Raw genomic sequence first — 574,769 nt, forward strand, 5'->3', positions numbered from 1 at the left:
GGGTATATACATACAGAATGAGTGACATGTGCACCATCTGGGGGATGGTCACGCTGGAAACTCAGACTTGTGGGGGGAGGGGGGAAAAGGGCATTATTTGAAACCTTAAAATTTGTACCCCCATAATATGCTGAAATAATTAAAAAAAAAAAAGAGTGCCTGCCTCAGAAGGAAGGGCTTTGAGAAATTAAATTAATTAATATGGTAGGAAAATGCTTAGAGCCATGGTCTGGCACGTGCTAAGTGCCAGGAGAGTTAAGTATTTAACTGAGAGTTAAATGAGCTTTGTGTCAGATTTCCATATATGAAATTTATCTGGAGCAGAGGCGCAGATAGCATCGCACCCCTGCGGACGGTTTGCGGGTTTGCAGCGAGTGGGCCGAACGTCCCTGACTGGTCCTCCTTCCCGGCAAGGCACATGTGAGTCCAGCGGTTCCGGGGTGGCTGCAGTACATCCTCCGGGAGACGGCACGCAGAGCACGGGCACGAGTGAGGAGCCTCCCTTATACGTCCACCACGGCGTGTTCAGATCAGCCCTGTCTTTAAGTGCCCAGAGGACGGAGGGCTTCTCCACTGCCGGGGATTCAGAGCTGGGGGCTCTGCCTGCCAGGGTATCCCCAAGATCATCTTAGCTCTTCCAGGAGAAGTAACCTTAAACCCCAAGTCAGCAGGTGGACGACGTGAGGAGCCTTTTCCAGTGTCGCAGTGAGGGGCGCGCTGGGGGCGCCCGCTGGGGGCGTGCGGACTCAGGCGGGAGACCTGGGCTCGGGTCTGCAAAGGTTGCCTCCGCATTCCGTCCTTCAGGTGCATAGAATGTGGTCCAGGGGCCGGGCGCGGTGGCTCACGCCTGCAATCCCAGCACTCTGGGAGGCTGAGGCGGGAGGATCACTCGAGGTCAGGAGTTCGAAACCAGCCTGAGCAAGAGCGAGACCCCATCTCTACTATAAATAGAAAGAAATTAATTGGCTAGCTAATATATATAGAAAAAATTAGCCAGGCATGGTGACACATGCCTGTAGTCCCAGCTACTCGGGAGGCTGAGGCAGGAGATCCCTTGAGCCCAGGAGTTTGAGGTTGCTGTGAGCTACGCTGACGCCATGGCACTCACTCTAGCCTGGGCAACAAAGCGAGACTCTGTCTCAAAAAAAAAGAATGTGGTCCAGGATAAGGTTCTCACACAAGGAGCAGGGAAATGCTCTCAAGCCTCTCTGGGCTAAAAGTTTTGGAGCCCAAATGGCATTTCAATCCCACGCTCTAAGCAGCCGGTCAGAGTGTCCAGGGTTCCAGGCTCCGGATGCGGCTCCTGTCTTGGCATCCATCCCCGGACCAGCACCCAGTGGGGAGCGCAGCCCTGGAGGGGACACCCATGCGGCAGGCCCCCCTCTCCTCTCCCCCGGGAGAATGCTCAGCTCAGGGCCGTCAGGGTCCAGGGCAGGGGTTCCCACAGTGCTTGCCTGTGACTCTTCAGTGCTGTGGCCAGGGGGGCCCTAGACCAGCCACGGGGTCTCAAGTGGGGACTCCCCTGCAGGGGTTTCCTCCCTCTAGGGCAGCTCCTCTGCCACCTCCTCCCTCTTGGAACTCTCGCTTCTGTCTGTACCTCACTTTGAATTTGTCAAGGCAGGGTCACATCCATTGTCTCACCTGAGCCCCGCAACCACACCTTCAGGGGAAAGAGAAAGGTGCTCTTGGGGCATGGGACAGCCAAAGGAGCAGAGGCTCAAATGGCCATGGCCACGCCCAGAGCCACAGGGCTGTTACCAGCTGAGAGGGACCAACGCCTCACATCACGCTCCACGGTGCCCCCTCTCGTTTCGCAGGGCTCCTGAGGCAGAGAGGAGAGACAGGCGCCCTATTCCCCATGCAGCACCAGGACCTGTCCCCTGTCTTCCTAGTGGGACAGGTCCTGCAGTAGCCACAGTTGGGCCAAGGCAGGGTGGTGACAACCACGCACAGGCCCCTGCACCCAGCAAGCCCCTCTTTCCTCTGCACACTGCCCCTCCTCCGTCCCTCTCTGGGCGGGTCCCTGCCTGAGCCAAGGCCCGTGGCCCCTTGTGCCCGGGGTGGGCGGCACCTTCTTCTCTGTTCCCAGAGATGGTCTTCCAGGAGCCCCAACACTTCCATCTCCCTGGGCTCCTAGCAAGAGAAAGAGCACCCTCAGAGATGCTGAAGACCACATTCTAGAAGGTGCTGGCACTTTGTATCATGCGACCAAGCCTCACTTCCCCTCATCTTGTGAAAGGGGCTGGCTTGAAAGTCACAGAGGTCGGAGACCCTCCGAAGAAGGCAGGCAGAGATGCCCGGGTCGGGGACGGGATGAGGCCCCGTGGGGAAGGGACTCCTCGCCGCCAAGCAGTTTGTCAGAAGCAAAGAACGAGGAGCGAGGCGCGAGGGCCTCAGATGGCCTGGCCGGGCCAGGAGGCTGGCCGCGGGGGGCTTAGGAGCGAAAGACAGAAGCCAGCCGCGCAGAGACCGAGGGAAGGAAGGGGCCGAACAGTGAGCAGAGAGACAAAGAACAGGCCGCTCCAAAGAGCCAAGAATGCAAATCGTTTGCAGACGCCGCAGAGTTGAGCGGGGCGGGCACATCTACACGTCACACTGAGTACAAGCGTGAGTGTGAGCGTCCCCGCTGAGTCACCCCGCGTGTGTGACAGCTGTGTCAGTGGTGAGTCACCGCGAGTGTGTCAGAGTCGGGCGGGAGCCGTGAGTGTTTCAGGGCACAGCGGGGGCCGCCCCAGCGAGTGACAGCGGGATGTGAGCGGGAGGGGGGGCCTCGTTTAAAGGGCACCATGCTCCGTTCACACTGTGCACCACGCGCCACGCTTGTGAACGCGTTCCGGGACGGCCATCTGTGCCCCTTCCTGCCGCTGAGACCTCCCCTCGGAGCGGCAGTGCTAAATGCCCCAGGCTCACCGGGCTGCCACAGAGTCAGAGATGGCCACAAGCTGGGAACCCTAAATGTCCTGCAGAGGGAGGGACCGCAGCAAACACCGTGGGCCCAGGGGCACAGAGCCAGCCCAGGGTCACAGGCCCAGGGGCGGCCCCGGGTGGCCCGGCCTCCCCGCCTGGGACTCGACCCACCAGCAGATATGCGATGACATCGTGTCTTTTAACTAAGACGCACCTAAGTCCTCCCACGGAATGAAACGCTGATGTCACACCCTAATGGCTGGAGTCGATGACTAACCCCAAAGGCAAAGCCAGGGCGTCTCTAGCCGGACGGCCATAGACCAAGAGCCATTTGACCTCTTTTCCTACAGCCTCACTGGAGCACTGCCCCCCGCCCCCCGCCCACACCCCGCAGGCTGGGGGGGGTCCCACGGAGACACCTGTTCTTGGGTCTCCAGGTGCGGGACGGGCCGGGCCCTTTGGCAGCCCGGCCGACTTGTGATTCTGAAGTTGCCATGAGACATCTGTGGCTGTCTACTGCAGGACTCCCAGTCTCCCTCCTGCCCCCTTCCTGATGGCCATGTCACAGCTCAGTTTCACCTGCCCCAGAAAAACGGAAAAATAAATCAATTAGGGATTTCAGCAGTTCTGAGAAAGGGTATAAGAGGTGAAGAGCCAGAGCCTATTAACCATTAAGATGAGGTCTAGGCCGGGCAAGGTGGCTCATGCCTGTAATCCTAGCACTCTGGGAGGCCGAGGAGGGCGGATTGCTCGAGGTCAGGAGTTCGAAACCAGCCTGGGCAAGAGCGAGACCCCGTCTCTACTATAAATAGAATGAAATTAATTGGCCAACTAAAAATATATAGAAAAAATGAGCCGGACATGGTGGCACATGCCTGTAGTCCCAGCTACTCGGGAGGCTGAGGCAGGAGGATCGCTTGAGCCCAGGAGTTCGAGGTTGCTGTGAGCTAGGCTGACGCCACGGCACTCACTCTAGCCTGGACAACAAAGCGAGACTCTGTCTCAAAAAAAAATTTTAAAGGGATAGCCAATTAGATACATACATTTGTATGTTTTTAAAAAGTAGGAAAATATATATATGTGTGGAAAATGTGTATATGTAGAAAAATGTGGGAAAATATGTACTATAGGGGGAAAAATGTGGAAGGACACACGCGAATCTAGTTATAACGTTCACTTCAGGGGGTGGGGTTGAAATGGGAAAGAAAAATTACTTTTTTGTATACCCAATATTGTTTGACTTGTAAGCATGAATTCTTACAGCCTTCATAAAGAAGAATAAAATGTGTTATAAAAATAAAGAGACCATGGGGGATGGACACCCTTGAAGCTCTTACTCGAGGGGGGAGGGGGGCGTGGGCAATATAAGTAACCTTAACACTCGTACCCCCATAATACGCTAAAATAAAAAAACAAATAAATAAATAAATAAAAAATAAAAATAAAAAAATAAAGAGACTAGGCCAAAATGGGCTTGCAGACGCTTCCTGGCCACACTCGTACTGGCACTTGTCCCCGTGTGGGACCCTTCACCCCTTATGAAATTGGGAGAGCAGGCAGCCATCACTCAAGAAATCATGACACATTGGGTCGCTACCGTAGCATCAGGGAACAAAGAAACAAGGACTAAGGCTGTCAGTGCTAAAGAAAAATACTGATTTGCATAAACATATGTGACATAAATGTATTCAATGACTTTGAGCTATCTCCCTCTAAACAGATAAAATCAATTAAACCTAGTGCAAATTTCTGGCAGCTGTGCTGGAGCTCCCCATTATTTGTTTATCCGGGGCATCGAAAACTGGAATACACCACAGAGCCTTAAGTCATACTCGGAATCAGGAGGAGGGAAGGGGAGGGCAGGGGGAGTTAGGCGCCCGTGCCAGGCGCTGGGCTGAGCACTGCAGGAACGTCACCCCCCTTGATCCTCACAATGACCCTGCAAGGTGGGAGGGAAGGGAACGCACACGCGTACACGCACCCAGGCACGCACTAGAAGCTACGGAACAAAGCAAGAGCTGCAGACCAGTAGCGGGAGAGCGCTAGGGCCCGGGGAAGCAGCACCCTGTGGCCCACGGGGACCCCAGGCAAGCCCACTCCTCATAACCAGGGCGGTAGCAACTCCAGGCTCCTCTGGACACTTAGCCAGGAGCCTGGCTAGCTCCACATCACCTGGGTTCGCTTCGTCTCCCCGCCAGGCCCTGAAGCTCTAGGAGGCGAGGCCTAAGCATAAAAAGTGCTGGTACTATTCGCCATTGTAAGTGACTAAAACCCAACTCAAACCAGCAAAACGCGGAGTGATTTGGCTCTCATCACTAAAAATGCCCATGACTAGATAGATGGCTTCCGGCTCACTGGGATCAGGGTTCAACTAATGTCAACCGGACTCATTCTGTCCCTTTGTTTGCTCTGTGCTGGCTCCATTTCTTAGGCAGCCTCTTTGGACAGGGCAGCAAAGATGGCCCCAGAATATTCCATGTTACTTGTGTTCCTTGCAACCAGCTATTCCAGTGGCAAGAAAGCACTTCTTTCCCAATAGTTTCAGCAAAAGTGCAGCGATGACTCTCATGGGCCCAGCTTGGGTCACATGCCCATTCCTGAATTAACCATCCTGGTGATCTAATTGGCCAGCCTGGGTCAGCCCTTCACAAGTCACATGGACTAGAAATGGGGAGTGGTTCCCCCGACAAAAAAAAAAAAAAAAAAATTGGAGGGATAAGGAATGCCCAGCAAGGAAGCCACAGGTGCCTGTCACAATGTCACATGGAAACTACCAACCAACTGGGAGGTGTGGGTCATTTATAACTGTCATTTCTTGGCAACCAGAAGGCCCTTGGAAATTGCTCAACCCAGTGATAGAAATTCTGAAGATTCTAAGAACCCTCTTCTTCCCTGGCCAAGGTTAAGAGTTCAGGGAAGATGCCCAGGAACCCTGTGAGAACCCTTGTCAGTCAACACTAGGACGGTCACTGGAACCAGGCCCTGCACGGGACGTGGGGAGGTCCAGTTGCCTAAAGCGCTGGACGGCAAAAGGTTCCTGATGAGAAGAGGGCTAGAAATGTCCTAGAAAGAGCTTTGGTCTAAAAGCCGGGTACGGAGGCTCCAGCTCAAGCTCTGCTTCTAACAAACTGTATGACCTCGAAAAAAATGCCATTTTTTAAGTTCTCAGGGATCAGAGCTCACATATGTAAAATAAAGAGGCCAGGGCAAAGCAAAATGCCACCTAAAGTTGTCTCCAGGTTCAAAATTCTGATTCTAGGTCCGAGTCACAAGTAGGAAAAAGTTTATGGGTAAATAAACTTTTACCCAGAAATAAATGAGTAAATACACAGATGAGAAAACAGCAGGATAAAACAAAAATACCACACTCACCAGCCAAATCTGTGACAACTTGAGCAATAAATGATAACAGGAATGGAATATGACACATGAATAAAATAGCAACCCATGAGTTCATACTGACATCCCTCCCTCCCTCCATCCATCCAACAGGCGGTGGCTCACGCCTATCATCCTAGCACTCTGGGAGGCCGAGGCGGGCGGATTGCTTGAGGTCAGGGGTTCGAAACCAGCCTGAGCAAAAGCGAGACCCCCGTCTCTACTATAAATGGAAAGAAATTAATTGGCCAACTAATATATATAGAAAAAATTAGCCAGGCATGGTGGCGCATGCCTGTAGTCCCAGCTACTCGGGAGCCTGAGGCAGGAGGATTGCTTGAGCCCAGGAGTGTGAGGTTGCTGTGAGCTAGGCTGACGCCACGGCACTCGCTCTAGCCTGGGCAACAAAGCGAGACTCTGTCTCAAAAAAAAAAAAAAAATGTCAACTAGGAACTAAACAAGGAATAATGAAGTTAGAAAACTATCGATGGGTATTTTGAACTAGTGGATGAAAGTTTGATGAGGAACAGGATAGTCACAAAGTCTCAAGATATCATCCCATAGATTGTCAATTATAACACAAAAGAGGAAAACAGTAACTTTATAGTAATGAAAGCTGGAGGCTGCCACCTTAACCGGCGATCGCAGCTAACGGCCCCAGCCCTGGAACCTGCCAACCTGGCGAGTCTCTGCTAAGCGCTGTGAGAAGGCCACGGCCGTCCCCCCTGCGTCCTGCTCAAATGCTCGACCTAACCCTGACCGTGAGAGCACATCAGGAAAACCCAACTGAAAGAAATTTTACTTATTCATTGGCCTGTACTCTTTTAAAACGTCAAGATATAATTTGAACTTCTTTACGAAAAGGGGAAAAAAAATGTGAAGGTCATGAAACACAAAGAAAGGCTAAGGATGTGTCCAATTTAAAAGAGACTGGAGGGACAATGACAATTAAATGCAATGTGTGATCTGGCTTGGGTCCTGAACTGGGAAAAACAAAATCGTTAGCAAGGACGTTACTGGGGATAATTGATGAGATGGAACGTGGGTGATGGCGGGAGCCTGAGTGCCAACCTGGCTGCAGCCGGAGGCGTGCGCAGTCCAGGGGAGCCAAGCCGCCAAGCCCCAGCTAAGGGCTCGCTCCTGAGCCCGAGAACGCTGGCAGCCAGCCCTCTTGACGGAGCTCGCGGATCTGCTTCCCACCCGGAGCATTCTGATTCATGCACCGGAGCAGTCTGCCAGCTAAGGCAGCAGGAACCTCGGAACGATTGCCCAGAGCCCCAGCAGTCCGCCACTCTTACCTGTCATAGCTGCTTCCCCTCCAGTTCCTTCCCTGCGTTTCCTGGGAGTCCGCCCTGGACAAGGACTAGTTACCTGGCGCCCCTCGGGAGCTCAGGCAGCAGGGCTGCAGTGTGAGTTCAGGTCCCATTGGTACCCAGAGGGAACCTTCAACACAAATACTTTCCGTAAAACCCCTCCTCCCCTACACACCCTTATATCATTTGTGACCTCCAACTCCTGGGCTCAAGTGATCCTTCTGCCTCAGCCTCCCAAGTATTTGGGACTACATGTGTGTGCCACCACACTCAGTTAATTTTTCTATTTTTTGTATTTTTTGTGGCATTGTTTGAAGTAGAAAAAAAAGGAATAGACCTCAATGTTCATTAACTGAGGAATGATTAAATAAATTATGGTGCAGCTATACTATGTAATATCATGCAGTTATCAAAAATATCAATGAATGGATCACAATAGATTGCCCTAGACCCAGTATTTTCATGACATATTCTTTTTTTTTTTTTTTTGAGACAGAATTTGGCTCTGTCACTGGGCTAAAGTGTAGTGGTGGCATCGTCACAGCTCACAGCAACCTCAAACTCCTGGGCTCAAGCGATCCTCCTGCCTCAGCCTCCCAAGTAGCTGGGTCTACAGGCATGCACCACCATGCCCGGCTAATTTTTCTATTTTGTGTAGAGACAGAGTCTCTCTTTTGCTCAGGCTGGTCTTGAACTCATAAGCTTAAGCGATCCTCCCACCTCGGCCTCCCTGAGTGTTAGGATTATAGGCGTGAGCCACCATGCTCAGCCCATGATATACTCTTAAACTTTAAAAAGGTGTGGCTGGGTGCAGTATCTCCACAAAAAATAGAAAAATTAACTGAGTGTGGTGGCACACACATGTAGTCCCAAATACTTGGGAGGCTGAGGCAGAAGGATCACTTGAGCCCAGGAGTTTGAGGTCACAGTGAGCTATAATGATGCCACTGCACTCTAGTCCAGGCAACAGAGCAAAACTCTGTCTCAAAAACAAACTTTTAAAAGGTGCATATATAATATGATTCTGTTTTGTTAAAACATTTGTTTAAAAGAAACAAAAACTCATATATACACACACACACACACACATATATATTTGCTTATATTTCCCTTAGCATGCATAAAGCAGTGGAAATATGCTGGTAAATTTAACATTGGTTACTCAGTAGACATACGAGAGGCAAAGAGTAGAGAGGATATTGTTCGGTTTTGTTTTTGTATCTCTATTAGGTTTAATTTGTTATAAAGAACATGTAACTTTTGCAACGTTCACAATTAAAAAACATTAAGAAACTTCTTCAAATTCAAGAGTTGCTGTGCACAGTTGTTCAGGTTCAGCACTGTACAAAGGATCAGGGGTGGGGGTGCGGGCAGTGTCCACATCATAAACATGGGAAGTGAAGCGATGGGCGGAGACCCCAGCCCAGGTTCTGAAGTTGCAGGGGAGAGCCCCACCCCACAACTTAAAACCCACATCCATACTCTGGAACATGCACGGTGGCCCCTCTGTGACCAGCCGTATGACCCTAGAGACAAAAGTATGACCGTGGATGTTACGGCACTCTCTGGAAAGTCACAATGTTAGGTATGGCTCTGAGCACGAGTGTGGCCACGTGGCGTCCTCAGCCGGGCTGATCGCAGCGCTGACGTTCAGGAAAGCTCTCCGCCGGGCACGCAGGCTAGAGCTGCCGCGTGCAGTCGCTCGAGCTATGCAGTAATATCCTAAATTTAACACCACTTTACCTGACGCATCGTTCTCTAACGTGCACAGAGATGCCATATGGGCAAACAGAAGCCCCACTAATAAATAGGTGGCAGAGACAGAGGCCAGGCCGGGCGCCGCGGCTCACGCCTGTCATCCCAGCACTCTGGGAGGCCGAGGCGGGCGGATTGCTCAAGGTCAGGAGTTCGAAACCAGCCTGTGCAAGAGCGAGACCCCGTCTCTACTATAAAAATAGAAAGAAATTAATTGGCCAACTAATATATATAGAAAAAATGAGCCGGGCGTGGTGGCGCATGCCTGTAGTCCCAGCTACTCGGGAGGCTGAGGCAGGAGGATTGCTTGAGCCCAGGAGTCTGAGGTTGCTGTGAGCTAGGCTGACGCCACGGCACTCACTCTAGCCTGGGCAACAAAGCGAGACTCTGTCTCAAAAAAAAAAAAGACAGAAGCCAGCCCAGGGGCCCCTCTGTTATCAGCCTCGTGACTTTAGAGATAAAAATACAATGGTGGATGTTACCGCACTTTTTGCAAAGTCGTAAATATTAGGGATCACTATGAACGATGCCCTAGTTGCAGCCAGCAGCCTGCTGGAGACCAGCTCATCCGTCCTGGTCTCTGGGCACGTGAGAACACGGCCCCTGGAACAGACTGATGTCTGTGGTTCCCTCAGAAACGCCACAGCCCACGACGATCTCTCATTTTTTCCATTTCTATATAACATTTAGGCCTGTACCGGGTCTTCAGAAATCGGTGGGTTTTGCGACGTCAATAATCGTTCTTTGAGTGGGTAAGGTGTATGTGTGTGTGTGTCCTCAATAAGATTCGAACCCCTAGAAGACATTGTCCTTCATGTGTCACCTGCAGGGACTCACGGGTTCCATCAGCTGTGTCCCCTAGCCGTGGTGTGAAGACATTTCTGCCTCTGTCATTGAGACTTAAACAAAAACTCTTCAGGCTGGGCGCGGTGGCTCACGCCTGTCATCCTAGCATTCTGGGAGGCCGAGGCGGGCGGATTGCTCGAGGTCAGGAGTTCGAAACCAGCCTGTGCAAGAGCGAGACCCCCGTCTCTACCATAAATAGAAAGAAATTAATTGGCCAACTAACATATATAGAAAAAATTAGCCGGGCGTGGTGGCACATGCCTGTAGTCCCAGCTACTCAGGAGGCTGAGGAAGGAGGATCGCTTGAGCCCAGGAGTTTGAGGTTGCTGTGAGCTAGGCTGACGCCACGGCACTCACTCTAGCCTGGGCAACAAAGCGAGACTCTGTCTCAAAAAAAAAACTCTTCTAATAGAGAAGAAAGTAAATAACGTATAATGATGTCTAGACGGTGCATGGTCTATGACAGGTGCTTATAAATATTTCTTTCCCTTTACCCCCCTTCTGATGCAAAAAGAATAAGAACATTCATTCAGCAATATCAACTCAAGGTCATCTGTTATATATCAGGCATTGTGCAGCGTATTGGGGATACAATGGTACCGTAAGAAATCATCTCTTTTCTCGAGTTCTGTGGTCCATCTAGCCAGAAAAACGGTCTTGATTGTGAACTCCCACATGTTATACGAAGTCATGAACAAAGTGCTCTTGGATGGCATACAACAGAGGGGTAATTTACATAATAATGGTTTCGGGGGTGGAAAGGGGGCAAGAGATTGTAGTTTGGAAGGTAATGTTTGAACAGGGTCTTGAGGGATGAATAGGAGTTCACAGAGGAAAAAGCAACAAGAGCATTATAGACAGAGGAAACAGAATAAGAGAAGTTACTTTCAGCATTACAAATTAGCTTGAAAATAACCACCTTCTTGAACAGAACTATAAACAAATGCAATTGACAGAGAAATGTCCCCAGGTCAAAATCAGCTGATTGATTGGAAGAGAGAAAAGGGCTTCAGACCCAAACACTCCATCAATCATCTCACCCTTAGGGTTCTTTGGGGCCTGGCACTAGCCTTCACACATTTTTAGTTTAAAGGTGTTGGAGTTTTTTCAATCATGTACATTTTGTTATTTTCCTTTATTTAAAAAAGGAATTATTTTTAAAGCCAAAGACCAAAAGCTACATGTACTGTCATGAGTTTATTTTAAATCTGGAAATTTTCCTCAAGGCCTGGAATTTGGTGTCTGGATTCCAGATTTGGGGGTGATTGTTGGGCTCCCCTCTCAGACCTTGCCCACCCCCCCTCCTCCCCCCCCCCACACACACCATCTGTTCAGCAGGGTGCAGCTTCCCAAAGGGCGGGGCCCGCTCTCCCGTAACTCTACCTGGGGAGAGACGCAGCTCTGATGACCCACCAGATCAAAGATAGAGCCCGAGTGTTTACAGTATCAGCTTTCGCTCCCTGCAGGGAAGGGCTGCGTCTTCCTCTGTGGCTGCAGAGCCAGCAGTAGCTTTGTGAATGACCGGCCCTGTTGGCACCTCCAGGCCCAGGAGCCCAGCTGCTCACCCAGCCAGGGAGGGAGGGAGGCCGTGGACAGGACGCCCAGCTCAGGAACAAAGCTATCGGCCCATCTTTGCAGGGCACCAGCCTCGCCCTCACACCTGGCAGGCGGGGCTTCTCTTTCTTGGCTGACGTCTTTGTTTGCCTAGTTCAGTGCTGGGCACCTGGGAGCCTCCGGATTCAGGTTTGTGGTTCAGTAGCTGCCCCGTTTTTTTGTGACGAGACCTTGAGGTCTGGGATCGGGAGATCTAGGTCCACACTCTTCTTCCACCTGGGACCGGTTGCCTGTCTGAGCCTCAGTTTCCTCGTCTTTTAAACGACGATGATAACCATTCTGACCTGGGTGCCTCTCAAGGTTGTCCAGGCACGGATGAGGGCGGCCGGCCGGCCGCTAGAGCGTAAGAGGAAGTGTGGGGTGGAAGCTAAAGAACTCGGGGCTGGGCTGATATTTCCCAGTTAGGTGACCTCGGGCAAGTTATGCAACCTCTCTGATACCTCAGTGTTCCTCATCTGTAAAATGGGATTATGACGGTTCCTGCTTCACGGGGTCATTAGGAGGATTACACGAGATCGTGCTTATAAAGAGCTTAGTACAGCATCTGGCACATAACAAAGCTGCCCCAGCATCCACGCTGCGGAAGGTGCTGGGGTTACAGAGATCAAAGACGGAGCTCACAGCATGGTAACTGCAAAGGGAATCAAATGAAATAACAATTGCAAAAGCAAATGAGGTCATTAAAGCCCCACATGCACTCCTCTGCAAGCATCTTGTGTGCGTGCGTGTGTGTGTGCGTGTGTGTGTGTGTGTGCGTGTGTGTGTGTGTGTGTGTGTGTGTGTATGTGTGAGCGCTGCGTGCCGTGGGCCCTGCCACCTCTGCAGTCCCTGTTCACTTCCCTCCAGCACACTGGACTCCTTTCTAGGCTTTGATTTCACCCAGCTGTTCCTGCCCCGAGCTCTTGCAGTCCTCTCTGCTTTACACTGTGGTTCCCACGCAGGAGGCATTTCTTGAGCCCCACCAGGACCTCCCGAAGCCAGAGACTCCGGGTCTGACACTCACGGATGCTTAAGACCCACTGGCCTAGAACATTCTTCTCTCCACTCTTCCTTCGCCGGCCCCTTCCTTGGGGAGGAATTCCTTCTTACTCCTCGCAGGAAAAGCACCTGCTGCCAAAAGAGGTTTGGGAGACCGGCCTGTGTTTTCGTTGTCGATTTATCATTTGATTCAGAAGAAACTAGAAGTCTCTTTAAGAAGCCAGTTTGGAACATCCACTCTAGGGGACACAGTTCTGGATGGATGACGTGGGAAGACCTGGGGGCAGCTGGGTGACACCACGGGTTTCTGGATGCACGGCCACTGCAGGAAGAGAAAACAAAGTGCAGAGGCCTGGAGCAGGTGAACTGGCTTAGGTGGAGAGGGGCTAAGTCACTCAGGGATATTTAGCACCTAACGTAAAAGCAGAAATGTTAAAGACGTAATTAAGAGCTATATTCTAATCTCGATGGTAGCTAAGAACAGACTTAAACATAAGCCTGAATATAGCAAAATAGCCCCAGGAGAACAAAAGAAAATCTGGAAAATTGTTGCTAAAAACAGTTACATTAGGCCTGGCGCGGTGGCTCACGCCTGTAATCCTAGCTCTCTGGGAGGCCGAGGCGGGCAGATCATTTGAGCTCAGGAGTTCAAGACCAGCCTGAGCAAGAGCCAGACCCCATCTCTACTATAAATAGAAATTAATTGGCCAACTAATATATAGAGAAAAAATTAGCCAGGCATGGTGGCACACACCTGTAGTCCCAGCTACTTGGGAGGCTGAGGCAGTAAGATCCCTTGAGCCCAGGAGATTGAGGTTGCTGTGAGCTAGGCTGACGCCACGGCACTCACTCTAGCCTGGGCAGCAAAGCAAGACTCTGTCTCAAAAAAAAAAAAAAAAAACACTTACATTAGTGATATCCAGAAAATTTTTTTTTCTTCCCTTTAACGAATCATCTCATTGTGGGCTACTCAAAAAAAAAAAAAAAAAATCAAAGTTCACCAATTTATGGCTGTTGTCTAAATAACGTGCAAGTGCGCAGGGCACTGCAAGTGTATTGCTGACATCTCTGGGGTCTTCGCTCCCCGGGCAGACACCACCACACTCACCAGGGAGCCGCAGCTCGCTCTCAGTGAAGGCAGAGGATCCGCAAGGAGAGCAGAGGCCCGCCAGGTGCCATTTTCATCGAGGGGAATGCGACAAGCTGGGGGCCGGGAGGGGACAGCACGGTCTGGCCAGGCCTGGCGGAGGGTCCAGGCCGCCGCAGACCTCCTCGTGCGGCGGCGGCGCTTCCGGAGAACTAATGCAATTGCGAGGGGCCGGAGGAGCCACAAATAGAACAAAGGGAGGAAAGGAAAAAATCGATTCGCAGCAAAGAGGAGGAAGGCAGCCCGGCGCGATGTCTGAATCTTGCCGGGGAGGAAAGGACACAGGCGGTGGCAGCCGGTCACCCCGCGCCGCCGTAGAACGTGGGTGCGGGCGGCGTTTCACAAACGCACCCCAGGGAGGATGCTGTTATCCATCTCCCGCACACGGGGGACTGAGCGTCAGAGAGATTACGTAACTTGCTCAAATCGCAAATAAAAGCGTTGAGATTTGAGCCCAGGGTCCCGATTCCTAGTCCCCAAGCTCTTTTTAAGCCACCAGAGCTGTCTGGTCTAGGAGGGCCTGCCCGGAATCCGGCGCAGGTGAGTTTGGGAGCAGAGGGGACCCCTTTACCTGTGTTTATGGAGCTGGCTCCCCAAGGCCGATTCCCCCAGGAAACAGCCTCTGGGGGAATTGACTCCCTCCCTCCCTGGTCCCCGCACACTTCGATGTGCTCTCTCTGAGAGCAGCCAGCGTGCGAAGCCAGTGGCCTTCACGGGCCCAAGAAGAGGCACACCTTTCTCCTTGGGACGTGTCGCTTCTTCCTGGAGGGTGTGCCGCAGAGAGAGGGGCCCTCAGAAAGGAGGGAATGACCACTCTGGGGCTCCGCAGGCTGGGATCTGCATCCCTGCCCCGTGGGCTCTCCTCGGGGGGAAGCAGGGACTCCCATTTATCGATCCACACCCAAGCCCCTGGGACCCCATGTTGTCGCTCTCCCTCCCTTTGCACTCAGGAGCGGTTTTTCTTCTGTCGGAGAGTAAAACAGAACTCAATAAATCAAAGCGGTTTCCCCAGCAACAGTGGAGAAGCAGGTTTACTTATGCCAGGTAAATAATGCATGAGCCGGAGCTGAGAAATACGGCAACCAAGTTCATGTTACTCACGGGTTCACTGAACCTCGAGGCCGGCCGGGCTGCTGAGCCGCGGTCCCAGGGGATAAGGTTGCAGTTCCCGGCCAGCCCCTCCTCCCCAAAGGAATCCTTTCTGTATTCAGGCTTTTTTGTTTTGGGTTTGTTTTTTTTTTTCTTTTTTCTTTTTCCCTGTTCTCATTGAGCTATTTTCTCCTCCCTAAATCAAACTGCCTCTGCCTTGCAGAGCAAGGGGGCTAGGCGCTCGTTCTGCATGTGGCTTCTCCTTCTGTAAGGACAGGGCATGGAGAAGGGGAGGGTCTATTTTGCAAAAGCGGCCAGTGCACCCGAGACCCGACACCGGGCTGGCTCCCCAGTCTTCTGGGGGCTGCAGGAGACGGTTTGTTTCCAAATCCATTAGGTCTACCTGACAGGTCAAATCGGTCCGCACGTTCCCTGGCACAGGTGGACTGTGCCAAGAAGAAATGTGAACCGAACCACATTGTGAAAGAACAACTTGTGATAAAGGCTCTGTGCGCCTCCCTCCCCCCTCTGCGGAATAACTGATACTGTATCTACATCTCCCTGCCTTCCCAGAAGATGTTTTCCTTTCTCTGATTTGTTCTCTGAAAGTAGTGGGGTTTTTTTTTTTTTTTTCAAGTTTTGTAAATACTAAGTTACAATGTAATGTAGAAAAACCTTTTTCCAGCTGCACAGCACCCTCCCAATTTGACATGTCTCCCACGCACCCTACCCCAAAGAAAATCACACAAATTTAAACGACGGAAAATTCAGCACAAGGAGAAACTTTAAAACACCAATCATAATAAAGTAGAAGGTTTTATTGGGGGAAAAGGTGAAGATTTGGTGCCTGCCCAAAAGGACTTGCAAAGTTGGCTCCGGAGTTGAGTAAGATGAAGCACGCACAGATGTGCACAGTAAGGGCCTGTCGTCTTGTCCTGTGTCCCAGCAGATGTGTAGGGAGTAGCTGGGCCTCTATTTACCTTATGTCCCCAGCCCTTGGCATCCTGCCTTGCAAGCAGGAGACACCATCCAGGAGACTAAGATAATCAAGAAGAGCTGATGAAAACATCTAGTTCCCATGGGGAAAAAAAAAATTAAGATGCAATGAGATTTAGGCAACTGTTGTCATTTATTGTGTCTCTTTTAATATGTTTATAGCGTTGTAAAATGGTCTGACAGCAGATGCTGTACACAATATCACGGCGTTAATGAGTAACTCTCTATGGAAATACCTCTATTAAAAGCCTCTGTGTTTCTCAGGTGGAAAAGAGTAATTCGCACTGACAACAGACACCTCTCCGTGATGCCAAACGAGGCGAGTCTGCAGCGAGTATCATAGCAACCTAGTTGGCCTGTGAAAATTATAGCAGTTTTGCATGAAAACCTGAAAACTGAACAGCCAGATCAGTTAGAAAAACTATACAGTTTAAAAAAAAAAAAGAAAGAAAGAAAAGAAAAGAAAAGACAACCTGGTAGCAAATGCAAACAGGACAACTAAAAAAACAACCTTCAGGCCTCTCTTGAAGCGGTTTAGGTGAAGTCGCATGGGTGGCAGCGATGTCTAACTTGTGCCGAAATGAGCTGAGAGCTTTGGTCAGGACGGAATGCTTGTTTTGTGGGGCCGGGATCATGCCTTCACCGCTAGACATTATGACAGGCGCGCCGGGGCTGAAAACCTACTCAGTAGCAGCCAGCTGACGAAACAACCCAAAGGTGTAATTGGGGGGCACGCCGCCCTGTCTGCCCTGGATCCCGCAAACAGGTACGTGATGGCTACACAGCCCCAGCCAGCCCCCGAGCGTGGACCGATGAGTGGATCGGTGCAACGCGATTGCACAGGCTGAAGAATGTTCTGGAAAATATCCACCACAGATTGCACCGGGACCGAGTCGTGACGGCAGACCCTGTCCTGCTGAGCGGACGTCTGTCTGTCGGAGAATGTGAATAATGACCGTGGAAGTCGTGGACAGAAGCACCGAAGTCTTGGTAGCAGGATCACAACACCCATTTAAAAAGGAACATGACAGGCCGGGCGCGGTGGCTCACGCCTGTAATCCTAGCACTTTGGGAGGCCGAGGCGGGCGGATTGCTTAAGGTCAGGAGTTCGAAACCAGCCTGAGCAAGAGCGAGACCCCGTCTCTACTATAAATAGAAAGAAATTAATTGCCCAACTAATATATATATATAGAGAGAGAGAGAGAGAGAGAGAGAAAATTAGCCAGGCATGGCGGCGCATGCCTGTAGTCCCAGCTACTCGGGAGGCTGAGGCAGGAGGATTGCTGGAGCCCAGGAGTGTGAGGTTGCTGTGAGCTAGGCTGACGCCACAGCACTCACTCTAGCCTGGGCAACAAAGTGAGACCCTGTCTCAAAAAAAAAAAAAAAAAGGAACATAACGAAGTGCCGCGTGTCTACGGCAGAACAGCCCTAGAGCAACCGCGGGACGCGAGAAGCTCCCGTGGCCGTGGGGCCTGCCGTCCCTCTGGAAACCGGAGAGGCTTCCGAGGCTCACTGCCCGTCCTTAGGGTGCCGGGACCTCCCCGCTTTGGCGTCCATTCAGAAGGCAGTTCATCTAGACAGCTGTCATGTTGGTGTGACATTCCCGTCCCAGCAACAGATTGTTTTCACATTCTTGGCTACTACGGCAGGGACTGTTGCAAGTCATGCAAACGCAATAATGCCATACCTTAAAGTGTCACAGTAGGGCCCGTACTTCCAGAGCACTGCTGCGCTTTTATTAAACTTACATCTTTGTTTCTCTTCTCTCATTTTATTACCCCAAGAAAATTGTGGGACTAGTCAAAGTAGCCTTGTTTTGTTTTTGTTTTTTTTTTTTTTGAGGCAGAGTCTCACTTTGTTGCCCAGGCTAGAGTGAGTGTCGTGGCGTCAGCCTGGCTTACAGCAACCTCAATCTCCTGGGCCCAAGTGATCCTCCTGCCTCAGCCTCCCGAGTAGCTGGGACTACAGACATGTGTCACCATGCCCGGCTAAGTTTTTCTGTATATATTAGTTGGCCAATTAATTTCTTTCTATTTATAGTAGAGATGGGTCTCACTCTTGCTCAGGCTGGTTTTGAACTCCTGACCTCGAGCAGTCCACCCGCCTTGGCCTCCCAGAGTGCTAGGATGACAGGCGTGAGCCACCGTACCCAGCCTTTTTTTTTTTTCTGAGACGCAGTGTTGTGCGGTAGTCCCAGGCAGAGTGTAGCCACGTCATCATAGGTCACTGCAGCCTCAAACTCCCGGACGCAAGCAATCCTCCCGCCTCAGCCTCCCTGGTAGCTGGGACTACAGGTGCACCACCACGCCCAGCTAATTTTTCTATTTTTAGTAGAGACGGGGTCTTGCTCTTGCTCAGACTGGTCTCCAACTCCTGACCTCAAGCAATCCTCCCGCCTCGGCCTCCCAGAGTGCTAGGATGACAGGGGCTGCCCAGCCTGAAGTAGCATTTTACAAGAGAGAAAACTGAGGTGGGCCTTCCAATGCCTTACATCCCTCAGCGATTTCGGGCCTGTCTTTGTGGCCAGGCCTATCACTGAAGCCACACTGGGACATTCCTCCCCTCGTGGACACAGCCCTGCAGGTCAAAGTGTATTATCCAAATGTTACCACCGTCCAACACTTTACATGTGTTCCCCTATGTTGCCCCAATAATTCAGAGGAAAAACTGGAAAGTGTTTGGGGCCCATACGCAGCTAGACAATTGCAAAACCTCCACTCCTCTTACCACCGTGTAAATGTGAGCTCTGCGTGGACCCAGGACCTGAGAGACCAGACGCTTCCTCCCTCCCACCCCACGCCCCGCCGCCAGCGGCGTGTGCACCCGCCACCACCCGACCGTGCTGCCCGGGCTCTGACACCAGGCCAGCAGCCCCGCCTCTCCGCGAGCCACAGGCGGTAATTTCGGGTCTGGGGAAGTGCCGATCCGCCCGGCCACCCAGAGGGGCGGCCCCACCCAGAGAATGGCCAAGGCCTGTCGGGGGCCTTGGGTGAAGTCAGTGGCGGGCTGCAGAGCACAGAGCAAAGGCCGCCACCAGCAAGGCAGGGGCCAGCGGGAACTGGGCGGGGCTCACAGACAGGCTCCCACACGGAGACCCCAGCCCCGGCAAGCACACCCCTGTCCCGGCTGAAACCAGGGCAAAGGCGGCGGGGGTGGCCCATGGCCTAAGCCTCTGAAGCAGTCTGGGGGGATCTGGGCAGCCACAGCCACCGTCCCCGAGCGCCTCTCGACCAGATTCACTCCCCCGCCCCACGCCTGGCTCCCTCTGGAATTCTTCTCTGCTCTTAAAATACCACGAGCCCCCCTCTCCCCCACCCACCTGCCTAAGGGGTCCCGTGTGCACCGTCTGGGGGATGGACACGCTTGAAGCTCTGGCTCAGGTGGGGCAAAGGCAATGTATGTAACCTAAGCAATTATACCCCTTAATATGCTGAAATAAAATAAATAAATACACCTGCACTCGAATGTTTATAGCAGCACAATTCACAATTGCAAAGATGTGGAAACAACCCAAGTGCCCATCAATTCATGAGTGGATTAATAAAATGTGGTATATGTACACCATGGAGTTCTACTCAGCTTTAAGATACAATGGTGATCTAGCACCTCTTGTATATTCCTGGATAGAGCTGGAACCCATTCTACTAAGTGAAGTGTCTCAAGAATGGAAAAACAAGCACCACATGTACTCACCGGCAAATTGGTATTAACGGATCAACACCTAAGTGCACATAGAGGAATAACATTTATCGGGTGTCGGGAAGGTGGGAGGGGGAGGAGGGGATGGGTATATACAACCACAACGAGTGAGATGTGCAACATTTGGGGGATGGACACACTTGAAGCTCTTCCTCGAGGGGGGAAGGGGGGCATGGGCAATATATGTAACCTTAACACTTGTACCCCCATAATACGCTAAAATAAAAAATAATAAAAATAAAAAATACAATAATTTTTTTAAAAATTAAAAAATAACTCCACGAGCTCCAGTTCAACTGTACTGACCCCTGCCTGGGTTCCTCCTAGACTGGCTCTGCCCCTGAAAGGAAAACCAAACCACACTCCCAGACTAAGCCCCCTCCTCTGGGGCCACCACTGCCACGTGCCCCGCCCGCCTGGCCCGGCCCTGGGAGGGAGCCTGAGTCTGAGCGGAGGAGGCAGAATCAGGGTGCAGAGTCCTGGGCTCCAGGACGGGAACCATATTCTGTCTCCTCCCTCCCCGGCCCCTCCCGACAGAGTCTCCCCCAAGCTCCACCGCCCGCCTTGGGCACATCTCGGGGACAGTGCCACCGCAGCCCTTCGAGTGCACTTCCCAGGACATACAAAAGCTCCACAGGGCGGGCGACAGTGCCTCTTTCACAGATAAGGAAACCGAGGCTCCAAGAGCTTCAGGAGTGAGCGTGGGGAGAAGGGGCTGGTGCAGTGAACGGCAGAGCGGGGCAGGAGCCCGGTCCTCCCGGTCCCAGCCTGGCACTTTGAGGTGCCAGCGTGCCTCTCCACTGCCCGACAGTTCCCGGTTGTTGCCGGGAGGGGCCTTTCTCCTCTTCAGGCCCCATTTAGGTCTTTGCAAACTGAGGCCCCCGTTATTCTCCTCTCTACTCTAGACTTCCAGCAGGGAAGTGACTATAGGTGACAGTGACAGCCCCAGGAAGTTGGGGCTCTCCTTTGACCCTGCTTGCCGAGAGCCGTTGAGGCACAGAACTGGACCAGAGCGGCCCAGAGTCAAGCGCAGGGCTCCGAGACAGCACCGAGGGACAGCGCGACCCCCTGATGTCACGTCCTGTCTTTGGGGCTGCCGCACCCACCTCTGTTGGCACAGGCTCCTCCCGGCTCGGAGCTCCTCCCGGGGGCGGCTTGAGCTGCCTCTCGGGGCCTCCAAGACTTCAGCGGCCTAATGGGATGCAAATTGGAATTTGCTCCCATAAAGATGTATTATGCATGGACTTTCTATTAGATTCCACTTGAAAACTCATCATCCATCACCCCGCAGAGCCTGGACAACCTCACGCCTGTGTCAGCAGTTTCTCGTCATTTGCTGCCTGGTTCCAAATGCATCTCCCTCAGCTGGGGGTCCAGGGGACTCCAAAGGCTGGGAACGCGGCCCGGCTGGAGCGGGAAACCTCTTTCTGGCGTCCTCCGATGTTGCCCTGCCCACAGCTGGGGCCGTCTCCAGTGGGAGCGGGACGCCGCGACCTCTTGTAAAGACACCCCAGAGCATGGAGGATTCGCTGGAGCGTGCAGGGTTTGCTGGCGGTGGATTCGCTGGTGGCGAGAGGGGAGGTTTGGGATGGGAGGGGAGGAGGAGGCAGAGCTCTCAGCACGGCCCCAGACTTCAGTCAGGGAGGCCAGAACCACGCAGCCTCTGGGCCATGGGGACAAACGCAGTCCCGCGTCTTCTAGCGGGAACATTCTGGAAGCACTCTTCCTTCCTCCCACACCTGCACCTGCACGTGCCTGCAGCTCACACCCACGTGCACTCCTACAGCCCACATCCCTGTACACCTGCAGACTCTCAGCCTCCTCATGCACACACACACAGAGCCCACCACGCTCACACACGTGCATGCGCACACAGCACACACACGCATGCCCACAATCACATACAGACCACACGCAACCCCCCCACTCATTCATACATACTCATACACACACACGCACGCGCACGCACGCACACGCCAGCGTTATCTCGGCGGCTGCAGTAGTGAGCTTCTCCTCATTCACGAGAGGCTGCAGAGGCGACTTTCCAGAGTCGCTAGGAAACAGACCCGTGGGTGTTTTGGAGCAGCGACAGAGACAGACGAGCTCCCAGCTTCTCGGGAGCAGTGCCGGGGAAGTGAGAGTCATGTTCCTTCCGAGGCATCCCCACCCCCACCCCCGCCACCGATGGACAGGCGCTAGGGCCACAGGGACAAGAAGCCTGGCAGGAAGAGCCACTTAGACACTGGAGGCCCGGTAACCTGCCAGTGGGAAGAGAGGCGGAGCCCGTGAGCGCATCAGCCCCTACCGACCGGGTCCCAGGGCCGAGTGAGGGGCCGGAGCAACCAGGCCAGGGCACGGAAGACAGCCCCTCACCCAGGGCAGGTAGCGACCTGCCGAGTGACGAGGGCTTTCAGCCCTGTGTGCTAGTCCAGGCGGCCAGAGAGGGGCGGAGTCACCGTGAGCTGGAGGAGCCAGGGAAGGAGGAGGAGGAAAGAACATTCCAGGGGGAGACTGGTGGGAGCTAAGACTTAAAAGTAGGATGGTGGAGAGTGCAGAGTGCAGGGCCAGCCTCGAAGAACTGGGTATTCGGGGTCTGGGCTGCGCCGAGGCTAGGAGCCTGGTTTTGAGGCCGCCACTGCCTCTGCTGAGGAAAGGCTTCCGGAAGGACGTGGCATTTGAGACGGGCTAGAGAAGACAGGCCAGATGTCTTCTTTCACTGGCATTGCCTTACCTCCCACCCTAATCGTCATTTATTATGGCTTAAGCCTCCTCATCCCTTATAATGGCTCTCACAGAAGGAACGAGGCATTCCTAAGTTCCCAATGCATTGAGGATCCCGTGCGTCCGTTCAGCATCTGCTGGCCTGCTTGCTCGCCGGCGGGGGTCCCAGGAACCTTCCACACCCTCAAAGAGTGGGGCCGCAGCCAGCCCACTCCAGCTGTGGGAGCCCAGCGTTTCCAGAGGAGGCGGGAATGCTGCCCGGACGGCCCTGCAGCTGCCACCTGCGCCCCGTGGGTCAGAGCGGGGGAGCGGGGTGCAATCTGGAGTCCTGGGACTACGGCCTCAGAGATGTTGGTCTGCGCGTCATCCTTCCGCCGCTCGGTGCCGGAGACGTTAAAGTGGCTGTGCAGAGTCCCCAAGATGATTCAACGAGACGAGAGCAAACCACACGTTAAAAATTGTGCTTTGATGTAAGTTCACAATGGAGAGCCCTGAAACGCTGTGCCTCGGCCAGGTGATGTCCAGGTCAAGGTCAACAGGGGTAAGTTATGTTGATGTATGCACTGTTGACAGGACGTGCCAAAGACGGCCCCCGACTTCTGTGGTCCTTCTCCCCGGACCTACAACCCCAGCTCAATCACGAGAAAAACAGCAGAGACACCTGACGTCCTGAAAGCCCCTCAAGGTCGTGGAAAACAAGCCAGAGCTGTCAGCCAGCAGGAGCCTGCAGAGTGGTGACGACTGAAGCAAGGTGGCACCCTGCTACAGAGAAGGGACTGTCAGTAGAAAGTAAGGAAATCTAAATAACGTGTGGGCTGAATTAATAATAATGTGCCAACACTGGTTGATCAACTGTAACAAATGAGCCATATTAATGTAAGGTGTTAATGATAAAGGAAACTGGGTACAAATATATGGGAACTCTCTGTACTATTTTTGCAATGTTTCTGTAAACCTACATGGGTCTAAAACAAAAATTTGTGTTTGAAATCATTATGCTTTGAAGCCACAAAGGCCCACGTTAGGCCGGGCGCGGTGGCTCACGCCTGCAATCCCAGCACTCTGGGAGGCCGAGGCGGGCGGATCGCTCGAGGTCAGGAGTTCGAAACCAGCCTGAGCAAGAGCGAGACCCCATCTCTACTATAAATAGAAAGAAATTAATTGGCCAACTAATATATATAGAAAAAATCAGCCGGGCATGGTGGCACATGCCTGTAGTCCCAGCTACTCGGGAGGCTGAGGCAGGAGGATCGCTTGAGCATGGGAGTTTGAGGTTGCTGTGAGCTAGGCTGACGCCACGGCACTCACTCTTGCCTGGGCAACAAAGTGAGACGCTGTGTCAAAAAAAAAAAGGCCCACGTTAGCTATGACTGGTTAGTGGTGGGCTGTCCCATCTCACGGGCGCTGGTACCTCGTGTCCCCTCGTGCTCCTCTCAGCTGTGACGGTTTCCCTGACTTTCCCCGTCTCTGGGGAGCACCTGCAGAGCATCCCTCAGTCGGGATTTGTCTGATGTTTCTCTCTCGCTCTGATGTCAAGCCGCTGGGAACCAGGGTAGGGGCTGCAGGGCTGAAACCGATCCTTTTCCCTGGGCGGGGAGGCAGGCGCGGCACCGGGGCGGGTGGGTAAGGCCCTGCTGCGGGGAGCAAGGGGCGTTCAGAGAACGGCACCCGGCCTGGGGGGTCCTCTGGCTTCTCCTCTTGCGGAAGGTTCGGGCTCTGGCAGGGATGGGTCGAGGGGGAGCCTTGGCCCGGGGTTGGATATTCCAGAGGACTAGTCTCTGCTCACATCTCTGCAGAGCCAGTCCGAGGGACAGGCTTCTTCCTCCACCGCTGGCTCCAGCGGGTCTGGGGGGACCGATAGAACTTGATTCTGGGGCCTTCGAGAAGTCGCCTTGGCAACCCACCCTTCCAGGTGTGGAGGAGACAGGAGGAGCGCCTGCACGAATCCCGAAAAGGATAGGATTCGAGGATGTCAAGCTGCCTCCAAGGGCGTTGTCATCCTTATCCTCGCCTGGGTCCCTTCAATTATACGATTTCCTAGCCTCCTCCCAGCACTCAGCCTGGGGAGGGGCAGCAGCCACCGGGCCCTGCCCTGCCCTGCGTGGGCTGGACAAAGCTGGCAGGCGAACCCTGCGTGCTAAATCCAGTGGGCCATCCGCCATGTCTAGACAGGAAGTCAGGCCGAGAGAGCAGCAAGGACACGCCCCTCTGCCACAGCCCAGGCAGCCTGGAGCATCGGTCCTCTGGGGTCTGCGTGCCAGCTCACAGCGCCTCTACGGAAGCAACGGGGGTGCCTTGACCCCGCCCGTGCGCAGCAGGTGTGTGCAAGGCGGGGCACAGCACTGTCAGGAGGTGGCACTCTGGTGTAGGTGGCCCAGCGCGGCCTTGAGGTTGAGGCTGGGAGAGTAGAACAGGCCCCGGGGTTTCAGACCCTTGTCTCAGAGCCAGTACTGGGCACGCTCTGGCATCACTCACCATCCCAGTGGGAGGAAGGACGGAGGGAGAGCAGAGCCTTGGGGGTCTAGCTCCGCTTAGCCAGTGTCTAGGACTGGGACCTTGGACAAATCAGTCTGTCCCTCAGTTTCCCCATTTGTAAACTGGGGCGAATTTTACAGCTGTCCTACCTGCCTCCTGGGTTACAAGGAGATGCAGATGAAACGATGTGCAGGAGAGACCCACCTGCTTGGCAGTTTCACTATGAATGGTGTTTATACCGTCAAGCTTCAAGGCTGGCGAGATGCTCAGTGCCACCCAGCTGGGACGCTCGGTTTCTTCTGGCCGCCAGTGCCTGGGTTGCTTGGACTGGGAAGTCATGCGGGTCATTCAGCCCAGCACACCGGTCTCATCCTTGCGCATGCGATTCCGCGACCTCCCCAGGGTCCCGGAACGAGCTTGTATCTGAGCCAGGGCGACTGCACATGGGGATCGATGGCTCATGCCACACGGCTTCTTGCGTCTGCCGGGGCCAATCCTTCTGGCGCCGAACACCTCCCCGTCACCTCCCCCACCAAGGACCCGACAGCCTTCATTTGCATGTTAGCGCACACCCACTCCCTGCCAGCTTATCACATAGCCGAGCACCCATGCCAGATCCGGGGATCTTGAAGGAAATACAAAAGAGTGAAAGACACAACAGAAAGACGATAGCCAAGTGTTCCCTTGGCGCCGGGCCGGTGTGGATCGGCAGTGTGCCTGCGACTCCCGCCCTCAATCTGTTCGCCAGCCTGTTACTCGCCCTCATCCAAGCTGCTCCTGAGAGCCCGTCTCCTCTGGGAAGCCTTCCCAGAGCCACCGAGCTACTGGCAGCCCCTGCGGGTTGGCCCTGTGTGAACCTCGCACTTACCTGGGTGGTGTCACTCACCCACCTTCACCTCCGAGGCACAGAGCCCGTCCCCTCCTCCTGCCGCCAGGCCCCTCCTGGCCCCTCCTGGCTCCTGCGTGGGCAACATTTCCCTTCCCGGCCGTGTCGGCCCCCATCCCAGTCCCGGAGCGTGACACACTCTGATGTTAATGCCTTATTATCTCTTGATGCATTTGTCTCCTGTTTTCATGTGGTCAGGAGCGTGCACTCTCTTGACCTCTTCACATCTGCGGCATTCGTCTGAGACACTTAGGACTCAGGGGGACGCACTGTCAAGAAGTGAGGCTCCCCTGCCTCTGCCCTTTGGTTGGGTGCGGGGAGGAGGGGACTGGCCTCCCGCCCCCAGTGCTCTAAGCAGGTCCAAATCCCACGGCTCGTCAGCTCCAGCTACCTAACCGGACGCCCCTTCCCAGAACGACTCCTCACCCAAGAGTGGCAATCCTCTTCGATTTTTTTTTTTAATCCAAACTACTAGACAGACAAGTCCATTTTTCTTCATCATACTTTCTACTTACCCTGACCTCTTATTATCTGACAGAGCTTGGTTTAAAAAGGGGTCTGCAGAAATGCTATCATTTGTCTAAAATGGACAGGAGGCAGAAAACACACACACATACACATATATAAGATATCTACATGTAAATATGTGTGTAAGTATGTATGTATGCTTTTGCTGTCAAGTATACCTTTTACCTGTGAATCATGTAAGTATAAATTATCTCTGTAGCTACACATTATCGATGAACATGCACAAACAGCCGAAAATATCAGCTGCCTGCGGAGAAAGAGTTTCATTATATGCCTTTTTACACCTTTTTTTTTGAACTTTTAAACCTTTCGAAATAATGAGTTGATACATACAAAGACTGTTTGAAATGAATATATACATTGAGATATAATGGTTGGGTAAGGTGGCTCATGCCTGAAATCTTAGCACCTTGGGAGGCCAAGGAAGGAGGATTGCTTCTTGAGGCCAGAGTTTGAGACCAGCCTGAGCAACACAGCAAGACCTCATCTCTAGAAAAAAATTTTAAAATTAGGTGGGTTCGGTGGCCCGTGTCGGCAGTCCCAGCTGCTCAGGAGGCTGAGGCAGGAGGATCGCTGGAGCCCAGGAGTTCGAGGCCATGGTGAGCTATGATGACACCACTGCACTCCAGCCTGGAAGACAGAGTAAGACCCTGTCTCTAATTAATTAATTTTTAAAAGAAGTATAATAATGTCTACTTCCACCACGAGGAACCACCTCCCATCCATCCTAAGAAATAGGACATCACTCGTGGTGTGGAGTCTTCCTGCATCCCTGCCCTGATTCCACAGATGGGACCACTAGCCTCAGTCCCATTTCCACATTTCCTTGGCTTGCTTTTAGACTTTATCACAAACGTATGTACCCCTAAGTAATAAATTATTTCATTTTAGTTGCTTTGAACTTTATAAAAATGGCATCACGCTGTTTGTGTTTCTCTGTAACTAACTATGGTCAGAACTAAGATTCATCCATGTCGACATGGACAACTTTAATTCATGCATTTTCATTTTTGCCCAGCATTCCACTGAGTGAATGGACCCACCCCATTGATCCATGCTCCTGGCCATAAATACTGGGTTATTTCCCATCTTTGTGGCTATGAACTTTCTATGTGCCTGTGCAGGGACCTTCTCGCCCTCTGAGGTCTCACTGAAAAATCAACTCACCAAAGGCAGATTAGTTGGAGAAAAGCATACTAATTAATTGAATGTGTATAAACTGGAGTGTTCAGAAGGAAGACCCAGAGATACAGGGGAAATTGTCCATTTTTATGCTCAGGTTCAACAAAGTATGGGCAGCCGTGTAGACATAAGGCACGATCCGAGGCTGGCAGACTGAGTGGGGAAACCCAGCCAGGCCTGTCTGTCTAGATTCTTCTTGGCCTGAGAAGCATCCTTCCTTCTGGGTGTGGGGCAGGGCCCTCTCTGGAATGGGGGGTCTCATGACCTGCAGTCCAACAAGGCAGGTCAGATCTTTACTGCCAGTTTTTGCACAGAAAGGCAGAGAGAAAGGGGGTAATATTTCTAGGTTTCATGACTGGCTTTGGGGAAACGGGGTTCTGGTTTCTATGACCGCCTTGGGGAAGAGGGATTCCAGTTTCTATGTCTAGCCTCAGGGGAGAACGGGACTGAGAGAGAATGACCTACCTTGTTGGACTGTGGGTCACGAGACCCCACATTCCAGAGAGGGTCCTGCCCCACCCCCAGAAGGAAGGATGCCGCTCAGAGAGGCCAAGAAGAAGCTTGGCCAGGAGAGCAGGGGAAGGTCAGAAAAGAACAGTTGTTCCTGAGGCCTTCGTTGTGGGTTATGCTCCTCTGAGTCCCGACACCTGCCCCTGGGTGCCGGGGGCAAGGGTCCTCCAGGATTTGTCCTTGGCAGTGGAACTGCCGGCCCGTGGTGGACAGACCTCCAGCTTTTGCCAAGTGGCTTCCCATGTAGTCGTGTCAACTCCCACCAGCAGCAGGGAGAGTGTCTGTTCCTTCACGTTCTCTCATCAACACTTGCTATTAACAGACTTCATATTTTTTCCCCCATCCAGTGGGTGTAAAATGGTCTGACATTATGAGCTTAATTTACAATCTTGGGTGACTGGTGACATTGAGAGCATCTTCTTATGTTTATTGGCCATTCCTGTTTCCTTTTCTGTGGCCCTTTGAATTTTGAGCCATATGAACATATTACCCATTCAAAATATGTTTACTAAAATGGGCCTGCAATGCCTCATTTCTCATATGCAAAGAGCCCACCACTCTTCCCCCAAAGCACACAAATACCATCTCTGAACAGCGTCACGATAAATAAAATTGCTAACAGTACACTGGCAAGAGCTAAGGGCTGAATTGCATTTCCCAAAAATTCATATGTTGAACACCTAATCCCCAAAACCTCAGAAGGTAAGTCCTTTAAAGGGGGGATTAAATTAAAATGAAGTCGTTAGGGTAGGCCTAATCTGATCCGACTGGTGTCCTTATAGGAAGAGGGTATTGGGACATGGACAACACAGACCAAGGGCTGGCCACGTGAGGACACAGTGACTTGGCCTCCACCTGCAGAATAGGCCGCAGAATAGCCCACCCCCGCCAGCACCTCGATCTTGGACTTCCAGCCTCCAGAACCGTGAGACAGTAAATGTCTATTGTTTCGGCCCTCCGGTCTGTGCATTTTGTCTCTGCGGCCCGAGCCGGCTGGTACAGGGCGCACGCTGCAGTGTACACTGTGCTTTCACAGACTCGTTTCAGCTACTCATGCATCATCAAATATTAACCGGCACATCCTGGGTCTAAAAGCACATTTCATTGTTAAATCCTGCCTGCAATCTTTTTTTTTTTTGAGACAGAGTCTCCCTCTGTTGCCCAGGCTAGAGTGAGTGCCGTGGCGTCAGCCTAGCTCACAGCAACCTCCAACTCCTGGGCTCAAGCAATCCTCCTGCCTCAGCCTCCCGAGTAGCTGGGACTACAGGCATGTGCCACCATGCCCGGCTCATTTTTTCTATATATTTTTAGTTGTCTAGCTAATTTCTTTCTATCTTTAGTAGAGGTAGGGGTCTCGCTTTTGCTGAGGCTGGTCTTATACTCCTGACCTCAAGTGCTCCTCCTGCCTCGGCCTCCCAAAGTTCTAGGATTACAGGCGTGAGCCACAGCGCCTGGCCCTGGCTGCAATCTTTTAAGGCAGAAATAACTCCCCCCCCCTTTTTTTTTCATTTGTTAATTATTTATTTATTAAGAGAAACTATTCCTCAGCCCATATAGTCATAACTCAGGAACACAAGTCAGTGACAAAGTTTTATGTAAATCAACCCAAAGAAATCCTTCATATTCCAAAATGACTTTGCCCTCTGAAAGATCCCGCCTCCCTCAGCTCCTCAAAATCTTCCATAGAATCATAATTTCAGAAGTTTCAGAAGCAAAGTAGGTAGCTGGAACCAGGAGGGAAGAAGCAATTTTGAGAACCTACTAAGCGCCAGGTGTTTCGTGTGCCCTGCCTTTGGCTCATCGTTTGCATTTGCTCCAGCTATAAGATTATTATTTCTCTCCGCTTTACAGATTGGAAGCTAGACTCAACGAGGCTAGGGAGCCGTCCAAACTTACAAAGCTAATCCACAGCGGTGACCTTACCCAAATCCCCTAACCCCAGTATGGGAGCCAGAGACTATCTGATTCCAGAAGCCGTTCACACCTTGTTGCCCAATGGGTGTCTAAATGTAAAAAAAAAAAAATTGTTTTTTACTTTTGCAAATCTAGACTGCTTTCCTTTTGTAGTAAGCCCAAGATAAGCAAGTCTTCTGGAAGAGGGCTGACATGCCCATAGGACTGACATGGTCAGGTTTAACAAAGTATGGGCAGTCGTGTAGACATATGATCGGACAAAAAGGCAGGATCTGAAGCTGGCAGACTGAGCGGGGAAACCCAGCCAGGCCTGTCTGTCTAGATTCTTCTTGTCCTCCCTGAGCAGCATCCTTCCTTCTGGGTGTAGGGCATGACCTACAGTCAAACAAGGCAGGTCAGATAATTTCTTTACGGCCAGTTTTTGCACAGAAAGTCAGAGAGAGAGGGAGTAACATTTCTAGGTTTCATGACTGGCTTTGGGGAAAGGGGGTTCTGGTTTCTACGACCGCCTTGGGGAAGAGGGATTCTAGTTTCTATGTCTAGCCTCAGGGGAGAATGGGACTGAGAGGCCTATGCGGGGAGGGGCACTTCCTTGCCATCCTTCCGTTCAGACAACCGACAGGTGAAGTGGATGTTTCGAACCTTGGCCTCCGACCCCAGCCTGCTGCCCGTGGGCTCGTTCACAACGAAAATTCTCAACTGATGCAACTAACACTCCTTCTGCAGGTGAGTGTGGCGTTCTCCTTCCCTCTCTGAACACTTTTACTCTGGAAGAGAGCGAAGCCTACTTCTAGGAGACTGTCTCAGCAGAGCGTGGCGACAGCTAGCACTGGCCAAAGCACAAAGGCTGAATGGGCCCATTTCAAGCTGAATGATCTATTCAGTCTTCATTGATCTGCAAACTGGGCTGAGAGCCCTTTACGCTGGCCAGGACCGTGGCCCCGGGGCAGGGAGTGCTCTTCTTTTCTGCATTGTGTGTGCACGCCCAAGGCAAAGCTACCTTCTGTTTTAGCCTGAGCCCCACCCTCCGTGGCTGGCGCGCACAGACGCAGGGCTGGCTGTGGTTCTCCCAGACAGCAACAGTGCTGATGGGATGAACATGATCACTGTTTTTGCTTGGGAGCTGGAAGGGTGCAGGAATCCACTCCCCAACTCGGTGTCTGCCAGAGAAAGGAAGCTGGGAAGGTTCCAGAATAGGAAGGAACCCCGTACACCCTCTACCAGCTTTTCTCTGGCGTCTGGGAGGTTCAGATTCCTTGTAGGGAGGTGTCAGGAGCTAGGTCCCTCCCAGTTTAACCTGTCCAGGAACTGAAGGTGGGACATCACGCCCTGGGGTTTGCTGGGGGCTGCGTGAGCCGTGCTACCCTCCTCCCACCTTCTCTGCCGTGTCCCTTCCCTCCACCTGACCTTTATGGAGCTCAGAACAGAGTACACTGCATTGTTACAGATCACCGGCCCAAAGGGGCGGAGAGTCACAGAACAAAGAGAAGAAACAGGTTTTTTCTCTCAGGAAGTTTAATTTAGATCAGGTGGGCACAGAGCTAAGCCAGTTAAATACAAAATTTATGAGCCAGTGCGTGGCACAGTGTACCTACGTCTAAAGCAGGTCAGACTGGGGACCGCCGCTGAGCATGGTTTCATTCCCGCCCTTTGGGGATGCGCCTTTGCAGGGGACGCCAGCGCTTGGCGGTCTTGAAGGGGGTGCCAGCCACCGCCAGGCTTATGCAGGAGCCGAGCCGGGCCCGCACGGGAAATGCACCCGCTAAGCCAACCAAAGAGCAAATGCAGACGGCCGCTAGCAGCTGGGTGGCAGAGAGGGGCTGGTGCTCTGACGCCAGACACAAAGGGGAGATTCAGCAGAGAGCGGTCATTCTGCCATCAGGGGCTAGCATAGTGCTTGCCACGTTCCACAGGCCCGGTTGCACAAAATCCCCCAAGAATGGGGAAGGAAATGAAAATGAAAATGGACAAAACACGGCAGAGGCACCTTGACCTTATCGGGCCTCAGTTTCCCCATTTACGTTATGCAGGGGTTGGATTTGATCAGTGACTCCTAAATTTGGGACCAGTCCAATTTACCAAAAGTTTGGGGGACTAACTTTTTATACTGCCAAAAAAGAATATATATTTTTTAAAATATCGCCATCATTATCAGTTTAAAGAAGAAAGCACATTTCAGGGCTAAAAATGCAGAATAATGTTAGAATACTAAGGGGAGTCTTTTAAAGAAATTTAGCTATCTGGAAAAATCCACTACATGGTCTTACTTTTCTCATTTCATGGTAGACTTTTTTTTTTTTTTTTTTTTTTTTTTTTGAGACAGAGTCTCGCTTTGTTGCCCAGGCTAGAGTGAGTGCCGTGGCGTCAGCCTCGCTCACAGCAACCTCAAACTCCTGGGCTCGAGTGATCCTTCTGCCTCAGCCTCCCGGGTAGCTGGGACTACAGGCATGCGCCACCATGCCCGGCTAATTTTTTATATATATATATCAGTTGGCCAATTAATTTCTTTCTATTTATAGTAGAGACGGGGTCTCGCTCAGGCTGGTTTTGAACTCCTGACCTTGAGCAATCCGCCCGCCTCGGCCTCCCAAGAGCTAGGATTACAGGCGTGAGCCACAGCGCCCGGCCCATGGTAGACTTTTGAGAGCTTCGTCAAACAAGGAAACCAAGTAAAGAATCTGAAAACTAATAGATGATTTCAGAGCAGCTTCCTAGCTCCAAAGACTCCAAGATTTAAATCCCAGCTGGACAAATGCCCTGACTTGCTTTGAACTTCCTTACAATCAGGGTGGTTCAGTGAGGGAACATAAGCATGGCAATGAGGGCTTTCCCCAGTCCGGAGCATATTGATACTAAAAGAATGGTGACAACTGGCCGGGCGCGGTGGCTCACGCCTGTAATCTCAGCACTCTGGGAGGCCGAGGCGGGTGGATCGCTCAAGGTCAGGAGTTCGAAACCAGCTCTGAGCAAGAGCGAGACCCTGTCTCTACTAAAAATAGAAAGAAATTAATTGGCCAACTAAAAATATATAGAAAAAAAAATTAGCCGGGCATGGTGGCAGATGCCTGTAGTCCCAGCTACTCGGGAGGCTGAGCCAGGAGGATAGCTTTGAGCCCAGGAGTGTGAGGTTGCTGTGAGCTAGGCTGACACCCCGGCACTCTAGTCCAAGCAACAGAATGAGACTCTGTCTCAAAAAAAAAAAAAAAAAAAAAAAAGAATGGTGACCACGACACTCCTTGCACGTGACCCCTCCCCTGACACCTGGCATGCGTGTTATCATTCCTCTTCTTTAGCCGTCAGATTTCTTCTGTGTCCTGAGGTGCAAAGGAAGCTCCCTCTAGGGGTGTCCTGTCACTGTGAAGGCGTTAGTGGCGTGCTAAAGGCAGAAGGCTGAGAGCTGTCCCCTCTCTTCTTGCACTGGAGGCAATAAGTCACTTGGGAGGGGCTGCATCTCGCTCATCTCGGACACCCGCCCTGCACTTGTACGCAGGAGACTTTCAATTAACGTATGTCCGATTTCATTTCTGTACTCTGAGGTCCAGTCGTCCTAGGGTCTACGCAAATGAAAGCTGTACTTGCAAGCTTTTAACAGGCCCCACCCTAAGGAGGTTACAGGCTCTGGAATTTAGCACCAGATCAGCCAGGAGGGAGGGAAGGGAGGCTGTCTTCCCTGGAACTGCCGTGGGTAGTAGGAACAACTTAGGAGCAGCTTGCCATGCAGTCCCCCGGGCGGCCAGCCGGACAGCTGCCCCGAGGCTCAGACTTCAGTGGGACTGTCTGGCAGAAGGGTTGTCTGGAGACAGTGCAGCCCATGTGACAGGCCCTAATGAGCCCCTCTGGAATCCCACAGTGGCCAAGTGGCAGAGGCTCCCTGAATAGGTCTCTCCCTTCTCGGTGGCCACAGTAGCTGTGCTGTGTGGCAACCTCCTTTCTTGATCAACCTCTTGCATTCCTTCCCCCTCTTTTCCTTTCTTTCTGTTATCTTTGTCTTTTCTCTACTTTAATTCTCCCTCTCTCTTCCTTCTCCACGCCCCCGTTTTCTGTTCTTTCTTAGACACAAAATCACCTTCCTTTATGCCATGTGGGTGCCCCATTCCTGGGTCTCGGAGCTGAACCACTGACTGTCCCTCCAAGCACGTGCCATCTCTCCCTTCCCAGACGCCCACACCCCTCCGAGGACGCTGCTTTCAAATCCTGCTTTCCTGGCTGCCAGGAATGGGGAAGAATCAGCAAGTCTGAGTGACTGGAAATAACAAGCACTTGCAAGGTAAGTTACTTATTTATTTATTTTTTGAGACAGAGTCTCGCTTTGTTGCCCAGGCTAGAGTGAGTGCCGTGGCGTCAGCCTCGCTCACAGCAACCTCAAACTCCTGGGCTCAAGCGATCCTCCTGCCTCAGCCTCCCGAGTAGCTGGGACTACAGGCATGCGCCACCATGCCCGGCTAATTTTTTCTGTATATATTAGTTGGCCAATTAATTTCTTTCTATTTATAGTAGAGACGGGGTCTCTCTCTTGCTCAGGCTGGTTTTGAACTCCTGACCTTGAGCAATCCGCCCGCTTCCCAGAGTGCTAGGATTACAGGCGTGAGCCACTGCGCCTGGCCAAGGTAAGTTACTTACAAGAGCCACCATTCGGTCGGGCAGGGTGGCTCACGCTTGTAATCCTAGCACTCTGGGAGGCCGAGGAGGGCGGATTGCTCAAGGTCAGGAGTTCAAAACCAGCCTGAGCAAGAGCGAGACCCCATCTCTACCATAAATAGAAAGAAATTAATTGGCCAACTAATATATATAAAAAAATTAGCCGGGCCTGGTGGCGCATGCCTATAGTCCCAGCTACTCGGGAGGCTGAGGCAGGAGGATCGCTTGGGCCCAGGAGTTTGAGGTTGCTGTGAGCTAGGCTGACACCACGGCACTCACTCTAGCCTGGGCAACAGAGCGAGACTCTGTCTCAAAAAAATAAAAAAAAAAATCCTATATATCCATTTTACAGCGGAGGAAATTGAGGTCCAGAGAAGCTGCTAAATTTGCCAAGGTGACAAGAGAAAAAATTCATATACAGGGCAGACCAATGTGTCCCTGTCCCCCAGGAGAACATTGGAAAATTCATGGAGCCACCTGCTAAGGAAGTCTCTAGTTATTCCGTATTTTCGATCAAGGCTAAAGAAAGTCTCATTTAGCATTGGTTAGAGGCTTTCCCAAGGAACTACTTTTCTAAAGTTTGTTATTTAGGCCGGGCGCGGTGGCTCACGCCTGTAATCCTGGCACTCTGGGAGGCCGAGGTGGAGAGATCACTCGAGGTCAGGAGTTCAAGACCAGCCTGAGCAAGAGTGAGACCCCCCATCTCTACTAGGAATAGAAGGAAATTAGATGAACAACTAAAAATATATAGAAAAAATTAGCCGGGCATGGTGGCGCATGCCTGTAGTCCCAGCTACTGGGGAAGCTAAAAAAAAAAAAAAAAGAAAAAAAAAAAAGTCTCATTTAGATCCTCCAACAGGCTTTAGAATTTAAATAAAAGGCCACCTGAAGCAGACACAGGAAACAGAGGCTGGAAGGGGGCACACTGCGCCCCAGTCCCCGCATACAGCACCTGACCAGGGCCGGGCAGCGGTGATGCCACCTGTGGTCCCCGAGAAGTTGCGCGTGTGTCTGTTGTCCCAACGTGTTGTCCCAACATGTTCCCCAGCGATTCTCTACCTGTCACCAATACTCTGTTTTTGCTGCCACCTACTCATGATAATCTGATCTGGAGAAGGAAAAAAAAAAAAAAAAGGAGGGAAGTGGAGTGTCTACAGAAACAAACATCATCCAATGTCCTGGCTCCCTTCCCGGCCTTCAATAAACACGCAGGAAGGAAGAAGCCACAGAGCTGAGTCGGCATCAGCAAGTCTTTCCTGAGGCTCCATTAAGTCATTAAGGGAGTACTTTGCAGTCGTGGTCCTCTGCAGGTTGCTGGGGTGCTCCGAGCGGGGACCCTCCAGGTAGGTGGGGCTTAGGGACAAATGTGGAAGCAAAGATGTGTTGGGTGTTTGTCTTCTTGGGTCTTCCCCCCATGTTCAACATTTTGCCATAGCAGACTTTCTCCCTGATTGTTTTAATAGCGTTTAAAGCCTTGGTTTTGAGTCGCGGCATTAAGGGCGGCTCTAATCTGGGCGACCAGTGACCCCAGTTCTACACTTGGAAGGCCGGGGGGCAGGACAGTACGAAACACTCCAGCCAAACAGAAAGTTTCCGGTGAGGCCAACCCGGCTGTGAAGGAAGAGACAAAACCATTTCTTTAACCAGAATGCCACCCCTTGCTTCTCCACGCACAGTTTTGAAAGATAGAAGGAGCTGGAATTATCAGCAGGCAGAAAGCATGGAAAATGATAAAAATGAAAGATAAACTTGAAACATACCTAGCAAAAAGCATATTCGATTTGAAAGATTCTTTCCATCTCAATTCTCTGTGGGCCTATTCAAAACAGAGATGTGGTTTCTTAAAATACAGTTTCTGCACTGGCTGGTTGAATCTCCTTAAAAAATGCCTTCCATATTTCCACCGGCCCCCACTTCGAATGTGAACTTGTAACTCCTAACACAACCTCCCAGGGGACCAGGAGAACTTGAGCAGGCAGGGTGATTCTGAAACCTAGTGACACCCCTAAGTGACACAGATTTGGGGCCACAGGTGTCAGATTTCAGCTTTTTTTCTACTACCCCACCCCTCCCCCACCACACACACACACACACACACACACACACACACACGGAGTCAAATGATCCTACAAGGCAGAACTGTTTTAGAAAAATGGCACTGGTGTTAATTCAAGCAGATTAGTAACAAGTTCTCTTTAAAAACACACTCTCAAAGTGTTACAATTCTGTTTGGTGTGGTTTAAGCTTTTTTTTTTTTTTTTTTTTTTTAATAATTGAATTTTTGAAGAAAGAGCAGTTTTAGGCCGGGCGCTGTGGCTCACGCCTGTAATCCTAGCTCTTGGGAGGCCGAGGCGGGCGGATTGCTCAAGGTCAGGAGTTCAAAACCAGCCTGAGCAAGAGCGAGACCCCGTCTCTACTATAAATAGAAAGAAATTAATTGGCCAACTGATATATATATAAAAAAAATTAGCCGGGCATGGTGGCGCATGCCTGTAGTCCCAGCTACCCGGGAGGCTGAGGCAGAAGGATCACTCGAGCCCAGGAGTTTGAGGTTGCTGTGAGCTAGGCTGACGCCATGGCACTCACTCTAGCCTGGGCAACAAAGCGAGACTCTGTCTCAAAAAAAAAAAAAAAAAAAAAAAAAGAGCAGTTTTAAATTTCCTTCTGTAGACACTGTTAATCAAGAACAGCCTCTTTCCCCGGATGAAATGGCTGGTAACAAAGGCTGTGGAGTCCGACTGTCTGCATTGGTAGGCTTGCTTCCTCACCTAACCGCTTGTGGGACTATGCAGCCTCTCTAAGCCTCAGTGTTCTCACCTGTGAAATGGGGACTAGTCTGTCTCCCTGTGAGGTTCAAATGGGATGGCTTGTATAAAAGCGTTTGGCATGGCGCCCACTCGCAGCAAACATTCATTAGATATTAGTTAGCCATCACAGCCTCGAAACGAAACACCCCCAAAAAGCCTCAAGCACAGAGATCAAATATAACACTGCCATTTGCATTTTCCACACAGGAACACCTCCGAGATATCGTGGGTTCGGTTCCAGACCACTGCAGTAAAGCAAAGGTCTCAATAAAAAAAGAAGCAAGTCACACGAATGTTTTGGTTTCCCAGCGCATACAAAAGGTATGTTTACACTATACTGTAGTCTACCGAGTGTGCAATAATAGCACTATGTCTAAGAAACAATGTACAGAACTTAATTAAATAATATTTTATTGCTGAAAATTGCCTCCAGGAAGTTGTAATCTTTTTGATGGTGGAGGGTCTTGCTTCAATGTCGATGGCTCCTAACTGATCAGCGTGGTGATTGCTGAAGGTTGTGGTTGCTGTGGATTCTTTTCTTTTTTTTTTTTTTTAGTTTAAAAAAAAATTTTTTTCTTTATAGATGGAGTCTCACTCTGTTGCCCAGGCTGGAGCCAGTGTAACCTCGAATTCCTGGGCTTTTGCTGCCATGCCCAGCTAATTTTTAAATTTTTTTTGTAGAGACTGGGTCTTGCTGTGTTGCCCAGGCTGGTCTTGAACTCCTGGCCTCAAGTGATCCTCCCACCTTGGCTTCCCAAAGTGCTGGGATTACAGGTGTGAGCCATTGTGCCCCACCATAATTTCTTAAAATAAGACAACAATGAAGTTTGTCACATCAATCGGCACTTCCTTTTATGAAAGGCTCCTCTGTAACATGAGATACTATTTGACAGCCTTTTAGCCACAATGGAACTTCTTTCAAAATTGGAGTCAATCCTCAAACTCTGCTGCTGCTTTTTCGACTAAATTTATGAAACATTCAAAATCCTTTGTTGTTTCAACAATGTTCAAGCGTCTTCATCAGGAGTAGATTCTGTCTCAAGAAACCACTTTCTATGCTCATCCATAAGAAGCAACTCCTCATCCATTCTAGATTTATCATGCATGAGATTGCAGCTATGTAGTCACATCTTTTTATTTTTTTTTTTTGAGACAGAGTCTCGCTCTGTTGCCCAGGCTACAGTGAGTGCCGTGGCGTCAGCCTAGCTCACAGCAACCTTGAACTCCTGGGCTCCTGCCTCAGCCTCCCAAGTAGCTGGGACTACAGGTATGTGCCACCATGCCCAGCTAATTTTTTCTATATATATTAGTTGGCCAATTAATTTCTTTCTATTTATAGTAGAGATGGGGTCTCGCTGTTGCTCAGGCTGGTTTCGAACTCCTGACCTCAAGCAATCCACCCGCCTCAGCCTCCCAGAGTGCTAGGATTACAGGCGTGAGCCACCGCGCCCAGCCAATGTAGTCACATCTTCAGGCTCCACTGCTAATTCTAGTTTCTCTTGCTATTTCCACACAATTGTAGTTACTTTCTCCACTGAGTCCTGAACCTCTCAAACTTATGCATGAGGGTTGGAATCAACTTCTTCCAAACTCCTCTTAATGTTGATATTTTTACTTCCTCTCATGAATCATGAATGTTCTTAATGGCATCTAGCATAGTGAATCTTTTCTAGAAGGTTTTCAATTGACTCAATCAGAGGAATCACTTTTTTTTTTTTTTTTTTGGTAGAGATGCGATCTTGCTATGTTGCTCCTCTGAAACTCCTGGCTTCAAATGATCCTCCCGCTTCTGCCTCCCAAGGTGCTGGGATTATAGGCTTGAGCAACCGTGCCCAGCCCAGGAATCACTATCTATGGCAGCTCATGTACTTCTTAAATAATACAACTTGAAAGTCAAAATCACTCCTTGATCTATGGGCTGCAGAATAGATACTATGTTAGTAAGCATGAAACAACATTCATTCCTGGTGCATTTACACCAGAGCTCTTGGGTGACCAGGTGCATTGTCAATGAGTAGTAATATTTTGAAAGGAATCTCTTTTTCTGAGTGGTAGGTCTTAGCAGTGGGATTAAAACATTCAGTAAACCACGCTATGAACAGATGTGCTGCCGTCCAGGCTTTGCTGGTCCACTGCTAGAGCACAGAGTAGAGTTAACATCATGGGGCCCTAGGAATTTTGCAATGGTAAATGAGTATAGGCTTCAACTTAAAGTCTCCAGCTGCATTAGCCCCTCACAGGAGAGTGCAGCCTCTCCTTTGAAGACAGGCATTGATTTCTCATCTCTAGCTAGGAAAGTTCTAGATGGCATTTTCTTCCAGCAGAAGGCTGTTTCGTCTACACTGGAAATCTGTTGCTTAGTGTAGCCACCTTCATCACCATCTGGGCTAGATCTTCCAGATCACTTGCTGTAGCTCCGTATCCGCACTTGCTGCTTTGCCTTTGAACTTTATGTTATGGGAGCAGCTTCTTTCCTTAAACCTCATGAGCAAACTCTGCCAGTTTCGAACTTTTCTTCTGCAGCTTCCTCACCTCTCTCAGCCTTCATAGAACGAGAAAGAGTTAGGGCCTTGCTCAAGATTAGGCTTTGGCTTAAGGGTATGCTTTTGTTTTTTTTGTTTTTTTTTTTTTTTTTGAGACAGTGTCTTGCTTTGTTGCCCAGGCTAGAGTGAGTGCTGTGGCGTCAGCCTAGCTCACAGCAACCTCAATCTCCTGGGCTCAAGTGATCCTCCTGCCTCAGCCTCCCGAGTAGCTGGGACTACAGGCATGCGCCACCATGCCCGGCTGATTTTTTCTATGTATATTAGTTGGCCAATTGATTTCTTTCTATTTATAGTAGAGACTGGGTCTTGCTCTTGCTCAGGCTGGTCTCGAACTCCTGAGCTCAAACGATCCTCCTGCCTCAGCCTCCCAGAGTGCTGGGATTACAGGCGTGAGGCACTGTGTCATCAAGACTGCTTTCTAGACAGGCCTGCGAACCCCAGGCCGGCTGACTTGGGCAGGGCGCTGTGGGAGAGTGCCCGGCTTCTCCCGGCTGGGGCAGGCCGCACAAAGGTGCCCCGCACAGTCTCTGCGGTGGCTGGCACGGAGGAAACCAGGTTTTGGTGAAGACTGACAGAGGCCTTTCCGAACCCAAAGCATTCTTTAGTCATCTGCGATATCAAAAGATCAGTTTTCATGTTGTCACTCTTTCTCTTCAGATGAGGGGCTATTCTACAGGGTGGCTGGGTTTGTGGTCACTTGGGGGGGGATAAGGAGTGTCATGTGAAGGCTTGAGAGTGACCATTTAAATGTTGTCCAAATGGGCTGGGGCACGCCTGTAATCCTAGCACTCTGGGAGGCTGAGGTGGGTGGATCCCTCAAGGTCAGGAGTTCGAAACCAGCCTGAGCAAGAGAGAGACCCTATGTCTACTATAAATAGAAAGAAATTAATTGGCCAACTAAAAATATATAGAAAAATTAGCCAGGCATGGTGGCGCATGCCTGTAGTCCCAGCTACTTGAGAGGCTGAGGCAGAAGGATCGCTGGAGCCCAGGAGTTTGAGGTTGCTGTGAGCTAGGCTGACGCCACGGCACTCTAGCCCAACAGAGTGAGACTCTGTCTCAAAAAGAAAAAAAAAAATGTTGTCCAAATGGACTTATATCTGGCAGGACATTTTTTCATGATCTTTCTTCTTGCCTGAAGATAAAATTATGTCACTCAGTATATGTTTGCTCTTTTAAAATATACAATTAGTATGTTATTATTTTGCTGATTAGAAAAGTAGTATGTGGTCGGGGCCAGGGTGCCTTTGAGCAAGTTGGAATAAGTTGCCATTTCCTCTGGGCAGGTGTAGCCCTGCAGCAGCACACAGAATAACAGCCCAACACACAATCCGCTCAACCACAGATGGCCCTATGAACACACTCCTTTGGAAAATTTCAAACGATACAAATGTATGTAAAAAAAGAAAGTGTAAGCCTCTTATAATCACATTTCCAAAGAAAACAACTATTAATCGTTTGGTTAACAGACCTTTGTTTTATGATGACAAAATAATAAAATTCAATTAGGGGGAAAATCTAACCTAACTGGGAGAATATTATGTATGTTTAAATTCTCTTCCTCTCTGACCCTGCCCAGCCCAAGATCACCAAAAGTTCTTAACAGCCTGGGAGAAGTCATCTGCAACTTTCTTAGCATATCCATGGATGGAGCCCACTTCAAAGTTGAGTCCTCAAGGATCCATGTCTAACCCTGAAACTTTGATCTTTGTCCCCAGGGAGGACAGAGGCCTAAGAAACTGGGTCCCCCACTCCTGGGGCCAGGCCTCAGAAATGCAAATTCTTCCCTGTTCTGCCCCTGCCTCTTCCCCCACCTCTCGGGACCCCAGCCCTTGGAGGAGTGGCTTTAACTGGGAGAGGGATTTTTAGATTGGGGTCAGAAAGAGGGGGAGCCTTTGGGAAACCCTGAAGAAAACAGAGGACAAAAGTCCAGCCCATTTGCAGTTAGCATGCTGAAGGGAGCCAGTCCTAGAACCAGGGACCACAGCTAGAAGGATTCACTGAGGTTTCACAAGCCTCCTTCGCTTCTACTTACACAATTTTGTTTTCCTTCTGTTCCACAGTAAAACCTACAACAGAAAGGGCTGCTTATCTTGGGGTGCAGCAAGGAAGGGGGAAAATTAGTGAGAAAATTATATCTTTCTCTGCAGCTGGTATTAGGGGACAGAGAATCTAGGGTGGAGGTGGGGGTAGTGGATGGGTAGGAGAGCCACAAGGACACTAGAAACAGGCTCCAGAAGAGGTGTCTTGGACCAAAGGAAAGTTCCTGGGCTAACATAGTAACAATGGTACCGTTTATCGAGCACTTGCAATGTGCTGGGCACTGTGCCAAGAGCATTCCATGCATCATCTCATTTAATCCTGTGGACAGTCTCATCCCGGGAAGAGCCGTTACCAGTGTTGTCCTCGTTTCACCATCGAGGACATGGAGTGGCAGAATCAGGGCTGACACTCAGAACTGTCTGGCCCCGGAGCCTAAGTCCATCCCCTTAGAGCAAGATAATTCGGAAGCTTCAGTGCCAGCCAAGCCCCAACTCCCCTCTGCCCCCTGCCCAATGTGCTCTCTCCAGGCTGGCTTTCCTCCATTTTCCCAGATGAGTTCGGGGGTTTTCACGTGTTGTTTGTCATCATTCAGGATTCAGGCACCCCCTCCCCTGAATGGTCTCCTTTCCCGAGCTCTCCTCCCAAAGCACCCTGCAGATGCTTCTGGGCGGCACCACGTGTCACGTTGGGTCCCCTCCAAGAGACTGCGAGCTCTCCGGGAGGCTGTGCACTCATCTTCTCCTTCATCTTCAGATCCGCTGTGCCCAGCACGGTGCCAAACGCTTGAGAAGTGCTCTCTGCCACCCCAGTGCTCAGCAAATGCAAGCGGCATTAAGGCCAGACAAGCTGAGCCGTCAGGACTGCTAGCTCCCTTTCCCACTCCCCGTTGGTAGGAGACAGTGAGTGTTATTTACAGAAACACCAAGCCAAACAAGACCCTCCCTTCCCTGACATGCTGAAGCTGTGCTGGGAACAGCCAGGGGTCACCAAATGGTGACCAGATGGTAACTGACTGCTGCTCCCTAACTCCAGGGGCCAGGGGCAAAAGGCTCGGCCGCCCACCTGCTCCTGGGGACCTGTGAACGATCCACTTTGCAGGGAAAAAACCCAGACAGGCCCCTCCTCCTGAATCCCCTTCTGCAACCAGCTCTCAGAGCTGGCCCTGCCAGTTGCCACCACGTCCAGGGGCCTGGAAGCCTGGGCTGGAAGTTCTGCGGTCCAACCTTGCCCGGTATTACTGTTGCTCACCTTCCCCGGCTTCTTCCACGACAGGCGACAGGCGGGCATTGCCTCCGCAGTACCTACCCCAGCGGCACAGCTGAGCCCTAAAATAGCTCAACTCGGACAGGGCAGGAGAGCGCTGGGGCAGAGGGAGTGCGGGGTGGAGGAAGAGGGCGCCTTTCTCAGGGAAGGACTCTGAGAGAGGACACAAGTAGCTGCTGGAAGAGCGAAAGGATTTTTCTGCCCTGTTCCCAAACAAAGAGAGCGGACGACCGGACCGGGCTTTGGGGAGAGCTCTGTTTCCCTTCCTTTCATTCGGCACAGGTCCCCTCCTCCCACGGATCTGGGAGGCAACAGGCCCCCAACTGGTTATCAGGCCCAGGAGCGTGAGGGCCTTTGTCTCCCGCTCTGACATCTAGCTGGCAGGGCAAGGGGCCGGCAAATCCTCCCTGACCCTCCCAGCTCTTTGTTATCTCGGAGGGGAGATTACATTTCCTTGTGGGGAGGCAAGGTGCCAGGAAGCCTCAGGGCAGGACAGAGACAGGCAGGGCTGCCGTCTGACCCCAGTTGCCTGGAGCGGCTCGGGGATGCCCCGGGGACCTCTCCCTCCGCTGGCCTGGGGCCTCTCCAGAAAGGAAGGTCTGTATCTCAGAAAGATGGGGGCTGGGGGGATGCAGAGGGGAGCTGGGCTGGACAGATAAAAGCAGCCAACTCTCACTAGTTCAGGAGTGCGTCCGTGGCCTTTTCGCCTGCTCCACTCCCCTACCTCCAGCTGTTTCCCTGAGAACTAGGTAGGGGAGGCAGAGCTAGCAGGCTGGCACTTGCTTCCGTTTGGGTTTCTGGCTAAATCTATAGACGAATTTGTTCAGCAGCAGACCTATGCCCCTCAACACCAGACTGGCACTTAGACCATTCTCTTTCTGTTTAAATCGAGGACATGTTCTTCAGCCTCCTCTTTTGAATTCAAGATACTCTCAAAATGGTTCCACATCAAAAGAAAAAAGACCCGGATATAAAACCCCTTGTTTTATAGGAGTTATGAAGAGGAAGGGTGATACACTCTTTTTCAGGAACAAAGTGGGAAAACGGTAGTTGGGTGTCAACATTAAATTCTGGATTTTTCCATGGCTTGCCTTCCCCATCATACTTCCTCATAATTGTATTTCCTCCTCTGGTAGCCCAGGTCTGTTACGCTTATTAAGTCCATTGACAACAAATATATATGAAAACCTCCTGAGTCGAGTCCTAAGCTGATTCAGACACATAGATGGGACCCTTGCCCTAGAACAGTTTAGAAGCTGGCTAGAGTGCAAAGAGTAGAAAAGACAAAAAGCTGTGTTTAGTATCAAATCTGGGGATAGACCAGAAAATCAGAAGGGATTCCAGGAACTGACAAAGCTGGGATTAGCTGGGAAGGCCTCTTCAAGGGAAGGGCATGAGTTTGGCCTTCTCAGAGGCCAAAGTTGAGCATTATTTAATATGCCAGGAGCCTAATGGGTGGGCAGCTTATGTGGGCAGCTACCCCAGCCTGACCAGGAGCTGAAGGGTTGAAGGGTGGAGAGATACACTTGTAGGGGAAACTCCATAAATGATGTCTGAAGCTCCCTTATTCTACAAACACGTGACTGCCTGCTTTTTATTTAGTTTATTTATTTATTTAATTTGTTCAACAAATATTTATTGAATATTAACTCTTTGGCCAGCCAATAAACATTTCTTGAGTGCCTACTCTGTGAATGACACTGTATTCTTTCACCTGGTGTTCAAATAGAGAAATAAACTTAAGGACCCTTTTCTTAAATGAGGGAGGAGGGAAAAATCTCATTGGGTATTCAAGCTCCTACCACCTTTTTGGGTTGAGGTGGTAGGGTGGGGATGAGGGGAACAGTCCCTACTATTAACTTACATAGTGACTTCAACACTTTCGGTGCACTGACATCCATTATTTTATTTGATTTTAGTGACAACTTGGCGAGGGTATCTGAATAGATACCTGTCTGGATTTTACCAGAAGCATGACATGTCCAAAGTAAAACAGTTCAGAAGTGGCAGACCGGAATGAAGGCGGCCTTCCTGCCCAGTGTGGCGGGCTCTGACTGTACCCCTAGCCCCCAGCATGGCCCAGTATCACGGTTACCCTCGACCTCCAGAGAAAATACAGATTCTTGGCCCCTTCTTGGAACAACCTGATTCCTCATGTCTGAGCAGGCCCAAGAATTTGTATTCTTAGAAGACTCCCAGAAGACTCATGTCCATTTGGATCGGGGAACCACTAGATTATACTATTCTGCGGGGAGGACGCAGGGGAAAGGGCATTTTAGCCATTTTCCCCCAGTAGGGTGGTCCTTGGAGTACTGGAGGGTGCTCTGGGTGGCCTCGGATCAACTTCCACTCCCCGCTCACTCTTTGCTTCCTCAACAGTCACTGCGTCTGGAGAATTCTGGAGGCCCAGCAAGGCGCTGCAGAATTTACAGGGTCTAGCTCCCGGTGGACCACAAAGCCTAAATCACGAGGCTGGGGAAAGCTGAGATCCAAGGGAAGGTTCTGAGGAGGGGCTGACCTTCTCATGAATACGAACAGCTTGTATTTATTGAGTGTTAACTATGTGCCAGGCCCTCAGCTCCACGCGGAAAGTGCTATTACCGAGACGGGAACACCGAGAGTCAGAGCGCGCGACCACTTCCCCAAGGCACGCAGTCTCCAGAGCCCACGCGACCGTGTACGACCTCCGGGCGACGGTGTCTCCACCTCACCCCCCCCCACCCGCTAATCTGCCCACGGCCTGCAGCGCGAGCGCCCTCCCGGCGGTGCTCGGACTCCAGGGCACGAGCGCCAGAGGGGACCGGGCCGCAGGAAGGGCAGGGCAGCGCCCCCGGCGGCTCCGCCCGCTCCCCACCTCTCGGGGGCCGCGGCTCGGGAACTACAAGGCCCAGCAGGCAGCTGCAGGGGAGGAGGAGGAGGAGGAGGAGGAGGAGGGACCAGCGCGGGAGGGAGAGAGCGAGCCCTCGCGCCTCGCCGGCGCACAGCGCTCCGAGCGCTCCTGCGGGCACTGGCGCGGCGGCCTGGGCGCGGGCGGCGGCGAGCGGGAGCCGGACGCCGGTCCAGCCGCGGCGCGCGGAGGAGCCCGGGCTGCGCGGCAACGTCCGGACGGGCCCGCGACTCTGCTTAGCGCATTGCGGCGACCTCGCCTTCCCCCGCCGCGGGCGCGCCGCAGCTGGCAAAGCGGCGGAGACCGCGACTTTTCTCCGGTCCGGGTTCGGGGCGCCCGCGGGCGCGCAGTGCCCGTGCTGCAGTCGGGCTCGCCGCGGCGCCGGGGCCCCGCAGGGCGATGGAGCCCTGTCTGCACGAAGCGTGAGGCGCCCCCGCCGGGCTCTGGAGAAGGGGGGCGCGGGGTCTGGAGACCCCCGGCGGCGGACGGGAGCCCTCCCCCCGCCCCGCCTCCGGGGCACCAGCCCCGGCTCCATTGTTCCCGCCCGGGCTGGCGGCGCCGAGCCCCGAGCGCCACCGGGAGTCGAGCGCCGGACGCGGGGCTCTCGCGACCCCGCCGGGACCCGAACGGAGCCCGGGGGCGGCGGGCCGGAGCGGGGGACGCGGGCACCCGCCCGCCCGCCCGCGCCACGGCGGACTCTCCAGAGGCGGGTCCTCCACGCCGAGTGAGGTAAGAGCCGCGGCGCCCCCAGATCCGGGGCGGGCTTGGCGTCCCTCGCGCCCCCGGCGCCGGAGCCTCCTCGCCCGCCGCAGCCCAGTCGGGGCCGGCGCCTCCCTCCGCCCGCCGCCCGCCCCTCCGCCTCCCGGCTCCCCCAGCGCTCCGCGCCCCTTCGCGCTCCCGCCCGCCCTGCGCCGCGTCGCCGCTGCGCCCCCTGCCCGCGCCCGTCCCGCCGCTCCTCTGCCGCCCAACTTTTCCGCCAACTCGCGCTCGGGAGCCGGCGGCGCGGCGGCGAGGCCGGGAGGGCCGGGCGAGGCCGGAGGCCCACGGTCTCCGCGGAGCGCGGGGGCGAGCTGGCTGGGCGTGCGCGCGGCACATTCCGCTCCTGCTCCTCCGGCCCCTGTGGGCCTCTCCCGGTGCAGCAGGTAGCTCTGGGCGGAACGCCGGAACCCCGGGCACTCCCGAGTCCTTTTCCGCCTCCGCGCCGGCCTGGGGTCCGGGCTGGGGCGGCGCGGGGGCGCGAGGAGGGGAGGAAGTGGAGGGAAGCTGGGCTCCTCTCGGAATTTAAGGAGGTGTCGTCACCAAATGGCTGAGTCTGCTCTAGCGGAGAGCGAGGAGGGAGTCCCCTTGCCAGAGGGCGATCTTCCACTTCGGGGGGCTCAGGGGGGTCGGAAGTTTGGGGGGCGGCAGGACGACCGGCCCCAGCGCCGGGCAGGGGCGGGGGCGCGTCCGGTTCCAGCCCGGTTCTTAGGGGTGGGGACCGTGGGGGCTGCGTCCCGTGCGGTCCGCTCGGCCGCGAAGCGTGTGGCTTCTCGGGCCCAGACCCCTCTGCTTCCCGCTGCCCGTCCCGTTATGCGTGGGGGTGAGGGTCCGTGAGAGGCTAGAACCCGCTTACTTCTGCAGAGGAATTTGTGCACGTCGTAGAAGGGGGTTCGTGTACCACACCCCCCTGGGAGACAGCCAGGCGCTTCGGAGGGGGCGAAGCCCGTTTCTCCTTCCTGGGCCCAGAAGCCGCCAGCCCGTTTGAAAGCCTTTCCACGGAGCCTTTCTCCCCAGCGCCCGCCCCCCGCCCCCCGCTTTCCAGATGTGCGGCGCATCTGGTTCCGTTTCAGTCCGCACCGGCACACGGCGGCCGCCAGCCCCCCTCCCCTCCCCCTCCCCGACCTGGAACTGGGATCCTTCGACCCGGCTCGACCGCAGCCCTCCTCTGAATTTCGGGAGACTCGGAGATGGGGTGTTGGGATTTGGGGGAGAAAACAAAGCTGCCTTGGCTCCTAAGTCACCCGCGTACCCGCCAAGTGAGTTATCCTCTGCTTGCTTGGCGGCGGCGGTGGCGGTTGGGATGTTTTCTGGATGGCGCAGAAAAAAAAAAAGGCTTTTTTTGGGAGTTGGGGCCAGGGTTTTAGGGAAACGGCTCATCAGCTAGCGGTGGCCGCTTTGGCCGCGGATCTGGCCCATGACTGGCCCTGATGGAAGTTTCTGGAAACACAGCATGGCTTTCTCCTCCGCTGAGTTGCAGCTGGAGCTGCGGGAGCGCCGGTGCGGGCCGGAGCCGCGGTCCCCGCTTGGCCGCCCGCGCGCTCCCGCGCGCTCCCCAGTGTTTGCGGGGAGTGACTTGGGCCGCGGCCCCGGACACGAAGGGGGCGTTTTGCCACTTAGGTGACGGCTGCAGGTTTGGGAGGCTGCAGGTTTGGGATCGGGAGCGGGACCGTCCGATGGCTTTCTGTAGCGGTATTTGAGGCAGGAGAGCAGGGCTGTGCGGTCCAGGGCTGCGGAGGAGCGCGGGGCGCGGCGGTCCCTCTCGCCCGCTCCTTTCCAGCCTCTTTCAAATTGAAAACACTTCTCTGGTTTCCTCCTTTGGGCGGCAGTTCTGGAGGCCGGAACGAAGTCGCACTTTCTCCAGACGTGGTAATTAAGGTGACTGTTCCCTCCGCAGATGCGCCCTGCCCTTTGCACCTCCGGACCAGCGCTTTTTTTGGAATGCCAACTACCTAAATTGTAGAGCCTTAGCCCTGAGACTGTCGGGCAGCAAGTGGCCATTTTCCTCCCTTGGCCCGGCCTCCCGGTTTCCTCTCTGGGGCTTGTTTAAAAAGCTAAGTAGCAGGGCCCCGTGGGACGCGCCTTGGTCTGGCTAATTACCCCCACGCCTGGGTCATCTCCCTTCCTCTCCGTGACCACCGGCCAGCGGGCCAGCAGTCTGGGCCTGGCCTGCCCTCTGTGCTGATGGCCTGCCTCCCTAATGACTTGTTTACATATTCCCCCCCAGTTGGTTAGGAGGAGCTCCAGGGCTGCCCCTGACCCTCAGGGTGCAGGGTGTCTGGGGACAGGGCGGCTGCCGGAGCCTGGACCCAGCTGGGATGGTGATGTGCTTGCTGCATCGGTGACGAGCTCCTTGAAATATCTGTTGCACTTACTCTTAGTCATAGCTGAGTGTCAGCTTTTTAATGAGGGCCATCCAGATCCAGAGCCACTTGAACCCCCGTGCTTTCACTGCCTGCTTTTACCTGCCTGCAGAATTGCCCCTTTGGGAGGTACTTTCACAGTGGGGATTTGGGCGGGAGTGGGCACCACTTCCTTTGGTTCCAAAGCAGACAGTCTTTTTTTTTTTTGAGAGTCTCTGTTGCCCAGGCTAGAGTGAGTCCCGTGGCGTCAGCCTAGCTCACAGCGACCTCAAACTCCTGGGCTCAACCGATCCTCCTGCCTCAGCCTCCTGAGTAGCGGAACTACAGGCATGCGCCACCATGCCAGGCTAATTTTTTCTATATATATTAGTTGGCCAATTAATTTCTTTCTATTTATAGCAGAGACGGGTCTCGCTCTTGCTCAGGCTGGTTTTGAACTCCTGACCTTGAGCAATCCACCCGCCTCGGCCTCCCAGAGTGCTAGGATTACAGGCATGAGCCACCACGCCCGGCCCCAAAGTAGACAGTCTTAGGGGGCTTTTTCCCTTGGTCTCTGGCCATGGAGGATGTTAGAAAGTTCTAGTAGGTGCCCTTTGAATAGCAAGTGAATCGAAGGCACAGGAAGAAATGAAAAAAGAACCCCCCCCCACGCCACCCCCACCTCCGCCTGCTTAGGGGAGGGGATTAGAGTATACCCACGCGTCCCTCAGCCTGGGCCAGCTTCATTCCTGGTTGACTCCAGAGGGCGAGAAAACTGAACTGAGCATTAGGTAGGCAGATTCCAGCCTTAGAGACCAAGGAAAATCCATGGGTTTTGCTTTTAGTAGTGTGCTTTTTGTTTGTTTTGGGTATTGACCTGAAACAAGACTACTGAAACAGAGGAGATTTGCTGATGTGAGCTTGGGGTTTAGCAGCCAGCTTCTCCAAAGGCTTTTTTTCTTGCCTCCATTTTTAAATGTCTTTCTTCAAAATGGCTGTTAGTAGAAGAGCATCCTCGGAAAGTTTGGGCCTGTGGTGCTGCCTGAGGGAAAGGAGTTAGATACAATTGATTCCAATGTCTTGTGGCTGAAAGGGCCTCACGTCGCTTGAGATGAGTTTAATTTCCTCTTGGGAAATTTGTCTTGCATTTTTGCCTTCCCCAGAGCTTTGCGAAAGGTCTGGACGCACTAGGGACTGGTGGGAGTCCAGATGTGCAGCTGTAGAGAAGATTCTGGTGTTTCCAGAGAGGATTAAATACCAGACTTGGGCTAGGATATTTGTTTTAGCCCCCAAGGTTGCATCTACCTTAAACAGACATTCTCTCCTCACCACCCCTCACATAAAGAAAGAAGTAATGTTTGGTCCTCCTCTTCCCCTCCCCGGCCCCTAGTATATAGCACTCACCTAGGCGAACAACTCCAGGAATATGGAATTGCGCTAGCATATCCTGTCTTCAGTAGCAAGGTTTTCTAGATTATGTGTGGTTTCACTTATTTTAGTAATTTTTTTGTATACTTATTATTCCCAAGGACATTTGGACACTTTTTTTTTTTTAACAGATTCAAAATAAAAAAATTAGTATTTCCCTTGGACCAGCCAAAATTTCACAAGCTGAGCTGTATAACTTTTTTCAAATGTTTGTTAGGCATTTAACTCTGCCGTCTCAACATTGAGTAGAGAATGGTCGCTTTTGCGAAAAGGGACCCTTTCTATTAAGCAGTAAGCCTTATTCTCATCTGAAGAGACTCACGTTTTGGTGTTAACTTCCTCAATTCTGAAGACTCAGAAATGTTAAGAAAATGTCTCCGTTGGTATTCTCTGGAATAGTGCTTGGCTGGTTTACAAGGGGTACTGACTATTGCTTTTTCCTGGTATTCTCAACCTCTTTTCTGGGAGAATATCTATACTAGTTTCTTCTCAGTCACCCTTCTTTTCTTTCATTCATTTATTCATTCAGTTAACAAATATCTCAGCGTCTTCTGTGTACACTAGGTGCTAAGGGTATTACTAAAGGTTAGAGCCAGGCATGGTGGCTCACACCTATAATCCCAGCAATTGGGGAGGCCAAAGTGGGAAGATCACTTGAGCCCAGGAGTTCAAGACCACCAGCCTGAGCAACATAGTGAGACCTTGTCGCTACAGAAATTTTTTTAGAAAGTTAGCCAGGCATGATGGCCCACACCTAGCTACTCAGAAGGCTGAGGCAGCAGTGAGTTATAATTGTGCCTCTGCACTCCAGCCTGGACAACAGAGCAAGATCCTATCTCCAAAAAAAACAAAACCCAAAGGTTAAATAGGTACAGACCCTGCTCTGAAGGAGCCTGCAATCCCACAGGGAGAGAAAGGGATGGGGGACATAAATAGCAATCACATAAGACGACTTGAGCCCCTTATCAGAGGGGCTAGTAAGGTGGTTTGCAATTCAGAGGGATGAGATCCTCTAGCTAGAAGGCCCAAGAAAGGCTGTGGAAGAGGTAGTTACTCAAGGTAGGGCTCAAGAGAATAGCAAAGACCTGGCCCTGGGCAAACAAGAACCTCTTGCACAGAGACACGCATTGCCTGGAGCTGTGAGCTCTACTCATGGGTAGAAATATAACATGAGCTACATGTCATTTTAGCTTTTCTAGGAGCCACATTTGAAATCAAGTAAAAAGAAACACGATAAATTCATTTTAATTAGTTTGTTTAGATTTTAATAATTTGTGTGATTTAACCCAATACACCCATAATTTATGTGACTTATAACCCAGTGTATACAAAAATATTACCGTTTGAACATGTAATCAACATAAAAAAATTGTTGATGAGATACTTTACATTCTTTTTTTTTTCTTACCAAGTTTCCAAGATCCAGTGTATGTTTTTTTTACCTCTGGCACATCCCAATTAGCACCAGCCACATTTCCAGTGTACAGTAGCCACATGCGGGTAGTGGCCCCCCTATAGGCCAGTCCGTCACAGGGTATGAAGATGGAGAGTGAGAAATACCTTTGGAAAGGTTGGAAGTTCTTGTCTTCAGGCAGCCAACTACCAAATTTCCTGAGAGTGCTATCAAGGAGTTAAAGCATTATTATACTATATGATGATAATGATAAAAATATAATAATTATAAACATATTACTATATTAAATATATTTGCAATTCCTTATGTTTGATCAGTACTTTAGAGAGGAGAGAGCAAGCGCCTGCACCTACACTGCCCAGTTTGATCCTCATAACCACCTGTGATGTATGTAGCTCCCTCCAACAGGTGGGAAACTGAGGTCCGGAAGGTTAAGTGACTGTCCCAGGGTGGCAGATTCGAAATGGAAGGGCACGCACTTATACTTCCTCCAGAGAACAGGAAGAAAAAGGCTTGGCTGTGAGCTCATCGGCTGGCTTTCCTGATGTCACTTTTGGACAGGGAGCTCTGATGTGCACAGAATGTCCACGCTTAGAGCGAGGGGGCACCGCAAGGTCACGCGGGTCAGCCCGTGCTTTCTGGGCAGACACTGTCCACATCTCACGCCGGATTGGCGCTCTAGAGAGGAGACAGTGGGCACTGTCACCCACACAGCCCCTTCAGTCTTCCCAGCCACCTGTGAGGTAGGCAGGGAAGATATTTCACCCCCCTCCGGCAAGTGGGGAAGCTGAAATGTCACGGTTTCCTCTCCACTCCCCACTGAGGACCCCTGCAGGCAGGCGTGAGTGGCCGTGACTCCCGGGAGACTGACTGACACTGGAAAGACCCCGAGCGGGCAGCCAGCTGCAGGGTCTCTGAGGAGGCTGCTGTGTGCACCTGTGAGGCTACAGGTCACACCTGTCAAGCAGGGGAGGAAGGAGGCTGTCCCTAAGGGAGCTGAAGAATTCCTTAATTAGTAGGAGAAGGTGAGGCGAAGGAGGAGGTGGCAGTCCTCAGGGTCCCAGGCAGCATGTGGACTAGTGGCTTGTGCAAGGTGTGTGTGGAATGGGGTGTGCGCCCACTTACCTTTTCATTCCAGGAGTTGGTGCCAGGAGGCTGGGTTTGCTTAGCATGCATGCGTGTTTTACAGATGTGAAACTTTCGAGGCCCAGAAGGGTAGGAGAGGAGGAGACTTTTGCACCTTTTTTGGGGAATGAGCTGAGGGAAGCTGCCCGATGAGTTTGGGGTGCATTGATCACAGAGCCGAGAGAGGGCGGTCTACGGCCAGCCCACACTTGTGAGGAGGTGGCAGGCTTTTCAGGGGACAGAGAGGCCGAGTGGCGGTCCAAGCCGCCTGTCTGCTGTGTTTGAAACCAAGCTTAATCATCTCAATTAATCATCTCAATCGTCTCCCATTGGACACTAAAAAATGTATTCCGTACTCCGGTAGTTACTGTGAGACGGAGGCTTTCTTTCTGAGCTACACCTTTCTGGGTGACAGACAGGCCTGCATCTGTTAAATGTGTCTTTGGGATGTAGTGAGATGTGGGGTGCGGGTTTAGGGATGTTCTCAGGCAAGCATTGCTTCTATCCCAGGCCCTGGGGTGCGCCCTACCCTAAGGACCAGAGCAGCGGTCCCCGACCTTCTTAGCACCAGGGACCAGTTCCACGGAAGACAGTTTTTCCACGGACTGGGGTGGTGGGGGGGTCGGTTTGGGGATGATTCAAGAGCGTTACATTTATCGTGCACTTTATTTCTATTAGTATTACCTTGTCACTTGCCATTCACTGATGGGGTTTTGCTGTGGGTCTGCAAGTAATTGATTTATCACGGTGTCTGTGCAGTCAAACCTCTCTGCTAATGACGATCTGTATCTGCAGCTGCTCCCCACTGCTAGCATCACCGCCTCAGATCATCGGACGTTAGATTCTGATAAAGAGGCACAAGCTTGGCCGGGCGCCGTGGCTCACGCCTGTAATCCTAGCACTCTGGGAGGCCGAGGCGGGAGGATTGCTCAAGGTCAGGAGTTCGAAACCAGCCTGAGCGAGACCCCGTCTCTACCAAAAATAGAAATAAATTAATTGACCAACTGAAAATATATATACAAAAAAAAATTAGCCGGGCATGGTGGCGCATGCCTGTAGTCCCAGCTACTCGGGAGGCTGAGGCAGGAGGATCGCTGAGCCCCGGACTTTGAGGTTGCTGTGAGCCAGGCTGACGCCAGGGCACTCACTCTAGCCTGGGCAACAGAGTGAGACTCTGTCTCAAAAAAAAAAAAAAAAAAAAAAAGAGGCACAAGCTAGATCCTTCTCATGTGCAGTTTACAGTAGGGTTTGCGCCCCTGTGAGAATCTAATGCCACCACTGATCCGACAGGAGGCCTGTGCGGTGATGGGAGGGATCGGGAGCGGCTGTAAATACAGATGAAGCTTCGCCGGCTTGCTCGCCACTCACCTCCAGCTGTGGCCCAGTTCCTAACAGGTCACGGACGGGTACCAGTCCTTGGCCCCGGGGGGTTGGGGACCCCAGGACTAGAGGGTTCATCTGTGATCTGCTTCCAAGGATCTTTCTTTTGACCAAAGGGATTGAGAATCAAGGCTCTTTCATTTCCAGAGTTAGCTTGGATTTGTCCTTGTCTGCTTGGTTTGGAGAAAATGAGTTTGCATCATCAGATAGAGCCAGGTTTGATCCGAAAACCTGGGTGATAAGAGACCCCTCCCCCCCCAGTCCCGGTGCTGTTGGTTACTAGCCTACGTGTCCTTGGAGAAAGTACTTACCTCTTTGAGTCTCAGTTTCTCCACCGCTTAACGGGGAATAACAATTCCTATCCCCTGTTCGTTTATAGTGAGGAATAAATGAAGTTACACAGTTATAAATTAATTGTACCTAGCGGCATGCTTGGCACGTAGTAGGTATTCAGTGTTCATTCAATGTTGTCTCTTCTAGTTCCTCTCCTAAACTTAGAGAACATGAAAGAGAAATGTTTACTTCTGTTTTGATTCAAAATCATTAAAAAATTTAGTAAGCCTTGGGAGGGAGCTTTGGTGGTATTGTGTGCGGATTCCCACCGGCCAAGCGCATGTGAGTGAAGCCAAGAATCCAGGGGGTTTTCTGCCAGCCAGGGCTGACTCACTCGCCGCCGAGGGGCCCTGCCGGGCCGGGTGGGGGAGGCAGGGCTGGAGCACCGCATTAGGGCATGTTCCGGGGAAGTGGATTCTCTGAATAACTTGGACGGTTCCCTGGAGCATTTGGGACAGAAGCCACATGGAAGACAGAGATGGTCGCCCCCTTGCAGCCCAGACAGTGCCCAGAAAGTCTTGTCACTTAGCAAACGTTTAGCAGCAATGAGCCGTTCTCTAAGCGCTTCAGCTGGGGCCAGCATGACCGTCTTTGAGTCAGCCCTTGCAGGGGCTCTCGACTCCCCGCTAGGACCTTTTCTGACCCCAGCTTTGGTACTCATATCCGTCCGTCAGACATCAGCGTCACCTTTTGGCAGCGGGGAGGAGAACGGGACCCACCCCAGAGTCCCGCACTCTGAGGCTCTGTGTAAGCAGTTGCTGAGGGCTGTGGAACTAGAGATTCCTGTGACTTAGACCCTGCTAGGGGCCAAGAGGAGAAGCCTGGAGGTGACTTACTTCAACTTCCTCCTCCAGTTGGTCCGGGAGTCGCAGGTCTTACTTACCGGAGTCCGGCAGCTGCTAACTAGTTATCTCTGTACTTGGTGCCCGTTTCCACGTCCCCGGCTTGGTCCATGAGTCTTCAGCCCCTTTCTTCCGCAGCAGAGGGGTCGGTTTGCCCCGGGCAGGGGTGAGTCCCGCAGCTGCGGCAGGACACGCTGGAAAGCCCTGGTGCACAGAGGCAGAACCACCTGGGACATTCCTGAGCCACACGCCTCCCAGCACACACGGTCTTAGGCTTATTTCTTAGAGAGACCCTCGTGACGATATTCCCAACCAGGCTTGCACATAATCTGCACTCCAAACATGGTTGTGGAATTGAATTAAAGCACCCTTTGTCCAATTAAGACCTGTACATTCTAGTAGGATCACAGTTCCCTTCCGCGCTTTGAAGAGCAGGTTACTGCTTCCAGTGACCCTCGCGGGGCCCCCGACTGTGCCGCGCGCTTTGCCTTCTTTTCCTCCTTGCCCCTCGCCCACCCAGACGCTCCTAACTTTTTTTTTGTTGTTGTTCCCCACTTTCCCCAGAGTCAGCTCGAGGAGGAGGGTCAGGCCCCAGGTGGAGTATCCATGGAGGTGTGGAGCCGTCTCACCTACCTCTAACCGCGGAACTGGGATGTGGAGCTGGAAGTGCCTCCTCTTCTGGGCTGTGCTGGTCACAGCCACACTCTGCACCGCCAGGCCGGCCCCGACCTTGCCTGAGGAAGGTAAGGCCAGGCCTTGGGGACGGTGGGCCGGGAGGGCGGTGGCGTGGCTGGGCGGGACGGAGACACCCGGGCTGCTTCCGGCCTGGCTTTGGACGTAACCAGCTCCATCTGGTTGGGGTGGGAAGGCCAGGGGGCTGCGCTCACAGGGTCGGCTATGTTTTCTCTCCCCGAGGAAGGAACACCTAACTGCAACCGCCCTAGAGCCGGCCCCTCAGCCTGGGTCACCTGTGGGATTTGGGAGGTGGGGGCACGAGGGGCCTGTGAGTTTGGGTCTAGAACTTGGATCAGACCACAGCAGACATTGTCAGAGGCGAGAACTTGATAAAGACCTCCGGCTTCTAGAAGATTGTTCCCAAGACACATCTGTGGGTGTCAGCGGCCGCAGCGGGTGGCCTGCTGCCGCACCTGCCGTGGCGTAGTCTCACAGGCTGTTTGGGGGCTGCTGAGTGGTTTGCTTGGATGTGTACTATTCGGGGGGGTCGGGGCGGGTTCGAGGAGATCGAGAACCAGGAGGCACAGACTGGTGGCGTGTTGGGAATTCAGAGAGATCGTTGGTGACAGGATGGCCTTGCCCAGCGCTCACGAGATTTGCTTGGGTTCTCAAAGTACCTGCTGCAGAGGCACACCTGTTGGCTTTCGAGGGACTTTGAGAACTAACGTGAGGGCGTTTCTGCTACCATGGGGTCATGTGGCTTGTGATGTGTGGTGGCTGGTCACATAGAGGTTGGTGGAGGGTGAGTGACAGGCTCCAGGTGCACTTGGCAGGGCAGCTGAGTTTAAACCTGGGCTGCAGGGGCTTGTCCGAGCAGTGGGTGGCCGGTGAAGATGTGTGTCCGCTTGAGTGGCGCAAGGGGGAGGAGGGGGAAAGGTGTGTGAGAGTTTCTAGAAGGTGCTGTGGCTGGAGCAGGTGTATGCATGTTGCATTCAGTAACGGACTGAGGGCAAGAGCCCCGCTAGGACATGCTGGAGATCCGAACTGGGGAGAGGCTATCTCTGCACAGGGAATTTGTGGTCAGGTAGGGGAGAGGCAAGGATAGTGATGAGTACGTACGAAGTAGGCTGTGTTTAAACCACACGGTGGAGTTGTCACGTAACAAAATGCAATGGGAGTGCAGAGGAAGAGGGGAGCAGCAGTATCTGAAATGGGTCTTGAGGGATGAGTAGGAGTTCGGAAGGGGGAAATGAAGGGCACTCGAACTGGAGCAGCGTGGGTGAGGGTACAGAGGCCAGGACGTATAAGGAATATGGAGAACAGTTTGCCTGGTGAGTAGGTAGTTGTGCGAAGTAACACCTGGAAAAATTGGATCGAGTTAGCCTACAGAAGGCTGCTTTAATGTCCTGTTAAGAAAATCATACTTACATGGGTAGGTTCTGGGAAACTCGGAAAGTTTTGAGCAGGCAGTGACACAATCCAACTTTCAGGAAATTAATTTGGCAGCTGAATTTGGCCGGATGGGAGGAAGGAGTCGGTAGACCTTACGCTTGCATCCTGCCTCTCCACTTGATGGCCACATGACTTCCTCTGACGAATTGCACGATGAGCCTTGGCTTGTTCATCTGTGAAATGGGGGCAGTCATAAAGGATTAAATGGGAGAAGTCATTCTGAACGCGTAGCCAGAGAAATTGAAGTTGCGCGGCAGGCTGGGGGCTGGGAGATGGCGCAGGAGGGAGAAAGTTAGCAAAGACACTGTAGAGCCTGTGATTTCAGTAGGTTGACATCAGCTCTGGGTAGCTGGGGAGGAAGTCGGGTGACGTGAGAGTGAAGCTCGCGAGGGAGGAGGGGGCTGGGGAGGAGCAGGCCCATCAGAACAGGTGGGGAGGAGTCCAAGGGCAACCGGGGCTTGGATGAGGTTTGAGAATGTGAATTTGTGATGGACCCCGAAGTACTTTTTTTTTTTTTTCCTTTCAAATTTTCTCTGAGAAACTCTTTGCAGCCCAAGAATGGAGGGTGGAGAAAGTAAGCAGTGTGGATGTCAGTCTCGGGCACCTGTAGGCTGAAGGGGATGTCCAAGCACAAGGAGTTCTGGGGGGGTGGAGGAGGGCACGGTGGGAGCCATGGCTCCGGGTCCAGCATGGGACCGCAAGTGGAGGCAGTGGCGGAGGGTGGAGCGGGGACTGAGGGTCTTAGGACAAAGTTCTGGCCCTGTGAGCAGGAGGCGTCGAGGAAGGAAGGTGGATGGGGCTCTTAGGAGGCCATGCAGCAGGAAAGACTAAAGTTAGAGACCAGTTTTTAAAAATCAACTCCCAGCCTGGGCAACATAGTAAGGCCCTGTCTCTACAAAAAGTAAAAAAAATTAGCCAAGTGTGGTAGTATGTGCCTATAGTCCCAGGTACTTGGGAGGCTGAGGTGGGAGGATGGCTTGAGCCCAGGAGTTCAAGGCTGCAGTGAACTATGATCATACCACTGCACTACAGGCTGAGTGACAGAAAGAGACCCTGTCTCTTTAAAAAAAAAAATTAACTTAATTGAGGCATAGTTGCATAATTTACATACCATGATATATATACCAATCTTAAGTGTACAGTTCGATGTGTTTTGGTAAATCTACACCTCATGTAACTACTACCCCAGTCAAGGGATAGAACAGGCACAGTGGCTCATGCCTGTAATCCCAGCACTTTGGGAGGCTGAGGTGGGAGGATCACTTGAGCCCAGGAGTTTGAGACCAGCCTGGACAACAGCGAGACCCTGTCTCTACAAAAAAAAATTTTTTTAAATTAGCCAGGTGGAGTGGCGCACACCTGTAGTCCTAGCCACTTTGGAGGCTGAGGCATGAGGATTGCTCGAGCTTAGGAGATTGAGACTACAGTGAGCTGTGGTTGTGCCACTGCACTCCAGCCTGGGTAAAAAAGCAAGACTCTTGTCTCTAAAAAACAAACAAGAGAGAGAGGGAGAGAGAAAGAGAACATTTTTATCACCCCCCCCCCCCCGCAAGATTTCCTCATGCCCCTTTGCCCCTACTTGATGGGTCACCTGCCTTTGAGTCATTACGGATTTTGGCTTGAACGTTCACGTGCAAATCTTTGTGCGGGCATAAGTTTTCCCTCGGGCTGCCTTGGTTTTGATTTCAGCTCCACCTTTTACTGACCGTTGGCTCTTGGGAAAGTTCTCTGTGCACCTCTCTGTAAAATATGTTGGTGACGAATATGTGATCACAGGGTCGTTGTGAATATCAGATGAGGATGTCGGCAGAGCTCTTAGGACGGTGCCTGGTGCGTAGTCAAAGAGTGGTAAATGGCGGTCGTTGGTCCCTTTTCCCGGGACCCCCGGAGGCGACCCCACGTGGGGAGCCACATGCTGTCCCATCTTCGAATGCCACGGGACACAGCCGTGGGAAGCACTTGGAGAACAGGTCCCAGTCCGGAGGGGGACGTCCTGCCTTGGTGTCCCTGCCTGTGTAGCTCGACCCTCACGAGCTGTTTGGTAGAACACAGAGAGCTGCTGTGACCGTGCCACCATCAGGGGAAGTGTGTCTTCGTGCTCCGCGAGCTGCAAGGAGCCTCACCAACGTAGAGTGCGTTGTATAGCCTTGGCTCTGCTCATCGTTAAATTACAGTGCCGCTACTGTCTTCAAAAAACGTTATGATCTGTGGTATAGAGTTTGTCCAAAAGATTCAAGCAAACCACCCCAAACCGTGCTCACACCGAGTCCACCCTTAGCAAGGCTTTGCTGTGATTGTAATTGTGTGTGTGTGTGTGTGTGTGTGTGTGTGTGTCCGCGGGCTGGGCCCCTCCCCCGGCTGAGCACGGTGCCAACCCCAGCAGCCTGCAAATGCTCCTGGGGGACCCGGCAGGGCCTGCAGTTTCTGGCTGTCCTTGGAAAGTTGATTTAATAAGGGTTCCAGGAAAACCAGCCTCCCTCCTCTCTCCCTCTCCTTCCCCTTCTCCAGTTTGGGATTTTAGAGTCTAAGCTTGTTTCAGATCCGGCTTTGAGGGAGGGGAAGGAGATGCGTGGAGAGGCTGAAGCCGGTTTGGGGCCGAGGGGTAGAACAGCCCTTTGGAAAGACAGGCACCAACTGGAGACACTGTGAGATTGAAAAGGGTATATTTCTCTCTTTTTTGGAATAAAACTTGGGCGTGGGGGGGGAGCAGGGAGGCAAATGACTGAGTCCAGAACTGCTTGCAAGGCCCCTGCCGGCGTTGGCGTGGGTTGAACCCCCCAGGCCCTGTAGTACAGGGGACAGGGCGCGAGACTTGCAGTCCCAGTGCTGCCTCCACGCTCAGAAACCTGCAACTCATAAGCGATTTAATGGGCTGGGTTTTACAGCTCCTCCCACCCACCCAGATTTGAGGGAGTCTGGTGGCCAGTTGGAGCGGGGAGAGGTTACACTTAATGGAAAAGCTGCACGTTTCCATTTCTGGCTGCAAGCCCCCTGGATGCCGTGCGTGCACGCCACAAAGCAGGGCTTTGTCTCCGTGTTCTGCAGAAACCTGCACCCATAGGGGAGAGGCTGCGAGTGGTGCCAGAGCACTGCCCAGCCTCAAGTTCCAGGGCCTGGCAAACCCCCCATCCCCGCCTCTGGGGGTCCTGCAGCTGCCTTAGTCCCTAAGGGGTGTGCATTTCAGCCTAGCTGCAGGGAGAGTCTCAAAATAGGTACCAGAGGGTGTCCCACCACCAGGCATGCTGTGGTCCCACTGGCTGCAGCCAGTTGTCCTGTCCCGAGGACCGTGGCAGCCTGGGGACATGTACAGGACGCTCCCCCACACCTCCACCCTCTCCCCAGCGTGATTTCTTCTCCTGAAAAGAACCTGTTTGCTTCTAACTCACACTGGAGTTTCTTCGCCCTCTGCCAGAAGGCGAGCGGAATTCCGTGGAGCAGAAGTCACGTTGGATGACCCACTTGAGCACAAGGGAGGAGGATTTGGGTCTGCAGAAATCCACAAGGTGCTAAGCTCCCGGGTGCCCCTCGAGCATGGGCTCTGTCCCACATCCCGTCCCCAGAGGGAGGTGGCTCCAGTGCCTTTGCTGGGTGTTTGCTGGGTGTTGGTGAGCGCTAGTGGGGGTGGGGTGGGGAGGCCCTGCCAGCAGCCTGGGAGGAACATGAGGGCGCTCACGTGGCCCTCTTGCCCAGGCGGGGCAAGTGCAGCAGAGCCACTCCAGGGCTGTGTTCTTGGCTCCAGCCCCTGCATTGCTACACCATTAGCTCCACCGATTTTCCACTCTCGCCTTGCCAGCCCGCTCCCCAAAGTCAGGGAGGAGGAATTTCTCAGGGAAGAACAAATGAACAAATGGCTGTCCAGAGGACTTGCTGGGCGGGGGAGGGGGGACACAAACAAAGAAGCAGGCCTGGATTCTGTCCCCTGGTGTCTGCCACTACCTGCGGTCCGGGGTGGGCAGGAACTGGAGAGGAGGGAGCGTCAGGGATTCTCCTGGAGCCCGTGGCCCGGCACGGAGCTGGGCGGGCAGAGGCAGTGAGTGATGGCTGGTGTCTGGGCCGTGATGGATGGCCTTGGGAGAGTGAGTTCTGGGGAGTCATTACAGGCGAGGGCGAGGTCCGGGGTCAGAGAGCTTGACCAGCAGCTGCGCCCTGTTTGTACAAAGCCTCGTTCCTCTGGGGCCGCTGGGGGCTGTAGCTCACCCTGTGGACCCCACCTTTGCCTCTTCCTTCCTTCCCTGAAGCTTGGAAGTGAGACAACTGTTTCCCGGCTGGCTGGGGGAGTCCAGCTGCTCGGGCTCTCCTGGGCTCCTGCGCCGGGCGGCCCAGGCCTTCCCGTCGGTCCTGGAGCGATGGCTGTCCACAGACCCGCAGGACCCTCCCCTCTCTGCCCGCCCTGCTGCCCCCTCGAGTCCTCAGTGGCTTTGCTGAAAGTTGACAGCCCTGCGTGGGATCTCAGGGGCCCGTGGTAAATCCCAAACTGTTTCCTCCTAGGAGAAGCCTTTTAGAGTCTGGGTTGCTTCTGACCTTGGGGATTTGCTCTGACTTCCCGCTGGTGACAGCCAAGTAGGGGACACAAGACCGTTGCCTGAACCCCTGGTTGCCGTGTAGTGCTGCCAGTGTAGCAACAGGACATTGAGCTGCTGCCCTCAGAATTCTCTTGTCCTGTTTCTTAGCTCACGCTTGGTGCCCACTGCCTGCATTCCGAGGATTTGAGCCCTGCACCCCGGGGATGCCAGGCTGAGGGTCTGTCCGGTTGGGTCCGAGCACTGAGAGAGAGCCGCCCTGGCAGAGCTGGCAACTCCATGCTGTGGCCTTATCCCATGTGCTGTGGCGTGGCCACGCCTGCTGGGATGAATTGTGCATGGGAGGGGACCGTGGGCCAGCCAAGGCCTTGCGTCTGTGTTCCCGGCCCTGGGTGTGTAGGCGCCTTGAGCCCAAACCGCGTGAGAGGGCCAGGAAGTTCAGCAGAGAAAGGACTGAGTGGTTATGAGCTTGGGCAGGGGAAGAGGCCGAAACATCAACACTGAAGTGTCAACACAGAAAATCTAATTCAGAGCTTAGCCCTTCCCCAGTTTTCTCTCAGATGGAAAACTAGCCTCTGGCCAATCATCCATTCATCACTGATTTATTTCCTTCCTTCCTTCTCTTCCATTTTCCTGGAATACAACATATGTTTCATATATAACCATTGTTTATGCTGGTCCCTTAGCTGGAAAAGTCCGTTCCCATCCTTTCTTCCTTTTCACTTTTTATAATTTCTACCCAAGTCTTAGTTTAAGGTTTAGCTTTGGTTTAGATTAAGGCTTCATTTGAGGGCCACCTCCCTCCTGAATTAAGAATTAATTAAGTAATAATTAAGGAGTAATTAATTCTAAGTTAATCACTCCTTGGTTTTATTCTCTCTTTTAAACATTCATTCTACTACTTTGCCTCACATTATATGTAGTTTTTAATATATATGTATGCTCCACTAGGATACAATCAGAATATTTTTGTTGCTCTTTTGAAATGTTGGTATTTTGATATATAGTCTGGGTTCATCATAGAAAATTTAGGAAATAACAGACCTGTAAAGAAAAGAAAAATTCTTGGGTGCGGTAGCTCACACTTGTAATCCTAGCACTCTGGGAGGCCAAGGCAGGAGGACAGGAGTTGCTCGAGGTCAGGGGTTCAAGACCAGCCTGAGCAAGAGTGAGACCCCATCTCTACTAAAAAAAAAAGAAAGAAATTAGCCAGACAACTAAAAATATATAGGAAAAACTAGCCGAGCATGGTGGCGCATGCCTGTAGTCCCAGCTACTGGAGAGGCTGAGACAAGAGGATTTCTTGAGCCCAGGAGTTTGAGGTTGCTGTGAGCTAGGCTGATGCCACGGCACTCTAGCCAGGCAACAGAACGAGACTCTGTCTCAAAAAAAATTAACAAACAAAATAAAAAAGAAAGAAAAACTCTTATATTCCCATCATACAAAAATAATCACTGTTCACTGTGTGTCTGTTCTTTGAGACTTTTTTTCTTCCATTTATAGGAACTTGACTTTTCCGAAATGGGATTTAGACTGTATATTCATTTGTAACTTAAGTCTGTATTTATAGCCATTCAGAGAATTTTTTCATCATGCTTAATAGCTTATGTAATATTCCACTGTGTGAGTATGCACAGTTTATTTATTTACTCAACCCTCTACACTGTGGCATTTAGGTTATTTTCAATAGTTTATGCTGCAGTGAACATACTTTTATAAAAAAAATTTGTCCACGTATTCAAGTATAGTTACATTTTTTTTGTTTTGATTACATCACTATTATATCACTATACCAAATTGGCCTCCAGAAAGGTTGAACCAGGAAAAGTCTTTTAAATTAATAATAAATACTGTTTATTGCATCTCCACGCTCTGTGTGCATTGCATTTATCCATGTTTACAACGATACCATGGGCATAGGTTTTATTCCCATAATCAGATGAGTAAACCAGGATTCAGGGATTTAAATAACTCGTCTGAGTTTACAGAGTTGGTGAAGGCAGAGCCAAGATTCACACTCAGTAGGTGTGACTACAGTATTTGTTTTTCCCACTGTATTACGCTACCTCCCTATATCAAATTTGGTTCCCCCAAATTCAGGCAGATCAATTTTTGAATTTAAACATTGCTAATGTAGTCTCCTGGATGTCACAGGAATCTGGCCTCAGCTCCCTTTGCGGGGCAGCATGTACACCTGTGTGACTGGGGCAAGAGCCTCTGGAGACGCTTTCCTTGTGACATTCTGTTCTTTGCTGTGAGGTAGTTACGCGCCAGTCCCAGGTCTGCGAGCTGTCCTGATGACCCGAGGTTCCCCAGCCTAGAATAACCAGTAGAACAAAGCCCCATTGAGACCAGCCTTCCTCCTCTGTAGGCGGAGACCTCCTACTTGGAGAAGGTCTAGGATCAGAGGTCCCCAAAGTGTCAGATCCCACACCTGAGTTTTCTTTGTAGGTCATACTTAGTCGAGAAGGTAGTGGTACAGGTATTGCCTAACACACAGACCTGGCTCCCCTGCTGACACAGCTGGGGTCCAGCCGTGTCTGATGGGTGGAAATGAGCATGTCAGAAGCTTCACAGAGGCTGGGTGGGGCATTAGCATCATTTTGAGGCTACCAGTATATATTTTTTTAAAAAAGGAAGGAATGTAAAAAAAAAGTGAACGTGTTCTGAAATTTTGTTTTCCTTAGTGTTTATATTTAACAAATTAATATTTTAAACAAAATATACATTATAACGTAGTTGGGCTAGTCACAGGATAATTACAAGATTTTTAAAACACATATATTAATCCGCAGCGTACTATCTGTCGTTCCCAGGAGCAGAATGCACATCTGTTGTAAGTTGTTGTTGTTGAGTGTTTTCTTCCACTTCTGTCCGTTGGTTGTTACTTTAGGAGAAATTGTCAGAAGTCACGGAGGCCTCTCTTGAGTGCTTGAATTTGGACTTGAAGCCCAGACAAAGGCCATTCTCCCCCACTCCACCCTGCCCTCACCACTGGTTAGGGCCAGCCCTGGCTGGTGTCACTCGTATAATACAAACGCAAATACAGTAAATGACTCATAAAGATCATGTCAAATAAGGACGTGAAACCCAGGTTATGAAGACATCAAGAGAGCACAGGTGATGGCTTCTTCCCCAAAGTGAAGGTGACGGATTAACTATCATTTGTGAACAACATATATATATGTATATGTCCACACACATTATACATATAAATAAATAGTATATGTTACATGCTTAGTTAATACTTTTTTTTTTGAGACAGAGTCTCACTCTGTTGCCCAGGCTAGAGTGAGTGCCATGGTGTCAGCCTAGCTCACAGCAACCTCAAACTCCTGGGCTCAAGTGATCCTTCTGCCTCAGCCTCCCGAGTAGCTGGGCCACCATGCCTGGCTAATTTTTTCTATATATTTTTAGTTGGCCAATCAATTTCTTTCTATTTTTAGTAGAGACAGGGTCTCGCTCTTGCTCAGGCTGGTCTCGAACTCCTCAGCTCAAACGATCCACCCGCCTCAGCCTCCCAGAGTGCTAGGATTACAGGCGTGAGCCACTGCACCTGGCCCTTAGTTAATACTTTTTAAATAAATAGTGCACAGGTAAGTAACAATCCATTTTCTTTTTTAAGAAAGATGCCTAAATTTTCTAGCTTTAAGAAGAAAAAGCTGGAAATAGAATCTTTTTACAATAGGAAGGTAAGGAAAATAGGTGAGAAAGTTATCACCACATATTGAACATCTAACGCGCCAGTCCTCAGATTTTCACCGCTCGGCATTGCTAGAGAGTGTATTAAAACACGTTGCTGTTCTCAGAGCGCTTGGTTCTGAAGCAAGATCCACGCTTGATAGTTCTAACAAGTTCCGGGGGTTGTTGGTGCTGTGGGCTGGGGACCACACTTTGAGAATCTCTGATATCAATTAATTCTCATCCCAAATAAACGTCTATGAGGTATTATCATTTCCATTCACCAACGTAGAAAACTGGCTACACTGGTAAAACAAACAAACTTGCCAAGGTGAAGCAGCCAATGCATGGTGGAGCTCAGAGAGGGTGTATCTGGTACCAGTTCCCACAGCTCTAACCCTGTGCTGGGGGTGGTGAGGAAGATGGAATGTCAGGGGTCCTGGAGGAGAAGTCCTGGGAGGTGGGCTGAGTCTGGGGGAGGGGAGGAAGGCTGGGAATAGGGAAGTGATCTGGAAACTTCCCTAGGAAGGAAGGAGACCTTCCTGGAACGCCCTCCTGCTTTGCTGACTTGCAGGTCCTTGTCACCGCCTTGGGCGAGCTGCTTTGACTCTGCAGCCACTTAGAAGAAGAGTCCTTTTACATTCAGAAATCTCTGCTCCTTTATTGTTAAATTTAGGGTTTACCTTTGGAATTAAGGTTTATTTTCCTTAGGTTTTAGGAATTAGCTTTTGAACCTTAGAAGAGTCAGGTTCCCTTACTAACTGCTGAATGAAGTTCTGCCTTTGGCATTCAAAACTTTCCTCGTTGTTACTGTATTGAAAAAAGAGACTATTAATGCCTGTGGCCACCACAGTTGCATTGGAAGGGGCATAATTTGAGCCTTTGCTACCCCTCAACTCCCAGTGCATTTTTAAATTCTATTTGCGTAGCTGTTCTTGTGGGGTAATATGTGATGAGCATCAAAAAATGACACTAAAGCGAATCCTTCAAGAACAACTGGGCTTTCTGCCAGTCCCAGGCTCTGGGCTGTGGCTTCTTCTGGCAAGAGGAGAGAGAAGGGATGGAGCTGAGAAGCGTTCATTGAAGATGCTGGAGATGGGATCTCTGTGATCAAAACAGAAGCCCCCTTTTCTGAGGGACAGTTAAATTGAGGGCTCTTCACTTCCCTCATGTCAGAGGGAGCTCTGTGCTCTTGGGGGGCGGGGCAGGAAGGGATATCAGCATGATGGCAGAGGACCCACTTGAAACACAGGACTTTGGTTATGGCTGGAAGGGACCTGGAGTGTGTCACATCAGTCAGCCTTCCCGTTTCACAGTGGAGGAAACTGAGGCCCAAGAGGGGAGGTGACTTGCCCAAGGTCACGCTGTTAGTAGTTTCTACTCAGATGCTCTCTCTGCTGCACCCAGCCAGTGACAGCCACCTGTGGCTCAAGCCCAGATTGGAAAAACTAAATGGTTTTTACAGGGACCTCAAACTAGGCTCTTTCTTCCCTTAGGACATCTAGAATGTTGACATTGCTGAGAATAGGACTTTTCTTCCCCCAGGGTTCTGGTTGGGCTGGATCTCCAGGTCCTCAGAGCAGAGGAAGTGTAGACACTGGGCTCTAGCTTCCCTCTTCCACCTGCTCCATACCTGGGAGCCACACCATCTCAGGCAGAAAAATACCTCAACCATGTTTTTGGTTCCTTAAAACTGAGAGTACCAAATGCTCACCTTTCATGCTGTGTGCATGGAAGAGGTAGCGTCTAAAGGATAAATACTTGTGTGTGGATGGATGGCATATACATGAAGCGATTTCTGGGTCCTCCTTGCTATCCTGGAAATCTGTGGCACTGCTCCCAGATTTCTAGATTTCATGAGCCAGTAAAATTTCCCTCCAATTTTTGGAACCCACTTAGAATCATCAACTTATTTTGCCAAGGAAGGACATTTTTAATGAACTAACACTGCCTATGACCAGCACCATTTAATTTTTTTATTGTGGTGAAATACACATGACATAAAATTGCCCATTGTAACTATTTTTATGTTTTAGTTTTTTTAAAGTAATGTTTACATTTATAATTGACACTGTCGAATACATATTTATGGGGCACAGTGTGATGTTCCAGTGCATGTGTACATTGTATTTAATATAATGATCAAATCAGGATAATTATATCCATCACTTTAAACATTTATCATTTCTTCGTGGCGTATTTTAGCCATTTTAAAGTGTGCGGTTCTGTGGCATTAAGTTCACATTGTTGTACAGCCACCACCCGTCCACTTCCAAAGCTGCCTCTGCCTTCCTTGACTGACACCCTGGTCATTAATTGCTAACTCCCGGTGGGTTCTCTCCTCCCCCAGCCCCTTGGCAACCACCATTCTACACCTTTTTCATTTTAAAAGGATGCTTTATTGTCTTTGTTCTCCTAATGTGACACTATAAGGGCATTTCTTCTTGTTGGAAAAAAGGTAACTTTAAGAAGAGCCCATTCCTTTCTGCACTCTGGAGTGGGTGGTGACCCAGCCCCCGCATTGCAGCAGAGAGCCAGGCAGGGAGGGAGGGAGGGTGGCAGGCACTTGGGGTGCCAAGAGCCCCGGGGAATAGTGCTCTCAAACACCCATTGTGGTGGTAGGGGGGGGGCTAGAGGCACATTCTGAAACAGCTGAGGCCTCTGCTAATACATCTGCAGGTTTAAGGAGCGGCAACTTTTTCCTGCCCAGCTGCTGGAGTTTCCTTCCCCAAACAATTTCTGCTGAGCCTGGGGGAGGGGAGGCTTTCCAAGAGAGGCCCGGGCCAGAGGAGGGCCCGGGCTGGGAGGGGTGGGGGAGGGCGGTACATTCTTTTCTTTAAGGAACCTGACCGGACTTTAAGGTCAGAGCACAGTGGAGAGTGGGAGCTCCAGAGTTACCTCTTCCCCATCGATTCATTCATCTCGCTCGCCACCCTCCCCCACTCTTAATGATCTTTCCATTACAGAACCCAGACCAGGAAGTGCATGACAGGTCGCAGCTGCAGACACATGGCTGGGAGGCCTGGGCTCGGGGCCAGTGGTGGGAGGGTCCCAGCTCCCCTGCAGCAGCGGGACCCGTGCACACAGGCACACGCGCGTGCACACACCACTTTAGCCAGCGACTTAGCGGGAGGTGTTCTTACTTGTGCATTGTAATGGTTGGTGACCAGTTGTACTTTTGAATTTAGGATGGCGGTTTTAATAACAGCTGGAAAAACCCTACACCTAGGTGTCTAGATCCCCCCCCCCAACTTACCATCCACCTAAATGGCCCTTACTAGATGTTGGGTTCCTTTTGGGAACTTTCTGTCATTATACAGAGGCTCCAGGCTCCTTTTCCCCAAATAGGACACACCTAATATGGCCTTAGAAGCTTCCCAGGGTGTCCGGGGAGAGTTGCTGGACATGTCTTAATGCCTCCAAAATAGTACATTTCCCTCTCTATGATTCTATCACATTGCCAGGTTCAAAACGTGTTTTGGGGGTAAGTTCAGATGCTACCTCATGGGCTTTGCAGACACACAGACAGACCTGGGTTCCGGTCATCACGGATGAGTCGAGCCTCCTTCCTTTTTTCAGTCTTCACTGGGAGATGACTTGTTCCCCCGTGCAAGTTGTTCAGGAAATGTTAATTTACCCTAAACTGTGTCCTAGGGGGCAGTTGTCACACAGGAGTTTCTGTCTCCACCGCCAGCTGTGTTGTTGGCTCTCTTCCCTGAATCTGCCAAGGCTGGATTCTTCTGGTGCCAAATGCGAACCGGTGACACAAACTTCTAGGAACTGCGAGCTCAGAGCGCCCTTCCCCGTAGCTGCAGGGCACCCACCTTTGCCTCCTTGGGTGCGGGCGCGAACTTCCCTCTTCCCAGAGCAGTTCTCCCTTCCTGGTGAGACAGGAGGGAGAGAAGCACCGTGAGCAGCACCTAGGAGTCTTGTCTCCAGCTGGCTCCATAGTGTGTATCAGTAAACAATCGGGGCGAGGACTTTTGCTGGAGAGAGGAAGGAGGGAAGTTTCTTTTAAAACAGCTGTTGGGCGCATTCCTTTGTTAATCACTTAATTGCAGCCCCCATCCATCGCGAGAGTTGGGCGCCGGCGCCCCCAGGGGGGAAGGTAGACCGTCCCTAGGGGAAGACGGTGCAGGCTCGCTGGGGGGGCGTCAGGTGAACCCGGTCCCTGAAGTTTGAACCCCAAACTCGATTCTGACGCCACACCGCCCCTGGCGACACTCAGGCTCCCTGCGTTTTAAGGCGAGCGCGGCTCTGCCTGCCTCCCCTCTGCTCAGAAGGAGGGGAGCTGTTTTTGGGGGGTCGCCGGGTGGGCGCGGGCCCGGGCGCGGCTCCGGCCGGGCGCAGGGCGGCTCTGCGCTAAATTACAGTGACGAGGTGGGACACACAAAAGACCGAAATCTTTTTTTTTTTTTTTAATAAAAACAAAACTCCCGGCCCCAAGCCCCTGGGCTGCTGAATGGCCGCGGCTTCCTGTCAGGATTAGCCGCGCGGCCTGGGCATGTGGGCTCTGCCTTTCTCCTCAGGAAATACCTCCGGTAAGCCCCGGTGCGGTCCCCATGGCAACGCGCGAGGGGACCTGCTGGCGGCGGCCTTTCAGCCGCCATTGTTCCCCGGCCCCTTTGTTGTGAGCTTTATTGCTGCCCCTCTGGCAAACACAGCAGTTTGCACCGTTTTGTCAGGCTGAATGTGGAGTTTTTACATTTTAATGGGCTCTTCTGGCAGTGGTCCATTTGCATGCAAAATGTTCCTTCTAACTCTTTTCTCTTTTTCTATTAAAAAAAAAAAAAAAGCCCTACTCCAAATCCCCGGGGTCGGGACTGGTGCCGGCCGCCAGATCTGGGTGTCGGGGCCGCTAATTGATTTGGAGCTCCTGGCTCTCCCTAGTACCTGTGCGCCCCGATTCTGCCTCTCCTCACCGCGTGGGGACTCCGGAGCTCAGGCGTTTGGGGCTCCCTCCCTCCGCCCAGGCCCTCGGTGGGATCCTCGGCTCTGGCCTGGTCTCGCCTGACGGGGAAAGTAAGTTTTCGGTTCCATTTCAAAGCCAAAATAACGTAATAAAACCCTCTGCAGAGGCCCCTGGGCCCCGCTGGGCTGCTCTGTGCTCCTTTTAAGTTGCTTTCAAAGCCACCCTGAGTTCCTCCCCCACCCGCAGTCGCCCCCTCCTTTACCTCTGGGGGGTTTGTGCCAAGACTGTAAACATTGCTAGACCACCAGCCCCCGTGTTGCTGGAGAGGACGGCCTTTCTCCCCTATTTTTCTCATCTCAAAACCCAAAAGGTGGAAAAAGGGAGAAAAATGGGATGGGGATGAACAGAAACATCGCCCTAATGAAGGGTGCCTGGGCTTTGTTCGGGCTGGTTCTTCTCTCCCCGAGGCCTGGGCATATAGAATGCAGGGCGGGCAAGACGTGGACTCACGGACCAGGCCAAAGATGAGTAAGTGCAAGATAAAGCCATGACAATTTTCAAGTCCTAGGGGAAGGCGCATCTAGAATGAGGGAAGGATGTAGTTGTGGGTTCCAAGGTCTAAAGAAGGGATGGAGAGGGACGATCAACTAACTGCTGGAGAAGGGAGAGTGGCATTTTGGGAGAAGCAGCAGCGGCCTGGGTGAGGGAAGCAAAGTCCGAGGGGCAGTGAGGATACTGGCTTGGCTAGAGAGGCAGAACCCCCGGGGACGGGCAGACAAGGCAGCTGCAGATTCCGGAGGAGGAGGACAAAGTATGCTCTCCGGAGTGGGGACAGGAGGTAGCTGCAGTGGGGCCTGAGAGCTGAGGCCCCTCTGAGGAAGTGTGATCGGAGGGGAGGGTGCCCCTCGGCCTAAAGTTCTTAATCTTCTCCCTGGGTCATCAGAGGTCATCAGCTGTACGCTGTGATCAGGGGTGAGGGGCTTGAGAAGAGAGAAGGTGTCAGGTGACTGGTTGGGGATTGAGGCTAGGACAGTGGGAAGGAGGGGCGGGCTCAGGGCACCTCTCCCTGTCCGGCAAGCTGTGACAGCGCCTGTCTGAACTGAACAACACTGGGAGAGAAGCCAGATGCCATGGAGAGGGGCCCAGGACATTGCAGACAGACCCAGGCTCTAGAGATGGTCCTTACCCCATCTCGGTGATTTTGGGAAAAATCTCTCAAGCTCCGTGTTCTCGTGTTTAACGAGAATGAACATGAGCGTGAACACGAGCAAACACGCCTTGTGAAGTATGGAGTGCAGTGCCCAGATGGGCCATTATTATTGGTCCTGACTCCTGAGTCTGCCAGGATCACAGCGTAGCACACATCCCCGTTTTCCCCCTGCCAAAGGTGGACGGCCGTATGTGCTGGTTTTGTTTTTGTTTTTGTTTTGAGACAGAGTCTTTACTCTGTTGCCCGGGCTAGAGTGCCATGGCATCAACCTAGCTGACAGCAACTTCAAACTCCTGGGCTCAAGCGATCCTCCTGCCTCAGCCTCCCGAGTAGCTGGGACTACAGGCATGCACTACCATGCCCGGCTAATTTTTTTTGAGACAGAGTCTCACTCTGTTGTCCGGACTAGAGTGCCGTGGCGTCAACCTAGCTCACAGCAACCTCAATCTCCTGGGCTCAAGCGATCCTCCTGCCTCGGCCTCCCAAGTAGCTGGAACTACAGGCACATGCTACCGCACCCGGCTAATTTTTTCTATTTTCAGTTGTTTGGCTAATTTATTTCTATTTATAGTAGAGACAGGCTCTAGCTCTTGCTCAGGCTGGTCTCTAACTCCTGACCTTGAGCAGTCAGCCTTCCTTGGCCTCCCAGAGTGCTGGGATTATAGGTGTGAGCCACTGAGCCTGCCTGCTGGTCTTGAAGGGCAGGGGAGCTGGAGCAGGAAAGTGCATTTTCTGAGTTAAAAGCACTCAGTTATAGGGTGGTGGCTGTGATATGGTGGCTATGGGATTGAGGAAGTGAGGGAGGAAGATAAGGCCAAAGCTACCAACTCCAGAATCCCACATGAGGAAGGAGGCCTGGGGGTGCCGTCAGACCTGAACTGAGACACCGGCTTCCTCCCTCTTGGGAAGTGGAGGTCTGCACAGACACGGGGGTACAGACGCTGCCTTGCAAGGAGGGAGAGTTGGGCTGTGGTGTGCGTGGATTCTGGGGACCTAGGCTACCCCGGCAGGGTGGAATCCAGCTCTGCCACTTAACTGCTCCCTACGTGGCCCTGTCGGACAGATACGGAACCTCTCTGCGCCTCAGTTTCCCCCTGTGAAATGTGGGTGTTGACAATACCTACTTCACAGGGTTGTTGTGGGGACTTAATGAGTTAACACGTGCAGAGAATGGCACTTAGCACGTCTTAAGCTTCTGCATCCATAGGATAGAGATGATAATAGTATGAAATGGGGCGGTCTGTGTTGAAAGCTTCGCGTAGCATATGGGAAATGGTAAACACACTGTAACTATCCTGGCCCGTAGTACCGTGTTTCCCTGAAAATAAGGCAGGGTCTTATATTTATTTTTCCTCAAGAAGACACCCTAGGGCTTATTTTCTGGGAATGTGTTATTTTTTTAAGTACGGGACAACAATCTGCATTTATTCAAATATAGTGAAGTCATTGTCTTCTGGAACATCATCATAACTCTCCAAACCCCGAATTCCATCCTGAATTTCTTGCGACTCTATTTCCTTTAGAACCATTGGCCCCAGTCTCTCATGTTGAGCAATAGAGCTCTCATGGGGCAGATGAGAAGGACTGCTCATCTTCTTTACCGCTGCTCCGCGACGAAATAAATGCATGGGTTGTGCAGATACGCTGCATAGCCACGCCCTTCACTAGGTCTTATTTTCAGGGTAGGGTTTATTTTATGGATAGGTCTTATTTTCGGGGAAACATGGTAGTATCGCTGTAACACAGTTGTTTCGGGGTCCACTGATAATACCTGGGAAGGCACCTGGTAAACTGCAAAGTGCTATATGCAAGTAGGTTGTTGTTCTTCCTTGGGTTGATGTTCAGTTGTGAGGTTTGGGGATGGATAACTTCCAGACCAAGTTGGCTGTGGTGGGCCTAGGGCTGGTGCAGTGGTGTTTCAGAATCCATTTTCAGGTATGGTTGTCGGTGGGGCATGAATGGCCTACATTCATAGTTGGGCTGCAGAGAGATGTGGTCCCCGGGACCGCTGTAGTGACTCTGTTGTGTCCCCCACCTTACAAACTGAAATCATTATTTATTTGTTTATTTTTTTGAGACAGAGTCTCACTCTGTTGCCTGGGCTAGAGTGTCGTGGCATCAGCCTAGCTCACAACAACCTCAAACTCCTGGGCTCAAGCGATCCTCCTGCCTCAGCCTCCCGAGTAGCTGGAACTACAGGCATGCGCCACCATGCCCGGCTAATTTTTTTTAGTTGGCCAACTAATTTCTTTCTGTTTATAGTAGAGACGGGGTCTTGATCTTGCTCAGGCTAGTCCCGAACTCCTGAGCTCAAACGATCCCCCTGCCTCGGCGTCCCAGAGTGCTAGGATTACAGGCATGAGCCACCGCGCCCAGGCTGAAATCATTATTTTTGACTACTTTCTACCGTGAACCTCTGTTCCAGGCAGGCCATACAGTCTGGCCTCATCTGCCACTGCCTCTCGGACCAAGCCTGAGCCCTGATCCTTTACCTTTTATAACATAAGGGCCGCGCCGGACCGCCTGTACTTGGTCTCGACGGCCTCTGCCATCTCACGGCGCAGTGCAAAGTGCTCTGTGCAAAGCGAGGTGCTGTGTACGTCCCGTCCCCTGCCAGGGCGAGGCCTGTGCCTTCCGTGCTTTTGTTTAATCCTTGCACGATGACGAGGGCTCACAGAGTCACCTCATGATGGCTATTTTGAAGGAAGTTCTTTGTCCTCTTGGGTTTTCGGGAATGGAGGTCTCATCTTCTTGTGAGAGCGAGAAGGTTTGTACGGGTTCGGGGCCTCCTCGCCGTCTCACACCCCTCCCTTTGTGGTGCCCACGCTGGCAGATGACACAGATTCATAATCAAGAACGTGGATCCAACCTGACGTCCCCGGGCGGAGCCGCCCGCTAGAATAACCCGGGCATTTCTGGCCGGTCCTGCTGTAAGCAAAGTGCCGCACTTGTCGGCATGTTGAGGGTCCCAGATCTTCAGTATCTGGGGGGAGTGGGAAGGGAGAGGGTCCCAGTGGGGTTTCAGTGGCATTAATCGAGTTCCTGAACTTGAAAGTGCCATGAGAAAGTCCCCTTCCCTGCTCTCCCCTTGTGCCTCTGCCCTTTGGGGCTGCTTCCGTGAGGGTGACAAAAAAGTGTGCCCCCCCGCCCCCTCCTGCCTCTGTCAGCCCCTAGCTCCACTGAGGGGAGAGGCCCTTGGAGGAGCAGGTTGGGAGCACTGAATCCAGAGTCCCTCAGTTCACGGCCGCCTGCCCCGTCCCAGGACCCCGCCCCCAGGACTAGAGGCCTCTCTGGTCTCAGAGCCAGCGGCTGAGCAGGGGCCTCTGTTTTCTCCTGTTTCTGGAGAGTTGCCCAGGGCTCTGGAAACGAGGTGAGCGCCTGAGTCCTCTACGGATGTTCAAGTCGGGCCCTGACTAACCCTAACCTTCCCCTCCTGGTGAGGGGACAGGATGTCCCGTTGGCATGGAAGCACACGGCCTGTTTTCCACAGCCGTTACTAGCACATAGCGCCTAGAGCCTGCAACCCTGAACAGCCAGGCGTTTTCCGCCTCGGGCTAGGTCACCATGGAACCCAGATGTCCTCAGCCTCCATCGCCCCCTCATCTCTCGGAAAGCAAGATGCACAGAGCAAGCGCTTTGGTCTGTCGCTCCCCTCACGGCATCCCCATTGTACGTCCTGAGGGCCACCTTTGTGTCTGATTCCAATTAGTCAGGCTCTCCAAGAGTTGGAATGCTGGTTTCAAGTGGCTAAGCCATAAAGTGGCTTTCTTTTTTTTTTTTCTTTGTGGCCAGCCCAATGAAAGTGTCAGTCAGCTCTTTCCTGGCTAAATGACACCTAAAGGACTAGTGTGGCCCGTTGGTCTTGACCAGAGAAAGGCCAGCCCAGGGGAGCAGAGCTGAAGATGCATGCACCTTGCTGATGAGGATGTGAGGGTCGCCGGAAAGACCAAAAGGGAATGGGACGTAGTCACTCGATTGTTGTGGGCAGGGACGCCCTGCAACTCTCACCCTGCAGAGGCCTCCCCAAGGTCAGGGCCACTTGTCGGGGCCATGACGTGGTCGGCAGGGACTAGTAAACACACAAGCGGTTGGTTCCATCATCTCCTGGAAACAAGCGCCATTATCCCTGCTTCGTAAATGGAGAGTCTGACACGCACTCATTGGCACCCTGGCAATGAAAAGAGCCACCGTAAACCAAGGGCCCTAGGTTGATTTTTGGTCCCTCTAAAAACAAACTTTTGCCAGATGCTAAATGCCATATTCAAGACCTATTGAGCTGTTTCTTGCGGGAGAATTGTAGCAGCCAGTTCTGCTCTGAGCTGCTTGCTCATTCTTTGGAGAGGCGAGACGTGGACACTTCTGACTGCTAGGAAAGAGCGTACCTGGCAGGCAGTTCATCTCTCCGTCAGCCAGGAAGGACACGTTGAGGTTGGCATGCCCAGGAAGGACAGTAACCACCATGGCTTCCAGCGCTTTGACAAAACCTCAGGCGCCTCCCGGCCAGGCGTCGTCTGCGGTTTCGTACTGTCAGAGTGTGCATTGTACCCCCGGGGGCTGCAGCTTTGTGTAAGTTTGGCGTGGCTGAACCCAGAAAGACGGCATATGCAGATTTCTACAGAAAGCATGATTCTAGGAAAGATTTTGAGGAGCTGAGGAAGGCTGGCATCTTTCAGAGTGCGAAGTGACTTTGGAATATGAAAGAATTTCTTTGGGTTGATTTACATAGAAGTTTGTCACTGCGCTGTGTTTCTGAGCGATGAATATGTGGGCTAAGGAATGGTCTCTCTTGATAAATTAAGAATTAACAAATACTGAAGACAACGAAAGAAAAGAAATAGTATACCCAAATATCCATTAACTGGTAACTGGAACATGGGTGGTCCACACGATAGAGTGTTATTAGGCTGTTCAAAGGAGTCAAGTACTATTACGTGCTACAGCCTGGCAGAACCCTGACCGTATTATGCTAAGGGACGGAAGCCAGTTACAGAAGACCACATGTTGCATGATTTCCATTGATATGAAATACCCAGCATAGGTAAATCTACAAACAGAAAGCAGGTCAGTGGGTGCCTGGCCTGGGGCGGGGGAGGGGGAGGGCAGTGAGTGAGTGACTGCTGTGGGTATGGGGTATTAAAAATGTTCTGAAGTTACATTGTGGTGACAGTCGCACACTCTGAATATACTAAAAGCCGTGGAATGGTATACTTTGTTTATTTATTTAGAGACTGAGTCTCGCTCTGTTGCCCGGGCTAGAGTGCCGTGGCATCAGCCTAGCTCATAGCAACCTCAAACTTCTGGACTCGAGCGATCCTCCTGTCTCAGCCTCCCGAGTAGCTGGGACTACAGGCATGCACCACCATGCCCGGCTAATTTTTTCTATATATTTTTAGTTGTCCAGCTAATTTCTTTCTTTTTTATTTTTTTATTTTTATTTTTTTAGTAGAGACGGGGTCTCACTCTTGTTCAGGCTAGTCTTGAACTCCTGACCTCAAGCGATCCTCCCGCCTCAGCCTCCCGAAGTGCTAGGATTACAGGCGTGAGCCACCACGCCCGGCCAGAATGGTATATACTTTAAATAGATCAATTGTGTGGTATGTGAATTATCTCTCTGATGTTTTTAAAAAAATACAGGACAGTCCATAATTGAGTGCAAATTTGCGTGGTTCAGACAATAAATTTTTTTTTTTTTTTGAGATAGAGTCTCGCTTCGTTGCCCAGGCTAGAGTGAGTGCCATGGCGTCAGCCTAGCTCACAGCAACCTCAAACTCCTGGGCTCAAGCAATCCTCCTGCCTCAGCCTCCCGAGTAGCTGGGACTACAGGCATGCGCCACCATGCCCGGCTAATTTTTTCTATATATATTAGTTGGCCAATTAATTTGTTTCTATTTATAGTAGAGACGGGGGTCTCGCTCTTGCTCAGGGTGGTTTTGAACTCCTGACCTTGAGCAATCCGCCCGCCTCGGCCTCCTAGAGTGCTAGGATTACAGGCATGAGCCACCACGCCCGGCCCAGACAATAAATATTTTACAGAAAATTAGAGCACAGAATTAGACATAGAATGGTTCCTGGCCATTTTGGATGGTGGACTTTGACTAGTCTGGGGCGGGAGGGCTCTGGAGAGGTGCGGGCGGTCCTCAGTAGAAGCAGGCTCTTTTTGATTTGGGGGATGCGGCCCAATGGGGAGTGGAAGGCCTTGAGAGGGAGAATAGGAGGGATGCCGGGACCGGGGGAAGCGTTGCAGGCTGAGCAGGGATGCGGATTTTATCCCATGCACAGTGTGGGGATCCAGATCAGAATGACGTCCCTGTGCACCAGGGCTTGGGAGTCCGAGCACCAGCCCCGGGGAGGCCATTTAGGAGGTTATCCCTCCATTGTCCCAAGAAAGGGAGGGGACAAAGCGACCAGAGCCACCTTTGCAAGGGAACCCAGGTCTATGATTACTTCAAGAGAAAAGAAAGCGGGTTCTTGGAGGCTTTTTATAGGTCACCTAGAAGAGTTTTGTTTGCACATGCTGGTTGGGAGAGCGGGAGGTTAAGGACCCAGGCTGGAACCAGCCAGGAGCAGGTCTCAGCGTTCCTGTTTTCTCTGGGTAGGGGTGTGCCTGGGGGGTTGTTCTTGCTATGTTTTTGTCTTTGAGAGCTACTTTTTGCCTCTGTGGGACCTGTCGAAATAAGCTTTGTGATGCCGGAGGCTGAGAATCTGAGTGTACTGTTGACCAAGCCCCCGCTCGCTCCTGCAGATCACGAGCTGCAAAATATTTAATCAGTGAGGTCATTTGAGGGAAATGAGATTTGATCAATAGGAGTGTCTGCTGTTTCCCTTAAGGGTCGAGTCTAAAATGCTTTTCTTCTGCCTTCACTTGGCAAAACCACAAGCCATTGGAAATGGAAAGAATAACTTTTTCTGAGACCCACAAAAGCTTATTTTTAATCATCTGTGCGGTCTGCTCACCTTTGTGGTGTCCCTCTTGAGTGGACTCACAAAAATAAATCGGCCTAGTGGTTTCTGAACCCTTTAAAAGAGCACCCCACGTTTCTGCTGTCCCAGTGTGTCACACTAAGCCCTTCCTTGGGTTGCCACGGGCCGGGGCCTGCAGCCTCAGCCCCTCCCAGGAAAACCACTCTGAGTGCCCTGTAAGGTTTCTCGAGGAAACCTGTCGTGCAGTTCAGAAACACGCTCATTAAAATGGGCAGGGCGAAGGAGAAAAGAGTTTAGAAAGGCAACGAAAAGACGGCGTGGCGGTGCCTGTGCCGTGCATTCAGCAAGCATGCACGCAGCAGCTCTTGGTGCTGGGGCTTTGAAGGCACCTGTGACGCATCCCCACGCCCAGGGCTTGGTTGAGAAAGGGGCCTGTCCTTCAGTGTGACAAGTGCATAGGGAGGCCGCCTATCCCAGGCTGGTCCAGGAGGAGCCGCCAGCTAGGCTGAGACTGCGATGAGTGGTGAGAGCCAGGGCCACCGTGAGCCACAGCAGAGGCTGTGGGAGAGCATGTAGTTTCAGAGCTGGCGTCGGGGACCTGCAAGTCCTTCCCGTGAGCTGAGTAGGGTAAGAAAGGAGACCTCCCCAAGGCAGGGGACAGAAGTCAGGGAGCTCGAGAGGCACCACGTGCTTTCTGCTGGTGGAGGAAAGTGCCAGGAGGGTGTTTGAACACCCTAAAAAGAGATGGAAACTTAATTTTCCCCTCGAGAGTAAAGGGCAGGGGTGTTCAGGAGACGAGTGACAGCCCAGGATGGTGGGCTCAGGTGTGTCAGGGCCCAGGCCCCGGACATGTGCACGAGGCGCTGGTTAGGGGAGGAAGGGGTGCTCTCCACAGCACTGGACCTTGTGCACCGTGGGCGCCCTGGGCAGGTCCAGCCCTGCCACCCGGGGACCGGGAAATGACAGGGGTGGGGGACGTGAGAGGGTGCGCCGGGGCAGAGGGATGAGGAGAAAGGAGCTTTGTGTGCAACTGCTGCTGCTGCCAGCGCAAGTGTGGGCTTCGTGGCAGCTGCGGTCTCTGGTCCTAATATAGTCAACAGCTCCAAATCCTCTGGCCCGACACCTGTTAGCGAGAGACTCCCCCGAGCTGACCTCTTCCCGGGCTGTCCCTCCCATACGTGCATCTGCTCACGGTGGGGCCAGGCCCCCACACTTGCCGATCACGTGACACCCCCACCATCCCTTGGCTGGCGAATTGCCCTCTCTGGACGTGGGCGGGGACTGCTGGGTTTTTGAGGGGTGAGGTTTGTTCAGCTGGTCCTAGGGAGAGGGCTGAGGCTGAGCTAGCCAGAGGAAACTAGAGTGTCCCTCTAGGAAGTGGCCATTCCTGGCAAAGAACCTAACGTGGGAAGGGGACGCTCCGGACACAAAGAAGTCCTGGGCAGGGCCGACCTTTCCCCCAGGATGGAGGGAAGTGAAATGTGATCTGCTTAATGCTGCTGCAGCTGCTTCCTAACTTTGCCTCTTTCTTCCTTTGACTTTTGGAGGAGTGGGGCGGACAGGAGATGGGGCTTCCCAGGTAGCCAGCCGTTCCCCAGCTGCCCCCTCCCACCTGCCCAGCTCTTAGCCTTGACTAAGTGACGCCCGCCCGGGATGATGTGGCTCAGTGTGGCTGGCGTAACTCCCTTTCTCTCTCCCCTCCTTCCCTCTCCCTTTCTTCCTCTCCGGTCCCCGGTTCCCCTTCCCGCCCCGTGGGTGGCTGCAGCCAAGCCCTGGGGCGCCCCTGTGGAAGTGGAGTCCTTCCTGGTCCACCCTGGTGACCTGTTGCAGCTTCGCTGCCGGCTGCGGGACGATGTGCAGAGCATCAACTGGCTGCGGGACGGGGTGCAGCTGGTGGAGAGCAACCGCACCCGCATCACGGGGGAGGAGGTGGAGGTGCGGGACTCCGTGCCCGCGGACTCCGGCCTCTACGCCTGTGTGACCAGCAGCCCCTCCGGCAGTGACACCACCTACTTCTCCGTCAATGTTTCAGGTTGGTAGCCAAGCCCTGCCCCGGCCCTCTCCCTGGACCTACCCTCCAGCCCTCTCTGCCAGTTTCAGGGGAGGTGAACCTCCTCCCCTTCCGTGATCTGCCCCTACTCTGCTTCGGACACTGCTGCCCACTAACACCGCGCCCTGCCCGCCGCCTGGCTTAGCTCTCAGAGGGACCAGCCGGGGCCGGCCCACGCCGGGGAACTGGGGCTTCCAAGGTCCCCCTTGGAGGTGACTGCGGATGTTCTTGGGGCCTTGAGACCCTGTCATTTCTGCACCACAGCTTGCCAAGATCTCCAGGATGCTAAGTGGGGCCCAGCCAGCCCCTGTCCTGTCACTGCCCTGCTCAGAGCCCCGGAATGTGTGGTGAGGTCCCTGCCGCACTGGGGCAGGGCCCAGGGGCACTGCCAGGTGCACGGGCTTTGCGGAAAAGCCTCCAGCTTCCGTGTTAGGGCAGCCAGCGAACCCTAGAGCTCTGTGACTTGGAGAATCTGCCGCTTTAGAGAATGAGACTGTCACAAAACTAGGATCCGAGGAAGCGAGAGCTGAAATATTCTTTGTGCTGTTTGTGCACCTCAGGGTGTGGGCGTGGCACCGGCTCCCCAGAATTGCTAGGAAGGAGTGGAGAGAGATGTGGCCTGAGCCCTCATTGGTGGCCACACGTGTGTCAAGCCTGTTCTTATCAGGGGTGGGTACTGGCTGGGGAGCGGTGCCCGCAGGTGCGGGCTGTGTGGCGGCGCCCTGTCTGCTCTGTCTAAGGAGGGCGGCCCCCACCCAGAGCAGACAGACGCGTGCGAGGGAAGTTCTGGCTGTAGGCCGTTCAGCCCAACCCCTGCAAACAGCACCTAGTCAGCGCGTGCCGAGATCTGCCTGGGTCTCCCCGTGGCTGGCCGTCCATGCGGCTGCCCCGTGCTAGTTCCGAGACCCAGCATGTCTGGGCAGCGCCATGACTTTGAGCGAGATCCTCTGAATGCAGGATGGAATTAAAGGGGAACAGCCGACCCTGGTGGAGCCACCCGGTGTAACGGCCTCTGGGCAGAGAGGGGCAGTGCAGCGGGTTGTGCAAGGACGGGAACGTTCGGCTCTTAAATGATCAGTTTCTGTCCCACCAAGAGAGATCATCAGTCACTAAGGGGAAGGTGGGCCCGGAGTCCTCATGGGGAGGGCTGTCCGTGTTCATCTGTGACTGCACTGGCATTAACGGGGTGGCCGTCGATGTGGACGCCAGTCGAGAGGCCCCTCAGTGCCCCTCCCTCTTCCCATAGATGCTCTCCCCTCCTCGGAGGACGACGATGACGATGATGACTCCTCCTCAGAGGAGAAAGAGACGGATAACACCAAACCAAACCGTATGCGTGAGACACTGTTTCCTACCTTACTGCCCTTCGGGCCTGGGAGTTGGGTTCAGAGGGGTGGGGAGCAGGCGGGGAGGGCACGTGGGGTCGAGGTCCCGTCGTGGAGGGTGCTGGGCATCGCCCCGGAGCCTGACCCGCCGCTCCCTCTGTCCCCGCCTGTCTCTGCCGGCTTTCCCTGGACAGCTGTAGCTCCGTACTGGACGTCCCCAGAAAAGATGGAAAAGAAGCTGCACGCCGTGCCGGCGGCCAAGACAGTGAAGTTCAAATGCCCTTCCAGTGGGACACCCAACCCCACGCTGCGCTGGCTGAAAAATGGCAAAGAATTCAAACCCGACCACAGGATTGGAGGCTACAAGGTACGTGTGTGTATGTGAAAGTTAGGATAAGAGGAATGGGAGAAACTGAGTTAGAAAAATCCTTGTTACGTGCTTTTCATTGTTTTAAATAATGGTCTCTTAACTATACAGGTAATGCATTCTTACAAATTTTAAATACAAAAAATGCAAATAAAGTTAAAAAAATCTTTTTAGTCTTTTTTCTGTGTATATGATTTTTTTTTTTTTTGAGACAGAGTCTCGCTTTGTTGCCCAGGCTAAAGTGAGTGCCATGGCGTCAGCCTAGCTCACAGCAACCTCAAACGCCTGGGCTCAAGCAATCCTACTGCCTCAGCCTCCCGAGTAGCTGGGACTACAGGCATGCATCACCATGGCCGGCTAATTTTTTCTGTATATATTAGTTGGCCAATTAATTTCTTTCTATTTATAGTAGAGACGGGGTCTCACTCTTGCTCAGGCTGGTTTCGAACTCCTGACCTGGAGCAATCCGCCCGCCTTGGCCTCCCAGAGTGCTAGGATTACAGGCCTGAGCCACCGCGCCCGGCCAGCATTCTTACAAATTTTAAATACAAAAAAATGCAAATAAAGTTAAATATTTTTAGTCTTTTTTCTGTGTATATGATTTTTACATAGTTAATTACATCACGTGTATAATTTCTCAGCTTCTTGTTTGGTAACCTCATGGGTCTTTTTATGTTATATTTTAAGCATGAGTGTTTGAATGATAATTCTTCATAGCAAAATATCACAGACTATTTTGTGATATTAGGTATTTTCTAATTTTTCACTGTTATAAATAACATTGCAACAAATATCTTTAGCAGTATTTTTCAGCGTTCTTCCTTAGGACAGATTGCTAGAAATGAAACCACTAGGTCAAAGGGTATAAGCATTTTTTAAGCCCTTGATGCGTGCTACCCAATTACTTTATTTAAAGTGAAAATGAATTCACCCTCCCATAGCAGAATACATGAATGGCCAATTCACTATACCTTTGCCAACAAATTCGGTAGATGAAAGCACAGTAATCCACCTCCACTGCCATTTCTCTGGCCGTGGTTTCAGTTACCTACGGTCAACCAAGGACCAAAAATAGGGAGTACGATATAAAATATCTTTATTTTGAGAGAGACCACCTTCACATAACTTTTATTACATTGTATCATAATTGTTCTATTTTATTATTATCCCGTGTTATTAATCTCTTACTGTGCCTAGTTTATAAATTAAACTTTACCATGTATGTACGTATGTATACCAAAAGACCTAGGATGTATAGGTTTGTAACTAGCTGTAGTTTCAGGCATACACTGGGAGTCTTGGGACAATACCCCACATGGATAAGGGGGGGGGGACTGCTGTATTTCATTATTCTTTTATGTATTATTTTGCTTATTAATGAAGTTAGAATTTTCATATGTTAATAAGCAGTTTTCATTTCCTCTTACATAGATTGTTGTCCTTTGCCCATTTATATCTGTCAGAAGAACATCTTCCTTGTAATTTCTCTTTAGAATCTCTGATCATCCTCAGAGTCCCTGTTTTTCTCTCATCTCGCCTAGCATCTCTTTTCTCAATAATCGTGTATAAGAAAAGCAAAGAAGCCAGGTGCAGGGCCTCATGCCTGTAATCCCTAACACTTTGGGAGACTGAGGCGGGAGGATCACTTGAGGTCAGGAGTTCAAGACCAGCCTGAGCAAGAGACCCCATCTCTCCCGAAAATAGAAAAATTAGCTGGGTGTGGTGGCATGCACCTGTAGTCCCTGCTGCTGGGGAGGCTGAGGCAGGAGGATCGCTTGAGCCCAAGAGTTGGAGGTTATAGGGAGCTAGGCTCATACCATTGCACTCTAGCCAGGATGACAGAGGAAGACTCTGTCTCCCAAAAAACAGAAGAAAAGAAAGAATAGGGAAACATTTTAAATTACTTCACCAAGCACTTACTGTGTGTAAGGCACTATGCTTCAAATGTCCCTGCCAATAAGATTTTCCAGTCTAGCGGAAGGTTGTGCGTCCGGAGCACCGATTGTGGGAGGCAGACCGTGATCAGTTCCTCAGCAGACAGAGGGAAGGGCGAGAGCAGTTGTGACCAGAGATTGGGCTGGAGGAGCTGGTTTGGGCAATGAGACGTCAAGGGCCGGCTGGGAGGGCAGGACTCTCAGCAGGAGCGCCGTTCCAGGCACGGGAGTGGCAGGGACAGAGATGTGCCAGTTGGGAATGCTCCTGGTGTGTTTGAGAGACTTTGCAGAAGGCGCCTCTGTCCAGATGGCAGATGGCCTCAAATTCCACGGCGAAGACTCCTGAGTCCCCATGCCCTTGGCCAGTCTTCCTGAGTGTTCTTTCAGGGAGTGATGGGGTGGGGGACGGGGCTCTCCGCACCTCTTCCTGCTAAGGCTGCAGCCTGGGCCGGGTGCCACTCCGGTCTGGGGGTAAGTGCCGTGGCACCCACGGCCTGCGCTCCCTCCAGACCCTCAGTGGAGCCCTCTGGCGTTTCTCCTCAGGTCCGTTACGCCACCTGGAGCATCATAATGGACTCCGTGGTGCCCTCGGACAAGGGCAACTACACCTGCATTGTGGAAAACGAGTACGGCAGCATTAACCACACCTACCAGCTCGATGTCGTGGGTAAGAAGGCAAAGGCAGGCCGGGCATGGTGGCTCACGCCTTCACTCCACCCTGGGAGAGGCCAAGACCGGAGGATCACTTGAGGTCAGGAGTTTGAGACTAGCCTGGGCCAAGAGCAAGACCCCATCTCTACTAAAAATAGAAAAATTAGCTATGTGCCTGTAGTCCCATCATCTTGAGAGGCTGAGGCAGGAGGATTGCTTGAGCCCAGGAGTTGGAGGCTGCTGTGAGCTAGGCTGATGCCACGGCACTCACTCTAGCCTAGGCAACAAACAAAAAAAAAAAAAAAAAAAAAAAAAGGCAAAGCAGGAGTAGCAAGGTTAGAGCTTGGAGGGAGGAGGTTTGGAGAAAACAGCTGCAGCGTTCAGGTTTCTCAGCAGCACAGTATAGCGTGTGGCACTTACTATAATAGCTTTGTTGCCTAGAACAGGCACTTCCCCCTTTGGAGCCTCACTTTTCCTACCTGTAAAACAGAGTTAAGAGGATCAGACAGTGATACATCTCAAAGCTCTCTATTGCTGTGAAATAGAAGGGGCTGTCACTAGTTTGTCCTGCAGAGGTGGCTGGTGTAGTGAGGTTGACTGGCATAATATTCATGACCAGCCTGGACAACATAGTAAGACATTGTTTCTAGAAAATAAAAAAATTAAAAAAAATCAGCCAGCGTGGTAGTGTGCACCTGTGGTCCCAGCTGTTCAGGAGGCTGAGGCAGGAGGATCCCTTGAGCCCAGGACTTTGAGGTTGCTGTGAGCTGTGATGATGCCACTGCTTTCTAGCCTGGGCAACAGAGTAAGACCCAGTCTCCAAAAAACAAAACGAAACGAAAGGCACGACCGGAGGTGTTGCATAGTGGACACCAGCAATATGCTGGGCTCCTTAAATACTTGTGCTGCAGCTCTCACGCAAGGCCAGCGTTGTTACCGTGGTATACCCGAGAGCACGCGCAGGCGCAGACAGGCCAGGTACCTTGTCAGCGCTGGACTCCAGGCCCGAGTCCGGTTGAGGTCACCACAGGAGACTCTAGGAAGAACACCATGCCCCCGGGGCAGCGACTGCAGCCTGTTCCTTCTAGAGGTTTTGAATCTTACTTCCTAGAGATTGCCAGGTACAGAGTCTCACAGCCAGCGTCTCTCTTGGTTTCGATGATATCGTCTAAAAAGGAGATTGTGATCTAGGAGGTCTGGGGTAGGGGCTGCGACTCTGCATTTCTTACAAGCTCCTGAGGTGGTGCTGGGGCCGTGCTCCTGGCACTCACTTTGGACAGCAGGAGTCTAGAAGTGACTGTCCAGTTTTGCTTAAGGGGACATAGGCCGTGCCGAGGTCTGTTATGACATTGTCCATTAAGGCAGGAGAGATTACCGTGCCTATAGGTAAGGGTACATTGCCTTGGGAGGATGGCTTAGGGCTAAAGGGAGGGTGTCCCTTTTCCCGGCTTAGGTTTGGGGGGCTGGGGCTCAGTAGAAGCCCCGGGAGGTGCCCTGTGCACCACTGGGAAGCTTAGGGGGCGCTGGGTGGTCACAGTCTCTTTAGCCTGGGCCAGGCGTGGCAGCGCCCCACAGGCCTCCTCTCGGTTCTCCCACAGAGCGGTCCCCGCACCGGCCCATCCTGCAGGCGGGGCTGCCTGCCAACAAGACGGTGGCCCTGGGCAGCAACGTGGAGTTCATGTGTAAGGTGTACAGCGACCCCCAGCCTCACATCCAGTGGCTAAAGCACATCGAGGTGAATGGGAGCAAGATCGGTCCCGACAACCTGCCCTACGTCCAGATCTTAAAGGTAATCCGGGCCCCTGGTGTGCATGGGCCGGCGTGCTGGGCGGAGACCAGCGTCTCCGGGGCTCAGGTCCCCGTGGGCAGGCTCAGTGCCCGGGACCGGGGTCACTCATTAGCTTTCAGCCACACACTCCTCTGAGCAGGGATGTAGCCACATTGCCCAGAACCAGGGACAGCTCAGTGTGGAGATGGGGGTCGGGGGGCCATAGTTTCCGAAGAGCTTCGAGAGGGATGCCGCGGGGGCCGCAGGGTCAGTGGCTCGAGGGTGGAATGTGGACTCCTGCCTTTTGTCCGGAACCCAAGCCTTTCCAGCAAGCATTTCCCGGTCTCGGCCCTGCTTCCTGAATTAATGACCTTTCTGGCAGTTGGGGTGACTGACAAGGGCACGTCTTACGCAGAATTGGAAAAACAAATGCCACCTGTAAATTCTGAGCCGAATGAGGAGTAATGGCATTGTCTTCCTTTTCCCTCTCACTCCCAGACGTTCACTGTCTGCCTTTCCCCGAACGCTCCATTAATCCAGGGAAGGTAATTGCCCAGACCTCCAGTGGCTCTTGCGACAGGAAGTCACCAGAGGCTGGGAAAGTTGTTTCCCTCCTTGTCCCAGAGCTAGACCTCATCCTCCCTGGCCTGGCTGTCCCAGAGATTTACTGTCCACCCCTCCATCCCTTCTCTTTGCTGCTGGTGCTGAAACTGCTCTGGGGCACAGGGCTGGTGGCCGGGGTTGCATGGCCGTGGCCACCGGGCCATTCACAGCCCCTGCCGCAGTCCTGGAGGTGGGCGTTGAACACAAACAGGACAGCGGATTCGAAGCAGTGTTTTTGTTTCTGTTTTCCCAATCGAACGCTTCGGACGTTTGCAGCCCGTTTGTTTTGTCCTGCCGAAAAGGGAAAGATGGTGACTCTCTCCGAGCGTGTCCCTTGCCTCGGCTTCCCGGGCCTGCGTGGAATTGACACGGGAGCATAGCGTGGCCACGTCCCGGGTGTTTGCCCAACTGACTGGCGTGTCGTTGGTTTGTTCCAGCATTCGGGGATTAATAGCTCGGATGCGGAGGTGCTGACCCTGTTCAATGTGACAGAGGCCCAGAGCGGGGAGTATGTGTGTAAGGTTTCCAATTATATTGGTGAAGCTAACCAGTCTGCGTGGCTCACTGTCACCAGACCTGTGGCGAAAGGTAACGGGGAACGGAAGGGACTCTGTGCGGGGAATCGGACGTAGGCCCCAGCTGCCGGGGCGCGTGCCCCGCCGGACTGTCCCTGTCGTCCTGCTGCGCTTGTAGCGCCCAGAGCCATGGAAAAATGCCCGGCCCGGGAGGCTGGCTTGGTTTGGTGCTGTGTCGGTGTCTGCTGGCTCCCTCTGGACCTCCTGTGTGCTCCTGGCCGTGTGCGTGTCCGGTCCGTGCGTGGCCTCGTGGGGACGCAGTCTCACTGTGCTGCGAATGACGCTCCAGACTGGAAGAGAGAGCCGGGGGCAGCAGAGCGGGCCGGCGACCACAGGCTGTGCGTGCGTGCGTGTGTGCGTGTGCGACTGCAGTGCCCGTCCACCCTCCTGTGTGTCCCTCTCACTCTCCTTACCGGAAACCAAGCAGCCCCCGCCCGCCGGCCCCATTTCTCCATGCCGCTGCCGCCGCCGCATGCTCCGTGGGCTGGGCCGCCAGCGTTGGTGAAGGGTCGTAACCCCGCCGTCCCCTCAGGCCTGCCGGACTTCCTCCCCGGGCTCGCGCCCTCTTCCTCTAACAGGTTTTGCTGCCTGGTGGTTTCTGTCCGTCCTGGTTGCGAAGGAGACGCTGGGGAGCGTTTCTTCCTCTGGTTTCTCTGCCGGCCCTCTGTCCCCCCCCTCTGTGTCTCGTAGAGGCCTCCCTCGCGGTGCTTGTCCATTTTGCCTCCGTTGTCTCTTCTAGACTGCCGGAGTTAACACCACCGACAAGGAGATGGAGGTGCTCCACTTAAGGAATGTCTCCTTTGAGGATGCGGGGGAGTACACGTGCTTGGCGGGTAACTCTATCGGACTCTCCCACCACTCTGCATGGCTGACCGTTCTGGAAGGTACACACCGTGCTCCTCCTCTCGGCGTCCCGCCCCGGCCGGGGCGCGGGGGGAGCGTGCATTGCGGGCTGGGGGAGACGCAGAGGCAGGGGCTCCCGCCTGCCCCGTGCCCCTTCCTGCTCCGGCTCTGAGGGCTGCTCCTCTCGGCTCACGCGGGAGCTCCCTCGGTTTTGCAGGCGCACGCACGGAGGCTGGCGCCTGCGCCCCTGCCCCTGGCTCTCCCCCGGCCGGCCGATGCGCGCGGGCTCCGGGTCTGACTTGCCGCTGGCTCCGCGCCGGGCAGGCTCCTTCCGCCCCTGGGCTCAGCAGCTTTCCCTCCTCCATGCGGAGTGTCTGAATTATCTGGTCCCTTTCGGCCAGTCCCAAAGGTCTCAGAAAGGGACCCCACACCTCTGTCACTGAACGCACTCTGTGCCAAGAGGGGCTTGGAACACGCCAGCCCACCCGTCCACACTGCCGTCCTCTGCTTTTAGAGGAGGGGCTCTGCCCACACAAGTGCACTCCAGCTGCTGTCAGCGAGACCTGTCCTGGGCGGCCGCAGGAGGGTGTCATCTCCTGTTTGTCCTCCTTAGCTGCCGCCACCACCTCTCCCATCGCAAGAGGGGAGGTCTGCACGCTGACCCAGGAAGGAAGGGGCCTACGGCCTGCACGGGTGGTGGGCTGGTGACCGCAGGGTCGCGGCTGCCTCTCTCGGAGAGTCCTGCACGTGGTGTAGGGGCTGCTCTGTCCTTCCTGCCGGCACTACCCCTCCTCCCTCCCTCTTCCTGCGCCCCACTCCCCGAGCAGGCCGCGGGGTGCCCTGCCTGAGGCGGAGAAGTGTTCTGTTTTTATCCCGGCCCTGTCTCTGTCCTGTCTGTGCCCCTGTGTGCCCCAGTCAGTCGTCTTCACCTCTCAGCACTGGAGGAATAAAACAGAAACACTTCTCGCTGTCTGTGGCGCTGCCGGCTCCTTGTTGGGGCTCAGTCTGGGGTCGCGCCTCATGCCTGTCCGGAAGGGTCCCCAGGGGTGCCGCCTCCGTGGCTGGCCGGTGTGCCTTACCCGGGGAGGGTCGGGAGGAGGCCGCGGCGCGGTGACGCGTTCCCTGAAGCCGGTGCTGCGAGTGCTGGGCGAAGGCCTCCGGCCTCCTGCTCAAGGGAGGCTGGGCTGCGCTGGCTCGGCCTCCGTGGCCAGGGGGAGGATTCCAAATGGAAAGTGGGAGAAGAGAATAAAACTGTGCAACCCCCCCCCCCGCCCCCCTGCATCTCCTTCTTAAGTTTTAGGAGTTAGTAAAAATCTTAAGAACTGCAAAACAGCTGATCTTTTTATTTATATATCTAGAGTAGTCCAAACATGTCTGGAAATTAAGTCAGCTGTGCCTGTGGTTTGGCTAGGTGTGAACATTTACCTGTCTGATCCGACAGATGACACAGATGCGAGGAGGGACGGATAAGTGGGGACGCAGGCTGGCCGCCCCTCCCTTAATTTGTTCTCCTCTGCGAGTGCCACCATGGCCAGGTGCTATGGCGCGCAGAAAGGAACAGGGCTCCGGCCCTGGTGGCTTCTGTGATGAACGTAGGCACACGGTGCTGAGGCCCCGCCGTGTGTCCACGGGGAGACCGAGAAAGCCATTCAGAAGTGACTTCTCGGCCGCCCCTTGCAGGGTCCGGGCGATGCCTAGGCCAGGACTCCGGCCTGCCGAGCAGGGAGGCTCAGGAATGCACGGGGCGGGACTGGAGCAGCAAGGCGGTTGTAGTCTGTCCCTCCTGCGGGGTTCACGTCAGTTTAGGGGAGCCTCAAAGGTCACAGGGCGCCCAGTCCTCTCAGTGCCCGAATCCCAGTCCTGGCTAGAACCTGGTGCGGTCCTTCTCCTCCCTAAAAGCTCCCAGGGGGACAGGAGATGGGTGCCGGCCACCTCGTGGAGAGGGGCCTCCCGTGGGCGGGGCCCCAGAGCCTGCTAACTCCCTGTTCACGCCGACTCAGCCCTGGAGGAGAGGCCGGCGGTGATGACCTCGCCGCTGTACCTGGAGATCATCATCTACTGCACGGGGGCCTTCCTCATCTCCTGCATGGTGGGCTCCGTCATCATCTACAAGATGAAGAGCGGCACCAAGAAGAGCGACTTCCACAGCCAGATGGCCGTGCACAAGCTGGCCAAGAGCATCCCCCTGCGCAGACAGGTAACAGAAAGTAGATGGGGGATTCGCACGCTCCCCACTGCCCCCCTTCCGCCTGTCCTCTGTCCCCTGCCCTCTCCACTGTTCTGCCCTACCGCCTCGGGCTTTGCCTTCTGGGCGGGGCGCAGTGGAACTTCTGTAGCTAAGGAACGCTCCAGAGTTTGTTTCAAGCTGGTCTAGCCTATGAATCCCCTGTCCCCCCCACGCCCCACTGCAAGTCCCCCGCCCCCCGCACGTGGACTGGGAGAACGTCCTGTCTGGACTGAATGTGCCTTTGGTGGCATTGGAACCGTCCCGGGGGCAGGTTGGAGGTGCAGAGGCACAGGGTGGAGAAGGGGACCTGAGTGGGCCCCCGCTGCCCTCGCGGGAGGAGCCGGCCCGGGGGCGAAGGCATGCGTAAGGTGACCGTTCACCACAACGGTGCGCAAGCTGAGGGCAGGGTTTTCACGAAGAATCAGGACAAGAGCAGAGTTGTTACTGGGATAAGTTGCAAAATGTCCAGCCGGCCTAGGTACCTTTGGTCTGCTCATCTTCAAGGTGAGTAAGGCGGAGCCAGAGAGGCCAGTGAGTGGCGGGGACAGGCCAGTCCTGGATGCTGGGTCCTCCGCCGGGGCGGTCACTCCGCCAACCCGCAGCAGGGAGGGTCAGACGCACAGGGCCGCACCTCCGCTGTTGCTGGGAGCCTGGGCTGCCCTTCCCCCCGTCGTTGCTAGAAGGGTGACCCCACCCCTCCCCGCAGGTGTCGGCTGACTCCAGCGCCTCCATGAACTCCGGGGTTCTTCTGGTGCGGCCCTCGAGGCTCTCCTCCAGCGGGACCCCCATGCTCGCGGGCGTCTCTGAGTATGAGCTCCCCGAGGACCCTCGCTGGGAGCTGCCCCGGGACAGGTAACGCCCTGAGCGCAGCTCCCCTGGGCTGTCCCCACGGTGGAGGCGTGTGCGCTGAGACCTGTTGGGGGTGCAGGCGCGTGGAATGTCTCCAGAAATCAGCATCTGCACCTTCTCCTCTCAGCTGGGCGGGACACGGAGAGGTGGAGGTGGGGTGCCCTGCCGAGGCTGGGACTTCCCCAGCCCCCACTCAAGCTGCTCTCTGTTTCCCCCCAAAGACTGGTCTTAGGCAAACCCCTGGGAGAGGGCTGCTTCGGGCAGGTGGTGTTGGCCGAGGCCATTGGGCTGGACAAGGACAAACCCAACCGAGTGACCAAAGTGGCCGTGAAGATGTTGAAGTGTAAGTGCAGAGACAGTCCTTTCCCTTTCTAGGCACGCTGTGGGCCTGGGGCCAGCGAACACCTTCTTGGCCTGTCACTGCCCACACCTGCTACCCTGCTTGCTTCGGGCTACCCCAGCCTTTCTCCTGCCTCCCTCCCTTCCAAAAGTAAAGGGTCCCCTGTCGTTCTCTGGTCTGTGTGCAAAGCGGATGCAACAGAGAAAGACTTGTCGGACCTGATCTCAGAAATGGAGATGATGAAGATGATTGGGAAGCACAAGAACATCATCAACCTGCTGGGAGCCTGCACGCAGGACGGTGGGTGCCACGCCAGGGCCAGGGCTGGGCTTCCGGTGACATGGCCCGTCTCGGCCACACTTCAGGGAAGGGGCCTAAGAGAGGCCAGTGTGGCAGAGGTTGGAATGTTCTCGGGTCTGGGCTGATGCCCACTGGTGTTCCAAGAATACGGGCACCTAGAGTCACCCACACAGTTTATGGACAGGAACAGGAAAGCAATTGTGGTCTAAATTAGGGGGCCTACTCCAACTTTGTTCTGGAACTTTCTGGACTGTGCTAGGAAGAATGATTTCCCTGACTTTCTCTGAGGAATAGAATGAATTCCCCTGGTCCCCCAAGGAGGAGGCAGGAAAGGCGAGGCTGGGGGTGGGTTTCCTGACCGGGAAGCTAACGGCGCCCACCGCGGCCTGCCCTGACGGCCCCTCCCCTGTGCGCAGGGCCGCTGTACGTCATCGTGGAGTACGCCTCCAAGGGCAACCTGCGGGAGTACCTGCAGGCCCGCAGGCCGCCCGGGCTGGAGTACTGCTACAACCCCAGCCACAGCCCAGAGGAGCAGCTCTCCTCCAAGGACCTGGTCTCCTGCGCCTACCAGGTGGCCCGAGGCATGGAATATCTCGCCTCCAAGAAGGTGCGGAGCCTGAAGGCCCCCCACCCCCACCCCTGCCCCCGCAATTCCCCAGTGGAGCTGGGGTGGGAACAAAGCCCTCCCAGCACTCTAGCTTGTGGCGTTTGAGCCTCTGGTGGGGCTGGGGCACACTGGGCACGTCTGAGGCTGTCGGGGGATGTCAGAGTTGGGAGAACAAGTGCGGCGCAGCGGCGCTGGGGTCAGACCGGATCAGGTTCGGGTCTGTGCCACTTCCTGCGTGGCGTCGGGCGGCCACTCGGCATCTTGTGTTTCTTCCCGACACAAAATGCGAACAGCTGTACCTGTGTCGTGCATTGTTACCGGGACACAATGGAATGGTGCGTCTGAGAGCGCCAGTGCCATGCGGGAGCGCAGCCCAGGGGGCTCTGTTTGCGCGCGGCCCCAGCGCGGGCGTGCTGCGCAGGGAGTCGGAGCCTGGGCGCGCGCCTCTGCGGTCTGCACGCTACAGGGTCGTCGGCCTTTTAGGAGGGGCGGGAAAGGAGGCAAGGCAGGAGGGTCTGCTAAAGCGATGGAGACTCGAGCTAGAGGAGCGCATTCCAGGAGGGCTCAGCGGGCAGAGCTGCGGGGCAGGGCGGGGTCCTGGGAGGCGCGTGGGTCTGCCTGCCCAGTGGCGTTCCCGCGGGCGGCGGGTGACCCAGACTCCCGGGTGGGTGTGTTTCACATTGTCACCCCTGGAGCCCTCCAGGTCCCTCACCTGCCCCCCACCCTCCTCTCTCGCCCCACAATCTCCCCTCCGCAGTGCATACACCGAGACCTAGCTGCCAGGAACGTCCTGGTGACAGAAGACAACGTGATGAAGATCGCAGACTTCGGCCTAGCCCGGGACATTCACCACATCGACTACTACAAAAAGACCACCAATGTGAGTTAGGCAGGCCCGCCGCGCTGCCCTGACCCGCTGTTTGCTTTGTCCGGGAATCCACTGAAAATGCGGGCACTGCTCCCAGCCCCCTCCGCCCCCGCCTGTCCCCTCGCTGCCCTACCTGGGGCCACCCTCACTGCCCTACCTGGGGCCACCCTCACTGCCCCTGTGCTGCTTGCAGGGCCGCCTGCCCGTGAAGTGGATGGCGCCCGAGGCGTTGTTCGACCGGATCTACACCCACCAGAGTGATGTGTGAGTTCGAAATAAGCGACTGCCAGGGACCCGTGGGATGGAGAACGCACAGCACAGTGGGGGCCTGTGTTCCCCTCTGGACGGATGAAGGGAAAAACAAAACATTGTCTGTGTTCCTTCACTTCGCTCCCAGAAAGCCCAGTCTGTTCCCCGCACCGACTCCTGGCACTGCCCTTGGAATGCAGGGCTGGTGCTGGGGTGGAGGAGGTTCAGGATGGGGCTCTGTGCTCATCCGCAGGTGGTCTTTCGGGGTGCTCCTGTGGGAGATCTTCACTCTGGGCGGCTCCCCGTACCCTGGCGTGCCTGTGGAGGAGCTCTTCAAGCTGCTGAAGGAGGGCCACCGCATGGACAAGCCCAGCAACTGCACCAACGAGCTGTAAGCCCACAGCCATGCCGGAGGCCTGAAGCCGGCCCCTGGGGGGAGAACTAGACCGGGGGTGTCCACCCAGAGGGAGCGGTCCTCCTGGTCATCCCTCTGCCCCTGACCCCACGCCCTGCCGCAGGTACATGATGATGCGGGACTGCTGGCACGCGGTGCCCTCGCAGAGACCCACCTTCAAGCAGCTGGTGGAAGACCTGGACCGCATCGTGGCCTTGACTTCCAACCAGGTGAGGCTGCGCGACATCATGCCGGCCGCGCCTTCCTGAGCCAGCGCCGCCCTGGCCCAGGGAGGAGGGTACCCGGCCATCGCTCCTTCCTCTTGCTTGTCACAGGAGTACCTGGACCTGTCGATGCCCCTGGACCAGTACTCCCCCAGCTTTCCTGACACCCGAAGCTCCACCTGCTCCTCGGGGGAGGACTCCGTCTTCTCTCATGAGCCGTTGCCCGAGGAGCCCTGTCTGCCCCGACACCCACCCCAGCTTGCCAATGGCGGACTCAAACCGCGCTGACTCCCGCCCACCACGCCCCTCCCCAGACCCCATGGCCAACTGTAACCCTCACCCACAACTCCCTGCTGGGCCCACTGCTTGTCCCTGTCCCCCTTCCTGCTGGCAGGAGCCGGCTGCCTACTTGGGGCCTTCCCGTGTGGCCCGCCTTCACCCCACTGAGCTCACCTCTCTTCCTCTCAACCTGCTTGCGAGAGAGAGGAGCAGAGAAGCAGGTACTTGCTGAAGGACGCTTCATTCCCTCCCAAATGCTGGACCAAGACCCCTCCCCGCCGCCAGGCACCGCCTGGAGGGTGGGGCAGCGGGAGACGGACAGGAGTGCAAGCAGGAGCTTCGAGGGCTTTCTTGTGTTGGTTTTGCCAGTTTCACCTTAACCCGGGAGCCGCTTGCATTCTGGTGGCAGGTGCCTTGTCCTCAGGGCTACAGCAGTAAGGGCGTCCACGGAAGGCGGCCTCTGCTCCAGATCGATGGTGCCAGTAGCTTATTGATTCCGATACTAATTTGCTTTGCTGACCAAATACGTGGTACCAGAGGATGGTGGGGCAAAGGCGGGGAGCAGTTTGTGGCCCTGGGGCCCAGCCCCGACCTGGGGGCTTTGTATATAGCTATGAAGAAAACACAAAGTGTATAAATCTGAGTATATATTTACATGTCTTTTTAAAAGGGTCGTTACCAGAGATTTACCCATTGGGTAAGATGCTCCTGGTGGCTGGGAGGCATCAGTGCTATATATTAAAAACAAAGAAAAAAGAAAAAAAAAAAAGGAAAATGTTTTTAAAAAGGTCATATATTTTTTGCTACTTTTGCTGTTTTATTTTTTTAAATTATGTTCTAAACCTATTTTCAGTTTAGGTCCCTCAATAAAAATTGCTGCTGCTTCATTTTTATATGGGCTGTGTGAGAAGGGAGAGGACGTCCACTGGAAAGGAGGGGACTAGCGGCCCCGGCTGCGTCTGTCCGGGGGGCACTGCACGCCCCCCCCCCCCCGCAGTTGCCCTGTAACCTCTTCCCCCTAGGGCCTGCGCCCAGACCTCCAGGACGAACCTCCTGCCTCTCCGATGCTCTTGGAAAGGCAGGAAGCGGAGATGTGTGCGTCGTGGGTAGGAGCCTCCTGCCCGTGGCAGGGAGCCAGGGCCCAGCCCTCGACCACAGATTGTTTCTGCAGAGGAAATTTCTGCTGGGGTCGGGCAGGGCACAGGGGCACCTGCCTTGGAATAGCTAAGGGTAGAGCTAAAGTGATTAAGAAGAAAGCTAAGAATTGTTATTCAGCAAGGGTCTGCAGAAACCCAAACCCCCAGACATGTGCCTCTGGGCGGGCGGGGCTGTGCCTGTGCTTCTAAGCGAGGGAAATCGTGTCACCCCCTAAGGCTGGTCCTGCATCCCCGTCCCTGCCTATATTTTCCCCAACCACTTTGTCCATGATCCTCCCCCAGACCATTCTTCCCATATCCATGTGCCTGGGCCACATTTGTTGGGACGGTCACAACTCCTGGCTTCCTATAGTTCTTCCTGTCCAAACTCCACCCCATCCCTCAGGAAAGGGGAGAAGAGTCTCTGAATGTTTTTGTGTTTTGGGCTGCTCGGATATTGACTTCTGCCCCCTGCTGGTTGTCACTGTCCTGCCAAGTGGATTCCGGCTCCTTGGTACTTTACCTGCTCAACCTCCCCCTGCTCCTCAGCCTCTATACTAAAGCTCACTTTTCTGCTGGATTACTGCTGAACACAAAAGGAGGTTCAGTATGCTTTCATTTCTGTGGGGAAAAAAGGGGATTGCTGCTTTAAATTTCCTTTCTGAGCTAGGCATTTTTGGGCAGCTGCAGCTGTTGGTCACTATTGTAAAATTCTCTGTTTCTCTCTGTAAATATGCAACTGTTAACATGTTACAATTTGTGTTAATGTTTAAAGAAAGCATAATTTGGTGAACAGAGTCAGGAAATGAATTTTAACTCCTTAAAACCATTTGCTTTGAGACCGCAGAGTCTTTCCTTGTGAAATAGGGATGATAATTTCTGCCTTGGCCCTGCCTTGAAGCAATGCTGTGTGAATGGATGGAGACTCTAAGAGGCTTTCTGTGCCCTTGGGAGAGGTGCTAGAGAAATTATAAGGCACTATCATTATAACAGTGGTGTCCTTGCTGTTACTACTCAAATCACCCACAAATTTCCCCAGAGACTGAGCTGGCTGTCAAATAAAAGATAGCGAAATTGACCTGAGAAAATGAAATGGCCATTTTACTTAGATGACCAGACCGGGTCTCTTGAGGAAAGGAATCCAGTTTATCTAATGAAGATGTTGTGCTGTCATGGTGCAGAAGCTGTCTGGTTTCCCGAGGGTTAAAAGATTAGGGCCCGGGATCACCATGGCAATAATCAATATTGCCTTCTGTCTTTCCTAATTGCCGTAGCTGGGGATCATCAGTCCCTTGGCACTGCTAATGTAATGTATTGATCCCAGGTAAGTAAGATTGAACAGCAAGAAATCTCTCTCAATGGCAGTGAAGTTGCTGTGACCATCAGCCACCACTGGGTGGAGCCAGCAGGCTGAAGTCTCGGTTGGCGTTAGGTACTGCGCCCATCACTTTAAAATGACAGTAGTCTGACCTTACCTACTAGCGTGTGTGGGTGGCGAGTGGGCAGTCTTCAGCCTGGGTTTCAGCATCACAACACCACCTACATGACTTGTATGTAGTGATGAAGTACAGAATTAGACATGGCACAAGAGCAGGGCCGTCCGTGGTGGCAGGTGCCATCAGCTCCTCTCTGTCGCAGGAGAATTCTCTCTGTGAGAGACAGGCCCAGGCTGACATCACTGGGGTTGGGTCCTACGTATTGCCGAGAGTCATACCCAGTGAGTTACTGGCCACTGGCTGGGCCTTTCATCCCTCTGCTGAGAAAGGCCAGGGAGAGGGAAGGACAGCAAGCACCCAACTGTTAGGGAGACTTGGGCTGGGGCAGGTCTCTAGGTTGACACAGCAATATTCAGGATCGTTTATACTGTACTGCCTCTCACATGCATGTCTCAGCACATAGAAGTGACACGTGTCATGAACATGCTGCCGACTGCCTGGTTTAATGGTTTGACTGTCTCTTGTGACTGCTCCAGGGGAGCTGGGGCCAGCGTCGCGTGCTCTCGAGAGCCAGTGGCGCACACCTCTTCCCAGCTCTGCACTGTTGGGCGATCCCATGTTGGTAGCTTTACTCAGCCATGGTGGGAGTAGTTAACTCATTGGAATATGCAATTGCTATGAATCAGGGCTTTTTTTCCCCTCAAAGAATTGGTGGTTGATCATTTACCGGAATACCACTCACTAGCTAGGTTTCAGCATGGGACTGGCTCTAACAATCACTGAACCCAACAGCCAGGCACCCTAAGTGATGAGAACAAAGAACCATCCTTGACCTCTTTGAGCTACTATCTTAAGAACTTTACCAAGTGACCTGGGTCCCTTTACCTACCCATTCCTCCTCTGGTCACAGGGAAAGCCAGAAAGAAATGTAGATCAGCCCAGCAGTACACATGACTCATTCAGCTAAAACAGTATTGAGCAAGTTAACCAGCTAATCCCTTCCCCACATCTGAAATGTGGACTAATTAAAATAAACACCCATCATTTTAAAAACGGGAGAATTTATTGTGAATCACCTTGCTAGGCCAATGGCGGGATCCGCGGATGCTGTTTGCAGGGTAGGGAGGCGTCATTCGCAGGGAAGTGGAGTTCATTAGCAGGACGTGGTGGGGCTTGTCCTCCAATGGAGCAGGGATTTAGGAAGCATTTTCAGGTGTATATTCTTGCTGTGGAGTGCTGGTGACATTCCGCATTTAGAGGATCCCAGAGTGGGCATATTTGCATTTGACTTGGTTTAACTGACTCTCACCTAACTGCTTTTAACTTCAGAGCAAGGAAAGAAATCTAATTTTATCACCCACAGGCCGAAATACCTTTTCCCTTCTAACCACTTCCCAAGGGAAGAAAGCTGTATCTGTTATGTTCAGTATTAACAATACTGAAGACACTGAGCATAAATATCTGAACGCAGGACTCCTTCCTGGGTAGCAAAGGGATTATATCCGACTTCAACAATCCCTATGACTAACAGATAGTCTTATTTGTGAAAGACAAACCGACCAGAAAAACACACCCAGCACAAACAAATGGTTAAGCCTTAAACCCTTAATTATGTTTCCTAGCAAAGCGGGGGCTAATGAAAGCCATATGTGCTAGAAGAGTGGCCGCCTCCCAGATTCCTGCAGCCTCTGCGGCCCACGAGGGGGTGTCTGTCAGACCAGCCAAGCGGCAGCCCAACTTTTGTGATTGCCAGTCTGTTTGACTCCCCTTTTCTCCTCCAAGAGGATTTTTCTTCTTCGTAGCCAGAAAGACCTTACTGGGAAGTACACCCGTCCCATCTCATAAGGGTACTGTTCCTGTTGATGGGTCATTCTGAAGAAGTGGTCAGGGGCTCTTAAAGGAGTTTTTGGAGTCCCCAAGCTCTTACTTGGGATTTCAAGCCACGGGAGGCAGAGGGATCTACAGTGTCAAACTGACTCCATTTTGCAGAAAATTTCCTCTCAAAGGACATACACGCATGTGGCCGTTTAGAAACAACGTGGTGGGGGTGGGCTTTGCACAGAGTTTAGTGGGATGACATAATGGTACAGAAAAATGAACTTTGCAATTCTATTTCTCTAAATGGTCTGAACTTGGCCTCACTGCTGACATCGCTTGGAACGGTTGTTGCAAGGCCTCAAAGGACTGCCCCAAGGGCTAAGCGGCTGACCCTCTCGCTCACGCAGACAGACAGTCCTAGCTGGGAGGTCCTTTGCGGATGCCACTGCTGAGGGCCGGACGCTGAGAGAGAGAGCTCCATCCTCAAGTAGTCCTCACGCTCCTTTTGAACTAGCCTTGCTGTTCTGGGATGTCTTTTGTGATTTGGCTTGGAGTGTCTAGGTATAAAATATAAGGACTTTAGGTACTGGTCACAATGAGATGTGTAAGTTCTTCAAGAGTCCTTTTTGTTTTCTTTTTTTTTTCCTTTTTTTTTTTTTTTTTTTTGAGACAGTCTCGCTTTGTTGCCCAGGCTAGAGTGAGTGCCGTGGCGTCAGCCTCGCTCACAGCAACCTCAAACTCCTGGACTCAAGCAATCCTCCTGCCTCAGGCTCCCGAGTAGCTGGGACTACAGGCATGCGCCACCATGCCTGGCTAATTTTTTTCTATATATATTAGTGGGCCAATTAATTTCTATTAATAAATAATAGAGATGGGGTCTCACTCTTGCTCAGGCTAGTTTTGAACTCCTGACCTCGAGCAATCCACTCGCCTCAGTCTCCCAGAGTGCTAGGATTACAGGTGTGAGCCACCGCGCCCAGCCCTTTTTGTTTTATTAATCAAAATAATGACCGACCACAAAGTCAAATCTGAGTTTATAATTTACCTTGGTAATAAAAATAAAGAAGACATGCAAAAGACAAGGCCGGTATGCATCTTGGGTATGTGTCCTAACTAGATAACCTGGGGTGCTCTTCTGGATGGTTAGCCCATCTGTGTCTTCACAGATCCTCCCCACCTGCTGAGGTCCCCGGGAGCCAGTAGGGCCACCTCTCCATTCAACTCTCCCATGACCTCCCTACTGCTTACTTGTGTCACTTGCTTTAAATTCCTTCACCCAAATGGGAAAAGTGGGTAGATAAGCAATTTCTTACTTACATGCATTTCTCCTAAAATTTAAATTGCTTTCCTACTAGTATTTCCTGACATCAGAAGGCTGTGTAAAGTACACAACACATGGAAACTATTTCCCTCTGGTGCATAAGAAGGATCTGCCTATATTTTAATTAGCTTCTAGACTTAACATATTTAGGTCTGATCCACGATTGCATCGGCTGATTTTTTTTTTGGCTTTTGGATAATTGAAGTAAAAAATGTAGTGGTTATAAGATGACTAAAGTTCAGCCTACAACTTCCTGTTTGGATGACAGGAAGAATTGTGCAATGTTTTGCAATAGTTATAATTCTAGATTCCCACTACCCTCATAGATAACTAAGGGGAGGGAAAAGGTTTTATTTTTTTGAAATACTTACAGTTTCCTTAGAAGAAGTGATGGGTCCTTTAAGTAGTGAAATAGGTGGTGCTGGTGCTGTAGGTGATGGTATAACTGGTGGTGGTTGTATAAAGTCTTCATCCTTAAACAACAGAACTGAGAATTGGGTTATTGATTTAAAATAAAATGTGTACTAGATCTATAGTCCACTGCCATGACCACCAGGAACTTGGAATAACTACTTCATATTCTGGCACAGGATTCAAAAGGCAAAATCTGGAACTTAATTACATATAGCCAAATGGTGAACTTTCTAAGAAACAGATCAAACAGTACAATTCCTTATGACAGACACTATTGTATTGAAATTCAGTTTCAGACCGGGGCCCGGTGGCTCACGCCTGTAATCCTAGCACTCTGGGAGGCCCAGGAGGGTGGATTGCTCGAGGTCAGGAGTTCGAAACTAGCCTGACCAAGAGCAAGACCCCGTCTCTACTATAAATAGAAATAAATTAATTGGCCAACTAATATATATATAGAGAAAAATGAGCCGGGCATGGTGGCACATGCCTGTAGTCCCAGCTACTCGGGAGGCTGAGGCAGGAGGATCGCTTGAGCCCAGGAGATTGAGGTTGCTGTGAGCTAGGCTGATGCCACGGCACTCACTCTAGCCTGGGCAACAAAGCGAGACTCTGTCTCAAAAAAAAAAAAAGAAATTCAGTTTCATTAAAGGGATTAACAAGAGAGAAAATTAACCTATTGTTATTTTCATTTTTTAACCTAATTAACCAAATGGAAAGTAACTGTCTAACCTTAGTTCCCTTCAGTTGAGGTGCAAAATCCGCCATGTTCTCTTTAGATTTGGGGGGAGTATGTGATTCCACAGGAGTATCTGTCTTTTGAGCCTAGGGAGAGAAATACTTTATGTAGACAAGTTTTCAGCTCTTCCTGAAACTCAGAAGCTATTTTACAGTAGTCAAGGCCTTTTAGCACAATTTGCTTTCCACTGAATCCCCAACTTCCACCTCCAACTACAGCCTTTATGAGCAACATAGGAAATATGCCCCAGAAACAGCAACTTAGCATTGTTTCGCTTTGAGTTTTAAGCACCCTATATACAAAGGTTGCACACTGATTAGATTCTAGTATTTAAAATCCTCAGTCATTAACAAGCCACTAATTTGCCAATTCTGGTCCTGTTCTCAGTCTCAAAAACGTTGCCGTTTCTCAATTGTCAGTTTCTAATAACACATAACTTAGTCAAAATTGACACATTATTTTTAGTATCTAATAATAAATGATAAATTTGCCTGATTACTAAAATGGTAGGTGTTAGAGAAAAGAAACTGCAGTAAAACAAGGGAAATGGGGGAGGGTGTGGGATTAGAATAGATGACAGATTAGAATAGGTAGGTATAGAATAGCTAGCTAACCTATCTTTAGGAATTAATTAGGTTAGAAAAATATTTCACTGCTCTTTGGAAATAATTTCTCTGTGTATTTTGAAGGAAAGGGCTACATAAATCCAATATTATAGTATATTGGATATAATATAGTATATTGGACAAATTCTTTACTGCAGTGGTCCCCAGCCTTTTTGGGACCAGTTTCACGGAAGACAATTTTTCCATGGACCATCACACCAGTCTGAGGACCAGGTATTGGGGAACACAGCTTTACAAAACCTAGCATGCTGCTTGTTCTCACTTTGCATATCTGAAGAATATATGTTTAAAAACATGGATTTTTTAAAAAGCCAATAAAATGCCTGGGAGCTTGTCATTTTGTCCAAATTTAGCTGTGAGACATTGTGCTCCTCCAAGCTTTCCTTGTTCCTGAGAGCAGCCTAAGAATGACAATTAACTTTGGTCTGCCTTAAATGGATCCAGGAGTTTGATAGACTAAGAACCCACTAGCCTGGCCTTTTAGAACATGGTCTATACTCCAGAATTGCTCCCAGCCTCCCTAGAAATTTTCCTGGACAAAACCCAAAACCAGATTACTCTCTGGAAATGTGAAAAGAGAAAGCAAGATGGTGTTTGCTGAAGTCGTTTTTTCATGCTGGACTTCAAATAGTTTTCCTTGGCTCGTCCAAGGAGTCAGCCACATAACTAAGATTAAAAATGACTGGCCCTGACTCAGCACTGGTCTAATCTACTACAGCACGTGTGCAGCATCTTCTCCAAGGGACTTCCCTTTCCTTCTCATGAAGGTTCTGAGTCAGACATGAAGCTCCCAGGTAGGAAGTAAGGCCTCATGGGCCCAGAGCAAGACACTCCAGTGATTGGGCAATCCTGGGCTGTTCCAGGAGGAAAAATGTCGCTGAGTTAAAGGAAAAAAATAATTAAGGAAATGAGTTGATGAAATACAGAGTTTACATTCTAACTTAGCCATTCAGTGCCTAAAAATTAAAAGGAATCTGGATAAATGAAATAGACATGAAAGAACAGGAGCCATTCAGCCTAAAAGAAAGCAGTGTGGTGTGTGTGGGCGGGAACCTAGTCTAACAAAGATGAGATAGTTACGCAGAAAGAATAAACCATGCTCCCATTAGTAAAATTCCTAAAGCAAGCTGGGATTAAAGGCAGTAGTAGCCCTATTGCTAGAGTAATCTGAGTGGCTTTCGTTTGTTTTGAGGAATTTTTAAAACACTTAAAAGCCAGTTTGGGCCAAATTCCAAAAGAAACTCCTGCTCTGACCGCAAAAGTATACAAGACACTAGTGGAGAGGCCCCAGTTAGGAGGAAATCCAGGCTCTCCATGAATCCAAGTACTCACCTCCCCACTTAGTGGGATCTCAATTGGCTTTGGCTTCACGTCTATCAGGTAGAAGGTGCGTGACAGGAGCAAAAGGGAAGGAGGGACGTTCTCCTTCAGGTGGAGGTCCTGCCACTGGAAAATCAGATAGAATCATGGAACACGACAGCCAAAAGTGACCTGTGGTCATCTACTGCTTCCCTCATCGACAGCTTCCCCTCGGTCACGTGATGAGTCAAGGCAGAGCGAGGGTCAACACCAGCTTCCTGACTTCTGCACCAACCGTGTACCATGCAGCTTCTCAAGTCAGGGAAGATTCAATTACTTGGAGCCCAATGTGGATCAAAATAGCTAAGTATCTTCTCAGACAAAAAGTAGATCATGTGAAAGAATAAATCAGCCTCACTTATTAGTGAAGCCAAAAAAATACACATTAAAATGAGAATGAGATGTAAGTTTTCAAGTATAATATTGGCCAAGCTTTTTTTATTTAAAAAAAAATTTTAGATCAACAATACATGCACAAGGGACAAATTCAGAAGGTAAAGGTATTCAGTAAAAAGCAGTCTGCCTTCTATTCTCTAGCTACCTTCTTCCCTAGAAGCAACTACTGATACTAGTTCCTTATATACTCTTCCAGAGATATCCTAAGCATACACATATTCATAAATTCTTTCTTTCTTTCTTTTTTTTTTTTTGAGACACAGTCTCGCTTTGTTGCCTGGGCTAGAGTGCCGTGGCATCAGCCTAGTTCATAGCAACCTAAAACTCCTGGGCTCAACAATCCTTCTGCCTCAGCCTCCCAGGTGGCTGCGACTACAGGCATGCGCCACCATGCCCGGCTAATTTTTTCTATATATTTTTAGTTGGCCAATTAATTTCTTTCTATTTTTTTAGTAGAGACAGGGTCTTGCTCTTGCTCAGTCTGGTTTCGAACTCCTGACCTTGAGCAATCCACCTGTCTCAGCCTCCCAGAGTGCTAGGATTATAGGCATGAGCCACCACACCCAGTCCATATATTCTTTCTTTACAGCTAAGATTACAGGCATGAGCCACCACACCCAGTCCATATATTCTTTCTTTACACAAAGGGTAACATATACACTGTTTTATCCTTTGCTTTTTTTTTTTATTGAAATATCTTAGAGATTGATTACTATCAGTAGATGGAGGGCTACCTCCTTTTTAAACATCTAAAGAATTCCATTAAATCGAAATGTCATAAGTAATTTGATTATTCTCCTATTAATGAACTTTAGGCTGTTTCCAATCTTTAATAGTGCTGCAATAGATAATCTAGTGAATATGTCATTTTGCACGTGTGCAAGAATATATGATACATTCTCAGAAGTGAAATTGCTAGGTCAAAGAGTATATGCATGTGCCTGTAGTCCCAGCTACTTGGGAGGCTTAGGTGGGAGGATCACTTGAGCCCAAGTAGTTGGAGGCGGCAGTGAGCTATGATCATAGCACTCGGGCAACTCCAGACCGAGTGACAGAGCAAGACCCCATCTCTTAAAAAAAAAAAAAAACAGTATATGCATTTTTAAGTTTTGAAAAATATTGCCAAATTACTCTCCATGGAAGTTTTTACCAGTAATGCATGAATACCCCTCTCCCCACCCCCTTACCAACATAGGATGTTATCAAACTCTGATTTTTGCTAATATAAAGGCGAATGTGGCCGGGCACGGTGGCTCATGCCTGTAATCCTAGCACTCTGGGAGGCCAAGGTGGGCGGATTGCTCGAGGTCAGGAGTTCGAAACCAGCCTGAGCAAGAGCGAGACCCTGTCTCTACTATAAAGAGAAAGAAATTAATTGGCCAACTAATATATATAGAAAAAATTAGCCGGGCATGGTGGCACATGCCTGTAGTCCCAGCTACTCGGGAGGCTGAGGCAGCAGGATTGCTTGAGCCCAGGAGATTGAGGTTGCTGTGAGCGAGGCTGACGCCATGGCACTCACTCTGGCCTGGGCAACAGAGTGAGACTCTGTCTCAAAAAAATAAAGGTGAATGTGGCATCTCTTAGTTTTAATTTATGAGTAAGGTTAAGATGGAAATATCTTACCATGTTTACCATTTTAAAATTTTCCTTTTTAGGAACTGTCTGCCTGTATTCTAACACAGGATTTGTTGAATAATAATACATAAGTGCTGAGTATCAGATGGTTGGATTAGTATCTTCACTCCCTTGTAGTTGGATTGTAAAATGCTACATCCTTTCAAGAAAGAAATTTGTCATTATGAACCCACTGAATACTATATGTTCAGGAAATACATGGTTATAAGTACCTTTCTCTACAATATGTTGATCTTCCAATCAAAGTTGGTCCAACATGTAAGAAGAAATAGCACTGCCTGTTTTCAAAGTCACAACAGCTCCTATCTCAAAATAATGTGTGCACTTTATAGCACTTCTTACAATTATAGAAATGAGAATGTATACTCCTTTGTTTTAAAGCACTGATGCTCTTACTTAAAATACAAATATGCTATCTGAGGGACAATATTAAACATCCACACCAAAGCTAACACTTTACATGGGTTTGTGGCACTAACAGGGAAAGCAGCCCCAGGTGGGCCACCAGGCAAGGTTCAGACCTCCAGACAGATTCACACAGATGGCAGGCCTTGAATTAGAATTTCCTCAAGACCCTTACCATACCTGAAGTAGGTGAAATTCTAAGGTGGGCTCAAGAGTGCCTGTACCTGGTGTACCCACACCTTCTCCCAGTCATTTGATCAAACACCATTCTAGGGATGTAATTAAGGCCCCAAATCAGCTGACCTTAAAATAGGGAGATTATTCGGGTGGGTCTCACCTAATCACACAAGAGCATAAATCTGAGGCTAGAGGTCAAACACAGGTGAAGTTGGAGGTTTTCAGCGCAAGGAAGATGTGGCATTGAGAAGTTCTCTGTTGCTGGCTTTGCAGATAGGGTGAGCCAAGAGGCAAGGAATACACGTGGCCTCTAGGTGCCAAGGGTAGCCTGGGGCTGACAGCCAGCCAGGAAGCAAGGACTCAGTCCTACAGCTGCAAGAACCAAGCTCAGCCAACAAACGGAAGGAGCTTGGAAGTGGGTCCTTTCCCACAGCCTGGGAAGGAACGCAGCCTGCACTTCTGACCTCCAGAACTGTGAGCTAATCTAGTGGGTGTTGTTTTCAGCTACTAAGTTTGTGGTAATTTGTCAGGTAGCAATAGGAAACCGATATAGTACCCTACCCCAGTCATAGTGAAAAATTAATCTAGCTGCTTCAGCACCCCACTGCTCAATCACAAAATGAGCTCTGTGCAAATTGTAGGGGGGGAGAGTTCTAGTGAGGAGAGCCCAGGAGGAGCTGCTACTTGCCTCTGTGAGCTGTTGTAGCAGTTGTTCCTCAGTGAGACCCAGTGACCTCATCCCTCGGGCCCTACAGGCAGCCTGTAGTTCTGACACACTCAAAGTCTTCACCCCTTCTTTGGCAATTACCTGAAAGAAATGGAAGAAACAGTGTTGGATCTTTTGATTCCAATTTTACCTAATCCCTCCATTCCAGCAAATCAGTGGAAACACAGAGTCGGAGGCTTTGGCACTCTGTGCCCTGCATGGACTGCTACAAAGGCGGCCTAGGAAGGTGCCAGTTGGAGTAAAGGGAATCCAGCCAATATCAGAGACACTTGCATAACTCTTCCCCAGTATTCTGTTACCAAAGCAATTCTTTCCCCTCTTGATTTGCGTTTTGCCCGGTTGTGACATCTCCCCTCCTTTTCCCTTCAATGGCACCTTTAAGGTTCATTAGGAAAAAAAATACGTCACTTGAAAAGCTTTCAATGTGCCATTTGTTGCCTGTCCCTGTAGTGCTCTGCTCCCACTCCTCCCCACCACCCCAGGAATGGTCCACAAAACTCTCTCAATAAACAATGCAGCTTTTGCTGAGTTATTTGGTGTGACCCAAAACTATGGTCCTTCTGGGACCAGTGTTGTTTATTCCAAAGTTCTGAAAGCAACAGCTGAGATCCAGACGAGGCCGGGGGGATCACCAACTCTCTCAGTTCAGGGAAACCTGCTCCCTCAGGCAGAGTGCCTTAGAGTAGCTGAGGCAGATTCAAGAAACACTCTTTCTGTTGTTGTTTTTTTAGGAGCCTAATGAGCAGTTATAGTCCAATGGTGCCTTTCTACTGCAAGGCGTCCGGGCTCTGCTTTTCCTCCCGGCTTGGGCTTTGCACCCCTTCTTGCCAGGCAACTCACTCTGCAGAACACTGACTTTGGCACCAGCTCCTCAGCAGGGGAGCAGAGGTGGGGTGGGGGGAGCTTTGTCGGGATCCACTGAGCTGCTATTTCCTTCCCAGCAGATCCTAAGTGCTTTAGCTTAGTCCCAGCTAAGTCATCCAAATTACTAACATTTCATGTTGGCCTTCTCAAGAAAATGGGTCAGGGTACGACAGACATCACCTGAAATGAGCAATCAAGGTTCAAGTTGTCATAATGGTTGTTTAAACCACTCATTTTTCCAGAACTGGTCCATGACCAGACCCAACAGAAAATTCTCCATCACAGCGGCGCCCTAAGGCATCTCCCACTACCTCGCCAATTCCCTCCAGCTATGGTTAAGCTCTTACTTCATCATCTGCTTTTATAGACTTCAGTTTCATCAGAAGCTGAAAGCGGAGCAGATTGTTGGTTCCAAAGGTCTGCAGTTCTAGCAGTTTGCAAAGGGCGACCAGCTGAGGCCGATCTAAGTGCTCCAGGGCTAGCTGATCCTCAAACAGTTTGGAAAAGCGAACTATCTCTTTTGTGCTGGGCCTGTGGCCTGTCTGGACCTAGGCAGTGGGACAAAGAGTTTAATTAAAATGTGTTCCCTACTTAATTTAGATTTCCTAATAGACTATTTGAAAGAGATTTCAAGTAGCATTTATGAACTCTATCTAATGTCTGGAAATGGGCCCTGTGGTACAAAGAAAGAGGGAAGAGATCTGTCTGAAGTCAAGCTAAATCAACTGAAAAAATCAGGGGTAGTTCAAAAGTTTGACTCTAAAATCTACTGTTTTTTCCAAGAATTTATCAGCCTCTTTAACACACTGATTAAGATAGGTGTTTCTGCAAACTACTATAAATGTTTACAAGACTGTATATTTGTAAATTAGGTATTTGAAATTTCAAAGATTGAAGATTTGGAAGACCCATGATGACATGCATTTTTCATACAACTCTCAGCCCCAAAGTCTGGTATCGTATCAACGACTGACACCTGTTGTACATAGGACGAGAACTGCGTGGAGGCATCTCCCAGCTGGGCTCTGTTCCTCCTGGCCATTTCTGTAATTGTTTCTTGAAGAAACTTTGCCATTTCCAACTTTGCAGCCATTTTCTTTTTCTGTTTTTCTTCCTTAATAATAGAGGAGTAAAAGTTAATGAATCCTTCATGATTTCAAATTGGTAGATGAAAGAGGGAGAAAAATACCTGTCACCTTGTCATTGCTCATCTCTGTACCATGTATTAATATCGTGTCCAGGCCTGATTGAATGGGTTTGTGAGAGCCAGAGCACATAAAAAGCCTCTGTTTGGAACTTTTCTCCTTAATCTTACCTTTAGTTTCTCACTAATACAATGATCATGAGCATCTGATAGATCAAAGATGTCCCCTCAATGGTAGGCTTTGTAACGATTTAGAATGAGATACCATCTCTTAGCCTTAGAACAGACCATGGAGGCTGCTGGTTGAGCCAACCCCTTGTCTGAGTGGCTCTGAGTTTTGCTTTGCAAACAATGAAAACTAGGAAATGAATTCTATACTTAAGTACTTTAAATAGAAAACAGATATAATTAATTATAATACAAGGAGTTAAGTGGTCTAACAAATATGCACTACACAGAAGATAATTAAATATACACTCTTAAGATACTATGTTGACCAGTATTTCTTAATCCTTGTTCATCATCAGAAATGTAGTATGGTAGCATTTTCAAAATGACCTTGGTCAGTCAGGACTCAGGGGGTGGAAAAGAACAGGAATCTCTCTATATATTGTTTTAAGTTGCCCAGAAAATTCTAATGATCAGCCAATCATAAGAACTGTTGATTTTTAGAGAGATCCTAAAAGACTCAGCAAAAAAAAAAAAAACCCAAAAACCAAAATCACACAATGGCAATATCATGGTTAGAAGCCATTTAATCATCCATTTCATCCATCCACACCCTTAACATCCACCTATCCATCTATCTATTCATTTATTTATTATCTACCATGTACTGGGTACTGGGGATAAAATGAGCAAAGACAGATAAGAATTCCTACCTTCCTGGAACTTCTAGTCTAGTGGGAGAGACAAACATTAATGACTGATGATAATCCAGTTTTTCCACAAGTTAATGTAAAAGTTGTAATTAATGTAAAAGTATAATGGGTAACTGCTATGAAAGAGGGATGCACAATACTCTGCTCTGATCTAATGTAAACAGAAAGCTCCCCAACCTCCTCTCTCCATGAACAAAAGCAACCTAGAAAGTATTTTCTAAGACTGTGGCTATGATATGTGATACACACATAAACACACACACACACACACACACAGATACACATAGAAGTATGTTGGGCACAATGGTGTTCAGGAAAGAGGTAATATTTAGATAAATCACTTTCTCTATTCTTTCATCTTTCTGTATTCACTAACACTTCCCTTATTATGCTATGGTATTAATTCTAGATCCTGATTACTTTAAATGTAAGTAAATTAAACCACAGCCAGACAATTAAATATTGTAATTTGATTTTGTCCTTCCAATGTATCTCTCTTCATGTCTTCTTTTTTTTGAGACAGAGTCTCGCTTTGTTGCCCAGGCTAGAGTGAGTGCCATGGCATCAGCCTAGCTCACAGCAACCTCAAACTCCTGGGCTCAAGCCATCCTCCTGCCTCAGCCTCCCGAGTAGCTGGGACTACAGGCATGTGCCACCATGCTGGGCTAATTTTTTCTATATGTGTTAGTTGGCCAATTAATTTCTTTCTATTTTATAGTAGAGACGGGGTCTTGCTCTTGCTCAGGCTAGTTTCGAACTCCTGACCTCACACAATCCGCCCGCCTCGGCCTCCCAGAGTGCTAGGATTACAGGCGTGAGCCACCACGCCCAGCCTCTCTTCATGTCTTTATTCCTATTGCCAGTTTCATCACTTAGGCTCTACCACCTCTCCCCCTGCCACTGCAGTAGCATTCCAGCTGATGTCCCTTCCTTGGCTCTGCCCTCTTTAGTCCTTCCTGCCAGCACAATTGTTTTTCTAAAGCACAGACTAATCACATCATCCGCCCTGGTTAAAAATGTTACCTTCCGTGATGCACCATGGGCAAAAGGTAAAGTCTAAATTCCTTAGGCAGGTAGATGCTTTCCAACCTGACCCCAATGGTCACCTTTGTCTGCTTCCTGCCATTGATCCCCTGGGTCTCCCTGCTCCAACCACAAAGAACCAACCAGTGGTCTCTGACTATGTCATACTCTTATGTCGCTGAGCCATTTTAAATGCTATTCTTTCTATCAAGAATGGTTTCTACAGACTGGTAAAACTCCACTTGCTCCTTAAGTCTCAGTTCCAATGTTACCTGTTTCTGTGAAACGTTTCCCAATCTTTGTCCTCTCATAATGTTTTGCTCTTATCTTCTTCATCCTAAGCACTGTCTAGAAGAGTGTCACCAAATGGAGAGAATGAAGAAGCCACCTGTTTTCCAGCCCATCACCTTCACAGTGACCCCCAAGCTCAATGAGGGCACCCTTTTCTCAGGGGCTACTGAAGGGTCTGTTTGCTGAATAAATCACCCCTGCTGTCTAACTAATCACCAGAGTAATAGTGGATTTTTGTTTTAACAGTTAAAAACAAGTTAAAATTGAGTAGAGAAGGAAGTCTTAACAAATGGTACTAGAAAAACCAGATATCCACATCCAAAATAAAAAAGTAATCTAGACACTGACATTATACTTTTCACAAAAATTAACTCAAAATGGATCATAGACCTACGTGTAAAATGCAAAACTATAAAATTTCTAGAGGAAAACGAGAAAAATCTAGGTGACGTTGGATTTGGCAAATGAGTTTTTAGCTACAACACCAAAAGCATGATCCATAAAAAGAAAAGTTGATAAATTGGATACCATTAAAATTAAGAGCATTTCCTCTCTGAAAGACATTGTTAAGGGAATGAAAAGACTAGGAGAAAATATTTACAAAATACATATCTGATAAAGGACTTTTATCCAAAATATAGAAAGAACTCAATAAGAAAACAAAGAACCCAATTAAAAAGTGGGCAAAAGATCTAAACAGACACCTCCCCAAAGAAGATACACAGATAGTTAATGAGCATAGGAAAAGATACTCAATATCATATGACATTAGAGAACTGCAAATTAAAACAATGAGATGCCACTACATACCTATTTGACTAGCTAATGTCCAGAACACTGACAACATCAAATACTGGGGAAGATGTGGAGCAACAGGAACTCTCGTTTGTTGCTGGGGGAATGCACAATAGTACAGCCACTTTGAAAAACAGTTTAGCAATTTATTACAAAGCTAAACACAGTCTTATACGATTCAGCAATTACTCTCCTACGTATTTACCCCAATGAGCTGAAAGCGTACATCCACACAAAAACCTACACACAGATGTTTATTGAAGCTTTATTCATAATTGCCAAAAACTGGAAGCAACTGAGGTGTCTTCGAGAGGTGAATGGATAGACAAACTGTGGTATATCCATGCAGGGGTCTATTATTCAGTGATAAAAAGAAATAAGACAGGGAAGGATGTTAAATGCACATTGCCAAGTGGAAGAAGCCAATCTGAAAAGGCCACGCACTGTATGAGTCTGACTATCTGACATTCTGGAAAAGGCAAAACTATAGACAGTGAAAACATCAGTGGTTGCCATACGCTGGGCAAACAGGTGGAGCACAGAGGATTTTGCCATCAGTGAAATTGTTCTGTAGGACACTGTGATGGTGGACACATGACATGACACATTTACAAAACCCACAGAACTGTAAAACACACAGAGTGAACCCTAATGTAAGGTATGAGCTTTGATTAATAATTATCAATATTGGTTCCTTGTTTCCAACAAATATAGCATACTAATGTGAGATTTTAATTACAAGGGAAATGGTGGTGGGGGGGAGTGGCATATGGGAACTCTACTCTCTACCCAATTTTTCTGTAAACCTAAAAACAGCTCTAAAAAATAAAGTTTATTAATTTTTTTTAAAGTTAAAAAATCCTACATACCTTTTTGGATTCACTTTCAAAAGTTGATGGCAACATCTCTGGGAAGAGTTTCAGAAACACTGGTAATAAGAATTCCATGAAGGGCACAAATACGAACACCATAAAGGGAACCAGGCGGAAGAAATCGACACAAGTTCTCAACAGCTAAAGAATTAAATGCATACGCAATATTCATTATTTTAGGACATGCCAAAAACTAAAACAAAAAAGCCTGCCTTGGTTTTTAAAGTGTTAAAAACACAAGTTTTCTACAGCTGTTTATAAAATGAAAAGGCCAGGTTTTCCTGTTTACCACAGCTCTAAAGTAATATTTATGGGATATCTTCAAGGAAATCTATGATAATCAAAACATATTATTGGTATTTCTTAGCTTTCATCTAAGTTAGGGGGTCCATAGTTTAATAATACAGTATCAGTTAAAGTTGGTTTTTAAAATGCCTATGCTTAACATATTAATAACACCTCAAACCTGAAGTCTTTTAATTCTTGGGAGAGATTTAAAAACACCATTATAACCATTCTGTAGGCAAATATATAAAAATTTTAAGACTGTTGACTAAAACTGTATAGTAAGTCAGTTGCAGACAAGTAAGAAACTCTGGTTCTGGGCTGAGCGTGGTGTCTCACACCTGTAATCCTAGCACTCTGGAAGGCCAAGGGTGGGCGGATTGCTTGAGGTCAGGAGTTCGAGACCAGCCTCAGAAAGAGTGAGACCCCATCTCTACTAAAATTAGAAAAAATTAGCCAGGTATGTTGGTGCATGCCTGTAGTCCCAGCTACTCGGGAGGCTGAGGCAGGAGGATCCCTTGAGCCCAGGAATTTGAAGATGCTGTGAACTAGGCTGACACCCTGACACTCTAGCCCTAGCAACAGAGCAAGACTCCATCTCAAAAAAAAAAAAAAAAAAAAGGAAACTCTGGTTCTCATCAGCAGTTATCATTCCTACTTTGGGATTTTTTTTTTTTTTTCTTGGTAGAGTTGAGGTCTCACTATGTTGCCCAGGCTGGTCTTGAACTTCTGGTCTCAAACAGTCCTCATGGCTCAGCCACCTAAAGTACTGGGTTTATAGGCACAAGCCACCATGCCTGGCCTGGGATTTTTAAGATGAAGTTTGAGTCTAAAACTTGGTTCCGAAATAGTTCATTTTAATTTCACATTTTCTTCCTCAAATACGATTCTTGCCTACCCTTCGTCTCTCGCGTCTGGTCAGCACCTGTCCGTGCAGCAGCCTCCAAACCATTCTGGCAGCAACTTTGGTGTCAATCCAAAGTAAGCGGAATCCATTGTAATAATGTTTAAGTTCATCTACAATTCTTTGTCTCAAAGATGGCTTTCCTCCTTTAATCTTTGTGCCAGTTTCTTTTGTAGGCTGAGGGCTTGTCACCCCTGGCTTTTCTGTGGTTTGCTCCGGCTGAAGTTTACTAGGGACCTCTTGTAACCAGCAAGTTGATGTGTGCAGCTTCCGTATGAGCCTAGTTCGTAAGTGAAGTACTTTACTGCCTGACTGACTGGGATAGGAGTACTTCTTATTTCCATAGTTCTTCATATATGTCTTATTTAAATGTGAATCTGGCAAGTGAAGAAATGCAAATGATGGGGGAAAAGACGAGCAGGTGGGATGGACAAAATGGCTGGGGAACCTGGAATAAAGAGCAAGCCCAAGTTGAGTACACACTATTCAAACTTATAGAAAGATCTTTTATCTGGTTAAAATAAAGCAATGGCCTTAAAGTGTATATTTTAGGAGCAGCTAATGTTCATAAAAGAATGAAACATAACTTTTCACCCTAGTTGAAGAACAGATGCTCTATGGGTCAGTGATATACTCTATGTGAAATATTAATAAGGTAATTCCTAAGAATTGCTATATTAGAAGTTATAAGTTCTGTGACTATTAATTTAAAAATCTAATAGCAAACATCTTTCCACCAGGGGTTGTGTTTGATGGTGCTGTTTTCTCTATCTACTATCATAAAATAGGTGGAAGCCACTCTACTGATAACAGGAATACTGTTTTAATGGAACATTTCAGGGTCACCATGGGCATTAACCAATCCTACAATACTGCTTTGCCTCTGTAGTACCTATGGACTCCCTCAAGAAAGAGATACTTACAGCTGAAAGGCCCTTCACCTAACATTCTTCAAGAATGTTGGGAATAAGAATTAGTATTGGGCACCCAGCCAAGGATCTCTACATTTTTCTAGTATTGCAACAGCCCACAATCTTCAGTTACACTAGCACATCAGATTGTTTGAAAATAAAAATAAATTCTGGGAAGCCAAGGTGGGCGGATTGCTCGAGGTCAGGAGTTCGAAACCAGCCTGAGCAAGAGCGAGACCCCCGTCTCTACTATAAAAATAGAAAGAAATTAATTGGCCAACTAATATATATAGGAAAAAATTAGCCGGGCATGGTGGCACATGCCTGTAGTTCCAGCTACTCGGGAGGCTGAGGCAGAAGGATCGCTTGAGCTCAGGAATTTGAGGTTGCTGTGAGCTAGGCTGATGCCATAGCACTCACTGTAGCCTGGGCAACAAAGCGAGACTCTGTCTCAAAAAACACAAAAAAAAAAAAAAAGAAAAAAAAAAGAAAAGAAAAATAAAATAGATCCAGGCAAAGAAAATTACTGGAAAAGAGATTTCTTTTGGCAAAGAGATGTTTTTTTTCCATTCTTTCAGACTATTTTTGAAGTATGCCAAGATAAAACACTTTTTGAATGGCCAAAAGGGAAAATGTACAATGTATCTGGGATATAGTAAGTTCTTAGTGAATATTCTTCTGAGTAAATAAATGATAACAGACCATAATCGGACAGGAATATGTCCTAGGACTGGCTTGTTCACCAGCCATTTTACTTCTTTACATCTAAGAGCCTCATGTAACATTATCAATTACAGAGATGTCACTCTAAAAGCATTACGTTTTCTACTTTAACCTCTACCACACATCTACAAAATTACTCAGCCTGAGTTCTAAAACATATATAAAATTTTGGTATGTTTAACTACATTAAAATGTCAGCTTCCTAAAAGCCAACAAAGTATTAATTGTGTACTAAGCCAATCCTTTTACACATATCCTTTCCATCTAGAAGAATGAAATTCATATACATATGGGGGGGACTCCAATGCTTACCTTGTTCGAGCAATAACTAAGACTGAATTATAACTGTAGAAAGCCATATTTATTTTTTTCTCAACTAGTCAACATAAGGACCTGAGGAAAGGAGCAAGTAAAGAGTTTAGTATTTTTAAAACACATCAATTAAAATATATCAAGATTTAAGTGTTTTTAACTATTGCAAGGGTAGAATATTTGCATGGTTAATATGCAAAATCTCCCTTCAAGTTCAGTTCCAACAATCGTGAATAAAAAAAAATATATTTTCACGGTTCTGGATTTGAGAATGGTACTTTGAGATGCCAACAAATGAAAACGATCTCTAAGAGGATAGTGTTCATGAAGATGGTATGGTCTTCAGAGGCATTTTGATTTCTGGCCATTAGTATCTACTAATCTAACTTAAATGATTGCCAAGTACTTAAAAAGCTGAGCAAGACACACATATTTGTAGCCTAAAGATATACGTAGAAAGCAAATAGCTTGGATTTGTTTTCAATTAGCTTTTTTTTTTTTTCTTTCATATTTGGCCAAGCTGTACTCCCTAATCTCATTTGTGCAGCTGTGAAGACATACAGGGTACCTACTCTAATCGCTCAAGTAGAGGTAAAAGGGTTTCCCTTCCTAGTGATTCTCCAGAGCCCAAATTGCTTTTAAATAACCTCCACCTTCATCAAAACCTGTCCCCATCCTGCGGCGCTTTTCAGCTAGGGGCAGCGCGGAGCAGCAAGGAGCCGTGGTAGCTCACACTCAACCCTGCTCTCCTGCAGCTGGGAAGGGAGTGCCAGGGTCTCTCCTAGACGGAAATGTCAACCACAGAGCTGACATTCTGAGCCTCTGAACCAGACTGCCGGTGGGCGGTGTCTCGCAGGAGGGAGACAGGACCAGACGCGGCGGTTAATCCCTCTCCGGCCCCGGGCTGTGGGCAGCCGCACGCCCAGGGTCCTGGGGTTACCTTTGCTTCAGACACTTCACGACACGGGTGCAAAACGCGCCCTCAGCTTCCTCAGCCAGTGGCTTTCGTGCGTGTGTGCGGGTGGCCTGTCTGTTGTGGTGGGGTCTGGGGGATTTTGTGGGGTTTTTTGTTTTGTTTTGTTTTGTTTTTGGTGTTTTGGGGTTGGAGGTGCGGGGGTGGGGCAGGCCCGGCAACGACGACCCTTGGTGACGATGACGATCGCGGTGGTTGGAAATGAAGACGAGGAGAAGCAGGGTACGGAACAGAAAGGAGGAAGCGAAGCCCGGAAGGAGGGGAGTGGGGGCTGCGATCCAGAGTTTGGGGGCGCCCGGCGGGGACGAGGTCAAGGGCCGAGGGGCAGGATGCGGAGGGCGCGGGCTCCGGAGGATACAAGGCAGGCACGGCCCACCACCTCACGGCCCGGGCCTGGGCCCGCCCACCCTACCTCCTTGGCCCGGCTCCCGGGAACGGCCGCCTCGATCCTCCCAGTTTCTTCCCAAGTCCTCCCCCGGCCCCCAAGCTAGAGGGGCCCGGAGCCAAGTCTCTATGGCTCCACCTCGCCCCTCGCGCCTACGTCACTCTGAGTGACGACATCACCAGCCAATGAGCTCTCACATTCTAGGGAGGGCGGGCGTCCTTCACCATCGCAGCCCAGGAAGCCGCAAAGTCGCGTTCCCGTCGGCGAGATGACTTCTTCGTTGGGTTTCATTTAAGGAACGTCGGTGCTGTGGGGCCCGAGATTGATGTTTTTCTGCCAGTCCACAGTCTGTAGGCCGCGGCTAACACCCGAGGAAACCCTTGAATGAAGGATGGATTAAAGAGGCTCTTTCGCTACTGATAGCGTGATTTGTCTGATAGTCGCCATGGTAACCATCTTGGAGTCACGAATGACACCACTTTGCTGTATTCTCCCTCCTTCTGCTCCCTTCAACTCCGACACTGCCTGGGGGGAGTGGAGGGGAGGTTGAAGTGGGGTAGGAGAAAGAGCGGGAATCGGAAGGAAAACACCCCTCTGCCGGCCCTTCCAGGGCCCAAGGCTGTAATGCTGTGAAATCTTTGTACGGAAATCTGAATTCCACTAAAGAAATCCGTGTAAATTTGCTTAACAGATGTTGTTTATGATCAGTAGTTTGTGTAGAAGTCTTAACATTTAAAATGTATACTATGGTAGCTGTGAAACGATGTAGGCACTTGCCGCTTTGTGGGGCACTTCAGTTTCTAGGATGGACGGCTGAGCCATCTTGGGAAAGCGAAAGATCTAGAAATATTCTTGTTCCCCAGCGATCTTGTTACAGCAGGTGTTACAGCGCGTGGCGAGGACAAACCCAGCGGTACATGGAGAGTCAGAGAATCAAAGTAGATTCGCTGGCAGGCTCAGAGGGGTCTCGCCACCAAATTCTAAGCCCCATCTACCCGATTCTCCCCACTTCTATTAAGTTGGGGTGGTCCAAGGGGTGGGGTATCAGGTGGCTAATGCCCGCCAGGTAATAGGTTAGTTGATGTGTCAGGTAATAGGTTCGGTGTTCTGCTGATGAGGGTCTTCCGCGAGGGGTGGGGGGTCTCAGGATGCTGAAGTGCCAAGTAATAGGTGGGGGTTTTCCTTTTCAATCTCTTCCCATCCATTTTATCTGGCTGCAGTAAAAATTTTGGTGACGCTACTCAGAGCAGACAGCAATGAGTCGCTTCACACGGTGAATACTTCTCTTAACATGTGACGTGACCACAAGCTTTACTCATCTGGGCTGCACATTTCTAAGAATGAAAGATGTCGCGCATTAAATTTCAGTAAAAAATGCAGGCTGCTTTTAATTCGCAAAACATTTTTCAGCTAATAACCAAACGGATCGACTATATTAAATACGCAAAAATTTTCAGTTTGGCCACTAGAGGTCCCTTTGTGCACGTCTGATGTTCAACTTTCCACGTAAAGGTTTCACTCCACGTCCTGTGTTTACTAGAATTAAAATCTACAAAGCTTTGGTCTCTTTACCTTTTCCTCCCTGAAAATTCTTGACTTTGCGCTCTAAACTGTAGAAATAGCTTTCACATTAGTATTATAAATCACTGCACTACCATGTACATGTACTTTTCTGGAAAAGATTATAAAGGATGCAAAAACATTCTCAGTTCCCTGGGAGACATTTTATACCACAAAATAGTTTAATACATGTATTGTATTCACTTAAAACCAGGCACAGTAAAAATCATTAATTATTCATAAACCAGATGAATGAGTCTATGCCCAGCATTTGAAAGATGAGCTGTTTTCTACCACTGCCATATGTCAGCAATCCTATTCTAAAAAGGGAAGAGTTAAAAACTCCTCTTATTGAAACCCATTTGTTCAAAGCAGTGTCTACCTTCCCTTGTTATGAGGCTTGGCGATTTCTTTTACTTTCAGGGTATGTGATTTGTCACGTAGGGAGTTTCTGTATGTAATCTTCGGAAGAGAAACCAAAAAAGTTTCCCCCCCCATAACTCTGACCCTGAGAATTGTTTTAGATTGCTGTCTTAATGAACTGCTTGCTCATTTTCTACTGAAAAGAATAAACATGTTCTGAACCTCAGAAGATGTTAGATGCTGAAAATGCAAAGTATTATTTTTAATAAGGAAGATACAGGAGGGGCAAATGGAGGATGGAGGTAGAAAAAAAAAGACTAATGTAACCCCTCTTTCCAGTAGATAGACTCAAACTAGGCTCAGGTGGCCCTCTTTGGCCATATGTGTTTTTAGAAGACATATTTATCACAAATAAAAAATGTGCTTTTACTGATCGTTTCAATTTGTCTTACTATACAACGCATAGGTTTAAAAATATTGAATGAGTAACAGCAAAGGGAACTCATAATTGTCAGTATCGTCCTTAGTATTATTAACAGGGTTATGCCAAAAAAGCGAATTCATAATTAATACCCATTAAAATAACTGATCTTATAGGACTCTTTTAATTTCTTGTTTAAGTGGTATTTAAAAATGAGATTGTAAGGTGCTTCTTGTAATGGAACCAAATAGATCCTGCATATGAGGTCTTTAGAGAGTATGACGTCTACCAGCGCTATGGCTTTATTATTCTCAGAATGGAGAGCGCAGGCCTGGTTTCCTCACCTGACAGCTGCCTGTGTCTCTGTACGTTCCCGACTCTGTGGGGCCACGTTCTAAGTCTTCCTCACCAGGCCGGCACACACCTGGGACCTGCCACTGTTTTACGTAAACTTCCTAGGATGGTGGGCTAGGGGATCACAGAGAACTGCCTCCCTCTTCGTCCCCTCGCTCTTGCCTGAGCCGCCTAGGACCCGTGCCCGCGCCCCGCCGGTCGGGAGGGGAGCGGCGGCGGGCCCGGCACGTGACTGGCACGGAGCCGCCCGGGCCGGCGGCGGGGATGCGGGCGGCGCTGACGTCGTCGTCGTCACCCACAAGCCTCCGCGCCCGCGCTGGAGCCGGAAGGGGGCGTGCGGGGCCGGCGGCCGCGGGGAGGTCTCGCGCCCCCCGGACCCGACCGCGGCGCCGCCGGCCTTCTGCTGGCGGCTGGGGTCTCCGCACGACCCTCAGCCGCGGCCGAAGGGGGAGCTGTGCCCCAGGCTTGAGTCTGAAACCGCCGCCGGCTCCGGACGCGGGCCCTAGTGGAGGCGCGTCTCTGACAGCTGTCGGACGGCGCCGGAGTGGCCCGGCTCGCGCGGGTCTCCGGCACGGGCCCGCCTGCAGCCCATCTCTAGCGTCCGGGAGTGGCGGCGCGGTGGCGCTCTGGGGAGCCCCGGTGGCGCTCAGGGCGTGCTGTCACCACATAAGTACCCAAGGCCACGCACGGGCCGGCCGCGCAGGCCCCTCTCCCTGCGTCCCGGTCCTGTCCTCCTGCGCACCATCCCTCCGGCTCGGCCTCGGCCGCGCGCCCCCGGCCGCCCCTCCTCTGCGCCCCGCCGACGGGCTTCCTCCTCCGGCCCCCCGCGCCCCAACCGGACTGCATTTCCCGGCAGGCGCCGCGGCGCACGGCCAATGAGGGCCCGAGGATTTGGCGGCGGCGGCGCCCCGAGAGTCGGGGTGGGGGGGCTTTGTGCGCGGCGGCGGCGGCGGCGGGCGCGGGCGGCGGCGGCCAGCGCGGAGGCGGAGGCCGAGGGACCGTGCACAGGTCGCCGCGGAGAGGCGTGCGGATTCCGAGCCGAGCCCCGAGGACCCCGCCGCCCCGGTCCGGCCGTCAGCCGCAGGCTCCTCTCCGGCAGCGGCGGCTGCGCGGCGACCCCGCTCCCCGCTTCCCTTCCCACCCGTCGCCCGCAGCCCTCCTGTGCCCGCAGCACGCCCGGCCCGGCCCGGCCGCGGCCCTCCTCGGTGCCGGCCGCCATGGCAGAGGCGTCCGGCGCGGGGAAAATCTAGCCGGGGGATTTCATGCGGCCTAGCCTGGTTCCGTCCGCTCCCCCCGCGGCCCCGGCGGCTGCCCGCGCCCCAGCCCCGCTCCGGGCCTCCGTGTGTCTCCTGTGAGCGTACTGACACGGCCGCGGGGTTAGAATGGAACAAACTGAAGGTAAAGTGCGTGAGCGTGTGTGATGTGGAACGCGAGGAAGGCTGAGGGGGACGCCGGCGAGGGGGCGGCCTCGGACGGGGCACGGGGAGACCCCGGCGGGAAGGAGAGGCGGGTGGCCGGAGAGGGTTCGGGGGAGTCCGGGAGGAGGAGCGGATGGCCAGGTGGGGGTGTGGAGGGGCTGGGGGTGGGGCAGGGAGGCGGGTGGGGGTAAGAGATGGAGTGGCGCCGGCCTGGGAATTGGGAGTAGAGGTGGGATGGGGGCGGGGATAGAGACGGGGACGGGGCAGGGGAAGAGTTCGATTTGGACGAGACGAGGGGCCTGGGTGGAGGACGGAGAAATGGGAGGTTTGGGTGGAGTGGGGGAAGTAGAGTCTGGGGGAAGGGGCAGAATTTGATGGAGGAAGGGGCCACCTTGTGGGGATCGAGGGAGAAATGAGGGAATGGAAGTGGAGGAAAGGGATGAGAAATGACTGAGGCAGGACGCGATAGGAGGATAAGGAAGCACGCAGGAAACTGGGAGACGTAGGATTGGGTTAGGGAAGGGAATGAACTGAATGTTGGTGGGGATGAGAACGAGCCGACTTGGCATCACAGAGTGGGAGGAAAAGAAGGGGATGGGGGCTGTTAAAGTGTTAGGAAGGAAGCCTTTTGTTCCTATATTTGTGCGTATTCTGTGCCTTTTCTTTCAAGACTAGAGAATGGAGAAGCTAGTGGTTATGGGATTGTGATTGTTGTGAAATGGGGAGGTGTGGGTTTTGCTGTTTTGAGGGAGGAGGAGATGTGTTTGTGTTATGGTTGGGAGACAGGGAGAGACATGGCCATAATCTGACGGTTTTGGTGAGGGAGTGAAGACTGTTCAGATTTAAAGGGGGCAGGGGCAGCCATGTTTGCTGCCAGGCGCTGCAGTGTAAATAAATCCCTTTTGCTCTCCGACATCAGCGTGAACCTGGAAGGGGCTGGTTCAGATTGTCAACCCCCTTTCTTCCTAATCACGAGCTGTTTCCCCCTTACATCTTGGGTCATTTAAAATTATTCATAACCACCAAAGGAGATAGTGATGTTTTCCATCCTGTGTGTTTTGCTGCTTTTCTCCTTCTCTTTCCCCTCTTCCTTCTGGTTGCAAACAAGGCATGCTGTTGGACTGCAGTGTAAATTTAACTCTTCTAGTAAATTTAAAACTAGATTATTACTAGCTGAAGGAATCATTACTACTGTACTATTTCAAACATCATCATGAAACGTCTTTTAAATATTAAAAATTCATTTGTTTCAGAAGCCCCAAAGCGGTCAACATGTTTTCTGCCATTCTTTAAGTAAACAAGGAAATTGCATCGGTTATTTTACTTGGGCCTGTGCTCTTGGCAGAGCACTGTGTGGGGGTGAGAGGGGTAGGAAGATCTGCTTGTGGCAGCTTATCTCCTTGCTGTATTTTGAATGTTGAAAAATTAGAAATGTGTGCATTTTTAAATGTTTCTGGTAGCTCTTGCTTATAGGTGATGGCTGTGTTAAGAATAGTGTTTTCTTTTTTTGTAAACTCTTCCCCATCCGGTCCCTTTGCTTTCATGTAGCTAACTCAATACAGTCTCCAAATGCCAGTTCAGCACAGTGCAATGATCTATGAAGTAGGCATGCAGTTCTTAGAGCCTCACTGAGGTGCCAGGGTTTTTTTTTTTTTTTTTTTTTTTTTTTTTGTGGACGTTCAGGTCACTCAGGAAAGCTACTGTAACTCTTCGGTGTATTCAAATGTAACTACTTGTAGAATTTGAAATGGTTACTATTTTAAAGGTTTAAAATTTATTTAAGTCTGACAAACTTAAATAAATTGGTATTCAGTGGAGCCTCTTTTATTTTCATATTGAAAAATGTTAAATGTGTGTGACATTTTGTCTCATAATTGTAATTGGGGTAACCCAAACTGTAATACATCACACTGATATTGAAACTGTTCTCCAATACCAAGAAGACCTGTTAGAATTGTAATATGGTGGACTCAAGCCAGTTGTACTACATATTGATTTGATCTACCTTAATGTCAGCATTCTCTCAGTTGTTATGTAGAAGCTTAGGATGTGTTCTTGGCTTGTTAGGAAAATTAAATTGAATATTGTTAGAGTGATACTTTCTGAGAGTGTGTTTACTATATAAAAGCCAGATTTACAACTTGGAGTATTTTGATTTGGTAATATTCAGCCTCAATCTTTTTTTAATTCTATGAGGAAAAGTATGATTTTAAAAAGCCATTCATCATGCTTTTTTGGAATTTGTTTTTATGGAGATTTCACTTTTATATCTCCCACTTGATTGACATCTTATTTGTAATTAATTGGCAAATTATGTGCAAAACTATCAGTACCAAAAAGAGGAAAATGAGCAATCATTGTATATTAAAAAATATTTTAAAAGTTGGAAGGTTGAATTGCTTTAAAAAACTTATTTTTATGTATTCAACATTCTGTAAAGATTAGAGTCTCCTGCCCAGCCATCATAAGTATTCTGGTTCCTTGGACAGGTATCTATATAATGAAGAAGGCTACTCTCGTAGGTGACACTTAAAACCCAAACTTTGCTCTGATTACTATGTTCATCAGCCCACCTGTTACCTGTGATAGCTTTTTAAACCTTAAATTAACAGGTGCCCTTTCTTATAGTGATCAGATTGTATGAGTTTTGGATAAAGGAAATTGATTGTGAGATTGATGATCATTGAATGAATTGTCAAATCTGATTCTAAAGACAGCTGTTTTTTGAGTTTATAGTAATATTTATAATAATCCCAATAATAGCTGCTAACACTTGTCCTCTTACAATGTGCTATGCTAAATGCCTTACATGCATGATTTCCTTTTATCCTCTTGACAGTTTCAACTCCTTTTTACAGATGGAGAAACTGAGGTTAAGTAACTTAATAATATCATATGGATGGTAAATAGCAAAGCCAGTATTTGAGCCCAGGTCTTGTCTAATTATAGAACCTTTACTTTTAGTTTCCTTTCTTGTTCTTTCTCTTTCTGTTTTCTTTTTTCTTTCTTTCTTTTTTTTTTTTTTTTTTTGTTTTTGGAGACAGGAGGGTCTTGCTCTGTCTCCCAGGCTGGAACACCTGGGCTCAAGTGATCCTCATGCCTCAGCCTCCTGCCTGAGTAGCTAGGTCCTAGGACTACAGGTATGCACCACCTCACCTGATTTTTTCATTTTTAGTTTTTATAGAGACGGGGTCTCGATATGTGGCCCAGGCTAGTCTTGAACTCCTGGCTTCAAGTGATTCTTTCACCTTGGCCTCCCAAAGTGCTGGGATTATAGGTGTGAGCTGCCACATCCAGCCTACTTTTAGTTTCTTTTAAAACTTTATAAAAGTAATACATGTTCATTATTTTTTTTTTTTTTTTTTTTTAGCCATAGGCTTGAACAAACTGCGATCATGTTCATTATTTTTAAAGTTTTCAAATATTACAGAAGGCTAAGAGATTTTTTTTTAAAGTTAGCATTCCTCTTTCCCCACTTATAACCACTTTGAAGTTTCTTTTTTTTTTTTTTTTAAGCCAGTCAAATTTAGCAGTGGGGGGTTGAATACCAACTTTAGTGACACTAATGTGAATAAGTTCTGATAACCCACTACCATCGGACCAGCCACTTTGAAGTTTCTTATGTGTCCTAGAGAATTTCTGTGTATATATATGTGTATATCTCTTTTAAAATACCAGTGGAGTCATACTATCTGCATTTTACTTTTTAGTTTTAACAGGATATCTGGGACATCTTTTTACGTTAGTACATATGGATCCACAGCTTTTTCTGGAAAGGGTCATGTAGTATTATGTTGTCTGGAATGTTCATTAACATTTAGGTTGTTAACCTAAGTTTTTGCTATTATAAGTAATATAGTTAATCCTAAATCCAGTTCCTAACAGCCTGTTTAAATGGAAAAGAGATAGCCCAACTACTTTATTTTACAAGAGAGAAAACTGAGGCCTTTATAAGTTAAGTCCAAGGTTTTGGTTACAAACCTGTTACTTGGCTCTTTATACCACATCATAATCTTCCTTTCTGTGAAAATATTTCAGCTGTCTGTGAAAGCTCAAGGTGAGGCACATTTAGTATAATGAGTTGGAGGGGAGTAGGTAAGTTGCACTGAGGCAAGGGATCTTGCTTGTCTTTTTTCATACTTTGTTCACCATGTTGTACCTATAGTGTATACACAACATATTTTAACATGCAAAAATAAATTGTGTCCAAGATATCTTGAAGTTTGTGTTTTTGTAATGAAGTGGTTTTTAGTGAGATTTTTCCTATTTTAACGAAGTTATCAATGAAACAGGATAGCAAAGAAATGAAAAAAATCAGAGGTTTATCATGGTCCTGGAAAGAAAATTGAGACATTAGTAAATTTTAAAAAGTGAGCTAAAATACCTAATTGAAAACAAGTTCATAAAAATCTTAGCAGACATTGTTGAGTACTTTGTTTGCATAAACATTTTTTTTTTGTCTATCAAGAAGAAATGGATTGCCATGGATACTTATTCATTGGGTTATTTTAAAACAAAAAGATAGTCTTGTCTGTTGTAGACACTTAAGATGTTAAAAATCATTAAAGTTTTAAAAAGATTTAGAATTTAATATCTACTCATAAAATCTGTTTCTCAATACAATGCTGTTTTTAGTTTTACTTTAAACAAAAAAAAAACAGTCCATTATTTTTTGAAAGAGCAACTAAGATGATTTATTCCTTTGTTAATAAACATGTCCAACATTTGAGTTTAAAAAGAATGGTGAGCTTTATTTCTGCAGGCTAATCTTTTTATAAATAGTAATAAGGTTAAATTTAAGAAATTGATTATACTATGATTTCCTAACTTTTTTTTTTTTTTTTTTTTTTTTGAGACAGAGTCTCACTTTATTGCCCAGGCTAGAGTGAGTGCCGTGGCGTCAGCCTGGCTCACAGCAACCTCAAACTCCTGGGCTCAAGCAATCCTCCTGCCTCAGCCTCCCGAGTAGCTGGGACTACAGGCATGCGCCACCATGCCTGGCTAATTTTTTTTTCTATATATATTAGTTGGCCAATTAATTTCTTTCTATTTATAGTAGAGATGGGATCTCGCTCTTGCTCAGGCTGGTTTCGAACTCCTGACCTCGAGCAATCTGCCCACCTCGGCCTCCCAAAGTGCTAGGATTACAGGCGTGAGCCACTGCGCCCGGCCTCCTAACATTTTTTTAAAAGCTTACAATTTTTTTATTTTTACTGTTGACCTTAGTGTGTAATATGTACTTTAAACATTTCTGTGGTTTGTCGTACCTGCCAGTGTGGCAGGTGAAAGGTATATTTTAAATTTTGTGAATTTGAAAGATGTTCAGTTTTTACTAAATGGATGTGTGTTGTTACTCCTAAAGTACATCTGCTTATTGACAAGATTTTGAATTTGAAAAAGCTCTTTGAAAAAGGATTCTTATTTTTAAATTTTAGATGTGGGTCTTTATCATCATTAACTGATCTACAGTGATTAACTTCTCCCCCCTTCTTATTACTAGGTTCCCTTTTCCGTCTATATTTAGGGCTATATTGAGGAGAAAGTGAATAGGGAAATGGAAAATTTTTTGTATTTGTATAGTTTCCATTTTAACCATATGTAACACTGAAAGATAAAAATATTATCTAATAATACCTTACATTTATATGGCATCTTCCGAGATGTTTGCTAGAATTCCCACACAATTACTTCACTTTTTTTTAAATGTGAAGTTGGAAAGCTTAAGTTAAATAATAACTTACTCTAAAGATGGGAAATTTGAGATTTCAGGGACTCCTCGGGCCTAATAGACTGTTATGTTAAGCAGAATAAGGTCTTCAGGTTTCAGTGTGATTACTTTAAAACATTTATTTATTTACTTAAAGCTCTCTCCCTAAGTTACCTAGACTGACTTGAACTCCCGGGCTTAAGGAATCTTCTTGTCTCAGTGTCTGAGTAGCTGGGATGACAGGCATGTACCACTGCGCCTCACTCAGGATGATTACTTAAAATTTTTTTTTTTTTTTTAAAAAGAGTGTCTGTGTCCTGACTTTTTCTTCATAGCTTATATTATCCTTATTTTAATAGATAATTAAACATTAAATATCAAGTATTTTTCTACCATAGAATATGCTTTTTCTTATTTTGCTGAAAGTTATATGCATACTTCCTAAAATATATAGGTATTTTAAATTTAAGAAATGGGATTTTGTGAGTAAAACAAAATTTAGTTTATCAAATTGATTTGAGAGTAAGAAGATCATATGCAGAGACATTTTGGCCATAGCCAAGACAATATTGTGTCTATTGAGTCTTGTGTTATATAACCTCTCTTAGCTGAGGAGTCTGGAGAAGGCTGTATGGGCCACTGTGCAGTGGCTCACGCCTATAATCCCAGCACTTTGGTAGTTGAAGCAGGAGGATCACTTGAATCCAGGAGTTTGCGACCAGACTGGGCAATGTAGTGAGACCCCCATCTATATAAAAAATTACAAAAATTAGCTAGGTGTGGTGGTTGGTGTGTAGTCTCAGCTACTCAGAAGGCTGAGGCAGGAGAATCACTGGAGCCCAGGAGTTCGAGGTTACAGTGAGCTATGATCACATCACTGCACTCCAGCCTGGATGACTGAGCAAGACCCTGTCTCTAAAAAAAAAAAAGCTGTATGTAAAAAACAAAAGCTTTAAAAATGGGCATTTCAGAGCCTTTTTAAAATTGTGAAACATGACATATAAAGCATATAAAACCTAAATGTATAGTATAAACAAATAATTAGAAAGTGAGTATCATGTAGCTATCACCCAGGTAATAAACCCATTAAAGAAAGCTGCAGAGACAGCCTCCTTGGTTTAGCTAGTATTGCTTTGGTGGTAGTTGACCTTTAGGGATAATAGTATACTGATGTCTCAGGTTTTTTTTGTTGGTTTTTTGGTTTTTTTTTTCATCAAAAGAACCTAAAAAATTCATAACCATGAGGGGTGGGGCAGCAGATAAAAAAAATAGAATAACCAATTTTTAATTGTTACCATCAAAAGGAATATCTGGACAATTAAAAAATCCCAGGTTAACATTTAATATAGACATAGTGATTTGTGATCATAGTGCTTTATTGAATAACAAAAAATAATACTAAATCCTACAAGAAAGTGCCATTTTTTTTTTTTTTTTTTTTTTTTTTTTTGAGACAGAGTCTCACTTTGTTGCCTAGGCTAGAGTGAGTGCCGTGGCGTCAGCCTAGCTCACAGCAACCTCAAACTCCTGGCTCAAGCAATCCTTCTGCCTCAGCCTCTCAAGTAGCTGGGACTACAGGCATGTAGCCACCATGCCCGGCTAATTTTTTCTATATGTATTAGTTGGCCAATTAATTTCTTTCTATTTATAGTAGAGACGGGGGTCTCGCTCTTGCTCAGGCTGGTTTCGAACTCCTGACCTCGAGCAATCCACCCGCCTCGGCCTCCCAGAGAGCTAGGATTACAGGCGTGAGCCACCGCGCCCGGCCGAAAGTGCCATTTTATACGTAGTATTTGTTTAGAGTTCATCTCTGTTGCTGTTTTTCGTAGGCTTCAATGACTGTTTTAGATTAATATGTGAACTCTAACATGACTTTTGTTTAGAATATGTCAATTTGCCTATGTTATTAATTTCCTAGCTGAAGTATTTTATGTAACAAAAACTAGTTTGACACTCTTGCTTTGGCAGTAGTGTAACCACTCGGAGTAATAACCTGAGAAGCGATCAGTAGTGACCATCTATGTTTGACCCTGCATCCTTAGTACCTCTTGAATCTTACCTTTTTTATAATTTGGTCAAGTGAAGCAAATTTCTTTTGAAGCTAGAGAAACTTACTGGATTGTGCTTCCCTGGCCTTCTGGATTATTTTCTTACATTTTGGAAAGGTTAAATGTTGACTTTCGAGGATTATGATAGCAGAAGAAGTTGAATGCTTTTTTCCTTTGATTACCTGCTGAATACAGTCTATTTGCATAAACCTGTGCAATATGGACTTTGAAAAAGACATTTTTATAACATATCTGTATGTATAAATTAAAGTCTTTATTTGGTTATTATAATTTTGTCACTTTAAGCTGTCTTTTTTATGTTCTCTGCAGAATCCAGATGCATTAGAATATAGAATATTTTACATTAGATTTTGGTGAGAAACTTCTCATTGTGCTTTACTGTATCCTTGAATTCCTTTGGGTAATGCAATAGGCTGTTTTTTTTTTTTTTTTACTCTCATTAAAGTTTAAGCTAGTTTTTCTCCTGCAAGGATGGTAAATAATTATTTTAAATCTTGAAGTGAACATATATGTTGACTTCCCTTGATGTGTAAGTATATATGATTTGATATAATTATTTTAAAAAATAAAGTAATTTGGCTATGTGTATGAAGTAGAGTTAATATGCTTTTAGAAACCTCACAGTTTCTGTGTTGTTACCACCTGTACATTTAGCCTCGATCATTAGAATTTATTTTATTGGGTGATAGAATTAGTTAAGGCATTGACGTGTATATATACATGCATACACATAATATCCCTAATAAATGCCAATAGCCTGATTAGATTTAATTTAATTAATTAATTTATTTGATGCACAAAGTCTTTCTCTGATGTCCAGGCTAGAGTGCAGTGGCCTGATCATAGTTTATTGCAGTCTTGAACTCCTGTGCTCAAGCAATCCTCCTGCCTCAGCCTCCCAGGTAGCTGGAATTACAAGTGTGTACCACCACACCCGGCTATTTTTGTACAATTTTTTGTAGAAGATGGGGTTTCACTGTGTTGCCCAGGCTGGTCTCCAACTCCTGGCCTCAAGCGATCCTCTTCCCTTGGCCTCCCAAAGTGCTGGTTTAACGGGTGTGAGGCACTGCACCATGTTTTATTTTTTAATGGGAAACTTGAACTTTTCTAAAGTGGATACTAGTTTTGTAATAACATTTATTGTGTTTAAATTCTCCAAGGATTGTTTATTATAGAAAAATTAAAAACCAGTAAGGTATAAAGAAAATTAAAATCATCTAAAATCCTACCAGCTGGAAGTAATTACTATTAATATTTTGTTCCATTTTCTTCCAGTATTTTTCTTACATATGTGTGTGTTGTTTTTTGACAGAAATTGGAGTTGTACATTCATATTTTGTAACATGTTTTATTTAATATATTATGAAATAAATATTTTTGAGATTGTGATTTTAAAAATCAATATATATTTTATTATATGGGTATGCTAGTATTTGCTTACTATTTCTCTACTGGTGGTCTTTTAGGCACTAGTAAGAGGGTGCCTATATATTTGGGATATTATAATTTGATGAACATCCTTAAATATTAAAAAAAATCTGTGTTACTGTGATTATTTCATTAAAATAAATTCCTAGAAGTAGAATTACCTAAAAGATATGAACATTTCAAAGGCTTTTGATATATATTTTAAATTGTTCTTTTAAAAAATATTTTAATAAGTTTTATTAAGATATTCACATGCCATACAATTCACCCATTTAAAGTACATAATTCAGTGGTTTTCAGTATAGTCACAGAGTTGTATAGTCATCACCACAATCAATTTTAGAACATTTACAGAAAGGTTTTAAACTCCCAAAGATATATAATGTATTAATATATATAACTATACATTATATATTATATAGTATATACTATTTGTTTCTAAAAATTGCATTTATTTGTGACTTTAAAGTGGTGTAGTACAATATACAAGAACATAACAGCTTGTGTGATATATACTTTATATACATTTTTTTTGGAGACAGAGTCTCACTTTGTTGCCCAGGCTAGAGTGAGTGCCGAGGCATCAGCCTAGCTCACAGCAACCTCAAACTCCTGGGCTCAAGCAATCCTTCTGCCTCAGCCTCCCAAGTAGCTGGTACTACAGGCATGCACCACTATGCCAGGCTAATTTTTTCTATATATATTAGTTGGCCAATTAGTTTCTTTCTATTTATAGTAGAGACGGGGTCTCGCTCTTGCTCAGGCTGGTTTCGAACTCCTGACCTCGAGCAATCTGCCCACCTCGGCCTCCCAGAGTGCTAGGATTACAGGCGTGAGCCACTGCGCCCGGCCTAAATCACTTTTTTGATATAAGAAAAATAATGTATGCAGAATGCACTAGTTTTTAGTCACATGTTTAGTGGATGAAGAAATGAACTCATTTAGCCTAAACTCCCTTTAATAGAAGTTAAAAGTTAACAAATGCCTGAACAGAATCTTTGCATGGTTTATATGGGTGTTTCTTAGTTGGTAAGATAATTCATGTTGGTTCAAGTATGAACATGAAGTTAACTTTCCAGTCCAAATTTACTTCCACTCTTGTTATTACAACTTCATGATAATTGTAGCTTCACCAAAGCTTAGTGCTTTGATTAAACAAATAGGTGATGTAAAATTTAATATACAGTATTAAGTTCCTAATGTTCTAACTTTTATTGCTTATTTTAAAAACTAAATGTTGAATGCAATTGAACCTAAAATTCTAAAATGATAAATCAAACAAACAGGCCGGGCGCTGTGGCTCACGCCTGTAATCCTAGCTCTTGGGAGGCCGAGGCGGGCGGATTGCTCAAGGTCAGGAGTTCAAAACCAGCCTGAGCAAGAGCGAGACCCCGTCTCTACTATAAATAGAAAGAAATTAATTGGCCAACTGATATATATATAAAAAATTAGCCGGGCATGGTGGCACATGCCTGTAGTCCCAGCTACCCGGGAGGCTGAGGCAGAAGGATCACTCGAGCCCAGGAGTTTGAGGTTGCTGTGAGCTAGGCTGACGCCACGGCACTCACTCTAGCCTGGGCAACAAAGCGAGACTCTGTCTCAAAAAAAAAAAAAAAAAAATCAAACAAACAAAAAAAGGCAAATCCAAACTGGTCTTTCTAGAAAAGATAAGTTTAGTAAATTATTATTTTAGATGATATGATAAATTCCTTAGTACTTTAAAAACTACCTGTCGTTTTTGGCATACATTCTCTTTTGCCTTTTTTGTGGGGAATGGAGGATATAAGATACAAGACAGTGAAATTTGAACATTTATAAAATTTTAAGAACCAATCTTAGAAACCATTTTACTATAATTTAAAAGTTTGGGGGAAAGGTAGGAAAATATGTGGATGAACTTGTTAGTTTACTAGATTTCATAGTGAATGGAACAAGATGACTGATAAAGTTACTTAGTTTGTAGCAGTTTTCATTGTGAGCCAGTAATACCCTTGCTGTAAAGGGATTGGAAAATAATTTAATGTAAGTTTTCTTCAAGTGGTAATACCGTATCTGTTGTTGCCAGGTGTGGTCAAGAACAAAGTGAAGACAGTTGAGGTTAAACCAAATAGATAAGGGAAACAGGGTGTTTTACTAGTAAGTTTTGAATTGGTGTAAGTCAATTCAATAGTAATGTGGTTTAGTCAGGAAAAAATAAGAACTACAAAGCAACCTAAAATGTTGTGTAACTTAATGGAATCATAATCAAGTGAAAACTATGTGATTGAATTTAATGACAGGGTGTATGGTTAAATGAAATAAGATATAGGGGTGTTTTTTTTCTCTATATTTTGTTAACTATGTTCCATTTCACAAAGGTCAGTCATAATTTGGGATATTTTAATGTCTTTGATTATCATCTTTTAGCACATTTTCAGTGGAAAATTTTAAGTGAAAGTTTCAGAAAACATTTGGGGTGATGACACTAAATAAACAAATTATGGAGTACCGTTATACTTTTAAAAATAGTTTTGCTCTATTAGTAGTTTAAACTCAAGAAAATTTAAAAAGGGAAAATTAGAAGAAAATGTGCAACTGCTCTAAAACTTCTTAAGAGAATTTTGTAAAGAGTTACCGTGGCCACGATGATTTTACCCCCTAAAATCCTATTTTTGTAGATGAATACTGGTCGTGAATTTTATATGATTATTTGATATTGCAAATAAGAGTCATCTTTAATAATGTTAAGATGATATTAAGACTTAATTTTTAAACTACATATATTCTTGTCAGAATGAAAATCCAAGCCATATACTTATGTGTTGGTAACTAGGAGGACTCCCAACTCATTTTCCCATCATTTCAGATCTCTGAATCACCTGATATAACTAACCTCCATTATAAACTATAAGTGAAAACCCAAAGATGTTATATGTCTTCAAAATTTATACAACTAAGTTATGGGTAGAAGCAGAACTAATTTGAAGCACATAATTCAGTAGTTCCAGTCTTGTGACTATAAGATCAATGTTAGAGTACATGCCTCTATTTGTGGACATTTTGCTTGTCTCCCTGGCTTTATCCAAGTTTGTCTTATTCTAAAATACAGATCTGTTTGCTAAACGTGCTCTATGTGACTTCTTTCCAGTATCAGAGTATTGTTCACTTTCCTAAAAAGTTTATAGTTAACCTTTTTATAAACTTTTAAAGGATGTTTTTATTTATGTCAAATTTGAAAAGTAATGTGGATCAGCACTGTCTGCTAGAATTCTGTGTGATGATAGAAATAGTCTTTATCTTTGCTGACCAATATGGCAGCCCTTGCCACATGTTGGTATTGAACATTTGCAATCTGGCTAGTATAACTGAGGAACTAAATTTTTAATTTTATCTTGTTTAAATTTAAATATGTTATATGTGGCTAGCATAGATTTAGATATTCTTAGTGAATGGAAAGAATTAAGGAGAACTGGACATAATTTCACATCCTTTGCTCTTGTGATTACTGTATTTGTGTATTTTTATGGGGTTGGATTTTTTAAATCTCATTTTTCTGGAATGCTCATTATCTTAGTGAATGAATCTGTGCATAGGAACTAGCTTTTGAGTAATAGTTGTTGGAAAACCAGAGTATTTTTAAAAATTCTTTTCATCAATGTAGTAATTAACAGATTATAGACTGCTGACCAACAAAACTATTTAAATAAAGAACACATTGCTTTCATTTCATTATATTTTGGACTTTATGGTTAAATAATATTTAAGGCTTAAACTTTATATTACATGGAATATTTGAGGGAACCATAATTTGAATCTTTTTACTATAGCCATACCTCAGAAGCCCCTGAAACAAAGTGATTGCAAAGGAAATAAAAGTGATTGCCTAGTGATCATCCCTTCACTTTTCTTCCTCCAACCTTTCTACATGACTAATTCTTGGTTTTAATTCCTTTAGTCCTTTTCATACAATTTAGCCCCCACCCCGTGCCCCCGTCACTGGATAATATTACCCTGTTTTATAGCAGTATCGTTATCTGAAATTTTTTTGTTTGTTTAAGCTCCATGAGAACAGCATCTTATTTCTTTTGAATTCTCAGAACCTAGAACAGGGTCTGGTACATAGTTGGTGTCCAGTAATGGACCAAGTCACAAACAAAACAAAAATAGGACTCTGCATGGAAACAGATATATAACCTGGCACTTGTAGTCTGGGAAGAGACGAGGTGAGACTCAGCTTTTGATTATCTTGGCAGTGTTGATTTGGGTAATTCAAGCTGATTAGTTTAGAATTATTTTATCAAGAAATGTTTCTCTGAGAACTCTTAATTTAAAAACAGACTGTTTGTTTTTGAGACAGAGTCTCGCTTTGTTGCCCTAGTTAGGGTGCCGTGGTGTCAGCCTAGCTCACAGCAACCTCAAACTCCTGGGCTCAAGTGATCCTCCTGCCTCAGCCTCCTGAGTAACTGGGACTACAGTCATGCGCCACCATGCCTGGCTAATTTTTTTAATATATATTTTTAGTTGGCCAATTTCTTTCTTTCTATTTTTAGTAGAGACGGGGTCTCACTCTTGCTCAGGCTGGTCTCAAACTCATGACCTTGAGCAATCCGCCCACCTTGGCCTCCCAGAGTGCTAGGATTACAGGCCCACGCCACCGCACCCAGCCAAAAACAAACTTGTCCAGCATACAATATGGACTGAAATCTGTTCCTGTCCGCATCATAGGGTTAGAAAATGTAAATAAACATGAGAAGATACTTCCATGGTCAGTTTTTGCCTAGTCAGTCTCATTTCTTAGTGAAGATGGTTTTATAGGATTTGCTCAAAGTCATTTGTATGGTGTTAGTGGAATGGAGAGGAGAACTGCCAACTCCTAATCTTCCAGTGTGATGTTTTGACTTAGGATCCATGAATGAATGTCACTATGTAGCAGACATAGCACATTGACATAAGCAATATTTGGCTGATATTGTTTGTGTCATTTGTGAGTAGAGACCACATATTCTCTTATAGTAAATTGGGTGATTTAAATGCCAACATGATAAATGTGGAAAGGGTTTTGTTTTTACTCAGCTGTTCCTATACATACTTTTTTTTTTAATTATTTATTTATTTATTTATTTATTTATTTATTTTTGAGACAGAGTCTCACTTTGTTGCCCAGGCTAGAGTAAGTGCCATGGCATCAGCCTAGCTCACAGCAACCTGAAACTCCTGGGCTCAAGCAATCCTGCTGCCTCAGCCTCCCGAGTAGCTGGGACTATAGGCATGTGCCACCATGCCCGGCTACTTTTTTATATATATATTTTTTAGTTGGGAAGTTCATTTCTTTCTATTTTTAATAAAGACAGGGTCTCGCTCAGGCTGGTTTTGAACTCCTGACCTCAAGCAATCCGCCCATCTCCGCCTCCCAGAGTGCTAGGATTACAGGCATGAGCCACCGCACCTGGCCCATATTCTTAAATAGCTAAACAATATTTAAGATGTGAATGAAAGCCTCTTTATTTAGGAAACTTATACATTATTTACCTTTATAAAATAAGTTTCCATTTAGCAGTTATTCCTTAGAGAAAGTATTGGATTAACAGTTCCTTGGGATGGCTATGAAAGACTTTTAAAAAAAAACTGTGACTATTATATGTTTAAATTAACAGATTTTTTAAAAAACTATTCTTACTGTAGTGCTGTCTTTAAGACTACAAACTTACTTTTTCCCTACATATTTTTGTGAAAATCAGACACAAAATCCAATGTGACCCAGAGATTCTAGTTGTTAGAAATTGAAAATATTAAATACAGTAAGTATTTTAATAGTAAAAGTACCCATAGGGTATAATTGTATCATGCATAGTAATGGCTTGACTACCATTTTGTTATTTGTGTCAGGTGTACACCCAGAATGAAAATAAACTCCAGAGCATAGACAGCAGTAGCAGCTGTGCCAATGAAATGAGGAGAAATCGTTGCCATTTCTTCTGCATGTCTGAAAGGTGTCAGCAACACCCTACCAGCAATTAAAACCTAATGGCTTTTCCTTACTGTCCAGGGACAAATTGTAGGTCACTGCGTGTTTATATCCATAGATAGGACTATTTATGTTGTGATGGAGTAGGACTTCTTTTTAAAGTGATATTTCTATTTTAGGTACCCCAAATCCTAGGTTAATGAATCTAAGAAGATTCTCCCCCACTCCCTGTTATGCTTTGTGGGTATGTTCATGAAACGAAAGAAGAAAAAGTGAGTGGAAATGTTTTAGAAAAGCCCCTGGTGCTGCTGTTACAAATTGTGACAAATTTGGTGTCTTAAAACAACACAAGTTTATTATTTTACATTTCTGGATGTCGGAAGTCTGACATGAGTCACACAGAGCTAAAATCAGGGCATCAGCAGAGCTGTTCCGTCTGGAGGCTCTGGAGAAGAATCTGCTACCTTGCTTGCTCCAGCCTTTAGAGACCCCTGCATTCCTTGATTTATGGTCCCCTTCCTCATCGTCAGAGTCAGCAGCACAGTGTCTTCAAATCACTCTGACCCTTCCCTCCCTTTTTTACTTAAAAGGGTCCTTGTGTTTACGTTGGGCCCACCTGAATGGTACAGGCTACTCTGTCCTTTGCAAGATTGTGTTTTGTGCCATCAGCTGTGCCAACAGCTTTCTTCATTCACTTGTGGTACTAGCAGACAGGGATACAGCAGTGAGCAAGACAGAAAAGTGCCCAGCACCTTTGTTAAAATTGAAGTAGTTTTATTTATTTTTTCTTTCCATGACTGAAAAGGAACTGCTACATTTTGCTTTGGAAATTAAAGGTAAATATGGACTTCAGTTATCGAACTGAATTTGGCAATTCTCTGAGCACTAAAGTTACTCAAAGACCTTCAAATATAGCATGGCATCCTAATATAAATTGATTCTGTGATTAGCACAGGTTTTGTATTAGTCCATAACTGATACAGAAAGGAAGTCATTATATTAGAGTTCCATCTTCTTTTTATTGTGTGTTTTGTTCACAGTGATGCTGTTGTGACAGTTTTTCTTATCCTGTTACTAATGACTGTAGTTTTTATACACTTATACAAAAGACAAACTTCATGTCATAACATTCCTATGCTTGGGGAAAATATGAATCATAATATGTTGTCAATAGTTTATATATGGTTGTATAATTGTTAAACTCATGGTAGAGAATAACATATTAAGTATAGTTATGTAAATGTTTAAAGTTTCTCAGAAAAAAATTTCTTGTCAGTTTGTGATTCATTTAGATGATGTATTTATACTCAGTATTTCTAACAGTAAAATATTTTCTGTAATTTTATTTTTCTGATGAAAAGATTACTTGCTGAAATAAAAAGATTTTACATACTTAACATTTTTAAAAAGTATAAAAATAATTGGGGCAAATTTTCTTCAGTTGTGTTTTCCTCTTAGTGACCTGATTACCTGCTGTCAGTGTTATTTTGTATTGGACATATAAATAATCATACTGCAGATACGTTGTAAGTTTTATACATGAGTTCTTGGAAAAAAGCAAATCTGTATGCTCAGGTCTAAATGCATGGTATCAACAAACAGCCTGTGACATTTCAATAATACTAGTTATTAACGGTATTAGCTTGTATTATTTAAATTGTTAATCCAATCCTGTGGCCCCTTAGTGTAATACTCCCTTCTGTTTAGGATTGATTTGTTTATTGATAATGTGCCAGGCACTGTAGTTGGCTTTGGGCATTCAGAGATGAACTAGTTTTATGTCCTCAACATAAACATCGAGTTTCTCCGGTTTTTTATTGGCATCTGAGTTGGTTTTTCCCCCCGAATTATGTAGTGTGCTTTCATTAAATGCCTGTAATTTGGTTTTGTGACATTAAAAAAAATAAAGCCCTTCTAAAAATCTAGATCATTTGGAACCTGTGATATTAAGAAGTCAAGAGGCCGGGCGCTGTGGCTCACGCCTGTAATCCTAGCTCTTGGGAGGCCGAGGCGGGCGGATTGCTCAAGGTCAGGAGTTCAAAACCAGCCTGAGCAAGAGCGAGACCCCATCTCTACTATAAATAGAAAGAAATTAATTGGCCAACTGATATATATATAAAACATTAGCCGGGCATGGTGGCGCATGCCTGTAGTCCCAGCTACCCGGGAGGCTGAGGCAGAAGGATCACTTGAGCCCAGGAGTTTGAGGTTGCTGTGAGCTAGGACGCCACGGCACTCACTCTAGCCTGGGCAACAAAGCGAGACTCTGTCTCAAAAAAAAAAAAAAAAAAAAAAAAAAGAAGTCAAGAAAGTTCTTAACTAAAAGTCTTTTAAGTACAAGGAGCTCCTCTTCCTTCCACCACAGATTAGGACTTGTTTCCTAGGCCTGGAAATGTCTCAGGTCCCCTGCACCCTTTCTCTGCCCCCACTCCGCCCAGCTTCTTAACCCTGTGTATTTCCCTTTGTCATCCAGGGCACTTGTCCCTTTCTATCAGCAGAGACTGTCTTGTTGATCTTTTATCTCTCATACCCAGGGCTTGACATAATACAGGCACTCAGTATTCAATGAATACATGAATCCAACCAAGAGCAATTTCTGAGCCTCAGCCTCCAGCACTTTCCCCTTTATTGCCTTTCTTTCTCCAGTAATAACATAAGCTGTGTGATTGCCGGGACCTCGTCTGAATTTCATCCTTATAACTTTAGTGCTTGGCTCAGTGTCTGGTCAATAGATGCTCAATAAATATTTGTTTTGTTAGAGAAGCCTGTATAGGTTGGGGTGAGGACAACCTGGCTGTAACTTTTGATGTTCTTCCCATTGTAGCAGCGCAGAATGGGAAAGAAGTAGGATCTGGCGCGAACCTCAGCCCAACCTTGTCTCAGCCTACAGAGGGCAATTAACAAACAGCAGCTGGTATCCAGAAGTGATGTAATAAAGGGTATTACTATTATTTCTTACACAAATGTTTTGCGATTACACACGCACACACACGCCCTTCCTCTATGTCAAGATGGCCCTACACGGTATATCGGGTGCTAGTTAGGGTTTGGGTAAGATGCTGTGCCGGCAGAATTTGATACTTGACCTGGCTTCAGAGGGTGTGTGATGTGCGAGGGGTGGTCTGCAAAAGCTGCTTGGAGTATTTTAACGCCTCTGATTAAATAGAATCTTAAATGATGAGTGGGAAATTAGAGGAGAAATGCTAGAATGGTAGAAAGGCAAGATGGGAAAGCTGAAGTAGCAGAAGACTCGGTTGGATGGGTAGGTAGGGCCCATCTCATGAAGGCCTTCAACATTTTGTATTTTATCCTGAGGCGTGGAGAGCCATGGCATGTTATTGTATTTTAATGGCTTTTTGTTTTGTTTTTAAGTACTGTCAATGGTAGAGGGTAGATTGGAGGTAGACAACATTGGAAGCAGGAAGGTCAATTAGGAAGCTGTTCTAACCCAGATGAGAGATGATAAGGCAGAGGCAATGAACATAATAAGAATGGGCAGATTTGGAAGAAAGTTGGAGGTAGAAGTCAGCTTTGATGTATGCCTTGCTGTCACCTTCTCCCAGGCTGGAGGCTTGTCTTTTTACCTGTTTGTGTTTTCTTTTGTCATATAGCTTTTAAAATTGATGTTGATTTTGTCAATCATTTCCTGTGTGCTTTTTACTCATTACGTATTATTTAAGAAATCCTTTCCCACCCTGAATTCATAAGGATCTCCTGTTTTATGTTTTTTCTTAAAGTTCCTAAGTTTTGTTTTTTATATTAGGTCTTAAATCCACCTGCAGTTGGTATACTCTATGGTGAGGATCTAAACTTTTTTCTCTCTGGATAAGCCGTTGTCTCAGTACCATTCTTTGAACCTTCTTTCCTTTCCTCACTACTCTGCAGGCTGCGTCTGTCATGGGCCACGTTCCCATATAAGCTTGGGTCTGTGTCTAGAGTCTTAGTCTGTTTTATTGGCCCTTTCTAGTACCTTACCTTTTAATTACTATAGCTTAATAATAAATGTAAAGCTTTTATTTTAAATACATTTAGTGTGTGTACAAATCAGTAATTCTCTGAATGGGTATTGTAGACTTTATTGTGGAGAAACATATACATGCTTTCTTGTTTTTTTTCCTAGAGCATTCTATTTTTTATTGAGATATACTTCTATGTTCTATAAAATTGACCCTTTTAAAGTATATAACTTGGTAAATTTTAGTGTATTCACAAGATAGTGCAGCCATCACCACTCTCTAACTCCAGAACTTTCTCATCACCCCAAAAAAGAGACCCCATACACATTAGCAGTCACCTTCTATTCATTCTGTGCTCCCACCTCCTGGCAACCACTAATCATTTTTCTGTCTCTGGATTTGCCTGTTCTGGACATTTCATATAAATGGAATCATTCAGTATGTGGCCTTTTAATTCTTATTTAAATTGAGTAAAATTGATAGATTAGCAGGCATTCTATAGAAATATTACTGTGTATTTAAGAAAGTAAGACAAGCTGGGCATGGTGGTGAATACTTGTAGTTCCAGCTATGAAGGCAGCTGAGGCAGGAGGATCACTCAAGCCCAGGAGTTCAAGGCAATAATGTAATATGATTGCACCTGGGAATAGCCACTGCACTCCAGCCTGGGCCATCCAGTGAGACCCCATCTCTAAATCTCTAAAAAAAAAATTTTTTTTTTTAATTAAAAAAGAAAAGACAAAATATCATATCTTGGTAGGAAAAAGGAGAAAATCACCAATATTTATTTCTATTTTGTTTTTTGTTGTAGTTCAAGGATCAAATTCACATTTTGTTCTCCCTCAGTTTTTGAAAAGAGTAGCCATTCTTACTCTTTTACTTAGTTACTTAATGACTAAATGTCATGTAGCAAAGCCTGTTTTAGAAGGGTAACTTCTATTGCTACATCTTGAGTTTATTATGTGTAGATAGAGCAAGACTACATTGTTTCAGATGCATGTTGTTAGTAGTTGTATAAAAATGACATGATTTGCTTCCTATCTTGGTGGAAAGTGAGTAAAATTATGTGAAAATATAAAGGGAATATATTCTTTCCTGAATTATTTGTTTTTTAAGCAACCAGATTTTCCAGTTTAGCCCAGAAATTAGTCAGCAGCTTAGAGTTCTTTTTAAAAGGCTACCTCGGAAAGTACCTTTAAGTCAAGATACCCAGATAAGGTTTACTAATATAGAACATTTATTTTACATACTAAAATGCTGTAAGCCCTTTGTGTCATTTGGAGAATTGATGTTTTATTAGTATAACTGCTAAAAAGTAGTGTAGGAAAATGTTTTCTCCTAAATCATAGTCTTAAACTTTCAAAGAATTAGCCTCAAGCAGAATAGTAGTAAACTTCTTTAAATGATTCAGAGTTTGATCAGCAGTTTTTTCAAACCTTGTAATTTTGACATACTCAAATTTTCTTTAAAAAAAACCATAGGGGAACTAAAAATTTGTTAAGTATCTGTACAATTAATGCCATTATATTATATAATGGCCGTGGGAAGCCATGAGAATTTAACAAATCGTTTAACAGAAAATGCCCAAAGTAATCACAAGTAATTTGCATCTGTACTATTATAGTTAAAACTTTTTTTGATACCTGTAACTACCAACTGTATAATACTTAGGTGCCATTAAAAACTCTTTATTCTGTTTATGGATAAAATAGTTAAATCTTGTAGTCTGATGTGGTATTTATTGCCTTGAAGGATAAAATAATCTAAAAACAAATGAAACAACCACTTCCATTTGTAATTTTGTTTGTATTTCCTTGGCAAAAATTTTCAAGCAGGTTCCATTTTGTTTGAAAGGTTGACAGTGAGTTGTGTAGTTAGTCACTGTACCAAATTTGGTTATTGCTTGTCTATAAGGAGGGCTAGATTAGATAATATCGATTCTAGCTGCTTTTAGTGAATAAAAGATAAACTTTGTTGTTCATTTCCTTTTTAATGCAATAGGGGCATGGTCAAGTTCTTAGAACCAGCTGGTTGGTTTTTTTTTTTTTTCCGTTTTCTTTTTCCCTCCATAAACTCCCAACTCCATCCCTGCTTTTTGTGTGGGGGCAGGAGGATAAAGTTAAAATGTGATTAGAAAGAACTCGTGGCTTGCAAAGCAAAAATAATAATTTCTTAGTGTAATTTGTATTCTGTCCACAGGGTAGAAATTGACTATTGCTTCTGTTCATACTTAATAGCAGTTTGTTTTTGCTCGTTTTTAAAGGTGTGTGCTTGGGCTTTTTAAAAATATTTATCTCCTACTTCCAAAAAAGGATGAATAGTTTATAGTTATAAAACTGATGTAATAAAACAAAATAACATACCTCCATTATTTTTAAACAATAAACATTTGCTGTTATATTACTAAAAAATAACCTTTAAGTGATGAAAACCAAAATGGACAGTACAGGATTTATAGCTTATAGTCAAAGGATCATTCAGATCATATGATTAGATTAAAATCTGAATAGAATACAGAACCAAAAAAAAGAGTCTTTAACTGTTTGAGGACAGCGACCTTGATGCTGATGCTGGTGATCTCCAGATCCTATGACAAATCCGTGAATTTGTGTGATACTAATAAAATTGTTGGCTGTTAAAAAAAGAAGTCTTTAAAAACTGGCATTAAGGGAATTTTACATTCTTCCTATAGGGTAAGCATGTTTTCTCAAATTTTTGTTTTATAGAGGCTCTGGTTTCACTCTAGCAAACCTGTGTACTGAAAACAAAGGGCCATATCTTAAAAAAATTAACTATCCCCTCCCCCATTTTCTTCTTGGTATAGATTAGGGGGAAAAATCATCAAATGAGAATTTCCCTTGGTGTTGTCACCCAGAGATATTCATATTTTATCATGAATTGTGAGTCATATTCTGAGGAAGTTTGGGGGGAGTACAGATGTATATATTATTAATAAATTGATTTCAAATACAGGATCACATTAAGTGATCAGTTAAAAATCAGTATATGAATATATTTGATAGCTTTCTCTTTATACTTCAAAGAATCCATACTTAAGCTTGCCTGTATGTACTCCATTTCAGTTTTTTGGCTTTAAAATAAAATCCTTTAATTTTTCAACATTATATGTCTTTAAAATGTTTTATTTTTTTAAATATGTTCTTGATACAGAAATTGCCAAATGTAAAAATGCCAGGTTTTCAAGAACAAGCATAGCTGGTTCACTACTGTAGACTATCTGCAGCACTCCATTCCTGTTACTATGGAAACACATGCAGACTGGATTTATCATAAACCTTGAGAAATGTTCCTTGCAACAGTTCACATAAAGAAACATCTGGATCCCTGTTTATCCTGATGTAAAAGGAAGACCAGCCTCTTCCTCTGTCTTGTGGAAATCACGTAAAATTCCACTGTTTTTCTCTAGCTATAAAAATTATGATATGGATGTATCAAGTACACTTTTGTAGCGATTGATTATATTTACTAGAATAGCTTTGGAAAATAAAGAATGATGTTCATGCTGATTCAGTTAACTATGACCATGATGATTGTGTTTTCAGAGTTGCCACATTCTGAATTTCAGACCAGTGGTATTAATAACAAGATTTTAAATAGATATGTTTGTATAAGAAGATTAAGAGATATATATATATATATCTTATATATTTTTTGTCTTTGGTTGGGTTAACATTCCTTGAAATTTCATTTGACTTCATGCCAGTTTGCCAGTTTCTTGGGACTTCAAACGTTGCAGGGAAGTTTAGCCTAGAACTAAAGAGAATCTCAGTGGTGTCTAAGTAAGCAATTGGCAATCAATTTTTACCAGTGATATTACCTGAGGAGATTGTAACTGCTTTTTTATTCTCATTATCTGCATGCAAAGACCCTCAACAGCTCCTTATAGCATTTCATTTATATGTAATAACTCCCTTAAGTTTACGTAGTTCAGTTTCACAGATTCACTGAAGTCCTTTCTCTGAGCCTTATGAGTTGGGTTCTAAGTTGATAATTTTATATAGGAATAAAATTACTTCCCGCTCTTAAGAAAACTCACATAAACAGATTGTTTCATGATTAATTCTAAGAGGCATGCGTAGAGTGTCTTAGGAATACAGAGGAAAGTTACTCAGACTAATTTAGAGCTTAAGTGACTACTTCTTGGAAATGACTTCCTGAGCTCAAAAGATGGTTAAGAGTCAAGCAAAAAAAAAAAAAAAAGTAAAAGGGCATGTTACGCATAGGAGATAATGCTATAAAGACACAGAGGAATGAAATCATAGCATGTGTGGTCATTTCCAATAATTTAACATTGCTAGAGGATAAAAGTAACTTGAGGTTGAACAGGTAGGTAGAGACCTTGCTTGGACAGCCTTATGTGTTCTGTCAGTCAAGGTGTTTGGACTTTTTCTGGGCAATGGGAAACCACTGAAGGATTTTAATCAGGAGATCAATGTAGTTAGATTTTTACAAATTAACCTAGGAATGTATTTATGGGGTAGCTGGGTAAAAAAACAAAAATAGGTAGCTTATATGACACCTTAGAACCACTTCTGATTTTAAAAGTCTTATATAATGTCATTATAAGGAATTTTGAAGTATGATAAAATATGAAGTTTTCTCGTTGGGAACAGGCTGGCATTTTAAACATAGAAAAAATGAATGTATACAGCACAATATGTAATTCTATAAAATCCAGCAATATGTATATTCTACCCAAGAGACTGGTTTATTTTATGAATTTATTATAGTGACTTAAACTATACATTTAATATATTATGAATATTTAATTGATATTTATAGCCTTAAGCTGTTCCTCTGAAACACATGACATGATTCCTTTTTTTTTTTTTTTTTTTTTTTTTTTTTTTTTATTGAGACAGAGTCTCGCTTTGTTGCCCAGGCTAGAGTGAGTGCCATGGCGTCAGCCTAGCTCACAGCAACTTCAAATTCCTGGGCTCAAGCAATCCTGCTGCCTCAGCCTCCTGAGTAGCTGGGACTACAAGCATGCGCCATCATGCCTGGCTAAATTTTTATATATATATATTAGTTGGCCAATTTATTTGTTTCTATTTATAGTAGAGACGGGGTCTCGCTCTTGCTCAGGGTGGTTTCGAACTCCTGACCTTGAGCAATCCGCCCGCCTCGGCCCCCCAGAGTGCTAGGATTACAGGCGTGAGCCACCGCGCCCGGCCCCCTTTTTTTTTTTTTATTCTGTATCTGATTTGGATTAAGGTTTCTATAAACTTTTCTATTCTCACTCCTTCTGTGAATGAATAAATATTAGTAAATAAACAAGAGCCTTAATGCTTCAGCTGCTAATTTTCAACTTTTTTTTTTTTTTGCTTTAAAACTGACTGTGGGCAGCTTCAACAAAATTAAGAAAAAATCATTCATTGATTGTTTTATCTTTTTTTTTGGTTTGTTTTTGAAACAGAGTCTCACTCTGTTGCCTAGGCTAGAGCCCAGGAATGTCACTATAGCTCACCGCAGCCTCAGACTCCTGGCCTCCAGTGATCCTCCTGCCTCAGTCTCCCAAATAGCTGGGACTACAGTTGCACGCCAGTTTGATTCTGGGCCTGTACTCTCTACCAAAGTGCTCAGTAGAGAGCCTCCTAAATCAGTAAAGTCTTAACAGTTGTATCAGTTGGTGCTTCTGTTGTTTGAAGGCTAGTTGCCAGACTCCAATACATATAAAAATCACTATATAAAGGAATTTGGTTGTAGTCTTGAAATATCATTTTAAAAACAATTATCAGGCCGGCACTGTGGCTCACACCTGTAATCCTAGCGCTCTGGGAGGCCGAGGCGGGTGGATTGTTCGAGGTCAGGAGTTCGAAACCAGCCTGAGCAAGAGTGAGACCCCCCGTCTCTACTATAAATAGAAAGAAATTAATTGGCCAACTAAAAACATATATAAAAAATTAGCTGGGTATGGCGGCGCATGCCTGTAGTCCCAGCTACTCAGGAGGCTGAGGCAGGAGGATTGCTTCAGCCCAGGAGTTTGAGGTTGCTGTGAGCTAGGCTGATGCCATGGCACTCACTCTAGCCTGGGCAAAAAAGTGAGACTATGTCTCAAAACAAACAAACAAACTATTGTTAACGTGTTGCCTCATTTGCTTTACTGTAGCCATATGTACTTTTTAAAATCTAGAACCATTTGAAAGTTGTAGATACCATGATATGTTAAATATTTCAGCATGGCTTGCCTAGGAATAAGAACATTCTTTTATATAAACAGAATATCATTATCATACTCTTAAAAATTAATAGCTCCATTGTTTAATAGCAAGTTCATGTTTAGAATTCTCCAGTTGTCTCCAAAGTATCTTTTTATCAGTGTATATTTAAATCTAAGACTCAGAGTTCATGCATTGCATTGGGTTGTTAAATCTTGTCCCTTTTAATCTAGGGTAGTCTTTCTACCTTTTGTTTGTTTATGACATTAGCTTTTTTGAAGAGCCCAAGCCAGTCGTCAGAGAGAATGTCCCACATTTTGGATTTGTCTGATCATGTCCTCATTTTAGATGCAGTTTAAGCATTAGGAAGAATACTTCAAAGCTGATTATATGTTACTATGTTGCATCATGAGGCACATACTGCTACTGCTAATGCCATGTTTTAGACACTTGTTTAAAATGGTGACCACCAGATATCTGCATCGTACATATTTCTGTTTGTAATTAGTGAGTAATCTGGGGTAACAGATATTTGAACAGTCATTTCACTTGTCTCATTTTTGCTCAGAAACCCTTAGTGGGTCCCCATTTCTTAGAATGTAAGCATATAAATACGTTCCTGATATAAGCCCTTTGTAAGATGTGTTTTGCAAATATATTCTCCCTGCCTATAATTTGCCTTTTTGCTTCCTTAACTCTTTTTTTTTTTTCCTTTTTGAGACAGGGTCTCTCTCTGTTGCCCGGGCTATAGTGCAGTGACGTCATCATAGCTCACAGCAACCTCAAACCCCTGGCCTCAAGCAATCCTCCTGCCTCAGCCTTCTAGAGTGCTAGGATTATAGGTGTGAGCCACTGCTTCCGGCCTTCCTAACTATTTTGAAGTCCATTTTATCAATCTTTTTCTTTCCTTTTTTGTGGTTTTTGTGTCCTGTTTAAGAAATCTTTGCCTAACACAATGCTATATTTTCTCCTATATCTTATTCTAGAAGTTTTATAGTTTTGACTTTGACATTTAGGTTTATGAACTAATTTTAGTTATTTTTGTGTATGATATAAAAACTGAAGTTGATATCCAGTCAGTTGTTCTAGCCCATTTGTTGGAATTACTGTCCTTTCCCAGTGACTTACTTTGGCACCTTTGTGCAGGAGCAGTTGACCACATAACTATGGGTATTGATTTAATTTTTTTTTTTTTTACAAGGAGCATAACACTTTTTTATAATACAAGGGGTTAATGGGTGAGTAAAGTTACGCTGAAAACTAATATACCCAGAAATTTGGCAGATAAATGGAGGGATACTAGTTATAAGCCATTCGAGGGCAGAGAGTCTTTCCTTCATTTATTAATTGAACAATATTGGGTATCCAGCATTTAATAAGACACATGCTCCTGGCCTCATAGAGGGGGTGGTTGAGTGAGGGAGAGAGACAGTAAGAAGGCCACCACATTCTTGCATAACACGTGTTGTGGTAAGTGCTATAAAGGAGAGAAAGTAGACTTGATAAGGAGAGAGCAGGGGACCCCAGAAGGCCTCTCTGAGGGGTTATGGGTTTTCCAGGGAGCTGGAGCAGCGCATGTGAAGTTGGCGCATTTGAGAAAGCGGAAAGACGCCAGTGTGGCTCCAGTGCAGTGAGTGCAGGGCAGAGACGATTTGGGAAAAGTAAACTGAGGACTGGATGTGCAGGGGCCTGCTGGGCGTGATAAGTAGTTTGGATTTTATTTGAGTGCAGTGGGAAGGCACTGAAGGTTGTGGTTTTGGTTTATTTTAGTAAACCATGTAACCATCATCTAGAGCAATGAATTGAATATAACCAGTACCCCAGAAACTTCCCTCAAGACTCCCTCCAGTATATATAGCTCCCTACCCCACAAGCAACTAGTATTCTGACAGCTGTCTCCATAGATTTAGCTTTACCTTTATCTTAGTTTTGAACCGTCATAAATTGCACGGTATGCTGTACAAGTGGAATCATTGTGTCTGGTGGCTTTTGCTCACAATGACATTTGTGAGGGTCATGTGTGTTGTTGAGCACAGCAGTAGTTTATTTTCCTCGCTGTGTTGCTGAAGGGTTTTCAGGGCGATAGTTGCTTGATTGGAGTTGTTTTAGGAAGGTCACTGGATATTATATGGAGAAGTGGATTTCAGAGAGGCTGGAGGAGAAGCACAGAGACTGGGAAGCTAACAGACACGGTGAGGTTTCTTCATAGCTAGGACTGGTGTGAGGAGCAGAAGAGATGGAAAGAAAGAGACGAGTGTGAGAGAAAAAACTCGTGCAGTTTGCTGATGGAGTGGGCAGGCGTGGGAGTCAGTGGAGGGATGTGTCTTGATTCTCAGGTTTTGGGCTTGAACAGCTGACACATAGAGGTTTCATTTGTTTATTTATCTTTGGATGGGAAAGATTGGGGGAAGGATACATTTAAGTAGAATAAAAACTAAGAGTTCATTATTAGATAGTCTAAGATATGAGAGGAGCTGTCGAATAGGCTTTTGGATTATGGGTATGGAGCATATTGGAAACAAGTGAAAAAGTGGGAAGTCTGGATAGTTTGCAGATCATAAGGCAGCTGCCATGTCAAGAGCACTGTGTTGGATTTAGAAGATCTAAGTGTCACCATTTTATTCAACTTCTATTGGCTATGTGACTAAGGGCAAATCGCTTGATCTTTTTGAGTGCCATTGTTTCTCATCTTTCTTTTCAGTTTGTTCATCAAATTCCATACTCATGTATTTATTAGTGGTCATTTAACAGTTGTGTCACTCATGAGATTGTTAGTTATATAAGAAAAAAGGGAATAATTTGTTTCATAGAATTGAACAAATGTAATATATAAGTGAGACCACAGTTTACAGATATTTGGCCCAGTGGATGCTCAGGAAAGTTAATTCATGCACTTACAGTTTGGGTTGGTAGGAAAAAGTTTATAGAAAACCTTGAAAGGCATGGAGGGGATTTGGTATAATACAGAGTTTTAGAGTTTCTTAGTATGGGAATAGATTTATCAAAGTTTGGTTTTAGGAAGCGTAATCTAACTGCTGTGCAGGAAGAAGTTAGAGGCAAGAAATATCTAGAAAATCAATCATCATAGGTTGGGATATGATGCTAAAGGGCCTCTTCTGGGTCTTGACATGGGCTCAGAGATCAAGAACAAATGAGAGGCCGGGTGCAGTGGCTCACGGCTGTAATCCTAGCACTCTGGGGGGCCGAGGCGGGCGGATTGCTCGAGGTTAGGAGTTCGAAACCAGCCTGAGCAAGAGCGAGACCCTGTCTCTACTATAAATAGAAAGAAATTAATTGGCCAACTAATATATATATAGAAAAAATTAGCCGGGCATGGTGGCCCATGCCTGTAGTCCCAGCTATTTGAGGCTGAGGCAGGAGGATCGCTTGAGCCCAGGAGTTTGAGGTTGCTTTGAGCTAGGCTGATGCCACGGCACTCACTCTAGCCTAGGCAACAAAGCGAGACTCTGTCTCAAAAAAAAAAAAAAAAAAAAAGAAAGAACAAATGAGAGAGAATTCAAAGAAGTTCAAGATTTGCTCAATGACTTAACAAAGAGGGAAGAGTCACATGAGCCTAAGGTTTGTAGTCTGGGAAGCTAGAAACTAGTGGAAGCAATGACAAATCTGGGATACTCGAAAGGGGAACTGAGTTAGGGAAAGGAGAGTGCGTTTAGTTTTCAATGAATAACTTGTCCTTAGGTAGTTGGTTATTCTCTGGCGAGGGATATTGTGGAAAGAACACAGGATTAGAAATCAGAAGATTGATTCTTTTTTAGGCTTAATCAGTAATTAGCTTTGTGGTCTTGGGAAAGTCAGCATCTCAAGTGTTCAGTGTAGTTATCTTTAAAATGAAGCTAACACACACTTGTCCTGTCAGCCTTACAGAGTTGTTTTGAAGGTCAAATAAGAATGCATATGTAAACACTCTGATTGCAAACTCCTAAATAATTGTAAGATGGTAATGTTATTTTTTTCTTAGTTCAAACTAAAATGAAATATTTGGAACTAGAGCTAGAGAAGAGAGAAAAGGGAGACAATACCAAATTTCTGAAAAACTTTGTAAAGCGTCAGAAATCTGAGTTTCTGAATATATATGCCTGAAAAACCCTATAGACTACAATTTGGGAGACTAATCTGGAAGCTGATCTTGTGTGACAGTTACAAGAACCGAAAACAAGGTTGTGTCTCGTTAGACAGCAGTATCTAACTTGCCTTCAAGTTGGAAGTATGAATGAGAACTCTTGAATTCTACCTGTATAGTTGCTTCATGTGTGTTAACAGAATTTTAAAACATTTGATTCTTATGCTTTTGCCAAGGGTCCAGTTAGGGTAATGTTTCAATTCTTAAGCTATATATAAAGAGATGATTTCTAACATATCATTAGCATTATCAGTAAGTATGGTGTGCTGGTCGGGAGCACAAACTCTGGATCCAGACTGCTTGGGTTGAATCGTGGCTCTGTCAACTAATTGCTAGCAGTGTGCACTTGAACAAATCATTTAACTTCTCTATGCCTCTATTTCCCCATCTGTAATGGGAGATAAGATTTGCCTGAAGGTTGTTGGGAGGATTAAATATAGTACTGTATGTAAAACACTTAGAATGGTGCCTGGCACATACAAAGTACTATATGTGTTAATGGTGGTCATTGGAATCAGTTGTTATTTTGACAGTGACCAATGAATAACGTTCATGAACAAAAGAAACAAATCCTTCTCTTGGAACTGATAGCTGAGGGGAACAGAAGTGATCTAGTGGTACATGGGCTTTAAATCCAGACAAGCTTAGATCCAAATTCTAGTTCTACCCTTTTGCTTTGTAGTTTAAATAGGCCACCTAACCCCTATGAAGCTAAGTTTCTTTTACCTACAAACCAGAAATCACAACACCTATCTTGTAGAGTTGTTATGACAATTAAATGAGATAACGTATAAAGTGCCTGACCCAGAGAAGACACTAAGAAAATGAGAGTGCTCTCTATCCCTCCTCCCCAGGGTAGAGCAGTATGGGCAGTTTGATATCTTGTGTGCTGTCTCATTCATTTGTTTGCAATTTTAGAACTTCTAAAATTATTTCCATTTGCTAACAGAATAAATAGCCGCTATATAATTGGATACACCTTGAAAAGTGTATTGTTAGCTTTTGTTTCCCTTTTCCCTTTGCTGTGTGGGTTACTTGCTTTATTATTATGATAAATCCTACTGGAAGCAAGATGGTAGATACTATTAATGTATTATTAATAATTCTATTATCAACAATAGAGGGTTGACCTGGGGTGTAACCTCAGAATCTTTCAGTATTCCAGGTATCTACAATCAGTTCATCAGAGTTGGCACGGTAGCGAAAACCTATCTGTTCTTCCTGATTTAGAACTTTCTAGAAGCAATATCTATGAGGTTATCAAAATACTATATGGGGCAGGGTGCGATGGCTCGCACCTGTAATCCCAGCACTCTGGGAGGCCAAGGTGGGAGGATCGCTCAAGGTCGGGGGTTCAAAACCAGCCTGAGCAAGAGCAAGATCCTGTCTCTACTAAAAATAGAAAGAAATTAATTGGCCAACTAAAAATATATATATATAGAAAAAATTAGCCAGGCATGATGGCGCATGCCTGTAGTCCCAGCTACTCAGGAGGCTGAGGCAGGAGGATCGCTCGAGCCCAGGAGTTTGAGGTTGCTGTGAGCTAGGCTGATGCCACGGCACTCTAGCTCGGAAAATAGAGTGAGACTCTGTCTCAAAAAAAAAGATATATATATATGTATATATATATATATGGACTGTCCATTAATCCTCTGTCTTGAGATGTGCACTTGTCAAACCTTATGACAAGGCCGGGTGGTCTTGTAGCATTTCCTAACAGATGCATATCTGTATTACAATATTATTACAGAATGTAGGCATCTTTAGACACCTTCTAGAGAAGGTGCAATAATTGTAAAAGTACAGGGCATTGATTATAATGCAAAGATTATAATGCAGTGATCCAACCAAGAGTGTGCATCAGAGTCAGCTGGGATGTGGTCTTAAAATACTTGTGCTGTGAGCCTCACCCAGATTTATTGAATCAGAATCATTAGGAGATAGACCCTGACACATGTATTTTATAAAAGTACTCCAGAAACTTCTGCTATATATACCACTTGTTAAAAACAGCTAGATACTGGCTATCCTCATACACACATTATTGGTATGAGTGTACATTGATATAGTACAGCCTGTGGAACAATTTTTCAGTATCAAAATTTCAAATCTGTCCTATAAAAAATACATGTATATACAAAAATATAGTTTAAGAATGTTTTTTGTAAGTATGTTTATAATATCAAACAGTTGTGAGCAACTAATTGATTATCACTACACAAATGGTTATATATATCACATTTGTTTACTGTATAACCAGTTAAATAATGAATATGTATGAAATTATACATGCTGATAAATATATCTAGGATATATTGTTAAGTTAAAAAAGCAAGTCACAGAATAAGCCCTATTTTAAAAATTTTATGCCAGTAAATAGACAAAGATGTGGAAGAATACTGACCAAAGTGTTTGTAGTGGTTATCTGTGGATTAGAAGAGTGGGAATGATGGAGCCAGGGTGAGAGAGGCCTTTTTACTTTTAAATACTTTGTATTTAAAGTATCTGCAATAAAATTTTGTTTTTATAATAACAAAAAGAACCGTTGGAATAAACATGAGTGATTTTAAAGGAAGCTCTTATAGCCAGGCATGACGGCTCATGCCTGTAATCCTATCACCTTGGAAGGCCAGGGTGGGAAGATCGCTTGAGGCCAGGAGTTCTAGACCAGCCTGAGCAACATAGTAAGACCCTGTCTCTACAAAAAAAAAAAAAAAAAAAAAAAAAATTTTAAAAAAAGGAAGCTCTTGTGGAAACTAATTTATATGTGTCAGGACACTGCTTATTTTGTTTTAACCTGAGACTTATCTATAACTTGGGAAACAGGAATGTCAAAACTTTTTGCCTGTTTGCACAGAGGATAAAATTGTGTTGCCACGGTGGTTGTGAAAGTAATCAAGAGTTTCAAACAGATAAGCAGTTAAGATAAAAAGTTTTGCCCTGTATCCGAATTATATTGACTGTTTTAGAAAATTTTAATATCTATGCATATGTGGACATGAAAATTGGGTTCAAAACAGTTTAATCTTTTATCAGTTGGTTAGCAAGTAGCCTATGAGGATATTAACACATTTCAATCCCCTCTTTTATAATTTTAGGCCCGATGAGAGAAAGGGAAAGTTAAGGATGCTGGAGCAGAACAATGGATTTCTCTTTCTCTTTCATGCAAGGGATCATGGGAAACACAATTCAGCAACCACCTCAACTCATTGACTCCGCCAACATCCGCCAGGAGGATGCCTTTGATAACAACAGTGACATTGCTGAAGATGGTGGCCAGATACCATATGAAGCTACCTTGCAGCAAGGCTTTCAATACCCACCTACAACAGAAGATCTTCCTCCACTCACAAATGGCTATCCACCGCCAATCAGCATATATGAAACTCAAACCAAATACCAGTCATATAATCAGTATCCCAATGGGTCAGCCAATGGCTTTGGTGCAGTTAGAAACTTTAGCCCCACTGACTATTACCATTCAGAAATTCCAAACACAAGACCACATGAAATTCTGGAAAAACCTTCCCCTCCACAGCCACCACCTCCTCCTTCGGTACCACAAACTGTGATTCCAAAGAAGACTGGCTCACCTGAAATTAAACTAAAAATAACCAAAACTATCCAGAATGGCAGGGAATTGTTTGAGTCCTCCCTTTGTGGAGACCTTTTAAATGAAGTACAGGCAAGTGAGCACACAAAGTCAAAGCATGAAAGCAGGAAAGAAAAGAGGAAAAAAAGCAACAAGCATGACTCATCGAGATCTGAAGAGCGCAAGTCACACAAAATCCCCAAATTAGAACCAGAGGAACAAAATGTAAGTTGAACCATCTTTTTGAAAAATCTTGTAATCTTTCACATTTACTGGAAGTCCAGGAGATCTTTCTCAGTTTTTGTCTCCAAATATGAATGTTTCTGGTAACTTTTTCTTCTAATCACTAACAAGGTACTTGGAATATTATAATAGGTGCTGAGTAAATGTTTGTTGAATAAATGAATGGACATCATTAGGGTGAAAAATATTTTTAAAACATGTGACACTAAGAATCTTGCTTCTTATGTTTCTTTGTCCTGTTAGCCTCGATTATTTTTATTTGCTTATAATAAACTCCCGGTTTTTGAAGATGAAGAAGAAAGGCAAAGAGAAGATGGTTAATTATATTGGTTTTTCATTATTTTAGACCAACTTTTGTCAGTAGAGCTTAGATTTAGCATTCATTACTAATATGTTTGCTACCAACTAGCCTGAAATAATAGGAAAACTTGTTTTATTAAAATCAGAGTTAGTATTCATATGTATTGATTAAAATTTGAAGTAGAGTTGTTATAAAAGTCATCATCAGTAACTTAAGATGCATGCTGCTGAATTTTTTAATATCTAAGGTTTGTGTGTGAATTTGCTTAGCAATAATAGTAAGCAGGTAACAAATCAATTCTAGCTTGAGTGAAGAGTTCATAATATGAATTGCAGATGTTTTCTAGACATTGATTTGGGAAGAAACTAATACATGTTTATTTTTGTGACAGTTATCTGCTTTTATATGTGGCATGCCTGAATAAGTTAATTTGTTACCTTCTGTTTCAAGAAATATTGACTTCTTACCAACTCGTCTTTTCCTTGGTAGCTGGGTTCTATTACTTCATACAACTCAAATGTGATCTTGTTCTGGAGTAAAGATTACGGTGGTTCTAGAATCTCACAAGTTCCAGTGTGACATTTCAACATGTTTTCTCATTTTTCTGTAGTTTACTCATTTAACAAATATTGATTGAATACTGTAATGTGCTATACACTTTTCTAAGAATTGAAGCAGTGATGAAGAGTAAAGACACCTGCTCTCAGGGTGCTTATATTCTAGTGTGGGGAGCCAGAAGATACGTATGTACTATACACATGTGTACCTAAGTTCAGATAGTGTTAAATACTGTAAAGAAAATCAAACCAGGCAATGAGATAAAGAGTAATCCGGGACATTTAGCTATATTCTGGTGTCTTAGTTCTGCATCTGTAAAATGAAGGCTTTGGAACTAAATGATTTCTGAAATCTTTTAGTTTCTGAATCTTTTAGTTTCCTACGTCATTTATTAAATGCCCACCATAGAACCTAGCTCACATACCATCTTACACTGTTTATTGAGTAAATGAATAAGTGGAAGGAGAGAAATTAACTTTCTATACTATAGATACATTCACTGTAGTATTTCTTACCTAGACCCTCAGTAAAAAGATATGTGATATACTGTGGTCCTTGGGAATCCCAAAAATGCATAAAACCTGAATTTGGTTTTAGCTTATTAGTTCCTGAGAACTGTCTTGCTGGCCTATCTTGCTTTTGCTGTAGAGAATCTGGCACATAAGAGAATATCTAATTTTACTTATTAGGCTAGACTTTTTGCCTTTATTGAAAAAGTTAAAAATATATTTCAAGGCCAGGGTGGGGTGGCTTACCCCTATAATCCCAGCAACATAGCTAGATCTTGTCTCTACAAGAAATAAAAAAAATTAGCCGGGCATGGTGGCAAACACTTGTAGTCGTAACTGCTTGGGAGACTGAGGCAGGAAGATCACTTGAGCCCAGGAGTTCGAGGTTACAGTGAGCTATAATCATACCACTGCACTCCAGCCTAGGTGACAGAGTGAGAGCTCCTGTCTCTTATTTAAAAAAAGAAAAAGAAAAAAAAAGTGTGTGTGTGTGTGTGTATATATATATATATATATATATCTCCTGCAATTAGAAGCAGGATAAGTCTGTTTTTCATGTCTGCTTTCTGCTCAATTAGAATCTAGGGAAAAATTCATCACAGTGATGTTTCCAGTAGTCATTCTGCAATGAAATTCTAAAACCAGTTCTGTCTTTATTGAATATCTGCTGTGCCTGGCTTTTCATATCACGTAAACCTTCAGTTAACTGTTATATCCAAAGATTAAAGTGTTTAGATATAATTTAAGAGTTTTAGTTCATTTTCTTTTTTATTAAATCATGCTGAACAAAATTTAATATTTGATTATTTAGGATTTTATGATAGCTTGGGGTAAAGGAAAATACCAGTTTTGACCAAAGGTAGAGCTGTAGCAAGTGACACTGATTGCACTGAATATTAGGAAGACCATTGCTTGAAAGTTGAGTCTTGGAGGGAAACCCAGGCGTTTTTCTTGTCCTCTCTCCCTGCCCTCTTCTTCCCTCTCTGCCCCCCTTCTCTTCTCCCTTCCTTCAAAGAAGCAAAGTGAAAAGCTAAGTTCTTGTTAATTGAATTTTGATTAATTGAAATTTCATCACACATGAGGGCAGTTGTAAGCTTGAGAAATGGGTGCCATAACAGTTGTACTCCGTTCTGCCAAGAGAACTTCAAGGCTAGAGCTCCCAAGGCTCTTGCTTATCGTTAGTGTCATAACTTTTTTGCTAACCTGAGCAGGTGACTAAAGATGTACATCTGTTTTGTAACCTTACATGTTTCTAAATTAGATTTCCTTAACTAGAACAACATCTCCACTGTTTCCTTCGGACAGTTGTTTTAAGTGTTACAGTATTTGATACCTTTGTGCCTCCTGATTGTCCCTAGAGGTCCCAGCCCTTGGTGTTTCGTGGAGGACTGAGACCTCAAAGGGAAGCAGAAGAGGCTGCCGCCTCCACTGGACAGCTCCCCTCCCCAGATGCCTCAGGGAAGCTTAATGAAGGCTGTATCCCTGGGGGAAAAGTCTGAAATAATTGTCCCCAAGCTGGTTTGCTTTTATAACCAATTTTTTCTTTTCTTTTTGTTCCTTAAAAGCCCACTCATAGGTTCTTTTTTGAACAAACAAAATCCCATCTAAAATAATACAACTATAAGATTTCACCTACTGTTTTTTTCTTAGTACTTCTTGATCTGTAAGTATTTCCTTCCAGTTCTGAGCTGTCTGGCCTTCTAAAGGGTTGTTATTTGGAACAAACTAAGTATATCTTCTCAACAATGAAAATGTGTCCAAACATCTAGGCAGCAGGAGACCTGAGATCACTACTGAAATTGTATATTTTTAAAATCTGCTTTAGCTGTTTTTCCTCCCACCAAATTAGAAACATGTGGAAATGTTTCTGCATTTCTTCCTCTTTGGCAGGTGTAATGCTTCAGGCATGTGAGTGTGGGCCCTATTCAAACATTCGTTGGTCTTCCATCAGCACTTCAGTGGGCTTAGCCATTAAGGCAGAGTCTCATTAACTCTTAGCTTGCCATTTCCCCTGTGAAAAGCCAAGTGGCTAAATCAGTCCCATTGACACCAAGTTAGGAGGTTTGGTTCTCTAGCCACAGAGTTTTGGGCATTAAAATTCTTAGAAACTGTTCACATGTGAAAATTCTTTCCATATACGTTTTTTTATTTTTTAAGGTTACAAACTTAAGCAGTTACTCAAAAAGTAAAAAAAAAAAAAAAAAGTGCAGTTTATTGCTTTTAAATTTTTCTTTCCAACTTTAATGTTGACATTAGTTTTTTGGGGATTTTTTAAGGATATGATTTTAGTTAATATTTTTGCAATTTATTTAACTAATATTAAGGGTTTGAAATTCTGCCAGATTTGATGCTTATTATTAATCTTAATGAATCTCTTAGTTGTTTTTTTGTTTGTTTTTCTTTTTGGAGACGAGTCTCGCTCTGTCACTCAGGCTGGAGTACAGTGGCATCATCGTAGCTCACAGCAACCTCAAACTCCTGGGCTCAACTGATCCTCCTGCTTCAGCCTCCTGAGTATCTGGGACTATATGCACATGCTACCACACCTGCCTCATTTTTTCTATTTTTGGTAGAAACAGGGTCTTGCTCTTGCTCAGGCTGGTCTAGAACTCCTGGGCTCAAATGGTCTTCCCAGAGTGCCTGGATTACAGGCGGTGAGCCACTGCATCCAGCCAAATCTCCTGGGTTTTAATAAAAGTACCAGAACAAATTCTACACGGGAATATTTAGGATAATATAATTTATTTTAGCCACTCTCCTAACATAATTTTTTCCTGTTTTATTAATAGAAACTTACTGTGATTCTTTCCTGGAAAATAGGTTTTTCCGTGTGGAATGAATTAAAAATGTAAAAACATGGTATATACCCATAAAATCATAAATTTATAATTAAGATGAATTGAACATTAAGGAAAGCTAACTTATTTTCTCTTTTTCTCTGATGCTTCTCTTCCTGACATAGCAACACTATTAGTACCAACAAAAGGGTGCCTACTGTTCCTACTTAATTTTAATATTTTAAACTTGTCTCTATCCTTTGAACAGAAGGAAAATGAATTTTATACCCAGAACTATTTTATCTGTTGGCATTTTCTGAGTCCTTCTTTTTTTAATTAATTAATTTTTATTTATTTATTTATTTATTTTGAGACAGAGTCTCACTCTGTTGCCCAGGCTGGAGTGCAGTGGCCTCATCACGGCTCACTGCAACCTCGAACTCCTGGGACCTAGTGATCCTCCTCTCCTGCCTCAGCCTGGCACATGCTACCACACCCAAACTTTTCTATTTCTTATAGAGATGAGGTCTCCCCGTTGCTAAGGCTAGTCTCAAATTCCTGGCCTCAAACAATCCTCCCAGGCCAGGCATGGTGGCCCGTGGTGGCTCACGCCTGTAATCCTAGCACTCTGGGAGGCCAAGGCCGGCAGATTGCTCGAGATCAGGAGTTCGAAGCCAGCCTGAGTGAGACCCCTTCTCTATTAAAAATAGAAATTAATTGACCAACTAAAAAGATATATATAGAAACAATTAGCCGGGCATGGTGGCACACACCTGTAGTCCCAGCTACTTGGGAGGCTGAGGCAGTAAGATCCCTTGAGCCCAGGAGATTGAGGTTGCTGTGAGCTAGGCTGATGCCACGGCACTCACTCTAGCCTGGGCAACAAAGTGAGACTCTGTCTCAAAAAAAAAAAAAAATCAATCCTCCCACGTTGGCCTCCCAGAGTGATAGGATTACAGCCATGGGCCACTTGCGTTCGCCCTTATTTTTCTTGATCCTAAGCATTTGACTTCCATTGACCATTTCTTCTTAAAAACTGCTCCCCTCGTTAATAGGTGTTTGTGACACCATGATGTCTCTTGGGTTTCTTCTTTCTTTTGAGCTCGTCATAAATCTCCAAACGCCTAAATCTGTTTTGCTCATGCAGTAGCACGTTTTATAAGGTATGTTCCCTCTCTATCATTCCAGCATCCTTATGTGACTTCATTTTCCCTCTCTTATTTATATAGTCTTGAAAGCTTAGAATAAATCATCTTGGGTTTCTTTCTTTTCCTTGCCACTTCTTGCCTTTTAAAATGTGTGAGAAATTTCAATTTTTTTAAAAGTGATTTTGACAGTGTTTTAAACCAGCCTGAAGGAAATGCCAACAATATGGAACAAACCAAAAAAATCACAAAAAGATAAAGACATTTGAATAATAAGAAGGTTTGGAAGGAAATCCTATCTTTAATCCAGAAAGGGAAAAATGTGAACGGGTTTCAGATCAGACCTTACAATAGTAGGCTGCCGTTGCATGGTAAAGATTAGTCATTCCTGATCTGTCTGCCCTCGAATGAAAGTTATTGGGATCCTTATGCCGAAACATCGTGGAGAGTGAGTGTGTGGTAGAGGATGTCTCGCTTCCTGGGTTACACGTGTGCTCCTCAAGTTGCCTGTCTTCCTGCTGTAGCTTGATTGGAAAGAGAAGCTAAAGTGAAGACTTAAGCTCTATCTGTAGACTGCAGTGAAGCCTACGAATACAACTATGCAAGTGCGGACAGTATTTCTAAACTGCATCATTGTTACATTAGTGATTAGAAAAAAATTCCTTTTGTTTGAACATAGATTTTTCTTTCATTGCTCAATGAGTAAGTCCTACTAGATGTTAGATGTTCATGATACCACCACAGTGAAGCATCTGACAGAGCTAATTTTATGCCTGTCAGCAAGCTGCCACTTCCTCCTTTCACCTGGATAATTGCAGTGACCTCCTGAGTAAACATTCTGCTTCTCTTGTTGCTCCCTTCCAAAATATTCCCCACATAATAGCCAACATGATCTTTTTAAAACGTAAGTTGATACATGTTATTCCTCTTTATAAACCTCTTCAGTGGCTTTTCATCGAGGGTCAGATAAATCCAAACACTTGGATACAAATACAAGGCCCTCTTGCCTGGCCGGCTCTCCACTGTCTTCTAACTTCAGGCAGTTAAGTCAGTAGTCATGACCTTGACGTTTCTACCTTTTTAACCTCAGGTACCTCAAGAGCTGCTCCTTCCTGGAATGTTCTTTCCCCCCACATTTTACTACACTAATTCCTCTTCCTTTGATTCTCAGATCTTAATTTACTTTTTTAGAGAAGCCTTTTCTGACCTTTATATCTAAAAATATACACGTACCCCCATACCCACACACACCATTATTTCTCTTCCTAGCACTTACTTTTTAAGTGGACGTTTGTGTTTCTGTTTGTTTAATGTCTGCCCTTCCTTCCCAGCTAAACTCCTTGAGGTCAGGGATCACATCTTTTTGTTTCACCATTATATATCCAGCATTTAGAACTGTGGCCTGGAAATGCTAGTCACTGTTGAATGAATGTTTGATGGTTGGGGTTGGGATTTTAGTCTGGCTTACATAACAGGCCATTTTTATAACATTTAAAGACTTTTTTATACTTTCTTTTTGGGTAGCAAAAGAAAATGGGGTGTTTGGGGATTTTTTAGAGACAGGGTCTCGCTCTGTCACAGGGCTGGAGTGCAGTGGCTTGATTATAGCTCACTGCAGTCCAAAATTCCTGGGCTCAAGATCCTCCTGCCACAGCCTCCCGAGTAGCTGGGGACTCCAGGGCCCTGCCACCATGCCCACACCTGGCTTTTTTTTTTTAATACTTTATTTAACAAAATTTTGTTTTTATAATAGAATCTTTAAATGTCTTGAAATAATTGAATGAGAATTTTAAATAGCTTTTAGAATTAACCATATGCTCTTAGTGGAATTAAGACCTAATTTAATGGATCTCTCTTTTTAAAAAAAATCTCTTTTTAAAACCATCTAAATCATGGGTCCTCAAACTTTTTAAACAGGGGGCCAGTTCACTGACCCTCTCATAGCGTTGGAGGGCCATTGGAGAGTGCAGTGCACATTCCACACATGTGTACTATGGGCCCAGGAAGAGTCGGATGCTAAGCAGGACAGGCCGTGGTGGCAAAAACACCTGGCGGGCCGTAGTTTGAGGATGCCTGATCTAAATTAAATTCTGTTCTCTAACAAGTGAGAAATTTAAAAAATCTTTTGTTTTTAAAAAAACTTTATTTATACCACCTTGCAAGACATAGTCTGCCTACAGTGAATTGATTATTATTTGGTATTATCATTTGGAGTTTTAAGCCCTTCCCGGAATATTGATAGATACTGAAATTTTGAGCCTTACCTCTTCAGTAAAGAATATGATATTTTAAGGAAGAACAGAGAAAATGTCTGATGGAATTAAGATCATTGAAAGGTAGTTCAAAAAACTAGGCACATCACAAAATATGATTAACCTTTACCTACAGGTGTTCTCTGAAGCTAAATATAAAGAAATGTTGGATTTTTTCCTTATGACAATATCATGGCAAAATATGCCTAGGAAGTACTGTTTATGGGATGACTCTTCTAAGTTTGTACTAGATGATATCAAAACAAAACCTAAAATTGTCTTATCAGTGTTTAAAAAGAAAAGGGATATTTTGGTCTTCCTATAAAAATCTTTTAAATTGTAGAAGGAGATTGCTTTTTACAGAAAATACAGATGCTAAAAAGGATAGAAGATCTTCCTTCATTGTTTTCCTACTCTCTTTCCCAAAGATAATTACTGTTATCAGTTTGATTTCCATTGTACCAAATATTTTCAAGGCATGTATAAACTATTTTAAAATAAAAAGTTGGAAGATGTTGAAGACATATAGGCTACTGATATGAAATAATACTGTAGGGACCATTCCTCTGCTTAGATTTTCTCATTTTGTGTATTTCTGTAGGATTAGTTTCTAAAATGTTATTGCTAGATTGAAGAGTATACATATTTTGAATTTTGATGGCTACTTCTGAATTGCCTCCCCAAAGGATTATAGAAATTAGTTTTTTAAATAACATACTTGTGGGGTTTATGTTTTAAAAAGTAATGTATTATTTATTGTAGACAATTTGACAAATATAGAAAGGCACCAAAAAATTTTTATTTATTTCATCACCTGGTGGTAACCTTATATCCTGTAAGTAGTCTTTTTTTCTGCGCACGTAAGAAAAATTATTTTTCCAAGACTGGAATTATATTATTCAAACTGCTTTGCAATTTGCTGTTAAATAACAGTATAAGTAATGTTATTTAAAAATGTGTACATTATTCTAATTATTTATACTATAATTTATTTAATTAATTGTACATTTTGGGGCACATAGTTTCTGCTACTTTGCTGCTATAAGTAGTATTGATATGCATATCATCGTATGTATATACATTTTTCAAATCCTCAATGCTTTTTCAGTATACATTCTTAGAAGTGGATTTGTTGGGTTAGGGTCTGAAAATTTAAGGCTTTTCATACATATTGCCAAATTGCTCTCCAGAAAAGTTCCAAGTTGCATCTTACTAGTAATATCACAGTGCCCATTTTCTCTATAATCCGATAGATTAAAAAAATGCCAGTTTAATTAGAAATTAAGTTTTAAAATTAATAAAGTAAGAAATAGGAGACTGGATGCGGTGGCTCATGCCTGTAATCCTAGCACTAGGGGAGGCTGAGGTGGGAGGATTGCTTGAAGTCAGGAGTTCAAGACCAGCCTGAGCAAGAGAAAGACCCTGTTTCTACAAAAAAAAGAAAGAAAGAAAGAAAAATTAGCCGAGCATGGTGGCACACACCTGTAGTCCCAGCTACTCAGGAGGCTGAGGCAGGAAGATCACTTGAGCCTAAGAGTTTGAGGTTGCAGTGAGCTATGCTGATACCACTGTACCACAGTTTGGGTGACAGAGCAAGACCCTATCTCAAAAAAAAGAAAGGAAGGAAGGAAGGAAGAAATAGGAGATACAGCTCTGGTGTGGAATGAAATGTATGTAGCATTATGTATTGAGTACATTGCCTTCTCACTATTTACATTAATTCAGTTAATCATTGTCATTGGGCCGGGCGCGGTGGCTCACACCTATAATCCTAGCACTCTGGGAGGCTGAGGCGGGCGGATTGCTCCAGGTCAGGAGTTCGGAACCAGCCTGAGCAAGAGTGAGACCCTGTCTCTACCATAAATAGAAAGAAATTAATTGGCCAACTAATATATATAGAAAAAATTAGCTGGGCATGGTGGCGCATGCCTGTAGTCCCAGCTACTGGGGAGGCTGAGGCAGGAGGATCACTTGAGCCCAGGAGATTAAGGTTGCTGTGAGTTAGGCTGATGCCATGGCACTCACTCTAGCCTGGGTAACAAAGTGAGACTCTGTCTCAAAAAAATAAAAAAAATCATTGTCGTTTATTCACTTTGCTACTTAGTTTTCTTTATTTGTCTGTATGTCATTGTTCTTTGGTTTACTGCCATTTTATTCCATTCACCTATACCTTTTCACCTAGAGACCAAATGAAAGGGTTGACACTGTATCAGAAAAACCAAGAGAAGACCCAGTACTAAAAGAAGAAGCCCCGGTGAGTTTTTTTATTGAATACTGTCTAACCAAATATGGTGTAAGATAGGCTGGGTGCAGTGGCTCACACCTATAATCCTAGCACTTTGGGAGGCTGAGGTAGGAAGATGGCTTGTGGCCAGGAGTTTGGGACCAGCCTGGGCAACACAGCTAGACCCCATCTCTACAAAACATAAGAAAAATTAGCCAGGCATGGTGACACATGCCTGTGGTCCCAGCTGTTCAGGAGGCTGACGCAAGAGTATTACTTGAGCCCAAGAGTTCGAGGCTGCAGTCAGCTATTAATAAAATTGTACCACTGCCTTCCAACCTGGGTGACAGAGCGAGCCCCTGTCTGTAAGAAAGATACAATAAATAAATATATGGTGTAAGAAGGGAAACAGTGCTTAAATTGCAATACATTGTATGATTACAGTTCCATACTTCTTTATTTTGGAAATTATACTGAAATAAATCTTGGAGCTAGTTTACAAGATGGATATTTTCAGTGAATTATTTTCCTTTTTGAAAATATGGCCATTTTTTAAATTGATCGTGTGTATTCTCAAGATGCCTTATCAATAATTTGGCAACAGAAACCACCAATCCTATTTTCAGTATTTGGGGTAGGGTTTATTTATTAATTTTTTTCCTCCTTTCTTTTTCTCTTTTGCTAATTTCAGATAGCAGTTATCAGAGAAAAATATAATTGAAGATAAATTTTACATTGTTACCATTTTTAATATACTTTGTACATAGTTTCATTTTTGAAATTTCTCTTCTGATGAATTTTTGTGACCTTTTCTTGTAGGTTCAACCAATAGTATCTTCTGTTCCAACAACAGAAGTGTCCACTGGTGTTAAATTCCAGGTTGGTGATCTTGTTTGGTCCAAGGTGGGAACCTATCCTTGGTGGCCTTGTATGGTCTCAAGTGATCCCCTACTCGAAGTCCATACCAAAATTAACACAAGAGGTAAGAAAAGGCATACATAGTTGTTAAGTAAAAGACTGGGAAAAAGTGATTTTTAAATGTTGTGTGTGAATATAAGAATACAAACATAATATATAATCTGATATAAAAATATACATTTTATATGAGTTTTTAATAACTGGTAAAATAATGACAGTCAACGTTTTTTGTTTGTTTGTTTGTTTGTTTGTTTGTTTGTTTTTGAGACAGAGTCTCACTGTTGCCCGGGCTAGAGTGCTGTGGTGTCAGCCTAGCTCACAGCAACCTTAAACTCCTGGGCTCAAGCAGTCCTTCTACCTCAGCCTCCTGAGTAGCTGAGACTACAGGCATGTGCCGCCATGCCCGGCTAATTTATATATATATATATATATATATTTTTTTTTTTTTTTTTAGTTGTCCAGCTAATTTCTTTCTATTTTTTTAGTGGAGACAGGGTCTCACTCTTGCTCAGGCTGGTCTCAAACTCTTGACCTTGAGCAATCCTCCCGCCTTGGACTCCTAGAGTGCTAGGATTGCAGGCATCAGCCACCGCTCCCAGCCACTATAGTTTTCTTTCAGTCATTCTTTCAAGTAAAAATGGTGTTCTGTGAAAAAGTGTTCAGCTTACTTTGCCACTCAAACAATCACACAAGTACTCTTCCTCAAGATACCTGTTATACTTCAGTATGCAAAGTGCTTTATGCATTCTTCCCATTTCATGACACAGAATATTAAAGAGATATGTATTCAGTGCTTGAGATTTAGTGAAATTAATCATTTTTGCTGCTTCATCAAGTAAGTAAAACTGGCTTTTTTTTTCTAACTGCCAGTGCATAGCTGTGAGGAATGCCATGACATTAGTGCAGTTCAGTGCACTCGATTTGTCTATTTATGCTAAGATGCTAACAGTCTTATCTGTTACTGCTTTTGCACTGTTACTTGCAGATGTCAACACAGTGAAAAAGACAAATAATATCTTGGTATTACAATGAAAATAGTTTTGACCTCATAGGATCCCTGAAAGAGTCTTAGGGACCTGTCCCTCTCCATCCCTGGGTCATATGTAAAACACAGTTTTACGTAACTAGAAAAGCAATTGGACCAGTGCTTGGCTTTTAAAAGTCCAAGAAAACATGTTATTTACTTTTCTTTCTTTCTTTTTTTTTTTTTTTTTGAGACAGAGTCTCACTTTGTTGCCCAGGCTAGAGTGAGTGCCATGGCGTCAGCCTAGCTCACAGCAACTTCAAATTCCTGGGCTCAAGCAATCCTACTGCCTCAGCCTCCCGAGTAACTGGGACTACAGGCATGTGCCACCATGCCCGGCTAATTTTTTCTATATATATTAGTTAGCCAGTTAATTTCTTTCTATTTATAGTAGAGATGGGGTCTCACTCAGCTGGTTTCAAACTCCTGACCTTGAGCAATCTGCCTGTCTTGGCCTCCCAGAGTGTTAGGATTATAGGTGTGAGCCACCGTGCTAGCCTGTTACTTACTTTTCAAAGGAAATACTATTTATTTAAACCAAGATTTGTTTGTAAAAAGATTTGAGTCAAATAAAAATAAATTTTATGACCAAAGTAATAAATCTGATAATGAGCAAAATTTTTGCTTTTTCTTCTGTTAAAACTTACTGTACTAATTTTGATCTTTGGGATGATTTCTACAGTAGTCCTTAGTTCTGTAATTGGTAGGTACTGGAAAATATCTTTGGACAATCCAAAAGGTACACATTTTAATGGGAGTAATACTGAGGAACCTGGGTTAGATCCTCATTTTTGGCAAAGTATATTTAGATAATTGTGTTTTGAAATAGTTAAATATTCTGAAATAGTTAATAAGAATTTTTACTTACAGGTGCCCGGGAATATCATGTTCAATTTTTTAGCAACCAGCCAGAGAGGGCTTGGGTTCACGAAAAGCGGGTACGGGAGTATAAAGGCCATAAACAGTATGAGGAATTACTGGCTGAGGCCACCAAACAAGCCAGCAATCACTCTGAGAAACAAAAGGTAACTAATGCATGTTAATATTATTAATCTAATACGGTTTTTAAGGGACTTAATAATTTAGAATAATTTTTCATACTTGAATTCAGATGATTGTCAGCATGATTTTTCTTTTATTTAACTCCTTTAAAGCTTGATTTCAGTCTTAATGGTAGGTGATCAGTAAGTTTGTAAGTACATCAGTAAGTTTTATATGTCATATAGACAACTTGTAGTACTATTAGAAACTTTAAGTACCTGCTTAATACAATAGTGGATTCTGGTGTAAATTGAATTAATGGGCATAAGTCTTCCATATGCTAATGAAATATGGAATTTTAATGAAATGAAAATTTTGCTGGGGATTTTTAGTCTTTTTCCTATTTCAGCATTTTTCTACAATTTCTCTTTATTCTTATTTAGCAAAATTGTCTTACAAAAGTAAAGTTTTAAAAATATTTAGTGAGTACCTACTCTGAAACAGGTATTGTTTTAAGCATTTTGTTATGTTAATTCATTTAATCTTCATAACAACCTGTATGAGATAGATACTATTCCTTTTTTTACAGATGAAGTTATTGAGGTGTAGAAAGCCTAAGTAACTGGTTCAACCAAGATCATGCAAGTGATGGAATCAGAAAATATGTTTGATGTAGTGGTGGATGTTTTAGAATTTTGACATGAACTCTTAATAACCTGCTTGAGATTTTAAACTCAACTAATTGTAGTGTGGTTCACTTGTGATTCAGAAATTTGTCATTTTTACATTCAAAAGTTAAATTTTTTGATAGGATTTTGATTAATTTTATCAGATATACATATTAGAGATTTATTTATCAGTATTTGACATATACTATGCTATCTTATAGTTTCATTAACTAATTTCTGGCTACCTCAGTTTAACCACCTGGATAATTCCTAATCGCTTTGGTCATCTCACCTTTATTCAATGTTTTCTTACCTCTCTTGCCAATAGAAAACCTTCTGATCAACTCTGAACCTGGAGACCTATAAAAACTGTGATTTGGGGTTTTTTTTTCTCATACATGCCTGTTGTCCTTTGTCTAGTCAGCTTTCATTTATTCCTTGGGGATGTCTCCTTCCACTTCTTTACGTCCCTGTTTGCATTATGGTGTAATTAGCAGTGTAATTTCAAATGTTGGTTCTCTGCCAGTGAGCTTAGCTGAGATCTCTGTAGCACCCCTGACTAATCCCCTGCCCCTATATATGGGGGAGAAATGGGAGCTTTGGGGTGTCATTTTTATTTATTTATTTATTTATCTATTTTTTGAGACAAAGTCTCATTTTGTTGCCCAGGCTAGAGTGAGTGCTGTGGCATCAGCCTAGCTCACAGCAACCTCAATCTCCTGGGCTCAAGCAATCCTCCTGCCTCAGCCTCCCCAGTAGTTGGGACTACAGGCATGCACCACCATGCCCAGCTAATTTTTTGTGTATATATATATATTAGTTGGCCAATTAATTTCTTTCTATTTATAGTAGAGACAGGGTCTCACTCTTGCTCAGGCTGGTTTTGAACCCCTGACCTCAAGCAGTCTGCCTGCCTCAACTTCCCAGAGTGCTAGGATTACAGATGTGAGCCACCGTGCCCGGCCCTAGGGTGTCATTTTTAATGTTAGTCTTTTATTAGTCACTGAAAGTGATCATTTTTTAAATCATTCTGCTGTTTTCCTTCATTATCACTAGATTTTTATGATGTGAGAAGGATGACTCCCTCTTTGGGGGACTTGGCCAGAAGAGTGATCACCAAAGGAAAGGTTTATAAAAGATTGTAGAATTTCATGTCTGATAGACTAATACTAATTTATCAAAATTATGGAGTTAGAACATTTTACTTATTACCAGAGAACCTGAAGGTATTTATGTGTAACTGAGAAGACAACAGGATCACATGGGAAATACATGTGGGTTTTAATGTACCTATTAGATTAAAGCATGTCTGATAATCCCTGTGTCTTTTTTAAAGATTCGAAAACCTCGGCCTCAGAGAGAACGTGCTCAATGGGATATTGGCATTGCCCATGCAGAGAAAGCATTGAAAATGACTCGAGAAGAAAGAATAGAACAGTATACCTTTATCTATATTGATAAACAGCCTGAAGAGACTTTATCCCAAGCGAAAAAGAATGTTGCCTCCAAAGCCGAAGTTAAAAAAACCCGAAGACCAAGATCTGTGCTGAATACTCAGCCAGAACAGACCAATGCAGGGGAGGTGGCCTCCTCACTACCAAGTACTGAAATTCGGAGGCACAGCCAGAGGCGGCACACAAGTGTGGAAGAGGAAGAGCCACCTCCCGTTAAAATCGCCTGGAAAACAGCGGCAGCAAGGAAATCCTTACCAGCTTCCATCACAATGCACAAGGGGAGCCTGGATTTGCAGAAGTGTAACATGTCTCCAGTTGTGAAAATTGAACAAGTGTTTGCGCTGCAGAATGCTACAGGGGATGGGAAATTTATTGATCAATTTGTTTATTCAACGAAGGTACCCCCTTTTTTCATAGGGTTTCTTGGGGATGCTATTTCAAAAGTAGTCAATCTTGGCATTTAAAGAAAAAACAACACAAGGGGACAATTTAAATGCCTTTTGTATGTTTGTATTCACTGCATTTGAAACATACAGTTTATTCTGTGGATGAAAAAGGCTATGTTTTTCTTCTTTCCCCCCCTCTTTTGTAATATTCCCATCTGCAATAGATTAATCTTGAGCTGTACAGCCAGAATTGAGCTTAGCTCCCTAAAGTCATGGAAGAAATCTGGGCACTTTGCCTGTTTCTAGTTTGTATAGTTAGTTTTCTTAGTTGCAAAGTTTGTTTCTTATTAATATCTTCATTGTCAGCTGTCTGAATTAACCACTGTTATAAAAGCCACTGGAATAATTGTACCTGCTGACTTGTTTGGTTGCACCAGCAATTTCATTAGACTCTTGTTGACTTGGGATACCTAACTGTGTTTTAGGGAAATCCCGGAACTTTGTTCTGTAACAGTTAGCTGTGGGGATGGTTTGGGTAGTGAGGTGGAAATAGCCTATACAAACCGAGTGCCTCCATCACTTTGCCCTGAGCCTCCATTTAGGGCACTTATACTTTAGGTTTAAGACTTTAAGACTCTTTCGTAACATTGGTAATATTTATTCCATATAACTCTTTACCATCCTCCCCACCCACACCACAGTTTGGGTTTGTGATTTCAGTCTAGTTGTGTCTCATGCATGTGTACTTCAAAGAGAATTCTGTGCTTATGTTTTTCCTAACATAATCACATGTTCATTAAAATAATTAAATATAGGCATGCCTCATTGGTAATATATTTTCCCAAAGAGAAATGTTAAGGGTGCTCTATTAACCTGTTCCTGCCCATTGGTTCAGTTGATCTCAGTAAGGCCTAAGCTACCTATAAAAATTTAAGTTGTTGCCCCCACTTGGTTCTCTTGATAGCAAATGACTATTTCACATCTTTTGAATAACAAATGAATATTTTATATCTTTTTTGAATGCAAATTGGCTTTATTTTTGGAGCTAGTTTTATCTGCTTCTAGATGCACAAATCAGACAGTCACTACCTCTCCAAAGAATGGCATTTAAGAGAAATTCAAGACAAAAACTGATCTTTTAAAAATGAAAGCTTTAAAAGCATACATATATTTATAAATCACTCCTTTCTATTTCATGATATTAAAAATACTTAAAATGAGACCTAAATTAATTATACCTGCCTTCTGTCTGCTCCATATCACTTACTGGGTCACATTTTGGTCACCATCCATGACATATTTCTGTACCTAAGGATATTCTCATCTCTTAACACATGACATTTTTGTCTGTGTAATAGGGCACTTTACCGAATCAAAACGACTAGAGCTCTCTTACTGTGAGTAAAGGAAGAAACTGTTCAGACCAGAAAATATTTTTTTTTGACAGAAAATTGGGTGATACAGGTTCAGGTAAAATATAAATATCACCTGGACTTATTAGACAAATAGTGTTGCCCCTAACATGATCTCATTGTACATTTTAGACCATATCTTGATGACTTAATAAAATTGTTCTGATAATAGCTAACATAATAAATTAATTGTAATCAAAGGCCATATAAAATTTAAGCAAATTATGATCATTTCAAGCCTTTTTTATAAGCATACGATGCCATTTGCCTAATAATCACGTATTTTTTATTTTGCCTTATCTTAAAGGGAATTGGTAACAAAGCAGAAATAAGCGTCAGGGGGCAAGACAGACTTATAATTGCTACACCAAACCAGAGAAATGAAAAGCCAACACAGAATATATCGTCTCCTGAAGCAACATCTGGTCCTACAGGTGGGTACAAAGAGTATATAGATCCATTTTGAGAAGTCATAGTTCCGTTCTGCTATAACATGGTAGCTGTGTTCCTAAGAAACTTTTAGTTATCAAAAATAAATTATATTTTTAAGATTGAATTACAAAAGCAATTATTTCAATAGGAAAGAATGAGTGAGGGACTAGAGAGCTTTATTCATAGTGAGTTATTTTTCCTGTAGGAACTTAAATAACAGGAGGATTTTATAATTAAAAGTATAGATATAAAATCTATACATATCTGACTAAATATGCCATTTGATTATCTCTCTTTGCATGAGAATAACAGCCTTACTTTTCTAGCGGTATTAATGCATTCTTACCATTTCCTCCTTTACCCCTATTGGAAACAAACTGGCGAATGCAGAGCGCTTCTCATTGTTCCCAGGTGTGCTAGATGTTAGTAGCTGAGGGGCCTCGGGCCTGACTGTCCTGATGTAACCTGTTCTCTGATTAACAGAGACCATGAATTGAAAATCAAGCTAGGTTATTCTTGCTTAAAGGAGAAGTGCCTATATTTAGTACATTTGTGCCTTTGCAATATTTAAAATAATTTTTTTAAGAGACTGACTTACTAAGGATTTTAGAGTTTTAATTGAATGTCTGGTGGGTTTGGTTTATATAACAGTATTACACCAGTAATATTTCTGTAATGCTACTTCATATAGCCATCAAGAAAGGAATTAGGTATTAACCAGCTTGTACATTTGGAATCTTAGAAGAAAGGAGTTTGTTTCATTTTGTTCTTTTAAAATGTTTTTGGCATCTAAGAAGTAACTGTAATAGAAAAAAAGACAAACTGTTTTCTGTCCTACTACGCTGTCACCACTGAACACACTTCTCAGCCCAGATGGGTGGGTCCCCCCCCCCCCCCCGACCAATTCTCCAACACCAGTTGGGTCCTGTGATTAATTCACTTCTCACACTGCCCACCTGGAGTTAGAGTCAGATCCCTCAAGTAAGAGCTCAGTCCCACAAGACTGCCTCCACTTGAGATGCCACTTGCAACTGACCAGCTATAAATTGTGGATTCTCACAACCTTCTCCTTGGGTTCAATGATTTGCTAGAGCAATTCACAGAACTCAGGAAAAGCTTTGCTTGCATTAGCCAGTTTATTATAAAGGGTATGCAAAGGGTACAGATGAACAGCCAGATGAAAGAGGTGCACAGGAAAAGGGTTGCAGAGTTCCCATGCCCTGCCTGGGCACACTGTCCTCCAGGCACCTCACATGTTCAGTGATCCAGAAGTTCTCCAAACCCTATAATTTAGGAATTTTCATGGAGGCTTTATCATGTAGGCATGACCAATTGTTAACTCAGTCTCTAGCCCCTATTCCCTTCTCAGAGGATAGAGGGGGTTGGAGCTGAAAGCATCTACTCATGGCTTGGTCTTTCTGGCGAGCAGCCCACATCCAGAAGCCCACCAACAGTTGCCTCATTAGAACAAAAGACACTCCTATCACCCAGGAGGTTTCAAGAGAGTTCTGCGTCAGGAACCAGGGTCAAAGACCAAATATTAGAACAAAAAATACACTGAGGTTGGGTGAAGTGGCTCACGCCTGTAATCCTAGCACTCTGGGAGGCCAAGGTAGGAGGATCGCTCAAGGTCAGGAGTTTGAAACCAGCCTGAGCAAGAGTGAGACCCTATCTCTACTAAAAATAGAAAGAAATTAATTGACCAACTAAAATATATAGAAAAAATTAGCCGGGCATGGCGGCGCATGCCTGTTAGTCCCAGCTACTTGGGAGGCTGAGACAGGAGGATCGCTTGAGCCCAGAAGTTTGAGGTTGCTGTGAGCTAGGCTGACGCCATAGCACTCTAACCTGGGCAACAGAGTGAGACTCTGTTTCAAAAAAAAAAAAAAAAGAGATACGCTGAGCACCCATACCATGCAGGAAATTACAAGGGTTTTAGGTGTTCTATGCTATTATCCAGGAGCAGACACCAAATATATATTTTTTATTATATCACAAAATCATAGTGACCAAAGTGACTTTGGATGGATCACAGACTTAAGACCTGAGGATACACCTATAGTTCCAGCTACTTGGGAGGCAGAGGCAGGAGGATCACTTCACCCCAGGAGCTCGAGGCTGCAGAGAACTATGATTGCACCACTACACTCCAGTCTGGGCAACAGAGCAAGACTCGTCTATTAAAAAAAAAAAAAAAAAAAGACCTGAAGTAGTAATCTTGAATCAATAGTAACTCAGGCAAACCTGTGATTAAGCAGCATGAAGGGGTAAATATTATTGGAAGGGAAATTTAAGTAGTCAGATTTTAATTATTAAAAAAGCAAAATAAAAACAGTCACTACTCAGAAAAGGACTTGGGCTAGCTTTCTTAAAAAGGAAATGATGGGGGCTGTAAGACAGGGAGGGGTGGTGGCAGCAGAGCTGGGGCACACGTTGAATGGGGCACGTGGAACAGCAGGAAACTGAATTAAAGAAAAGACGGAGCAGCAAAGTCCAGATCAGAATCACGACTTGTATCATTTCAGAATAATGCACAAAAAGATGCAATTATAGAGTTTAGGAATGGACTTAGAAGATTTTGCATTAATTAGCCATAATTGAAAATATTATTCCCTTATTTGAATATTAAAAGAATGTTTTGGCCTCAGCTTTCCATAGCTAGGTGTATCAGTTTTGTTGTCTCTCTTTACACTAAATTGTTAGTAAATTGTCTGAATTTAAGTGGGATACCTAGACTAGGTGAGTCTTTACTTAAACATCTATAGTCTCTTAACCAGAGAGAAAGTAAAATCTTCATATAACATTAGACTCATCTTAACTTGAATATTATGCTTTTATTTTTAATGGAGCTTGTTTTTTTCCTTCACCTTAGCTAGTGAACATTTTATCTTCATGTAGTTTTTTCATGGTAAGATTTAAGATCTGCTATGAATTTTTACTTTCTTTTTTTAACTGGAAGGTTATAATTCTTTATATCTGGAAAAAGGCAGCCTGGTTTCTTCCTTAGGCAGGCACATGTAATTTAGGTTGTAAATTAAGATTGGAAACTTAATACAGGGATGGGTGCTCTAAGCTTTGACCTTGGTTTAAGTTTAGTTATCAGCTTTTGGTTAAAAGCATATTTTGTCTTCTTAAATGACCATTTTGCTTTTTGTGAAAATAGCTTCAAAAGTAGTTGAAAAGTCAGAAAGGAGGCCTGTTCTACTTTCAGAAATCAATTGCATCATCATCTTAGCTGCTGTTAGCTGCTTAAGGAAAATTCTTGAGCCTTTTCTTAGTGAATTTAGGGGGTACGTAATATGTGGCACTGCCACATTTCTGTGGTTTGAAGAATTATATTTGCATTCACACTAGATTTCTAAGCTATTTTCCAAACCTAGAAATGCTCACTTCTCTTTCTTAGAACATGAACATAATACTTTTTTGTGGTTTTAAATGTATATGTTCTTTGAGTAACCTTCATTAAGTCATGTTGCCTAAGACAGTGGATCAAATCTTCTCAGTGCTTCCTGGTACAGTTATATTGTCATCCTCAGTACAAATAAAGATTTTTTGTTTATTTTTAAGTAATTCCATTTTCACTTTTGTCTTTCTTGATAGTACTTGAGTACTGATGATTAAAGTACAGATCTCTGGGATCCTCGGGTTGGCCTAGGAGGGTAGAATACCTGTTGTCTTAGTAAACATTTTCATTAGTCTGAGGAGAAGATTGAATAAAGAAAGAAACCAGCACCTTTACTGGTGACTACTGTGCTATAAATTGATTAGCTAGAGCTCCAAAACAATATATTATCAAACTACTCTTTCCCTAAAACAAAGTAGTGGGATCCTTTTTCTTTTGGCTTTGAACTAAGGTAAGGCAAGCCATTTACACAAAGCCAAGAGCAAGGAAACCAGAAAATAGGAAGGTTATATGGAAAGCTTTATTGAAGTAGCTTCTGTCTGATTTTATGGGCAGTCTTAATAGCTTCTTCCTGTGGCAAGCCAGAGGTGGTTCTTATCTAAGAAGGACCATTTAGGTGGTGCAAGCGCTGAAGCCACGGAGAACAGCCGCACTGCAGGCATCATTCCTTCTCAGGGCCACAGAATGAAATCATCCCTTAGTGTTCTTGGAAGTTGTGGTCTTCAATCTTAGTTTTATCCTTTTCAAAAATGGGGTCCAGGCCGGGCGCGGTGGCTCACGCCTGTAATCCTAGCTCTCTGGGAGGCCGAGGCGGGCGGATTGCTCAAGGTCAGGAGTTCAAAACCAGCCTGAGCAAGAGCGAGACCCCGTCTCTACTATAAATAGAAAGAAATTAATTGGCCAACTGATATATATATAAAAAATTAGCCGGGCATGGTGGCGCATGCCTGTAGTCCCAGCTACTCGGGAGGCTGAGGCAGAAGGATCGCTTGAGCCCAGGAGTTTGAGGTTGCTGTGAGCTAGGCTGACGCCACGGCACTCACTCTAGCCTGGACAACAAAGCGAGACTCTGTCTCAAAAAAAAAAAAAAAAAAAATGGGGTCCATGTGACTTTTTTTCCATTTGCTTTTAAAGAATTGTACTCTTTAAAAATCTTAATAGTTTCTATTTTACCATTTAACATGGAGAAGCTTGATTATTCGTTTCGGTTAGTTTTCCATGACTATTAAGTATAACAAGTCCTTTGATAGTCAAATTAATGATTAAGTTTTGGTCACATTTTTGTGCTTTTCCTACTTTGGTTGTTAATAAAAATAGCAAATCTTATATAAGTACACTAAGCACTATTAACCATTTTACATATAGACTTAATTGAACTTATTTATTAAAATGTAAAATGTTTTACTAGTTGAATTTTGAACCAATAATACCTAATGTCAGCTAGGTAATGAAGTCATTTTTACCCATCCCTTCTGTCCCTTCATCCCCTTAATTATACGTAACTAGGCATGTTTACCTGCTTCTAAAACTAAACTATGTCTCTCCTGTTTTAGTTTGACTTTATAATTTATAAAAATCCTATCCCTCTTTATTTGTATAATTTGAGATTCTGTGTCTCAGCTCATCAGCCTTTACAATTTGATCTATTAAAGAAATTTTGTGCTCCCAAGTGTTTAACAGCTTTCTAATGATTTACTGTTAAAATTCTAAAAGTAGGTAAGAAAAGCAAGGAATTTGGTTAAATCTTAATTACGTAAATGTCAAGGTGTTCTTAAATGAATTTTTGTTTGTTTAAATCATCTCTTAGGCTCAGTAGAAAAGAAGCAACAGAGAAGATCAATTAGAACTCGTTCTGAATCAGAGAAATCCACTGAGGTTGTGCCAAAGAAGAAGATCAAAAAGGAGCAGGTTGGCTTCCTACATGTAGAGAGTTAAAACATTGTATTTGTAAATGTTGTGGCTTCTATTGGTATCCTAAAAGAAAGAGAAGCTGTCCCCCACACACTGGGTTTCCTTTCTGGACTATCTTACGCTCCTGTCCTGGAGGGTTGCAGTGCCCAATCGTGGTAGAACCATCCCTGTGATTCTGCTTCAAGCATTTTCACAGAAAACAGTCAGGCTTCAGGAGACGGGAAGCCAGTGGTACAAGACTCTTAAATAATCCTTCACATTTATTTTGAAATTTCTGTTATGAGCAAAATGATTTCATGTTTTTATGATTTTTATTTGGAACCATTATTGAGTTCCTTTTTTTTAATTTTGATTTTTGGTTTAAAGCTGCTGGTATGTATTGTTTTTATTTTTTTAAACCAGTCAAATTAATTTAATTTATATTCTTATATTTAAGAAGCAGATAATCATAGATGATCTGGTTTTTCTGTTAATATCACAGATTTTTTGGAATGTTATTTTCCCAGTGGAATGGTACTCACCCGTTATCAAGTTGTCAGATAAACAATATTTAAGTTAAAAAAAGGTAGGGAGTGCATTTTTACTGAGGTGTAATCCAGTGTAATCAATGTAGTAGTATACATGTTAAATTACCTTTTTCAAAGAAATTTTTAGAAACTATTCTCCTTTAAGCTCACAATCAGATTCTTTTCTTAATTATTTTAAAGTGAAAGAATATCCATTTTTGCAGCCTAGATACCTGCTATTAAAACAAATTCTGAATAGAATTAGTTCCAATAAGTTTTATATTTTTAAAACCATTTAATATGGAAGAACGTGGACTTTTTATTAAAATATTTCCTTCAAAATTTTAAACTTCCAAATTTAAAATCTAACTTTGTGGGTGCTATATGGTATTGCCAAGCATGTAAGACAAATTTTCCAGAATATTTAACAAAAATTTAAGTAATATACTAATTTGTCATTCATTTATCATATTAACTTTCATACTTAGGAAATTATATTCCAAAAAATCTTTCTAAGCTCTTGCAAATCTACAGTATTCATTACCAAGATGAAGTTGTGATTTTTGCCAGCTGGTTCCCAAATTCAATCTGTGACCAGTCATTTTAAAATTAATAAGCAGAATGAGTACAAAAATGGGACAAATTGTTAATGCCACTGTGTTATAGCTAGTAGTAGAATAATGCCAGTGATTGTTTAGAAAATTTTATATTTGTATTACTAATTGTATCTTATAAAAGCGTTTCTGTTGTATGTTTTTTTACCTGTTGTAAAAAAAATAAAAAAATTTTTTTAAAAAGCTTAGAACAATCCTTAAATATTTACAAAATGTGTTTCAACATGCATATTTCACCACATCTTCAAAAAACATGAAATTCAATTCATAGATTAAACAGGAACTCCTCCAAACAGCATCCTTTCTCTAATTCCAGTGATTCAATCCTCAAATTACCACGTGTTTTACATATACATTGGCAGAATAACTTCTGATCTCGCTCTCCTAATGTAGGATCAAGACACTGTTCATAAGACACTCAAGAAAGTGCTTTTGCAATATCACAAACTTATTTTCTTAAGTTTGTACTAGCAGCAAAAGTATTGAGCTTGCAGCTGTATGGAGCCCTGTAGCACTCTCTACAGAGAGGGTCCTGATTCCCAGCAACTTAGCTGTGAGTGCAGGCGCGGAAGGGTCTTAAAGTGGCGTGAGTTACATTAACCTGAGTATCATAGTAAGTAAAAATTTATCCTAACGTCTTTGGGGCGGGAGGGGTTTATAGCAACACTGGGGCTGGTTGCAGAAACAACCCCTCTCCTGCCTCCCAGACACTGAGGAAAGTATTCTTGTTCTCTTCATATACCAAGGGAATGGTGGGCAAAGTCTTTGCTAGAGAGCATGTGGCTGTGTGTTGTCACTTGGTGTTCAGCATAGGCAGCTAGGATGTACACCCTCCCTGACCTTGAGACAGAGAACTTTACCCGGAATACGGGACTGAGTTCAGATTTCAGATACATTAATCACTCATCATTACTTAGATTTATGAAAGTATTTTTTCTCTCTGTTAATAATTAAAAGTGCTAAAAATTCCTTGTTAATGCTGTGTTTTTCTGTCCAAACAGGTTGAAACAGTTCCTCAGGCTACAATGAAGACCGGATTACAGAAAGGTGAGTTAATATTATAATGTTGCTTTGCAATTCCTTGATTAAAACCAATTTTTAAGAATTACTTATTTGTACTTCATGTATTTTTGTCTGTCTCTGTAAATCATTGTTGTTGCTCTTCAGTGTGAAATTGCAGTATTCCCCGGTGTTTGTGTGCGTGTGTGTGTGTGTGTGTGTGTGTGTGACTTATAGAGTTGATCTTACTCTTACGAAAAGTAAGTCTCTTATCAAAAATGAAAAGTCTTATTTGTTTTGGTAAATTGGAGAACACCACGTAGACTTGATACTGTTTCCAGCTTTTCTCCATAAGATTCTGGGGTTTCACTGGCTTATAAACTAGGGATGTGACGAATCCACTTTTTTAGGTATTCGACTGAATACCGAATAGTAGCTATTAATGTTTGTCAAACATGGACTATGACAAATCAGACAAGACAACCTGATTGAAAAAATCTTGCCACATTTATTTTTACAGTGCTGTAAAATCTTTTTTTGTAAATTAAAATGATTCATAGCATATTTATGGCCACTATTAGATGACCTTATGTGAATCTATTTGAGATATGCACAAAGTTTAAGAAACCTTAAACTTAAATCTGTATTTTCTGTGTGCAATTTGACTACAGTACAAACTCCATAGCATGATTCATGCGTTTTTGGTGAGCTCAAACTGTATTTATACCTGTAGTTTACTCTGGGCAAATTGCATTATTTAAAAAAAATAAAACACCAGCCTCTCTGCATTCTCGGGGAGAAGTCTGCAGCGATGGTCTCCGTGGAGATCCTCAGCAGAACTGAACAGCCTCTCGGAGGGAACACTGCTTGGCGGAGCTCCAAGAAAAGGCATCGCGATCGCTGCGAGATTAGGAGGCCTGATTGCGTTGTGTTTCCACCATTCCACAGGGTCGGCGGACCGGGGAGTGCAGGGCTCTGTCAGATTCAGTGACAGCTCCGTCTCCGCAGCGATTGAGGAAACTGTGGACTGAGATTCCTGTACAATTTCATCCCAGAAACTCCAGACTTGTAGTCTCCATGCAAGATTTCTTTGTCGGCTGCTTGATAAACAGTTTCTTTGTTTTCGATTTTGATTTTGCCAGTCGTCATTATTGGCATTTTCCTGCCTGGTTTCTTCTTCAAGACTCTGAACAATTGCTTTAACATTCAAATGATTTTTTTTTTTTTTTTTTGGTCTGAGCTGGATGGGTACAGCTTTTAAATCATGGGTCCAGCCTAAAAACCATCGTTTAACTTACACTGATCAATTTCAACATGGACTGTTTTTGGTTTTTTGTTTTTAAATAAAGCATCATTAATGCACATCTGCAGGGTTTTGCCAAACAGCCCAACTGTATACATTACAATCATTAAAAGCTTTTTTTTAAATATTAGTGCCGTTGTCATGGAGAACAGCATGACAGCTGCCTTTGGCAGTCTGTCATTTTTCTAGCATTTTCAGAAACTCATCGGAAATGGCGGTACCTGTGTTTCCCTTCGAAAGCCTCTCAGTACAGCACTCCTGTTCCTCTGTTAAACTCCTTGTTAATCCAGTGATCTTTTAGGCCAAGGAAATATTTTGTGGTGGTGTTTTGGGTCCATACACCAGCAATGAAGGAGATAGATTTGTGTACTTGTGTTTTTAAATCAGCGTTAACATGGGCAGGCACCCTCATTTATAGATGTCAGGAAACATTCAGTGAAAACCTTGTAGAATGGGATGTGATAACGAGGTTCCAGTAATCTGAGCAGTCTGACGAGGCCCACATCCTCCAGCACAGACCGTGGCTGTGCACCAAGTGCTGCTCTCACTCGGCCTGGCTCGGATCTTCTGGCCTCTGGAGACCTGTTTCTCCCTGGTCTCTTCTGGACTGCACACTTCCACCATAGCTTGCTGGGCTGGTCTAGATGTCTGTTTGTTGTATGGAAATCCTGGGGGAAAAAAATCCAAAACACAAACTGTGGGTTGAAATATTAACCGTCTCCTTGGTTCCTTGGTATTCACCGTGCCTGATCTGCACATTTCATCGTGGCTGTTTCTGTATAGCCTATACTGCATTAGCCCAAGAGATTGTTGCTTTGTAACTTTTTGCACTATTGTTTTGGCTGGATTTGTATTACACACAGTTTTAAAAAAAAAAAAAATTCCACACTACTCTCTGCCTTTTTTTTCCATATTTATTCCTTCCCGCACAAATTCCACATAGAGGCCTCCTATCCAGCTCTACGTGATCTGGCTGCACTTGAACACTGATTGTCTATTTACAACCCTCGCAGTGCGCCTCCTAAATGGCATGACATATGTAGCTGTGCTGCAGCACTTGTTAATGGTCACAATAAATGCCACTTCACCAAGGAAATCTCAGATGAACAATTATGAACATCCAAAATTTATTTGGGGGGGTGATAATCAACTGAATTGCAAAATTCAGGGGAAAATGGCACTATCCGTGTACGAATCGAATACAAATCAAAGATTTGTCACATCCCTAATAAAAACAAGATGGAGATGTCTCTGCGACCATATTTGTAAGCTACACAGTGTGTTGGGTTTTATGTCTTCCCCCTCCAAATTGAATGGTTCTTTGAATTGCTCCAAATCAATCAGCTATCCTGCAGTTTTGATAGAATTGGTTTTTAGGTTGGAACTTGGGCTCTATTGACTGAAGATAGCTTTAGAGCAGGAGAACTGAATTAAATGTTTTGATAGAGCGGTTGTAAATTAAATCACTCACTACCAGGAGGGTCAGAAGCTTATGAAGTTTTGACTCATGACGTCAGTGTTACAAAGACAGCTGTGCTTTTTTCACACTAAAGATGAGTTTGGGGAAAGAATATATTCTCCCACAAAAAAAAAAACAAAAAACAATTAAAACAACTTTAAGCACTATTTTAGGATTAATTTCAGTGTGTTGTATTAAGGTGCCAGCGAGATTTCAGATTCCTGTAAACCTCTAAAGAAAAGGAGTCGCGCCTCAACCGATGTAGAAATGACTAGTTCAGCATACAGAGACACATCTGACTCCGATTCTAGAGGACTGAGTGATCTGCAGGTAAATATGTTCAAAGGTCTGCACACACTGCTCTTTTTGCTTTGCAAGACCAAAGTACCATAATGCTTTGCCTGACTTACTTGGAAAAAATAAGGGAAAATTTTTAAATACTCATAGGATACCCAAATCACTTTGGTTATTTCGTAATTTAAGAGGGCCATGCTTTTGTTGTTCTTTTATATAATAGAAGTATAGTTTGTCTTTAATTTTAACTACAGTTTCTCCCCAAACTGTAGAGATACGGTATCCATAGTTTTTAGAAAGAAAGAGAGGATGAATGAAGTTGTGTCAGGATTTATTTGAGAAAGTCTTACTAGGATTTTCATAGCATCTAATTTTGAGAGAATTTTTGTTTTGTTTTTCTTAAAAATGTGCTGTGTTTTCTGTGTAGGTAGGCTTTGGAAAGCAAGTAGATAGCCCTTCAGCTACTGCAGACGCAGATGTTTCTGATGTCCAGTCCATGGATTCAAGCTTGTCAAGAAGAGGCACTGGCATGAGTAAGAAGGACACTGTATGTCAGGTAGGCAGGTGACGGTTGGTCCTACGGCTTGAAACTAGGGTTTTCATATTCTGCCAATAATAGACTTACCTCCTGTTAAAGAGGGTAGTATGTTTCTAAATTACGGTTTGATTTCATAGCTGAAGATCTGAAAACTCTTTCTAGCTCTTCTCTTAACATGCAAGTGCCAGTCTTCATTGTGATAAACTGTTATTAATTGGAAGTAAATGGCAGATGACTAATTTTGAAACTTTTCTTAAATTTGAGTTCATATTAACTTTTTAAATGTATTTTTACCCTTTTTGAAAAATACTGTTTTGCCTTGTGAAGAAACATGAAAGTATGCAGATCTCAAAGAAGAGTCATAAAAGATCAAGTATGACTTTTAAACTTTTTACCATATTGGGTCTGGAAATACTGCAATTGTCTAGTTCACTGGTTCTCAAAGCAAAGGCTAAGGAGCAGCGGCATTGTCAGGATACTGTTAGAAATGCAAATTATTGGGCCCCAGCCCAGACCTACTGAATCAGAGCCTTTGGGTGAGGGACCCAGTAATCTGTTTCAAACAAGCCCTTCGTGTGATTCTGATGTTTGTTAAAGTTTGAGAACCATTGCCTTTTGCCGTATTGCAGATCTGTGAAAGCTCTGATGACTCTCTGATTCCTTGTGAGGGAGAGTGCTACAAACACTTTCACCTGGAGTGCCTGGGGCTGACGTCACTCCCTGAGGGCAAGTTCATCTGTGTGGAATGTAAAACCGGTAAGCTTACCTTGACAGATATGGAAAGACAACGGGGAGGAAGAGGAATGTGCAGTGGCAGCAGTTCCCGTGCATCAAATACTCATCACTTTTATCTGCTCCTCCTCCCCTCCCGTAGTTGTTTCACCAAATTTATTGATACCAGTCAATGATTAGGTTTCCTAAGATCAAAAAAGTAGTCAAATTTCCTCCTACCATAAAATCTAGCAAATTATTGAGATGAATTTGTTTTTATCTAAAAAGTCATACAAAGTATGTGCATTGAGTTATTTTTCAGATGGGTTTGAGACTCTTTGTGCTCAATAAATTGGTTTCAGGTCCTTAATGGACTGGAGCAAGTATCAATCAAAACTTATAACCCTTGTGATTGTATTTTTTAGTGGAAATATGGAGCTTCTGGAAACATTTTTTGAAACTCAAGATTCACCAGTTATTTCTTATCCCACTATCCTTAGCATACCACCTCTCAAAATAATTTATAGAAAAATAAATGTACTAGTTTCTTCTCTATGTAGCCGTGATGCTGGTCAAAGTCATGGGAAGCAGGAAGTGGTTGTTCAACCTGTAACACCATGGAAGTGAAAACTCAATGGGGGATGGTGTGGTAGTGCCTCTAGGAATGGTGTGTGCGCTCTCTGTTTGCTTCGGTTTTGTTGTCGCTGTGAAGAACTAAGAGTTGATTGGATATGAAGTATATATGATAGGCTCATCTCACCCATGACTCTTTATTTTTCTATGCATTTATTTTGATTCTCATGGATATTTATTCTTTTTATTTGATTGTATGCCTCTTAAAATCCTTTAGACAAAAAGTTGGCAATTTTTTTTTTTAACCAAACATTGATTTACCAACTACCAGGTGCTGTCAATACTAGGCATTTTATCCTAGTATCTTATTTGATCCTCATAACATTACGAGATATAGGTATTATTATTTCCATTTTTCAGAAGGGGAAACTGAGGAATAGAGAGTTTAGTACCCTGCCCAAAGCCACAAAGGTAGCATATGAAAAAACTGGAATTTAAACCCAAGCAGCTTGACTTCACAGTCCTTGCACTTTACTATTGCCTTCTACCCCCTTGGCTAAGTAGGATGGACATCATATGTCACAAATCATATACCCTAGCACAGACACACACTCAGTCACATACACAGATTAAGCCATAGAAGCTGTTTAGAACGTTTGACGTATTTTTCCTATGTAAAATATTTTACTCATCACATTTGGACTCTGCAATAAAACTTTTGAACAGTTTGCCAACTGACAGTCTCGGTAACAATTGCACAGTGTTTTATTTGGCCCTCAGAATGTGTTTTCATTTTTGAACATGGATTGGGCATATACTTCTGGCTCCCCACATTTCCAGTTATTCCTTTTTCTAAACCTCTGTCACTCCAGTCACTTAGGTAACCTGCATGGCCCCTTTAAGCATTCAAGTATGTAATCCCAAATTTAAACTATTGATAGGAAGGACCATGTATCTCAGTATTAAAACATAATTATGACTCCTTTCTTAACTCTAGAATCTAGTAGAATTCTGCCAAAAGAGGTTAGATATAATCCAGTTTGGTATATATCTATTAGGAAATTTAGGAGGGAAATATGCTTTAAAAATAATTAAGTAGAGCAAGGTTGGAGGACTCATACTTCCTGATTTCAAAGTTTACTACAAAGCTATAGTAGTCCAAACAGTGATAGTGGCATAAAGACAGACATGCAGACCAATGGAATACATAGACTACAGAGCCCAGAAATAAGTACTTGCATATATGGTCACATTTTTTTTTGACAGGGTGCCAAGACCATTCAATGGGCAAAGGACAGTCTTTTCAACAAACAATGCTGGAAAAATTGGATATACACATGAAAGAATAAAGTTGGACCCTTACTTAACACTATGCACAAAAACAAAAATCAGGCCGGGCGCGGTGGTTCACGCCTGTAATCCTAGAACTCTGGGAGGCCAAGGCAGGCGGATTGCTCAAATCAGGAGTTCAAAACCAGTGTGAGCAAGAGCGAGACCCCGTCTCTACTATAAATAGAAAGAAAATAATTGGCCAACTAACATATATAGAAAAAATTAGCTGGGTATGGTGGCACATGCCTGTAGACCCAGCTACTCGGGAGGCTGAGGCAGGAGGATCGCTTGAGCCCAGGAGTTTGAGGTTGCCGTGAGCTAGGCTGATGCCACGGCACTCACTCTCTAGCCTGGGCAACAAAGCGAGACTCTGTCTCAAAAAAAAAAACAGTTCAAAATGGGCCACAGACCAAAATATAAGAGCTAAAACTATAAAACTCTTAGAAGAAAACATAGGGGAAAAGCTTCCTGACATTGGATTTGGCAGTGGTTTCATAGATATGACACCAAAGGCACAGGCAACAGAAGGAAAAACAGACAAATTGGGCTTCATCAAAATTAAAAACTTCTGTACACCAAAGGACACTATCAAAAGAGTGGAAAGGGAACTCACAGAATGGAAGAAATTATATGCAAATCATTTCTGATAATATAATACCCAGAATAAATAGAGGGCTCCTTCAACTCAACAGCAAAAATACACACACACACATAAAAAGAACAACCCAGTTCAAAATTTGGCAAAGAACTAAAGCAGGTATTTCTCCAAAAAAGATACATAGGTGGCCAGTAAGCACATGAAAATATGCTCAGCATAATTAGTAATCGGGGAATGCAAATGAAAAGCACAGTGAATTGCCACCTACTAGTCATTATAATGGCTAGTATTAAAAAAAGAGAAAACAATGTGTTAGCCAAGACGTGGATAAATCGGAACCCTTGTGCATTGCTGCTGGGAATGTAAAATGGTATAGTAGCTTTGAAACTAGTATGGCAGTTTCTCAAAAATTAGAGTTACCGTATGCTCCAGCAATTCCACTCTAGGTATGTACCCAGAAGAAATGAAAGCAAGGATTCCAACAGATATTTGTATACCCATGTTCATAGCAGCATTATTCACAATAATCAAAAGGTAGAAGCAACCCAAATGTCTATTGATGGATGAATGGATACACAAAATGTAAAATGTATGTACAGTGGAATATTATTTAGCCATGAAATTCTGATAACATGCTACAAAATGAATATACCTTGAAGATATTTTGTTGAGTAAAAATAAGGACAGAAAAGGACAAATAATGTGTGCTTCCATTTATATAAGGTATCTAGAGTAGTCAGTTTCTTAGAGACAGAAGTAAAGTGGTGGTTACCAGGGTCGTCGGGGAGGGCGCAATGGGGAGTTGTTTAATGGGTACCTAGTTTCATGGACAATGAAAAAGTTCTGGAGACAGTGGTAATGGTGGCACAACAATGGGAATGTACTTAATGCCACTTAATCGTACACTTAAAAATGGTTAAAATGTTAAACTTTATGTTATATATTTATATTTACCACAATTATAAAAAGCAATTAAGTGCTTTTGATTTATTTTGCGACATGACCAGTTTGGTACAATTCTCACATTGGAAATGAGAGCTCATCTTCAAACCATTATTTATGGTCATATAGGCAGTTTTCCTTTGTTTATGAAATGATAAACACTTTACATGTAAAAGTATTAGAGAATGTATCCTATTAAGTTCTTATACTACTACTTTCTATTGTTTAAAACAAATGTGATTTCTAAAAAGAAAGCATTTTCATTTACCCTTTTGAATAAAATGTGTAATAAAAAGAGACTACAAAAAGAGTTCTGTAATAGACAATTTTACTTATCACTTACTTATTCCTCCTCACCCCCATCTCCAGTCCTTGACTCAGGACTGACTTTGACTTATTTATTTATTTTTTGGAGACAATCTCTTGCTCTGTTGCCTGGGCTAGAGTGCAGTGGGGTGATCATAGCTCACAGCAACCTCAAGCTCCTGGGCTTAAGCGATTTTCCTGCCTCAGCCTCCAGAGTAGCTGGGACTATAGGTGCATGCCACCATACCCAGCTAATTTTTCTATTTCTTGTAGACAGGGTCTCTGTCTTGCTCAGGCTGGCCTCAAGTAATCCTGGCCTCAAGAGTGCTAGGATTATAAGCGTGAGCCACCAGGCCCAGACTATGCTGATTTCTTCTTCTTCTTCTTTTTTTTTTGAGACAGAGTCTTGCTTTGTTGCTCAGGCTAGAGTGAGTGCCATGGCGTCAGCCTAGCTCACAGCAACCTCAAACTCCTGGGCTCAAGTGATCCTGCTGCTTCAGCCTCCCAAGTAGCTGGGACTATAGGCACGTGCCACCATGCCCAGCTAGTTTTTTCTATATATATTAGTTGGCCAATTAATTTCTTTCTATTTATAGTAGAGACGGGATCTTGCTCTTGCTTAGGCTGGTTTTGAACTCCCGACCTCGAGCAATCCGCCCGCCTCGGCCTCCCAGAGTGCTAGGATGACAGGCGTGAGCCACCGCGCCCGGCCTATTCTTAATGAAGACCAGTTCCTAGTGGGAAGGGAGGGTATTGGAAACATTCACATGCTAGAGCTTTAGTCTTAAAGAGGTTTGGTAGTTAAAATGTCTGTTAGCATAGCAATTGCACTAGTTTTAACAATTTTATTTTATATTAGACTTACTTTGATCATGACGTAAATGAAGGCCTATTTTATTTTTACATAGAGCAGTTTATGCATTAGGCAAACTGTTAAAGCCAAACTCTTACCTTTAAAACTTATTGTTTTATTTTTAAAATTTCTGAAAGTTATTTTAAAAAATACTGTTACCTTTATATATTTATATACATGATAAAATGTTCTTTGAAATTACATGTATGCAACAAGACAACAAAACAACCCTGCTGTACTTTATGTCTGCAACAAAGGCAGTAAAAGAAAATGTGAACATCACAGTTTTAAGTTCTCATTTTAAAGAATTTTTATAATTCCACCAATTTGTAAAGGTTAGATACTTCTAGAATCAAAGAACAATACTTCAACTAACTTTCTGGAAAGACAAACAAAACAAAACTATTCCTTGTATTTTTTCCTTCAGATTTTTTTTATGGGCATTATAAGAAAAATGGGCAAAAGACTTGAACTCTTCTTGAGAGATGCTATCCAAATGGCCAGTAAACATCGACCAGTTTGTTGTTACAATTTGCGGTTCTTTGATTATAACTAAACATTTCCTCCTGTACCTTTATTGACTCTCCTATGAATTATAGGTTTGTGTTTCTTGTCCATTTATGTTTTGGCTTGTTAAAGGTGTTCTTATCAAATGATGAGATTTTAAATTTATTTCTAATTATATAAGGAATACATAACACATTGTTATGAAAATATTGTAATTACAGTTCTAGCTGATGTCTCCCTTGGTCATCACTCGTAATCCTAGGTCTTAAGGATTACGAGTGATGACCAAGGGACATCTCAGCCCTCACCAGAGACAATCATTGTTACTCGTTGGATGTGTAGTCCTGTAAACCTCTGTGTGTGTGTGTGTGTGTGTGTGTGTGTGTGTGTGTGTGTGTGTGTGGAGGGGGGGGTAATAAAACTGTATCATACCATTATTCTGCAGGAGTTCTTTTTTTTTTTTTCTTTTTAATTTTTTTTATGGAATATATTGAGTATTGATGGAGCTCTTTTTTTTTCCCCTCAGACAGAGTCTCACACTGTGTTGCCCGGGCTAGAGTGCCATGTCATTGGCCTAGCTCACAACAACCTCAAATTCCTGGGCTCAGGCTCCTGCCTCAGCCTCCCAAGTAGCTGGGATTACAGGCGTGCACCACCACACCTGGCTAATTTTTTCTATTTTTAGTAGAGATGGGGTCTCGCTCTTGCTCGGTCTGGTCTCGAATTCCTGAACTCAAGTGATCCTCCTGCCTCAGCCTCCCAGAGTGGTAGGATTACAGGAGTGAGTCACCTTGCCTGGCCAATGGAGCTTTTTTATGTCAATATAGATATATTCTGTTTAATTGCTGCATAGCATTCCATACCATGCATATATCATAGTTTATTTAACTCTTCTCCTATTGAAGGACATTTGAGTTGCTTTCATTTGTTCGCATTTACAAACAGTGCTTCAGTCAGCACCCTTTTATATGTGCTCTAAGTCTTCCCTAATGTAGTTATTGAGAAGTAGAATTTCTAGGCCATAGGGTTTCCTCCTATTTCATAACCGTTTTCAGTTAGTGTTTATCCGATTACTAGTAAAGCTGAGGATTTTTCCATGTTTTTTGGTTGTCTTTCTGCTCTCTGCAAATTGCCTGTTTATACCCTCTGCCCACTTTTACATTAGGCTTGTTTTTTTTTCCTGTATTGATACATAATTCTTTATAAGTCTTATTCAGGTATCTTTGTTTAATATGTTGTATGCATTTTTTCCATATGTGAACTCTTTATATAACAAAATATAATCCTTTGTCATCTTTGTTGCATATTTTTCCACATCTGTATGTCTTTTACTTGTTTCTTCTTTTTTTCTGTTCAATTTCTACCATAATTGGCATTTTTTTTTTTTCCTTAAATGTTTGACACATTTACCAGTAGAGCCATCTGGGCCTAAAATTTTCTTTGTTGGAAAGTTTCCAATTATAGCTTCAATTTCTTTTAATAGTTTACAGAACTATTCATATTTTCTACTTATTTTTTGTGCCAGTATTGGTAAGTTCTGTTTCTCTAGGAATCTGTTCATTCATCTAAATTTTCAAATTTATTAGCAAAAAGGTAGTGATATCCTTATACTGTCTTTTAAATGTTTATAGGATTTGTAGTGCTGTCCTATTTTTCATTTTTTATATCATTAATATTGGTTCTTTTTCTCCTTTTTTTTCTCCTTACCAGGGGTATCAGTTTTATTAATCTTTTTCAAAGAACTAAGGTTTTACTAATCCTCCCCAATGAATATTGATTACACTTCATTCTTGAAAAATATTTTCACTGGGTGTAGAATTCTGCCTGGGTAATTGTTTTCTTTCAACTCTTTGAAGGTAGCATTCCATTGTTTTTTTGGCTTCTGTTTTTCTCTTTCAGTCAGCTCTGTTCGAAAGTAATTGTCTTTTCTGTGGATGATTTGAATATTTTCTTTGTCCTTGATTTTCTACAATTTGAATAAGATATGTCTAGCTGTGATTTTCTGCCTTTTTTATTAGGATTATAAGTTTTCATTTTGTGTCTGTTTTGCATATAGAAATTGTAAGCGATTACCTAATGGAATGTGTTTTTCCTTTGGCAGTTTCTTTTCTTTATCGTAGATAGGGAAGACCTTGCCACTCTCTGTTCCCAAATGTTGAAAAATTCTGTTCTGGGTTTTCTGTGGAATCAGTTGTGTAGATCTAAATCATTTTTAGTGTTGTATCTCCAAATTGATGATGAATTCTTCTTAAAAAATTTACAAAATAACTTTTTTTTTTTTTTTTTTTGAGACAGAGTCTCGCTGTTGTCCAGGCTAGAGTGAGTGCCGTGGCGTCAGCCTAGCTCACAGCAACCTCAAACTCCTGGGCTCGAGCGATCCTCCTGCCTCAGCCTCCCGAGTAGCTGGGACTACAGGCATGCGCCACCATGCCCGGCTAATTTTTTATATATATATCAGTTGGCCAATTAATTTCTTTCTATTTATAGTAGAGACGGGGTCTCGCTCTTGCTCAGGCTGGTTTTGAATTCCTGACCTTGAGCAATCCGCCCGCCTCCGCCTCCCAGAGAGCTAGGATTACAGGTGTGAGCCACCGCACCCGGCCAAAATAACTTTTTAATTTGGTCATTTATTTTAAATGCTTTTTGTGTGTGTCTTAAATTCTTATATGTATTAATAGAGACTCTTTCAGGAGCAGCTGTTTGATGTCAGTAGCTGCTTCTACTTGAAAGGAGCATGCTTTAATCAGATTTTATTTAATCTGTCTTCCTCGCCAATTTTCCAGGGCAGCACCCATGTTTTTCATGTAAGGTGTCTGGTAAAGATGTGAAGCGCTGTTCTGTGGGTGCTTGTGGGAAGTTCTATCATGAAGCCTGTGTCCGCAAATTCCCCACTGCCGTCTTTGAGTCGAAAGGGTTCCGCTGCCCCCAGCACTGCTGCTCCGCCTGCTCTATGGAGAGAGACATCCACAAAGCCAGTAAAGGTAAGACCGCTAAAGAAGGGGCAAAGCGTTTGTTTGTTTGTTTGTTTTTAAAGTGCAGTGGCAAATAATGTTTTAAGCACGTTATTATAAACAACATTCTTCCTGTGTTATCTCTGTGTCTAACAGTTCAGCCACAATAAACAGCATGCCAATTAGGGATTAAGTTCTAATTCAGACCATGAGAAGAAAATTTCATATGTTCAGAATTATCCTTAAAAATCCCTTAGACCATATTGGATAATACCATCTCTCCAGCATTGGAACAGACAATTTTTTCTTTGAACAATCTCTAAATGAGTATAGGCTTGTATTTAGAGGCCATATAGCATGGGAATGACAGAGCCAAACTAGTGACGAAAAAATGTTTTTATTTTACTATAACTAGCATCATATAGGAACCCAGAAAAGCCCAACTCCAAAAATCTCATATCTAACTTATATGTTATACAGAATCCTTTTTAACTTGTTTTTAAACAGGCCGCATGATGAGGTGTTTGAGGTGTCCACTGGCCTACCACTCTGGGGATGCGTGCATTGCAGCCGGAAGCATACTTGTGTCCTCCTACATTCTCATCTGTAGTAATCATTCCAAACGGAGCAGTAATTCTGCTGCTGCTGTAAATGTAGGCTTTTGTTTCGTTTGTGCCAGAGGTGAGTGTCAGTCTTTCCTCTTTATTTCTTTTTGAGGTCATTGGCATATTTCCCCATTAAAATAGAGTCTCAGCATTGGGCGAGAACTCAGGCCATCTAGTACAATCTCCCACCCAGAGCAGAATTCCATTTTATTATATCTTTGAGAGAGATGAACATTTCCAGTAACTAGTCCCTTTTATAATGCTAGACGTCCAAATTGTTAGAATACTAATTCTTCCATAAGTTAACCTAACACCTGCATTTCTAAAAATAATTTATAGTTCAATTCTTAGTTTTTGTATTCAGAGCATCAAAAGGTTAATCTGTTCCCTTCTGCAAATAATTCTTCTGTTGGGAATAGATCCTTCCCATGTCATATTCTTTAATCCAGAACTTTCAACTGATTGAGATTTCACTTGGAAGGCAAGACTAGCACATTTATTTTTCAATTGTTGATGCCATATTTTATCATAATGTTTTGGTCTGGCACTGAGCAAGGCCTGATGGGACGCAGCCAAGCAGCATATGTGGTGGTGTTAGCCAGAGCCAGCAGGGCAGGCGTTCTCGCTCGCCAGCTGTTGATGCTACGTATGCCAAGAGATTGATCAACTACAAACAGTGTCGTGTCCCTGAGGGGATCGGTGAACTGGAGTCTGTGATAAATATATTGGAACTTCTTTAGTTGAATATGATACAGAATATCCAGCTTTATTTCAGCTGTAGTATAATAAAACTTTTGTTTTGGTGCTTAGTAAACATTATAGAAACCAACTAATATCCCCAAATACTGTTTTGTTTTGTTTTTAATATAAGTGCTAAGTTTTCTGAACTTACCCCAGAATGAAATACTTGAAAGGACTCTTAAGGCCCATCAAGCCTCTTAGATTATATTTAAACTATACTGAAGAAAGTGGTTTTTGTTTGTTTGTTAATTTTTGCTTTAGGAGACAGTTCTTTTAATTTGGTGACAGTACTATAAAAATTTTTTTTAGTAGAGTTTAGGAAGTAGGATAGATCTTAAGTGGTTTTGCTTGTGTTTCATTTCTAGGAAACAGCACAGAGGAGGTAGGCAGTGGGGGAGTAAGTAATGGCAGTCCTGTGTGGCACAGCCGCTGGGTCTGTAGTACATGCTCTTTCCGTTTGCCTGAATTTTGTAAGCACACAGGGCTGTCTGCCATTAGAGCAGGAAGCATCGCGTCTTTCTTGACTAGAGCAGTTACAACTGTATCCTGCTCTGAAACCTGGCTGGTACCTGGAGGAGTAGGTCTAAAATGTTTCCTGCCACCTGTAGCAAGAAATAGAAAGGATTCAAATAGGCAAACAGTAAAAAGCATCACTAGTGCCTTTCCCATCTCCCATCCTCAAGCAGTAACCATAGGAAGGAGTTGCTGTAGTAGCTTAGCTTCAGAGACTGTGAAACAGATGAGTGGAAGCGATAACAACATCTCTTAGTGCTTTGCAGACTTTCTCTATTCTGCCATTCCTAGGCATTTGCATTAACTGTTAGTGTATAAGCATACGTAAGTTAGCCAACATTTTATTTTTTTATTTTTTAGTTTTTTTGGAGACAGAGTCTCACTTTGTTGCCCAGGCTAGAGTGAGTGCCGTGGTGTCAGCCTAGCTCACAGCAACCTCAAACTCCTGAGCTCAAGCAATCCTCCTGCCTCAGCCTCCCGAGTAGCTGGGACTACAGGCATGCGCCGCCATGCCCAGCTAATTTATATATATATATTTTTATATATATATATATATATTAGTTGATCAATTAATTTCTTTCTATTTATAGTAGAGACGGGGTCTCGCTCTTGCTCAGGCTGGTTTTGAACTCCTGACCTTGAGCAATCCGCCTGCCTCTGCCTCCCAGAGAGCTAGGATTACAGGCGTGAGCCACCATGCCCGGCCAGCCAACATTTTAAATACCAAGTTTATAACTATTATGTTGGCTTATTTTGAAGTACATTATGAATTAGTATATTAACTGATATATTCTTTTGCTTTATTTCATTCATAATTGGGGCACCTTTAAAATAGACATTTTTCAACTTAGGACAGGTAGAAAATGGTCCACTTTAGAAACTCTAGCCATTGTGTTAAATTTAACTTCTGTGACTTGATTAAAAGTTTGAGAATAACATAAATGAAGGGAAAACCCATGTTTTAACAGCAGAATTTATATTTATATCTTATCAATTTGGCAGTTATTCTGGAAGATTTATTGTATTTAACTGCCTATTTAAGCAAGATTATTTAATTCTCAAATATTTTAACTGTAAAACTTTGTATAGTAAAGAGAAACCTTCATTTTCCTTTCCAGCATTTGACAAGGAATAATTCTAAATAGATCAGATGTTGGGATTTGAGAAGGCTTAAGAGTCTTTTAGAAGTAAATAATGTATGTTATTTTATAAGTATTTATAGACATCACCCTTTTTTAGGAGACCTAGATCCACACACAGAAAGGAAACTGTAATCATTTATGTTTTAGTATTAGAAAATTCAGCTTGTTTTGCTTGTTTCTTGCCTCGTACAGAAATTGTCCCTCCAATAAGGTTTTTTTCTTAGTTTTTGGTTATCGGGCGTTCACAATCATTAAGCTAATTCTTAAGGACTGGAATGTCTAAAAATATTTTTAGAAATGTTTCAAGGTTTAGAAGAGCCGTGCATCCTCTCCACCCCCAGCTAACTCATGGTGCCACCGGAAATGTAAAGGCATTTTTCAGTATATTATATATTCTTTAGCATCTCCTTTCATCCAGGGGATTGTGTAAAATAAGTTACTTAATATTCTGTGATTTTCTTTGTAATGGTAATTTAAAATGGATAAGGTAGGCTAGGGTTTTCTTTTCATTTTAATGTGATTTATTTTGCATATGTAAATTGAACTCTGCTAAACACTATCTGAATGAATTACCACAATTACCACAATTGTCCTAAGAAGTTATTTCCCCCATTTTATACAGATGAGATACTGAAGCCCAGATTACATAATTTGCCCGATGTCACACAGTTACATGGAGGCGTTTGTACCTGATCTTCCTTATTTCAAAGCCCATATTGTTCTATACTGCACTGCCTCCCTCTATTAAATGTATGAAATTCATTTCAACAGCATATAGCTTTTATTAAAGATTCCTGTGCTATTAGCAAAATCAAGTTCCATGGTGTCATCTGGGTCGGAGATAGTTCTGAATTCTCAGTGTAGAGTAACATCAAATGAAAATAACACCCACAGAAAATAAGTAAGTGGTAGCTTCCCTCCCTTCAAAATGATCTCTAAATGAAACAGCTATTGTGATTCGTTAAATCTTAGATTATTATACACTGACCAGCAACCAAGATAGAGAAATTTCTCCTGGTCTCACAGTTCCCTAGGTTTAGAAGTGGCTTACAGCTCCATCATGAACTTAAACTGGGGGAAGAGGGGAGGGAAGGAGAAGAGAGAGTCACAGGTAGGTAGGTAGATCTTGTGTTTTTCTCTAAATAGGATAGCTAATATTGGTAGATCAAAAGGACTGTTTTTATAAACCCTTAAGTTGGTAATCACTTTATATCATGGCAGGAAAAAATTAAAATGGTTTGCATTGCCTCAGTAAAGTTCAGAAAACCATGGTTCCCTTAAAGTCATGTACTGTATTGATAGAAAAAGATTTCCTTATCTGGCAGAGAAAGGTAGGGTTTGTTTGAGTGTATCTCAAGTTATGAATGGAGAAAAAGAGAGACTCCATTCCACCTTTAAATGCTACTTGGTATATTGAAGGTAGATCAGGATCTACTATGTTAGGTAAATGATTCTTATTTCTAACTCATTGATATGTCATTTTGTTCTTGGGGGGCTGTCATCGTAGCACTTCTAAATATTAAGGAATATAGCTTTATTTCCGTAGGGGGTTCTCAGTAAGATGGCAAATACCATTTACATTTCCAAATTATTTGGAATTTTCTTTTGCAGTATATAGGTTTCTATATAGGGATAAGGCATCGAGTAGCTCCACTCCCTTTAATAACTGTAAGAAACCTTTCTGTCAGATCTTTCTTTTTCTTCATATTCTCCCCTCCCCCCACCTTTAAAGCACAGTGACATAATAGATGTTGGTTTATTTTTTCCTCATGGAATCATGGGTAGTTTCATTGCAGCTCATGTCTTTCTGTTTGTTTCGTATAGGGCTGATAGTTCAGGACCATTCAGACCCCATGTTCAGTTCATATGCCTATAAGTCCCACTACCTACTGAATGAATCAAATCGTGCTGAGTTGATGAAATTACCTATGATTCCTTCTTCGTCAGCTTCCAAAAAGAAATGTGAGAAAGGTAATAATCAAAATAGTTTATCTCTTGCTTTCATTTTTGCATTTCCTATTTTTCTCTCTTTAAATGAAGGGGGGAAATGTATGCCTGTCAAACACCATCTGTTGCTTTTGGTAAATTCTGCCTTGGTGGTTGTGACTGTGTCTTCATATGGCTGCACAATTATTTAAAAGGGCTTAAAATAATTCCATTATTACAAATTTTTACTTACTCTTCTCCTTGAATAAATTTTCACACATTCCATATGTGTAGGTTATTGAAATAGAAAACTAGGATTTTGTTCAATATAGAATCATATTCTAAACACTTCCTCTTTTGTCTGGTGTTAGAACTGTCATTCGTGTTAGAATAGAATAGATATAGTATAATTTGTTACTAACTTTCAACTAAATAACAAGAGAGGTTATTAAAAGAAAGAAACTAAGATATTGATACTTAAAAGTTTGATTTTAGAATGCGTTCTGTCATTTTGTTTCTTAAATGTTTTGTTAAGATGCTATGAAAACTAGTTGCCCTTCCCTTAGAAGTTGGTGGGAAGCTGGGGGGCAAAGAGGGCTACCCCAAATACTGGATGTTGGAAGGCAGCTCAGCTGAATTGCTGATGGATGATTTATCCACAGAGAACCAAGAGCTAAATGTATATTTATATTCTCCCAGTTAGTTTAATCTATGGAAGAAAACTTTATATTGTGTTTACTTTTCCATAGCCTACTTGTAATAAAGAAGTGATTTAACAATAATAATATTATTTGGGGAATTGTTATCCCAAAGGGAAAAATAAATGAGCTTGAAAGGTGAAGGCCTTTTCTTGTATACGTTCCTATTATGATCTGGGGGCCAGGTTCAGAATCTTTAAAGAAAACTTTATTCATACCTAATACACCATGTATGTACACTAGATATATTTGAAATGGCTTTTTAAAATTATTATTTATGTTGCCTGTATGATGTACCTTTGTTCTTTGTCAGACATCTGAAATGGCAACTCATGACTAAAAGAAAGAATAACTCAGCAAGTTGATTGGAGAGAGTATTGGCTTATTTGTTTGTTTTCTATTGAAGTTGGATTATATCACCTTATTGATGATACTGCCTACTTCTAAAACAAAGATGAACATAGGTTTGACTTACTCCAAAATTAGTCTACCAAAGCATTTTAAGGAATGCTTTATTTTCCTGTTAGTACCTTTATGAAATTACATTGATTCAATTGTTACTTTGTTTTCAGTACTAAGTATTAACCTTGACATGAATTGAAATTATTTTGAGCCCTCTGTTTGCTTAGCTTGAACCATCTTACTTCGCTTGTATCCTAAAGTAGTTTTCTTGCATAGCACCAAGGTGGATCATTCATATTTTTATTTTTTTCTATTTCCCTTGTGTATTTTAAACATCTTTATCATGATTTTCATTTATGATTCTGGCTCCTGTATTTCCTCTGAAATAAGACATAAAATTAAGGACTATTCCAAATGTTAAAAGTGGCCAGCCTGACTTTTCCACAACAGCACGAATAATCACTTGTCCTCTAAAGCTGTTTGCAAAGACTGTTTTCTCCCTGTTTGTCAGTCCTTTCTGATGGAAGAATAAATAATCTCATTTTACTTTAAATTTATAAAAGAATTCCCTTCCTAGGCTTAGAGCATTCAGGCAGCTAATCTCTAGGTTGGAGAATTGAGCCAATTAATCCATATTGAGATCTGCAGTCAAAGGAAAAAAAAATCCCAATAATTGAAGTAAAAGCTTTTAAGCAGAGGAAATATAGTAATTTAATTCATCACTGGTTGTATATGGATTTTCTTTTTGTTTTTATGTTAATCAGAAGTTTGAAAGTCTGCAGGAAGACAAGATTTTTCTGGAAAATTGATAGCAAATCCTCAAAAGGTTGGAGCAAATGATTGGATAAAGTTGTATAGAGTGCTGTTAACCTTTTGCTTATGAGACTTTAAATCTTAGTACACTCCTGGGTTATAGACTTTATTTTCAAATTAAAAGATTAAATTTTTTATAGTAAATGTCTTTATTATATTTCATCTTTAGTGGCTAAAAACCTTCTCTGTCACTTGTTGAAATATGTATTAGAAATACCTAATCTCCCCCCCAAAAATCTCATATTTCTTTGGATTTAAAAATATATTTTTCTGCTACACCTGTTTTGATCTCAATCCAGAGATCGTTTTGTGTGTTTAAAAGGAGAGGGTTTTGATAGGGAACTTGGAAGGATCTCCTAACGTGTGGTACTTCATTCTACAGTGATAATTACTTAGTTTTATGCTATAAAGCAGTGGTTCTCAATGTGCAGTTAGAAACGACTTATGTAAACAAAGTTTTTGAGCTGTGTTTAATATTTCAGAAAATGTAACAATTACACATTTGTGCAAAATAAGACTGTATGAGTTTCTTTTTATTTGGCTATGATTTTAACAATTTAATATTACTAGTTTTGTTATTGGGATCAGAATCTTGGATTGGCATTTATATCTTAATAAAAATAGGAGAAATTGTTACTTTTAAAATGCAGATTTTTTTGTGGTGGATAAAATATTTGAAAACATGTAGGTTCATGAGCAAGGAAAAGGGGATCCTTGGTGAGTGAAAAAGTTGCAGACCACTGCTGTATAGCCTGCTTAATAACTTTATCTTCATGGAAATAATGATATTGTAATCACCAATTTGAGAATCTACATTCCTTTTGCTTTTTTATATTCTTTATGGAAAGAAAAAATACTAATAACTGATTGGCTATTTTCATTCTTGCTGATTTTATCATAAAGGGATTTAGTTAACTATGGCAGTGGATTAAAATGCAAACATGAAACTGTTGTTTTCTTTATTAGCTCTGAAGGAGAAAAAAAAGTTGCTACTTATATCTTTAAAAATCTGCTCTCAAATCTACTCAGTTGAAAGATCTTATGCTTCTATTTTGTCACATGTTAGAGTTTTAGTTGCTTTCTAAACTGATACCTCAATAGCCCACATTTTGGAGGAGTAAAGAGTACAGTAATGCTTTTGGTACTCAAAAGCTCTGAAATCTGGCCGCTGAAGCCCTGAAAAATAACTAAATATGTTCATTTGCTATTTTAATCCATCACTATAGATATGACTCAATCCCTTTGTTATTTTTTCCCAATTTGAATCCAGTTTAATATGCTCAAAAGATAACTTTCTCCCTTTTCTTTCTTTTTCTCTTTCCTCTTTTCTCAGTTATTAAGACTGTTTATTTGTTTCAAGGTGGAAGATTGCTCTGCTGTGAATCGTGCCCGGCTTCCTTCCACCCGGAATGCCTGAGCATAGACATGCCAGAAGGCTGCTGGAATTGCAATGACTGTAAAGCTGGCAAGAAACTGCATTACAAGCAGATTGTTTGGGTCAAATTGGGAAATTACAGGCAAGTTTTTCCAAGGACAAAGAGTAAATATTCAGTCATTGTGCAGGCCAGGTTCATAATCTGGATACAAAGCAGCTAGCAGGTGGACAGGTGGAACAGCACAGACTTCCTTAAAGAAGAAAGAAAAGAAACATGTATTCAGTCTGGGTTGTTCAGGGGTTGGGAAGGTTATGTAGCTGTTGAATTTTTTTCCTTTTCTCTGGGATTGGTCAGTTGACTTTTGATTTTTAAGTCTGAAAGTTATTTTATACTAATGAACTATGTACTACTAGATTTTGGAATAAAAGGGCTTATGTGGCCAGGGGAGGTGATGTTTTCTTTGTCTTAATTAGATTTATATTGATTTCTGATTTCTAATAAGATCAAGAGATTATATCCTGGCCAAAGCAGCTCTTTGCCCATGAATCTTAGTCCATTTTGTTCTAGCTAGAAGCCCTAAACTGTGTGTAAAGAGAGAGCAAGGAAGTATGTGTGATTGCCGTTATTTTAATGAAACTTTCTTCTTTAAGACTTTTAAGAAGGTTTCACTGAACAAGTAGAGCAATATATTATTAAAACCCTACATTTTGGCTGTCGTGGTAACTCACATCTGTAATCCCAGCACTTTGGTGGGGGGCACGGAGTGGATTGCTTGAAGCCAGGAGTTCAAGACTAGCCTGGGCAACATATTGAGACCTCGTATCTACAAAAAATAAGAAAAATTAGGTGGGTGTGGTGGTGCACAGCTGTAGTCCCAGCTACTCAGGAGGCTGAGGCAGGAGGATGGCTTGAGCCCAGGAGTTTCAGGTTGCAGTGAGCTATCATGACGCCACTGCACTCTAGCCTGGGCAACAGAGCTAGACCCTGTCTCTAAACAAACAAATAAAAACTCTACTTTTTTAGGCATGTATTTATCATTTTACTAAGAAAATAGTTACTATTCAAGATAGCACAACAGAGTTCTGCTTTTTAATCAGAATCTCAAGTAAAACATATTTATAGAATTTCAGGCCAGGCATGGTGGCTCACGCCTGTAATCCTAGCACTCTGGGAGGCCGAGGCGGGAGGATTGCTTAAGGTTGAAACCAGCCTGAGCGAGAGCGAGACCCCATCTCTACTATAAATAGAAATAAATTAATTGGCCAACTAATATATATAGAAAAAATCAGCCGGGCATGATGGCGCATGCCTGTAGTCCCAGCTACTCGGGAGGCTGAGGCAGGAGGATCGCTTGAGCCCAGGAGTTTGAGGTTGCTATGAGCTAGGCTGATGCCACGGCACTCACTCTAGCCTGGACAACAAAGTGAGACCCTGTCTCAAAAAAAAAAAAAAAAATTTTTCAAACATACTGTAATTTTTTTAAGGAGGAGCTGTGTTGTTTTCTGTTTCAAATATGCTGATTGCTTACCTATTTAACTTTTGTTTTTTCTTTAAAGACAGGGTCTCACTCTGTCACCCAGGCTAGAGTGCAGTGGCATCATCATAGCTCACAGCAACCTCAAACTCCTGGGCTCCAGCAATCCTCCTGCCTCAGCCTCCTGACCAGCAGGGACTACAGGCAGACACCACCACTTCCGGCTAATTTTTCTATTTTTTTGTAGAGTGCTCAGACTGGTCTCAAACTGCTGGCCTCAAGCTATCCTCCCACCTCAGCCTCCCAAAGTGCTAGGATTACAGGTGTAACCCACTGTGCCCAGCCTACCTAGTTAATCTCTCTCTCTTTTTTTTTTTTTTTTACTGTTAATAAGATTTAATAAGCACTTTGTGCCTGGCTCTGTTCCAAAGATTCTAAAAGTGGGTTATTTCATTTAGTTTTCACAGTGCCCTCAGGAAGTACAGTTGACTCTTGAACAATACAGGGGTTAGGGGTACTAACCAGCCCCCTACCCCATGCATACATGCTCCTCTGCACAGTTGAAAATCCCCATATTGGCATGGCATAGCGGCTCACACTTGTAAATCATAGCACTTTGGGAGGCAGATTGTATGTTCAGTAAGAAAGACAAATAGAAAAGGGGCAAAGAATAGGAAATCGAAAATAAACATGGAAAAATGCTCAACTTCACTAAAAATAAATGCACATTAAAAAGATTTTATTTTCAGTTAACAGATTGGCAAAGATTTAAAAGATGGATGATTTTGTGTGCAGCGAGGGCATGAAGAAATGACTGCTTCCTGCAGTGCAGTCTGCTCTCACATGTCAAAGTTATAACTGCATAGATGCCCTCTGAGTAGCACTCTACTTCAGGAAATTTAGAGAAAAAAATTGAATAAGCAGGCAAAAGTTTATTTATAGGGGTGTTCGTTACAGTATTATTTCTAATTGCAAAAATTTGAAATAACCCAAAAACTCAGTCAGTGGGGAGGGGATGGATCTGTGAGATAAACCATAGTGTGTCCGTATTGTAGAAAACCATTAAGCCAATGAAAGGATAATACAGGTCTGTATAGCAACATGAGAAGCTATCCATGATATATAATGTGTTCATATAATTTGTAAAAATTGTAGGTCTAAATATGTTATGTTTTTAATACCTGGAAAGAAATACTTCTAATGTTAATAATCTCAGGAATAAGATTACAAGGGAAGGTATTTTTACTTTTCTATTATGTATTTCTGCATTGTTTTAATTTTTAAAAAATGCAGGCTGGGCGAGGTGGCTCACGCCTGTAATCCTAGCTCTCTGGGAGGCCAAGGCGGGCGGATTGCTCGAGGTCAGGAGTTCAAAACCAGCCTGAGCAAGAGCGAGACCCCGTCTCTACTATAAATGGAAAGAAATTAATTGGCCAACTAATATATATATAAAAAAAATTAGTCGGGCATGGTGGCGCATGTCTGTAGTCCCAGCTACTCGGGCGGCTGAGGCAGAAGGATCGCTTGAGCCCAGGAGTTTGAGGTTGCTGTGAGCTAGGCTGACGCCACGGCACTCACTCTAGCCTAGGCAACAAAGCGAGACTCTGTCTCAAAAAAAAAAAAAAAAAATGCACATACTGCTTTCTTCCCTTTTTTTGTTTTGTCTTTTTCAGAGCCTTGCTCTGTCACCCTGGCTAGAGTGCAATGGCATTATCCTAGCTCATTGCAACCTCAAACTCCTGGGCTCAAGCCATCCTCCTGCCTCAGCCTCCTGAATAGCTGAGACTACCAGCACACACCACCTCCCCTGGCCAATATTTTTTTATTTTGGGGGTCTCGCTCATTCTCAGGCTAGTCTTGAACTCCTGGCCTCAAGTGATCCTCCCACTCTAGCTTCCCAGAGTGCTAACAATTATAAGCATGAACCACCACACCTGGCCTGCTTTCACAATTTAAAAAAAAACATATCTTTTCAGGTTGAGGAGGAGTGACAATTAATAAATTTAAGACATTCCTAGATAAGAAATATCTGAAGCAGTGTGAGAAGCCTTCAGAGTAATTTTTTTTAAAGTTACAAATATGAAAAGATCTTTAACTTAATTTAATATGAATACTTAAATTTTAATCACATTACATTTTAAAAGAAGCCCAAAGCAGTGCTCAAGTTAAGTTCACAAACCCATTGAGATTTTTGTATCTAGGTCAGATTCTTCTTGTATGTTTTGGAAAGACTTCCATCCGTGAACTAATTCTTAATATATTTCTTTCCAATCAGGCCCAGGGGGCCACATGAAGCTGTTTATTTTCAATAGCTAGTTACTCCAATGCGCTGCTTCCTGGGGGAGAATGTGCGGGCCTGGGACAACGCCTGGCAGAAAGCGGGCCTCTTTCTAACTGCCCGTGCTGAATGCAGGAATCGTGTAGATAATTTAATTACCCTCAAATGGTTTAGAAATAAACAGAGCCTGCTTTGAGGATAAACCTCAAAGACTGATCACATGAAATAGTGGGTTTTATCTTGTTTTTTTTTTTAAAGCAATTTGAGCATGGATTGTTACTCATGTTTTTAATCCTTAGATGACAGCAAGGTATCTTGCATATGATACTTATTCAGGCTCTCTAATATAAATCTGGGGGTACAACCATGTCATTGTTTATCTTCTCAACAATACAGTTATTTGTTAAATAAATGGTTTTATTAGGTATATGTAAAATAAGAGATTGAAAAAAATGTTAAGTCTATATTGTCCATATTGCTGATCTTATATACTACAAAGCTCATGTGCAGCTCTCTGAAATTGGCCTCATTTTATTAGCTTGATCCTTGAATTCCTGACTTGTCCAATTGGTACAAATTGTCAAATTTTCTTACAGATGGCTTCATGTAGTGATTGCTGTAGTTTGCAGTTACAGTATGAAACAGTTGTTTTCATTCTGTCCCCTGTCCCACTATGATCTAAAATGAATTAAATTCTGAAATACAAATTCATATAAAGTCTAGTATATTTGCCCTGGTTGACTAGAGATCCAGAAAATGCTGATTTGAATGGGGGTGGTAATTGTTTACTATAGCATCAGTTTATTCTCAAAATAATTCCCGTGACTACTAGAAATAACACTTTTTTACTATTAAAGATAATCTTGGTGTTAAGTTTGGGGAAAAACATGATTTTTTTGGATTGAAATTGAGTTTGGAATAGCATTATAATCTAATTCTTGAGTTGGGTAGTGGGTTCAGTGTTAATTATTTTATTATACTTTATAACTTAAATTTTCAGGATATACTTTCATAAATATCAAATATTTTTTAAAGAAAAAACATTAATAGATCAGGTGTTTAAGGCCAGTTTGTTTAGTCTGTGTTCATTATTTCATTAATTTGTTAATTAATATGTTTTTAAATGATAGGTGGTTTGAGTAGACTAAAGATAAGCAAGTGTTTTTGCATTCTTAAAATAGGAATGAAAACTGCAAAATACAAAACCATTTTTTCCGTCCTGCCAACCATCTTCTTGGTCTAAAATTGCTTTTGCTTTCAGATGGTGGCCAGCGGAGATCTGCAATCCCAGGTCTGTGCCACTGAACATCCAGGGCCTTAAACATGACTTGGGGGACTTCCCTGTGTTCTTCTTTGGTTCTCATGACTACTATTGGGTGCACCAGGGCAGAGTGTTCCCTTATGTTGAAGGAGACAAAAGCTTTGCTGAGGGACAGACTAGTATTAACAAGACCTTCAAAAAAGGTAAGTGGAGTGATGTTTACAGGGATTCAAATGTCAGACTCCAGTGTTGACTTCTCAATATCTAACTTACAAATGACATATTTCTGGTATTAGAGAATTTCTACCAAGTGTTATGATCCTGTGTCCTGTAAGCTTCCAAGCACATTAAAACCAGGTTTGAAATACATTTCAGTATAGTAGAGACTGTGCTGCATATGTGAAAGAGTCTCTTCAGTGATCTTTTGTGTAAACACAGCTTGTGCTGGGAACGGTCTTCTTAACCAAGGGAAGGTCTTTGCCACAGCAGAGGGTAAAGGCTTTCCGTGAAGAGCCTACAACTGTTTCTGCAATGAGTTGCTGTAATTTTAGCTTTCTGGGTAAAAGTAAAATGCATTTAAATCTAGTACAAAGTAAAGCACTGCTCTTAGCGTCACTTGGAGGCTTCCGATCACTGAAGTGGGGCCTCTTCTCTGCGGCAGCATCAGCACAGAGTGTAGCGTTCAGCGAGTTACATCCTATTTCAATGTTACCCTGTCCTGATGGAAAATGGTATCTCCAGAATATAATTTTAAAAAGAAAATCTAAGGCCAGATGGAAAGGCAGTATAAAACCACTAACAGTTTTTGTTTTTGTTTTTGGTATTTATATACTTTGTTTGGTCTTATTGGCAGCACTAGAAGAAGCTGCAAAACGTTTCCAGGAATTGAAAGCACAAAGAGAAAGTAAAGAAGCCCTAGAGAGTGAAAAAAACTCAAGAAAACCCCCTCCCTACAAACACATCAAAGTAAGTCTCTACCCATGAAAACACGGGTATTTAACAGACAAGATGGAATGCGTTACTCTCTTAGTAGTTAAAGGCCCTTTGGACTTACGAAAACTTTTGCCAATTATCACCCAGCCTTCTGTGAAGCAAACCGAGAGCTTTTGTTGGAAGCATCAGATGGAGGAGTGGCCGACAGGCCCTCTGCTCCCTAGCAGCAGCACGTCTGATAGCAGACCTGTTCTCCCACCCGCTGACCTGCGACCTTATTCCAGAGAGCCCACAGACAAGCGTGTCTGCTCGTTTTCAGTCACGAAATTTCCATCAGCCAGTGGAAGAAGAAATACACAGAGTTACCTTAGGCTTTATATTTTTGTCAACTGAGGAGAGATGGTTGTTATTCTTAGCTTATTCATGGGGAAATTAAGCTAAAGAGCCTTTCTCAGAGTCACACCACAGGGCAGTAGCATGGATGTTTTAGGTGTTCCCGTTCAAATTGCTAATAGATTACTCACCTTCCGCCTCCATCTCATTCGTGATTTTGTTTTCTAGGCTAACAAAGTAATAGGAAAGGTTCAGATCCAGGTTGCCGACCTGTCGGAGATTCCCCGCTGTAACTGCAAGCCGGCTGACGAAAACCCTTGCGGCTTGGAATCAGAGTGCCTGAACAGAATGCTGCAGTACGAGTGCCACCCGCAGGTGTGCCCCGCTGGAGAGCGATGTCAGAACCAGTGCTTCACAAAGAGGCTCTACCCCGACGCAGAGATCATCAAAACCGAGCGAAGAGGCTGGGGCCTCAGGACCAAAAGGAGCATTAAGAAGGTAGCATGGGATGGGCGGGTGGAAGCAGCCAGAACCTGTGCCGTTGTGAACCTGGGCCGCTTCAATAGGTTATAACTGTAGGGCTATAATAAATAGGGATTTATGGCAAAGTTTTGAAATTTCCCATGTTGAGAGTTTAGCACTACTCGAGCAAAGAAGTGGTAAGAAGAGGATAGCAATAAAATGTATGGGCCAGGCGCGGTGGCTCACGCCTGTAATCCTAGCACTCTGGGAGGCCGAGGCGGACAGATTGCTCGAGGTCAGGAGTTTAAAACCAGCCTGAGCAAGAGCGAGACCCCGTCTCTACTATAAATAGAAACAAATCAATTGGCAAACTAATATATGTAGAAAAAATTAGCCGGGCATGGTGGCGCATGCTTGTAGTCCCAGCTACTCGGGAGGCTGAGGCAGGAGGATCGCTTGAGCCCAGGAGTTTGAGGGTGCCATGAGCTAGGCTGATGCCACGGCACTCACTCTAGCCTGGACAACAAAGTGAGACTCTATCTAAAAAAAAAAATTAAAAAAAAAATAATAAAATGTACGTAAACTTTGAGTGTCCTATGATCAGTCATAAAGAGGAGAAGGAACATTGGTAATTTTCTATGTGAAATATTTTTTACTTGTTAAGCAAAATGATTTAAAAGTCTTCATAAAAGCAAAATAGTAAAGTTAAGAATATATTGGGATAGAAACTGGCAAACCTGGGACTTTGCTCGTGTTATAATTCATCAATGGTGAAACCATGGCCAAGTCACTTAACTTCCTGAGTCTCAGTTTCCTCATCTCTAAAATGGACATAATAATATTCCCTGTCCTACATATTTAAAGATTGTCACAAATCTTGAATTTGATTATATATGCAAAAGCAATTGGGAAAAGTTGATATCTTTAACACTTATAAATGATTTTCGTTTTTATACTCTGAGACAGCTTTTTAAGGCAGTCTCTTTGTTTAACACAAGAAATGCATGCCCATTGTAGAAAACTTTTTAAATGCAAATAAAGAAAAGTGAAAATTACCAGTAAATTCTGATATTCAAACAGTGGCTCTCAAATTTTAGAGTGCCTGAGACTCCCAGTCTTATTGAAAACAGTGTCTTACTGAATTAGAGTATCTGGTGTGAGTCTGGAATAATCTGCATTTTAAAACAACCCCCAACCCTACCCCCACTCACACCCCTAGCCCTGCTTGCCAAGAGCCATCTGCTGTCCAAAACTTGAGGTGTATGCACTGAGAGAAAGTAGACCTAGTGGGAATTTAAAATTGCTCCTGCCATTTTTCTACCTTTTTTAAAATCACCTTTGTAATTAAAAAGTATCATCCAATGTAGTAAAGAAAGGTTATACAATTCAAAAAAGATGGTAGAGTGACATTCCTCCTTCATCTCTTCAATTCCTGGTCTCCTCACCAGAAATAACCATTGTTAATAGTTTTAGAACGTTTTCTGTATAGTTATAAACATAAACATATGTAGGCATATATATTCATATATCCTATATTTGTAAGGTTTCTAAACATAAACATGATCATGCATAGTCTCTTCTCATTTAAATAATACATCATAAATACATTTCTGTGGCAGTTCATATAGATTTCATCTCATTCTTTTTAACAGTCTCATTGTAGTCCACAACAAAATGTGCTATAATTTATTTAACCTATTCCCCAATAAATATATACATATGTTTTTTAAATTCTATAACGAACACTCTTTGTCATCTATCTTTGTGCACCTGTTTCTTTAGGTAAGGTTTCTTGAAGTGAAACTCATTCATTTAGTACATATTTATTAAGCTGCTTCTGTGTGCCTGCTACCATCCAAGGCAGGTGAAAACAGCAGTGAACAAAACACTCACAGCCCTTACCTTTGTGGATCTACTAGAGGAGACAGATGATGAGCAGACTCGTGATGTTGAGAGCCACCGCCTGCTGCGAGGGCGAAGCTGGACGAGGGACAGCTGGTGACAGAGGTTGCTCTCTTAAATTGACTGGCTGAGGAAGGCCTGAGGCGGCAACATGTGACCAGGCCGTGTGAAGTGGCAAAGCCACGCGGGGACAGACGGGAGAAGACCGTGTCAGGCTGAAGGGAAGGCAGGGAAAGGCCTGGCTTGCTCTGGAATAGCAAGAGAGCTGGCGCGCCTGGGGAGGAGCGACAGGAGAGGACTATTAGGAGATGAGGCGACGAGGGTGGCCAGCCAGGGTCTAGATCAGAGCCGCCTTCTGGGTCATGGGGTAGCAAACTTCTGGAAGATTCTGGTAGGAAGTGACTTGATCTGACTTTTGGTGTATTAGTTTTCTGTTGTTGCATAACAATATTACCACAGAGTTAGCAACTTAAAACATAACACACATTTCATTTTCTCACAGTTTACGTGGGTCAGGAGTCCAGGCAAAGTGCTCTAGGTAGGGTCTCCCAGGGCCACAGTCAAGGTGTAGACCAGGGCTGGGTTCTCTCTTGACTTGACTAGGGAAGGATCCCCTTCCCTGCTTGCGTGGCCGCTGGCAGCACTCCGTGCTTAGTAGGTCTGAGAGCTTCGGGGTGTTTGGGTTGTGGGGTGCTGCTTCTTGCTGTTGGCCGGGAGCTGCGTTCAGCTTCTAGAGCCCGCCACAGTTCCTCGCCACGTGGGCTCCCAGCGTGACCACTCGTTTCCTCACAGTCAACAGTGGAGGCACTGCAGCCAGACAGACTCTAAAGTCTTACGTAATAAACACACATAATCACATCGTCCCGCCACCTTTGCCGTGTTCTGTTGGTTAGAAGCGAATCACAGGGCCCGCCATGCTCGGAGGGCTCACACAGTGGCATGGACACGGGAAGGGAGGGATCACAGCGGCCACCTTGAGAGTCTGCACACTCGGGTCTCCAAAGGATAACTTTGGCCGTAGCATGGAGAATTTAGGATAAGGGAGAAGGAGTGATAAAAAGAGGAGACCGTTGGAGTAGTCCAGGAGACAGGTGGCAGTGGTAGTGCGGGACCCCTAGGGATGTAAATTGAGGCAGCAGAGAAGTGGTTGGGGCTCTGATGTTTTGAAGGCAGAACCAACAGGACATGCTGATCATTGGACACGTGGTTGGGTTGCTGGCCAAAGGCCAGTTACATTTAAATGTCATTATATAATGGGAAAATTTTTATATTACTTTTTTTTTAAGGCAGGGTCTCACTCTGTCATCTAGGCAGTGGCATCATCAGAGCTCACTACAGCTTTGAACTCCGGGCCTCAAGCGATCCTCCTGCCCCAGCCTCCCAAAGTGTTGGGATTACAGGCATGAGCCACTGTACCCAGACCACACATAAAAACCTTACCTATGATTTCAGAGAAATTTATGGGCCCATCCTGAAATCCATCCAGTTTAATATGGTGGTCTTAACACCTTTTAATAGTTGTAGTTATTCTAAAATGTATTCTAAGATAATTTTTTATTAAGCTAATGATATAATCGAGAGAAAATACAATCTGGATTTTTCTGCCCTTTAGCACTGATTGCTAATATAAGACAATCCATCTTTTACAAAATAGCTAAAAATATATGGTCATTGAAAAGAATAATTAGGCCGGGCGTGGTGGCTCACTCTGGGAGGCCGAGGCGGGTGGATTGCTTGAGGTCAGGAGTTCGAAACCAGCCTGAGCAAGAGCAAGACCCCATCTCTACTAAAAATAGAAAAATTAGCTGGGCATGGCAGCATGCACCTGTAGTCCCAGCTATTCAAGAGGCTGAGGCAGGAAGATCACTTGAGCCCAGGAGTTTGAGGCTGCAGTGAGCTGTGATGATACTACTGCACTCTACCCAGGGCGACAAAGTGAGACTCTTGTCTCAGAGAAAAAAAGGAAATTGAACCGCCTTTCTCACTCCCCCCCTTCATTAAAAAAAAAAGAAATTTCTTTTAAAAAGTATTAAATATTTAACTACAGCCTTTTTGCTACAGTCTTTAAGGACAGATTTGTAGCATTTTTAAAGTTCTTGAATTTGTTATTTTTTTCACAAGTGAATTCACACTTAATGGTTTTAAGTATATTAAGCAACTCTTTGAGGCTAAAGACTTGTAACTTTTAGGGAATCTGAAACATTTCGATCTTTATTCAAATGGTATCGAGTTCATGAGACCTGCACTCCTCATATCTGATATCAGCACTTTAATTTTTTTATATTCACACATTTTCATAGAATAGCAAATATAAACCATAATAAATCATTATCAAGCTTTTACAGTAATAGAATCATTTCTTTGAATGAAATTTTATCTTGAATCCCAATCCGTGAAAAAAGATAAAGTTCATTTGGTAAAATTTTACTCTGTACATTTTCGTTAAAGAAAATTTGCCCTGAAGTAGTAAAGGACAGTAACAGTAGGTGGCGGTGCGGCCAAGAGGGCCTCCTGCTCTGCCTTTGATGTCCCCTCCCTGTGCAGGGTGCTGTAGCAGCGCGTGTCAAGGTACTGACTGGGCAGCGAAAGCCGGCCGAGGCTTTTAACCTCAGCGTGCACAGTACACACCACGTGCACGACGCCCTCTGCCCTAGGGGGAAAGACGGACGGGAAGCGTGCGTAGAGAAAATTGGCTGTCGATGGCGCTGCAGGTTATAGAGGAATCGTTTTTCTTCCTCTAACATAATTCTTTGTCACAGCTTATACAGCACATAGAAATGGGCGAGAAGAAAAGCCAGAGGTCCGCTTCTGTGGCGCCCACTCCGCAGTTGAAACGAGGCTGGTGTTCCTCACTGACCTCACTCAGCACGCCGCCAAGGGGAGTCTTCTCATTTCACCCACTAATTGCTTTTCTCTTATCATAGAAGCAATAATCTATTTTTACCAATAGAAAAAGATTAAATATTTTTAAGAGCACTGACTTATGTTCTTAATGATATACCAAAATCTGAAAATATGATAGAGTACTTCATTTTGGATTACTGATATTTACTGTCGACGGTTCTGTGACACTAAGAGCTGGTGAGAAAGCCTAATGAAAATTTGTGGCGGGGGAGAGGAGAATGAGACAGAAATCTGGTAAAATAAGCCAGTACATGTTTGTTTCCCAAGACGTTATTTCCTCTAGAGTGTGTTATTAAGACTGGTAAGTCCTTATAGATAAGGTGCCATCCTAGATTGAATCAGTGATGCTTTTGAGGTGAAAAAAGTTAATGATTCTGTCATTATAAACACAAAATGTTGACTGTACAGTATTTACTCTTATTTTAAAAGGTGCTTATCCCTGCGTACCTATTAGAACAGCTAAAATGAAAAATACTCCAGGTACGGTAGCTCATATCTGTAATCCCAGCACTCTGGGAGGCTGAGGTGGGAGGATCGCTGAGGCCAGGTGTTTGAGACCACCCTGGGCAACACAGCGAGACCTCATCTCTACAAAAAAATTTTAAAAACATTAGCTGGGCATGGTATGGTGTTCTCTTGTAGACTTAGCTAGTCAGGAGGCTGAGACAGAAGTATCCCTTGAGGCCAGGAGTTCAAAGTTACAGTGAGTTATGATTGTGTCACTGCCTTCTAGCTTGGGCTGTAGAGCAAGACCCTGTCTCTAAAAATAAAGTAATTAATTAAATTAAATGAAAAATAGTGGCAGTACCCAATGCTGGCAAGAACGTGGAGAAACTGGATCTCTTATGCGTTGCTGGTGGGAATGTAAAATGCTATAGCCCCTCTGGACATTAGCTGAGCTATTTCTTTAATAAGTAAACATACAGGCCGGGCGCGGTGGCTCACGCCTGTAATCCTAGCACTCTGGGAGGCCGAGGCAGGTGGATCGCTCAAGGTCAGGAGTTCGAAACCAGCCTGAGCGAGACCCTGCCTCTACTAAAAATATAAAGAAACTAATTGACCAACTAAAATATATATAGAGAGAAAATTAGCCGGGCATGGTGGCGCATGCCTGTAGTCCCAGCTACTCGGGAGCCTGAGGCAGGAGGATCGCTTGAGCCCAGGAGCTTGAAGTTGCTGTGAGCTAGGCTGACGCCACGGCACTCACTCTAGCCTGGGCAACAACGTGAGACTCTGTCTCAAAAAAATAAACAAATATTCTAGAACCTTAAGAGGTCTAAAAAAAAAATAAAAAAAAAAAAAAAAAAAAAAAAAAAAAAATAAACAAATAAATAAGCAAGTGAACATACACTGACCATATGGTGGAGCAAATCACACTCCTGGCCATTTGTCCAAAAAAATGAAAACCTTTGTCCATGTAAAAACTTTTACCAGAACATTCATAGCAGCTTTATTTGTAATAGGCAAAATCTGGAAACAATCCAAATATTCTTCAGTGGGTGAATGGTTAAACAAACTGCAGCACATCCATGCTGTGCAATACTACTCAGAAATTTAAAAAGAATGAAGTGTTGATGTATGCAACAATTTTGATGGATCTCAAGGGAATTAGCCTGAGCTTTTTTTAAAAAAAAAAGATAATCTCAAAGGGTTCTGGATAATGCTATTTATAGAGCATTCTTGACATGACAAAATTAAGAGATGGAGAACAGAGTAGTGGTTGCGGGGGTTAGCATGGGATGGGGTAGGGGAGGAATGGAAGACTGATGTGATCAGAAAGGAATATCACAAGGAATATCACAAACTGTGCAGTAACAGTTCTGCATCCTGAGTGTGGCGGTGGTCAGCAATTCTGCAGCTGAAATATTGAATAGAAAGATATCCACAGACAAACGAGTGCGTGTAAAATTGGTGATATCTGAATAAGGTCTATGGATTATGCCAATGGCAGTTTTCTGGTTTTGATACTGTATTTATGTAAGATGCTACTACTGGAGGAAACTAAGTGAAGGTTACCGAAATTTCCCTTTACTATTTGTGCAGCTTCCTGTGAATATCAATAATTACTTCAAAATAAAAACTTTAAAAACAAAAGCAGGTTATTTGTTTCAAATTCAGGTCTTTTCTGGGTCTTACCCCAAACTCCCACAGCTACAGACCAGTGAGTGTGTTACATTAATAACACAGCTTCAAAGGCTTCCCCGCCCATCCCAGCGGTGTCCCTTGTGGCGTCACCTGGACTGTAGACGTAGTGCTGTCAGTAAGAAAAGGCAAGAGACCGTCACTCTTCGAGGCACTTGCACAAGGAAAATAGTGCCTGCTACACGTCCAACCATTTATTGCTGAAGTTATATTTTCAGTATTCATTTTAGTTAATTATCTTGGATTATACATGTGTTGTTAAGAAATGCTTTTTAATATAGCACAGTTACATATTGCCTGTTTCTCTGCAGGGCGAATTTGTAAACGAATATGTTGGTGAATTAATTGATGAAGAAGAATGCAGATTGCGAATCAAGCGAGCCAACGAGAACAGTGTAACTAATTTTTATATGTTAACTGTTACCAAGGTAAAATTGCTTTTTTTTTTTGGTAAGAAAAAGGAATTTTCTGTTTCATAATCCTAGGTTGAACGCAGTGTCTTTTGGCTTTTTTTTTCTAGGCAAGTTATAATGATTTGCAGTAGCCAGTGGGCTTATGCACTGTAATATGCTAATTATGCCAGAGTACAGAGTGCTTATGGAAGCCTTGCACATGTCCTGTGAGGCAGCGCTGTGATCGAGAATGGAACCAGGAGTAGGCTTAGCCTGTCGGGACTTTAGTCCCAGCAAGGCCTGGGCCTCAGTGTCCATTACTGAAGAAGAGTGTCGGCTCTGCGGTTCTAAGTTATAAAGTTCTGACTTAGCAAAAACTCTAAACTATTCTGTAGAGTGAAATTTTTTTTTTTGTAAGTTAGGAAAATAATGCGTGCTGCCATGACAAAAATGACAGTAAAACTGCTGGCTTAATCCATGCATTTGTAAGACCTATTTGACGCCCATTACTTCCGTTAGCTCATTTAATTTCCTCAGCACTTCTCTGATGTACAGAGGACAAGAAACCGGTGTCTGGCCAGAAGTGATTTGTTGAACATCTTGTTACGGTTTTAAGAGCCAATCCAAGGATCTAAGATTGGAAAAAAAAAGTTTTCAGAGCCAAGACTAGTACCTAAGTTTCCTGTGTTTTAAGCTATCTCTAAAACTAAGATTCAGAATATCATTAAAGTAAGAAATAGAGATCATTTAAAAGAAGTATTTTAACTGATGTGTCATTGTTTAACAGTTTTACAACTTTCATAAACATAAATTAAAGTGTCATTTTTATGATTGTGGGAGTCTTGCTCCTCCACCCCCATCCTCGCTGCCGGAGGCCCCTCCGGCCACCCCGACCACACTCAGGAGGCTCGGTGCGCTGGAGCGTGTCCAGATTATCAGAGTTCAAATTCAGCGGCCTAAATCTTCAGCTTTGTATACTGCATTTTTTTTTTTTTTTTTTTTTTGAGACAGAGTCTCGCTTTGTTGCCCAGGCTAGAGTGAGTGCCGTGGCGTCAGCCTGGCCCACAGCAACCTCAAACTCCGGGGCTCAGTGATCCTACTGCCTCAGCCTCCCGAGTAGCTGGGACTACAGGCATGCGCCACCATGCCCGGCTAATTTTTTGTATATATATTTTTAATTGGTCAATTAATTTACTTCTATTTTTGGTAGAGACGGGGTCTCGCTCAGGCTGGTTTTGAACTCCTGACCTTTGAGCAATCCGCCCGCCTCGGCCTCCCAGAGTGCTAGGATTACAGGCGTGAGCCACCACGCCCGGCCTGTATACTGCATTTTGAACTGTAACATAAGTAAAAACAGAGTAAATAGATTACTACTAGAGAATGTATCTCATACAATAACCCTCCCATCAAGCATATCTCCAAATCTTCACTTCAGAGAAGTTTCTCATCTTCCCATCTTCCCTCTTTATGGCCTAAGCTCTCCTCTGTCCACCCCATACTAGTTTTGCTTCCTACTTAGAGCAGGAAAGGAGGCGTGAGAGCAAAACACTAGAGTAGTTATCTGAACTTTGAGCTCTCTAATCAGAAAATGCCATTCCTAAACCCGTGGCCCACTAATGTTCTAGTTTGCGTCATTCTATGGTCTGTTTCTACAAGCAAACTTACAGAAACTAAATTCCACTTCATCCTAATTACTTTGACTTGCAGTTTATCCAATAAAGTAGAGAACTTGTTAAATTGCCCAGGGAGCGTCACGATTTCAGAGTTGTCAGTTGTCAAGCCTCAGCTGGTGGCCAAGTGCTGCTGCCTTGTGGTCTTTGACTGAGTTGGGTGTATAGAGGTGTATACTTAGCTTTGTGTAAAACGTACCTTCTTTTCCTTTCTGAAGGACCGTATCATTGATGCTGGCCCAAAAGGAAATTATTCTCGCTTTATGAACCACAGTTGTAATCCAAACTGTGAAACACAGAAGTGGACAGTGAATGGAGATGTTCGAGTTGGACTTTTTGCTCTTTGTGACATTCCTGCAGGTAAAGAAGTAACTTGCTCTTCATGATCCCCTCCCTGGGAAGAAAGTGTGTCCTTTGGAGGCAGGACATTACTCTTCAGGCTTGATGCCCAAGTACTTATTCCAGTATGAGAAAGTGTTAAGTTTAGAATTGAGTGTTATCTGCCAATAAGAGGGAGAAATCTATATCCTCAGAAAGGAATTTGGCAAGAGCCTTTATATAAGAGGGGGTGTTATAGAATTCTGTGTGGATGTAGTTCTACTCAATTAATTCTCCAAATTATTGCTGTTTGTACAATGTAGACAGATGTTGTTTTCTTTTTAAAACATTTTTAAAGTGATTAGCGTGTGTTAACATCAACTGATTTCTTGGTTTTTGGTTTTTTTTACTTTGTAAAATCATTCTGTTTCAAATTAGACATAAAAGTCTCTGAAGCCAGAGCTATTGTTTTCTTTTCTTTTCTTTTCTTTTCTTTTCTTTTCTTTTCTTTTCTTTTCTTTTCTTTTTTCCTCTCCTCTCCTCTCCCCTCCCCTCCCGTCCCCTACTCTCCCCTCCCCTCCTCTCCTCTCCTCCCCTCCCCTCCCCTCCCCCCTCCCCTCCCCTCCCCTCCTCTCCCCTCCTCTCCCCTCCTCTCCCCTCCTCTCCTCTTCTCTTTCTTTTTGACAGAGTCTTGCTTTGTTGCCCAGGCTAGAGTGAGTGCCGTGGCGTCAGCCTAGCTCACAGCAACCTCAATCTCCTGGGCTCAAGCGATCCTCCTGCCTCAGCCTCCCGAGTAGCTGGGACTACAGGCATGCGCCACCATGCCCGGCTAATTTTTTCTATATATATTAGTTGGCCAGTTAATTTCTTTCTATTTATAGTAGAGACAGGGTCTCGCTCTAGATGCTCAGGCTGGTTTTGAACTCCTGACCTCGAGCAATCCGCCTGCCTCAGCCTCCCAGATTGCTAGGATCACAGGCGTGAGCCACCGCGCCCGGCCCATCTAGCATCTTAATAGCAAAAGTCTCTTCTTTGTTAAGTTTGTAGAAAAATGGGTGAAAAGAAAAATGCTATACCTAAAACAGATTTAAACTATGTTTTTCAAGCCCAGCTAGAGGAAAGTGTAGGAGGCCTTAGTTTGAATCTCTGGATCTTTGGTATATATAGTAAGCCTTCGTTTTGAACTTTTATTTGATCATAATATAAGGCATTAATTACTGAAATAGTATTGTCATAATTCCACAGTCATATTGTTCATTGAGAAGCTAGTGTGAATTAGCTTTAGAAAAGAGGGCTAACCTACAACCTGTTTTTCTTGAGCATAGATTGCAGACTCTTAGTCCCTACCACATTGTTTTTGACCACTTCTGTGAAAAGGATATGAATTCTTTTTAGGGTACGTAGTGTTACTGTAATTATTGGTGGATGGGAATGTTTTCCTTCAGTTTTTCTCCTCTTTTTTCTTTTTTACCATCACTGTTTTTAATGAGGTGGAACATGGGAAAGGGAAATATCTTCATGTTAGAATTATGTCTCTTTTTTCATTATGACAGTGTGTCTGTGGCAGCGTTTCTCTTACCCATGACTAAAGCATGAATATTTGTTTCTCTCCTGTTTCAGGCATGGAGTTGACATTTAATTATAACCTGGACTGTCTGGGCAATGGCAGAACAGAGTGCCACTGCGGGGCAGATAACTGCAGTGGTTTTCTAGGAGTGCGGCCAAAGGTCAGTTGTGCAAGTGCCCCCTGCTGACAGGAGATGAGGAGCGGGGCTGTCCTGTGGAAGAAGTTTGTTTGTGACCATCTCGGGAAGGTGCTGGCCAGTGGGCCCCTGGCTTAGCCTGTGGTCACCAGCTGCATTCACCAGGAGTTTGGGCTCTGACCATCCTGGGAAGCCTATTTCAGTGAGGACTGTTAGGTTCTAAAAATGCATTTGTATTTCAGACTGTGAATTTGCCATTAGCAAAATCCAAATTAAAGCCTATTTCAAAATCCACAATATACTAAAATCCACTAAATTATATACTTTAAAGTGGTGAATTTTGTTGTATGTGAATTATATCTCAATGAAAAAATTCAGCAGGCCCTGTCTGAACATTAAAATGGGTTAAAGTTGCTTGGATTTACCACCACCCTTGCAATTTAAAAAAAAAAAGTGCCCTATTCAAAAGCCAGTGAAAACAAAGACTTTTGTTAGCGTGTCGTTACTGGCTAAGTCCTTCCAGTGTTTTTAAGCATGAATTCAAATGAAGGCGAGGTTGTAGGGACTGCCTCCCGTGTGGGCTTTGCACACTGTCATCTCTGACACTGTCACCCTTCCTTCCTGCCAGTCGGCGTGTGCGTCAACAGCTGAAGAGAAGGCAAAAAATGCTAAGTTAAAGCAGAAGAGACGAAAAATCAAAACAGAACCAAAGCATATGCATGAAGATCACTGTTTTCGATGTGGAGATGGTGGAGAGCTGGTCATGTGTGACAAAAACGACTGTCCCAAAGCGTACCACCTCTTATGCCTTAACCTGACGCAGCCACCGTACGGTAAGCTAGGCCTGCAGAGCCCTCCCTCTGATTTGTGTCTTTGCCAACTACGTGTGACTCAGAATGTATTCCACCCTCCTTAGAGGAGCCGCGGAACAGGAAACGTTGAATAGAACAAATAACAATAGCAAACAAATATTATGCTAGTGAAAAAGCTGTCTCCTTACACATCTGAACACCCTGTGGGCCAGCAAGGATGGATTTCTTATTCATTGTTATGTGACCACAGGTGGGTAGTTGGCACCTATGGCACTGGGTTTAGCTAGTAGCTCACATCCACACTAAATAACACACCGCATCTATATTTGGCTGAAATGTGGAGTTGTACTCAGTTTAATTCCGTCTCCAATCGGAGATGAAGGTGGGAACTTGGGGTTTTCGTGGGTAATTAAGACAGGCACTAACTTGGGCACTCTCCTCCTCCCCCCTGCATTAGGAAAGTGGGAATGCCCGTGGCATCAGTGTGACCAGTGCGGCAGCGCAGCGGCCTCCTTCTGTGAGTTCTGTCCACACTCGTTCTGTAAAGACCACGAAAAGGGGGCTCTGGTTCCTTCTGCACTGGAGGGCCGTCTCTGCTGCTCTGAACATGACCCCCTATCGCCTGTGTCACCAGAATACTGGAGCAAGATAAAATGTAAATGGGAATCACAGGATCATGGAGAAGAAGTAAAAGAATAAATGGGCGGTGTCCCCCCCTTTCTATTTAAATGAAAACAAATAGAGAATGCATTTAAAAAGAAGAGACTTCTACAGTGCATACAGCCTTTGCCATCAGAACTGCCTTACTAAAGCGAAAATGGGAAACCAGTTCATGCAGGCAGAAGCAGTTGGTGGTGTCTGGTTTTTCTGTTTTGTTGACTTAGGGATTCTTTTGTGGAGGGTCACATTCCCTTGATCTTTTCTTGCCTTTTATTGTGCTTCAATGCCTTTGCATCTGGGAAAAGAGAGATCTTCGCTTTTAAAATAAGAACAAAGAAAAAAGAAAGTTTTGTTAATGAGATAAATTTAAAGTCTAAGATGTGTTCCTTGGTTGTACAAAGCAAAAGAAACCATCATTCCTTTATTTATTTTCATTTTTAGGAATTTCGAGAAGTATAGTTGAAATAGTCTAATCAGTGTATGTGTGTGTGTTTTAAGTAGGAATCAGAGAAAGCCCTCTTAGAAAAGGGTATGATAATCTTTATATACCTCTTTGCTGAGCAGTAGGTAGGCTGACTTCTCTTCCCCTTCAAAATGCTTTTCATAGTCTTAGAGAAGCGCTCTATGGAAGTATTAAATCTGGCCTCTTGAAAACAAATGCCTCGATGGATTTTACCTCTGTGGTCTTAAACTAGGTGGGCTTTGTAATATGGTAACTTTAGCCAGAAAGGTATATAATGTGTGTTTTTGTTTTGTAGAAAAAAAAAAAAGAATGGATGTGCTCACTGATTTTTGAAATGTTTTCCATTGACAGGTTTTTTGATGAAGTGTGTTTATGTGGATGTGAAGGCATGTTGGAATGGTCATCCTGTTATCCTGACACACTGACAAAAGCAGCTAAAGGGAGATGAAAGGCACATACCAAAAGTTGGATCATAGAAGTACCATTTTCTGTCCAGTTTAATGTAGACTTTGGTCTGACTTGGAGAGAATTATGGGCATTTTATTTACCGTCTCTGTTTCCCTCTCCTAATCAAACATTTCCTGTGTCAGTTGACCATTCAATCATGTTTCTTGGTGAAACTACACAAATGAATTTGAATTGTATTTGAATAGATCTTTTGGGTTGAGTTCCTAATTTTGGGGGGTGAAAGTAGGACCATCCCCAAGTTATATGCAAACAATTTCTATTTAGTATTAATATTACCCATTACTTAAAATTGCTCCCATTGGGTAAGGGGAAGAACTTCTACTTTGACAGGGTACATAAGAGCCACACAAACACACTTCATCTTAGGAAGCACTTAGGGAAAACGCCCAAGAAAGTCAGTGTTAGCAAAAGTGGTTGACTGTGATGCTTGAATCTTACAGATACGAGTATACCAAGATGTCTGCTCACAAAACTCACTTGCTTTTAATGCTTAGGAATATGTATATTCCAGTATTCCTTGTATGAAATAATTAGTAATGTCAGACATTGTTGTAACACTGTACTAAGTAGAAGTCTAGGGTTAGCTTGAATGAACGTTAACTTCCTCTGTGAATTTTGACTGCTTACCATTGCTGGTACCTGGTAGCATTGATTTTCCCTCAAGAAGTACCTAGTAACCTTATGAAGGTAGGGAGGGCAGATGCTTTACTGCATTCCTTCAGTTGTATTATGTGTGTTCTGTTTTCTTATCAATTTAGAGCTCTTCTCTGGAAAGAAGAGAAAAAAAGTTGTTTTGTGCCTCTCCGTTTTTTGTATGTAAATGTGCAATTATACTGGATTTTCTCTTGTAAAAAACAAAACAAAACAAAAAAACCAACACTACAATTCTTTTACTTAAGCTCCTAAACTGCCATTTGCCTGATTGCAGCAATTAATTCTGAGGTGACTTATTGGGCTTCCAATAATTCTGTTGATTAGATATTGTCCCAAAAGAAAGAGCAAAATGGAAAATGCTATATACATGTTACCAAATGTAATTGCTATAAGTAACATGAAATACAGCTCACCAAAACACTAAACTTTGCTCTTGAGCAATTATATAGTTTAATTGTCCTTTTAAAAAATAATTTAAGAAAATCTAGGTTTTATCATACTAAAATTTTATTTTATATATATGATAAACATTTGGTTTTTTAAACTTATTAAGGATTTCCTTTAATATTCTAAATGCAACTCTTGTTGAAACAATATTCAACATGAAATCTTATCTCCTTGCTTTGTTTTAGATTTAGTGCTATTTAATATCTGATGACTTTTATATGGTAAGCCAGGGTACATCCTATGTACTGCACATACTTAGGTTTAAGTATTTTTCTGCAGCTTCTTCATTGTGTCACATTTTTTTTTTATACCTGTAACAGAGCTCTGCTGGGGTTGTTTAATCTTTTTTTTTTATGACTAGTATTATTGTTTCGCCATTTCAGAAAGCAGTGTAGGAAAAAATAGCTAACCATAGCTCTGAAGTCTTTGTCCATGAGTGTTCTTTAATGGTCTAAAAAGTGATTTTAGTCATGCCAGTGCCAAGGGGCTCTCGTCACACCTCCTTCGTGCCAATGTTCACCTATTTTATATATTTTAAGGATGCAGGTTGTGGAAATAGAAAAATGTGCTTCATGTATGCATAAGTGTACATGCATTGTGCTTGCCTATGCTACACCAATGAAATATTCTAAAAGACATATTGCTCATTCATAGTCTGAAGTTGGTATTTGTTAACTTTTAAATCTATATGTGGTCAGAGTGTAAGTAGTTGGCTTTTGTTGTTGTCCAAAAATGAAATAACTTAAAGCAGCATGGGACAATGATGGTATTTTTTAACCTCATGTAAATTGTTTGAAGGAAGAAGTGAATGTAAGATTTTTGATAATCAGCAGAAAGCTTCAGAAACTGGATCAGCGCGCTGGGAAACTCAGGCACTGTGCAGCCAGCGGGCAGGACCACTAGTGCTCTGAGGAGTCCGAGGCTGCCAGGCCGGCTGAGGAGGGAGGGTGGTGGCCCTTCATTCCTGGAATGCCGAAGCAGCTGGAGGCAGGGGATCGGGTCTTTAATGTCTAATCAGGGCTAGAGATAGGAGTGAGGTGGGTTTTATTTTCACTGTTGTTTTAACAAGTTCCTACTCTATCTTAATTCTGAAAAGTGAGCTGGCCTAAGCTGTAGAGAATAGGCTCAGTTCTGGAATCATTGAAACTCGGAGATTTGTGCATCTGTGTTTAAGTCAAGAACATATCTGAAAACTAACAGAATAAATAAAAAAATAATTGAGGGACTGAGGCTGCTCCCAGCTCCCGTCTGCCATTTCTGCATAGTGTTTGGAAACATGCCCGAAATAATGTGTGGGACTGAGATACTGAGTATGTAATCATGTACAGAACTCTCAATGGGACAAGCTGTTGGCCAGCTTTCCTGGTTCACAAAGTGGAGTTTCCTTTTTGAGTAGTTTCTTGCATGGTGTGTTCTAATCAGGGTCAAACCCAACAAACAGTTTGGAAGCAGTCCATCTAAACAGAATGTAGTCTCTGGACTGCCCAGGACTTGTTGCTTATCTTTCATTTCATTTCTAAATACAAAGCTCTTCCTTTAGCATTCACCTTAAAAATCAAGGCACTGCCTGCCACATGCCATGTCCTCTAACAGGATGAGAAAACAAGTTACCACGGAGTGCTCACAGCTTGGGAAGCTCACGTTGGATGTTCTTCTGTGTGAGGTGAGATGACATTGGAAAGTTGTCTTGTTGCTGGGCAGAGCAGATTAGACTTGAATCACTTTTTACAAGGCTGATGTATCCATCTAGCCACCGCCAAATTGTCCAAGTTGGTGTAGACATGTAGTAACCAAACAGAACAATTTCCTTCAGCCTAGGGCCACTTAGAATTGGTCTCTGCTTATTTGTAAACAAAAAGTGGAACTTTTTTCCATTTTTAGATGGACAAGGGAACAGATGCAATCAGACAGCTTGCAGTGAATTCACCAGTACTGAAAAGTTGAAAATGTATACGTTCTGAAATCTCACCAACTTTTACCTGGGGCGGGCTAGCGGGAGAAAAGGGGGTTCTAGGGTAGGGGAGGGGAACGGTAATGTTTACCACAGGTACGAAGTAGTCACTTTAACATTGAGACCTCTGCCTCATTGAATTCAGGTTTTTTAAGTACTTGAAACTCTTCAGATTCTCCTTATTTTACAGTTTCTTTTTAAATTTACAAAGTAGAAAGCATTGTTTTGTATACAGTTTCAAAAATAAATAGCCTAGTCTCTTATCCTCTTTAACTTGGAATAAAGGCGAAGTTCTGCAAATGGGAAAGAGTGTTCCCAGTAGCGATCTCAGATTTATTTTACACATTTGAGGAAGAGACTCCTGCATGAGATACCAGCAGCATTTTTATGAATACTTCCTATGTATGTTCTTTATTTTGTCAACCCTATCCCCAAGCACTTCTTTCCTTTTAATATATGTCTGTGTAGGAAAAAAAAAATTGCACTTAACGTTACACTCCTGAAATGCTGTGCGTAGCCTGTGTCTTTCAAAAACTATTTCCGTTTTTGTTTTTCCGTCAGTCCATTGCATAAGCGACAAGTTTGGGTGCTTGTGGCGTATGGGTATGAAGGGGGAGGAGGAAAGAGAATTATCTTCAGTAGGCTGTAAAAGTTATTAACGTGTACGTAAAAAGGGAAAATAGAATAGTTGCCAAAGTCATTTATTCAGTCCTTGGTTTTCTTACATGACATTACCGCATCTGCTCATCAGTGAGAAAGCACCCTCAGCTTGTACCGCTCCCCTTCCCTGCCTGCCAGCAGACGCGGTATGTGCAGATGGCTCTCGAGTATCTGTCAGATTGCCTGCAAGGTATTTATAAGGTATTCTTGTCAGCATAGAAGTGGACTGGATAAAACATTTACTTTGTTGTCATTAATATTATTTTATCTCATTTGTTCTTGTTACATGCCCTATGTTAAGAAAATCATATTGCCACTAATAACCAAGATGCTAAATGATTATTACAACTGGCTAATAAGCATCATCTTTTTATATACAAGGGTGTGTGCATATTTGGAATTGATATGAAATTTATTTGTACCCATTTGAGTGATATTGCACAACAGATACCTACAGATTCCGTTTTCATTTCCTCGTGTTCTTTATGATAATGATCTTTGTAGGTTGGTTATTTCTGTACTTTGTTTATCTGTAATAAACTTTGTAGACCCTGTGAAATGTTATTTTGCCTAAATCACTTGAGACTTGAGTCTTTAATAACAAAGCATCATTATTCACTAAAGTCAATCTCTTTTGAGTTTCTGTGACTTGGCTAGCTCTTGACACTAAGGGATTAGTGTTGATTTTCCCTGGGGGTGTTCCACTAGGGCATTACTGTATAATGACTTGATGTTGCCACATAGACTTCAAGATATATATTTTGAGGATTTTGTTGATTTGCTTATGTTTTATTGCATAGTGTGAAACGCGTAAAGCTTGGTTAGCAACCTGTATATAGATAGTTTATTGTTGGCTAGTCATAGTGTATTTAGGGTTGCCTGTAATATTTAAGCTTCTTACTGATGTGTGTGCTGGTAGGAACATAATTTTTGTATATTTACTGAGATATGTTACCTTTTTTATTTTACAAATACTTTGGAATTCAAATGTGTTTTTCTGCTTCCGTGAGGATTAATTTGGAAAGGTTTTTAATGACATTCCACTGATTTCAGACTTTGCTTGAGATTGACTTCAATAAATTGTCCTGTATGTCCCAAATTGAATGTGGGCTTTTTCTTCTTCGTAATTTTCCGCTGCAACTCTCTGGGCAGTAAGACTGGATCACAGGGTGTCTCCAATCTCGGCCTCAGAGCGCCGCCGCCCGCGAACAGATGTGGCTCTGAAAGTGTGTGTTTGCAGTGTTGGGGACTCGGGACAGTCCCCGCGCCCCGCGGGCCGTGCGGTCGGGGAGGGGCGGGGACAGCGAGCGCCCGTCGGGCCCAGGCCACCCGCGGGCACGCGCGCCGTCCCCGCGCCGTCCCGCCCCTCCCCGCGCCGCCTGCGGCCACGCCCCTCCCCGCGCCGTCCCCGCGCCGTCCCCGCCCCTCCCCGCGCCGCCCGGGGCCACGCCCCTCCCCGCGCCGTCCCGCCCCTCCCCGCGCCGCCTGCAGCCACGCCCCTCCCCGCGCCGTCCCCGCCCCTCCCCGCGCCGCCTGTGGCCACGCCCCGCGCCGTCCCCGCCCCTCCCCCGCGGCGCTCTTCGCCGCCTTCCCGTGAGCGCCGCGGGCGTGGGCGGGGGCGCGCGGAGACGGCGCGGACGGCCAGCGCCCGTCGTTCCCGCCCCGCGCCCGTCGTTCCCGCCCCGCGCCCGTCGTTCCCGCCCCAGCGTCGCGGCGCTGCTGCGGAGGAGCCGTGGCTGTGCCGGAGCCCGCACGTGCGGGCGGTGTCTGTGCGGGAGGCCGCCGGCGACCGAAGGCCCCCTGCGGGGAGCTGCCCGCTCCCTCGTCCACGCGCCAAGATTTTGCTCCCCGGTGTCCACACGCCCCAGACCTGGGCTTACAGAGCGGGCGACAGCGCCCGGTGCGCCCCTCCCCGCGGACGCTCGCCGCCGCCTTTCCTAGCTCGGGCGTGCCCCGGCGGCATCGCGCGTCCCTCCCGCTGCCTCCGGCCTTTCTCAGGGAGGCGGACACAGCCACTGCGAGCAGGCCTGCCTGGTGGCCCCTCGGGCTGGTGCTGTCTTTTTGGGGCTGGGCGCTCAGGAAGTGGCTGGGGCTTCTGGAGCCCGATGGGGGCCACTGAGCTGTGCGTCCGCGAAGTGTGTCCCTCCGTGCCCCACTCGTTACCCTGCGAGGAAGAAACAGCGCCGCGAGAACTCGGCTTAAGCCATGCCCAAAGGCCCGGGGTTGTCTGTGGCCCAGCACTGCGGCTCCGCCTGCGCCACAGAGTCGCGCGATGACCCCGCCTGCCTTCCCCCGCGGACTGCCTTCCCCCGCGGACTGCCTTCCCCCGCGGACTGCCTTCCCCCGCGGACTGCCTTCCCCCGCGGACTGCCTTCCCCCGCGGACTGCCTTCCCCCGCGGACTGCCTTCCCCCGCGGACTGCCTTCCCCCGCGGACTGCCTTCCCCCGCGGACTGCCTTCCCCCGCGGACTGCCTTCCCCCGCGGACTGCCTTCCCCCGCGGACTGCCTTCCCCCGCGGACTGCCTTCCCCCGCGGACTGCCTTCCCCCGCGGACTGCCTTCCCCCGCGGACTGCCTTCCCCCGCGGACTGCCTTCCCCCGCGGACTGCCTTCCCCCGCGGACTGCCTTCCCCCGCGGACTGCCTTCCCCCGCGGACTGCCTTCCCCCGCGGACTGCCTTCCCCCGCGGACTGCCTTCCCCCGCGGACTGCCCACAGCAGGGGCTCTGCTTTGCAGCTGGCTCTGAACGGTGCGCTTGCCAACACGACAAAGCTGACAGTAGGGAGGTGAGTGGCAGGGGCCAGCCGGGCCTGCCTCCGCCCCACCCCATCAGGAGAGGTGCGCAGTGGGACTGTCACACTTCCTTCTCATCCTCTGCTCCGTCACTCCAGGCTTTCTTTTCTCATTCAACACTTACTCCCTTCCTTGTACCTCAGTCCTGCAGGTGACACTTGGGCTCTTTTCCGCCCTGAACGGCCTTTCCCATCAACAACCACTCCCGTACAAATGCAGTCCTCGGAGCCCCGGGGATGTCAGGAAACAGGCCTTGCATCACCCCCTGAGCTCTGCACCCCCCCACACACACAGCCCCAACCCCGGAAAAACTGTCTTCCATGAAACCGGTCCCCGGTGCCCAAAAGGTTGGGGACTGCTGCTCCAGAACACCTCCTGAAGTTGCAGTGCAATTTACTGTTTGCCCTAAAAAGTAATCGTGTGCTAGAGTGGGTTGTTTCTCTCCAATTTAGATGTTGATCTTGGAAGTAAGGCATTTCTCTTAGTGTGGTCACTATCCTAATCCAGTCACATTTTTTGTCTGGGACCCTATTTGACCAACAGTTACTAGGATTATTGGTGTCTGCTACAACTGAGAAATAATTTCTGGAGTTGTGAATGATCTGTGTTCAAACCATGCCTATTTCTTCCAGGCCACGCCCAGATTTCTTCTACCGCTGCTTCCCTGATGGGCTAGCTCATTCCGACTTCACTGCACAGGGGATAAGCACGTGGTGCATGAAGGCAGAAAGAGCTTCCCTAGTGGACATTCTTCCTGTACGAGTATCATACACTCCACTTCTCTGCTTACTGTTTTTGCATCTCTGAATTTAACCTAGGAAGCTTGTAGGGATGGGAACATCTGACTATTCTTGTTCTTGTTTCTGGAAATTGGAAAACCCCTTTCTTTAACAACCCTACAATTTCACACGCCTGAGCCTTGCCTATTGAGTAAATATTAAGGGTGGCAAAGTAGTTTACCTTCATGAGGTTTGCATTATTTGCCTAGATCCTGCAATCTTGTAGTGGTAATAAAAATACTAACTTTATTGAAGAGTTACTACGTATCAGGTGCTTTAAAACATTTTCTTACCTCATTTATATCTTAGAATAGCCCAATGTGGTGGATACTATTATTTTTATGGTTCCCATTTATAGATGAGGAAACTAAAGCATCGAGAAGTCCTATAACTAGTATTCCAAAACTACTTTCAGATAAAATATTATCAACTTTGGGACATAGAGTCCGTTTTTCCTCTTGTTTCCTTTTCCCTCACAATCAATGATTTATGCCAGAAGTATACAAAAAAGGGATAAAATATGCTCATGCTCCCCGGCTGCCTATTTAGAGATGAGTGAAGTAGCTTTCCTTTGAAAGGCATGCACTAGTTACACATGTTTTCTATTCCAGTTGCATTTGCTGGTCTGGCCTTCGCTTCCTTCCGTGTGGCAGGGAAGTTACACCACAAGGCCCTGGGAAGTCTTGGAGGTTCTGTGCCTTTCTGTCACCTCTACTTCTTGCAGCTGTGACTGCACCGTCCCACACCTGTGACTGCAGGCATCACTGGCAAGATAAGCAAAGTAATCATGCCGTAGAAGCTTCCATATTTCACTCATCATTTTATCCCTAGCACCCGGTGCAGAGGAAATGCTTCCTAAATCTCTGCTGAATGAATGAACAAATGAATGAGTGTGGATGGTCTAGGTTCTACACTAAGAGTATGCATTTAAAGCTGTATGGAAGACAAAAATTAACCTTTTAAAGAGATTACCAAGAGGAATGTCCTAATTTTTCCATCATTTGAGGCATCATAAAAATTCAAATTAAACTGCATCTATAAGAAAACCTCAAAGCTCAATTTACTCTCAAAGTAAAAATCAAGTTCGTTGTCATAAGACTTCTGTTCAAACCCAGAAGTCAAATTCAATAAAACATTATAATTAAGCCAAAGAAATTTAAGGATATCTTCAACGAAAAGCCACGAGTCCAAAAAACGTTGGCAGTGCTGCCTGGAGATCCTCAGGAGGCCTATTTTAAAGAATAAACTAATTTTTGTGAAGAGAGGCAATTCCCGAAGAGAGGAGTGTATTCCTCCTTCTTGGACTCTTGAAATGGTGAAAACAGACGGATGAACAGCATCAAGTGAGCTTTTATTATTCTTCTGAATGAAAGTTCTAATTTAATTTATACTTCCTTAACTAAAGATGTGTTTTGATTTGGTGTTTAGAGAGCAATCTGACTAACTGTATGATCAAATTGAGAAAGCCTAAAGTAACCAGAAATCTGGAATGTAGGTTTTTCTTAGCTGTAACAAGTACTGTGGAGGGCCACGTGTTTTACACCATGTGGTATCTGACATGATCCAGGAGCCCAGTACGATTAAGGAAGACCCCACTTCGTCTCTCTGCAGATGTACTGGCCGGTGTCTGCTGCCGGCAGCACCGCCCTCCTCTGACTGACGCGTTGTGCCACAGAGCGCTTCAGGACACACCTGCACTTCCCACTGCACACAGGCTGCCTGGTGATTCGTGTTGTTTTGACATTTAACGACTGAATCCACCTCAGTGGAGAATAGGTGAATCAGCACTCTTAACGGGAACATGCACAAGACGAGACACTCTGGCCTTTTTGACCCTCCCAGGGTACAAGTGGAGACACAGGCACACCGTGTTCTGCCCCCACAGGAGCGTGCGGGGCTCGCCCTGCTCCCGCGGGGCTCCCGAGGAGCCGGGTTCCTTCCTCTGCGCGTGCCGCCCGTCCTGGTAACGGATCTCCAGCCGTCTTCTCACAGCTCAGGAGTCTGGCCCATCAGAGTGGTGTCCCAAGAGCTACAGCACGTTTACACTTAATTTAAATGCCATTCTTGGAAGGCTCTTGTCACAAAGAAGCCTTTACATACGATTTTATCCTACAAGCTAGAGTTATCAAAACTTAATTTCCATTTTCCATAGCTCAAAATCTTAAAATCTTATAGGGCATGACCAACTAAGTGACTTTCCATTTGGTTTACTTTGGTGACAATTCCATCAAGCCTTAAATAGGAAAATGTCCAATGTGAGGTAATTTATCACTGTGATACATATCTGAGTCCAGCCATCTGGTACTGCTGTCCATTTTGGACACTGTGGACATAAACAATAAAGAAGAAAATGGTCATCCCCAACCGATGATTGCTTCTACCTCACATGTCCTTAACTGTGCTCTGAGCTTCTTTCCTTGCATTCGGACTGAATATCTACCCAAACATATCAGCTGTGCCAAATGACAGGCAGGAAAGAAAAATTACAGATACCATTATCTGAAGGACAAGTGAATCTTTTTCTGTCCCTTCTTCACAACGGGATATAAAGAACAATTCCGGATGTCCTCAGAACTGATGCTATAGGACCTAGAGCTAGCTACCTTTCTCTTCATGGTGATTAGACTTTAAATATGGCCTTGTCTTATGTATATCTTCCTATGACATATTTTCAATTTATCTTTTTCCTTTAGTAAACCTGAGATTCAAATAAAATGGTGAAAATGTGGGGTTTTTTGTATTAAAGTATCATTTAAAGGCTGGAACATAAAGTAAAACATTGGATTCCCCATCTGACATAGTTCTGTTATCCATAGTAGTGGCTAATATTTATAAATACCGAAGGATAGTCTTAGTATTTACCTTATAATTGCCAGGCTTGCTTTCTTTACTTTCTCTTTTTCTCTCTCTCTTTTCTTTTCCTTCTTTCCTTTCTTTCTCTCTCTCCTGTCTCCTTTCCTTTCCTTTCCTTCCCTTCCCCTTCCTCCATTCCCCTTTCCTTTCCTTCTTTCTGAATGACAGAGTCTCACTTTGTTGCTCAGGCTAGAGTGAGTGCCGTGGCATCAGCCTAGCTCACAGCAACCTCAAACTCCTGGGCCCAAGAGATCCTCCTGCCTCAGCCTCCCGAGTAGCTGGGACTACAGGCATGCACCACCATGCCCGGCTCATTTTTTCTCTATATATTAGTTGGCCAATTAATTTCTTTGTATTTATAGTAGAGACAGGGTCTCACTCTTGCTCAGGCTGGTTTCGAACTCCTGACCTCCAGCAATCCGCCTGCCTTGGCCTCCAAGAGTGTTAGGATTACAGGCATGAGCCACCGTGTCTGGCCTTGCCAGGCTTTAAATTCTGAACTACATCTGCCTATGACAATGAAAACACCAGTTAAAGGAAAATAACTTAAATATTCATTCTTTGCCCAAAACTTTTATTTTATTTATTTACATTTTGAGACAGAGTCTCACTCTATTGCTCAGGCTAGAGTGCGGTGGCATCATTGTAGCTCACAGCAACCTCAAACTCCTGGGCTCAAGCGATCCCCCTGCCTCAGCCTCCCAAATAGCTGAGACTTCAGGCATGCGCCACCATGCCCAGCTAATTTTTCTACTTTTAGTAGAGATGGGTCTCACTCTTGCTGAGGATGGATCATTTATTTTTTAAATTTATTATAGTAATACATAGGGGAAGGGAAAATAGTTACTGTATTGATTTTTTTTTTTTTACTACATGATGGATGAGTCCAGGTAAAAGTAAGCAACTGGTCAATGCGGTTTTATTTCAGTATTTACTAAAGTTTAAATATAATCACGTAAAAAACAAACATTTCAAAAGTGCAAAATCGTAGAAAGTTAATCAGTGCTACTAATCTTTCCATGCAATCTCTTGCTGAGATAAATAATACTAATTCTGCAGCTAGGAATATGTACCAAATGATGCTGTACCAGAGTTTAAAAACAGGCTTGCTCTAAATATTGCACATGACACAAATGAAGCAGTGCAAATAATCTATGACTAAAGAATCTCAGTCACGCTTATTACCCTGTGTCATATACAGCCATAATAAAAGCACAGGTGGATGGATGAGATATAAAGCTCTTTTACAGTTATCCGCCTCTCACCAGCAGGAAAGAAACATTGCTTAGTATAAAGAGAGGTTTATCTGGCTATCCAGGGTTATGCTGTCTGTCTTTGGTTACAGGCACTCACTCTTGCTTGTCCTTTGGTTCACTCTTAAATAGCACCTATTGTGCTATTATGAAGAGTAAGCATAAATTTGAAGACAGCAACTTGACAAGAGCTTCCCCTTTAATATATAGCAAATGCTTCTTAATGCTTCTTCAATAACCCTTACTCAGAGTTTATATAATAAAGAAAACAAAGTATTCCATATATATGAAATGTGTTAGTGGTGTGCTTATTCAGCTTTAGCCATAAGCAGATGACCAGGAAAGGCCGGGTTGACCCCAACTTCACCTCTACAACCTCCAGGGCAATAGTAATTACCCTTCTTTCTCTAAAGCAATAAAGACACTGCTGTCTAAGGACAGCTTCAATGACTATTACATGCCAATACTTTGGATACCATGATACATTTACAAAAATTTATAAAAAACAAAGCACAGCTTGCCTGCCGGGACCACCCTATAAACAAGTCCGTGGAATCTGCGAGGGAGTGCCAAGGATTATCACAAAGAGGACAAACAATGACAAACTCTGACCCACAAGGAAGAAAATACCTACAGCAAAGTGGTGAGATGATGCCTTGGAGAAAAACTGGTCTCTGCAGTCACATGCATTCTTTGAAGTAAATCTCAATTTGCATGTTCCAGACTTAGCTGACACAGACTCTGCAGGAACTGTTCCTGGGACGTAGGTATTTTTTTTTTCCATAATTAAACGCTTTCCCCTAGACAAACCCACCTTCTCAACCAACTGTGCCTGTGCCAAGAGCCTTTTAAGCATTCTGGATTCCGGATACCTAAGGCGGCAATGATGTTTGCCAAATGTTTTTAGAGAGAATATATGATAGCACTCTCACCTGAGTGGAAATGGCAGATGACTTAAATTCTGTTTCACCATAAAGGTACCACTAAAAGATTTTATTTATAACCTAAACAGCCTGTTCAGGCTGTGTAATTTCAGGTTTGCCAACTTTTACAGCTTCTGTTCTTACGTTGGCTATACCGTTATTATCAAATAACTAAGTCAGGCCTTATCTAGTCTCTCAATTTGGAGTATAACATAAAAGGGCAGGTCTAGGACATATAACATCTTTGCTTTATAAAGATGCACCTAACATGAAGTAAATTGTTCACTTTAGACTTTTACAGCAACTTAAAAAATTATAAAAACAATGAATAGTATCAGTGATTCCAAGCAATTAAGTCTGTCAGTCAGTTGTAAGAGAGTAAACAATACTCTTTTTAAGCTACATTCTAACCTTTCTTCATACAGTACACATGGGAAAGAAATGCTGGTTCAAGGGGAAAAAAATGCCCAATTTTTTGAAAATTTGCCTTTTCTGTAACTAATCAAACTTAGCCTTTAGGTGCAGAGAACACAAATGATGGATGAGTATACCACAAAATGCCCTCTACATCCCAAGAATCCGCTTTCAAACCAGAACGTGTTCTAAAGATAAGCAATAATTTCCTAGGAAAAAGTCTACCCAGCCCCAAACAAATCAAACCCCAAACAGACTTTACACCATCTCAAGTCCTACGCAATCAAGTGTGGCACCTGTCAACCACTGTCAGAGAATTGAGGCTGCAAACCACTTCCAGCTATGAAGAAACGACGGCAAGTCTTACATGAAAGCCAGTGGTAAAAAGTAATAGGGTCTTCCCTTTGCTTGTCCGTTCATTTCCAAAAAGGAAGATTATCTTCCAGAGACCCCACTGGTGAGTAAGTGGCAGGCAACATGCAGGAAATGACGCAGCTGAGGAGAGGAAAATTGCAGCAACAAACAGGTGGCTTTTCTGGGGGAGGACCCCTCAGTGTCTGTGTGGGGGAGAGAGTGGGAGAAGAGGTCATCGTACGATCACAACAGGAGGCAACCATGGAGAATGCCAGAGTCGAATACAGTCTTTCTAGGTTCACATCTAAAAGGCCGAGTAATTTAAATCTCCAGATGGGTTGTTTAAAATTATAGCTGTTGCCATGATAACTCTAAGATGATCAGAACTATTAAGATTCTGAGTTCAGATCCTAAAAATGATAGGTGTCATTGGACAAAATCCCTAGCAAAAGATTCCTACATTAATCTTCAAGTGGGCTACTGTGCTTTTTCCCCATGAATTTCAACCAGAGTCCATCTAAAAATGAATTGACAGCCTACATCATGGTGATAGGCAACAGAAAGGTATATTTATAAAGAGCTGGAGGCTCCATAGTTCCTTATAACATGTTAATAAGAACTATGCTACATACATGACATGGAAAAACTTACATTAAGCAGCCATAGATGTGTCATTTTTACTGTAAAGGCTGATCGAGGAAGACACCCTGGGTTTGGTAGATCTCTTTGAGGACCAGCAGTACTGTATCTTCAGATTCCCTGTAAAGAGAAAAAATTATATTGAGAAAAGAAAGAACATTTGTGCTAGATGCTTTACATATATTATCTCATGTAATCCATACAACCACCTTGCAAGTTTATTTTTTACTACTGCAAAAAAACGAGAACTGGAGGTAACGTAACTGGCAGTGGTTTAGAAGGCGACCTGGCAAAGAACTCTAGCAGTATGTCTAGTAACGTAAAAAAGCCAGTAATAAGGCCGGGCGCGGTGGCTCACGCCTGTAATCCTAGCTCTCTGGGAGGCCGAGGCGAGAGGATTGCTCAAGGTCAGGAGTTCGAAACCAGCCTGAGCAAGAGCGAGACCCCGCCTCTACTATAAATAGAAAGAAATTAATTGGCCAACTAAAAATGTATGGTGGCGCATGCCTGTAGTCCCAGCTACTCGGGAGGCTGAGGCAGGAGGATTGCTTGAGCCCAGGAGTTTGAGGTTGCTGTGAGCTAGGCTGACGCCACGGCACTCACTCTAGCCTGGGCAACAAAGTGAGACTCTGTCTCAAAAAAAAAAAAAAAAAAAAAAAAAAAAAAGCCAGTAATAAATGACCAAGAACTGTTCCCTTTCAACAGAGCTCATTCTTGAGATAATATTGAAGGGCCATCCAGTTGGTCACCTTAATGTTTAAAATGCTATGCGCTTTTTTGAAAAGGCAATACAATCATGTGGTTCAAAATTCAAAAGATATAAAAGGGTAAAATAATGAAGTCCCCCTCCCACCTCAACCATCACCAGTTTTTTGAGTCCATGCATCCCTTTGAGAATCTAATGAAATCTGGATTTCTCCCCAGAAAAGATCACATATACAACCAAAATTATAAATAAATAGAATTTCATTGGATTCATGGACTTCCCCCCATCTCCCACAAACTCCATACACAGACCCCAGCTTAAACTCTCATATTAAGGAGAGGGAATTAGCTCTACCAGATATTAAAATGCTACAAAAATAAACAGATCAGGGCCAGGAGTGGTGGCTCATGCCTGTAATCCCAGCATTTGGGGAGGGTAAAGCAGGACTGCTTGAGGCCAGGAGTGTGAGGCAACACAACAAGACCTTTTCTCTACAAAAAGCAAAAAAAAATTAGTTTTGGGCATGGTGGCATGTGCCTGCAGTCCTAGCTACCTGGAATGATGAGGAAGAAAAAACACTTGAACCCAGGAGTTCAAGGTTACAGTGAGCTATGATCATGCCACTGCACTCCAGCCTAGGCAACAAAACAAGACTCTGTCTCTTAAAAAAAAAAAAGAAAAGAAAAATTTTAAATCAGTAAAAAAGAATAGGAAGTTCAAAAATACTCCCAATTATGGATAACAATTTAATAAAGTTAGAATCTAAAATCTATTAGTAGTGTTGAGACAATACTATTGAGACATCTGGGAAAAAAGTGACCTGAATCTAACCATACCTTGTATTAGGATAAATTTGAAGCAAATCAAAGATTTACATGTAAAAATGAAACTATAAAGTATTAGAATAACTGGGAGCAGTGGCATGTGCCTGTTGTGCCAGCTACTAGGAAGGCTGAGGTGGGAGAATTGCTTGAGCCAAGGGGTTGAAGGCTACATGTAGTGCATTATGATCAAACCAGTGACTAGCCACTGCACTTCAGCCTGGACAACATTGCAAGACCCTATCTCCAAATTTTTTTACATATAAAGACCCTATCTCCAAATCTTTTTTACGTGTGTGTGTGTGTGTGTATATATATATATATGAATAAACTGTGGTAAGAATTTTTTTTTTTTTTTTTTTTTGAGACAGAGTCTCGCTTTGTTGTCCAGGCTAGAGTGAGTGCCGTGGCGTCAGCCTAGCTCACAGCAACCTCAAACTCCTGGGCTCGAGCGATCCTCCTGCCTCAGCCTCCCGAGTAGCTGGGACTACAGGCATGCGCCACCATGCCCGGCTAATTTTTTATATATATATCAGTTGGCCAATTAATTTCTTTCTATTTATAGTAGAGACGGGGTCTCGCTCTTGCTCAGGCTGGTTTTGAACTCCTGACCTTGAGCAATCCGCCCGCCTGGGCCTCCCAAGAGCTAGGATTACAGGCGTGAGCCACCGCGCCCAGCCTGTGGTAAGAATTTTTTTTTGGAAAAGAAAGAAAAACTAAATATGACACAAATTCTAGAAACTAAAAAGAAAAGGCCAATAAATTTGACTACATAAAAATCAAAATTTTCTACTTAGCAAAAATCAACATAAGTAATATCAGAAGACAAACTGAGGAAAAGGTATTTCCAACTCATATTGCAGACTATCAAAAAAGGCCAACATTTCAGGCCGGGCGCTGTGGCTCACGCCTGTAATCCTAGCTCTTGGGAGGCCGAGGCGGGCGGATTGCTCAGGGTCAGGAGTTCAAAACCAGCCTGAGCAAGAGCGAGACCCCGTCTCTACTATAAATAGAAAGAAATCAATTGGCCAACTGATATATATATATAAAAAATTAGCCGGGCATGGTGGCGCATGCCTGTAGTCCCAGCTACTCGGGAGGCTGAGGCAGGAGGATCGCTTGAGCCCAGGAGTGTGAGGTTGCTGTGAGCTAGGCTGACGCCATGGCACTCACTCTAGCCTGGACAACAAAGTGAGACTCTGTCTCAAAAAAAAAAAAAAAAAAAAAGGCCAACATTTCAATATGAAAGAGTAAAGGGTATAGATACCTCCCAGAAAAGGAAATAAAAATGGCCCTTAAATATATGTCAAGATGGCCGGGCGCTGTGGCTCACGCCTGTAATCCTAGCTCTTGGGAGGCCGAGGCGGGCGGATTGCTCAAGGTCAGGAGTTCAAAACCAGCCTGAGCAAGAGCGAGACCCCGTCTCTACTATAAATAGAAAGAAATTAATTGGCCAACTGATATATATATAAAAAAATTAGCCGGGCATGGTGGCGCATGCCTGTAGTCCCAGCTACTCGGGAGGCTGAGGCAGGAGGATCGCTTGAGCCCAGGAATTTGAGGTTGCTGTGAGCTAGGCTGACGCCACGGCACTCACTCTAGCCTGGAAAACAAAGCGAGACTCTGTCTCAAAAAAAGAAAAAAAAAAAAAAAAATATATGTCAAGATGGTCAATCTTATTCATAATAGGAATACAATTTAAAGCTATAGAGTACGCCTGTAATCCTAGCACTCTGGGAGGCCGAGGCGGGTGGATCGCTCAAGGTCAGGAGTTTGAGACCAGCCTGAGCAAGAGTGAGACCCCGTCTCTACTAAAAATAGAAAGAAATTAATTGGCCAACTAAAAATATATAGAAAAAAAAAAATTAGCGGGGCATGGTGGCGCATGCCTGTAGTCCCAGCTACTCGGGAGGCTGAGGCAGGAGGATCGCTTGAGCCCAGGAGTTTGAGGTTGCTGTGAGCTAGGCTGACGCCACGGCACTCACTCTAGCCTGGACAACAAAGTGAGACTCTGTCTCAAAAAAAAAAAAAAAAAAAAAAAAAATGGATCATAGACCTAAATGTAAGAACATAAACATGACTTGTAAAACACAGGAGAAATCTCAATGATTTTGGATTTGGCAGAGACTTTAAAAATCTGTCCAAAAAGCACAGATATCAATAAATCAGACTTAATCAAAATCAAAAACTGCTGCTCTTCAATGAAAACACACTGATAGAAAAAATGAAAAATAAGGCACCTCCTTAAAAAAAACTATCTGACAAGGACTTGACACTAGAATACAGAAAGAACTCTTGCAACTTAGTGAGACACTCAAAGTTTTAAAAATGGGCAAAAGATCTGAACAGACACTTGACCAAATATGGATGGCAAATAAACATTAAAATATGCTCAACATCATCAGTCATTAGGGAGATGTACACGGAAACCACAGCGAAGGGCCATCATAACTCATTCAGATTAGTGAAGAGACTAGTTATCGAGAGTTGTTGAGGACAGGGAGCAGCTGGAACTCTCAAACACTGCTGAGGGAATGGAAACTGTTGGTGCCGAAACAGTCGGGCAGTTTCTTTTAAAGACACACTTCCATTCTAAGGCAAGAAGTAATTTGGCAAAAGAAAAGAAAAATGCATAAAGAAAATTAAAAAAATAAATTTAAAGATATACTTCCATATGACATCCAGTATTTACCCAAGAGAAATTAAAGAATATGTCCATATAAAGTCTTATACACGAAAGTTCCTAGTAGCTTTAATAACCAAAAAATGGAAACAACCCAAATGTCCACCAACAGGTGAACGGATAAATTGTGATATATCCATATAATGGACTGCTACTCAGCAATAAAAAAAAATAAGCTATTGATCATACACAACATGGATGGATCTCAAAATAATTATGCTGAGTAAAAGCCACCAGACAAAAAAAGAGTATATATTGTATGATTTCAAATAAAAGTCATTGCAGACTAATCTACGATGACAGATTAGTGGTTCCCTGGAGACTGGGAGGAGGGGAAAGGAGAAAAAGAGGGAAGAATTACAAAGGGGCACAAGGACACTTCTGAGCACGATGAGTTATGTTCATTAATTTGACTGTGGTGATGATTTCACAGATACATACATGTCAGAACTCATATTTGTACACTTTAAATATGTGCAGTAGTATATTGTACATTTGTCACCCAACAAATTGGTAAAGATTTAAAGTTGATAAAACTGTTGGAAAAGCTGTAGGGAAACAGACACTCTTATACGTTCCTGGTAGCAGTGTCAAAAGGAACAACTGCTATTTGGCAATATTTATCAAATATTACAAATGCAAATACCAGCAATATGCCAGCAATTCCAATTCTAAGTATTTTACCTTACACAAATACTCATGAGTACATGAAATGACATGAAAAAGATGCGTAAAGAGCAAAAATATAGAAACCCAAAGAGTCATCAGTGGAGGACTAGTTAAACAAATTATGGTATAGTCATATAGTGACATAACATGCAGCTAAAACAATGAGGAAAGTCTATATGCAATACGTAAAAAACTCCAAGATATACTAGTAAGAAAAAACAAGGCACAGAAAAAAATTCATATGATACTATTTATATTTTTAAAAGGAGGGAAATAATATATTCATACACATGTATTATATAGCATAACACAGATTGCTGAAAGAAGTTTTAAGAAATACATGTTAGCTGCATGTGGGGAGGAAACTAGTTAGCAAGGAAAGAAATGAAAAAGAGGCTTTTCATTATGTCTGTCTTTGAGTTTCAAACCATAAGAATGTGCTGCTATTCAGAAATTCTAGGCCAGGCGCGGCGGCTCACGCCTGTAATCCTAGCACTCTGGGAGGCCGAGGCGGGCGGATTGCTCCAGGTCAGGAGTTCGAAACCAGCCTGAGCAAGAGCGAGACCCCCGTCTCTACTATAAATAGAAAGAAATTAATTGGCCAACTAATATATATAGAAAAAATCAGCTGGGCATGGTGGCGCATGCTGTAGTCCCAGCTACTCGAGAGGCTGAGGCAGGAGGATGCCTGAGCCCAGTAGTTTGAGGTTGCTGTGAGCTAGGCTGACGCCACGGCACTCACTCTAGCCTGGGCAACAAAGTGAGACTCTTGTCTCAAAATAAAACAAAAATTAAAATTAAAAATAAATAAATAAAATAAAATAAGAAATTCTAAAAGAACCCCCTTTTTATATATTCTATCAAGCTAGATCAGGGGAAAACATCCTTAGAAGAGTACTGTTTTAGCCCTGGATTGCTTTTGCTGAACTGCACTTTGATTTTATGTCATGGCCTCTATTGTATTTATTATAAAAAGATGATACTGATTATATCAGATAATGTTTCCTTTATCAGAATCCATTAGAAAAATTCCTCTCAGGACCTCAGCTTGCATTTTTTAAACACTTATCTCTGACCCATCTTATTTTCCTAGCTTTATTTTTCTTTACTTCAATTCCTTCAGTGATGAAGTTGTATTCTGTTATGTGAATTTCAATGAGTGCTATTAATCCATTCTACAATCCGTCAGGTAATTTATATTTAATAATTAATTCTGATCCTACTTTAAATGCTTTCCAATGGGTTCCTTAAAATACTTCCAGCAATAGTAATGTATGTTCCAGTTCATTCATATGCACCCAAATGGCCAAGACACACTTTTAAGACCAAGATAAGAGAATTAATGATTGCTGGCATCATTAGCCCCATGCTCTACACAAATGCAAAATAAATGTGTTTTAATCAGATTTCTTTAAATGACACAATTACACTATTTTGTAACTGTTTAAATGAGAAATCATTCTAATCCCAAATGTACAATGGCCTGTTCTCCTTTTTCTACATCTACCAAGTATCTGTGAAACAAAAAACAGAAACAAAGACAGACACCTACCAGTAGCACAGATGGCTTTGTAAAGCAAATAAGTATTCATTAAAACTTTCAATGGGCTTCTCCTGTAGCACATAGTCAATGCGCTGGCCTCCGTTCAGCATTCCCACGTTGATGGGCAAGACTTCTTCTTTGACCGACACTGAGGGCTCTTCTGGGTTAACATCTAGATATGGAAGGGTCATAAGAAGAAAATGAGGCCGGGCGCGGTGGCTCACGCCCGTAATCCTACCATTCTGGGGGGCTGAGGTGGGCGGATTGCTCAAGGTCAGGAGTTCGAAACCAGCCTGAGCAAGAGCGAGATCCCACATGTCTCTACTAGAAATAGAAAGAAATTAATTGGCCAACTAATATATGTAGAAAAAATTAGCCGGGCATGGTGGCGCATGCCTGTAGTCCCAGCTACTCGGGAGGCTGAGGCAGGAGGATCGCTTGAGCCCAGGAGTTTGAGGTTGCTGTGAGCTAGGCTGACGCCACGGCACTCACTCTAGCCTGGGCAACACAGCAAGACTCTGCCTCGAAAAAGAAAAGAAGAAAATGAAAGCTTTGAGCCCTCCAGGGTTGTCCTATTACTCCCCACCGGATTCCAAGTTTACCATAGGTTGAGCTACTCTCTGTTCAGAGAGTCTTGTCCCATCTTCCTCCTCTCAATGTCCTTAAAGCTGCTCCTCAGGTCACACTAATTTTGTCCAACCCCCTTTTCTTTTGCTCAACCTATCACATTACCTGTACCTTTGATAGCTAAGTCATTTGCCTTGGTTTTATAAATAGTCAGCAGGAATAGACCTCTTTGGGAAGTTGGAAACTAAAGTAAAAGAATGCAATATTAACTGTGAAATTAAGTGGAGAGTATCCTAGCATGTCCCCAGCCAGGAGAATAAAACTGAGCCACAAACACATAGTGAAATTCCTCCTATACAGCAAAGAACTTCACAGAGCAGGCTCTTAACATTACCCCCAGTTCCCAAGTGGGGAATGTTTTAAAGCCTCATTACCAGATGCTCAGCTTCTCTTGACATTTGTCCTCACAAATAATGTTTTTCCATGATAGTGGCTATTAAGATGACAGGAAAGGTTAGCAGAGCCAAAAGCCCACTGTGACCCATAATAGAGGTCCTATACAATAAAAGGAGAAAGGTAAGGCGGCCTCGGAGCATGAGAACTCCATACTACGGAGCCCTCCCATCTGGCCTGATGTCTGGAATCAGTGTGTACAGGGTCACTGACCACTAGGCTTCTCTGAACTTGATTCAGGCTCTGCTTCACTTTCTTCTGCGGTTTCTGAAGCCTGTAAGGCAGGGTATGAAGCTCTGGTGAAAGACTTCCAGGCCATCCGCAGTGAACCTAGCAAGTTATTCTTAAGGTCCATACTCATCCTGGTCAAGCCTTCTCTCAGTTCTGAAACACAAAAAGAACACTAAATGATTTACAAAGAGTCCAGGGTCCATTCAGTCTGCACTGGCCAAAGGTCTAGAATCATCAAGTTCTATATTTAGACTTACCTAAATGCATCCGCTTCCTGCCTTTATGATGTGGGATCAGCATTGGCTCAAATTCCACGTCCGGGACCACCATTGGTTCAATCCTGTAAGCCACAGGATCAAACTACATAGGAAAAATAATACTGACATTTATCTCTGCTGAAGAAAGATAGTCTGAGGAACTATGTATCTTAAGCAAGAATAATTTTAAGTTCATTAAAAAAATGTACACTTGTTGGCTCCATCACTTCCAGATCAATACTATTACAAGTTGTCTCATTACTAGAGAATGGTATAGAAAAAAAAAAACAAATCAACAGAAAATCATATGCTCTTTACCAATAAGCCCCAATATTCATATAAAACACATTAGCTATACAATACTTACAGGGTGATAAATATTGAAGAAACCTTTGCACGTTGGAAATTTGTAGTTGGGATCGATTCTTTTTAGTCCTCGGACAGTAAGGAACATTCCGATTGGAGATCCAAAGGCAAAGAATATTTCTGGTTTATAAATGAGCCTGGGGTATTTTACAGACACCTGGAAGGAGAGAATAAAAGCATCTCTCATTAGTAACAAAAGTTATATCTATTCCTACAGTACTAATGAGAGGCAGTAAAAATGACCAAAGAGAATTAGTATTGTTACCTGCCCAATGCCAACATCCAAATAGTCCCCATTTCTAGTATCATCTGTACTACTGCCGAGCTTAGATTCTTTGGGGATGTTTGCCCCTGAAACTGACTGCAGTGTTGGTCTATTGATACCCTAAAGAATAAAAAACAACCAAAAAAAAAAAAAATCAGTTATGTGGAGTAGCTGGGCATGGTGGTGCACCCTGATAGTCCCAGGTACTCGGAAGGCTCAGGTGAGAGGATTGCTTGAGCCCAGAGTTTGAGTCCAGCCCAGGCAACATAGCGAGACCCCATTTCTATTTTTAAAAAAGTTACATGGAACTATTATATAGTAAAAGTAGTCTAAGGATTATATAGTTTTCTACTAGTTTCAAAGGATGATTGGGAAAGTTTTGAAATAGTAGCCAATAATTCTAGGAAGAATTCCTCAGAAAACAAGATAAAGCTGATGAAAACAACATTTGCCTTAAATTATGAACTGACATCCCTACACACTCTAAAATGAGAAGAGTTGCAAACAGCCGATTTGGGCAATAGTTGAAACTTTAGGGCAACCATCAGGAAAGAAAACAACAGCAGAGGACTGTTGGAAGAAATGTTGAGGATTGGTAAAGAGCTCTATGAAGTGCTGTGCCATTGTAATCAAGGCAAGTAGGATGTCCCTATGGGTATAGAATAAAACACACACACTGGGCCAAGGACTGAATCTTAAAAAAGAACTGAGCCACCTGCTATAAAGTGGAAAAAGAATTAACTACTAAGATATGGAAAGGAATTGAGTGACCAGAAAAACTGAATATAGAAGTACTGTTACAACATGAATAAAGCTTGAGAACATTATGCTAAGGGAAAGAAGCTAGTCACAAAAGGCCATATATTGTATGATTCTATTTATATGAAATGTCCAAAATAAGCAAATCCACAGAGACAGAAAGTAGATTAGTGGCTGCAGAGGCTGGGGGCAGGGAGGAATGGGGGGTGACTGCAAATGGTCTGGGTTTTCTTCTGGGGGTGACAAAAATGTTCTGGAATTAGATCGTGGTAATGGTTACATAACTGAATATACTAAAAACTATTAAATTGTATATTTTAGGCCGGGCTCATGCCTGTAATCCTAGAACTCTGGGAGGCTGAGGCGGGAAGATTGCTTGAGGTCAGCATTCAAGACCGGCCTGAGCAAAATCGAGATCTCGCCTCTACTAAAAAAGAAAAAAACTAGCCAGGCATGGTGGCACGTGCCTGTAATCCCAGCTACTCGGAAGGCTAAGCCAGAAGGATCGCTTGAGCTCAGGAGTTTGAGGTTGCTGTGAGATAGGCTGATGCCATGGCACTCTAGCCCAGGCCAACAGAGTGAGACGCTGTCTCAAAAAAAAAAAAAAAAAAAATGTATATTTTAAAATTAAGGGCGAATTTTGTGATATGTAATTGCATTATATTTTAATAAAGTTGTTATAAAAAGAAAAAAATAGAATGGTAGGAGTCCAGGGGAGATATGACTTCTCAAACTAATAGTATTTTTAAGGATATAGATTAAAAAAATTAATTTCTAAAAGGAGAACCAAAGATCAATTACCAAAACTCCATAGCTCCCCAAAGTAAACATCCCACAAAGCTCAGGGACACACCATGGATGTCGAAGAATTGCTTAGTCCAAAAGCTATATTAGGCACATTACCATTGAATTTTTTCTGGTCCTGAAATAGTTTAATATCTTCCTTCTTGGTCCTAAAGGAATTCCCATTTCCTGAAGATCTCTGTCTGTACATAAAGCCTAAACATGGAAAATGAAACCTTCTTATTTTCTAGGCAAAATAAAATAAATTAAGCACCCTGTCCCCTAAGAGGAATAAGACCTAGGCACTTGGTGGTTCTTTGTTTTGTATTGCTCCAGCTCCCTAGTGGGAGCTTAATAACTTCAAGAAGAAAAGTCTATTTTATTCCTAAAAAGAATAGAAAGTATCAATACTACAGTATCAATGTTAGAGTAATATAGATAACATTGTTATTGTTAAAAAAAAAAAAAAAACCTAGAGAAGCTGGATATCTAATGACTTTGTGACAGAAAAACCCTCCTTGATTTCCATACTCACTTCAATGTCTCTGATCACACTCGGACTCATGGACAGAGCAGTGAGAACATATAGCAAACAGAGAAGTATGGAACAGATGAACAGGATCTCAACTTAAGTGACACTCATCTTGTTAGGGAAGTCTTCCTTCACCCTCTCACACTGGGTTAATTCATCCCATTATACATTCTTATGCCACTGTGTGCCTTTTCTACTTAGTTCTTTTCATAATTGTAATTAGTGGTGTGTGATTATTTAATTTGTATCTTCCCCACTTAATTAGAAACACTATGAGGCCAGAGACCATATCTGTCTTATTTTCCACTCCATCTCCAGCAAGTTTGCTGATCATAGTAAAGCATTTACTAAATATGTTAAATATTTAGTATGAATGTATATTTAGAAAGTTATATTTAGAATGAATGTATCACGAACCAGAAAAAAAGCCCAACAAAAGTGGGGAAAAAACAAAAAAGAAATAAGCAAATAGCAACAGAACTCTTGAAAGCATAATAGAAAATAAGAGTTGGAACAGTTAGTGGTTATTCAGGGTTTGTTCTCACACTCCTGCTTTCTCTGAGCCGTGCTGTTTTCCCTTTGCTCTACTGCTCTATGAATATCAACGTGGCTCATCTGAACTTTGAGCTCCCACAAAGGAAAGGTCACTTTATATGATAAAAAGCAAATAAATAAGGCTAAATAATGCTTTAAAAAAACATTATTAGTGATAATGTTACCAAGGGCAGGCTCCTGGTAAACATGAAGCAATAAACATAGTGCAAATAAGTTTGGCATAAACTTTTAAAAAATTATTCTTACCAGGGCTTCCTTATCGACTTTTTCCTTCTTGAAGATATTAAAGAATTCAGAGAGTTGAAGTTTCTTCAAATCTTCCTCTAGTGTCAGTGTATCTCCTTGATCCATAACAATATTTAGCAAATCCTAAAAATTAAATTATAAAGCTCATATTCTCAAAATTCACTTAGTTTCCTTTATCAATATTACTTTACAATTAACAAATGTATTATTTAAGATTTCCAGTGCTATATCTTAATTTTAAATAAATTGTAATTTATATAAAATATAAACTAAGGGGTGATTGAGCTCTAAGATTTTTGTTACTTTGGTTGAAAATATGTTTTTAAATGAATGAGTGAATAATTTTCAAAGTATTATTCATCATCATTACCAAACATTTACAGAGCTTTAGGGAAGCTCAGTGCTTAAGGAATTAGGGAAACAGTGTGTAAGAAATAAAACAATCTAAGACAAGACTCTTCCCTGGAAGAACTCATGGTCCAACAGGAGAAATAGGACATTTACATAAAAAGAGAAAAAAATACAAGATAGTACTTGTATTAAATACGCTAAGTACCACATCAATACTATACATGATATATGTTCATAGGACTTTGTTTTACTAAAATATATGTTTAAACACCAACTCCCTCACTGCTTTCAAATAGAACTTCTATAAATCACATCAATTTGCATCCAATTCATTCTTCATTTCCCCATATGCAAACTGTTTGGGTCAATGATACTATAATTCTATTAATAGATTAGTGCATATTTATAAAGGAAAATAAGACATCTATGGTTATTTCAGAATATGGCAATTATTTGTAGAAGCATATTACTATCTTGCTTCTATCATCCAAGAATAACAGAGATAATTATAAGTCTGTCAAAATAAAAATAAACGTAAATTTAACATCATGGCATGAAACTAAACTCAGCTAGAAACAAAAAATAAGTCTAAAATCTAAAAATCCTTACTAAGGAATACTACAAGAGAACCTATCTGAGCATCTAAATTACCTTTTCACTGTCAATATCCCCCAAAGAATCTTTCTGATTTGTTAGGATATCAAACAATATAAGCGAACCTATAAGTAAAATAGAAGAAAGAAGGGACAATTTCTAAGCATTAGCTCTACACATGTAAGCAAATCTACACAGCAGGGAGTCTTTCTTTCCAATTTACCACCACCCATCCAACCCCTTCCAAATTCTTCATTACAGACCACTTCTAGACCTCTGAATTTGATACTGATAAAAGACACTGTGCTTTCAAAGTACGGGCATCCTTAAAATTTAACAGTCCTCTCTGGTCACAGAGAATTCATTTGTTACCTAAACTATGACCAGCAATGGATACACCCCCTTTGAAATCAGGGTTCCTCTGCAGAAAAAGTGTGTATATTCGGTTCATTTCAGAAACAACTGTGTCCACGATAGTCTGACAGTAGGTGGGGCTATTGTAGAAGAAGACATCCAGAATTGTGTCGTTGGTGAAGTGCCTGAGGCGATTAATGCTGGGCAGAGTTATTCGCTGCAGATCTCTGAAAAAAAGGAAAGATATTTTAAGTAGGAAACCTAAATATATTTCGTAGCCCCCTCTAAGCTGTTATCTAGCTTAGCCTTCTTCCTTACATTTAAACATTTAATGATATAAGCTTCAACTATCAATTTATAGGAAAAACATAGGACAAAGGAACGTGTTTAAATGAAGCCAAAGGAATGTGATCAACAAAATTCAGAGTGTAAAAAATGCTACAAGACAAACAATGCAGTTTCTTCAATATATAAATTGCAAGAAAATTATAGATGTAGATAGATAATTAAGAGATTACGAGAGATTTAAAACCCATATCAACTAACTGCAATGCACAAACTTTATTTGGATACCAGTTTAAAATATGCGCATATACATTTGTATATTTATATATATGATTATACATATATATCATGAGCATATAAAATTGGAAATTTTAACACTGACTGGATACTTGATAATATTAAGAATTTTGCTGAGTGTGGTGGCTCACACCTATAATAGCAGCACTTTGGGATAACTTGAGGCCCGGAGTTCGAGACCAGCCTGGGAAACACAATGAGACCTGTCTCTACAAAAACTTAGCAGAGCTTGGTGACAAGCGCCTGTAATCCCACTACTTGGGAGGCTGAAGCAGGAGAATCGCTGGAGCCCAGGAGATCAAGGGCAGTGAGCTATGATGATGCCACTGTACTCCACCTGGGTGACAGAGACCCTGCCTCAAAAAAAAAAGAAGAATTGTTTTAGGTGTAATGATGATGTTATGGTTATATATTTTTAAAGTCCTTTAAGATATATTCTACAAACTGAAACATTTACAGATGATATGATGTCTAAGATTTTATTCAAAAATTATATGGTAGATGGAGGGGCAGGAGATAAGTATATGGAGAAACAGATGGGACGAAACCATCCATGTGTTGAGGCTTACTGGGGCTAGGTAATCAGTACATGAAGACACATTACTTTTGTGTACAAAATTCTCGATAATACAAGGTTTAAAAAAAAAAGATATGCCGGGCGCGGTGGCTCACGCCTGTAATCCTAGCTCTCTGGGAGGCCGAGGCGGGCGGATTGCTCGAGGTCAGGAGTTCGAAACCAGCCTGAGCAAGAGCGAGACCCCGTCTCTACTATAAATAGAAAGAAATTAATTGGCCAACTAATATATATACAAAAAATTAGCCGGGCATGGTGGCGCATGCCTGTAGTCCCAGCTACTTGGGAGGCTGAGGCAGAAGGATTGCTTGAGCCAGGAGTTTGAGGTTGCTGTGAGCTAGGCTGACGCTATGGCACTCACTCTAGCCTAGGCAACAAAGTGAGACTCTGTCTCAAAAAAAAAAAAAAAAAAAGATATAAGAAGTTTTCCTAGAATTTTCAGCATTAAGGTTCTTTGATCACAAGTCACGTGATAAAGGGATCAGCTCCCTCTCTCAGTGCAGAATTTATAAAAGCAGAAAACGGTGAAAATGCCAGATGCCAAAGGCAAACAGAACTCATATCTGGCAAAGGAAGACAATGCTGACATCATCTAAATCAACTTTCACTTAAAGCTTCCTGAAAATTTCCAGAAAGAGTCCTCAAATATTCAACGGCTTCAGCAGTTTAGAGAGGGCTACATGCCCTTAATAATTTCGTTGCGTCAGCTCAAATATTAAAGAATGTGGACTCCATACTACTAACAGCGAAACTACAGCAAAGTGTTTGGCATAAAGGATATACTCAAATCATAGGGTATTAAGAACCGAGAGACACAGAATCAGAAAAGCCATCTCCAAGACCAGCATGGAAAGAATGCTATTTCCTTCATCGTCCAGGAGGCATCGCCTAACTCTAATCCAGAACTATATTATAAACATACTTCTTTCTGGAAAGCCCATAACAAGATACCCTAATATAAGGAAATCTTCTCTGTCTTCACCATAAAATTTACAAACAAAACTACTGGGCATGTACCTTAAGAAAGCCATCACTTAAAAATCATTGCACCAGAGGCCGAGGCGGGCGGATTGCTCGAGGTCAGGAGTTCGAAACCAGCCTGAGCACGAGCGAGACCCCGTCTCTACTATAAAATAGAAAGAAATTAATTGGCCAACTAATATATATATATAAAAATTAGCCGGGCATGGTGGCACATGCCTGTAGTCCCAGCTACTCGGGAGGCTGAGGCAGAAGGATTACTTGAGCCCAGGAGTTTGAGGTTGCTGTGAGCTAAGCTGACGCCACGGCACTCACTATAGCCTGGGCAACAAGCGAGACTCTGTCTCAAAAAAAAAAAAAAAAAAAAAAAAATCATTGCACCAATTATACCTCAATTACTGACATTTATGTTTGGGGATGTCCTCACTTTTTTCCCTAAAGATGGACAAATATATATATATATATATATATTTTTTTTTTTGACACAGTCTCACTCTGTTGCCCAGGCTAGAGTACCGTGGTGTCAGCCTAGCTCATGGCAACCTCAATCTCCTGGGCTCAAGGGCTCAAGCAATCCTTCTGCCTCAGCCTCCCGAGTAGCTGGGACTACATTATGCCCACCTAATTTTTTCTACATATTTTTAGTTGGCCAGTTAATTTCTTTCTATTTTTAGTAGAGACAGGGTCTCACTCTTGCTCAGGCTGGTCTCGAACTCCTGACCTCGAGCAATCCTCCTGCCTTGGCCTCCCAGAGTGCTAGGATTACAGGCATGAGCTACCGTGCCTGGCCATATTTTTAAATATGATTACAAAAGAAACAACAAAATACTTTGTACATCTCGGGGTGTGCTTGGTTTTTGACATCAAAAGACGGGAATCCTTATACATGACAGAAAGAAAGCAATATTTGGGCCAGGCGTGGTGGTTCACGCCTGTAATCCTAGCACTCTGGAAGGCCGAAGCGGGAGGATTGTTCAACATCAGGAGTTCGAAATCAGCCTGAACAAGAGCGAGACCCTGTCTCTACTAAAAATAGAAAGAAATTAGCCAGACAACTAAAAATCTATATAGAAAAAATTAGCCGGGCATGGTGGCACATGCCTGTAGTCCCAGCTCTTTGGAAGGCTGAGGCAGAAGGATTGCTCTAGCCCAGGAGTTTGAGGTTGCTATGAGCTGGGCTAACGCCACAGCACTCAAGCCCAGAGAACAGAGCAAGACCCTGTCTCAAAAAAAAAAAAAAAAAAAAAAGCAAGCAATGTTTGGCTTTAACGTTAATAACAAAACAAAGCTGTAATGTTAATAGTAAATACTAGTGAGCCAGTAAAACATACTGAAGAAGATAAAGCATAGCCCTTTTCTTAACCACAGCTAGTTAAACCAAAGACTTGATCAGCATTTAATAGCATGTCTGTAAAAAATTTTAAATATACAACCAGCTATAGCAGAAATGTCCCCAAACATATTGATGATGAGAAAACATATTAAAATCACAGTTAACAACTCAAGGGTATCAAGTATTACTCACACATCAACACCAGTAGAATGCAAAGGACTGTGCCAGTTGACTGGAAGAAATTCTACCCTCCCAATCTGCTGATTTTCTTGGGCTTTCTTAAAATGTGTCTGTAGCAAGTTCAAGGAAACACTGCGAAAATCATTAACTAGAAAGGAAAATGTATGCATCATCAGTGAAGCAACAAATCTGTAGAATTAGGATGCAACAAATCATGTAATTATACTCTAACTACATTTGCTTAGAACATATACTGACGAGTCAAAAATAGTAAAGTGGTATTCAGGAAAAACGATGACTGCACACAGGAAAAGATATTCCTTTAATATAGAACTTGCTTTCACCATATAAAACACTTCACCAAAAGAAAGGCTAACTTCAAAATGTGTATCACAGGGGAACTGTTTCAATTAAAAACAAAAACTTATGACAATATGTCAACTCATCTTGTAGCCAGGTTCCTATTCTAACTTTCTGGTTCTTCTAAACCACCACCATCCAATACTTTAGATTAAAAAAAAATACACTGCTGTTTGAAATTCACAGCACATGGATCTTGACCTTCCAGAATACAATTCTAGTTTATGCCTAGAACCATTAGCCAGTAGAGTCAGACTCCTTAATTGGGACAATTAGATTTTGAATACTATCAAGTTTCAAGGCCGAGCTCGGTGGCTCATACCTGTAATCCCAGCACTCTGGGAGACCAAGGCGGCTGGATCGCTAGAGATCAGGAGTTCGAAACCAGCCTGAGCAAGAGCAAGACCCTGCCTCTACTAAAAAAATAGAAAGAAATTAATGGGCCAACTAAAAATATATAGAAAAATTAGCCAGGCATGGTGGCGCATGCCTGTAGTCCCAGCTACTCTGGAGGCTGAGACAGAAGGATTGCTTGAGCCCAGGAGTTTGAGATTGTTGTGAGCTAGGCTGACGTGAGGCACTCTAGCCAGGGCAACAGAGTGAGACTCTGTCTCAAAATAAAATAATAATAAAAAAAAAAGGCGAATACTATCAAGTTTTAGAGGGCATTACCTTTCAAAATCTAGTTATACTCATGACTTAAATCTTCCAATTTAGAATATCAAGAGGTTTATCACGGTATGAATTACGAAAGTGACTGATGCTTTTGTTATTCATTTAAAGTCCACCATCTTTATCAAGGGCTTATTCACTCAAGAATTATTAGTTAAGAGTATAAACTATTAGCCTCAGGAATTCACTAATACTTTAGGTCTCAGCTAGAAAGCTTTACTACCTTGCCACCTATCTTTAGCTATCCAAATCTTATTATGCAGCTAAGACAGCAGACCAAACACAAGGCTTTATCTCAGCTCACAGGAGCACCAATTCTTTAGTCATCTAATCTTGCATGCTTTGCAAACCTACCACACTGCACAATGCTTCGAAAACGGAGATCACAAGCTGGTCCAATCCCATGGACTACAAAAACCAAATGATCTATTTGTAAAGGTTCCCCTATAAATGAAATTAAAAAGAAAAATTATCCTATGTAATCAGTCATGTATTCTAAAATCAAACATATATAACAAATAGGTTATAAATATGTGCAAGTTAAAATATGAACAATTTAAAAGGCATGAAATAGTCCTATATTTAAGTACTTAGTAAAAATATGTTAATTTTACTTTGTTTCTAATTTATATTGAAATAAGTCTGAAAAAATATTTCAGGCTTTTAAAACTTTTTATTTTGAAATAACCGCCAACTTACAGAAAACTAGAAAGAACAGAAACGCCCATGTACTTTTTACATAGAGTCAACTTTTTAACAATCACATGTGCTTTATTATTGTGTGTATGTGTGTGTGTGGGGGGGTATACATACACACATTTCTCTGAACCATCTGGGAGCAAGTTGCATATATCATCAGGTTACATACATCATTAACCCTTGAACATTTTAATGTATATTTAATGTATATTTCCTACGAATATTCTTACATAACCATAGTACATTCAATTCATATAATTTAACATTAATACTTTTATCTCATATTCCACTTTAACCAATTGTCCCAATAATGTCTGGTATGTTTTTAAAATCTGAAACTTTAAACTTGACTTTTTTTTGAATTACAGTAAATCTAAGACTTTGTCCAAGACACAAGTCATATCCTCTGCAAGACAAAAGGAATTTTGTAATCAAGTTAATTATAAAACCAACCATAAGTGACCCTAGCTAGACAGCAATGGGTAATCACCACGGTCCTACTGAAAAATAATCTTCCTTAGATGAAAATCTTTAAGGACAGAAGTTAGTCAATAAATTTCTAGTCGAGCAGGTGGAATCACACTTCTTAGAATTAGGACTAAATCAGTTAATCTGTACTTAGTGACTTCCTCCGTAGTACTGCCAAATATTACCCATCTAACCATACGTACTTAGTGGCTTTAAAAGAGATTTTTACATCTATTAAGATTCTCAGTAGATGAAGTGATTCTTAGTAGATTAACTCATAATAAGTCTATACAATTAAAGATTATTTTTAAGCCTTGATTCAAATCCATAGAAAAAGTCACAATTAAAGGAATAAACAAATAAACAAATAAGTATATCATAAGACAAAAAAAAATAATTAACATTACCACAATGAATGTCAACAGAGATGTTCTCAACCCCTCTCTTCACTGTTCTTGGTCGACCCTGCTCGGTAGGGGTTGATCCCCATTCATCAGATCCTGCAATTGGCTGGTAATGCACCATGAGCTTGAAAAGAAAAGATCAGAGCAATAAAGATATTCTACATTATACTCATCTCTATGTCATAATACATTTTAGAGGGTAGGAATGTCTTTCAAAACATATAATCAAACCTCAACTGGAGTTTTGATGTGAAACTCTTACAGCTTGAAATAAAAACCCTGAAAATACACTACGCTAACAAATCTGTCAGCAAGCAATACCCTACATGGGGAATATATGCTCACATAATGTGTTGGTGATTTTCTTAATCTATAGTGGCATGATTTTCCCCAGGAAAATTCTTTTGTATAAACTAAGTGGAATAAATAATGGCAATAGCTACAAGTTTTAAATTTTATAATTATAAATTCAAATGTAAAATTTGCCAAAAGTTATTCTATATAGAGTCCACAGGAGGAAAAAGAAACCAATTAAGTTCTCCTTAGTAATGCAATTAACCTTTAATCCCAATATTAGAGAAATGCTTTAATTCATTTTACCTTTGGATTGTGTAATATAATAATTTCTCTGTTGGGAGACTCTAGTTTCTTTTTCCATTCATCCAGAGTTACAGCAAGCATGTAGGTTTCCTTAAAAGAAAACAGATTTCATTATATTTCTCCAATAATTTTCCTACTGAACTTATTCACAAGACTACTACTAGATAAATGAGTTTCAATAAGAATATCCTACTTCAATTTATCAAATTTATTCTTAAATTATTTTAAAATTACAACAGACAATAGCACAGGACAAAGAAAAAAGATCACTCCTAATTCCATCATCTACATTAGAAGATAATCACTGTTCATATTTTTATATATTCTTATCAATAATATTAATGTTCTGCTCTAATTTAGAGAAAACAAATTTCAGTTTTCAGAGCAAGAAAAATGAAAATCAAAAGAGATCAATCTTGTGGTCATAGTTTATTAACAATGATCAACTAGGGAAAAAATTTTTTTAATTTAAATTAAAAAGCACAATAGAGTTCCCACAATATTTTAAAAATCTGAAAATAAAACTACTTCATCCTGAAACTAACTTGCAAAGTCGAGTGCTTTGTTAAATTTTATAATGTGATGCAAAGGGAACCAAACTCTTTCTGGAAATTTCACAAAGTTGTAAGAGGAAAAAAAGATTATTAAATAAGAGAAAGAAAAAAATGAAAAAAAAAAAAAGAGTATAAAAGGGTGAAAGGTATACCTCTAAAACTTGGCTGAAGCTCTCCGAGTAGGGAACATATTTATTGTCTTTGTCTCCCTTGTAAAACCACGTACATCGCCTCACTTCTGAGGCTAGCTCATCCCAGTACACAGCATACCGCATCCTCTCCCCCAAATGAACATCATATCTGCCCCCGTCAGTGGGGACAACTCTCCCATTACAATCTCTTCCTAGCAAGGATTGGAAAGGGGAAAAAGAAGTACATATTTCAAAATAAATCTCCCCAAATACAATTCTGAGTTACTCTCTAAATAATATTATGAAACACATGAATGAACAGTTTCTACGTGGCTAAACATTAAACAAAACAGAATCTTTTTCACTACATTACAAAGTGCCAAAACCGTCCTTGGTTTTAATGAAACATGAAAAAAAAATACTACCCAACAGTTTTGTTCTTTTTCTGAGGAAAGACAGTAGTGCCCCTTTAAAAATAAAAGTATATAAGATTTTTCTGAATTTTTTGCTTGAGGGACCAAAAGGTAAATTAATGACCAATCATGATGATTTATTATAATCAGCACTATTCTTATTTCATGAAAAAAAAACAAAAAAACAAGAAATAGGGTAGAGGTCATTCTTCTGCAATATGACACTCTACCCTACATTTTTTTTTTTTGTAAGAAACAGGGCCTCACCCTGTTGCCAGGCTAGAGTGAAGTGATGTGATCATAGTTCACTGCAACCATGAACTCCTGGGCTCAAGGGATCCTTCTGCCTCAGCCTTCCCATTAGCTAGGACTACTGGCACACACCACCTCACTTGGCTAATTTTTTTTTTTTTTTTTTGAGACAGAGTCTTGCTTTGTTGCCCAGGCTGGAGTGAGTGCCATGGCATCAGCCTAGCTCACAGCAACCTCAAACTCCTGGGCTCAAGCGATCCTCCTGCCTCAGCCTCCCGAGTAGCTGGGACTACAGGCATGCGCCACCATGCCCGGCTAATTTTTTTCTACATATATTAGTTGGCCAATTAATTTTATTTATAGTAGAGATGTGGTCTCGCTCTTGCTCAGGCTGGTCTCGAACTCCTGACCTTGAGCAATCTGCCCACCTCGGCCTCCCAGAGTGCTAGGACTTGGCTAATTTTTAAAAAAAATTTTAGAGATAGGGTCTCAAATTCCTGGCCCAAAGCAATCCTCCTGCCTCAGCCTCCCAAAGTGCTGGTATCACAGGTGTAAGCCACCACCCAGCCAGGACTATTATATTATAGTTTGAGAGAGATGAAAGTCTCTGTGCATTTCAAGTCATTTTCACCTACCAGAGCCATAAGCCTCTTCTAGCTGCTGTGAATCCTCAGAGTTGAAAGGAATCCATGTCTCTTTAGAATCTATTATCTTACAGTAAAACCAATGTGGAGAAACTGGTTCATACAAACTGCCAGCATCCATGTCTAGTAGCTCAAAGGAACTACATGACTTTGGTGATGGGGATGGATCTGACTGGGACAACTGTTCCTGGTGTGATTCCTCTGATGACATTTCGGTCTCTGAGGATAAAAGAAAACTATGAGGAAATGATTTTCCTTCTATTAACAGTGTAATTGTTCACACACACACACAAAAAAAACTGGTCACCTTAAGGAGCCATTTCTGCAAAACAAAAACAAAAAACAACCCAAAGCGGCTACATAATTTAAAACAGAAATAACAAACTAACAGCTGGATGGGGGGAGCTTTAAACAAATGCTTCTCTGTTAGATCAACAATTCTGCACTGAGCTCCCAACTGTCTCTCAGAAAGCTGCATAATTTTACTCAAGACAGTAAGGTTCAAACAAACCCAGCATCACCAGAACACATGGTCAAAACCTGATTGCAACAAAACATTTCCCACCCCAATCTAAAAACCCAGTGCCAGAAGCAGAAAATTTCCTCCAACCAAGTCTCAGTTGGGTCACACCATGTCCTAGTAACGCCTGGGTTTTAGGTTCCAGGCCCCCTAACCTTACACATTCACAAGTCTACTGGAATCTCAAAATGCAGGGAAAAAAAACTGTTCACTGCAGCACCAATCATTTTGATTGATCCCTGAAGTTACTTAAGCGGCTGAAAACACCGAACCTCGCCGGGAGCCACGGTGCGCAGGCGCACGCGCACTCGCACGGCCCCGCGTCTCAGGTGAGGAGTCACAGGCGGCCCCAAAGTCGCCTCCTCACAGAAAGCGCCCTGACCCACGCGTCCCTCCCTCCCCGGGGCTAATACCAGCCGGCGAGGGGCAGCACCGCGGCCGTCGGAGGCGCGCCCGCCGCAGCTCCTACGAGGAGGGCGCGAGGCTGGGCATCCCGCACCGCGGCCGGCGGGCACCTGGCCGCCCCGCGCGGGCGCTCCCGGGCCGCCGGCCCGCCGTCCTCCCTCCCGCACGCACGCCGCTCAGCCACCCCGGCGCGTCCCTCCTCGCGCCACCCGGGCCTCCTGCCGCCAGCTCCGGGCTGCAGAGCTCGGGGTCCGGTCTCCTCCCGCCGCGGGAGAGCAGCGGGCCGCCAGTGGCACCAGGGGATGTCCCGCTGCCCGGGGCGCAGTCGGCACCCGGGGCCTGGCCGCGCCCGAGCCGGGCCGCCCCACCCGCCGGCCGGTCCTCCCACGCCGTCCCCGCCGCGGCTGCGCGTCCTCCGCCGCCCGGCACCCGCGCCCCGCAGCGCCGCCCCGCGCCCCGGCCGGGCCTGGCTCGCGCAGCGCCCGCGCCCTCACCTGGCAGCCCGGCAGGCTCGCGCGCGCTGCGGGCCTAGCTGAGGGGGGCACGACATGTCCCCGCCGCGGCCGTCACCGCGAGCCCGCGCGGGGCGGGGCGGGGCGGAGCCTGCGGCCCCGCGGGCTCGCGCCGAACACCTGGCTCCGCCGCGCCCGGGCTGCAGAGCACAAGCGCGGCGGGGCTGGAGGGCCGCGGCGGGGCGGGAGCGCTGCGGGGGGCCCGGCCGCAAGTGTCGCGAGAGCTGGAGGGAATCGCGCGAGACGCGGCTCGTGCGGGCAGGGACTGAGGCCGGAGGTCTGTCGGAGGGAGGGACGGGGGATGACGCTGGCAGGGTCAGGGGGCATTTCGAGTTTCTGTGACAGAAAAGCTCCTCAAGATGAGGCAGTCCCGGCCGCGTCACGTCCGCGGTGGCAAGCGGGCCTGATGCTGGGCTGCTTGGGCAGCCCTGGCGTTGGGCGGGCACGGTGCGGGGCGCGGGGCCGCCGCGCCCGGGTGAGAAGCGGGGCGGGACGGAGCGCGCGGGGCGCCGGCGGCACGTCTGCCAGCTGAGACCCGCGTCGCTGGCAAGGTTGCCCCCCGCCCCTCGGCTTGCGTTTACAGCATTTAGAGGCTGCCACAAAGGTATCCCTAAAAAAAAAAATGCAAGAGGTGGGCTTGACGGCGTTTAAAGCTGCAGGAGAGGCTGGAGACGAGATACGTCCGTCCGAACAGGACGGCGTGACCGAGGCGAAACGCGTCAGCCGGCTGCCCGCCGCCGCGAACCTGAGTGGCGGCCCCGCTCGGCTCTCCCGGGTGTTCCAGTCTCTGGAAAAACCTCAGCTCCCTTGAGTACTGAATAAGACACTTTCCTATTTTCTAGCTTGATGATAGGGCAAGGGCTCAGGGAATGTTTTTTCAGTCTCGTTATTACTTCCGAAACTGAAAAAAGGAAACTGAAAGAGGAAATTTTTGTAACACATAACTCTCTTTACAGATGGACGGCCACACAGATATCCACGTTGACTTAACCTTCCCCTCAAGTCTGTGACACTTAAATAGCTTCTGTCCTCTACGGACGGGACGGAGAGAGCCAAGACCGTGTCCCAGATGACTAGAGGACTAACAGCTGCTAACGTCTACTGACTCTTAACCATGCCTAGCTATAACGGTAAGCATTTTACAAGTATAATCCCATTTAATTCTCACAGCAACCCGAGGAAGTCGGTGTAACAGTTATCCCTGTTTACATAGAGGTAAAATGACTCACCCAAAGCCCCACTACCAGCAAGTCGTTGAGCCAAAATTACGAGCCCAGACAGATTGACTTAAGAGCCTACGCCTAAGTTAACTTGCCTAAACTCGGAGTCGGTTAAGTGACAGAACTGGAACTTGAATTTCAGTTCTCTATCTTCAAATCTTGTTGTATCCTAGCTGTTCTCAAATTTGGGGGATGCAGGACCCCTTTACATTCTAATTATTGATAACCCTAAAGACTATTGTTTATGTAGGTTACGTTTGGCACTATTTACTGTACTACAAATTAAAACTGAGACATTTAAGTATGTATTACTTCATGAAAAAGCAATAGTAGGCTGGGCACAGTGGCTCACACCTGTAATCCTAGCACTTTGGGAGGCCGAGGCAGGAGGATCACTTGAGGCCAGGAGTTTGAGACCAGCCTAAGCAACATAGAGAGAGCCCATCTCTACAAAAATAAAAAATTAGCAGGGCATGGTGGTGTGCACCTGTAGTCCCAGCTGGGCTGGAGGCTGAGGCAGGAGGATCATTGGAGCCCAGGAGTTTGAGGTTGCAATGAGCCACTCTAGCCTGGGTGACTGTAGAGCCAGACCCTGTCTCAAAAAAAACAACAAAAAACCCAACAAGCAATAGTAAACCCATTCATGCGTAAATAACATAAATAGCATGCATATATAACATCTTTATGAAAAATAACTATTTTCCAAAATAAAAAAACTGTGAAAATAGAATTTTTGTAAATTTCTTTAATGTTTGACTTAACAGAAAACTGTTAGATTCTCATATTTGCTTCTGCATTCAATCTGTTAAAATTTTTGTTATGGTTGAAGTATATGAAGAAAATCTAACCTCACTCAAATATGTAGATGGAGAAGGAAGGAGTATTTTAATACCCTTTTCAAATAATTGTGGATATTTTTTAACACTGCATTGAAAATTCCATAAATGGTAAGTTTCTCAAAAGTGGGCTGTAATGTATAATCTGAAAATAATAAATTTTTCATATTTCAATACCATTAAAACCACTGGTCTGTCTTGTACTTTGAATGGATCTTTTACCCATGCATGATTTAGGACATCATGTATTGAAAAATACCAGTTCACTGAGCTATCAGATCTTCCAAATGTTAACACATTTCATTATACAGTTTAAAAAAAAAATCATCACTAATCTCATCAGAGAAGTCTGTAAATATTGGGAAGCTGTCAAGCTCATAGTAGCAGATGGAAGTTTTCCAAAATTCTCCTTTTTTCTTGAAAGGTCAAATTTTTTCTTTGTCACCTATTTGTCCCAGAGAAAGGTCACATTTTATCTTTGGCAACAGATATGGTCAGTTGTTTTCCTGACCAAAACAAAGTGATAAACTCACTTTGTTTTCAAGAAAAGTTCTGCTAAATACCAAAATCTAAATAGCCATAGTTTGTCAGTTGTATTTTCAAATAAAAATGATGTTTCATCAAAAAAGAGCAGTTAGTTCAGCTTCCAATTCAAATAATCACTCAAGTGCTTTTTCCTCAAGAGACCACCCTTGTACTTCGATAAGCAACAGAATTATTTTATGTATACTAACCACTTTGTCACAGAAAATATGAAAAAGATGTGAACTCAAGGATTAAGAGTTAACAAGGCCGGGCGCGGCGGCTCACGCCTGTAATCCTAGCACTCTGGGAGGCCAAGGTGGGCGGATTGCTCAAGGTCAGAAGTTGGAAACCAGCCTGAGCAAGAGGGAGACCCCATCTCTACTATAAATAGAAAGAAATTAATTGGCCAACTAATATATATAGAAAAAATCAGCCAGGCCTGGTGCTGAATGCCTATAGTTCCAGCTACTCTGGAGGCTGAGGCAGGAGGATTGCTTGAGCCCAGGAGTCTGAGGTTGCTGTGAGCTAGGCTGACGCCACGGCACTCACTCTAGCCTAAGCAACAAAGCGAGACTGTATCAAATAATAATAAAATAAGAATGATAGAATTAAAAGGGACCTTAAAGACATCCAGTGTGATGTTCTCTTCTATCCCAAAGCTGGTGAATTTTATAAGCTCATAAACCATTCATGAAAATGCATTTTTATTACATTATAGCCACAACTGAATAGTTCCTGCCCACAATGTGAATAATTTCTCTTTGATGTTTTCACTTTGAAGAAAATGATTTATACTTTCCTTATAATTTCTCTCTTACCTCAATGAAAGTTAAGTTTGTTTTGAGAGCAACTGATAATTTCAGTTTAAGTATGCAGCAAGGTCTCTCCTGTAGCCCTGGAAGGTTTCCAACAAGCCAATGCTTCCTCTCCGCTAGGGTTGCCAGATTGAACAAATGTAAATGTAGCAACTACAAATGTATTATATATATGTAATGCATGTATTTATTACATGTAAATGTAATAAAACTTTTTTTTTTCTTGCTAAAGCCTCCAAGAGTAATAAAACTTTTAGAAGAAAAACACAGGAGAAAAACTTTAGGAACTAGAGGTAAGCAAGGAGTTCTTAAGAGACTTGACACCAAGAGCCCCATTCTTAAAAGGAAAAGATGATAAACTGGACTTCATCAAAATTAAAAACTTTTGCTCAGTGAAAGATCCTGTTAGGAAGATAAAAAGACAAGCTACAGGCTGGGATAAAATATTTGCAAATGACATATCTGACAAAGGACTAGTATCTAAAAGACATAAAGAACTCTCAGCCTGGCATAGTGGCTCATGCCTATAACCCTAGCATTTTGGGAATCCGAGACAGGAGGATTGCTTGAGGCCAGGAATTCAAGACTAGCCTGGGAAATAAATAGCAAGACTCCCATCTCTACAGAAAATTTTAAAATTAGCCAGGTGTGGTGGCATGTGCCTGTAGTACCAGCTACTTGGGAAGCTGAGGCAGGAGGATCGCTTGAGCCCAGGAGTTTGAGGTTGTAGTGAGCTATGGTGACATCACTGCACTCCAGCCTGGGAGACGCAGCAAGAACCTGTCTTGAAAACAAACAAACAAAATAAATGAATAAAAAATAAACACTCAAAATTCACTAGTGATAAGACAAAAAGATGGAGCTAAATCTTAGTTCCTTTTTTCTTTTTTTTTTCGAGACAGAGTCTCACTTTGTTGCCTGGGCTAGAGTGTTGTGGTGTCAGCCTAGCTCACAACAACCTCAAACTCCTGGGCTCAAGTGACCCTTCTGCCTCAGCCTCCCGAGTAGCTGGGACTACAGGCATGCACCACCATGCCTGGCTCATTTTTTCTATATATATTAGTTGGCCAATTAATTTCTATTTTTAGTAGAGACGGGGGTCTCGCTCTTGCTCAGGCTGGTTTCGAACTCCTGACCTTGAGCAATCCTCTCGCCTCGGCCTCCCAGAGTGCTAGGATTACAGGAGTGAGCCACACCTGGCCTTAGTTCCTTATACCATTTGTGAAAAAGAAGAACCAGGGCTCAAAATAATGGATTCTAGGCCTGGAATATGAAATACGCAATATGAGCCAGTAGCATCTTATAGTGCCAAAAAGTATGGAAGGACTTTAAAAAAAGAGAGAGACTTTAAGAAAAGACTACACACAATGATGGGCGTATGTCAAGAGGACACAGGAGCCAATGGAATGAGCTCCCAGTGACTGAAGCAGAACAATTTGAGCAACAAGTAAGGTAGTTTTAGATCATAACCCAAAGTAAATATCCAAGAGTCCATGCTGAAGTAATATAAATTAAAAAAAAAGAACAGACAAATCCCTTGCAAGGAAATTCCCAATGATTTATATAGATATTCCACTCTCAAAGAGTTAAAGTATAATTCCCTACTCCTTAAGTGTGAGGCTGTGTATAATGAATGACATTCTTCTAAATAGCACAGTATGAAAAATGGAAAAGAATAACTTTTTCATGGAGAAATCTGACAAACTACATTAGCCAGGGGATTACGGTTGACATCACCAGTGTAAGTCATGTTGATAATGTACTTTTTTTTTTTTTTTTTTTTTTTCTTTTTGTCACAAGTTAATAGAGGCATGTACTTTTTTTTTTGAGACAGAATTTCACTTTGTTGCCCAGGCTAGAGCGGCTAGAGCGAGTGCCGTGGCATCAGCCTAGCTCACAGCAACCTCAAACTCTTGGGCTCAAGCAATCGTCCTGCCTCAGCCTCCCGAGTAGCTGAGACTACAGGCATGCGCCACCATGCCCGGCTAATTTTTTCTCTATATATTAGTTAGCCAATTAATTTCTTTCTATTTTTTAGTAGAGACAGGGTCTCGCTCTTGCTCAGGCTGGTTTCAAACTCCTGACCTCGAGCAATCCGCCCATCCCGACCTCCCAGAGTGCTAGGATTACAGGCGTGAGCCACCGCGCCCGGCCGATAATGTACACTCTTGATATGCCTGATGAGAAGGGTAAGTCACCTCTGTGGTCTAAAACCATAGGCCCAGTCTAATCATGAGAAAAACATCAGATTAACCACAACAGAGGGACATTCTAGAAAATACCTGACTAGCATTCATCAAATAGTCAAGGTCATCAAAAGCATTCCTCAAATAGTCAAGGTCATCAAAAACAAGGAAAGCCTGTGAAACTGTCACAGCCAAGAGACCTCTTAAGGAGACATGATGACTAAGCATGATGTGGGATGCTAGATGGAATCCTGAAGAGAAGAAGGATAACAGGTTAAAACTAAGAAAATTTGAATGAAATATGGACTTTCATTAATAAGAATGTATCCATACTTAACATGGTCCATTAACTATGATAATTGTACACTACTAATTTAAGGTGTTAATAACAGAGGAAACTGGGTGAGAGGTATATGAGAATTCTCTGGAGTATAATCACAATTTTTTTTATAAATCTAAACTATTCTAAAATTAAGTTTATTAAAAGAAATCCAATGAGAAAATAGGCAAAAGACTTGCACAGACATTTCATAGAATAGAATATACAGATGGCAAATAAGCACATGAAAAGATGGTCAACATCATTAACCATTAGGGAAATGCAAATTAAACCACAATTAGGCCAGGTGTGGTGGCTCATGCCTGTAATCACTGCACTCGAGAAGGTCAAGATGGAAGGACCACCTGAGGATAGGAGTTCAAGACCAGCCTGAGCAATATGATGAGTCCCAGTCTCTACCAAAAAAAATAGAAATATTAGCCAGGTAAGGTGATGCCTACCTGTAGTCCCAGCAACTATGGAGGCAGGGGGATCACTTGAGTCCAGGAGTTTGAGGTTGCAGAGACCTAAAATGTACTGTACTCTAGCCTGGGCAACAGAGAAAGACCCTGTCTCAAAAAAAAAAGAAAAAACAAAAAAACTCACAAGGAGATATCACTACACATCTATCAGAAAGGCTAAAGTGAAAAACAGTGACAGGCTAGGCACAGTGGCTCACACCTGTAATCCTAGCACTCTGGGAGGCTGAGGTGGGAGGATTGCCTGAGGTCAGGAGTTCGAGACCAACCTCAGCAAGAGCAAGACCCCGTCTCTATTAAAAATAGAAGCCTGTAATCCTAGCACTCTGGGAGGCTGAGGCAGGCGGATTGCCAGGAGTTCGAAACCAGCCTGAGCAAGAGTAAGACCTCATCTCTAATATAAATAGAAATAAATTAATTGGCCAACTAATATATATAGAAAAAATTAGCCAGGCATGGTGGCGCATGCCTGTAGTCCCAGCTCCTCAGGAGGCTGAGGCAGTAAGATTGCTTAAGCCCAGGAATTTGAGGTTGCTGTGAGCTAGGTTGATGCCACAGCACTCACTCTAGCCTGGGCAACAAAGTGAGACTCTGTCTCAAAAAAAAAAACAAAAATGGAAAGAAATTAGTCAGACAACTAAAAATAGAAAAAAATTAGCCGGGCATGGTGGTGCATGCCTGTAGTCCCAGCTACTCGGGAGGCTGAGGCAGGAAGCTCACCTAAGCTCAAGAGTTTGAGGTTGCTGTGAGCTAGGCTGACACGATGGCACTCTAGCCCAGGTGACACAGCAAGACTCTGTCTCAAAAAAAAAAAAAAAAAAAAAAAAAGTGGCATCATCAAATTTTGGCAAGGATACAGAAAAACACATACATTGCTAGTGAGAAGGTAAAATGGTACAGCTATTCTCAAAAAGTTTGGAAGTTTTTAATAAAATTAAACATGTCTATAATCCTAGCACTCTGGGAGGCCGAGATGGGTGGATTGCTCGAGGTCAGGAGTTCGAAACCAGCCTGAGCGAGACCCCGCCTCTACTAAAAATAGAAAGAAATTAATTGGCCAACTAAAAATATATATATACACAAAAAATTAGCCGGGCATGGTGGCGCATGCCTGTAGTCCCAGCTACTTGGGAGGCTGAGGCAGGAAGATAGCTTGAGCCCAGGAGTTTGAGGTTGCTGTGAGCTAGGCTGATGCCATGGCACTCACTCTAGCCTGGGCACAAAGTGAAACTGTCTCAAAAAAAAAAAAAAAAATTAGGCCGGGCGCGGTGGCTCACGCCTGTAATCCTAGCACTTTGGGAGGCCGAGGCGGGCGGATTGCTCAAGGTCAGGAGTTCGAAACCAGCCTGAGCGAGACCCCGTCTCTACCAAAAATAGAAATAAATTAATTGACCAACTAAAAATATATATACAAAAAAAAAATTAGCCGGGCATGGTGGCGCATGCCTGTAGTCCCAGCTACTCGGGAGGCTGAGGCAGTAGGATCGCTGAGCCCCGGAGATTGAGGTTGCTGTGAGCCAGGCTGACGCCACGGCACTCACTCTAGCCTGGGCAACAAAGTGAGACTCTGTCTCAAAAAAAAAAAAAAAAAAAAAAAAAAAAAAAATTAAACCTGCAACTACCATGTGACCCAGAATTGCACTCCTAGGCATTACTTCATTTCAAAAGAAATGAAAACTATGTCCACATAAAAACCTGTACAAGAATGTACATAGGAGCTTTCTTCATAATAGCTCAAAACTGGTAACAACACAGATGTCCTTTCACAGGTGAATGGTTAAACAAACTATAGCATATCCATACTCTAGATGACTACTACTTAGCAATTAAAAAGACCTACTCTTGCAGGAAACAAACTGGATTAATCTCAAGAGAATTATGCTAAATGTAAAATAAAAAGCCTGTTTCCAAAGGCTTACATACTATTTGATTCCTGAAATGACAAAATTTAGAAATAAAGATTAGTGATTGCCAAGGAGGTAGTATGGGGGGAAAGAGGACACTTGTGGCTGTAAAAGTCTCCAGGAGGGGTAACTGTAGTGATGGAATTGTTCTGTCCTTTGATTGTATCAATGTCAATATCTTGGGTGTGACTCTGCAGTCAAGTTTATAACACGGTCCCACTGGAGGAGACTGGGTGAAGGGTACGTGAAATCTCTGTATTATTTCTTAAAACTGCATGTGAATCTACACTTTTCTCAAAATAAAAACTATAATTTTAAAAATACAGTACTCCCAGTTAAATTTGAATTTCAGATAAACAATATAGCATCTTTTAGTATAAGTTCCAAACATTGCATGGGTCATACTGTTATTAAAACAATGGTGGTTTATCTGAAATTCAAACTTAACTGAGGATCTGTATTTTATTTGGCAGTACTACTCTTAGCCAATTTTGCAAGCACATATTACAAAATAAAAGCATGTATAAGGGTTGGCTGAGAGAAAATGTGCTCTGCTGCCAAAAGTGCCTAAATCCTCATTCTTTTTTTTTTAAGGGTATACATGTGTTTATTTTACTATTTTTCAACTTTTCTGTAGGTTTGACATTTTTCTTTTTTTGTTCTTTTTTATTTTATTTTAGCATATTATGGGGGTATAAGTATTAAGGTTACATATATTGCCCATGCCCTAAATCCTCATTCTCAGCAATTGGCACACACACTGCCTCACATTTCAACATGACACATGTGCCCACTACTCCCATGAGAAAGGCCACATAGAGTGTGAAACCATCTTGTTTTCATACAAGAGTGAAAATTATCCAGTCTCCCCTTCCCAATTTCAGAGTTAAAATATCAACTTTTTTTAACCTGCCTAACTTTGACAGTATTATTTACATTAACCAACTGAAGAACTATTTTCTTTTCTGTTTGTTTGTTTTTTTTTTTTTTTTGAGACAGAGTCTCACTCTGTTGCCTGGGCTAGAGTGCCATGGCATCAGCCTAGCTCACAGCAACCTCAAACTCCTGGGCTCAAGAAATCCTTCTGTCTCAGCCTCCCAAGTAGCTGGGACTACAGGCATGTACCACCATGCCTGGCTAATTTTTAAAAAATATATATATATATATATATATTTTTAGTTGTCCAGTTAATTTCTTTCTATTTTTAGTAGAGAGGAGGTCTTACTCTTGCTCAGGCTGGTTTCAAACTCCTGACCTTGAACAATCCTTCTGCCTCGGCCTCCCAGAGTGCTAGGTTTACAGGCGTGAGCCATCATACCCAGCCTAAAGAACTATTTTCAAAACACTATTTTTGGCCGGGCGCGGTGGCTCACGCCTGTAATCCTAGCTCTCTGGGAGGCCGAGGCGGGCGGATTGCTCAAGGTCAGGAGTTCGAAACCAGCCTGAGCAAGAGCGAGACCCCGTCTCTACTATAAAATAGAAAGAAATTAATTGGCCAACTGATATATATATATATAAAATTAGCCGGGCATGGTGGCGCATGCCTGTAGTCCCAGCTACTCGGGAGGCTGAGGCAGAAGGATCGCTCGAGCCCAGGAGTTTGAGGTTGCTGTGAGCTAGGCTGACGCCACGGCACTCACTCTAGCCTGGACAACAAAGCGAGACTCTGTCTTAAAAAAAAAAAAAAAAAAAAAAAAAAAAAAAAAAAACACTATTTTTAGGCCGGGCGCGGTGGCTCACGCCTGTAATCCTAGCACTCCGGGAGGCCGAGGCGGGCGGATTGCTCGAGGTCAGGAGTTCGAAACCAGCCTGAGCAAGAGCAAGACCCCGTCTCTACTATAAATAGAAAGAAATTAATTGGCCAACTAATATATATAGAAAAAATCAGCCGGGCACGGTGGCGCATGCCTGTAGTCCCAGCTACTTGGGAGGCTGAGGCAGGAGGACTGCTTGAGCCCAGGAGTTTGAGGTTGCTGTGAGCTAGGCTGACGCCACGGCACTCACTCTAGCCTGGGCAACAAAGTGAGACCCTGTCTCAAAAAAAAAAAACAACACTATTTTTGAAAGCATTTAAAAGAATTCTGTACCAACATGTAGAGACATATATCCCCTAGATATTTCATTAGGGCTCATTTGTTTAAATATTTATATTGGCATTTATATTTAAAACAATGATGCTTATTATAAAGAAAACATAGTTGCATTTATCATGCCAGGTCTTTAACTTTATTCAAGATTTTAACAAAATGATCCCCAAAGTAATATAAATGTAGACACTTTTAAAAGTCCAGATATGAAATTTCAAGAAAATTCTGAATTCAGTCTGAAGTCAATATTAAACCAAAAGTTGAACCAACTCTACAAATCATAAATTCTATTTTCCTTCTTAAGTTCATTATATTTTCTGAGTCAAGTTACCAACTTAGTTAACTTTCTTTGATATTGGTATTTGAAATCATTTTAACATGGTTTAACATCTTTAAATTCTAAGTGTGTACTTATCCTGAATATTCTTATTATAATTAAAAATATAAATCCAGAAGCAACACCTCTTCTTTAAAGAAGAATTTCAATTAATAAATGTAGAAGGAATCAGAGAAATAGAAAATCACCATTAGAACACCACAGTAGTAACTGCCACAAGCAAGATCTGCCAAGGGATAATAAAATGGCTGGGCAAAAGTTTAAGCAGAAACAGGACATTTGCATAGTCTCTAAGTATCTCCAGCAAATATTTAGTAATTACAAGGAAAACACAGTAAGTTTACAGTAGAGAATCCTAGCAGACACCAGCCAAGCATAGTGATCAAGGTTAACAATACCAGAAATACATTGCATTAGGTATCCCCTGTTTTGATACACTGTCACAGAATAGAGGACACAAAAGAGACATGACAACTAAATGCAAGGAGGGGATCCTGGATTGGATCCTGGAATAGTAAAAGGATATCAGTCAAAAGACTAATAAAATCTCTACTTTTTAAATTCTCTACTTCAGTTAATAGTATTGTATCAAGGTTAATTTCTTAATTTTGACAAATATTCTATAGTTATGCAAGACGTTAACACAAGGAGAAGGTGGGTGGAGGATACATGAGAACTCTGTACTATTTTTACAACTCTTCTGTAAGTCTAGAATTATCTCAAAAACTTTTAAAAAACTGTTTAAAAGCATACACACATATATGTATATATGTACATAACATGGGTACATATATCTATAAATCAAGATGTCATGGAAATTGGCATCTTGGGGCACTCAGTAAAATAGTAGTGTTCTCTTCTGAATTACTCATTGTCTCACTGGTAACTTAGTTTTAAAGTCCTCCCTCTTCTATATTTTTAGTCTCAAGTATAATTTTCTAATTTTCATAGAAAAGCCTTTTTTAACATTCCATATTAGGCCAAAAATTAAAATCCAAGAATAAATTTGCCACTATATTATCTGGCAGAATCACTCATCCCAACCATAAGACCCAGCCAATATTTTTACTACATTTCCTCTCATCTAGTATGTTTGTACTGATTTGGTTTTGTTTATGAGGAATGAGACAGATGATAGATTTAGTATCACTAATAGGCCTGGCAGTCTAGGAAAAAAAAACAAAAAAACACTTGGCTATCTTATGAAGAAACAGTTGTTTTTCTAAGAACAGATACTGTATACTAGAACTCACCTCAGATGTAAAAAGTAAGTTATGTACCTAAGTCTCTTCTACTACCCACCAAGGCTAGGTAAGACCCTTTCAATATCCCTTCCATAAATTTGGCTCTAAAATGACTGTTAATAATGGTAAAAACATCTTTTTATGAAACAGGCATTTCTATATATGCAATTTACTCTACAGAAATAAAGATAAACATCAAATCTACCTTTAAAAGAAGAAAATAATTTCCCACTCTAGCTATGGCTGATTCATTCCCTGAGCATGAATACCCTTTAACCCTCATTGTTTTTAACTATAAACTGAGCTGAAATCTGCTCATAGGGATCTTGATGGTGAAACTAATCTTAGATGGAGAATGGTATTACAAATAATTATATCTGTTACTTTTGTACTCATTATTTCTACTCACTGTGGCATTTAAAGTTTCATCTACTGTCTATCACAATGCTCTCTATGGAAGCAGCAATAGTGAAAAGATAATTACACTTTGTTTAAAAAAACAGATAATTTAAAAATGGATCTTTATCCAAATACAATAAAAAAGCAAAGAAGTAAAATGTCTACAAACATTTTCATTCTGTGTCAATGACATTTCCAAATTCGCTGTCCACTACCACCATGAAAAGCAAAAGTGGTAAAAACAATCTATACAACACGGGAGACAAACAATTTACCTCAGGAACTCATTACACATTGCAATATATTCAAATGGTGAAAAGATATAAATTCATTCAGAATTGCCACACTATCAGGCTGTCAATATAGTCTCTTGAATAATTATATTAAACATATTACTACAAAATGTACCAAGAAGTAGAGAATACTATATTTGTGAACTGCAAGTAACAAAACAAAACAAGTCCAATAGTCTAAAGTCTAAGCTGTAATTTACACATGAAAGGTATGCTGAAAGCAGTCACAATGTACAAAAATGTGACAAGTAATCCAGATGTTAAAAAAAAAAAAAAACAGATCCTGTTTGTCTCAGATTATAGCCAGTCTCATCTGGTAGGTTTCTATTAAGCCTGTTACATAAAGTGTATTTCCCTCCTGCTGATAAGAAGCAGCTTGCAGATATCCATAAATTTCTTAAAGAGTGAGTCTACTTGGCAATACTGTTAGCTCCATAGTTTCCTATTACATTCATTCGTCTGAAAACTGAAAGCAACTTCATAACTAAAATGTTTTTCCATTCCTTTATCAATTTTTTCAAATTTTAAATCAAAGGAAAGTTGGAATGTATTGCTTCTTGTCATCAACAGGCATTTAGAAAAGAGGGTAATTAACCAAAATCAAGAGTTCTTTGGTCAAGTTAGTAACAGGCTTCCACTTTGTTCTAAATCCTTTCATAATCCTTTTTTTTCTAATTTTTCCAGTATGGCCTGGATCTTACAAACAGCCTCTTTCCGCGCCTGCCGGACAGAGTCCTGGCCCCCAGTTTCAACTGAATCCAGTTCCAAAAGTTCCTTGGTTAGCATTTCTTCCAGAAGCCAGTAAGCTTTGTCTGTCTTTTTTCCTACGAACTCTTCTACTTCTTGTTCGAGATACTGTACCTTTTCCAGCACATGTATGATTTTTTTAATACTTGGGGGAGTACCGTCATCTGAAGATAAGCACTCTTCAGGAACATTATTACTTTGATCTTGATTGCTGGGATGTTCGTTGGTGGTATTACCATACAGCTGAGGCTCAGCACTATACTGGACTTGGGAATCCGAAAGATCTGAATTATCATTGTTCGCTGTCCCCGAGGATTCGTACTGATGGACACTGCAAGGGAAGTTGTGCTGGTTCATGCCTTGATCTGATTGGCTATAGGGGTATGAGGAATCCTTGGAGAGGAGAGCAAAAAGGGGGGAAAAGCTGTTTTAATGGGAATCCATTAACATCAGATTTGTTAGCCCACATCTTTCACCTGACCTGGAAGGGACATGAAAAATTCCCCACCAATAAAACTGGACCTCCCTCCTTAATCATTTGAGAAAAACACAGTCCTAAGAAGATAAAAGGGAGTGCTCTGTCGAGCAAAAGGCAGGGAATTCCTGAGGCAGGTCGTCATCACGAGCACCTCACAATCTATCCTCACCACCTCACAATTCATCCAGTGACTTAATCAATAAGAATTAGATGGCTTTCCCCTGGTGAAAACCTCAAGACAGATCCTGAAAAGGAAAACAGCCACAGCAGATGATTTTCAAGCTATGGTTTTATATACAAGCTAATATTGCAAATATTTCACATTAGCTTTGTCTTCTGTCTATAGATTATTTGAGGTAGTAAAATACAATCTTTGTATTTAACATGCAGGTAAAATTACTACAAACAGAAAATGGGCATTTTCTTTCTGTCTTTTAAAATAAAGGATGTGAGCCAGGCGTGGTAACTCACGCCTGTAATCCTAGCACTCTGGGAGGCCGAGGCGGGTGGATCGCTTGAGGTCAAGAGTTTGAGACCAGCCTGAGCAAGAGCGAGACCCCATCTCTACTAAAAATAGAAAGAAATTAATTGGCCAACTAAAAATATATAGAAAAAATTAGCCAGGCATGGTGGCGCATTCCTGTAGTCCCAGCTACCTGGGAGGCTGAGGCAGAAGGATTGCTTGAACCCAGGAGTTTGAGGTTGCTGTGGGCTAGGCTGATGCCATGGCACTCTAGCCCGGGCAAAAGAGTGAGACTCTGTCTCAAAAAAATAAATAAAATAAAATAAAGGATGTGAACCTAAACCTTCTCTAGAAAATAAAGTCTATTAAAAAAAAGAATCTATGCTGAGGTAAGCAACAGGTAGTACCACCATGTTTCCCTGAAAACAAGACAGGGTCTTATATTTATTTTTCATCAAGAAGACACCCTAGGGCTTATTTTCAGGGGATGTGCTATTGTTTTTAAGTACGGTACAAATGATCTCTCTGGCCTCAGTAAGAGACTGCTTGCTGAAGCTTTCCCCCTGTCCCCTGGTGTTTGTGGGGGCTGAGAGAGGCCCACAGTGCTGAGTAAAATGGCAGCCACAGCTTTCCTTCTGCCCCCTGGGGACACACAATACCTAAAGCGGAGCGTCCCGCTCCTCACTTCACTGAGGAGACTTGCCCCTCAAAGCCTCAGCTAGCAGCAGGCACAGGATGGCCCGGACCTGACGGGGAGCCGACCTTGTTGGTGGGGCTGCCCGCACCTCTCCAGTCACCTCTGGGATAGTAGCTGTCACGATGGGGCACATGAGAAGGGCTGCTCGTCTTCCTTACCACTCTGCCACGAAATGCATGGGTTGTGCAGGTACGCTCCGTAGCTACACCCATCACTAGGTCTTATTTTCGGGGTAGGGCTTCTATTGTGCAAATGCTTAGAAATCCTGCTAGGGCTTATTTTATGGGTAGGTCTTATTTTCGGGGAAACACGGTAGTCACCAACTTTTTGCAATTAGTCCACGTTTAACACAGACCAATGCAGAAAACTGCCATGTTGTACTCTCCTGATTACCCAAACATCAAAGGAAGATTTAAAGCCCTACCTTGGGCTGCTGCAGAGGTGGCGAAGGAGGCGGCCGAGGAGAGCCACTGCCGGGCCATGGTGAGGCACTTTCGGTCATGTACGGATTCCCAGGTGGCGCGGAGGGCGCAGCTGCAGGCCAGGGGCAACGGGCGCCCATGCCATAAGCTCCAGAAGCCCACGCATCCTCCTGTGGCCGTACAGGTGGTCCTGACTGTGGGACACTAGGATTCCCATCCCCATAAGGATAGTGAGGCAGGGTCACTCCAGGGTTCTAGATTGAGAGGAAGAAATATGCTGGTCATTGCTTAAAAAAAAAAAAAAACTGTTAATGAAAATATTCTGATATGGGCAGATTCTGAGATGCTCCCTTTCTGCTTAATAGAGTATACTTAGCTGCTACTAGGCTAAAGTATAGCAACTCTAATTAATCAGTTGCAATAATTTCTCCAAGCCTCAAAAAGCTTGGTTCCAAAGATACCAGGGGTAGATTTGGTGACAATAAAACTAAAAAGGAATAAGGCCTAAAAGCCAATGCATGAAGCATAGTGTAAGTGTGTCCCATAGACACCATACGCTGTAAGAAAACACAATGATATAATAGAACTCCTCTTAAAAGGAACAGAGAAATAAACATGGTATCATTCACAGAATATTAAAAAATATTAACAGCACTAAAAAAGGCTAAGATAGGCAAGACTGGGAAAGTTCCAAGTAACAACTCTCTAAAGACTTTTTTCAGTATAAAAGTTTTATCATTATGACATCTATAAGGTACCTTCACCCAAAATCCATTCAGCCATTACTGCAATAGCTGCTGTAAGTAAGAAGGGCATCAATATGAAAGCAATCCTCGCCTCCCCGATCTGGAAGTGTTTTCTTAAATCAGCACTACTGTAAATGGATACCCTTCTGCTGTTTACAACTGAAGAGGGACAGACTTTTAATTTTTTCCCAACAGAAAACAGCTCACCTGTGAAGCAGGATATCCTGGAACCTGCCCCCTAAGAGGGGGTGCTTCAGTCTGACAGTCCTGTTGGGGATATATCCAACGAGAGACTGGAGTTGGGCTGTCACCAGGTGAACGGTAAGTGCTTGGAACTTCTGTGGAGTAATTAGTCTGAGTATATCCAGGTGTGTAATAAGCCCCAGAGTACGAGGCAGTATTTGCCCCAGGGCCAGGGGGATAGGTTGGACCATATGCTCCATTTGTGTAAGAATTCAGACTCTGGAAAAAAGAAAAGCAAATTTGGGAGGAAAAAAATGTGAAGGGGTGGAAGAGCTGAAATGCCCTGATTTAATGCCCAACATTGAAAACTTTGGGAAGAAAACAGATTAATAAATAATGAAAATGTGAACTACTCAAGCAATCTCTGAAGCATTCTTCCTCTCATTTACTATAACCATATGCCATCTCTTGAACTCAGGCAATACCTGTAGAGTCTCTGTTGTAACAACGGGAAAGTGTATTGTGATGATGTAGTGATGGCCTCAGAATGTGGCTCTCACCAGTTTCCTTAAGTACACTTAACAATTGCACGCAAAAGCAGGGAGGGACTTGTACCCAGAGACTGGGGAAAGGATTCTGGGAAATGTGGGAAAATGGATAGAGAAAGGAGAAAATACCATGATTTAACAGAAAAAAAAAGATCACAGAGACAGACCTAGCTTTGCCATAGGCTTTGTATTTAACTGTTCTTAGCTTCAGTTTCTCTATCCAGAAGATCATAAACTTATTTGCAGGGTTATTGTGAAAATTAAATAAGATGATATATACAAAAGGCTTAGCACAGTGTCTGCCACACAATATGTTCAATAAATGGTAATTATTTATATTATCACTGTTGTTAGTATTACCATGGCAGGGTTAAGAAATGAACCCAGATCTAACTCCAAAGTCCATGTTCTTTCCATTACACCACTGCTCTGCAACCAAATAATACCAACAACAGACAACAAATAAATTCCTCATATATTGCTCACTGTAGTTGTGAATCACCTACTAAGACTATGATTGACATTCACAATCCTCAATTTAATAATCCAAACAAGATTTTTAAAAAAGATTAATGCTACATTTAAATGATTTCCATAATGTTTTCTGTTAATTTCTACTTTAGCTTTTTTTTTTTTTTTTGGAGACAGGGTCTTGCTCAGTTGCCCATGCGGAAGTGCAGTGGCACAATCATGGCTCACTGTAACCTCAAACTCCTAGGCTCAATCCTCCTGCCTCAGCCTCCCAGATAGCTAGGACTACAGGCACATGCCACCACGCCCAGCTAATTTTTCTTACTTTCTGTAAAGATGGGATCTTGCTGTGTTGCCCAGGCTGGCCTCAAACTCCTGGCCTCAAGCAATCCTCCTGCCTCAGCCTCCCAAAATGCTAGGATTATAAGTATGAGCCACCATGCCTGGCTTAGCTTTTAATAAATAATAAAACAGTATCAATAAAACTTGATACAAAAATCGGCCAGTCGCGGTGGCTCACGCCTGTAATCCTAGCACTTTGGGAGGCCGAGGCGGGCGGATTGCTCAAGGTCAGGAGTTCAAAACCAGCCTGAGCGAGACCCCGTCTCTACCAAAAATAGAAAGAAATTAATTGACCAACTAAAAAATATATATACAAAAAATTAGCTGGGCATAGTGGCGCATGCCTGTAGTCCCAGCTACTCGGGAGGCTGAGGCAGAAGGATCCCTGAGCACTGGAGACTGAGGTTGCTGTGAGCCAGGCTGACGCCACGGCACTCACTCTAGCCTGGGCAACAAAGTGAGACTCTGTCTCAAAAAAAAAAAAAAAAAGAATCAAGTTTTCTTGTACCCATCTCTGGGTCTAAAACTATATGATCTGGCCAGGCCTGGTGGCTCGCTCATGCCTATAATCCTAGCACTCTGGGAGGCCGAGGCAGGAGGATCACTCAAGGTCAGGAGTTCAAAAACTATATGATCTTTCTTACTTTAAGTACAAGAATACACATGACCAAAGAATTCCATGCAGGGTCAGGTGCAATGAAAGAGCCAGCAATGAATTTCAGAGCAGAACAGCAGTGAATAATTTCTTTGTTAAAACTAAGAGGCTGTTAAGATCTTTGACCTACACAAAGAACTCCTTAATACAACACACACAGTTGGAGACTTGATAAAACATCATGTGATTTTTTTGTACTGTTATTCAGCTTCTAGAAATCCTTCCTGAGGAAATGACTCAACTAGAGAATAAGTCATAGGCATGAAGTTATTAATCACAGCATTATTTATAATCATGCAAAATTGTAAACAACCTAAAAATCCTATAATAATGGAATGATTAAGTAGATTAAGGTCTGTTCATTGAAGGCATTTTATTCAGTCTTAAAAATTTATTTTTAGAACTGACCAGATATTTAATGATATTAAAGAATTAGGGGTTTTCTTAAGTTTTATTTTTGTTGTTTTTTTTTTATGCAGGCAGATGTTTCTGAAGGTTTGTTTCAAGTTTTAATAATGACATTGTGGTTATGTTTTCAAAACTTCTTTATATTTTAAAGATACATACTTAGATATGTACAAGTGATATATATGATGTCTGGAATTGCTTCAAAATACTCCATGAAAATACTCCAAGAACAAAAACAAGATGGCCATGCACTGAAACTCAATAAAGCCGAGAGATGGGTACATGGTAGTTTATCATGCTATTCTCACTATTTTTAGGTTTGCAAATTTCCGTAATTCCTGGAATTACTTCCTGGTTTTGAGATGTCTTCATGAGTTCATAGCTTCTTTTCCCAAATAACCACCATGTCAACGGATCACAAAATAGCAACATGCATGTTTACAAAAGAACATGGAGTCAGAAGGTTATGTATCAGCCTTGCAGTTGCTAAAGAGGTTTGCTAAGGATAAGCTTATGATCCTATTTCAAAAATGCCTCAAAGCTTTTAAGTCTTCATCTGTAAAGTAGCCGTGTGAAAATTGCCAAGGCCAAGATGGAGTCACTTACGACAGACCCAGGGCAAGGCAGAATCAGAGGTCACGAAGGAGGGGTCTCCTGTGCACATGATTGAGATAAGTGCTATCACAAGGACTTTCTAAAACCCACGTGAAATCCCTGTATGCTGTGTTCATCTTGCTTGTCTTACACATACGTGTGTAAGAGGATTTATCACAAAAAATTCCTCAAGACTGAAGCATTTCAGATAAGGCACCCTCATAAGAACATTTGCTTAGCAACAGCTGTTTCCACCAATGAGTTAACATCAGTTCCTACAACAGGCCCCTGTGATCAATGTTTGTTTCAAAACAGCTTACGTGGACTTCTCCTTTTTCCCCTGAAAAGTTTCCCCTTCCCACATAGTCTCTGGATGCACCTATGACTCATCATAACATGCTCATCCTGGATTATAATCCCGTTTACTCCCAAACAAATTCCTTTCTTTGGAGAGCCCCTCCCTTGTTATTTTAGGTTTACACTTGGAGCACAGCAAAGAAAATAGAGGAGTTCCTTGCCCCATTTCAGAGCCTCGATACAGAGAAAGAAAATGCTTCTGGGGCTTCAGAAGACAGATTTCTATCGCCTCCAGAAGTCCGTGATGGAAATACTGGAGTTCAGAGCAAATAAGAAACAACTCAATTGAGTTTGAAGAATTCAGAGAAAACCTCATGAACTTCATCAACAGTCTAGTGAGACAACATCCTCTGCCTCCAGAGATGCAGCCTCTGAGATCGTGAACGTTAGTGCTGCTCACACCCTACTCCACAAATTGCCCTCCACATGCCTCAAAGCTTTATTTCCAATATTGCCCAGATACATGCACAGCACATCAACTGCACCTGGAGCACAGCAAGCTAAACAACTGTGTAGATTGGACAGATGCCTTAGCAATACCAACAGCTTCTTTTAAAAAAATGGATGTAAATTCCACACTCTCAGAAAAAAATGCAACAAATTATAGATCTTGGTTTAGTAAAGCTGTTTCTGAACTAGAATTTTTAAGATTTATAAAATCTACCTAACAGAATGATCACGTGCCAAGGCTAACACAAGCATGCAGCTAGAAGGCAAAACAGGTGATACTATCTAATTTTTTAAAAAGGAAACCAGTCATATCTACATGTGACTATAGGAATCTTTTGTGGTTAGAAGATAAATATATATGGCCGGGCGCTGTGGCTCACGCCTGTAATCCTAGCTCTTGGGAGGCCGAGGCGGGCGGATTGCTCAAGGTCAGGAGTTCAAAACCAGCCTGAGCAAGAGCGAGACCCCGTCTCTACTATAAATAGAAAGAAATTAATTGGCCAACTGATATATATATATATATATATATAAAAAATTAGCCGGGCATAGTGGCGCATGCCTGTAGTCCCAGCTACTCGGGAGGCTGAGGCAGAAGGATCACTCGAGCCCAGGAGTTTGAGGTTGCTGTGAGCTAGGCTGACGCCACGGCACTCACTCTAGCCTGGACAACAAAGTGAGACTCTGTCTCAAAAAAAAAAAAAAAAAAAAAGAAGATAAATATATAATCTCTGTGATGTTTCACCAGAAAATACACACATGCTAATCCCAAACAGGTATATGTCTAGATACCTTTGGGTTATTTTAATCCAACAACTTGTATGTTGTATCTAAAAGATCTCTCATATCATTACTGGTGCTATTAAAAAGTTATTACTGGCCAGGCACGGTGGCTCATGCCTGTAATCCTAGCACTTTGGGAGGCCAAGGCAGGTGGATTGCTCCAGGTCAGGAGTTCAAAACCAGCCTGAGCAAGAGCGAGACCCCATCTCTACTATAAATAGAAAGAAATTAATTGGCCAACTAATATATATAGAAAAAATCAGCCGGGCATGGTGGCATATGCCTGTAGTCTACCATATGCCGTAGCTACTCGGGAGGCTGAGGCAGAAGGATTGTTTGAGCCCAGGAGTTGAGGTTGCTGTGAACTAGGCTGATGTCACAGCACTCACTCAAGCCTGGGCAACACAGTGAGACTCTATCTCAAAAAAAAAAAAAAAAAAAAGAAAAGAAAAAAGAAATTAATTGGCCAACTAATATATATAGAAAAAATCAGCCAGGCATGGTGGTGCATGCCTGTAGTCCCAGCAAATCGGGAGGCTGAGGCAGTAGGATCGCTTGAGCCCAGGAGTTTGAGGTTGCTGTGAGCTAGGCTGACGCCACGGCACTCACTCTAGCCTGAACAACAAAGCGAGACTCGGTCTCAAAAAAAAAAAGTTATTACTAATTTATGAGTGAATCTTGAGTTTATATAATATATAAATGTAATAAATTATTTTATCCAAGTAGGAAATATCATAAGAAAAATCTGTATTTATCAGTAAGATCAATGAGTCAAATCAGAAAAATTAACATTACTGAGAGAACTTGTAACTAAATGACTTTAAGGAGTTTGTCTCCTTCTTATATTAACTGTAAAAGTAATGCATGCTACTCCTCAAATTGATCTATACACAATACCAATGAAAATCACAGCTACTGTTTTGGAGAAATTGACAAGTTCATTCTAAAATTCATATGGAAATGCAAGGGACCAAGAATTGCCAAAACAATCTTGAAAAAGAAAACTGGAGAACTCACAATTCCTGATTTCAAAATTTTCTACAAAGCTACAATAATCAAAACAGTTTGTTACTGGCTCAAGGACAGACATATAGATGAAGGGAATGGAATAAATGTCTGGAAATAAACCCTCCCATTTATGATTTTCAAAAAGGGTACCAAGACAATTCAATGGGGAAAACATAGTCTTTTTCAATAGATGGTGCTAAGACATGTAGCTATCTATATGCAAAACAATGAAGTTGGACCCTACTTCACACTATATTACAAAAATTAACTCAAAATGGATCACAGACCTAAATATAAGCACTCAAACTATTTCTAAAATTCTTAGAAGAAAATATAGAAATAAATCTTTGTGCCCTTTGGTTAGTCAAAGACTTTTTATTTTTTTAAAGACAGGGTCTCACTCTGTTGCCCAGGCCAGAGTGCAGTGGTATGATCATTGCTCACTGTACCCTTGAACTCCTAGGCTCAAGGAATCCTCCTGCCTCAACCTCCTAAGTAGCTGGGACAATAGCATCACTATGCCCAACTAAATTTTTTTTTTTTTTTTAGAGATGGGGTCCTGATGTGTTGCCCAGGCTGGTCTCAAACTCCTGGCCTCAAGTGAACCTCCTGCCTTGGCATCCCAAAGTGTTGGGATTATAGGCGTGAGCCACTGTGCCTGGTTGTCAAAGCCTTCTTAGATAAGACCTCAAAAACAAAAGCAAGAAAAAACAGATAAATTAGACTTCACTGAAACTAAAAACTTTTGTTCTTCAAAGGGCATCAAGAGAGTGAAAAAACAACACCCATAGAATGGGAGAAATAGTTTGCAAATCACATCCATTCATCCACCATATAATGATGTTTCAGTCCACGACAGACTGTGTATAGGATGATGACCCCATAAGATTATAATGGAGCTGAAAAATTTCTATCAGCTAGTGACGTCATATATGCCATAACATGGTAGTGCAAGGCATTACTCACAAGTTTGTGATAATGCTGCTGTAAACAAACCTACTGTGCTGTCAGCCATATAAAAGTCTAGTATATATAATTATATACAATACATAATACTTGATAATGATAATAAATGACTATATAACTGAATTATGTATTTACTATACTATACTTTCTACAGTTATTTTAAGAATGTACTCCTATTAAAAAAAAAAAAGCGTTAACTGTAAAACAGCCTCAGGCAGGTCCTTCAGGAAATATTCCAAAATAAGGCATTATCATAGGCGATGACAGCTCCATGTGTGTTACTGCCCCTGAAGATCTTTCAAGGAGACAAGATGTAGAGAAGGAAGACCGTGATAACTGGTGACCCTGGCCTGTCTAGGCCTAGGCTAATGTGTGTTTATGTCTTAGTTTTTAACAAAAAAGTTAAAAAAAAAAGCAAATAGCAAAAAGTTTATAGAATAAGGATACAAAAAAAGAAAATATTTTTGTACAACTGTAGTATGTATGTTTTAAGCTAAGCATTATTACAAAAGAGTCAAAAGTTAAAAGCTCATAAAGTAAAAAATTTACAGTAAGGTAAAGTTAATTTATTACTGAAGAAAGAAAAGTATTGTTTTATAAATTTAGTATAACTAAGTGGACAGTGTTTATAAAGTCTACAGCAGTGTACAGTGATGTCACAGGCCTTCACATTCACTTATCAGTCACTGATTCACCCAAAGCAACTTTCAATCCTGCAAGTTCCATTCATAGGAAGTGCTCTTATACAGGTGTACAATTTTTTCTCTCTTATACTATATTTTTTTTTTTTTTTGAGACAGAGTCTCACTTTGTTGCCCAGGCTAGAGTGAGTGCCATGGTGTCAGCTTAGCTCACAGCAACCTCAAACTCCTGGCTCAAGCAATCCTCCTGCCTCAGCCTCCCAAGTAGCTGGGACTACAGGCATGCACCACCATGCCCGGCTAATTTTTTGTATATATATTAGTTGGCCAATTAATTTCTTTCTATTTATAGTAGAGACGGGGTCTCGCTCTTGCTCAGGCTGGTTTCGAACTCCTGACCTCGAGCAATCCGCCCGCCTCGGCCTCCCAGAGAGCTAGGATTACAGGCGTGAGCCACCGCGCCCGGCCTCTTATACTATATTTTTAATGTATCTTTTCTATGTTTATATGTGTCCATCTCTGTCTGTGTAAGTACACGCTATGACATCCGCACGAAGAAACTACCTAACATTCATTTCTCAGAAATGAATCCCATCTTTAAGCAATGCCTGACTGTATTTGGTAAGAGACTTGTATCTAGAAGTATTAAAGAAATCTTCTTGGCCGTGGCTCACACCTGTAATCCTAGCACTCTGGGAGGCCGAGGCAGCCAGATTGCTCGAGGTCAGGAGTTCGAAATCAGCCTGAGCAACAGCAAGACCCCATCTCTACTATAAATAGAAAGAAATTAATTGGCCAACTGATATGTATATAAAAAATTAGCCGGGCATGGTGGTGCATGCCTGTAGTCCCAGCTACTCGGGAGGCTGAGGCAGAAGGATCACTCGAGCCCAGGCGTTTGAGGTTGCTGTGAGCTAGGCTGACGCCACGGCACTCACTCTAGTCTGGGCAACAAAGCGAGACTCTGTCTCAAAAAAAAAAAGAAATCTTCTTGTATAAAGAAGGCTTAAAACTGAACGATAAAAAGACAAATAACCCAATTTAAAAGTGGGCAAAGGACCTGAATAGACATTTCTCCAAACAAGATATATAAATGGCTAATAAGCACATGAAAATATGCTCAACATCACAGAACTGCAAATCAAAACCACAATGAGATACTACCTCATACCTACTATTCTAAGATGGCTACAATAAAATGTTTTTTTAAAAAAAGAAAAATAACTAGCATTGGCAAAGATGTGAAGAAATTGAAACCCTCATATATTGCCGATGGGAATATAAAATGGTGCAGTTGCTTTGGAAAACAGTTTGACAGTTCTTCAAAATGTTAAACACAGGGTTACCATATGACCCAGCAATTCCACTACTAAATATATACCCAAAAGAACTGAAAATATTATTTCCACATAAAAATTAGTACATGAATGTTTGTAGCAGCATTATTCATAATAGCCAAAAAGCAGCTACCCAAATATCTATCAATTGATGAATGGATAAATTAAATATAGTATATCCTCACAACATGGATGAACCTTGAAACATTATGCTTAAGTAAAAGACATCAGAAACAGAAGGCCACATATTGTATGATTCTGTATAAAATGTCCGTAACAGACAAATCCATAGAGCTACCAGGTGTCCTCAAACTACAGCCCTTGGGCCACATGCGGGTGTTTTTGCCCGTTTGTTTTTTTACTTCAAAATAAGATATGTGCAATTTGTATAGGAATTTGTTCATAGTTTTTTTTAAACTATAGTCTGGCCCTCCAACGGTCTGAGGGACAGTGAACTGGCCCCCTGTTTAAAAAGTTTGAGGACCCCTGAGCTAGACAGTAGATTAGAGGGGATGACAGATGAATAAGGTGGTAAGTACAGAGTTTCTCTCTGGTGTGATGAAAATGTTCTAGAATTAGACAGTGAATAATGGTTACACAACTTTGTGAAAATACTAAAAACCACTGACTTGTATGCTTAAAAGGGTCAATATTATGGTATATGGCCAAACCACAAGCATGTAACATTTAGTAATAACTATGTCCATTTCTCATTTCAGTCACAGGAACAAGGCTGACACAAGTAAAATAGAAATTTGTAATAGCAGTAACATGATCTTTATTTTACATTCCATTATCTCAGATCAACCTCATCCAAAAGTTCATATATACATGATCATTAAAAAAATCAATTATTTTTATATTTTCCTAAGTAAACAAGCAAATCTTCCTCTAACTTTCAATAAAAAATTCTTTTGGAGGCCGGGCGCGGTGGCTCACGCCTGTAATCCTAGCACTCTGGGAGGCCGAGGCAGCCAGATTGCTCAAGGTCAGGAGTTCAAAACCAGCCTGAGCAAGAGCGAGACCCCATCTCTACTATAAACAGAAAGAAATTAATTGGCCAACTAATATATATAGAAAAAATTAGCCGGGCATGGTGGTGCATGCCCGTAGTCCCAGCTACTCGGGAGGCTGAGGCAGGAGAATCGCTTGAGTCCAGGAGTTTGAGGTTGCTGTGAGCTAGGCTGACGCCATGGCACTCTAGCCCAGGAAACAGAGTGAGACTGTCTCAGAAAAAAAAAAAATTCTTTTGGCTCAAAATCAATTTTAAAAACAATTATGATAAAAAGTCTTAAAAAATTAATGATAAAAAAGTAGTTTGTTTTAATTGAATTATTGAACCCCATAAAGAAATTTATTTCCATTATTTCAGTCTCTATATCACTAGTAAATTAAAATAGAACTGAACATAGATTTGACTATTTGAAATCATCAGAAGAATTATATTAGTATTCTTTATAGTGACCTTAAAATTTAATTCTGCAGAGAACATCAGTTTAGAGAGAATTCTAACCTGGATCTAAACTTCTGTGGATTCATTTGAAAGCTGCTTTAATGCAGCTGCTTTAAAGCTATATATATTGCAATCATATTTTTAAAAAATTATTTGCCTACAGAAATATGGTATCTAGATAGAAAAAAATAATGGAAAGAAATATATAGATGTGACAATTATTGCTTTGTTAAGGTGGCAAGGTTATGAGTGACTTTTAAACATTTCCTCATTAGTACAACCATTTTGAAAAGTAATTTAGCTGTATCTAATGAAGATATATATACAAAAACCAGCAATTCCATACCTCAGGGAAATCTTGTCTTATATACATACAATAGAAAAGTGAAAATCAGTGTTGAGTAAAATAAGCTGCAGGAGGGTGTTAATGTGAAATTACTCATATCACATTTAAAAACATGTTAAGGAATACTGTATAAAGTTTATGGATATATACACAAGTAGTAAAAGCATAAGAACACATATGGGATAAAAAACATAACTCCAGAAAATGGAAAGAAGTGTCATATGGGGCTTTGTTTGTTTTGTTTCTTTTTAAAAATCTGAAACAAATGTTTCAGATTCAAATGTCAAACAAAAATTGACAAAGCTAGTTGCTACATTAAAAATGTACACATTTTCTGTACTTTTTGTATATTTCAAATGTTTAAAGGTAAATATTTGTCAAAAGACTTAAGCGGCTGTTTGAGACGCCCCGCCGTGTCCTTAGATCTAATCTGTGCTACCTTATTAACTCATAGCAGGCTTCTTGAATGGCTTCATCTCAGACTTAGTTAATTTCTCCCCCAAATGCATGTCATATATTCTCATTAGGCTGTATTCCCAGCAATCAATAAATGAACACACATTAAATAAATAAATAAATGTTTGTCAAAAGAAGTCACATTTTAAAAAATAACAACATTTTATGTTTATTGTTTCCAGATTCTGAGAAATAATCTATTATGCATCAAGCTATAGGTAATATTTGCCTAGATAAAATTATCACTCTGAGGTAAAAACACTGAGATTGATGGAGCCCATTAAATTAAAAAAAAAAAAAAGCATATCACTACTATAAAATCACCACAGGTTCTGAAAATAAATCAATTCATTAAGAAAAAAATTCAGAAAATCTCTGTCCATTTTAAACCATACCTGGCCTTGCAAGTCTGGTCTTACAGGATATGTACTAGGGTATGGAGCCCTAGGTCGTGCAGCAGAATTCCAGTAGTTAGAATTGTAGCTAGGATATGGTGGCTGCTCCTAAAAGAAAAAGAAAAAGAAATTCACTTTTAATAACATTCTCACATAATTTTTTTTTTTTTCTTTTGAGACAGAGCCTCGCTTTGTTGCCCAGGCTAGAATGAGTGCCGTGGCATCAGCCTAGCTCACAGCAACCTCAAACTCCTGGGCTCAAGCAATTCTGCTGCCTCAGCCTCCCGAGTAGCTGGGACTACAGGCATGCGCCACCATGCCCGGCTTATTTTTTCTATATATATTAGTTGGCCAATTAATTTCTTTGTATTTATAGTAGAGACGGGGTCTTGCTCTTGCTCAGGCTGGTTTCGAACTCCTGACCTTGAGCAATCCGCCCGCCTCGGCCTCCCAGAGTGCTAGGATTACAGGCGTGAGCCACCGCACCCGGCCACATTCTCACATAATTTTTGATAAAGACACGATATAAGGATCAAAATAAAAAAAGCAACAGATAAAATGCAATAGAACCCCACTATAAAACCACTCATTAAATTGATATGGATATATTATATGGTTAATCAAACACTCTAGAACATATACTATTATTGACTATCTACTAAAAGCCTGTTCTTATGCATTATGCCAATGCCACTATATCAAAAGATATATAAAGGAATTCTAATATGTCAAGATGATTAGCAAAACCAGAGATATTAGATCACCTTTATCTGTCTCCAATCACTAACACTCATCACTACTAATTAGCGCAATAAACGAGTTCTTTGCCACTGTTAAGAAGAGTATTTACCCTAATAATTTTTGAATGAGAAGATATTACACTGAAGTTTACGTTAAACACATACATCTTCAATATTTAAATTCTTTGCCTTACAGCACTCTAGTTTTTTCATATTCCTCGACTCTCTGCTATAGCTAAACTTTCTACTGGCAGCCTATCTCAGTGTCAGAAATTGATATAGAAAAATTACCATTCCAACTGGAAAATCTAGCTGTGACAATAATCTCTTCAGCCTTTCTCTTCAACTCAAAGACTTAATACAATAATTTGATGGCCAAGCGCAGTGGCTCACACCTGTAATCCTAGGACTCTGGGAGGCCGAGGCGAAGATCCTTTGAGCTCAGGAGTTTGAGACCAGCCTGAGCAAGAGTGAGACCCCGCCTCTACCAAAAAAAATGTAAAGAAATTAGCTGGACAACTAAAAAAAACCATATATATATATAAATTGGCCGGGCATCGTGGCGCATGCCTGTAGTCCCAGCTACTCGGGAGGCTGAGGCAGGAGGATCGCTTGAGCCCAGGAGTTTGAGGTTGCTGTGAGCTAGGCTGATGCCACAGCACTCTAGCCTGGGCAATAGAGTGAGACTCTGTCTCACAAACAAACAAAAAAATGATTTGCCATAAGCCTATGAAAAGACACTAGATTGACTCAAAACTTTTTAGAGCATCTATTGTTTTGTTTAATACATACATTTGTATGCTATGAGTTATTTTGCTTTGAACTATATAGATTAAGTATAGTGTTAAGCTTGAACAGGATCTCTGAATTGTTTTCCAAAACTTCAAATATAGTTTCATAAAGAAATTTACTAGCCGGGTGCAGTGGCTCACCCCTGTAATCCTAGCACTCTGGGAGGCTGAGGCGGGCAAATTGCTCGAGGTCAGGAGTTTGAAACCAGTCTGAGCAAGAGCGAGACCCCATCTCTACTATAAATAGAAAGAAATTAATTGGCCAACCAATATATAGAGAAAAATTTAGCCGGGCATGGTGGCGCATGCCTGTAGTCCCAGCTACTCGGGAGGCTGAGGCAGGAGGATCCCTTGAGCCCAGGAGTTTGAGGTTGCTGTGAACTAGGCTGATGCCACGGCACTCACTCTAGCCTGGGCAACAAAGCGAGACTCTGTCTCAAAAAATAAAAATAAATAAAAAAAGCAAATAAACACTCAATACTTGGTAAAACGACCTCAAAAACAGAAACCATTTCAAGTGAATTTAAAGCACAGTAATTTGACTAACTTCTCTGGTACAATATACGCTATGAACAACAACAACAAAAAAAAGCAAAACACTTGGATTTTTTCAGTAATCATAGTTATAATTATCAACATTGTTAGTACTGTTATTTTGATTCTGTTATGTGGTACAGTAGTTGCAAATGAATAATTAATTATGTTGGTATAGCTGGGAATCAGTATTTTCAGTGGGCGATTAGATACAGATGTAAGAATGATGAAATTAAAAAACCTTTATTCCCTGGGAGGCTGAGGCGGGCGGATTGCTCGAGGTCAGGAGTTCAAAACCAGCCTGAGCAAGAGCGAGACTCCGTCTCTACTATAAATAGAAAGAAATTAATTGGCCAACTAATATATATATAAAATTAGCCGGGCATGGTGGCACATGCCTGTAGTCCCAGCTACTCGGGAGGCTGAGGCAGCAGGATTGCTTGAGCCCAGGAGTTTGAGGTTGCTGTGAGCTAGGCTGACGCCACGGCACTCACTCTAGCCTGGGCAACAAGCGAGACTCTGTCTCAAAAAAAAAAAAAAAAAAAAAAACCTTTATTCCTTAATTTGAACTATCAGCATGAATTCAAACTGTATTTTAACTTCTTACAGGTCTACCAAATTGGTCATCACACAGAAAAGAATTCAAGTGACTCAAACAGTTATCTGAATGGGCATCCTCAAGGGTTCACATTATAAATCCTACACTTTACATAACAGTGACATTAGTGTCTGAATTTCTAAAATACTGTGTATTATAGAAGATACAAATAAGTAAAACAGCAATGTTATTGGGAATCAGTATTTTCACGTGGGTGAGGAAAGATAAAACATAGAATGGGGAAAGATGAGGGAGAATTGGGTGTATTGAATTTGAATTGGAGGTATCAGCATAAACTCACACAAGAAAAAAAATGTACTTTAATGTTTCATGCAAAACAGACAAACAAATATGGGTAAAAGTGACAGTGTGCCCAGTCCAAAGGATGTAGGAGTCACTACAAATTCTAGCACCTCTCTTGTGCTCCTGCCCTCCACCATGAATGAGACTAGCATATCCAATACAGGTGTGGTGATTTCAGTAAGTCCCAGCATGAAAAGACACATGGGGAGGCCCAAACTCAGTCTGGAGCCTGGAGAAGAATCACTGCAGTGCACTCACAGAACGTGAGCAAGAAATAAACGTTTATTGTTATAAGCCACTGAAATCTTGGAGTTGTTTTTTACTACAGGAAAAGTCAATTAATGCAGTAAATTAATTAAATAAAATAATTAATTTAGTAAAATATCAAGTTGGTAATATAACCATAGAAAAAAATTATTATATTTTAAATTACTTTTAGACACATTATTTTGACTATACATCCTCAGTGGAATATATTCTCTAAAGACAAGCTGAACTGCAAAGAAAACTAAACTGCATTCATTAATAAATTGTTAGTCATAATACTGGCATTCTTATTTTTATTAAAAGCTTTCTTGAGATGTAGTTCACAATACAATTCACCCATTTAAAGTGTACTATTCAATGGTTTTTAGTATATACATGGATATGTGCAATTATCTCCACAATCAATTTTAGAACATTTCAAAACCTTAAAAAGAAGTGCTATACCCTTTAGCTATGCCTCACCTAACTTCCCATCCCACCAGTCCTACACAACCACTAGTCTACTTTCTGTCTCTATAGATTTGTCTATTCTGAATATTTCATATAAATGGAATCATATATCATGATTACCTTGTGACTGGCTTCTTTCATTTAGCATAATGTATTCAGGTTCAACTACGTTGCAGCATGTATCAGACCTTCTTTCCTTTTTGTGGTCAAATATCCTGTTCTATGCAAATACTACATTTTGTTTAACCATTCATTACCAGTTAATGGATAGTAAGATCGTTGCCACCTTTGGGCTATCATGAATATTTATGCAGACACATGCATTCAGTTCTCCGTATAGATACTTAGGTGTGAACTGCTGGGTCACATGGTAATTCTAGGGTTAACAGTTTGAGGAAAGGCAAACTGTTTCCAAAGCAGTTGTACCATTGTAAATTCCCATCAGCAATATATGAAGGTTTCAATTTCTTCACATGCTGGCCAATACTTGTCTTTTCTGGGTTGCTTTGTTTTGCTTTTCATAGCCATCCCAGAAGGTGTAAAGTGGTATTTCATTGTGGTTTCAATCTGCAATTCCCTGATGACTAATGATGTTGAGCATCCTTTCATGTGCTTGTTAGCCATTTGTATATCTTCCTTAGAGAAATGTCTATATAGATGTTTGGCCCATTTTTAATTGGGTTGTCTTTTTTTTTTTTTTTGAGACAGAGTCTCGCTTTGTTGCCCAGGCTAGAGTGAGTGCCGTGGCGTCAGCCTAGCTCACAGCAACCTCAAACTCCTGGGCTCGAGTGATCCTTCTGCCTCAGCCTCCCGGGTAGCTGGGACTACAGGCATGCGCCACCATGCCCGGCTAATTTTTTTTATATATATATATATATCAGTTGGCCAATTAATTTCTTTCTATTTATAGTAGAGACGGGGTCTCGCTCTTGCTCAGGCTGGTTTTGAACTCCTGACCTTGAGCAATCCGCCCGCCTCGGCCTCCCAAGAGCTAGGATTACAGGCGTGAGCCACAGCGCCCGGCCTGGGTTGTCTTTTAAGAATTCTTCATTCTAGATATAAGTCCCTTTTCAAATTTTGATTTGCAAACATTTTCTTCCTTTTCACTTTCTTGAGAGTGTCATTTGAAGTACAAAAGCTTTTAATTTTGATGAAGTCCAGTTATTTTCTTTTCTTGCTCATGCTTTTGGTGTCATACCTAAAAAACCACTGCAAAATCCAAAGTAATGAAGATTTATCTCAGTTTTCTTCTTCTAACAATTTTATTGTTTTTACATTTAGGTGCATAATCCATTTTTACTTAATATTTGTATAAGGTGTGAAGTAAGGGTCCAACTTCATTCTTTTGCTTGTGGCTATCCAATTATCATGGCACCATGTGTTGTAAAGACTATTCTTTCTTCCAATGAATGGTCTTGGTATCCTTGTCAAAAATCAATTAGCCATTGACATGTGGATTTATTTCTCAGCTCTCAATGTTATTCCAGTAATCTATAGTCTGTTGTTATGCCAGTAATACACTGTTTTTATCACTTTGGCTTTGTAGTAAATTTTGAAATCAAGAAGTATGAGTCTTTCAACAACAACTTTTTCAAGATTGTTGTGGCTAATCCCACATGAATTTGAGGATCAGCTTCTTAATTTTTATAAAAATGGCAGTGGGGATTTTGATTGTGATTGTGGTGAATCTGTAGATCAACTTGGAGATTATTGGCATCTTAACTATAGTAAATCTTCTAATCTATGAATATAAAATGTTTTTCCATTTATTTAGATCTTCTTTAGCTTCTTTCAATATTTTATAGTATGCAGAATATAAGTTTTACACTTTTTTAAAACAAGCAAGCTATTTTTATTATGAAAAACACTATAAATGCAGCATACTGCTATGAAATAAACTGCTAAATTTTTTTTTTTTTTTTTTTTTTTTTTTTTGAGACAGAGTCTCGCTTTGTTGCCCAGGCTAGAGTGAGTGCCGTGGCGTCAGCCTAGCTCACAGCAACCTCAAACTCCTGGGCTCGAGTGATCCTTCTGCCTCAGCCTCCCGGGTAGCTGGGACTACAGGCATGCGCCACCATGCCCGGCTAATTTTTTGTATATATATCAGTTGGCCAATTAATTTCTTTCTATTTATAGTAGAGACGGGGTCTCGCTCTTGCTCAGGCTGGTTTTGAACTCCTGACCTTGAGCAATCCACCCGCCTCGGCCTCCCAAGAGCTAGGATTACAGGCGTGAGCCACAGCGCCCGGCCTTAAACTGCTAAATTTGCACAGAAGTCACAATCCTTTCTGTAGTTCTAGCTTTAGAGTCAGGCTTAATCATGGGTGCCTTCCCGCATCAAACAAGTAAGTTCTATACAACCTCTGGTCTCTAGTGGCATAATTTAAAGGCTAGCTCTACATTACAATTGAAGTTTTTTTCTACTGTCCACACCACAATTAGAATCCTGCTGAAAACTCTTCTACTTCAAGAGGAGAATTAAAAGATGAGTTTTTTGGGTTTTTTGTTTTGTTTTTAGAAAAGCCAGCATAAAGCACTTTTTTTGCAATAATAACACCTGACACTCATGTGGTGCTTGAGGGGAGAGGGGCAGCAACAATTTCTCTGACCAAATCACTACACAGGACAGCAAAGGATAAGAAGGAGCTGCGGAAAGAAAAGTCAGGAAACTCTGAGATCAGCAGAGGGAGCCAAGCATCAAAAAACAGGAGAAGCTGAAGCTGTGATTACCAACATCGTTTTCTTAAGAGAAAGGATTTGTCATGACGGCTGGGCTTTCATCGGGTGTTAAGTCTACAAACAGCACCTTCAATTTAAACTTTCAATTACAAGTTCTTAAATTCTAGAAAGTGGTGGAGCTTGGAAAGTTACAAGATTACAAAATTCCTGAAAGTCCATTAGAAAAACGACAGGATGGAAAAAAAAAAAAAAACTAAGCCAGGCCACAAAGGTGGCTTCAAGAGATCCCTGCTGGCCCAGGGATGGATACCTGTAGTGCCCAATTCAGCAGTGAAAATGATCTGGTTTCAAAAAGCAGAGGTTTGGGTTGGGCGAGGTGGCTCATGTTTATAATCCTAGCACTGTGGGAGGCGGAGGTGGGAGGACTGCTTAAGCCCAGGAGTTTGAGGTTGCTGTGAGCTAGAGCTGACACCACAGCACTCTAGCTCCAGCAACAGAGTGAGACTCTATCTCCAAAAAAAAAAAAAAAAATGGCAGAGGGTTTAAGGGGAGGTTGAGGTGGGGGTAGTGGAGGCAAAGGCTCTCCCCCTCCCCACTTTAGTTTTGGGTAGGGCTTTTAATTTAAACAAGGACATCTCTCAACTTACAGAATAATTCAGCCCTCAACAGCGCCTCAAATCTGCTATGGCTTTGCAGCGCAGCAGTAAGAATGTTTAATATATAACAGATAAAAATTTCATCCAAAAAAAAAATATTCTTGCAATCCCCCCAAAATACCAATTCCTATTCTAAAATTACCCCATAACTTCTGCTGTTAATACTTGACCATATACTTAATTGGAAACCCAGGTCCAAAAGACTGAAACTGAATCTTCATCCCAAAATGAAAACAAAATAAAATGAGTAACTTGAGGTTTACAGCATATAGTTTAGGTAAACACACATACAAGGAGAGAGGGGAAGAGGAAATGGAGGTGTCAGAAGCAAAGGTGAGTGATAGAACACATTTAGTTGGGGTAGATGTTTATACAGAGTGTACTGGAACATCAGGAAAAGCTCCATATGGATTTCTGTGCACACGTCTGGAAACACCAGACCTCTCCATGTGGCAGATTCCAAGAACAGGGAGCTAAGGAAGGAAGACATTCTTGTCATTCAAGTTTCAGAAGCTCCACGTCAAAGATGAAAGTAGCATGTGGCGGGATGATGCCTGGGTGCCCAACAGCACCATATGCATAGTCTGGAGATATAGTCAGTTTGTCTGACCCACACGCATCTGGGCAACCCTTTCTTCCCAGCCTTGGATCACCTCCTGCTCACCTAGCATAAACTTAAAGGGCTTGTTTCTGTCCCGGGAGGAATCAAATTTCTTTCCACCTTCAAGTATCCTGGTGTAGTGCACTATGCAGGTCCAGCTGTGCTTTGGGGAGGTGCACCCGTCTCCTGGGGAGATGGTCTCCACCTGCATTCCCATGGTGGCAGCAGACACTGCATGGGTGGCGTGACCAGTGGCATGGACTGAGAGAAAAGATGAGTTTTTAAAGGAAGAGTATTCAGCCTATTTTCATAATAGTATTATAGTTTGGCCCAGAAATCCATTAATATCTATTTCAAAGTAGATACAGATGGTGCCAAAGGTTAGATTTATAAACTTAACTTTGTTTTGAAAGTCTTACATTCCCTGTCATCCCAAGCAAATGAAGGGTAAAAGACTTAAATTATTTTCTTATAAAAGACAGATGAGCAGAACAGTAAGAGAGTTGTACATTAAAATTATTTTGTAGGCGGGCGCAGTGGCTCACGCCTGTAATCCTAGCTCTCTGGGAGGCGGAGGCAGGGGGATTGCTCAAGGTCAGGAGTTCGATACCAACCTGAGCAAGAGTGAGACTCCGTCTCTACTATAGTAGAAAAAAATTAATTGGCCAACTAATATATAGAGAAAAAATTAGCCGGGCGTGGTGGCACATGCCTGTGGTCCCAGCTACTCAGGAGGCTGAGGCAAGAGGATCGCTTGAGCCCAGGAGATTGAGGTTGCTGTGAGCTAGGCTGATGCCACGGCACTCACTCTAGCCTGGGCAACAAAATGAGACTCTGTCTCAAAAAAAAAAAAAAAAAAAAAAATTATTTTGTATATCCCTGTGCCAAATAGCCACAAACACAGTACTGTTTATTTTTTTTTTTTTCTTGACTTGGGAAGGTACCAGAATACAGTACTGTTTAAATGTCGGCCCATCCATGCCCAGAATAGAGTTTTCCAAGAATTAGGGTGATTGTGGCTTCATCACACAGCCCCTGGCAACAGTTCATCTGGTAACTGAGTCCCCTGTTCCCCAACAGTGCTGGCCCTGAGAACGGCATTGAATAGAACTCAGCATTGAGGCCTCTGCCACAATCAGGTCTCTGGTAACTTGAAAAGAAGTAATGAGGGACCTCAGCTGAATCTTCTTGTTGGTGCCAACAGAAAGTCTGTATTAATGTCTGTCATTTTGGTCAATAAAAGTATTGAAACTGAAGATGGAATGTTAACACAAACAAGTGTGTCTCCGTCAGGTGTCTTGTTTATAGTACCAATCCCTTCAGAGTTCTTACCTCCATGTTTCTTTAGGCTGTTGGACAACATCACAAAATGTCATCAACATCTGACATGAGCAGGTGGCCTGTGCATTTGTAGACAGTCTCCTCTGTCACCTTCCCAAAGGCCGTATCATGCTCTGTAAAATGTTCAGAGCCCTGGGCATATCTCCACTGGAAAAAGTTATGTGCTTTCACCCTATCTGCACTTGTATCAATTTTCTCCTTCTCTACAACATGTTCCAAGTGGGGAGCCATGAGTTCAGGATTATGGGGATCAAATCAGAAATTTATACACCGGGACTGAAAGGTGGGTGTGATCTTTCACAGATCGTTACAGATGAGGCAAAAGCTGACACTTTCAGTGACTTTCTCAACCACTTTCCTCAAAGCAGTCTATTTATCTTGTTGGGGAAATATGATTGAGGAATGAAATGTGGCTCATAAGATCATTATTCTATTGTATAACCCAATATTACCATATTAAAGACAGAAACAGGAGTTTGCAGGGTTTTGCCCTGAAGGAATGTATAGACTCAATGGTTCACTTATTAGAGGCTGCTATCATGGGAGAGCTCTCAAATCTCCAGTGGGGACGTTTTCTAGGAAGGCTTCCCGGTATCTCAAAATCTGCGAGCTTCCCTGTGTCTTGAAAGACAAGACAAGGCAAACAGGGCCCACAGGATAGGAGCCGGAGACAATGAGTGCACTTCGCCCAGAGAAGCGCCCGGTGGTTATAAACAACCTGTTTTATTAGTAATGGGCTTCCTGCTCTCTCCTGTCTATCTACCTTTAAGTCCACCATAACTAATCAAAGAATATATACAGTCACTACACCTCTTTTGTTTTACCTTTGTTAATTGACAACTACTACCTCTTTAGAAGTTAGCCCTTGAAAGACCTCATACCTGTTTGTTTACCTAGATAGATTAGAAGCCCCTTGAGCGGACTTTGGACTTTTGACCCTAACCCACTACCTGTATCCCTTAGCAACTGCATTCCCTGATATGCAAATATGTTACCCTGACTACTGGCAACTGATGTCTGTGATTATAAAAACCTGTATGAATCTAACCATACTGCTGGCAGTTATGGAGATCCGCCAGTCTCCTAGGTGCCCTCCGCTGTGTTATATATGATCTCTTTATATATATAAATAAATAAAACTATCAACTACTATACCTTAGTCTCTGTGTATTCTTTTATTTCTCTCTGTTGCCTATCAATTTCCTTATCCTCTGTGGCGACCTCTATCTTAGGGACTAGGGACCTGGCTCCATGAGGAGAAGTAGCTCATCTCCTCGCAGGCCTGCCTCAACTACTCTCGCCCCGCAGTATCTTGAGTCACGGCATCAGGTGCATCAAGGATTACTACTTTAAAGCCTTCTTTAAATATTGTCCTTGTGCTGGCAAAGCTCAGGATTGGTCCCTGAACAAAATGTATTCCTCAGTCATCTGAAGCACTCAGCTCCAAGACCATGGAGCCAAATTCTTTTTGTCTATTACTTAGCACAGGCTAGGATAGTGACTGTCTTTCCTATCCCTAGAGGACCAGAGAGAGAGAGGCAGGTGTGGCAGTCAGTCTTTATTGACAAATTCTGAACGGTACTCAAAATGTTCTGATGAGAAATGAGATAATTCAGGGTCTGCAGCCAGTATTTTTCAACCCAGGGCAGGTTCTGGATACTGGCTGCCATGGGCTGCTGCTGCTACTGCTTAAGTAATGAGGTCACCATGGTAGGGGGATGAGGGTAACTGCTGTGATCAGCATGTTCCCAGGCTCCTGCACAGGCGAGCAGCCACAATCTCATTTTGCACTTCTTTGGTTAAATTTATTCCTAATTATTATACTCTTTTTGAAGCTACTGCAGATGGAATTGTTTTCTTAATTTCATTTTTGGATTTTTCATTACTAGTGTATAGAAAAGCAAACAATTTTTGTACATTAACCTTGTATTCTATAACCTTCCTGAACTTGTTTATCAGTCTCCCATCCAAGTAATAACAGGTAGCTCAGACGAGATCAGGCGTGTTCGGGGTGATATGGCCATAGATGCCTTTATTATTTCCAATAGTTTTTTTCATGGATTCCTTAGGATTTTCTATATATAAAACCATGTCATTTGTGAACAGAGATAGCTTTACTTTTTCCTGTCCAATTTCAATGCCTTTTTATTTTTTTCTTGCTTAACTAAGTTTCTAGCTAGAACCTCCAGTACAATATTAAATAGAAGTGGAAAGAACAGACATCCTTGTCTTGTTCCTGCTATTAGAGAGAAAACATCTAGTCTTTAATCATGAGTTTGGAGATGGATGGTTCACAGATGCCCTTTATCAAATTAAGGGAGTTTCCTTGTATTACTAGCTCATACAGAGTTTTTATTACAAAAGGGCACTGAATTTTGTCAAATGCTTTTCCTGCATCTGTTGAGATAATCACAGGATTTTTAAAACTCAGTTGAAGGCCGAGGCGGGCGGATTGCTCAAGGTCAGGAGTTCGAAACCAGCCTGAGCAAGAGCGAGACCCCGTCTCTACTATAAATAGAAAGAAATTAATTGGCCAACTGATATATATATAAAAAATTAGCCGGGCATGGTGGCACATGCCTGTAGTCCCAGCTACCCGGGAGACTGAGGCAGAAGGATCACTCGAGCCCAGGAGTTTGAGGTTGCTGTGAGCTAGGCTGACGCCACGGCACTCACTCTAGCCTGGGCAACAAAGCGAGACTCTGTCTCAAAAAAAAAAAAAAAAAAAAAAAACTCAGTTGATGCAGTGTATTACATTACTTTTTGGATGTTAAACCAACCTTATATTCCTGGGATAAATCCCACTTTGTCATCCTATATAATTCTTTTTATATGTTGCTGGATTCAGTATGCTAGTATTTTATTGAAGATTTTTTATCCATATTCATAAGATATACTGGCCCATAGTTTTCTTATGTCTTCGGTTTTCATATCAGGGTAATATGGGCTTATAGAATAAGCTGAGAAGTGACCCATCCTCTTCTATTTTTCAGAAGAGTTTGTGAAGAATTGGTATCAATTCTTTAAATGTTTGGTAGAATTCATTAGTGAAGTTATTGGGGCTTGGGCTTCTTTTGTGGATAGTTTTTGTTGTTGTTATTAGCCAATACAATCCCTTTACTTGGTATAGGTCTATTCAGATTTTCTATTTCTTATGTCAGTTTTGGAAGTTTGCATCTTTCTAGTAATTTGCCATCTCATCTATGTTATCTAATTACTGGTATACAATTATTCATAGTATTCCATTATAATCCTTTTTATTTCTGAAAGGTCAATAATAACATTCCCTCTTTCATTCCTAATTCTAGTCATTGAGTCTTTTTTCCCCCTGAATCTAGCTAAAGGTTCATCAGTTTTGTTGATCTTCTGAAAAACCCAGACTTTAGTTGCACTGATTTCTTCTATTCTCTATTACATTAATTTCCATTCTGATCATTTACCACTATAAATTTCCCTCTAAGTACTACTTTAGCTGCATCTCATAAGTTCTGGTAGGTTGTATAATATCTTCATTTTCATTCATCACAAAGTTTTTTTATTTTCCTTTTTTTTGAGGGAGGGTCTCCCTCTATTGTCTGGGCTTAACATAGGCATCATCATAGCTCACTACAACCTCAAACTCCTGGGCTCAAATGATCCTCCTGCCTCAGCCTCATGAGTAGCTGCGACTACAGGCATGTGCCACCATGCAAGACTAATTATTTTTATTTTTTGTAGATACGGAATCTCACCCCAGGCTTGTTACTGTTATTTGCTTGTTTGTTTAATGACTACCTGGATTGATTTGGTGAATTTCCCTCTACCTCTGTGGTGCAAAGTGTGTGATGCTGCTCCTTAAAAGGTGTAGCCCTGTATATGCCCATAGTCACCCTGGATGATAGTTTTGGGCAAGACCTGAGTGTAGTGTATCTTCTCTTGACCACACCTAGTTGTTAAAGCTCCACTAATTTCCAGCTGATTGCTCTATCATTTTCGAGACAGAGTCTCACTTTGTTGTCCAGGCTAGAGTGAGTGCCGTGGCGTCAGCCTGGCTCACAGCAACCTCAATCTCCGGGGCTCAGCGATCCTACTGCCTCAGCCTCCCGAGTAGCTGGGACTACAGGCATGCGCCACCATACCCGGCTAATTTTTTGTATATATATTTTTAGTTGGTCAATTAATTTATTTCTATTTTTGGTAGAGACGGGGTCTCGCTCAGGCTGGTTTCGAACTCCTGACCTTGAGCAATCCGCCAGCCTCGGCCTCCCAAAGTGCTAGGATTACAGGCGTGAGCCACCACGCCCGGCCTGCTCTATCATTTTCAATAAGACCCTGTAGCATAAATTGCCCCCCCAGAAAAACTCAATCAAATCTGGGTCCCTTTGAAGGAATACTTCCCAAGGTCAGTGTTTGAGAGTTATTCTGACCCCAAAGGGCTCCTCATAGCTGTTTAGTTTCCTGGTTCTCTCCAACAAACTAAATGGCCTGCGGTTTAGCCTGTATCTCCCACTGCCCTGCATGACAACCTCCACAGTTTTTTTGAAGCATCCTTAGCCTTGAGCTTCTCTCCACACCCTCTTGCAAATGAAGTCAGTTCCTTTGGGAAAAGATTGGGAGCTACGTGTCTTACAACCTGCTTCTGTCTCCAGATAAGACATCTGAGACACTCTCTACAGCTAGAATGGGGACAATGGTATGTTTCTCTGAGCAACACCCCTGCTTTAGAAACTGAGCACCCAGGGAAAGGAAGGCTATAGATTCAGGTCTTCTCAGCTTGACAAGCAAGGGTATGGGTGATCAGAGATCCAGTATTCTCAGCAGTACCCTGCCCAAGGTAAAGTCTCCCTCCCAAGAGTAAAGACTGGGTAGAAAAAGGGAACCACCACCACCCAGCCCCACTTGCCTAGAACTTAGCCTCAGCAACAGATACCTGGGGATAAAATGAGAAACGTCATGACCCCCTTCCTGGGATGAAAACCTTCTGACTGGACTTGGAGGGTGGGAAGGAAAAAGGAGCCCTGTGTTCTTGGCTGCACCACTCTGGAGTGGAGTTTCTGTCTCACTGAGCTGGGAGAAGGTACGGGATGGAGTAGGTTTTGGTTCAAATATCAGACTCTCACTGTTCTTACTGAGTTTTAGATTTTCTTGAATAAATATTTCTTCATTTCCTGTATTTCCTAGGACCATTTCCAGAAATGTTTATTGGTTGTTTTTTCAAAATAATGTTCACTAGCTTCACTGGGGACTGGATCCACAGAGCTCTTCGCACTGTCATGCCAGAACTGGAACCTGGAATTACTTTGAACTTATTTTATATATTATTGTTAGATTGTGCTGTGAACTAAAATAAAATTTTAAGGCTCACCCCCACACACACGTACACCAGCTGACTGAATGGACCCCCTCAGTGGCCAAAGGAATATCCTAAAAACTAAATTGCCTGCCAAGAGGAAGGAGGTCTGGCATGCCTTATCATGCCCCCCTCCCTTCTTGGAGACATCCTTTGAGTCCACTTCCTCAAGGCTTCTTGAGTGTGGCTCCGGGTCATGGTCCTCAAATTTGGCTCAGAGTAAATCCCTTTAAAATTGTTTTACAGGCTGGGTGCGGTGGCTCATGCCTGTAATCCTAACACTCTGGGAGGCCAAGGCGGGCAGATCGTTGGAGCTCAGCCTGAGCAAGAGCGAGACCCTGTCTCTACTAAAAAAAAAAAAAAAAAAGAAAGAAAAAAATTAGCTGGACAACTAATATATATATGTGTGTGTGTGTGTATATATATATATGTGTGTGTGTATATATATACATATATATATTAATTAGCCAGGCATGGTGGCACATGCCTGTAATCCCAGCTACTCAGGAGGCTAAGGCAGGAGGATTGCTTGAGCCCAGGAGTTTGAGGTTGCTGTGAGCTATGCTTATGCCACAGCACTTTAGCCCAGGCAACAGAGTGAGACTGTCTCCAAAAAAAAGAAAAAAAGTTGTTTTACAGAGTTTCACTTTTTTTTCCCATTGACACTGCAAACATCTGTAATTATTTTACCATTGTTAGGGACCAAGAATGTGGTCCCTAAAAAAATAGGGACCCAAATAAAATACAATCAAAGAAGTTTTAAAATACTATAATTTAAACTTAAATTAATATAAGTATGAACTCATTTATTTTTCTATTTAAAAATGCTTATTTTCTAATTCTGTCCTTTGAAAAAGTCTAGAAGCACTGACAAGAAAATGCCAGTATACTTGACACCCAATTGTAACTTCTGTACCAAGTACTAAGCTATTGTCCCTCAGCTCCAAACATGGCATTCTATACTTGGCTCTGTGATATGAGACTGGAAGCCTACAAATATTTCTCTTTTGCCAGCTTGCTTACTTTTCTGGTTCTGCCAACTTGAGACATTAGACTTGGGGAGAGGGTAGAGAATGGACTTGCTACTTCCCGCTTATTTGCTGTTTCTGTTGGTGCCAATCCAGCGATGCCACTCAATTTGGTAGCAGTCAGTCAACAGCTGTATCTAACTTCTTTTGTTTTTCCCAAAATGCCCTCAGAGGTATTAGTACCAGCTAGGCAGCGCCACCTCCTGGTTTCCAACTCCAACAGACCACTCTTCTAAGCTTCCAGGTTCTAATAACCCCAACCTGTTCACTTTATTCCCCAGCCCTAGCAAATGTTGCTGCTTTGTGTTACTTCTGTTACTTTTGTTTCCTCTTTTTCCCTTTTCAGAACTCCAATACCTGTTTTACTATTAAATAATGTCTTAAATAAATCTCTTTTAAAAGAACTAATGTGGTTTCTGTTTTCCTGGATTCAGGTTTGTGGATCCTGATTTATATGGCTTCTAAATTTAATTCTCCACTGGCAACAAAAAAATATAACCAATATCTCTTAAAGCACTAGTGCCCAACCTTTCAGGTACCAGGGACCGGTTTTTCTACGGACAGGAGGTTGGGGGGAAGGCATGGTTTTGGGATGATTCAAGTACACTCCATTTATTGTGCAGTTAAATCTCCGTGCTAATGATAATCTGTATTTGCAGCCACTCCCCAGCACTAGCATCACCGCCTCAGCTCCACTTCAGATAATAATGAGCACACAACCTAGATCCCTTGCATGCACAGTTTACAGTAGGGTTTGTGCTCCTCCAAGAATCTAATGTCACCGCTAATCTAATGCCACTGATGATCTAACAGGAGGCAGAGCTTATGCGGTGATGCCAGTGATGGGAAATGACTGTAAATACAGATGAAGCTTCATCATCCACCACTCACCTCCTTTTGTGCAGTCCGCTTCCTGTGGATTAAAGACAGCCATAAAGGAACGGCTGATTATACGTTTGGGAGCAGAATACACACAATGGCCTGGGACATCTTGTTGTAGCAGAAATCAAGGAAGCTATCAAAAATCAATGGGGGCCAGGAGTGGTGGCTCACGCCTGTAATCCTAACACTCTGGGAGGCCAAGGCGGGAGGATCGGTCGGTCAGGAGTTCGAGGCCAGCCTGAGCAAGAGTGAGATCCTGTCTCTACTAAAAATAGAAAGAAATTATCTGGACAACTAAAAATATACAGAAAAAATTAGCCAGGCATGGTAGTCCCAGCTACTCAGGAGGCTGAGGCAGAAGGATTGCTTGAGCTCAGGAGTTTGAGGTTGCTGTGAGCTAGGCTGTGCCACGGCACTCTAGCCCAGGCAACACTGTGAGATTCCTGTGTCACAAAAAAAACAAACAAACAAAAAAAATCAATGGGTTATATCCGAAGGAGTTAGAAGCCAAAAAGAAGAGACTCTTATTGGCATAATATGGGACCATTGAAGCATCAAAATGAATGCAACTGATTGCAACACATTCAATATACTGAATATGTGTGTATATATAAATTAGTTCATAATACTTTAAAAAAATGAGAAACATAAGTCCTTTTCTGTAATTTAACAGGATTTAGAGATATACAAAAATTAAATCTTCTTATATTAAATTCATTCTAGAGTTCTTTTTTAAAAGATGGATCAGCCGGGCGTGGTGGCTCACGCTTGTAATCCTAGCACTTTGGGAGGCCAAGGCGGGAGGATTGCTCAAGGTCAGGAGTTCGAAACCAGCCTGAGCGAGACCCCGTCTCTACCAAAAATAGAAATAAATTAATTGACCAACTAAAAATATATATACAAAAAAAAAAAAAGTAAAAGTTTGAAAAAAAAAAAGATGGATCAATATCTATACTTTGGTTATGGTGGTGATTACATATTGTATGCATTTGTCAAAACTTAGAACTATACCCTTAAAAAGGTGAAATTTTTTGTGTGTGTGTGAGACAGCGTCTCACTTTGTTGCCCAGGCTAGAGTGAGTGCCAGTGAGTGCTGTGGCATCAGCCTAGCTCACAGTAACCTCAAACTCCTGGGCTCAAGCAATTCTGCTGCCTCAGCCTCCCGAGTAACTGGGACTACAGGCAGGCGCCACCATGCCCGGCTAGTTTTTTCTATATATATTAGTTGGCCAATTAATTTCTTTCTATTTATAGTAGAGACGGGGTCTCACTCTTGCTCAGGCTGGTTTTGAACTCCTGACCTTGAGCAATCCGCCCGCCTCAGCCTCCCAGAGTGCTAGGATTACAGGCGTAAGCCACAGCGCCCGGCCAAAAAAAGGTGAAATTTACTATATGTAAATTATAATTTTTAAAAATGAAAAAGAATGTCTTCATTTCAGCAGTAAAATTATTAATTTATTAAGTCTTAATTTTTAAAAAGATAAGTAATGTCTTCACCTCTTTTATTTTCTCCTTTTGGACAAAATAGGACAAATGTAAAAATATCCCCAGTAACAAAGTCTAGCTTATGGCCCTCTAAACGTGATACTAATTCTATGAAACAGCATTTGATTTCCCAGGAAATTGGTTGGAGCTCAACTCTATTCTATAAACTAAGTTGCCAATTTTATCGACTCTATTCTATGAACTAAGTTGCCATTTGTTTTTTCCTGAGACGGAGTCTTGCTTTGTCACCCAGGTTAGGGTATCCTGCTGTCAGCCTAACTCACAGCAACCTCAAACTCCTGGGCTCAAGTGATCTTCCTGCCTCAGCCTCCCAAGTAGCTGGAACTAAAGGTACACACCACCATGCCTGGCTAATTCTTCTTGTTTATATTTTTAGTGTGTTTGTGGGAGGGGGGAATGGGGGGGGAGGTCTTGCTGGTCTCGAACTCCTGACCTCAAGCAATTCTCCCACCTCAGCTTCCCAGAGTGCTAGGATTACAGGCGTGAGCCATTACGCCTGGCCATCATGTGCCTAACTCTTTCCAAACTTACTTGTTGAGTGAAATACAAATTAAAACAAAGGTAATAAAAGGTTTACACAAGTGGTAATAACATGAATTAAACTTTTTGTGGTAAAGGAAATTTGATTAAAATCATGCAAGATAACTAATTTACTTTCTTCTTTTTTGAGATGTACCTAAATCTCAGACAAAGGCTGGAGTCAATTCCTTCCATTTTTATCTTAGAACAAAACAGTGATGTAAGAAGTAAATATATGGTTAACTTTACAAAGTGATTTACCAGCCAACATTCTTCTAAAATATAACCCCAGCCCAAGTATATCTAATGGCAGAGGAATCTGAGTAGTGCTAGTACTACATAAATTCCATTTACAAATTTGCTTACATTTTTCATAAGAATTGGACAAAAATTATTAGAAAAGTATATTGTAAATTATTTGTATTGCTACATATTCCAAAATCACTAATAAATCATTTTATGCTCCTATATTGACCATCATCCTAATTTTTAAAATTTCAATCTCATTTGGGCTTCTTCCATGCTTCTCTAAGACTTTCCCCTTACTCTTAGCACCTGGCTCAAATAATCACCATATAAATTTCCCAGTGCATCCCATCCCACTTCCCTTATTTGTAGATGACCTAACCTTTTATCCACCAACAAAGGACAATAAACTGCAAACTTCACCAATGTGCCTCTCAACTCCAAACATAGACTTTTTTTTCCTCTAGATCAGAAGGGATTTCTCAACTCTTTTCCTCAGTTCTTAATCCCATTTTCCCCAAGCCATACTCCACCCTTTTGCTTGCATCTTTTTTCTCAATCTACTAGCTCACTCTCTTTTGCTTACAAACACACTCAAGATACCTAAAGCTAAAAACCCTTCCCTAAATTGTTGTGGCCGGATTACAGGACGGGGGTGACACTGAACATAAAATAACGTCACAGATGCACATGGACATGACAATGACTCGAGTGTGTCTGTGTCGTTATTTTATGTTCTGTGTCACCCCTGTCCTGTAATCGGGCCATGACACTAAACCTTGGTTGTCAGGTAAATGATGACTTTCTTGTTTACAAACACATTTCTGGAAGTACAGTTTCCACTAGTTATCCTCTCATCCAAATCTCCTATTCATTACTTAAATACTATTTTAAACTCCCAACACTAAAATCAATGATATCTTTTTAATTGCCAAATTCAACAGGTTCTTTTCCTTCTCTTTCTTTCTTTTTTTTTCTTTTTAGTTTTAGAGACAGGGTCTCTCTTTGTCACCCAGACTGGAGTCCAGTGGCCTGATCACAACTCACTACAATCTCAAACTCCTAGGCCTGAGAGATCCTCCCACCTCAGCCTCCTGAAAAGCTGGGACCACACGTGTGCACCACCATACCCGGATAATATTTTTTTTTATTTTTTGTGGAGACAGAGTCCCACTATGTCTCCCAAAATGGTCTTGAACTCCTGGCCTCAAGCAATCCTCCCACCTGGGCCTCCCAAAGTGCTGGGATTATAACTATGAGTGACCACAACTGGCCTCAACAGATTCTTTTCAGTTCTCATCTCAGTTACCTCCAAAATAATTATGTACTTGCTTGGTTTGCATTGTACGACTTTGCTGGTTCTCCTGTCTTTCAGGTATTCTCTCATTGTCTTCTTTTGGATTCTCTTCCTCTATCCCTTCTTCTAGACTCTCAAAGATCTCCCCACAGCAACAAACTCTGCCCAGTTGAGTAATCCAGTTATGCTTCGATGACTCTCAAATCACTATCTCTATCTTCCACCTCCCTTCTGAGCCCACCTATTGTTTTGTTGCCACAGACAAAATGCCTGAATACCACAAAGACTAAATTTCAATATTAAAAAACCAAAGCAAAAGCAGAAAATCACAAACCTCTCCGTAATCAATCCCATACACTTCATTGACATCTTCGTACCAGTAACCACCCTAACTGGCTTCCATCACAAATGAAAAGAGGCAGCACATAAACCCCTGCCAAGTCTTTGTATTTTTTTCAAGCTCCTCTCATAACCAATCATTAGTTCTTGTGGCACAAAACTAAACAATAATTTCCCCATAAAAACCTGTTCCTCCTCCTTTTTATACCTATTATGTGAAATACTAAATCCTCAGAGAACCATCTATCTCTCCTATATCCCTCACTTCCAACTGATATTATCCTCTAATCATTCTAACTTTGAAAATGTCTTCCAAATCTATGCAACTTATTTTAAAATGTATCCAAAATATAAGACAAATATGTGATAAAGCAAATATAATAAACTGCTAACCAAAAGAAAAAATATATACATATATATAGGTGCTCACTTATAATTCCTTCAATTTTTCTGCATTTGAAAATTTTTACAATAAAATGTCAAAAAAAATCTCTACATTCAGACACTGCTCAAATGTGTGCCCTTTTAATCTCTCTTCTGAACTACTCTGGAGCCTAACTTAGCTGTGTCCGGTTCCTTCCTGTATAGCCACCCTCCTTAATGTCTCCCAAGGATCCCTGACTCCTGGTAATCCTGCCCTTGTTAAACTGTCTGCCACACCGTACCAGATTGGTCTCTATGACAAACAGTATACAGTGGAAGTGACAGTACATCACCTCAGAGATTAGGTTATAAGAAACTATGGCTTCTGCCTTGGCATGCTCTCTCGTTGACTTGCTCTGCAGAAACGTGTAAATCGCCTAGGGATTTTGTTAAACCACACACCCTAATTCAGTTAGATCTGGGGCAGGGCCTGAGATCCAGCAGTTCCAACAAGCTCCTATGTAATGCAGATGCTGCTAGTTCAGGGATCAAACCACAGTGCTATAACTAAAAAGGTAAGAAAAGTTTTACTCTGTTTTACTCTGTTTTTTAAAGTTTTACTATTTAAAAAATGGGAGGGAGTGGTAGATTTCCAATTTTTCCCTGCTATATTTAACCCTTTGCATTCAGATGTCGAGTGTGACTTGACACGGTTAGCAAAAATTATAGAGATTAAAATTACTCTTTGAATGTATCAATAATTTGGGCCGGGTGCGGTGGCTCACGCCTGTAATCCTAGCTCTCTGGGAAGCCAAGGCAGCAGGATTGCTCAAGGTCAGGAGTTTGAAACCAGCCTGAGCAAGAGTGAGACCCCGTCTCTACTAAAAATAGAAAGAAATTAATTGGCCAACTAACATATATATATATATAAAATTAGCTGGGCATGGTGGTGCATACCTGTAGTCCCAGCTACTCGGGAGGCTGAGGCAAAAGGATTGCCTGAGGCCAGGAGTTTGAGGTTGCTGTGAGCTAGGCTGACGCCAAGGTACTCACTCAAGCCTGGGCAACAGAGTGAGACTCTGTCTCAAAATAAATAAATAAATGACTGCATCTGAATATAACCAATTCTATAGAGCAGTGCTTTCTAAACATTAGTATGCATACGAATCACCTGGGGATCTTAATGAATTGCAGCAGTTAAGTCGGAAGAGAAGAGATTCTGCATTTCTAAGAGCCTCATAAGTGACACAGAAGCTTCTGATCCATGGACAATAGTTTTTGAGTAGCAAGGTTTTAGAAGGTTCCTATGCTTTTTTTAGTTTGACTTATTTGGTAATATGAAAATATAAAACATGTAAAACACAATAAAATCAAAACAAAGAATTTGGAAAACAAATTTGCAACACCTGTGATAACATGCATGCATGCATATCTTTTGTATTAGTCATCTTTTTTTTTTTTTTTTTTTTTTTGAGACAACTCTCACTCCCAGGCTGGAATGCAGTGGTGCAATCATAGCTCACTGTAACTTGGAATTCCTGGGCTCAAGCAAGTCTCCTGCCTCAGCCTTCCAAATAGCTAGGACTACAGGTGCATGCCACTATGCCCAGCTAATTTTTTTATTTTTAGTAGAGACAGGGTCTCACTATGTTGCCTAAGTTGGTCTTCAACTTCCAACCTCAAGTGATCCTCCTGCCTTGGCCTCCCAGAATGCTTGAATTACAGGCATGAGGCACTGTGCCTGGCATCTTTTGTAGTAGTTTTCTATTGCTGCATAAGAAATTATCATCCCAAACTCTTAAAGTTTCAGAATCATCAATCTGAAAAATAAACTAAAAACTCTTAACATGGTTTACAAATGCCCTTGACACACGTCCAGCTTTCTACTCAACTACTCCAGCATCATCACCCACCCTATGCACACACTCCTGCTCCAGCCACACCTGACAACCCCCTGCACAATGCTAAAATCTTAACTTCTCTAGTCTATCCAACCCCTTCCTTACTCTACCCCAGAAAACACTCTTTTGTTTTAATAATACAGTAGCAAGCGCAACAAAGTCATCAGTTTAGAGATCCTCTCCTCCTTCCTTTCGATTGATCTTTGGCCAAGCATTTCATCACTCTGCTATGGGATTAAAGTCCCATGGCCTATTTATTCCAGATAACTGAGAGATAATTAACATACCATAAAACCCTCCCATTTAAAGTGTACAGTTTAGTCAGTAGTTTTTAGTATATTCAGAATTGTGTAACCATCAGCACTAACTTTAGAACATTTCAAACATCTCAAAAAGAAACACCTGGCCAGGCCCGGTGGTTCACGCCTGTAATCCTAGCACTCTGGGAGGCCGAGGCAGGCGAATTGCTCGAGGTCAGGAGTTCGAAACCACCCTGAGTAAGACTTCGTCTCTACTAAAATTAGAAAGAAATTAATTGACCAGCTAAAAATATATGTACAAAAAATTAGCCGGGTGAGCATGGTGGTACATGCTTGTAGTCCCAGCTATTTGGGAGGCTGAGGCAGGACTGCTTGAGCCCAGGAGTTTGAGGTTGCTGTGAGCTAGGCTGACGCCACGCCATTCTAGCCTGGGCAACAGAGTGAGACTCTGTCTCAAAAAAAAAAAACTCCCTTACACGTCCAGTCCCCAACCTCTGACAACCACTAATCTTTCTCTATGGATTTGCTTACTCTGGGCATTTCATATAAACAGAATCATACAATATGCAGTCTTTGACTAGCTTTGCTCACATAGCATGATGTTTTCAAGGTTCATTCATATTGTAGCATATGTCAGTACTTCATTCCTTTCTATGGCCATTCCGTTGCATAATTATACCATATTTTGTTTATCCATTCATCAGTTGATAGACATTTGGGTTATTTCTATTTTTCTGGCTATTACAAATAATAGTGTTATGAACATGTGTATACAAGTTTTATTAATATGTGGACATATCTTCAGTTCTCTTGGGTATATACCAAGGAGTGGACTCGCTGGGTCATATGCTTAACTCTACACTTAAGGTTTTGAGGTACTACCAAACTATTTTCCAAAGCATTGCACCATTTTACATTCCCACCAGCAATGTATGAGAATTTGACTACTACATTTTCAACAAAGGAGAAAGTGGCGGGGCACGGTGGCTCATGCCTGTAATTCTAACACTCTGGGAGGACAAGGCGGGAGGAACCCTCGGGGTCAGGAGTTCGAGACCAACCTAAGCAAGAGAAGATCCCATCTCTACTAAATATAGAAAAAAACAGCCACCGTGATGGCAGACACCTGTAGTCCCAGCTACTCGGGAGGCTGAGGCAGGAGGACCACTTGAGCGCAGGAGTTTGAGGTTGCTGTGAGCTAGGCTGACGCCACCGCACTCTAGACTCAGGCAACAGAACAAGGCTATCCCACACACACACACACACAAAAACCCACAAATGAGGACGTTATAATTCCGGAACAAAGAGAGAAGTGTACCACACCATATAAACAATTCTGCATTACCAAAACGGAAGTGCATGTCCGGCAGGAATAAAATGTTACAGGTCCAAGTATATTAAGCAAGCGAATTAACCTCTCAGAGCCTCTGGTTCATTTATTCGAAAATAAGGATGCTGTAACGACATTTACCTTGCGGTCGCGGCGAAGATTAAGATAAACCCATCCACGTAAAAGCGCTTTACAACATTAGCTATTCGCGGTCAATCCCGGGCACAGCCCGAGGGGCGAGAGGTCAGGCGCCCAGCCCCCGCCCCTCACTCAGTTCCTTCCCCGCCGAGGGGCTGCCGAGCCCTCGGGAGGAGCCGACCCGCGCCGCGCCGCGGGGACTGCGAGGGCTCGCGGGCAGAGGGGCCGCGTCGCCTCAGCCCAGCGTCGCTCCCGGACAGCGACCCGCAGCCGGCCGCTGAGCTTTAGTAAGTCACCGCAGCATTCCTTCCTCCTTTTTAAACGGCAAGAGGCACGTTCATCGCGGTCGAAGCTGAAGAGGAGCAGCAAAGGGGACACACAGGCATATATCCTCCCACCCGCGATCCCAGCCCTCAGTCTCTCCGGCACCCTCCCGTGAGGAAAACAAATATGAAACCCGACCCATTACGAACCCAGAGCGGTATCAACCCCGCGGCGCTCACCTCCTCCAGACTCCGCTGTCGGAAGCCCCCTGGACAGACGGCGCAAAGCTTACCTGGTGGTTTCCTCCAGCTCGACCGGGCTCCGGCCAGGTGCCTCCGGAAGGATAGTAGCCATCTCCTCCTTCGCCTTCTCCCGGCCAGGTGGTCTCGGTCGGGCCGCCCCCGCGCACCCGCCAGGAAATGGGAGGCTGCGGAGGTTCGGGGCGGAGAGGATACAAGGGCGGAGGTGGGTGCACCGGCACATCTCCACCCCCGGACCCGTAGTAGCGGCCGTAGGACGGGCCGTCACTGGGGCCGTAGCCCGAGCGCCTCAGGGCCGACATGGGCTCCGCTGCCCTGAAGCGCTTCCCGCCCCCCCACGGCCGGCCCATTGCGCAGGCGCCCGCGGGCGACTGAGACTGGAGAGCAGGGAAGGGGGTCGGACGACAACAGCCAATCCCAGGCCCGGTCCTGCCCCCTCGCCTGCCAAGCCCCGAGCGTTGAGGGACCCGAGGTCCGAGGTCCGTGACGCTGGTAATCTCGCAAGCAGGGAAACGAGGGGAAGCACCGCGCTCCCTAAAAGGGAGGATACATTTCCCCACCCTCTATCCAATCTAGATTCTTCTTCTCCCACTTATCAGGGCCGGGGAATGGGTGTCTCCAGGCCGCACGGCTGTCCCTCCTCTTCCTGAGGGCCTGCACGGGATACCGGAAGTGGGTGGAGGTAATATGGAGGAATTTCCGGTAGGCCCCGGCGACTGAAAGCCGGGGCAGAAGTGCTGGTCCCGATCGAGATTCCTGTCCCGGTCCCGCCAAGGCGGCGACTGCGGTAGGAGGAAGGAAGTCTGGGACGCATTGGCCCACCGCTGCTATACACTGCAGCCTTATTTGAGTTCAAAATGAACTATATGCCCGGCACCGCCAGCCTTATCGAGGACATCGACAGTGAGTAGTTCATCTCCTCCCAGCGAAGCTCAGGGTGAGACCCTTCCTCCCGGGCGGGCGCCTCTTCGGAAAGAGCTTGTAGAATGAGTCCCAGGCGGGTTCGGTGTGTTTTGAGTTCATTTCGGGGTGTTCGGTGTGTTTTGAGCTCAGTCCGTCCTCCGCGGCGCGGGACACCGCACCAGCCCGCTCTCCTGCTCCTCGCAGCCTCTGCTAGTCCCCGGGCTGGCGAGCCGCAAGCTGTGGAATTCGTTCTTACGTGAGTCGCCGCCGCGAAGGCCCGAGCACAAAAGTGGCTCAGGGGACTTTTCCCCGTGCACTGTCCCCCACCTGCAGTATTTCGAAGAACCAGTTCGTTACCGGTGGATAAATGAGAATAATTAAAAAAAAAAAAAGATTCAGTAGAAAATCAAAATACTAAGACAGCAGCAATTGAATTTAATTGGCAGTAAACGTAGGCTTCTCTACAGTGTAGCCATTGGAGATCTTTCACTATGAAAGTCTTTAGCACTTTCAGGTTATGGTACTAGAAACCACTGCTAGACATGGTATTGACTTTTCTGGAAAAGCTAAGTCACTTCAAACTACTTTTTTATTTATTTATTTTTTGTTAGACTATTTTCTCCTGCTTTACTAATACGAACCTCCCTAGTTCCTAGTTATTCTGAAGAGGAGCTCGGTCCTGTAGGAAAGCAAGAGGAACCATTTAAAATTGTCCTGTCTTTCTTTTTCTAAATTCTCATCTGTACGTTATTCCTAAAGCAACTTTTTGTATCGTTTTAATCATGTGATTTGCCTCATTAACTTCTAAGTGCTGCAATAAGGTTTACATTACAGTTTCAAACAAGTTACAACAGTCTCCTCAGTTACAATGCGAGTACGGAAATTAGTGTGTCTATGATTAAAATCTTGTTTTATGGTTGTCTGAGATAATTTTTAAACTTAAATTACTTATTTTGCTAGAGAAGGGAAATGTAGTGTAATTGGACAAAATACATACATCCTGTACAAACCTATTGATAATATGTAATTAAATGTATTTTAGTTGTTTGACAATGCTCTTTTGCACTCACCTCTCCTTATATATCTGAGTTATTTGCATCCTGCCATTTAACTAAGCATCATTTTTGCTCTCAAGCCCTCTAATCCTTTTTGTAGATTCCAGACCCCCCTCCTTTACTGAAAAGTTTGAAACCATTTGATATGTACCCTTCACTATACCCCAAAACACACGCACTTTCCTCTGTATTTTCATCCATCCTCATTTGAGTAAGAAGTATTCCTCCATTTTTGTTTGTGTCTGTTACTCCTCTCCACTGCTTCCAGATCCTTCTTCCATTGTTATCTTTTTGCTTTCATGTCCTCTTTTTCTCTTCCCTTGGATCTGTCCCTTCATATATGTTATTCTCTGCCCATCTCAAATTTTTTCTCTGTTCTGTCTCTTCATTACACTCTCATCCCTTTTTCTGCATCATTACCCCAAAACCTTCATTTTGACTCCTTCCTGACCACCTTCAATAGACCACTTCTGTTACTCCTGCAGTTTAATTTTCGTCATCAACATACTTCTCAAATTGTATTCGGAAAAGTCATCAGGCATCAGGCTAAGGCACCCTTCTGAGTTCTTTCCCCTCTGCAGCATGGTGATACTGTCACCACTGGATTCTTAATCCTTTATTCTCTTGATTTTTCTAACACTTGCTGATTTTCTTACTCTGGCACTTTTTGGTTTTTTATTGTTCCCCAGAGTAAATGGTCTCTTGGGATGCATGTTTGGCCTGTTTTTTCTTTAAAGCTTTAGATCTCCTAGACTTTAGTAATTGTATTACCTTTTTGCAGATTTATCCAAAATTGCTTCCCCTAATCCTGACCTCTTTGGCATTCCAGTCTTTATTTCCAACTGCCTGCCGACATTTTTATGTAGGTGTCCTAATAGCACTTTGGAATGACAGAGCTGATAACCTGTCCACCTTGAGTTTGCTCCTTTTTTTTTTTTTTTTGAGACAGAGTCTGTTGCCTGGGCTAGAGTGCCATGGCATCAGCCTAGCTCACAGCAACCTCAAACTCCTGGGCTCAAGCCATCCTTCTGCCTCAGCCTCCCGAGTAGCTGGGACTACAGGCATGCGCCACTATGCCTGGCTAATTTTTTCTATATATTTTTAGTTGGTCAATTAATTTCTTTCTATTTTTAGTAGAGACAGGTCTCCCTCTTGCTCAGGCTGGTTTCAAACTCCTGATCTTGAGTAATCCTTCCAACTCGGCCTCCCAGAGTGCTAGGATTACAGGCGTGAGCCACTGCACCCAGCTGAAAACGTAGTTTTGAGTTGTCATGCCAAGGAGGACTATTTACCAAAAGTTGGGAATAAAAGGAGCAAGCTCTGGGAGGCCGAGGCAGGAGGATTGCTCAAAGTCAGGAGTTTGAAACCAGCCTGAGCAAGAGGGAGACCCGTCTCTACTAAAAATAGAAAGAAATTAATTCGCCAACTAAAAATATATAGAAAAAATTAGCCGGGCATGGTGCTGCATGTGCCTGTAGTCCCAGCTACTAGGGAGCCCGAGGCAGGAGGATCGCTTGAGCCCAGGAGTTTGAGGTTGCTGTGACCTAGGCTGATTCCATGGCACTCTAGTCCAGGCAACAGACTGAGAAAATGTCTCAAAAAAAACCCAAAAACTACATGTTCTTTAACTTGCCTCTTAAACATCCCACCCTCTTACACATAACCACATATACAAAGTCAGTTAGTAAACTCCATCACTTGCTTACAACTGCATAGTCTTAGCTCTCATCTTCTCCCTTCGCATCTTGACCTTGGTTCATGTTTCTTCATGGCTCACATAGACTTTGGGAATAGTCCCCTAACTGCTCTTTTCTTTGACATCAGTCTTTAATGTTTTTGTGTTCCTTCTGAAGTCCAATACAAATTCAGCCTGCCCCCAATACTTTTCTGACTTTATCTCCTGTTCTCTCCCTTTACACCCTCAACTTTTAGCCAAACATACGGATACGTGGTCCTTTTTTTCCTCCTAATTTACAGATTTCTCCCACCCCCCCTTCCCATTCCCTGTCACTGTTCTCGTGGCCAAAAATTATCTGGTTTTCAAGGTCCAACTCAGGTACCTCCTCCAGGTAGATACAGTTTCTCTGTAGTCTTATATAATTAAGATTTGCTTTCTGTGGTACATAATTATAGCTCAAGGAAGACTGTAAATTTCTTCAGGGCAGAGTTAGTCTTGTTCCTCTGTTCTGCATTCTAGAAAGTACTTTATGCATGGCATTAAAGAAATGAATGGATAAAATTTTGCTGGCATTGCTGGTAATTGGCTTATTCTCTCATTTTGGGGTATCAGCTCAGAGTCCTTTTCAGACAAGTTTTTCCTTTGCCACCCTCTCTTCTGTGGCCACTTCCCCTCTCCTTTCATCATATATCCCACTAGCTTGTTTATTACTCCATTATATTCATCATAATAGGTAATTTATTTGTCTTCCCCCACCATGAATATAAATTCATAAGGTTGGTGACTTTCTAAGTCTTACTCTGTACTGTATATCTAGACCTCAGAACAGCACATACCTCTCGATGAATGTTATTGGATTTCTGCTCCAGTTTATTATCAGTGCTTATTTTAAATATCTGAGGCATTGTTTTTATCTAAAACCTTCTCTGGTTACAAACATTATGAGATAGAAGCTCTTCTTTTTTAAGCTAAGAGGAAAATAATTCTAGAATTAAGTATATAAAGATCATCCAGACTAAATTTCTCAGTTTACAGATGCAGAAACTGACATGACACTGAGAGGGGCTTAAGTGTCAGACATCAGGATGTAGACCCCATCAGTCAGTTTCTCCATGCCCTGTCTTTTTCACACTCTGCTATATTACTTTGATTCTTTTTACCTAGAAAATTCAGACTTTCTAGTGTAAATCCCAGGCTGTTACCTTCCCTCCATTTTTCCAGTGAACTCTACCTTAAATACACTAGCAGAGGAAGTAATACAGCTTAAACCGCTATTAACTTTATTATTATCCTAAAAACTCACTAAAGCTGACAGTTTTATATTAAAGATCTTTTTCCCCACCTCTCCTCAGAAAAACACTTGGTCCTCCTTCGAGATGGAAGAACACTTATAGGCTTTTTAAGAAGCATTGATCAATTTGGTATGTATTTAATTATAGACTTCTTCTCTTACACTCTGGATAATAAGAGCTGCCCGTTGCATATTTTGTGTTACTTCATGTTGAAATTTATCTGCAATTTTTTCACGTGTTTATATTTTTATAAACTTATGTTTCTAAAATGGGTTTTCACTAGAAGATACAATTATAACATTTTTAGACTATTTTTTTTATTTCCCCCAATAGAGGGAGCCAAATGATAGAAATAAACTCAGTCCACCGAAAAGGCTGCTCATTTGTGCATTGGCTTGGGTGTGACTACTCTTCTAAGCAATTCCTGCACTGAAGGTAATCCCTCCCTGTCCAATGAAAATTGGGTAGAATGCATTTCCTGAAGCTTTTTAGGGTCCCCAAAATTAATCTCAGTGTTTTACATATGGGGATATATCAGACTCAGAAGTCTCTTTTTTTAAATTTTACATCCTGCATTTTTTTAAAGTAAGAGGTGTATATTACCTTCTTTCTTTTTTTTTTTAACCTTTTTTTTTCTTTTTGAGACAGAGTCTTGCTTTGTTGCCCAGGCTAGAGTGAGTGCCGTGGCATCAGCCTAGCTCACAGCAACCTCAGACTCCTGGGCTCAAGCAATCCTACTGCCTCAGCCTCCAGAGTAGCTGGGACTACAGGCATGCGCCACCATGCCCAGCTAATTTTTTCTATGTATATTAGTTGGCCAATTGGTTTCTTTCTATTTATAGTAGAGACACGGGGTCTCACTCTTGCTCAAGCTGGTTTCGGACTCCTGACCTCGAGCAATCCACCCACCTCGGCCTCCCATAGTGCTAGGATTACAGGTGTGACCCACTGACACCTGGCCTTCTTTTTTTTTTTTTTTTTTTTTTGAGACAGAGTCTTGTCTGTCCCCTAGGTTAGAGTGCAGTGGTGTTATCATAGGTCACTGCAACCTCAAATTTCTGGGCTCAAGCAATCCATCTGTGTTAGCCTCCAGAGTAGCTGGGACTACAGGCACACACCACAATGCCTGCCTAAGTTTTTCTATTTTTAGTAGAGAAGGGTCTTGCTCTTGCTCAGGCTGAGCAAGAACTCCTGACCTCAAGCGATCCTCCCACCTTGGCCTCCCACTATATTATCTTCTATTTCAAGGAACTTCTAAGTTCGTACCAATATTTGTTAGACATCCACTAAGTCATGGATTTGGGCATGAGTAAAAAACATGACTGAATTATAGAAGATATGATAGATTTCTCCTTTACTTCAAATAGGACAAGTAGTACTAATTGGAAGAAAAAAATAATCACCAATTGGTATTCTAAATCTTAAGTCAAATTCATCAGAGTACTTTGAGGGGGAAGTAGTAAATATTGATTTTACTCTCAGATTATCAGGTATGGTTATCTGAGAAGGGGGAAAAATAGGTTTTTGCTGTTTCCTTATCCATGGATCCTTGTATTGGGTTAAATGAATCCTAAGTACTGAAACAAAGTTAAATCTTCAGTAAATCATCACATACACATACCCACACAGCAAACAAAATTCTTTCCTTCTAAAAACCAAAATTTTGGTCTCCGCAATTGTTCAGGTTCAAGTTTTCAAGTTCCCTGTTCATTTATGTTTTCTTATGGCCATGCTGATATTAGCAATTACCTGATAAAATAATTTACATTTCTTATTCCTGCCATCGTTCACGTATTAGCGCAACATAATCCCAAGTACTTGCTGAGTTTTCAATTGTTTAAAAGTCTCCTAAGTGAGATGTCTTAATGAAATAGGAGAAGATTATTTGAAATTTTAGCTTTTCCCAGAATTAGGTAGTTTGGAAATCATGGTTTAGCTAAATCTTTTCTACTCAAAATAACTGATTAATTGAGTTATGGACCTTACCCAGAAATTTGAACTAAATATCTTTGTTTCTTCCCTATACACTTATAGCTAACTTAGTGCTACATCAGACTGTGGAGCGTATTCATGTGGGCAAAAAATACGGTGATATTCCTCGAGGGATTTTTGTGGTCAGAGGAGAAAATGTGGTCCTACTAGGAGAAATAGTAAGTGAAAACTATTAAGCTGCTATGGATCTTGATATTCATGCTAGTTAGGTTTCTTTTTTTTGTCTTTGGAAGAGGGAAAAAATATTTTCCACATTTCACCCAGCTTTTCATAGGCAACCACCAAATTTGCTTAGGAAAGCTATAGTTACATGGGAAGCTACAAAGAATAACTTAACTTTGTTTCAGTGCCTTTTGGCATTTTAAAGATTTTGATCCTGTTGGCAGCTAAATATCTTTGGTTTTAACCTGGTATCATAGAAAATACTATCCTACACAAATGTGTTCATTAACTGTTTGTTTAATAGAAAATTGGAAAGGCTTTGTATGTTGAAAAAAGTATAATTTGTATATGTTGGAATATTTTGCAGCCATTTAAGCAATTGGTTACAGTAGTTTTTCATGACATAAGGTTAATGAGTAGTATTTGAGGGAAGAACATAATGCATATACAGTACAATGTGATGTCCATATTTTTAAAGGGAGATTGGGGAGAGAATGGCAGTAGAAGCTGCCTTTCCATTACCTGTCATGAGAATGGAGTTCAGTTTCACCTGGATCCTTAGCTCAGGCCAGAGAGGAGGTACCTGAGTATGTGTGCCAGATAGATCAGCTGGCAGATGAAATTTTCAATCAAATCTTCTGAAGCATTGTTGCTGTATGACTTTGTATATACATACAAAACTATTAGGAAGCTATCTTATATATATATATAACTATTGGAAGTACTCATATTTAAAAGTACCTTATTTAAAACTTTTGACTTGATCCTGCTGCTTCTGATCATTGGGTTTGCCAGGAATATCAAAATCCAAATCCCTTCAAGACTAGTTGAAAGTTTTCAATAAAGTTTCTCAATATCTAGCCACATCATAAGTCAGGTTACAAAAGTCTTTTGAGTAGTAGAGTGGCTTGGTTTGTATCTATTTCGAACAGTAAGCCATTTGAGAAAAAGATCATTCTGCCAGGGGCAGGTTGGTTGAGAGGTCTCATGTTAGAAATAGTCAGCTAGAAATGATTAATCAGGACTATCTGTACTGCCCAAGTCCTGCTGTGAAATGTATGAAATATTTATAAAATATTTTTGTGGTTGGTACTTTTGGTTCAGCTTATCATTTCTTGGATGTTTAAGCAACAGAAATTGTCATCTCCTTGTATCATGCAAAGGTGGAAATAAAGCAGCTAGTATCCAAGGATATGTAGTAAATGACTGTAAGTCTTCATGGTGGGATTGTGTATGATTTTCTTAAAGCCTTTTCTGAATTTAATTTTTAAAGAGGCAACATATCAAGGGAAAAGACTAAAGTGAAAATATTTATACATACTCAGCGTCGGGTTTATAGTAGCAAACACAGCAGACAAGGTTTTTGTACCAGTTACATTGGTACGAAGGTGCTTCTATATGAATATATGTGTGTGCACAGAAAGAAGTGAACATTTGTTCTTGAAGACTCATTGTTTCCTGGGATCCCTTTTGTGAGGAAAAGTGTTTTTTTTTTTTAATATGTTACAGTTTGGATGTTGCAGAAGTTTTAAAGTGGTACCACTACAGAAACCTAGGTCAGGAATGCTGACGTGGCTATATGAATCAATAGTCGGTTTGAAGAAATTATGTGCCTACCCCAAGGAACTCATACCCAGATTCTGTAAACATTACATTGCTTAAGAAGTTCCTGGGTCTGCCTCAAAGAGGATGATGCACACAGCCTTAAGCAAAAGACCGATTGTTCAGAAGCAGCAGCGTCATAACACATGAATAGCTCAAAGAATAACATACCGAAAAGCCCAAGAGGCAGTACACTGAGCGAAGAACACTATCTTTCCTTCAGCTGCTACCCGTGGCTTGTGAGGGCAAGTGTTAAGTGATAATACATGTTTTGCAGATGCTGTTAACTTTTACCTAGAGCAGGGCTTGCTCATGTAATTTTTGTGGCTTTCATTCTTAACTCTGGTGAAAGGCCTCCATCTGGTTAATGCCACTGCTTGTGGATTCTGAGCCCATGCCAGTATGTGACAATTATCCGGGCTTGAACATCTGGAGAGTCTGTGTATGTGTCAGTGCCTTCCCAGACTTTATAATTGAAAGTCACAGAGGAGGATAAGAAAGAGGAGTACTTTATATAGGCTTTCCATGTTACAGAAACATAGAGTGATGCCTGTGCACTCATTTCAAGGAGAATAAACTGAATCTATGGATAGATAACTTTTTCAGCAAGGTTCTTCTGCATTATGGAATTGGTAATCAAATCTTTATAGTGTTCAAAAATATACTAAGCATATTATGCCATATTAATTGGAAAAATATTACAGTCAATATTTGCATTGTAGTTTTTTTTTTTTTTTTGAGACAGAGTCTCACTCTGTTGCTCAGGCTAGAATGCCGTGGCTTCAGCCTAGCTCACAGCAACCTCAAACTCCTGGGCTCAAGCTATCCTTCTGCCTCAGCCTCCCAAGTAGCTGGGATTATAGGCATGTCCCACGATGCCCGGCTAATCTTTTCTGTATATTTTTAGTTGGCCAATTAATTTCTTTCTATTTTTAGTAGAGACAGGGTCTCACTCTTGCTCAGGCTGGTTTCAAACTCCTGATCTTGAATGATCCTCCCGCCTCGGCCTCCTAGAGTGCTTAGGATTACAGGTGTGAGCCACTGCGCCTGGCCAGCATTGTGGTATTTTTAAAGTCAATATAACCTAGAAAAATTACAAAGGTATTCATCAAAATGTTAATCCTCCATACTGGAATTATGTGTAATTTTAAGATTTTTCATGTTTGTCTAAATTTCCTACAATGAGCATGTTATTTTTGAAGTAAGGAAAAAGAAATAACTTTTTATTAAGCAAAAAAAATTTTAATTAAAATGGTAGGGAAATATATTTGGACCAAAGTAGTTTAGTAACCTAACTGTTCTGCTGAGGTTTTCTCTGGAAGACTTGCTGCTCTAGAGGGGAAAGGAGTCTTGTGTTTTAATGTATCATAGAGATGCCTAAGTCAGGTGTAGTGGTGCACACCTGCAGTCCCAGCTGCTCTGGAGACTGAGGCGGGAGGATCCCTTGAACCCGGGAGTTCAAGGCCAGCCTGGGCAACATAGCAAGACCCCATCTCTGAAAGAATTTTTTTTTTTTTTTTTTTTTTTTTTTTGAGACAGAGTCTCGCTTTGTTGCCCAGGCTAGAGTGAGTGCCGTGGCGTCAGCCTAGCTCACAGCAACCTCAAACTCCTGGGCTCGAGCAATCCTTCTGCCTCAGCCTCCCTGGTAGCTGGGACCACAGGCATGTGCCACCATGCCCGGCTAATTTTTTTTTATATATATATCAGTTGGCCAATTGATTTCTTTCCATTTTTTATAGTAGAGACGGGGTCTCGCTCTTGCTCAGGCTGGTTTTGAACTCCTGACCTTGAGCAATCCGCCCGCCTCGGCCTCCCAAGAGCTAGGATTACAGGCGTGAGCCACAGCGCCCGGCCTTGAAAGAATTATTTTTGAAAGACTTATCTAAAGTCTTCTTTGCCTTAGTAACTTCTCTCTTATATTCTCTGCAGTGGGGGAGATATAGCTATCTATATACAGCCCTGATAATTTTTTTTAAAAGAAAGGCTAATCATTGACTAATATAAAATTAATTCTGACTAATATAGGATTTTGGATAATGTAAAGCTTTTCTTATTAACACATTCGTGGTAAGTAGGTATTAGTGTTGCCAGCCATTTCTTGGAAAAACTTACCTGGCCCTAGAAGAAGGATGTTTCAGCACAGTCACAGTTATGAAAAATAATCTGAGCCTGATACAGGAATTCATTTGCCTATAGATCTATAATGTTTTCTATTCTTGATCTTCAGGTGAAGTTTTTCAAACCTACTTCTTTTGCAGGACTTGGAAAAGGAGAATGACACACCCCTCCAACAAGTATCTATTGAAGAAATCCTAGAAGAGCAAAGGGTGGAGCAGCAGACCAAGCTGGAAGCAGAGAAGCTGAAAGTTCAGGCCCTTAAGGATCGCGGTCTCTCCATCCCTCGAGCAGACACTCTTGACGAGTACTGAGTCCTTTGCTCAGAGGCTGCTGCTCTTGGAGAGCAGGGCTGTCATTGAATGGAAGTCACTTCCTGGTCACCTCACACATTGGACCAGAGACTTAGAGTTTTGAAAAGTCATTTTTATTTTTAATTCTTTCACATTAACATGAAGAAATCATGTGAGATTTTTGTTTGTTTTTTTAAACAACAAAATCATTGTTTAAAGAAACAGTGGCATGGACTCCTTTCATAGGTCACTGTGGAGCCAGCAAGTGCTACTTCTTTATAGTGCTCTTCTTATCCCAAATAGAGTTTACAGGGGACATTCTTTATTTACTTGTAAATAAAACATGAATCTCGAAAACTGTCATGTTATTTCCCAAGTTTGAGCTGCCTCCATTGAACAAAGTTAAATTTCTGCTCTCGAAGGTATAAGCAGTCCACCTGTTAGGGTTTCCCCCATCAGTCACGATTCCGCATAGCTGGCTCCTATTTAGGAATATTTTAATACTAATTATCCTGGGGGTCCTCCCCTTTTTCCTTTTTCATACTTTTATCTGGTAAGAAATGAAAATGTTCAGGCTTGAGCTTGGAGCTTCCAGTTAAGCTGTCCAGTGACTGGTCACAGCAGAAGCCTTGTGCTCGAGAAACAGCATCACTGCTGATCCCGCTTCACCCAGAGCTGCTCCAAACTGAGTCCGCGTGAGATCCAGCTTTCCGTGAGGCGGCTTGTTCTCTGAGTCTGCTGTTAATTTAGTTGGTTTTCTAGTCCTTTGGATTGAGTCTTGAGCCTTTCGTGCTCTGGTCATCAAAAAGGAACATAAACAGTGTTATAATTCCTGACGGCCCACAGTGATGCCCTTTCAATGCCCAACAGTCATGGTATGATTGTTGAAGAGTGATGATTGTGGAAGAACTATAACAGACTGTACTTTAAGTAGTGTGAGGCCAGGCTTATGCCTGTAATGCCAGCACTTTGGGAGGCTGAGGTGGGAGGATCGCTTGAGGCCAGGAGTTTGAGACCAGCCTGGACAACGTAGAGAGACCCCATCTCTATGGCTGGGCTTGGTGGCTCGTGCTTGTTATAGTCCCAGCTACTTGGGAAGCTGAGGTGGGAGGACTGCTTGAGGCCAGGAGTTCCAGACCAACCTGGACAACGTGGAGAGACCCTGTCTCTAGAAAAAAATTTTAAAAGTTAGCCAGGTGTGGCACATGCCTGTAGTTCCAGCTACCCAGGACCCTGAGACAGGGTCGCTTGAGCCCAGAAGGTTACAACGAGCTATGATTGCACCGCTATCCTCCAGCCTGGGTGACAGAGACCCTGTGTCTAAAAAAAGTGTGGTTTAGCTGACAGTGTAGTGAACTAGCAGTTGAGAGACAGAGTAAAATTGGCTTATTGGCACATTAGGCTTGAGTAAGTCAGTCTCTGATTCTAATTTCACCTGTATATTATTCCAAATAATTCCTTTTTATCGTCTGTTTGGCAAAGATGTCCTTTTCATAAGATATTTGTCTAGTTCATGTGTGAAATGTTTTACAGTATTAAATAAATTTAACATTTTATGAGCTCAGATGTTTTAAAACTGCTCAAGATGCCTATAAAGCATTTGACTTCTGAACTATCAGGTTGGTTTTATAATAGATAAATCATTAAGTGTAATTGTTTCTTCACAAATGACCTGATGTTTTGCCTATAATTTTACCTGTTTAATGGCCAGAATTTGTTAGCAGCTACCCACACAAAGGGGGAAAATACCCATTACCAGCTTTGGAAAAACAAATCTGACTACAGTAAGGTACTCTGAGATGACAGCATGTTTCTCTGAGCCCCACTATTTCAGAACATGCCTCCTACAAGATGAAGATTCACTGTACTTATCGTGTCTTTTCAACATCCATCAGACAATTCGAAAAGTAATGAGTTATGAGTTACCTTAAAGGGATTTAATTGCCACAATAAGTCAAGAACACTTAAATCTGTTGAATCTCCAAGCCTTAGCAAGGGCTCCATCGTTATGCATAGTGTGTCGCGTTAGACCTTTACCATACAGGCAGCAGCCAAGAATCAGACCCAAAGGAAGAAACTGAGTTGGCCAGGCTGCTTCCGTCCTCTTAGTGCCCGAGCAGCCCAGCGCCATGCCTTGCCCTTAGTGCTGCCCAGCCCAGTCTTTGCAGATAACTAAAATCTGGTGTTTTTTTCCCCAGTCCACTGCTGGTGCTGTTGTTAGACCGCAGGGTCAATTGCATTTTTTTGTTTTTTTCTTTGGAGACAGGGTCTCACTCTTGTTGCCCTGGCTAGAGTGCCGTGACATCAGCCTAGCTCACAGCAACCTCAAACTCCTGGGCTCAAGCGATCCTATTGCCTCAGCCTCCCGAGTAGCTGGGACTACAGGCATGCGCCACCATGCCCGGCTAATTTTTTGTATATATATTTTTAGTTGGTCAATTAATTTCTTTCTATTTTTAGTAGAGACGGGGTCTCGCTCAGGCTGGTTTGGAACTCCCAACCTCGAGCAATCCGCCCGCCTCGGCCTCCCAGAGTGCTAGGATTACAGGCGTGAGCCACCGCGCCCGGCCACGGCTAGTTTTTTCTATATATTTTTAGTTGGCCAATTAATTTCTATTTTTAGTAGAGACGGGGTCTCACTCTTGCTCAGGCTGGTCTCGAATTCCTGAGCTCAAATGATCCACCCACCTCCGCCTCCCAGAGTGCTAGGATTACAGGCGTGAGCCACTGTGCCCAGCCTTTTTTTCTTTCTCTTTTTTTTTTTTTTTTTTAGGGTTTCCCTTTTTTAGAGATGGGGTCTGGATCTGTCATGCAGGCTGGAGTACAGTGGCACAATCCCACCTCATTGCAGCCTTGAACTTCTCAAGTGATCCTCCCACTTCAGCTTCCCAAGTAGCTGGGACTGTAAGCGTGAGCCATTATGCCCAGCTGTAGAGATGGAGTCTTGCTATATTGCCCAGGCTGGTCTCAAACTCCTGGCCTCAAATGAGCCTCGCACCTCAGCCTCCCAAAGTGCTGGCATTACAAGCATGAGCCACCGTGCCCAGCCTATAGTGAATTCTCATGTACTTACTGCATCTCAGAAAGAAAAAAGTGTATGTTCATTTGCATATCCATCTCTACCCCTGAAAAATCACCTGTGCCCTGGATGGGGCTGAATTTGACATTCTGTGTGCTTAGAACACACTTGTCCCAGATACCTGCATGAATCCTTCCCTTGATATCTTCAGATCTCTACTCAAATTTCACCTTTCTTTAAAAGGTGAAAGAGCACTTGCTCTATAAAATAGGACTGCTGGCCTGATGCCTGTAATCCTAGCAAGAGCAAGACCCCGCCTCCACAAAAAATAAAAAATGTAAAAATTAGTCAAGTGTGGTGTTGCATGCCTGTAGTACCAGCTACTCGGGAGGCTGAGGCAGGAGTTTGTGGTTGCCATGAGCTACAATGACGCCACTGCACTCTAGCCGAGGTAAGAGTGAGACTCCGTCTCCAAAAAATATAATAAAATAGCACTTCTACCCCTATTTCCTTACCAGCTTGACTTTCACCCTAGCAAGCAGCACCATCTGACATAAGTTTTACCTGTTTACTGTCTGCTCCCCTCCCCCATTAGAATGTAAACCCTTAAAGATGGCAGTTCTGTCTTGTTCACTCTCGTGGCCCCAACATCTATAATGATGCCTGGCGGGTATTAGGTCTCAGCATGTATTAATACTTGCTGAATTGGATGGATGGATGGGAGCATGCAGTGAGTTCCAGCTGGCAAACCAAGATGCTTCGGAGACCAGGAGGGCACTAGGTGAGGACAGCTGGACCCACTGAACAAGCAGGCACTGAGTAATTAGCAGAGAGCCTCACACTGAATATGGAGATGTCCCCCTACTCTCGGGGCAGCCTGGACTGTAGGCCATAGCCCCCCAGGTGTGAAGAGATTGGAGATAACTGGTATAAAAAATGCCTGGAAAAACATCCCAGGGAAACATGGAGCTGGGTAGTGGGCAGGGGTGAGGCACCTGTTTTCCTCCAATCTGCCCCCTAGACAGAAGTGGCCAGCAGTGTCCACCTTCATGTTGCATGTCACCCTCCAGGGGTCCCCTGGATAATGGGAGCAAGGAACTGCTTCATGGCACTTGCTTTTACCAAGTAAGCTGGTCTTATATTCACCAAACAGGCCCAAGATCAAAGATAAATCTTCCAGCCAGGTGTGGTGGCTCATGCCTGTAATCCCAGCCACTTGGGAGCTAGGGCAGGAGGATCCCTTGAGCCCAGGAGTTCAAGTCCAGCCTGAACGGCATAGCAAGACGCCATCTCAAAAAATAAATAAATAAATAGGTCGGCACAGTGGCTTACACCCGTAATCCCAGCACTCTGGGAGATGAAGGCAGGAGGACTGCTTAAGGTCTAAGGTCAGGGGTTTGAAACGGGCCTGAACAAAAGCAAGACCTCATCTCTACAAAAAGTGGAAAAATTGGCCGGGCACAGTGGCACAAGCCTGTAGTCCCAGCTACTTGGGAGGCTGAGGCAGGAGGATCACCTGAACCCAGGAGTGCAAGGTTGCTGTGAGCTATGATGATGCAACTGCATTCTAGCCCCAGGCAACAGAGTGAGACCCTGTCTCCAAAATAAAATGAATGAATAAATAAGTAAATTTCCCTATTCCCCTCCTGATCCCTGAAAGAACTGGAAAACCCATTCTAGAATATGGGAGCAATGTCCCAAAGCTCTGGGACATTGGGTCCCATCGGGGTTAGGACTCCCCTGCCTGTCTAACCCCCAGGCTCTGCCAGGACTATCTGGAAACAAAGGATAAAACCAGAGGCTGCCTTTCTTCTCTCCTGTCTCACTTCAGTAGTTGGCCTCTCTTCTCCCCTCCCAGCCTCCTATTTTCTGCCTATTCTTTCTTCTCACCGGCCTCCCCATCCCCCACCAACTTCAGCCACGTGGCTGGACCTAGGGGTAGAAAACGACCTTCATCGCTGTTGCTTTGGAAACCGAGAGAACGGAGTGGTGCCAGGGCCCACGTAGCCAGTAGCTGGGCCAATGGGAAGAGAGAGGGCTCACTGCCAGCGGACGTCAAGGCTGGGAACCCACACTGCCTGGGAACCCATCTCCAAGACCCAGTTTTTTCTGGTTTACTGAGAAATAATTTATATACAGTAAAATACACCCTTTTCAGTGTGCAGTTCTATGAGTTTTAACAACTGCATCTACTTACATAACCACCATCACAACCAAGATACGCAATATTTTCGTGGCCCCTGCCCCTTTTGTATTTAACTTCTTCCTCCTTTCCTGGGCCCTGGATGGCACAAATCCATTTTCTGTCCCTACAGTTTATGTTGGCAACTAATTCAAAGTTTCCTTAAAATGGTGCGTGGGTCAAATGAAACATCTGGAAGGTTAAATTCAGCCCCTCCTGCCTTCAGGCGATTACGACAGACCAAAAGCCTTGACTACTATGTTCTCTGCCAAAGTGACTGGGCAAGGACATCTTAAATCTGCTTCACCTGCTTGTGGGTAAAGGGGAAAACAAGGGGCTCCCACAGAACGTGATAGCCGAATAAGTCACCCATCACCCTAAAATTTGTTGAGGGATTACCATAAACCAGGCAGGCATATGCTAGGAGGAGAGGCAGCCTTTAGCCCCATTTTTCAGAGAGAGCCCTGAGATTTTTAAAAGGTGAAGCAGTAGAACCAAGGGCACAGACGAGGCTGCCTGGGTTTGATTCCTGGTGTCTTCACTTGGCTCTTTGAACTTGGTCAAGTTGCTCAACCCCTCAGTACCTCAACTTCCTCTTCTATAAAATAGGGGTAATAATAGTGGCAGCTTCTTGGGTGGCTGTTACAAGGACGACCTGTGTGAAGAGCTTAGTTAGCATGGTGCCCCGCACAGAGTGCTCATGTCAGCTTTTATAACCTCCTGAGACCTACTGGGACCTACTGGGATCTCCTGGGATACTCCGCACTCTCGATGAATTTATACTTACAATTTCCTTTGTGCAAATAACACTGATACCTGTGAAATAACGATGGCCGACTCAGATTAAGGAATTTAAGTGCTGAATTACATAAAATGCGTACTTCTAAGGGAGGTAATCTGTAATTACCCCAAGCCCACCGAGGTTGGTTTGCCTTAACTTTGTGCTGCCTGCTCAGAGCGGTCTTTCTGGAGACCTTCATTTAACGGTAAATAAATGCAGACCCCAACACAGCCCGGGGTGCACCTCAGCCCCAGGCTGGCCACCCTAATGAGATGGAAGAGGCCGGGCAGGGTGGCTCACGTCTGTAATCCTAGCACTCTGGGAAGCCGAGGCGGGAGGATCACTTGAAGCCAGGAGTTGGAGACCAGCTTGAGCAAGAGCGAGACCCCATCTCTACTAAAAATAGAAAAAAAATTAGCCAGATGTCATGGTGTGCACCTGTATTCCCAGCTACTCGGGAGGCTGAAGCAGGAGGATCACTTGAGCCCATGAGTTTGAGGCTGCTGTGAGGTATGACGACACCACTGCGCTCATGGATTGTCACCTCATTTAAACCTCCACTCCTTGGGGGGGGATTCTGGGAGGGGGTGTGACAGAGCGAGACTCTGTCTCAAAACAAGGAAAAAGAGATGGAAGAAACCCGGTATTTATTGAGAATCTACAAAGTGCCAGCCTCTACACTTCTCAATCATTTGTTAAACGTGTTCGGTGTCTATTAATGATCCAGCACTGTGCTAAGCACTAGAGATTAAACACTAACAGCAAGGGGTCCAGGTCCTCATGCAGTTGACAGGTCCATGTAAAGTTACATTTTTACTTGTAGAGGTTCATGTTTACAGAGATGTAAAATAAGGGAGAATTAGCAACAGTCTTGTGGATACTGTGATACACATTTACCAAAAGGGCTGGAAAGAAACAGCATCGAGTATGAATTAAAGAGCAGGGTGAGGAGGTGCCCAACAGGAAGCCTTGGAGAGGAGCTCCCTGCAAGTGCGGAAGGAAGAAAGTAGGCCTGGGGTGAGGGCGGCAGCAGGGGAGCTGAGCTCTGCTGGGGAGAGTCCAGGTGAGAATGGGAGGGATAAACTAGAGTCCTGCTAAGAAGTCTGGGCTGTGCCTGGTGGGCTTGTGATGCATTGTCACCTCGTTTAAACCATATAACCAACCTCAGAGGTTACAGAAAGAATAAGAAATAAAGGTATCCCTATTTTACAGGCAAGGAAGTTAAGATTACAGGAGTGAGCTGCGGACAATCACAACGTTAGCGGTGGGAGGGACTGGGGGTCTGTTTGAACATAAAACCTGTGCCTTCCCCGCTCTGGTTCACAACACGACCCCAGGTCAGAAAACCAAGAGGTGGGGGCTGCTGCTCCTCCTCTGAGCTGGAGCCACACAAGCTCGAGGTCCCCTGCCCAGCATCAGCCTCTGCCTCCTGGGAGCCTGCAGAGGAATCTTCCCACGCCCAACAGGTATCTTGTGACACCCACGGCCACACCGCACAGCCCACGTACCCAAGCAGCCAGCTCTCAGCCCTCGGAGCCTTTCTCCTGGCTGCTGGCCACCTGCCCACCTGGAACGCCCCTTCCTCTATCTCCGACGTCCACCATGAACCTAGCTGACGCTAACCCACCTTTCCAGACCCAACTCCAATGCTACTTCCTCCCAGCAGCCATCCGCAACACTCCTCCCGCCCTCCCCTGTGGAACCAGGTGTCCCCTTCCTCTGTGCTTCCCAGATACCTCATCTGCCCCCCAGCTGTCCGCACTGGGCCGCAGGGCTCAATCCACATGGTCACAATCGCAGAGCTCTGCAGAGGACATCCCATAAAGGACTGCTGAGTGGGCGGAGGGTTGCACGGAGTCCCCTTTTCTGCCCCGAAGCCCTGCCTTCCTCCCTGGCCCTGGGGCCGCCTCCACCAGCACTCTGCGGCCACTGCAGCCAGGTCTCTGCGTCTCCTCGCTGCCGACCTGCTGTGCCTACCTGGTCTCCTGCCTTGGGAGCCCTGCCTTCACCAAAAAGCAGAGCCAGATACAGAGGAGACGCCCAGGACTCTCTCGCCACCGTACTGCTCAGAGGGACAGTAAGAGTTAACTGGTCACCCAGCCTGAGAAGGATGCCGGAGAGAGGAAGGGAGCCTTGGCCCTGGGTGAGGTCACGCAGCACCACCCCGAGTCAACGCGGCCTCTGACATCAGCACAGCAGCAAACCTCAGCCCTCCAGGGCTCCCACGCCACCACCTCCCCTCCAGATGGCCATAATTCTCCGCAGGATGGCAAGAGCGGGCCTTGAACATTATTATCTGCATGGCCTGTTCCGCAATAGCCCCCCTCCCCCACCCCGCGGTCAGGTGTGCTGTGCACACACGTGCCGAGGGCGCACATGCACGGGGACAGCCGGTGGGGAGCAGGCCACCGCACTCCCCCAGAAAGGCAGAGGACCTGGGCCTTCACCTCCAGGTGCCAAGCCTCCCTCCTTCCTCGAGGGTGGGAACCAATGCCTACGAGCAGGTTTCCTAGGCCAAAAGACGCCCCTGCACCCTTAGCTGCTTCCCACGTTGGTTGCTCGGTGACGAGGGAATAGGAGTCCCTCGTGTCCCCACTGGAGCCGAGGGCTGAGGGCGGGATGGGGCTTGAGGAGGGAAGTGGACGCAGAGATAATGACCCGTGGAGACGAGTGGACCCAAGGGCCACCAGAGACACAGGGCCTGAGATACATCCCCCAGTGCCACCGACGGTCAGAGGAACGGGCCACCCCAGAAGGTGTGGGGGTCAAGGGAGCCCCACAGGGGAGGGGCTGCACTGGGCCTTGGGGACAGGCCGGAGGCTCCAGCCTCACAAGACCCCCACCCTCCCACCCAGGTGGAAACGGGGGCTCGCCTGCCCCACGTGGGCTCTGGCCCCGGGCCTGGCCTTTCATCCCGTCTGGAGGGAGAGTGGGGGGGCCCTACTGCGGCTCCCCTGTTTAGGCCCCCCCCCGCCCCGCCCCCAGGTGGTGGGGGCAGGACCCAGAGCTCTCCCACACAGGCGGCGAGGCCTGGGTCTAGCGCAGTTCTCCCTGTCCCCAATGTCGCAGCCTGGGGGCACACCTGAGGGGACCCGAAGACTTCATCAGGGCCGGGCGCGCAGGCTTGGAGCTCGTTGCCCCCGTGCGCCTGGGTGGCAGTGGGTGAGGACCGCAGGGGCGACTCTCGGTCCTCCCTTAGCACCATGGTCCCCAAAGTGCAAAGACTGGGCCGAACACCCAGCAGCACCCCGTGTGTTTTAACGCCTCGGCTCTCCGCCCGTTACATCTGGAGTGGGCACTGTCAACCTCGAGACCCGCCATGCGCGCCTGCCGCCAAGCGCTCTTCTCCCCGGCCTCTCGGGCCAGCCCACCCGCGCCCTTCCTTCCTGCGCAAACCGCCCCCCCCCCCGCCCCCAAATGGCCAAAGCTGCAGTGTGAGGCAATCGCTCTACCCTTGACCCTTTCCTCTGCGCAGTGAGTGATGGCTTTTTTATCTCCCGGTGATGAAGCACAGCCTTCAGCTGGGGACATTTAAAACGCAGGACCCAGGGGCGGACCTTGAGGAGCCCTGACAGCAAGGTGCAAAGGCAGCAGCGGCAGCCCGGCCACTGCCCCATCGGCCGCGCACCATGCTGCTGGCAACGTTTAAGCTGTGCGCGGGGAGCTCCTACAGACACGTGCGCAACATGAAGGGTGAGTCCCCCTGCCTCACCAGGGGCTCTAAGGCAACATGGGCGGGGAAAAGTACCGGGGTTGGGGGGTAGGCCCCCCACGTTGCGCCTCATGGGGGGGGGCCTGGCAAGTCTCTTCCCTCTAGACCTCAGTTTCCCCACCTGAGGAACTGGGCAGGACATTCAGATGTCCCTTCAAGACTCTGCAATCTCTAGTCTCCCCGCCAGGGCGCCAGTCTTCCTTGAACTATTGCTGATTTGCCTTCCCCTTCAGGGCTGGGCCAGGCTTGGGCCGCAGGAGGCAGGAAGGTCTGGCCCAGTGTGGGAGAGGCAGAGTCAGTCTTGACTCCGACAAGCAGGAGGGGGGCTAGAAAAGAAAGGGACGGGGAGGCGTGGGGGAAAGACAGCGGGGGCCGGGCAAGGAGAGAAGTGGGTGAGGCAGGGCCGTCTGGTCATCTCTGTGCAGCCAGCAAGAGGTGGGGACCAGCGACGAGAGGCCACTTTTGTAGAGCTGATTAGGACTCCAAGTCATTTGAGGCAATCCCCTGCTACCACTGAGAGGCACACAGACCAACCCAGACAAGCCCTTTGCACTCGCACTGGGCTGAATCAGCTGCGGTTTAGACGGCCCCGTGCTTGGGCAGAGCCGTGGCTGGTGGCCGGGCTGTCCTCACTAAATCGACGGGACTCACCAGTGGAGGTGGCAAGCATTCTCGGACCTCAGGGGCGGGTTTTATTTATTTTTTTAATTAATTAATTAATTAATTTATTTTTGAGACAGAGTCTCGCTTTGTTGCCCCGGCTAGAGTGAGTGCCGTGGCGTCAGCCTAGCTCACAGCAACCTCAATCTCCTGGGCTCAAGCGATCCTCCTGCCTCAGCCTCCCGAGTAGCTGGGACTACAGGCATGCACCACCATGCCCGGCTAATTTATTCTATGTATATTAGTTGGCCAATTAATTTCTGGCTATTTCTAGTAGAGACGGGGTATCGCTCTTGCTCAGGCTGGTTTCGAACTCCTGACCTCGAGCAATCTGCCCTCCTTGGCCTCCCAGAGTGCTAGGATTACAGGCGTGAGCCACCGCACCGGCCACTGGCCTCGGGCGGGTTTTATTCTCCTTCTGCAGTAGTGTTTTCCCTGCTGGTTGTTGGGACAAAAGGAGAGAAACTCCAGCAGGCTCCGGTGCAGCCCGTCTCCAGGCGGGGCCAGGCCGACCAGGCCCGATGGAAGCCAGTTTCTGGGCGCAAGCACCAGGAGTTGGGGACCTGGCCCTAGTTCAGGTCTCTGCTAGGAACCTGTGTGTTCCTCAGCAAGTCACTGCCGTCTCCATGTCTCCAAGCAAGCATCCCTGTCTGTGACAAGCTGAGGGGGTGGGATGGTCTGACGGCCGCTTCTTCCCTCCCTGCAGGGCTGAGGCAGCAAGCTGTGTTGGCCATTGGCCAGGAGCTGAACCGGAGGGCCCTGGGGGGCCCGAGCCCTGGCACCTGGATTAACCAGGTTCGGCGGCGGAGCTCTCTGCTTGGTAAGTGCCGGGGCTTCTGCTGGCTCCCGGTGTTCGAATATTGTGCACGGTGTTCGAATATTGTGCACGTGGCTCCGGCCCCCCTCCTGCGCCCCCTCCCTTAGAGATGTTGTCATGCTAGAGTTCCTCAAGGCCAGATCCCCTCCCTGTCACCTTGACCTGCAGGCTGGGCCCTGTGGCTTTGGTCTCCTCTTCAGAGGAAAGAGCAGATCCAGAGATCAAAGGGGCGAGAGCTGGCGGGAGGCTGGGAGACTAGAAGGGCCCTCTCTCTCCTCACTGCGTGCCAGGCTCTCGGCTGGAAGAGACTCTCTACAGCGACCAGGAGCTGGCCTACCTTCGGCAGGGGGAGGAGGCCATGCAGACGGCCTTGGACATCCTCAGCAATCAGGAGGGCTGGAAGAAGGAGACCCAGCAGGTGAGCGCAGGTGTGAAGGCTGCAGTTCCTCACCATTCTGCTGCCACTGTCAAGGCCGGCCAGGGTCACTGCTCTCCTCTGAATTCCTGCCTCAGGCAGCAGTCACGGGCCCGGCCGGGGGCAGTTTGAACTTGAGAACTCCCTCCCAAGAATGTATCTTCGGATACACCACCACCCCCTGAAAGGCGTCTTGGAGCCTCCTGCTTGAGAAACGTTACCCCGGAATCCTTAGCTCCCCTCCAAATACACTGTCCACCCACTTAGCAGAGACCATGCAATGGAGACTCCACGTGCACTAGAGGCAGCGTCACCCTGGGTAAGAAGCCCCACAGTGCCCGGGTGCGTTGTCTGTGCTGTTCAGCCCACCTCATGGCTAAGCTCACAGGGGCGACTGGGCCCACCCTGCAATAGGGACGGGCTAAAAGGGACCCAAGGCCTTCCGGGGTTCTCTGCTCCTGGGCACTGCCCCTTGCTGGGAGCCAGTAACAAGGCATGTGGTAAAGGCCAGTGGCTCTGCTGCTGGAGACTTCGGTGGCTTTATCTTCAGCCAAATCTGACACGCTGCCTGTTACCCAAAGTTCAGGCAAAACCTCTCCTTCCCCAAGTTCTCAGAGTAATGGAGTTAACGGACTACTGGTTCAGGACTCAAGAAACCTAGGATTTGGGCTGGCACCACTCTTAGCTAAGGGTCCCCGGGCAAACCACTGACCTTCTCTGGCCCCACGTCCTGCTGATGTGAAAAGCAGTACTGAACTACAACAAATCTCTAAGCTCTTACCCATCAGCCTGTGTATAATTAAGCTGGTTGTGTAAGTCCATGTATAATCAGGCTGATTGTAGGCCAGACTGTTCCCACTCCCAGGCATGTCTCTCAGGATCTTTGAGCTTCTCAAGTCAAATACGGGTTTTTCCAATTGGGCCTAACCATGCCACCAACACTTGCCACCAACAAAAAAGGCCCGAGGGCAGCAGGTCACCTCCCCCAGGCTTCAGCAGATGGACAAGGCCGCGGCAGCAGGGACTGCCGCCTCAGTCAGACCGAGTTCAGGCGTCCTCACGTTTGCCTTGGAGTTCCTTTTGCTGTCCGCTCCCCCCACACACACCCTGGCTGCTGTTGTCTAAGATTTCTAGGCTGAGAGTATTTTTCTCTCACCTGTACCCCGGGGCTCCTTTCTCTCCCTGACAGGCGAATGGGGACAAGGTGCTGAGCAAAGTGGTCCCGGACGTGGGCAAGGTGTTCCGGTTGGAGGTGGTGGTGGACCAGCCCGTGGAGAGGCTCTATGAAGAGCTTGTGGATCGCATGGAGACGATGGGAGAGTGGAACCCGAATGTCAAGGAGATCAAGGTGAGCTAAGGCCAGGTGTGGGTGTCCCAGGAGAACCCAGCCTGAGTGGCGGGCCAAGGGGCCCCCCAGCTGTGGGTGGTGCTTAGCCCCAGCACTGGCTGAGCAGTGGCTCTGCTCCCTGTGGCCCGGCAGGTCCTGCAGAAGATTGGAAAAGATACGGTCATCACCCACGAGCTGGCTGCAGAAGCAGCAGGAAACCTGGTGGGGCCGCGCGACTTTGTGAGCGTGCGCTGTGCCAAGCGCCGGGGCTCCACCTGCGTGCTGGCTGGCATGGCCACACAATTCGGGAAGATGCCTGAGCAGAAAGGCGTCATCAGGTAACGCAGGCAGCAGGCTCGGAACTCCCCTCTGCTAACACAGGCACTCCCGCGAGCATGGACGGGCTGAACCCCTGGCGCCAAGAAACCGCCCCTTGGTTCCTACCCTGGGCGGCTTCCTTGTACAAAAGAACATTCTAATTTACAAAGTAGGGGAGAGGGACGAGATTGGCCCTACTTCAACTGCCAGTTTATCTTGACCCTTCCAAAGTTTGAGAACCTTGGTCATTTCCTGAAGCAAGAGCAGGGCAGAAAGCTTCAGCTGGTATGCTCAGTCGCCCATACCACTTGGGACCTTGAGGCTCCCCAAGTTCCCAAGGCCCCAGCCACCACCCCGAATCCTTTCCCCAACCCTCTGTGATCTAGCAATGAGAGGGTACACCGGGCCTCCAGGTTCCACTCCAGCGACAGCCATGTTTGTTCTCATGAGCTAGTAGCCATGCCACCTGTTAATAATACCCTTGGCAGAGGGCACGTCCCTGACGAAATTTAGAAAAAAGACAAGGTGCTCTAGAAATGTGGCTAGTTTAACTAGTCAGCGTAGGAGAGAACTCAAATTGTCCTGATGTGACTTCTCTTCATTTGCCAGAGCTGAGCACGGTCCTACCTGCATGGTGCTCCGTCCCCTGGCTGGAAGTCCCTCAAAGACCAAACTCACCTGGCTGCTCAGCATTGACCTCAAGGTGCGGGGGCGTGGGGGCGGCTCGGGGGAGGCAGTGAGAACACTCTGCCCTTCCCACAGGGGACAGAGGAACCCTATTCCACTTTGACAGAATCACGGGTGGTTGGGCAGGGAAGGGACTTGAGTGACAGCCTAACTGCTACTGCACCTCTCAAAAGCCCTCAGCTCTCACAGCGAAGCTCAATTCTGTAGTTACCATTTTATTTTTATTTATTTATTTTTTTGAGACAGAGTCTCACTCTGTTGCCCAGCCTATAGTAAGTGCCGTGGTGTCAGCCTAGCTCACAGCAACCTCAAACTCCTGGGCTCAAGCGATCCTCCTGCCTCAGCCTCCCGAGTAGCTGGGACTACAGGCATGTGCCACCATGCCCGGCTAATTTTTTCTATATATATTAGTTGGCCAATTAATTTCTTTCTATTTATAGTAGAGACGGGGTATCGCTCTTGCTCAGGCTGGTTTCGAACTCCTGACCTTCAGCAATCCGCCAGCCTCGGCCTCCCAGAGTGCTAGGATTACAGGCGTGAGCCACCATGCCCGGCCGGTAGTTACCATTTTAGAAAGAAGGAAATTCAGGCCCAGAGAGCTTAAGTGGGAGAAGGGTGATGCAATTTGCCTAGGGTCACACAGCTCACGATAGGAATGAAATCTGTCTTAACAGCAAAGCTTGTGCTTGTTGCTGTCCGGACCCCAGGGCAGCAGTGGAGTCCCCCAGCCCTTGACTCCCGTCAACTCCAAGGTTGCATCTATAAACAGAGCTGAAGACCAAGCTCCACGCAACCTAAGTTCGTGTCAGGGTGCAAAGGTGTCTAGGGTGCAGCGTCACCCCCAGATGGTCAAATTCTATCTTCTGTTGCAGGGGTGGCTGCCAAAGACGATCATCAACCAGGTCCTATCACAGACGCAGGTGGATTTTGCCAACCACCTGCGCAAGCATCTGGAGTCCAGCCCTGCCCATGAAGCCAGGTGTTGAAGACCAACCTGCTGCTGCCACTGTGCCCAGCTGCACTGGTTTGTGTGCACGTTAGGACAATCCCCGAGGAAGCCTGCACATCTGTCTCAGATCTCCACCTGGCGACAGTGGATGGGGTGGGTGGAGTATGATACTAGGGCTGACTCAGACAGGTGATGGTTTTCGTGCCAAGAAAATAAGGATGAGGCTCTTAGATAAAGAGGTAACTTCATTCACACATTAGCTGTTCAGGAGCCTTAGAAGGTTAAGGCTCCTAAAATATTTGTGCAACTTTTTTCTGGGCCCTTACAAGTTCACCTAAAACCTCTTAAACATGCTAATGGCTGGCAGTGGATGCGGAGGATGTTAACTACAGGGACTGGGAAATTTTGTTTCATGGGCCCAAGAATGCTCTTCCCTGCAGCAGTACGTGCGGACAAAGCGGAGTCTCGCAAAGGAGGCTCCAGCAACCCTCTGCTCCTCCACCAAGTAGCTACAGAGCTACACTAAAGAGCAAGCAACTGCCCGCAGCAGGCACCTTCTAGAAATATAGCCCAAGTTTTCTCCATGGAAAACTATAAAACTAATTGTTAGACTGGCTTCTCTACTTCTTCCCTAAGCACCAGTCAGAATAAAGAGTCATAATTAACACAAAAACATTAGTCTGGACCTGCTTTAAAATTCTACTCTTAGATTACAACTTCATACTAGAGTAGTCCCGGAAGTTTTTTTTTTTTTTAAGGTAGATACTCTCTCCGTCGCCCCAGGTAGAGTGCAGTGGCCGTCATCGTAGCTCACTGCAACCTCAAACTCCTGTGCTCAAGCGATCCTCCTGCCTCAGCCTCCCTGGGACTATAGGCGCACGCCACCACATCCAGCTAATTTTTCTATTTTTAGTAGAGATGGGGTCTTGCTCTTGCTCAGGCTGGTCTCCTGGGCTCAAGCAATCCTCCCAGAGTGCTAGGATTATAGGTATGAACCAGTGTGCCCAGCCAAGGATAAAGCTTTTAATTAAACTAAATCCTGTAGCTCATTAAAAGAAACTACTAGAGCTTTATGTCACTTAATTATTTAGAATCTGTTACCAGAATTCTTCATAAAAATGTAATTTCCATGATAAGCACAAACTTCAGTCAGTTCTTAAAAGAACTCTATAACCTGATTAATGGGCTAGGAAGATTAAATTATAACTGATAATTTTTATTTACCTAATTAAAAAGAAGGATGGTACCAAAGGAGAGAATGAAGTTACTAAGATAAATTTAACATATCTATTATTTATGATGCCAATTAGTTAGAATTTCACAGCTGTCAACTGGGCTTGGGTTACCAACTCCCTTGCTTGAATTGGTTAAAATTTTACTATTTTTGGAGAAATGGCTGGAAGAAGGGGTAATGAAAAAGTGATAGTAAATTCCTTTTCCCAGGATTCAGAGAACTTACACTTTAAAATATAAATTGGGATGGGATGACTTTGCTAAAATATGTTAAGTAGGATAAAAAAAAATCACCATTACCACCCAACGCTTTACCATTCTAATTTTCATAGCGTTGATGATTTACACCAACTGGAAACAGAGCTCTAGCTTACTAAGCAAAATAGCAGTAGTAGGAATGCTGGTATTTATTTAGGTATTAAAATTTTGCAACTGATAGAGGTATTTATTATAATTTATTCTGATTATTTCTTAGAAGAGTCTATTTTTGTCATGGATAAAAGTGTTCATCCAGGAGCCTCGAAGTTGAGAGTAGACAGTTGTAGAGAAGTATTTCTAGAACAGAACTACCATCCACCACCAGCTAAGAGAAAATTGTGACTCTCTTAAAGATGTGTTGAAGGAACATATACTCTAGTTTTAAGAGAACAGGCTGATGGTGAAGAAATGGGCTTTCGACAAATACCCATTCACTGGATCATGATTTACCTCCTTTAAACTACACAACTGTGTCTTTGTGGTCTCTGTGGAGATATTTTCCCACTTGTTTAATTTTACATTGGAATAAATAAAGCAAGTTGTCACTGATGATCTGATTATAGAAACTGTTTTACATAGGAGTATATGAAAAATAAGTATTCTCTGAGCCCTTCAAATGAACCTTATTAAAACACATGCTTTTGGATATGAACTTTAAATAAGAACAGCATTATTTCTATAACCTCTGATTATGAGAACCAAATATGCACAAAAACCCAACTTTATAATTTAGATGGAGAGTGGGCATATGTACAACTTATATATTAATATTACAAAGGATTTACCTCCAACTTCCTCTCAATAACCACACCCTCAAACTCTGATGATCTAGAACAGGACTCCTCAAACTCCTTAAACAGGAGGCCATTTCACTGTCCCTCAGACCGTTGGAGAGTGCGCACTGTGGGCCCGGGACGAGTCGGCTGCTAAGCAGGATAGGCAGTGGCGGCAAAAACACCCGGATGGCTGCATAAATGTGGTAGGCGGCTCATATGTGGCCGCGGGCCGTAGTTTGAGGATGCCTGATCTAGAAGCTACATAAGCAGGTTTGCCCTTGATCAGCCCATGAACGAACAGGTATCTAGACCTGAGACTCCGACCTATAATCAATACTAACTGTGCTAGGTTTTCTGTTAAGAGATATGGAATGGCCAAACCGAAGAGTCTGGGTGATTCATTTAGCGACAAATATATTAGTGCTACTGTGTTAGGATATCAATATTCTCTTGAAATTTGGGAACTTTCTTAAACAGAAAAATGTCAATGAGATATTCATGAGAGCCACAGGCATAACATACAGTGATTCTGCGGCAACATATCACCTACCTGAACCACTCTACCTGTTAATCTAGGTGGAGTTCTATGCAGGAGAGGCTCTGGGCAATGCTGGGAGGACTGCATTAGTCACGAGACTGATGAATGTAAAAAGAGAGACAGGAAAGATAACGATGAATCCCAAAAGAAGCCTCATTCTTACACTCCAGTTTTCTCTTTCTTTTGTTTGAGATAAGGCCTCACTATATCACACTGGCTAGAGTGCAACAGCAGCACCATAGCTCACTGCAACCTCAAACTTCTGGGCTCAAGCGATCCTCCTGCTTTACCCTCCCAAGTTGCCAGGACTATAGGCAAGCACGACTGTGGCCAGCTAATTTTTGTATTTTTTTATAGAGATGGAGTCTTGCTCTTGCTCAGGCTGGTCTCAAACTCCTGACCTCAAGTGATCCTCTCCTCTTAGCCTCCCAAAGTGCTAGGATAACAGGCGTGAGCCACTGCACCCAGTCCCAGTTTTCAATATTCTAAAAACTGCCTTTAATCGTCAGGCAAGGCAGGAAAACTACTTGCACATATTAACACTCCTGTTCAAAGACAAGGGCTGGAGGTACGCCATGAACATCACCTCCCTGAGGTGCCAGTTTTCACAGAATAAACGGGGTGGCTGATTGAGAATGAGAGCAGCAGGAGAGTGGCTGAGGCACAAGACAGAAACCTGCCTCTTCCTCTCCATGCTGGCTCCTCTTCCTCACACCGCCCACATTTCTGACACTGTCACCAAGAGGAACCCATCCCGAAGGGAGCCGAAGTTGCCACAGAAACTTCAAAGCAAGTTTTATTTTGGAAGAGTTTCTCATTTTGTTAAAGCTGCAAGCAAGATCTTTTACAATTACAGTTCTAGAGATCTAGCAGTTTCTGAGATCCCAGTGTTCAAAAGTAAATTTCAAAATTAATAACAAAGCCAAGCCCACACGAAAAGGAAACAGCTCTTGGATTGGTTTGGAATGTACAGCGATTGAGTTCAGCTGTTCTCAGAAACAGGCCCACCTCTTCCTTGGAGAACAGGGAAGGTGGAGTCAATGCCCACAGAAGGAAATGTCTTTAAATAAGTTAGTCATTTGGACAAGATCATTCACTCCTTAGAAAACACAGCAAGGTAGCAAGACCTAGCTGGCGGGGTGTGTGGGACAGCACCAATTCCACCGGGCGCTCAGGGGCCCCGGGGTCAGCAGCTGTTGGCGTATGGCACACGGAGAGCGAGCAGTGGCTGGCGCGGGGAGAGGACGACGCTGAAGGGCAGCGAGCCTCCCGGCCTGGCCCAGCCTCTGACTTGCTAAAAGGGGAGGGAGGCTGTGTTCTGCAGCGTCTTTGGAAGAACATGTGGGACAGTTCAAAAATAATAACAGAAACCCCAGTATTCCTCCCCAGAAAGTCTTGTGTCTGGAAAGAAGGCAGGACCGGGTCAGGGTTCCCACGGGGGACTGCGCCTGCCATCCACTTCCGTCTCCACGTGATACAGGACGTCGGCCAGGGTGTGCTCCACCACCGCGCCCCAGCCCATGTCGCTCATCTGCAGGAGGAACGAGAGGCGGACAGGGTGAGTAGGGCAGCCACAGCGAGAAATGAAGATGCTGAGGACGCAAGCGGACGTTTTGACGTTACTCACGGGGCGGTAAGTGAGGTCCTTTGGAGGATACTTGAAGCACGGTCCAAAGTTAATGGAGACCTGGAGTAAATTCAATTGAAGCAGACATGAAGGAAAACGTGAGAAAATATTGAAAACAATGTGATATGGGAAACTTTTCACTTTAAATGTAGCTATAGGCTGGCTGGGCACGGTGGCTCACGCCTATAATCCTAGCACTCTGGGAGGCCGAGGTGGGCAGATCGCTCAAGGTCAGGAGTTTGAGATCAGCCTGAGCAAGAGCGAGACCCCGTCTCTACTAAAAATAGAAAGAAATTAATTGGCCAACTAAAAATAGATAGAAAAAATTAGCTGGGCATGGTGGCGCATGCCTGTAGTCCCAGCTACTCGGGAGGCTGAGGCAGGAGGATCGCTTGAGCCCAGGAGTTTGAGGTTGCTGTGAGCTAGGCTGACGCCACGGCACTCGCTCTAGCCTGGGCAACACAGCGAGACTCTGCCTCAAAAATAAATAAATAAATAAATGTAACTATAATACTTGCAGTATAACTGAAACAAATGAGATACATATTAACATGGTCAACAGCCTGATGCCCATCAAGAATTAGGTAAATAAAACAGACCTGTGTTGATTTCTGTTTACAACCTAAACATCTCCTTACTTTACCTTCTACAGTGGTAGCTGCTGACAGACTAAAAATACATGGAAACCTCAATTCATTAACTTTTTAGTTTATTTATTTTTTAAAAAACAAACAGGCCCTAGGCCAAGCACAGTGGCCCGTGCCTGTAATCCTAACACTCTGAGAGGCCAAGGGGGGAGAATCGCTTGATCTCAGGAGTTCAAGACCAGCCTGAGAGCAAGACAGAGACCCCCGTCTTTACACAAAAAAATAAAAAAATTAGCCAGGCATCGTGGCTACCTTCACCTACAGCTGAAGCTACTCGGGAGGCTGAGGCAGGAGGACTGCTTGAGCCTAGGAGTTGGAGGTGCAGTGAGCTACAATGACACTCCTACACTCTAGCCAGGGCAATAGAGCAAGACTCTTGTCTCTAACAAACAAACTAAACCAAACAAAAAAAAAACAAAACAAACAAACAAAAAAACCCACACAAAGCAAGCCCTAATTTTATCCTGGATCACATTTTACAAAAAGGAAATCAACATAAGCAAAGCCCCTGGCAGTGGTGGGTCACCATGACATAACACCAAACTGACTGACGCACGCATATACTCTCTACCCTCCCACTGAACAGCAAGGCCGCACAGTGCACTCACAGGAACAGCCCGGTGCACACCAACTGCACGACCTTCATCCACCCGAGCAAGAACTTCCTAAAACCCCCAGTGGTTTTGGACCAAACAGCAATAGTAGCAACACATGCCCATGTCACTGTTGGGCTGCTCAGATGTCTTTCTGGGACTCCATCGATTGCTTTTTCATCACCAGCTATTCACCTACTTCCCCCACGTTCTGTTCACGGGATGAACGTAAGATACGCACCGTGCAGCTCTTGTACAGCGAGATGGCGGGAAAGTACACCCCCTCAAAAATATCTTTGTAGGCCACACCTTGATTGACACCGTTTTTGTAAAATATTATCTGAAACAAAAACCATGACTTTACTTCAGAACTTATAAAAAGAACAAAGAACTCACTTGCAAAACACTTTAGAGGTGCTGCTTCCAGACCAGTATTCTAAGAACAGTATTAACTATATAGCTTGTATAATATACATGAAATTATATACCTTGTATAATAACAATGTCTTAAATTCATGTAATACAGATTTTTCAAAACATGTTTACAGGCACTATTCCAACTGGACCTTGGATTTCGTATTTGCTTTCTGAATTCCTATGCTACATATACCAAACAGCTCTACATTCTCTTACTCGTTATATTGTATTAATATTTATAAAAAGTAAGCTGGCCATGCATGGACTCCTTGGAACTCTATCTGTTTGAGCTTATTTATCGATCACTTTCCCTTGCACAAGTTCTTCTGCTTTTTTACTTTAACGTTGTTAGATTTTTCTGTCCCTGTCCTGGATTTCTTGTTTTCTTTGTCCTTTCTCTCCCGTAATTATCCTGAACATTCTCACCAGTAGATATTTGGTTGTCAGAAAAGGCTCCTTTCTCTTCTCAAGAAGAGCAATCTCCTCCCTGGCTCTATCATCCTTTGATCTATGAACCATTTCCCTTTACTCCCCTCACCTCCACCTCAAAAACAACCAGAACTCTAATTTACTTCTCCTACATTCCCTTCTATTACTGTCCCAGGTGGCTGGACAGCATTTTTTTTTTTTTGGACAGCATTTTTATGGAAAAATATTGCTAGCTCAGAACTGTCTTCCTCCCTACCCCTTTCCGCTTTTATCTTTGGCCCCTGTGGCTGACCCAGATGTGCCAGCCCTGCTGTGATTGTGGGCTGACCTTGGACAGTACATGTTCCCAACAGCCCTGGGTGGGGAAGCAGGGAAAGTTCTGGAAGACACTGAGTGGGCCAGACCAGCTCCAGTGACTGTAGCCACACCACACCTCCTCTTCTCATTCCAGTATGCCTCCCTCTGTCCTTGATACCCCCCGACACGTAATGGAGACATCTGACTCGTGCATTTCCTCGTCTGGCCCCCGTTCTCCTGGCAGCGGCACTACAGAGCCAGCACAGGAGCCCCGGGCAGGACAGTGAGCCCGATCGCCTGCTGGCTGGTGGCTGTGTTACCAGAAAATTCCTTCCCCGCCACCCCGCACTTTCCTCACTTTTATAAGTGGTGGGTCCCAGTCTTTAAGGCCTTATAACTCTGATGTGTTTAAGACCATGACTCACCTCGCTGTGGGGAGTCTGCTTCAGGCTCTTCTCTGCTTTATCCACAAAGTCCTTTTCCTCAAAATACAAGTAACTCTTGAACTTTATCAAGGCCTTGAAAATTGAGAAAGGGAAAAAAAAAAAAAAAAAACAGGCACATGAAGTATCAGCTATATCATGGGGAAGGGGAAAAAAAAAAAAAGCCAGACTCATACAAACAACGCTGAGCCCCTGTGCTCTACAACAGAAATCAAAACCTTTGTGATTTAGTGATGCTAGATTTTTTTTTTTTTTTTGAGACAGAGTCTCGCTTTGTTGCACAGGCTAGAGTGAGTGCCGTGGCGTCAGCCTAGCTCACAGCAACCTCAATCTCCTGGGCTCAAGCAATCCTGCTGCCTCAGCCTCCCGAGTAGCTGGGACTACAGGCATGCGCCACCACGCCCGGCTAATTTTTTATATATATATATTAGTTGGCCAATTAATTTCTTTCTATTTATAGTAGAGATGGGGTCTTGCTCTTGCTCAGGCTGGTTTCGAACTCCTGACCTTGAGCAATCCGCCCGCCTCGGCCTCCCAGAGTGCTAGGATTACAGGCGTGAGCCACCGCGCCCGGCCTAGATTTTGAACTACTATGTGCTTCTTTAAAAATACCAGATGGCACTGCTTGTTAACCATTTTCAAAATAATGCTCTTAGTAAAAACTTTGTGTGAGGAAATACATACATATAAACACATACACATGCTGACCACAACAAAAATACCCACAAGTGTCAAATTAACGCATAAATTTTCCCAATAATCTGTTTAAAAAAATGACAAGTTTACTGAGCCAAAAATCCCTCTTTCTATAAAAACATTTTGAGGGCCACTTTGTTTCTCCCATGGGTGATCTCTGGGCTACCTACTTCATGCTGGTTCCCAAAAGTCTATTCAACTATTTACTGCCAGATAAACATATGATGTTAATTTTTAGAATTTTAATTTCTTAGCATATACACATATTAAGCATGGTAAAAAAAATTCACAAGATACACAAACATAAAAGGAAGAGTCTCTCCCTCTCTTTGTCCCCCATCCCCAGCTTCCCCTGCAAAAAGCAAGCACTGTTCGTTCCATCATCCTGGTATCCTTCCAAAGAATCAGGCATACAGTATCTACAAACTTAAAAAACAAACAATAAGGCCGGGCGAGGTGGCTCACACTTGTAACCCTAGCACTCTGGGAGGCCGAGACGGGAGGATTGCTTGAGCTCAGGAGTTAGAGACCAGACTGAGCAAAAGCAAGACCTTATCTCTACTAAAAATAGAAAGAAATTAATTGGCCAACTAATATATACATAGAAAAAATTAGCCGGGCATGGTGGCGCCTGCCTGTAGTCCCAGCTACTCGGGAAGCTGAGGCAGGAGGATCGCTTCAGCCCAGGAGTTTGAGGTTGCTGTGAGCTAGGCTGACACCACGGCACTCACTCTAGCCTGGGCAACAAAGTGAGACTGTCTCGAAAAAAAAAAAAAAGCTATTTAACTACCCTACGTCCCCAAAATTCCATTTCTATGTACTGACCCAAGAGAAATAAAAACATATGTTTACAAAAGACTTATACAGGTATGTTCCATTACATCTTATTCACAGCAGCCCCAAACCCGAAATAGCCCAAGTGTCCATTAACAGGAAAATGGATAAACACATTATGGTACATTCATGCAATGGAATACTACTCCGTGGTGAAAAGAAGCTACAGATATATGCAGCAACATGGATGAATCTCAAAAGCATTATGCCAAGTAACAAAAGCCAGAGACAAAAGACTGCATACTTTGTGATTCCATTTATAATAAGTTCAAAAACAGGTAAAAACTAAAATATGGTGGGAAAAAGTTAAAATAGTGACTTGCCTCTGTGCGGCCTGGGGTGGGGACTGAGTGGGCAGAGGCTGAGGAGCTGTCCTCAAGTGATGGTAAGAGTCTACGTCTCAACAGTGTACGTAAAACTCAAAACTCAGTGAACGTAGCCTCACAATGTGTATATTTCATATCAAAGAAAAAACTAAACAAGCTTGAACTCTAGCTAATGATATGTACCCTGAAGTACTTAGGGAGGAGTGCACTGATGTCTACCATTTTCTCTGTAGTACATTAAAAAAAAAAAAAAAAAAAAGACAGGTGAAGAATGAATGAAAGCACTCTGGGAGGCCGAGGTGGGTGGATTGCTCGAGGTCAGGAGTTCAAAACCGGCCTGAGCAAGAGCGGGACCCCGTCTCTACTAAAAATAGAAGGAAATTAATTGGCTTACTAATATATATATAGAAAAAATTAGCCAGGCATGGTGGTATGGTGGTGCATGCCTGTAGTCCCAGCTACTCGGGGAGAATCTTGTCTCAAAAAAAAAAAAGAATGAATGAAAGACATGTTAATGTAGAATTATTTGGTGATGAGTATTCAGCTCTTAAATCCTTTCAACCTTGTTACTTATGAAAATTTTCATAATAAAACGTCAGGAAGACATGTGAGCTGGGGTCAGCATCACAAGAGAACACACAGGCCACAGCTGTAGGCACTGGCTGCCCCAGGTTGGGAACGGGAGAATGACAAACTTACCTTATCTTTGTAAGTATCAGGCAATGACTTGGCTGTCTCTGTGTCTTCCGGAAGGTTAATATAAAATCCCAGGATGTCTCCCTGTCCATAGCCAGAAGAGTAGTGTTTGCCAATGGACTGGTGGAACTTGGTTCCCTTCTTGCTCCGCCAAGAATAGCTAAACTTATCATAACCTAAGGGAGCTTGAAGGTTACCTGTCCCAACAAAAAGATATATAGGAAGTCACGATTGCAAGTCAATTTTGCTCTGCTGAAGGAAAAATATTCTCCCTTCTTTTTATTTTATATTTTTTGTCAATCTTGTGAAGTTGCTTATAAACTGTTTCTCACAAGCAAAGAATTACAAAACTATTCCAGGAACTGCAAACCAGCTAAACCCTCAGGAACTGAATTTTATGCCCACAATCTGATAAACCCGACAGTCTTGAAGCTTTAGCCAGATGGACTACACCTCCCTACCTGCTATGATGTCCCTATTCAGCCCCAGCTTACCTAAGGGCTGGGACCAACCCAGTCTGGCAGCAGTGTCTGGCGGCATTTCATCCACCGTGATTTCAAAGTACCAGGCACCTTTCCGTACCCCGTGGGAGGCCCGCACCATAGAGTAACCTTTCTCTCCAACCACAGTCAGCCGGTCATCAGAGATCTTTAACTGGGGAGCTGCAGTGATGGAGATTAAAACCAAGGCCTACAATTATTGAGATTCTTGGACACAACTGTCACAAAAGACGGAATCTGAGCCAAATCAGGGAGCAGGGTTTCTGGGAAATTGCTCTGCGCACGGGTGGCTGTTTCCAGCCAAGGTCTATCTTCTGCAGGTGCAGCCTGGGAGTGGGTTGGGATAACTTAAAGGGCCAGAAGCAAAGCATACAGGTTGAGAGGTATTTGCAGGTGTTTTTCTAGGTCATTCTGAACCCCTTGGGATTACAGCTTGTGGTCTAGTCACCTCCTCTGCATTCAAATGTGATTGTTAGCACTCTGGGAGGCTGAGGCGGATGGATTGCTTGAGGTCAGGAGTTTGAAACCAGCCTGAGCAAGAGCGAGACCCTGTCTCTACTAAAAATAGAAAGAAATTAATTAGCCAACTAAAAATATATAGAAAAAACTAGCTGGGCATGATGGCACATGCCTGTAGTCCCAGCTACTCGGGAGGCTGTGGCAGTAGGACTGCTTGAGCCCAGGAGTTTGAGGTTGCTGTGAGCCAGGCTGACGCCACGGCACTCTAGCTGGGGCAACAGAGTGAGACTCTGTCCACCCCCCACAAAAAAGATGTTAAAGACTGCAACAGATTAAGGAGAAATAACTAAATGAAATAACTAAATAACAGAAAAACTGGTGAAATTTAAGGTGTTTAAGTTTTGGTAACAGTATTTACCAATGTTAATTTCCTAGCTTTGATAACTGTAATACTACAGTTGTGTAAGATGTTACCCTTAGGAGAAGCTTAATGAGGGAAACTCTTTTTTGTAACTTTGCTGTAAGTTTAAAATTAGTTCAAAATAGAACTTTTAAAAAACAATATATATGTATATAAAATTGCTAGAGCTTACAGGAAAGGACAGAGAAAGAAATTATTTCTTGCACATTCTGGCTGTGTCCAGGCATGGGTGGGGTAGTGGTGGGAGACTGAGACGTATGTCTAATTCTAGACTGACAAAGCTGATGGCAGCAGCCCAAAGCAACCCTGAATCCACATGATTTTAATACCTTACATACCTCGATCGTGTAGGGCTAACAAAACCCTTTCATACAAGCAGGCTCTGTAGAGGTCTCCAGGAATAGGTTTTCCTGCCCAGCAGTCAAGTTCAAGCTTCTCAGGGTCGGGGGCATGGGGATCAGGCTCAGCTAGAATGTACCGGTAGCCGTCTTTGTTAAATGGGTGTTCCAAGGGGTAGCCATGAGGGGGAAGGCGCTGAGCAGAAAACAAAGGGTCACTGCAGAAAGGAAAAAATAAAATCAAGAAACTAAAACCCCTCTAGTTCAACTGCATTTAATTGTGTAAGAAAAGCCTCTGATTTATTAGATTTCAGCTGTAACACAGGCAACTTCAGGCCAAATACTTTATTACTCAAATGATCATTCTGCCCTCTGCAGGCAAAACAGGGAAATGAAAAGGGCTAGCAAAGCAATTTTGGATAAATTACTTGTAGTCTGCAGGGATCTTCCCAGTGGTCTTTATAAAGCATGAACTGATGTCTATAAAACTGAGCCAGTACATCATAGGGGAGAAAGGGAGAAGGAGAATGAAGGTGATTTAGAGTGATTTCCTTATCATAAACTAATGAACAGAAACTCAGAGCTAGGAGCACATACTTCCTGTTGCTAGTCTAAAGAAGTGACCCGGATGTCATCATCTCAGTATTAGACAAAGGGAAGGGCAGAGGCAGGAGGGGGAGAAGAGCTAACATTCAGTGCTGCTTCACTCCCTCCCCGACGTCGATCCTTTCTCAAGATGCCTTAAGAGAACTTTTATTTCCCAGGCTTATCCCCAGACGATGCTACCCTAAGATCCATTTTTGTCAGAGCAAATTCATAAAATAGGATACCTAGCCTAGGGTTCCTTTGCCCCTCAAAGTGAGTTTGGGAAAAATGGACGGGCTTTTTATCCTCAGACACGGCAGCTAATGAAGAATGCAGCTCTTTTCCCTTTAGTGGACTTTACCAGCACCAAATAATACTCGAGTTGGGGGGATTCTCCCCACCTCCTGGCCTTCTTGGTGGTCCCTGTGGTCCCTCCATCCTGCTGTTTGCGCTTAGCTCCTCTTCCTTTTCCACTGCTCCCTGCTGCAATTCCCCCTTTGAAGAGAAGGCAGATCACTTTCAATGAGCCAAGTGGAAGCATCAGGTGGATGCTGAAATTCCATGGGGACCAACACACCCAATGTGCATTTGTGTAACGCCACAGGAGGGTTTCCTGCTCAAAAGCATATTGGATTTCACCCTGGTTCTAAAAGAATATGCGGAATGTCTCACAGCCAGGAACACTGGGTTCTGGCAGTGAGTTGAAATAATTCTAGCAATAATGATACCTGTGTTTACATTTTCAACCTTCCTTTCTTAATGAGCTGCAACTACTAGTACACTTTCTGATGGTGTGACACAAATGCATTTTCACTCATTCAGATTCCAAACACCCACAGCTAAAAAGAATGAAAACAATTGCATGGATAAAGTTTTTTTTCACCCAAATTAATACAAACATCCATAAAGAGAGACTATCCTCACTGTAAGTCGATGTTCACTTGCTTGAACTTGCACAATATATTCCATAAAGGCACAATATCTGCTAAAGCACTTAATTTGAATATCCAACAAGACAAAATACATCAAACATGGAAAACAGAAACAGAAGTACTAAAAAGGTGTTTCTCTCCAGTGGTGCTAGATATCCATAGTGGTTGTACAGAACACGTAAGAAAGGTGGCTTTAAATTTAGCAGGTAATTTTTAGTCCCATACCCATTTGTCAATGCAACATTTATTAAGATTGTCCCAATGCATAAAATTCAGGTTAGACTAATCCAGCTTGTGGAATTAGGAGCAATTCATATCGATAGATAATTTACATATTTTATACAAAAAATATAGCTACATACTAAGGCTACAAGGGATATTACCTTGTGTATTTCTGAAATAGTAACTTTGGAAATTTTTGTCCAGTTCTATCATTGCTCTCAATTAGTTTTTTTCCCCCTTCCAAAAAATGTCCCTGAACTGCAGGAAAACACCTTTATGTAAACAACTGCATGGAGAACTATATCTTAATTTGAGGCAAGCTCGTAAATTATCAGCAGTTCTGCTGCAATAAAAAAAGATCAAGACATTGAGGGTAGGTCATATTCCACATATACAGGACCAGATTTATACAGAATTTCCTTTTGAACACATTAGATGGTATTCCTATTTCTCATACAGGTTTTTTTTTTTTTTTTTTGAGACAGAGTCTCACTTTGTTGCCCAGGCTAGAGTGAGTGCCGTGGCATCAGCCTAGCTCACAGCAACCTCAAACTCCTGGGCTCAAGCAATCCTCCTGCCTCAGCCTCCCGAGTAGCTGGGACTACAGGCATGTGCCACCATGCCCGGCTAATTTTTTCTATATATATTAGTTGGCCAATTAATTTCTTTCTATTTATAGTAGAGACAGGGTCTCGCTCTTGCTCAGGCTGGTTTTGAACTCCTGACCTCGAGCAATCCGCCTGCCTCGGCCTCCCAGAGTGTTAGGATTACAGGCGTGAGCCACCGCGCCCAGCCTCTCATACAGGTTTTAATGTTAAACTGCTGCAATGTCATTATCTCTACTTTTAGAGTTACCATAATCAAAAAACTATTATGTTTTTTATTGTCATTTGCATTTTAATTAATTTTAAGAGAAAAGTTTTAGATCCCTCTTGAACCAAACAAGCAGTGCACTAAGGGGACTGCTGGCCGTGTTAGGCAGAATATGACAACATACAAGCTTTTAATTACTAACATTAAACTGAACTACTGTTTCATATCAAGTGCTATTGCCACCATTTTCACAAGGCTTTAAAATCGTTTAGTTTTAGCTTCTACCACAACTCAGCAAAAAGCAGTTTCCAAACCACAAAATACTTAAGTCTGAGAGGCTGAAAGAAGACAGAGGAGGAATTCACCTCCAAAAGTGGCTCCACCTGTAAGAACAGAAGTGGCACCATGTATTTGTCAAATTTTAACAATTAAAAGGAGAAAATATGGTGTCAAAAGATAAAACAACAAACTTGGTTATTTCCAACCCATCTCAGAATATTAATAACAGTGGAAATGATTAGATATTTAAGATGCTAACACTCCAAAAGACAAGTTAATGATGTCATGTGTTGGATGAATAGCTAACTAGCTCCCAGATACTCCAACCCTCACACTGACATTAGTAAAGGGCATCACCCTGAAAGATGGGTTAATAAGCAGAAAAACATGATGTAGCAGGTGATCAATACAGAAATGCTGTCATATGAATAAGCTGAAGTTTTGGGGCAAGAAAAATTAGAAGATGGGCATAGAAATTTCATTTGTTAAGTAACGGCTGAATTATGGAAAAAGAGTAGAGAGCAACTGATTCTTTCTAAATTAAATGTTAGTTATGAGGATATAGGAGAGTCTAATATAAACAGTCAATCTGACCTTAAAACTGTACCTTGTTTTATGCTAAATATGTCTCACTCAAGACCAAACTGTGTTGTACAATGACAAAAAGTTCTCCTCCATTACCATCTGCCAAATTCTTGGCTAGCTCCTAAAAATTGAGTTTGGACTTTAAAACATCTTAGTAAAATAGCCAGGTTAAGGGTCAACTCAAAGCATGCCAAACTCTAGGTACATCTGGATTCAGTAACTTAAAAATATGTAAGCTATTTAAATGACATATTTAAATACTTACCATTTAGATTCCCACCGGTAGACACTGTACTGCTTTGTTTTTGGTTGTCATAAGCAGGACCAATGTTACTAAGATCCTGGAAGGAAAAATACGCAATTAAAAAAGGAGGCTATGTAAGTCAATCAATCTGGCAATGCTCATAAGACTGAAACTGACAATCCTGAAAGGATCCCAAACTTGGATGCTTCAGGGATCAGCAAGTATCCTTGCTGGCATGTGGGGCAGGCCCAGCGTAAGGATCAGAGTGGCTTAAGGACAGTGATGAATGGCAACCAACCAATCAACCTGCGTGGAGGTGGTGGAGGGGTGCAGCACACTGGAGAACTTAACACCCCAGGTACTCAGCACTCGTGGGAATTCAGGCCCACGAATTCAGAACTTCACATTTTACAAGAGACAGAAATCTGAATTTCTATGTGAAATCCTGAATTTTCAAAGCTAGCAAATCAAACATTTCAAGGCACAGCTGAGAGATTTGACCTTCTGAGTTGCCAATGTGAACCCTGCTGTTGAACCCAGTGGAAATTTTCTTTTTCCTGTTTTGTTAGATATGCAACACAGATTCTTCTTCACAACAAAGAATGTTCTTAAGAGCAAAATTTGAGATAACGGTAAGATTAGAAAGAATGTGGAATGGCATTTTTATACATCACAAATGAGGAAACTAAAGATAAAAAAATAAAAGTGATTTGCACAAAGCTGTAATATTTTGGGGAAGAGCCAGAGCTAAAACCCTCGACTCCAGGTTAAAGGCGAGGTCTCTTCACAAGTATCAGCAACCATTTATTGGGAGTCCACCTTGTCACTGGCATGTAATAGCAGTATGTTATGTGGCAAATACACAAATGGAAATAAAACCCAATTCCCTGTCTGCAAGAGGCTTAAACTGCAGAAGGGGAATATAAAGCAGATTAACATACCTGATCTAAAAGTCCAAATTTGGGGTAATCTTCTTCTGGATCTTTACTCCCAGGATCAGGGTGTTCCTTTACCAAGAACACATCTCTTTCTTTACTCTAAAAGGAAACAGCATTTTAGTATTAATAAAATTTTATACTTAGAAGTATAGAATGGGCCGGGTGTGGTGGCTCATGCCTGTAAAACTAGAACTTTAGGAGGCTGAGGCAGGAAGATCACTTGAGGTCAGGAGTTTGAGACCAGCCTGGACGACATAGCAAGACTTGGTCTGTACAAAAGAAAAAAAAAAAAGCACAGAATGGATGATCAACTACTAATTCCACAATTCCAAAAGTCAACTGCTCTTGTTAGACTTGGGAAGTTAATTAAAACGAGGGGTAGGGGAGTCAATTCCTAAGTATAAGTCTCCAAAAAGGACAGCATTATTTTTCTCTCTGATTAGAAAATTAATATGTGACGAATCAAAATATTCAAACAACAGAGAAACATAAAAAAAAGCCAAAGTCTTTCATGATCCTCACCTGACCTTCCACTCCACAGAGATAAACACTGTGAATAGCTTATTGTCGACTTCTCCCCAGATACTCCAAGGACAATAATGTTTAGAACAAGATTTTTTTTTTTAAACAAAAAAATTTTTTTAAATGGTCTCCAATTTCAATATAAAATTACACTTGCAAAAGTGCAGTGGGAAAAAAAAGTACAGCGGACAAAGTTTTTAGTGCATAAAAGTAGCGTGAGTGTAGATGATGTTCACTTAAGACAACATGCAACTCAACTCACTGATTTAGTGTGTGAAAACTATTAAAAAATTTACAATTAGCTATCTCATACTCAAAGATTTAATACTGGCCAGGTGCAGTGGGTCATGTCTATAATCCCAGCAGACTGGGAGAATGAGAAGGGAGTATCTCTGGAGCCCTGAAGTATGAGACCAGCCTGAGCAACATAGCAAGACCCAGTCTTGGCTGGGCAAGGTGGCTCACGCCTGTAATCCTAGCACTCTGAGAGGCCAAGGCAGGAGGATTGCTCGAGGTCAGGAGTTCAAAACCAGCCTGAGCAAGAGCGAGACCACATCTCTACTATAAATAGGAAGAAATTAATTGGCCAACTAATATATAGAGAAAAAAAATTAGCTGGGCATGGTGGCGCATGCCTGTAGTCCCAGCTACTCGGGAGGCTGAGGCAGTAGGATTGCTTGAGCCCAGGAGTTTGAGGTTGCAGTGAGCTATGATGATGCCACTGTATTCTAGCCAGGGCGACAGAGTGAGACCATCTCCCCATACCATGTCAAAAAAAAAAAAAAAAAAAAAAAGGATTTTATATTCAGTTGTCCTTATTTTCTTAGTTGTCACATTATTTTCCAGTCAGACTAAACAGAATTTAAGTCTTACAAAGAACACTGGTTTTCTAAGTATCAAATCCAATCAATTTTAGTCTACTTACCATGGTTTTAACAATGTTATTTGGCCAAGTCATTTTCCCAGGTCTCTGTCTGGTCGTCATGCACTCCCAGTATTTATCAATAAATGGTATAATATCCTAATTTTTAAAATAAAATAAATACATTAAGACTTTTATATTTGCTTTCAAAGTAATGCTGACAAAGACAGAAGACAGCCGCATTTTCAAAGATCTTGTTAGAAGCAAGAGAAAAATCCATGTTTAGTCTTTTAATCACTGAATATTTAATTGCATGAAAATATATAGATTATGAGGATTTTTAAAAAATATATACAAATCTTAGCCACAGAAGGCTTACAATCCAGGTGGAGGGAAAAGCTCTGTCATGTCCCCTTGGTTGTCAACTGGAAGATGACTCCCAAATTCCCTCCTGAGCTTCTATTTCTACCTACTTGAGATATCTCCTTTTGGACATCCTAAAGGCACCTCAAACTTCCTGTGACTAAAACGGAACTCTGGGCTAGGCACGGTAGCTCACGTCTGTAATCCTAGCACTCTGGGAGGCTGAAGCAGGAGGATCATTTGAGCTCAGGAGTTCGAAACCAGCCTGAGCACGAGCGAGACCCCGTCTCTAACTACAAGTAGAAAAATTAGCCAGGCATTGTGGCGCAAAAGCCTGCAGTTCCAGCTACTGGGGAGAATGAGGCAGAAGGATGGTTTGAGCCCAAGAATGAGACAGACAAAAAAAACCCAAAACACTTACCTCATAAATTTACTTTACAAATTTATACTGATCCCCCAGAATTATAAGCTAGACACCATAGAGTCATCTTTGATTCTTCTCTCACAATCTTTGCATCTAAACTATCACCAAATGAATTTTAAAATGTTAGAAATTTCACAACCCTCAGGCCTCGCTTTGACGGAGGCCCCTGCCGGCTCTTGCCTGAGCGGCTGAAACAATGTCTGACCTACATCTTCTGGCATCAAATTTCCCCCATCCTAGATTATCTTCCAAAGTCTACTACCACAGGAGTTAGCTCTATGAAAACAAAATCTTTACTCAAAGAGCCAGAGTTGAATCAGGGAAAAAAACAAGGGCACTCTGAAATATTTTGTTGTTCCAGATAGTAAGAAAGAGTTCAAAAACTGATAGGAACACATTATGTAATACATTGATTTTTTTTAAAAATTCACAACATCCTAAGACACCTTGAACTTCCTGTGACTGAAATGGAACTCTGATGGGGGGGAGGTGTGGCTCCCACCTGTAATCCTGGCACCCTGGGAGGCGAAAGCAGGGGGATCACTTGGGCCCAGGAGTTTGAAGTTGCAGTGAGCTATGACGACGCCACTGCACTCTAGCCCAGGTGACAGGGAGACTACCTCAAAAAAAGCTTTGAAAAAAATCCATGACTCCACAGTGAGAGTAAAAAAAAAAAAAAAAAGAGGATGACCGATAGATCTTCTTTACAAAAGAAAGATAACTAATGAATGTATTCTGCTTTACAACCACTATCCTCTTAACTGATTCAGGTTCAGATAATCAGTGGTGGCTAAAACCACTGGTTGAGAGTAGGAGAACAGGGAATTCATCCAATCTCAGTATATCATCCTCCAGATTAGTTAATAATCACAAACATAAAAAGGACCCTTTATAATGGAGAAATCTGGTAGACAACTCCTCCTTAACCAAGCAGTCAAATCTGGGACCAACAACATAAAACAAACCAGTATCTTATATCTCCTGATGTGAAGCACGGAAAAACACACACATTACCTATCTAATAGTCTCACCAAAAATGTTTAACCTGAAACTAATTATAAGGAAACAATCAGATAAATGCAAGTTAAAGAATACATGCCAAACAATTCTCTAGGCTCTTCAAAATCTTAAATGTCATAGCAAACCAAAGAAAAAATATATTAAAAAACAAATTTATACCTGCTCGATGTAAGTCCAAAAAAAAAAAAGCAATAATTAAAGAATTTTTTAAAAATGTAAAAAAAATAAAGAAAATAAATAAATAAAAGAAAAGTAAAATAAAGGAACTGTTTCTAGGTTAAAAATGGAGTTTACATTGTGACTTTGTCACAATGTAGCAACTTTCCTCTAAGTTAGTCTCACATAGTTTAGAGGCAACATACAGACATGGGGAGATAAAGCAATGTACCAAAATATTAACAACTGGCAAATCCAGGCAAAGAACAAACAGATATTCATTGCACTAACTGAATTTTTCTGTAGGGTTGAAAATCTCAAAATAATTTGGGTAAAAAAACGAACTAAGAAAAAAATCTAATACAACATTCCCCTATTTAAAGCCCTTTTAATGTGGACAAAAGGGGAGGAGGAACCTCTGCTGACTGCTCCAGCTTATAAGATTAAGCACAAACTTGTGTTTAGTAGACAAGGCACTTTCCAATCTGATCCAGACAGCATTGGTCTCACAACACAACTTGTACCAGTGTTTTTCAAACTGTACGCCACAATCAATGTGTAGGTTAAAACGAGCTTGACTAAAGTATAATAGAAAATATCGAAGTGCAGAGGGAACATCAGAGGGTTAAAATTGTTTTGTGAATTTTTTGTTTCAGTTTTAAATGAAAGCAGGTTAGTATAACTGCACACTAGGTCACAATATAAATTCCATTTAAAAATTTTCTTAATTTTCCTATTTCTTACCAGAAACCACAGTGGGAAAGACTCACAGAAGGGCTAACCACCTTGTTTTTAATCCTGATTTGGGGCATGTGGTTTTCCAGTTTAATGACAAAGGATAATTATTTTTTTATAAAAAGGAAACTGACCCTCTATCTCCTCGACAAAATCTGTGATAGGCATCTATAAAAATGGCTACACTAGGCTGAGGAGGTTCACCTCAGGCCTGATTATTGTGGGACAGACAGTTGTTTGCTTCTATAAAGCCAACCAAAGCTATTTAAGGATTCATATCACTAACAGCTAAGCCAAGTAACACATAACTAGGAAATTAGCAAGTCATGTGAAATAAGAAAAAAGTAACCACTGAATCCAGTCACAGATTCATAAAAATTGGAGAGAAAGTACTTAAAGGTATATTTAGAAGTTCTACCTGATTCTTTGGCATAATTGCAATTACATTAATTCCATCTCTACCTTATCTTTGGAGAACATGGTTTTTGGATGTTCATCCTGTGTTCGGGACTGCCATGTTAGGTTGGCCAAAGCACTAAGGCACATTTCCTTCAAGTCTATCAAAAGCAAAAGGAAGAAAAAGTTATCTGTATAACTGTATAATCTATCACACCAAGGGAATATTCAACAAGATAGTTCATAAAATAATAACCATAGCAGCAAAAAGTAGAGGGATCACCTGATTTGAAACAGGCAATAGTAATTATTTAGAGCTAAACCCCAATTACTACTACTAGGCAAAAGTCTCCTGATTCTGCTAAGCCCAGGTCCCTTTCGTTTTCCAGCAAATAATCATCTTGAAATACTGCAGAGTTTGTTCTTACTTGCTTGCTTCCGGAGGAAATAGGTATTCCCGCTATGATGGCACACATTGCAATGAAAACTATAGTTGGTCATGAATGGTAGACAGGATCTGTTAAACAGCCAAATTGTAGAAATTAGTGCACTTCTGAACACATACTTCTTTTTTTAAATTTATTTATTTTTAAATTTTGCTCCCTATGTCATCTGAATGAACACATACTTCTTTATGAGACATAAATCAACAGGAATCCTTTCCCCTCGGTGAAATTCAGATAAAAATGTTAGTATGTTAACACACTCTTAAAATGTAAAAAGGTCACCAAAACCAAAACAGGGTTTGTATTTTTACAAATACTGGGATTTTTCTGTCATAAAAAAATCAATAAGACATTATCCACCACAGTGGACAATTCAGCATCTGGAAGGTTCTCATTGGCCCCCTGTCCAGATCAGTTTATTTTTTGAGCACCTAAAAAAAAGTACACCAGGCAAGCTGTGGAAGAAGACAAAGTACTCTAAGACTTATCTGTTTAGGGCGCCAATAATGTTGGGAAGAGCAGACAAAATGTATGAAAATATCAATTAAAAATGTAAATAAGTATCCAAGAAGACAACACAGATTTATAAAACATTACTTGCCTCGAGACCAGGTGAACCCTGCAGAAGACAACTAGTCCATTAGAGTTCAAAGGACCCAAGTAGAAACTTCAGATTTATAAATTTTTTAGGGAAGATTTTCAAGAATACAAGTTATGCACTGGATTTGGAAAGATGATTGGGTTTTCTAGACAGGTGAACTATGTGCAGAGATGAGAAAGTGCGAGGTGGGAGTGGGGGGCAGAAACTCGTGTTGACAAGTTTGTTCAGGAAAGAGGATCTGTTGGGGATATGATAAAAATACAGCCTGAAAGGTGGCAAGCACAAGAAGGCCTTACATGCCAGGTGGAACTGGATGTTTTTCTGTGGGTAATATGAACTCCTTGAAAAGAAAGGGACATGGTTAAAGTGTCAAATTAAGTGACAGAATGGGTCTGAAGAAGGAAGAGATTAGAAAAAGTGAATATACAGAAGAGGCCTTTGTAGCAGCCCCAGCAGAAGGTTAAAAAAAAAAAAGGCCTGACCTAAATGGAAAGGACAAGCAGGTGTACAAGAAGAAATTGTAAAGCTTGGGGACAGATTAGATGAAGGGGGAGCTGGCAGAATAAGGAGCTCTAACCAGTAAGACTGGCTATATCATAAAGAGAAAATCTCCTAAGAGGGGAGTTTGGGGGCAGGAGAAGACCTGCCTGTTTGAAGGCAGAGAGAAAGGAGCCAGTGGAGGGGAAAGATTGAATATGGCAGAGACAGTAGACACAGAAGAACCAAGATATTAGACAAGAGAAATGTGGTGGTGAATCTAAGATTATGGAGACTTAGTCTTTCAAAGAGAAAGTAACAGAAGAACAAAAGACCTTTAGCATAAATGGCTTAAGCTGGAAGAGAAGAAATCAAAACAAAGTCAGGTTTATCTTGGACTCTGCTCAAACTAGCTTAGGGTGTCCTCAAGGGCAGGGTTCCCAAGTATATGCTGTTTACCATCTATCACCAGCACTCAAGGAATTAAACATTCTTAAGAATGTTAAGAGTAAGTTCCCTTAACTTCACTTCTCTCTAGAACCCCTTCTGTTAAACAGCCTCTTGTGATAAACTCAGTTGGAGAAGGCAAAGCCTCATACTAAAGATAGGTAGGTATACAGCTCTTTTAACTCAAATACAAACCGGTGTTCAGAGCAGCCTTTTTCATACCCTGCTAGCTACATTTTCTATCTCGGTTACAAAAGATAATCCATCCCACCTAACTGAGCTTTGGGCATAACTTCTCAAATGTAGGTACAAACTGGTCTCTTCAAAGTTACCAAAACTTTGAACTCTGGTTTGATTCTTTACTGCATTTTCCCCCAGTTATCTCTCTAGTAAATTTCCTTTCCTAAACTCTGTCCATCCAAATGAATTCTTCTTGGCCTAAATGGCCCGATTTTAGGCCTAAGTGATCTGTCTTGCTTAGCTATTGTGTTTTTCCTACAGATCTTTCCACAAAGATCAATTCTTTCTGATCCTTCAATATTTTTCTTGCTTTTTAAAACATTCTTTCCACAGTCACAAGTCACATGTTAATTGAGACATAAGCATTTCTAAAATCCACTTTAACTTTTTAACTTGAAAGTATACAATAAATTATGAAAGAAGGTATTTCTTTACAACCCCACTCATGGGGGATTAATTTCAGAATAATGTAGCCCTATTTTGAAGATAGTCTTACCTAAATGTATTAGTATAATATGGACCACAAAGAACCTTCTAGAGCCAGCAGTAAAGTTATTCAAATAGATAGTGAGTCACTAATGCTCAACTGCTAGCTGTTGACCAAATCCCTAGAATAAGGAAAAAAGCCTTTCATTCTCAGTCATAATATGATTTTTATTTGCTAGAAGAGGCACATGATTGGAAATAGGTTTAGTTGAGGATAGAGCACAGGATACCTAAAGGAGTAAGAAGCAATGAGAAAAAACAAGGATGGCTCAGACATGGAGAGCACTGGTCATCTCAAATATTTGACAACGGGCTTTTTTCACTATACACATCAACTCTTTCTGAAAAACCCATAACACCCAATATAAGGTTTAAATTATACTGTCTTATATTTGTTGATATAATGCTTTGTCATTGCATGGTTGTAGGTTGTAAGTTCACAGCAGGGACAATACCCATCATTGTACCTATTAAGGCTGTGCCTTAAGTAAAAAACATGCTAAGGGAATTAGAACAATTCCCAATTTAACATCCTACTCACTGAATAGGGGGTAGGACACACAGGAAGGAAATAACTACCGTGTTTCCCCGAAAATAAGACCTACCCATAAAATAAGCCCTAGCAGGATTTCTAAGCATTTGTGCAATATAAGCCCTACCCCGAAAATAAGACCTAGTGATGGGCGTGGCTATGCAGCTTATCTGCACAACCCATGCATTTCGTCCAGGAGCCTAAAGAAGACGAGCAGCCCTTCTCATCTGCCCCAGGAGAACTCTAGTGCTCCACATGAGAGATTGGGGCCAATGGTTCTAAAGGAAACAGAGTCGCAAGAAATTCGGGATGGAATTCAGGGTTTGGAGAGTTATGATGATGTTCCAGAAGACGACTTCACTATATTTGAATAAATGTAGATTATTATACCATACTTAAAAAAAATAACACACCCCCTGAAAATAAGCCCTAGGGTGTCTTCTTGAGGAAAAATAAATATAAGACACTGTCTTATTTTCCGGGACACACGGTATATACTTTGCCAACAAACTAACCATTCAACTGTTGAACATGTTGAGATTCTACAAAACGATTCTTACAAGACTATGAAAAACACTCACGAGGTATCTATGCCAAAGGTGTCTGCTGTGAACCACTTTGTGCATATCCCACATTGCAGCTCCACCTCTCCCAGCTGTCGGCCATTCTCTTCATCCACTGAGCCAGCCTGAGTATCCATCACCTCTGAAGTATCCCCAGCACCTTCCTGTGTCCACAGAGCAATTAGAGAATCACATCAGTTGACTTGAATGTATTTTTAAGGCACTTAAGAATTTTAAAATAAACCCTATCTTGCCTTGCAAACACCTCAAAAGAATACTTACTAGCGTATCTTTTCCATTAGAGGATTCTGTCTCCAAACCACCACCTACGTCAACCAAGTTTGCATCCCTATAAGATAATGAAAGCACTCAAGTAAGAATCTTCAAGAGAAACAAACCTCAAAGTGCATTTTCCAAAAAGATCACGATCAAAATAAAGCTGAACTTCACAACTCCGACAGCTTTTTCAGCTCTGCCCAGGGTTACAGCCAAGATATTAGGAAGAAATGTGGCCAAGACAGACGCAGGCTCAAGGAGCACAGAGAAGCATAAATCAGCCCTGACAGACAAGTCTACTACGTGGGTTAGAGCTGGTCCTGGGTGGGGTTCACAGAGGCGCAGCTCTCCCGCTCGGTTTTCAGAGGGACCATTACTTCTTCCAGTCTGCAAAGTGGTTTCTCCTCTGGTATATTTGAGAGGCTCCTGCTAGAAGAGTAAGCGACCAGCTCCCTACCAGGGTGCAAGGGCAGGAGGCAGGACAAGAGCCTTGGGGCTCTCTCCGATCTGAAAGGTGCAGAAGGGGCGTAATCCCAGATACAGTTCAGAGGGGATGGGCCAGGTGGTGGGTGCATTTACCATGGCGGCGGGGGCAGGGCGAGCCGTTGGCGGCAGGGCCTAGGTAGGTTCTCAGGGGTGGCAGGAGGGCTCCCAAGAGCCGCGGGATTCCGAGAGGGGCGGGCCTCCCTTGTGTTCTCCTTGGGCCGCAGGACCTCTTACCCGCTTTCAGGCTCCCCGGAACTGGGTTCAGCTGCCGGAGCAGCCGACGTCCCCTCTCCGGCCGGAGCGGTTGCTACGGCCGCAGCCGCCGCCGCCGCCGCCGGCTTCGTCTCCCCGTCCTCTGCCGCGGTTGCATTTGCTGCCGCTCCTGGGCCCGGGCCGGCGACTGCTACCGGGCCGGGACCGCTTCCCGCCGCCGCCATCACTGCAGCTCCCAGACTTCTCGCGAGAACACTATCTCGGTCTCGCGCGAGCCGCGCGCCGTAGTGGTCAAACAGGAAAGGCCCGCGGTGGGCCCACCGCCCGCCTGAGGGGCGCGCGCTGCGGCCGGCGTTTCCTTCAGGGCTGACTGAGTTTCGGCGCCGAACGCTGCGCCACTTCCTGGCGAAGACTGGAAGTCCCGCGCAGATGCGGCACCTGGAGAGCGCGGACGGCACCTGGGCTCTACCGCGGGACCGGGACCGGCACCCCGCCCCGCCGGGTGTCCTTGTCGCCCGGCCACCTGCCGCGGCTGCTCCCTTCCCAGCGACGGGCGCCTGCGGGGCGGGCGGGGCCGGGAGGACCAGGTGGGAAGCGGGTCCCTGCCGCGGGTCCGAGCAGGTGCTGGGGACAGGCCGGCTCTCGGCGGAAGGAAGTGGGGTGGACTGAGGGGGACGTCTCGGGGAGTCCCTGCGGGTGGAGGCGTTCACGGCCCGGGGCCCCCCGACTCCAGAATGCAAACCGCTAGCAGTGTCCGGCCGGGGTGGTTTTTCGGGAAATCCATGTCTGGATCGTTCCTGTTCCCCAAAAAGCTGCCTGCGCCCTTCTCCCACCTTAGGAGAGGGAGGCGCATGCTCGTCTCATCTTGCTGTGCTGTACTGACCCGGGTGGCACCAGACAACCATCGGAAGGATGTAGATATTTTGATTTCCCAATTGGTTCTCGGTGGTTTTCAACAAAAGGGAAGGAGGGGCTGGGTGCGCGGCGGCGGGTCATGCCTGTCATCCTAGCACTCTGGGAGGCCGAGGTGGGAGGATCGCTCGAGGTCAGGAGTTTGAGACCAGCCTGAGCAAGAGGGAGACCCCCGTCTCTACTAAAAAATAGAAAGAAATCAATTGGCCAACTAAAAATATATAGGAAAAACTAGCCGGGCATGGTGCTGCATGTGCCTGTAGTCCCAGCTACTCGGGAGGCTGAGGCAGGAGGATTGCTTGAGCCCAGGAGATTGAGGTTGCTGTGAGCTGCTAGGCTGACGCCACGGCACTCACTCTAGCCCAAGCAATAAACAGAGTGAGACTCTGTCTCAAAAAAAAAAAAGAAAATTTTTTTTTGTTTAATTATCAAAATGTGTACTGTATTTGACCAGTTGTGTACTAATGATTATAATGAGAATGCAATGAAGAAAATTTTGACATTAGAGCCTGTGGTCACTGGAAGCTTTAAAAAATTTAATCTGCGATTGCTTCTTGACTTTTTGGCTAAGATCTGATTGTGTTCTTATTAGTTTAGTGTCTGATACATCCTCTGAGGTCAAAAGTAATTAAAATTTAATTTCAACTTTGATACATATTTTTATTGCAGAGATGGAATTCTGAGCTTAAGGAGAAAATTAGATGTAAAATTTCCAACTAGTAAAGAAAATTTGTTCATGTATCTCTTGAAATGGATTTTAGTAGGTAGCTACTCACTCCAATAGAAGTATTTTAAAAGTTTCATTTAGCAATGCTAATGATTACAGTCTACCTGAAATCCTCTAAATTTACAATGATAAACTCACGCAAACAAAATTTTGAAGATCACTAATTTAGAACACTGTCTTTTAAACGTTTCAGCCACAGCTTGCATAAGTAATACATTTTGCAGTGACCCAGTATATATGTTATATTTATAATTGAAATAAAATATTTATAAAACATTCTGCACTTTGTATTATATATTTTTTGGAAGAGATGGGGTCTCACTGATCCCAGGCTGATCTGGAACTTGTGGTCTCAAATTGATTCTCTCATCTCAGGCTCTCAAGTAGCTGGGACTACATTACAGGTGGTGAGCCATTGCCAACTGGCAATATATCTTTTTTTTTTAATGCCTATAGTGACACACCAAATTGATTTGATGATCCCAGCAATGTGAAAAACACTGCTGGAACATAGTTCTCAAAGGGCAGTGGTCTGGAGATTGAATCCCACGTGGCACCTACTTTTAAATGAAGGTCATGAATGATTTCAGCTAGAGTGAATGATTTCAGCTAGAGTCGTTTCAGAGTGGGGGCAGAATCCACATTACAATGGATTGAGAAGTAAATGGAGGGGTGGAAGTAAAAAATAGCTATGCAAACAAATCTTTCTAGTTTTTTCCCTTAGACATTTTATTTCTATAAAGAAAAAAAAGGAGTGAAATATGGGAAAATGTCAACATGTGTTAAATGCTTGTGTTAGCTGGTTCTCTCCACTGTTTGAAATAAATAGTCCCTGAACAAATGTTTGGCTCTGGCTAGATGTGGTGGCTCATGCCAGTAATCCTAGCCCTCTGGAGGCCAAGGCTGGAGGATCACTTGAGGTCAGGAGTTCAAGACCAGCCTGAGCAAGAGTGAGACTCCCCCCATTTCTACTAAAAATAGAAAAAAAAAATTAGCCAGGCTTTGTGGCATGTGCCTGTAGTCTCAGCTACTCAGGAGGCTGAAGGAGGAGGATTGCTTGAGCCCAGGAGTTTGAGGTTGCTATGAGGTAGGCTGACGCCAGGGCAACAGAGTGAGACTCGTCTCAAAAACAAACAAAAAATCACAATTATTTGGCTCTGCTGGAAAGAGAAAAATTGGATGATAACTGGAAGGGAGTTCAGGGTTAGGGAATAGGCTGACAAACGTTTTGTTCATCAGTAGGGAACCAGAGATTCAAAATGTAGCACATGTGGTGGTCAGCAGAGCAGCCTTCTAAAGAAAGTGTGGGAATGGCTGAGCCAGCTGGTAGATGGCAGAGATAGAGAAGTGAGACTGACCTTTTTGAGACAGAGTGTCACTCTGTTGCCCGGAGCTAGCACGCCATGGCATCATCAGCCTGACTCACAGCAACCTCAAACTTTTGGGCTCAAGTGATCCTCTTGCCTCAGTCTCCCGAGTAGCTGGGACTATAGGCATGCGCCACCACACCCGCCTAATTTTTTCTATTTTTAGTAGAGATGGGGTCTCACTCTTCCTCAGGCTGGTCTGGAACTCCTGAGCTCAAGCCATCCTCCCGCCTTAGCCTCCCAGGGTGTTAGGATTATACGCTTGAGCCACTGTGCCTGGCCTTAGACTTATCTTGAGGAGGGAATCTCATTCATCTCCTGAGACTGGAGGAAAGGAGGTGGGTAGAATAAGGATGTCATTTGGAATTATTACAGGGAACAAGAGACCAAGGAAAAATACTGGTGGCTGGCAGCGAGCACCTTGCCGAGCCCAGAGAAGGCAGATCTGTTGTGGCAGTGATTTCTATCTTCTGTGGTTTCCTCCACCAGCACTGAGCTGCACAAGTGTGACAGCCAGGAATGCAGGGAAACATTCATCCTGGTTTTCAGTTTGGCCAGGTGAGTAAGAGCCAGGGCCTGGGTAACAGGGAATCAAAGGCCAGAGTGAGAAAGGAGTTCAGATGATTAGTAACTGAGGAAGCGGAAGGCCAGGAAAGACAGGAGGAGCTCAGCATCCAGGAGTCCAGCCGGGAAGGTAGAACTGGAATGCTGAGAGGTTGAGGTGAGAAAAGAGAATATTGAGTTTCAAGATTTTGGAATTCCCTGCCTCTTCCCTACAGCCAGTGCACCGGCGGGCAAAAGTAGGCGAGACCAGGATAGAACCAGACCTCATTTCTGGAACTGGCAAGCAAAGCATCCACCCAAACTGTGCACCTTCTCAAGATAAGGTTAATTAAAATCACTAACAGAGCTCCAGGTTGGAAGTTTAGGGCAAATAGGGGAAACACATTTTTAGGAGCTCTCTCTCGCCAGTAACTGCTGATTGCAGGGTAAATGATTCCACTGTGATGAAAATATGGAGCCCATTCTCCTCAACCTCAAACACAGTATTCAAAGTGCTCATAATTATTATTCCTGAATGGTGGGATTATAAAACCTGCTTCTTAATTCTTTTTCTCTATTTACTGTGCACATGTATTGTTCAAATCATAAGTAAATAAAGGCTCAGGCTCTGGCCGGGCACAGTGGCTCACACCTGTAATCCTAGCACTCTGGGAGGCGGAAGTGGGCAGATCGCTCAAGGTCAGTAGTGCTCAAGGTCAGGAGTTCGAAACCAGCCAGAGCCAGAGCAACAGTGAGATTCCCGTCTCTACTAAAAATAGAAAGAAATTAATTGGCCAAATAAAAATATATAGAAAAAATTAGCTGGGCATGGTGGCACGTGCCTGTAGTCCCAGCTAGTTGGGAGGCTGAGGCAGGAGGATCACTTGAGCCCAGGAGTTTGAGGTTGCTGTGAGCTAGGCTGACTCCACTACACTCACTCTAGCCTGGGGGAAAAGAGTGAGACTCTGTTAAAAAAAAAAAAAAAAAAAGGCTCAGGCTCAGCCTGTAATCTCTGGGCTTTGGGAGGCCAAGACAGGAGGATTGCTTAAGGCCAAGAATTCCAGACCAGCCTGGGCAACATGCAAGACCCCTGTTTCTACAAAAAATTTAAAACTTAGCCAAGTGTGGTGGCGAGTGCCTGTAGTCCGAGCTACTTGGGGAGCTGAGGCTGCAGTAAGCTATGACGACACCATTGTACTCTAGCCATGGTGACAAAGTGAGACCCTGTCTCTAAAAAAATTTTATTAATTAAAAAAAGTAAAAGACTAAAAAAAGAAAGTGTCCTTTGTTTCCCTCATCCCTTTTCTCTCCCATCTCAGACTGGACCCTTCTGGTTCTGCTGCCTCCCACCTGGCCACTATTTGCAGTTTTATTACTGCTCACTGGGATTATCACATGGAGTCTTCCTGTTTCAGGCTTTCCCACCCAATCCTGGCCCAGCCTTCGACACTCTGCACCCCTTATGGTAGGAAGTAGAGGCACCTACTGCCTTTCATATAAAACTCAGACTCCTTAGCTCCGCATTCAAGAGGGTCCAGGAAACGATCTCCCAGTTAGGTCGGAATCCTCCCCCCCCCCCCAGCTCGTGGTCCTGCCTCCCTGCCCACTACTATCCAAGTCCATGACATCACAAACCACATCACAGTCACCTCCCGCGGAAACCTTGCTTCAGGTAGTTTTTTTTTTTTTAAGGCTGGGGTGGAGAAGAAACAAAGGAATCTGTGATTGGTTGTGATCAATTCGTTTTAAACCCCACTGCACTTGGACCAGCCTTCAGGTAGTTTTTATGCGGGTGCAGAGGGTTCAATAGTCCTCAGTTAAAAATCAGAACATTCATTGTGGATCCACAGGGTTGTGATCCCATGTGGCCCCCCTATACGAAGTCTGACGCAGGTTAAGTTAGGATGTCTTACCCACAACACATTCTTCTCTAAAATGTTCCAAAGCAACCAGCTCCCCATTCCACAATCCGTTGACTTTTGCCTCCATTTTTTTTTTCTTGCTTGGGATACCATCTCTGCCTTGGAAGGCAAATGTTAAAAACCAAGTTGCAACAAATGGAAGAATATACCATGCTCATGGAAAAAAGAAAAAAAAAAAAGTGGAATAGCCGGGTGTGGTGGCTCACACCTGTAAACCTAGCATTCTTGGAGGCCGAGGCGTGCGGACTGTTCGAGGTCAGGAGTTCGAAACCAGCCTGAGCAAGAGCGAGTCCCCATCTCTACTATAAATACAAAGAAATTAATTGGCCAACTAATATATATATAGAAAAAATTAGCTGGGCATAGTGGCACATGCCTGTAGTCCCAGCTACTGGGCCGGGGAGGCTGAGGCAGGAGGATCGCTTGAGCCCAGGAGTTTGAGGTTGCTGTGAGCTAGGCTAACGCCACGGCACTCAGTCTAGCCTGGGCAACAAAGCAAGACTCTGTCTCAAAAAAAAAAAAAGTGTAATAAATAATATTTTAAAAGCAAATAAACAAACAAAAAACCAAGTTGCAAACGAGAATTGTGACTATTATCTCACCCCATAGGATTTAATTATTTTGGATGAAGTTAATAAATTTAAGAATCAATTATTTTGATTGATGGACCCTTTGGATTTGAGAATAAAAAAAGAATGTTAAAAACTCCAGTGTCGGGCCAGGCAAGGTGGCTCACGCCTGTAATCCCAGCATTCTGGGAGGACGAGGTCGTAGGATTGCTTGAGCTCAGGAGTTTGACACCAGCCTGAGCAAGAACAAGACTCTGTCTCTATTAAAAATAGAAAAATTAGCCAGGCGTGGCAGTATGCGCCTGTAATCCCAGTTACTTGGGAGGCTGAGGCAGGAGGATTGCTTGAGCCCAGGAGTTTGAGGTTGCTGTGAGCTAGGCTGACGCCACGGCCCAGAGCCAGACTCTGTCTCAAAAAAACCAAAAAACAACAAAAGAAAAACCCCCAGTGTTATGCCGGAGTTGTGATCACTAGACTTATATCAGTGGTTATCACTAAGGGTGTGGAGGTGATTAAAGGGATTTTTTCCACTCTCTACATGACTTGCTTCTGTGGTATTTTAGATTTCTCTATGAATTAGATTTATAATCAGAAAAAAGTAAACATATATTTTTTAAAAAGTTTTACACATAGGCCGGGCGCTGTGGCTCACGCCTGTAATCCTAGCTCTTGGGAGGCCGAGGCGGGCGGATTGCTCAAGGTCAGGAGTTCAAAACCAGCCTGAGCAAGAGCGAGACCCCGTCTCTACTATAAACAGAAAGAAATTAATTGGCCAACTGATATATATATATATATAAAATTAGCCGGGCATAGTGGCACATGCCTGTAGTCCCAGCTACTCGGGAGGCTGAGGCAGAAGGATCACTCGAGCCCAGGAGTTTGAGGTTGCTGTGAGCTAGGCTGACGCCACGGCACTCACTCTAGCCTGGACAACAAAGTGAGACTCTGTCTCAAAAAAAAAAAAAAAAAAAAAGTTTTACACATAAATGGACTAAACCACACAAAGTAATCTCGCCAGGACAGTTGTTGAAGTAAACTAACCTCCTTCTATCATCTTTTGAACAGGAAAAAGATGTCCCAGACCCTCAAGAACTTCTCATTTAAAAAGAAAACTGAGACATATGTGAGCTAGATTCTAACTGTTGTTTGGTTACTTCATCAGAAACTTACCCAAAGCTGTGCTGATCCTGTCTCCCAGCCAGAAGCCACAACTCACTTTCTGCAGCATTTCCTTCTTGTTTCCTCAGAGTCAAGGCTTTCCAGAAAGCCCTACAACTTAAAAACCTGGCTCCAGACTGTCTTCCGCCTCCCAGGACCCTGCTCTTCGCACAAGACCGGGGCAGAGCCGTCCTTAGCAGGCTGGTGCTGTGTGTCCCGGGTGGGGCGAGAGACTTCCCCATTTCTAACGATTCCCAGGCGATGCCCGCTCTGCGTAGCGAGGGAAGAGAGTATTTCGAACTCACCTCCCCACTAGCTTCCAGGATGCAAGTCCCTTGCAACAGGGCTTTGTGTGCAGCAGGCAGTAACTAGCCCTGCTTAGCTATTAGCTAAAGTGGCAGATCCTCAGCAATCCAGCCACGTTCCTCCCCCCTTCCCCCTCCTCCTCCCCCCTTCCCCCCTCCTCCGACTTGCTCAGCCTCAGGCTGCACCTTAGAACCACCTGGGGAGCTAAAAAAAAAAAAAAAAAAAAAAAAAAACCAGACCATGCCTCTTGGCCTATACAATCTGACTCTGCAGAGGAGTCGTCCAGGGCCTGGGGTGGTGGCACGCACCTGCAGTCCCAGCTACTCAGAAGGCTAAGGTGAGAGGATGGCTTGAGCCCTAGGGTTTGAGGTTATAATGAGCTCTGATCATTGCACTCCAGCCTGGGTGGCAGCGAGAGATGCTGTCTCTAAAAGAAACTGGAGAGATCCAGGTTTTGATCACTTAAAAAAAAAGCTCCCCATGTGGGTTTTTTTTTTGAGACAGAGTCTCACTTTTTGTTGCCCAGGCTAGAGTGAGTGCCGTGGCATCAGCCTCGCTCACAGCAACCTCAAACTCCTGGGCTCAAGCAATCCTGCTGCCTCAGCCTCCCAAGTAGCTGGGACTACAGGCATGTGCCACCATGCCCGGCTAATTTTTTCTATATATATATTAGTTGGCCAATTAATTTCTTTCTATTTATAGTAGAGACGGGGGTCTCACTCTTGCTCAGGCTGGTTTTGAACTCCTGACCTCGAGCAATCCGCCCGCCTCGGCCTCCCAGGGTACTAGAATTACAGGCGTGAGCCACTGCGCCCGCCCTCCATGTGGTCTTAATAGGCAACCAGAGTTGAGAACCACCGTGTTCATTGCCTCGACGAGGCATATAGCAGGGTGAAAATGAAATAGTATTATACTAAGGGCTGTCTGGGAAGTAACCAGCTATGTAACAGGTCTCCTTATATTTACAACGGCTGGATACTTTAGGGACAGCCCTTGTAAATGTTCTTTCTCTTTCTTTCTTTCTTTTTGAGACAGAGTCTCTGTTGCCAGGGCTAGAGTGCTGTGGCATCATCATAGCTCACTGCAACTGCAAACTCCTGAGCTCAAGCGATCCTCCTGCCTCAGCCTCCCAAGCAGCTTGGGACTTAAAGGTGCACACCACCAGGCCTGTTTGGAAACAAATACTTCCCATTACTGGGAGCAGAGAAGACAAAAGGACTTTTATCTGAGGAATGTGAATCCTTTTAAATTACAAGGCTCCGAGAGGCATTAAAATAAGAGGGCATTCATGTTCTATTCCCTCCTTTGAGCTAAGTAATTCATCTCTTGAAACTGCTATTGCTATAAATTAACCTAATAATGCCCACAGGATAGCCCGCACTGTAAGGCTTAACAACGTACAGCCAATCAGCAGCTTGTTATTTGAATGGAAATTATTGGTAAAAAAAAAACTGAGGAACTGCCTCTTCTTCCCCATAAAAAATCCGCTTGTAACTGCAGTAACTGGAGTGTATATTCTGGGCAACTTGAATCTGTGCTTCCGGGCTGCAGTCCTCAAGCTTGGTCCAAATAAATGCTTTTGTATTAATTTTGCTTCGGCTTCTTCCTTTTAGGCTGACACAGCCTTTATTAAAGGCTTCTGGACTCTGTTCTAATGAAAACAGTGGGTCAGATGCCCTGGACTTTATACATTCCTGGGACTCTCCCTAGTCCCTCCTCCTGCCCCCCATACTCCCAATTTTTTATCATCATCTGTAAAGCAAAACAAAGCATTTTGTGTTTGCTGTAACTGAGAAAGACGGAGATGATTACGTGGTAGTTCATCTCAATGACACGTTCATTCAGTTTCCACCCAAGCTCTTGGTCCTTAATTTCTGGCGTTTATAAGCTGAATCAACTAATTTTCCTGATGACTTCCAGCAACCAGATATCTGAGTCCTACTACTAAACACAGTAAAAAGAGTTTTATTCATGCTTTTATTACAAAAAGGTCAGCCTGAGCAAAAGCGAGACCCTGTCTCTACAAAAAGTAGACAAATTAGCTTTGCGTGGTTCAACTGCCTGTAGTCCCAGCTACAGGGGAGGCTAAGGCAGGAGGATGGCTTGAGCCCAGGAGTTTGAGGTTGCTGTGAACTATTGTGATGCCATTGCACTCTAGCCTGGGAGACAGCAAGACCCTGTGTGAAAAACAACAAAACAAAACAAAAAGAAAGAAAGAAAAGTAAGCTCAATGTGGGTAGAGACTTTTGTCTTTGTTCACTGATATACCTTAGCACCTAGAACAGTTGACTGGCACATAGCAAGCACTCAGTGAGTTTGTTGAATAAATGAAACTGAATTTCTCTCTCGTGAATGGGGCTTGTTCAACTTTAAGGCCAAAGATGCTACCAACCCCACGGAGGAAAGGAGCCCAGTCCAGGCGCGGTGGCTCACACCTGTCATCCTAGCACTCTGGGAGGCCGAGACAGTGGATCACTCGAGGTCGAGAGTTGGAAACCAGCCTGAGCAAGAGCGAGACCCCGTCTCTACTATAAATAGAAAGAAATTAATTGGCCAACTAATATATATAGAAAAAATTAGCCGGGCGTGGTGGCGCATGCCTGTAGTCCCGGCTACTCGGGAGGCTTAGGCAGAAGGATCGCTTGAGCCCAGGAGTTTTTATTTTCTTTTTTGAGACAAAGTCTCGCTTTGTTGCCCAGGCTAGAGTGAGTGCCATGGCGTCAGCCTAGCTCACAGCAACCTCAAACTCCTGGGCTCAAGCGATCCTCCTGCCTCAGCCTCCTGAGTAGCTGGGACTACAGGCATGTGCCACCATGCCCCGCTCATTTTTTCTATATATATTAGTTGGCCAATTAATTTCTTTCTATTTATAGTAGAGACGGGGTCTTGCTCTTGCTCAGGCTGGTTTCGAACTCCTGACCTGGAGCAATCCGCCCGCCTCGGCCTCCCAGAGTGCTAGGATTACAGGCACGAGCCACCTTGCAGGCCCTAATCTTTTTTTTTTTTTAATTTCCTAGAATTAATTCAGATGTGAAGAGAACAGTGTTTTAAACAGCTCAGAGTCCTATTCCTTTTAAAGGGCAGTCTGGATTCTCTCGTGTTAGGGTGGAGTGACTAGGAAAAGGTTCAAATGCAACCTAGTGGTGGACGCTTGCGTTGAGAAGAGCCAAGAGTAGACTTGGTTCCTAGCTGGAGTTCCTGGTGGCTACAGCTAGCTGGCTGCTGGTGTCCTGAGTGATCAGAGGGCACTCTGATCACAGGCACGGCTGCCTTTGGTTGGAGGGAGGAAGCAAGGTCATATCAGCCTCCCCCCTCCCGAAACAGGTCCGGGCAGCATGGGGGCATTCTACTCCTCTACTCCACCCCTGGTGCACAACTCAATTCGCGTCACTTTGTCTGGAAAACTTCTCCCTCGGTGTTCCTTTCAGAGAATAATCTCAAAAGAGACAATGATGTGGAGGAGTGTGCTTAAGTCTTGAATCAATACAGCATCTTCACTCTCCGAGTAACCGTTTCCTAGAGGCACGCTGCCTTCCTTGCTTCACCGAACTCTTCCAGCAGGGGGCAGCACCAAATCGGGTATTGCACGTCTCTGTGCTCTTCAGAACTTACATTAAGGAATGAGGACGCCTCAAGGGTTCCTCCTTTAAAGATCTGTGCTGTGGCCTCGGAATTGCAGTTAGGGGAAGGAGGGGCTCACTTCCACTTTGCTGGGGCCCAGGGGTTGGTCTCTTCCCTGCTCTCCCTGCAGGATCCATTCAAGTCACACTCTTTGAGTGTGAGAAATTCAAGAAAACCTCATCTTTAGGGGATGCGCTTTGTTTCCTTACCTTCTTGTGCTAACTCCATCTCCTGCCAGTGAGAAAGGGGGCTCTGTGCCAGTCATTTCCAGAAACTGAGGCGTCTGCTGACTCTCACTGGGGTGCTGGCCCAACGCAGGACTGTCCCACAAGGGACATGTGTTTATGGTGTCAGGGAGGGTTGCCAGCTCAATTCTGCACTTTATTTCTTTTCTTTTCTTTCAGAGTCTCGCTTTGTTGCCCAGGCTAGAGTGAGTGCCATGGCGTCAGCCTAGCTCACAGCAACCTCAATCTCCCCGGCTCAAGCGATCCTGCTGCCTCAGCCTCCTGAGTAGCTGGGACTACAGGCATGCGCCACCATGCCCGGCTAATTTTTTCTATATATATTAATTGGCCAATTAATTTCTTTCTATTTATAGTAGAGACGGGATCTCGCTCTTGCTCAGGCTAGTTTCTCGAACTCCCGACCTTGAGCAATCCTCCCTCCTCGGCTCTCATTCTGTCACCCAGGCTAGAGTGCAGTGGTGTCATCACAGCTCTCCGCATCCTCAAACTCCTGGCCTCAAGTGATCCTCCTCCTGCCTTGGCCTCCCAACGTGCTGAGATTCCAGGTGTGAGCCACCACACCCCACCCCACCCCTGCACCTTATTTTGAGGCCGGGTTTGTGATTTCAGCACTGGAGGCTGGGAGCACAGGCCGGAATCGCTCATGACGTCAATCTCTGAAGGTGTGCTGCACCCACGGGAGGATCAGCTCCTTGGAGGCAGGGCTTTGATGATCCACTGTTGTATCTGTCCCTACCACTTAGCACAGTGCCCGACACACAGTAGGCACTCAATAAATAGCCCCGAACAGACGGGAAGAGGCTATCAACCTTCTTTCCCTCCTTAGTTTTCACTTCCCTCCTTCGCCAAACCGACTCATTCTTAGCAACCCACTGAATGCCTCCCTGGCTCTGGGTCCCTCCTCCAACTGCTTGTCCTGACACCTCCAAGCAGCATCCTCGCTGGTGCAGCTCAGAGTCCGAACAGCCCAGACCTCAGTTCCATCCACAGTACGGCAAAGGTTTGAGGGCTGGAAAGACAAGAGTTGGGATCCTAATCATGGTCCTCGCTAGCCATGGACATGTGTAAAAACGGAATAAACATACTTACTTTGGCCAGGCGTGGTGGCTCACGCCTGTAATCCTATCACTCTGGGAGGCCAAGGCGAGAGGATCACTCAAGGTCAGGAGTTCGAAACCAGCCTGACCAAGAGCGAGACCCCGTCTCTACTATAAATAGAAAGAAATTAATTGGCCAACTAAAAATATATATAGAAAAAATGAGCCGGGCATGGTGGCGCATGCCTGTAGTCCCAGCTACTCGGGAGGCTGAGGCAGGAGGATAGCTTGAGCCCAGGAGTCTGAGGTTGCTGTGAGCTAGGCTGACGCCATGGCACTCTAGCCTGGGCAAGAGAATGAGACTGTCTGAAAAACAAAATACAAGAAAACTTACCTCATACATTGCAGGGATCCTAGAAGATTCTAGAGAAGCTCCAGACTTATAGAAGACATTCCAGCAATGCTTTGTTTTTGTGGTTCTAACAGTCTAATCCCATGTCATCTAAACCCACCACACCACTGCTTAACAATACTCTAATATCCTCGCATGCACTAGATTGAGTCCAGACTCACCTTTGCTCATGCAGCTTCTTCTAAGCCTGCATGTCCTTCCACTGTCTCTGGTCACCCCTGTCCCACTGACCACTCCATCTGCACCACCCATGCCTCCTTGGATCATTTAGCATTTTTTTCAGGTGTTTGTCTTAAAACTGTCTTGTACTGCTGCGAAGTCTAGCATCATGCCGGGTGTGGCCACGACACTTTGTCAGTGCGTGTTAAATCAGAGTGAGGCTGGATTTTGCTGGAGAAGGCCACTTACCCAGTCTAGTGATGCACCCCACCCTTCCTGAAGCACAGGTGGCAAGGCTATGGGACTTCTTGGTGGGCCCTGTGTCCTTGGGCCTTTCTTTGAGTTGTCTTAACAAATGTAGGGTGCAGGAAGAAAGACGGCCCCGGCTGGCACCCCCGTCTGGCTACCCGGGAGTGGGAAGGATACCCGTGGGCTTGGAGGTGGGCAGATCCCCTGCGGTCCAGCTACCCTCGACACTCCACTCCTGCTCACTCCGAACATTCTCCAAGCTTCCCTTTGGGCCTCCTTGCCACTCACTCTGCATAATTCCTAAACCAGCATTTCCTCTCTGACCTCTTCTGGGTCACCCAAACTGGAAAACTCCACCCCCCCACCCCTGTCCTCCCCCACTCACCAGGTGCTCTTCTCCCAACATGCCCAGTGCCACCTCCCCTGCCTGGGTTAGCGCTTCAATCTCAGTCCTCCAGCTAAACTGCCCTGGGGGTTGTTCACGGCCCAGGAAGGCCCTCCCTGAATTAATTAAAATTCTTCCTGTCCAGACCCAGCTCCACAGCGGTGAAGACTTCTCCAACCTCAGATTCCTTTAACGTGTGGCAGTGACACAGCCCCCGTCCACTGGGCTGTCACACGTGTCCTGCTCCCTGACGCATCTGGGTGACCCTTTACACGCACCATGGCTTAAAGTGCTTCTTTGTATCTCCTGGCTCATGCCTCGTGGGATCTGCCCAGCAGTTGCCCGTGGGTGCCCTGGCTGCAAAAACAGTGGTTTTCAGGATGCCAGAGGGTGGGTGGGCTGAACCGTGACGGTCCCCTAGGGCCAGCATCTCTGCAGAGCTTTAAGGCTCAGTACCTAGGGGCGTTAAGCTGGACCACAGCAGCCTTGCTCCCCTAACAAGACCTTAACTTCCTCAAGGACAAGGACAGCGTTGTAGATCTTTGCTGCTCCACAGAGCCACACGTGCCTGGGTCTTCCAGCAGGTACTTTTGCTCGGGGAGAAACGTGTACACTGCTGAACAATTTTCTCACGGTGGCCCCTGAACTACTAGAGCAGGCAGTGTTTTTTTTCTTTTTTTGAGACAGAGTCTCACTCTGTTGCCCAGGCTAGAGTGAGTGCCGTGGCCTCAGCCTAGCTCACAGCAACCTCAAACTCCTGGGCTCAAGCGATCCTCCTGCCTCAGCCTCCTGAGTAGCTGGGACTACAGGCACGTGCCACCATGCCTGGCTAATTTTTTCTATATACTTTTAGTTGGCCAATTAATTTCTTTCTATTTTTAGTAGAGACAAGGTCTCGCTCTTGCTCAGGCTGGTTTCGAACTCCTGACCTCGAGCGATCATCCCACTTTGGCCTCCCAGGTGAGCCACCTCACCTGCTGTTATGCTGCCTTTTCTTATTCACATGTCTTTAGGTTTCAAGCAAATCTCATGTTTGTGTACCTTCCCACACACACTGCCCGTGCCAAGGCCCAGGCTCTTCCCTTTGCTGGCCCGAGGGGGCAGGTGACAAGCTTGACAAGCTTGACAGGCTTGGGGGTAGGGGAAAGGGGCAGAAAGCCCAGAAGGGAGGTAGCACTCCACCACTGAAAAACAAGAGCTACTGGGAGTGGTGACTCACACCTGTGATCCTAGCACTCTGGGAGGCCGAGGCGGGTGGATTGCTCGAGGTCAGGAGTTCCAAACCAGCCTGAGCGAGACCCCGTCTCTACTACAAATAGAAAGAAATTAACTGGCCAACTTATATAGAAAAAATTAGCTAGGCATGGTGGCGCATGCCTGTAGTCCCAGCTACTCGGGAGGCTGAGGCAGGAGGATGGCTTGAGCCCAGGAGTTTGAGGTTGCTGTGAGCTAGGCTGAGGCCACGGCACTCACTCTAGCCTGGGCAACAAAAAGCGAGACCCTGTCTCAAGAAAAGAAAAAAAAAGAAAAGAAAAACAAGAGCCCAAGAGCAGGACAGCTCAGACTAGCCCACGTGTCCTCCCCCAACTGTGCGATCTTACCTTCTCCCGAGCCAGCCTGGCCTCAGCTGTAAGGTGAGAATAACGCTTGCCCTACTTACCTACAGGATCCTCGTGAGAACCCAGCGACGCTGCATAGCAAAGTGCTGTCGGAGCACTGTGCGGACAACAGTGGCTGGGACACGGGGGTAAAAAGAGCTCAGACAGGGCCCAACTCCTGGCCCTAGGGCGAAGGTGGCTTTTATTTCCTCTCTTGGGGAAAGGAAGGGGAGGGGAGCTTTCCCGGCACTTCAGCCTAGGGAAGGGGTGGGTGTGCCCCCAGAGGACAGGGCTGGGAGAGCCGGATGACCGATCGGAAGGGCTCGTCCTTGTCCACTTCCTGGCACCCGGCGGCAGGGCGTGGGCACGGAGCCGCCCCTGGGGTGGCGGCCCCTGCACTGAGGCAGGCACAAGGAGGTATCTGCTGGTGCTCGTGGAGAGGGAGGGCGGGCAGGTGCCCTGAGTGAGGGAGCAGGGGGCCGGGGGGCCAGCCCCGCGCCGCATGCCTGCCCAGTACGGGAGCTTTCATAGGCCGGGCTGGGGTGACTCTTCTCCCGAGAAGGGCCCGAGGGCCCACAGGCAACGCTCCAATCCGCTGGCTGGGCCTTCAAATGTCCATCTCAAACTGTGACTCCTCACCTGGGGAGAGAAGGGACAGAGGCCAGGTGAACAACGGGCAGGTGGTCTGGCTGATGTGGCGCGGGCCAGGGAAAGACACTGCGTCTTCATCCCGTTCCCTACGCGGGGAGCGGAGCCCAGGTTTACGCTGCCGAGGAGGGCGGGCGGAGCGCAGGGCTAGACTAGGAATTCCTGGAATTGCAAGCCAGAAGGTTCCCCGTCCAGCTGTGGTCTCTTTCTCAATACCAAAACGAGGAGCAGAGATCAGCTTTCCCCAGAGGGGAGGTGACGGTCCTGGATTTTCTGCAATTTTTATCATTTTTTTATAAAGATGGTTACTAGTGATTTTACAGAAAAGCAACCTCACTGAAAAATTTTCCTTAAACGTAAAACTTTTCTGAGCCTCTGTCCCAGTTTTTGGTTTAGAAAACGGCACACCTAACCTACAGGTTTACACCCAATAGCCCACGGGGTTAGCCCAACTCCGCAGCGAAGCAGCTGTTTGGATAATTCAGCCTGCACCACCCTCGCCCTCCTCTTTGCACAGAGATTTCCATGCAATCCATGCTGCAGCAGATCTTCTTCTTAAGGGAACAGCCTCTATTCACGGTATCCCAGGCAGGGCTGCTCCAAGGTTCTACATAACAAGATGCTGGCTCCGGTGCACGACGACAGGGAAAACTGGCCATTTCTCCTGGTTGTATTTGCATAAATATGTGGCTCCAAGAGCAGGAGGGTTGGCTTCTTATATCCAGTTAAGCTATGTCCCGCCCCCTCCCCTCCCCATCATAACGGTGTGCAGCTACTCAGCCATTATCTTGGGTTAAGAGTGGCCCATCCCGGGCCCCACTGGGCTGACCTTGCATTTGTTATGGGTCAGAGCAGCTCTGGAAATGGGGAGGGCAAGGTATGCAATGGAGGGGAGGGTGCCTAACAGCCTTCAGGCTGTGGTGACTCAACAATTTTGGGCGTTGACTAGCTCCACCCTCAACGGTCCGGTCCGTGCTGGGTTCAGGCAGAGAGTAGAGGAGGGAGGCACTGTGCAGCGACCACGTGGTTCTATCACGTAGACAGACGGCAGGTAACCACGCTGACGGTGGCTTCTGTCATGCTGCCCTCATACTGACACTCACCTCCCCCCTGCCACATTGCCCTCTGGGTCTGAGAGGCAAGTTGCTATGGCTTTAATGTGTTCCCCAGATTCATGTGTTAGACAGCTAACCCCCAAATTCACAGGTTGACTGGAGGTGGGGCCTTTGGGGGGATAATGAGGATTAGATAAGGCCACTAAAGAGGGGCCCCCACAAGGGGATCGGTGGCTTTAGAAGAAGAGAAAGAGAGACCAGGCGAGGTGGCTCACGCCTGTAATCCTAGCACTCTGGAAGGCTGAGGAGGGAGGATTGCTTGAGGTCAACAGTTCGACACCAGCCTGATTAAGAGCGAGATCCCATCTCTACTAAAAATAGAAATTAATTGGCTAACTAAAATTATATATAGAAAAAATCAGCCGGGCATGGTGGTGCATGCCTGTAGTCCCAGCCACTTGGGAGGCTGAGGCAGGAGGATCACATGAGCCCAGGAGTTGAGGTTGCTGTGAGCTAGGCTAACGCCACAGCACTCACTCTAGCCTGGGCAACAGAGTGAGACTCTGTCTCAAAAAAAAAAAAAAAAGGCTTAATGTAGTTTTCCTTGTTGGGTTTTGGACTTGGTTAGAGTCTGTTACTCCTTTCTTTTTGCCTATTTCTCCCTTTTGGAATGAGAATGTCTACCCTATGCCTGTCCCACTATTGTATTTTTGAAAGTAGGCCGGGCGCGGTGGCTCACGCCTGTAATCCTAGCACTCTGGGAGGCTGAGGCGGGAGGATTGCTCGAGGTCAGGAGTTCGAAACCAGCCTGAACAAGAGCCAGACCCCGTCTCTACTATAAACACAAAGAAATTAATTGGCCAACTAATATATACAGAAAAAATTAGCCAGACATGGTGGCACATGCCTGTAGTCCCAGCTACTCGGGAGGCTGAGGCAGGAGGATTGCTTGAGCCCAGGAGTTTGAGGTTGCTGTGAGCTAGGCTGACGCCACGGCACTCACTCTAGCCTGGGCAACAGAGTAAGACTCTGTCTCAAAAAAAAAGAAAGTAGATGACTTTAATTTTCAGGCTCAAGGAGGGGACTTGACCTCGAGTCTCACCCATATCTGACTCAGATGTGACTCTGGACTTTGAACTCGAGTGGGCGCTGGAATGAGTTAAGACTTAGGGGTCATGGACATGGAAGGAATGTATCTGTGTGTAAGAAGGACATGAGTTTTGGGGGGTCCGGGTGGAATGCTATGGTTTGACTGTTTCTCCTCTTTGAAATTTATGTTGAAATGTAATCCCCAATGTATTACGAGGTGTGGCCTTTAAGAGGTGACTGGGTCATGACCGCTCTGCCCTCACGAATGGATCGATCCATTCGTGGACTAATGGGTTATCACAGACTGTTACAAAAAGCCAGGCCAGTTCTCTCAGGTGTGACCCTGTCACTCTGTGACGCCTTCTGCCACGTGATGACGCAGCACGAGGTCATCACTGGAATCCAAGCAGATGCAGGCACCAGGCTCCTGGACCCCCCAGCCTCGAGAACTGTAAGAAATAAACTGCTTTTCTTTATAAATTATTCAGTCTCAGGTAGTCAATTAAGCAACAGTAAACAGACTGATTGATCCTAGCACTCTGGGAGGCCGAGGCAGGAGGATCGCTCAACGTCAGGAGTTCAAAACCAGCTTGAGCAAGAGCGAGACCCCGTCTCTACTATGAATAGAAAGAAATTAATTGGCCAACTAATATATATAAAGAAAAAACTAGCCGGGCATGGTGGCACATGCCTGTAGTCCCAGCTACTCGGGAGGCTGAGGCAGGAGGATCGCTTGAGCCCAGGAGTCTGAGGTTGCTGTAAGCTAGGCTGATGCCACGGCACTCACTCTAGCCTGGGCAACAGAGTGAGACTCTGCCTCAAAAATAAATAAATAAATAAATATAGAAAAAATTATCCAGACATGGTGGCACATGCCTGTAGTCCCACCTACTCGGGAGACTGAGGCAGGAGGATCGCCTGAACCCAGGAGCATGAAGTTGCTGTGAGCTAGGCTGATGCCAACACTCTAGCATGGGCAACAGAGTGAGACTCTGTCTCAAAAAAAAAAAAAAAAAAGAAAAAGAAAACAGACTGAGACCCAGGTAACTGCTGCTTGTCTTAGACGTGTTGTTCCCAAGGTGATTATGAATCACCTCCCGCAGGCCCCAGATAGACGGATTCTGCTACTATCAGCAGGGCAAGCTCAGCGAGGTCCCAGCTGGTTCCTGCCTGGGCTTGGGGTGCTGCCCCGGGTGCAGGGCCAGAAGATCCCAACCTGACTAACTAAGGTCGCCGGGAAGTGCTCAGGCTGCATCCTCCTGCGGCAGGCGCTCGGGCGCTCTGCTGAGCCAGCCAGGATGCCACAAAGAGAGCATTCACAGGCACTGCTGCCGGGTGCCTGCTCTGATCACTTGGGAGGAGGGGACACCAAGAAGGGACCTAGCTGTCAAAAGTGCAGAGACAACTGGCCGCATTGTTTCCACCTGCCTCCATAAAGATCCAGTAGGGGATGAACTCCCTGACAGGAGCCATCCCGGATGTGTTTCTTATCTGGTAGACGTGTATTTTCCTAGAGGGCAAGTACAGCATGTCTTTGATAAGCTGTCTCTCTTTTTTTTTTTTTTTTGAGACAGAGTCTCACTCTGTTGCCCAGGCTAGAGTGAGTGCCGTGGCGTCAGCCTAGCTCACAGCAACCTCAAACTCCTGGGCTCGAGCGATCCTCCTGCCTCAGCCTCCCGAGTAGCTGGGACCACAGGCATGCACCACCATGCCCGGCTAATTTTTTCTCTATATATTTTTAGTTGGTCAATTACTTTCTTTCTATTTATAGTAGAGACGGGGTCTCGCTCTTGCTCAGGCTGGTTTCGAACTCCTGACCTGGAGCAATCCGCCCGCCTCGGCCTCCCAGAGTGCTGGGATGACAGGCGTGAGCCACGGCGCCCGGCCAGATAAGCTGTCTCTTGCACCGCGAACATCATGGGTGTGTTCCAGGTGGTAACGCTTCAGGGACAATCGCACAGAGGCGATCCCTGAAAGCTGCCGTATATACGCAGCCACTGTCATTTCAAACACCCTGGCCACTAACCACAGTACCTGGCGGGGCCAAACCACCTTTCCTGGGGTTCTGGGCCCCTCCCAGGGGAAAGTTGGTACCACTGAGAGTTCTCCCTCCCGGCCCCTGCTCCAGCTCTCCGCACTCCGAGCTGCTCCATAGAGGGTGGGGCACAGTAGCCAGCATCCCCTCTCCCGAGAATCCCCCCCTGGGGGCAGGGCGACACGGTCCCCTCCCCAGGGAGAGCCTGGCCACTCACCGCCCGCGCGCTTGTCTTCCGGGCTGCTTCGCAGGTGGTTGTGGCTGGCTTCCGTGGGGGGCTCTTCGCTGGGAGGGCTGGTGACCCCGGGGATGGTGGGCAGATCCCTCGGGGGCGTTTTGGTCACAGGTGAGTTCCGACACTCCATCAGGAATTTCCGGTCATAGATGATCCTGGTACCTGGAAGGGCAACAGGGAGGTTGGTAAAGGCCCCTTGAACCCCCTGCCTGCGGGCTTTCCTGTTTCTCTGAGGTGTGGCTGCAGCAAAGGCTGCAGGTTCTCTGGTAAAAGGCAGACCAATAATCCTGGCACTCTGGGAGGCCGAGGCGGGCGGACCGCTCAAGGTCAGGAGTTCAAAACCAGCCTGAGGGCCGGGCGTGGTGGCTCACGCCTGTAATCCTAGCACTTTGGGAGGCCGAGGTGGGCGGATTGCTCAAGGTCAGGAGTTCGAAACCACCCTGAGCGAGACCCCGTCTCTACTAAAAATAGAAAGAAATTAATTGACCAACTAAAAATATATATACAAAAAATTAGCCAGGCATGGTGGCGCATGCCTGTAGTCCCAGCTACTCGGGAGGCTGAGGCAGGAGGATCGCTGAGCCCCGGAGATTGAGGTTGCTGTGAGCCAGGCTGACACCACGGCACTCACTCTAGCCTGGGCAACAAAGCGAGACTCTGTCTCAAAAAAAAACAAAAAACAAAAAAAACACCAGCCTGAGCAAGACCCCGTCTCTACTAAAATAGAAAGAAATGAACTGACCAACTAAAACTATATATAGAAAAAATTAGCCGGGCATGGTGGCGCATGCCTGTAGTCCCAGCTTCTTGGGAGGCTGAGGCAGGAGGATCGCTTGAGCCCAGGAGTTTGAGGTTGCTGTGAGCTAGGCTGATGCCATGGCACTCACTCTAGCCTGGGCAACAAAGTGAGACTCTGTCTCAAAAAAAAAGGGCAGGCCAAGGAGGGGTGAGGTTCACTCAGGGCTGGGTGCAGCCCAGGACCCTGCTGCTTCCAAACCACCGACTCCCCTTCACAGGGGGTGTTCTGATGGATGGGGCCGTGGGCCACCGGACTGCACCAGCGTCTTCTCAGAGCCCCATACACCCTGAGCTTTGTCCCTAAAGCCCCTCACAGCTCACCCATGACTGCTTGGTGTGAATTGCCCACAATAACCACATCCCACAGTGCAGAGAATGCATTTCTATTCATCATACAGCCCCGTCCTTACAGCAATCCTGTAGGATACCCAGAATAGCTTCTTGTTTTCTTTTTTATTAATATTAATAATTATTTTATCAATAATTTAGAGAAAGGGTTTTGCTCTGTCACCCAGGCTGGAGTGCAGTGGTGCGGTCCTGGCTCACTGCAGCCTAGAACTCCTGGGCTCAAGTGATCCTCCTTCCTCAGCCTCCCGGGGAGCTGGGACTACAGGCACGTGCCACTGTGCCCAGCTAATTTTTGTTTATTTCTTTGTAGAGACAGGGTCATGCTATGTTGCTCAGGCTGGCCTTGGCCTCAAGCAATCCTCCTGCCTCAGCCTCCCAAATCCCTGGGATTACAGGCTTGAGTCGGGGCGCCCAGTCCAGAATTGGTATCTTTAACCCCATTTTACAAATGAGCAAACTGAAAATTAAGTGATTCACCGGAACTAGTAAAAATGTGAGCTTTGGCCGGGCGCGGTGGCTCACGCCTGTAATCCTAGCACTCTGGGAGGCCGAGGCGGGCGGATTGCTCGAGGTCAGGAGTTCGAAACCAGCCTGAGCAACAGCGAGACCCCGTCTCTACTACAAATAGAAAGAAATTAATTGGCCAACTAATATATAGAGGAAAAAATTAGCCGGGCATGGTGGCGCATGCCTGTAGTCCCAGCCACTTGGGAGGCTGAGGCAGGAGTATCGCTTCAGCCCAGGAGTTTGAGGTTGCTGTGAGCGAGGCTGATGCCATGGCACTCACTCTAGCCTGGGCAACAAAGTGAGACTCTGTTTCAAAAAAAAAAAAAAAAAAAAATGAGAGCTTTCCTGCCTGGGCTTTGTGGAAAGGAGTGAGGGGGAGACGGGTGGGCTCTGCCTGCCCCACAAAAGGCTCCCCACTGAGTCCAGAGGCCCCCAGCAGGCCTCTGCCAATGAGTCACAGTGCCCTGCATTCTAGCCCTGCTCCTGTCACTCCTTTGGCAAATGTCCGCACTGCCTAGGGTGAGGACCTGTCTTACGGAATGATTCTCTACCCCAAAACCACACACAGACCCACCCCGTGTGAGACCCGGGACCCTTGTGGCAGAGCCACTTGATCTATCAAACGACAGGAAACAGCGAGGAGGTTATTCTTGTTCAGTCCTTATTTAATCCCAGGAGGGCCCGGGTCAAACCTAACATCTCTACGGCGCCTGCCCGGAGCTCTCTTTTCAGCAGGGTAGGCCTCGGGCTGGAGCCCTTCGGCAGACAGTGGAATCCAGGGAGCGCTGGCTGTTGTCATTGCATTTCTTTTTATAGCTACTTTCTATTTATGGCAAGTGACTCTGGTTTTCCATATATAGTAGTGATATTGTTTCCTCTTAATACATAATGATATATTGCCTATGTAATATACTATTTGTTCAGCATAATAATATAAATTTAAAAGGTGATACAAAGAAATACTAAATATCTGTACAGCAGAATGCAAGCGTGGTAATAATTTGCAGACGGACCATGGGTTTTTTAATTACTATTTTTTTATTATTTTTATTTTTTGAGACAGAGTCTCACTTTGTGGCCCAGGCTAGAGTGAGTGCCGTGGCGTCAGCCTAGCTCACAGCAACCACAATCTCCTGGGCTCAAGCGATCCTCCTGCCTCAGCCTCCCGAGTAGCTGGGACTGCAGGCATGCGCCACCATGCCCGGCTAATTTTTTGTATGTGTATTTTTAGTTGGCCAATTAATTTCTTTGTGTATTTATAGTAGAGACGGGGTCTCGCTCAGGCTGGTTCTGAACTCCTGACCTCGAGCAACCCACCTGCCTCAGCCTCCCAGAGTGCTGGGATTACAGGCATGAGCCACTGCGCCCGGCCCGGACCACGGTTTAAGGGCTCCAGGAACATCCTTCCTCACCAACAGCCCTGGAGTCGTGCCCTCACTGGAGGGCTATAACGAGTGACATTAGAACAGCTGAGAGTCTTTTTTTTTTTTTTTAATTTTTAAGGATGCATAATCATTGCACACATTGAGATTCCTTTCTTGATGGCCAGCACTGGACTCCGTAAGGCCCCAGAGAGGAATCCATTTCCATCCTGAGACCTGAGTGTGAGTTAACGAAAGGGGCTCCTTGCGCTGCGGCAGGCCCGGGATGCAGAACAGGGAGTAGACCGGAGAGACACACCTAAGCCGACTCCGGGCTGGCTCTGGCCCCTCTAGGCAGGCACGGGTCTCGCTCCTCTGTCCCCTTGCCCACGAGGCGGTGGTGCTGAAGCTGAGAGCCCTGCACACCACCCAGCGAGCTGCAGTTCACAGCTCAGACTCTTAGGGGCCGGGGCGTTAAGGGGCCTGGCTGCACTTTGGGCTGTGTGCACAAGGACTTGTGTTACCTGTGTACGTCAATGCCTGCGTGCGTGAACGCACACACACGCACACACTCGGCTTTCGGCCTCAGCCTCCTCTTCTGTGATATGCAGAGCTGTGCACCTTCAGGCCTGAGTGCCTAGGGGCCCGCCCGGTAGATCAGAACAGCGGCCCCTCTCTTCTCAGGGTAGGGGATGGGGTAGGAAGAGAAAAAAAAAATTCCAACTGTCTCTCTTTTTAAAGTGACCCAGATTTATTTTGGTTTTGGAAGCCAGAAGGGGCATCCACTCTGTAGGGGTTAGGGCTGTACAACCTTCCCCCATCCAAAGCAGGAAATGCGGTGACCTCAGGGCCCAGGCAGTGGGGGTGGAGGCTCAGGGCACGGGTGGTGGGATGTCCTGGCTCTGGAGAGGGGACTACTTTTCTCTGCTGTTTCTTAATCTTCAAAACTAGAGGGCTAGGCGAGGCGGCTCACACCTATAATCCCAGCACTTTGGGAGGCCAAGGAGGGAGGATCACTTAAGCCCAGGAGTTTGAGGTTGCAGGTTGCAATGAGCTATGATGTCACCACTGCACTCTAGTCCTGGGCGACAGAGGGAGACACTGTCTCAGAAAACAAAAACAAAAAACCTCAGCAAGAATCTCCCCTCTTCTTCTTCCCCCCTGACTCGATTAGTTCACCACAGAGTAGGGAACTGATCCTGTTCAAGTGAAAACTAAGAGTTGGAGATTCGGCAGTTTTGAAACGGAGCCTGGGCGCTTCTCTCCTTGTGGCCACCGCCTAAGAGGCAGCAGCCAAAATGAAGCGCCATCCCTCTGTGACTTCTGTCCGAAGCAAGAACCGCAAATGGCATTTCAACGCACCTCCCCACACTCAGGAAGACTGTCTTCCTCTCCTTCCAAAGGGCTGAGAGACAAGAACAACGTTTGATCCAAGCCCGTCCGAAAGGATGATGAATTTCAGGCCGTGCAAGGACAGTATAAAGGTCAGCAGATTGGCGAAGCCGTCCAGGTTTACAGGAAGAAAAGTACATCATCTTGTCTATGGCCATGTCACCCTGAACATGCCCGATCTTATCTGATCCCGGAAGGAATATGTCATCTGCACTGGACGGTGCACAGGAAAAGGCTAATGGCACAACCGTCCCTGTGGGCAACCACCCCCCAAGGCCGTCATCGCTGGGCTGAAACCGGACAGAGCCTGCAAAAAGATCCCTGAACAGAAAGCCAAATCTCACCAAGTGGGGAAGAGGAAAAGGGCGAATACAAGTAAGAAACAACCGAGAAGATGCAGGAACATAAAGTATTCTTATATGTTATACAACTCTCATTAAAAACTGCCAAAAAAGGCCAGGCGCGGTGGCTCAAGCCTGTAATCCTAGCTCTCTGGGAGGCCGAGGCGGGCGGATTGCTCAAGGTCAGGAGTTCGAAACCAGCCTGAGCAAGAGCGAGACCCCGTCTCTACTATAAATAGAAAGAAACTAATTGGCCAACTAATATATATAGAAAAAATTAGCCGGGCATGGTGGCGCATGCCTGTAGTCCCAGCTACTCGGGAGGCTGAGACAGAAGGATCGCTTGAGCCCAGGAGTTTGAGGTTGCTGTGAGCTAGGCTGACGCCACGGCACTCACTCTAGCCTGGGCAACAAAGTGAGACTCTGTCTCAAAAAAAAAAAAAAAAAAAAAAAAAACTGCCAAAAAGGCCGGGCGTGGCGGCTCACGCCTGTAATCCCAGCACTCTGGGAGGCTGAGGTGGGCGGATCGCTCAAGGTCAGGAGTTCGAAACCAGCCTGAGCGAGACCCCGTCTCTACCAAAAATAGAAAGAAATTAATTGACCAGCTAAAAATATATATACAAAAAAAATTAGCCGGGCATGGTGGCCCGTAGTCCCAGCTACTCAGGAAGCTGAGGCAGGAGGATCGCTTGAGTTCGAGGTTGCTGTGAGCTAGGCTGACGCCACGGCACTCACTCTAGCCTGGGCAACAGAGTGAGACTCTGTCTCAAAAAAAAAAAAGACAAAAAAAACCCTGCCAAACTGGGGGGGGAAAAAGAACCAGGGGTAGCAACCTCCTGGAGAGCCTCTTCAAAGGTCTCTAGCCCTCAGTGATCTTTTTGAAAAAAATTGATAAAATACACATAACAAAACGTATCGCCTTAACCATTGAACAGGTACAGTTCAGCCGTGTTAGGGACGTCCTCAGGGTTGTGCAACCACCACCACCATCCATCTCCAGAACCTTCTACACCCACTAAACAATAACTCCCATCCCTCCCCCCCAGCCTCTGGCAACCACCGTTGTACTTTCTGTCCCTCTCGACTACCTTACACATGTGAGATCACACAGTATGTGCCTTTTTGTGACGGGCTTATTTCACCTGGCGTGCTGGCCTCAAGTTTCGTCGAGTTAGTTGCAGCATATGCCAGAGTCTCCCCTGACGCTCCACTGCATGTCTGTGCCACCTTCGGTTGACACATCTATCTGACTGTGGCCACCAGGGCTGCTTCCACCTTCTGGCCACTGTGGCTATTGCTGCCACGAACGTGGGGGTGCAAATGCCTCTTCAAGGGCCTGCTTTCAATTCTTTGGGGGTATATGGAGATATACACCCAGAAAGTAGCCCCATCGATTTTTTTTTTTTTTTTTTTTGAGGCAAGAGTCTCCCCTTGTTGCCCAGGCTAGAGTGAGTGCCGTGGCGTCAGCCTAGCTCACAGCAACCTCAATCTCCTGGGCTCAAGCGATCCTCCTGCCTCAGCCTCCCAAGTAGCTGGGACTACAGGCATGCATCACCATGCCCGGCTAATTTTTTCTATATATTTTTAGTTGGCCAATTAATTTCTTTCTATTTATAGTAGAGACGAGGTCTCGCTGTTGCTCAGGCTGGTTTCGAACTCCTGATCTCGAGCAATCTGCCTGCCTGGGCCTCCCAGAGTGCTAGGATGACAGGCGTGAGCCACTGCGCCCGGCCTCGATTTTCAAATCATTGATTGCACTCAAAAGAGAGAAAGGAAGAGCCTCTATGCCCTTTGTCCTGTGGCTGGGGCACTCACTTAGAAATAAAAGTCCTCATTTGAACTAATAGAGTCCACAGAGAGAATGCCAGCAGAGGTGGCACGCACAATCCCCTCCCCCCATCAGCGTATTTCAGCTGGGAGTAAACAGTAGTGTTCAGAAAGTCAGCTGACACCCCGTCAAGCCAAGCCTGGAGGGAACCACGAAGCCACCTGACTCCGCTCGGGTCAATAAGGAACAGGAGCTGGAGGCTGATGCAACAGAAGTGAGTCTCCCACGGAAGCTGCTGCTGCCTGTTACCCCTTTTTCCTTCCATCGCTCCGTGTGAGATCCGCCACTGCCCTTTCCGATGACAGCGATCTGGAAACTCCCTAAGCCTCCCGCAGGTGGGGCAAACGCAACAAAACGCAAGTCCCGTGTTGTCAAAACGACAACCCTTGGCTGCAAACGCTGCCACACAGCTCCTGGAGCCAGGGACTCGCCCGTGTAGAAGGTCAGGAAGTGCAAACGGGGGCCGGGGTGGGACCTTGGCACCCTGCAAGGCTGCCGGTCAGGTGTGGGCTGGCAGACACCTCTGTGTGCGTGTGCGCGTTTGTGTGGCGGGGTGGAGAGCCTATTTCCTCACCGGGCCTGTCCCAGACCTTTCTCTAGGGAAAATGACCCACCTGGGTTACTACAAACAAGAGCATGAAGTGCTTTTGAGGATCTAGGTGACTTCCAGATGACATTTTCTCCTGCTCTGCCCTCAGAAGTCAGGCTAAACACCAAGAACAAGACATAGAAGCACACACGACAACTGGGACGCAGGCAGGGCTCCAACTGTTACCCCAAATCACACTAGAGACAGAAAGCGGGCCGGGCGCGGTGGCTCACGCCTGTAATCCCAGCACTCTGGGAGGCTGAAGCAGGAGGACTGCTTGAGGTCAGGAGTTTGAGACCAGCCTGAGCAAGAGTGAGACCCCCGTCTCTACTAAGAATAGAAAAATTAGCTGGGCGTCATGGCGCGCACCTGTAATTCCAGCTACTCGGGAGGCTGAGACAGGAGGATGGCTTGAACCCAGGAGTTTGAGGTTGCTGTGAGCTAGGCCGACACCATGGCTGTCTACTCAGGGCAACAAAGTGAGAGTCTGTCTCCCCCAAAAAAAAAAAAAAAAAAATCAGAAATTTTCTTGAATCACAAAAAATGGGACTACAGGCACCCATCACGACGATGCCCGGCTACTTTTTCTATTTTTTGTAGATACAGGGTCTTGCTTTGTTTGTTGCTCAGGCTGTTCTTGAACTCCTGGCCTCAAGCCATCCTCCCGCCTCCACCTTCCAGAGTACTAGGATTACAGGCGTGAGCCATGGCACCCGGCCTTATATATTTTTTAAAATATAAAACTATAGTAAGGATATAGGGGCATTAATCAAATAAGTAAAGACACAGGATCAGAATCTCCTTTTTCAGTAATTCAAGTTAAAATGCCTCGGCTGGAGCTAGGTAGGCTCCTCCTTCCCTGCACACAGAAAAAGCCCAGGGGTCTCTGCGGGGCTAGCGACACCTGTGACACCTGTCCAAGCCGCCGTCCACCATCACTTGAAAGGTCTATGTTGGACTTGAACTCCACGCAGAAACTGTACTCAAGTATAGGACGCTGACCACGTCCAGGGACAAAGGTGTTAACCCTCGTCTACACATTTGGCAAGCTCGGCTCAATCCCCCTCCTTTTGGGTACATGTGCTGGTCTCCCCGATTTACTCGCTGAACCCCCACTTTGGACCAACAGCACGCGAGGTGCCAGGGCTGCAGGGAGCAGTCGGATGCAGTGAAAGCTCCCTTGACCATAGACACTCACAATTCAGTAGGAAGTAAAGGAACGATTACAGGTCCGAGTGTGTGAGGTCCACAAACAGAGGCAAACGTGGGGACCACAGAGGGGCAGAGATTCCAAGCTCCCCATCTTCCTGCTCCCAGCCAGCCTGACCCTCAAGCCCCGGCCCAGAGAAACATCCATCTCACTCTGATTCTGCTCAGCTTTCCAAAGGGCAGGCGGTTGAGGCTGAGCCAGACTGCAGAAGAAACTGGGGTTGCAGTGTGGGAACCCAGCACTGCATGGGGAGAACAGAGGAGGACTCCCCCTTCCCAGGCCTCAAACCATTTGTGTAGCTGGGATCGAGCCCCTCTTGGGTGCCGGCAGCAGAGTTCAAGATTCAGCCTTAGGCCGGGCGCGGCAGCTCACATCTGTAATCCTAGCACTCTGGGAGGCCAAGGCGGGAGGATTGCTTGAGGTCAGGAGTTCGAAACCAGCCTGAGCAAGAGCAAGACCCCGTCTCTACTATAAATAGAAAGAAATTAATTGGCCAACTAATATATATAGAAAAACTTAGCTGGGCATGGTGGCGCATGCCTGTAATCCCAGCTACTAGGGAGGCTGAGGCAGCAGGATTGGTTGAGCCCAGGAGTTTGAGGTTGCTGTGAGCTAGGCTGACGCCATGGCACTCACTCTAGCCTGGGCATCAAAAGTGAGACTCTGTTTCTCAAAAAAAAAAAAAAAAAAAGATTCAGCCTTGAACAACCTGTGGAGAATAACTGAGGTTGTTTCTTTCTTTTTTCTTTTCTGAGATGTTTTTGTTTTAATTATAACAGAGGTTTTTTTCTAATTGAAAGCTTTTGAAACCCAGCTCTTTCATTTGCTAGCTTTCGTGACTCTAAGCAAGTTATTACTTAAGCTCTTTGTGCCTCAACTTCCACTTCTGCAGAATGCGGATGACGACGATGATGATGATGATGTGGGTGCCAACTTCCTGGGGTTGCTGTGTGGATTAGAACAGTGGCTGACACAACGTGAGCCGTACAAATACCAGCTGTTATCACAGCCAGCATGCATGGGTCCAGGCGACATATTTCACCATTTACTCAGTCCCCTCCATACAGGGGACAAACGGGGGATGGGGGGAGGTACAGGGAAGCAACCCTGGGGGTTACACAGTGAGGGCATCCTCCATCCTTTCCAAGGCCACAGAAACTGAGAACTTGGGCACTTTGGTGGCCAGTATCTTCTGGAAGTTTAAACTCCAGATGTGCACCCGATTACAGGAATAGTATTTTTTCCTCGAGGCATGCTTTTCCAGCGATGATAATTTGCTTTGAATGTATAAAACAATATAGGCATTCCCCTAGGGTCTAGCTTCCTCACCTGTAAAACAAGGGCGTTGCAGTAAGTTCATTGAAACTATTTTTAAAGCACCGACCACATGCCATTTATTTTAGGACTTCCTAGTTGGCAGAAACTTAATGTACAAACAGCCTGGCGCTCGGAGGGCTCGAACCTGGGCTTGCACTTCCTACTCCCTCCACTCCCAGTTTCACTCCTCAGCTATTAGAGGGCGTAATAACAAAGTCCACACCTCATAGGCATATTGTGAAGATTAAATGAAATAATGAAGCCGGGCGCAGTGGCTCACGCCTGTAATCCTAGCACTCTGGGAGGCCGAGGCGGTGGATTGCTCGAGGTCAGGAGTTCGAAACCAGCCTGAGCAAGAGCGAGACCTCGTCTCTACTATAAATAGAAAGAAATTAATTGGCCAACTAATATATATAGAAAAAATTAGCCGGGCATGGTGGCGCATGCCTGTAGTCCCAGCTACTCGGGAGGCTGAGGCAGGAGGATCGCTTGAGCCCAGGCGTTTGAGGTTGCTGTGAGCTAGGCTGACGCCACGGCACTCACTCTAGCCTGGGCAACAAAGCGAGACTCTGTCTCAAAAAAAAAAAAAAAGGAAAAAAAAAGAGCAAGACCCTGTGTCTCTACTAAAAATAGAAAGAAATTAGATGGACAACTAAAAATAAACAGAAGAGCACCATCTAGGGGATGGTCATGATGGAGACTCAGACTTTTGGGGGGGGGGAAGGGGCATTTATTGAAACCTTAAAATCTGTATCCCCATAATATGCCGAAAAAAAAAAAGGCAAAAAAAAAATAAATAAATAAAAAATAAACAGAAGAAATTAGCTGGAGGCTGGGCACAGTGGCTCACACCTGTAATCCTAGCAACCTGGGAGGTTGGGAGTTTGAAACCAGCCTGAGTGAGAGGGAGACCCCGTCTCTACTAAAAATAGATAGAAATTAATTATATATAGAAATTTTATATATATAGAAAATATACATATTTTCTATATATTAGAAAATTCAAAAATCAGCCAGGCATGGTGGCGCTTGCCTGTAGTCCCAGCTACTGGGGAGGCTGAGGCAGAAGGATCGTTTGAGCCCAGGAGTTTGAGGTTGCTGTGAACCAGGCTGATGCCACGGCACTCAAAGCCAAGGCAACAGAGTGAGACTCTGTCTCAAAAATAAAATAAAATAAATATTAAAAAAAGAAATAATGAATGTCAAAGATTTTTGTATGCGAATAAAGTATGGCATGTATATAAGTGCTAGTAAAGAGAAAACCACTTGGGAGAGTACACACAACCAGAGGAAGATGTCACAGGCCAGGAACAGGAAGCCTTTTGGAGGCTGGCGAGCATTTATATTTGTACCTTCTGCTCGTGTAGTGCATCAATGGGCGCTTAGAGTTTCAGGTGGGGTGGATACAGCAATCACTGCGGCCACTGTCATCCCCTCTTGTCTGTGCTCAGAGCCTCACAAGCCAGGTCTTAATTCGCCCCCTACAATTCCCCACGAGGGGAGCCTCAACTTGCAGAAGAGGAAACTGAGGCTCAGAAAGGCTGTCCCTCACAACCGGCCAGAGGCAGACCTAGCCTGTCTCGACTTAGATCCCAAATGCCACCCACTGTTTAAAAGTAATTAGCAAGGCAGACTGGGCTGCCACCATTCAGCTAACACTCTCCAGACTTTTGCATATCTTTCCAGAACAGGATGTTCCCTGCCTGCAGTTCTTCCCCATCTTCCTGCAGTGCCCACACTCTGCTGCTGGCTGTGCCTTCTGCAAACTGAGCTGGGCTCGGTCCTCACCTTCCCCTGGGGTTCCCCAGGCAGAGGCATTCCTCCCCTGCACGGGGACGGGAGGCTTAGCAAGAGTACAGGGATGGAATTTCCTAGAACTGCTGCTCTCATTCCAGGGGGAGAGAGAGCATGCCATCAACAGGGTCAGGGGAGGTTTGAATGCCTGTGTTCAGACACAAGCCAGCAGCCGGTGAACAAGATAAAGATGCTCTGACAACCTGAAATCCAGTTCTGACCAGCAACAATCCGGAGTCAAATGTACAGACGTGCTGAGGTCTACCAGGGGGGACCCCCCTCTTCCCTCCCTCCCCACCACACACACCAGGCAGGAACAATGACATGCGTCTGGGCGGCTTTTCTTGCTGGGCAGTCTATTTAGCAAGCTGGACTATCTGCGAGGGAGAACAAGCTTGGTGACAGCAGCAGAGTGTGCTCGACCCAAGATCTGCTTTCGCCGCTGGCCCCCACGAGCTCTGCAAAGAGAAGCAAGATCTCCGCCTTTCTCAGCGGCCAGGAATCTTAGAAAGCTACCCGACACCAAATGAGGGGCCACTGAGTGGCAAAGGGCCCTTCTCACTAGCCTCTCCCTTAGGGACCCTGACACAGAAGGGAATAGACCAGTTTCTTTGAAAATTGGCTCTTAGAGAGACTTTTAGAACAAAATAGCTGAGATAATTCTTCTAACCGACGGACAGGTTCCTTCCCTTCCCTCACCTCCTCCCCTGACACTTCAAAGTGTACCCAGCGCAGTGTGGGATTAAGGCATCCCTGACATTCATTGCCAACAGGGAGCGCCCTGAAACGTGGCCGTTACAAACAGCGACAACTGCTGTCCCAGTCAAAGAAGGGAGTGGCCCTGTTGCGGGTTGAGATGCACGCCCTCGGAGCTCGGGTGTTGGTGCCCAGCCCCTAGGACCTTGGAATGTAACTGTATTTGGAGATAAGGTCTTTAAAGGGATGATTAAGTTAAGATGAGGCCGTTAGTTGCAGTGGGGCCCTGACCCCAATCTGGCCCGCTTCCCTAAGAGAAGAGATTTGGACACAGACACTGGGAGAGAAAACCACGTGCAGACTTGGGGACAAGGTGGCCATCTGCAGGTCAAGGAGAAGGGCCCCAGGAGAACCCAAGCCTGCTCGACGTTGACCTTGCACTTCCAGCCTCCGGAATTGCAAGAGAATAAAGTTTGTTCTTCGAGCCACCAAGTCTGCAACCTTCTGCAGCATTTTGTTAAGGCAGCTGTAGCAAACGAACAAGGGCTGCTCACTTTCCCCCTTCTATCCTGAAGAACAGAAGAGAGAAATCCATCTACACACACCCACACTTTTTTTTTTTTCTGAGACAGAGTCTCGCTTTGTTGCCCAGGCTAGAGTGAGTGCTGTGGCATCAGCCCAGCTCACAGTAACCTCAAACTCCTGGGCTCAAGTGATCCTCCTGCCTCAGCCTCCCGAGTAGCTGGGACTACAGACATGCGCCACCATGCCCGGTTAATTTTTTCTATATATATTACTTGGGCAATTAATTTCTTTCTATTTATAGTAGAGAAGGGGTCTCGCTCTTGCTCAGGCTGGTTTCGAACTCCTGACCTCGAGCAATCCGCTTGCCTCGGTCTCCTGGAGTGCAAGGATTACAGGCGTGAGCCACTGCACCCGGACACCCACACCCTTAATTCTTAAAGCAAGAGACCTGGTTCTTCACTCACACCATCCGCTTCCAATCCAAAGGGAGCGCTGAGCCCGACCGCACCCCCTGGCATCTCACTCCGGCCACGTTTTGGACTCCTGGGCGTGGAAACTGCACTCTGCTATTGCTAGTGCTCCAGAAAAGTCAAGGATGTCCACGTGGGAGTGCCGGGTGGACAGGGCAGGTGTGAACTGCTCTGAAGAGGGCCCCGAGGCCCGGCCTGCAGGAGGTTTGGAGGGCGAAGTGGAGGAGTTCCGGGTGGAGGTTGGTAAGGCAGGCACAGCCTGGAACTGACTGCCCCGTGGCCTGGCATCGTGGCCACCTGCATGGCTTGCTCTGCGGAGCTGGACACGAGGCCTTGAAAACAGGGCATGGGAGCTATGAGTCAGTGTTTTCGGGAAGGCCTCCTCTGTTCCTAAACCAACAGCTGATTCACAGGCTTGTGATCCGGGCCAGCTTCTACACCTGGACCTGGCTCTGCTGGCCACACGTCAGGATGGGCAGCAAGTTCCCTCAGAGAACTTGAGGCTTGGCCTTGGTGGAAGATTGTCTGAAAACGTTGTCCCCGTATCTCCTCCCATCCCCGTTTGCACAGGTGGCTTCTCTCATTCCGAGGCAGGCAGTTAGTCCCTCTCTCCTTGAACCTGCGCTGGCCCTGTGGCTTGCTTCAACCCAACAGAATACTTCAGAGAGAGCTCCCAGGCTGATCCCAGCAATGCCCCACACACGTGCTAAGACCATCTTGGACCTTCCAGTCCAGGGCAGCCCGGCTGCTGACTGCATGCAGCCATGTGATCGGCTCAGGCAAGATCAGCAAGGAATGACCAACAAAGAATGGACGGGAACAACAAACTGTTACGTTACTCAGTTTTAGGGAGACTTCTTCTCTGGCAATAGCTAACCAATACAGACATTTTCACCAGGACAGGTGTCCCTGGCCAGCTGGGAAGCCCCGCTACTCTGGACCTAGTATGTAAGCTCTCTCAATGAGCTTTCATGGGCATAACCATTAGATAACAAGACACCCATGTCCTCGGGCACCCAAATGCCAGTGGGCAGAAGCTACCTACTCTGGCCTAGTCAGCAATGCCAGGTGCAAACAGACAGGGAAATAAGAAGCATCGGTCAGTGCCTGAGACCCTGACCCCAATACTTGCTTGTTCAGGGTGAGAAAAAGTCATTTCCACTCCCCGCTCAATAATATCACCAAAATTAGTATCAGCAATACTGTTATCTGTAATACGAATGCTCCTTGACTTATGACGGGGCTACATCTCAATAAACCCATTAGAAGTTGAAAATATTTAAGTCGAAAATGCACTGAATACAACTGAGCTACTGAACATCACAGCTTAGCCTAGCGTAGCTTAACCATACTCAGAACACTTACATTAACATTAGCCTCCAGTCGGGCAAAACCACATGGCAACACAGTAGGCTGCGGAGTATGGGTTGTTGACCTCTCGAGGGTACAGGTACACACTGCACGTCACTAGCCTGGAAACAGGTTGAAATCCAAAAAGGATGGTTTCTGCTAACTGAGTGTGTACTGCTTTTACACTGTCGTAAAGGTGAAAAATTGTAAGTGGACCAGCTATAAGTGGAAAAGTTCAGTGAAAGTTTCTGCCCCCGGGACATTCTGAGATAGACAAATACAGGTTGGAGCCACTGGGCGCAGTGGCTCATGCCTGTAACCCTAGCAATTGGAGAGGCCAAAGTGGGAGGACAGCTTAAGGCCAGGAGTTCCAGATCAGCCTGAGCAGCAAAGCAAGACCCCTGTCCCTACACAAAATGGAAAAATTAGCCACGGGTGGTGGCGTACACCTGTAGTCCCAGCTGCTCAGGAGGCTGAGGCAGGAGGATCACGTAAGCCCAGGAGGTTTGTTTTGTTTTCTGGAGACAGGGTTTCCCTCTGTTGCCCCAGCTGGAGTGCAGTGGTGTCATCATAGCTCACTATAACCTCGAACTCCTGGCCTCAAGCTATCCTCTCGCCTTTGTCTCCCAAAGTGCTGGGATTAAAGGCTCGAGCCACTGTGCCCAGCCAGAGCCTAAGAGTTGGAGGTTGCACAGCAAGCTATAATGATATAATGACGCCGCCACACTCTAGCCTGGTCAACACGGTGAGACTGTTTCAAAAAAACAAATGAAATTTTTAAGAAACAACAATTTCTGCCCTCTAAGTGACTAAGGCCTCAGGACATAGGCTCTCGCCTCTGGGCCCAGCCCACATCCCCCTGTTCCTGGCACTGTCTGTTCCATGCCCAAAGCCGGGAGCTACTCCAAGGTAAGCTTCCTGGGCACAGACCTTATTTGTTTAACAAACAAGGTGCCATTAACACCTGCAGCCCTACCTGCTTACCTCTGATTAACCTCATGCAGGCACAGGCCATAGGTATGACCACCACCCAAGCCAATCCTGTAGGCTTGGGGGTCACACCTGCAACACGGAGCCTGATGGGGGAGGGGCAGAGGAATGTTTCTGACCCATTCAAAGGTTCTGCAGGTTAAGGGGCTGTTTATGGTGTCACCAGAGATTTTCAAGACTCCACAGACTCAAATATTCATATATGACACTCCCTTTAGCAAATTTCTCTTAAGTTCTCCAGACACCTAACCTCAGATCAGTGGCTCAGCCTGCAAAGGACCCCATCTCTACTAAAAACAGAAAAAATTAGCCAGGTGTGGTGGGGTACACCTGTAGTCCCAGCTACTCAGGAGGCTGAGGCAGGGGGATCGCTTGAGCCCAGGAGTTTGAAGTCGCTGTGAGCTAGGCTGACGCCACAGCACTCTAGCCCCTGGGCAACAAAGTGAGATTGTCTCAAAAAAAAAAAAAAAAAAGCCTGGCCCTCCACACCCTGATTTAGAGACTCATGCCAAACCCAATCTGAAGAGAAGCTCCCCTGGATAGGATCATCACTTTTTGCCAGACGCTAGAGATCTGCAAAGGTAAGAAAAGTTATATTCCACTCATCACTGAGTACTCAGAGTGAGGTTTGTGGACTGACCACTGAGCGCTGGTTAGAAATGCAGAATCTCAGGCCCCACCCACAACCTACAGAATCTGCATTTAAATGAGGCCCCCAGGAGATTCCTCAACAGGTTGACCCTGAGAAACAATACTCTGCTCAGCGGCAAAAGGGCCCAGGAGGTGACCATTTCTCATCAGGTCTAGCTTTTGTGCTCTGACTAAGAGGTGGGGGTGAAGAGGGCTTTGGAGAACAGATTCCACACTTTGGCTTAACCCAGGCAGCCCACGCTCGGGGGCTTTGGCAGAAGCAAGCCAGGCTGCCCTGGGTTACGGACTGTGTGCCGTGCCTGCCCCACTAAACACCCCAGACAAGAAAAAGCTGGCTTTAGGCTCCTGGCACTGCTAGCTTTCTTCCAGCTGATCTCAAAAACATATGCTATCTTTTGACCCTGAAGCCCCTTCCCCTGCTAAAAGACCTTCAAAGGGAGGGGGATTTGCCACAGCTGCCCCACTTCCCAGTCCAAAGTGAGAAGTGGATCAAACTTTCCTACAAACAGTACCCCTGGCTATTGCTTCCAACCTGACCCACCCTGCCTACCCAGCAACTGCAGGCCTGGGTGCCCACCTCCACAGATCACGCACACGTTCACACCCTCCCTTGTAGCAGCTCCAAAATGGTCAGGAAATGTCCTGGTAGACACTTCAGGACGGGGACAAAGGAGAACACCCTGAACTACAAAAGGCCAGCACGAGGGAGAAAGGGAGTCTGAGTCAAGAATGGCAACAAGAGCCCCTGCGAACTCTCCCTGGGATCATTTCTCCCTTCTCTTGCTTGCCTGGCTGCTGTTTCTCCTTCGATCTGGGGAAACGGCGTGACAATGCAAAACAGACGCGCGTTGAAGCGCTTGGGACCGTGTCTGCAGAATGAGGCGCACGGTGGGACAAGGACATCTAAGAAGATCCCTAGCAGCTTTAACACTGTGTGTTTTGGATCAAGCAGGCGAGGACGTCGGATCCGGCCGTGCTCGGCCGTGGCGGGACGGCTGCCTGAGAAGACAAGCATGTGGCCCCCCAGCCGCAGGCTAGGAGACAAGGCAGCAGCCCGCGCGCCGCCACGCCACGCCACGCGCCAGGATCTGTCGCGTTCTCGAGTAGTTTGGGAAGTGGCGTGGGGGAGGATGTAGGGGAGGGGCAAGGGGCCAGGGGGAGGGGGCAGTGCGAGGATGGGAGGGAAGTGGTGAGCACGGAGATTTCATCATGCAAACAGGCGCATAGGTTTCATCAGCGCCTGGGCGCTGGGCGCCCGTGCCGGGAGGGAACGCCTGGCTCCCGAAGCAGCCCAGGCTGGCCCCCACCCGTGCCAGCTCAGCTTCCTCTTCCTCAGCCTCTCACCGGGAGGTCACACGGTGCCTCCCCCCACCCCCAGACAGAAGGACGTGTTTTTCTGCACAGCCCTGCTCCCCGCGCCAGGCACCTCCGCGGAGGCCCCGCTCGCGGGAACGGGGCGCATGCCACAGGTGCCCGAGAGGTGCCTCGGGAAGCAAAAAAGGGCTCTGCACGAGTCATTTATCCCAACGGAGAACGCCCGTCCCACCCCATAAAAACTCCAGGCCAGGCCTCTCCTGGATGCCTGGGCCACCCTGCCCCAGAACCGCCCCCAACACCCACAACGCGCAGCACGCGGCGGCATGTGGCCGCGCTGGACGCGTGCGTGTCTGGGTGTCAGCTGTTTCTCCCAGAAGGAGGAAACCAACGGGGCAGTTTGCAGCCCGGGCTCTGGAAGGCGCACCTCGAGGGCAGGCCACCTCCTCGCTGGCTCCCTGATGCCCCTTCTCTGTTCTTTCCAGTCTCCGCGCCCCTGAGCCTGGACACCAGGTCCCCTCGGTGACCCCCGATCCCGCCTGCCCGCCGCCGCCGGAGCCCGCACGCGGCGCCCCAGAGCCTGCGCCTACCTCCCGGGGTGGTGCTGAAGAGAGTGCCGCCCGGGGTGGTGCTGTAGTCCCCGGGCGGGAGCTGCACGCCGTCGCCGAGCACCACCCGGCGAGTGGCCGGGATGGCCCGGCTCGGGGTCTGGCTGCAGCTGCTGCCCCCGGACATGGTCTCCTGCGCGCCGCGCCCGCAACCCTCTGGCTGCCCTCCCGCGCCTTCAGCCTCGCCCCGCCTCGCCCCCGCCCCCGCCCGCCCCGCCGAGGCCGCCCCTTCCGCCTCTTCTGCTCCACGCCCCTGGGATTTGTAGTCCGCGCCCGCGCCGCCCCACCCGGCTCCGGGCCGCCGCGCGCACGTGGGCTCCCCCGCCGCCCGGGGACAGACCCCGGCCGCGCGCGCACGGTCTCCCCCGCGCAGTCCCCCCGGGTCTGCCCCTGGTGCGCCCGGGTCCCTCCTGCCACGCTGGCAGGGACGGGCGGGGTGGCGGGTCCGGGAGCGTGCCGAGGTCAGCCCCGCGCTGGGTGGGGGGCGGCGACTGGGGGTGCTAGCCGACTCGGCACTCCGGGAAGGCCAGGTTTCTGCGTTAGGACATCCGGCCAGAGGTACCCCAGCGCTGCCTGTCCCAAGCCTCACTTCCTCAGTGGGAAAGTGGGACGTGCCTGATCTTTGCCCCTCTTCGGCTTCTTGAACATTCACCATATGGCTGGGGTTGGAGGAATGGCGAACTGTGCGCGTCGCCGGCCTTTGGAGAGGGTGTGGAGAAGGAGCGAACAGCCCAGCCAGCTGGGGGCTAAGGCCTAAACTTAGAGCTGAGGTGGAGATGGGGGTGAGGGAGGGGATAAGAGTTAGCAAAGAAGTTTTCAGATTACCCTGGAATTGGGTCCAACACCAAGCGTACTCCATGACAGTAGGCATTCAGGGATGGGGGGGCATGGAGGCATGAATGGATGCATCTTCAAGAAGATCCCTAAGCAGAGAGAGAGAAAAATGCAAGGAGGCCGAAAAGCCTGTGAGTTTGAGAAGTTCATACCATTGTGACCACTTCTTTTGGGGAGGAGGGTGGAGGAGAGGAGAGAACTGTTTAAAAGGGAAATTGGTATGAGGTTGTTGAAGGGTCTTTCACCTCATGCCAAGGAGTTCAGACTTTGTCCTACAAGGGCAGGAGCTATCAGCGATCTTTGCAGCAGGGGAATGACATGGTTATAATTGGTTTTTGGAAAGATAACTAGTGGCTTTGGAATTTAGGGATGGGCTGGAGGAGGGCAGGGCCTGGTTTAGGGAGACACGTTCGGGTTTGGTCTCACTGCTGAGCTAAACTTAGACCTATGCTGTCCAAGACAGTAACCACCTGCCACAGTTGCACACTGAGCCCTGAAATGTGGCAGTGAACAGTGCGGCGTGCTACAGGTGTAAACTACACGCCAGATTTCAAAGGCTTAGCATGAAAAAAATCATGTAAAATATCTCAGTAATTTTTTGTATTGATTACATGTTGATGTCATAGTATTTTGAGTATATTAAGTAAATTACAAAAATTAATTTCACCTGTTTCGTTTTACTTTTTTGATAGGACTACTAGAAATTGTTTCATAAATATGTGGTTCGCATGATATTTCTACTGGATAGTGCTGCTTCAGACTGGGGCTGTGACTGCAGTCCTCAGTTCTCAGAGCCACCCTCCCTGCTTATCCCACCTGGTGTCCCATAAAACTGTTGAATCATCAAATCTTAGCTCTGGTGGGTACACCATAGACCGCCCAGGACAATATACACCCCATCTCATTTAAAAAATAAAAAACAAGGCCGGGCGCTGTGGCTCACGCCTGTAATCCTAGCTCTTGGGAGGCCGAGGCGGGCAGATTGCTCAAGGTCAGGAGTTCAAAACCAGCCTGAGCAAGAGCGAGACCCCGTCTCTACTATAAATAGAAATAAATTAATTGGCCAACTGATATATATATAAAAAATTAGCCGGGCATGGTGGCGCATGCCTGTAGTCCCAGCTACTCGGGAGGCTGAGGCAGAAGGATCACTCGAGCCCAGGAGTTTGAGGTTGCTGTGAGCTAGGCTGACGCCACGGCACTCACTCTAGCCTGGACAACAAAGCGAGACTCTGTCTCAAAAAAAAAAACAAAAATATAAAACAGAGCAGAAAACCGAAGCCCAGAAAGTGACAGGGGTGTGCCCCAGATCTTAGGCTGTTCCCAGGCAGGACTAGAACCCAGCTTGCTTTCTCTCCCTGGCCTGCCCTTTTCTCATCATGTTTGAGAACGAAGTGATCCACCCTCCTCCCTGGGGAAGAACTATTTTGAAAGGGGTCTTGCTACCAGCCTGAGTAATAGCTGTCTCTACAAAAATAGGAAGAAATTTCTATTCTGGACAACTAAACATATATAGAAAAATTTAGCCAGACATGGTGGTGCATGCTACCATGTAGTACCGTGTTCCCCGAAAATAAGACCTACCCATAAAATAAGCCCCTAGCAGGATTTCTAAGCATTTGCACAATGTATTTCCTACCGGGAAAATAGGACCTAGTGATGGACGTGGCTATGCAGGGCATCGGCACAACCCATGCATTTCGTCCTGGAGCGGTAAGGAAGACGAGCAGCCCTTCCCATCTGCCCCAGGAGAGCTCTAGTGCTCCACATGAGAGACTGGGGCCAATGGTTCTAAAGGAAACAGAGTCACAAGAAATTCAGGATAGAATTTGGGGTTTGGAGAGTTATGATGATGTTCCAGAAGAAGACGACTTCATTATATTGGAATAAATGTAGATTGTTGTACCGTACTTAAAAAAAAATAACACATCCCCTGAAAATAAGCCCTAGGGTATCTTCTTGAGGAAAAATAAATATAAGACCATGTCTTATTTTCGGGGAAACAAGATAGCTACTCGGTAGCAGGACTACCATAGTAGTCCCAGCTACTCGGGAGGCTGAGGCAGGAGGATCGCTTGAGCCCAGGAGTTTGAGGTTGCTGTGAGCTAGGCTGACACCATGGCACTTTAGCCTGGGCAACAGAGACTCTGTCTCAAAAAAAAAACAAAAACAAAAGGAGTCTTGCTGTTGCCTTATTAGTTGTGTGTGATTGGCTAGATATGAGGCCTGGAGTTCTCAGGGGCTGAGATTCTAGGGAAGGGGCAGCTTGGGGGGTGGGGCTCAGCACTCAGCAATGACCTTGTTGAGGAGGACAGTGTAGACTTGGGACCCCCCCCCTCCGCTCCCGGTCTCCGCCACTGAAGCCCCAAAGGCCCTCACACAAAGAGAGCCGCTCCTAAGCCCAGAGCTGGGCAGAGGGGCTGCAAGCAGGTGTGGGTCTAGTTGGCGGAGTCCTGGCCTGGAGTGAGGGCTGCGGGTTCTAGTCCTAGTGCTGCCACTAAATGGCTCCTCAGCCTTGCACAGGCTTTGCCTTTCTTGGCCTCGGTTTCATCCTCTGTCACATGAAGGAGGTGGATTTAAAGATCTTTGAGGACCCTCAGCATTGACATATTGTGTTTTTGACAAACTCCCTGCTGAATCCTGTTTCCCGCCAGTCATTTCTTCTGCAGAAAGGGCTATAGGACAAACCCTAAAGTGTCCTTCCTGCTGTCACTCACACAGCCAACCCAACACCTCTGACACCAAGCGGGTGGGTTTTTCCCCCACATACCAACTGGGCATTTCTGCCTCGGTAGATTCTCCAGTGGGCGCCAGCCGAGTGTCCTCTAGTCTTATGATTCAGTGCTGGCACTGTCTGCCTGGGGCCAGATGTGAGCTACAATAAAATCTCAAGGCTCCCCCCACCAGCTGACTGGATGGACCCCCTCCTGGTCACGGGGATACCCTAAAACTGAGTAGCGGCCAAGGAAGGGAGGTCAGACATGCCTCAGCGTCCTCTGTGACTCAGCTCCTTGACAGGCCTACGGCTTTGCACAACAAACCTGCAGGTCCCCAACTTCCACACATATGTGGCTGGTCACTTGTCTCTCATTAACAGACTTTCTTATCTTTTTTTTTTTTTGAGACAGAGTCTTTGTTGCCCAGGCTAGAGTGAGTGCCGTGGTGTCAGCCTAGCTCACAGCAACCTCAGACTCCTGGGCTCAAGCAATCCTCCTGCCTCAGCTTCTCGAGTAGCTGGGACTACAGGCATGCGCCACCATGCCCGGCTAATTTTTTCTATATATATTAGTTGGCCAATTAATTTCTTTCTATTTATAGTAGAGATGGGGTCTCGCTCTTGCTCAGGCTGGTTTCGAACTCCTGACCTCAAGCAATCCACCTGCCTCTGCTAGGATTACAGGCGTGAGCCACCTCGCCTGGCCTGTTTACCAGTTTTTTACAAAGGATATTAGGAAGGACCCAGGTGAACAGCCAGAAGGAAGAGAAGTGCCTGGCCACATATGGGGGGAAGGAGTGGGAGCTTTCAGGCCCCCTAGGGCGCCAGCCTCCAGGAAACTTCCTATGGTCAGCTATCTGCCAGCAGCCCCCCACCTCTGTCTTTTCTGTTTCTATGGAGGCCTCATTACAAAGGCAGGTTCAACCACAGCAAACCTTCAGTCCCCTCCCCTCCCCCAAGGTTGGAGGGTGGGCCCCAAAGTCCCAACCATGGAATCTGGGCATGGTCTTTCCCCAAGACCAGCCCCTATCCTGAAGCTATCTATGGGTCCCCAGACACCAGCCATCTTGTTACCATACAAAGGACTTTTTTTTTTTTTTTTTTAAAGAGTCTCACTTTGTTGCCCAGGCTAGAGTGAGTGCCCTGGCGTCAGCCTAGCTGACAGCAACCTCAGACTCCTGGGCTCAAGCCATCCTCCTGCCTCAGCCTCCCGAGTAGCTGGGACTACAGGCATGTGCCACCATGCCCGGCTAATTTTTTCTATATATTTTTAGTTGGCCAATTAATTTCTTTCTATTTTTATTAGAGACGGGGATCTCACTGTTGCTCTGGCTGGTTTCAAACTCCTGACCTTGAGCGATCTGCCCACTTCCGCCTCCCAGAGTGCTAGGATTACAGGCGTGAGCCACCGCACCAGGCCAAAAGGACTTTCTTATCACTCCAGAGATCCCAAGGGTTTTGGGAACTAGGATGAAGTCCAAATACACAGTCCTGGCCTGGGTGGTGGTGCCTCATGCCTGTAATCCTAGCCTAGGCAACAGAGTGAGACTCTGTCTCAAAAAAAAAAAAAAAACACACCAAAAAAACCCCCACAAATACACAGTCCTCCCTTAGTATCTGTAGGTGATCAGTTCCAGGAACTTCCATGGATACTAAAATCCATGGATACTAAAATGTTCACATTTAGAATGGGTGGTATTTGCTTATAACCTTTGTATATCCTTCTGTATACTTTAAATCATTTCTAGACTCCTAATATCTAATACATGTAAATTCTATGTAAACAGTGGCTAAACTGTATTGTTTAAGGAATAATGATATAAAAAGAGTCTGTACATGTTCACTACAGATGCCAATATTTTTCCTCCCTAGTATTTTTTTTTTTTTTTTTTTTTTTGAGGCAGAGTCTCACTCTGTTGCCTGGGCTAGAGTGCTGCAGGCATGCACCACCATGCCCGGCTAATTTTTTATAAATATATTTTTAGTTGGCCAATTAATTTCTTTCTATTTTTAGTAGAGACGGGGTCTCCCTCTTGCTCAGGCTGGTTTCTAACTCCTGACCTTGAGCAATCCGCCCGCCTCAGGCTCCCAGAGTGCTAGGTTTGGAGCCCAGGGATATGGATGGCGATTGTATTTCACAATATCACAGAGTAACAACCCCCTTGGGGCAGGGCCCCTGTGTTTAGTCACCCACTCTCCACTGCCCTTATGTCAGAGAGGTCATTGATAAGAGGTCATTGATAAGACTTTTGGATTTGTCTGTTTGTCTTCTGTTCCAGGCTCATGTAAGTACACTAGCTCAGGACTGTTCCCACGCTTCCAGCTGTAGGTCAAGAAAAAGACAGATTGTCTACCAGTGAGATGTTTGAAAAAGAAAAAGAAGGCAGAGCTGAGCAGAAAAGACTGTCTTCTAGAACCAGCAGAGAAAGCTAGAGAGGGGATGCAGGGTCAGAGAAAGATTCCATCCCACTGGCTCCACTTGGCCAGCAGGCAGGGAGGGGCAGGGACTGATTTTATCATTTTAAGGAGGTGGAATTTCTGTGGGTAACCAAACAGGCGCTCAGGCCCAGTCCTCCTGGTATGCAGTGCTTTGTGAGGTTAATAAATAATATCGGGGGAAATTAGGAACAGCCCTGAGCCAGCACCGGCACTCCTTGGTGTTCGGTTGGACCAGCGTGGGAAAGGGGTGCCCAGAGAGGGCCCCCAGGGGAACCGCTGGAGTGAGAGGTACTAGAGCTGACTGCTGATCCAGGGAGACCCAAGCCACCTGGCGTGTGTGGGCATGAATGTGTGAATATGTGCACCGCTCACAATTTTTTTTTTTTCCTGAGACAGAGTCTCACTTTGTTGCCCAGGCTAGAGTGAGTGCTGTGGCATCAGCCTAGCTCACAGCAGCCTCCAACTCCTGGGCTCAAGAGATCCTCCTGCCTCAGCCTCCCGAGTAGCTGGGACTACAGGCATGCGCCACCATGCCCGGCTCATTTTTTTCTATATATATATATATTAGTTGGCCAATTAATTTCTTTCTATTTATAGTAGAGACGGGGTCTCGCTCTTGCTCAGGCTGGTTTCGAACTCCTGACCTCGAGCAATCCGCCCGCCTCGGCCTCCCAGAGAGCTAGGATCACAGGCGTGAGCCACCACGCCCGGCCTCTCACAAATATTATTTGATGCTGGAGATGTTTCGCCTTTGAGACTGGGAATCCGTCACGTTCACTGGCGTGTCTGTAGTCTTACCTCAGTGGTCTGTCGGGGCTCCTGGGCTTTCTTGCACAATAAGGGGTGCTGGACTCCTCTCCTCCCTACCCCGATATGGAGTACTGAGTCAGCCTTTCTCCAGGAAGCTTCGCCCATTCCAGATAGGTTCATGGTATCACTGTGTTGGGGCTCAGAAACCTACCCCAAAATACGGTGCTTTGACATACTGAACTGAAGAAACAGCCTCAAGGTCTCCCGACCTCCCCTATCCTCCCATCTCTCAATCCTTTGTGTCTCCCATAGCACAGGATGATGACTTGTTCTCTGAAGTTCTTCATCTGCCTGAAGTCCCGACTGTACTGGCCAAAGAAGAAAACAAGCACCTCTAGGCCCTTCCTGGAGTTTTCTATTTTTTTTTGAGACACAGTCTCACTTTGTTGCCCAGGCTAGAGTCAGTGCCGTGGCGTCAGCCTAGCTCACAGCAACCTCAAACTCCTGGGCTCAAGCAATCCTGCTGCCTCAGCCTCCCAAGTAGCTGGGACTACAGGCATGCGCCACCATGCTGGGCTGATTTTTTTTTTCTATATATATTAGTTGGCCAATTAGTTTGTTTCTATTTATAGTAGAGACAGGGGTCTCGCTCTTGCTCAGGCTGGTTTCGAACTCCTGATCTTGAGTGATCCTCCGGCCTCGGCCTCCCAGAGAGCTAGGATTACAGATGTGAGCCACTGCACCTGGCCCTGGAGTTTTCATTACCAGAACTCACATCCCAGGAAGAAGACTGACGTCTGACAACACACCTCAATAGATTTTTGTCATAAACTGTTGTCCGCTCTGCGTGTCCAACAGACTTTGTCCCAAGCTGTTGTATTTTCTTCAAGCCCATTGAATTCTCATAAAAATCATTTAGGACCTCCCTAAAATCATCCACACTCCTCCGTCTTCCTTTTCCCTAAGAAGTAGGGCACATAACCATCTGTACCCAACTGGGGTATTGGGCAATCATTCTCCTGTGATTCCGATGCTGCCCACAATAAAATAAATTCGTGTCCCTTTGCTCCAATTCATCTGCCTTTTGTGAGCTGATTTTTCAACAGACTTTCAGAAGACGAAGGAAAACTTTTTCCCTTGGCCCCTAAAACTGTATGTCATCCTGTTCCTCACTGAAGGCACGCAGGCTGGGTCCTTCTGGAAGGAAATGCTTTGTGAGGCTAATAAATGAAATCTGTGGAGTTGAGCGTAGCCCCCCCCCTCCCCCAGCAAGCCTGGAGGGGCCTCCTGGTCTTGGTAAGTGGTGACGTACGTGGTCCTTGTTTGTCCTGGGCATGGCCAGCATGTTCATCTCCTAGTACACTCTCTGTGGCCCGTTTTAGTCTTTTTCGATAGCCTTGCTTGTGAACCTACGTGCTTGGCTGATGAACAGTGTGTCTTCTGGCATCCCAGCGCTCAGCCCCTTTGCTGCCATGGGTGGTGACGCCAGGACCTTCAGTTCTGCTTCGCCTCCACTACTCAATAGCAAGGCTATCGCTTACAGGGACAGCTAGCGATTGTCTATTATCCCCTGGTCGATTGCGACTCTGCCTGTTTTTCCTTCAACATATCCTTTCTGAGTGGTTGATCTACATCTGGAGCAAGAAGTGTGGAAGACGGGCTCAGAACTCCTTATCATACAAGGAAACACAGGAGCACCAAAGAGCCCTGGGGCCAAGGCCAGAGGACACAAGAGCTAACAAGGAGGATTCCCAAGGCTTTACATAAGCTTTTAGTGGCTCAGAGCAGGGTCTGCAATCTTTTTTTTTTTTTTTTTTTTTGAGACAGAGTCCACTTTGTTGCCCTGAGTAGAGTGCCGTAGCATCTGCCTAGCTCACAGCAACCTCAAACTCCTGGGCTCAAGCGATCCTCCTGCCTCAGCCTCCCGAGTAGCTGGGACTAGAGGCATGCACCACCACACCCGCCTAATTTTTCTATTTTTTAGTAGAGATGGGGTCTCACTCTTGCTCAGGCTGGTCTCAAACTCCTGGGTTCAAGCCATCCTCCCGCCTCGACCTCCCACCGTGCTAGGATTACAGGCCTGGGCCACCGTCCCTGGCCTAAGGTGTGCAATCTTGACCATGTCCCCGAACCTCAGGAGCAGGTTCTCAGGCTTTAAAATCCGTACGAGTCATCTCCTTCCCATTGCAACACATCAGACTACTGCCAACTCCTCTAATAATTTTTTCATTTCCTCCAACATAAGACTCGTTCCATAAGAGCAAGTACTCTGGCTTGTTGGCTTCCGTATGCCCAGAGTCTAGAAAAGACCTCGGCATATGGCGCAGAGTGCCTGAGAGAGAAAAGAAACTTTTTATCTGAATAATTGGAGCCCCTTTAAATGATCTGGCCCAGGGAGCCATTGAAATGCAACAGCAGTTGTCTCACTGCCCCCTGCCCCCACCCGGGTTAGTAATCAGCAATTTTTTTTTTTTTTTTCTTTTTGCTGTTTATTTGAGCATCTGGGTGCAGATGGGTGGAGGCCGAAAAAGGCGTCCCCTAAGTAATCAGCTCTTGAAGCCACTTGCTATGTGAGCTCTGGACTGACACAGGCCAAGTAGCCATAAATTAACCTAACAATGCCCCGCCCCCACACACGCCGTAACTCACACTCTGTAATTCAAAACTGTCTGGCCAATCGCCAATCAATGTTATTTCTGTAAGCCAATGAGAATTCCTGTCCAGCAACTTTGTATCCGCCCACTCCTGGCTCCCTTTCGCCTTTAAAAACCTGCCTGTAACCAAAGCGCTTGGGAGTGGAGCGCTTCCCAAGGCAACTCGGAAGGGTTTCCCCGGCAGCTGTGCTCGGTTCGGCTCAAGTTTTAACTCTTTAAAATTATATTTTGTGCCTCAGCTTCTTCCTTTGGATTGACATACCTGCGCAGGAGACGCCTGTTGCAGGAATTAACCGTAATGTCGAAATGCATGCAAATACCATCAAGTGTGCTCTTGTGCACACGCGGACAAGCGCTTGTGGATGAATAGTTTCCTTGGCTGACGGCCATCACCGCAACAGTATAAAAAGGAGACGTGACATATCAGCACGGGATGACACCTCACCTGGGTGGAGCCCCAGGAACAAGAGAAGCAGGGAGGTACTTCTTTGGGTCTGCCCAGCCACATACTAAGATAGGGATCCGCTATGTGTCTGATGGGTTTAAAACCAACCAAACAGGCCGGGCGCGGTGGCCCACGCCTGTCATCCTGGCACTCTGGGAGGCCGAGGTGGGAGGATTGCTCGAGGTCAGGAGTTCGAAACCAGCCTGAGCAAGAGCGAGACCCCCGTCTCTACTATAAATAGAAATAAATTAATTGGCCAACTAATATATATATATATAGAAAAAATGAGCCGGGCATGGTGGCACATGCCTGTAGTCCCAGCTACTCGGGAGGCTGAGGCAGGAGGATCGCTTGAGCCCAGGAGTTTGAGGTTGCTGTGAGCTAGGCTGATGCCACGGTACTCACTCTAGCCTGGGCAACACAGCCAGACTCTGTCTCGAAATAAATAAATAAAATAAAATAAAATAAAATAAAATAAAACCAACCAAACAAAAAAGCCTGAGGTCCACTTGTATTCAGCTTGGAGACAAATTATAAAGTCTCACCTGCTCTCACCTGGCCCTCCCTTGTCTGGTCTGGCTCGTTGAAGTCTCTTTTATGGCCTATTTAGGATGCCGCTGGTTTCATTCTAACCCCATGTTACCCACACAGTGGTTTAGGAGATGGAGAGGGTGTTGCCCGGGGTTTCCCTCCTGCCTTGGCTCTCGGGGTTTCCCTCTGAGCCGGGCTAGGCTTAGGAGGCCTCTGTGTTGGCCGCAGAGCCAGGCAGCAGGGAGAGCCTCTGGGGGCAGCTGAAGAACAGTGGCACTGGGGACTCAGTGACCAGTGGGGGACCAGGCGGGGATCAGCTCCTTGGACCTAAGCAGTCTTCCTGGATGTATCAATCGGGGTCACTGAAACTGGGTCATTTGAGGAGAGTTTAATAAAGGCACGGTTCACAGTGGGGTGGGCCAAAGGCAGGGAAACCAGAAGGGGAACTGCAGTACCCGGGCCAGAAACTGGGCCTGAAGGAGGCCGAGAAAGGAACGCAGAGAGCTGGCGAGCTGAGTGGAGAGGCCCCGTGCAGGAGTAGCTGCCTTCTGTGCAGGAGTAGCTGCCTTCCGTGCAGGAGTAGCTGCCTTCCGTGCTGGGCTGCTCGTACTCCCGCCCCACTCTCCTCCCGCCCTTTCTCTGCTGGCCTACTCCAGCCAGAAGCAAAGGACAAGGGGGCCCACTGATGTGTGTCCTTAGGTCGGCTTAGGCACAGAGCTGGGTGCAAAAGGGGACCTAAAAGGGGCAACAGAAGATCCCAGCAGGATGGGAAAAGGAAATAACAGGGAGGGAGTGTGCAGAGCCACCCGGAGCAAATCCCGGCCCTGAATGAGTACGTGTGTGTGTGTGTGTGTGTGTGTGTGTGTGTGTGTGTAAGAGGTATGTTGAGTCACTATGCACTTCTTCCTCTGGGTGAGGACTGTGACCCCCCCCTCCACAATTTCCTATGCACAAGGTGAGGAATCAAAGTCCTCGATCCCTGGACGTTCTTCCTCATCCCCGAATACCTCCTTCACTCACAGGTGGGTGCCTGAAATTCTCTCACTTTAGCTTTTTTTCTTTTAGCTAAAGGTTCTGAAAACTGCAAACGTCCCCTTGGCATTCGTGACACTGCAAGTGTGAAGGAAAGGAAAAGCATGTCCACTGACCTCCGACCCCGTGCCTGTGCCGTGCAAGAGGTTTTACACAGGCAGAATCATTGAAATGTCCCCAACCTTATAAGACAAGGGTTTTTTGTGTTTTTTTGGCTTTTTTGGGGGGGGGGCAGGGTCTTGCTCTGTCACCCAGGCTAGAGTAGAATGGCATGATGATTGCTCACTGCAGCCTCAAACTCCTGGGCTCAAGCAAGTCATCCTTCTGCCTCAGCCTCCCAATTAGCTAGGACTACAGGTGTGTACCACCACGTGGGGCTATTTTTAAAACCTTTTTAGGGACAGGGTCTTGCTATGTTGCCCAGGCTGGACTCAAACTTCTAGCCTCAGCCTTCCCAAATTCTGGGATTGCAGGCATGAGCCACTGCTCCCAGCAAGACAAGTAGTATTACTCTCATTTCATATGTGAGGAAAATGATATTGGGGGTGGGAGCGTAGCCTGCCCATGCCCAAAGCCCGAATTTGAATATTTGTATAACATACTTAGTCCAAAGCCCATACATTCAACCACTACTCCAGTGATTCCCACACTTTATTTTGTATTTTTTTTGAGACAGAGTCTCACTCTGTCACCTGGGCTAGAGTGTGATGGTGTCAGCCTAGCTCATAGCAACCTCAGACTCCCGGGCTCAAGCGATCCTGCTGCCTCAGCCTCCCGAGTAGCTGGGACTACAGGCATGCGCCACCACGCCCAGCTAATTTTTTCTATTTTTCAGTTGCCTGCCTAATTTTTTCTATTTTTAGTAGAGACAGGAGTCTCCCTTCTGTTCAGGCTGGTCTCGAACTCCTGAGCTCAAGCGATCCTCCTGCCTCAGCCTCCCAGGGTGCTAGGATTACAGGCGTGAGCCACCACTCCAGGCCAGGAAAACCATTTTAGGAAGAAATAGGCAAGCATAGCATGTGAGCCTGATTGGCTGCTATAACAAAATATCATAGACTGAGTGGTTTCAACAATGGATTTTTTTTTTTTTTTGAGACAGAGTCTCACTCTGTTGCCTAGGCTAGAGTGAGTGCCGTGGCGTCAGCCTGGCTCACAGCAACCTCACACTCCTGGGCTCAAGCAATCCTTCTGCCTCAGCCTCCTGAGTAGCTGGGACTACAGGCATGTGCCACCATGCCCGGCTAATTTTTTCTATATATATTAGTTGGCCAATTAATTTCTTTCTATTTATAGTAGAGACGGGGTCTCCCTCTTGCTCAAGTTGGTTTGGAACTCCTGAGCTCAAAGGATCCACCCGCCTTGGCCTCCCAGAGTGCTAGGATTACAGGCGTGAGCCACGGAGCCTGGCCAACAATGGACGCTTGTTTCTCACAGTTCTGGAGGCCGGAAAGTCCAGGCTAAATGTGCGGCAGGCTGGGTTGCTGGGGAGCGTCCTCTTCCTGGCTAGCAGACAGTGGCCTCCTCACTGTGTCCTCATGGCTGAGAGGCAGGTCTGCGTCTTGTCCTCTTCTTACAGGAGCACTAAGGCCACCGCTGGCCCTACCCTCACGACCTCATCTGTTAACAAAGTTAATCACCTCCCAAGGCGCCCCTCCCAGTGCCTTCCCGCTGGGGTTCGGGCTTCAGCCTAATGGACTTGGGGAGGACGGTAGCAGACATACAGGAACCTGGAGGGCTTTAGCCTAGGGCGGGACCCCGTGCTGCCCTGGGTGGCGACAGGGGCCCATCTCCCAAGGCCCCAGGAAGGGCTGCAAGGTAACTGCATCCCGTTTTCCCTCCCCTGACGCCAGCGGACCGGGATGGGGTCTTCCAGCCTCCCTGGCTGTCACAGAAAGCATCACCGTCAGCAGTGACCTACTGGAGAAGGACTCACAGCCGAGGACCGGTGTCCATTCCACGGTTTTGCAGACGAAAGGTCCTGGGCTCGGCTGGGCGCGGTGGCTCTCGCCTGTAATCCCAGCACTCTGGGAGGCCGAGGCGGGTGGATTGCTCGAGGTCAGGAGTTCGAAACCAGCCTGAGCAAGAGTGAGACCCCGTCTCTACTATAAATAGAAAGAAATTAATTGGCCAACTAAATATAGAGAAAAAATGAGCCGGGCATGGTGGTGCATGCCTGTAGTCCCAGCTACTTGGGAGGCTGAGGCAGGAGGATCGCTGGAGCCCGGGAGTTTGAGGTTGCTGTGAGCTAGGCTGACGCCACCGCACTCACTCTAGCCTGGGCAACAAGCGAGACTCTGTCTCAAAAAAAAAGGGTCCTGGCCTCGGAATCCACACGGTGCATGCACGTGGCCGTGGCAGGTTTCTCTGAAACCCAACTTTGTCGCGTGCACTGGAGGTCACACTCCTGCACGCCCGGACAGCGCCAGCACGGAGGACCTGCCGCGCAGGGACAGCGCAGCGCCGCCCGGTCCGGTGGGGTCCGGTGGGGTCCGGGCTGCCCCACACTGGCGTCGCCCGCAGCCCCGCCGGGCCGGCGCACCGGAGAGCACGCGCGGGCGCACGGAGAGGGGCGCGGTGGGGCGGTGCGGGTCCCCGGGACCCCGCGGGTGGGCGGCGCCCCCCAGTGGCGCCCGCGCGTTTTGCTTCGGGAATTTTGTGTTCGCAGTGAAAGCCATGCGTTTGACAGCCCGGCGGGCCGGCGGCCCTCGCTTCTGCCGGGTGACTGTCTGCTGGGAACGTTCTTCGCTGGGGGCGTCTGGGGCGCTGGGGATAGAGCCCGAGCGGGCACGCCCGATCCCCCGTGCGCCTTCTCTCCGCTAGCTCCGCACCCGCTAGTGACGCCCGCGCGACGCCAAGACTGGGGTTTGCGCTCCTTTCCTTTCCTTTCCTTTCCTTTCCTTTCCTTTCCTTTCCTTTCCTTTCCTTTCCTTTCCTTTCCTTTCCCTTCCCTTCCCTTCCCTTCCCTTCCCTTCCCTTCCCTTCCCTTCCCTTCCCTTCCCTTCCCTTCCCTTCCCTTCCCTTCCCTTCCCTTCCCTTCCCTTCCCTTCCCTTCCCTTCCCTTCCCTTCCCTTCCTTTCCTTTCCTTTCCTTTCTCTTTCCTTTCTCTTTCCTTTCTCTTTCCTTTCTCTTTCCTTTCTCTTTCCTTTCTCTTTCTTTCTTTCTTTTCCTTTCTTTCCTTTCCTTGCCTTTCTTTCTTTTCTTTTCCTTTCCTTTCCTTTCTTTCTTTTCTTTTCTTTTCCTTTCCTTTCCTTTCCTTTCCTTTCTCTTTCCTTTCTCTTTCTTTCTTTCTTTTCCTTTCTTTCCTTTCCTTGCCTTTCTTTCTTTTCTTTTCCTTTCCTTTCCTTTCTTTCTTTTCTTTTCTTTTCCTTTCCTTTCCTTTCTTTCCTTTCTTTTCTTCCTTTCCTTTCTTTTCTTTTCCTTTCTTTCCTTTCCTTTCTTTTCTTTCTTTCCTTTCTTTTCTTTTCTTTCCTTTCTTTCTTTTCCTTTCTTTTCTTTTCCTTTCTTTCCTTTCCTTTCTTTTCTTTCCTTTCTTTCCTTTCCTTTCTTTTCTTTCTTTCCTTTCCTTTCCTTTCTTTTCCTTTCTTTCTTTTCCTTTCTTTCCTTTCCTTTCCTTTCTTTTCTTTCTTTCCTTTCCTTTCCTTTCTTTTCCTTTCTTTCTTTTCCTTTCTTTCCTTTCCTTTCCTTTCCTTTCCTTTCCTTTCCTTTCCTTTCCTTTCCTTTCCTTTCCTTTCCTTTCCTTTCCTTTCCTTTTCTTCCTTTCCTTTCCTTATTTTTCTTTTCTTTTCTTTCTTTGACAGAATCTCACTTTGTTGCCCAGGCTAGAGTGAGTGCTGTGTCCTCAGCCTAGCTCACAGCAACCTCACACTCCTGGGCTCAAGCGATCCTCCTGCCTCAGCCTCCCGAGTTGCTGGGACTACAGGCACGAGCCACCATGCCCGGCTAATTTTATATATATATATGAGATGGCCAATTAATTTCTTTCTATTTTTATAGTAGAGACGGAGTCTCGCTCAGGCTGGTTTTGAACTCCTGACCTTGAGCAATCCGCCCGCCTCGGCCTCCCAGAGTGCTAGGATTACAAGCGTGAGCCACTGCGCCCGGCCTATTTCTATTTATAGTAGAGACAGGGTCTCGCTCTTGCTCGGGCTGGTTTCGAACTCCTGACCTGGAGCAATCCGCCCGCCTGGGCCTCCCAGAGAGCTAGGATTACAGGCGTGAGCCACCGCGCCCGGCGGTAGCCGGGTGTTAACACCCAATTCCAGTTCCCCTGAATTTCCGACTAACCCCTCTGGCAGTGATTTCTCCTGCCCTGGACTCCCACTAGCCCTGCCACTCGCCTCCCTCCCCCTGCCCCAGTGGCTGGGCAGTGGGGTCCCTGCGTTTCAGTCTCGTCTTCTGGAGTGGAAACTCTCCGGAGGTGGCTGCCGTGCGCGACACCGCCCGGCACCCCCAGCACCCAGCCCGGTGCCAGCCACCCGGCTGCGTCCAGCGCGCGCTGACCGGTGAATCGAGCCATGGACGCAATGCGGCCGGCATTCTTTCTCGGTCCTTCTCTTCCTCTTCCAAGAAAAGGACTCTGCCTGAGGAGTTTCCCCGGACAAATGACAATCCAACGCTGCGCACAGCTGGCTAGCGGTGACCGGTTCCCTCTGGGGTTGCGCTGGGTTTGATGTAAGCGCTTGGGCCTTTCATGCTTTAAAAGGACTTTCCCACGGCAGACCCGAGACCTGCAGTTCCGCGCCGTCAGCGCCGCGACTCGGGGATGAGCGGTGAGAGACGCAGCCAAGCGTGCCGGCCCCTGACCCGGTTCCGCTTCTGCAACTGCGCCACCGAGCGCTCTGCGGCCACGTGGTCCGGAGCTGCACTCCCAGCTCCGCAGCTGGAGCGAGCCCCCGTGGGGGACAGTCGCCCGCCTTTTGCATGGCGTGTGGGCTTGCGTCTGGGTGCGCTTGCTGCGCGCGTGGGCGTCAGGACTGTCTTGGTGGGAAGGAAGGGTGTGCCTCTGGGTATCTGGGTTTCCGTTGCGTGTGTCTACACCTCTCGGAGGCTGTGGGACTCCAAATGTGCGTGTGATTGTATGCGGGAGTGTACGTGGTATGTGTGTGAACACGCATGTGCTCATCCCTGTGTGTGTGTGCCTACATGTGAGAGCTCTCTCATATGAGTTTCTGCCTTGCTGGGCACCTACATCTGCCATCCAACGGGAATGCAAGGAGCTCTGCATCGGCTCCCAAGGACAATGGGAACCATTGTCCCCTGACCCTCACCCTGGCACCATGGGAAACCTGTCCTTCTTGTCCCCTGACCCTCACCCTGGCACCACGGTAAACCTGTCCTTCTTGTCCCCTGACCCTCACCCTGGCACCATGGGAAACCTGTCCTTGTCCCCTGACCCTCACCCTGGCACCATGGGAAACCTGTCCTTCTTGTCCCCTGACCCTCACCCTGGCACCACGGTAAACCTGTCCTTCTTGTCCCCTGACCCTCACCCTGGCACCACGGTAAACCTGTCCTTCTTGTCCCCTGACCCTCACCCTGGCACCATGGGAAACCTGTCCTTGTCCCCTGACCCTCACCCTGGCACCATGGGAAACAGACTCCAGTGGGTTCATTGGTGCCTCTTTCTCCCTCCAGAGAAGGGGGTGATGGAATAAAGGAAGGGCACACTGTCCTCAGCTTGCTCTTGGTGCTCTGTGGTCCTGGTAGGGACTCTGGGAAACACAGGAGCCCTGAGCCTTGAGTGTCCCTGGGCCTCATTTGAAGTATTTTAATGGGGTCTGAATGGCAAAAACAGAAGCCCCTTTTTCAGAAAGCCAGGGCTGTCTTCCACGGCCCCCACCTCCCAGGAGAGAGCTGGCATTCCCAGCACTGTTTACATCTCCCCCTGCTTGACTCCCCACCCCACCCCTTCCAGGACCTTCCCACCCTGGGCTTGCAGATAAACTGTGCCCCATAAACAAAGTCCTCCTTCCTGCTCCCTGCCCCTGCAGCTCGGATCCCACCCCCTCTTCACTGCTGGAGTAACCCTTTCACGTCCTTTGTCCCTCAGGATGGAGGCCATCCGAATTCCAGGAAGGGGAGGCCAACGTTGATGACTTGCATTCTGTCTCCAGCCTTCCCTGCACCTCCGCCTCCCTCCCCTGAACCCCACGCCCCTCTCCTCTCCTCTCCTCTCAGGCAGAGAAGGTAGAACAAGCTGCCAGGAAAGGCCAGAGGAGAAAGGTCCAGGCTGGGCACCTGGGAGAAATGGCTTTTCTTCCTGGTCTCATCACCTTGTGTCCTCTGTGGCCCTGAACAGGTGTCCTCGCTAGATCTTTTTTTTTTGTTGAGACAGAGTTTCGCTTTGTTGCCCAGGCTAGAGCGAGTGCTGTGGCATCAGCCTGGCTCACAGCAACCTCAAACTCCTGGGCTCAAGCAATCCTCCTGCCTCAGCCTCCCGAGTAGCTGGGACTACAGGCATGCGCCACCATGCCCGGCTAATTTTTTTTTCTATATATATTAGTTGGCCAATTAATTTCTTTCTATTTATAGTAGAGACGGGGTCTCGCTCTTGCTCAGGCTGGTTTTGAACTCCTGAGCTCGAACGATCCACCCGCCTCGGCCTCCCAGAGTGCTAAGATTACAGGTGTGAGCCACAGCGCCCTGCTATTGCTAAATCTTAACAGCACTATTTGTGGTAGAGAAATGATGACCCTCATGGACTCCTGCTGCTAATGTCTTGCAGAGCACCCACGAAGCGTCATTTTCATAAGGACTGCTGGGGACAGGCTCAGGGGGAGAGGCAGGAGGTGTGACTCAGGCCACTGCTGTCCTCTTTGGGCCTTGAGAGCCGGGATCAGGAAGACAGAACTAGGGGTGAGAAATGGCCTGTCCGCTCCTGGGAGGGAGGGCTGGGCTGAAGGCACAGCAGGCTCTCCTCAAAGGTGTCACCTTGGCATCCCCAGGAGATGCCCTTCTTTGCTTTCTTCCCTTCTTTGCGATGGGATAAAGTCACCCTGCCCAATATCCGTGCCTAAAGTTGCCAACCACAGGATGTGCAGGGCTCCCATGGGGACGGAGCAACTCCCTTTGTGGGGCTGGGAGCTCCCTACCCTGGGGTAGGGACAGGTCCTCCTGTCGTCTCTCTCTACGAGCATGCCCAATGCGGGGCTGGCCCTGCGTAGCTGGGTGCTCCCAGTGAGGAAAGGCTGGGGGCCCCAAGGCACCGTGGCCCCACCAGCCAGGCCCCGTGATGACTGGGACTGAATGGCAGGCCAGAGGATGGCACCTCCCCCTCTTCCTCCTGTGTCCCCTTCATCATGAGGGGGGAAGGCAGTCCTGTCCAGACTAGAAAGCAAGATGCCCTGCCTCCTCTTGGGATTGGAAAACAAAAGTGGCATTTTTCCCATGACTTCTTCAAAAACAGGAAACGCTTCCCTCTCCCCCTGCACAGCCTCTCCCGCTGACATCTGGACCTTGCCCGTACCAGTGTCATTCACTCGTTCTTTCCTGAGGCGCTTGGGCCCCTGCACAAGGGTTCGTGGGGCTCCGCTCCCCTCCGCTTGGCAGCCGGGAGAGCTGCTCGCTCCTTCTTGGTCTGGGCGTCCCTGCAGGACCATCCTCCTGCCTTGCCCTCTTCTGTCCCTGTCCCAGCGCTGCATGTGTGTCCCAGGGGAGGGGGCTGGAGTGTGCTCCAGCTCAAGTGCCAGCCTCTTTCTGAGCCAGTGGCTGCAATGAACTCAGCTGCAGCAGTATCGGGGGTGACGCGAAAGGTGACGCTGGACACTTATCTCTGGGTTGGCGGCCCGCCTCCTGCTTTCCGTTCCCCCCTCGGGTTGATCCCCCACCTCCTGGGACAGGGTGCCTTGCTGGACAGAGGGCCAAGCGCCCGGTCTGGGCAGTAGGTGGGACGCGCCCTTTCCCAGCCCCTGGGAGCAGCGTCTCTGCTAGTCAGGGATTTCCCTGGTCATTCAGAGATGAGAACAAGGATTTCTCTCCCTGCTGCAGGAGGGAAGAAACATTTCTCGGTCCCTTTGCTTCCATTTATGAGCAAGAGCTAAAAGAGAAGGCACAGCTAGACCCACCCCCCCACCTTGTCTCCCCCAGGACAAGGCTCCTGTCCCAGGCCAGCCCTTCCACACCAAGGTTCCTTCGGTTTCCCAAGAACAGAGGCCCCCTCTCTGTCCCCCTTCCAGTCCTCCGGGTCTGACCGAGGGAAGCAGATGAGATGTGGATGGCGTTTGCTGTGCCGAGTTGTGGGCGACAGGAAAGTCTTAGGGACTTCTTTTCAGCTCTGATAGGGTTCGCCTCTCTGCCCGCCGCCTGCCTGGGAGATGGTGGTCCATGCTGGGCCTCCCCCAGGAGGACAGACCAGTGGGCGGCAGCAGCCCCAGCCTGGCGGGGAGTGGGGGAATGTTCTGGAATGGGAGCCGGCTCCGGGGACACCAGTGTTCCTGTCAGAAATGAAACTTTACTGTGTGATTGTGGACAAGCCTCCATTTCCTCTCCGGGCAGCAATTTAATTCTGTAAAATGTTGGTGTTGAGGCCGGGCGCGGTGGCTCATGCCTGTAATCCCAGCACTCTGGGAGGCCGAGGCGGGCGGATTGCTCAAGGTCAGGAGTTCAAAACCAGCCCTAGCAAGAGCGAGACCCCGTCTCTACTATAAATAGAAAGAAATTAATTGGCCAACTGATATATATAGAAAAAATTAGCCAGGCATGGTGGTACATGCCTGTAGTCCCAGCTACTTGGGAGGAGGCTGAGGCAGGAGGATCGCTTGAGACCAGGAGTTTGAGGTTGCTGTGAGCTAGGCTGACGCCACGGCACTCACTCTAGCCTGGGCAACAAAGTGAGACTCTGTCTCAAACAACAACAACAAAAAAGTTGGTGTTGGGTCTGGTCTGTGAGACCCTTGTTAGCCGGTATGCCATGCCACTGCCACCCTATGCCCCTAGACTAACTGGGACAGAAGGAGAAAGAGCAAACACCAAACCAGCTGTTCAGAGGCTACACATATACACACGATTTCAAAAAATTGAATGGATGGTTACTGGGGGCAACAGGGAAGAGAGACAGGGTAAAGGGGCAGGAAATACTTTCACCTAGTTTTTGCTCCCTTCCAAGAACTTAGTTTTTTTAGAGATAGAGTCTTGCTTTGTTGCCCAGGCTGAAGTACATTGGTGCGATCATAGCTCACTGCAACCTTGAACTTATGGGCTCAGGCGATCCTCCCACCTCAGCCTCCTGGGCAGAGACTACAGGTGTGCACCACCATGCCCTGCAAAATTTTCTTTTCTTTTTTTTTTTTTTTTGTAGAGATGGGGTCTCACTATGCTGCCCAGGCTGGTCTTTAGCTCCTGGCCTCAAGCGAGCCTCCCGCCTCAGCCTCCCTAAGTACTGGGATTACAGATGCGAGCCACTGCACCAGGTTTCCTTCAAGAACTTTGAAGCAGGAGGGGTGATGGAACATAACCACCTCTGGCACGGGTCGTCTCGGACAAGGTACGACAAGGCCATGGTCACCTGAACTCCGCGGGCTTCTTCATACCGTGTCACATAAACACATACACAGACCCACGCACACACACATATGCACTGTGTCACGATGCTCATAGCATGCAAGCTGCACCCAGCGAGGGAGGGAGAGCTCTTCCCTGCTATGAGCGCTGCCCATCAGGCAGCGGCACTCTGGCTCTGAGGCCGCATGCTGCACATCACGGACCGCTGTCTCCCCGACACATAACCCCTGGCGCCCCCAACACATAAACAGCAGCCTGGGGGCCTGAACTCGGTAGATTCAGAGGCCCGCATTCACTGCCAGCCTCCAGGGGCACAGAGCAGAGGTCGTGCCGGGGCCGAGGGCCAGTGCAGTGCTCGCTCTGGGCAGTGCATGCGTCTGTCCAGACTTGGATGACCTCCACAGACAGCAGCACTAATTCCCCTTAGGCCGGTCACCGGCATGACTTCCCGGAGCAGTAGGCCACTTGCCTCTACACCCCCCCCACCCCGCTGGCCGCCAAGAACCACAATGGTGAGAGTGGAAACGGTTACATCGCCCAGGGAGGGCTGCTGGGCAATATCTTTCAGATTTCCAAATGCATATACCTTATAACGTAGCAAATTCTATTCGTAGAATATACTTACACACAAAATGACATGTGTACATAAGTTTTTTTTTTGTTTTTTTTTTTTGTTTTGTTTTTTTGAGACAGAGTCTCACTCTGTTGCCCAGGCTAGAATGAGTGCCGTGGCATCAGCCTAGCTCACAGCAACCTCAATCTCCTGGACTCGAGCGATCCTCCTGCCTCAGCCTCCCGAGTAGCTGGGACTACAGGCATGCGCCACCATGCCCGGATAATTTTTTTTCTATGTATATTAGTTGGCCAATTAATTTATTTCTATTTATAGTAGAGACGGGGTCTTGCTCTTGCTCAGGCTGGTTTCAAACTCCTGAACTCGAGCAATCTGCCCGCCTTGGCCTCCCAGAGTGCTAGGATTACAGGCGTGGGCCACCGCGCCCGGCCGTACATAAGTTATTCATCGCAATATCATCTATTAGTAAAGAAACGAAGTAAGCTAGACATTCATCTGTGGCTGATTGGTTTCACAGACTGTGATATATGCATGTGATGGAATACTAAAAATGGGATGGTTTTGGGTATTGATCTGGTAGAATCACAGATATGCATTAATAGTTAAAATAAGCAAGGTGCAGAATTGTGAGTATATCTTACTATTATTTATGTAGAAAGAAATGACAAAAGAATATATATTTTCATTGACTTATATGTACAAAAAATATTACTAGAAGGATAAACAAGAGACTAATGGTAGTTACCTGTTACGGAGAGGAAAACTGGGATGAAGGCAACTTTCTGTTATATGCATTTTGTATATTTTGATGGTTGAATAATGTGAATGTATTATGTATTTTTCAATTTTTATTTATTTATTTTTTGAGACAGAGTTTCCCTCTCTTGCCTGGGCTAGAGTGCCACGGTATCAGCCTAGCTCACAGCAACCTCAAACTCCTGGGCTGAAGTGATTCCTCCTGCCTCAGCCTCCCAAGTAGGTGGGACTACCGGCATGCGCCATCATGCCCGGCTAATTTTTTCTATTTTTAGTTGCCTGGCTAATTTTTTTTTCCTATTTTTAGTAGAGAAAGGGTCTCGTCTTAGGCTGGTCTGAAACTCCTGAGCTCAAGCAATCCTCCTGCCTCAGCCCCTGGAGTAGCTGGGACTACAGGTGCATGCCACTATGCTTGGACACTGTTTTCTGTTTTTTATTTGCCTGGCTAATTTTTTTTTATTTTTAGTAGAGAAGGGGTCTTGCTCTTGCTGAGAGATCCTCCCTCCTCAGCCTCCCAGAGTGTTAGTAATACAGGCATGAGCCACCGTGACCAACTTGAATGTATTATCTATTCAGAAAATTAGGTTAGGCTGGGTGCAGTGTCTCATGCCTATAATCCCAACATTTTGGGAGGCTGAGGAGGCAGGATCGCTTGAGGCTGGAGCTCAAGATCAGCCTAGGCAACACAGTGAGACCCCCATCGCTACAAAAAAAAAATTGTTAAAAATTAACCAGGTGTGGGGACATGGGCTGGTAGTTCCATGTACGCAGCAGGCTGAGATGGGAGGATCTCTTGAGTCCAGGAGTTCGAGGTTGCAGTGAGCTATGATCGGGCCACTGCATTCCAGCTTGAGCAACAGAACAAGACTGTGTCTTTGAAAAAAAAGTGAAGTTAAAAAAGCACAAAATCACAAAAAAAGGGAGAATAATTCCAGAGATCAAAGTGGCAAAAGAGAGAGCCCTGCATCCTTGTGAGCTGGGCAGGGGACACCCAGACAGGGAGAGAGGAGGAGTGGGCAGGCAGAGGAGGAAGGAAGGAAGGAAGCCAGATGCCTCCAGTTACTCTCTGTGCTCATAAAAGCCTTTGCGAGCAGGAGTCTGGAATTTCTCTTCCCACAGTGTCATTTGGTTATGGGCCTAATCATTCTCTAAACTTAGGCATGGTTATGTGGTTTGGGAAATCTTGTCTTTTTTGAAAATGTAAACATTTTTACACAGGTCCTTCAAAAAACTAGGTCACCCCTAAAGCAATGACATCCTTTGAAGTTGCTTGACTTCCCGACACCCCTTCCCTTCCCCAGCCAACTCCAATATCCTGGAAAAAAAAAACAAAACACCTGCCAAATGCTATGTATTTGTTTTAAAGATTGATTTTTGAGAATCTTATGACACTGCTGTAAGAGAACTGGCAACACCCTAGGGTGTTGCAAAACCCAACTTGGGAGAGGCTGCCTTTGATCAGCAAGGAGCCACACACGGCCAAGACTCGGCCCAGTGGGGCCTGCACCACTCTGGCATGACTTTGGGGGGCAGGGGCAGGGTAGAGGCCAGAGGCTGCCTCTTCACCTCCATCCCCCCAGGCATTTCCACGGATCTGAAGGCCTGCTGGGCGGCGTCCTTCCTGGCCATGGACGGCATTTGCTTGGGAGACCCTGAAAAACCCTGCTCATGGGTGAGTGGCTGGGTCCCTGGGAGATGAAGCCGGTTCTTTTTCCTCAGGGATAATTTTAGGTTCTTACTTCTCCAATCTTCCTAACTCCCAACCCCTGGCTCAGCCTCCCAGAGGGATTGCTTAGACCAGTGACTGACTATACAGCGTTTTTTTTTTTTTTTTTTTTGAAATATGGAGCTGTTCAAAAGCAACTTGCTGGGGCACGGCCCTGCAGGCATTTTCCATGATCGTTTTTTCCCCCTTTGGTCCCCTCCTTTCAGCGGAGGAGGCAAGACGGCCCAAGCACCAGATCCTGACGGGCCCTAATGATTGTATCTTACCTTCCTGCCCCTCAACTTGAACCTGGGGGCTTATTTCCCAGTTTCACACCCAATCTGAGAGGAGCTGGGTCAGCAGCTGGGAGGGCTTGTGCTGGCAGAACTAGGCCTGTTGGGTCTGGGTGAGGAGAGAGAAGGGAAGGGGCCCCGGCTTGTCAGGGGAGGGAGGCCTCTGACCAGGCTGTGGAGAGAACACAGGCCTGGCAGTCCACACACTCAAGGTGAACCTGTGAGTTCCTCAACCCAATGCCTTCTAGTTTGTATTTTTTTTTTTTTTTGAGACAAAATCTCGCTTTGTTGCCCAGGCTAGAGTGAGTGCCGTGGCGTCAGCCTAGCTCACAGCAACCTCAAACTCCTGGGCTCAAGCGATCCTGCTGCCTCAGTCTCCCAAGTAGCTGGGACTACTACTATATATATACTATATATATACTACTATATATAGAAAAAATTAGCCCGGCTAATTTTTTCTATATATATTAGTTGGCCAATTAATTTCTTTCTATTTATAGTAGAGACGGGGGTCTTGCTCTTGCTCAGGCTGGTTTCGAACTCCTGACCTCGAGCAATCCGCCTGCCTCGGCCTCCCGGAGTGCTAGGATTACAGGTGTGAGCCACCACCGTGCTTGGCCTGCCTTCTAGTTTTTAAACGTTCATGAATAAAATCTTTAAGGAAGTGGAGTGAACACTTTACCATGGGAGAGGGGGGGTGATGATGGAAGGTTTGTGGGCAGGTGACGGTGAGCATCCATTTTTAATGTCTTCATGACAGAAGAACTTTAAGGGAAGGGGTCTGTCCGGGAAACTGGAAGGCGGACAGGTGGGGGGGGCGGGGCGGGGAAGATGGAGGAATCCATTCGCTCTGGCATCATAGGTTACCTAAAGGCAAGATCCAAACACAAATGGGCAGTCAATGAAAAAAACTCCAGAAACGTGGCAAATTTCTTCCGTAGTTGTTCTGAAAAACGAACAGGACAGTGGAGGAAAACAGAGGGTAAACGAAATAGAAGAAGGGAAAGGGAGGAAGCTCACTGGGATGAGGTCTTGGGAGAGGAGAGGAGTTAGGGTCTGCCCACCATTACTTTGTTTAAAATACCTTAGTGGCCGGCCAGGGCGCATGAGGGGCGACTGCTAGGGTGCACGGCTCTGCTAGAGCCGGGAGGGCCCCCTCCCCTCTGACTTGGTAAAGGGTGGGGTGCAAGCGTTCGCTCTTCCCCTTGCCCCAGTGCTGCTGCTGGACCTTCTGAGAAAGCAGGCGCAGGGCTCCAGGAATCCAGTGCCAAGGGAGTGCTGTGCTGAGTCCCCGCGCCTGGCCGTGGTAGCGGCGGACAGGTCGTGGCAGAGGAGTCGGGCATCTGCTACTCCAGCTTTGGCTAAAGGAGAACTCGAGCATCCATCCTGCCTCCCTCCCCACACTCCCATCCCCCTCCCGGGGCCCCTCCACTGAGACTAGTGGCCGCTGCCCCTTTAAGCGCAGCCACTCCTCCCCCCAGAGCGGTGGCACCGACGGAGTGGGGAGGGGGCAGGCTGAGAGTCCGCGTCCCTTCCACCGGGAAGATGGCCCAGGCTGGGGGGCTCGCTCCCACGCCCCGCTGCCCCCGCCCCTGAGCCCGGCGATCTGGGAGACTCCCTCCCTGGGTCCCTCCCGCCCCACGCGCGGCGAGGGGATGGCTCCGTGGCCTCACGGGAACGGCTCTCTGGCCTCGTGGCCAGACGCCCCCACCCTGGCGCCCCATACCGCCAACGCGAGTGGGCTGCCAGGGGTGCCGTGGGCGGCGCTGGCGGGGGCGCTGCTGGCGCTGGCGGTGCTGGCCACCGTGGGAGGCAACCTGCTGGTGATCGTGGCCATCGCCCGGACGCCGAGACTCCAGACCATAACCAACGTGTTCGTGACGTCGCTGGCAGCGGCCGACCTGGTAATGGGGCTCCTGGTGGTGCCGCCGGGGGCCACCTTGGCGCTGACTGGCCACTGGCCGTTGGGCGCCACTGGGTGCGAGCTGTGGACGTCGGTGGACGTGCTGTGCGTGACGGCCAGTATCGAGACGCTGTGCGCCCTGGCCGTGGACCGCTACTTGGCCGTGACCAGCCCGCTGCGCTACGGCGCCCTGGTCACCAAGCGCCGCGCCCGGGCAGCCGTGGTGCTGGTGTGGCTCGTATCCGCCGCGGTGTCGTTTGCGCCCATCATGAGCCAGTGGTGGCGCGTAGGGGCCGACGCCGAGGCGCAGCGCTGCCACGCCAATCCGCGCTGCTGCGTCTTCGCCTCCAACATGCCCTACGTGCTGCTCTCCTCCTCCGTGTCCTTCTACCTTCCGCTTCTGGTGATGCTCTTCGTCTACGCGAGAGTGTTCGTCGTGGCTACGCGCCAGCTGCGCGCGATGCGCGGGGAGCTGGGCCGCTTTCCGCCGGAGGAGTCTCCGCCGGCTGCGTCGCGCCCTCGGTCCCCTGCCTTGGCGGGGACGTGCGCCTCGCCCGAGGGAGGGCCCTCCTGCGGCCGGCGGCCCGCGCGCCTGCTGCCTCTCCGGGAACACCGGGCCCTGCGCACCCTGGGGCTCATCATGGGCACCTTCACTCTCTGCTGGTTGCCCTTCTTCCTGGCCAACGTGCTGCGCGCCCTCGGGGGCCACTCTCTAGTCCCCAGCCCGGCATTCCTCGCCCTTAACTGGCTGGGCTATGCCAACTCTGCCTTCAACCCGCTCATCTACTGCCGCAGCCCGGACTTTCGCAGCGCCTTCCGCCGTCTGCTGTGCCGCCGCCGGCGGGAGGAGCCCCGCGCCGCCTCCTCCCCGGCCCGCGTCCCCTCGGGCGCCCCCGCAGCCCTGCGCAGCCCCGCGCAGTCCAGGCAGTGCCCGCCGCTCGACGGGTAGGTCACTCGGGCCAAGGGACCGGTGGCGCAGGATGGGGAAGCGTTGCGTGTCTCCCTGGGTTGACTTGTTGAATTTGGGGGTTGCTAGGACAAGGTGGGGGAGGGTGGCTCTGCCTTAAGAGAACAGAGGACGGGGAGTAGGGAACCAAAACAGATCCGACCAGCCGGATCGAAGCAAAGGGGGGCGGGCTGTTCTTCACCCTGGGACCCAAAGGTGCCCCACGGGAAGGAACGTGCTGCCGCGCCCCAGGCCAGCGTCCTGCCCGGTCGGCTGCAGTTTTGGTTTTCTGGCTCAGTTCTTTGGCCGCCTAGATTTCTTGCGGTCACTAGACCTGGCTCTCGCCCCGGAAGAGAAGGCTAGTGGCTGTCCTACCCCTTCGGCCTCGGTTCTGATTTCTCTCCAAGGTTTCATGGCTATGAAGGTGACAATCCACTTCGGGTGTGAAGGACAGACAAGAACAGGGGCCCCTGTGAGTGCGGATGTGTTCCCGCCCGGGCTGGGTGGGAGTCGGGAGTGGGATTTTTGTGGCTGGGTGGTGCCCCATGCTTTCCAGGGTCCTTGATCTCTGCCCCTCTCGCCAGCTCTCCCTTCCCACCCTCTGCTTCTTCACCCCAACATATGTTCTCTCCATTTTCAGGGCTTCCCGGGGAGTTTCTTAGGCCTTAAGGACAAGAATCAACAAACTCCGTTGACCCAGAACCTTCAGAAAGCCTCTGGCCTCTGTACAGAATGAGCCCGGAATTCCCCAGCTGTAAACTCTGCCCTCCAGAGCCCCATGGTTGGACGGCGGCATGGGGAGGGCCTCCCTCCCAAGTGGGGTTCACACCCTCTCCCTCTCTCTTTTGAGAGGAGGTTTCTAAACCCCACCCTGGACTTCACTGCTACCTTGGAAGTAGCCCTCAGCCGCCCTGGAGCAGCCGGGCTGGCCTGGGTAGGGGCACCTGTCACCTTGTGCACGTGTGTGCTTCATGCTCAGGGCAGAGAGAGCACTTTGGTTCCCTTAATGCTGCTACCAGACCCTGATGAGCCACTCTGGGTTGTAGGCACGGTGGCCCAGGAGGAGAGCAGCAGGCTAGACAAGGTCAAGGTTTGGGGTTTATCCTGGGCTCCCTCTGCAAACACCAGCTCCTCTCACCTTAGCCACGGAACAGCTCTGATCTACCTCACAGTGTCAGGAAGACGTCTCCAGGGTTTGGGGGGGACTCCAGGGTTCATAGGAAGGTGAACCATTAGAACGGATCCCTTATTTTCCTTTTAAAATCAAATTAATAAATATTCCTGAATGCAGTTTATCCTTTGCCCTCTTTTCTCTCCATTTGTTTTCTTTTCATAATCCACTTATTCCCTTCCCTTCGGTTTAGAGCTGGCTTTTGACAGAGGCCATAAATTATGACTAATCCTTGTCCCTTTCTTCCTAATCCTCATCAAACAAAGAATGAAAAGTCTGTTTGGATGCAGGGGAGTGAGCTTGAGTCTTTCACCCTCCTGCTTCCCCACCCTTTCTGGAACTCCTGGAGACCAGTCGCAAGTGAGCGGCAAGGCCACCGTGCCACCCACAGGAGGTCAGCAGGGTTTCCACAGTGGCCAGGCTCAGGGCACGGGGGCATTTGTCATCTCCCATGCTATGAACCAGTGCTAGACTCGTAAGGGCCCAGTGCCACCTGGAACTAGTTTTGTTCAATGCCTTAAGTGTGTGTAGGCACAGAGCATTGTTTGTATCCGGCAAATGTCTTGGGTTATAAATGTATTCTGATGTTTCCCAGCCTCTACATGACTTATGCCGTTCCCCTCGTGCTTGCTGTGCTGCAGAAATATTATCTTCTTTAAGTAAAACTGGAGTTACAAATTTGAGCCTGTTGATACTTTTCCCCCTTATTTTAATTTTTTTTCAGTTTCCTATGGAAAGAAAATTTGTATGGAAATCATTGGATCATTTTGTGAGTTTTTTTTTTTTTTTTGAGACAGAGTCTCACTTTGTTGCCTGGGCTAGAGTGCTGTGGCATCAGCCTAGCTCACAGCAACCTCAAACTCCTGGGCTCAAGTGATCCTCCTGCCTCAGCCTCCTGAGTAGCTGGGACTACAGGCATGTGCCACCATGCTCGGCTAATTTTTTCTATGTATATTTTTAGTTGGTCAATTAATTTCTTTCTATTTATAGTAGAGACGGGGGTCTCACTCTTGCTCAGGCTGGTTTTGAACTCCTGACCTTGAGCCATCCACTCGCCTTGGCCTCCCAGAGTGCTAGGATTACAGGCGTGAGCCACCTCGCCCCGGCCATTTTGTGGGTTCTTATTTACACTCCATGAGCAAAGACCATTGTCCAGGCTGATTTACAGGCTACCTGGTAAATCGCAAACGTTGCACTATATCACTCGTGTGATACAGTACACAAAGCATTGGTGAGGTTCCTGAGCTCTGGAATTATAAACCTTTGATCTGCTCTCAGGACAAGCTTGGTGGATTTCCACATATGGGTGTTCCCTGTGCATTGGACCTGTCCACGCTGCCTTCTTTGCTCCAGGAGCCCAGGTTTTATTTCTTAGGATGTTGGCATACCAAAGATGGCTCTCTCTCTCTTTCAACCCTGAGCAGTGCAAGATCTCCCCTGTCTGAGGCGTGGAAGGGTTTCTTGGCAAGGACTCAATCTTTCAACTGTGGCTCGTAGTGGAGGAGGAAGTTCTTGCTTGACAAAAAAAAGAGAGCCTCCTCTCCCCATCTCTGGATATTTTCCCAGCGCCACTGAGCAAAGCTGGCCAGTAAGTCCTCTGGTTTGTACACTCGTCCTTGAACGTTGTCCAGGGCTCATGCTGCCGGGGTCTTGCTCGACACGCGCCCGTGTGCCAGCTGTCAGACTCCTTGGGAATGTTTAGACTTGTACTGGGGCCGTGGGTTCCATCTGCGGACTGTCACCCGTGCCCCTGACAGGTGGAGAGGCGGTCCCTGTGGGCGCTGCTCCAGCAGCTTGGGGGGGGGGCAGGTGTGGAGCTGAGGGAGACTGACTTCCGCGGACGGGAGCTTTTTTTGCTAGCACAGGCCCCGAGCGCGCCAACTCCACGAGAGCCATGCAGGGCCGGCCGGGCTTGTGGCCGATGACAGGGACAAGGGGCTGAGTTGGAGGGAGGCCGTGGGGGCCCTGCCCTCCTCCGCGCAGGGCGGGCTGGGGAGGTTGCCAGAGTCCCGGACCTCTGCCCGCGGCCGGCTCCGCGGGGCCTGGAGGAGGAGAGCCGGGCTGCGACCCCGACGGCCGCCCGGCTGCAATTGCACCCCGGCTGCAATTGCACCCCAGGTGGCTTCTCCCCGCCGTGCCCCGGGGAGCCCCGCGAGGGCCCGGGCGAGCCTCGGCACCTGGGCGCCTCTCGCGTCCGCCGTGAAGCCCAAGACCCGTGCCCGCGCGCGGCCACCTGCTCTGGCGTGGCTCGTTGCTTTCTGTGAGGTGGCAGGGATTCGCGCCGCTGCTCTCCGTTTCCTCCTCGGTGCAGTAAGTACACCGCGAACCCGGCCTCCTCCTCGCCCGGCCGAGCGAGCGCCCCCTGACGGCCATGCGAGGCTCCGCGGGCGTGTTGTTGCCGCCTTTCCAGAAAATAGGACCTGCCCATAAAATGAGCCCTGCAGGATGTCTAAGCATTTGCCCAATAGAAGCCCTGCCCCCAAAATAAGACCTACCCATAAAATGAGCCCTGGCGGGATGTCTAAGCATTTGCCCAATAGAAGCCCTTCCCCGAAAATAAGACCTACCCATAAAATGAGCCCTGCAGGATGTCTAAGCATTTGCCCAATAGAAGCCCTGCCCCCAAAATAAGACCTACCCATAAAATAAAACCTAGCAGGATGTCTAAGCATTTGTGCAATAGAAGCTCTACCACGAAAATAAGCCCTGCCCATAAAATGAGCCCTGGCGGGATGTATAAACATTTGTGCAATAGAAGCCCTACCCCGAAAATAAGACCTAGTGATGGCCCTGGCTACGCAGCAGCGCATCTGAACGACACATGCATTTCCTGGCAGAGCGGTCAAGAAGATGAGCAGCCTTTCTCATCTGCCCCATGAGAGCTCTAGCGCCCCACATGAAAGATTGGGGCCAATGGTTCTAAAGGAAATAGAGTCGCAAGACATTCAGGATGGAATTCGGGGTTTGGAGAGTTATGGTGATGTTCCAGAAGAAGACGACTTCACTATATTGGAATAAATGTAGATTGTTGTACCATACTTAAAAATAACAGCACATACCCTGAAAATAAGCCCTAGGGTGTCTTCTTGAGGAAAAATAAATATAAGACCCTGTCTTAGTTTCGGGGAAACACGGTAGTATTGTCGCCAGACCGGCAGCCAGAACGGCAGTTTCCGCTTGGCCTGGGCTGTCAGGGCTGGAGGAGACCATAGAAAAAGTTTGCTCCAATCTTTTGATAAAACGGATGAAGAAACTGATTTCTAGAGATCCGTAAGAAACACTTAAAATGCCTTTAGTCATTGAAAGGCAGTACCGTGCTAAAGAGCACAGAATTCAGAGAGGGAAGCACAAGTAAAAAGGAAGGAAGGAAATGACCATTTATGAACCACTTGCTGTGTGCCAAGCACTATAAGAGGTGCTCCACAAATGCTGTGATATGTAATAGTGACAACAAATAAACACTAGAGCCTCATAGAAAGCAAATAGCTTGCTCGTGTTGATTCAAACCTGGTCTACCAGAGTCCAAAGTTCACTTTCTTTTCTCGAAAGCACTGCTGACAATCGGTTAAGTGAACTGAACAAGTTACTTAGCCTCTCTGGCCTTTTCTTTGCCTGCCAGTCAAATGGAGATTATGTTATTGCTCTATGTAGCTCATGCAGACGGGTTTTGAGGACCCAAAGAGATAGCGTATGTGAAAGTGGTTTGGAAACAGAAAGGGCTTCTTTGGTGCAAACGGTGGCATCAGAGTCTGGGGCTAGAATGAGTCCCCGGTCTCCTGTGTGGCCTTGCTTCTGTTGACAGCCTGGGTCTTGGACTCGTATGTCTTTGGTCACTGTGGGCATGCAGAGGGCTTGGTCCCTCTTCTGCAGGTCTGTACCCACCGCAGACTAACCCCTTGGTTTTCTGTCCCTGTCACTATACTCTGCTCTGTCCATATTTCCACGTTCAGACTCTGGGCTGGCCCGTGCCCCATATTTTGGTCCTGGTTTGGATCACCCCACCATTGCTGATGCAGCGTTTACAATGAGATAAGTTTTGAGGATGGGTAGAATGTTTACAACAGAGAGCACTTCTAGGTGCCAGGACCTTATGGTCCATTACGGTAGGGGTTCATGAGACCAGAGCCCTAACAACCAGAAAGAGGAGGGAGGGCATATACATTTGCTAGGGCTGCCATGACAAATTACGGAGTGATTTGACCGGATGCGGTGGCTCACGCCTCTAATCCTGGCACTCTGGGGGGCCGAGGTGGGAGGATTGTTTGAGCTCAGGAGTTCGAGACCAGCCTGAGTAGAAGTGAGACCCTGTCTCTACCAAAAATAGAAAAAATTAGCCAGGCATGGTGGCGCATGCCTGTAGTCCCAGCTACTCGGGAGGCTGAGGCAGGAGGATCGCTTGAGCCCAGAAGTTGGAGGTTGCTGTGAGCTAGGCTGGCATGGCAGCCACGGCACTCTAGCCCAGGCAACAGAATGAGACTCTGTCTCAAAAAACAAAAAATAAAAACAAACATAAAACTCCAAACAAACAAACAAAAAAAACTGAGTGGCTTAAAACAATAGAAATTTATTCTGTCACAGTTCTATAGACTAGAAGTCCAAAAGGAAGGTGTTGGCAGGGTGGTGCTCTCCCAGAAGGCTCTCGGGGAGGATTCCTTCCTCACCTCTCCCAGCCTCTGGTGGTTGCTGGCAATCCTTGGTGCTGTTTTGCTTGTAGCTATATCTCTCCAACTTCTCCCCCGTCTGTGTCCAGATTTCTCTCTTCTTATAAGGACATCAGTCATTGGATAGGGCCCAACCTAATCCAGTATGACCTCATTTTAACTTGATTACATTTGCAAAGACCCCATATCCAAATAAGGTCACATTTGCAAGTTCTAGGAGTTAAAGATTTCAACACATGTTTCAGGGAAACACATTCAACTCCTAACAGAGGGTACAATGGGGAGGGGGCACCATTGCTCCTGGCTTTCCCTCTTATTCCTGTTGCTTCAAACCTACATTTTTGGTTTTTTTTTTTGAGACAGGGTCTCACTCTGTTGCCTGGGCTAGAGTGCCGTGGCATCAGTGTAGCTCACAGCAACCTCAAACTCCTGGGCTCAAGCTATCCTCCTGCCTCAGCCTCCCGAGTAGCTGGGACTATAGGCTTCCGCCACCATGCCCGGCTAATTTTTTCTATATATTTTTAGTTGGCCAATTAATTTCTTTCTATTTTTAGTAGAGACAGGGGTCTCACTCTTGCTCAGGCTGGTTTCGAACTCCTGACCTTGAGCGATCCGCCTGCCTCGGCCTCCCAGAGTGCTAGGATTACAGGCGTGAGCCACCGCGCCTGGCCCAAACCTACATTTTTAAGGCTCTGTTTCATCTTATCACCAGCCAGAAGAATGGTGGGGGTCTTTCCGTTCCTGGGTTTCCATTTCTGGGCCTTTCTTCCTAACTCCCTGGGTCCAGATTTGAGAGGCCATGAAAAAGTCAGACCTTGTATTTGTTGTCCCCTGGAGTAGAAGTTGCTATCTGCTCTCCTTTCTTCCCATCTTCTTTTGGTAATAGGACCCTTAAATTTCAGCTGGAAACACAGCCTCCTGGCTGAAAGCACTCTGCAGCTCGCTTGCAGTTAGGCGTGGCCATGTGACTAAGTGCTGGCCAGCTCCAGTGTGCGGCTTCCAGGCCCGTGTGAAAGGGGAAGGGGATATCTTTCCCATCAACTTCTCCTCTTTCCATGGGCAGGAATGCAGGTGTGATGGTGAGAACTGAAGCAGCCACTTTAGGATATGAGACAGCAACCATGTGTTGTAGATGGCAGAAGAACCAGATAGAAGAAGCCTGGATCTCTGGCAGCCACCATTGCATCCCTGGACTGCTTATGTCTGAGACTCTTAGATAAAAGAGAAATAAACTTCTATCTTGTTTAAGCCACAGTTATAATATTTTGGCCTTATTTATTTATTTACAGTAGAGGATCCAAACAAATACACCAGCGAAGCGATGGTAAAGAAGGGTATACCTTCTTTAGGGAGATGCACAGACATCTCCTTGGTTCTGTGATCAGTGTAGCTTGGGCTAATCCAGCTGTGAAACTGCCTTGCTCTGGTACCTCTCAGGTACCTCTGATGTGTGGGAACTGACATCTCTGTAGAGTCTGAGCTCTTGTGGCACCTGAGACCGCCAAGTCCATCTCCTTGACATTGGTTCTCATGCGGATAATTACCAGTGAGCTTCCTGAGGCTGCCAAAACAAATTACCACAATCTCGGTGGATTAAAACAACAGAAATTTATTCCTGCATAGTTCTGGAGGTCAGAGGTCTGAAATCAAGGTGTCAAAAGGGCTGCTTCCTTCCGGAGGCTCTGAAGGAGGCTGTCTCCTGCCTCTTTCCTGGCTACTAGGGGCTCTGGCAATGCTTGACGTTCCTGGGCTCATAGACATAGCACTCCAGTCTTTATCTCTGCCTTCACGCGGCTCCCCCCCCCCAGCCCCCTGTGTCCCTGTGTGTCTTTTCCTTTCTGTCTCTTGTGAAGACACCTGTCATTGGATTTGGAGCCCACTGTAATCCAGGATCCTTATCTCAAGATCCTTATCTTTTTTTTTTTTTTTTTTTGAGACAGAGTCTCACTTTGTTGTCCAGGCTAGAGTGAGTGCCGTGGCGTCAGCCTAGCTCACAGCAACCTCAAACTCCTGGGCTCAAGCGATCCTCCTGCCTCAGCCTCCCGAGTAGCTGGGACTACAGGCATGCGCCACCATGCCCGGCTAATTTTTTTTTTTTTATATATATATCAGTTGGCCAATTAATTTCTTTCTATTTATAGTAGAGACGGGGTCTCGCTCTTGCTCAGGCTGGTTTTGAACTCCTGACCTTGAGCAATCCGCCCGCCTCGGCCTCCCAAGAGCTAGGATTACAGGCGTGAGCCACAGCGCCCGGCCTTGGATCTTCTTTTTTTTTGTGGTTGTGGACGCCTTTTAGCATTGCCTTCTTGGCCTTCAAAGCCTTTGCTTTGGCTTCGGCTTTGGGAGGGGCAGGAGCTTCCTTCTTTGCCTTGGCGCCATCTTGTGAAAAGGGGTTTCCATTTCTGAGCAGCCACACTGGATGACACGAAGGCACAGCCAACGTAGTTCCCAAAATCTCTTCCGAGGGAAACGAGAAGAAATGCTGCTTCCGCCTTGACATTCCCAGAAGGGAGCAGGGGTGGGCGGGTGCCCGTTGAGGGGTCCTGGGAGCCCGTCCTCCTGTGGTCTCCGCGTGGGCGAGAATCCGAGCTAACTGATGCTGGAACAATCTCCCAGGACAACGGGGAGAGGGGCCGGAGGAACGAGGGAAACACAGGCAGCTGCTTTTCCAGTGGAGAAATTCCTACCATTTTTTTTTGGTTTGGGGGAGGGAGAAACACATGGGGCTGAAGGCAGACTTCACACTCCGGCTCCCTCCAGGCTCAGGGCCCAGCTGCTCGAGGCCTCGCTCCCATTTCCTAGGAAGCAAACTGTATTTCTGCCCCCTGAACCACCCTCGCGGCCTACCGCTGCCAGGGCGGCAGCTGTCTGACATTGACCTGGGTAGTCTGGTATTGGAGCTTCCAACCTTGCACAAGGAAGCACGTTTTAAAACTTTACCTTTGCTTTTCTTTAACAATTCTCACAAGTTGTAATGAAAAAAATCTGTTTCTTTAAAAAAAAAAAAATGAGGAGGTATAAAGGTTGTACAAAATAAGGGGATTACTATTGACACATAAGACATTGTTTATTTTATTATTATTTTTTTTGTCTAATGCATCCTGGTGTGCTAGAGACATTGTTTAAATTAAACAGATATTTTTCTAAATCGCCTGTGCCTGCCAACCTCTCTCCCCAGCCTTGGTCTGGTGCCTGGTATTTTTGTGGAGGACATCTGGCAACCCCACTCCCTGGTCACTGCCTTCACTCGGGCCTTCAGCGCTTTCTAACCGGATTAACTAGAATGTTCTCCACTTGCACTTCCTGCAAGCCTGTAGAGGGAGTTTTCTAAAATATAAATCTGATCATGCCATTCTTTTCTCAAAGTCATTAAAGGGTGTCCTAAAACTTTTGGGGTAAGATTCAGATTCCTTAACATAAAGGGCCTGGCATTATATGGACAGAACCTACCTTTCTAACCTGATTTCTCTCTCCCCCCTACACTTTTATTCCAATCATACTTAAATTCAAATTCACTAAAGAATTTCTCATTGGCCGGGCGCGGTGGCTCATGCCTGTCATCCTAGCACTCTGGGAGGCCAAGGCGGGCAGATAGCTCGAGGTCAGGAGTTCTAAACCAGCCTGAGCAAGAGCGAGACCCCGTCTTTACCAAAAATAGAAAGAAATTAATTGGCCAACTAAAAATATATACAAAAAATTAGCCGGGCATGGTGGCGCATGCCTGTAATCCTAGCACTCTGGGAGGCTGAGGTGGGAGGATTGCTTGAGCTCAGGAGTTTGGAGACCAGCCTGAGCAAGAGTGAGACCTTGTCTCTACTAAAAAGAAAGAAATTAGCCAAATAACTAAAAATAGGAAAAATTAGCCAGGCATGGTGGCACGTGCCTGTACTTGGGAGGCTGAGGCAGGAGGATCACTTGAGCCCAAGAGTTGGAGGTTGCTGTGAGCTAGGCTGACGCCACAGCACTGTAGCTCAGGCAAGAGAGTGAGACTCTGTCTCAAAAAACAACAAAAAGAATTTCTCATGATTTTTTTTTTTTTTGGTCTCTTATCTTCACATCCCATATCCTTTGTCATCCATCCAAACCCAGATTGTACCTTCTGCTCATCCATCCATCTCAGTTTTTATAGAGTGAACAGACTCTAAATATGGCACAAGGTAAAACTGACAAGGCTTGCCGTCGGCTTGCATGTAGGGTTTAAGAGAAAAAGAGAAATCGGGGATGAACGCAAGAATTTTGTTTCGAGCACCCAGCAGAATGAACTCACCATTTAAAAAATGGGGGGGGGGGAACAAAAAACCAAAACGTGATACGAGCAGGTTTGGTGGGGGATATGAAATTATGAGCTAGTTTTTGGATGTAGTACTTTCAAAAGTCTATTAGTTATCAGTTATTTATTGGAACGTCAAATAGGCATCGGATTTTCAAGTCTAAATGTCAGGAGAAAAGTTGGGGCTGAATATGTAAATTTGAGAGAAGGGCACATAAGCGCTCGTAGAAGTAGGTAAGATCACCTGCATGGGGACCACAGGCGCAGAGGAGAGGGACTCCGAGCACTGGGGCATCTCCGCATTTAGAGGTCAGAAATGGGTCAGCAAAGCCAACAGAGAGGCAGCGGCAGTGAAGTAAAGAAGAACGAAAGCGAGGTAGTGTGCTGGACGCCACGTGGAAGAAAGCGTCTTAAGGAAGACAAGAGTCAGCTGTGTCACACGCTGGGGAGGCATCAAGTAAGTGCTGTGGCAGTGTGTACAGCTAGCATTACAGCCCTTGTCACAGCTCTTATTTGTTTGACCGGGGAAAGAACCGAGCGGCACACGAAGAGTTGGAGATCAGCCTTTATTCTTCTACAGCAGGCTCAGCACGTCTAGTGTTTTCGTGTCTTCCGATGTTCCCTCGCTGTTCTCCCCCTTCCCGCCCTTCTGCTTCTGCTTTTATACCCGTGGTAGGGCTCAAGAAGCGTCCAATCAGCTACAAGCTTTAACATCCAATCAACTACAAGCTTTAACATCCAATTAGCAACAAGCTTTAACATCCAACCAGAAACAGTGGGATTCAAAAGTTACCCAATCAGGATCAGGCAAGCAGCGTGGCTGGAAACAGGCAGCACGCGGGCGTCCAGGGCGATTGTGAGCCGCCGTGGGCCCGGCCCCAGCAGCGTGCCTCTAACCAGCCTCATGCAGGGCTGGCCCCCGGAGATGCGGAACCACGGGGAGGTGGCAATCGGCCGCGACCTGATGCCCGACATTTTCCACATCATTCCCCCCCCTTTTTTTTTTTTTGAGACAGAGTCTTGCTTTGTTGCCCAGGCTAGCGTGCCCTGGCGTCAGCCTGGCTCACAGCAACCTCAAACTCCTGGGCTCGAGTGATCCTTCTGCCTCAGCCTCCCGAGTAGCTGGGACTACAGGCATGCGCCACCATGCCTGGCTAATTTTTTATATATATATCAGTTGGCCAATTAATTTCTTTCTATTTATAGTAGAGACGGGGTCTCACTCTTGCTCAGGCTGGTTTTGAACTCCTGACCTTGAGCAATCCGCCCGCCTCGGCCTCCCAAGAGCTAGGATTACAGGTGTGAGCCACCGCGCCCGGCCCATTCCCCCCTTTTGATGCCCTTATCAGTTTACACAGAGGCATCAACCTCTCTATGAACCTAATAACTACATTGGGCCCCATGGTTACCATAGCCCTTTGACTTTGGTAGTTACAGTTCCTGATTGGTTTACATCCCCAGAGAGCCCCAACCAAGACCACAGAGGCACCCCATGTAAACCCAGAAAAGGATTACCAAAGCAAGTTAGTCCAGTCTCTTGGGGCGAAAGCCCCGAGTCCAATTCCCATGACAGTCCAGACCAGTGGTCCCATACAGTCCAGCCATATTCAGGGCCAACTTGAGCGTCTGAGCCGGATCTTCAGCGGGTCCTGTTGACCTTGTTGCACCGCCCAATGACTGGTCAGATCATCTGTCTCGGTTCACTTCACTCGGGAATGGTGGGTCCATGGAGTGACACCTGCAACTTTGACCGCAGTGGGGGTAACCAATATCACAGTATAGGGTCCCTTCCAGGTTGGCTCTAGGGGTTCCTTCTTCCAATCCTTTATCCAGACCAGGTCCCCAGGTTTATGGGGGTGGACTGGGAGTCCCAGTCCAATTTGGTTTCTCTCTTGAACAGTCTGGTGTATAGTGGCCATGCTTTTAGCCAAGGCCTGGAGCTGTTGGTCCAGGTTCAATTCTCCCAACTGCCTAGCGTCCCCCTTCAGGTGTTTGATGTTGGGGGGTGGCCTACCATATAGGATCTCAAAGGGTGGGTACCCGTTGGGGCCAGGAGTGCATCTTACCCGCAGTAAGGCATCTACCCAGGGTAATTGTCTCTCCTGACAGAGTAACCTTGAGGGTTCGGTTCACACACTCTACTTTCCCTGAGCTCTGTGGCCTATAGGCTGTATGTAACTTCCACTGGATACCTAATGCCTAATGTCTTGGATAGGACCTGTGTAACTTCTGCAGTGAAGCTAGGTCCATTATCGCTGCTGATGGAGAGAGGCAAGCCGTACCGGGGGATGACCTCTCTCAGGCAAGAGCTTCACTACTTCTCTGGCCTTCTTGGTTCGGATGGGGACAGCTTCAACCCAACTTGAGAAAGTACATATCATAACAAGCAAATACTTGTATCCTCAGCTTGGTTTGATTTCTGTGAAATCCACTTCCACATCCTCGAATGGGGACACCCCAGTGTGCTGAATTCCTGGAGCTGGCCTTGGTTTAGCCACTGCATTGTTTGACACAATGGGATAGGCCAGCTTTTCCAGGATGAAGATGGTTTGGTTGGGCCTGGCACCGAGCACTGGCCGTCATTACCACAACTGCCACCATCCATCTGCGTTTTTCTTGGCCTGTTCCTGCTCTGCCCATTGGTCTTCCTCTGGCATGTGCCTGGGTTTCTCTGGCCACTCAGGGGCCAGAAGAATGTGGCGTTTGGTGGGATCCTCTGGTTGTCCCATACTGGCTGCCTGCCTTGCTGCCTGGTCTGCCAGGTGGTTACCGTTGGTGACTGAGTCTGTGCCCTTCTGGTGCCCCCTGCAGTGGATGACTGCAATCTCCTTCGGTGCCCACACTGCTTCCAATAGTTGAAGAATTTCTTCTTTTCCCCTGGTGGTCAACAGCCCTCTTTCCTTGTAGATTGCCCCGTGTATGTGCACCGTAGCGAAGGCATATTTGGAGTCTGTATATACATTGGCCCTTTTGTCGTACCTGCGGGCTTGGATGAGTGCCCATAACTCTGCCCTCTGGGCTGACCATCCCTGAGGCAGAGGGGCTGACGTGATGACTTCGCTCCCTGTGGTGACTGCGTAGCCAGCCAACCGTTTGCCATCCTGGATGTAGCTGCTGCTGTCTGTAGAGCTCGAGGTCAGGCACCGGCAACAGACCATCCATCAAGTCTGGCCAGCTTGCACAGACCTCCTCCAAGGCCTCAGCACAGTCATGGTCCGGGGGCCCTGGCCCGGTAGGAAGGAAGGTGGCAGGACTCAAGGTCTGCACACGGACATCCTGCCCAAACACACCAGTCCACCTTCTTAAACAAACGAGGCAGCCATCCCAACGCTGCCGAGTCCAGCCACTTGGACAGACAGGCCACTGGCCTCTGCCAGGGGCCCACAGTCTGCACCATTACCCCCACAGGTACCTGCCTCTCACCTCTGAGGGCAGCTTGTTCAGCTTCAAGCTGGGCCTGGAGCTCCCACACCATCTGTTCCAGTGTCTTCCGTTCCAGGTGTGCACTTGTGTCCTGCTCCTTCTTCAGCTCCTCAGCCATCATGGTGGCATCGGTGATGGCCTTTTTGGCCTCCTCTGCCTCCCCACTCAGGTGGGCCAAATCCACCTTGAGCTGCTTCTTCTGCTTCAGGAGGCCTGTGTTCTGCGAATGCAGGAGGTTGAGGCGCTTGGTGGCCTCCAACAGTTCCTGCTCCGCCAGCCACCAGCTGCACTCACCCTGCTTCAGCGTAGCCCATAGCTCCTCCAGCTCAGAAGCCAACAGCACAGCCCGGCGCTCCAGGGCCTGCGCCTGCTCTCGGAGCTCAGCTGCCAGCCGCTGCTCCTCATCCCGCCCTGCCTGCTCCTCCTTCTGTTGGGCCTGCAGCAGCCATGTGGCCACCTGGGCCTCCATGGCCTGCTGGGTAGCATGGCCCAGCTGCAGCTCCAGGTCCCTGAGGTCACCCTCCATCTTCTCCTTGAGCCTCAGTGCTTCGTTGTGGGCCCGGGTCTCAGCATCCAGGGAGGCCTGCAGGGACTCCACTGCCCGCTGGTGGTTGTGCCTCAGGTCAGCACACTCCTTATCTTTCTCTGCCAGCTTCTTCTTGGCCTTCTCCAGCTCCTCGGTCCTCTGGATGGCGTCTGCCTCATACTTGCTCAGCAAGTCCTGTCCCAAAAGAGGTACCGGACAGTCTGGCATGTGGAGGACCTCGTGCCTTATAATTGAATGTTCTGCTCCAACATCCACAAATGTCATCTGTTGGCCCCCTACTTCCATCTCGACTGTGGGTTCCTGAGGGCTGAAGGAACCCGGTCGGCCCAACTCGGACTCAATGCCAGTGAGCCCCACTGGCTCTTGGGCTTCCGGTTTCTGTTGGGTTGTCCTGAACGGGGCCCTCCTTTGCAACAGGTGACTTCTCTTGTGGGGACATTCATTCTTCCAGTGGCCAAACCTTTTGCAATTGGCACATTGGTCTCTTGCCAGGGGCACCCGTCCTCTGGTTCCCCCCTTTCATGGGGTTCCAGACCGCACTAGCCGACTTCCCTTATGTGGGCATTCATTCTTCCAGTGGCCAAACCTTTTGCAATTGGCACACTGGTCTCCCGCTTAGGGCTCCCGTCTGGTTCCCCCCTTTACTAGCTGACTTCCCTTGTGGGGACATTCGTTCTTCCAGTGGCCAAACCCCTTGCAACTGGCACACTGGTCTCTTGCCAAAGGTGCCAGTCCTCTGGTTACCCCCTTTACTAGCTGACATCCTCTGTGGGGACATTCACTCTTCTAGTGGCCAAACCTCTTGCAATTGGTGCACTGGCCTCTTGCCAAAGGTGCCCGTCCTCTGGTTACCCCCTTTCGTGGGAGTCTGGGCTGCCTGGACGGGTTGGATCTACCGAGGGCAGCGGCCAGGAGGGCAGCCTTTTTCTTCATCCTCTGGTCTTCCTCCCTCTGAGCAGTCCAGTCCCGGTTGACGTACACCTTCTGGGCCACCTCCATTAACTGCATGATATGCATGACATGCCTGTGAATCCTTCGTTTCTGCAGCTTCCTCCGAATGTCAGAGGCTGACTGCCCGACAAACGCTGCATTCACCATTCTCTGGTTTTCGGCTGCCTCCGGGCCAATAGGTGTGTATATCCGGTATGCTTCACAGAGGCACTCACAGAAGTCATACGGTGACTCCTCTGGCTTCCGGGTAATGAAGGCAACCTTAACATCCAAGGATGTTAAAGCTTGTTGCTGATTGGATGTTAAAGCTTGTTGCTGATTGGATGTTAGAGCTTGTAGTTGATTGGACGCTTCTTGAGCCCCACCAAGGGTATAAAAGCAGGGGCAGAAGGGCAGGAAGGGGGAGAGCATCGAGGGAACATCGGAAGACATGAAGAGAGCTGTAACACTAGGCGTGCTGAGCCTGCTGTAGAAGAATAGAGGCTGTGCTCCGACTCTTCGTGTGCCGCTCGGTTCTTTCCCCGGTCAAATGAATAAGAGCTGTGACAAGGGCTGTAACGCTAGCTGTACACACTGCTGCAACATTTTGGTTCCCTGACCAGGAAAGCTGACCGAGCTGGCTCCTTGAAGTCACCGGATCGGGGAACGTCGCAGACGGTGGACGGCATCAGCAGAGCTGGCTGCTTGGAGCCACCAGAACGGCGGACGGTGCAGACGGCGCGGACGAGCGGACTGCACCCTGACAGTGGATGGCACTGAGTAGCATCTCTCCCTTCAGCACCAAGAGCTATTGGCCAAGGGCAATAAGCTTGCCGAGGCCTTGCTGAGGGAGGGGAAGCAGGGGCATTGACGCGGGTCACGCTGCGACAGGCCTCCCGGCAGGTGCTGGCCTCCATGGTGCTGTTGCCCAAGGGCAATAACAGGAGGCTGAGCAGGTGGGTGCCGGGCTTAGCCAGCTGGAGCGGCAGACCAAGGCCAGGACGTTGGACAAGGTAGGGTCCCTGGGACCCGCCCAGGATCGGTGTTCATTGTGGAGAGTGGTGACTGGGACTGCATCCGACACCTTAACATGGTCAGTTTCTCCACCGCTGGCATCTGCCCCGGCCTTCCAGATGCCTCTGCATGAAATGCGAGGTCCACTGCAGGTTTGGGATGCCGGAACCATCCAGCCGGGGCAACCTGCCCTGTATTATCAGCCTTTCTCCACCACCGATGGGCCAGGAGTTCAAGACCAGCCTGGGCAGCATAGCGAGATCCCATCTCTACCAAGAAATCGAGAAATTATCTGGGTGTGGTGACGTGCGCCCGTGGTCCCAGCTACTTGGGAGGCTGAGGCAGGAGGATCACTTGAGCCCAGGAATTGGAGGCTGCAATGAGCTAAGATGATGCCACCACACTCTACCCGGGCAACAGAGTGAGACCCTGTCTGTACCAAAACAACAAGGAAAGAAAGGACATTGGAGAGCCTTCCCCCAGCAGCAGCCCTGGCTGCAATGTCCCATCTCCCGGACCTGCGGTGGCAGTGGGAGGCAGAGGAAGGTGAGGGTGGAGACAGTCACAGCGACCCCTGGTGTTCAGCAGTGAAATCCTCTCTGGCTTCCTGGTTTGATCTTGCCCCCAAACCTCTGGCCTCCCTATGGGTCGTGTGAGCTGCCCGATAGCCTTTCAGTACATTTCTCTTAGGCTTGAATCGGCCATGGTCAGTTTCTGTGGTTTGCAACCAAGAATCTATTTTTAACTTAATTTAATTAATTAATTTATTTTTTGAGACAGAGTCTCACTTTGTTGCTCAGGCTAGAGTGAGTGCCGTGGTGTCAGCCTAGCTCACAGCAACCTCAAACTCCTGGGCTCAAGCCATCCTCCTGCCTCAGCCTCCCGAGTAGCTGGGACTACAGGCATGCGCCACCATGCCAGGCTAATTTTTTGTATATATATTTTTAGTTGGTCAATTAATTTTTCTATTTTTAGTAGAGACGGGGTCTCGCTCAGGCTGGTTTCGAACCCCTGAGCTCAAGTGATCCTCCCGTCTCAGCCTCCCAGAGTGCTAGGATTACAGGCGTGAGCCACCATGCCCGGCCCCCCTGCAACCAAGAATGTAAACTAACAGGAACTATAGGTTTGAGCCTGCTGAAGTTCTTTTTTCCAACTTCTCTCCTAATACAGTGGCATCACTTTTTTTGCGGGGGCTCGTGCTTGTTAGGGACCTGTAGCTTCTGGGAGTTTTAGGACTGTTTCCTTGTAACTCCATGATCAGAGAGTAATGAAAAGGACTTTTCCTTCTCCAGCTCCAGAAAACTCCAGGAAAGTATTCCAGAAGGCTGGGCTTGAGCCACACGCCTCTTCTCCCAGCGAGCACATGCTATTGTCTGAATGTTGGCTGTTGCCCCGAATTCATAGGTTGGGACCTAATCCCCGATGTGATGGTGCTGAGAGGTGGGGCCTTCTAGAAAGTGGTCCAGTCGCAAGGGCTCTGCCTTCCTGAATGGGGTTAGCGTCCTTGTGAAAGAGGCTGGAGGAGCTGCCCTGCCCTTTCTGCCAGGCGAAGACAGCAAGATGCCATCTCCGAAGCAGAGAGCAGCCCTCACCAGACTCCAAATGTGCTGGTGCCTTGGTCTGGGACTGCCCAGCCTCTAGAACTGAGCAATGCATTTCTGGTGTTTCTTTCTTTTTTTTTTTTTTTCTAGAGTTGAGTATGCCTTTTTTTTTTTTTTTTTTGAGACAGTCTTGCTGTGTTGCCCAGGCTAGAGTGCCATGGCGTCAGCCTAGCTCACAGCAACCTCAATCTCCTGGGCTCAAGCGATCCTCCTGCCTCAGCCTCCCGAGTAGCTGGGACTACAGGCATGCGCCACCATGCCCGGCTAATTTTTTCTATATATATTAGTTGGCCAATTAACTTCTCTCTATTTATGATAGAGAGACAGGGTCTCACTCTTGCTCAGGCTGGTTTCGAACTCCTGACCTCGAACAATCCGCCCTCTTCGGCCTCCCAGAGTGCTAGGATGACAGGTGTGAGCCACCGCGCCCGATCTGTTTCTTTTTTTTTTTTTTTTCTGGAATTGAGTATGCCTTTATTTTTTTTTTCAGCTTTATTATTATTTTTTTTATTTTAGTGTATTATGAGGATACAAGTGTTAAGGTTACATATATTACCCATGCCCTCTCCTCCCATTTCTGCTGTTTCTAAGTTACCCAGTCTAAGGCACTTTCTTATAGCAGCAGGGATGGTCTAAGATATGCTGCGACTTGGGGTTCAGGAATCTCAGCTGGGGATGGGAGGGGTTCTTACCAGAAGGAGTGGGAAAAGGGCTTCCAGGCAGACTTAGTGGAAAACCCCATGTTCTTTTCCCCATACATGTAATTCCAAGAATGGCCCCACCTAACATAATGCAATTTTTCCACATGCAACTAAAAACTCACTCTCTCATTCCCAAAGGGAACAACCCAAAGTCACTTCCAACACCTAGCTCAGAATTTAGGATCTCTGGATGAGGTGCATTTCTCTTTATCTGAAAGTGGCTACTCGTGATACTGTAGCTTATGGAATATAACAACGAACTTAACTACCCCTGGATGCACCCAGGGTACAACGCTGAGAGGGAAACTGCTACGAAGGCTCCCATTTGGAAAGTGGAGAAGAGACACCATGTCTGTGTGTTCAGGGACGTACGAGGCAGCCGTTTTTTGATTCATGTTCCTGGCAATGGAGTGGACTCTTTGGATCAGCTAATAAGGGTACCTTTCTCCCCCACTCCTGGAGGAATTTCCCTTCTCCTCGCCTCCTTGGCCGAGCCTGAGAGGTACCATGGGGAGACTGCCCTATAGGCTATTTCGTTTCAGCAGCCAACTTCTGTGAGTATGGTTACTGGAACCTGTGAGTGGTTTGTGTACTTCACTTGGAATTTTCTGCGGAAAAAATGTAAAGGCCTAGCTTGTTTGAACATCAGTTTTATTTCAGGGTGGACCTCCCAAGTCTCCTACATCATGAATTCTATAGTCAAAGCTTGCATTTGGACCTCAAATTATTATTATTATTTTTTTTAAGAGACAGGGTCTTATTCTACTGTCCAGGCTGGAGTGCAGTGGCTTGATCACAGCTCATTGCAACCTCCAACTCCTGGGCTCAAGCAATCCTCGTCAGCCTCCCAAGGAGCTTGGGACTACAGGCATGTGCCACCACGCCTGGCTAATCTTATTTTTTGTAGAGACAGGGTCTTGCTATGTTGCCCATGCTAGTCTTGAACTCTGGCCTCAAGCAGTCCTCCCACCTCGGCCTCTCAGAGTGCTGGGGTTACAGGTGTGGCCATCACACCTGGCCTGGACATCAATTTTGTAGTTTCTGTCTTCTTGTAACAGCCTGAGGGACATGCCCATTTCCATAAATGTCACAGAATTCTATAATGTTTGTATCTCCAATTAAAAATGCAGACACCGAGGTGGAGCAATTTTTAAATGACTTGCCTAAGGCTGTTCAGGTTCTGAAGGGGTTGCTGAGATGGAAAGCCGGGTCTGGCCCAAGACCCTCCTGTCTGTCACAGCAGAGGCTCTGGTTAAGGGGTCTTGTGTCTGAGTGCAGTGGCCGGAAGGGAGGCAGGTAAGAGCCGGAGGGACTCGGGTGGGACTCTGGAGATCACAGGCATGTGCTTTGCTGGCTGCTGGTAGCTAGGAGGTTGTGCTTCTAGGGCTTCAGGAGAAGGTGCTCTTAGAATCTACACTGATGCCAGGTGGTTGCAATGGTGATGGCCAGTGCCTGTGGTGGTGGGGAAATACTGAGGCCAAGTGACATCCTGAGAAGCCGATGTCGCCGAGCGGGATAAGACTGGAGGGACGTGAGGCTCCAAGGTCACACAAGAGCGTCCCAGGCATGTCCAGACACGGCTGTGGAAGACGCAGAGAGGCTAGCAGTCCTGTGCTGTGTAGGAAAAGGCAGATTGTTCTAGTTAATACAAGAACATCTGTACTCCAGGCTGCTGAGAGATGGGACGGTGGGGCCACAAACACGCAGCCCCATTACTGGCTGGGCGGCTCCCAGGCACAGCCTCTGGCACAAGCCACCCCCTCCTCTTTTCTACCTCCTCTCCTCACAGCCCGAGGCAGCAGCGGGGACCCTGGATTGTTTACCAGGCCTGGAAGTACAGGGACAACAAACGAAACAGTAGCCATTAGAAATGGTGGTTTGCTGGCCGGGCGGCACGGTGGCTCACGCCTGTCATCCTAGCACTCTGGGAGGCCAAGGCAGGCGGATTGCTCCAGGTCAGGAGTTTGAAACCAGCCTGAGCAAGAGAGAGACCCCCGTCTACTTGGGAGGCTGAGGCAGGAGGATCGCTTGAGCCCAGGAGTTTGAGGTTGCTGTGAGCTAGGCTGATGCCACGGCACTCACTCTAGCCTGGGCAACAGACTGAGACTCTGTCTCGAAAAAGAAATGGTGGTTTGTAAGGATTTGGAGTGAGCGATGGGGTTGGCACCTGCCGCCGCCTCCCAGCATCAGCTCCACCCGCCCCCTTCCTAGGAGCCCCCCAGAGTCCCTCTGGGGGAGTCCTCCGCTGTGCAGCACTGGAGGGACTGACGCCACCCTCAGCTCCACGTCGCTGGGTGAAACTGACCGGAGAGTCCCATTCTCAGCCACCAGGAGAGCAGGGGCAGGCCAGGGACCCAGTGAGGCCAGGGAGAGAGGAAAAGGGCACTTCCTCGTTCTCCCAGAGAGCTGCAGAAGAGACACGCTCTTCCTCTGGGGGTAAGGGTGTTACGTCTGGAAAGGCTGCTGCTAATTTTTAAAAATATAAACACCTTTTATTTTTTATTATTTTTTTTCCTTTTTTTTTTTTTTTCATTCTACCAAAGATCAGTGACTCTATCTGCGCACAAACACCGTTTTTGAATGGGAAGTCTGTGCGCATGGGTTAGCACTCAAAAGGCACGAAGTGGGACACAGTGAAAATCGAGTCAGCCGTCCTCCTGTCCCTGTCAGCCGAGCGACACGGTTTCGCTCTCCAGAGTTGATCAGTTACCTGCTTCTCGAGTGTCCTTCCAGAGAATCTCTGTGCACATTCAAGTGCACACCTGGTATGTGTGTCTTTTCCTTTCCCTCACACGTTCCTTGCTCTGTCTGTAGTTTGTACTTCCGTTAGAGATTTTTCCACATCTGCACACAGAAGGCTGCCTTTAAAAGCTGCAGAGAATTCCGTTATATGGATATCCTTTTTTTTTTTTTTTTTTTTTTTTTTGAGACAGTCTTGCTTTGTCACCCAGGCTGGAGTGCAGTGGCTTCATCATAGCTCACTGCAGCCTCCAACTCCTGGGCTCAAGCAATCCTCCTGCCTCAGCCTCCTGAGCAGTGTGTGCCAGCACACTTGGCTAATCTTTCTATTTTTCTGTAGAGACAAGGTCTTGCTCTTGCTCGGGCTGGTCTTGAATTCCTGGCTTCAAACAATCCTCCCACCTTAGACTCTCAAAACGTTAGGGTCACAGGTGTGACAGCCACCACACCTGGCCTAAAGACTTCTTAAAAATGAAAAAGAGAACAAAATGCAAACCTGGCTCTGTAGAGGCTGACTCTTCCCTTCTTGGCCTCTGCCGTCTGTACTCACTGGTTGGCCATCATTGAAACTGTTAACAGGCCGGGCGCGGTGGCTCACGCCTGTCATCCTAGCACTCTGGGAGGCTGAGATGGGAGGATCGCTTAGAGCTCAGGAGTTTGAGACCAGCCTGAGCCAAGAGCAAGACCTTGTCTCTACTAAAAACAGAACAAATTAGCCAGGCAACCAAAAAAGAAAAAAAAAAAAAAAGAAAAAGAAAAAATTAGCTGAGTGTGTCGGCACGCATCTGCAGTCCCAGCTACTCGGGAGGCTGAGGCAGGAGGATCACTTGAGCCCAAGAGTTGAAGGTTGCTGTGAGCTAGGCTGACGCCACTGCACCCTGGCACTCTAGCCCAGGTGACAGAGCAAGACTTTCTCAAAAGAAAAGAAACTATTTTTTTTTTTTTTTTTTTTTTTTTTTTTTTTCCTGGTGAAACCTTCAGTCCAAAGAAAAGAAACTATTAACAAATGTAGACGTCTTGGCAACTAACTGAGGGAAAGAGGACTGGCTTCCTGAATTGCAAATTATGCTGCTTTTAATCATAGAGCTCTTTACTAAAATAACCATGGAAGAAAACAGTGCTTTCTTTCTATTCCTTTTTAAATCTAGGGCAAATTTTACAAGATGAAAATTTATCCCTGGCCCTGCGTTGCTGTGTGATCTGGGGGTGGCACTTCGGCAGGGGACGCCCCACCTGGCCCATGGCTGCCTGGCCCGCCCGGCCTTCCAAGCGGCTGGCTGGCTGTTTGGGACAGAGCCACCTGGGGCTGGAGACATGGGTAGAGTGCCTGGGAGGTCCAAGTCCTCCCCTGCCCCCGCCCCCTCCTCCTGCCCATTCTCTCAGGGGATTGTCCTCAAGTACCACGGAATGTCCCCTTAAGGATGGCCACCACAAAGACTGGGGTTGTGAGATTCTGTTGCTGTGGCAACCAGTTGTCCAGCCTCTCTGCACTGGAGCTACCAAGGTCCTGGGAAGAGGCAGGACGGTGTGGCCCGGGCTTGGAGGAGGACGTCCGGGCAGAAGCAGGGACAAACATAAGCGTGGGGGCATCATCTTGTCTCTGCTTTCGGCTTGGCTATGCCCACGCTTTCAGTGTTCACAGATGTGCCCCTCGCCCGCAAGCTGGAAGGCAGCTTATTAAAGACGTACAAGCAAGACGATTGCCCTAACAAGATGTTCCTGGCCTACAGAGGTAGCTGTCACGCAGTTCTGGGGAATAAGACTGAAGATGTGACGGTGACTGCCCGGGGGAGGGGACAGTAACCCGCGGCTGCCAGGGAACCGGGGCAGCCCAGGCCTCTGCGGGTGGAGAGGTGCTTTTCTGTTAAAGAATTACCCAGTGGGCTAGCTCTCTGGGAGGCCGAGGCGGGCTGGATTGCTCGAGGTCAGGAGTTTGAAACCAGCCTGAGCAAGAGCCAGACCCCGTCTCTACTATAAACAGAAAGAAATTAATTGGCCAACTAATACATATAGAAAAAATTTAGCCGGGCATGGTGGCGCATGCCTGTAGTCCCAGCTACTCGGGAGGCTGAGGCAGGAGGATCGCTTGAGCCCAGGAGTTTGAGGTTGCTGTGAGCTAGGCTGACGCCACAGCACTCACTCTAGCCTGGGCAACAAATTGGGACTCTGTCTCAAAAAAAAAAAAAAGCCACTGGGGAAAAGAGCAGAGACAGTCCTAGGTCACTCCCTGCCCTCTGCCCTTTTCTGGGAGCTTTCAGGGACTTGGTAAGAGCCTTGTCCTCTTCTACGATTCTATACTTGGGGGCCTGCACGCGCACCCCGCTTTCTTCAGCCTCTTCCCTTCTATCTCTCTCTCTCCGTGTTCCTGAACCCAGAACAGCTCCCCAGACTGACCCTCCCGACACACGACCACCCTGGTCACTGTGAACGTCAGCGTCACCTTGCCTCACCTTCCTCTTTCTATAAACCCCCATTATGCACACAATTTTTAACCTATAAAATGGCATAGGTTTCCATTATCTTTTTAAAAAAGACAGAAATTAGATGCATTTGCTATCAGCATTTTATAAAGGAAAAAAAAGGGTTTTTACAAAGGAAAAAAAGAAGAAAAGGAAAGTTGTCTTTTCCTAGGCAACTTTCCTAAAGCCCCCAAGACACCCGGGACGGATGCCCGGCTGCGGGGCCGCGGGGCCAGGCGCCCAAGCTCCTCCTGTGGCTTCCCTTGCAGCGTGCATGACCAAAGACGGCTCCCCCTGGGTCTCGGACGTGGTGCACAAGACCCGGCTGCAGATCGCGGAGGATCCCTCCCTGGACTATGAGTACCTGCCCACGATGGGCATGAAGTCGTTCATCCAGGCCTCTCTGGAACTGCTCTTTGGAAAACACAGCCACGCCATCATGGAGAACAGGGTGAGAGGATGGCTTTCCCCCCTTCACCCCAACACAGGGAGTGGAGGTCCAAGTCTGCACAGCCTTAAGCGACCTCGGAGGGTCCCCTGGCATTGACAAAAGGGACACCCGAGGCCCAGAGAGCCCACAGCTTTAGCCCTTGAAGGGCAGGACCAGAACCAGAACCCAAGTCCAGTGCCATTGGTACCAGGAGCTCACACGACGGATTTAAAAGCTCTTTCAAGGGAAAAAAAAAAAAATGACCTGGCGTGGTAGCTAACGCCTGTAATCCTAGCACTCTGGGTGGCCGAGGCGGGTGGATCGCTCAAGGTCAGGAGTTCGAAACCAGCCTGAGCAAGAGTGAGACCCCGTCTCTACTATAAATAGAAATTAATTGGCCAACTAATATATATAGAAAAAATTAGCCAGGCATGGTGGCGCATGCCTGTAGTCCCAGATACTCGGGAGGCTGAGGCAGGAGGATGGCTTAAGCCCAGGAGTTTGAGGTTGCTGTGAGCTAGGCTGACGCCACGGCACTCACTCTAGCCTGGGCAACAAAGTGAGACTCTGTCTCAAAAAAAAAAAAAAGAAAGAAAAAAATGGGCCAGGGGCATGGTGGCTCACGCCTGTAATCTTAGCACTCTGGGAGGCTGAGGCAGAAGGATGGCTTGAGCTCAGGAGTTCAAGACCAGTCTGAGCAAGAGTGAGACCCTGTCTCTGCTAAAAATAGAAAACAAATTAGCCAGTCAACTAGAAATAGAAACAAAAACTTAGCCCGGGCATGGTGGCACATGCATGTAGTCCCAGCTACTTGGGAGGCTGAGGCAGGAGGATTGCTTGAGCCCAGGAGTTTGAGGTTGCTGTGAGCGAGGCTGACACCACGGCACTCACTCTAGCCTGGGCGACAGAGCCAGAGTCTGTCTCACGGGAAAAAAAAAAAGAATGATCTGAATGAAAGATGGTGTATTACTATTACTCTCCTAAAGTGTGATTATTTCTGTCTATTTTTTGCTGACAGGTAGGGGGTGTGCACACTGTTGGTGACAGTGGCGCCTTCCAGCTTGGGGTTCAGTTTCTCAGGACTTGGTGCAGGGATGCTGACGTAGTTTACATCGTCTCTTCTCAGCAAGGTGAGTGTCACGCAGGGTGAGGGCAGCAGAAGGTCCCTGCCCCCGTTCCCAATTCCACCACACACGCCGTCTTCCCTGCTGTCCCGCACTCTCTGCCGGGAGAGGACTGGCAGACGAGCCAAGCTCCGCTGTCCTTTTCCTGTTATTGTCCCACCGAGGCCAGCGGCTCTCACCTCCCCCCAGTATGGCTGCCTCTGTCTCTCATCTGTCCTCTTCCCGCGTGCCAGCTGCCTGGGGGTCTGTGTCCCTCTAGAGCCGCATGGACTCATCTTCCGGGACATGGGCTTTACGGTTCACGAACACTGCATCTGGGACCCCAAGAAGCTGTGCATGGACCCCAACATACTCTTCAATGTGTTGGAGGTAGAGGGGCCCGCTCAGGTCGTCTCTGCGACCTCAGTCTTGTTTGCCTTCCCTCTCTGGCACCTCCCTAGACATCCGAGGCCTTTCCTGGGTTTGGGTTTCCCTTTGACAGGAACCAACATGGAGAAGCACTTCTCCCCCGAATCCCCGGGTGCCCCTGCCACGGGGCAGGGGAGGTCCCTGATGAGACAGTTCTCTACCTGCAGCAGATCCCAAGCGGCTGTGTCCTCGTGGTTGGGAACATTGCCGACTGCAAGTTGACGCAAAGCCAGTGGATTATGTTCCTGTCCACCCTGAAGGTGTGCCCAGCCTCCTGCCTGCCTTGCCTGCCTCTCCCGTCAGCTCTCTCCCCCACGGGCCTCAGACCTTCCTCGTTCTCCTTCCTCCCCCAGAGCAAGCAGATATTCCCATTTTTTGACGTTCCCTGTCAAGGGTTACACAGCGGCGACTTGGAAGAAGACACCAAAATCTTACGTTACTTTGTGTCTAGTGGTTTTGAGTTCTTCTGCAGCCAGTCTCTGTCCAGGAGCTTTGGCATTTACGGTATGGTATGGGCGGAGAAGGGAGGCGGTGCCACGCCCATGCACAGATGATGCTCTTGCGGTCTCTTGCCCTTGGAGGGAGCCGGGGGGGGGGGGGCCCCAGAGAGAGTATGACAGAGGAGGAGCAGCACTGAGCTAGGAGTTGGGTTCCGTAACCAAAACTAGCCACCAAACCAACTCTGCTAAAATCGTCCTCACCCCTTGGGCCTCTGTTTCCCCAAGTAGAAAGCGAGAGGGAGCTGGGCATGGCAGCGTGCACCTGCAGTTGGGAGGCTGAGGTGGGAGGATCCCTTGAGGAGTTCAAGGCCAGCCTGGGCAACAATGTAGAACATAGTGAGACCCTGTCTCTAAAAACAAAGGATGAGAGAGTAGGACTTGGTGACCTTTGCGGTTCCTTCCTCCTCTAAGACTCTCACTTATGGGTATGTTTTCTGGAAGAAGAGCCTCTGGCAACTTCCTGGAGCTGCCCCAGCTGGGATGGGGCGAGGCCGCTAGTTCAACCCCCTCTCCTGTAAGGTTGGAGGCCCAGGTGAAGGAGGCCCTGGTAGTGGAGGAGGAGGAGGAGGAGGAGGCTGAGGCCGTGTCCCCAATGCTGCAGATGAAGGCGTGGGCGTCTTGGTGGTGGTGGCCCTCCACAACCAGCACCTGCTGTGTGTCCTCTCCCAGCTGATGACTTTCGCCCAGGCCCTGTGGCTGAGCCCTCCCAGCACGGGTGCCCGCATCATCACCTCCATCCTCTGCAACCCTGCCCTGCTGGGAGAATGGTGAGGGGGAAGGCCGGGGCAGGACGGGAGGGGCAGAGTCCCTGGCCTCCCGCCAGCTTGGCCATGGCCGGGATTCGGCTGAGCACTTCTCTACCCGCCCACGTAGCCTCTGCTCCATTCGGGCATTGATTCCTTCATCCGCATTTACTGAGGACCTTCTGTGTCCAGTGGCAGTGGCTATGCCAAGGGTTGCCTTACCTTGGGGGAAAGAGTCATGGGGCGTTCGTTTTGGACACAGGCCAGGGAGTGATTTGAACTCTCCCAGATTGCAGGAGCAGGCTAGCAAGCTAGGGGCTTGCTACTCCGGTACGATCTGCCTGCGAGCCTGCTTGACTCGCCTAAATTCATAGGGATCAAACCTCCCTCCCATGCACAGCCATCCCAGAGCCTGGGTTCCACTGGGTGCCAGCAGGCACTCTGCTGGGAGCCTCCAAAGGTGACAAGAGTGGAGGTGTGGCCGGGCGCGGTGGCTCACACCTGTGATCCTAGCACTCTGGGAGGCCGAGGCGCGAGGATCGCTCGAGGTCAGGAGTTCGAAACCAGCCTGAGCAAGAGCGAGACCCCGTCTCTACTATAAAAATAGAAAGAAATTAATTGGCCAACTAATATATATATAGAGAGAGAAAAAATTAGCCGGGCATGGTGGCGCATGCCTGTAGTCCCAGCTACTCTGGAGGCTGAGGGAGGAGGATTGCTTGAGCCCAGGAGTTTGAGGTTGCTGTGAGCTAGGCTGGCGCCACGGCACTCACTCTAGCCTGGGCAACAGAGCGAGACTCTGTCTCAAAAAAAAGAAGAGTGGAGGTGTAAGAGCAGGGGCACCTCGCACCCTCGTTTCTTGCCGTCCTTCTTTGGTAGGAAGCAGAGTCTAAAAGAAATTGTAGAGAACATCATGCTCACCAAGGAGAAGGTGAAGGAGAAGCTCCGGCTCCTGGGAACCCCTGGCTCCTGGGATCACATCACCCAGCACAACGGCACCCATGGCTACCTTGGGCTCAACTGTAAGTGTCTGACCCTCCACCTGCACTTGAGCATTAAACCTCCCTTAGCTTAGCTCCAGGCTTTGATTATTTCCTCTGGAAAGAAAAACGCTTCTGAACCCCCCCCTCCCCCCACCGAAATGCTGACACTCCCTGTCCCTCATAAACCTGCCTGGGCTGGAGGGCACTCCGAGGAGGCCGACCCAGGACCCGAGACCCTGTGATGATCACAGCCCGACAGGTGGAATACCTGATCAGGAAGAAGCATATCTACATCCCCAAGAATGGCCGGATTAACTTCACCTGTGTCAACCACAACAACATAGATTATATCACGCAGGCCATCAGCGAAGCTGTCTTCTTCACAAGGAGTCGGGAGAACAGTCTTCCGAAAGAGAAAAATCCCTGATTGGAATAAAAGTTTTAGTCTTTGTGAAAAATCCTGTTTTGATTATTTATTGCTACAATTCATTTCTTTTTCTTTTCTTTTTTTTTTTTTTTGAGACAGGGTCTCGCTTTGTTGCCCAGGCTAGAGTGAGTGCCGTGGCATCAGCCTAGCTCACAGCAACCTCAAACTCCTGGGCTCAAGCAATCCTCCTGCCTCAGCCTCCTGAGTAGCTGGGACTACAGGCATGCACCACTATGCCCGGCTGATTTTTTTTCTATAGGTATTAGTTGGCCAATTAATTTCTTTCTATTTATAGTAGAGACGGGGTCTTGCTTTTGCTCAGGCTGGTTTCGAACTCCTGACCTCAAGCAATCCACCCACCTTGGCCTCCCAGAGTGCTAGGATTATAGGCACGAGCCACTGCTCCTGGCCTACAATTCATTTCTTTACAGAACACTCTTTCCGTTTATTTATGAGGCAATGGTCTGGCCTCAGTAAAGAGAGAGGAAAACCCCTAGAAGAAGGCAGTGTCTACCTTCCTTGGCCGTGTCATATTTATTGAGCACGTACTATGTTAAGGCCCTGAGCATGCCATGGAAGGGCGTGCAAAAGCAGTACAATACAGTCCTTTCCCCCCAGATGCTTGCAGTCTTGCTGGGAGATAAGCCTTAAGTCACATGAAACAATTAAGTCACATTTCAAGGCTGAATGTGATAAAATTCACAATAGATCATATAGTCAGAAAATGTTTCGGGAATTTAGGACGAGAAATAGTTCAAAGTGGGCCAGAATAGCTTGGGAAAGGTAGGAGGAGGTGGGACTTGATTTGGATTTTGGTGGACGGCTAGGATGGGGACAAGAGATGGAAGGGACTTGGAGGGACATCCTGGGGCAGAGAGCAACCTGAGCAAGTGTCACTGGCATGAGAATATAAAATAAATATTTGCCGGGTATCTGCTAATACACGGGACACTATCAGCCGGGAGGCATAAGGCGCAGCTGCTGCCCCGATGGTGCCTCCGCTCTTGCCGCAGAGATGCAACTGGCACTCTCCATCCTGACACCAGGTATCGTGTGGGGTCTTCCCACCACTCAATTCGTTCCTCCGGGGACACCAGCTGGGTGTCCTACAGTTCAGTAGATTGTGACACTCCCTTCCTAGAGGTACTGTCAAGTCCCAAAGATTAAAGGCTCAGTCCTGCAAGACTGTCCCCACTTCAGTGCTAGTCCCAAGTCCAGGTTGTCACCTGTGCTGCTGACTGACTGGCTATATTTTATTTTTTTAAATTTTAAAACTTAATTTTTTTTTTTTTTTTGAGACAGGATCTTGCTTTGTCATGTAGGCTGGAGTGCAGTGGTGCCCTCATAGCTCACTGTCACCTTAAAGTCTGATCCTCCTGCCTCAGCCTCCCAAGTAGCTGGGACTACAGGGACACACCACCACGCTTGGCTAATTTTTTCTGTTTTACTAGAGACGGGGTCTTGCTCTTGCTCAGGCTGGTCTTTTTTTTTTTTTTTTTTCCCCACCTCTGGCACACCGCCAAGATGATTCTTTATTACAGAATTTATGAAACTACAGCTTCATGACTTGCAGGCTTTACTGAAGGGGGGGGGGAAAGAAAAAGGATAACTTAAGACAACCCCATGTCCCCAAATTTCCTAGACTTTTTTTTTTTAGTGCAAGAAATGCTGCATCATTGAAGCACTTGAGAATTACCATGAAATCCTAGCAAAAAGACAACCAACTCAGAGTGGTAATAAACAGAGAAACAACCAGAGGCACACAGATTGTCGTTTTTTTTTTTCTTTAAGGATTTTTACACTGTATTAAAAGACCATAAAATAAAAAAGGGTCCCATCACCATGTATCTTAGAAGTCCCTCCAAGAGTCTCAGTATCCAGCAGCCACGGAGGCTGTGGCCTCTCTCTGCCTTGGCTCAGCCTGCAGCTCGTTTAAGGATCACTGGAGATGACTCATGCTCTAGTTCTTACAATCAAACTTGTTTCGCCAAATCCAAGACCCTGAATTTATCCAAATTGTAGAAACATGCTTTTACCACCCGTCCACCAATTTCCCTCCCATTCAGATCAACAACAGCTTTCATCGCTGACTCTACCTTCTCGAATTCTAAAAATATCTGCCCTGCTTCATCCTCTGGGGCCCCAGGGATTTCAAATATCACACATTTTCCAACTTTGCCGTTTTTTTTTTTTTTTTTTTTCTGAGACAGGGTCTCACTCTGTTGCCCAGGCTAGAGTGAGTGCCGTGGCGTCAGCCTAGCTCACAGCAACCTCCAACTCCTGGGCTCAAGCGATCCTCCTGCCTCAGCTTCCCAAGTAGCTGGGACTACAGGCATGTGCCACTATGCCCAGCTAATTTTTTTTTCTATATATATCAGTTGGCCAATTAATTTCTTTCTATTTATAGTAGAGACAGGGTCTTGCTCTTGCTCAGGCTAGTCTTGAACTCCTGACCTCGAGCAATCCGCCCGCCTCGGCCTCCCAGAGTGCTAGGATTACAGGCGTGAGCCACCGCGCCCGGCCTTTTATTTATTTTTTAATAGACGGGGTCTTGCTACATTGCCCAAGCTGGTCTTGAACTCCTGGCCTCAAGTGATCTTCCCACCTCAGCCTCCCAAAGTGCTGAGATTATAGGCGTGGGTCATCATGCCAGGTCCCAAAAGGTAAAGTTTAATTCTCCTTGCCTTAGTGGAATGTCTAAAAAATAGGGCACAGCAGAGGTAATGCTGTGTGGCTTCTGCAGCGAGGTCATGAAAGGTGGTATAGCTTCTCCCGGAGCGCCCTCTCTCAATTCTCTTGCTCTTCTTCCTTTGTGAGCAAGCAGAGATGCCTCGCAGAGAGCCCATGTGTGGGTAAGCCGGCCCCAGCCACAGGAAGTCCCAGCTGACGGCAGCACCCACGGTAGGCAGCTGGTGATGTCCGGCCCCAGCCTTCAAGCCATCCCAGCTCACCCAGTGGGACACAGATGAATTGTCCCTGCTGATCCCTTCCCAAATTACACATTCGCGAGCACATTATATGTTGCTACTGTTTTAAGACACGAATTTTGGGGTGATTTCTTATACAAATATAGATAGATGGAACAATTATTTTGTCTTTTACGTTTCTTTTATTTTTTATTTATTTATTTATTTTTGAGACAGAGTCTCGCTTTCTTGCCCAGGCTAGAGTGAGTGCCGTGGCGTCAGCCTAGCTCACAGCAACCTCAAACTCCTGGGCTCAAGCGATCCTCCTGCCTCAGCCTCCCGAGTAGCTGGGACTACAGGCATGCGCCGCCATGCCCGGCTAATTTTTCCTCTCTCTATATATTAGTTGGCCAATTAATTTCTTTCTATTTATAGTAGAGACGGGGTCTTGCTCTTGCTCAGGCTGGTTTCAAACTCTTGACCTCGAGCAATCCGCCCGCCTTGGCCTCCCAGAGTGCTAGGATTACAGGCATGAGCCACCGCGCCCCGCCATGATTTAGTGTTTATTCCTCCCACACAAGTGCATTTTCCTGGAGAGGTGGAGGTTTTTCTTAAGTACTCTGTACTTGAGAAAAATCACCTTTTCTCCATTTTATTACAAAAAAAAAGAAAGAACGATAGAGAGACAGACAGACAGACAGACACTAGTAGTTAGGAGACTGCGCGTTTAAGTGAGACAGACCTAGGTTCAAGTCCGAGTTCTGCATACATCTGTGGATCCTTAGGCAAATTACCTATTATCCCCAACGCTCTGTTTTCTTCTTTGTAAAATGGGGATAAAATACCCACTTTTAGGAGCTGTGGTGAGGGGATAAGATCATTTATGTAAAAAGCTTGGCACATAATAAGTGCTCAATAAGAGTTATTATTAGCAGGAGACTTCCAGAAGCTTCTATCACTACTAAAGTCCCCAGGAGGGAACTGGAGAAGCCTCCAAGGCCTGGGTGGCTTAGGATTACACCTGTAATCCTAGCACTCTGGGAGGACGAGGCGGGCGGATTGCTCAAGGTCAGGAGTTCGAAACTAGCCTGAGCAAGAGTGAGACTCCGTCTCTACTAAAAATAGAAAAAATTAGCCGGCCTTGGTGGCCCGAGCCTGTAGTCCCAGCTCCTCAGTTAGGAAAAGCCTCTTTGTAGCCTCTGCATTTCTTTGACTTCCCAAGAATGTCTGTAGAGTCCTTACCTTATTATTGCACTTCAATTTTTCTTCCTGGCTCTTTGCTCAAATTTCCCTTTCGTGATGTCCTTGCATTCTCGGATGTCCACGCCTGTGGCCACACATGGAGCAGGGTTACCGCCGGGCCTCATGTGGTTCGCAGCCCTTGGTTGCTCAGGGAAGGAGCTGGACAGGTGAAAGCCCCGGATGCTAATCTCCGAGGGCGCCTGTCATTGGCTCTTAACCTTTTCTGGGTCAGGGACAGCTTTGAGAATCTGACGAAACGTAGGGACTGTCTCCCTAGAAAAACATATAATCTCACAAGCACCTGACATTCGCATACAGTTCCGGGGTTCTTGGATTCAGTGAAGCCCATCCAATGCCCCCTAAGTGTCCTGGAGACCCGGGCGGGCCAGGTGACATGCTCGGTTCCTCCCTGGGCAGTCTCTCACCGAGTTGCAGCTGCAGAAAAACAAGCAAATCTCAAAACTCTCCTCCTTATTCCTGCCTTTCTTTTGTCAGGAGGTGCCAACATAAGAAAATAATAACTGCTTTATGGGAGTTGGGGAGATGAGAATGAAGTAAGCCAGTGCTTAAAGCCAACCTATAGCAATCAAGAAATGGCTAAGCTGATAGGAGCATATTTTGTGAGCTTCGAGAGGGTTCACGTATCGATGAAAAAATGTGTGGCAATCAAGAACTTTACAGACGGCGGGGGAAACGGAGGACGAGAGCAGGCAGGTGGCGCTGAAAATGTTCCTGGGGCTAAGATGAGAAGCGCTCTGGAGAGCAGTTGCACAATAATGCAAGCGCATTAACACTTCGAACTGCACACCATTTAAAATGTAAATTTTATGTTATGTGTATTTGACCGCAATTTAATAAAAGTTACTGGGCGATGTGTGCTCCATGAGAACTTTTAGGGTCCACCCTGCCAGACCCTTTGCAGTTAACCACCCCTTCCTCCTAGGAAGTGCAGAAGCCTCGATGACAGAGTGTGGGTCCAGGTGTGGGTCTAGGACCCGCGTCATCAATGGTGAGTTGATGATCATCGATGGTGCCAGCGGTGGCCTCCGCGTGAAGCTATTGGCGGGTTTTTTTTCGGTTTTTTTTTTTTTTTTTTTTTTTTTTTTAGACAGAGTCTCACTTTGTTGCCCAGGCTAGAGTGAGTGCCGTGGCGTCAGCCTAGCTCACAGCAACCTCAAACTCCTGGGCTCAAGCGATCCTCCTGCCTCAGCCTCCCGAGTAGCTGGGACTACAGGCATGCTCCATCATGCCCGGCTAATTTTTTCTATATATATATATATATCAGTTGGCCAATTAATTTCTTTCTATTTATAGTAGAGATGGGTCTCACTCTTGCTCAGGGTGGTTTTGAACTCCTGACCTCGAGCAATCCACCCTCCTCGGCCTCCCAGAGAGCTAGGATGACAGGCGTGAGCCACCGCGCCCGGCCTATTGGCGGGTTTTGTTGGAGGAGAGAGAGGAGCGAGCCCAAAGCCAGCCCGCAGGTGTCCTGGCCCGCCCTCTGCCTTTCCTGGGAGTCTCGCAGGTGACGCTAAGCATGAGTCCGTGAGCCTCACACCTGCACCTGCGCTTTCCGGTGTTGTGACTTCGGAGACAGCAGGTGGCGCTGTTCCGCGGACTTGAGCGCCGGGAGGACCCAGCCTGAAATGCCGCCTTGAGAAACGGGCCCTGCACCTGCGCGGCTCTCCCCTCCCATCTGCGGGGCAGAGGCGGACCGGGACGTGGACTCTGGAGTCTTCTCCGGCTCCAGGCTCCCTGGCGCTCCCAGATAAATGCAGAGGGCAGAGACTGGGGTCTGAGTTCAATCACCGAGTGTTATTTTACGGATCATAGTGGTGGTTTAGCCCCTTCAAAGGAAGAATAGATGACTGCACAGTGTAAAATGAACGAAGACAACCCAGATAAAATTCACAGGCATCGTGTTAGCTTACAGAGTTTTCTATTTCTCTGACAGCAGGCAGAGTAGATTTTGGGTTTCCTGGGGTCGCGGCCCATGAGGACAAAGGGGCTGACTGTAGGAAAACAAGCAGCCATGAGTGCAGAGGTGTCCACCAGCCACACTCCTGGATTAGAGAAAATACTGAACAGTAATGTAAAGACAGAGGAGAGGGTGTAAAATGACACAAAGGTGCTCACTAGGACAAGGATGCTTTGGGTGACTCTGGACTCAGGGCAGGATCTGGGGGAGAGGTTGGTGCTATGAATGTGTTGCACCTGCTGCTTGTGCCTGTGCAGGATGCAAACCATGGAGCCGCTGGCCCAGGTCATGAGTCCCAAACAGAAAACATCATAGGATGAAAACAACAAAAAATGTAGGAATTTTACAATGCTGTTGTCAAAATCTACAACAGAACAGTACCCCAAATCCTTCTTGTTTGCGTTGTTTGTCCTGTTCTGCTGGCCAGTCACATTCCGAAGCATAATGGTATTTACCAGCAGGTTCAGGATCCAGCACAGGATACTGAGGGGCCCAATGCATCGAGGAGCCTGTGGTTTCAGCTCTGCCCACCTGGAGCCTGTGGGGCTGATGGTGACGGCCTGGAAGACACTCAAGAGACAGGTGGTGCCCATGCACACACCCCTGCCCACTCTGTGAACATAGAAAACAAGTTTGCACTCAACATCGTTCAGGAAAAGTGTCCTCCCCAAAACAGCCACTGTCTGTGGGACTCCTTTAGAGACTATGATCAAGGAGTTGGCTACAGTAAGGTGCTTGAGAACCAAACCTGTGGACCTTAAAGTGCCTCTGGTGTAATAAAGGAAACTGTAATGGTAAAACAGAAGGATATTCCCCAGGAATCCAACTGTTGTCAGGGATAAAAAGATCATTCCTATTGCCACTTCTCTGGAGGCCATTTGACATTTTCTGTCCATTGACAGTCCCATTCATGGTGACAGAATCCTGCGTGGAAACATGAGATGTGTTTTATTGTGGTAACTGAAATTCACTTTGTACTCATACCATTATTTTCAACTAATAACTTTCTTAATAAATTCTATTTTCCTTTCGTAAGAGTCTTGCTATTGTATGAAATTATATAGAGACAATCTCCCCACTACAGGAGTGCTACGTTAATGTGTTAGATGCAACTTTTACAATAATTCTATGAAGTGTTTTAGCATTCCCATTTTACAGGTGAGAAGATTTTAGGCATAGGAAAGCTAAATGGCATTTTTCTTTTTTCTTTTTTTAATTTCAGGATATTATGTGGGGGTACAAACATTTGGTTACATATTATGATTTTGCCTCACCCAAGCCAGGATGGAGGGGATGCCCTTTCCCCACACAATGTTCACTGCATCCATTAGTTGTGAGTTTACCCACCCCACCCCCAACCCAATGAGTATTACTTCCACGTGAGCACCACAGTGTTGATCAGTTAGTGCCAATTTGATGGTGAGTACGTGTGGTTCTTATTCCTCTATTTTTGTCATATCTTGTCTCAGAGGATGGGCTCTAGCTCTACCCAGGAAAATATGAGATGGTAGATCACCATTGTTTTTTGCAATTCAATAGTATTCCATTGCATACATATGCCACATTTTTAAATCCACTCATGGAATGACGGGCACTTGGGTTGTTTCCACCTCCTTGCAATAGTGAGTTGTGCTGCCATAGACATTCGGTTGCATATGTCCTTATTACATGTTTTGTTCCTTTGAGAACAAAAATATCCCAAAACAACAAATGCTGGCGAGGATGTGGAGAGATAGGAATACTCTTATACTGCTGGTGGCACTGCAGATTAGTACAACCTTTGTGGAAAAGAATTTGGAGATATCTCATAGAGCTAAAAATAGAAATACCATTTGATCCAGCAATAGTACTATTAGGTAACTACCCAAAGTGATAAAGGCCATTCTCAATAGGGTTAGGTGATATCTCTTTGTAGTTTAATTTGCATTTCCCTAATGATCAGAGATGTTGAGCATTTTTAAATATGTTTTCTGGGCATTGTTCTGTCGTCTTTTGAAAAGGTTCTGTTCATGACCTTTGCCCACTAAATGGCATTTTCCAAGTCGGCTTCTTGTTAAGACAAATTGGCAGAATTTGATAATATAGGTAACCAATATGCTATCTCAAATCAGACATATATATATATTTTATCATCCACATATATTCTTAATATTTTTGTTCACCTTATTTGTTGCAAAGAGAACGTTCATGTGCCTGTTTTTCTCTTTTGTCATCATGGTAATTTTTGATTCAAACACAATATTTTATTTCATTAGCTTACATTATCTATAGTAATTCAGAGGTCCAAGTCAAGTATATGTGCACTGATTTTACTATATACTCCTAGAGTGATAATCATACAATATCCAATGGGATTTATTGAATACACAAGTGATTCCATGTTTGTTTTAAAAGAGGAGACTTTGTCATCTTATTCAAGAAGGAGCACACAGGAGAAGGACTGTGTGCATAGCAAGGGGATAGGAGACATGAGGAGAAAATGTAATATTGCAGAGGATCAACTCTCAGTACACTACCAGTAATGTATACAGAAGTTAGTATTTGTGAATTCAAAGGGATGAAATAAACTCACTTCCATGTCATAATGGTTAAATATATTAAAGCACAAGTCCATTTTGTAAAAAGAAGGCTGGAAGTAGGGTACATTATTCACTTACTAAATTTAAATATTAATAGCATGAGTATTAAACCTGGAAATATCATTGACAATTTTTATACAACAGAAAATATCATAAATAACTCAATTCTGGAAACTACTGAAAATCATAACTTTTAAAACATATGATGGTTATGGTTCATTTACCTTTCGTGTTGAGTTCATGAAGAAAAACAGTCATATACCACAATACTTGGACTAGAGATATTTTCTGTTGCCACAAAGTTATGGTTTCCATTAAGCATTTTAATATGCCCAGAATTTACCAAAACCCTATATTTACTGTGAACAGAACAAGGTAATCCAGTTAGCTATACCTTATACATTATCACAGCCGTGAAGGTCCTGTGGAAACACCTCTACCCACCCTAGAAATGTTGTCCCTGACTCCTGTGGGGAAGAGAGAGCATCTGGGAAATGAATTCTGAAATTATTCGAGAGAACTTATAAACTCCAAGAATCTATGACTTTATCAACATCAACAATGATGAACAGTGTGGATTACATTAAATTAAACTGGAAACAGGGACTGGTTTATGGTCTTGACCTCCATCCTTTTCCACAAGTTCAACCCATAACTCAGTCATTCTTTCCTCCTCCTTGCATGAATGTTGTACTGGCTCATTTTCCAGCCTTAAAGAATCCCCTTTTCAGACTAGAACACTTACCCCAGCTCCTAATACACTCACTTCCCTTGCAGACTATGCCTCTCAGAGCAAAACATAAAATACTCACCTGAGTTCCTTCCAGTGCTGATGGGCTCAGGCGTCACAGTCAGGTGAGCACAGCCAGTGAGTGTGTGGGAGGGGGCAGCCAGGTATGAGAGATATGCTTTGTGATCCTGTGACCTCACCTCCCCACAGGGTGCAGTTATCATTTCAGGTGTAGTAACGGTGACACTGCACACTGGGGAGCTAATGCTGTTTGAAAAACTTTGTCCCAGTTGCCAGGTACCAGAAACAATGGCAATTTTCTAGTGAGCATCTCTGGGGATATCAGAGTGTTTGGGAGAGGCTCTTGTTTTCCATGATCCCTGGAGGCAGACAGGGGTCCCATGGAGAAATCAGAATATCATGAGGTGTGAGACATGAGGGGCTGACTGCAAAGCACATGTGTCTTACTGCCTTCTGTGCTTCCCTGAGGTGTTCCCCTGGGGAAAATCTCATTTTCTGTTAATCCTCAAATTCCTAAGCCAATATAATATTTAATTATGGTTAAGGAAAAGGAATCACACAAAGAATTTGAAAAGGGTTTGTCAACAGGTAACAGTGCAGAAAACCTGTTGAACTGCAAGAGCTTATTTGTATCGTAAGAACTTGAAATGAAATATTGATATGAAAAATGAATAGGGAGAAATTTGTTCAAATCCATGCCAATTAAAAGGTAAGTACAGATGACATGTTTTGGAAATGTATACTTTTTCATCAATTACTCCGGTAGGGATTGGGATTCTAAACTTTTTAATATTGTAGAAGAATGGGACATGTTTATCAAACAGACATCATACACAAGACCCCACAACTTCATATAATCCATAGGGACATTCTACTAATGAAATAATTGATAAACTGATGATGCTACCTAACTATTCAGGAGTTTTATAGTCTTTAATCTTCCCAGTAGTTTGTAGCACATTCGCATAAGGGTAATATGAGAACTTTGCCTGAATTGAGCCATATAGATTATTACGGACATATGGAACATATGAATGTAAATGTAAAAGAGTTTAAATATTAGAAGGCATTGTGTTAGAAGTTTTAAGCATTATATCTTGATGCTATTCTCTTTATGCCCGGAAAGCAAGTGACATTCATCATTTGCAAATCCATTACTACAACTAGTCACATTAATGGAAACAATAAAATTATCATGCGCTTATTTCACAGTTTAAAAATATTACTAAGAATTTATTGCAAATCATATTTAAACACCAATTAATAAGAAATTAGCGTGACATATTTTCTCAAAAACATGAAAAATAGATTTGTAGGAATAAAATATGATATCACATATTTGGCAAGAAAGATTCCACAGTAAGAAGATGTCAATGATCTTTATATTAGTTTATAGATGGAGTTTGATTCCAAATTAAATACTGTCTTATTGTTTTCTGGAGATAGAAATTTATTTCCAAAAAGAATAAAAGGCTGGTCGGGGTGGCTCACACCTGTAATCCTAGCACTCTGGGAGGCTGAGGCAGGAGGATTGCTCAAGGTCAGGAGTTTGAAACCAGCCTGAGCAAGATCGAGACCCCGTTTCCACTAAAAATAGAACTAAATTAATTGGACAATTAAAAATATATAGAAAAAATTAGCCGGGCATAGTGGTGCATGCCTGTAGTCCCAGCTACTAGGGAGGCTGAGGCAGGAGGATTGCTTGAGCCCAGGACTTTCAGGTTGCTGAGAGCTAGGCTGATGCCCGGGCACTCTAGCCTGGGCAACACAGTGAGACCTTGTCAAAAAAATAAATAAATTAAAAAAAATAAGGAAAAATATCCCTGAAAAGTCTGAGAAGAAAAACAATGACATACTCCTGATATATTGAAAGGACTTGGAAAAAAAATAAACGTGGTGTTGACTCATGAACAGACTGAGAGACGAATGCAATAGAAAATTCAAAAATGGAACAAAGCCCGTGTGGAAATGCACTGCAGGATAAATGCAGCAGTGGGGTAAGAGGTTAGCGTGTGTCACTGGAGCCAGAAGCTGGAAAACACGCAGTGAAGACTTCGTCTCCCAGTGTGTGTGCTTCCTGCAGGTCTGATGTTGGCCATGTGCAGGCGTGACGTTCAATACCGGAGCAGGAGCATGTTTCCCTGTGGTCTGCCCCGTGCCGCATCCCGTGAATAAACACACGTTGTTCCCAATTCTGTGTGTTCATCGTGTGTTTCCTGGTGAGCTGACACGTCACTACTCTCACAGCGGTCTATCATGTGCAAACGGCCCCAGTGCTCAGGAACCTTGGGGACTCTCACACGTTGTTTCCGTAGCTTCTTTCAGTCGTGTGGCGTTTGCTTCCCCTGCCCTGGGCCCCCAGGAGGTCAGAGTTGCAGACAGCCTAGGCAGGGACCGGCAGTGTAGGGACTCAGGGAGGGGGAACCTCAAAGTGGAATACTCTTAATCGATGTGCCAAGCTGAAACAGCCAGAAGACACCACGCTCCTTCAGAAATAAAACTGGGAAAAAGTAAACAGAATTGGTTTTGAGAAACAAACACAATTTTCTTCAGAGGATGTGCTGTGATAAAAGCATATAGATGTTCTATGCCTGGCCTGCAACTTTTTGTTAGGGACAATGTTTACTTCTCCAGGGTAGAAATGGACTTTGTGGCAAAGATGAAGCGACACACACCCAAAAGCCAGTGAGAGGCAGGGCCCAGGAAGACCGGAAGCACCAGCATCCTTGGCATAAACTGGGAGATCTTGGTGGGAGGACAGGCACCCTGGGATGATGAAAGGGGTTTCTGCAGACACTGTTTCTGTTTTTTTGAGTTTTGCGATTTTTGTGGGTGGTTGTATCTTTCCCTGACTGTCCTACCTGTGATCAGACACCTGGGGCTCAGAGATGAGTTGTTGTCAGAATGTGGCTGTCATCATTTTCCATTGCTTAACATAATACGGAGTCCTTTATTCTCAGAAATTTTCTTTTTTTTTTTTTTTTTTTTGAGACAGAGTCTCGCTCTGTTGCCTGGGCTGGAGTGCTGTGGCGTCAGCCTAGCTCACAGCAACCTCAGACTCCTGGGTTCAAGCGATCCTCCAGCCTCAGCCTCCTGAGTAGCTGGGACTACAGGCATGTGCCACCATGCGTGGCTAAGTTTTTCTATGTATTTTTAGTTGGCCAATTAATTTCTTTCTATTTTTAGTAGAGACGGGGTCTCACTCTTGCTCAGGCTGGTTTCCAACTCCTGACCTTGAGCAATCCGCCCGCCTTGGCTTCCCAGAGTGCTAGGATTACAGGCGTGAGCCACTGACTCCGTCCTCTTAACTTTTTTTATTGAGATAAAATTTGTAGAACATAAAATCGAACATATTCGCTATTTTTAAAATTTTTTTATTTATATATTTTTTAAATTCCAGCCACACTGACTATTTTCAAGTTTACAATTTAGTGCTTTTCGGTGTATTCACAATGTTTTACATCATAATCACTATTTAATTCTAGAACAGAATGATCGCCCCAAAATGAAACCCTATACCCATGGAGTAGTCACTTCCTATTCACTCCCCCAGCCCCGTGGCAGCAACTAGTCCACTTTGGGTTTCTGTGGGTTTGCCCGTTGTAGGCATTGTATAAAATAGACTCATAACATATGTGGCCCTTTATGTGTGGCTTCTTTCACTGAGCGTCAGTTCTTCAGTGTGCATCCGTGCTGTAAGCCACATCAGTACCTCATTCCTTTTCATGGCTGAGTAGTATTCCATTGCATGTGTGCACCACAGTTGTGCATGTATTCTTCCACCGATGGACATTTGGATGGTTTCCACTTTTTGGCTACAATGAATAATGCTTCTATGAACATTAATATACCAGTTTTCGTATTACCATATGTTCTCATTCCTGTGTATACTCAGGAATGTATTTGCTGGGCTCTCTGGTAACTCTATGTTAAAATATGGACTGGTTCATTGTGTCATCCTACCAACACTATATGGGGTTCTATTTCCACATATTGTCACCCACGCTTATGTATTTTCTTAACTATGCCCATACTAGAAGTTATCAAGGGATGCATTGTTGTGTTTTTGATTTTCATTTTGCTAAGAAATGAGGAAGTTGAGCATCTTTTCTTGTGTTCCTTGGATATGTGTGTCATTTATGCTGTGATCTTAATGTGTTGTCTTCACTAATAAGTCTCTGGAAGAATGTTTTTTCTAAATTAATTTACTTCTGAAAAATGTTCCAGGGTGTTAAATGATTTACTCAGTGAATGTAGTTGTCTCATTTAAATTTTAATGTGTTGAATATATGAGTTGATTCTATTATTTTTAGATCCTGCATTTCTGAAATAAAGTATTTGTGGTCATATTGTATACTTATATCAATTTTATATCCAAATTTATATTTTACATTGGTTTAGATTTGTAGTTTTTATTTAATGTACATAATAGAAACACAATGTTTTCTGTGGCATTTTTTCTGATTAATGAAATAGATATCAAAGAGAAATACCAAAACCTTAATAGTATGGAGAGTCATTTCAAAGAATGTGGATGTTGCTTAATGTTTCCCAATGCTTAAAATTTATTTGGTGTTGAGTTTCTAATTATTTTTGTCTTCCAGTTTGTTAGACTGTAGTTTACAAATGTCATTTTCTCTCTTGGTTTCCTTATCTATTACTGTATGGTTATTTATATTAATATGTAGGGCTGTAAAACTGCAACCATCGCTTCTAATGTTTTCCATTGGTAATGATATTGAAGTGTGTCTTTTCACATTTTTCTTTACTTTTCACCACCTTTGTATACTTTATTATTAATTGTAGTCATATTTCATGCTCCATGTAATAAGTATTCTCAATGTGAATGTCTACATTACACTTCCTCATTACACATTCCTTGCATTGAACCTACACTTATTTTTATGAATTCCAGAGGTTGACCTCTAGCACACCTATCGTCAGACATTTTCTATTTTTGTAATTGAATACGCAGCTATCTCATTTTATGTAAATAGTCTTGAATCAAATACAAATCGAAACAACTTTCATAGGGACAAATTCCATTGTCATTTAGTCTAACAACTATTATTATTCATGAGTAATATTGCATAGTTTGAGTTTTTCATATTTGAAAGTTTCTTAATATTCTATTTAAAAAATTTTATAATGTAATGGGTACCAAAGACAACCTTTTTGATAAAAATATTTTATATTTGTTAAAAATTTTGAGGATCAAATTATTTCAATTGATCCATATATGTCAAAAATGTGATATAAAGCCAGCCTTCACTATCTGGCAATTAAACCAAACCTGTTTGTTGGGTATAGTTGGAATTTTTGATTAATTAATAAATTTCATCTATGTTTTGTAATGATAACCACAAACAGTTGGTTTAATTTTTCACTTTGGTCAAAGAATCGGCCAGTTTATTTTATAACTCTCCCACAAATCCTCCCTTGAGTATTTCTATCCAGCAGTTACAGCTCTGCAAAAACGGAGCCATGATGTTCATGGTTAGAGACTCTGTCCTCAGCTCCTCCGTGAACAGGTTCCACTAGATCCACTTCCCAAACTTCAGGACACGGATCCATCCAGCCCCTTTCCTCAGAACAGGCTAATTTAGATCATTGTTGACGCAAAACAGTTCACCTTCAAAGAGTTCCAGAAACCTGTTTCTTTGCTTTGTGAGTCTCATATTTATTAGCTGTGAACTTAGCTAATTCTCACTAAGACCTCTTAACAAGAGAGCCTTGTGCTCACTGTGCCCCACCCCCCAGGTTATTCTGTCCATTTTTACCTGGAAATATTAGAAAAAATATGCTACTCTCCTCCCATGAAAAAATTACGTATTTCAAATCACTAACTTTCTTTTCTGGGATTCAAGGGGAAATGACAAAACCTGGTCTCTGATATCCTGCAGTGTCTGATACGTTATTTCCCTCAAGCTCCATCCCTGGCCACTTGTTGTGGAGTTACTGCTTTTCTTCCCACTTTCATGATAGGATGATACCCACTCTTTTCCATTTCACTAAACGCTTATTATGCCTGTGTGCCCAGTTCAGTTCAGGACATTTTAATTAATTGCTTTAAAGTCACACAGTCATATAAGCTTCCTAATTCTCTAAATTATTAGTGGTTACCTTTGAAAGAATTATTAGCCTTAAGGTTTTCCATTGAAATGATTAATAAAATGGAAATTATAAAATAATTTTAATATGTTTAGTCTGTACCTGCCATTCTTTTTTTTTTCTTTTTTTTTTTTGAGACAGAGTCTCACTTTTGTTGCCCTGGCTAGAGTGAGTGCCGTGGCGTCAGCCTGGCTCACAGCAACCTCAGACTCCTGGGCTCAAGCGATCCTCCTGCCTCAGCCTCCCGAGTAGCTGGGACTACAGGCATGCGCCACCATGCCCGGCTAATTTTTTCTGTATGTATTAGTTAGCCAATTAATTTTCTTTCTATTTATAGTAGAGACGGGATCTCGCTCTTGTTCAGGCTGGTTTTTTTTTTTTTTTTGAGACAGAGTCTCACTTTGTTGCCCAGGCTAGAGTGAGTGCCGTGGCGTCAGCCTGGCTCACAGCAACCTCAAACTCCTGGGCTCAGCGATCCTCCTGCCTCAGCCTCCCGAGTAGCTGGGACTACAGGCATGCGCCTCCCAAAGTGCTAGGATTACAGGCGTGAGCCACCGCGCCCGGCTGTACCTGCCATTCTTATCACATGATAAATGCAGAGGGCAGAGACTGGGTCTGGGTTCAAACACCCTCTGTTTTTTGACAGATCATAATGGCAGTTTAACATCTTCAAAGGAAGAATAAATGACTACACAGTGTAAAATGAACGAAGACAACCCAGATAAAATTCACAGGCATCGTGTTAGCTTACAGAGTTTTCTATTTCTCTGACAGCAGGCGGAGTAGATTTTGGGTTTCCTGGGGTCGCGGCCCATGAGGACAAAGGGGCTGACTGTAGGAAAACAAGCAGCCATGAGTGCAGAGATGTCCACCAGCCACACTCCTGGATTAGAGAAAATACTGAACAGTAATGTAAAGACAGAGGAGAGGGTGTAAAATGACACAAAGGTGCTCACTAGGACAAGGATGCTTTGGGTGACCCTGGACTCAGGGGAGGATCTGGGGGAGAGGTTGGTCCTATGAATGTGTTGCACCTGCTGCTTGTGCCTGCGCAGGATGCAAACCATGGAGCCACTGGCCCAGGTCATGAGTCCCAAACACAAAACATCATAGGATGAAAACAACAAAAAATGTAGGAATTTTACAATGCTGTTGTCAAAATCTACAACAGAACAGTACCCCAAATCCTTTTTGTTTGTGTTGTTTGTCCTGTTCTGCTGGCCAGTCACATTCTGAAGAATAATGGTATTTGCCAACAGGTTCAGGATCCAGCACAGGATACTGAGGGGCCGGATGCATTGAGGAGCCTGTGGTTTGAGCTCTGCCCACCTGGAGCCTGTGGGGCTGATGGTGATGGCCTGGAAGACACTCAAGAGACAGGTGGTGCCCATGCACACACCCCTGCCCACTCTGTGAACATAGAAAAGAAGTTTGCACTCAACATCGTTCAGGAAAAGTGTCCTCCCAAAAGCAGCCACTGTCTGTGGGACTCCTTTCGAGAGTATGACCAAGGAGTTGGCTACTGTCAGGTGCTTGAGAACCAAACCTGTGGACCTTAAAGTGCCTCTGTAATAAAGGAAACTGTAATGGTAAAACAGAAGGAAATTCCCCAGGAATCCAACTGTGGTCTGGGATAAATAGATCATTCCTATTGCCACTTCTCTGGACGCCATTTGACATTTTCTGTCCATTGACAGTCCCATTCAGAATAGAGAGTCCTGCGTGGAAACTTGAGATGTGTTTTATTGTGGTAACTAAAGTTCACTTTGTACTCATACCATTATTTTCAACTAATAAGATTCTTAATAAATTCTATTTTCCTTTCATGAGAGTTTTGCTATTGTATGAAATTATATATAGAAAATCTCCCCACTTCAATAGCGCTACGTTAATGTGTTACATACAACTTTTACAACAATTCTATGAAGTGCTTTAGTATTCCCTTTTTACAGGTGAGAAGATCTTAGGCATAGGAAGGATAAATGGCATGTTTCTTTTTTTAATTTCAGGTTATTATGTGGGGGTACAAACATTTGGTTACATGTTATGATTTTGCCTCACCCAAGCCAGGATGGAGGGGATGCCCTTTCCCCACACAATGTTCACTGCATCCATTAGTTGTGAGTTACCCACCCCTAGGCCCATCCCCAATGAGTATTACTTCTAGGTGAGCACCACAGCGTCGATCAGTTAGTGCCAATTTGATGGTGAGTATGTGTGGTTCTTATTCCTCTATTTTTGTCATATCTTGTCTCAGAGGATGGGCTCTAGCTCTACCCAGGAAAATATGAGATGGTAGATCACCATTGTTTTTTGCAATTCAATAGTATTCCATTGCATACATATGCCACATTTTAAAATCCACTCATGGAATGACGGGCACTTGGGTTGTTTCCACCTCCTTGCAATAGTGAGTTGTGCTGCCATAGACATTCGGTTGCATATGTCCTTTTTACATGTTTTGTTCCTTTGAGAACAAAAACATCCCAAAAGAACAAATGCTGGCGAGGATGTGGAGAGATAGGAACACTCTTACACTGCTAGTGGCACTGCAAATTAGTACAACCTTTGTGGAAAAGAATTTGGAGATACCTCATAGACCTAAAAATAGAAATACCATTTGATCCAGCAATAGTACTATCAGGTATCTACCCAAAGTGATAACGGCCATTCTCACTGGGGTTAGGTGATATCTCTTTGTAGTTTAATTTGCATTTCCCTAATGATCAGAGATGTTGAGCATTTTTAAATATGTTTTCTGGGCATTGTTCTGTCGTCTTTTGAAAAGGTTCTGTTCATGACCTTTGCCCACTAAATGGCATTTTCCAAGTCGGCTTCTTGTTAAGACAAATTGGCAGAATTTGATAATATAGGTAACCAATATGCTATCTCAAATCAGACATATATATATAGTTATATCATCCACATATTTTGTTAATATTTTTGTTCACCTTATTTGTTGTAAAGAGAACGTTCATGTGCCTGTCTTTCTCTTTTGTCATCATGGTAATGTTTGATTCAAACACAATTTTTTATTTCATTAGCTTACATTATCTATAGTAATTCAGAGATCCAAGTCAAGTATATGTGCACTGATTTTACTATATACTCCTAAAGTGATAATCATACAATATCCAATGGGATTTATTTTTTTTTTTTTTTTTTTTTTTTTTTTTTTTTTTTTGAGACAGAGTCTCGCTTTGTTGCCCAGGCTAGAGTGAGTGCCGTGGCGTCAGCCTAGCTCACAGCAACCTCAAACTCCTGGGCTCGAGTGATCCTTCTGCCTCAGCCTCCCGGGTAGCTGGGACTACAGGCATGCGCCACCATGCCCGGCTAATTTTTTTTTATATATATATCAGTTGGCCAATTAATTTCTTTCTATTTATAGTAGAGACGGGGTCTCGCTCTTGCTCAGGCTGGTTTTGAACTCCTGACCTTGAGCAATCCGCCCGCCTCGGCCTCCCAAGAGCTAGGATTACAGGCGTGAGCCACAGCGCCCGGCCAATGGGATTTATTGAATACACAAGTGATTCCATGTTTGTTTTAAAAGAGGAGACTTTGTCATCTTATTCAAGAAGGAGCACACAGGAGAAGGACTGTGTGCATAGCAAGGGGATAGTAGACATAAGGAGAAAATATAATATTGCAGAGGACCAATTCTTAGTACATTACCAGTAATGTATACAGAAGTTAGTATTTGTGAGTTCAAAGGGATGAGATAAAATCATTTCCATGTCATAATGGTTAAATATATTAAAGCACAAGTCCATTTTGTAAAAAGAAGGCTGGAGGTAGGGTACATCATTCACTTACTAAATTTAAATATTAATAGCATGAGTATTAAACCTGGAAATATCATTGACAATTTTTATACAACAGAAAATATCATAAATAATTCAATTCTGGAAAGTACTGAAAAACATAACTTTTAAAAAATATGATGGTTATGGTTCATTTACCTTTCGTGTTGAGTTCATGAAGAAAAACAGTCATATACCACAATAATTGGACTGGAGATATTTTCTGTTGCCACAAAGTTATGGTTTCCATTAAGCATTTTAATATGCCCAGAATTTGCCAAATCCCTATATTTACTGTGAACAGAACAAGGTAATCCAGTTAGCTATACTTTATACATTATCACAGTCGTGAAGGTACCGTGGAAACACCTCTACCCACCCTAGAAATGTTGTCCCTGACTCCTGTAGGGAAGAGAGAGCATCTGGGAAATGAATTCTGAAATTATTCTAGAGAACTTATAAACTCCAAGAATCTGTGACTTTATCAACATCAACAATGATGAACAGTGTGGATTACATTTAATTAAACTGGAAACAGTTAGGGACTGGTTTATGGTCTTGACCTCCATCCTTTTCCACAAGTTCAACCCATAACTCAGTCATTCTTTCCTCCTCCTTGCATGAATGTTGTACTGGCTCATTTTCCAGCCTTAAAGAATCCCCTTTTCAGACTAGAACACTTACCCCAGCTCCTAATACACTCACTTCCCTTGCAGACTATGCCTCTCAGAGCAAAACATAAAATACTCACCTGAGTTCCTTCCAGTGCCGATGGGCTCAGGCGTCACAGTCAGGTGAGCACAGCCAGTGAGTGTGTGGGAGGGGCAGCCAGTCTGAGAGATATGCTTTGTGATCCTGTGACCTCACCTCCCCACAGGGCTGCAGTTATTATTTTGGTGTAGTAACGGTGACACTGCACACTGGGGAGCTAATGACATCTGACAAACTTTGTCCCAGTTGCCAGGTACCAAAAACAATGGCAATTTTCTAGTGAGCATCTCTGGGGATATTAGAGTGTTTGGGAGAGGCTCTTGTTTTCCATGATCCCTGGAGGCAGACAGGGGTCCCATGGAGAAATCAGAATATCATGAGGTGTGAGACATGAGGGGCTGACAGCAAAGCACATGTGTCTTACTGCCTTCTGTGCTTCCCTGAGGTGTTCCCCTGGGGAAAATCTCATTTTCTGTTAATCCTCAAATTCCTAAGCCAATATAATATTTAATTATGGTTAAGGAAAAGGAATCACACAAAGAATTTGAAAAGGTTTTGTCAACAGGTAACAGTGCAGAAAACCTGTTGAACTGCAAGAGCTTATTTGTATCATAAGAACTTGAAATGAAATATTGATATGAAAAATGAATAGGGAGAAATTTGTGCAAATCCATGCCAATTAAAAAGTAAGTACAGATGACATATTTTGGAAATGTATACTTTTTCATCAATTACTCCGGTAGGGATTGGGATTCTAAACTGTTTAACATTATAGAAGAATGGGACACTTTTATCAAACAGACATTATACACAAGACCCCAGCACTTCATATAATCCATAGGGACATTCTACTAATGAAATAATTGATAAACTGATGATGCTACCTAACTATTCAGGAGTTTTAAAGTGTTTAATCTTCCCAATAGTGTGTAGCACATTTGCATAAGGGTAATATGAGAACTTTGCCTGAATTGAGCCATATAGATTATTACGGACATATAGAACATATGAATGTAAATGTAAAAAAGTTTAAATATTAGAAGGCATTGTGTTAGAAGTTTTAAGCATTATATCTTGATGCTATGCCCTTTATGCCCGGAAAGCAAATGAAATTCATCATTTGTAAATCCATTACTACAACTAGTCACATTAATGGAAACAATAAAATTATCATGCGCTTATTTCACAGTTTAAAAATATTCCTAAGAATTTATTGCAAATCATATTTAAACACCAATTAATAAGAAATTAGCGTGACATATTTTCTGAAAAACATGAAAAATAGATTTGTAGGAATAAAATATGATATGACATATTTGACAAGAAAGATTCCACAGTAAGAAGATGTCAATGATCTTTATATTAGTTTATAGATGGAGTTTGATTCCAAATTAAATACTGTCTTATTGTTTTCTGGAGATAGAAATTTATTTCCAAAAAGAATAAAAGGCTGGGCGGGATGGCTCATGCCTGTAATCCTAGCACTCTGGGAGGCTGAGGCAGGAGGATTGCTCAAGGTCAGGAGTTTGAAACCAGCTTGAGTAAGATCGAGACCCCGTCTCCACTAAAAATAGAACTAAATTAATTGGACAATTAAAAATATATAGAAAAAAATTAGCCGGGCATAGTGGCGCATGCCTGTAGTCCCAGCTACTGGAGAGGATCTGGCAGAAGGATTGCTTGAGCCCAGGACTTTGAGATTGCTGTGAGCTAGGCTGATGCCCGGGCACTCTAGCCTGGGCAACACAGTGAGACCTTGTCAAAATAAATAAATAAATTAAAAAAAATAAGGAAAAATATCCCTGAAAAGTCTGAAGAGAAAAACAGTGACACACTCCTGATATATTGAAAGAACTTGGAAAAAAAATAAACGTGGTGTTGACTCATGAACAGAGTGAGAGACGAATGCAATACAAAATTCAAAAATGGAACAAAGCCCGTGTGGAAATGCACTGCAGGATAAATGCAGCGGTGGGGTAAGAGGTTAGCGTGTGTCACTGGAGCCAGAAGCTGGAAAACACGCAGTGAAGACTTCGTCTCCCAGTGTGTTTGCTTCCTGCAGGTCTGATGTTGGCCATGTGCAGGCGTGACGTTCCATACCGGAGCAGGAGGACGTTTCCCTGTGGTCTGCCCCGTGCCGTATCCCGTGAATAAACGCACGTTGTTCCCAATTCTGTGTGTTCATCGTGTGTTTCCTGGTGAGCTGACACGTCACTACTCTCACAGAGGTCTATCATGTGCAAACGGCCCCAGTGCTCAGGAACCTTGGGGACCCTCACACGTTGTTTCCGTGGCTTCTTTCAGTCGTGTGGCGTTTGCTTCCCCGGCCCTGGGCCCCCAGGAGGTCAGAGTTGCAGACAGCCTAGGCAGGGACCAACGGGGTAGGGACTCAGGGAGGGGAACCTCAAAGTGCAATACTCTTAATCGATGTGCCAAGCTGAAACAGCCAGAAGACACCACGCTCCTTCAGAAATAAAACTGGGAAAAAGTAAATAGAATTGGTTTTGAGAAACAAACACAATTTTCTTCAGAGGATGTGCTATGATAAAAGCATATAGATGTTCTATGCCTGGCCTGCAACTTTTTGTTAGGGACAATGTTTACTCCTCCAGGGTAGAAATGGACTTTGTGGCAAAGATGAAGAGACACACACCCGAAAGCCAGTGAGAGGCAGGGCCCGGGAAGACCAGAAGCACCAGCATCCTTGGCATAAACTGGGACATCTTGGTGGGAGGACAGGCACCCTGGGATGATGAAGGGGGTTTCTGCAGACACTGCTGCTGTGTTTTCAGTTTGTGATTTTTGTGGGTGGTTCTATCTTTCCCTGACTGTCCTACCTGTGATCAGACACCTGGGGCTCAGAGATGACTTGTCAGCATGTGGCTGTCATCATTTTCCATTGCTTAACATAATAGGGAGTCCTTTCGTCTCAGAAATATTCTTTTCTTTTCTTTTCTTTTTTCTTTTCTTTTTTTTTTTTTTTGAGACAGAGTCTCGCTCTGTTGCCTGGGCTGGAGTGCTGTGGCGTCAGCCTAGGTCCCAGCAACCTCAGACTCCAGGGTTCAAGCAATCCTCCAGCCTCAGCCTCCTGAGTAGCTGGGACTACAGGCATGCGCCACCATGCCCGGCTAAGATTTTCCATGTATTTTTAGTTGGCTAACTAATTTCTGTCTGTTTTTAGTAGAGATGGGGTCTCACTCTTGCTCAGGCTGGTTTTGAACTCCTGACCTTGAGCAATCCACCCGCCTTGGCTTCCCAGAGTGCTAGGATTACAGGCGTGAGCCACTGACTCCGTCCTCTTAAGTTTTTTTATTGAGATAAAATTTGTAGAACATAAAATCGAACATATTCGCTATTTAAAAATTTTTTTATTTATATATTTTTTAAATTTCAGCCACACTATTTTCAAGTTTACAATTTAGTGCTTCTCTGTGTGTCCACAATGTTTTACATCATAATCACTATTTAATTCTAGAACAGAATGATCGCCCCAAAATGAAACCCTGTACCCATGGAGTAGTCACTTCCTATTCACCCCCAGCCCCGTGGCAGCAACTTTCGACTTTGGGTTTCTGTGGGTTTGCCTGTTGCAGGCATTGTATAAAATAGACTCATAACATATGTGGCCCTTTATGTGTGGCTTCTTTCACTGAGCGTCAGTTCTTCAGTGTGCATCCGTGCTGTAAGCCACATCAGTACTTCATTCCTTTTCATGGCTGAGTAGTATTCCATTGCATGTGTGCACCACAGTTGTGCATGTAGTCTTCCACCGATGGACATTTGGATGGTTTCCACTTTTTGGCTACAATGCATAATGCTTCTATGAACATTAATATACAAGTTTTCGTGTTACTATATTTTCTCATTCCTGTGTATACTCAGGAATGTATTTGCTGGGCTATCTGGTAACTGTATGTTAAAATTTGGACTGCTTCATTCTGTCATCCTACCAACACTATATGGGATTCTACTTCCACATATCCTCATCCACGCTTTCGTATTTTCTTAACTATGCCCATACTAGAAGTTATCAAGGGATCCATTGTTGTGTTTTTGATTTTCATTTTGCTAAGAAATGAGGATGTTGAGCATCTTTTCTTGTGTTCTTTGGATATGTGTGTCATTTATACTCTAATCTTAATGTGTTGTCTTTACTAATAACTCTCTGGAAGAATGTTTTCTCTAAATTAATTTACTTCTGAAAAATGTTCCAGGGTGTTAAATGATTTACTCAGTGAATATAGCTGTGTGTTAAATTTTAATGTGTTGAATATATGAGTTGATTCTGTTATTTTTAGATCCTGCATTTCTGAAATAAAGTATTTGTGGTCATATTGTATACTTATATCAATTGTATATCCAAATTTATATTTTACATTGGCTTAGATTTCTAGTTTTTATATAATGTACATAATAGAAACACAAAGTTTTCTGTGGCACTTTTTCTGATTAATGAAATAGATTTCAAAGAGAAATACCTAAACCTTGAAAGTATGGAGAATCATTTCAAAGAATGAGAATGTAGTTTAATGTTTCCCAATGCTTAAAATTTATTTGGTTTTGAGTTTCTGTTATTTTTTTTCTTTCATTTTGTTAGTCTATACTTTACAAATGTCATTTTTTCTTCAGTTCTCTTATTTATTAATGTATGATTATTTATATTAATATGTAGGGCTTCAAAACCCCTACCATCACTTTTAATGTTGTTCATTATTAAAGATATTTAAGTGTGTCTTCTCACATTTCTCTTTACATTTCACTGGCTTTGTATACTTTACTATTAATTTTAGTATTTTTCATACTCCATGTAATAAGTATTCTATATTTTCCATCTACATTACACTTTTTTATTACACATTCCTTGCATTTAGCCTGCCCTTATTTTTATAAGTTCCAGAGGTTGACATCCAGCACACATATCCTCAGGCATCTTCTATTCTGGTAATTGAATACGCAGCTATCTCATTTCATGTAAATAGTCTTGAATCAAATACAAATCCAAACAACTTTGATAGGGACAAATTCCATTGTCATTTAGTCTAACAACTATTATTATTCATGAGTAATATTGCATAGTTTGAGTTTTTAATATTTTAAAGTTTCTTAATATTCTATTTAAAAAATTTTATATGGGAGGCCGAGGTGGGTGGATTGCTCGAGGTCGGGAGTTCGAAACCAGCCTGAGCGAGACCCCGTCTCTACTAAAAATAGAAAGAAATTAATTGACCAACTAAAAGTATATATACAAAAAATTAGCCGGGCATGGTGGCGCATGCCTGTAGTCCCAGCTACTTGGGAGGCTGAGGCAGGAGGATTGCTTGAGCCCAGGAGTTTGAGGTTGCTGTGAGCTAGGCTGACGCCACGGCACTCACTCTAGCCTGGGCAACAAAGCGAGACTCTGTCTCAAAAAAAACAAAAAAAATTTAATGTAATGGGTACCAAAGACAACCTTTTTGATTAACATATTATATATTTGCTAAAAATTTTTGGGATCAAATTATGGAAATTGATCCATATATGTCAAAAATGTGGTATAAAGCCAGCCTTCACTATCTGGCAATTAAACCAAGCCTGTTTTTTGGGTATAGTTGGAATTTTTGAATAATTAATAAATTTCATCTATGTTTTCTAATGATAACCACAAACAGTTGGTTTAATTTTTCACTTTGGTCAAAGAATCGGCCAGTTTATTTTATAACTCTCCCACAAATCCTCCCTTGAGTATTTCTATCCAGCAGTTACAGCTCTGCAAAAAGGAGCCATGATGTTCAGGGTTAGAGACTCTGTCCTCAGCTCCTCTGTGAACAGGTCCCACTGGATCCACTTCCCAAACTTCAGGACACGGATCCATCCAGCCCCTTTCCTCAGAACAGGCTAATTTAGATCATTGTTGACACCAAACAGTTCACCTTCAAAGAGCTCCAGAAACCAGTTTCTTTCCTTTGTGAGTCTCATATTTATTAGCTGTGAACTTAACTGATTCTCACTAAGACCTCTTAACAAGAGGTGCTTGTGCTCACTGTGCCCCACCCAGGTTATTCTGTCCATTTTTTTTTTTTTTTTTTTTTTTTTTTGAGACAGAGTCTCACTTGTTGCCCAGGCTAGAGTGAGTGCTGTGGCGTCAGCCTAGCTCACAGCAACCTCAAACTCCTGGACTCAAGTGATCCTCCTGCCTCAGCCTCCCGAGTAGCTGGGACTACAGGCATGCGCCACCATGCCTGGCTAATTTTTTCTATATATATTAGTTGGCCAATTAATTTCTTTCTATTTTTAGTAGAGACGAGGTCTCGCTCTTGCTCAGGCTGGTTTCTAACTCCTGACCTTGACCAATCCGCCCGTCTCGGCCTCCCAGAGAGCTAGGATCACAGGCGTGAGCCACCGCTCCGGGCCTATTCTGTCCATTTTTACCTGAAAATATTTGAAAAAATATGCTACTCTCCTCCCATGAAAAAATTACATATTTCAAATCACTAACTTTTTTTTTGGGATTCAAGGGGAAATGACAAAACCTGGTCTTTGATATCCTGCAGTGCTTGATACATTATTTCCCTCAAGCTCCATCCCTGGCCACTTGTTGTGGAGTTACTGCTTTTCTTCCCACTTTCATGATAGGATGATACCAACTGTTTTCCATTTCACTAAACGCTTATTATGCCTGTGTGCCCAGTTCAGTTCAGGACATTTTAATTAATTGCTTTAAAGTCACACAGTCATATAAGCTTTCTTATTCTCTAAATTATTAGAGGTGTACTTTTAAAAGTATTCTTAGCTTTAAGGTTTTCCATCGAAAAACTTAATAAAATGGAAATTATAAAATAATTTTAATATGTTTAGTCTGTACCTGCTATTGTTACTACATGATAAATGCAGAGGGCAGAGACTGGGTCTGGGTTCAAACACCCTCTGTTATTTGATGGATCATAAAGGCAGTTTAACATCTTCAAAGGAAGAATAAATGACTGCACAGTGTAAAATGAACGAAGACAACCCAGATAAAATTTAGAGACATTTTGTTAGCTTAGTCAGTTTTCTATTTCTTCGACAGCAGGAAGGGTGGATTTTGGGTATCCTGGGGTCACGGCCCATGAGGACAAAGGGGCTGACTGTAGGAAAACAAGCAGCCATGAATGCAGAGGTGTCCACCAGCCACAAACCTGGATTAGGAAAAATAGTCAGCAGTAATGTAAAGGTAGAAGAGAGGGTGTAAAATGACACAAAGGTGCTCACTAGGACGAGGATTCTTTGGGTGACTCTGGACTCAGGGGAGGATCTGGGAGAGAGTTTGGTGCTATGAATGTGTTGCACCTGCTGCTTGTGCCTGCGCAGGATGCAAACCATGGAGCCGCTGGCCCAGGTCATGAGTCCCAAACACAAAACATCATAGGATGGTAACAATATAAAATGTAGGAATCTTAGAATGTTGTTGTCAAAATCTACAACAGAACAATACCCCAAATCCTTTTTGTTTGTGTTGTTTTTCCTGTTCTGCTGGCGAGTCACATTCCGAATAATAGTCGTATTTACCAGCAGGTTCAGGATCCAGCACAGGATACTGAGGGGCCCAATGCATTGAGGAGCCTGTGGTTTCAGCTGTGCCCACCTGGAGCCTGTGGGGCTGATGGTGATGGCCTGGAAGACACTCAAGAGACAGGTGGTGCCCATGCACACACCCCTGCCCACTCTGTGAGCATAGAAAACAAGTTTGCACTCAACATCGTTCAGGAAAATTTTCCTTGCAAAAGCAGCCACTGTCTGTGGGACTCCTTTAGAGACTATGATCAAGGAGTTGGCTACAGTAAGGTGCTTGAGAACCAAACCTGTGGACCGTAAAGTGCCTCTGGTGTAATAGAGGAAACTGTAATGGAAGAGCAGAATGAAATTCCCTAGGAATCCAACCGTGGTCTGTGATAAAAAGATCATTCCTATTGCCACTTCTCTGGAGGCCATTTGACATTTTCTGTCCATTGACAGTCCCATTCACGGTGACAGAATCCTGCGTGGAAACATGAGAACTGTTTTATTGTGGTAACTGAAATTCACTTTGTACTCATACCATTATGTTTAAGTAATAAGATTCTTAATAAATTCTATTTTCCTTTTATAAGAGTCTTGCTATCGTATGAAATTATATATAGACAATCTCCCCACTACAAGAGCGCTACGTTAATGTGTTACATGGAACTTTTACAACAATTCTATGAAGTGCTTCAGTATTCCCATTTTACAGGTGAGAAGATCTCAGGCACCTGAAAGCTAAATGGCATTTTTCTTTTTTCTTTAATTTCAGTATATTATGTGGGGGTACAAACATTTGGTTACATGTTGTGATTTTGCCTCACCCAAGCCAGGATGGAGGGGATGCCCTTTCCCCACACAATGTTCACTGCATCCATTAGTTGTGAGTTTACCTACCCCACCCCCAAACCCCCAATGAGTATTCCTACCACGTGAGCACCACAGTGTTGATGAGTTAGTGCCAATTTGATGGTGAGTACGTGTGGTTCTTATTCTTCCATTCTTGCGATATCTCATTTCGGAGGATGGGCTCAAGCTCCACCCAGGAAAATATAAGAGGTGCTAGATCACCATTGTTTTTTTGTAATTCAATAGTTTTCCAATGTATACATATGCCACATTTTTAAATCCACTCATGGAATGACCGGCACTTGGGTTGTTTCCACCTCCTTGCAATAGTGAGTTGTGCTGCCGTAGACATTCGATTGCAGATGTCTTTATTATATAATTTGTTTTGTTCCTTTGGCAACAAAAACATCCCAAAAGAACAAATGCTGGCGAGGATGTGGAGAGATAGGAACACTCTTATACTGCTGGTGGCACTGCAGATTAGTACAACCTTTGTGGAAAAGAATTTGGAGATACCTCATAGAGCTAAAAATAGAAATACCATTTGATCCAGCAATAGTACTATCAGGTAACTACCCAAAGTGATAAAGGCCATTCTCACTGGGGTTAGGTGATATCTCTTTGTAGTTTAATTTGCATTTCCCTTATGATCAGAGATGTTGAGCATTTTTAAATATGTTTTCTGGGCATTGTTCTGTCGTCTTTTGAAAAGGTTCTGTTCATGTCCTTTGCCCACTAAATGGCATTTTCCAAGTCAGCTTCTTGTTAAGACAAATTGGCAGAATTTGATAATATAGGTAACCAATATGCTATCTCAAATCAGACATATATATATATTTTATCATCCACTTTTTTTTTTAATATTTTTGTTCACCTTATTTGTTGTAAAGAGAACGTTCATGTGCCTGTTCTTCTCTGTTGTCATCATGGTAATTTCAGATTCAAACACAATTTTTTATTTCATTAGCTTACATTATCTATAGTAATTCAGAGGTCCAAGTCAAGTATATGTGCACTAATTTTACTATATACTCCTAGAGTGATAATCATACAATATCCAATGGAATTTATTGAATACACAAGTGATTCCATGTTTGTTTTAAAAGAGGAGACTTTGTCATCTTTTTCAAGAAGGAGCACACAGGAGAAGGACTGTGTGCATAGCAAGGGGATAGGAGACATGAGGAGAAAATATAATCGTGCAGAGGACCAACTCTCAGTACATTACAAGTAATGTATACAGAAGTTAGTATTTGTGAGTTCAAAGGGATGAGATAAAGTCACTTCCATGTCATAATGGTTAAATATATTAAAGCACATGTCCATTTTGTAAAAAGAAGGCTGGAGGTAGGGTGAATTATTCACTTACCCAATTTAAGTATTAGTAGCATGAGTACTAAACCTGGTAATGGCATTGACAATTATTACACAACAGAAAATATGATAAATATTTCAATTCTGGAAACTACTGAAAAACATAACTTTTAAAAAATATGATGGTTATGGTTCACTTACCTTTCATGTTGAGTTCATGAAGGAAAACAGTCATATACCACAATAATTGGACTAGAGATATTTTCTGTTGCCACAAAGTTATGGTTTCCATTAAGCATTTTAATATGCCCAGAATTTGCCAAAACCCTATATTTACTATTTGTGAACAGAACAAGGTAATCCAGTTAGCTATACCTTATACATTATCACAGCCGTGAAGGTCCTGTGGAAACACCTCTACCCACCCTAGAAATGTTGTCCCTGACTCCTGTAGGGAAGAGAGAGCATCTGGGAAGTGAATTCTGAAATTATTCTAGAGAACTTGTAAACCCCAAGAATCTATGACTTTATCAACATGAACAATGATGAACAGTGCGGATTACATTAAATTAAACTAGAAACAGTTAGGGACTGGTTTATGGTCTTGACCTCCATCCTTTTCCACAAGTTCAACCCATAACTCAGTCATTCTTTCCTCCTTGCATGAATGTTGTAGCGGGTCAGTTTCCAGTCTCAAAGAATCCCCTTTTCAGACTAGAACACTTACCAGAGCTCCTAATGCTCTTACTTCCCTGGAAGACTATGCCTCACAGAACAAAATATAAAATACTCACCTGAGTTTCTTCCAGTGTTGATGGACTCAGGGATCACAATCAGGTCAGCACAGCCAGTGAGTGTGTGGGAGGGGGCAGCCAGGTCTGAGAGATATGCTTTGTGATCCTGTGACCTCACCTCCCCACAGGGCTGCAGTTATCGTTTCACCTGTAGTAACAGTGACACTCCACACTGGGGAGCTAATGACATCTGACAAACTTTGTCCCAGTTGCCAATTACCAGAAACAATGGCAATTTTCTAGTGAGCATCTCTGGGGAGACTGTTTGGGAGAGGCTCTTGTTTTCCATGATCCCTGGAGGCAGACAGGGGTCCCTTGGAGAAATTAGAATATCATAAAGTGTGAGACATGTGGGGCTGACAGCAAAGCATATGTGTCTTACTGCCTTCTGTGCTTCCCTGAGGTGTTCCCCTGGGGAAAATCTAATTTTCTGCTAATCCTCAAATTCTTAAGCCAATATAATAATTAATTATGGTTAAAGAAAAAGAATCAAAGAATTTGAAAAGGGTTTGTCAACAGGTAACAGTGCAGATAAGCTGTTGCACTGCAAGAGTTTATTTGTATTGGAAGAACTTGAAATGAAATATTGATATGAAAAGTGAATAGGGAGAAATTTGTGCAAATCAATGCAAATTAACAGGTAGGTGCAGATGACATATTTTGGAAATGCATACTTTTTCATCTATTACTCCCATAGCGATAGGGATTCTAAACCGTTTAATATTATAGAAGAATGGGACACTTTTATCAAACAGATATTATACACAAACCTCCACAACTTTATATAATCCACAGAAACATTCTACTAATGAAATAATTGATAAACTTATGCTACTTAACTATTCAGGGATTTTAAAGTGTTAAATCGTCCCTATAGTTATTAGCACATTTGCATAAGGGTAATATGAGAACTTTGCCTGAATTGAGCCATATAGATTATTAGAGACATATAGAACTTATGAATGTAACTGTAAAAGTTTCAATATTAGAAGGGATTGTGTTAGAACTTTAAAAAACATTATATCATGATCTAATGCCCTTTATTCCAAGAAAGCAAGTGACATTCATCATTTGTAAATCCATTACTACAACTAGACACATTAATGGAAATGATAAAATTATCATGCACTTATTTCACAGTTTAAAAAACATATTTCTAAGAATTTATTGCAAATCATATTTAAACATAAATTAATAAGAAATTAGTGTGACATATTTCTGAAAAACATGAAAAATAGATTTGTAGCACTAAAATATGATATTACATATTTGGCAAGAAAGATTCAACAGTAGCAAGATGTCAATGATCTTTAAATTAGTTTATAAATCGAGTTTGATTCCAAAACACGTAATGTCTTATTGTTTTCTGGAGATATAAATTTTATTTCTAAAAAGAATAAAGAAAAATATCCCTGAAAAGTCTGAAAAGAAAAACAGTGACACACTCTTGATGTATTGAAAGGACTTGGAGAGTAAAATAACGTGGTGTTGACTCATGAACAGATTGAGAGAGGAATGCAATACAAAATTCAAAAATGAAATAAAGCCCGTATGGAAATGCACTGCAGGATAAATGCAGCAGTGGGGTAAGAGGGACGGAGACCTTTGTTTGTGTCACTGGAGACAGAAGCTGGAAAACACGCAGTGAAGATTTCGTCTCCCAATGTGTTTGCTTCCTGCAGGTCTGATGTTGGCACAGGTGCAGGCAGGACGTTCAATACCGGAGCAGGAGCATGTTTCCCTGTGGTCTGCCCGTGCCGTATCCTGTGAATAAACGCACGTTGTTCCCAATTCTGTGTGTTCATCGTGTGTTTCCTGGTGAGCTGATATGTTACTACTCTCACAGAGGTTTTTTATTTTTTCCATGTTTTTAAAACTTTTTCCTGCATATTGTGGGGGTACAAATGTTAAGGTTACATATATTGCCCTTGCCCACCCCCACCCCCAGCCCCTTCGAGTCAGAGCTTCAAGCGTGTCCATGCCCCAGTTGGTGTGCATAGCATTTGTTATGTATGTATATACCCAGCTCCTCTCCCTACCTGCCTGACACGGGATGAGTGTTATTCCTATATGTCCGCTTAGGTGTTGATCAGGTAATACCCATTTGCTGGTGAGTACATGTGGTGCTTGTTTTTCCATTCTTAGGAGACTTCACTCAGTAGAATGGGTTCCAGTTCTATCCAGGAAAATACAAGAGGTGCTAGATCACCATTGTTTCTTGTGGCTGAGTAGAACTCCATGGTATACATATACCACATTTTATTAATCCACTCATGTATTGATGGGCACTTGAGTTGTTTCCACAACTCTGCAATTGTCTCACAGAAATTTATCATGTGAAAATGGCCCCATTGCTCCGGAACCTTGGGGACACTCACATGTTGTTTCAGTAGCTTCTTTCAGTTGTGTGGCATTTGTTTCCCCTGCCCTGGACCCACAGGAGGTAAGAGTTGCAGACAGACTAGGCAGGGACCAACGGGGTAGGGACTCAGGGAGGGGGAACCTCAAAGTGGAATACTGTTAATCGATGTGCCAATCTGAAACAACCAGAAGACACTACACTTTTTCAGAAATAAAATTGGGAAAAAGTAAACAGAATTGGTTTTGAGAAACAAACACAATTTTCTTCAGAGGATGTGCTATGATAAAAGCATATAGATATTCTATGCCCGGCTTGAAACTTTTTGTTAGGGAAAATCTTACTCTAGGGTAGAAATGGACTTTGTGTCAAAGATGAAGAGACACACACCGAAAAGCCAATGAGAGGCAGGGCCCAGGAAGACCGGAAGCTCCAGCATCCTTGGCATAAATTGGGAGATCTGGGGGGGAGGACAGGCACCCTGGGATGATGAAGGGGGTTGCTGCAGACACTGTTGCTGTTTTTTTGAGTTTTGCGATTTTTGTGGGTGGTTGTATCTTTCCCTGACTGTCCTACCTGTGATCAGACACCTGGGGCTCAGAGATGACTTGTCAGCATGTGGCTGTCATCATTTTCCATTGCTTAACATAATATGGATTCCTTTAGTCTGAGAAATATTCTTTTTTTTTTTTTTTTGTGACAGTGTCTCACTCTGTTGCCTGGGCTAGAATGCCGTGTTGTTAGCCTAGCTTACAGCAACCTCAAACTCCTGGGCTCAGGTGATCCTCCTGCCTCAGCCTCCCGAGTAGCTGGGACTACAGGCATGTGCCATCATGCCTGGCTATTTCTCTCTCTCTCTCTCTCTCTATTTTTAGTTGTCCAATTAATTTCTTTCTATTTTTAGTAGAGATGGGGTGTCGCTCTTGCTCAGGCTGGTTTTGAACTCCTGACCTTGAGTGATCCACCCGCCTTGTCCTCCCAGAGTGCTAGGATTACAGGCGTGAGCCCGGAGCCCGGCCTATTTCATTGTTTTAATTAAACTTGACTCTTAGTTTCATTAACCCATCAATTTCTTTATTAGAGTTCTGGAAATTTTTTATTTAGTTCATTGATCTGAAAGTCTTCAGAAATCTGTGTTCAAGAATACTTGTTGGACCTAAGATTCTTGTAGTCGAAAATAAAAAAAAAAAAAAAAAAAGAATACTTGTTGGAGTCATTTCCATTTAAACAAATTTTAGACTTTAACTGATTCCACATGCTGTTAGAGAAGATGTAAAATAATAACTGTATAACAATAACTTAGAATAGCTATGATTAAAAATCTATTGACAGTTCCCAAAGGACAAAGAAACTTAGTGACTTCTATTACATGCAGCATAATAATATAACAACCAGAATCATCAGACTTTTATAAATTTATTATAATTTTTAGTATGGTCACATTATAAACTATTCATACAAATTTAACTTTAGAAAATATTTAACATAATAGTCAAAATTATGACTAATGAAATAGAAGATATATGAACTTGTATAATTCTTTTAAACATTTATATCAGTAACATACCCATAAATGTCATTGAAAAATCTAGTATCACTTATCATATGACAATGTCTCCCATACAATTTAACAAATAAGCCGAATTGTGTAATATCACTACACGAGTTCTGAGATACATTATTTGAGGTTTTCCAAAGGCCCAAGTGGAAAATACCAAAGGTAATCTTAAGTCAAAAATACTTAATTTTTGAGTCCTTCTCAGTGCTTCATCATTAGAACAGGCCTCCTTCATATCCTGTCCTGCAATTCTACTGTGACTTTGATGAAATCAACAATCCCCATATCTCGGGCCACTACTCATCCAAATCCCTTAAAATCCCTAGCCCTGAATTCCTCAGGGAGGCAGATCTGAGGTTTCATCCCACCTCTGCGTTTGGCTGTAGATCTTGTGAATAAACCTCTTTCTCTGCTGCAACATGGTGTCTTGGCGTATTAATGTGGTGTGCATTCCTGGTGCAGTTGCACTGGCAGGGCCCTTTTAGCTGTCTCTTTCTCTAGTTCTCCCAGGAAAACTTCCGGCTGGTCTACTGTTTCACTTCCTCTTAATCGCTTATCATCTAAATCTGTATTTTCTTTGACAGCGCTCTTCAAACCTGTGCAAGCTCTGTTCCAAGTAAAGGCAGTCTCCTTGGGAAAACCTGCCTAGCTCTCTGTTATGGCCTGCCCCTCCTCCTGGGCAAAACCTGCACCTAAGCACTACAGCTTGGAGCAGGGACCATGGCCTGGTCTCCCAGTGTGACACCCCTGCCCTATAAGTGGGCATTAGGTGGGATGGTAGTCCCCAGTCAGCTTGGTTTGACTCTCATAGAACCTCTACTCTATAAGCAAACTGGGATAGGAGTGATGGAAATACAGTATTCTAAGCCACCACACTTGGAGTAGAGTTTCTATCCTATGAGTGAGGTGAACTACAATAAAATCCTAAACCCTTTGCTGACTGAACAGACCCCTCATGGTGAAGGGGACCCCAGAGAAGCCCTAAAACTGAGTTTCCAGCCCTGATGGGATTGGAGGTCAGACATGCCTCGTTATACCCGCTCCCTTGCTAACGATCATTGGGCTTTTTTGTAAGGGCTACATAGAAACCAATCTCATGGTCCAGACCAGCATTCTTTCCTGACGAGGGACCACCCACCATGCAGTGGTGCTACTAGTCTGCAGAGCATGCACAGAGAGGGGATTCCTGTCCTTGCTTCACCATTTTGACATAAAAGGGTGGCCTTTTCTGAACATGGACCCCATAAAAAGGGGGCAAAACTTAATTGTGCAAGCACATGTTTCTCTTTCATAAATATTCATGACTCCTCCTATAGCTTGTTGAATAAGTACATCTGGCCATCCCACTCAGCATAGATTTCAGTTCCCTTTGTTCCTGCCTCAAACATGTGTTCCTGGCATCTGGCTGGGGCCAGTTTTCCAGCCTGTCGGAATGGCCACCCAAAGGCTGCAGCCCTTTATGAGAAACAAAACTCTCCTTCCCAAATTATGAACCTCATTGTTTCTTCACTCAGTGCTGGGGGCCTACTGATGGGAAGGAAGCCCAGGTTTTCTCAGCCACTCCTGCCAGGAATACAGAGCTGGGGTGGCAAAAGAGGCTGCTGTCCTGCCCCTCACAGGGTGAAAGCATAGCCCTAGCCCAGGAGCTGTAGGGAAAGTGAGTCCTGTCTTCTCTGCTCAAGCCCTGCCGAGCAGATCCTCTCTTGCACCGAGCTGGGTGAGGAGGATGGAAGCAGATCACGGCTCAAATGCCACAAACTCTCTGCTCTGAATAAGAGTTTCTTCATTTCTTGTGTGCCCTTAGGAAAATTTCTGGAGGCTGTAACTGGTTTGTTGTTGTAGTTTTTTAATTTCACCAATTAAATTATTGTTCCCTTGGGAGGAGAAGGGTGCAGAAAGGCGTTGTAGGAGAGAAAGCATTTTATTTGAATGAGAGGGAGGAGAGGGAGCATTGCGGGCAGGGGGAATAAACCAACCACAGGAGTGAGGAAGGAGGGACCTGGAGAGGATTCCTGGACTGACTGGGCTGCTGCTCCGAGACCTGGAGGTGCCACTGCATGGACAGCTCAGAGGTCGGTGTGGGAGGACCTTCGGTGTCAACCTGACAGATCTGGTCTTTGGATAATAGGGAACCTCTGAAAGCTTTGAGTGAGGGAATAACATGATGGAAATTGTATTTTATGAACAAAAACCTCCACTGTATGCTGTGTTTGCTTTGATGTATCAATTGTTTGTTTTAAAATAATTTATAAGTATTTCTCTAGAATATTTTGAAGAATTCAGCAGAACTAAGTTGCAGTTAGTTAATTCACTTCAGATCACCCAAGTATTTTTGCTGTCATTAGTGTTTTTAATTGACACTTAATAATTGCACATATGGATGGATTACAGTGTGATATTTGGACGCATGTATACAATGTCTAATGAGCAAATCAGTGTAATTACCATATCCATCCCCTCAAATATCATTTTCTGTGTTAGAACCATTTCAAAATCCTGCCAAGTCTTTCAAAACATACAGGACACTGTCAATCTTGGTCACCTACAGCGCTATGGGACACCGCGCTCCCAGGCAGAACTCGCCATTGGTGGGAGCCCCGCCCCGCCGGCGTTGCCTAGGAACCCGCCTTGTGTCGTCACTTCCTGAGCGACTCAGGCTCGCGCAGGCGCGGTGAGAGGACACTTGGCGGGACCATCCCGCAGCGACGGGCGCTTCTCTCCGAGGGAGCGACCCGGCGGCTCTCCACACCCTCAGCAGCGTCGCCCCGGCTTGGGCCTCGGCTGCGGCCTGGGCCGGTCTCCGGTCCGTGCGGGGCGGCCTGGCTCCCCTCCCGCCGCGTTTCGAACCTTATAAGGGACGCGCTGAGGGAGGCAGGGAGGACGGCCGGGAATCGCCTCCCTCCAGGAGAAAGGACGCCGAAGCCGTCGCGCCGTCTTGAGGTCGGAGAAGGGAAGGCCGGGGAGGCTCCGCCCTGATGTGGAAGAGGAGCGGGAAGCACCACAGCTTCAAATAAAGCGGCCATCCGCAAGTTACCGACGCCCACCGGGACGGGAAGAGGGAGAAGCCCGCGCCTCCGAGCCAGGCGGGCTGCGCCCAGGGGCCGCTGCTGAAACTGCGTCGGCCGCGCGGCCCGCGGTCGGGAGCTGGAGCTGCAGCCACTGCGCCAGCCTCGCTGGGCTATGGGCTCGGTCATCCTGCTTCAGCTCTCCGTGACGATGACAGCAATTAGCACAAGCTCAACACAGCCCAGGGCAGCTTTGAGATACCAAGGGTCTTCTTTTAGGAAATCAAGATATTTCATTCCAGCTCTCTTCTAGATCATCCCTTACTCCCCAGTCAGCAGAGTGTCTTGGAGCGAGTAAGTCTGATGTCTCTACTGGGTCTTCTAAGTTTCTTGAGCAAGAGATAGAGTAGCTTAGGGAATCACTGCAAGAAAAAGATGCAACAACTACAACCGTCCTGGAAAATAATGTCAGGTTGTCTAAGTTGATTGCTGCCACTGCAGAGCTGGAACAACAAAAAATATGAGCAAACTGATGCAGACATTAAGCAGCTGAAGGACAAAGACGATATTTTACAAAGATTGCTTAAGGAAAAAGACCTCTTAATCTAAGCCAAAAGTGATCAGTTACTTTCTTAAAATGAAAATTTCACTAAACATTTAAATGAAAACAAACTTTGAGGCCAGAAGTAACAAACTTCAAGGAGAGAATATTAATTTTAGGAACAGACATTAGCAAACTAGAAGTTTGCTAATGCAATGCAAAGTTCAGGCCATAAAGCCAGGGTGCAGGTACAGTCATTTGAAGAACAATTGAGTGCAGTCTCCAAGCAGAGGGATGAAATTGCACTGCAGCTTTCTGTCTCTCAGGACCCAGTGAAGCAGCACCCTCTGTCACCAGCCAACCTGCAGATGGTACTAGAGCATTTCCAACAAGAGGAAAAAGCCATGCATTTGCCTGAGCTAGAAAAGCAAAAACAACTCACAGCTGATTGGGAGAGAAAGGCAGAAAATCTGGAAGGAAAAGTCACATCATTACGGGAACATTTGGACAAAGCAAATGTCAGCATTACGACTTACAGGACAGTTAGAGCTAAAGGAAGAACAAATTGAAAAACTTAAAAATCAAAATGAGCTCCTACAAAAAGTGCTGGATGATCTATAAGAGAAGGCAATGAAGTTAGTTAACAGCACAGATGGCAAAGTGGACAAAATTCTAATGAGAAACCTCTTCACTGGACACTTCCGCACATCAAAAATCAGCGTTGTGAAGTGCTACAACTGATGGGAGGATCCTGGGTGTCAGAGGGGAGGAAATGGAGCAGTTGTTTGATGAAGATGGAGGCGGTGTTACCAGGCAGATGACCATGTGGCTTACAGGAGGATCAAACAGTGTCCCTGACACACCTTTGAGGCCAAATCAGCAATCTGTGTATTTAATAGTTCTTTTTCAGCACTTTTTGCTAAATTTCTGGAAACAATATCATCTATCTATTCCATCACTGAAGCTTTCTGTCCACATTATGAAACCTCTAGATTCACCAGGAAGGAGAAAACTAGACACAAACGGGCCTGGGAATTTTAAAGATACAACTGAATCCAGGTGTGGGAGGAGAGCGTATGTACATCCATTCTTGGCTCCCTGCTCTGCAGCTGTGCCTTTTAGTAACCTGGCTGTACTGGTACCTGGTGGCCCTGATGTCTTCTTTTGAAACCCATCTCAGACATTTGGCCATGTTTTCCAGACCCGTATCTCTCACCAGATTCAACAATCTAGTCAAAATAGATTAATGACTTGAATTTAAGCCTGGTAACTCTAAAACTACTAGAAAAAAAATTAGAAAATGCTCCACGAGCTTGATGTGTGCAAAGACTTTTTTCAGTTAAGATCTCAAAAGCATAGGCAGCCAAAGCAAGAGACAAATGGGATTACATCAAGCTAAGAAGCTTCTGCACAGCAAAGGAAATAAACAACAATAAGAAGAGACAACCCACAGAATGAGCAAAAATATTTCCAAACTATACATCTGACAAGGGACTGATAAGCAGAATATATAAGGAGCCCCAACAAGTCAATAGGAAAATAATAATAATTCAATTAAAAATTGGCAAAATATCTGAATAGACATTTCTGAAAAGACATACAAAGGCCAACATGATATGAGAAAAAAATGCTCAACATTACTAAACATCAGAAAAATGCAAATCAAAATCACAGTGGGATACTTTCTGAGCAGCAGGTGAGGAACTGGTGGGTGGTGGTGAGCATTTGGGAGGTCCTCAGGAAGGTGGGGACATGCAAGGGGTCACTGCTCTGGGGGGAGGCACCAGGGCCTCCTCCAGTGTCTCTAGCCTGGCTGCCCTGGTGGTGCCACCTGCAGGTCTCATCCAGGCTCAGGGCTGACTCACATTCACACTGGTGGGGCAATGGAGGGACAGTTACAGCAATATGAATGCTAGCTGAATGCAAGGCTGTAACATGAAGTAAAAACAGAATATAGAATTTCTTCACATATTCCTATAAATCTGTGAAAACTGATTTTGTGACTGGTCAGTTTGGGATTCCACAGTGGAGGCAGAGGAAGGGAGGAGCCTGAGATTCCTAGGATTGATACTGAGTCATTCAGGAGGGAAATGCCTGGGAGGGATTCGTGGGCAGTTACCTGTGTAGGGTTTGGGCAGGAGGATTTCCTGGGCATCTCTGGGCCCCAATAGTGAAGATCCTTCCATGTCTGCATTCTTCCTGATCCAGAGCTACCCTTTTGGGTGCCATGGCCCACCTGCCTGTTACCCAATGGCTCCCAGCAACATCCCACCTCCTGGTCTACAAGTTCTTATGTAATTCTTACCGCTTGGCGGATTGATCTTAGTGAGTGGATTCTACCCAAGATAATATGACAAAAGTGATGAGATGTCACTTCCAAGATTGAGTTATGAAAGTCTGTGACTTCTGTCTTTCTATTTCTCCTCTCTCTCCCTCTTTCTCTCTCTCTGTCTCTCTTCCCCCACCCTCACTAAGGGAAGCTGAGGTATTATTAGTTGCCCTATAGAGAGACCCCAGCAGCAAAGAACCAATGGAAGACCTGGCCTACAGACAGAAAAATATTGAGACCCGCAGTCCAAACTGAAACCTGCTGATTACTGGTGATTGAGCTGGGATGAAGATCCTGCCCAGTGTCCCCTCAGTTGAGATCACAGTGCCAGCCTCCCTAGAGGCCTTGAGGCAGAGACACCCAGCTGAGTCATGCCAGGATCCTAAAACGCACAAATTTTCTGATAATTATAATGCTTGTTGTTACAAGCTGTAAGTTTGACTATTGTCACTAGCAATAACTATTATTACATTGTAGAGTCTTCCAGGCCCTGGGGTGTGGCCCTGCCCTCCTCCTTCCCTTCCCTCCTCTTCTCCCAGGCTCCCTCCAGACACACCGGATGCCTTTCTCACCTCCTCTGTGGCCAAATTCATTTATTGTGAAGTCTCTGAAGAGTAGACCTTCCCTCTTAGGACAGTGTTCCTAGATTGTGAGGGGGCTGCCTCCTCTTGTCTTTCTGATCACAGCACAAATGTCACCTCATTGAGTCTTTTCACACCTGCGTGCCTAGTGGCCCCAGCTCTCTGTCCCAGCACCTGCTTTGTTTCACTAGAGCACTTGGTATCTCTCCCACATGCCTCTGCTTTCGTGAAGTTGTACATCTCCCCGTGCAGACCTCAAGCTCTTTGAGGACAGGGACCATGTTCGTTACATTCATCATTGCATCCAGGCCTAATATCGCCCCTGCATAGGGTGACAACTTGGGGCACAGTTGCTGTGAGTAAATGAGGTGATTTTGGGCCCCCTTTTACCCCTGAGCAGCTCACACTGTGGAGAGGAATGCTGGTAATGAAGGGTGCATGTTGAGTCCCAGTAAGGGGACACAGCAAAGGAGCCCCCATGTTACCAGCGCCAGTTGCTCAAGTAGAACACAGTAGGCCTTGTCTCTCCCTGGTGTCCCCTCATTGCCACTCCAGCACAAGGATAGGGAGTGGAGCAAACAAAGTACACATTTGTTTGTGTGTCCTCAAGGTAGTGTCTCTCTCTGAACATTGCAGGGCAAGTGAGTGCGACTTACAGGCTCCAGGATATTGGGAGAGACCTTGGAAGCCTCCCCTTCTCCCTGTTTGCCTCCAGTGTTCTGGGGTGTGCAGTTCACTCCCAAGGCCTCCTCGGCCCAACCAGGTCAATGACTCAGGCCCCACTCACAAATGAGGACCCTGAGGCTCTGATAGGGACAGTCTTGTCCCTGGACCTCAGAGATGTGGTCCAATGCTTTTCCACATTCTGTACTACCTGGGCACTTAGTTCTACAAACTCACAGGCTGCTCTCTGCTCTGAAGGATCTCCAGGGAGTAGAAACCATTTTTCCCAAGGGACTGGCAGCACAGTGGGTAACTGATGAAGAACTAAAGCCAACAGATACTTCTTCAAGCCTCTGGGACCTTTGAAGTCACCAGGCCAAGTGCCCAAATTTACAGGGGAGGTATTTGAGGCTTTTTCCCATGCAGCCCCCTCCACATTAAGTAGGGGTCATCCTAGTTCTACATAGCAAGAGCTGTAAACTCAAAACCCCAGAAGCTGCCATCTTGAGGCTACCGTGGTTATGGCCCAGCCCAAAAGACTCTGGGAACCTTGGAGACCCCACTCCTGGCATGTATTATATATATTTGCTAAAGGGATATTTTTCATTTGTCAGCAAGAACAGAGAGATGCCAATGAAAGAGCACATAGAGGAACACTGCAGACTTCAGAAGGTCCTATTTTTGGGACACCTTAGAAATGGAGGGTGTGCATATTCCAGTTCATATAACCACAAAGAATTTCCTCTTAAATATTCACTGTGTGTCTCTTCCCTCCAAATTTACTCCCTTTTGTCTGGATGAAACCAGCCTAAATAAGAAGGATCTGACAGAAAGAGCTGCCTGGAAGAATGTTGATCTTATAAGTTCAACCTGTCTTGGGGCTGGCTGGGGATAAGACAGGACCTGCATGCAGAATGCTGGCCCTGCAGCAGTTCTGCCGTTTTAATTTTTTTTTTAAATATAAAAGACTAGGGAGGTACAGATGTTTTTATTACATGGATAGCTTGTATAGTGCTTAAGTCAGCCTTTTGTGTTCCGGTATCCAGAATACTGTTCATTGTACCCAAAAGGTACATTCCTCGCACATTCCTCCTCCCACACCACCCCCTTTTTGGTTTCCAATATCGTATATATCTCTCTGTGCCTGTGTGTACCCGTAATTTAACTCCCACTTATTAGTGAGAACATACGGTGTTTGGTTTTCCATTTTTGAGATACTTCACATAGAATGATGGTCTCTGGTTCCATCCAAATTGGCTGCAAAAGACATTATCTTATTCTTTTTATGACTGAGTAGTGTTTCATAGTGTGCATATTCACCACATTTCCTTTATCCACTCATGATTGCACGGGCAGTTATGTTGGTTGCTCATCTTTGCAATTGTGAATTGTGCTGCGATAAACATTTTAGTACAGGGTGGGGAGCAAGATGGCGGACGGGAAAAACTGCCAGCCAGAGTGTCCCTGCAAAAAAGACAGATTTTAGAAGAAAGTAGAAGAAATAAGCAATCAGACAAGCATACATCAGACGAGGGTCAGAAGGAGGGGTACCTGAGACTCCAGGAGACTCCACGGGAGGAGGCTGCAGAGGAGAACTGGAAGAAGAGCACTCCCGAGAAGCTTGGAGACCAGCGACAAGGGTCCTCACGACGTGACCTACTGACAGCCCTAAAGCAATCAAGGGCCCACTCCCACTTCTGTTTCAAGCCAAGCAAGCAAGAACAAGATGAATATAAGCAACCTCTGTTCCATTGGAAGTAATTCTGGAATCAAGGCCCACTTCCAGGCCCAGGAGCCAGTGAGCTCCCAAATAAAGTGACATTTCTATGTCACATCTTGAATTGTCTCCATTTCCAGCCAGATTGAAGATCCAGTGCTCAGAGATGAGGGAGAGGCACCTCCTAGTTCCCACCGGCCTCCCTTCTGCTGCCTCTCCACTGTCTATACCCCATAAGGGGTGTGCCAGGCTGGCTGGCTTATACCCGCTTGGGAAGAGCTGGTGGCTAAATGTTTGGGAATTTTGAGAGAAAGTTGTTAAATATATTTATTTAACAATTAATTGATGTAAGCTTACCACTAAATAAATTATATTAAAAACAAAAACAAGAGAACATTTTAATACAAGTTTTTTTGTTTTTTGTTTTAAGTAAAATGACTTCCTTTCATTTGTGAGGATCCTGAGCCCTGGGAATGCTGGGTCAAATGGTAGGTCTACATTTAGTTCTTGAGGAATCTCCACAGTGTTTTCCATAGTGTTGTGCTAGTTTTTAATCTCACTGAGAGTGTATGACGTTCCTTTCTCTCTGTTTCCTCACCAGCATCTATTGTTGTCTGACTCTTTAATAATGGCCATTCTGATAGGTGTCTTATGGTATCTCATTGTAGTTTTAATTTGCATTTCCCTGATGATTAGTGATGTTGAGCATTTTTTCATGTTTGTAGTCCATTTCTGTATCTCCTTTTGGAAGACTTCTGTTTGTGTCTTTTGCCCACTTCTTAAAAAATTTATTCAGGATATTATGGGAGTACAAACATTTTGGTGACATGTCATGCATTTGCACTGCTGAAGCCAGGGCTACAAGCATGTCCCTCCTCCATACAGTGAGTTCTGCTTTCATTAGTTGTGGGTTTACCCCTCATCCCCACCAACTGGCACCCTATGAGTATTACTACTATGTGAAGACCTTAGTGTTGATCAGTTAGTACCAGTTTGATGGTGAGTACATGTGGTGCATGTTTGCCCATCCTCATGATACCTCACTCCGAAGGATGGGCTCCATATCTTGGGTAACGTAAGAGGTGCTAGATCAGCGTTGTTTTTTGTAGTTGAGTAGTATTCCATGGTGTACATACACCACATTTTATAAGTCCACTTTTGGATTGATGAGCACTTCAGTTGCCTCCACATCCTTGTAATTGTGAATTGTGCTGCCATAAACATTCGAGTGTAGATGTCTTTATTATAGAATGTCTTTATTTCCTTTGGATAGATACCTAGTAGTGAGATTGCTGAATCAAATGGTATTTCTATTTTTAGCTCTTTAAGATATCTCCAAATTACTTTCCACAGGAGTTGTACTAATTTGCAGTCCCACCAGCAGTGTAAGAAAGAGTGTTCCAGTCTCTCCACATCCACTCCAACATTTGTTGTTTGGGACATTTTTCATAAGGATTTGCCCACTCTTTGATGGGATTGAATAATATAAATTGATTCTATTGTTTGGTCTTGCATTTCTGAAGTGAATTATTTGTGGTCATCTTCTGTACCTATAAATTTTATATTCAAATTCATAATTTATATTGGCTGTTTTCAAGTTTTGGTGTTATGTATGTAATGGCCACAGAAAAGCTTTCCATGGCTTTTTTTCCCGTTTAATAAAATAGATTTCAAAGGGAAATATCTGAACCTTAAAAATATGGGGAAAGGGAAACAATTGGAATTTTGGTTAATTATTCCAGATACTTAAAATTTATTTGTTTTTGAGTTTCTATCATTTCACCTCACGTTTCGTAGCCAATACTTTATAAATATCATTATTTCTCTTAGTTTTTAAATTTATTACTGTACAGTTGTTTATATTAGTATCTAGGGGTTTAAAAACTCTATCACCAGTTTTAATACTGTTCATTTTTAGTAATATTTGAGTGTTTCTTTTCACATTTTTCTTAACATTGCACTGGCTCTGTGTATTTTATTATTAATTTCATTCCTGTTTCTTATATTCTATGTAATAATTATTCTAAATTGTATTGTCTATATTATACTTTCTTATTACACATTACTTTTGCATCTATCTTATACTTTTATGAATTCGAGAGATTGACATCTAGCACACATATTGTTAGGCATCTTCTATTCTAGTAATTGAATTTTCAGCTATGTTATTTCACCTAAATACTCTTGAATCAAACAGAGTAAGCAATTTGGATATGGAGAATTTCCATTGTCTTTTAGTCTAAACAATATCTATATTCATTAGTAATATGGCCTAATTTTAATATTTAAAAAATTTTAATATACTATTTCAAAAATATTATTACTTAAAGGGTACCAAAGATAACCTCTTTGAGTAAAATATTTTATATTTTTAAAAACAATTCTTGAAATCAAATTATTTAAATTGTTCCAAATGTGCTGAAAAATGTGGTATAAAGCCCAGGTTCAATATTTGTCAATTAAGTCAAGCTTGTTTGTTGTATGGGTAGAATGTTTGAATTATTAATAAATTTCATCTGTGTTATCTAATAACCAAAAATATTTGGTTTAATTTTTCACTTTGGTCATGGAATTGCCCAGCTTATTTTATAATTCTCTCAAAAATTCTCCCTTGAATATTTCAAACCAGCAGTTGTCACTCTATAAACATGGCATCATGACCTTCGTGCCCTGAGACCTTGTCCTCAGTTCCTCCATAGTCAGGTTTTACCACAGATTCACTTTCCAAAATTCAGGACATGGGATCCATCCAATCTCTCTCTTCAGAACAGGCTAATTTAGATCGTTGCTTGTCACAAAATAGTTCACCTTCAAAGGGTTCCAGAAACCAGTTTCCTTCCTTTATGAGTCTCATATTTAGTAGCTGTCAATTAACTTCTCACTAAGACCTCTTAACAAGGTTCTTGTGCTCACTTTGACTCATCCAGGCTTTTCTGTACATTTCTATATGAAAATATTTGAAAAAATATGCTACTCTACCACAAAAAATTACATATTTCAAATGACTACCTTTCGTTTTGTGATTTAAGGTAAAATGACAAAACCTGATCTTTGACATCATGCAGTGTCTGATACGTTATTTCCCTCAAGCTCTGTCCTGGACCACTTCCTGTGGAGTCACTGCTTTTTCTTCCCACTTTTATGATAGTTTAATAGCCACTCTTTTCCATTTCATTAAACCCTTATTATGCTTCTGTGCCCAGATAATTTCAGGGCATTTTAAATTAGTTCATTTAAAGTCACACACTCTTTTTTTTTTTTTTTTCAATTAGGATACCAATGGCAAAAGTCACACACTCTTATAAGCTCCCTTATTCTCCAAATTAGTAGAGGACCACTATTAAAATAATTCTTACCTTTAAGCTTTTCCATTGAAGTAATTAATAAAATAGGAATTATGAAAGCAGTTTCAATATATTTACTGTGTACCTGCCATTCATACCGTGTGATAAATCCTATGAGGGCAGGGTCTGGGTCTGGGGTTCACACACTCTCTCCTGTGTGAGTGATCATAGTGGTGGTTAAACCTCTGCAAGAAAAGAATAAATGACTGCACAGTGCATAGTGAATCATGAAAAACCACATAGAATTTAGAGGCATCTAGTTAGCTTAGAGAATTTTCTATTTGTTCCACAGCAAGCAGAGAGGAATTTGGGTATCCTGGGGTCACGGCCCATGAGAAGAAAGGGGCTGACTGAAGGAAAACAAGCAGCGATTAGTGCAGAGGTGTTCACCATCCACAAACCTGGATTTGGAAAAATAGTCAACAGTAATATAAAGATAGAGGAGAGGGTGTAAAATGACACAAAGGTGCTCACTAGGACAAGGATGCTTTGGGTGACTCTGGACTCAGGGGAGAATCTGGGGGAGAGGTTGGTCCTATGAATGTGTTGCACCTGCTGCTTGTGCCTGTGCAGGATGCAAACCATGGAGCCACTGGCCCAGGTCATGAGTCCCAAACACAAAACATCATAGGATGAAAACAACATAACGAGTAGGACTCCTAAAATGCTGTTGTGAATATATACAACAGAACAGTATCCCAAATCCTTTTCTTTTGTGTTGTTTTTCCTATTCTGGTGGCCAGTCACATTCTGAAGAATAATGGTATTTACCAGCATGTTCACCATCCAGCACAGGGTACTGAGGGGCCCAATGCATTGAGGAGCTTGTGGTTTCAGCTCTGCCCACCTGGAGCCTGTGGGGCTGATGGTGATGGCCTGGAAGACACTCAAGAGACAGGTGGTGCCCATGCACACACCCCTGCCCACTCTGTGAACATAGAAAACAAGTTTGCACAAAAAATCATTCCAGAAATGTTTCATCCCCAAAGCTGCCACTGTCTGTGGAACTCCTTTGGAGAGTATCACCAAGGAGTTTGCTATAGTCAGCTGCTTCAGAATCGAATCTGTTGACCTTAATGTGCATTTGGTGTAATAAAGGAAGCTGTAATGGTAAAGAAAAAAAAAATTCCCGAGGATTCCAACTGTGGTCTGAGACAAAAAGATCATTCCTATTGCCACATCCTGCGAGGCCATTTGTCATTTTCTGGTGACTGACAGTCCCATTCAGAGTGAGAGAATCCTGCATGGAAACATGAGGTCTGTGTTACTTGTTGACAACTAAAATTCACTATTGTACTCATACCATTATTTTCAACTAATAACGTTCTTAATAAATTCTATTTTCCTGTCAGTAAGAGTTTTGCTATTGTGTGAAATTATAATTATCTATCTATCTATCTATATCTATCTATCTATCTATCTATCTATCTATCTATCTATCTATCTATCTAGCTCTACCTAGCTATCAAATCTCGCCACTACAAGAACACTATATGAATGTGTTGCATACATCTTTTCCAACTCTTGCAGTGCTTTATTATTCCCATTGTACAGGTGAGAAGATCTTAGGCATGGGAAGGCTAAATGACATTTCTCAAGTAAACTCCTTGTTAAGAGGAATGTCAGACATTGATAGTTTACTTAATCACTGTGCTGTCTCAAATCAGACACATGTATATTTTCAAGCATCCACATATATTCTTCATATTTTTGCTTATCTGGTTAGATTTTTTTAAAATTTATTTTATTTTTTTATTTTAGCATATTATGGGGGTACAAGTGTTAAGGTTAATTATATCGCCCATGCTCCCCTCCCCCCTCGAGTAAGAGCTTCAAGCATGTCCATCCCCCAAACGTTGCACATCTTACTCGCTGTGGTTGTATATACCCCTCCCCTTCTCCTCCCTCCTTATCTGGTTAGTTTTAAAAAGAATGATCATGTGCCTTTCCTCCCCATTTTGTTCGTGGTAATTTTTTATTGAAATACATTTATTTACATAGGTGTATATTACATTACATAGGTGTATATTATCTATGGTATTTCATAGATCCAAGTAGAATATAAGTGCCCTGATTTTGCTATATAATCATACAATGATAATCATACAAGATCCAATGGAATTTATTGCATGCATAAATGATTCCATGTTGGTTTTAAAACAGGAGACTCTTCTTCATCTAAGAAGGGGCACAGATGGAAATGGCTGTGTGCTGAGGAAGGGGACATGAGTCACAAGGAGATAAAATACTGCAGAGGACAGGCTATTAATAGATTACCTGTAATGTATACAGAAAATTAGTATTTGTGAATGCAAAAGTATGAAATAAAACCACTTCAGTGTCAGAATAGTTAAATATATTAAAACATAAGTGCATTATGTAAAAGGAAACCTGGAGGTAGGAAAAATGATTCTCTTAATCAATTTAAGTAGTAGTAGCCTGAGTATTAAGCTTGGGAATGGAATTAGAAATTTCTTGTATAACAAAAAATATAAAATTCAATTCTTTGAAAAACTGAAATCATAATTTTTAAAACTACAAAAAGCTAAGGTTAAGTTACCTTTCCGGTTGACTTTGTGAAGGAAAACTGTCATATACCACAATGTCTGGAGGACAAGTGTTCTCTGTCACCAAAAAGTTATGGTCTCCACCGGATATATTAATATCCTTAGAATTGGCAAAAACCCTATATTTACTATTTCTAAACAGAATAAATTAATTCAATCAGCCATACCTTATACATTATCACAGCCATGAAGGTATTGTAGAAACACCTCTACCCATTGTAGAAATGGTGTCCATCACTCCAACAGGGAAGGTAGAGAGCCTGGAAAATTAGTTCCAAAATTACACTAGAGAACATAAAAATATCCAAGAATCTATGACTATCAAAATCAACAATGATGAACAGTGAGGATTACATTAAATTAAATTAGAAACAGGTACGGAGTGGTCTTATGGTCTTGACCTCTATCCTTTTCCAGAAGTTCAACCCATAACTCAGTCATTATTTCCTCCTTCCTTGTTTTTTTTTTTTTTTTTTTGAGACAGAATCTCACTCTGTTGCCCAGGCTAGAGTGCGTGCCATGGCGTCAGCCTTGCTCACATCAACCTCAAACTCCTGGGGTCCAGTGATCCTACTGCCTCAGCCTCCCGAGTGGCTGAGACTACAGGCATGGGCCACCATGCCTGGCTAATTTTTTCTATATATATTAGTTGGCCAATTAATTTCTTTCTATTTATAGTAGAGATGGGGTCTCGCTCTTGCTCAGGCTGGTTTCGAACTCCTGACCTCAAGCAATCCGCCCACCTCAGCCTCCCAGAGTGCTAGGATTACAGGTGTGAGCCACCGCAGCCTCAAAGACCAAAATATTAAATACTCACCTGAGTTTCTTCCAGTGCTGATGGGCTCAGGGATCACAATCAGGTCAGCACAGCCAGTGAGTGTGTGGGAGGGGGCAGCCAGGTCTGAGAGATATGCTTTGTGATCCTGTGACCTCACCTCCCCACAGGGCTGCAGTTATCATTTCACCTGTAGTAACAGTGACACTGCACACTGGGGAGCTAATCATAGTTTGAAAAACTTTGCCCCAGTTTCCAGTTTCCAAAAACAATGATGCCTTTCTGGTGAGCATCTCCAGGGAGATGAGTGTGTTTGGGAGAGGCCCTTCATTTCCATTTCCATGATCCCTGGAGGCAGACAGGGGCTCCCCTGGAGAAATGACACAATGATGAGGTCTGAGACATGAGGGGCTGACAGCAAAGCACATGTGTCTTCCTGGATTCACTGCTTCCCTGAGATGTTCCCTTGCAGAAAATCTAATTTTCTGTTAATCCTCAAGATTCTAAGCTAGATATTATTACTTAATTATGGTTAGAGAAATGGAATCAAACAAAGAATTTTAGGAGGATTTGTCAACAGGTTACAGTGCAAATAATCTTGCACTGTAGCAGCTTATTTGCACCGTAAGAACTTGAGGTCAAATATCGATATGAAAAATAAATAGGGGCAAATTTGTGCAAATCAATGCAAATTAACATGAACATGTAGATGATATATTCTGGTATGTATGCTTTTTCAGCATTACTCTCATGGTGATAGGGATTCTAAACTATTTAATATTATGGAAGAAAGAGACACTTTTATTAAAGAGTTCCTCATGTGCTTAATCCCATGAACTGATGTAATCCATGGAGAAATTCTATTAATGAACTAATTGATAAAATCATGCTACCTAACTATTCAAGAGATTTAAAGTTGTCAGATCTTCCCAATAGTTTTTAGGATGTGTGCACAAGGGTAATGTGGGCAGTTAGCCTTAATTGATCCACACAGGATATTACAGATATATGGGAAATGTGAATGTAGATTTGAAGACCTTATGTTCACACAAATATGTGCAGAGATGTTTATGGTAGTTTTGTTCACAGTTCCAAACATTGGAAGCAGTGAGTACGTCCTTTCGGTAGATAAATGGATAAACTGTGGTACGTGCAGGTATGAAATATTGTTCAGTATTTAAAAGATATGGGCTTACCACGCCATGAAAAGACATGGACGAAACTGAAGTGCATAGTACTAAGTGAAAGAAACCAATTAGAGAAGGCTATATTCTGTATGATTCCAGCTATTTGATCTTCTGTACAAGAGAAAATTATGAAGACAGTAAAATGCTCAGTGGCCAGGGGTTCGTGGGGAGTGAGAAATACATAGCCACAGAACATTTTCAGGGCACTAAAACTACTCTCTATGACTGTACAATGGTAGACACATTTGTGTGTCATGACACATTTGTCCATACTGTAGAATGTACAACTGTAAATGTCAATGCTAATGTCTACTTTGGGTGATAATGATGTGTCAAGGTAGAATCACCCATTGTAACAAATGCGCCACTCTCATAGGAAATGTCGCTAATGGGGGAGCATGTGTGGGAGTGTCAACCTAAATGACAAACAGTGACAGGATCTCAAAAGAAAAGACATTTATTTGAAAATAAAGCATTGCAATGGGAACATGTGTGCCAGAGTAAACTATGTGCACATGCAGAGAGGTTTAAAAATGACAAAGATTATTAAAGAAAAAATGAGGAGGATTATACAATTGTTTTAAAATTATTAAAGACCAATAACAAAGCTGACACCAGTTTGAGGTTGGACAGCCAGTTGCTAGGCAAATGCCCTTGAAGAAATTTCATTTGGTGTAAATTTGTGATGTCCTTTGCTCAAGGTCGTTGTATTTGCAGTCTTTTGTCACAGTTTTTCTTATAAGGCATACAAGCATGAGAACCCTCTTTTCTGGGCCTTCCCCACCTCTAATTGCCAGGGTTTTCTTAATAGTAGTGATTCTGTTTTGACTGTGATCATTTTCACATGTCCCTCTTTTGATCAAGATCTTTCTCCAAAAGCAACACTGATTAATCACCCAGTAGTTAGGTTTTGTTTTCCCTAAATGCCAGGATGGACCTGTCCTTGTTGCATGTCTTGTCTTTCATGCCACGAAAGGCGGAATTGGCTACTAGGATTAATGTGAAATTTTTTAGCCACATTTGAGAAACCAGGGAGGTTTGAAGAGAGTGGCTCTCAGGCTTAGTCTACCTAGAGTCCATTATCAAATTGAATTTTGTCTGTTCCATAGTCATTTGTTATCACATCAAATTGCAGGAGTAGCATTGTATAGTTAGGAGTTGTACTTCTGCAGAAAGAAAACAAACAAAACCAAATAAGATATAACATATATAGATACAAAGTTTAAAAAGGGAAAATACATCATAAATTTAACAGTAATATGACAAGTCCAGTGTGTGTGATGGTTTGAACCATGGACTTAGACTTAAAGAAAAGAAATTGATAAATCAAATGACCAATAGATGAGGCCTGTTGTAATTATGTGGCCTGCTTTCTTATTTTGTGTACACGGTTTTCGATACTTCCCAGAGGGAGTCATCTAGGTACAGCATGTAGTATCAGCAAAACAGAGACATTTTCTTTTTCAATCAATGTATATTAAATAATTTCATAAATTAGGTTCTGTTATCAGCAGAAGTTACCTACTACAAAAATTTAATTTCAGCTTTATCCTGTCAGGTGAGAAAGGCAGAATTTACAGGGGCAAAATTCTTATGATGTGGCGTCTTGTTCTGATGTCTTGGGTAAAGCTGTCTGCAGCATAAAAGCATCTCCTCCTGATTTCTACCTTGAGTGACTCTAATTATGATATTTGGCAGTTTGGTGAAGTTTTTGTATGGGCCACACATTAGGCATGAGGCTTGCTCCTTAAAATTTGTCTAGTTTCAAGATATAAGGGAACAGAGCCAGTTTTGTTTTTCAGTTGCAGAGTTGTAGCAAGATATTGAAGAAAATTAGGGGAATTGGTGTATATGGATGACTCTGATTTATGTGTATTGATTTTGTATCCTGAGACTTTACTGAATTCATTTATCAATTCAAGGAGTCTCTTGGTTGAATCTTTGTGGTTTTCTAGTTATAATATCATGTCATCAGCAAAGAGTGAGAGTTTGATCTCTTCTGCTCCCATTTGGGCTCCCTTAATTCTGCTTTCTTGTTTGATTGCCATAGCAAGGACTTCCAGAACTATGTTGAATAGAAGTTCGGACAGTGGGGAACCTTGCCTTGTTCCTATTCTAAGGGGGAATACTTTCAATTTTTCCTCATTCAGTATGATGTTGGCTGCAGTTTGTCTTTTATGGCTTGTATCATTTTTAGGTAAGCCCCATCTATGCCTATTTTGTTGAGCATTCTTATCATAAAAGGGTGTTGAATTTTGTCAAATGCGTTTTCTGCATCTATTGAGAGGATCATCTGGTCTTTGTTTTTGCTTCTGTTTATATTGTGAATTACATTTATAGATTTGCATATGTTGAACCATCCCTGCATCCCTGGGATGAAGCCCACTTGGTTGTGATGGATTATTTTCTTGGCAAGCACCTGGACTTGATTGGCTAGGATTTTGTTGAGAATTTTTGCATCTATATTCATAAGGGATATTGGTCTGTAGTTTTCTTTTTTTGTTGCATCCTTTCCTGGTTTTGGTATCAGGGTTATGTTCACTTCATAAAATGTGTTGGGGAGGCTTCCATCCTTCTCAGTGTTGTGGAATAATTTCTGCAAGATAGGCACCAATTCTTCTTTGTAGGTGTGGTAAAATTTGGGTATGAAACCATCTGGTCCAGGACTTTTCTTTTTAGGAAGATTTTTTATTATGCACTTACATGGTGGGTGCAGTGCACACCACTTGGAGGCTGGGCGCACTTGAAGCTCTGGCATAGCAGGGTGGGGAGGGGGGGCAGGGGCAAGATATGTAACCCTAACAATATTTGTACCCACAGAATATGAGATAATAAAAAAAATTTTAAAAATTTCAGTACTTGATATTGGTCTGTTCAGCAATTCTATTTTTTATTGGTTGAGCCTAGGAAGGTTGTGTGTTTCTAAGAATTTGTCCATTTCCTTCACATTTTCCAGTTTGGATGCATAGAGGGTTTTGTAGTATTCATAAATCATATCTTGTATCTGCGTGGCATCTGTTGTAATTTCTTCTTTTTTGTTCCTGATGGAGCTTATTAGAGATATTTCTTGTCTGCTTTTCATTAGTTTAGCCAAAAGTGTGTCAATTTTGTTTATTTTTTCAAAGAACTAACTTTTTTAAAAAATTAATCTTCCATATAGTTTCCCTGTTGTCAATTTTGTTTGGTTCTGATTTGATCTTAATGATTTCACTTCTGCTGGGTTTGGGGTCAGTCTGTTCTTTTTCCAGCTCTTTGAGACAATTCATTAGGTTGTTTATTTGTGGTCTTTTGGACTTTTGGATATAGACCTTTATGGAAATAAACTTTCCTCTCAAGACTGCTTTAGCTGTGTCCCACAGGTTTTGATAACTTGTGTCTCCTTTGTCATTTAGTTCAAAGAATCTTTTGATATCCATCTTTATTTCCTCATTTATGAAATGATCATTCAGCAGAAGGTTGTTTTAGTTTCCATGACTTTGTGTAGAAATCAGAGTTCTTGTTAGGGTTGATTTCTACATTTATTCCATTGTGATCTGAAAAGATACATGGTATAATTTCTATTTTTTAAAATTGTTTGAGACATGCTTTGTGTCCTAGGACATGGTCATTCTTAGAGAATGTCCCATGAGCTGATGAGAAGAATGTACAGTCAGTGGTTTTTGGGTAGAATGTCCTATAAATGTCAGTCAGTCAGCCCTGTTTGTTCTAGAGTTCTTTTTAAGTCCATTATTTCTTTGTTAATTTTCTGTTTGGAGGATCTGTCCTGTGCTGTCAGTGGGGTGTTAAAGTCTCCAGCTATTATGGTGTTGTTGTTTATTCATTTGTTTTGATCAAGTAGAGTTTGATTTATGAATCTGGGTGCACCTAAGTTGGATGCATACATATTTAGACTTGTTATGTCTTCTTGTTGAACTGTACCCTTCACCTTTATGTAGTGACCTTCTTTGCCTTTTATTACTTTTGTTGATTTTAAAACAAAGTTATTTGAAATCAAAACTGCCATTACACCCTTCTTTTGGCTTCCATTTGTTTGCAATATTGTTCTGCATCCCTTTACCTTTAGTCTAACTGCATCCTTGCAGGTTAAATGTGTTTCTCATCCAGCCAATGTCTCTTGAGTGGGGAGTTCAAGCCATTCACATTTATTGAGATAACTGATAGGTGGGGCAGATTTCTGTTCATTATGTTTGGTTGAACTTTGTTGCTTTGTTTTCTTTCTTGAGCCATTGTGGTATCTGGTCTTTGATCTTTAGCTTTTGAGTGGATTTATACTCCTTGCTTGTAAGGTTTCAGTAGAGAAGTCTGGCGTTATGTGAATTGGCTTTCCTTTGTATGTTACTTGCTTCTTTTGTCTTATAGCTCATAGAAGGGCCTCTTTAGTTGATATTTTGGTCAGGGTCAGTCTGATGACTGCATGTTGTGACATCTTCCTGTTTGCATTGAATCTCCCAGGGGTCCTCTGAGCTTCTTGAACTTGTATATCAAGATTTTTAGCAAGGCCTGGGAAATTTTCCTCTATTATATCTCCAAATAGCTTATCCAACCCTTGAGTGTTTTCTTGTTCCCCTTCTGGTAACCCTATGACCCTCACATTAGGTTTTTTCACATAATCCCACATCTGTTGTAGGCTTTGCTCTTTTCTCTTGTTTCTCTGCTCTATCTCTGTGACTGCCTTATTTAATTGGGAGGTGTTATCTTTAATCTCTGAGATTCTTTCTTCTGTTTGATCTACCCTGGTCTTGAGCCTTTCTACTGTGTTTTGTAGTTCCCTGAATAGATTCTTCATTTCCAGGAGTTTGGCTTGATTTTTATTTATTATTTCAATTTCTTTAGTGAAGTTTTCTTTCAGGTCCTGGAATCTTTTTGTGGTTTCTTTGTGTTGGTTATACATTTTTTCTTGCAAGTAATTGAATTTTCTTACAATGCATGTTCAAAATTCTTCTTCTGTCATTTTAGTATTGTGATTTTGGTTGATGTCCATTTCTAAGTGGCTGGTGTTCCTCTTTGGGGGTGTGCTTTCCAGTTGAGTCTTCATATTTTCTGAGTTCCTTCACTGATTTCTTCCTATCTGGATCATTTGTTGCTTCTTACCTTTAGATTTTTGTTTGGATAATGACACGTCCTGTTTAGTCTCTGAGCCAGTAGGTGGTGTTTTTGGGTGAAATTCAACCACACCCTGTATGATGAGTCAGTAGGTGCTGTGAAAGGGTGTGCAGAATGACCTCCCTGTCTGTAGTGGCACTTGCTGGGAGGAGCAGGGTACAGTGTTATTTTTGGGTCCTGTAGCCAGCTCTTAAAATCTGGAGAGGCACTCTAGTGCCTCAGGTGGTGGGTGGGGCCCTAGGACTTCCAGATATGTCCTTATTCTTCATCTCAGTGAGTGCAGGTCTGGGAGTGAGTCTGTGTGAAGCTGGGTTGGTTAGGCTGCCCTCAAGCACCACACATGCTCTTAGCAGGGGTCAAAGGTCTGTTCTCCGCTTCTGGGCAAAGCTATCAGGGAGGGGCTGGAATGGCCCCACTTAGCCAGAAAGTCTGCGTGTGGGGATGGAGCTGTTTGAGACCTGTAGTCTGGAGCAGACCTCACTCCTTTCTACCCTCCCAACTCTGCAGCTTCTCTTGAGCCTCTGCCAGCAGGCAGGACCTCATGTCAGTGTGTATCCCCTGACTGTGATGCAGACAGGGAGGTTCCCTGCACAGGATCGCATCCTGGGCTGGGCACAGGGCCCTCCTCTGTAGGAGGAGGGAGGCCCTCAAGCACGCTGATCCCCCCTGAGGGCACATATACCTTAATAGGCTCGTTCATGAATATCCCTTCTGTGCCCGGGGGCAATGTGAAACCTGGGTGCATGGGATCTGGTCTGCAGGTCTGACCTCTGGGCCCTGGAATTCAATCCCTGACCCCACCAGGGAGAGGAGTGCCAGTCCTCCTTCACCCACGGGGTTCCCAAGCTGGGTCGATGTCTCTCAGCCTTAGCATCTGCCCCTTTCTCCTGGAGTCACCAGGCCAGCAGCACCTAGAAGGGCTGGCAGGTAGGGAGTTCACTGTCTGAGTGCCCCTCAGTCAGCTGTAGGGCCCCAAAAGGAAAGGTCCCATTCCCTGGAGATGCCTCTGGGTGGTGGCTTTATTGTCTCTCTTGGCACCGCGGATAGGTAAGGGGGAGGGGAGAATGTAGCAATATGGTGCCTGCTGAACGGCTGGGGACTGTGCACAGGGAGGTCTGCTGAGGGAGTTGGGAGCCTGGTGCCATGCCCGTAACAGGCTTACCGCTCACTGGCGGTGGCTGTCTCTGGGCTGGTGTCCACAGGTCTCTCCAACTGCTGGGGAGCCCACAAGCAGTCCAAGATGCAAGGGAGGGGAAAGTTAACTGCGTCACCTACCCTTGTCACTGGTCTCCAAGCTTCTCAGAAGGTGTCTTCTTCCAGTTCTCCTCCGCAACCTCCTCCCGTGGAGTCTCCCATAATCCCTGGTACCCATCCTTCCGACCCTCATCTGATGTATGCTCATCTACCTGCTTGTGTCATCCTTTTGCTGATCACAGAGCTTGTTACAGGAAGAACCCAAGTTCTCTATCAGGTTGGACTTGGTCAAAAGCCCTCATATTTCTTTCTATGACTGTGGCTTTAACACACATGAATGCATACATTCATTGTGGATATTCAGTCATTTGTCTAGTATCAACAAGGGTTTCCCATATACCTAGCAGTGTATTAAGCATGACAGAGAGAGTGAGAGAAACAGAGAGAGGGAGGGAGGTAGATAGGTATGGAGGGAGGGAGGGAGGGAGAGAGACTTGGAGCATCTATTGAACAACACAAATTCTTGCCCTGATGGAGCTTACATTCCAGTGGGAAAGAAGGTCAAGTGAGTAACCAAGCAAACAAACACACAAATGAGCAAGCAAGCATCTGTAGTTTCTGATAGTAAAATACGGTTACTGCCAAAACTAAAGTCGGTCAAGAGGACAGAGAGTTAAAATGACTTGCTCCAGTTGTTGGAATTTTTACTGGATTTGTATTGAATCTGTAGATTAACTTGGGAAGAACTGACATCTTGACAATATTGAGTCTTATTATCCTTGAACATAGTATATCTCTTTATTTGTTCACTTCTATGATTTCATGTATCAGAAAATAATATTTCTCAGACTTACGCAATGTAAAATGACGATAGCCACATTCTGACAACAAGTCATCTTTGAGCCCCAAATATCTGATCACAGATAGGATAGTAAGAGGAAGATGCAACCACCCCCCAAAATTGTGAAATTAAAAAAAATGAAAACAGTGTCTGAAGCAACCTCATTCAATACCCCAGGGTACCAGTCACTCTCACCAAGATTTCCCAATTTAAGCTAAGAATGATGATGCTTTTGGCCTTCCTGGGCCCTGCCTGTCATTGATATTTGCATGTGTGTCTCTTGAAGTTAGCCAGAATGTACATCTCTACTTTGGAGAAAAGAAAATCCCAAATAAAATGTTTCAGGCCAGGCATAGAACATCTACTTGCTTTTATTATAATACATACTCTGAAGAAAATTATTTTCATTCCTCATAACAAATTATGTTTATTTTTTTCCAATTTTATTTCTAAAGGAGCATAGTGTCTTCTGATTGTTTCAGATTGGGGTATAGATTAAGTGTCACCACCTTGTGGTAGCCCCTCCCAGAGCCCCTACACTGTTGGTGTCTCCTGGACTGTGTGCACACTCTTACAACCTGTGGGCCCAGGGCAGGGAGAAACAAAAGACACTCAGCTGCAAAAAATTACTGAGAGTTTATGTGACTGTTCCCAATGTTCCCGGGCAAGGAGGTCAATTGCAGGTGATAAACCTCTGTTGAGAATAGTAACGTATCAACTCACCAGGAAACACAATGTGAACACAGGGAATAGGTTACAATATATATTGGTTTGGCAGAAATCTTATGCAACAAACCATAGAAAGAGATGCTGTTGCTCAAATATTGACAGTCCTCTCTACATATGGGAAAGCATCAGAAATACAGGAAGCAAACACATCGGACGATGAAATCTTCTCTGCATATATTTGAGTTTCTGTCTCCAGTGACACAGCTAAGCTCACCTTCCCTCTTTCATCACTGCTGTATTTATTGTACAGTACATTTCCATATATGCTTTCTTTCATTTTTGAATTTTGTACTGCGCTGATCATCTATTCATGAATCAACATCACCATTATTTTACTTTCCAACTGTTTATAATATATGATAGAGGGAGTCATTGTTTTTCTTTTCAGAATTCGCATGGATATTTTTATTTGTTTATTCTTCTTCACAATACAATTTCTATCTTTAGAACACAATAAGATGGTAGCTACATGGGAATGAAACTCAATCTATAAACTAATTAAAAGATCACTGACATCTTGATACTGTTGAATCCTCATTGCCAAATATATAGTATCATTTTTCATCCTTTGTAGAAATCTATTTTGCATATTTTTCAGAAATATTTCACACTGAATTCTTATTAATTTATTTTTAAATATAATTTGCTATATATTCCTATAAGTATCTTTTATTAATCTGTGAATTAAATATGTGACACTTTATCCTATTAATGTGCTTAATTGTATTAATGGATTTACAGATGGTGAATATCATTTGCATTCATGTCAGAAAGGGCACTAGATCATGATATCATATTTAAAGTGCTAACATAATGGCTTCTAATATTTAAAATTTTTACATCTACATTAATATGTTCTATATGTCTGTAATATTCTATATGGCTCAATTCAGGCAAAGTTCTCATGTTACCATTATGAGCATCCCCTATGCCCATGGGAGTAAATGCTGAAAAATCATACACTACCAGAATATATCATCTACATCAGGCATCCTTAAACTACGGCCCTCGGGCCACATGCGGCACGCTGAGGACATTTATCTGGCCTGCCGGGTGTTTTTGCCACCGCTGCCCGTCCTGCTTAGCAGCCGACTCGTCCGGGCCCACGGTGCTGTCTGCCGCACTCTCCAACGGCCCTCCTACAGTCTGAGGGACAGTGAACTGGACCCCTGTTTAAAAAGTTTGAGGACCTCTGATCTACATGTTTATGTAAATTTGCATTGATTTGCACAAATTTGTCCCTATTTTTTTTCATATCAATATTTGACCTCAAATTCTTATAGTGCAAATAAGCTGCTACAGTGCAACATGTTATTTGCACTGTAACTTGTTGACAAATCCTCCTAAAATTCTTTGTATTATTCCATTTGTCTAGCCATAATTAAAGAATAGTATCTAGCTTAGAATCTTGAGGATTAACAGAAAATTAGATTTTCCTCAGGGTAACATCTCAGGGAAGTACAGAATCCAGTAAGACACATGTGCTTTGCTGTCAGCCCCTCATGTCTCAGACCTCATCATTGTGTCATTTCTCCAGGGGAGCCCCTGTCTGCCTCCAGGGATCATGGAAATGGAAATGAAGGGCCTCTCCCAAACACACTCATCTCCCCAGAGATGCTCACCAGAAAGGCATCATTGTTTTTGGTAATTGGCAACTGGGACAAAGTTTTTCAAACTATCATTAGCTCCCCAAGTGTGCAGTGTCACTGTTACTACAGGTGACATGATAACTGCAGCCCTGTGGGGAGGTGAGGTCACAGGATCACAAAGCATATCTCTCAGACCTGGCTGCCCCCTCCCACACACTCACTGGCTGTGCTGACCTGATTGTGGTCCCTGAGCCCATCAGCAGTGAAAGAAACTCAGGTGGGTATTTTATATTTTGGTCTTTGTGGCATAGTCTGCAAGGGCAGTAAGTGTCTTAGGAGCTGGGGTAAGAGTTCTAGACTGGAAAAGGGATTCTTTAAGGCTGGAAACTGAGCCAGTACAACATTCATGCAAGAAGGAGGAAAGAATGACTGAATTAGGGGTTGAACTTGTGGAAAAGGATGGAGGTCAACCCATGAACCAGTCCATAGCTGTTTCTAACTTAATTTAATGTAATCCTCACTGTTCATCATTGTGGATTTTGATAAAGTCTTAGATTCTTGGAGTTTTTTTTTTAAAGTTCTGCAGTATAATTTGGGAATTAATTTCCCAGCTGCTCTACCTTCCCTACAGGAGTGAGGGAGGACACCACTTCTAGGATGGGTAGAAATACAATAGTAGAGTACAATACCTTCATGGCTGTGACAATGCATAAGGTATGGCTGATTGAATTACCTTGCTCTGTTTATAACACTTAATATAGGTGTTTTTTTTAATCAATTCTAAGTATATTAATATGCTTAATGGAGACCATAACTTTGTGATGATAGAGAATATCTCTTGAATAATCGTTGTGGTGTATGAGTGTTTTCCTTCATGAAGTCAACAGGAAAGGTAACTTAACTGTAGTTTTTTTGTATTTCTAACGAGTTGTGATTTCAGCTGTTTACAAAATTGAACTGTATCTGATATTTTCTGTTGTACAAAAAATTTCCAATGCCATTCCCAGGCTTAATACTAAGGCCACTACTATTTAAATTGACTGAGAGAATAATTTTCCCTACCTCCATTTTTCCTTTTACATAATGGACTTATACTTTAATATATTTAACCACTGTGACATGAAGTGATTTTATTTCATACCTTTGCATTCACAAATACTAATATTCTGTATACATTACATGTGATTTTAAATAGCTTGTCCTCTGCAGTATTTTATCTCCTACTTATGTCTCATGTAACCTTGCTCAGCACACTATGATTTCCATCTGTGCTCCTTCTTGAATAGATGAAGAGGAGTCTCCTCTTTTAAAACCATCATGGAATCATTTGAGCTTTCAATAAATTCCATTGTATCTTGTATGATTACCATTGTAAGTTTATATAGCAAAATCAATGCAATTATATTCCACTTGGATCTCTGAAATACCACAGATGATATATGCCTGTAAAAGTACTTCAAAAGGCACATGATAATTCTTTTTAAAACAGGATAAGCAAAAATATTAAGACAATACGTTGATAATTTAAATATATACATATGTTTGAACTGAGACAGCACGGTGATTAAGTATACTGTCAACTTCTGACACTGCCTCATAATTAAGAGTTTACTTGAGAAATGTCATTTAGCTTTACTGTGCCTAAGATCTTCTCACGTATAAAATGGAAATAATAAAGCACTGCATAGAGTTGTAAAAGATTTATTCAACACATTAATATAGTACCCTGTAGTGGTGAGATTTTCTATATATATAGAAAATACATATATAATAATTATGTGTGTATATACATGTAATTTCAAACAATAGCAAAACTCTTACTGAAAGGGAAATAGAATTTATTAAGAACGTTATGGGTTGAAAATTATAGTAGGTGTCCAGTAGAAAATTTTAGTTGTCACCAAATAAAACCTCATGTTTCCACACAGGATTCTCTCACTCTGAATGGGATTGTCAGTCTCCAGAAAATGACAAATGGCCTCCAGGGATGTGACAATAGGAATGATCTTTTTATCTCAGACCACAATTGGACTCTTAGGGAATTTCTTTCTTCTTTACTATTACAGTTTCCTTTCTAATGCCAGATGCACTTTAAGATCCACAGATGTGGTTCTCGAGCACCTGACTGTAGCCAACTCCTTGGTCATACTCTCCAAAGGCATTCCACAGACAGTAACCACTTTTGGGTTGGAAGAGTTGCTGAATGATTTTGAGTGCAAACTTATTTTCTATGTTCACAGAGTGGGCAGGGGGGTGTGCCTTGGCACCACCTGTCTCTTGAGTGTCTTCCAGGCCATCACCATCAGCCCCACAGGCTCCAGGTGGGCACAGCTGAAACCACAGGCTCCTCGATGCATTGGGCCCCTCAGTATCCTGTGCTGGATCCTGAACCTGCTGGTAAATACCATTATTCTTCAGAATGTGACTCGCCAGCAGAACAGGAAAAACAACACAAAGGAAAAGGATTTGGGATACTGTTCTGTTGTATATATTCACAACAGCATTTTAGGAGTCCTACCTCTTATATTGTTTTCATCCTATGATGTTTTGTGTTTGGGACTCATGACCTGGGCCAGCGGCTCCATGGTTTGCATCCTGCGCAGGCACAAGCAGCAGGTGCAACACATTCATAGCACCAACCTCTCCCCCAGATCCTCCCCTGAGTCCAGAGTCACCCAAAGCATCCTTATCCTAGTTAGCACTTTTCTATCATTTTACACCCTCTCCTCTATCTTTATATTATTGCTGGCTATTTTTCCAAATCCAGGTTTGTGGATGGTGAACACCTCTGCACTAGTCGCTGCTTGTTTTCCTACAGTCAGCCCCTTTCTTCTCATGGGCCGTGACCCCAGGATACCCAAAATCCACCCCGCCTGCTGTGCATGGAATAGAAAATTCTCTAAGCTAATAAGATGCCTCTAAATTTCATGCAGGTTGTCTTGATTCATTTTATACTGTGCACTCAGTTATTCTTTCCTGGAAGAGGTTAATGCACAACTATAATCAGTCACACAACAGAGAGTGTTTGAACCCAGACCCAGATTCTGCCCTCATGGGATTTGTCCTGTGTTAAGAATGGCAGGTACAGACTAAATATATTAAAATCATGTTATAATTTCCATTTTGTCAATCATTTCAATGGAACACTTTAAAGCTAAGGATTCTTTCAAAAGTAGAATTCTAATAATTTAGAGAATAAGGAAGCTTATATGACTGTGTAACTTTAAAGCAATTCATTTAAAATGCCCTGAAATGATCTGGGCATAGAAGCATAATAAGGATTTAATGAAATGGAAAAGCGTGGGTATTATCACATCTCGAAAGTGGGAAGGAAGCAGTGACTCCACAGCAAGTGGCCGTCGCTGGAGCTTGAGGGAAATAATGTATCAGACACTGCAGAACATCAAAGACCAGGTTTGGGCATTTTACCTTAAATCCCAAAAGGTAAGTTAGTGATTTAAAATATATGATTTTTTTTGTGGGAGGGGAGTAGCATATTCTTTCAAATATTTTCAGGTAAAAATGGACAGAATAACCTGGGTGGGGCAAAGTGAGCACAGGGATCTTGTTAAGAGGTCTTAGTTAGAATTAGTTCAATTCGCAGCTACTAAATATGGGACTCGCAAAGGAAAGAAACTGGTTTGTGGAACCCTTTGTAGGAAACTATTTTGGGTCAAGCAATGATCTAAATTAGCCTGTTGTGAAGAAAGAGGCCGGATGGATCCCACGTCCTGAATTTGGGGGAGTGAGTCTGCGGTGGACCCCGACCATGGAGGAGCTGAGGACGAGGTCTCTGGGCACGAAGGTCATGGTCCCGTTTTTGGAGGGGGGCAACCACTTGTTTGAAATAGTCCAGGGAGAATTTTTGAGAGAGTTATAAAATGAACTGGGCAATTCTTTGACCAAAGTGAAAAATTAACCCAACTGTTTGTGGTTTTAATTAGAACACACAGATGAAATTTATTAGTTATTCAAAAATTCCAAGTATACCACAAACAGGCTTAATCTAATTGCCAGATATTGAAGCTTGGCTTTATACCACATTTTTTTTTTTGTGGCAAATATGGATTAATATAAATCATTTGATCTCAAAAATGTTTTAACAAATATAAAATATTTTAATCAAAGAGGTTAGCTTTTGTACTCATTCTGTTATAATATTTTTGAAATAGTATATTAAGAAATTTTAAAATATTAAAAGCTTAAATTAGGCAATATTATTAATGAATAATAGTTTTCAGACTAAAATAAAATGGAATTCTCCCTATCAAAGTTGTTGACTGTATTCGATTCAAGACTATTTACATGAAATGAGATAGCTGCGTATTCAATTACCAGAATAGAAGATGCCTGAGGATATGTGTGCTGGATGTCAACCTCTGGAACTTATAAAAATAAGGGCAGGCTAAATGCCAGTTATATGTAGTAAGAAAATATAATGTAAGCAATAAATTTTAGAACAATTATTACATGGAACATAAAAATATATATAAAAAATGAATAATAAAATATAGAAAGAAAGTGAAATATAAAGAAAAATGTGAAAAGACACACTTAAATATCATTAATGATGAACAATATTAAAAGTGATTATAGGAGTTTTAAAGCCCTACATATTAATATAAATAACCATACGTAATAAATTAGAAAACTGATAAAAACTGATATTTATAAAGTATAGTCTAACAAAACTGAAGTAAAAAACAATTGGAAATTCAAAAACAAATAAATCTTAAGTATTGAGAAACCTTAACCAACATTCTCATTTTTTGAAATGACCTTTTCTACATGTTTTTAAGGTTTAGATATTTCTCTTTGAAGTCAAATTTATTAATCAGAAAAAAATGCCATGGAAAACCTTGTGTTTCTTTAATGTGCATTATACCAAAACTTGAAATGTAAGCCAATGTAAATTATAAATTTGGGTATAAAATTAATATATAAGTATACAATATGACCACAGATAGTTTACTTCAGAAATGCAGGATCTAGAAATAACAGAGTCAATTCATATGTTCAACACATTAAATGTTAAATAAGACAACTACATTCACTGAGGAAATCATTTAAAACACTTAAACATTTTTCAGAAGTAAATTAATTTAGAAAACACATTCTTTCAGAGAACTTTTAAGTTATTAGTGATGATAGTGCATTAAGATATGAGAATAGGCCGGGCGCGGTGGCTCACGCCTGTAATCCTAGCACTCTGGGAGGCCGAGGCGGGCGGATTGCTTGAGGTCAGGAGTTCGAAACCACCCTGAGCAAGAGCGAGACCCCGTCTCTACTATAAATAGAAATAAAATTAATTGGCCAACTAATATATATACAAAAAAATTAGCCGGGCATGGTGGCGCATGCCTGTAGTCCCAGCTACTTGGGAGGCTGAGGCAGGAGAATTGCTTGAGCCCAGGAGTTTGAGGTTGCTGTGAGCTGACACCATGGCACTCACTCTAGCCTGGGCAACAAAGTGAGACTCTGTCTCAAAAAAAAAAAAAAAATATGAGAATAAATGACACACATATCCAAGGAACACAGGAAAAGATGGTCAACATCCTCATTTGTTAGTAAAATGAGAATCAAAAGCACAATGATGTATCACTTGACACCTTCTAGTGTGGGCATAGTTAAGAAAATAAGTGTGGGTGAGGATAAGGAGAAATAGAACCTCAGATAGTGTGGGTAGGATGATAAAATGAAGCAGTCCAGATTTTAACATAGAGTTACCAGATAGCCCAGCAAATACAATCCTGAGTATACACAGGAGAGAAAACATACAGTAACACAAAAAATTGTATGTTAATATTCACAGAAGTATTATTCAGTTTAGCCAAAAAGTGGAAACAATCCAAATGTCCATCAGTGGAAGACTACATGCACAACTGTGGTGGATAATACAATGGAATATTACTCAGCCATGAAAAGGAATGAAGTACTGATGTGGCTTACAGCACGGATGCACACTGAAGACCTTATGCTCAGTGAAAGGAGCCACACATAAAGGGCCACATATTTTATGAATATTTTTAATAAAATGCCTACAATAGGCAAACCCACAGAAACCCAAAGTAGACTAGTTGCTGCCACGGGGTGGGGGAAGTGACTACTCAATGGGTCCAGGGTTTCATTTTGGGGTGATGATACTGCTCCAGAATTAAATAGTAATTATGATTGTAAAACATCGTGAATGCACCAAAAAGCACTGAACTGTAAAGTTTAAAACAGTGAACATGTTTAATTTTATGTTCTAGAAATTTTATCCCAATAAAAAACTTAAGAAACCAGTTCCAAGCCATTTCCCCAGTAACGGAGGCTAGATTAGCAGTGTAAATGGAGCAAAACCACAAAAACAATAAATTCAGAGAAAGAAATCATTGAAATGAGAAAAAATTGAGAGTGTTTCGCAGCCATTTAAGGGTGACAAGGAAAGACACACTCAGGCTGCACCTGTGCATTTGGTGCAAGTCTATGCAATAGAAATTTACATGGTTCTGGTAGGTGAATCAATCAGCCATATCAGTGTGACCTAAAAAATGCCTAAAAGATAACTTTCAAAAAAGTAAAATTATGACACTCATAAAGATGTGAACACGTATTAAAGTCTTTTATTTATGTTATGATCAGCAGAAATAATAACCGGCAGAAAAAATAATCCAAGGAAGAGCTACATAAGTATTAATCAGGAATATTTAAATTAATATGGAAATGGACAGAAAACTCATATCACTGCAGTGTGAGAGGAAAAGCAATTGATTCTATACTCGGCAAGACACTGTGCATTTCAATTAGTAACCTAGTAAAAGGCTTTGAGGAAACGTTCAGAGACTGTGCAGGTTAGAGTCGCATAACCTGGAGTGTGCCCTGTAGACAGGGCAAGATTTTCCACTGAACAACACATTTGTTTCTACTACAAAAAGTCAGTAAAACGTGAGAGTTTCCTCAAAAAGAGAGTGGAGTCATTGGAGGGATCATGACCGTCTCTAACCACAGAAGTGACTTTGGCGAGCAGACACCAATGACAGCCCAAAGTCCAGGGTGTCACAGAGGCTGTTCCCTGACCACCGAGGACCTGGACCACAGGGGCAGACTGGGTGGGACTGAGCGCCGGTGCCTGGAAAGGCCCAGGCAGCTGGGGAATGAAGCTGGGCCGGTTGGAACAAAGCCCACTCACTGTCTCTGTCCTTCTTGTTGCTGTGAGAGAAACTGAGGCTGGGCAACCTACATGGAAAAGAGATTATTTGGCTCACAGTTCTGCAGGACGGGAAGGACAGGAGGCATAACGCTGGTGTCTGCTGGGCTTGTGGTGGGGCCTCAGGCAGCTTCCTCTCATGGTAGAAAGCAGAGGGGAGCCGGTGTGTGCAGAGAACCGCATGGCAAGAGGGGAAGAGACAGAGTGGAAACAAGGACACCAGACTCTTTCTACAGCGGTCTCATGGGAAGTGATGAGAGTGGAACTCGCTCACTGCTGCAATACGGCATTGATGTCTGTGTGAGGGATCCCTGCCATGACCCCAAATATCCCACTGGGCCCCACCACCCAGCACTGCCACACTGGGGACCAAAGTTCCATAAGAATTTTCTTGAGGACAAAGCACACCCGAAGCAAAGCACTCAGGAAGCCCCCTGTCTAGGGAGAAAAGCTGAGGGAGCTCCTGCAGGCAGGAGGCAGACTCCTTCCCTCCCCGCAAGAGCAGAGCTGCAGTTCCCGTGAGCCACGTGGACACCTCCGTGGGAGACCCACTGTGCCCGGGGCCTGGGCTCACCCACACCTGTCTTCCCTGCTGTCACTCCTCAGTGCCTGACGACTGGCGTCAAGGAGCTGGTGGGAAATGAAGCCCACGACAGCGACATAATATAATATATATTATGTATTTGGAAGTTGATGTATTATATTATATAAATATAAAGCATATATGTATATGTGCATGTATGTGTGTGTATATATACATGTATACATATACAATTCTGGCTAAAGACAAGAAGTTTTGAGTGGTTATTAAATATTCATGGTTGGAATTACCTATTAATATAATTTATTACAACCGCAATTACCAATCTCATTCTTAGATGAGACACCTAATCCTCTAATGATCACATCATTTATACAGCTACGGAGACTTTTTAGTGGCTGAACATATACATGCTTTTTTGAGCAAAAAGTATATCCTATATAAATTCTGTTCAAAGTGATGCGCTCAAAACACATGCGAACCGTATGAGAGAGATGCCGGCCGAGGGGAGGAGGTATCTCCCCAGCCTGCCCTGCACCCCGGCACCCCAGTGGCTGTGACTCCCCTCGGCTGCTAGACTTCTCAGTAGTTCGTTGATGGAGCCAGGCCTGGCGAGCCCATCGCAGATTGTGTAGGGGTGGGATTTGCCAGGAGAGACTCTAACCTGGGTGGGTAGGGGGACTTGACCGCTGATGGCTGGGCTGTGGACCTCCTCAATGGCGACCGCTAGCCCACTTGTAGGGCTCCAGTACTGGGGGCGACTGATTAGGGTGCAGCCGGTGCCAGGTTGGGAACCTGGATGAACAGGACGCCCTGTAGCTTCCTCCACGCCGCCTGCTCGACCACCTGTTCAGTCAGAGCTTTGACTGACCCGCCCTGTGCAGTTTTATTCGCCCGGGGCAGTTCCAGCTTAGAGCCCCCGCTTAGTCTCGCTGGTTACCAGAGGCGACACCTCCAACCGCCTCCCCGTCCCACAGTTCAGTTTCCTCCCGTCTTGGAGCCGTCCTAGCACGGGGCTCAGGGGAGACCACGCCACCTTTCACCATCAACCGCACCCTCCAGCACCCTCTTCTGCTGCCGCGATTTCGCACCAGTTTCAGACAGGTCCCTGGCTGGGTGGGTGTGGCTGTCAATGGGGACGCTCAAGGAGTTCTCCTGTGGGTCTCATCCCACTTCACCCCCTGGCCTGGCGAGCTGGCGCCCTCCCACGTGCCCTAGTGTTTGCTTTGCACTCTCCAGAGAACTGATCTTATCTCCCAATCACCTTGTTTTTCCTTTTTTGAGAGAGTCCCTTGCTGCACCTCTGTGGATTCTCGATGCTTTCCTTGTAGTGGAGAGATCCACTCGCGTGTAGGAGACCTAGATCTATGTCTCTGTCTCTGGGAGCAGTAGTCTGGGGGGGTACCTCTACTCCGCCATTTTTTCCCAGCCATCCTTGGGGTTTTCTATGTATAATATCATATCATCAGCAAACAGTGATTTCTTCTGCTCCCATTTGGACACATTCAATTCTGCTCTCTTCTCTGATTGTTATAGCAAGGACTCCAAGCACTATATTTAATAGAAGTGGAGATAGTGGGCAACCTTGCCTTGTTCCAGTTCTAAGTGGGAATACTTTCAATTTTTCCCTATTCAGTATAATGTTGGCTGTGGGTTTGTCACATATGGCTTGTATCGTTTTTAGGTAAGCCCCGTGCTTTTTTTTGTTAAGCATTCTTATCATAAAAGGGTGTTGAATTTTGTCAAATGCTTTTTCTGTGTCTATTGAGAAGATCACATGGTCTTTGTTTTTGCTTCTGTTTTTATGGTGAATTATATTTATAGATTTGTGTATGTTGAACCATCGCTGCATCCCTGGGATGGAGTCCACTTGATAGTGATGGATTATTTTCTTGATAAGCACTTGCATTCGATTAGCTAGAATTTTGTTGAGAATTTTTGTATCTATATTCATAAGGGATATTGGTCTGTAGTTTTCCTTTTTTGTTGCATCATTTCCTGGTTTTGGTATCAGGATTATGTTGGCTTCATAAAATGTGTTGGGGAGGGTTCCGTCCTTCTTGATGTTGTGGAATAATTTCTGTGAGATACGCACCAGATCTTGTTTGTAGGTGTGGTAAAATTTGGTGTGAAACCATCTGGTCTGGGACTTCTCATTTTAGGAAGGTTTTTTATTGCTGTTTCAATTTCAGTACTTGATATTCATCTGTTTAGGAATTCTATTTCTTCCCGGTTGAGCCTAGGGAGGCTGTGTGTTTCTAAGAATTTGTCCATTTGCTCCACATTTTCCAGTTCATGTGCATAAAGATTTTTGTAGTATTCATAAATTATATCTTGTATTTACTTGGCATTTCTCCATTATTTTTCCTGATGGAGTTTATTGGAGATTTTTCTTTTCTGCTTTTCGTCAGTCTAGCCAAAGGCATGTCAATTTTGTTAATTTTTTCAAAAACCAAATTTTTGTTATATTAATCTGTATAGTTTCCCTATTGTCAATTTCATTTTAGTTCTGATTTAATCTTAATGATTTCACTTCTTCTGCTGGGTTTGGGGTTTGGGGTTGGTCTATTCTTCTTTCTCCAGCTCTTTTTGTCGATTCATTTGTCTATTTGTGATCTTTTTGACTTTTGGATATAGGCATTTAAGAAAATAAACTTTTCTGTCCGGACTGCTTTAGCTGTGTCCCACAGGTTTTGATAACTTGTGTCTCCTTTGTCATTTAGTTCAAAGAATCTTTTGCTTTCCTTCTTGATTTTCTCATTTATGAAGTGATCATTCAGCAGAATGTTGTTTAGTTTCCATGACTTTGTGTACAAATGAGAGTTCCTGTTATGGTTGATTTCTACATTTATTCCATTGTGATCTGAAAAGGTACATGGTATAATTTCTATATTTTTAAAGTTGTTTGAGACATGCTTTGTGTCCTAGGATATGGTCAATGTTAATGAATGTCCCATGAACAGATGAGAAGAATGTATATTCAGTGGTTTTTTGGCAGAATGTCCTGCAAATGTCAGTCAGGCCCATTTGTTCTAGAGTTCTGTCTAAGTCCATTATTTCTTTTTTAATTTTCTGTTTGCAGGATCTGTCCTGTGCTATCAGTGGGGTGTTAAAGTCTCCAGCTATTATGGTGTTGTTGTTTATCCATTTATTTAATAGATCAAGTAGAGGTTGATTTATGAATCCGGGTACACCTAAGTTGGGTACATACATATTTAGAATTGTTATATCTTCTTGTTGAACTGTACCCTTCACTATTATATAGTGACCTTCTTTGTCTTTTATTACTTTTTTGATTTAAAAACTAAGTTATCTGAAATCAAAACTGCTATGCCAGCTTGCTTTCTTTCTTTCTTTCTTTCTTTCTTTCTTTCTTTCTTTCTTTCTTTCTTTCTTTCTTTCTTTCTTTCTTTCTTTCTTCCTTCCTTCCTTCCTTTCTTTGTTTCTTTCTTTCTTTCTTTTTCTTCCTTCCTTCCTCCCTCCCTCCCTCCCTCCCTCCCTCCCTCCCTCCCTCCCTCCCTCCCTCCCTCCCTCCCTCCTCCTTCCTTCCTTCTTTCTTTCTTTCTTTCTTTCTTTCTTTCTTTCTTTCTTTCTTTCTTTCTTTCTTTCTTTCTTTCTTTCTTTCTTTCTTTCTTTCTTTTTCTTTCTTTTCTTTCATCATATTATGGAGGTACAAATATTGTTAGGGTTATAAATATTGCCCCTGTCCCCCTCCTTCCCCCTTATGTGTCCAATCCCCCGGTGGTGTGCATCACACATGTTATGGAAGCATACACCACTTTCCTCCTCCCCCCTACTGCCTGCTCACCACCCAATAAAAAGTTTTGTTTTGATATTTTTTGACATTTTGGTTACATTGTATATCTTTGCCTCTCCCTAAAGAAGGGTTAGAGTTATGCCCTTCCACTCCAAAATACTTGCCACCTCCCTAAGATTGGGCCCCACCCTCAATCCCTGGTGAGTATTGTCACCATTTGAAAAACCATAGTTTTAATTAGTCAGTACCAATTTGATGGCGAGTAGGTGTAGAGACCATTTTCCATGTCTTGTGTCGCCTCACTTTGGATAATGGGCTTAAGTTTAATCCAGGATAGCATAAACCGTGCTAGCTCACCGTCATTTCTTAGGATTGAGTAATATTCCATTGTGAGGATATACCACATTTGGCTTCTGTTTGTTTGAAATAGTGTTATCCACTCCTTTACCTTCATATTAAATGCATCCTTGCAGGTTAGATCTGTTTCCTGAAGGCAGCAGATATTTGGGTCATATTTTTTTATCCATTTAGCCAGGCTATGTCTCTTGAGTGGGGAGTTCAAGCCATTCACATTTATTGAGAGAACTGATAGGTGGAGCAGATTTCTGTTCATTCTGATGGGTTGAACTTTGTTGCTTTGTTTTCTCTCTTGAGCCATTGTGGTATCTGGTCTTTGATCTTTAGCTTTTGAGTGGATTTACATTCACAAGTGCTTATTGTCTTGATCTGTTGGTAAGATTGTTGTGAGTACTTCTTGGAGGGCTGATCTTGTCTTTGTGAATTCCCTCAGTCTTTGCTTATCTGAGAATGTCTTTATTTTTCCTTCATATACAAAACTTAGTTTTTCAGGGTACAAGATTCTAGGCTGGACATTATTTTGTTTCAGAAGATCGAGAATGGGGCCTCAGTGTCTCCTTGCTTTAAGGTTTCAGAAGTGAAGTCTGGCATTATTTGGATTGGCTTTCCTTTCTTTGTTACTTGCTTCTTTTGTCTTACAGCTCATAGAAGGGGCTCTTTAGTTGATATTTTGGTCAGTCTGATGACTGCACGTCATGACATCTTCCTGTTTGCATTGAATCTCCCAGGTGTCCTTTTAGTTTCTTGACTTGGATATGTAGAATTTCAGTAAGGCCTGGGAAATTTTCCTCTACTACATCTTTAAATAGCTTATCTAACACTTGTGTATTTTCTTCTTTCCCTTCGTGTAACACTATAACCCTCATATTAGGTTTCTTCACATAATCCCACATTTTTGTAGGCTTTGCTCTTTTCTCTTATTTCTCTGCTCTGTGTGACGGACTTTGCATCCTCCTCCCCATTCTGTGGTTTTGTCCAAGTCTCTGTCAGCAGGCAGGACCTCTAGTCAGGGGCTATCCCCTGGCTGTGACGCTGGCCAGCAGGGTCCCTGCCTAGGCTCTCAGCCTCTTCTCATTGTATGGTCCTCATGTTGGAGGAGGGTGCCCTTAAAGCACGCTGATCTGTTCCTTAAGGCACACACACTTAAGTAGGCTCATTCAAAAATACCCATTTTGTGCCCCGAGGAAATGCAATCTAGACCTGGGTGCACGGATGTAGTCTTGAGGCTTGTCTCTGGGCCCTGGAGGTGAATCCCAACCCTTCTGGGAAGAGGTGTGCTGGTCTCAAGTCACCCATGGGGTGCCCAAGCTGGATCAATGTCTCTCTGCCTTGGGATTTGATCCACTATCCTGGAGTCACCAGGCAAGTGGTGTCTGGGAGGGATGGCAGGTAGGGAGCATACTGTCTGAGTACCCATCAGTCTGCTATAGGGCTCCAAGGGAAAAGTCCTATTCCTTGCAGATGCCTCTGTGTGGTGGCTGAATTGTCTCTCTCAGCAGTCGTGGATAGAGAAGGGAAGGGGAGAATGTTGCAATATGGCGCTTGCTGATCTGCTGGGTCTGTGAGCTGGGAGGTGTCCTGATGGAGCAGGGAATCTGGTGCACTGTCCGCAAGAGTCTCCCACTCACTGGTGGAGGCCAGCTCTGGGCTGGTGTTAGCAGGTCTCTTCAACTGCTCAGGAGCCCACCAACAATCTGAGATGCAAGGAAGAGGAAATTTAACTACTCCACGTAAACTTGTCTCCATGCCTCTGGGGGCCCTTTCTCCTTCCAGTTTCCCACAACTTCTTCTGTGGAGTCTCCTGTATTGTCAAGCACCCTTCCTTCTGCCGATTATGCAATGTGTGTTTGCCTACCTATTTACTTTTTATCTTAATTGTAAAATGTGTCTTTCTTCCGGAGACACTCTGGCTGGTGTTCTTTCTCGTCTGCTGTCTTGCCCATCTCTAATCTGCAAGTTCTTACACAATTCTCACCTCTTGGAGGATTGGGCTTAGTGACTGTGTTCCAACCAAAAGAATATGACAAAAGTGATGAGATGTCACTTCCAAGATTGAGTTATGAATGTCTGTGACTTCTATCTTGCTCCTTTTTATCTTGGATCTCTCTCTGTCTCTCTCTCTTCCCCCACCTCTCTGCTTGAAAGCAAGTGGAGATATTGTTAGTTGCCCTACAGAGAGACGCCAGCAGCAAAGAACCAATGGAGGACCTGGGCTTCAGACAGAAAAATTTTGAGCCCCTCAGTCCAAACTGAAACCTGCTTATTCCTGGTGAGTTTGCTCGGAGGAAGACCCTGCCCAGTCAACCCTTAGTTGGGACCACAGCCACAGCCTCCCAAGAGGCCTGGAGGTAAAGACACTGAGCTGAGCCATGCCAGGATCCTAAAACAACCAAATTTTCAGATAATTATAATGTTTGTTGTTAAAAGCTGTAAGTTTGAGTATTGTTGTCACCAGCAATAACTATTATTACATAGTAGAGTATCCCAGGCCTTGGGGTGTGGCCCTGCTCTCCTCCTTCCCTTCCCTCCTCTCCTCCCAGCTCCCCTCCAGCCACGCCGGATGCCTTTTCACCTACTTTGTGGCCAAATTCATTTATCTCGCCAAGTCTCTGAGGAGTAGACCCTGCCTTTTAGTACTCTCTTCCCAGACTTCTGAGAGGGCTCCCTCCACTTGTATTTCTGGTACCAGCACAAATGTCACCTCGTTAAGGCATTTGATACCTGCACACCTACTGTCTGCAGCTCTCTGTCCCAGCACCTGCTTTGTTTCACTAGAGCATTTGGTATTCTCTCCTACATGCATTCACTTTCATGAAGTTGACCCATCTTCTCATCGACACTACGAGCTCTTTCAAGACAGACATCATGTTGGTTACTTTTATCATTGTGCCCAGGCTTAATATGGCCCCTGCACAGGGTGACAATTTGGAGCACAGTTGCTCTGAGAGTAAATGAGGTGATCTTAGCCCCCTTTCTTACTTCTGAGCAGTGCCCACTGTGGATAGGAATGCTGGTAAGGAAAGACCCATGTTGACTCCCAGGAAGGGACACAGAAAATGAGCCCCCATGTTGCCAGCTCTAGTTGTTCCAACATGGTACAATAGACCCTGTCTGTTCCGGTGTCCCCTCATGGTCACTGCAGTACCAGGATGGGGAGTGGGGTGAACAAAGCACACTTCTTTTGTGTGTCCTCAAGGTAGTGTCTCTCTCTGAACACTGCAGGGCTAGTGAGTGAGACCTACAGGATCCAGGATATTGGGAGGGACCTTCTTAGCCTCCACTTCTCACTGCTTACCACCACTGTTCTGGGGTGTTCAGTCCACTCCCCAGGCCTCCAATCCCACCTAGGGCAATGACTCTGACCCCACTCACAAATGAAAGTCCTGAGGCTCTAACACAGATAGCCTTTCCCTAGATCCCAGAGTTGTGTCCAATGGTGTTCCACATTCTGCACTACTCAAGAACTTAGTTCTACAAACATACAATCTACTGTCTGCTCTGAAAGATCTCCATTGAGTAGAAACCATTTTCCAAGGGCCTGGGAGAACAGTGGGTAACTCATGAGGAACTAAAGTCAACAGATACCTCTCCAAGCATGTGGGACCTTTGAAGTCACCCAGGCCAAGTGCCCAAATATACATAGGAGGTATTTGAGGCTTTTCCCCATAGAGCTCCCTGCACATTAAGTAGGGGTCATTCTAGTTCCACATATCAAGAGCTGTAAACTCAAACTCCCGGAACCTGTCATGCTGAGGCTACCCTGTGGATGGTCCAGCCCTGGAAGACTCTGGGAATCTTGGGTACCTGGCCCCCAGCATCTATTACATATTTGTATATGCTAAAGGGATATCTTTATTTTGTCTCCAAGAACAGGGATGTGGCAGTAAAAGAACATATAGAATAACATTGCAGACCCCGGAAGGTTCAATTTTTGGGAAACCTTAGAACTGCAGGGCGTGCATATTCCAGTTCATACAACCACAAAGAATTTCCTCTTAAATATTCACTGTGTAGCTCTTCCCTCCAAATTTACTCCCTATGCTCTGGTGAAACCAGCTTAAATAAGAAGGATCTGAGAGAAAGAAAGAACTGCCTTGAAAAACGTTGATCTTGTCAGTTCAACCTGCCTGGGGGCTGGCTGGGGACAGGACAGGACCTGCGTGCTCAATGCTGGCCCTGCTGTGGTTCTGTTGTTATTCTTTTTATAAAATATGAAATACTAAGGATGTACACATGTTTCTATTACACGGATAGCTTGTATAGTGCTTAAATCAGGGCTTTTAGTGTTTTGTCACCAAAACAGTGTTTATTGTACCCCAGAGGTATGATTTATCCCACATGTGCCCTCTCAGATGACTTACTTTTTGGTTTCCAATATCTTATATATATCTCTGTGCCTGTGTGTACTCATAATTTAGCTACCACTTATTAGTGAGAATATATGATGTTTGGTCTTCCATTTTGAGATACTTCATGTAGAATAATGGTCTCCAGTTCCATCCAAATTGCTGCAAGAGACATTATCTCATTTCTTTTTATGACTGAGTAGTAGTACTCCATAGAGTGTATATTCACCACATTTCCTTTGTCTACTCATGAAATGATGGGCAGTTATGTTGGTTCCTCACCTGTGCAATTGTCAATTGTGCTGTGATAGACATTTTAGTACAGTTGTCTTTTTCTTTTTATAAAATGACTTATGTTCTTTTGGGTAGATACCCAGCAGTGGGATTCCTGGATCAAATGGTAGGTGTACATTTAGTTCTTTGAGGAATCTCCATACTGTTTTTCATAGGGGTTGTACTAATTTGCAATCTCACCATAGTGTATAAGCATTCCTTTCTGTCTGCATCCACACCAGCATCTATTGTTGTCTGATTATTTAATGATGGCCATTCTGATAGGGGTAATATGGTGTCTCATGGTTGTTTTAATTTGCATTTCCCTGATATTTAGGAATGTTGAGCCTCTGTTCATATGTTTGTATGCCATTTCTCTATCTTCTTTTGGAAAACCTCTGTTCATTTCTTTTGCCCATTATTTGATGTGGTTGAATAATGTGACTTGATTATATTATTGTTTGATCCTGCATATCTGAAAAAAATCATTTGTGCTCAATTTTTATACTTACATATTACATTTATATCCAAATCCATAATTTATGTAGGCTGTTGTGAAGTTTTGGTATAGTGTATGTAATAGTCACAGAAAAGATTTCCATGGCATATTTTTCCTTTTTTTTTTTTTTGAGACAGTCTCACTCTGTTGCTCAGGCTAGAGTGTCATGGTGTCAGCCTCGCTCACAGCAACCTCAAACTCCTGGGCTCAAGCAATCCTCCTGCCTGAGCCTCCTGGGTAGCTGGGACTACAGGCATGTGCCACCACGCCTGGCTAATTTTTTGTATATAATTTATTTGGCCAATTAATTATTTTCTGTTTTTAGTAGAGACAGCGTCTCTGTCTTGCTCAGGCTGGTTTTGAAACCTGACCTTGAGCAATCAGTCCGTCTTAGCCACCCAGAGTGCTAGGGTTACCGGGTGGAGCTACTGGGCCTGGCCTATTTTTTTCTTTTTAATGAAATAGATTTTAAAGGGAAATACCTGAACCTTATACATTTGGGAAAAGGGTCATTTAAAAGAATGGGAATTTTGCTTACTGATTTCAGATACTCAAAATTTATTTGTTTAGGTGTTTCTAATTATTATTTCCCTTCAAATTCGGTAGCCAATTATTATGAATAGCATTTTTTTCTGTTGGTGTTCCAGTTCATTACCATACTGTTGTTTTTATTAGCCTCTAGGGTTTTGAAAACACCATCACCAATTTTAATACTGTTCATTTGTCATAATATTTGAGTGTGCCTTTTCACATTTTTCTTAACATTGCACTGGCTTTGTATATTTTATTATTAATTTTAGTTATATTTATTATACTCCATGTAATAATTATTCTAAATTTCATTGCCAACATTATATTATCTTATTGCACATTCCTTGTATTTAGCCTATGCTTACTCTTATGAATTCCAGAGAGTAACATCTAGTACACATATTATCAGGTATCTTCTATTCTGGTAATTGAGTGTTTAGCTATGTTATTTCACCTAAATACTCTTGAATCAAACATAATATGCAACATGGATATGGAGAATTTCCATTTTCTCTTAGTCTAAACAATATGAATATTCAATATGACAATATGAATATTATAAATAATATTCAATAAACAATACGAATATTAGTAATATGGCCTAGTTTTAGTTTTTAATATTTAAAAAAGCTTTTAATATACTATTTCAAAAATATTATAACCTAATGAGTATCAATGATAACCACTTTGATTAAAACATTTTATATTTGTTAAAATATTTTTTGAGATCAAATTATTTAAATTGATCAAAATGTGCTGAAAAAAAAAATGTGCTGAAAAATGTGGTATAAAGCCCAAGTTCAATATTTGTCAATTAAGCCAAGCTCGTTTGTTGTATGGTTGGAATTTTTGAATAATTAACAAATTTCAGCTGTGTTATCTAATGATAATGACAAACAGTTGGTTTAATTTTTCATTTTGGCCAAGGAATTGCCCCATTTATTTGATAAATCTCTCAAAAATTCTTCCTTCACTATTTCAAAACGGTAGTTGTCACTCTAAAAAAAGGGGATCGTGACCTTCATGCTGTGAGGCCTTGTCCTCAGCTCCTCCATGATCAGTTTTCACCACAGATTCACTTTCCGAAATTCAGAACGATGGATCCACCCAGCCTATCTCTTCAAACAGGCTCATTTAGAGCATTGCTTGTCACAAAATAGTTCAAATTCAAAAGGTTCCAAAGACCAGTTTCTTTACTTTATGAGTCTCATATTTATTAGCTATCCATTAAATTCTCACTAAGACCTCTTAAGAGGATTCTTGTGCTTACTTTGTCCCAACCAGGTTTTTGTGTACATTTTTACTTGAGAATATTAGAAACAATATGTTACTGTCCTCCCATAGAAAAATTACATATTTGAAGTGACTAGCTTTCTTTTGGGGATTTAAGGTAAAATGTTGAAACCTGGTCTTTGATATCATGCAGTGTCTGATACAGTATTTCCCCCAAGCTCTATCCTGGACCATTTGCTGTGCAGTTATTCTTTTTCTTCCACAATTGTGACACAGTAATAAGCACTCTTTTCCATTTCATTAACCCTCATTATGCTTCTGTGCCCAGATAATTTCAGAGCATTTTAAATTAATTGGTTTAAAGTCATATACTCTCATGAGCTTCTTATTCCCCAAATTGTTAGAGGTCCAGTGGTAAAATAATGCTTACAATTCAGCTTTTTCATTGATGTAATTGACAAGATAGGAATTATGAAAGAAGCTTCAATATATTCACTCTGTACCTACTATTCATACCATGTGATAAATCCTATGAGGGCAGGGTCTGGGTCTGCAGTTCACACACTCCCTCCTATGTGACTGACCAGAGTGGTGGCTCAACCTCTGCAAGAAAAGAATAACTGAGTGCACAGTGCATAATGAATAATCACCAACCACCTAAAATTTACAAGAATTGTATTAGCTTAGAGAACATTGTATTTCTTCCACAGCAGGTGGAGGCGGAGAGGATTTGGGATATTCGGGGGTCACGGCCCATGAGAACAAAGGGGCTGACTGTAGGAAAACAAGAAGTGATTAGTGCAGATGTGTTCACCAGCCACAAACCTGGACTAGAACAAATAGTCAACAATAATGTAAAGAGAGAGGAGAGGGTGTAAAATGCTACAAAGGTGCTCACTAGGACAAGGATGCTTTGGGTGACTCTGGACTCAGGGGAGGATCTGGGGGAGAGGTTGGTGCTATGAATGTGTTGCACCTGCTGCTTGTGCCTGCGCAGGATGCAAACCATGGAGCCGCTGGCCCAGGTCATGAGTCCCCAACACAAAACATCATAGAATGCTAACAACATAAGATGTAGAAATCCCATGATGCTATAGTCAAAATCTAATATGGCACAGTGTCCCAAAACCTTGTGCCTTGTATTGTTTATGCTGTTCTGCTGGCCAGTCACATTCTGAAGAATAACGGCATTTGCCAGCAGGTTCAGGATCCAGCACAGGATACTGAGGGGCCCAATGCATTGAGGAGCCTGTGGTTTCAGCTGTGCCCACCTGGAGCCTGTGGGGCTGATGGTGATGGCCTGGAAGACACTCAAGAGACAGGTGGTGCCCATGCACACACCCCTGCCCACTCTGTGAACATAGAAAACAAGTTTGCACAAAAAGTCATTCCAGAAATGTGCCAACCCCAAAGCTGTCACTGTGTGTGGGACTCCTTTGGAGAGTATGACCAAGATGTTGGCTACAGTCAGGTGCTTGAGAACCAAATCTGTGAATCTTAAAGTGTTTCTGGTATAAGAAAGGAAACTGTAATGGAAAAGAAGAAAGAAATTCCCCAGCAATCCAACCGTAGTCTGAGATAAAAGGATCACTCCTATTGCCACATCTGTAGAAGCCATTTGTCATTTTCCGGTGACTGACAATCTCACTGATTGTGAGAGAATCCTGTGTGGGAACATGAGGATGCTCTTATTTGATGACAACTAAAAGTCACTATTGTACTCATACCATTATTTTCAGCGAATAATTTCTTAATAAATTATATCTTCCCTTCAGTAAGAGTTTCGTTATTGTATGAAATTACATTTATAATTATTATATATGATATATAGATTATCTATCTATAAAATCTTTCCACTACAAGAGGAGTATATTAATGTGTTGGATACATCTTGTCCAACTCTTGTAGTGCTATATTATTCCCATTTTACAGGTGAGAGGATCTTAGGCATGGGAAGGATAAATGACATTTCTCTAGTAAACTCCTTGTTGAGAGGAGTGTCAGAGGTTGATAGTTTATCACTGTGTTGTCTCAAATCAGACATATATATTTTTTCAATCATCCACATATTTTCTTCATATCTTTGCTTATCTTGTTAGTTTTAAACAGAGTGATCATGTGCCTTTTTCACCCAATTTTGACAGTGGTAAATTTTTATTGAAATACATTTATTTATTACGTAGGCATATATCATCTGTTATTTCAGAGATCCAAGTAGAATATAAATGTGCTGATTTTGCTATATAACCTTACAATGATAATCATACACAATCCAATGGAATTTACTGAATGCACAAATGATTTCATGTTTGTATTAAAAGGGGAGACTCTACTTCATCTTAATCAAGAAGGAGCACAGATTGGAATGACTGTGTGCTGAGCAAGGGGACATGAGACACAAGTAGGAGATAAAATACTGCAGAGGACAAGCTATTAATAAATTACCAGTAATGTATACAGAGAATTAGTAGTTGTGAATGCAAACGTATAAATAAAATCACTTCAATGTCAGAATGGTTAAATATATTAAAACATAAGTGCATTACGTAAAAGGAAATTGGAGGCAGGAAAAATTACTCTCTTAATGAATTTAAATAGTAGTAGCCTGGGTACTAACTTGGGAATGGCATTGGAAATTTTTTGTACAACAGAAAATATCACAAACAATTCAATTCTTTAAAAAACTGAAATCATAATTTTTAAAAATATAAAAAAGCTAAGGTTAATTATCTTTCCCGTTGGTTTCATGAAGGAAAACTGTCATATACCACAATGATGGACAACAGGTGTTCTCTGTTACGAGAAACTTATGGTCTCCATTAGGTATGTTAATATGCCTGGAATTGGCAAAAACCCCTATGTTTACTATCTCTAAACAGAATAAAGTAATTCAATCAGCCATACCTTATACATTATCACAGCCATGAAGGTATTGTAGAAACACCTCTATCCATCCTAGAAATGATGTCACTTCCTCCCATAGGGAAGGTAGAGTATCTGTGAAATTAATTCCAAAATTATACTAGAAAGCCTAAAAACATCTAGGCGTCTATGACTCTATCAAAATCAACAATGATGAACACTGCGGATTACATTAAATTAAATGGGAAACACTTACCGACTGGTTTATGGTCTTGACCTCCATCCTTTTCCACAAGTTCAACCCATAACTCAGTCATTCTTTCCTCCTTCTTGCATGAATGTGGTACTGGCTCATTTTCCAGCCCCAAAGAATCCCTTTTCCACACAAGAACACTTACCCCAGCTCCTCATACACTTACAGACACCCTTGCAGACCATGCCTCAAACACCAACACATAAATGCTCACCTGAGTTTCTTCCACTGCTGATGGGCTCAGGCGTCACAATCAGGTCAGCACAGCCAGTGAGTGTGTGGGAGGGGGCAGCCAGTCTGAGAGATATGCTTTGTGATCCTGTGACCTCACCTCCCCACAGGGCTGCAGTTATCATGTCACCTGTAGTAACAGTGACACTGCACACTGGGGAGCTAATCATAGTTTGAAAAACTTTGCCCCAGTTGCAAGTTTCCAAAAACAATGATGCCTTTCAGGTGAGCATCTCCAGGGAGATGAGTGTGTTTGGGAGAGGCCCTTCATTTCCACTTCCATGATCCCTGGAGGCAGACAGGGGCTCCCCTGGAGAAATGACACAATGATGAGGTCTGAGACATGGGGGGCTGACAGCAAAGCACACGTGTCTTCCTGGATTCCGTGCTTCCCTGATGTGTTCTCCTGGGGAAAATCTATTTTCTGTTAGTCCTCCAGATTCTAAGCTAGATGCTATTACTTAATGATGGCCAGAGAAATGGAATCTACAAAGAATTTGAGAAGGATTTATCAACAGGTTACAGTACAAATGATGTGTTGCACCGTGCAGCAGCTTATTTGCACTGTAAGAACATGAAGTCAAATACTTATTTGAAAAATAAATAGGGGCAAATATGTGCAAATTAACATGAGCATGTAGATGATATATTCTGGTAATGTATACCTTTCAGCATTTACTCCCATAGGGATAGGGATTCTAAAGTGTTTAATATTATAGAAGAAAGAGACACTTCAATCAAAGAGTCCCTCATGTGTTTGACCCCACAAACTTATGTAACCCATGGATAAATTCTACTAATAAACTAATTGATAAAATGATGCTATCTAACTATTCAAGAGATTTAAAATTCCCAATAGTTTTTAGGATGTGTGCACAAGGGTAAAGTGGGGAGTTTGCCTGAATTGACCCATACAGGATATTACAGACATATGGGAAATGTGAATGCGGATTTGAACACTTTGCATCCACACAAATATGCACCAAGATGTTTACGGCATTTTGTTTACAATTCCAAAACTTGGAAGTAGCAAGTACGACCTTCAGTAGCTAAATGGATAGTCTGTGGTACTTCCAGGTATCAAATATTATTTAGCATTTAAAAGATATGAGCTTGGCCGGGCGCTGTGGCTCACGCCTGTAATCCTAGCTCTTGGGAGGCCGAGGCGGGCGGATTGCTCAAGGTCAGGAGTTCAAAACCAGCCTGAGCAAGAGTGAGACCCCGTCTCTACTATAAATAGAAAGAAATTAATTGGCCAACTGATATATATATAAAAAATTGGCCGGGCATGGTGGCACATGCCTGTAGTCCCAGCTACTCGGGAGGCTGAGGCAGGAGGATCGCTTGAGCCCAGGAGTTTCAGGTTGCTGTGAGCTAGGCTGACGCCACGGCACTCACTCTAGCCTGGACAACAAAGCGAAACTCTGTCTCAAAAAAAAAAATTAAAAAAAAAAAAAAAAAAAAAAAAAAAAAAAAAAAAAGATATGAGCTTACCAAGCCATGGAAAGACATGGATGAAAATGAAGTGCATGGTACTAAGTGAAAGAAACCAATCTGAAAAGGCTATATTCTGTATGATTCCAGCTATTTGACATTCTGTACAATGGAAAATTATGAAGACAGTAAAATGCTCAGTGGCCGGGGATTCGTGGGGATTGAGAGATAAATAGCCACAGAGCACTTTTAGGGCACTAAAACTACTCTCTATGATTCTACAGTGGTAGCACATGTCATCACACGTTTGTCCAGACCCATAGAATGTACAACTGGAAAATGTCTACCACGCTGATGTCTACTATTGACTTTGGGCGATAATGATGTCTCAACATAGAATCATCACTTGTAACAAATGCGCCACTCTCACGGGAAATGTTGCTATTTGGGGAGCATGTGTGGGAGTGTCAACCTAAATGCAAAACAGAGACAGGATCTCCAAAAGAAGACACATTTACTTGGAAATAAAGCATTGCAATGGGAATCTGTATGCCATAGAAAACTATGTGCATATTCAGAGAGGTAAAAAATGACAAAGATTTTTAAAGACAAAATGAGGAGGATTACACAATTGTTTTAAAAGTATATCCTTGGATACAAGGACCAATAACAAAGCTGACACCAGTCTGATGTCAGACAGCCGGTTACTAGGCAAATGTCCTTGCAGAGATTTCATTGTAAGTAAAAAGCATGTCAAGTTGTGATGGCCTTTGCTCAAGGTTGTGGTATTTGCAGTCTTTTGTCATAGTTTTTCTTATTCAGGCATTCAAGTACGGGAACCCTCTTTTCTGGGCCTTCCCCACCTCTAATTGCCAGGGTTTTCTTAATAGTAGTGATTTTTTTTTTTTTTTTTGAGACAGAGTCTCGCTTTGTTATCCAGGCTAGAGTGAGTGCCGTGGCGTCAGCCTGGCTCACAGCAACCTCAAACTCCTGGGTTCAAGCAATCCTCCTGCCTCAGCCTCCCACGTAGCTGGGACTACAGGCATGTGCCACCATGCCCGGCTAATTTTTTATATATATATCAGTTGGCCAATTAATTTCTTTCTATTTATAGTAGAGACGGGGTCTCGCTCTTGCTCAGGCTGGTTTTGAACTCCTGACCTTGAGCAATCCGCCCGCCTCGGCCTCCCAAGAGCTAGGATTACAGGCGTGAGAATAGTAGTGATTTTGCTTTGACTCTGATCACTTTCACGTGTCCTTCTTTTGATCAAGATCTTTCTCCAAAAACATCACTGATCAATCACCTGGTAGTTAGGTTTTGTTTTCCCTAAATGCCAGGATAGACCTGTCCTTGTTGTACGTCTTGTCTTACATGTTGGTGGGGGTGTGATTGCCTATTAGCATTCAGTGTGAAATCTTTTTAACCACATTGAAGAGAGTCACTCTCAGGTTTAGTTTACCTAGAGTCCGTTATCAATTTCAATTTTGTCTATTCTATAGTCATCAGTTATCACATCAAATTGTATGACTAGCATTATCTAGTTAGGAGTTGTACTTCTATATATATAAAAAAACCCAAACCAAACAAATAACCAAAACAAAACAAGATGTAACACATACAGATACAATTTTAAAAAGAGAAAATACAAAGTAAATTTAATAGTAATATGACAAGCCTAGTATTTGAGCCATGGACCTCGACTTAAGAAAAACCACTTGAATAAATCAAATGGCCAATATATAAGGCCCATTGTAATTATGTGGCCTGCTTTCTTATTTTGTGCGTGTGATTTTCAATACTCTCCGGAGGGATTCTTCTAGGTACAGCATGCAGTATCAGGAAAATACCTACATTTTCTTTTTCAATCAATGTATATTAAAGAATTTCATAGATTAGGTACTGTATCCGCAGAAGCTATCTATTGTGAAAATTTAATTTCACCTTTATCCTGTCAGGTGAAAAAGGCAGAATTTAGAGGGCCAAAATTCTTATGATGTGGAGTCTTGTTCTGATGTCTTGGGAAAAGCTGTCTGCAGCCTAAAAACATCTCCTCCTCCTGATTTGTAGCTTGAATGCCTCTAATTATATTTGGCAGTTTGGTGAAGTTATTGTGTGGCCCGTACATGATGCATTAGGCTTGCTCCTTAAAATTTGTCTAGTTTCAGAATATAAGGGCTTTAGTAACAGAACTTGTTTTGCTTTTCAGTTGGAGAGTTGCAGCAACATAGTGAAGAAAATTAGGGGAATTTAGGATCTAGTACAGTCTAGATGTGGATTACGAGAACTTGAAGGGTGCATATAGCTACAACCTAATAGTAGGTGTTTTCAAAACAAGTTTTCAAAACAAGACAGAGAAATGGGCTACAAACATGGTTCTGTTATCAGCAGAAGGCCTACATCGCTATTTATCAGGGAAATGCATATTAAAACTACAATGATATACTCTATGATCCCTCTCAGAATGGCCATTACTAAAAGTCAGACAACAATAGATTCTGGTGTGGAAGCAGAGAGAAAGGAGTGCTACACACTCTCACTGAGATTGCAAACTAGTACAACCCTATGCAAAACAGCGTGGAGATTCCTCAATGAACTAAACATACACCCACCATTTGACCCAACAATCCCACTGCTGGGGAATCTATCCAAACAAAAGGAAGTCATTTCATTTGAAAAAAAAAAAAAAGGACACTGGTACTAAAATGTTTATTGCAGCACAATTCACAATTGCAAAGATGTGGAATGAACCTAAATGCCCATGAATCCATGAGTGGATAAAGGAAATGTGGTGAATACACACACTATGGAGTTCTACTCAGCCATAAAAAGACATGAGAAAGTGCCTTTTGCAGCAACTTGGGTGGAACTGGAGACCATTATTCTATGTGAAGCATCTCAAAATTGGATGACCAAACACCATGTATTCTCACTAATAAGTGGGAGATCAATTATGGGTACACAGAGGAACAGAGAGATATATAGGATATTGGAAACCAAAATGGGGTAGTCTGGGAGGACACATGTGGGATTAAATCTTACATTCTGGGTACAATAAACACTATTCTGGTGACAACACACTAAAAGCCGCGACTTAAGCACTGTACAAGCTATCCATGTAATAAAAACATCTGTAGCTCCTTAGTATTTTATAATTTTATTAAAAAATAAAAACAACAGAACAGCAGCAGGGCCAGCATTCAGGACGTAGCTCCTGTCCTGTCCCCAGTCAACCTCCAGGGAGGTTGAACTTACAATATCAACATTCCTACAGGCAGCTCTTTCTTTATGTTAGATCCTGGTTGTTTAGGTTGGTTTAATCGAGAGCAAAGGCAGTAAATTTGGAGGGAAGAGCTACACAGCGCGTATTTAAAAGGAAATTCCTTGTGGTTATAGGAACTGGAATATGCACACCCTGCAGTTCTGAGGTGTCTCAAAAATAGGACCTTCTAAGGTCTGCAGTGTTATTCTATGTGCTCTCTTACTGCCACTCCCTGGGCCATCCAGCCCAGAAAGACTACATCTTCTAGGATTGACTACATCTTCTAGGTAGAATCAAGACTACATCTTCTAGGATTTTGAGTTTATAGCTCTTGGTATGTGGAACTAGGATGACCCCCTACTTAATGTGTAGGGGGGCTGCATGGGAAAAAGCCTCAAATACTTCCCGTGTATATTCGGGCACTTGTCCAGGGGTCTTCAAGGTCCCAAAGTCTTGGAGAAGTGCCCATTGGACTTAGTTCCTCATGAGTTACCCACTGGGCTCCCAGGTCCTTATAAAGTGGTTTCTACTCCCTGGAGATCCTTCAGAGTAGCCTGTGCGTTTGTAGAACTAAGAGCTTGGCATAGTGCAGAATGTGGAAAAGCATTGTACCATATCCCTGACTTCCAGGGACAATACTATACTTGTTGGAGACTCAGGGGTCTCATTTGTAAGTGGGGCCTGAGTCATTGCCCTGGCTGGGGAAAGGAGGGCTTGGGAATGAACTGGACACCCCAGAACAGTGGAGGCAAACAAGGAGAAAGGGAGGCTTCTGAGGTCCCTCCGAAGATCCTGGATCCTTTAGGTCGCATGCATTCACTAGCCCTGCAATGTTCAGAGAGAGAAACTACCTTGAGGACACACAAACAAAAGTGTGCTTTGTTCACCCCACTCCCGATGGTTGCTGCAGTGACTGTGAGGGGACACCAGAGGCAGACAGGGCCTACTGTGTTCTGCTGGAGCAACTGGAGCTGGCAACATGGGGGCTCATTTGCTGTGTCCCCTTCCTGGGACTCAACATGCACCCTTCATTACCAGCATTCCTCTCCACAGTGTGAGCTGCTCAGAGGTAAAAAGGGGCCCAAGATCACCTCATTTACTCACAGTAACTGTGCCCCAGTTGGTCACCTTAAGTAGGGGCCAAGTTAGGTTTCGGTGGAGTGAAGAAAGTAACCAAGATTGTTCCTGTCCTGAAAGAGCTCGTGGTCTGGACAGGGAGATGGACAACTTCATGAAAGCGAATGAGTGATGGAGAGAATAGCAAGTGCTCTAGTGACACAAAGCAGGTGCTGGGACAGAGAGCTGGGGCCACTAGGTGTGCAGGTATGAAAAGCCTCAATGAGGTGACATTTGTGCTGTGACCAGAAAGACAAGAGGAGGCAGCCCCCTCACAAGTCTGGGAACAGTGTACTCAGAGGGAGGGTGTATTCCTCAGAGATTTGGTGACATAAATGAATTTGGCCACAGGGGAGGTGAGGAAGGCATCCGGTGTGGCTGGAGGGAGCCTGGGCGGAGAGGAGGGAAGGGAGGGAGATGGGCAGGGCCACACCCCAGTCATGGAAGACTCTCCTATGTAATAAAAGTTCTTTTAGAGAGCCCGTCTCTGTCATTTAGGTTGACCCTCCTACTCATGCTCCCCCATTAGCAACATTTCCCCGTTGACACATCATTATCACCCAAAGTGAATAGTAGACATTTTACTATTATATGTTCTGTTGCTGTGGATAAATGTGTGATTCCATATGTCTACCACTGTAGAGTCATAGACAGTAGTTTTAGTGCACTAAAAGTATTCTGTGGCTATTTATCTCTCACTCCCCAGGAATCCCTGGCCAAGGAGCATTTTATGCTCTTCCTAATTTTCTCTTCTACAGAATGTCAAATGGCTGGGATCATACAGAATATAACCCTTTCAGATCGGTGTATTTCACTTAGTACCATGCACTTCATTTTCATCCATGTCTTTTCATGGCTTGGTAAGCTCATATCTTTCAAATGCGGAATACTATTTCATACCTGGAAGTGCCACAGTTTATCCATTTATCTACTGAAGGTCATACTTGCTACTTGCAAGTTTTGGAATTATGAACAAAATGCCATAAACATCTTTGTTATATTTGTGTGTACATAAAGTCTTCAAATCTGCATTCACATTGCCCATATATCTGTAATATTCTATATGGGTCAATTCAGGCAACTTCCCACATTACCCTTTTGAATACATCCTAAAAACTATTGTGAATATTTGAGAACTTTAAATCTATTGAATACTTAGGTGCCATCATTATATGAAGAAGTTAAATAATAGATGCATAATCCATGCATGACATACATTTGTGGGGTTAAGCACATGAGATAATTTTTGATAAAAGTTTCTTTCTAGTATAGTATTAAACAGTTTAGAATCCCTGTCCCCATGGGAGTAAATGCTGAAAAGGTATACATTACCAGAATATATCATCTACATGTTCACGTTAATTTGCATTGATTTGCACAAATTTGCCCCTATTTATTTTTGACATAAATATTTGACTTCAAGTTCTTACAGTGCAAAGAAGCTGCTAGAGTGCAACACGTCATTTGCACTGTAACCTGTTGACAAATCCTTCTCGAATCTTTGTATGAGTCCCTTTCTCTAGCCATAATTAAAAAAATAACATCTAGCTTACAATCTTGAGGATTAACAGAAGATTAGATTTTCCCCATGGTAACATCTCAGAGAAGCACTGAATCCAGGAAGACACATGTGCTTTGCTGTCAGCTTCTCATGCCTCAGACCTCATCATTTTGTCATTTCTCCAGGGGAGCCCCGTCTGCTGGGAGGGATCATGGAAATGGAAATGAAGGGCCTCTCCCAAACACACTCATCTCCCTGGAGATGCTCACCAGAAAGGCATCATTGTTTTTGGAAACTTGCAACTGGGGCAAAGTTTTTCAAACTATGATTAGCTCCCCAGTGTGCACTGTCACTGTTACTACAGGTGACATGATAACTGCAGCCCTGTGGGGAGGTGAGGTCACAGGATCACAAAGCATATCTCTCAGACCTGGCTGCCCCCTCCCACACACTCACTGGCTGTGCTGACCTGATTGTGATCCCTGAGCCCATCAGCACTGGAAGAAACTCAGGTGAGTATTTTATATTGTGGTTTGTGAAGCATGGTCTGCAAGGGCAGTAAGTGTATTAGGAGCTCGGGTAAGTGTTCTTGTCTCAAAAAGGGATTCTTTGGGGCTGGAAAATGAGCCAGTACAGCATTCATGCGAGAAGTAGGAAAGAAGGACTGAGTTATGGGTTGAACTTGTGGAAAAGAATGGAGGTCAAGACCATAAACCAGTTCCCAGCTGTTTCTAATTAACTTTAATATAATCGATGCTGTTCATCATTGTTGATTTTGATACAGTCATAGATGCCTAGATGTTTTTAGGTTCTCTAGTATAATTGTGTAATTAATCTACCAAGTGGTTTACCTTCCCTATAGGAGGTAGGGACACCATTTCTAGGATGGGTAGAGGTGGTTCTACAATTCCTTCATGGCTGTGATAATGTATAAGGTATGGCTGATTGAATTACTTTATTCTGTTTAGAAATAGTAAATATAGGGTTTTTGTCGATTCTAGGCATATTAATATACCTAGTGGAGGCCATAAGTTTCTCATGACAGAGAACACCTGTTGTCCAATCATTGTGGTATATGACAGTTTCCATTCACAAAGTCAACAGGAAAGGTAACTTAGGCTTACCTTTTTGTATTGTAAAAATTATGATTTCAGTTTTTTAAAGTATTGAATTATTTACAATATTTTCTGTTGTACAAAACATTTCCAATGCCATTCCCAAGTTATACTCAGGCTACTACTATTTATATTAAGAGAATAATTTTTCCTACCTCCATTTTCCTTTTACATAATGCACTTATGTAACCATATATGTAACAATTCTGACATTGAAGAGATTTTATTGCATACCTTTGTGTTCACAAATATTAATTCTCTGTATACACCACAGGTAATTTGTTAATAGCTTGTCCTCTGCAGTGTTTTATCTCCAGTTATGTGTCATGTCCCCTTTCTCATTACACAATAACTCCCAAATGAACTCCTTCATGGTTCAGGTGAAGAAGAGTCTCCCCTTTCAAAAACAACATGGAATCATTACTGCATTTATAAATTACATTGGATTTTGTATGATTATCATTATAAGATTATATAGCAAACTCAGCACACTTATATTCTACTTGGATCTCTGAAATAGCATAGATCATATACGCCTATACGACAATTGAAATTGGTGGGAAAAGGAATATGATCATTCTTTTAAACACTAACAGGATAAGCAAATATATGAAGAAAATATGTGGATGATTGAAAATATATACATATGTCTGATTTGAGACAGCACAATGAGAAAGTTAACTATCAACTTCTGACACTCCTCTCAACAAGGAGTTGACTTGAGAAATGTAATTAAGCCTTCCCATGCCTAAGATCTTCTCACCTGTAAAATGGGAATAATAAAGCACTGCAAGATTTGGAAAAGATCTATGCAACACATTCATATAGTCCTCTTGTAGTGGGAAGATTTTCTGTATAGATAGAAATTATATATATATTGTATATATAATAATTATAAATGTAATGTTGTATTTCATACAATAGCAAAACTCTTACTGAAAGAATAGATTTTATGAAGAATGTATTTGTTGAAAATAATGGTATGAGTATTACAGTGACTTTTAGTTGTCAACAAATAAAACCATCCTCATGTTTCCATGCAGGATTCTCTCTCTCTGAATGAGATTGTCAGTCACAAGAAAATGACAAATGGCCTCAAAGGAAGTGGCAATAGAAATGATCCTTTTATCTCAGACCACAGTTGGATTTCTGGGGAATTTCCTTCTTCTTTTCCATTACAGTTTCCTTTATTATACCAGAGGCACTTTAAGATTCACAGATTTGGTTCTCGAGCACCTGACTGTAGCCAATATCTTGGTCATACTCTCCAAAGGACTCACACACACAGTGACAGCTTTGGAGTTGAAACATTTCTGGGATGACTTTTTGTGCAAACTTGTTTTCTATGCTCACAGAGTGAGCAGGGGTGTGTGCATGGGCACCACCTGTCTCTTGAGTGTCTTCCAGGCCATCACCATCAGCCCCACAGGCTCCAGGTGGGCACAGCTGAAACCACAGGCTCCTCAATGCATTGGGCCCCTCAGTATCCTGTGCTGGATCCTGAACCTGCTGGTAAATATCCTTATTGTTCAGTTTGTGACTGGCCAGCAGAACAAGATGAACACCACCAGGTACAAGGATTTGGGATACTGTTCTATAGTAGATTTTCACAACAGCATAATGGGATTTCTACTTATTTTATTGTTTTCATCCTATGATGTTTTGTGTTTGGGACTCATGACCTGGTCCAGTGGCTCCATGGTTTGCATCCTGCGCAGGCACAAGCAGCAGGTGCAACACATTCATAGCACCAACCTCTCCCCCAGATCCTCCCCTGAGTCCAGAGTCACCCAAAGCATCCTTGTCCTAGTGAGCACCTTTGTAGCATTTTACACCCTCTCCTCTGTCTTTACATTATTGTTGGCTATTTTTCCTAATCCAGATTTGTGGCTGGTGAACACCTCTGCCCTAATCGCTGCTTGTTTTCCTACAGTCAGCCCCTTTCTTCTCATGGGCCGTGACCCCAGGATACCCAGCATCCACTCTGCCTGCTGTGGAAGAAATACAATATTCTCTAAGCTAATACAATTCCTGTAAATTTTAGGTGGTTTTTCATGTTTAATTATGCACTGTGCAGTCATTTATTCATTTTTGGCAGAGCTTAGCCACCACTGCGATCAGTCACATGGAAGAGAGAGTGTGAACCCCAGAACCAGACCCTTTCCTCATAGGATTTATCACATTGTATGAATAGTGGGTACAGAGTTAATATATTAAAACTGCTTTCATAATTCTTATTTTATTAATTACTTCAATGGAAAAGCTTAAAGGTAAGAATTATTATACAACTGGACCTCTACTAATTTGGGGAATAAGGAGCTTAAGAGTGTGTGACTTTAAATCAATTAATCTTAAATGCCTTGTAATTATCAGGGTACAGAAGCATAATGAGGGTTTAATGAAATGGAAAAGAGTGCTTATTACTCTGTCATGAAAGTGAGAAGAAAAAGCAGTAAATGCGCAGCAAGTGGTCGGATAGAGCTTGAGGGAAGTATTGTGTCAGACACTGCATGATATCAAAGACCAGGTTTTGTCATTTGACCTTAAATACCAAAAAGAATTTAGTCACTTGAAATATGTAATTTTTTTTGTGGGAGGAGTGTAGCATATTGTTTCTAATATTTTCAGATAAAAATGTACAGAAAAACCTTGGTGGGTCAAAGTGAGCACAAGAATCTTGTTAGGAGGTTTTAGTGAGAAATTGACAGGTAATAAATATGAGACTCCTAAAGGAGAGAAACTGGTCTTTGGAACCCTTTGAAGGTGAACTGTCTTGTTACAAGCAATGATCTAAATCAGCCTGTTCTGAAGACATAAGGTGGATGGGTCCCATGACCTGAGTTTGGAAAGTGAATCTGTGGTGAAACCTGACCATGCATGAGCTGAGGACAAGGCCTCTGGGCACGAAGGTCACGTTTCCCATTTTTATAGCGTGACAACTGCCGGTTTGAAATATCGAAGGGAGAATTTTTAGAGAATTATAAAATAAACTTGGCAATTCCTTGGCCAATTTGAAAACGTAAACCAACTGTTAGTGGTTATCATTAGATAACACAGCTGAAATTTATTAGTTATTGAAAAATTGCAACCATACAAAAAAACAAGCTTGACTGAATTGTCAAATATTGAACTTGGGCTTTATACCACAATTTTTCAGCACATTTTGATCAATTTAAATAATCTGATCTCAGAAAAATCTTTTAACAAATATGTTTTACTCAAAGTGGTTATCTTTGAAACTCATTAGGTTATAATATTTCTGAAACAGTATATTAAAAGCCTTTTTAAATATTGAAAACTAAAACAAGGCCATATTATTAATGAATATTGATGTTGTTTAGACTAAAAGACAATGGAGATTCTCCATACCCAAGTTCCTTACTGTGTTTGATTCAAGAGTATTTAGGTGAAACAACACAGCTGGAAACTCAATTCCCAGAATAGGCGATGCCTGACAATGTGTGCTAGATGTCAGTCTCTGGAATCTGTAAAAGTAAGCAGATGCTAAATACAAGGAATGTGCAATAAGATAATATAATGCAGGCAATGAAATTTAGAATAATTGTTACATGGGATATAATAAATGTGGCTAAAATTAATAACATATACAGAGCCAGTGCAATGTTAAGAAAAATGGGAAAACACACACTCAAATATTATTAAAAATGAACAGTATTAAAACTGTTGATGGAGTTTTTGAATCCCTAGAGACTAATAAAAACAACAGTATGGTAAATAACTAGAAAACTGAGGGGAAAAATGATATTTATGAAGTACGGACTACCAAACTGAAGTGAAACGATAATTAGAAACTCAAAAACAGGGCGGCGGGGAGTCTCGGGGATGACAGAGGCTTTGCCCATTGGGGTCACGGTCGGCGTCGCCAGCAGGGCCTGAGGCGCCGCACAGCGCGCGGGATCCTACGGCGCAGCAGCGCAGGCCCTCCCGCGCTAGAGTGGCGCGTGGGGGCGGGGTGAGGGCGGAGAGGCACGGGGGCGGGGCCTGCGGCGGGGCCCTGCGGTGTGCGCCGGGCGGCGGCGGGGCCTGGCCGTCAGGCGGCGGCCATCGTGCTTGGCAGAGGAGTTGTCTGTCTTGTGCGGCGCCGAAAAGATGGCGGGGCAGTGAGGGGGCGGCGCTTGCGTCTGGTGACGTCGGAGTGTGCGACTGAGGAGCCAGGGGCGCCGCCGGGGCCGGGCCGGGCCTGCTCCCCGCCCCCTGCCGCCCGCCGGCGCACTTCCTCCCCGCGCACTTCCTCCCCGCGCACTTCTTCCCCGCGCACTTCCTCCCCGGCCCTCCCCTCTCGGGTGAGGGACTCTCCTGCCCGCCTCGCCACCTCAGGGAACAGCGGGCTGCTGCCGCCGGGGCGCAGAGCCGGGGCGCAGAGCCGGGGCGCAGTCTGGGCCCCGAGTCCGATATGGCGAGAGCGGCGGCGGCCTCAGCCAGCCGCAACAGCGACCTTCGCCGCCGCGGCGTCTCGCGCTAGGTCGGGAAAGCCGACGCCCGGGCCGGCGTCCTTGCTGTCGCCGCCGCTGCCCCCTCGCCAGGCGCTGTGATGGAGTAAGAGGCCCTGCGGCCTGTGAGAAGCGTGCCGCCCCTGGGGCCCGGCTGGGCCTGCGCCCGCGCCCGCCGGCTCCACCAGAGGAGGCGCCTCCGGGTTCGGAGATGCAGCTCGAGCCAAGGCCGCCCGCCGAGCCGTGGGGCCGGACTGAGAGCCGAGTCCCGCGCGAGCGCCCACACCGCCGCGTTCTGCGCTCTGTGGACGCTCCGGACGAACTCGAACGCTGGGGTCTCTCTCTTCTCTCTTTCTTCGTCTGAAAGTCCCAGGAGGGAGGACGGGCGCCAAGGCCCCCATGTGTGGGAGGATTGCTTCAGCTCCACAAACTTGCACGGATTTTGGTTAGTTTGGCCAATGGTTCTGCTCTGATTTCTTCCGGATTGTTGCAAATTCGCCATTGTTCCCTGACTGCTTACAAAGTGGGATCCGGAATTTCTTTTCAACCGGGAGTCATTGGCCTCGAAGTGTCTGCAATGAACCCCGTGAATGCTACTGCTCTCTACATTTCCAGGAGCCGCCTGGTGCTCAACTACGACCCCGAGACCCCAAGGCGTTTACTGAGATTAACAGGCTCTTGTCTTACTTCGGACAGTCCCTCTCGTGCTGTGTTTGCGGGAGCAGTAATAGCTACTATTTCAGTAGCTATATGTGCCAGGTGTTTACATATATTATCTTAGATTCTCACAACCACCTTGGAAGGCAGTTGCTGGTATCTTCAGAAACTGAGCCTCAGGAATCAGGCTGGGCTATGCAGGGGTTGACCTACCTGGATGCATCTCCTCCTGGTCTTCTTGCTATTGGTTTGAGTTGAATTCAGAGACAGGGTTCTTGCTCTGTCGCCCAGGCTGGAGTGCAGAGGCGCATTCATAGCTCACTATGACCTTGAACTCCTTGGACTCAAGTGATCCTCCTGTCTCAGCCTCCCAAGTAGGTGGGACTACAGGGGTTCCAGAAAAAGAAAAACATCCATGGGAAGTATTTGAGGAAAGTTTTTCCATAATTAAGGAAAAAGATTGAGAGGGTTAAAAAACCACCAAAAAAGTGAAAAGAAAAAATGCACATCTTCAAATCTTTTGAAATTTAGCAAAGAGAACAAATCAGGAGGCATCAGTCTGCCAGACTTCAAACTTTACTACAAGGCTGTAGTAACAAAAACAGCATAATACTAGAACAAGAACAGAGATATAGACATTTGGAATAGGATGGAGAACCAAGATATAAAACCATCCTCATATAGCCATCTAATCTTTGACAAAGCAGACAAAAATATATATTGGAGAAAAGAATCCCTATTCAATAAATGGTGCTAGGAAAACTGGATATCCACATGCAGAAGAGTGAAACCAGATCCCCACCTCTCACCGCTCACAGAAATCAACTCATGATGGATAAAAGACTTAAACCTAAGGTGTGAAACCTTAAAAATTCTTGAAGAAAATGTTGGGAAGACTCTTTTAGACATCAGCCTCGCCAAAGAATTTATGAAGAAGACTCCCAAAGCAATGACAGCAGGAACAAAAATAAACAAATGGGACCTGATCAAATTAAAAGGCTTCTGCACAGCCAAGGAAACTATCATTAGAGCAAACAGACAACCTATACAATGGGAGAAAATTTTTGCTTTCTACACATTTGATAAAGGGCTGATAACAAGAATCTGCTTAGAACTTAAGAAAATCAACAAGAAAATATCAAACAACCCATCAATAAATGGGCAAAGGACATGAACAGAAACTTCTCCAAAGAAGACAGAATAATGGCCAGCAAACATATAAAAAAGTACTCAACATCTCTAATCACTAGGGAAATGCAAATCAAAACCACAATGAGATACCACCTAACTCCAATGAGAATGGCCTTTATCAAAAAGTCCCAAAACAATAAATGTTGGTGTGGATGCTGAAAGATTGGAACACTCTTACAATGCTGGTGGGACTGCAAATTAGTACAACCCCTGTGGAAAGTAATTTGGAAATACCTCAGAGAGCTAAAAATGGAAATTCCATTTGATCTAGCAATCCCATTACTAGGCATCTACCCAAAGGAAAAAAAAAAGACATTTTATAAAAGACACTTGCACTCGAATGTTTATAGCAGCACAGTTCACAATTGCAAAGATGTGGAAACAACCCAGTGCCCATCAATACATGAGTGGATTAATAAAATGTGGTACATGTATATCATGGAATACTACTCAACTACAAAAAACAATGGTCAACTAGCACCTCTTACATTATCCTGGATAGAGCTTGAGTCCATCGTTTGAAGTGAGGTATCACAAGAATGGAAAAACATGTACCACATGTACTCACCATCAAAGTGGTACTAACTGAGCAACACTAAGGTGCTCATGTGGCAGTAATTAATACTCATTACTCTGGGGGGAGGGGATAAACCCATAAATAATGGAAGTGGAGCACACTGTATGGGGAAAGGGCATACTTGTAGCCCTGGCTTGGGTGAGGCAAATGCATTAAATGTATCTTCATAATATCTTGAATTAAAAAAAATAAATTAATTAAAAAAAAAAAGAAACTCAAAAACAAATTTTAAGTATCTGGAAGTCATTTAGCAAAATGCCCATTGTTTTAAATGATCATTTCCCCAAATTTATAAGGTTCAGCTATTTCCTTTACAATCTTTTATTAAAAAGGAAAAAAATGCCATGGAAAGCCTTTCTGTGGCTATTATATACATTATACCAAAACTTGAAAACAGCCTATATAAATTATGAATTTGGATATAAAATAATATATAAGTATAAAAATTGATCACAGATAATTTATATCAGAGGTGCCAGATCAAACAATAATAGAATCAAGTCATATTATTAAACCACATCAAATAAATAGTAGGCAAAAGAAATGAACAGGGTTTTCCAAAAGAAGATGGAGAAATGGCATACAAACATATGAACAAATGCTCAGCATTGCTAAATATCAGGGAAATGCAAATTAAAACTATGATGAGACACCATATTACCACTATCAGAATGGCCATTATTAAATAGATAGACAACAATAGATGCTGGCGTGGATGCAGACAGAAAGGAATGCTTATACACTCCTGGTGGGATTGCAAATTACTACAAGCCCTATGAAAAACAGTATGGAGATTCCTCAAAGAACTAAATGTACACCTACCATTTGATCCAGGAATCCCACTGCTGGGTATCTACCCAAAAGAACATAAGTCATTTTCTAAAAAGAAAAAGACAACTGTACTAAAATGTCTATCACAGCACAATTCACAATTGCAAATATGAGGAACCAAAATAACTGCCCATCAGTTCATGAGTAGACAAAGGAAATGTGGTGAATATACACACTATAGAGTACTACTCAGTGATAAAAATAAATGAGATGATGTGTCTTGAAGCAACTGGAAATCATTATTCTATGTGAAGTATCTCAAAAATGGAAGACCAAACACCATATATTCTCAATAATAAATGGTAGCTAAATTATGAGTACACACAGGCACTGAGATATATATAGGATATTGGACACCAAAAAGGAGGTAGTCTCAGATGGAGCATATGGGATAAAAACTTACATTTTGGGTACAATAAACACTATTCTGGTGACAGGCACACTAAAAGCCCTGGCTTGAGCACTATACAAAATACCCATGTAATAGAAACATCTGTACATAGTATTTTATATTTTGTAAAGATAATAATAACAGAACCACAGCAGGGCCAGCATTCAGCACGCAGGTCCTGTCCTGTTCCCAGCCAGCCCCCAGTCAGGTTAAACTGACAAGATCAACGTTCCTCCAGGCAGCTCTTTCTTTCTCTCAGATCCTTCTTATTTAAGCTGGCTCAACCAGAGCAAAGGGAGTAAGAGACACAGTGAATATTGTCGAGAGAAGAGACACACAGTGAATATTGAAGAAATTCTTTGTAGTTATATGAACTGGAATATGCACACCCTGCAGTTCTAAGGTGTCCCAAAAATTGGACCTTCTGAGGTCTGCAGTGTTATTCTAGGTGCTCTCTTACTGCCAACTCCCTGTTCTTGGAGACAAAAGAAAGATATCCCTTTAGCACATATATGTAATAGATGCTGGGGTTGGGGTCCCCAAGATTTCCAGAGTCTTCCTGGGCTCAACCATCCGCAGGGTAGCCTCAAGATGACAGCTTCTGGGATTTTGAGTTTTCAGCTCTTGGTATTTGGAACGAGGATGACCCCTGCCTAATGTGGAGGGGGCTGCATGGGAAAAAGCCTCAAATACCTCCCCTGTAAATTGGGGACTTGGCCTGGGTGACTTCAAAGGTCCCACAGGCTCGGAGAAGTATCTGTTGGCTTTAGTTGCTCATCAGTTACCCACTGTGCTCCCAGGACCTTGGAAAATGGTTTCTACTCCCTGGAGATCCTTCAGAGCAGACAGCAGCCTGTGGGTTTGTAGAACTAAGTGCCCGGGTAGTGCTGGATGTGGCACAGCATTGGACCACATCTCTGAGGTCCAGGGGCAAGACTATCTGTGTGAGAGCCTCGCGGTCTCATTTGTGGGTGGGGCCTGAGTCATTGCCCTGGCTGGGGTGAGGAGGTCTTGGGAGAGAAGCTGACACCCGAGAACAGTGGAGGCAAACAGGGCCAATGGGAGGATTCTGAGGTCGTTCCCAACCTCCCAGAGCCTGTAGGTCTCACTCCCTTGCCCTGGAGCGTTCACAGAGAGACTTCCTTGAGGACACACAAACAAAAGCGTGCTTGGTTCACTCCACTCCCCATCCCGGTGCTGCAGTGACTGTGAGGGGACACCAGGGGCAGACAGGGCCTATTGTGTTCTGCTGGAGCAACTGGAGCTGGCAACATGGGGGCTCATTTGCTGTGTCCCCTTCCTGGGACTCAACATGCACCCTTCATTACCAGCATTCTTCTCCACAGTGTGAGCTGCTCAGAGGTAAGAAATGGCCCAAGATCACCTCATTTACTCACAGCAACTGTGCCCCAATTGGTCACCTTAAGTAGGGGCCATGTTAGGTTTCGGTGCAGTGAAGAAAGTAACCAACATGGTCCCTGTCCTGAAAGAGCTCGTGGTCTGGACAGGGAGATGGACAACTTCATGAAAGCGAATGCATAGGGAGAGAATAGCAAGTGCTCTGGGGACACAAAGCAGGTGCTGGGACAGAGAGCCGGGGCCACTGGGTATGCAGGTATGAAAAGCTTCAATGAGGTGACATTTGTTCTGTGACCAGAAAGACAAGAGGAGGCAGCCCCCTCACAAGTCTGGGAACAGTGTACTCAGAGGGAGTACACTGAGACTTGGCGGCGTAAATGAATTTGGGCACAGAGGAGGTGAGAATGGCATCCGGTGTGGCTGGAGGGAGCCTGGGCAGAGAGGAGGGAAGGGGAGGAGGAGGGTAGGGCCACACCCCAGCGCCTGGAAGACTCTCCTATGTAATAAAAATTCTTTTAGAGAGCCCGTCTCTGTCATTTAGGTTGGCCCTCCTACACATGCTCCCCCATTACCAACATTTCCGTGTGAGTGACGCATTTATGACAACTGATGATTCTACGTTGACACATCATTATCACCCAAAGTGAATGATAGACATTTTACTGTTATATATTCTGTTGCTGTGGATAAATGTGTGATGCCGTGTGTCTGCCTCTGTAGAGTCATACAGAGTAGTTTTAGTGCCCTAAAAGTATTCTGTGGCTGTTTATCTCTCACTCCCCAGGAATCCCTGGCCAAGGAGCATTTTACACTCTTCCTAATTTTCTCTTCTACAGAATGTCAAATGGCTGGGATCATACAGAATATAACTCTTTCAGATTGGTGTATATCACTTAGTACCATGCACTTCATTTTCATCCACGTCTTTTCATGGCTTCGTAAGCTCATATCTTTTATTTTTATTTTTTTAATCTTTTTTTTTATTTCGGCATATTATGGGGGAACAGATTTTAAGGTTTCAATAAATGCCCTCCCCCCCACAAGTCTGAGTTTCCAGCATGACCATCCCCCAGATGGTGCACATCTCACTCCTTATGTATATATATACCCGCCCCCTCCCCCCTCCCACCTGCCCAATACCCTATTACTGTAGTACCCATGTGTCCACTTAGGTGCTACTCAGTTAATACCACTTTGCTGGAGAATATATCTGGTGCTTGTTTTTCCATTCTTGGGATACTTCACTTAGTAGTATGGGTTCCAGCTCTAACCAGGAAAATATAAGATGTGCTATATCACCGTTGTTTCTTAGAGCTGAATAGTACTCCATGGTATACATATACCACATTTTATTAATCCATTCTTGGATTGATGGGCACTTGGGCTGTTTCCACAGCCTTGCAATTATGAATTGTGCTGCTATAAACAATCGAGTGCAGGTGTCTTTTTTGTAGAGTGTCATTGGATCATTTGGGTAGATGCCCAGCAATGGGATTGCTGGATCAAATGGTAGATTCACTTGTATCGCTTTAAGATATCTCCATATTGCTTTCCACAGAGGTTGAACTAGTTTGAAGTCCCACCAGCAGTGTAGGAGTGTTCCTGTTTCTCCGCATCCATGCCAGCATTTGTTATTTGGAGACTTTTTGATAAAGGCCATTCTCACTGGAGTTAAGTGATATCTCATTGTGGTTTTGATTTGCATTTCCCTGATGATTAGAGATGATGAGCATTTTTTCATATGTTTGTTGGCAATTCTTCTGTCTTCTTTAGAAAAGTTTCTGTTCAGTTCCTTTGCCCACTTTTTAATAGGGTTATTTGATTTTTTCTTGCTGATTTTCGTGAGTTCTAAGTATATGCTAGTTATCAGCCCTTGATCAGATACGTAGGATGCAAAAATTTTCTCCCATTTTGTAGGTTGTCTGTTTACTTTCATGACTATTTCTTTGGCTGTGCAGCAGTTTTGTAGTTGATCATGTGCCATTTATTTATTTTTGTTGCTGCTGTGATTGGCTTTGGGGACTTCTTCATAAACTCTTTGCCTAGGCCGATGTCTAGGAGAGTGTTTCCAACTTTTTCCTCTAGAATTCTAATAGTTTCATACCTTAGGTTTAAGTCTGTTATCCAGCGTGAGTTGATTTTTGTGAGAGGTGAAAGGTGTGGGTACTGCTTTAGCCTTCTACAAGTGGCTATCCAGTTTTCCCAGCAACATTTATTGAAAAGGGATTCTTTTCCCCAGCGTATGTTTTTGTCTGCTTTGTCAAAGATTAGATGGCTATATGAGGATGGTTTTATATCAGGATTCTCAGAGCTGTTCCACTGGTCAATATTCCTATTTTTGTGCCAATACCAGATTGTTTTAATTACTACAGCTTTGTAGTATAGTTTTATATCTGGCATATTAATACCCCCCATTTTGTTTTTGTTGCCTAGAATTGCTCTTGATATTCGGGGTCTTCTTTGGTTCCATACAAAGCGTAAAATTATTTTTTCTATATCTGTGAAGAATGCTGATGGGATTTTAATAGGTATTGCATTGAATCTGTAGATCAGTTTGGGTAGTATAGACATTTTAATGATGTTGAGTCTGCCGATCCATGAGCATGGAATGGATTTCCATCTGTTTACATCCTCTGCTATTTCCTTCCTCAGTGTTTCAAATTCTCCCTGTAGAGGTCTTTTACCTCTTTGGTAAGTATACTCCTAGGTACTTTAATTTCTTTGTTGCTATTGTGAAGGGTATTGAGTCTTTAATTTGGTTCTCAATTTGATTGTTGTTGGCATATACGAATGCCTCTTATTTCTGTGTATTGATTTTGTATCCCGAGACTTTACTAAATTCATGGATCAGTTACAGGAGTTTATTGGTTGAAACTTTGGGGTTTTCTAAATATAATATCATATCATCAGCAAACAGTGAAAGTTTGATCTCTTCTGCCCCTATTTGGATACCTTTAATTCCACTTTCCTGTCTGATTGCTGTAGCCAGGACTTCCAGCACTATGTTGAATAGAAGTGGAGATAGTGGGCAGCCTTTTCTGGTTCCAGTTCTAACTGGGAATGCTTTCAGTTTTTCTCCATTCACTATAATGTTGGCTATGGGTCTGTCATATATGGCTTGTATCATTTTTAGGTATGTCCCTTCTATGCCTATTTTCTTAAGTGTTCGTATCATGAAAGGGTGTTGAATTTTGTCAAAAGCTTTTTCTGCATCTATTGAAAGAATCATGTGGTCTTTGTTTTTGCTTCTGTTTACATGGCGAATCGCATTTATAGATTTACGTATGTTGAACCATCCCTGCATCCCTGGGATGAAGCCCACTTGGTTGTGATAAATTATTTATTTATTTTTTTTATTTCAGCATATTATGGGGGTACAGATTTTAAGGTTTCAATAAATGCCCATTTCCCCCCTCCCCCCACAAGTCTGAGTCTCCAGCATGACCATCTCCCAGATGGTGCACATCTCACTCATTATATATGTATATACCCTCCTCCCTCCCCCCTGCCCAATACCCTATTACTGCAGTACCTATGTGACCACTTAGGTGCTACTCAGTTAATACCAATTTGCTGGTGAGTATATGTGGTGCTTGTTTTTCCAATCTTGGGAAACTTAACTTAATAGTATGGGTTCCAGCTCTAACCAGGAAAATATAAGATGTGCTATATCACCGTTGTTTCTTAGAGCTGAATAGTACTCCATGGTATACATATACCACATTTTATTAATCCATTCTTGGATTGATGGGCACTTGGGCTGTTTCCACAGCCTTGAAATTATGAATTGTGCTGCTATAAACATTCGAGTGCAGGTGTCTTTTTTGTAGAGTGTCATTGGATCGTTTGGATAGATGCCCAGCAATGGGATTGCTGGATCAAATGGTAGATTCACTTGTATCGCTTTAAGGTATCTCCATATTGCTTTCCACAGAGGTTGAACTAATTTGCAGTCCCACCAGCAGTGTAGGAGTATAGAATTTTTTAATTTCCATCTTAATTTCTTCATTTATGAAGTAATCATTTAGTAGGAGGTTGTTTAATTTCCACATTTTTGTGTAGAAATGTGAGTTTCTGTTACGGTTGATTTTTACTTTTATTCCACTGTGATCTGAGAAGATACATGGTATGATTTCTATTTTTTAAAATTTCTTGAGGTTTACTTTGTGTCCTAGGATATGGTCAATCTTAGAGATGTCCCATGAGCTGATGAGAAGAACGTATAGTCAGTCGATTTTGGGTAGAATGTTCTGTAAATGTCAATCAGACCCAATTGTTCTAGAGTTTTGTTTAAGTCCATTATTTCTTTATTAATTTTCTGTTTGGAGGATCTGTCTTGTGCCGTCAGTAGGGTGTTGAAATCTCTGGTGATTATGGAGTTGCTATTAATCCATTTGCTTAGCTCGAGTAAGGTTTGCTTTATGAATCTGGGTGCACCTAATTTGGGTGCATATATATTTACAATTGTTATCTCTTCTTGTTGAACTGTGCCCTTCACCATTATATAATGACCCTCTTTGTCTTTTACTACTTTTGTTGGTTTAAAAACTAAATCGTCTGAAATTAGAACTGCCACACCAGCCTTCTTTTGGCTTCTATTTGCTTGGAATATTGATCTCCACCCTTTTATTTTTAGTCTATATGCATCCTTGCAGGTTAGATGTGTTTCCTGAAGACAGCATATACTTGGCCTATATTTTCTTATCCATTCAGCCAGCCTATGTCTCTTGAGTGGAGAGTTTAAGCCATTCACATTTATTGAGAGAACTGATAGGTAAGGTAGATTACTGATCATTCTGTTGGGTTGGAAGTTGTTGCTATGATTTCTGTCTTGAGCCATTGTAATATCTGGCCTTTAATATCTTTGGGTTTTGGTTGTTTTTATATTCGTGGGTTATTATTATGATGTTCCGTGCATAACGCTGTTTTAAGTACTTCTTGTAGGGCTGGTCTTGTCTTGGTGAATTCTCTGAGCCTTTGCTTGTCTGAGAATGTTTTTATTTCTCCTTCATATACAAAGCTTAGTTTTGCAGGGAATAATATTCTAGGCTGGGCATTGTTTTGTTTCAAAAGAGTGAGAATGGGGCCCCAGTCCCTCCTTGCTTGTAAAGTCTCATTAGAGAAGTCTGATGTTATTCGAATTGGCTTTCCCTTGTATGTTACTTGCTTCTTTTGTCCTATAGCTCTTAGAAGGGCCTCTTTAGTTGATACTTTGGTCAGTCTGATGACTGCATGTCGTGACGTCTTCCTGTTTGCGTTGAATCTCCCAGGGGTCCTCTGAGCTTCTTGAACTTGTATATCAAGATTTTGAGCAAGGCCTGGGAAATTTTCCTCTACTATATCTTCAAACAGCTTGTCCAACGCTTGAGTGTTGTCTTCTTCCCCTTCCTGCAACCCTATGACCCTCACATTAGGTTTCTTCACATAATCCCACAGCTCTTGTAGGCTTTGCTCTTTTCTCTTGTTTCTCTGCTCTATCTCTGTGATGGTTTTATTTAGTTGGAGGGTGTTATCTTCAAGCTCTGAGAGTCTTTCTTCTGTTTGATCTACCCTGTTCTTGAGACTTTCCACTGTATTTTGTAGTTCCTTGAATTGATTCTTCATTTCCAGGAGTTCGGTTAAACATTTCTTCACTGTGTCTGTTTCTTTTTCCATATCCTGGAGGCTCTTTGTGGTTTCTTTGTGTTGCTTATTGAGTTGTTGTTGCAGCTGGGTGAGTGTTCTTATGATCCACATACGAAATTCCTCTTCTGTCATTTTGGTTGCCTGATTTGGGTTGGTGTCCGTTTCTAGGGGGCTGGTGCTCCTCTTTGGGGGTGTGTTTTCCGTTTGGTTCTTCATATTTCCTGAGTTCTTTCGCTGATTTCTTCCCATGTTGATCAGTAGTTGTTTCTTTCCTTAAGTTATTGTTTGGGTATTCACATACCTTGTTTAGTTTCTGAGGCGTTAGGTGGTGTCTGTGGGTGAGATTAGACCACTCCCTGTATATTGAGTCAGTGGGTGCCGTGGAAAGGCTGTGCAAGATGCCATCCCTGTCAGTAGGTGGCGTTTGCTTGGAGGAACAGGCTATGCTGTTGATTTTGTGTTCTGTTATCAGCTCTTGTTCTGGGCGGAGCTGGGTTGGGTAAGCCTGCCCTCAGGCAGTTATCAGGGGTCAAAGTTCTGTTCTCTGCTTCCAGGGAAAGCTGTCAGGTTGGGGCTGGAATGGTCCCGCTCAGCCAGAAAGTCTGTGTGTGTGGGCAGGGCTGTCTGAGACCCGCAGTCTGGAGCGGGCCTGGCTTCTTTCCACCCTCCCCAACTCCGCAGCTACTCCTGGGCCTCTGCCAACAGGCCAGACCACAAACCACCAGGCCTCCCCGGACTGTGATGCCAGCGGGGAGGTTCCCTGCACAGGAACGCCACCTGGGTTTGGCGCACGGCCTCCTCCTGGGAAAAGGGTTGCCCTCTAGGACGCTGATCCACCCCTGGAGGCACACACACCTCAGTAGGCTGTTCACATATATCCTTTCTGTGCCCCGGGCAATGCTAGCCCTCGGTGTAGGGGATCTGGTCTGCAGCTCTGACCTCTGGGTCCCAGAGTTCAAACTGTATCCCCACCAGGGAGAGGATTTCTGGTCCCAATTCACCTACAGGGAGCCCAAGCTGGGTCTATGTCTCTCAGCCTCTGAGTCGGCACCATTCTGGGAACACCATGCCAGCAGCACCTGGGAGGGTGTGCGGGTAGGGAGCTTACAGTCTGAGTTCCCCTGAGTCAGCTGTAGGGTCCCAAAAGGGAAGGTCCTGTTCCCTGGAGGTGCCTCTGGCTGGTGGCTGTATTGTCTCTCTGGGTAGCCGCGGGTAGGGTCGGCGGAGGGGAGGAGGAGGCAATATGGCGCCTGCCTCGTGGCTCGGGTCTGTGCACACGGAGGTGCCCGGAGGAAGTTGGGAACCTGGTGCCATGTCTGCTACAGGCTCACCACTGACTGGCGGCGGCCGTCTCTGGGCTGATGTCTGCAGGTCTCTCCACCTGCTGGGGAGCCCACCAGCATTCCAAATGCAGGGGAGGGGAAACAGCAAATCCACCTACCCTTGCCGCTGGTCTCTGGGCTTCTCCGGTGGTCTCAGCCTCCAATTCTCCTCCGCAGCCTCCTCCCGTGGAGTCTCCCGGAGTCTCAGGTACCCCTCCTTCCGGCCCTTGTCCTCTGTATGCTTGTCTTCTTGCTTCCTTTTTCTAATTTCTGCTAGAATCTGTCTTTTCTGCAGAGACACTCTGTCTGGCAGTGTTATTCGTCCGCCATCTTGCTCCACCCCCCCTCTGATTTCTGTACATTAATTTTGTAACCTGAGACTTTGCTGAATTTGTTTATTCTTTCCAGTACCTGCATGATAGAATTTTAGGGTTTTTCCTAGATATAAGATCATACTGTCTGTAAAGAGTGATTGTTTGACCTCTTCAACTGTCATTTGGATGTAGCTGATTTTCTTCTCTTGTCTGATTTCTCTGGCTAGGACTTCCAGCACTATGTTGAATGGAAGTGGTGATAGAGGGCAAGCTTGTCTGGTTCCATTTCTAAGCGGGGATTCTTTCATTTTTTTCTCCATTCAGTATGATGTTGGCTGTGGGTTTGTTATATGTTGCTTTTATCATGAGCATGTGTATTCTTATTTTTATTTACTTAAGTTTCATTTTTAAAAGGCTCTCTCTCTATAGACAGGATACAATTGAAAACATAAGGTATATTATGAAAGTTTTTACTAAGATGTCGTATTTAATGTTGCACACGAAACACCTGGCTTCATGCAGTCCCACCCTTATAGGCAGTAATTTTAAATTGCAATGTCTTGCCAGGCCCAAGAAACTTAATCTTGTAAGCAAAATATAAACTCCATTTTGGTTAATATTCCTAGCCTCAAGAGGATTTTCTTTTAATTCTATGCAATCAATTTAGAGATAAAAATTATGCTTCTAACGAAAAACTATAAAACACCTGTTATTAGATTGTAGCCATATACACTCTTTAAGTTCTTGTTATCTACAGCTAGACTGTACTATATCCTAAATTCCCCTAATTTTCTTTGATATCTTGCTACAATTCTCCAACTGAAAAACAAAACTGGCTCTGTTCCTAAAGCCTTTATATCCCAAAACTGGAGTAATATGTGATGACAAGTGTTTACCATTATAGAGTCATAGAGAGTAGTTTTTGTGAGCTAGAAATGTTCAGTGGCTATGTGTCTCTCACTCCAAGAAATCCCTGGCCATTGAGCATTATACTGTCTTCATAATTTTCTCTTGTACAGAAGGTCAAATAGCTGGAGTCATACAGAATATAGCCTTTTCAGATTGGTTTCTTTCACTTAGTACTATGCACTTCAGTTTCATCCATGTCTTTTCATGGCTTGGTAAGTTCATGTCTTTTAAATGCTGAATAATATTTCATACCTGGAAGTGCCACAGTTTATCCATTTATCTACTGAAGGTTGAATTTGCTGCTTCGAAGTATTGGAATTGTGAACAAAACTACCATAAACATGTTTGTGCATATTTGTGTGCACATAAAGTCTTCAAATCTACATTCACGTTTCCCATATGTCTGTCATATCCTATATGGCTCGATGCAGGGAAAGTTCCCATATTACTCTTATGCACATATCCTACTAAGTATCGGGAAGATTTCACAAAAATAAATCCCTTGAATAGTTAGGTGGCATCATTAGATCAATTAGTTCATTAATACAATTGCTCCATGCATTACATAAATTTGTGGGGTTAAGCACATGAGAGACTGATAAAAGTGTCTCTTCTATAGTATCAAACAGTTGAGACTCCCTATCCTCAAGGGAGTAAATGCTGAAAAGGTATACTTTAGCAGATTATATCATCTACATGTTCATGTTAATTTCCATTGATTTGCAAAATTTTTCCCATTTATTTTTCATATCAATATTAGACTTCAAGTTCTTACAGTGCAGAGAAGCTGCTACAGTGCAACATGTTATTTGCACTGTAACCTGTTGACAAATCTTCCTCAAATTCTTTGTATGATTCCATTTCTCTAGCCATAATTAAATAATAACACGTAGCTTAGAATCTTCATGATTAACAGAAAATTATATTTTCCCCATGGGAACATCATAGGGAAGCACAGAATCCAGGAAGACACATGTGCTTTGCTGTCAGCCCCTCATGTCTCAGACCTCATCATTGTGTCATTTCTCCAGGGGAGCCCCTGTCTGCCTCCAGGGATCATGGAAATGGAAACGAAGGGCCTCTTCCAAACACACTCATCTCCCTGGAGGTGCTCACCAGAAAGGCATCATTGTTTTTGGTAACTGGAAACTGGGGCAAAGTTTTTCAAACTATGATTAGCTCCCCAGTGTGCAGTGTCACTGTTACTACAGGTGACATGATAACTGCAGCCCTGTGGGGAGGTGAGGTCACAGGATCACAAAGCATATCTCTCAGACCTGGCTGCCCCCTCCCACACACTCACTGGCTGTGCTGACCTGATTGTGATCCCTGAGCCCATCAGCAATGGAAGAAACTCAGGTGAGCATTTTATATTTTGGTCTGTGAGGCATAGTCTTCAAGGGTAGTAAGTGTATGAGGAGCTTGGGTAAGTGTTCTTGTCTGAAAAAGAGATTGTTTGAGGCTGGAAACTGAACCAGTACAACATTCATGCAAGAAGGAGGAAAGAATGACTGAGTTATAGGTTGAACTTATGGAAAAGGATGGAGGTCAAGACCATAAACCAGTCGGTAAGTGTTTCTAATTTAATTTAATGCAATCCTCACTGTTCACCTTTGTTGATTTTGATAGAGTCATAGATGCCCAGATGTTTTTAGGTTCTCTAGTATAAATTTGGAATTAATTTTGTAGATGCTCTACCTTTCCTACAGGAGGAAGTGGCACCATTTCTAGGATGGGTAGAGGTGTTTCTACAATACCTTCATGGCTGTGATAATGTATAAGGTATGGCTGATTGAATTACTTTATTCTGTTTAGAGATAGTAAACATAGGGTGGTGTGTTTTTTTTGCCAATCTAGGCATATTAATATACCTAATGGTGACCATAACTTTCTGGTTACAGAGAACACCTGTTGTTCATCATTGTGGTATATGACAGTTTTTAATGAAGAAAACAGGAAATGTAACTTAACCTTAGCTTTCTGTATTTTTATTATTATTTTATATTTATTTATTTTTTCATTTATTTTGTGCTAGCAGCCCTACTTTCCACATGAGGCTTTCTGTATCTTTACAAATTATGATTTCAGTTATTTAAAGAATTGAATTGTTTGTGATATTTTCTGTTGAACAAAAAGTTCCCAATGTTAATTCTCAGTTAATTCCCAGTGTTAATTTCTCAATGTTAAAATTCTCATGTTAATACTCAGGCTACTGCTATTTAAATGGATTAAGAGAGTAACTTTTCGTGCCTCCAATTTCCGTTTAGATAATACACTTATGTTTTAATATATTTAACCATTCTGACACTGTAGTGATTTTATTTATACTTTTGCATTCACAAATACTAATTCTCTGTATATGTTACTGGTAATTTATTAATAGCTTCTCCTCTGCAGTATTTTATTTCCTGCTTGTGTCTCATGTCCCCTGGTTCAGCACACAGTCATTCCAATCTGTGGTCCTTCTTGATTAAGATGAGGTAGAGTCTCCTCTTTTAATACCAACGTGGAATCATTTGTGCATTCAATAAATTCCATTGCCCCCATAATATGCTGAAATAAAAATAATAATAAAAAAATAAATTCCATTGGATTTTGTATGATGACAATTGTAAGATTATATAGCAAAATCAACACACTTATATTCTACTTGGATCTCTGGTATAACATAGATGATATATGCCTATGAAATAAATAAATGTATTTCAATAAAAAATTACCACAGTCAAAATTGGGTAAAAAAGGCGCATGATCACTCTGTTTAAAACTAACAAGATAAGCGAAGATATGAAGAAAATATGTGTATGATTGAAAATATATACTTATGTCTAATTTGAGACAGCAAGTGATAAAGTCAACTATTAACTTCTGACACTCCTCTCAACAAGGAGTTTACTAGAGAAATGTCATTTAGCCTCCCCATGCCTAAGATCTTCTCACCTGTACAATGGGAATAATAAAGCATGACAAGTATTGAAAAGATGTATGCAACACATTAATATACTCCTCTTGTAGTGGAAAGATTGTCTAGATAGATAGATAGATAGATAGATAGATAGATAGATAGATAGATAGAAAAAATATATTATATATAATAATTATAAATGTAATTTCATACAATAGTGAAACTCTTACTGAAGGGAAATAGATTTTATTAAGAACGTGTTAGCTGAATATAATGGTATGAGTACAATAGCGACTTTTAGTTGTCATCAAATAAAACAATCCTTATATTCCCACACAGGATTCTCTCACAATCAGTGAGATTGTCAGTCACCGGAAAATGACAAATGGCCTCAACAGATGTGGCAATAGAAATGATCCTTTTATCTCAGACCACAGTTGGATTGCTGGGGAATTTCCTTCTTCTTTTCCATTTCAGCTTCCTTTCTTATACCAGAGGCACTTTAAGATTCACAGATTTGGTTCTCAAGCACCTGACTGTAGCCAACATCTTGGTCATACTCTCCAAAGGAGTCCCCCACACAGTGACAGCTTTGGAGCTGAAACATTTCTGGAATGACTTCTTGTGCAAACTTGTTTTCTATGCTCACAGAGTGGGCAGGGGTGTGGGCATTGGCACCACCTGTCTCTTGAGTGTCTTCCAGGCCATCACCATCAGCCCTACAGTCTCCAGGTGGGCTGAGCTGAAACCACAAGTTTCTCAATGCATTGGGCCCCTCAGTATCCTGTGCTGGATCCTGAACCTGGTGGTAAATGCCAATATTATTCAGAATGTGACTGGCCAGCAGAACAGCATAAACAACACAAAGCATAAGGTCTTGGGACACTGTGCCATATTAGATTTTGACTACAGCATTATAGGATTCCTACACTTTATGTTGTTAGCATTCTATGATGTTTTGTGTTGGGGACTCATGACCTGGGCCAGCGGCTCCATGGTTTGCATACTGCACAGGCACAAGCAGCAGGTGCAACACATTCATAGCACCAACCTCTCCCCCAGATCCTCCCCTGAGTCCAGAGTCACCCAAAGCATCCTTGTTCTAGTGAGCACCTTTGTGTCATTTTACACCCTTTCCTTTGTCTTTACATTATTGTTGATTATTTTTCCTAGTCCAGGTTTGTGGTTGCTAAACACGTCTGCACTAATTACTTCTTGTTTTCCTACAGTCAGCCCCTTTGTTCTCATGGGCCGTGACCCTAGGATAGCCCAAATCTTCTCCGCCTGCTGTGGAAGAAGTAGAATATTCTCTAAGCTAACACGATGACTGTAAATTTTAGGAGGTTAGTGATTATTCATTATTTACTCTTTTCTTGCAGAGGTTTAACCACCACTATGATCACTCACATAGGAGAGAGTGTGTGCACCCCAGACCCAGACCCTGCCCTCATAGGATTTATCACATGGTATGAATAGTAGGTACAGAGTGAATATATTGAAGCTTCTTTCATAATTCCTATCTTGTCAATTACGTCAATGGAAACCTTAATTGTAAGAATTATTTTATAACTGGACCTCTAACAATTTGGGGGATAAGGAGCTTATAAGAGTGTGTGACTTTAAACCTATTAATTTAAAATACCCTGAAATTAGGCCAGGTGCGGTGGCTCACAACCTGTAATCCTAGCACTCTGGCAGGCCGAGGCGGGTGGATTGCTCAAGGTCAGGAGTTTGAGACCAGCCTGAGCAAGAGCAAGACCCCATCTCTACTATAAATAGAAAGAAATTCATTGGCTAACTAAATATATATATATATATATATATGTGTGTGTGTGTATATATATATATATATATATATATATATATATATATATATATATATGCCAGGCATGGTGGCACATGCCTGTAGTCCCAGCTACTCAGGAGGCTGAGGCAGGAGGATCGCTTGAGCCCAGGAGTTTGAGGTTGCTGTGAGCTAAGCTGATGCCATGGCACTCTAGCCAGGGCAACAGAAGTGAGACTCTGTCTCAAAAAAAATTAATTAATTAAAATAAATAAACAAATAAAATACCCTGAAATTATCTGGGTACAGAAGCATAATGAGAGTTTAATGAAATGCAAAAGAGTGCTTATTACTGTGTCACAATTGTGGGAAGAAAAGCAGTAACTGCACAGCAAGTGGTCAGGATAGAGCTTGAGGGAAATACTGTATGAGACACTGCATGATATCAAAGACCAGGTTTCGACATTTTACCTTAAAATCCCAAAAAGAAAGTTAGTCACCTCACATATGTAATTTTCTGTGGGAGTTTAGTAGCATGTTGTTTCTAATATTCTCAGGTAAAAATGTACACAAAGGCCGGGCGCGGTGGCTCACGCCTGTAATCCTAGCTCTCTGGGAGGCCGAGGTGGGCGGATCGTTTGAGCTCAGGAGTTCGAAACCAACCTGAGCAAGAGCGAGACCCCGTCTCTACTATAAATAGAAAGAAATTAATTGGCCAACTAATATATATAGAAAAAATTAGCCGGGCATGGTGGCGCATGCCTGTAGTCCCAGCTACTCGGGAGGCTGAGGCAGGAGGATCACTTGAGCCCAGGAGTTTGAGGTTGCTGTGAGCTAGGCTGACGCCATGGCACTCACTCTAGCCTGGGCAACAGAGTGAGACTCTGTCTCAAAAAAAAAAAAAAAATTAAAAAAAAAATGTACACAAAAACCTGGGTGGGACAAAGTAAGCACAAGAATCTTGTTAAGAGGTCTTAGTGAGAATTTAATTGATAGCTCATAAATATGAGACTCATAAAGTAAAGAAAATGATCTTTGGAACCCTTTGAATTTGAACTATTTTGTCACAAGCAATGATCTAAATGAGCCTGTTCTGAAGAGATAGGCTGGATGGATCCATCGTTCTGAATTTCGGAAAGTGAATCTGTGGTGAAAACTGATCATGGAGGAGCTGAGGACAAGGCCTCACAGCATGAAGGTCACGATCCCCTTTTTTTAGAGTGACAACTCCCGGTTTGAAATAATCAAGGAAGAATTTTTGAGAGATTTATAAAATAAACGGGGCAATTCCTTGGCCAAAGTGGAAAAATTAAACCAACTGTTTGTCATTATCATTAGATAACACAGCTGAAATTTATTAATTATTCAAAAATTCCAACCATACAACAAACAAGCTTCGCTTAATTGACAAATATTGAACTTGGTATATGTGGTATAACCACATTTTTCAGCACATTTTGATCAATTTAAATAACTTGATCTTAAAAATCTTTTAACAAATATAAAATGTTTTACTCAAAGTGGTTATCATTGATACTCATTGGGTTATAATATTTTTGAAATAGTATATTAAAAGCTTTTTTAAATATTAAAAACTAAAACTAGGCCCTATTACTAATATTCATATTGTTTATTGAATATTATATATAATATTCATATTGTCATATTGAATATTCATATTGTTTAGACTAAAAGACAATGGAAATTCTCCATATCCAAGTTCCTTACTGTGTTTGATTCAAGAGTATTTAGGTGAAATAACACAGCTAAAAACTCGATTACTAGAATAGAAGTTAACTGATAATAAGTGTACTAGATGTTAGTCTTTGGAATTCATAAAAGTAAGCATAGGCTAAATACAAGGAATGTGCAATAAGATAATATAATGTAGGCAATGAAATTTAGAATAATTACTACATGGAGTATAATAAATATAGCTAAAATTAATAATAAAATATACGGAGCCAGTGCAATGTTAAGAAAAATGTGAAAAGACACATTCAAATATTATGACAAATGAACAGTATTAAAATTGGTGATGGTGTTTTCAAATCCCTAGAGGCTAATAAAAACAACAGTATGGTAATGAACTAGAACAATGAGAGAAAAAAATGCTATTTATTAAGTATTGGCTACCAAATTTGAAGTGAAATGATAATTAGAAACTCCTAAACAAATAAATTTTAAGTGTCTGAAATCAGTAAGCAAAATGCCCATTCTTTTAAATGACCCTTTTCCCAAATTTATAAGGTTCAGGTATTTCCCTTTAAAATCTATTTTATTAAAAAGGAAAAAAATGGGCCAGGCCCAGCGGCTCACCCCTGTAACCCTGGCACTCTGAGAGGCTAGATAGACTGATTGCTCAAGGTCAGGAGTTTGAAACCAGCCTGAGCAAGACAGAGATCCCATCTCTATTGAAAATAGAAAATATTCTTGCCTCCTTTGGTGCTTAAAAAAGAACCATCTTGAAATCAGAAGGTAGCAGGTTCCCCCACCCCTCCAAAAAATAGAAAATAAATAATTTGCCAAATAAATTATATACAAAAAATTAGCCGGGCATCATGGAACATGCCTGTAGTCCCAGCTACTCAGGCAGAAGGATTGTTTGAGCCCAGGAGTTTGAAGTTGCTGTGAGGTAGGCTGACACCAGGACACTGTAGCCCAGGCAACAGAGTGAGACTCTGTCTCAAAAAAAAAAAAAAAAAAAAAAAAGGGAAAAATATGCCAGGGAAAGTTTTTCTGTGGCTATTACATACATTATGCCAAAACTTCACAACAACATATATAAATTATGAATTTGGATATAAAAGTAACATGCATATATAAGAATTGATCACAAATAATTTATTTTAGAAATGCAGGATTAAACAATAATAGAATCAAGTCACATTATTCAACCGCATCAAATAGTGGGCAAAAGAAATGAACAGGGTTTTCCAAAAGAAGATAGAGAAATGGCATACAAACATATGAACAGAGGCTCAACATTGCTAAATATCAGGGAAATGCAAATTAAAACTACCATGAGACACCATATTACCCCTATCAGAATGGCCATCATTAAATAATCAGACAACAATAGATGCTGGTGTGGATGCAGAGAAAAAGGAATGCTTATACACTCTTGGTGGGATTGCAAATTAGTAAAACCCCTTTGAAAAACGATATGGAGATTCCTCAAAGAACTAGATGTATATCTACGATTTGATTGAGGAATCCCACTGCTGGTATCTACCCAAAAGAACATAAGTCATTTTCTAAAAAGAAAAAGACAACTGTACTAAAATGTTTATCACAGCACAATTCACAATTGCACAGGTGAGGAACCAACATAACTGCCCATCATTTCATGAGTAGACAAAGGAAATGTGGTGAATATACACACTATGGAGTACTACTACTCAGTCATAAAAAGAAATGAGATAATGTCTCTTGCAGCAATTTGGATGGAACTGCAGACCATTATTCTACATGAAGTATCTCAAAAATGGAAGACCAAACATCATATGTTCTCACTAATAAGTGGTAGCTAAATTATGAGTACACACAGGCACAGAGATATATATAAGATATTGGAAACCAAAAAGTAAGTCGTCTGGGAGGGCACATGTGGGATAAATTGTACCTCTGGGGTACAATAAACACTGTTTTGGTGACAAAACACTAAAAGCGCTGACTTAAGCACTATACAAGCTATCCATGTAATAGAAACATGTGTACATCCTTAGTGTTTTATATTTAAAAAAAAAAGAATAACAACAGAACCACAGCAGGGCCAGCATTGAGCACGCAGGTCCTGTCCTGTCCCCAGCCAGCCCCCAGGCAGGTTGAACTGACAAGATCAACGTTCTTCAAGGCAGTTCTTTCTTTCTCTCAGATCCTTCTTATTTAAGCTGGTTACACCAGAGCAAAGGGAGTAAATTTGGAGGGAAGAGCTACACAGTGAATATTTAAGAGGAAATTCTTTGTGGTTGTATGAATGGAATATGCACACCCTGCAGTTCTAAGGTGTCCCAAAAATTGAACTATCTGGGGTCTGCAATGTTATTCTATATGTTCTTTTACTGCCACATCCCTGTTCTTAGAGACAAAATAAAGATATCCCTTTAGCATATACAAATATGTAATAGATGCTGGGGGCCAGGTACCCAAGATTCCCAGAGTCTTCCAAGGCTTCCATCCACAGGGTAGCCTCAGGATGACAGGTTCCAGGATTTTGAGTTTACAGCTCTTGATATGTGGAACTAGAATGACCCCTACTTAATGAGCAGGGAGCTCCATGGGAAAAAGGCTCAAATACCTTCCCTGTATATTTGATCACTTGGCCTGGGTGACTTCAAAGGTCCCACATGCTTGGAGAGGTATCTGTTGACTTTAATTCCTCATGAGTTACCCACTGTTCTCCCAGGCCCTTGGAAAATGGTTTCTACTCCCTGGAGATCCTTCAGAGCAGACAGCAGACTGTAGGTTTGTAGAACTAAGTGCTTGGGTAGTGCTGGATGTGGAACAGCATTGGACCACATCTCTGAAGTCCAGGGAAAGGCTTTCTGTGTCAAAGCCTCAGGGCTTTCATTTGTGAGTGGGGCTTGAGTCGTTGCCCTGACAACCTTGTCAAGGCCTGGGGAGTGAACTGGACACCCCAGTACAGTGGAGGCAAACAAGGACAAGCGGAGGCTTATAAGGTCGTTCTCAACATCCTGGATCCTGTAGGTCTCACTAACTAGCCCTGCAGTGTTCAGAGAGAGACACACTACCTTGGGGACACACAAACAAAAGTGTGCTCTGTTCACCCCACTCCCCATCCTGTGCTGCAATGACCATGAGGGGACACCAGGGACAGACAGGGTCTATTGTACCATGTTGGAACAACTAGAGCTGGCAACATGGGGGCTCATTTTCTGTGTCCCTTCCTGGGAGTCAACATGGGTCTTTCCTTACCAGCATTCCTCTCCACAGTGGGCACTGCTCAGAAGTAAGAAATGGGGCAAAGATCACCTCATTTACTCTCAGAGCAACTGTGCCCCAAATTGTCACCCTGTGCAGGGGCCATATTAAGCCTGGGCACGATGATAAAAGTAACCAACATGATGTCTGTCTTGAAAGAGCTCGTAGTGTCGATGAGAAGATGGGTCAACTTCATGAAAGTGAATGCATGTAGGAGAGAATACCAAATGCTCTAGTGAAACAAAGCAGGTGCTGGGACAGAGAGCTGCAGACAGTAGGTGTGCAGGTATCAAATGCCTTAACGAGGTGACATTTGTGCTGGTACCAGAAATACAAGTGGAGGGAGCCCTCTCAGAAGTCTGGGAAGAGAGTACTAAAAGGCAGGGTCTACTCCTCAGAGACTTGGCGAGATAAATGAATTTGGCCACAAAGTAGGTGAAAAGGCATCTGGCGTGGCTGGAGGGGAGCTGGGAGGAGAGGAGGGAAGGGAAGGAGGAGGGCAGGGCCACACCCCAAGGCCTGGGATACTCTACTATGTAATAAGAGTTATTGCTGGTGACAACAATACTCAAACTTACAGCTTGTAACAACAAGCATTATAATTATCTGAAAATTTGGTTGTTTTAGGATCCTGGCATGGCTCAGCTCAGTGTCTTTACCTCCAGGCCTCTTGGGAGGCTGTGGCTGTGGTCCCAACTAAGGGTTGACTGGGCAGGGTCTTCCTCCCAGCAAACTCACCAGGAATAAGCAGGTTTCAGTTTGGACTGAGGGGCTCAAAATTTTTCTGTCTGAAGCCCAGGTCCTCCATTGGTTCTTTGCTGCTGGCGTCTCTCTGTAGGGCAACTAACAATATCTCCACTTGCTTTCAAGCAGAGAGGTGGGGGAAGAGAGAGAGACAGAGAGAGATCCAAGATAAAAAGGAGCAAGATAGAAGTCACAGACATTCATAACTCAATCTTGGAAGTGACATCTCATCACTTTTGTCATATTCTTTTGGTTGGAACACAGTCACTAAGCCCAATCCTCCAAGAGGTGAGAATTGTGTAAGAACTGGCAGATTGGAGATGGGCAAGACAGCAGACGAGAAAGAACACCAGCCAGAGTGTCTCCGGAAGAAAGACACATTTTAAAATTAAGATAAAAAGTAAATAGGTAGGCAAACACACATTGCATAATCGGCAGAAGGAAGGGTGCTTGACAATACAGGAGACTCCACAGAAGAAGTTGTGGGAAACTGGAAGGAGAAAGGGCCCCCAGAGGCATGGAGACAAGTTTACGTGGAGTAGTTAAATTTCCTCTTCCTTGCATCTCAGATTGTTGGTGGGCTCCTGAGCAGTTGAAGAGACCTGCTAACACCAGCCCAGAGCTGGCCTCCACCAGTGAGTGGGAGACTCTTGCGGACAGGGCACCAGATTCCCTGCTCCATCAGGACACCTCCCAGCTCACAGACCCAGCAGATCAGCAGGCGCCATATTGCAACATTCTCCCCTTCCCTTCTCTATCCACGACTGCTGAGAGAGACAATTCAGCCACCACACAGAGGCATCTGCAAGGAATAGGACTTTTCCCTTGGAGCCCTATAGCAGACTGACGGGTACTCAGACAGTATGCTCCCTACCTGCCATCCCTCCCAGACACCACTTGCCTGGTGACTCCAGGATAGTGGATCAAATCCCAAGGCAGAGAGACATTGATCCAGCTTGGGCACCCCATGGGTGACTTGAGACCAGCACACCTCTTCCCAGAAGGGTTGGGATTCACCTCCAGGGCCCAGAGACAAGCCTCAAGACTACATCCGTGCACCCAGGTCTA

At 44.7% G+C, this 574,769-nt stretch overlaps 11 protein-coding genes, 1 long non-coding RNA gene and 4 pseudogenes across 33 annotated transcripts; 9 read left to right on the forward strand and 7 right to left on the reverse strand.

The window, feature by feature from the left end:
• The first annotated feature begins 46,213 nt into the window (after nucleotides 1–46,213).
• FGFR1 (fibroblast growth factor receptor 1) lies at nucleotides 46,214–95,742 on the forward strand. 10 transcript variants are annotated; one of them, XM_012762984.3, is made up of 18 exons: nucleotides 46,214–46,848; nucleotides 56,304–56,482; nucleotides 80,876–81,142; nucleotides 82,407–82,496; nucleotides 82,680–82,852; nucleotides 85,330–85,453; nucleotides 87,036–87,226; nucleotides 89,123–89,267; nucleotides 91,227–91,429; nucleotides 92,160–92,305; nucleotides 92,524–92,645; nucleotides 92,832–92,942; nucleotides 93,359–93,549; nucleotides 94,307–94,429; nucleotides 94,611–94,681; nucleotides 94,920–95,057; nucleotides 95,185–95,290; nucleotides 95,396–95,742. In XM_012762984.3, exons 2-18 carry the CDS (start codon nucleotides 56,392–56,394, stop codon nucleotides 95,570–95,572), a joined length of 2,469 nt encoding a protein of 822 aa, XP_012618438.2. In that variant the 5' UTR covers nucleotides 46,214–46,848; nucleotides 56,304–56,391; the 3' UTR covers nucleotides 95,573–95,742. The 10 variants fall into 10 exon arrangements, with proteins under 10 accessions (XP_012618438.2, XP_012618437.2, XP_012618441.2 ...); XM_012762983.3 differs by having other exon boundaries at nucleotides 91,227–91,423; XM_012762987.3 differs by having other exon boundaries at nucleotides 82,407–82,490.
• Nucleotides 95,743–98,476: 2,734 nt separating this feature from the next.
• LETM2 (leucine zipper and EF-hand containing transmembrane protein 2) lies at nucleotides 98,477–118,306 on the reverse strand. 2 transcript variants are annotated; one of them, XM_012762980.3, is made up of 11 exons: nucleotides 118,143–118,306; nucleotides 116,758–116,838; nucleotides 114,806–115,259; nucleotides 113,620–113,763; nucleotides 109,593–109,730; nucleotides 108,964–109,164; nucleotides 107,714–107,833; nucleotides 104,383–104,496; nucleotides 102,418–102,510; nucleotides 101,646–101,761; nucleotides 98,477–100,510 (listed from the first exon to the last, which is right to left on the reverse strand). In XM_012762980.3, exons 2-11 carry the CDS (start codon nucleotides 116,802–116,804, stop codon nucleotides 100,312–100,314), a joined length of 1,626 nt encoding a protein of 541 aa, XP_012618434.2. In that variant the 5' UTR covers nucleotides 116,805–116,838; nucleotides 118,143–118,306; the 3' UTR covers nucleotides 98,477–100,311. The 2 variants fall into 2 exon arrangements, with proteins under 2 accessions (XP_012618434.2, XP_012618436.2); XM_012762982.3 differs by having other exon boundaries at nucleotides 100,308–100,510; nucleotides 101,646–101,747.
• A 3,400-nt stretch (nucleotides 118,307–121,706) lies between these two features.
• NSD3 (nuclear receptor binding SET domain protein 3) lies at nucleotides 121,707–225,533 on the forward strand. Of its 4 annotated transcripts, none has more exons than XM_012762969.2 (24): nucleotides 121,707–122,211; nucleotides 154,754–155,472; nucleotides 165,215–165,286; nucleotides 166,076–166,238; nucleotides 168,069–168,223; nucleotides 170,184–170,699; nucleotides 172,407–172,533; nucleotides 177,742–177,842; nucleotides 179,967–180,012; nucleotides 182,926–183,056; nucleotides 183,448–183,576; nucleotides 184,188–184,314; nucleotides 192,164–192,361; nucleotides 192,839–193,012; nucleotides 197,157–197,303; nucleotides 200,532–200,688; nucleotides 205,561–205,763; nucleotides 206,414–206,526; nucleotides 207,055–207,324; nucleotides 214,548–214,664; nucleotides 216,517–216,658; nucleotides 218,237–218,343; nucleotides 218,948–219,152; nucleotides 219,589–225,533. In XM_012762969.2, the coding sequence occupies exons 2-24, from the start codon at nucleotides 154,798–154,800 to the stop codon at nucleotides 219,828–219,830; spliced, it is 4,317 nt and encodes a 1,438-aa protein (XP_012618423.1). In that variant the 5' UTR covers nucleotides 121,707–122,211; nucleotides 154,754–154,797; the 3' UTR covers nucleotides 219,831–225,533. The 4 variants fall into 4 exon arrangements, with proteins under 4 accessions (XP_012618423.1, XP_012618425.1, XP_012618426.1 ...); XM_012762971.2 differs by having other exon boundaries at nucleotides 214,548–214,631; XM_012762972.2 differs by lacking the exon at nucleotides 197,157–197,303.
• Nucleotides 225,534–231,761: 6,228 nt separating this feature from the next.
• DDHD2 (DDHD domain containing 2) lies at nucleotides 231,762–257,628 on the reverse strand. Of its 5 annotated transcripts, none has more exons than XM_075997220.1 (18): nucleotides 257,444–257,626; nucleotides 256,016–256,260; nucleotides 254,737–254,927; nucleotides 254,031–254,120; nucleotides 253,434–253,554; nucleotides 252,214–252,303; nucleotides 250,840–250,975; nucleotides 247,196–247,404; nucleotides 246,881–246,948; nucleotides 245,879–246,001; nucleotides 244,666–244,761; nucleotides 243,004–243,123; nucleotides 242,740–242,895; nucleotides 242,373–242,475; nucleotides 242,098–242,268; nucleotides 240,874–241,036; nucleotides 234,470–234,562; nucleotides 231,762–234,004 (listed from the first exon to the last, which is right to left on the reverse strand). In XM_075997220.1, the coding sequence occupies exons 1-17, from the start codon at nucleotides 257,497–257,499 to the stop codon at nucleotides 234,481–234,483; spliced, it is 2,220 nt and encodes a 739-aa protein (XP_075853335.1). In that variant the 5' UTR covers nucleotides 257,500–257,626; the 3' UTR covers nucleotides 231,762–234,004; nucleotides 234,470–234,480. The 5 variants fall into 5 exon arrangements, with proteins under 5 accessions (XP_075853335.1, XP_020138413.2, XP_012618428.2 ...); XM_020282824.2 differs by having other exon boundaries at nucleotides 231,762–234,006; nucleotides 234,455–234,562; nucleotides 257,444–257,625; XM_012762974.3 differs by having other exon boundaries at nucleotides 231,762–234,006; nucleotides 234,455–234,562; nucleotides 256,016–256,243; nucleotides 257,444–257,617.
• A 123-nt stretch (nucleotides 257,629–257,751) lies between these two features.
• Nucleotides 257,752–271,386, forward strand: LOC105870398 (uncharacterized). Its single transcript, XR_012914696.1, has 2 exons — nucleotides 257,752–258,591; nucleotides 270,790–271,386. It is a non-coding gene; the product is annotated as an uncharacterized LOC105870398 (long non-coding RNA).
• Nucleotides 267,951–310,038, reverse strand: BAG4 (BAG cochaperone 4). The gene is made up of 5 exons (XM_012762979.3): nucleotides 309,703–310,038; nucleotides 285,049–285,156; nucleotides 273,866–274,120; nucleotides 272,915–273,166; nucleotides 267,951–271,245 (listed from the first exon to the last, which is right to left on the reverse strand). Exons 1-5 carry the CDS (start codon nucleotides 310,018–310,020, stop codon nucleotides 270,760–270,762), a joined length of 1,419 nt encoding a protein of 472 aa, XP_012618433.3. The 5' UTR covers nucleotides 310,021–310,038; the 3' UTR covers nucleotides 267,951–270,759.
• LOC105870396 (peptidyl-prolyl cis-trans isomerase FKBP1A-like) lies at nucleotides 290,990–293,185 on the reverse strand (annotated as a pseudogene).
• LOC142864082 (replication factor C subunit 5-like) lies at nucleotides 293,515–296,737 on the reverse strand (annotated as a pseudogene).
• A 130-nt stretch (nucleotides 310,039–310,168) lies between the features above and the next one.
• LSM1 (LSM1 homolog, mRNA degradation associated) lies at nucleotides 310,169–321,119 on the forward strand. Its single transcript, XM_012762978.3, has 4 exons — nucleotides 310,169–310,573; nucleotides 314,659–314,727; nucleotides 316,633–316,748; nucleotides 320,613–321,119. Exons 1-4 carry the CDS (start codon nucleotides 310,528–310,530, stop codon nucleotides 320,781–320,783), a joined length of 402 nt encoding a protein of 133 aa, XP_012618432.1. The 5' UTR covers nucleotides 310,169–310,527; the 3' UTR covers nucleotides 320,784–321,119.
• Nucleotides 321,120–330,312: 9,193 nt separating this feature from the next.
• On the forward strand, nucleotides 330,313–337,722 carry STAR (steroidogenic acute regulatory protein). Its single transcript, XM_012762967.2, has 7 exons — nucleotides 330,313–330,437; nucleotides 331,823–331,936; nucleotides 332,224–332,351; nucleotides 333,538–333,696; nucleotides 333,829–334,013; nucleotides 334,603–334,696; nucleotides 335,553–337,722. Exons 1-7 carry the CDS (start codon nucleotides 330,374–330,376, stop codon nucleotides 335,664–335,666), a joined length of 858 nt encoding a protein of 285 aa, XP_012618421.2. The 5' UTR covers nucleotides 330,313–330,373; the 3' UTR covers nucleotides 335,667–337,722.
• Nucleotides 337,723–339,204: 1,482 nt separating this feature from the next.
• On the reverse strand, nucleotides 339,205–361,474 carry ASH2L (ASH2 like, histone lysine methyltransferase complex subunit). Of its 3 annotated transcripts, none has more exons than XM_020282519.2 (17): nucleotides 361,022–361,474; nucleotides 360,308–360,374; nucleotides 360,044–360,189; nucleotides 356,662–356,750; nucleotides 356,300–356,394; nucleotides 353,203–353,298; nucleotides 351,759–351,854; nucleotides 350,839–350,914; nucleotides 350,075–350,092; nucleotides 348,144–348,237; nucleotides 347,158–347,375; nucleotides 345,934–346,101; nucleotides 345,443–345,636; nucleotides 342,870–342,962; nucleotides 341,543–341,641; nucleotides 340,062–340,121; nucleotides 339,205–339,965 (listed from the first exon to the last, which is right to left on the reverse strand). In XM_020282519.2, the coding sequence occupies exons 1-17, from the start codon at nucleotides 361,222–361,224 to the stop codon at nucleotides 339,858–339,860; spliced, it is 1,920 nt and encodes a 639-aa protein (XP_020138108.2). In that variant the 5' UTR covers nucleotides 361,225–361,474; the 3' UTR covers nucleotides 339,205–339,857. The 3 variants fall into 3 exon arrangements, with proteins under 3 accessions (XP_020138108.2, XP_020138110.1, XP_020138109.2); XM_020282521.2 differs by lacking the exon at nucleotides 361,022–361,474 and adding an exon at nucleotides 360,881–360,997; XM_020282520.2 differs by lacking the exon at nucleotides 350,075–350,092.
• A 14,912-nt stretch (nucleotides 361,475–376,386) lies between these two features.
• Nucleotides 376,387–399,564, reverse strand: EIF4EBP1 (eukaryotic translation initiation factor 4E binding protein 1). The gene is made up of 3 exons (XM_012762965.3): nucleotides 399,344–399,564; nucleotides 381,255–381,434; nucleotides 376,387–376,849 (listed from the first exon to the last, which is right to left on the reverse strand). The coding sequence occupies exons 1-3, from the start codon at nucleotides 399,486–399,488 to the stop codon at nucleotides 376,818–376,820; spliced, it is 357 nt and encodes a 118-aa protein (XP_012618419.1). The 5' UTR covers nucleotides 399,489–399,564; the 3' UTR covers nucleotides 376,387–376,817.
• Nucleotides 399,565–423,034: 23,470 nt separating this feature from the next.
• GOT1L1 (glutamic-oxaloacetic transaminase 1 like 1) lies at nucleotides 423,035–454,599 on the forward strand. Of its 3 annotated transcripts, none has more exons than XM_075997321.1 (9): nucleotides 423,035–423,262; nucleotides 450,223–450,404; nucleotides 451,402–451,513; nucleotides 451,767–451,876; nucleotides 452,083–452,175; nucleotides 452,269–452,419; nucleotides 453,017–453,182; nucleotides 454,038–454,180; nucleotides 454,393–454,599. In XM_075997321.1, exons 1-9 carry the CDS (start codon nucleotides 423,259–423,261, stop codon nucleotides 454,566–454,568), a joined length of 1,137 nt encoding a protein of 378 aa, XP_075853436.1. In that variant the 5' UTR covers nucleotides 423,035–423,258; the 3' UTR covers nucleotides 454,569–454,599. The 3 variants fall into 3 exon arrangements, with proteins under 3 accessions (XP_075853436.1, XP_012618412.1, XP_012618414.1); XM_012762958.2 differs by lacking the exon at nucleotides 423,035–423,262 and adding an exon at nucleotides 448,957–449,226; XM_012762960.3 differs by lacking the exon at nucleotides 423,035–423,262 and adding an exon at nucleotides 448,957–449,226 and having other exon boundaries at nucleotides 453,085–453,182.
• Nucleotides 424,437–427,727, forward strand: ADRB3 (adrenoceptor beta 3). The gene is made up of 2 exons (XM_075997315.1): nucleotides 424,437–426,436; nucleotides 427,078–427,727. The coding sequence occupies exons 1-2, from the start codon at nucleotides 425,244–425,246 to the stop codon at nucleotides 427,097–427,099; spliced, it is 1,215 nt and encodes a 404-aa protein (XP_075853430.1). The 5' UTR covers nucleotides 424,437–425,243; the 3' UTR covers nucleotides 427,100–427,727.
• A 27,821-nt stretch (nucleotides 454,600–482,420) lies between the features above and the next one.
• Nucleotides 482,421–493,190, forward strand: LOC142864080 (thyroid receptor-interacting protein 11-like; annotated as a pseudogene).
• Nucleotides 493,098–497,160, forward strand: LOC105870384 (thyroid receptor-interacting protein 11 pseudogene; annotated as a pseudogene).
• Nucleotides 497,161–574,769: the final 77,609 nt, after the last annotated feature.

This window comes from Microcebus murinus, chromosome 24 (assembly GCF_040939455.1).
Source record: "Microcebus murinus isolate Inina chromosome 24, M.murinus_Inina_mat1.0, whole genome shotgun sequence".
Classification (NCBI taxonomy): domain Eukaryota; kingdom Metazoa; phylum Chordata; class Mammalia; order Primates; family Cheirogaleidae; genus Microcebus; species Microcebus murinus.

What these genes read in the sequence shown, in the direction of transcription:
- FGFR1 (XM_012762984.3), top strand. Translation starts at nt 56,392, where the DNA reads ATGTGGAGCTGGAAGTGCCTCCTCTTCTGGGCTGTGCTGGTCACAGCC. An exon ending in CTTCTCCGTCAATGTTTCAG is followed by an intron (nt 81,143 to 82,406) that starts GTTGGTAGCCAA and finishes CTCTTCCCATAG; the next exon opens with ATGCTCTCCCCTCCTCGGAG. An exon ending in AATATCTCGCCTCCAAGAAG is followed by an intron (nt 93,550 to 94,306) that starts GTGCGGAGCCTG and finishes TCCCCTCCGCAG; the next exon opens with TGCATACACCGAGACCTAGC.
- LETM2 (XM_012762980.3), bottom strand. Translation starts at nt 116,804, where the DNA reads ATGGCTTTCTACAGTTATAATTCAGTCTTAGTTATTGCTCGAACAAG. An exon ending in TCTCGTCCTATGTACAACAG is followed by an intron (nt 109,165 to 109,592) that starts GTGTCAGTCGTT and finishes CCCACTGCCTAG; the next exon opens with GTCCAGACAGGCCACAGGCC. An exon ending in TCACTTCTTCTAAGGAAACT is followed by an intron (nt 100,511 to 101,645) that starts GTAAGTATTTCA and finishes TTTTATACCTAG; the next exon opens with ACACTCCAAGCCAAATCACA.
- NSD3 (XM_012762969.2), top strand. Translation starts at nt 154,798, where the DNA reads ATGGATTTCTCTTTCTCTTTCATGCAAGGGATCATGGGAAACACAATT. An exon ending in AGAAGATCAAAAAGGAGCAG is followed by an intron (nt 177,843 to 179,966) that starts GTTGGCTTCCTA and finishes CTGTCCAAACAG; the next exon opens with GTTGAAACAGTTCCTCAGGC. An exon ending in TCTTTGTGACATTCCTGCAG is followed by an intron (nt 216,659 to 218,236) that starts GTAAAGAAGTAA and finishes CTCCTGTTTCAG; the next exon opens with GCATGGAGTTGACATTTAAT.
- DDHD2 (XM_075997220.1), bottom strand. Translation starts at nt 257,499, where the DNA reads ATGTCGTGCCCCCCTCAGCTAGGCCCGCAGCGCGCGCGAGCCTGCCGG. An exon ending in TTATATTACACAATCCAAAG is followed by an intron (nt 253,555 to 254,030) that starts GTAAAATGAATT and finishes TTTCTTTTCAAG; the next exon opens with CTCATGGTGCATTACCAGCC. An exon ending in CATTGCTGGTCATAGTTTAG is followed by an intron (nt 246,949 to 247,195) that starts GTAACAAATGAA and finishes TTTTACTTATAG; the next exon opens with GTTCGCTTATATTGTTTGAT.
- BAG4 (XM_012762979.3), bottom strand. Translation starts at nt 310,020, where the DNA reads ATGGGCCGGCCGTGGGGGGGCGGGAAGCGCTTCAGGGCAGCGGAGCCC. An exon ending in GACCAGACTTGCAAGGCCAG is followed by an intron (nt 274,121 to 285,048) that starts GTATGGTTTAAA and finishes TCTTTTTTCCAG; the next exon opens with AGTCTGAATTCTTACACAAA. An exon ending in CACCTCTGCAGCAGCCCAAG is followed by an intron (nt 271,246 to 272,914) that starts GTAGGGCTTTAA and finishes CTCCTCTCCAAG; the next exon opens with GATTCCTCATACCCCTATAG.
- LSM1 (XM_012762978.3), top strand. Translation starts at nt 310,528, where the DNA reads ATGAACTATATGCCCGGCACCGCCAGCCTTATCGAGGACATCGACA. An exon ending in CCTTATCGAGGACATCGACA is followed by an intron (nt 310,574 to 314,658) that starts GTGAGTAGTTCA and finishes ACCTCTCCTCAG; the next exon opens with AAAAACACTTGGTCCTCCTT. An exon ending in TGGTCCTACTAGGAGAAATA is followed by an intron (nt 316,749 to 320,612) that starts GTAAGTGAAAAC and finishes CTTCTTTTGCAG; the next exon opens with GACTTGGAAAAGGAGAATGA.
- STAR (XM_012762967.2), top strand. Translation starts at nt 330,374, where the DNA reads ATGCTGCTGGCAACGTTTAAGCTGTGCGCGGGGAGCTCCTACAGACAC. An exon ending in GGAAGAAGGAGACCCAGCAG is followed by an intron (nt 332,352 to 333,537) that starts GTGAGCGCAGGT and finishes TCTCCCTGACAG; the next exon opens with GCGAATGGGGACAAGGTGCT. An exon ending in GAGCAGAAAGGCGTCATCAG is followed by an intron (nt 334,014 to 334,602) that starts GTAACGCAGGCA and finishes TTCATTTGCCAG; the next exon opens with AGCTGAGCACGGTCCTACCT.
- ASH2L (XM_020282519.2), bottom strand. Translation starts at nt 361,224, where the DNA reads ATGGCGGCGGCGGGAAGCGGTCCCGGCCCGGTAGCAGTCGCCGGCCCG. An exon ending in GGGTTGGTCCCAGCCCTTAG is followed by an intron (nt 345,637 to 345,933) that starts GTAAGCTGGGGC and finishes TTGTTGGGACAG; the next exon opens with GTAACCTTCAAGCTCCCTTA. An exon ending in AGGACCTCACTTACCGCCCC is followed by an intron (nt 339,966 to 340,061) that starts GTGAGTAACGTC and finishes TTCCTCCTGCAG; the next exon opens with ATGAGCGACATGGGCTGGGG.
- EIF4EBP1 (XM_012762965.3), bottom strand. Translation starts at nt 399,488, where the DNA reads ATGTCCGGGGGCAGCAGCTGCAGCCAGACCCCGAGCCGGGCCATCCCG. An exon ending in CTTCAGCACCACCCCGGGAG is followed by an intron (nt 381,435 to 399,343) that starts GTAGGCGCAGGC and finishes TTGCCCTTCCAG; the next exon opens with GTACCAGGATCATCTATGAC. An exon ending in GGAAGACAAGCGCGCGGGCG is followed by an intron (nt 376,850 to 381,254) that starts GTGAGTGGCCAG and finishes TTCTCTCCCCAG; the next exon opens with GTGAGGAGTCACAGTTTGAG.
- ADRB3 (XM_075997315.1), top strand. Translation starts at nt 425,244, where the DNA reads ATGGCTCCGTGGCCTCACGGGAACGGCTCTCTGGCCTCGTGGCCAGAC. An exon ending in CAGTGCCCGCCGCTCGACGG is followed by an intron (nt 426,437 to 427,077) that starts GTAGGTCACTCG and finishes CTCCATTTTCAG; the next exon opens with GGCTTCCCGGGGAGTTTCTT.
- GOT1L1 (XM_012762958.2), top strand. Translation starts at nt 449,112, where the DNA reads ATGCCCACGCTTTCAGTGTTCACAGATGTGCCCCTCGCCCGCAAGCTG. An exon ending in TGTTCCTGTCCACCCTGAAG is followed by an intron (nt 452,176 to 452,268) that starts GTGTGCCCAGCC and finishes TTCCTCCCCCAG; the next exon opens with AGCAAGCAGATATTCCCATT. An exon ending in CCTGCCCTGCTGGGAGAATG is followed by an intron (nt 453,183 to 454,037) that starts GTGAGGGGGAAG and finishes CTTCTTTGGTAG; the next exon opens with GAAGCAGAGTCTAAAAGAAA.